Source organism: Aedes aegypti, chromosome 3, assembly GCF_002204515.2.
Source record: "Aedes aegypti strain LVP_AGWG chromosome 3, AaegL5.0 Primary Assembly, whole genome shotgun sequence".
In the NCBI taxonomy this organism is placed as follows: domain Eukaryota; kingdom Metazoa; phylum Arthropoda; class Insecta; order Diptera; family Culicidae; genus Aedes; species Aedes aegypti.
In genome coordinates, this window is record NC_035109.1 from 172,592,142 (window position 1) to 173,141,621 (window position 549,480).

At 37.5% G+C, this 549,480-nt stretch overlaps 8 protein-coding genes, 3 long non-coding RNA genes and 1 other non-coding gene across 27 annotated transcripts; 5 read left to right on the forward strand and 7 right to left on the reverse strand.

Moving 5' to 3' along the window:
- The first annotated feature begins 8,293 nt into the window (after positions 1 to 8,293).
- Trnaa-ugc lies at positions 8,294 to 8,365 on the forward strand. Its single transcript has one exon. It is a non-coding gene; the product is annotated as a tRNA-Ala (tRNA).
- Positions 8,366 to 26,265: 17,900 nt separating this feature from the next.
- On the forward strand, positions 26,266 to 32,268 carry LOC5570877 (solute carrier family 35 member B1 homolog). The gene is made up of 3 exons (XM_001659346.2): positions 26,266 to 26,637; positions 26,699 to 27,060; positions 31,599 to 32,268. The coding sequence occupies exons 1-3, from the start codon at positions 26,439 to 26,441 to the stop codon at positions 32,037 to 32,039; spliced, it is 1,002 nt and encodes a 333-aa protein (XP_001659396.1). The 5' UTR covers positions 26,266 to 26,438; the 3' UTR covers positions 32,040 to 32,268.
- Positions 32,269 to 49,426: 17,158 nt separating this feature from the next.
- Positions 49,427 to 348,954, forward strand: LOC5570887. 13 transcript variants are annotated; one of them, XM_021852635.1, is made up of 15 exons: positions 49,427 to 50,147; positions 66,359 to 66,866; positions 67,622 to 67,722; positions 79,062 to 79,196; positions 80,159 to 80,319; positions 157,184 to 157,493; positions 158,370 to 158,659; positions 159,068 to 159,190; positions 210,241 to 210,280; positions 271,758 to 271,891; positions 310,908 to 310,956; positions 336,442 to 336,732; positions 336,792 to 336,970; positions 346,820 to 347,023; positions 347,092 to 348,954. In XM_021852635.1, exons 4-15 carry the CDS (start codon positions 79,067 to 79,069, stop codon positions 347,719 to 347,721), a joined length of 2,541 nt encoding a protein of 846 aa, XP_021708327.1. In that variant the 5' UTR covers positions 49,427 to 50,147; positions 66,359 to 66,866; positions 67,622 to 67,722; positions 79,062 to 79,066; the 3' UTR covers positions 347,722 to 348,954. The 13 variants fall into 13 exon arrangements, with proteins under 13 accessions (XP_021708327.1, XP_021708329.1, XP_021708330.1 ...); XM_021852637.1 differs by having other exon boundaries at positions 66,359 to 66,625; XM_021852638.1 differs by having other exon boundaries at positions 66,359 to 66,366.
- A 14,394-nt stretch (positions 348,955 to 363,348) lies between these two features.
- LOC110679313 lies at positions 363,349 to 364,001 on the forward strand. The gene is made up of 4 exons (XR_002502385.1): positions 363,349 to 363,573; positions 363,695 to 363,763; positions 363,830 to 363,896; positions 363,955 to 364,001. It is a non-coding gene; the product is annotated as an uncharacterized LOC110679313 (long non-coding RNA).
- Positions 364,002 to 366,173: 2,172 nt separating this feature from the next.
- LOC5570888 lies at positions 366,174 to 379,324 on the reverse strand. Of its 2 annotated transcripts, none has more exons than XM_021853135.1 (3): positions 379,044 to 379,324; positions 366,940 to 367,333; positions 366,174 to 366,520 (listed from the first exon to the last, which is right to left on the reverse strand). In XM_021853135.1, exons 1-3 carry the CDS (start codon positions 379,060 to 379,062, stop codon positions 366,478 to 366,480), a joined length of 456 nt encoding a protein of 151 aa, XP_021708827.1. In that variant the 5' UTR covers positions 379,063 to 379,324; the 3' UTR covers positions 366,174 to 366,477. The 2 variants fall into 2 exon arrangements, with proteins under 2 accessions (XP_021708827.1, XP_001659399.2); XM_001659349.2 differs by having other exon boundaries at positions 366,174 to 366,838; positions 379,044 to 379,276.
- Positions 379,325 to 394,891: 15,567 nt separating this feature from the next.
- LOC110678478 (gustatory receptor for sugar taste 64a-like) lies at positions 394,892 to 396,609 on the forward strand. Of its 2 annotated transcripts, XM_021851424.1 has the most exons (5): positions 394,892 to 395,328; positions 395,393 to 395,556; positions 395,621 to 395,904; positions 395,961 to 396,213; positions 396,283 to 396,609. In XM_021851424.1, the coding sequence occupies exons 1-5, from the start codon at positions 395,172 to 395,174 to the stop codon at positions 396,391 to 396,393; spliced, it is 969 nt and encodes a 322-aa protein (XP_021707116.1). In that variant the 5' UTR covers positions 394,892 to 395,171; the 3' UTR covers positions 396,394 to 396,609. The 2 variants fall into 2 exon arrangements, with proteins under 2 accessions (XP_021707116.1, XP_021707117.1); XM_021851425.1 differs by having other exon boundaries at positions 394,892 to 395,556.
- An 18,731-nt stretch (positions 396,610 to 415,340) lies between these two features.
- Positions 415,341 to 420,736, reverse strand: LOC110679406. The gene is made up of 3 exons (XR_002502461.1): positions 420,263 to 420,736; positions 419,858 to 420,032; positions 415,341 to 415,930 (listed from the first exon to the last, which is right to left on the reverse strand). It is a non-coding gene; the product is annotated as an uncharacterized LOC110679406 (long non-coding RNA).
- A 4,936-nt stretch (positions 420,737 to 425,672) lies between these two features.
- LOC110677996 lies at positions 425,673 to 425,909 on the reverse strand. Its single transcript, XR_002501371.1, has 2 exons — positions 425,818 to 425,909; positions 425,673 to 425,754 (listed from the first exon to the last, which is right to left on the reverse strand). It is a non-coding gene; the product is annotated as an uncharacterized LOC110677996 (long non-coding RNA).
- Positions 425,910 to 435,351: 9,442 nt separating this feature from the next.
- LOC5570890 (L-galactose dehydrogenase) lies at positions 435,352 to 436,930 on the reverse strand. Its single transcript, XM_001659351.2, has 4 exons — positions 436,567 to 436,930; positions 436,222 to 436,501; positions 435,501 to 436,039; positions 435,352 to 435,438 (listed from the first exon to the last, which is right to left on the reverse strand). The coding sequence occupies exons 1-4, from the start codon at positions 436,707 to 436,709 to the stop codon at positions 435,354 to 435,356; spliced, it is 1,047 nt and encodes a 348-aa protein (XP_001659401.2). The 5' UTR covers positions 436,710 to 436,930; the 3' UTR covers positions 435,352 to 435,353.
- A 7,595-nt stretch (positions 436,931 to 444,525) lies between these two features.
- Positions 444,526 to 504,093, reverse strand: LOC5570891 (transforming growth factor-beta-induced protein ig-h3). 2 transcript variants are annotated; one of them, XM_021854069.1, is made up of 9 exons: positions 503,585 to 504,093; positions 492,314 to 492,555; positions 472,133 to 472,358; positions 456,877 to 457,038; positions 456,283 to 456,550; positions 452,908 to 453,424; positions 445,441 to 446,027; positions 445,254 to 445,379; positions 444,526 to 445,183 (listed from the first exon to the last, which is right to left on the reverse strand). In XM_021854069.1, exons 1-9 carry the CDS (start codon positions 503,650 to 503,652, stop codon positions 444,707 to 444,709), a joined length of 2,673 nt encoding a protein of 890 aa, XP_021709761.1. In that variant the 5' UTR covers positions 503,653 to 504,093; the 3' UTR covers positions 444,526 to 444,706. The 2 variants fall into 2 exon arrangements, with proteins under 2 accessions (XP_021709761.1, XP_021709762.1); XM_021854070.1 differs by having other exon boundaries at positions 444,600 to 445,183; positions 492,314 to 492,402; positions 503,585 to 503,888.
- A 15,536-nt stretch (positions 504,094 to 519,629) lies between these two features.
- Positions 519,630 to 530,097, reverse strand: LOC5577808 (dephospho-CoA kinase domain-containing protein). The gene is made up of 4 exons (XM_001663525.2): positions 529,668 to 530,097; positions 529,018 to 529,312; positions 520,105 to 520,238; positions 519,630 to 520,037 (listed from the first exon to the last, which is right to left on the reverse strand). The coding sequence occupies exons 1-4, from the start codon at positions 529,777 to 529,779 to the stop codon at positions 519,871 to 519,873; spliced, it is 708 nt and encodes a 235-aa protein (XP_001663575.1). The 5' UTR covers positions 529,780 to 530,097; the 3' UTR covers positions 519,630 to 519,870.
- Positions 525,116 to 527,532, reverse strand: LOC110678299. The gene is made up of 2 exons (XM_021850963.1): positions 526,696 to 527,532; positions 525,116 to 526,604 (listed from the first exon to the last, which is right to left on the reverse strand). Exon 2 carries the CDS (start codon positions 526,153 to 526,155, stop codon positions 525,223 to 525,225), a length of 933 nt encoding a protein of 310 aa, XP_021706655.1. The 5' UTR covers positions 526,156 to 526,604; positions 526,696 to 527,532; the 3' UTR covers positions 525,116 to 525,222.
- Positions 530,098 to 549,480: the final 19,383 nt, after the last annotated feature.

Genomic DNA, 549,480 nt, shown 5'->3' on the forward strand with positions numbered 1-549,480 from the left:
CTCGCATACTCTCCGATGTAGGACCGCAAATTCGACATTGTAACGCTGCAGGAGATTTGTTGGAAGGGATCAATGATACGAACATTTAGAGGTAATCATACTATCTACCAGAGTTGCGGCAACACAAACAAGCTGGGAGCAGCTTTCATAGTGATGGGCGACATTCAAAAGCACGCGAGCGGTGATGGCCGACCAATGGAAGAATGTGCAAGCTGACGATTAAAGGCCGGTTCTTCAACTTCAGCATAATGAACGTGCACAGCCCTCACTCCGGAAGCACTGATGATGGTGAAGACTGTTTTTACGCGTAACTAGAACGCGAGTACGACAGCTACCCAAGTCACGACGTCAAAATCATCATAGGAGATATAAACGCTCAGGTTGGCCAGGAGGCGGAATTCAGACCGACTATTGGAAAGGTCAGCGTCCACCGGCTAACGAACGAAAATGGCTTACGGCTAATTGATTTTCTATGGAATGTGGCCATTCGTAGCACCTACTTCCAGCACAGATCTCCACGCAGACAGAATCACAAATCGACCACGTTCTGCTTGATGGACAGCATTTCTCCGACATTATCGGCGTCAGGACCTATCGTGACGCTAACATCGACTCTGACCACTATATGGTGATGGTTAGACTGCGCCCGAAACTCTACGTCGTTCACAACGTACTGTACCGACGGCCAACCTGATATGACCTAGAGCGGCATAAGAAACCGAATGTCGCAACTGCATATGCGCAGCACCTCGAGGCTGCATTACCGGAAGAGGGTGAACTGGATGAAGCCCCTTTTGAGGACTGCTGGAGAACAGTGAAAGCAGCCATCAATGATGCAGCTGAGAGCGACCTCGGGTACATGGGACGGAGTTGACGGAACGGTTGGTTCGACGAGGAATGTAGGCATATTCTGAAGGAGAAGAATGCAGCGCGGGCGGACATGCAGAGACTCGACAGAACGTGGAACGTTGTAGACGGAAACGGCAACAGCAGACCCGCCTTCGGGAGAAAAGACACCGCCTGGAGGAGACGGAGTGCGAGGAGATGGAACAGCTGAGCCGGTCTCAAGAAACACGTTCTGTCAAGTTCTGTCAGAAGTTCAACGCATCCCGCAACGGTTTCGTATCGCGAGCCGATATGTGCAGGGATAAGGATAGGAGCATTTTGACGGACGAACGTGAGGTGATTGAAAGATGGAAGCAGCACTTCGCCGAACATCTGAATGGCGCTGAGAGCACAGGCAATGAAGATCAAGACAACGAAGAAAATACCTTTGTCGGTACTGCGGAGGATGGAAACCAACCAGCCCCCACTTTGAGGGAGGTTAAGGATGTCATTCACCAGTTCAAGAACAATAAAGCTGCTGGAATTTATCGGAGCTGAACTCATAGAGATGGGCCCGGAGAGGCTGGCCATTTGTCTTCACCGGCTGATAGGCACAATCTGGGAAACAGAACAGCTACCGGAGGAGTGGAAGGAAGGGGTAATATGCCCCATCTACAAGAAAGGCGACAAGTTAGAATGTGAGAAGTTTCGAACGATCACTATTCTAAATGCGGTCTAAAAAGTATTATCCCAGATCATCTTCCGTCGTCTGTCACCTATAGTAAGCGAGTTCATGGGAAGTTATCAAGCCGGCTTCGTTGACGGCCGATCGACAACGTACCAGATCTTTACTGTACAGCAAATCCTCCAAAATTGTCGTGAATACCAGGTCCCAACGCATCAACCTTCCATCGATTTCAAAGCGGCATACGACAGTATCGACCGCGTAGAGCTATGGAAAATCATGGACGAGAACAGCTTTCCCGGGAAGCTCACGAGACTGATAAGAGCGACGATGGAAGGTGTGCAAAATTGTGTGAAGGTTTCAGGCGAACACTCCAGTTCGTTTGGATCCCGCCGGGGACTACGAGAGGATGATGGACTCTCGAGCCTGTTGTTCAATATTGCGCTAGAAGGTGTTATGCGGAGAGCCGGGTTCAATAACCAAAGTACAATTTTCACAAGATCCAGCCAATTTATTTGCTTCGCGGATGATATGGATATTGTCGGCCGGCAGAACATTTTGAATGGTGGCACACCTGTACACCCACATGAAACGTGAAGCGACAAAAGTCGGCTTGATGGTGAATGCGCCAAAAACAAAGTACATGCTGATAGGCGGAACCGAGCGCGACAGAGCCCGCTTAGGAAGCAGTGTTACGATAGACATGGATTCTTTTGAGGTGGTTGATGAGTTCGACTACCTCGGATCTTTGTTAACGGCTGATAACAACGTTCGTCGTGAAATATGGAGACGCATCATCAGTGGAAGTCGTGCCTACTATGGGCTTCAGAAGAAGCTGAGATCCTGAAAGATTCACCCCCGCACCAAATGTACCATGTACAAAACGCTAATAAGAACGATGGCCCTCTATGGACATGTAGCAAGGACCATGCCGGAAGAGGACCTGCAAGCACTTGGAGTGTTCGAACGAAGGGTACTTCACGCTATGTCTGAACCAGTAGATTATAAAAATCGTATGTACATCGGATTTTTTCTCGCTTAATATCAGTATTCGTTCCATATTTTCATAATCGAAAGGTTATAACACATTCTATTGGTGTTTTTTTTTCATACATTTTGTATGGGTAGATTTGGGTCACAAAACGGGATTTTAGTATGAAAAATAGCTTAAAAGTGAAAAAAATCTAAATTTCACCGATAGAATATTTTGAATCCTTTTGATTATGAAAACGTAGACCAAATACTAATATCTAGTGAGAAAAAATCCGATGTACATTCGATTTTTCTAATCTCCTGGTTTATACATAGCGTATACTTAGGACCATCTTTGGCGGTGTGCAGGAGAACGGTGTGTGGCGGCGAAGAATGAACAACGCTAGGCTCTACGGCGAACCCAGTATCCATAAGGTGGCGAAAGCCGGAAGGATTCGCTGAGCAGGGCATGTTGCAAGACTGCCGGATAAGAATCCTGCAAAGATGGTGTTCGCGTCGAATCCGGTTGGTACAAGAGCACTGCACAGTAAGTGCACAGCGAGCGAGGTGGCTTGATCAGGTGCAACAACATCTGGAGAGCGTGGGTCAAAATTGAAGTTGGAGGGACACAGCCATGGACCGAGTAAATTGGCGTAACATCATAAATCATAAAAATCGGTTGAGTTGTCCCCAAGAAACCTAAAAATTACAATATAATGTTTTTTGAAGTATTCGAGATCTTTCTTCGGTTGGAGTGGTTTTTTGTATAAATGCTCATTACCTAAAACCGATTGCACCAATTTGTTTTTTCATAATTTCTTTTTTTTTATTTCATAATTGATTTTTTTTCATAATAGACTCTTGTCAAAGTATTGTTTTGAAAAGTGAATAGCAGAACATGAGAAACATTGTGCAGCCTGAAATATTTACGTAGATTATGGCTACACGTCGGTCCCCCAAGGAATTTCGGAATATCTCCAGGTCCAAATGACCAATGCACAAAATCGACACAGATTGTAAAAGCGGAAGAAGTTTTTGAAAACTTGTGAAAAAAAATGCAAAAAAAATGATAATAACAAAAATGAATAGCGCACCGAAGAATGCGAGAAAATTGAAGGCATTTCAAGTGATTAGTCGGATTTTTCAGTGTCGGCTGATTTTTATTTTTATTCATCTATGGTAATTAATGAATTTCACATAACCCAATTCATTTAATATTGGTTTCTGCAACAATTTCTGTGCAAATTAGTGGTCCAAGTGAAAAAAAAACAAAAAATAAGATTATTGAATTATTTAGTAGTCTATTCCAGAGTTCGGTGGAACTTATTTGTAGTTATAAGGTTTACAATTCACAGCTTAGCAGTTGTATAGTTACAAGCATGAAATTATTATTGTTGCCTCACATTACATTTTTTGAAAGTCACAGAACTATGTGGAATTATATTGAGCAAGAATATCAAAATGATCAACAGTTGCAAAGTGTTGAAATTTTTTCTCATTTTTTTAAGGCAGCGTCCATTTATTACGTAACGATAAAATTGTCTATTTTCGAACCACCTGTTTCGTTCTCAAGTCTTGTGCTCTTGAAAATTTGAGGCGTGGCTTCGTTCTATAATCAACTTAATTCCACTAGAGGTTGTATCCTTAGACAGATACGCGTATTTCGATCTCAACTGTAAGGCCGTCTTCAATGTCGTGTAGTAATCTGAGACGAGACTCGCGAAGACGATCTTTTTTTTCTGCGATTGCTGAGTTTTTTTCTTATTCCACTCAGTCTGTACATCAATCCTGCGCAAGCCGTTCAAGCTCTCACATTACCATCTCAGCAAAAAAAAACTTTTGCGTTTGCATCACACCGAAGCATAAACGGCATTTTGAGTGAAATTCCATGTCAGAAAACGTAGCAGACATTATAAATAACTAGTCTTGTGTTTAGATTTATCAGCATTTTTGGAAAAACTGCTCCGCTGATTGAGGTTTTTTAATACCGTACACCTCCGTTAATGTACTGTTCATGCAAACCATCGGGGTTCATTTTTAATTTGAACATCTAGTCACCCTAGAAACGTGTTTCTGGTTACCTCTTCCACTGTTTTGTTTTGATTCTGCGTTCCGTTCCACAGCGTTCCATTTCACTTTACTCCGTTCCATGAGCTAAATGACGTTTGAACCATTTTTAATCTGAACGATGTGCAAATTAGCGGGGTACAAATTAAAAAAGGTTCAGATTAAATGTGGTCAAACTAACGGGGGTACCCGGTAATAGTTTATTTTGAATACAATATTTTTCACTTTTTAAGCCATTAAAATGATGGGCTGCATTTGACGTTTCGTGACAGCGGAATCTATGCTGCATATGACGTTGATATTTTTCCTCTTCGCGAGTCTCTCTCAGGTTATAATCTATCTGGCGTTCCTATATGGACGTCAATTCATTACGGGATTTAAACAAATTGCCACAGAGATTTCGAATAGGTCTATTTTATTTCTTCTTAAAGGACCCTTCATGACTGCCTACAGAATTCTAGGAATTTAGCAAGGTTTTAATTAAGAATTTCACTAACCTTTGAGCATTTTTCCCTGAAAACCACTGAAGGGGTTTCTTGGTGTACCTTTGACCAAACCCGTGGATTTTGCAATTATTTCTTAACTATTAACTCCAAGGATTCTTCTACGAATTATTTTACTTATTTCAAATATACCCCTTGAGATTTATCTGAGATTTTTTTCTGGTATTTATCTTATAAATTTGCGAGAATTCCTCAGATAAATGGAAATCTTTTGGGATTCTTCCTTCATTTTTTTTCCAGTGAGCCCCTTTTGGATTCGTTCATTACTACTAGAAGTTCTTCAAGTGTTTAAAGCAGAAAATTTTCCCAGAAACAGCTTAGTGGTTGTACCAATTTTTTAAGTATTCCTTTAAATATTCTTTCAAAATTTCTTCTAAGACTTAGTTTACAAAAAGTTTCGAAACAATCCAAGAATTCAGACAGAGATCAAGAAGTTCCAGATTTTTACTGCAGAAAAATCTGTGCATGTTGTATTTTCTCTAGGGATACCTCTATAAGATTCGCTGAGAATTTCTCAAAAAAAATAACATAACTTAGCCTGCTAGATCTGCATAAAATACCTAAATAAAGAATTTATTAGTGATTTGCACAATACTAGAATTTCTGAAATTTGTCCAGCTATTTCATCAAATACACTCCCGTGCAAAAGTTTGGGTTCACCCCCTCAAAAACATGCAAAAGTGTTCTGTCCATATCTCTGTGATTACACGTCCAATTGAAACTCTTTAAGCCGCATTCGAAAGGCAAAGAGTTATTCTTACGCACGCACATATTTTTTGTCAATATATCTGCCATTTTTCAACCGATTTTAATAGTTAAAAGTTTTTTTGAGCGTAAATAATGGCGCGTGCATGATTGGTTCAAGATTTCACAGATTTAAGTAAGTTTAGGTGAACCCAAACTTTTGCACGATTTGCATCATACTGAGGGGTGAACCCAAACTTTTGCACGATGACTTGACTGACTGTTTCATTGATTTTGAATACTTTCCAGATTTTTCCGCCAAAATTTCGTGGGGTCTCTTCAAAGAATATAAAATTACTATTCTAATGACACTTTGATTTAAAATTTTGGTCGATCCAATGCTGAGGAAATTAGATATGATTTTTCAGTGTGTTTTTTGAAGAATGTCACAACTTTGAGTAAAAATTTGGTATACAAAGTTCAAAGAATGTTTTTGGAAAAAATACATACGAAGTAAGAATAACTCTTTGCTTTTCGAATGCGACTTAGAGAGTTTCAATTGGACGTGTAATCACAGAGATATGGACAGAACACTTTTGTATGATTTTTAGGGGAAGAACCCAAACTTATGCACGGGAGTGTATATAGTAAATATGTTCCAAGAATTTTTCACGAGCCTTCAAAAAGTTCAACTAGGAATAACCGTAAGCATACTACATAATACCGGACAATATACAGTATGGCCCATAAAAAATGCGTAAATCGTCATATCATGTTTTATGGTAGTTTTTATATAGAAAAGACGGGGTTGGTGGTCTGATGGCTACCGCTTCTGCTTCATATGCAGAAGGTCATGGGTTCAATCCCAGGCCCGTCCCTTTCCTCGTACTTTGTAGTTGTATATCTCTCACTTTGCTTCTATCTTCCATTCTAAATATATCACACTCAAACTATTCGTTCATAGCAAACGCTAGAACCAGAGACGGACAAGAAACCGTTTCCGTAACGCTCCCTACTTCCACGCGCACGCCTTTCTTACGCCTGATACATAGGCAGTCTGCTAACCACAAAAGCAAACCTCTCTGCCATGCCTTTCCCCCAATCCATACACTCCCGCATGAACTGACGTGGATGCAGTGGAATATACGGTCTACGTGGGAGTCAGTTCAATGCATCATCATTTTCTCCCCCTTCCTCTCATTGGTCTGCATTCTGACGTGGCAGGTGCCATTGTTGCCTAAAAATAGAAGATCACCAGCACTTATACACTGAGGATGCCTGTTAGTCCCAAGCAGTCATTCGGTTGGTTCCTTGTGTAAGTGCAGCTGATCTGGCGATACTGGAGTGCATCCACGGGCGGCCAATCAAGCTCAAGTTTTTATATAGAAAATGTGAACGAAACGTAAAATAATATATTCATAATTTGTATTTTTCAATCTATTAAGACTCAGTATTTCACTTTGAACATGATTTTTATCTGTTACTTTCACCTTACTAGAGAGGAATGTGTAGCATACCTTTAAATTTTATCATGCGGTCGTCGATTTCGATATCTTTGTGATGGAAGCTTCTAAAACATCAACGATGGTGTGAGATTCTTCACAGGCCTTTTCTCCAGCATTCGCCCATACCAAATGATAGAATTGGTTCATATCTGGGTCATTGGAGACTTAAAAATATTTTCGAAAAAACGGTTCATTTCGGAGAGCCGTGGTTGAAGCTTTCTATAAGTGTGATATGCGGCTCTGTTTTGCTCAAAATCTATGAGCTAGTATTGATATAAGTTGTCTCTAACCGAAGGAACAAAACTCGTTTTCAGAAAACTGTTATAGACCTCAATATTTATTTTTATTGACCTTTCACAAAAAATAAAGGCATATCAAACTTATAAGACGCAAATGCCCTCAAAACTATGACCCTGGCAAAATATTTCAGTGTGACCATGAAAAACACGTTCTCTAAGAACTCCTCCATCCTCTGATATGAAACAAACTAAAATTTTCAACAATAAAGTGTGATTTTCGAAGGTGGAAAGTTTATCACCAGAGTATACGACAATCAGACGTTATTTCTAACTTTGTGCGGACAAAACCTTCAAACTTCTTTGCTTCATTACATTATTTAGGACAGTGAGAAAAATCTGTCAAAAACAGTCCTATATATCGAAACTATGGCAGAATATACTACAGTAATCAAAAATTACATTTACTCACAAAACAATGAAAATAACGCTTGTGGATGCTATATTCACGTTCAAACAATTTTCGCATTTTTTTATGGGCCATACTGTACAGAAAGTTATTCAAGAATATTTCTGAAGATTCTTTTAAACAGAAACATATAGAAACTTCTGAGATAATCGCTTCACATATATATTTTTTAATTCCACAAAACGTAGCAATAAAAAGTATTTCCTGGACGAAATTCTAGTTACGCCCTGGTATGGGTGATTTTTCGCAGGCAGAGATTATTTTGACCATTTAATCAAGATTTTTTTTTACAAATATTGGGTTTGAATTTGAAACTTGTAACCTTCTGGGTTATTGAATCGCCTAGTGGCTCGGTAGCTTAGTTGGTAAAGCACTTGTCTTGCATACAAGAGTCGTGGGTTCGAATCTCACCTAAGCTCGTGAGTTTTTCATGATGTCACTCATTATTCATCCATCTTTACCACGCGTAATGAGTTTATTAATTTCTATATTGAACGTTTTCGAAAAAATGTTGAAAGTACGTGTGAGTTTGGTAATAAAATAATTTTACAAACCTCCTTCGGAGGGGCCCCCAAATCTGGCTCCGCACCGGGCCCCAAAGACTCTAGCTACGCCACTGGTAAGGCCGTCTTCACTCTTGTGTACTAGACTCGACTTCAGCATGGTATTTTTTCTTCATTGTGGGGACATGATACCACTGCGACCATTAAGTTGATCTATTGTGGTGTCAGCATGGTATAGTACTAAATTCGTTTTTTTTTTCATTTACTTATAGGTATTCCACTAAAGAGCTCGAAGATTTATTATTGAGCAGTAGATTTTTTCGTGAAAATTCCCACCACTCTTTGTTATCTTAATTGCATTAGTTTACTATGAGTAAAGTTTCCTGATATTTAAAAAAAAAAATGTCTGTTTCGGTCTGAATTAACACTGACCACATATTTCTAAAACTGGTGCTAGATAGGCTTATGTAACTTCCTCAAAACAATATTCAAGTTTGCGGATCATCGTTCAATGATTTGATGCCGATGACAGCTTCTCCAGTTTGATTTCAACGGATGTATTTCGTGAAAGCGATGCGCATTGTCATTATCTCATTGCTCAATCAACATTTCACATTCACCCCAAATGTATTTATAATTCTTGGAGGGTAGGTCATCCCTCGCCATGTTTACCGAGCAAAACATATCTTGTCGATCGAGAGACCGTAAAGTTCGCTACCCACACGCATGATGACCAAATTTCTCAATTTATCAAAAACTATTGACAGCGAATCAGGTTTTACACAAAACACGAACAATAATATCTTAATTTTCGTTAACCACATCGAAGATTTTTAATTTAATTTATGCAGCTGCAGTTTATTTCCTCCCAACCCTCCGAATTGGGAAGTTATGGGCCCGTAAATTGTTTGCCATGGGGTAAGCGTGGAATAATGATGCGCCGGTGATGTTTCATGGTTGGCTAATTTAGCTGATCATTATCGTAATATCTGCGCGATTATCGACTCCGATGTCGTGTGCAGCATATTGCTGGCGTAATCACGAGAAGCTGAAGAATAGGTATTCTAGATATTTAGTTTGGAAAATTATGTGTAGTATGACATTGTAAAAAAATGATTCGATGATTCACTATTGTACCTAAGGACTGTATCGAAAAAAAATCCACAATTAGTATCATTAGAAACATTACATTCATTTCTTATATCTAGTTGTTATTTGTTAGGCAATACAATCGACCTAATATGGTAAAACTAAATTAAGCTTTTATCAATATTTTATTAACACAAATTACATTTCATTTGCCGTAGATTTTTTACAGGTGAGTAGATTTCATCTGCTTTTAAGAGAAAAACGTTTTCAATAAAGTTAACCAAACTTAACCTAAACATATAACACATCAATCACGGCAATAGAAGATTACATCGAATTTTTGACTAGAATTGTTGATAACTTTATTCGATATTTGTTCCAATGTTTCAACATTGGATATTCTCATTAGTAACTCATTAGTACTTTACCAGGGAGGAAGCTTCAGAATCATTTTCTTTTGAAGCTTTCTTCCTGGTATTACAACAACTAGTTCATATCGGTACAGCGTACAGCATGGCTGGCCTGAGAATTTGTTTGAATATCGAAAGCTTGTTTAAATTGGTTGGAGTTTTGCGGACCAGCAATATTTGCAAATATTATTTTCTGGAAGCAGCTATTGGAGTTTCGAAATATTTCAGTTGTTTATGAAGTAAACATTATATCCAAGATTATTGCTGTTTTTCTATTTTTTTTTGTTATGAATTCTGTTGCAATTAATAAATGAATAGATCAAAAAAGTTTCGAAAACACATTAAGTAAAACTTTAAAAGTAGGACCAGCAAATTTTTCAAACACCGAATTTTTTTAAGAATCTTGAATGAAAGTTTTATATGATATTGATTGTTTGCTGGAAATTTCGGTGCAAAAAGATGCAAGCTTGGAAAACAAGCATTTTGAATGTTGCTTATTTCTACTCGATATAGTCCTTATAAAATCATTCCAGTTCATATCTCACTACATTTGAACTAAAGTTCATTCGATAACAACCAAAGGTCTAATAAAACACTTCTTCCACCCACGACCGCTGCGACTGTCGCCTAACCTTCCGCACAATTCCTGTCAAACACCCGACCGACCGACATTATCATTCAAAGCCAGGTGTTTCACTCAAATGGTAAACAGATTTGCAGCCCCTCTGTTTTACACGTAAAAATAACAAATTGACCCCTTTTAGGAGGGAAACGTCGATACTACATCGTTTACGGAGGGGAAACGAGCTCGGAAGGACATTATTGTTTGTTTCCGGAACACAAGTGTGTGCGGTGAGTGAGGTCGTCTCGTCTTCTTCGGACGTCCATGTCGTGCCTTACCATCGGATACGACCGGAAGCATTTAAATGCCATATGACAGTTATGTAATTGCCGGTGGTGCTTCATAATTTATAGGCCCGTTTGGTAATATAAATGCACTAACTGTCGATATTTACATTGCGTGAAAGAAAGGTCCAGTGAATAAAGATTTTGTTAATTTTTTTTTCTATTTCCTTTTGATAACACAGAAAAAATGCATTATTCATTTGTCTTAAAAATAGAATAAATGTGTCTCCAGTAAGTTTAGGACTGCTCACCTTGTTGCCGCTTTCAGAAAATGTCCAGCATGTCACAATGTTGTTATTTTTTTGTAATTCTATCAACTAGCTTACAATACTTTCCAAATCGAAATGTCTGATAAACCTTCAATTTCATAGTGAGATTTCTCGCATACTCTGAGATAACGCCCTAAAAGCCATTGGTAACCATGTGTGTAGCTCGTTGTTTCTGAGCAAGTGAAGGAATAAACATCCAAACCAACATCACTGGTAGGTAGATAATGATCCTTTCTTCACCATAGAGTTGTTAAACAACGTGTAAATCCATTCAAATGCTCAGAAACAATGGGCTACACACATGGTTACCAATGGCTTTTAGGGCGAGATCATAAGTTATGCGAGATTTGTTATACTTTCGACAACATTGTTCTCTTCGTCATTTAAAATACATTTGGCTCAAAATTTACGTCAATGCTTTTGACACATATTTAAGCGGATCTAAAAGCTGAATTTCGAAAGATTTGGTCGTCAGAAAATGCTAACTGGCAAAATTACCTAAGTTCTCCTATATAATATTTGATAGGGTAATGAATTTCACATAAGGATAAGTTGAAATGAAAATAAATTAAAATATCCCTCACCCTCTAGGGTAGATGTACCAATAGTGGAGGTACTAAGCATGATTGAACTTCATTCAAACGCCTAAATTCAAGAACCGCAATTAATGTACAAACTAATGTTGTAACTGGAAGTAACGACCATTTACTCAATGAGAAAAATAATTTCATCGCAGTAATCCACGGCATGTCAGTGAAAAATAATACCTCCACTATTGGTACACTGTTCCTTTAGTTGCGGTATATTTTTAATTTGTGTTCCTATAGTTGCGGTATCCGTTGTTTTATTATGGGATCCTCTACTATAGGAACACTTTACCGCAACTATTGGTACAAGTAAGAAAAATTTTAGCAATTTTAGTGATATTTCATCAGTTTTCAGTCAATTTGAACGCTCTTTTCAACTATTCTGTTCTGGTGTTCGGCAGTGTCGGTTATGTGACTAATGCAATAAAATCAGTGAAAACGGCACTACCGCAACTATAGGAACACACACAACTAAGGGAACACTTACTGTTTTTAATTTGCCTAAAATGTTGTTGGAAATTATGTTAACTTCATAAAACTCTAAAAATGATTTCGAAATTTCATAAGAAGCTTCCAGAAAGTGTATTAGGGTAAATATACTGGTATTCACCATAGTTCTAGTGTTCACCACTCCAGAAAACATATCGTTTGAGGACCCAAGTACAGATTATTCGTTTAGTGTTCATTTAATCACTTTTAAATAATGTGTCGATATTTAAAAAAAACCTAAAAGTTGCTAAGAAAATAATGAAAAAAAAAATCATTTGCACAAAATTTTTGGCTGCTTTGCACCTTATTTCGCAAAAGTGTTCCTAAATCCGCCACCCTTCTTAACAAATCAAAGTAGGTGGCGAATTCATGAAACGCACAAGGCAGGTGATCTAATATGTGCCACCTCAATTGTGACTATAGAACCAAGGTTTCCAACCAGTCCTTATAGTTTTCCTGCTAATCAAGGATTGAAAGCTTTCGTTTAGCGTCTTGACAGTATTCAAAATTCATTTGACTGATTCAAAAAAAATATATTTTTTGTTATGGTGGCGAATACTGGTATTTACACCTATATAGACAACTGAAAAGTTGAATGTTACGGTTTTAGCTCTATCTAAATACTTTTCCGTTAAATACTTAAAATTTGAGAATCACTTCCTGTCTAGTGGTCGATATTGGCTCAAACGTGGATCTATGGAGTAACTAAAAAAGAGTAGTTTTATGAAAATATCATATTCTTCAATTTTGTTGTTACTGAAAAAACATGTTGATGGAATTTATCTTCATAAATTTAATTTTGCCATTTGTTTATTACAAACATATTTGGTTTTAGAATAAGTGTAATTCTTCAGCCATCTAGGGTGTTTTTAAAAACTTTGAGGCGTGTACAAATAATTTCAACTATTATGATTAATCCCTCTACTCGGCAGCTTCTTTTTTCGCTACACTCAAAGTATTAAAAAAAAGTTCTAATCGTGATAACATTTTTGTTTCTCCATATTTTTACAAATTTCCATAAAAAAAATCTTCTATTTTCATAATCTGTGTCGCTATCAGGCATTATAAACTCCGTTGTTATTTAATTTTAAAGCACGATCAAAACAAGCGAAGAAAAACAACCTATCCCTAGCGGTCCATGATTGGCAATGTATCGCAAGTTTTAACAAATTTGATAAATAAGAGCAGCGAATGAGAGCCCTAAAGAAAGAGCGATGATAAAAACTTTTACCACTTGCAGTTTTCTTCAGTGTCAGTTACTTGTATCCACTGGAGACGAGTAACTGACTGACCAATCTACTTTTAAGTTTCAGTTTGTTCTTCAAATACGTCAATGAATTTTGGAAAAGGGGCCCTGAACAGGTGTTTGACGCAACTTAGTCGCGATGCTCTCAAAAAAGCGCTGCACGGTAATGACGGATACAATGACGGATACATTTCCAGTACCTCGTTGACCGTTGCTTCGTATACTTGGCCCACCAATTTTTTTTTCCTTTATTTCGGCACGTACGGTAAAGTCGTAAAACCATGCAACACTCTCGCTGAGTGCTTGGTATTTCGACGCCATCTTCGATTGAACTGACAACACCCGAGCGAAAAGAGAGCAATTCAAAAGAGAAACAAAATGTACCTATGTTCTTTACTTTAATTACATAAAGATATTGAAAACACTCACAGAGTGCTTCGTGAAGCCCAAGCAGGACAGTTCGGTTTTGCGTCGTCGGATAGATTTTGCTCACGGTTTCGCGCGTGTTTTCGTCTCCGAAGATTTTTTTTCAGTTTTGGAGCGTTTTGCTGGGTAGGTATTTAGGAAGGCACAAGCAAGACGGTTTGTTTTCGGGACGCCAAGAAGTTTTGCTGTCAGTGTCAGTTTTGTGTTCAGTCGAGGATGGATTACCAACTGGTGAGTTCGATTCATGCTTGTGATAACACATATTTTCTTGAAAGCGTAACTTTTAAGTAATATTAAAACAAACTTTGTATGGTTCGTCACTATAAGTGTCGCCATTATGCTTTTTTCTAATACAAATTCAATATACTTATATTTTTCTCTTTTTGACATTATTTAAAATTATATTTTGAATTGTTCGACATTGTGAATGTTGACGTATTTTTTAAAACTTCTCCCATATCGACACAAAATGCACAGTAATACTCATATGTAATTTTCAAACAAACTATGTATAGTTCGTCACGACAAGTGTCGGCATTATTCCTGTTTTATATAATTTAAAATATATATATGTAATTTTCAGTTTTCGTCATTAATTAAAACATCTTTTGAATTGTTCGACATTATAGATGTTGACGTATTTTTTAAAGTTTCTACCAAAAACTTCTCGAGACAAAAATACAAAACTTGCTTTAAATATAAGTCGTATATTCCCCCCTTGTCCATGGATCGCATCATCGACCAGAGGTGACTCCCAGATCTTTTCCTCCCTCACTAATAAACACCCTTCCCGTGGTGATTGTGGAGATGCAGAGGTACTCTCGGTCTCTAGAAGCAACAATCATTACACTGTAAGGACTTGGCCGGCGCCGTTATTGATTAATAATATTGGATCTGCTAAAATTGCACTTCGAGAGTAAGCGGAAACTCCCATCCCTTATTCATTTGGATCGTAGTGCAATTCTTACCAGTTCCGATCAATCACGGAGTAGCAACCATTGACATGTACAGTCAGTCTATGCTATGCTATAAAGATATTGAAAACACTCACATATTGTACTGAAAACCCGTTATTAATATACTTTCTATAATTTTACATGGCCTGAGAAGAATCTTGCGCATCGTTGTCGTTCTAAAAGCTTTTATTACAAAGATATACAACATGTTAAAATTAGAAGGTATGCTTCCTTATACCCTCTTGTAAGGGAAAGTGATAGACAAAAATCATGTTCAAAATTAAAAACGCAGTCTAACTGTCCACCCAAACTTTGTTTTTGTCTTGTCTTTTTGTCTTTTGTCAAATCTTAGAAATAATTGTCATGTCTACATATCTCAGGCGATATTCATTATTTTACCTTATGAATCTGGTACATTTTACATTTTCGTACATGCGCGATTTCTGAGCTATACATTACTGGACAGAGTAAAATACGCATTGGCCGTTTTTCCATACAAAATGATCAAGTTTGGAGTCTTATATCTCGGTTTCTAGTTGCCCGATTGACCTGAAATTTTCACCGCAGCTTGAAAGTAACCTCAAATTTGCTAGGCTAGAAATTCATAGTTTTCATTAACGAACTTTTAAGTAATCGCAAATCTCAAATTTCGATGAAAATGACAAAATTTTAAAGTAAAAATGATTTTTAAATGAAAATATTTAGAGCAATATGTCCTTCTGCAAAAATGTACAATTTGATAAGACACACAAGTTTGCAGAACATCATTTTTCGTTAAAACTGATTGTTTCCAAAATATTTTCAAAATTAAATTTTGCAATTTTTTGCAAATTGAGAGATTTTCAATAATTTAAAAGATTGTGTTTCAAATGCAGTGATATTTTAATTGAGTGAAATCTATGTTATATCTAGGCTGTGGTGAAAATTTCAGATCAATCGGACCACTAAAAGCTGAGATTCAGATCTCCAAACTTGACCATTTTGTATGGAAAAACGGCCAATGCGTACTTTATTCTGACCAGTACTGTAAATAAAAGCTGCTGTAGGCGCAGAAGGGAGACTTCCTGAAGTATTCCTACCTAAAATCCTACCAGATAACAGTATAGAATATTAAGCAGAGTATTATTCAGAAAAGATTTTTTTGAGATTTCCACGATCCTGCTTATGATTCTTAAAAGTGTGACTATGATTTGATTAAAACAGTGGTACCGAACCTTTTCAGAGTCGCGGCTTTATTTGACTTTTTGCAAACGTCTCGCAACCCCTAGAAATATATGACAAATAATTCTCGAAAACTTAAATCAAGTGCTAGTACAGTAGGACATGCTTGAAATAAGACCATTTAATCGAACTCTTAAAAATATTTTCATAGATCTCATCAAGAATTCAGCAAATAGGGAGCCGGATCACATTCTTGGTGCTTATGATTCACTTCAGCAGGGCTTCAGTAGTGCTCATATTTGGCCACAACTTGCGTCGTATTAAAGTGCTTTTTATTGTTAAGTTTCAGACAATTTGAAAGACTCAAATTGAAGACTTTTGAAATAATGAATAGGTCTACTAAAAATCCATGATATACGCCATCCAATTTAACTTTAAATATTTCGCATGTAATTTTCTAAATGATGAGTACCCCCTATGATTTTAGCTAGAAACCCATCAAAGATTTTATCAGAGTAGCAGTGTTATATAATAAACACATCATTCATAATCCTACTATCCATTTTCCGTAAGCTTCAGAGAAGATATGATCTACAATCACGAAAAAAAAATGTATTTATTTTTGTAGAAGTCGTCATTTTTTTGTAAAAGGCTCTTTAAGGGTAAGTGGTTGTGTGAGAATGATTTTCCTGTTTCAAAAGTAATTAATTTATTTTGAATAAATAATGTTTCTGGGGCCTTCTTTAGCCGAGTAGTAAAAGTTCGCGGCTACAAAGCAAAGCCATGCTGAAGCCGTCTGGGTTCGATTCCCGGTCGGTTCAGGATCTTTTCGTAATGTAAATTTTCTTGGCTTCCCTGACATTGAGTATAATCGTACCTGCCAAACGATATACGAATGCGAAAATGGCAACATTGGCACAGTTTATAACTGTGGGAGTGCTCATAAGAACACTATGCTGAGAAGCAGGCTCTGTCCCAAAGAGGACGTTGTTGCCAAGAAGAAGAATTAATGTTTCCGACAGAATCCTGCTCAACATTATGTGAATGTTCCGCTCCAGAGTTGGGAAAAGTTCTGAGATTCACACTACAGTAGGCAAGCGTAGCGAATCACAGTCACCGGAGCCAGTGAAACTCGCGCGTATCGCTGCTGTAGGCAAATGGCTTGAAAATAGCAAAACACCCGTTGCTAAGGGCAACCCAAAACTACTGTAGAAAAATGTTCCATTTCCCGCATTTCCAGCCTTTAATGACACTCCTGACTTAGAAAATTCATGTACCCTACATAGGCTACTTGATGAGATTCACAATTTTGAACTACTGTATTAGGAGAGCCACGTGATTTTCGCAAAAACTCAAGCCTACTACTATTACCATTCCCAGCACTGTTCCGCTCAAAGCTTCCCATTAGGAAAAAAAACATGTCTATAATTTTGTGAGAATGCTGCTCAAGACCTTGTGAGAAAGCTGTCTGATTTTTTATGAGAAATATGTCCCTGATTCAGTGTAAATCCCTTCTAGGGTTGTGTAACACTTATAATAAGGATTCTGTTAAAATACAGCCTATGAGCCAGAAACAGTTGGGTTGCAAAATTAAACATTTTTGTTTGTATTAAAGTTCGATAGAAAAATTTAAAATTTGAAAATTTACTCAATAATTTTGAAAATCATGGAGTAATTCTAAAAATAAAATTAATCAATTAGTCGAAAAAAAATCCCATAATGAATTTCAAGCTAGATTTACGAGTAGAAAAATATAGAACTGAATAAAGTGTTGAAAGAAAAAACCTTACTTTGTTCAAAATTTAGGCTGGTGGAACAGTCAACGGGCCAGATATAGGAACAGATTCACACTTTTCGAAAGCCGTACCAAATGAAGTATGTTGGACAGCCCTGGACTGACTGAACAAATCAACTTATGAATAAAAATTATGATTCGTTTACATTTTCCATATAAAAACTACCATAATACATTATATGATTATTTTACCATACCAGGATCATACTGTATGATATCTGCCAAATTCTGGAGAAAACCTACACTTCTCCCGCTCTATTCCTACATCAATGGGTTCAAGAAAGGTGATTGTCCAATCTTCAATATCCTAAATCCTTCAGTTTTTTTTTTCTCGAGAGCTCCCTTTCTCTTGAACAGAAAGCACAAAATTGTGCGAGATAAAATAAACGTTCCATTGGTCGTCCTCGAGACGAGACTATGCTACTCACCGAACTTCACTTTAGCTCCGCCCAACTCAAAAGAAGTTTTCCTCCTGCCTCTCTTCCTTTGCTCGCGTAAGGAAGGTTCATCCGTGTTGCAATGCATCATTCATTCTCGGTGTTCTGTCTGTCTTCCCAATGTATAAACGCTGATCTAATCCTGAAAATCCCTCTTCGCTGAATGCTCGAAAGCAAAGCGTGAACACGTGGACAGCTGTGTTTATTTACACAATAGTTCTAAAAGCATCCAGTCTATCAAACAGCAATTTGTACTTGGATTGCGGCTTTTTCGGGTGTGAGGAGCGCATATTTCATTTCGTGAAAATTGGGGAGAAATAGCACCCTCAGCTATGTTTCTTTGAAAGGCATTGCTTCAAAAGTACTACGATTATCAACTATCAATTCCATATCAGGGTGAATTTTTATGATTGATTTTTTTTAGAAGACGACATTGTTTTATAAGATATAAGTTTTATAGCCTATAATGTACGATAAATGGGGCATTAATGGAGGCGGGGGTTTTGTTATTTCCATGCAATACAAACATGTACAGCTAAGAGTTACTCCAAAAGTTCTAATATGGATATATCATAGAAAAACTGTAAACAAACTGCTTTTTCAGAAATTCGTCATGACAAACTGTCAAAGGCAGAGTTACTGAAATTTACTAAAGCTATAAATATCACTTGCGTGCTAGCAATACCGTTTTGATTCGAATCCCGGAGAGCTTCAAATTCCTAACACTCTACTTTGTATGGGAAAGATTTCACTCGAAATGTTTCAAAATGCGCCGTCAAAAAGTTCCCAATTTGAAAGATGATTTTTATAAACATTTTACATAGCAATCCATGAAAATTTACAACGTTCAACTAGTATTGATGTCTTTCTAACGGTTTAGTGCGTTCAATTAATTATTCGACTATTCTGATTGTGTTTTTCAAGAGCAGTCCGGAATTCAAATCAAAGTGTCCGGAATATGAAGCAAAAGTGTGGTTGTGTCCGGAATAAAAATCATGAAGAGGCCGAACATTTTTATTGATTAAATTGAATTACAGATGTGGAATCCACATCTTCACCTACCATTCAAAATTTAAGTGTTTGCAAGGCCTGATAACGCTGAAGTTTTGTACAGAACGATTCAATTTATATGTGTAGTGACTAGTTGTACTTCACTGAAGCGTCCGTAATATGAATCAAAACGGTACTATCACTTTGATTTGAGTACTAACAACAGTGATGCGACATCGCACTCTAGATTATAATCTCTGCAGAATGGGTGCTCACGTGCTAGTCATCCAAGCTACTAATAATAACTACCGAAAAACTAAAAATTTCATAAACTTTGCAATTGGATTAAATGGACAAATTGATGTGAAATTTGTGAAAAAGTTACACGTCTTCTCGGTGAGAATCGAACTCACGACTCCTTGTACACTAGATAGAGCAATTTACTAGAAGAATGGAGGACTCATGGACGCTGAAGTTCACCTGAATTCGATTTCAACTCAATAAACACGTGGTCCTCTTTCGCAAAGCGTACCACTTTTGAAAAAATGAGATGCCCATCTAATCACAACGCTTTCTATTTTCTATGCAATGCCTAGCCGAGAGCTACATTTTAGTGACAGCCAGCAACTGTGGTCAAGAGTTATTTCAGAATTAACACTAACTAATACTCAAAAAATCATGAATTACTCTTAGATCAACAAATTTTCGACAATGATTTATAGAATAACTTCTCTGTGGATCTCTTCAGAAACATTTTACAGTTATTTTCTAAGCAATTCTTCTTAGCATTCCTTAGGACATAATTTTACATGGCTTTTCTAGAGAATTCCTGGCAAAAACTCATTACGTTACTTCAGAAAATCTTTCAGAAACTGCTCCAAGGATTTATCCAGGAAATTTCCTAAGAATATCCCTTGAAGCAATTTATATATCTTGATAAATTTACTGTGGGCTTCGGTGGTGAACTTAGAGATATTAATAGATAAATTGAAGTAAAACCCGAAGGAAGCATTGTCATGAAAAATTTCTGAACTGTTTTCTAAGGTGTTTTTTAAATCTTTAAAAGCCCGAGACGAACTTTGTAAAAATGCAATTGGTCACAATTCGGAAACCAGTTAAAAATCAAAAATTTGAAATAACCTTTAAAGTAAATGCGATTAGTTGGTCTTTCAATCCTTGTGTGAGATATCCCCCTGATCCCTGCCCATTTTGTAGATAACAGAAAAAGCGTGGACCCGAGGGGTCCGAAATTGGCCTCTATAGATATAGATTATAACGGATATCTCAACATCCAAATGAGCTAGAAGTTTGGTGTATTCTGGCGGTTGAGGGCCTGATTGAGATTTTTCCCGCTAGGTGACGAGGTCTGTATATCCTAATCAGCTCGGAGGTTGGTGTCTTGGGCAAAACTGTTCAGCAGATCAAAAGCTATTTGGTGGTGAAGAATCTGTTTGGGGATTCTTTCACAAGGTGGCGCCAGTATTATGTTTTCTTCTTTTTCTTATTGTATGTACCTAAAGATCCTTATCAGCTAGAAGGTTGGTGCCTTCGGCAAAGATATTCAGCAGATTGAGGGCTATCTCAAGGCTGATAAAACGCTGATTTGGAATGGTTGTTAAAAAGCTGATTGGACACATGACTGTAGCAAATCATCAATAATATGCAACAGTATTGTTGCTCGAGATCCTTATCAGACCAGATCAGATCAGATCCTTATGTTGCAGTCTTTGGCAAAGCTATTCGGCTATATTCACCTGTCTCCGGGCGAGTTGTTCATAGCATAGCATAGCATAGCATAGACTGACTGTACATGTCAATGGTTACTACTCCGTGATTGATCGGAACTGGTAAGAATTGCACTACGATCCAAATGAATAAGGGATGGGAGTTTCCGCTTATTCTCGAAGTGCAATTTTAGCAGATCTAATATTATTGATCAATAACGGCGCCGGCCAAGTTCTTACAGTCAGTTGGGATGGGGAAGGAATATTAGGGTGTAATGATTGTTGCTTCTAGAGACCGAGAATACCTCTGCATCTCCACAATCACCACGGGAAGGGTGTTTATTAGTGAGGGAGGAAAAGATCTGGGAGTCACCTCTGGTCGGTGATGCGATCCATGGACAAGGGGGAAATATACGACTTATATTTAAAGCTAGTTTTGTATTTTTGTCTCGAGAAGTTTTTGGAAAAAAATACGTCAACAATTCAAAAGACGTTTTTATTAATGACGAAAACTGAAAATTACATGTATATATTTTAACTTATATGAAACAGGAATAATGCCGACACTTGTAGTGACGAACCAAACATAGTTTGTTTGAAAATTACATATGAGTATTACTGTGCATTTTGTCTCGATATGGTAGAAGTTTTAGAAAATACGTCAACATTCACAATGTCGAACAATTCAAAAGATAATTTTTAATAATGTCAAAAAGAGAAAAATATATGTATATTGAAATTGTATAAGAAAAAGCACAATGCCGACACTTATAGTGACGAACCATACAATGTTTGTTTTAATATTACATAAAAGTTACGCTTTCAAGAAAAAATGTGTTATCATAAGCATGAAACGAACTCACCAGTTGGTAATCCATTCGACTGAACACAAAACTGACACTGACAGCAAAACTTCTTGGCGTCCCGAAAACAAACCGTCTTGTTTGGGCCTTCCCAAATACCTACCCAGCAAGACGCTCCATAACAGGAAGAAAAAAAATCTCCGGCAACGAAAACACGCGCGAATCCGTCAGCAAAATCAATCGGACGACGCAAAACCGAACTGTCCTCTTCACCTGTCTCCGGGCGAGTTGTTCAACAGATAAAGTGTTCTCTTGTGGTGGATAATCTGATTAGAGGAGATTGATGACTAGAACCACTTAGTGGATGAATTTCCAATCAGACTCTTTACTTTTGATCTGATTAACAGCTTTGCTGAATATACCAATCTTTTAACTAATAAGTATCTTGAGGTACAGACAAATGAAGAAAATTTGTTACTAGTGCCACCTAGCGAATAAAGGCTCAAATAGATTTTTTACCTCCAGATGCTGCCTAAGAAAGCAACCTTCTAGCTATTAAGGATCTTGAGGTAGTGAAGATTGCGCCACCAAGCGGATGAATTTTCAATCAGGCTCCTTAAAAAAATGTTATTAGCACCACCTAGTGGATGTGTTTCTAATCAGATTTTCCACCACAAGATAGTACTTAATCTGTTGAACAACTCGGTCGAAGACAGCTGAATATAGCCGAGTATCTTTGCCGAAGACTCCATACTTCTAGCTGATAAGGATCTTGAGCAACAATACTGTTGCATATTGTTGTTAATTTACTACGGTCATGTGTCCAATCAGGTTTTCAACGGCCATTCCAAATCAGCGGTAGAGAAGATTGATGATTTCTTTTTACTAGCGCTACCTAGCGGATGAATTTCCAATCCACCTCTCCAACGCCATATAGCGCTTGGTCTGCTGAACAGCTTTTCCGAAGACACCAACCTTCCAGTTGAAAAGGATCTTAAGGTACAGACAATTGAAGGAAATTTGCTACTAGCGCCATCTATCGAATAAACTATCATTCAGACTCTTCACCGCCATATATCCCTAATTCTGCTGAATAACTTTGATGAACACACCAACCTTCTAGCAGCTGATAAGGATCTTGATGTAGAGAAGATTGAAGATTGCTTTTACGGATGTTAATTAATAGATGAATTTCCAATCAGACTCTTTACCGCTAGATAGCCCTTTGATCTGATGAACAGCTTTGCCGGAAATCCTCTAACTAAGAAGGATCTTGAGATACAGACAATTGAAGAAAAATTGTCGCTAGCGCCACCTAGCGGGAACATTCCCAATCAGGCCCTCCACCGCCAGATAGCCCTTGATCTGCTGAACAGCTTTGCATAAGACACCAACCTTCTAGCTGATAAGGATCTTGAGATACAGATGATTGAAGAAAATTTGTCACTAGTGCCAAGTAGCGGATGTATTCGCAATCAGATTCCTCATTGCCAGATATCTCTTGATCTGCTGAATAACTTTGTCGAAGACACCAAACTTCTAGTTCATGTTGAGATGTCCGTTTGAGGTCAATTTCGGAGCCTTCGTGTCCACGCTTTTTCTGTTAGGGGTCATGCACAAATTATGTCACGCTCCACGGGGGGGTTAACTAAGCGTGACAAGCCTTACAAAATTTTTGGGGAGAGTGTCCAAAAAGTTGAAATTGAGCGTGACATCATTTGTGTACCATCCCTTACCTAGAAAATAGGGAGGGGTCAGGAGGGATGTCTCACCTAAGGATTTTAAGACTAATCGCATTCACTTTAAAACTTATTTCAAATTAATTGATCTACTGGTCTCCGAATTGTGGCCATTTAAAAATGCAATAGTTGAGATATCCTGTTTCAAAATTCTGAAAAATTTTGAAAAAAAATACTAGGCAGAGCCCATTTATTACGTAACGCTAAAATTAATAATTTTGGACCCCCTCCCCCCATCCGTAACGCTTTCTGTATGAAAAATTTAAAAATGTTGTATGAGCTGTAACGCTTGATCCTACTCCCCCTCCCCCTATAGCGTTACGTAATTTGTGGATGCCGCCCTAGCGAACTAGAGAAGATTACAAGAGAAATCAATTCAAGATATTCGAAATAATATTTGTTATAATAACCGGAAGAAAAATATAAATATAACACTTATAACTTGTAACATTTATAATATCTGCGTAAACTGTTAGAACTCTTTCTATTTTCAGAATGCACCATGGATATTTTTGAGAAACTTGTTAAGAAACCTTTAAAATAATTTTCTTGACAAAATTTTTGAAAACATTTCTAATGGAATCCCAGAGAAATGTCCGTGGAAGTTCTTGCAGGAATCATTATAGGATCTTTTTATGTGATACCTGGTGTAACTTCCAAACAAATTATAATCCTATGCATAATTCTTCAAGCTTTGAACGTGCACATTCCTGGAGAAATTGCCAAGATAAAATCTTAAAACTATACTAAACAAATCTTGGGATAATTCCTTAGCGAATCTCTGCTTAAGGCAATATTTGGAGAGGCTCTCAGTGAAATTCCGTTTTTTTTTTGTATAAGTTCAGCAAGGTACAAAAAATGAATTTTTGAAAGAATTTCTGCGAGAGTTCTTGAAAGAGATCTCAAAGGTTTTTCTGAACAAACATTTGAATTAGTCGCAGTTTGCATTTTATCACGGATTTCCAGAGAAAAACGGACTTTTGAAGGGAATTTTGGAGTACTTTATGAAGTTACAAGTTGTCCCGGCAAACTTAGTCTTGCCATAAAGAAGGCTGTTGAAAACCGCCATGAAACATCCCATACAAAATTATAGTTGCATTCACTCTCGTTCTTCCGACTTTCCCGATGAATACGTCGGAGCACTTGAGGAACTTAACTATGAGAAAATTTTCTAAATCTGATAGCCAGTTCTCAAACCTATTCGTGACATACAAACACCATTCCATTTTCATTTATATAGAAGTTAGAAGGTGATCGATTTTTTATGAAGCCTAATCAGTACTTTTGAATAAATTAATAAGATAAAATATTGAAACTACTCAAGGTCAAATTTCTAAAAAAAATCTTCAAGTAATTCCCTACACTTTTCTATACTTATGGAGTAAATATTAGAGTATGTTTAAGAAAAAAACTATTTGAACTTTAACACTTCACTTCACTTTTGCGAAAGAAAATACTAAAAACACTAGTAAGGCGATCAACTACCTTTGAACTCTAATACGTTGCTTATCTCGACAAGATAGGCCTATTTCGTCTGCGTGTTACAGACTTTTTCAGTGTTTAGTGCTCGACTGAAAATTTGCGTTTTTTTAGTTATAAAAATTGTTCATAGACTACTCTGACAAGAAATCAGGACAACAAAATTGCGATAAAAAGAATACATTCCTGGAAAATATTGGGAGGTAGACAATACCCAGAGATATTGCTGAGGACTCGGAAAAGAAATTCGAGTTACCCCCAAAAACGATTTTAAGAACAAATTATTGAAATGATTATTGAAGAAATCCCTTGAATATTCTAAATAAAATATGTAGTGCGAATTTGTGGGACTATCCCTTATCGGATTTCTTGACAATTTTTTCAATAAATTCTAGAATGAATTTATTTCAAGATAACTTAACATATGCTTGACAAAAACCTCTTGAGATTTATAACAGATTTTTACAGATTTCACTGCAGATTGCTGATAAAACCTTCTGTGATCTGAAAAATTTTTTGACAGAAGTCTGATTCTATGTTGAACTCATGATCCTTAAAAAAACACACAATTTTACATGAATATGAATGCTATAGTTCATCTTTTCAGCTATTTTTATTTTAATTTTTCTTTCAATCCGGTAGAGTTGGCAAAATAGATTCCAAACAGTAGGATAGAGATCGTAATCGTATTGAGATCTAGATACAAAATATCGAGTAAAGGAGAGTATACTGTAGTTTTCATGAAAACCGCGCGTTCCAGTCGAGATGAATTAAAAGTGCCGAACATCAGATCCGGCTCCTAACGTTTGATAGGCATGTTCAAAAATGAAATATATAAAAATAAAAAAGCAACATTCTGAATGCAAAGTAGGCCGTCATTGAAATTTGTACTCGTCATTGATGATACGATGACGAATAAGGGCTAAGTAGCCCGTCATTCGATCTGGCAGCCTTGTTGACACTGCAGCTCGCAATTTCAAAGTGGAAAATCTCAGTCCTTATAGTTCATAATGATCTGAAAAAGTATCAATATATGCACTGGCATGCTGAAAGTATGCTGATACTTTTTCAGATTTATTTCTAATTCATTTCAAGATTCCAAAGCAATTATAATCAGTTGGGGTTCTTTTTCAATAAAAGCTAAAGCAAAATTAATGCAGATTCCCAACGCATCATGGCGCCACGTTACCGCTAGTATCAGCTAAAACGTGTCTTTACTACGTTTTACATGTGTTAGATTCCTCTTGAAAGCTAACTTACTGCTGTCACGTTTCCTTTATGTTGTGTTCTATCTTTCGTACACACAACATATATCTGTCATTCGAAGCTTGACGTGTACTTTTGCCACAGTTCCAGCGAGCGGTTCGTCGAAGAATGCTGTTTCGTTGATTTCTCTTGGAGACTGGCTAGTGTTTCTGTGATTTTTTTTGCAACGGGTGACGCGTGTCAACAACAACTGGACACGAATCCCATCCAAGAAGGGATGTCTGATAAAAAGAAAGTAATCATTGCGGCCGTGGGCATTTTTGTGTGCTATTTCTACTTCGGCATTATCCAGGAGAAGATCACTCGAGGCAGGTATGGAGATGAACTGCAGGAAGATGGAACCCGAGGAGAACGGTTTACCTTCATGCTGGCACTGGTAGGCGTGCAATGTATCTGCAATTGGGTTTTCGCCAAGGGTTAGTTATAACAGGTGATATTGAAGTTGTAATTGTAAAATGTAATTTCTTCATATTTTAGCAATACTTATGGTAAAGCCACAGAGTCAAGACACTACACCTAAGGTGTACTATGCGTCCAGTGCTTTGACATATTTGTTGGCCATGATCAGCTCGAACATGGCCCTCAGATGGGTTGCCTATCCGATGCAAGTGGTGGCCAAATCGGCCAAACCAATTCCGGTGATGCTGTTGGGCGTTATGTTCGGCAGGAAGTCCTACACTGCACAGAAATATATGTTCGTGCTGTTGATTGTTGTTGGAGTGGTGCTGTTCATGCTCAAGGAAGGCAAAACTAGCACCAGTCCTTTAGAGAAGGAAGGCTTGGGGCAGCTACTGCTGATAATGAGCCTGATTATGGATGGATTGACCGGTGCCGTACAAGTAAGTATCGCAAACAATTGATTAGATTCAGGGCGCACAGTACAGTCTACCTACAGTTATGGATCAACTAAGGGACATTTTTCAGTACAAAATATGATTAAAAATCATGGTGACGCTGTACAAACCAAAATTACCTCTCAGGGACTGCAGAATATAGTTGATTTTGATAATACACCTTAAAATCCGCGGTTATGTACCAAAAAGTGCGGCGCTACGATGTTGCACTTGCGGACCCTCAATATGTCGGAAAGAATGCGACTAATTCTCAAAATATTGCGAGAATTACAATTCCATGATCCGAGTTTCCTATCGTTAGTCTGTTATCGATGCCTGGGTCTATGCCGATGGTTCCGATGGGATTGACATTTTATGCTTTCTACTTACGATTTTTTCGGTTGGCTTGTGAAGCCTGCATCGGAGGATCATCGTGCACAGCACTATTTTAAATACACTAAAACTAAACATTTTTGAAGTTTCACAATTAGAAAAATACCAACAATATTTAAATTTTGGGCATCACCATAAACAGAGTAATCTATTTCGATTCAAGCATTCTAATTTGTAAAATCTCTACTTTAAACTTAACGAAATTCTGAAGTATTTTTTATAAGAAGAAACGCGATCTTGATGGTAGATATCAAGTCTGGAACGCGCAAGAATTTGTCAACTTCAAATTGATGTGCTCCTTTTGAAAATTCATTAAAAAACCTGAAATGCTGCATTTGAAAGTTGACTGTATAAATAATGATTGCTATGATGAGTTTTCACTTTTTGCTCTTTAGTTTTCTTTTCAAAAGAATCGAGTGCTTTGCAAGGACCCAAGCAGTCCGATTCATTTTCGCGCGTTCGGAGTGTATTTTCGCTGGCGTCGTTCGTTTGCCAAGTGCTTTGCGAAGGCTCAAGCTGTCCGATTCATTTTCGCGCGTTCGGAGTGTATTTTCGCTGGCTTCGTTCGCTTGGGTAGTGCTTTGCGATGGCCAGAGCAGAGTGCGTGGTCTTTCGATTTGGTTGCGTGTTCCGATGGAACGCGCGACGGAATCAAAACAAATCGTGTTCGGTTCGCGTCATTCGAGTGCGGAAAAATAGAAATCGACAATAGTGCGTGGTCTTTTGATTCGGTTGCATGTTCCGGTGGGACGCGCAACGAAGTCAAGACCAATCGTGTTCGGTTCGTGTTGATCAAGTGCGAAAAGCTTCGTGTTCAGCAGAGGATGAAGTACTGGTGAGATCGTTTCATGATTATGATAATTCATTTTTATCGTTGCTATAAGTAGCTTTTATTTTATTTTCAAACAAGCTATGAATGGTTCGTCACTACAAGTGTCGACTTTTTCGCGTTTCATATAAACTTAATATACCATTATGTTTCGTCATTGGTCAAAATAACATTTGAATAGTTCGACATTATGAATGTCGACGTAAGACATTTTTTTTTGGTTGCAATGTAACTTTTTTTTTTAATTTTCAAACATGCTTTGAATGGTTCGTCATTACATGTGTCGACAATACCCGTATTTCTGTTACATACACTTTTCAAATACACAATCCTTTCTGTCTTCGTCATTATTAAAAATAACCTTTGAATAGTTCGATATTATGAATGTCGACTTTTTTATAATTTCTTTCAATATATTTTTACTGCGATACAAAAATGCAACACTAGTTTTAAGTTTCGTATTTTCCCTCCTAATCCATGGATCGCATCACCGACCAAAGGTGACTCCCAGATCTTTTTCCTCCCTCAATAACCACACCTGTCCCGTAATGATTGTGGAGATGCAGAGGTATTCTCGGTCTTTAGAAGCAACGATCATTACACAATAACGTTCCTTACCCTTCCCAACTGACTGTAAGGACTTGGCCGGCGCCGTTATTGATCAATAATATGAGAGCTGCTAAAATTGCACTTCGAGAATATGCGGAAAATCCCATCCCTTATTCATTTGGATCGAAGTGCAATTCTTACCGGTTCGGATCAATCACGGAGTAGCAACCATTGACATGTACAGTCAGTCTATGCTATGCTATGCTATGCTATGCTTTAGTTTTCTTTTCAAAAGAATCCAACGTTCTCGCACAAAACTTATGTGAATGCGGAGGATTTCAAGCAGTTTTCGGGACAGATATTTTATACCGCAACAGGAAAAAGGAAGGTTGCCGAACTTTTCAAAACCATCAAACTATCGATATTCCAGAAACAATACCTCGAATGCCATATGCACGTGTGGTCAAAAAAGTGACATTTTCATCACTACGGAAACTATCAATCAAGTGATCTACGTCTAAAAGTGCCTTTAAAAGTGACTGCTATTATTCCTAAGGCAGCATAGGCTGTGATTCGTTTAACTTTAAGTTAAAAACTTGACAGTTCGATATTTTTTTTTCTCGAATGGTTAAATTTAACTTCGCGGTCGACCCATTTCAATCTTCACAGATGAATAGTATTTCAGAACAAAGTTGACAGATAGTTAGTTATTTTCAAATTTTCGGGAGCACAAAATAACTTTTCAACTGTCAAGTTTAACCATGCTCCATAACAGGGTTATTTTTTACCGGAGGAGAAATAGCCATCGAACTGTCAAATTTTAACTGATAGTTAAACGAATCGGTCCTAAACGGTTCACAACCATAATAGACTTGTGCTGTTCTGGCCAGACTTGGCAAGCTGTCAGTATGGGAAAAAGGCAATCGAGAGGTATGATGTGAACAACATGGTTTTGGTACCCAAAGACCACATCCTTCCCAACAGCCCAGAACTCCGTCCTCTCGAGCGGTATTTGGCCTTAATCAGATGTAATTTAAGAGAAAAAAAAACAAATAAATCCACAGAAAACGAGCGGCAGTTTAAATCAAACTGGCGTTCGGCGGTAAATAAGGTCGATGAGACCACTGTACAAAATTTTATGGAAGGCACGGCAGTTCGGGTTTGGCAAATCAAAATAATAAACGAATATTTTTTCCTTCAAATAGGAATAGGGTGCCGGTGCCATTAGTGGACTATCTAAGCTATAAAAAATCATAACAAAACAACGAAAAGCCTGAACAGAGATCTTTTGGCGTCAACAGAAAGATTTCAACCTCTACTATATGGCAAAAATATTTTTTTTTCCTTTTTTTATTGAGGGATTTTCTACCGTAGGCAGGTTCATCCCCAAAAGGGAAAAATATAAAAAGAGTGATAAAACTATTTTTTAACATAAAATCGCTTGAGCCACTATTGGTTATGTTCCAGTAGTTGCGCTAGTGCTCCAGTAGTAGACGTTTGTGAATGATACAAGGAATTTTGAACAAAATGATAAATTTTTACATAGGTTTAACATTTTTCCCTCGGAACAGCAACTAATATCTTTCGAATGAAGCATAAATATCATCTCTGGGACTTTTCTTCATTTTATACACCCATTTTAAAAACTGCTTCCATCCGTTGATCCACTACTGGAACACGACGGCAACTATTGGTGCAAAGGAGCAATATTTTTGCGTAAACTTAATTATTTATATGACTTTTTGATACAATAAAAAGCTGAAATTTGGCAAATCGACTAAACTAGAAGCGATCTATCCATCAAAAATAGTACATGTCGTTTTTATCGAAAAATGTACGTTTTATTCCATAGTCCAATCTACTGGTGCAATACAACCACCGGCGCCCTATATGAATTAAGCTACAAAAAAAGAAGGTTTTTTTACAGTTAACTCTCCCTTACTCGATATTCTGTGTCTCGATATCGAGTTAGAAAACCATAGTAAAAGTTGGTTTTCATGGCTAACTCGATGATCCCTTGGGTCGCAGTTGTATTTGTTTTGTGTTCTGTAAGTCGATACCTCTCTAACTCGATAGTCTCTTCAATATCGAGTTAGGGAGAGTTTACTGTACTATGAATTTTGACTGAAAGATACGATTATTTTGTTGATCGATTTTTGCGCGTTTCAATCTTTATTAGGACCTGTTCATTAATTATGTTATATGACAATTTTTGGGACTGTTGAATTCTCTCAATTTATTTTTTTGTAACAAAATTGAAAATAAAATGTATAACGCGTAAGAAATTTCAGAACCAACACCCACCCTCCCATTACTCCTTACGTAATTTATGCCCGACCCCTTACTTCTTTATAATTGAAAGAAAAGGACATATTGTACGTTTTTCATAACATTTACCACTAAATAAGGTAAATAGACTACCAAAGGCGGCGAATTTTTTGTACTTCAGAGGGTTCCTACCGTGTGTACGCCACTGCGCAGAAGAATGGCATTTCAGAAAATTCCACCATAAATGTATATATTATCATAGTGATCTTGTATCACAGATGGAATATGAGATGGTGGAATATTATTCGTGTTTTAAAACATTTACCGTCAGGAGAATAGTAAAGGATACTAACACATAATCTGATCATAAATATTTGTCATAAGTATTTTTGTTTTGCGAAAATTATGTTAAACTTTGTATTTATAACAATTTCCGAAATCGATGTTTTAAAATAAACTATTCCATGTTTTCTAAGATCTACATGAATTTCCTTATTTCTTTCAGGAACGAATGCGCCAGCATAGCTCTCCCTCTGCCCAACATATGATGATGGCCATGAACGGTTGGAGTACACTGTTTCTCATCCCTGCGCTGTTCCTCACAGGTGAGGCCATGGAGTTCATCGCATTTGCCACCAAGTACCCGCAGATGCTGGGACATCTGGCCACGCTGGCACTGGCCGGTGCCTTAGGCCAGTTGTTCATCTTCATGATGGTATCATCATTCGGAGCGCTGGCTTGCTCTGTGGTAACAACTACGCGAAAGTTTTTCACCGTACTGTGCTCGGTTCTGCTGTTTGGAAACAACCTGTCCAGCCGGCAATGGATGGGAACGGTTTTGGTCTTCACAGGTTTGTTTGCCGATATGTTCTATGGCAAGAAAGGCGCAGCCAATGGGAAGTCTCCTCCCAAGCCCAAGAGCGAGATCAATGGACTGCTAAAGTAAGTCCGACAGGACAGTCGATATTCAATTTAATTCTCGCAACTGTGAAAGCACAAACCCGTACCCACATTTATCATTGAAACAAATGTACAATAAGTAAGAATTTATTATGGATTGAATCCAGTCTTCATTGCTGAAAATCGTCAACCGATGGTTTACCCTGTGAAAATAAATTAGCGCATCTCTTAACCATTTATTGAAAATAAATGCGAATTATAAATTATTATTTTTATTGAGTATGTTTGAGTATTTATGTGTATTGAGAAACTGTCATAGATGCGAGTTTGTGCCACGTTTACCTCGTTCCGCATTGTTTTTTTCGTTTCGGCTTATGAATATTAGATTCGGCGGATGCCTCGTGCAAATGTTTTGAGGGAATATATTTTTCAAAGTAATAAAAGTGTTTTCTTTTTATTCAGATATTAGTAGAGTTATGTTTTACTTTTATTCGATTTGCATGCGTTTTGTTCGAGAGTGCTCTGTGATAGCTCCACACGGAAAAAATCCGTTGCCGAATTCGTGTGTCATGATTTCATAAAAAAATATGTTTCATGATATCATGACTAAAAGTCGTGAAATCGTGACTATTATGCAAGAATTCGTATGCTCAGGGCGTTACACAAATCTAACTGTAACTTTCTTCACCTTAGTTAACGTGTCTCATGGCGATCGGTGATCTTTTCTTGTGAAATTATAAAAAAGTTTTGTTTTTGACAAAGTTTCAATTCTTCGGAACCTTGTCATCATATCGATGACATTCTTGGTGAAATTCTCGTGAGTTCCCACATTGTTTCACCACACAATCAATGTACTTACTTAATCCTGACTTTGCAGAACCGGGCAATGTTTGACTTTGAGCGAAGATTTTGCTGGACAATCTCGTCGGCGATTTTAACTGTTCGGAAGTAATGCATTCCCCACGTCCTATAACAGAGCAGGTCACAAAAGGCCTTCGGCAGCCGGATGTTCCAGTTCCACTTTCCACATCCGCAGAGTTGTTAAGGAGTGTTCCATGACTCATGCAATCCACCAGCCCAGGGACCATTTACCTATTTAATTGATACTCGAAACAACATTTTGCGAACAAACCTAGCCACCGAATGTTCGCGTTCCTGCTAAAGATGTCACACTCGTTAGGTTGATATTTGTGGAAAGTTTTTACGGTTTATTACGAAACTATCAACACAAAAGCAGTAACAATTTTATTCTTTATTTTATTTGTTTACCAATGGCAAATATAAACTGGGATCTTAATTGACGTATAATGTTTCGTTTTCATGAACTGAGTTCATGATTCAGGGATCCTGCTCCATGATTTCATGACTCAACTTGCCACTTTTCAGCACCAAAATTGGAATCATAAATAACAGGCATCTGAAAACATGAATAGTGCTTATGTTTTCATAACCTGTGTTCTAATATCAGATCCTGCTTCATGATTTCATGACCGAAATTGCCACTTTTCGTATCAAAAATAGGAATCATAAATGACAGATGACTAAATCCATGAATAGTGCTTATGTTTCCATGAATTTTATTCATGGTTCCAGCATACATGCTTCATGATTTGAGAATTTTAATTGCCATTTTTCTTCGCTAAAAATTGAAAACGTAACGTACAGCCGGCGTTACGGTAAAATGCTTCATGATTTCATGACTTTTGGTCATGGTGTATTTTCATAACATGAAAACACACTTTCCTCCCGAAATCATGACTCTTTCTCTTGTTTTAGAGTGCTGCATTTTTACCCGTGCAGCAATTGAATTCGTTTTTTTTATGTTCTGTTTGTGTGTTAAACGTGTTAAAGAAATTGAATTGGTTTTAGTTCGTGGATGGTCGATTCGGGATGGATTATAAACTACAGTTTTAGTCGATTTTTCGTGCGGTGCGTGTATTTTGATAAGCAGAAGTTTGCGGCTCACGATATTATTCACTGTTAGAGGAGCGACGGGTTGAAATTTCTAAAAAGGAATTTGGTGAGTTTGTTCTGATCAGCAGCGCATGACTATAATGCGTAAATATTAACCATTTGTCGGCCAGAACGTTTGCCGAACGTATCCTATGGCACTACCCTTTCCATCAACATTCCACAACCTTCCGTAACACCTATGAGAGGTCGTAGAGTTCTCTGCATCTTTCTTAAGTAGGTGTTCAATCAATCATTCTTCCCCATTCCCCAGCTTTCGCAAAGACGTGACCAGGACAACTCTCGACTACTGGAGGATGCGACGATTCTGACTTTGGTAACGGACGGGAAGGAGGCAACCCTCATACAATGGTCTAGGACTGTACCACCTACGTATTTGTGCGAAATGCTTAATGCTAATGCTAATGTTAGATTAGTCATAGATGCGATATTGTAAATGTTATCACAGTTAAAGCGATGTTTGTGGTAATAAATTACTACAATGAATATTTCAAAAACGCACTGCAACATTTCCAAATAATGTATAAACAAAATGTAGACAAGTTTTTGAAAGTCTTTAAAAACACTTCCAATTTTAACATTTATGATTAAATTTCTTGATTACTTGATACCTAATTTTTGATGGGCTACAATGTACTACGTTCAATCTATTGTGTGGCATTACGAACTTCTGTCACTCAACTAAAGCATACAGAGATAACGAAGTGAGAAAAATAAAGTCTTTCTTGAGACTTCATTTTTCCTGCTGAAGTAACAATCGTAATCCTGCGTATACGCTAACAATCGCTCTGTCGACGCACAGGCACGGCAAAAGAAATTGCTCATTAATATTTATAACATCTTGATTTCTGGAAGCCGAACAACCGGGACATCGGAGAGCCTCTAAAGTAACGGAAAAGAGAAGTGAAAAGTATAAAGTTAGTCCGGAGACCTGTGAAGGGACTCCCTCGTGCAAGGAGCCAGAATCAAGGAAATTCCCGCCGTGGTTGTAACGCCAACTATACCTTGCGGAAAGCGACGCCGAAGGATCATCCCTTGTGCTGACGGGCGCGCAGTCACACCCAGGCCCGGAGGAACCACGTGTGCCCCAGCGTCAGATAACCCGCCCAACAAGATCCGGCCAAAAGCGACGGCTATTACCCATATCTCGTGCCTGGTAGGTGCGGTGTCTGAAACCCGCCCCGGAAGAGCCACGTGTGTCCCGACCACCTGTTAGCCAACTCGCCGTACCCTCTAACCGGAGCGACCAAGCCATCAACATCTGACCCGACCCGTCCACCTGAGCATCCTCGTGGCCATAACCGGATTTTCGGCAAGGTCGTCAAGGAGCGGTCGTAGTTATCACGGCGTCGGGTGCAATCCATCCAACTGTGAACCAGTCTAAGACCGTCGGTGGAAGTGCCGCAGAAATCGGTAGCGGCGTGATAAACCCTCCAGAACATTGCAGTTGCCAGGTGTGTCATACGGAGCTCCCCCTTCGCATGTCCGCAAAGGACCCCACCGTCATTTATCGGCCGCAACACTTAACTAACCCTAACTCTATCATGAACGGAAAAAAATAAATAAATAAAAAGTACGCCACTTCTACTTTCCTTATTTCATGGGCTATTTCCCTGTACTTGTGCGTCAAATCTCCTATGTTACCTCCACTTCAGCTACGGTATCCTTCGTGACCCAACCTACGAGCTAGCCGTTTCTCGCACACCGAATGGATAATTCTGCTTCACTGGACTCGATCCTGAGCAAATCGCTTCCAGACGCCCTGAACGTTAAGTGTGCTTAGGTCTCTTCCACGGCTCGACAATCGTTTTCTATTATATCGATATCGTCCGCAAAACCTAGGAACATTACTACATGACGATGGTACCGCTTCTTTGCACGTCTGCCTTCCTAATAGCTCCTTCGAGAGCAATGTTAAAGAAAAGATTCGAAAGCTCATCTCCTTGCTTCAATCTAACTAAGGTTACGAAGGAGGCTGTTAATCTTGACAGAACTGCTTGTGACTTCAGAAAGGTAAAATTCCAAATCAAAATGTTAGTTCCCTCATAAGACATGTGTAACACGAAACACCTGACCTGCGCTGAAAGAAGGGAGTATGTTTGATTTGTAGGGTAGCGCTTTAGCGTTGTTGGCTACCAAATTACTTATTAGTTCATAATTCGGCCAACCAGTCGGATACCATTCAGTTTGGAATGTCTATAAAATAAAAAATGCATTGTATAATAAATTTTCGAGCTTTTCAATGGAATATCTATAAGTAGATGAAAAACCGAGTTTAGTACTATACCATTGAATTCCACTAGAGTTTGTATCTTTTGACAGATACAAGTATTTCAACCTTAACTGTAAGGCCGTCTCCCGTGTCGTGTACTAGACGCGACTTGGATCGTGTACACGACACTGAAGACGGCCTTACAGTTGAGGTCGTAATACGCGTATCTGTTAAAGGATACAAACTCTAATAGTCTAGTAGAATTAAATAGTAAAGTAGGGTCGGTGTTCCCTTAGTGGACAGTCCCCTATAGTCTCACAAGTGATTTTTAACGGCCGTTTTGCTATAAATCCTTTCAAAACATTTTTTGACATGAAGGTCAGGAGCTATTTATCTAAGTACCATTGATACACAGCTTGATTTTGTTTAAAAAATGATCGAAACAATTAGTTTTGCTTTAAATTTGAGATCCCTTGCGCCTACACAGTTAAAAATAATGAAGATTACACGTCATGTAAACTTCGTTTATGCGATGTAAACTTGAAATCATGTAAATTTAAGTCTGAAATCATATAAAAATGTGTTATATGTCATGTAACCACTCAGGATCCTGCTGAATTACATGATATATAATTGAAGTTTACATGACATATCATGTAAATATCCATGATATTCCACGCTCCAATTATGTGCATTATATATCCCAGAAATTTACACGTTTCATTCGAACTGTGTATAGTAAACCTATTGTTCCTATGATAGCACTACTGAGAGAAACTATTTTTTATTTTACGAAAGAATTGATGAATTAAGAACTTTTTTACATCAAACGAAAGCTTTTGATCCACACTTTGTAGGAAAAATATAAAAGTTTTGTAAACATACGGTTGATAAGTATTTTGCCAACGCTGTGATGCTAGTGCTACTATAGGAACAGAAATTAGAAATAGTGCTACTACAGGCACATGTATTCCTACAGTGGCACACGCGATAATAAATACAAACATTTGAGTTTTCATATTTTTCCCACAAAACCAAGATAAAAAGCTTTCAGATGATGTAAAAATAACCACGATAGCGTTATTTTTTCGATTTTATCGATTTTAGGGCAAGTGTACCATTAGTGGTGCACCTAAGGGAAAACTGCTAAAACACGGTGTTAAGATCATGAAATATATGATTTTAACGTATCATTCGATAGATCTCAAATCCTTCTATCATTCAAACTTATAAAAATCACGATTCATTTGAAATTTCCCTGCAAAAAGCCTTGCACCAATTATAGGAACACTGTTCCTTTAGTGGAGGTATATTTTAAGGATGGTTCCTTTAGTGGCGCAAACCATTGATTTCTTATGGGACCCTCCACTATGGGTACTGATGCACCACTATAGGTTCAAAGGAGCAAAAAAATTAAGCAAAATAATTGTTTTAAATAGTATTACGGTTAAATTTCATGAATATTATTCGATTACTTGTATCATTTTCGCATCGTACATAATACAAAAATATCACACAATCATTTATTAGCGCGAAACATGCTAAAACACACTACCTCCACTATTGGAGCTACCTCCACTAAGGGAGCGTTTGCCCTATACGAATTTTGGTTATTGATACATCGACCCTACCAAATTCGGTTTTTCATCTACTTAATGCATTGTATGTTGCAGCTCCCTTTGTAAGATATACCTATGACTTTGAAGCTTTGATACAATATAAAAGATTAATCCCAAGATGTTTCACCATAAATTTAGATTAATGAAATAGTTATCCGGCGCCAATCACAAAAGAACACTCCGCCGTCGATGACGATTGACAGATATCTACTAACAAACATAACAACTAGCGAATATACGTCACAGGCCTGTGAGAAACGGTTATGCTTTGTTGCTGATCACTCGTAATTTTCACACCTGTTTGTGGCGATAAAAGTCAAACGAAAACGAGATCCACACACAAAGTAATTGAGACGGGCCAAACTTCAAATTCTTATGTGTGATATATGTTTGAAGCATAATACCAGCCGCAAAATTAAATTTTCATAATACTATGCACTAGACTAGCAGATTCCCCGGGATTCCCGTTTCCCGGGAAATGATTTTCTGTTTCCCGGGATTCCCGTATTTCCCGGCATTTCCGTATTTACCGGGTAGTTCTATTAAAAAAAGGATTGACCATCTATTTTCAAATAAAAACCTTCGCACAATTTACTTGTCATATAATTCTAACCAGAGACCTTCCTTAGCCGAGTGGTTAGAGTCCGCGGTTACAAAGCAAAGCCATATTGAAGGTGTCTGGGTTGGATTCCCGGTCGGTCCAGGATTTTTTGGTTATGGAAAATATCATCGTACTCATCGTACCTGCCACACGATATACAAATGCAAAAATTGCAACTTTGGCAAAGAAAGCTCTCATTTAATAACTGTGGAAATGCTCATTGAACACTAAGCCGAAAAGCAGACTCTGTCCCAATGAGGATGTAATGCCAAGAAGAAGAAGATCATTATTAGAAATTAGATCACTAGATAACTAGTTATAATTCAATGTTGGTCTGTTGTTTTCCGAAATCAAATAGGGTAAGTGTACCTGTTGTGGACATAATGGTTCCCTGTTTCGCCATACGTGATAATTTGATTATATTCATTTTTTTATCATTCTGTGTTTTTAAGTAGTTTAATATGGCATATATATTGATATCAAAACAATAAAAAAATATTCAAAATGTGAAAGTTTTCGGGAAAACACATATGCCAAATAGGGAACCACTATAGCCATAACTGGTACACTTTCCCTAGTTGTTGATAAAATGTGTATGTTTTTGACAATATGTTTTTTTTTTCTAAAAATGATTATAAGCTATAGTAAACAAAGGAATTTTCGAAGAATTTTTTTTCATTACTTGAGTGGGTTTATAAAGTTTTCATGGATGTAACAGTCACAATTTTCAACATAAGACTCTAGTTGGTTTTTATTCTAGTGCTTGAAAGGATTGCTTCGATGTTGGTAAACATGAGTTGAATTTCATTTGAAGCCTGACGATTAAAACGAACTCAACAGATTTTTTTAGAAACACAAACCCACAAAAATAGAAAAGTAACCATACAAATTTACTGGTATAAAATATATATACATGAAATACGAATAACTCAAAAAAAAAATCTCTAAAATTTGCTTTATTTTCTCGTTTTTGAAAATTTTCCGAGATTCCGGGATTTTCCGGGAAATGGCAATTTTATTTCCCGTTTGCCGGAAAGTCGAACCCCGTTAAATTGCAAACTCTAGTGTACTAGACTCGACTTTGGTGCACGACACTGAAGACGGCCCTACCCAGTAAACACAAACTCGTATACGATAGTGCATAAGAGTACAAAAGTGGAGGCGATATACGTACATGCGCCATTAGGCTGCATGCAAAATGTACGTATATCGCCTCCACATTTGTACTCTTTTATCCTATCATATACGATTGTGTGTTTACTGGGTACAGTTGAGGTCGAAATACGCGTATCTGTGAAAGGATGCAAACTATAGTGGGATTAAATGGTTTAGTACTAAATTCGGTTTTTTTCATTTACTTATAGGTATTCCACTAAACAGCTCGAAGATTTATTATCAACTACATATATGCAACTTAGTTGAAGAAGTTCATCGACGTACATGATTGGGATGGAATAAAATTTTTTTGATTACACTCGAAATTTCTTAAAAAAAAAACTGTTAATCGAAACTTGAAGAGAAATCATGTAGTTAATTTAACATCAATTCTATTGAAGATAACCATTGAACATGTTAGAGTAGAAAATTAAATTTAAATTTAATTTTACTCAATAAAATTAAAAGAAATACTAGTTTTTCAACCGATAACTATCTATAAGATTAATTACACTAAAAATTTATTGTACCTAAAATCTAAGAAACATTTTTTTCAAACTTGTTAGTCTGTAAATCAAAACTTAAAGCGCAAATCGCATAAATAATACTTTATAGTTAACGGTGAAATAGTTCGACGACATCGTTTTAACGACCACCTTGAAAATACTACAGAAGCATAAAAAAAACCGGTGAGATGTTATCATGATGGATTGTATTATTTGATTCCATTTCCAATATAATATGCATTTCGGGTTGGGTGGGACCATCAGAGCACCTGATTGAAGCGAGATGGATAGAAAGAGTGGAACTGTCAACTTTCTATCGCTAACATTTCGTGGAAAAAGGGTGGGCTCTTCTTCCCATCTATTGGTTCTTTCTGACAAGCAAGGGCTTGATTATACGACTGTTAGTGTGAACTTACATCTGGAAGTAGATTCTTTTTCCCTTGCGGGTTTCGCGTAAGTTTCTCTGTTTACGATTTCGCCATTCGTTTTTGGCCATGCATACAGAATAGTCATACAACCTTCAACAAATTGTTTTGTTGGAACAGGCCTTGCTACAATAGATGGCAGCTTATATCATCATCATCATCATCATGAGCGGTACCTTTGTGCATTCTTTGACTCAAGAACAGAAACTGACGATAAAGCATAAATGGAGCATTCAGCACCATTCCCCCACATTCCTATAGATATGCTCTATGTGTGCGGAGGGCCATCCATCCATTCCGGTAGCAGACGATCGAATTTCAGCCTGACGGGCCTGAAGTCTCATGATAGTTTATTTTCAGTACGGTTCAACCCACCACCACCCTCTTGCGCTTGGGGGAGGCATCTATACGTGCTATGATGTCTGACGGGCAATAAGGGGAGCACCACAATCCGAAAATGAAGCAGTTTTCGTTCCAGACGCTGTTTTTTTCTGATTCAGTGTACGGAGAACCGCGTTCTGTTTCGGAAGTAAGACCGCCAATGTGTTGTTGCATTCGAGTGAACAACGATGACTTTGGGCGAATAAGTGCTCGTCTTTCAAAATTTGTCGTCGCTCTCGTCGAGTGCCTCGTCGTCGCAGCACGTGAAGCGTGAAAAGAGAGTTAAGACAAACATATCGAACGAGGAAGAGCGTGTCATCGCCGTGAATTGTCGTGATTGACTGAAGAACATATGATTTGAACGGCTGAACGCGTGTACTTATTGCATCACAGATGAGTGACATATCTGTAACGACGCTGTGTGAAAGCAGAACGCTAATAGAAAAATAATACCGTATCGCAAAACAACCCACCTTATAGCGGAACGTCAAACACGGTTTTCCGATATTTGATCCTGCGCTGTGTACTCGTGTTGAAGTTGTTATGAAATAGGTAAGAATGTGTGTGTCACATTTTGGGAGGGAAATTTCTGGTGGCGACGTACGTCTGTTCTAGGAAAATGCATTGAAGCTTTCCTGCCCACTGCACAGTGGGCGCAAATGTCCGTAGAACATTCTGATTTGGTGGACATTGTCTGCTGTTCCTTACAGTTTCTACCCCATTCATAACACAAGTGATTCATAGCTTCCACTTACTCAAAGTTCAACCAAGACAGTTATTTGTGCAATCTAGCAATGAACCATGAGTGTGATTTATCAAATCAGTTCTGATAATTCCATTCCCATTGACAACGCACGACGGCCATCGTCGTTAGAAGTCGGCCAGGCTGCATGTATAAGACTGAAAAGATAAAGAAGCAGACATGTAGTATGATAAAATTGAAGAATCTCTCAATAACGCGACGTCAAATTATCAGAATAAAGTGTTAGACTTTTGTACGTTCCATTGAGAAGTGACACCGGCGGAACTGAGGGTCGAGAATCAGATGAACAAATTCGGTGAAAATACATTGAACGATTTGCTGCTTATGTACCTATATCTTAGATTTTCTTATCCATTTAAAATTGTATTGCACACCTATACAATTTTACTTGAACTCGCTTCCTACACCATTCTGGTTACAAAATCTATTTTTTTTTCGATTTGTTGATTATTACGGAGTAACACTGAAACATTTTTAACATTTGCTAGAATTTTATTTGGGCCTTACACACTTAAAATAAATCACAGTATCACCGAATTAAAACTGTAAACAACAAAAATATATATTTTTCTGTGAAATCTACTATTTTACCGACAAAAGCCGTGAAATCAACTATTTTACCGGAGAAAATCCGTGAAATCTTATATTTTAGCACTAAACTAGCACTAAAAACAAGAATGAGAGTAATATCATTCATACTATACATAATTTGTTTAAAGAACAGATTTTTTTATTGGTGATCCCAATAACGTGCCGGTGTATTTAAAAAAATGTTCCTCTTACCCAATCTAACGTGTTCTTGACGATTCGGAATCATTATCAGTGCAAGAGTCCTGTGAATTGTTCGCCAAACACTTTGCATCTGTTCTTTCATCTCACACCACGTCTCAATCGGAAGCAAATGAAGCTGCATCCAATGTTCCTGTTGACGCTGTTGATCTGGATATTTTTGAAATTTCTCCCGACATGATCGTGGTCGCTTCAAAAAAGCTGAAAAACTCCTACTCGCCTGGGCGAGATTGTGTAATAGCCATTTTTGTTTAAATTTCTTCATAAGTATCATTCCAAATATTAAATTCATTTCTTATATCTAGGTATTCTGTGTTATTAGACAACACTGTCACCCTAATTTGGTAAAACAAATATAGGATTTTATTAACATTTTGTAAACAACATATTACATTTCATTTTCCGTAGCAGTTCAGATTTTTTTACATGTGAGTTGATTTTACCTGCTTATAAGAGAAAAGACACGTTTTTAAATTACTTAACTTAACCTAACCTAAATAAAGAACGCATAAATCGTGGCAATAGAAGATTGTAACGATTTTTTTCCTGAAATTATTAATTATTTTATTTGACATTTGTTCCACTGTTTCAACATTGGATATTCTATGCAACTCATCGGTACTATACCAGGGAGGAAGCTTCAGAATCATTTTAAAAATTTTATTTTGAATTCTCTGCAGAGCTTTCTTCCTGGTATTACAACAGCTAGTCAATATTGGTACAGCATACAATATGGCTGGCCTGAAAATTTGTTTGAAAATCAAAAGCTTGTTCTTAAGAAAGTTTTTAATTTTTCATAAATAAGGGGATAGTTACGTGTTTGACGGTAATGTCGAAGAAACGAAGAGTACCGCCTATCGTGGTCAGTTGTTCTGAATTTAGGGGGTTAGGGCAGGAGATCTTGAATTCCTTTAGGTGATTCAAGGTTTCCTTCCAAATCGCAAAGAAAGGAGACTGTCGCTTTCAAATCGCAAAGAATGGAGACTCCTAATGATCGCGATTCTTCTTAAACATCCTGAAGAGAAGAAGCACATTTTTTACATGTGACAAAACCAAACGTTTGTTCAAAGTCGTCTTGAAAAGTCTCTCAAGTGAGTATCAGTCACCTGAAGAGATAAAAAAGGGAAAAAAGAATAATCTCCTCACGCTAGGATGCCTGTCATTTGAAGGAAGATGCCAACGTTCTAACGTTCGGGATTGCCCTAAACGAATCATAGAGGCTCAGTAGAAGCATTAACCTAAGAATGCTAATGTCGCTACTGTTCGTGTTACCAACATCTAGTTTGCCACGCGCTGACAGCTTGAGTACCGGTCCTCAAAATGTCAAATAAATTTTAAAATCATCCACTACAACATGGCATCGGACAAACAATGAAAAGATGCAGTTAAAGGTGATAATAAACTAATTCAGTTTTATGAGGACAGCGCCATTAGCGTTCTACTACTAATATTTCTATTAGAGGCTCGTACCAAGCAGATGAACGGTAACGTTTTTCGTTCTCAGAATTCCCCTGGCAGAAGCTCCAACAATGCTCATTTTTCAGTTAGGGCAAAGTATGCTATTCCGCCCAGATGGACGTAGCGGTAAACGCGCATCTACTCAGCAAGGCCAAGCTGAGGGTCGTGGGTTCGAATCCCACCGGTCGAGAATCTTTTCGGGTTGGAAATTTTCTCTATGCCCTGGGAGCATAGAGTATAATCGTACCTGACACACGATATACACATGCGAAAATGATCATTGGCATAGTAAGCTCTCAGTTAATAACTGTGGAAGTGCTCATAAGAACACTAAGCTGAGAAGCAGGCTCTGTCCCAGTGAGGACGTAACGCCAGAAAGAAGAAGAAGATGCTATTCCGCTCAAGAAAAGTAAAAATGTCTGCGGAAGAAATGTTCAAGAAATCTTTTACGGTGAGCTCCATTGGCAATGAAATTTATTTTCAACTGCGTACTGCGATCAGAGATAAATAGATAGGTGTTAACTTTTCTGTTGAACTGCATACTTCCCATTACGATTGTTGCTTAAGAATTATATCCATCAGGTTAATTATAATCATGCTCATTCAAAAGTTAATTTTCTTTCGTCGAGTAGCCGTTCGAATCTTTCAATTTCGAATAATCAAAAAATGCATCTACTTCAAGCAACATGTCTCACTCTGATTTTGATTTTTTTTTACTGAAAAATTGAATCAAATGATTAATACTATGTTCAAAACTACCACTTTGACTGAAGCAGTCCAAGTTGGTGAAAAATTTACTAATCAAATTGTTATTGGATTACGTTTCTCTAGTGGATCCAAATAATAATTAAAATATTTCAAATTGGAATACACGTTCTTTGAATGGTAAAGAAGACGAGCTGTTTAATTTTCTAACAGCTAATAACATACATATAACAGTTATTACTGAAAATTATTTGAAATCTGTATCCAAACTCAAAAGAGATCCAAACTTTTATGTTTATCGTAATAATCGACTTGATTGGGCATGTGGGGGAGTTGTAATCATCATTCATAGGCGTATAAAACATCAAATTGACTCGCAATAAGTCAAAAAAAATTGTCATTGGTGACTCGAATGCAAAACATCCCCCATGAAATAATTCTCAAAGTAATTTAAAAAAATTCAATACCCCGATAGCCTCGCTTGTTTTTCCTCTTCTAGAAACCCTTCTACAATTGATTTGGTCGTAACCGACTCTAGTCATCTTTGCAGCCAAATGGTCACTCATGCTGATTTTGATTCTGATCATGTCCCTGTTACATTTCAAATATCCCATGAAGCGATTCTCAATCCTATCAGCTCCACTTTCAATTATTTTCGAGCTGACTGGACTATATATATGAAACATATATTGACTCTAATCTTTATGTTCACATTTGTTTACAAACAAAACTTGATATTGACAATGCTATTGAAACTTTAACAAATTCCATTGTTGAAGCTAGGAGCATTGCAATTCCAAAATGTGAAGTAAAATTTGAATCCGTGATTATAGACGATGATCTTAAACTCTTGATCCGCCTTAACAACGTGAGGAGAAGGCAATTTCAACGAACTCGCGATCCTGATATGAAAATTATATGGCAGGATTTGTAGAAAGAAATCAAAAAACGTTTTTCACAATTAAGAAACAAAAAATTTGAAAATAAAATTTCTCAATTGGACCCTGGCTCTAAGCCCTTTTGGAAATTATCTAAAATTTTGAAAAAAAAACCCTCAGGAGCCAATACCGGCATTGAACGAGGAAAACAAATTATTACTAACTAATTGCGAAAAAGCTCAAAAACTTGCTATGCAGTTTGAAAGTGCGCGCAATTTTAATTTGGGACTTACTAGTCCAATTGAAAATGAAGTTACTCAGGACTTCGAAAATATTCTCAATCAAGAGAACGTTTTCGAAAATGCCTGGGAGACTGATTTGGAAGAAGTGAGAACTATTATTAAAAAATTCAAAAACATGAAAGCTCCTGGCGATGATGGAATTTTCTACAACCTCATCAAGAAACTTCCAGAAAGTAGCTTATCATTTTTAGTTGATATATTTAACAAATGTTTTCAATTAGCATATTTTCCTGACAAATGGAAAAATGCTAAGGTTGTTCCAATTTTAAAACCAGACAAAAATCCTGCAGAAGCTTCTAGCTATCGTCCAATCAGTTTGCTTTCCTCCATCAGTAAACTTTTTGAAAAGGTCATTTTGAACAGAATGATGGCCCACATCAACGAAAATTCAATTTTTGCCAATGAACATTTCGGATTCCACCATGGACATTCGACTACTTATCAACTTTTACGTGTTACAAATTTGATCCGTTTCAACAAATCTGAAGGCTATTCTACTGGTCTTGCTCTTCTAGACATAGAAAAAGCATTCAACAGTGTTTGGCATGAAGGTTTGATCGTAAAATTAAAAAAAAAAATTTCCAACATACATTGTTAGAATCATTCAAAGTCATCTGTCAAATCGTACACTTCAGGTTAATTATCAGAAATCCAGGTCTGAAAGCTGGTGTTCCTCAAGGCAGCATTTTGGGACCAATATTATACAATACAGTCCTCTCCCTAACTCGATATTGAAGGGACCATCGAGTTAGGGAGATATCGAGACTTAGAACTCAAATTTTTCAATTTTTGAAATTTTGATTATTTCGACAAAGTACATTCAAAATAGTAAATTAAATGTGAAAATTAGTAAATTTTTAGTAAAATTAGCAACGTGACACTTTTTGCATAGTCTTAAAAAATACAATTTTTTATTACCCTGAAATGACCTGTCAACCTTCATATTACTATCACTATAATCATAATTATCAAATTTATGAAATTTATTAACATTTGGAGAATATTCGAAAATTTTTATGGAAATATCGAGTTAGCATAAGCATAAGCATAAGCATAGATGACCGTACAATTCGTAGTTGCTACTCCAGAACAATCAAAGTTGCACAGGGAATTAATGAATGGGGCTTGGGATTAGCTTACCATTCTTCAATGTGCACAAATCGAGAGCTCAAATTTAAAAGTCAATAACGGCGCCGGCCACGTCCTTACGGTCATCGGGGAAGGGAAGGAATGTTAGTGTGACTACCGTTGTTACTAGAGACCGAGATCACCTCTGCATCTCCACGGTTGTCATGGAAAGGATATTGGGTTAGTGGGATAAGGTAGAGATCTGGGAGTCACCAATGTTTGGTGATGCGATCCATGATATAATCACGCCTAACCGGATTCGCGAAATTATTCGATAATCGCATTGTACGCCGATAATGTGTTCGTCACTCGCCCACGCAAAAGCAAGCGACACGATCAATAGATCAAACACTATTAACGATCCGCGGCGCTTTTACATTTCTCTGAGCGAACGACACACGACAAGTTTGATCCTGCCCTCATTGCCCGCCCCCGCTTGAGCAAGCGACAAGGTCGAAGGATCAAACACTACTACGAACCGATCACTTTTTCACTACCGACGCGTGACATGTTTGATCCTGCCCTCATCACTCGCCCCCGCAGGAGCAAGCGACAAGGTCGAAGGATCAAACACTACTCATTTTTATGGAAATATCGAGTTAGAGAGGTAAACTTGCATAGGAAACTGAAACAGATCGCATCGATTTAGGGAACATCGAGTTAGAGAGGTATCGACTTACAGAGGGATCAAAGTATGCTAGATTGAAGGGACCGCGCTTTCCATCGAGTTAGGGGAAATATCGAGATACAGAATATCGAGTAAGGGAGAGTTAACTGTATTTTCACATCTGACTTACCTGAGTTACCTCAGGAATATCAAAAAACCTTGTTTGCGGATGACACAGGCCTCTCCGACAAAGGACGAAGTCTGCGTGGCATCTGTAGTCGATTGCAAAAAAGTTTGGATTCATTTTCTTCATACTTGCAAAAATGGAAGATTTCTCCTAATGCTTCCAAAACTCAACTAATAATATTCCCACATAAACCAAAAGCTCTTTATTTGAAACCTTCAAGTAGACATGTTGTCACGCTGAGAGGGGTTCCAATAAATTGGTCAGATGAAGTTGAGTATGTAGGGCTCATACTAGATAAGAATTTAACTTTCAAAAATCACATTGAGGGCATTCAAGCCAAATGTAACAAATATATAAAATGTTTCTATCCCCTTTTTAATAGAAAATCAAAACTTTGTCTTAATAACAAGCTTTTTATATTCAAACAAATTTTCAGGCCAGCCATGTTGTATGATGTACTTATATGGACTAGCTGTTGTAATACCAGAAAGAAAGTTCTGCAGAGAATTCAGAATAAAATTATGAAAATAATTCTGAAGCTTCCTCCCTGGTATAGTACCAATGAGTTACATAGAATATCCAATGTTGAAACATTGGAACAATTGTCAAATAAAATCCATCTAAATAAAAATGGAATGGTGTTTGTATGTCACAAAATGGCTTATGAACGGTTTAACGTATTTGAATGGTTCTCGCTCCGTTTTGTTCGTCAAGGGTTCCGACGGGATTCGGTGTATATAAATCCCAGGATATCTACCGGGAAAGTCGAAAAAACATATATATGTTTTATATGGGACGATTCATGACGTTTTTCAACAGCCTACTTGATGGCAAGACAAAGTTTGCCATCACCGCTAGTAATTAATAATTTCAGGCAAAAATCGTTACAATCTTCTATTGCCACGATTAATGCGTTATATATTTAGGTTAGGTTAGGTTAAGTAAATTGAAAACGTGTTTTTTCTCTTATATGCAGGTGAAATCAACTCACCTGTAAAAAATCTGAACTGCTACGGCAAATGAAATGTAATATGTTGTTTACAAAATGTTTATAAAATCTTAAATTTGTTTTACCAAATTAGAATGATAGACACCACTAACACAGAACACCTAGATATAAGAAATGAATTTAATGTTTGGAATGATACTAATAAAGAAATAAAAAAAATCCTATTCTTGGCACTTTTGATTCATTTCGGCAGTGGGGTTTTTTGAAAGCTACAAAGCTTAAATTTGGCCACAATATGCGTCGTATTAAAGCGCTTCTTATTTCAAAGTTTCAGACAATTCGGCCGATAAAATCCCCCATGCCAAAGTGAATCATGGAAGTGCCCAAGTAGCTGTGTAGCACCCTATATATAAGGATTTAAGTTGGCTCCGTGTACACTTAATTTTATGCTCACCTGTCCTCCTAAGATAGTGATATGCGGTCGAGCTGATATGTAGTGCGAGAGAAAGCTGCACATTTCGCGAGAGCGAAACGCCGTTTGACAGTTTTCCTAGCGCGCCTTTTCATTCGTCTTCGTTGTCGGCATAGGGAAGCACCAGCGAAAGGAAATTCGGGACGTCTCTCTGTTGCGGAAAATTTTGGGCCGACCTCACCACTACACTCAAAAAGGAAAAACGTCAAAATAGGATTTTCATCCGAAGAGTGGCGACAGGAGAAGAGGTGGACCGTCTTAGGTGTGTTTGTCAGTCAGTATTTAGCGGCGACGGCATTATAGAGGTGAAATATAACAAAATAAAAGTCATTTTCCTCGTCGCCTGTGCTTCGAAGCGGGTGTAAATTTTATTCCCTGTATAGTTCCGTTCGATCCAGTCGAGATTATTTGTGTGGAGAATCACCATGCGAAGGTGAAATTAGAATGTGTGGCCTCACGTATCGCGTGTTGTTCAATTTTCAGTTTTTTTTTCGGTTGAACTCCGAATAATCCGAGGCGGCGACGGGAAGTTTTTCACGAATTTCACGAATCTAGAATAGTTTTGTACCGAGCTGGGTGAGTGTCGACATTTTTTTTCGGCAAAAGTGATTTTTTTGTTGCAGTAGGCTACGGTCATCTGCAGAATTTTAAGTTATCAAATCGAAGCAGGTCATTTCCAGAAGCAGGAATTTTTTTGCCGAACGTTATGAAATAGTGAAGGATGACGAAATGGTTCTTTTCTGGTGGTGAAAAAGCGTGGAAGTTCTGGCGGAAATCGCCTGTCTGAACGTGTGACTCGTAAGTGTATCGATTTGGATGTTTCGCGAGTGCTGTTCCCTTACTGATGTGGTGCCGAAAATTAGCTGTGAAAAGGAAAGCGAAAGCCAGCACCAAGAACAAGTGCATTCGGAAGAAGATCAGCCACTTTTCGTTGGTGACGACAAGTGACTGCGGCATTGTGTTGAGCTATAAAGGAATGGCTTATTCGGTCCATTTGTTCTGCTTTGAACTTTACTAAAAGAGGAGCAGTGTTTCGCTACGATAAGGTGAGCTTGAATTATTACGGTTCATGCAATTTCTATCCTCCCTACTTCGGTTAGCACACGAGGTGGCAAATGCAATGGAAAACATGTCACAGTCATTAATTTTTTATATAACTGCAGAATCGATTACAATGCAGTACCGCTCTTCGTAGTGCAAAAGGTTGCATAATCGATCCCGGGGCTTGTCTGGTCCTCGCGAGGATGACCGATGAGGACATACATCTCAGAGCTCTTTAAACTACGACAGCAGGTTTCAGATCGTCTCCGCGGAGCACTTGGTGCTCCACGAACACACTAAGTTGTGCTCGGCAATTTAGGAACCACCGCTTAGTCTGCAAATTTTAAAACAGATTTTCGCCAAAATATGACGTATGTTAGCAGACTTTCAGCAAAACTTTTATCAAATTGACAACAGACATCATGCTTGCTGAGAGCTTGTCAAAAACGATGTTTGCTGAGCGCTCGTCGATATGCCAACATCGGTAAAATGCCGAGAAAAATATACGGCAGTGGCAAGTGCAGCGAAACATTTCTGGGTTATTTGACCGAACATTTGTCATTATGCCGAAGAAGTCATTTGGCCGAATTTCGTTGTCAAAATGGCACGAATGGGAAACAACACAGAGACGGAATTAAACTTTATTTTGGGTTGTTTCAACGCAATTATGTAGTTGAGCCGAATTAATCAATTTTGGCTAAATTTCCAAGGTCCACACTAGGTAGTTTGCCTTTAATTCCATTAGACAAATACAGTAATGACCCGATTTTGTCTGCTCCCGATTTTATCTACCCTTTATTTTAACACTCTTTTTGCCCGGATTTTGTCTACCCCAGATTTGAGCATCCTTTTTTGCCCGATTTTGTTAGCCTAAAATTTATATTTATTTCAATCAGAGTAAACACGTCTAAACTGGCAATATTGAGTGCATGAAGTCAATTACAGTCATCTCTCCCTTACTCGATATTGAAGGGATGGGGAGGTATCGAGTTACAGAACACAAAACCAGTGCAACTGCGATCTGAGGGACTATCGAGTTAGCCATGAAAACCAACTTTTACTATGGTTCTCTAACTCGATATCGAGATACGGAATATCGAGTAATGGAGAGATAACTGTATGTCTTTGACCAGGTCTATACAATCATCTTAAGACCGAAATTTTTAAATTTGAAATTTTTGATAATTATTCAAGAAATTGATCAATGGATTACGGCACATAGAGAATGGAAGTAAAAAAAAAACAATAATCATAAAATTAAGTCTCAATTAAAAAAAAAACTTGAGACCTGTCGAATTTTTTTCCTCGGTTTTAGCCCTTACCCGATATTGTCAACGATATGCAGCATGGGGCTGACAAAATGGGGACATTACTGTATACTCAATTTAAGCTTGATTTAAGTTCATTCAACCCTAAACTGAGAAAAGTTGCATTTGCCTAAGTTTGGTTTATTGGGCCAAAGTACCCCCATTGGGTACATGCAGCTGTCTCTATTTTTGACAACATTCGTGAGGAAGAAAGAAAATACCTGGAGATTTTGGCTTGCAAGTATACTTACCCAAGCAACTAAACGTTCGGATAACAGGGCATGTTTTGGCTTAATCAGCTCGCTTTTTAAGAAATTAACCGAACTTTACAGTTCATATAAAATTCGCTTAAGTTGTCTTCAAACCTTCAAGCAAGAATGAAGTTCAATTCAAACTTGTTGTGAACTTTCTAGTAATTGAACAAGTTTACGAGTTACTCTTTTGAGAATCAAGTTCCGTTAATATTCGCAGTGTACTCTTAATCAGCGAAAAAGTTTCACTGAAATTAAATTTAAACTAGAAGTGATCTTTGGAGTTCACCGCTTAAGTACTATTCGAACTTTTGGTTACTTGGGTAATTTTGAGTAAAGTAAACTCAAAAATTAGGTAAAAAATACTCCGTGTATGTAACGATCATCATAGTAACCATGAAATTGTGTTAGTAGTAAGGTTCCATGAGTCGATATCATATCATACCATGTCATTATACTGCTCATGTTTGCATGGTCGACGTAAACACCAACACTATCGTTGTTGGGAAAATGCGTTTTTGTGTTCCCAGCTGCATTCTTGAATATTTCAACAACATCAGTCGAATAATATGTGCATTTGCTTAAGATTGAAATTCAAAAGTTGACTGGAAAAGACTATTTGATTGATTTCTTACTTCCGTCATCCGCAAACACATACGTCGTTTTATCCGTCTAATCAGTGAGTTTGATGAACAATTATATGGCTGAATTGACGTAAACACTAGGTCACTACCTAGTTACCTTCCTAGCAAGCTGGTTTATACGCTAAACTATCCGAATAAACACTCTGCATCCCGGGCATTTCTTCGGATAAGTTGGTGTATGTGCTCATGCAATTTTATCATTACTACCGGCTGCTTCATGCGGATAAGTTTCCGGAGATGAACCAGCCAAGGGCTGAATATCTCCCTAATAAAGATAAATAATAATAATGCGGATAAGTGGATAGTGACAATTCTAACATTATCAATTGAAAGAACAGCCTATTTAGAAGAAGAGATTACGATTGGAAGAAATGAAAATTTCTAACTGAGTATCAGCTAGTGCAATGCCAATAATTAAAAGAACAGCCTTTGATTACAAGAAGGGAAATTTATTATCAAATTTGATTGATGAGATTCCGTTTTCAACGACACGATCGAATTTTTTTTGTTTCCAAAAAAGGGAACCATTATATCCGGATATCCTTAGGATTGTGGTACTTTATCCCTTATATCAATATTAATACAGGTATGTTCCGTTTTTATCACGTTCTGATTTTGTCACGCTCCGATTTTGTCACGTTCCGATTTCGTCAACAAATTATTCCGTTGTTATCAACGCACAAAAATTGATTATTTTTAATTTTCAAAATGTTTAGAATATAAACTAAATACTTATTTTGAAACAATTGAAATGCAGCATGGTCTGTTAGATAAGATTGACCCATCCATCAACAATCGAGAGATGCTCTGGCCACGTCCTAACAACAACTGGAATTTGTGATTAGTTGAATACGTATTTAAGAGATTTGCAAAGACCTTGCCCTTTTCTTATATAACATGGCATAAAATAATTTTCTATGTAAATTTGATAGACATATTTACCGTCCTCTCTCTATGGTTTGATTTTTTGTATGTAAATAAAAAATAATTGGTATGGCACTTGAGATATCTGAAATCCCCCTGCTTCCCCCACTAACCGCTTACATGATTAATGGATCCGATCCCATATATGTTCAGTTCTTTTTGATAAGGGATGCACTTGAGAATGAACTCAAAGGCGATGGTGGTGCTGTTCTAGATTGGCGATTAGTACATCCTTGTCGAAGTTAGTAGTAATAACTTGAAAGAAAGATTACCACAATTATTTTACTGTTGAATTTGGCAATTCAAAGCACAGAAAACCTAATTATTCATTTCAATTTGCAAAACTTGCAAAACGGATGTGGCCAAAAATAAAAAAAAATGTATCTTTGCAAAAAAGCTCTCAGTTGATAACTGCGGAAGTGTTTATAAGAACACTAAGCCTAGAGGAAGGCTTTTTCTCAGTTGGGATGTAATACCATAAAGAAGAAGAAGAAGAAGAAGAAGCCGAAGGATGAGGATGAATAGTAGAAAAATAAGTTGTTTCTTGTTCCATCTTTCTTCTTTTAATTCTTTTTTAATAAAACAATGATCAGCTTGCTCCACTTCCTTGTAGTTATTTTTTACAAAAATGACGTACCTTGTGATGAAAAGGAAATTTATGTGATTATCGTTTTGATATTCTATATTACATTTATTAAAACTGTAACCCAGAAAACTAAAAATGTTACTATCACTAAATCATATTGATTGATAGAACTCTGCAATCAACTTCCATTACAAACCTACAAGAATGAACAATCTAAATACTCCTCACGGCTCCTAAACATCAATACTATGCATTTATATGATGAAAATGTGTATTATCCTGACAAAACTGCAATTTTCATTTCAAATTTGTAAAACGTGTTGTCTAAGAAAATTATTCCGTTTATGTCACGGTTCCGTTTTTGTCAACTGAAAATCGCCGATCGTGTTGATAAACACGGAACATACCTGTATCTATAAAATCATATCCTTTATCATAAGATGATCAGATTTTTGAACGATTACTTCGGAAAATTATTTCATTAGTGCTGAACTATGCTGTTAATGTATATAACCATAATGTTCATTAAATTTGATACTTCAAAAACCTTTGAATATCATAATGTTGTTCAAAAATTCACTAAGAAGATACACAGTCAAAGTTCTATAAGTGGATGTTCCATTATTCGATATCGACTCATGGACCATACTTAAACCAAAAGTCATGGTTACTTTGATGGTCCACTCAAACAGCTTTTAAAGAATTCCTGTTCCATGACTCGATATTTCCATGAGTCGATGGTCCCTTCAATATCCACTCATGGAGGTTTGACTGTAGTCCCAATACTAAACTCTAGCATGAAAAAATCCAAGATAGTTGCGATTTCTTTATGATCTGCTAGTTCAGAAACAGCATATGGCATGTGAAAGCCATGTTTTCTGGGTCATTCCCAGTTGATCCAGGATCTTTTCGTAATCGAAATTTCCTTGACTTCCCAGGGCAAAGAGTAACATATTATGCACATGCCCAAGAACGGCCCGTTCACTTCAAAATGCACAATGAAGTTGAAACCCCGAAAAAAAAACTACATCAGACAACAATTAATTCATAACACTGAAAATATATGGAACATTTTATGTTTCTCAACATCTTTGCAAAACTTCCGCATTGAAATATGTCGTGAATCTGCCATGGAAAAAAAAATCATATTGCAATTTCAGAGATAACTTTCCATTCTACGGTTGAACAGAAAGCTACCGCAGCCGTCACATTACTGATTTTCACAAAGCATCATCGATCGGCTACGATGATACCTTGGAAACCACGCTAATGACTGTTGTTTTCTACTGCGTTCCAAAGCTTGGGTCTCTACAAGCATACTTTGATTAGATGGTTTTGTTCAATGATACAAGCCTGCGGTAGAACTTTGACAGCTGCGGTAGAACTTGGCGGCTACCGCCAGAACGGAAAATTTTCAAAAGAACCGTAATATTACGTTCAGTTTCCAGCTCGCACGGGTTCAGATTTTTTAACTGCTCAATGTGCAAGCCTACTTGATCCCTCGTTCAAAGGTTTGAACTGGAACGCAAACTGAACGCGTTCAAATGCAACACTGGTGGGACTGATATGTGGTTACTTTTCATTATGGGACAATTTGACTTGCAGTTTTTTTTTTCTAATTTTTCCGAACAAATTCTTATTATTTCATTAGTGCAGTTGAAAGAGCATTGAAAGATATATTGAAAACTAAGCTCCACTCAATTTTGACGAAAATGCAGATGGGACTGACTTGCGATTCACGGCAGTATGGATGTTTCTGATATTGATTACAAAAATAACTCAAATTGAGGCTTGAGTATGTTTTTCGCTGAGAGGTTTAAGACCAAATTTCTGCCCTAGACTGGATAAGTGATGAACTCTTTTAAACTTAATCAAAAAACAGATTATTTAGTTAGCGATTCATAAATTCTAAAACTTCATCAATTTTCAAATGTTTTCGATTCCTGAGTAAAAAAGCTCTGATATTTAGTGTCATACTAATTCTCTTTACTTTTGTATTTGTTTAGATTAACTTATTACTGAGATTATGTTGTACCATTTGTACGATCGGGCACGTGCACAAGTTGAGCATACTAGAACAAGAATGCTATTTGTAATGTCATAGATCATAGTAGCCAAGAAATATAAAAGCTCATGTTTTGATATTCGATTCAACTAGACAGACGTGTTTTAATAACGTAATCCGACACTACATTTTGGCGACGAAGAGAAAATTGAAGTAAGGTACCCCGGGGCAAGTGAGAATCCGGGGTAAGTGGGGCGTTTCGTCATAGCTCAACTAGGAAAAGTTTTTCATGGGGGCATTCTTCTAGAAAGTTGAAGATAAAATGACAAGGAATGTATTTAGTACTAAACATATTGTTATTTTTATTACCATGTGGTTCATGTAACAGTTGTCAGTTCAACGCCATTTTCAATTTGCATGATAAATTGTGACACGTTTCACGTCTTGCATTGACTCGCAAAAAATGAATGTGTTTTAAATCGAATTTCCATCAGTATGCTATAATTTTAAGTACTATTACAAGCTGCTAACGATAAACCAGTATTTTGTTTTCATTTCATATGAAATTTTCGATGGTCTATCTTACCCCAAAATATATTTGTAACTGGGGTAAGTGGGACCTATCAAAACAAAAACCAGAATCAAAACTTTTCGTACACGTTTTATACATTTTGCTAGAGAGTATCACTAAAACATTCAAACAAATGATTTTTATCAAAAAAGATCAACCTCAAATTACGTAATTGCATAAGAGGGAGAAGAAAAGTGTTATTATTCATTATTTTTTAATTATTTTTTTTATTTTTGAAATACGACTTCAAAATTGAACAAACACACAGCTGAAATTTGAAATGCATCATGAGAACGATTACTTTTCTATGTTAATTGAACTTTATTTGTTATTTCTACCAAATTAAGTAGTGATGGAAAACAATTTCATCCCATAAGGTGGTTTTCTGCCATGCATATAATTAATAACAAAACATATTTATAATTTCGTCAATTATTGATTGTTTATGTGCTACATTTTAATTAACAACTTATAAATGATATATTTTGAACATGTTTAATTCCTCTTTACGCTTTTATTGAGGAATTTTCAGTTAATATTAAATGTGAGGTCGCATACTATTAAATAAAGGGTTTTCTTCCTAAAACGTAACGTATTTTATGGTTGATCCCTTATGTACATCAAATGTGTACATAAAATTAAAAATCTATGACTTATCAATCCTATTATTGTAATGGTTGACTTACTGATGTGGATTGACGCATGAAACTGGATGTGTCCCACTTGCCCCGCTTAGCGAGGTAGCTGCGTTCATTGGCTCATTCTAAAACTTTCTTCCAAGGTTTTCACAATTTCGAAATTATTCGATTAGTTTCATGCACACACCAGCAAATATGTTGCCAAAACGTGATTGTGTTGTTGGATTTGAAAAATATTGACATTTGAAAATTTTATTGAACAATTTGTTTGAACTATCGTTTTTTTCGTTCCCACTTGCCCCGCGGTACCTTAATATGAAAGAGAAGAAAATATATCCTATCGGCCGCGAAAATGGTTAAGTTTATTTGAATCCGTTTGTTGTTACGTTGTGATTGGTGATATAAAAGCCCGATGGTTTGTATCCAAATTGCTCGTCAACATAGAATGGACAAACAGGTAGAGGTATGTACGTATATTTATAAGTTTGCAGTGCATCCAAAATGCTGTCACGCAGGCAAAACGAAGGCAAATTATTGATCATTAGGGGGTAAGAGTAAGGATTTTGTCTCAGAATTATTTAATCTGCCAGTTGTCACGCGGTTGACTACGGTCAGAACCACAGCGTTAGTACTGTGTACGAAAAGTGAGGTTTTTCTTACCAGAGTTATTTCGTTCAACAATGGCAACAGCAAGGAAATGTTATTGGGAAAATCAATTGGCTTCGGTATGGAAGATACAAGTTTTACCTTTTTTGAATTTATAATATTTATTGAATTCCCTTACTGGTCTGACACACGGCATAAAAATTAACAAGGCAGTCTCTTCACTGATGTAAATATCGAGTTTCATTATAAACATGTGACGTCACTCCTATCGTACCATATACCTTCCGGACCACTAGATCATTTTTTTCGCAAATTTGTTCGAGGTGGATAGGAATGACGTCGTCAAGTAGCTGTCAGTTTTCGGAGTATATCACCTTCTTAATTTTAGTACACCGTGGTCTGACACATCGTAGATGCATAAGAGATTTATGACAGATGCTTGGAGAATGAAATTGCGAAAATTTTCAAATTATGCTGTGGTTACTACGATGTATTCCGTCAGTAAATTGATTGAAGATTTTGATTTGGTGATAACTAGAATTATACATAGTAATCAATTGTTATCAAAGCATCTAGATAACTTCACCAACTTTATTAAAAAAATATAATAAGTTTCAGTGTTTCGCACATTGAAAAATCAAAATGACAAAGACCACCGATTCACTTAAAGCCTTAAGGTTTCATTTGTGTCATGCTAAAGGTTGAGGAACGTAGTAAATCACTTTTGAGCAAATGTGATTGCATAAGTTAATAAATAAATAGCTACATATAATGGAAATGTAAAAAGCAAGATAAAGTTAATTGAATGGAGTGTATGAACTATTTAGAAAGATATGTGTGCAATTTGTATCTCATAAAGCAAATCGAATAATCAATATTTGACTCCACGATAGTGGACTAGTAGAAAACTGATTAATTGGTGTTATTTATGTGAAGAACTTTTTCATCCAATACTTCGTATAACTCTTATGAACAATTGTTATTAACCGTGAAAAAGGTTTCTTCAAGGTAAAATCACCTTTCTTTGATATTTCTTCGTTTTTATGTAAGTTGGAGTATTGACGTTTTAGAATGCAGTTTTATTACACTTAACTGATGGATGCTTAGTTTTAAAATGAAGAGTAATATTAAAAAAAAATATTGAGATGAAAGATATGAATGAAGAACGACATACGAATTGCAGAGAGCATGTTTTGTTGTTGTTAAAGCGAGAGATGATACATAATATTAACTTATTCTATATAGCATATTATCATGAATCATATTAAAATGGTATAGTTACAGATCTTATCGGAAAATATTTTTAAATATTTATTTGTGCATGGCAAATCATAGTTTCACTTGAAAAATCCTCATGAGTTTGCCAATAATGTTAACAATTTTCCTTGGTTCGCATATTGCATATAACTATTGAAACAATGCTTATCGTTGTGAAAAAAATACAAATTAAGAAATATTTTAATGCACGACAGCAGTTTGATAGTTTAAAATAATTGTGAACTGGAGTTAAAAGCAAGCGGAAAGAATGGCAACTGTGTTCTACTGAAAAATAGCTGTGTTTCATGGAGAGCAACCGTGTGCTACTCTTGGTTCGTCAACTATGTGTTATGGATAGCAACTGTGTGCTATTTACTAAAAGACCAACTAAGTGTCGTGGAAAGCAACTGTGTGCTAACTATTGAAAGCCCTACTGTGTGTCATAGAGGGCAACTCTGGGCTAGTATTCAAAAGGCCAGCTGTGTCTCAAGAAAATCATTTGTGTGTTAATTAAAAAAAAACTGGGTCATGGAGAGCAACAGTGTGCTACTTTTTGATCGGCAAATGTGTGCCACGGAGAGCAACTGTGTGCTACTTTATGAAACGCAACCGTGTGCTATGGAGAGCAACTGTGAGCTAATTGTTGAAAAGCAACCGTGTGCTACTTTATGAAACGCAACCGTGTGCTATGGAGAGCAACTGTGAGCTAATTGTTGACAGGCAACTGTGTGCCATGGAGAGCAACTGTGTGCTAATTGTTGAAAGGCAACTGTGTGCCATGGAGAGCAACTGTGTGCTAATTGTTGAAAGGCAACTGTGTGCCATGGAGAGCAACTGTGTGCTAATTGTTGAAAGGCAACTGTGTGCCATGGAGAGCAACTGTGTGCTAATTGTTGAAAGGCAACTGTGTGCCATGAAGAGTAACTGTGTGCTAATTGTTGAAAGGCAACTGTGTGCTATGCTGCGTAACTGTGTGCTTATTGTCGAAATGCAAATGTGTTCTATCGAGAGCAACTGTGTGCTACTTATAGATCGGTTATTATTGGGATCGCGACTGTGCGCTTGTTGTTAGAAGGCAATTATTTGCCTGGGAAATAAACTATGCTCAGATTTCTTAATGACAGTTAATGTAAGTTCATGGCAGACAACTGAGTGACATTGGGAGAAATGTTGAACTATTACTGAAATGGTTACTGTACAACTTGCGTAACGAGCAACTTAAATAAAAATATATTTTGAGGAACTACTGTAATTACGAAAGGGCAAATGTATGCTAAAAAGTTCTATTTATTTATTGGCAATAAATGATTTGAGAAAATGTGCGTGTTATTTATTGATGATAGTTATTGATAGTCAAAGTGTGTGATTTAGAGGAAAAACTGTGTTCTATTTATTCAGAGGTTATTGTGTACATTCTGTTAAAAGATATGGTGTTTCAAAGAATATAAGATTAGTTTGCATACAAACTGGTGCGTGTAAACAACAATGCTTTTTTTTGCATATGAACAACTGTGTGCCAAGAAAAAGAAAATATAAGCCTTAAGACTAAGTAGCCGTCATTCAGTTTTGGCAGCAGCCTTAATGTGATCTGAAATTATTATGCAATGATATTTTATAATGCTGTTTATAAAATAATGTAGTTATTTTATAGAGTTAGTTCCACTTAGTACCAACAATATAGCAATTTGTCTACGCTGATGAAGAGCTATGAATTATTGCGTTTGTGAACTTGTATGTTGAGATTAGTATTTGCGTGGTAGCGGAAATTTGATTGTTAACGAGGGCAACAGCCATGATGTACTGAGGCGTCCGATTTGAAAACGGTCTTCGGCAAAGTTGTAGCTGATGAATGTATCTCACAGTATCAACGTAATTCTAATCTCCAAGAGCACATGGGCAAATACTATGACCGATTGAATGAATTGGTTGCTTTTCCCATAGTAATTCCCATATAAACTTTGAAGGGCTTGTGCAGTCTCAGTTTTCATCCAAATGAGCTCAAATTTTGGGAGGACACTCAGAATTTGATCTAGAATCGAATGAGCGGTGTGGAGCAAAAACGATTTTTTGAACCACTCTAGTGAACATATTACCTTCCTGATAAGATATGACGTGGATGTGAATATTACTTTCATAAAATTATGACGATGAGACCAGATGATTTTTCAATTGTTTGATTAAGTTTGAAAAGAAATCCGTGTATATGCAAATGAGAATTTATTAAGAATCCCTCCGGTAGAGTATCTTTTCAGGTTTGACATTTTCTTGTTCTCAGTTAATAACTTGAACTGCTCATAAAAATATTAAGCTAAATAGCAAGCTTTAAGTTAGTTGGGACGCAACCCTACAAAAACAGGGTAAAAGCTTGAGGTACTTAGGGTTTTAATTCATGTTTTAAAGTTTAATAATTCTCTATGTATTAATTCAAGTTAGATGTCCAGAGAGTATAAACAACTTTGGAAGAATACTATTTTTTATATAAATTATGGAACATTTGGAAATAAATAAAAGTTATTAGTCAGCCAAGTATTTCGTTTGAGCATTGAATAATGTTGGTTTCAAAAACAATAGTATAATTATATTTTGGAGACAAACCAGTCGTGGGCTGAAAATCTTTCTGATAAAGAAAATAATAAAAATATACATTTTCGGCTCAAGTAAGAGTATTTCATACTGATATAATAAACACATTAACATTGATAAATTCATCAAAGCACGCAAATCGTTAGGTCGGCTTCAAATAGCGACAAAAACAGAAACATTGAAAAAGCAGTAGAATGCTGAACAAATTTAACGATAGTGTTACGACTGTGTCCCGATTTAGCTAAACATATTTATTATTGGTCTTTGAAGTGATTTTCATCATAAATCATCACGTTATATATGTAACATTATCTGCATATCAAAACGATTTTGTTAGCAAGCTTTTTACATTAAGGTGTTTTGAAATTAGAACTTTCTTCAATTTGCAACCACCAGGAAGATGTTTTTAGCAAACCAGTCAATCCAGTAGATGTTTAAAATCAAGGTAAAAGATATTGTGTACTCAGTCCATTACGATAGATAGGATACAAACCACAGTATGTTTTTTTTCTTATATTACGTGAAATTGTGTACATAAGTAGGAATCAGTTATTATAATTTATAAAAAAAATGAATATTAAGTACAAAAATGAAGGGAAAAAGAGGAGAAATGTGATAAATCAAAATAATAATTCTAGTAACTACCCTACATGAGTTAAAGCAATCAGGCGGAGTTGGATATAAAAGAAGAAAACAAGAAAATGCCAAGACGCGAAGTTAAGTATTGCAAAGCACTAAATTGTATACAAAATAAATCTCTTTTCCCATTTACAGGTTTCATGCTTATGGCATCTATTTTACGCACTGAGCCTTTGAATCCACATCATATTAACAAAGGTTTTGCGGTGTAGAACTATTTACATGAAGACTAAAAAATATGATGAAAAGGAGGAATTGTACGATCGGGCACGTGCACAAGTTGAGCATACTAGAACAAGAATGCTATTTGTAATGTCATAGATCATAGTAGCCAAGAAATATAAAAGCTCATGTTTTGATATTCGATTCAACTAGACAGACGTGTTTTTAATAACGTAATCCGACACTACACCGTTCAGTAAGATGTTGATCCCACATTATCAAAGTAATCTACATTATCAAAGATACCCCGATTTGCGGATCCTTTATTTGTATACCGTTTTAACTCATATTCCGAAAACACTTCAAACAGTGACTTCAAATGCATCTGATAGGCATAAATTAGCAGATTTTTGTGAAAGTTTCAATTTCTTCGCAAAACCTAACTGTTAGCTATTGGATGCACCGATAATAATGTTGATTTGATTAATTTTAGTTTCGTTTTGTTTTAATTTTGTAAAAATGTGTAACAACATTTGATTGAAATGTCGAACACTGTGTTCATTCTGTCACATATTCCGAACACCTAGATTCAAATTCCGAACAGCACGAATAAATCGTGTTCAAATAAATTTCGCATATATTTTTTTTTCTGGGCGTGTTTTACTATCCCCGAACTCGAGAATAATCTCAACTCCCAAAGAATAAAATAGATTTAAATACGTTAAAACTGAATTTAAAATGACTACCATTTCTTGGCAATATAATGACATATTTCAGCGAAACATTTCAACAAAATCGTCATACAAAAACCAAGTGTTCGGAATATGAGTCTTTTCGGAATTTGAGACAAAACGGAACCGTGCTGATTCGAATTGCTGGCCACATCGAAAGCCGGACAGTGGCTTATTTCACGATGTTTTTAGACTAAATTTCGATTTTTGTTCGTCTAGAATCCATAATTGCTACGTCACAGACGTAAAAACTAGAACGATTATCAATTCTAAACATAGTCTCGAGAACGTTAACCCCCAATGCTAAAAATATTGTGTTGGGCCAATCGCAAACTAGGTGGCGATACGAGCGCCACTAGTGGTCCGTCGGCCAACTACCCAACATTTGAATTGGGCGCTATTCTGCTGTACGATGTAAATAATTCGAGTGAGTCTGTTTGTCTGTGGCGACGTCTTCTACACTCTCCATGCATTGATGTTGTCGAAATAATAATTTTTGGGTGATTTGAGGCCAATTTCCGGGATTCCATAAGACGATACAGTTCATACAAAATTCGAATAATATTCATACACAATGCGTTACAATGGGTGGTAGTAATATAAGTGAATAGCATGACCAACTCACGATTTCATTCATTGGATCTAACGTACAGGTGCTCTGCGCACACATTTCATTCTAACGCCTGGTTTACTGCAGTAAGAATGCATCTTGAATCAAGATTCTTGATGCTCGGAAAATTTCGGCAACGAATCGCTTCACGCAGTTGAAAAGAAATGTCAACACAAACGTGAGTAGCTTTAGAAAGTTTCTGCAAGAAATCGGCGAGAATTTCATTTCAGCGATTCCTTTTCATTAGCAAATTAGGTTCAAAAAGTGATCCGCGAGCCGAAAGGTCTGAAAATCCCTGAGCTACGGAATGGGGGGCTGCATCCATTTCTTTATTTTTAAAATCGATTTGACGTCCTGCGGATCGTGTTGTCTTGCTTATCCTACAATGCTTACGTCCAACAACTGATGTGCCTACCGCTCCACGCTTTCTCCTCGCCATGTGAGCACAGGGAAGGACTAAGTAAATAACGATAAATAACGAATGAGCGAGACTTCTGGTCACCAAGCTGTAATACGTTATTTCTAAATGAGTTGAAAGACGTCTGATAGGTTTCAATCTTGCTAACGAGTGTTTTCATTTTTAACGTTGAACTCTTATACTGCTTTGCTTGAGCCTGTGTTTTGGATGGTTATTCAAAAGATATCTATCTCCAAAACTGAAATGGCTCTCAGTTTCTTTGATACACCTAAAGTTCCTCGACATAAAGCATGCATAATTTAGATCACATATGCTCAACTAGGTTTGCATTGATTTTCTTTTCAAATCGAAGCTTCTATTTATTGTTCTTTCTGGGATAGAGCCTTAGCCTTTCAGCTTAGTGTCCTTATGAGTTTTTCCAAGTTAACTGAGAGCTTTTTTTTGTCAGTTAACCATTTTTTGCGTTCGTGCATCATGTGGCTAGAACAAAGATACTCTATGAACTGAGAGGTCATTAAATTTAGGGCGGAATTCGAAAACACGACACTCAAGATGGCTTTGCTGAATTGCTGCTCGTCTACTACTACGGCTATCTGGGCCCCAATTGAAGCTAATCGGTATCATTATTTCTACAATTTGGTTATCGTTAAGACGAAGTAGGCCGTCATTGAAATTTGTACGCGTCGGTAATGATTGTTGCTAATTCATCTCACGATTTCGAATCAAAGAAAATCAGTCGGGTTTGCTCTGACACAGCTGAAAAAGTATCAGCATACTTTATGCATGTTAGCGCGTACAGTGATTGTTTTTCAAGTCAATATAAACTATCGAGACTAAGTTTTATCACTTTGAAAAGCATGCTGAAAAGTCATCATTGTTGCCAAAACGAATGACGGGTTACTTAGCCTAAATTGACTCGTTTCTTCTTCTTCCTGATGATGTCCTAACTGGGTCATAGCATGTTTCTCAGCTCACAGTACTAAACCTGGGTAGAAGATTGAAAAAGTACGTCGACAATCATAATATCGAACTCCTTAAAGGTTATTTTAGTAATTATTTTTTATGGGGTTTTGGCATTTACTGGCCTTATTGTTTACTAATTTTGCAAATCAGTGAAAGAGAGCAAGATTTTTGTGGGGAATCTAACATATAAATCAAGCGCAATGAAATATATCGCTTCCCAAATTGCAAATTCCTTCCTGGTTCGTCCAGACACATTCAACTAATCTGATTTCTACGTTCCCAAAATATAACCCTTAGTATACAGCTGGTTTGACTTGGTTGCGATTTGCTGCTGACACAACAATTTACATCAATTTAACATTCATTCTATCCACTTGTCATCGTTCGTGCCCGTGCGCTCTGCTGTCAACGCAAATTGATTATACAACTATAATCTAAACGTGCGGGCCGCGAGCTTTGTCTCCTATAGGGTTCAGTTGGAAGCTGCATGACATGCCTTTATGATGTTCCAGAATGCTTTCGAATCAATATCGGCTGGCGGAAAGATGGCATTTGTTATCTAAATTAAGACTGGAATATCTTGATTGGAAATTAGCGACACAGAAGCCGTGACAGTCGCATTATAAGACAATGATGGAAAAGCGCTGAAAGGTTGAGGCAGTATAAAATCCAGGAAGTTTGTAATCATAATTTGAGAACTTATTTCAGCAAATCTATATAATCTATCACAGGTATTTGTTTGACTGGTAGACGGTTAATTTTTTCTTGAAGCCTCTTCTTGTTACTGATTTTTGGCAATAATAAAAAAAAATCAAGTTTTTACGGTACTTTTGAAAATATTCATTTTTTATTTTTTTTTTCTGGAACATATTTTATTTTCCGTGTAATTAACGGAAAAACAGGTTTGAAATTATGTTTACACCACCAGGCTCTTCTTCTGTGATAGGTTGATAGGTAGAATGTAAAGGAATTATCGGTAGAAATCGTTTTAATAAGGCTTATTTGTTCAATAGTAAGTTCAATAGTTGCTTCGCTGGTCATTCCTGGGTTATTCCAGTGACAGCAAAGGACCAGACTGTCCATCCACAATTCATTATTGTGTTAGATGAGTCACGTGCTCAGAAAACCAGGAAAATTATGCTGTCACATGTCTAGCTTTGGTACAAAAAAAAAGGAAATGCTCAAATTTGTCTCACGTAATGTATGGACAGCCCCTACACTTCGTAATAAACTCTCTAACTCTGATTTCCGCTCTATTTCCAATAAGCGCTGAAAATCTTCGTCTAACTAATCATTCTCATTTTTCCTCCTCTAATTGCAGATCGCCGTGTAAGCATCGAGTCAGTCAGTGTTTCCCTTGTCTAAATAAACACAAGAAGAAGCTGCGTCGTAACGTTTCACAATGCCCTTTGATCGTTATCACTGTTCCCTATCGTCAAGTGTGGCCGCATTTAGTATCTACGTAGAATATTAGACCAGTCTTTCGATCCTGCAGTTAACGAAGCTCGCGTCGGCGTCGTCGGTGGCCATCGGAGAGTGTTTTCCACCGTTTCGCAGAAAATATTTTGGCAGGGAAAACAGTCAGCTGGTCAGTTAAAATCGGACGGCACCCGCGTGAAGATCATGTGTCCCCGTTGTCTAATTGTAGCGGAATCATCAGCTGTGCGAATTGCGAAGAATACGGGTTGAGTCGTCTCACGATAGCACGAAGATCGGGTTGTATCTACCTTTGATGAGTGCGGTTCATCGTCCCACGAATTCGTCGGTGTGTGATTGAAAGGAAGCCGATTTCAGGCGAATAAAGTGAATTGCGAAGAACGAAAAAAAACGTAAACAAAATTGTGCATGACATGTGTTTCTATTTTTATTTCTCTCGTGTTTTATTAGTGCAAAACGGATAAACGCTACGCGAAAATCGACACTAAAAGTGTTGTTTCTAAATCGAAAAGAAGAGATCAAAGAATAGAGAAGCTAATGAAATAAGCCATTTTACGAGACGTTCGAATGACGTTTTCTGGCGGGCCGCTCATTGTTGTTGTTCAAAAAACTAGCCTGATATCTGAATGGCGCTGGTCACATTTTTGTTGGCGATGATGTCCCCGTCTCTATCAGCGCATGTTTCTACTCGGTTTACATGTATTATGTTACCTGTAAATGAAAAATATCTTCTCTGCCTGCTGATTTCAATTTTACATGCGAAAATTAAAAACTTTGTTACACTGCCACCAGCGCCATTGTTGAATAAGCTCCTTCCAAATGTAGCGCTAGTAGAATCGTAAATAAATCGGCCCGCCAGAAACTTTCAAAGCTGGTAAACAAACAGAAACCATATGATTCGAAACGTCTCATAAAATGGCTTATTGTGGTCGCCGTTGGCTGCCGGCCGTTGACAGAAAAGTTTCCGCGGCAAGAGTTGTGCTTCGTCGGCTAGTGGCAAGTGAAGTGAAATTACAGAAGGTGAAATGTTTGAAGCCGACCAGTGAGAAAAAAAAATCTCGCACCCGCAAAGTTCCTTTTATGTTGTGTTTTTTATGTGCGTAAGAAAAATAATGTGCTTAGAGGAGTTTCGTTAAATGGCATTTAGGAAGAAAGTTTAAACTGTGTTGTGAAGCTTTTTTTAACGGGAATAAATAGTGCTACAGCAGTAAGCAGTTAGATAAATAGCCGGTGAGATCCTGAAAAAAGGTTAGTAATTAGAATGAATATGTCACTAAGGGATATGAACCAGGGATCAAGGATGGAAAACTAGTGATCATGACAAAATAAATGATGCATCGCGGTTGTTCTTTATCCTGCGATCATAGCAACAACGATTAACCTTTTGTCGTCAAGTTATCATAACAAACTGCGCTCCGCGAGTAATGCATCATTCTGCATGTGTGCTAACGAACAAATGTTCGAAAACCGAAATCATAATTGTTGGAGGATTTTTAAGCTTTTACTCAGAGATTCGACTCCTGGTATGCAATTCTTGATCCGGAAGTTTATCTGGCATGGTTTGGGCAAAATTTAATGCCGTGGATGTGTTCCGCGTTCTATATCTAAACAAAGTGCGCGTAATGAGGCGTTGCATTCATGCTTTTGCAAGAACAACGGCCCTCTTAGACCTTGCAAATACTATCGTCTCTAGAAAAAAAAAGTGACAGCGAGCAACTATCGGGGTTCATTTTTAATTTGAACATCTAATCACCCTAGAAACGTGTTTCTGGTTACCTCTTTCAATGTTTTGTTTTGATTCTGCGTTCCATTCTACAGCGTTCCATTGCACACTCCGTTCCATGAGCTTAATGACGTTTGAACCATTTTTAATCTGAACGATGGGCAAATCAGCAAGGTACAGATTAAAAAGTGTTCAGATTAAACGTGATCAAACCAACGAGGGTACCCGGTATTACAAAACCACGCGTACAATTTCTAAATTGATTATTCCTTTACATCGATGTTATGAACCAAAGGCTCAGCTATGCTGTAAAACCATTTCTTACAAAATGCTCATTAGTACTGTCATTTAACAAATGTAACGCAAGAGTGGGTGTGGTTGGGCTCTGCGTTACATTCAATGTTCGATTTTAACAACGGGTACATGGTAAAGATGAACCGCGGCCGGGCTTCAGTTCTGTGGGAGCACAGATATGGAGAGCCAGGCATCCACTCAGACTGAAGGCTTGGTCGATTGGTCACTCGCTGATGATAAATCTATCAGGGTTTCGACATAAGCGGTGGTTTGGTTCGTTGGGTATGTGCTCTTGAATGGTTGAGATTTGGCTTCGGTTCATCTTCACCTTAAAAGACACCAACACGTTAATGGTTCCAGTGGACGGATTTGTCCTTTGAAGGAAGCACCACACTAGACAATGGACTAGCATACAACGCCCAGTGGCACAGTTGGAAGACATTCCTCATGAAAAGTTTTCCGGACTGAAGCGGGAATCGAACCCACACTCATTGAAACAATGCGGCTAAATACCTGACGACACTAACCTCACGAAGCCCACGAAATTTACTTCAAAGACCTTGGGAGACAAAAATCATTTCTGGGGTGCAACAATAATTTACACAGGTAGTTTACTTGATTGATTGGGAGGATAGTGTGGATTCTGCTTTCTGTATCGACAAAAAAAAACAATTAAGATATAATCTCAAAAATTATTTTTATATTTGGGAATATCATACAAAGGGGGGGCTTTCCTCAGCCGAGTGGTTAGAGTCCGCGGCAACAAAGCAAAGCCATGCTGAAGGTGTCTTGGTTTGATTCCGGGTAGGCCCAGGATCTTTTCGTAATGGAAATTTCCTTGACTTCCCTGGGCATAGAGTATAATCGTACCTGCCACTAGAGTTACATATTTCTAAGGAGCACATAAATATACTAACGAGCCTCCAGTCAAACCGTCTACACTGAAAATATATATTGTTTTATATTACGAAATCGTTCGTTTGAACTACGAAATTGTTCGTTGTTTTCTGCAACGAAACAGTTTCGTAAAATGTATACAACCAGCTTCGTAATATGATTCAAGCTCGAAATCAAAACAAACAATGATTGTTATAATGTACTAATCATTTCGTAATTGAAATTCGTTTGTTTCGTATTCAGAACGAACATTTGTACGCGCTTCTTCTTACCTTCCTCGGCTGCGGTCGTGTCATGTTGTATTTTACGAAATGTGTCTACGAAACCTTTCGTTGCAGAAAACAACGAATGATTTCGTATATTAAACGATCAGTTTCGTAATACTAATTTTCGTAATACGAACAACACGATAACGCACATCTACGAATTGTATATCGTACATCTTACGATTATTTCGTAAAGTCACTGAATCGCGAAATTCTGTCAAGTACAAATAATTCATACAATGAATGAAAATAGTGTTATATGTACGAAATCTTGTTTTACGAAATGGATTTTGGATAAAATACGAAGAGATGTTTTCAGTGTATCAGCTCATCGGAATCCTAGTGTGCTGCGCAAGACGGAGGCTCACGAAAATTCTAAAAGCGCGCGCTAGGTGATGTGCTCTCGGGGAGACTCGTCTCATGCGCTGCTCGGCGCTACGGCTCACCATCGGTATCTAAGTTGTGAAACAAGTGCTTAGTAACGAAGAGCTTCTACAACTATTTTCACCTCATTTTGCAGGCGTCTAGATGGTCTACATGATATGGTCGAAGACTCACGATCCCAGAGTTACAATTTAGATCCTCGCTGAAAACTTTTGTAATCGCTTCCATTATTGCGCTGAATTTTAAACAACACATGCGACGGAGTGCATGAGACCGCTGTGAGACACATCTCAAGAAAAATGAGGCGCACCAAAAAAGATCTCACAATGTACAGGGCTCCCGTGCGCTTGCAAGCAATGAGGCTCCTGCACCTAAGGCAACAGTACGTGCACAGTAACTCTACCTGCCACACGATATACGAATGCAAACATGGCAACTTTGGCAAAGAAAGCTCTCAATTAATAACTGTCATGTGAACACTAAGTTGAGAAGCAGGCCCGGTCCCAGTGAGAACGTTAATGCCAAGAAGAAGAAGAAGATACAAATGACATAACTGAGTACAACAACGAAATTAAACAAAACTTCAATACACTTAATTTCTATGAATAATTACGCAATCACTGATTAATTGCTTTACTACTTCTTTCGCTTCATAAGTAGATGTTTCTAATTGAACATCTCTTATGTTGCTACTCCAAGTTTATTTTTAGAATTTATTAGATTTGATCAGTCGTTTTCATGTTTCTTAAACATTGGTTTTTCCTTACATGTTCATTTTTATATGTTAAAAATACTATTTCAATATTGAATTACTTTGCTCGTAGGATCTAGAATAATCCATAAAATTGTTTGACCTACGAATGTAATGTAACTTTATTAGCATTATTGTGTCAAGTCTATCCCACACCTAACATCCAAACCAATCCTTTTATCCTACTTTCATGCCGTTTGCGTGGTCAGCATAGTCTATAGTGGTTATTACGCCTAATGGTATGGGTGCCTTAGTGTAGATTTGGTTGTGAACCTTAGAGGAAAACAATATGCCCTCTGTCTCGAAAAATACCCAGAATCCGGGTGTAAATTCTTCAAATTGGGTAATATTTCCATATGCATTTTGATGAGTCTGGAAAGCGTGTGCAAGTTTCTTTGAGGAAAACAAAAATAAACTGTGTATGACGAGCGTATGCTAATCTTTGTGCGTTCAAATGTCACTAAGCTCTATTTAGCCATTACCCCTCCTATCATCGGCTTTGGCTTGACTTGCGCTCTTATTGGTCCACCAAACGCTCAAAAACGGTCGACAAAATTTAAAATAATGCCTGTTGTGAGGTGTAACTACACTGCCCATAAAAGCATAACTGTCCCATATGGATTTTCGAACCAACACCTTCTTTCGTCGCAACATTCATGTTTTTTTATGTATTTTACTATGCATATAAAAATTAACACACTTTGTTCGGAAAAGTTGCGGAAAAATATGAAGCTGGTGCAGTCCCATATTGAAAAATAAAGGCATAACAGTCTCTATATGAACTTTCCACCCGAATTACAATTGCAAAACGTGAGTTGTGTTCAAGATTATATTTTTTGCTAATGCCTAGAAGCAAAATGAGTTATCTGTGCGGTGGTGCTAAATAAATATGGCATGTAGAAATGTACTAGAAAATTATGAACATTTGTATGAGAATACAAAACTCAAACTTCGAGCGCAATTTTCTCAATGCCTACTATTTCCATATGAGCCAGTTATGCCTTTATGGGCAGTACAGTGCATATGCGATTCGAACGGTACCTCATGTAAACCATCCGGATTCATTTTTTATTTGAACATCTAGTTACCATACGCACAACGAAAAAATGTATATCTGATTATTGAGGATTTTGCCCTCTAATAGACTCACACCTAAATAATTTTGTCACACCAAAATATTCTCCCACCATGTTTGCCATATATTGGATGGCGTCGTAGCTAACAAAACCAACAAGTAACGCAAATGTAACGCATTATGTTGGATTGTACATTGAATGCAAGTTGCGTGCTTCTATGAAAGTGCCATAGAAACTGACGTGTGAGTATTTATTTTTCCACGTTCAAAATGTGCATGAGAATCTATTCCTCAACAAAACGAACAATACTATTTTTAATTTAAACGATGTGCAAATTAGCGGGGGTCAAATTAAAAAGTGTTTCAGATTAAAAGCAGTCAAAGCCGAGGGTACCGATAGGGAAACTGTGGGTAAAATGCACATGTTTGTTTTTTTACAGTAATTATGTCATAAATCTATGCAAAACGTAGCACCATGCTTTATTCTTGGAATGTATGTCCATTTTACCCACATGTTTGAAACATTGACTCTGTGGAAAGAATTTTTGGATATTACAATAATGTTGATAAAATTCAATTTCCAGCACAATATTTCAACTTGTTTCATTGCATAAACATTCTTCTTCAATTCTGGGCAAATTAGAAAGAATCTGACACATGCATGAGCAAGAAAACAAGAAAATTGCCTAGGGTGTTCATTTTATCCCCAATTCCCCTATGGACCGATGCACGAGTTCATTATTTGACGTTTGAGCGGTGCCGTATGGATCTATGCACTCGTGTATTTGTCCTTATAAAAATTCAATCACAACAATAATCATGGTCATACTGCCCACATTTGGATAGCCGACGTTGGCGCCACTGACGTTTTGAGTTTATCGAAGATTAACGAATACTTACTTAAAGATTTTTTCCTCGTAGGTACCCAGATGGTACTAGTGATCCTTTATAGAGAAATAAGTGAAAGTAAAATGGAATGATTTGGCAACAGTCCAGCAGTGCTGATTTTGCTCGGTGTCGAAAATAATATTGTAATACGAACATGACTTACTCATTGCTAAAAAGTGTATTTTGTTTAGTTATAGATCTTTAAGCTACATATCCAAACTAATAAATAGCCGAAAAAAATCAGCAACTAAAAATCGCATTGACAAAAATTTTAAAAAGAAAAATACAGTCAATTCTCCCTAACTCGATATTGAAGGGACCATCGAGTTAGAAAGGTATCGAGTTACAGAACAGAAAACCAGTTAGATCACAGTCCAAGGGACCATCTAGGTAGCCATGAAAACAATTAACTGTATTTCATTTTTTCGCTTCATGCTAAACTACTTTTACCGAAATAATTTCAAGCGGATTACATTACCCCTCAAGAAAATTTCAAAACAAACATAACGCATGTTCGTTTGGCGTTTGACAGCTCTCGCTGCTCGATTGGCTCACACTTTGACAGAAATGTCAGCTTCCGCGAATCTCTCTTATAAAGGATTACTAGTAGGTACTACATGTTCGAATGGTTTTTTATTCATACCAAGAGTGTAGTAAACTTTGTGGATTTTGTTTTTGAGTAGATGCTACATGTATAGTAAAGTTCAACGCTTTTTATTCATACCGCCCAATGAGTCAAAAAGGTGAGTCAACTCATCCATAATATTTTGAATGCTGAGATGCGTGATTGACAACTCACGCATGAAAAATCTCAAGCGTGAGTTATGAGAAATTGAGTTTTTCACAACACTGGGTGAGAAAAGGAAATCACTGTTGTTCAATCGCCGAAGAGAATTCTTTCTACTCGTAATCACTGGGCAAATAGTAATGGTTAACACACACAGTGGCTTCGTTTATAAGGAACTTTTATCCTACCTTATCACATCAGCAGCTTTAGCACAGGTATCCAGCACACCATTATCCTAGTTATGGGTTCGAATCCTGATTCCAACAAAAAAAAATCATTGGGATGGTAAAGAAAACCATTGACAGGTAGCCTGGACTCATTAATTTGTTTATTTTTACGCATGCCCTAAATGTACACTATTTTAAGCTAATACACGAAAAAAAAACATGATGTGCAAGCCATGAAATTCATAAATTGGTTAGGTCATGATATCAGGATCACAAATCATGGCTCCTGGAGTCATTATCATGATTCTTCATAAGCGTAACATTCAGGGTGAAAACACTAAGCGGTGTGCTTTGCTTCAACTCATTCGTATCGACCATCCATAAGTCAAGATGGTTGACTGCCCATACTCGCAATACAGTCCCATCAGGAAAATCATCAGGGGCCACCTTTAAATCATCACCTAGAAAGCTGAAAATTTCACAGAACACTATTTTTATGGTAAGGATAGTAAGGAGCGTATGGGAGATTGGATTTTCAAAGATTTTTAAAATTTGAATCGCCCTACTGTGGAGATGCAGAAGATTCTTTGGTCTATAATAGCAACAATGGTTGTCTTACTAACATTCTTTCCCCGATGACCATAAGGACATTGGTAATGATAAGCTAATCCCAAGCCTCACTCATTAAATCTGTGCAACTTCGATTGCTCTGGTCAATCATGGAGTAGCATCTATGCTCATGCTCATGTTCATGAAAGGTATTGTATTCAAAAACACAAGTAATTTACAAAAAGTGCATTTACAGTGAAACCTCCATAAGTCGACGTTCTATGACTCGATATCGACTCATGGAACCATACTAATAATAAAATGTCATGGTTACTATGATGGTCCCTTCAAACAGCTTTCCAAAGTATTTCGGTTCCATTACTCGATATTTCCACGAGTCGATGATCTCTTGGGAGGTTTGACTGTATTAACAACATACATCTTCATGTTGCTTCTCAACGCGTAAACAAGAAACTGAATTATTCAAAACTGAAGGATGCCTATAGTCATGTTTCTACAGAAAAAAAAAGAGTAAAACATAAATGTACTAGGCCCAAAAATCAAAAGAGAGCTACCATACAGCCCCAACTGAACACCTAAGAGGTTGTTTCCGAGATACGATCGCCAAGTTGACGTTGGATAACGTAAGCCTCTTTTATTTCCTGGTTTAAGACCGTCACAAAGTTATGAAAGATTTGTACTGCTTAACATCTAATCAATTTTCACACTATTTATTGCATGTCGATTTTGACGTATTATGGTCGGACATTGTGTGTTATTCCCTGGGCTTGGGATTATATTTTCCAGGGAGCGATGAATTTTGATAATTGATCGCTGTTGGTAGTAGTTTTGATTAGATGTTGGGTGAATTTCAAAGCAATGGCAACCTTTTTATTACAAAATTTAGATTTTATCTTATGACCTTAACATTCTGGTTAAACTACTGTACTATGCAGTTGAGCTGCACTAGGCTATCACTCATCAAAATTACTTTCACTTCGGGAAAATATAATTTCAAACTGGCGGGAAGATTACGAACTGAGGGTGGGTTAGGAGCACAATCAGACCCTTGAATGTGCAATGTGGGGTAATAATTGGGAATGCCATTGACGGTATGTAATCTTATACGAGGTTTTCGAAAACCAACAGGGCGCGTGCACCGGGTTGCGGATAGGAGCAAAGGGAGATCAATAGCATCTACCTAAAATAATAGAGCAAAAAGCCGTTCCATGAATAGGTAATGTTTAGTGATCTTCTATGGTGTTCTAGTACTATAAAATTCTTAACTCACTGGGAATTCTGGCCTTGATAATATCAATAGTGATAAAAAGAAAATAATACCTAATACTTAATAAGTACAATGTAGCTTCAATGTAGTAATAAATGAAATAAAATCAATTTTCTATACTTGACAAGGTTTTGAAGACAATCAATGAGTGAAAGAACTACCTATTAGAAAAGCCACATCAGCTAAGGCTATACATACACAAATGTTGGTCATAGGGTCATGGCGAGCATTCGGTATGTATGTCTATGACTGATTCTTATCTAATAGGGGCACTAGAAGACCACGCGGACAATTTCGAAACAAATTATTTTTATACATCGGTCTTAAGATCCGAAAGGCTCAGCTGTGCTGCAAAGTCATTTTATAAGCTATTCATTACTACTGTTTAATTGTTTATAATTCTAACAAAACTACATAATTAACTCATTACTAATCATTGTTCCTATATTCTCTCTTTCTCTCCTTCTTATCTGTTGCATGATTATGAGCATCACTAATATAATGCATGAGCATGCACAATAAGAATAATTTCAGGATTGAAAGCAGTACATGGATACCTAGATAGAATAGCTTCGAAAAGAGTGCTCAAAATAGAATATTTCTGGTCAGGGAAGTATAATCATCAAGGGTATGTAAAATTTCTACTTCATTAACTCATAGATCACACAAACAAATGAACTAATAATATCAAATATTTTTATATAAATCAGCATCGTCAATCAGTGCAAAAATAGATAAAGTTTATAAAGTTATCATCATCATTTGAATTGCGCTCTTTATAGTAATGTTCAATCAGTATCAAAATCTCCTAAAGCGTCGCATCGTGCCATCAGCAGCCCTTAGCATCACTCTCATATTGTTATTATTTTGTTGTTTTTAATATTTCTGGAAAGCGATCAGCTTATTCTTTCTTACTTGTACAATGGCCGGTCTATTTGGAATTTCATTAAGTCAAATCAAACTTCAAAACTCAAATTAAATTGCTTTCAGCACATTTACATTTTGCAGCATTAATTGCATTACTGTGTCAAGTCTTCTCCATTCCCTATACCCTACCCCAACCCTTCTTATCCTTTCCGATGGTGTTCAAGTGATCCGCATAGACTATTACGGCCATTACCTATCCCTTCCCCCGGCTTTGGACTGACTTGCGCTCTCATTGCCCCACCAAACGCTGCAAAATGAAAATGAAAAATTATGGTCGGACATTGTGTGTTATTATTTGGTTGGTTCAATTATCACTTCAACACCGCTAGAATTGGTCGATGCAAGTAGCATGAGCGGAAACTCTTGCTCTCCAAACAAATATTCCAGTTGAACGTTAGGTCCACGAATGATTCACAAAGATTGGTTACTTAGTGGGTTCCGAAGCCAGTTTGAGGTACTTCTCCATGAAGTCCGCGAACTCCATGTTCTTTTGTTTGCTCATATCGATGTTGAAGTTGCCTCTCACGATGATGGTCTCCTTTTGATACTCGAAGAAGTATCACGCCATAAAGAACTTCTTATGCTTCGTCGTGGTATCCGAGAAAATGTGCCTCTACATCTACCAGATGTGCCCGACAATTCATTATAGTGATCTCGGCAGCATAGATATCACCATAATCATCTGACAAGCCCAGCTATACATCATAACAGGTGCAAATATTAATGCAACCTGCAGGGAATCAACGGTGTTTTTCGTAAATATTGTCGAATTGTGTGTTATGAAGTTGTGTTAAAGTTGTGTGTTAAAGAATGTTTATTTCTATGACAATATTGTAAAATTTAAAAATCATGTACGGTGTAGTATTGACAAACATCCATAAACTTCTAGTTCTAAACAAATAATTTGTAAATTTCTGTTAGATATCAGGGATTTTCTTATGAAATTGCATACATTTAGGCGTTGTCATTGCAATTCTTGAAATTAATTATTCATTATGTCTTTAAATATTACATTATTAAGAATTTAGCAAACATATTCGGATTCAGGGAGCTCATATTCATTATGTAGAGTCGTTTAAAAAAATAACAATAATTGCATTCTTAAGTGATCAATTCCACCCCGAAATGGGATTCCCCGATTTCTTATTAAGGGATGATTTTTAGCACTAAAAACACATTTGTTAGAAAATTTTGGCACATGAGCCAAAGAGGCTGACCATCGTACTTGTTTTCCTGCATTCAATTGTTTGGCATTTTCAATATTATTGAAAACAGACAAGAAAAACCATGAAAAATGATCAATTTCACCTGAAATTACGGTACATGTAAACTTCAGAACGTCAAAACCTTATAACAGCAAGAAAAATGTGATTTTCTATGAAAAATAAGACATGCCTCGATGTTTACCTATTTTTCAATAGTTTTCATTATTGGAGTAGATTCGTGGAAAGATTTCCAATCGATTGGTGCGTGAATCTCGTAAATCTATCCGGGCATTAGTATGTTATTAACAGTTAAAATCTAACCACTTTTCGCGACGCGAGCGATTTTCGTTTTGCCGTAAGACGTTATCCAACGTCAAAAAACTGATTGATTTGTAAACTGACACTTATATTGAGCTGTTCGGTAATCCAATCCGCATGGTTATTAAATTAATTAACTCATTACGCGTGGTAAAGATGGACAAATTATGGGTGAAATTATGAAAAAAATCCACGTGCTCGGCTGGGATTTGAACCCAATTTAATAACCATGCGGATTGGATTACCGAACAGCTCAATATAAGTGTCAGTTTATATTAGAGTGTACTGCCTCTCTGTAGTAGTCATGTCGTCACTTGAGTGAGAACGACACGTTGATAGCCTTCCCACATCTTTACTCTTCCACAATACAGTTGTTGTGGAAGCGATGTAGGTACGATAGGCAAACAGTTTCAACACTAAATAAATCGCACTCGCTCGCTCCGCGTGTGTAGGAACAAGAGATGGATGGATATTGGTTATGAAAGGGGTCCGCGTGGTCTGTAGGGATTTGAATTCTAAACTTGTAACCAACTCAGTTATTGGGTCACCAAGTGGCTCGGTAGCTTAGTTGGTAAAGCGCTCGTCTAGCATACAAGAGTCCTGGGTTCAAATCCCAGCCGAGCACGTGGATTTTTTTCATAATTTCACCCATAATTTGTCCATCTTTACCACGCGTAATGAGTTAATTAATTTAATTGATTTGTGCCTATAGATTGTTTTTGAGCTCCTGAGGTATTTCTGGACCCTATTTTGTAAGTCGAATCGATCGAAAACGACTCGACTGAAGCCACTGTTGACCAAACATTTCGCTCGACTCGGCTCTGTCACTCGAGTCCATCGACAGTTGTCACTCTATGTGACTGGATTTCTATGGGAGTCGACGGATGACGAACCAGGTGCACAATTATCAATATCGACATAAATTCTAAAAATAGAATGGGGCAAATATAAAAAAATAGGAAATTTTAATTCAAATATGAAGCTGCTTGCAGAGGGATTAGTGTTTCACCTTACTTTAAAATATAAAAAAAATTCTAACATAAAGTTCGTATCTTTCCTTTCCCGCAGATGTAATGGAAGACGACATCTCAAACGGAATAGACGATGTCTCAACTACGCGACGCGGTCGCTTTCGGGTGTCGGCTCCCCCAGCGGGCCCTCCCGAAACTACTGTGGGTCGATTTCGGCTGGTACCACAAACTGGTAAGTTTTTGTCAAACACACAGCTTAACCCGTATAGGCCTGAGTGAAAGCAAAAATACTAAAACATTTACCGCTCAGCGAATACTTAACGGATTCAAATAATTTTGTGTCAGTATACTGGCCCACATTTCTTGTTTCAAGAAATGGCCGAAGGAATTCGGGAATACTTCTGTAGCCGGAGTTATTGTGGTGGGTCGCTGGGTCAAGTCGGGTAGAAAAATGTGATTTTTGGGACATGCCAAGTTATCTTTAATTATTTCCAAAGGCATTCATTTTATTTTGCATAAATCATTAAGATCTGATATTCAACATTATAAATGAATAGTTTTGCACCGTTTAGAGTGTACCAGATGCGACCAATAGGGCTTGATGTCCTGAAGAACCGGCTCTATATTTGTTAGGTATTTAACCATTTCAAAACTCTAAAAGTATAGATCGAACATAATAGTTCATTAAAATGCGCTCCCATAAGCTTGACACAGATGTTAAGGTACAAATTGTGCAGTTTATCATAAATTTGAAGCATCCCGGGGACCCAAAAATGGTCATTTGTAAGATCAATCAAATACAGTTGACATAATTATTCAATTTAATCGATTATCAGAAGGTTTACGCTGATGCGTTTTTCTTAAAACTCCTTGATATAGTGGCTACATTATAGCCGATTCTGGATATTATCTGTGACTTGAATTTTGCCTACCTCCAGGGGCACATAAGCACGAAACCCTTGTCACCCGACCTGACCCAGTGACCCACCGCAATAACTCCGGCCACATGAACATTCCCGAGATTCTTTGACCACTTTTAGAAACTAGATATGTGTACAAGTATACTGACAAAAAATAATTGAAATCCGTTAAGTATTCGCTGAGCGGTGAGATTTTTAGTAATTTTTCTTTCACTCAGGCCTATACGGGTTAAAAGGCAGCTCAACTAACAATTGTTGCTCGTTCTCATTGCAGGAAATTACGGTCCAGCCTCGCCGTTTCTACAGCGGGGCCGTTTCTCCGTCATTCCGGAAGAGCCTCAAAACTCTCCGGGTGCGGGTCCCAACGTAGTACCAACCATCGTCACTACCGATCGGCAAGCTTCGCCGGATTGGGATTTTGACGATGAGAAAACCGTAAGTGATAAACAGATGTAGTAAATATCAAATGATGGTTGGCTGACTACAGGAAACAGTGTTTTCTTTTCAAAGCAGGGTTTACAATATACCAAAAGAAATATTGTGATATTTTTTAGGCGGATATCAATTTGGATGGAGTTCAATATCTACTGCCAAAATTCAGCTAATTCGGAAATACTGAGCACGATTGACGACACCCTTTGCATTCTTATTTGAATCGAAGATCTTGTAATGTATATATTGTAAATTACGATAATAATTTTTAACATTATCCATCTCACTTTTAGAAGGAGGCACACATTCTGAAGAAACGCAATCCCTTCCATTTTTGTAATATAGCCACAGTTGAAAAACCAACTTTCTTGAAAGTAAGTTGGGAATCCACAAATTTATAATTACTTTTGTTTGCAGTAATAAACATATTTAGAAGTCACGTCTAAGAGGTGTTTCTCAAGACGGCAACCAAGGGACAGCGTCGCTAAATAAATTTTACTTTCGCCAGTATTGGACTGGTTATAAATTTTCAAAACAAGGAAAACAAAATCAAATTCCATTTAACCTTATTTTCTATTGAGAGTAAATTGCTATAATTGCTTTAATGATAACTAGCCTTTATTTTGAACATGAAAGTCTATTGAACATTACATAGAAAATAAGAAGAAGTTTGAATTAATTTTCATTAAATTTGATCAATATGAATAAAAATATGAACATACAAAATTATATGTTCATATATTATACTGATCAAATTTAATGAAAATTAATTCAAACTTTTTCTTATTTTCTATGTAATGTTTGCAATTATTCCACTGATACACCACCAGCCCATTTCAACCCTGATTGCATGCAACAAAATACAGTGAGAGGCAAAATAAAGTGCCCACCTTACCAGTTTTCGAATTTCTCTCATTGATTTGGTTCAAATTAAAGTTAACACACCTAAATCTTTTGTGATATTTTATTTTTGATGTTCTTTTAAAGTTGCACTTACGAAATTTTGATTAAAAAAAGAATTTTACTTAAAGAAAAAGAAAATCAATTTGTATTGAAAAAAAAGTAGTGACAAAAATAAGTGCCCACTTCCTTCTTGGCCCCAGAAAAGATGATTTAAGAAAAATAAAAAGCAATTTAATAGTTAATGTGTCCTCCTTTGGCCTTAAGGACTTGCTGGAGGCTCTTCGGCATGCTTTTCACCAGGTTTTGTAGGTGTTGTGGATCTAGTTCTTCCCAGGCGCGCTCCAAGGCTTCAAAATAATTATTTTTGTTGGTAACACCAGTTTTTTCAACCCTAGCATCGAGAATCGCCCACAAATTCTCGATGGGGTTGAGGTCTGGGCTTTGTGGAGGCCATTCCAGCGGTTTAATCCGACAAGACCGGAAGAAAGACTTGGTCTTCTTTCCAGTATGCTTCGGGTCGTTGTTCTAGAGAAATATGAATTTCTCTTCAAGGCCCGTCTGGATCAGCGAAACCTCCAGATTTTCCAGCAAGATGTTAATGTAGGAATCTGCCGTCATTATTCCGTCGATTTTCACGACGCTTCCTACTCCACTCCATGAAAAACACCCCCAGACCATCACATTTCATCACATCACACTTCCATGCGTCACCGTTCCTTGGATGTGGCGCTCCTGAAGCTCGAGCTGTCTAACCGAGAGCGGCGGGCTCGTGTGTGATGCAGAGCACCACATCCAAGGAACGGTGAAGCATGGAGGAGGAAATGTGATGGTCTGGGGGTGTTTTTCATGGAGTGGAGTAGAAAACCTCGTGAAAATCGACGGAATAATGATGGCAGATTCCTACATTAACATCTTGCTGGAAAATCTGGAGGTTTCGCTGATCCAGACGGGCCTTGAAGAGAAATTCATATTTCTCTAGAACAACGACCCGAAGCATACTGGAAAGAAGACCAAGTCTTTTTTCCGGTCTTGTCGGATTAAACCGCTGGAATGGCCTCCACAAAGCCCAGACCTCAACCCCATCGAGAATTTGTGGGCGATTCTCGATGCCAGGGTTGAAAAAACTGGTGTTACCAACAAAAATAATTATTTTGAAGCCTTGGAGCGCGCCTGGGAAGAACTAGATCCACAACACCTACAAAACCTGGTGAAAAGCATGCCGAAGAGCCTCCAGCAAGTCCTTAAGGCCAAAGGAGGACACATTAACTATTAAATTGCTTTTTATTTTTCTTAAATCATCTTTTCTGGGGCCAAGAAGGAAGTGGGCACTTATTTTTGTCACTACTTTTTTTTCAATACAAATTGATTTTCTTTTTCTTTAAGTAAAATTCTTTTTTTTATCAAAATTTCGTAAGTGCAACTTTAAAAGAACATCAAAAATAAAATATCACAAAAGATTTAGGTGTGTTAACTTTAATTTGAACCAAATCAATGAGAGAAATTCGAAAACTGGTAAGGTGGGCACTTTATTTTGCCTCTCACTGTACAACACAAACACCACTTCGAACAGCTGTTGTCTCACCCCTCAGTCGGGACGCTTTTGTTGCACAAGTTTGTTAAAATCACCTCACTCACGCTAGCCAGCTTACTGCCAACTTGAGGGAATTGGAAAACATTCTCCACTCCGCACTCGACAGACGGGCGTTGCACGCATACTTTTGTGAGTAGATGACAACATCCATGTAAGGAATGAACAACGACGGTACTATGATACCAGAGGTTTCCAAACCTAATCAAAGTGAAAAACAGAAGAAATAGATGTTATGATTTGAAATTGACTTTTTAGAAATTTGTGGTTTCACAAAATTTGGTTAAACGTTATCAGAACATAAATAAAGGAACCAAAAGTGACGGGTGTCACGTTCTTATTGATATTGAGTAAGTAAAACTAAAAAAAATATTTAGTTTTCGAGGTTTGATTTAGTATGTTTGGGCTTTTTTATTTATCTGGAAAAATAACATTTTTTGTAGAAAGTTAGCATGTTTTTTAGCTAGCATACAATTTGTATGGAATGCGCATTTTAAGCTATTTTTACCAAGAGTATGTTTTTTTACTTACACCCCTCAAGGAGCAAGCCTTCTCAAACATTAGAGTTCATCGCTTCAAAAGCATCTCGTTTTTTATTTACCTTTGTTAGAAAAAAGGCCATAATTTCTTTTAATTCAACCAGAAGTGAACCGCCTAATAAGCACCAACATATTATCCAAAAATATGAACTGTTTTCGCGTATTTTTGTTCATCGTTTCTTTGATTAGACCATACATCCAGACAAATGGACTATCGAAAAACATAGGATCCCTTAGGAAAATTCGCCGCAAGAAAACAGATTGAAATTAATAAATTTTCCTTATGAAACCAAAATTAACGCGCCTAAATTGACAATTCTTTTATTCAACAATATATTTTCCAATAGGTCTGCTAATCATCATTCAATAACTGTGAGAAAGTTTACTTTATTGTTATAAAACTTTCCTCGAACCTTGCTCAGGATTGTAAAACAATTGATCCCCCCATCCTCTCTGAGAATCTCGCAATTGTGCAAAATATGTTCATTATTCTATGTAATGGAATGAAATCTAGATAAATTACTAGCAAATCTATCAATTTACTCATCAGAATCATTATGTCTTTTAAAATTACGCGAGCAATTCTTGTCCTCGAGTACGTTAAAATTAGTTTCGAAGCGCTGAACAATCTCTCGACACAAACTTGACAACAAGGCAGAGCTAACACAGTATGTGCCAGTTCGTATAATAATGGGTCATCACACTTTTTCCTGTTCTAGTATTTCCAACACACCTAATCACGATTTGCTAGTTCGGTACTTGTTTATACTGGGTATGAATTGTTAATCATAAAAAAATACTGAACAGAATCAAAATTCAAAACTTCTGAGATTCGATAATAATTTTTACTTTTTACCGAATTACGCTGCCGTGAATCGCAAGTCAGTCCCATCTGCATTTTCGTCAAAATTGAGTTGAGTTCAGTTTTCAACATATCTTTCAACGCTCTTACAGCTGCCCTAATAAGATAATAAAATTTGTTCGGAAAAAGTAGGAAAAAACAACAAGTCAAATTGTCCCATAATGAAAAGTAATCGCATATCAGTCCAACTGCAGATTGCCACACCGTGTAACATCATGTGATCATCTTTATATTTTTCTCATAAAGATTTTCACTACGATATCTCTGAGAAAAATATAAAAGCAAACTGTAAAAGTTTCATTAACATTAGAACATGTTCCAATCCTTTGGAATGCTTTGAAAATTTATATGGAAAACGAGTTTGGAAACTGCAACTTGCACACGCCATTTGAAGTTTATATGGAGATTAGTATGGAAAACGTCAATATATTGTGTTCAGCCGCCTATCTCTTCATCTCTTCAAAAGTGAACAAATTCTTCTAATGTGAAATTCTCCCAGCTACAACTTTGCCGAAGATCACTTTTTGATTGGACCTCAGGATAAATTGTTATTCATCATCATAAAGTTGGTTTGCAAGTAGCATGCTTCACCAACTGTTCGGCAGGCAACAATGGTGCTACTGGCGGGAAGAACAGATCAAAGGAATCCAGGCTACTGTGTTCTACAGCAAAAAAGCAGTGTTGCTCTGAAAGTAATTGAATGATCATGATTAAGACTTTCTTTGTAGCATGATTTAGGTCTTCGGCAAAGTTGTAGCTGGGAAGTTTTTACATGAGATGAGTGTTTTCACTTTTCTATAGACTATTATGACGAGCAGTTAGAGGACATTTTTCATGTCTTCTACAAAGTTGTTAAACATCTTAAAACGCGTTTTTGCTGAACATCGCACCTCTCTATCTCTTAAGGAAAAAGAATTATCAGTCGAGTTCGTTTTAATCAGGCTCATTTGTTTGATAATAAAAACCCATGCAAAGACGCTTATAGACAAAAGTTTTTATCAACTGCCGAAAGGGGAGATATGGTACTTTCATGATTTGTAAAAGTTGTCTGCGCCGTTTTGCGGCGAAGCCAGTTATAGAGGCCCAAACTACCCCTTTAAAAAAAAGTAATTCATTAATAACTTTGTTATTTTAATAGATAAGGTGATGATATGTTCAACAAAAACACGGGTTTTTTTATGACAAAAAACTTTGTAGAAAACACAAAAAATGTTAAAAATCTTGGAAAAAAATTATGATAAAAAATATGATTTTTAGGGGCCATTCACATACAACGGCATATATCTCAAAAAGTATAAGAGATAGAAAAATTGTGTCTTCGACAAAGTTGTTTCAAATTGACACTTCTACAACTTTGCCGAAGACACCATATGTCTATCTGAATGTTTTGAAAAAATAGTTTTTCTATCTCACTGCTAGGTGGATTGAGCACAAAACTTTTTTCGTCAAAAGTTGCGCTTTAATATACCAAGAAACTTTTCCGAACAAACTATATCGCTAAAATCAACGGTTTGGGCGCTATTCAAAAAGCGCATGAAATCGAGAAAATAAAACACAGTGCGATGGACGTGAGTTTCACTGGCTTCGTTGACTGTGATTGGCTTTGCTTGGCTACTGTAGAGTGAATTTCAGATTTTTCTCAACCCTGAGTATGAGTGTTACAATCAGCGTTGGGAAACTCATGCTCGCGAGTTAAAAATTACTCACTCTCTTACGCGTTTGCGAGTAATACTCTCGCTGTGAGTAACTCATTCCTTACTCTTACTCACGCGAGAGTATGACGTCATAACTCACTGCGAGTATTACTCACGTAAAGAGTAATACTCGCAGTGAGTATGACGTCATTACTCTCGGGAGAGTGAGTAAGTTACTCTTTGTGAGTATGGCGAGTAAGCAATTCCCGAAGAGAAATTAAATTGTACGTTCGTATGTTTCGTTCTAGGTGGTGGGCTTTAAATATAAATAATTCATTATGTTATCAGCTGCTGTCGACTTCTATGTTTTTGTGTTCAAATATTGTCCACACCAATTTCGTTCGTATAGCGACATAAAACAATACTGAAACCTTTTCTGAATGCTGTTTTTACTGATATTAAAATTTTATTGGAAATATTAGTAAAAGTGTTACACATAAAGTTTGTTTGCGATTGACATCTTGCCCATTTCATATGTTGCTATGGATTTGAAGATGCTCGACAAGTATAATACTCGATTGGCTGCTAATTTTTGACGACTTTGACATTATGTGATACTTGGCTTTTTGTTAATTTACTATTCTTTTTGTATGTTCTTTGTGTTGCCAAAAAACTGGTGCGCATAATTAAAAATTGAAAAGGAGAGCGAAAAAGGCTAAGCACAGAAGGGGCTGATATTGCCGTACAAATCATTACTGGTAACGTTGTTCGGCGGACCAATCTGAGGCTGATTCGTTTTGGCACGAAATAAAGATACGTATTGTCGAGTCTCTGTCTCAGGTTTTTATTATTGCGGTTGTGCTATGATCCTTTTATTGTAGTATACTTATACGTAATACCGCACGTTTAAGTGATTCTCAATACGGAGAAAAACACTTAAGTTTTGAGTTAATCAAAGTTCAACAATTTAAATTGATTATTCTTTGAGCCCAAAATCTCTCACTATGATTTTTCTTCATCACGAATGTTGTCAAAAGTACAAAGAGCTGCATTTACCCAAGGGGGTGATAATATACCATCAATCAATATGAAACTAGCATTTTTTTCGGGGGACCGGTTCGCAGAATGTGAAAGACCCCGGTACCCACTCCTAATATTTGATGTTTCAATACTCCACTGCACGGTGACGTCACGCATCAATTTTGACAGGTACTGGTCCTGTTGTTTACAGTTTGAACTTAGTACTTTTTTCGAATCATTCTTAATTTCGTGAAAGTTTGCTGCGAGGAGAGGTCAAATCCACTGCAGATACCCACGGATCGTATTATTCTATCTTCCTACCGTGGAAAATCGTCACCATCAGCATGCTGCTGATAGAAATGCGAAGATGAAAAAATGATGGAAAAAACGACTAAGTCCGAAACGTAAACAACAGGACCAGCAGCTGTCAAATAAGTGAGGTTAGGCTCGTCATATGCAGCGCTCTATACTTTACATCATTTTTGTTGCTCCTTGCTTGTCAAAATGCATCCTTCACAACAATAACAACATTGTTTTTCTTCTGCAGCTCATTATTAACCGCAGCAGGACAGTTCTGGCGATTTATTTAAAAACTTTAATATCAAAGAAGTGGTATTCTTTTAGTTGAAGACACCGGTAAGTTTCATAGTATTTACTTAATTGCTTTCCTGGATTATGATGTTTTTATTTCAAAAACAACAGGATACAAACGAAATTTCTTCATTCGACACAAAAATGTAGGGCATTTTGAATCCGGCTTAACCATCCCATCGGCACCGTTTCTTGTCGTCCTGCATGTGTCGAATCACCGTAAGGAAGAAGATGGCTCAGTTACTGTTACCGAAGTAGAAATCTACGAGAAAATAATCAACCGGAAGATTGACCCTCAATCCGGAAGTCCTACGGATTCGACCCTATCGTTCAGTTTCATGGATCTATCAATGGATGGCTAGATTTCTTGAAGGTCTACAGATTTCATTCCAGTTGGTACTGATGGATGGTCGGTGATGGATAGTACGCTGATGATTTCTTGTTATGAGGTGTTAATTACAGACAAACCAAAACTCTACGTTTTCTGGGAGAACGTGGAGTGGTGTCAACAGCAAGCAACAACCGGCAAAATTATCGAGCACGAACACATTGGGTTCGTATGATTGTGGGCATCGTAGCCGTAGGCGTATTGTGCTATGGAGTGTGGGTTCGATTCCCGCAGACTTTTTAAGTCTATGGTGATACTCTGACACAATAAGCCAAATTTGGTTAAATGCAAGTTTTCTACAGCTTTTATTAAATAACTCAATATTGCGTAAAATCAATTCAAAAATGAGTATTTTCTTTTCAAATTGAACTTAAGGTAAACTGAAGGGTCCTTGAAAATTTATTTAAAATAAAGTAATTGGACTCAACTACGGAATTCCCAAGAAACAATTTTGGCCTTAAGAAAAGTTTCTCAGAGCTGTTTTATTAAACTATTAGTCGCTTTATCATTGACTTAGTGAAAATAAAACTATTATTCAAGCCTTATTCGCCCAGAAATGGAGAATCTATTCAACAATTACCATTTTATTAACGTTGGAATTGGCGAAATATTGTTGGCGAGGCTTTATCAAGATAATTGATGTAAAGCCAAATAAGTAAGTAAGTAAGTAAAGACATGCTTGTTTAACATTTATTCAACAGGATTGCATGACGTGTTATTTCTTAATTGTCGAAAAGTTGTTGATGCAATTATTACTTATGATCATGAGTACACAAAATAGAAGCCCTTGTTCAACATTCGCTCAACGGAAAAAACATGCTGAACACAGTTTGTTTTAGTGCTTTGTTCGACTTGAATGGGTATCATATTTATTTATAGAATTGGTTGTATAAACGTAGCAAAAGATGTTTCTTAGATGTTTCTTCAATATTTATTTGATAACGAAAATATAAAAAAATGTATCTATTTGTACACTTTATTACATATTGAAATCTGTGTATCTATAATTTGATGCATAATTTTTGAATTTCAATTGTTTAACCATTTTTGTGATGCCGGGACTCGAATTCAGGACCTTCCAATTTACAAGCGCTTCTCGACTGCTCCAAACAAAGTAACAAACATCTGCAGGTTTAAAGCAGTATTTAAAGATACAATAAGATAATCGAACAAGTTATCGTACATATGTTGTTTAAACATCGTCTAAGTCTTTTGCTTGCCTTCGGTGTATGTTGAACATTGTTTGTGAAAAGGTCTCAAAAGCAAGACTTATCAAAGCTATATTATAGTTTCACAATAGACAAATAATCTCGTTATGAAACATGTGGTTGAAATAATACTGTACAAAGGCTATTATTTTGAAAAACGGTGGCAATAGGTAATAAAGACTTCAACAACTTTTGTTCCACAATTTAGTTATTACTCGTTATACAACCCTGCTAGAAACACGCTGAACAAATATTTCTGGATGTTCGATGGATAACTGGTGGTTTAAAGTTGAATAAACATTTTAGAGTCTACTTATAATGTTACTACTGTTGAACGGCCGAGGTAACATCATTGAATAAACATGCACTATATAACGTTAATAATGGTTGTTATTGAATAGATTCTCCATTTCTGAGCGAATAACGCTTGAATAATAATTTCTTTTTAATTATTAAACAACTAATAAAACAGCTTTGAGACACCTTTATCAAGGCAAAAACTGTTTGTTAGGAAGTTGGTTTTTAATTGTATGTTAAAGAGCTTTCAGAATTCGCGCAATGACTTGTAGTTGGTTAAAACGTTGAGTTCAAAGCATGTTCAAGCAAACATGTTTAAATTCACTGTAGTTCTGCACTATTGTTGAAAATTGATGAAACCAGTGTTGTTAAAGCTTGTTAACTTTATGTCATGTATGGAACAACAGAATCTGAATCCGTAGAAACAGCTCGTCTTCTACTATCAAAGAGATACTATTAGACAACCAAACTAAGTTATCGACCAACGTTGTATCAACTTTGGTTCAACGAGCTTCTTAAATAACATGAAAGTGAGGAACAAAAGCGATGTTCAGAATTTATGCAACATTTGATCATCACTTTATACAGCATATAATTTTGTTCAACAGCCACAGCTGTTGTTAAGCACTAGTTTAGAAGACATGTTTATTAACCGCCCAAAATTGTTTCTTGGGTTGCTTGGGTTCAAATAGATAAGTTGCATTATTACAGCGAATACTGCAAATATTTTGAAATTTCGAATGTCTGGGGTATGTTTTCCTGAAGCCATTAAAAAACACTTGGTTCAGTCTGTCTGAATACCGACCATATGGTATGCATCAATTAAACGAAGTAAATTATTCCTAACTAGTGTGTACTTTATAACACCGGTTTATGGACACAAACAGACAATGATATGTTTTTTAAAATTTAATCTTTTTGCTGTTTAATCTTTTGGAGTGTTTAGTGAGTAGAGATTATATGAGATGAATTCACAATAAAAAGTAGGGTGCTCATATCACCCCATCGATGAAAAATCAGCTCGAAAAATGACAAGTTCAATCATTTTTCATTCGTGAAATTTATAAGGTAACGGAAGTCATGCGGATCTAGTGTACTGATCTGAAATTAAAAATAGTTTTAAGAATTAATTTTTCATCTTTTCATTTGAATAAGGTCGCAACAAGAACAGCCTTACTCATTACCTATTTTTAATATGAGCCATTCGCAAGCTTTTAGAACATTTACAACACTTCAAGTGAGTAAAATTACTCACGAGCGAGTTAGTGTTAGTCAAAAACTCACTCACGAGTATGAGTTGTACAGCTTGAACTCACGCCTGAGTATACTCACGCGAGAGTTCAAGCTGTACAACTCAAACTCGCGAGTGAGTTTGCAGTTTTCGGTGAGTACTCACGAGTTTCCCAACACTGGTTACAATACGCGATTCCATACTTATGGTAGGTAGTATACATGCTTATGCTACTCAAACAACCAGGAGCAGGTTGGACAAACGGACAATTTAAAGTCAATTTGCATCAAACACAACTTTAAAATTCTCAAGAGCAAAAATCTGAAGAACTAGACAACCAATAACCCTGAAAATTTAATCCGATGGTCATCTCTAGCGAGTGACAAATCTATCAAGTTTGCAGCTTTAACGGATATCTGGTTCTCCAGACTTGAGCTCTTAACCCTCTGTCTGTTTTTTAGGGTCGATATGACCCCAGAGAACTTTGAAGGGCTGTAACTTTTTTGTTAGTGAATCGATTTGTAAGTTATTTTCACACATTGGTGTGTATCCACAAGTTGTTTTTTCGCACATGATTTTTTCTCAAATATCTTGTAAAATAGTTTTCTAAAATTATAAAATTGGAGAGATCAGAAAATAATATTGTCTGTGATAGCTCCATCATGCTGTGGAATTCTCAACTAACCAATGTGCAACACAATAGTCCTATTCCTGTTGCAGATCTTAACCGACGATAATGTAGTTTTATGTTAACCTGTTTTTGAGCTATAGGCGTCCAAAGTTTCCAAATTCTCGCATAACTTCTGATCTCGCCCTAAAAGCCATTGGTAACCATGTGTGTAGCTCGTTGTTTCTGAGAATTTGAAAGGATTTTCATGTTATTTAACAACGCTATGGGAAAGAAAGGATCTTATTCTTTCTTTTGCTCAGAAACAACGATCCACACATGTGGCTACCAATGGCTTTTAGGGCGTTATCTCAGAGTATGCGAGAATTTCACGTTTTTTTTCCTCTTTTGACTATAACCCCTCCCCGCAAAGACCCCCTCTTTCGAATTTTATTACATTTTTAAGTAAAACTGAAATTAATGTTATTTTCAAAACAACAGAAAAATCGAAAATTGATTGAAATTCCATGAAGTCATTACGATTCGAGTTTGGGGTCAATTTTATTCCCCGCACAAACAGAGGGTTAAAAACTTGAGGTGTGGCCTCGATTCATCTTCACATTAAATGGGGGAACGAAAATTCTAAATCGAACTTAAATACGTTCCAAAAAATACGTTGGAAACCCCTGCCGATGGTTCATTCATTTTCCCTCACACGACAACGAAAAGGGGACCGTCGTCAGTTCAGTATCGGGCCGTCGTCGTAGCTGGTTGTTGTTTGGTCGTTTACGCGCTTACGTCTATCGGTTGAGTTTTCGCGTGTTTTCCTTTAGTGCATGTTATTTTTTGTGTCTATTCGATTGCCACTTTCTTCTGAGTGCCAATTTCGATTGCGTACACATTCTTCCGTTATCGTCGCGCTGAATTTCATGTGTTTTTCGAAGGAGTCATTCCGAATGTGATCCCGAGTTTACACTCTGTTGCTACGTTGCAAAATCCTGGTGATCTGATCATGGAGGAGCTCCCTTCAGCAAGACATTGAGATGACAAAATGCTCTGTCTCTCCAGTGCCCGGAGTGAAGTCACGAAGTGAAGTGGTAGTGGTTATCTGTTTGTGAGCATAGCATGTTGTTTATGTGCTAAAATAACCTCCAGGATTGGAAGGAGTGTCGAGTATGAAATACCTGCCTACTACTTATCAATACGCAACCAGTCAGTGAAGAAGCCAAGTATTGATCATTCGAAGAAAAAAGTCAACAAAACTGACAGAATATTACGGTGCAGTGCGTGACTGTGACACACATTAATTGTGGTACCTACCCATTTTTGTGGGGGAAGAAACGCACGTTTGAATGTGCGTTTTGATAGAAAGTGAAGTGATAGCTGCTAGCAGTGCTGGAAAAGTTCGCATCACGAAGCAGCTCACGAGTGTATACCAACGCATAACAAACATCACAGACTCGGGATCTGGCTAGGTGTGAGTAAGCCCGCACCCGTCTGCTCGGGAGAACATGTCAAAAGAAGTAGCAACAAGCTCGCGAGCGTTTACTCGCGAGTAACCGAGCAAGGTGTGATTTATTATGGTTTTGACAGACAAATTAATTGTATAACCATCATATCGACAGTAAACTACTCGTTTGTAGTCAAAAGCCCTTGAAAACCATAAATCTCGGAGGGTAAGCAGCTTTTTTCCCAAAAGCACAATATGACTCTGAGTAGATCCGAACACGTTCGCGAATCACTTTTAGCTTCAGTTACTCGGGAGTCGACAGATGCGAGTAAGCCAGCGCTCTGACGCTCGGGAGCGTTTGGTTTTGTTTTTGTTCCAGTTCAGATGAAGCGTTCGCCACTTTCCATCACTGGTTACAGCTGGGTTGTGGACTAGGGCGGTTCTTTGATTCAAATAAAGTTCTCTGTGGTTTTCAGTACGAATGATTATTCGGATTACCTTAATGTTTTTCAAATATGGCTCGGGCCACAAAATATGTAAACAATAATTTCAACGACTTCTATTGGCATTTATAGGCCAGCTGTTAAGGTGAAACATCTCGGAACACAAAGATGTCCATCACAATGGCCGACTTGTACCCCTTTTCACGTTTTCAAAGGCACTAAACTAGAGAAACAGTAGGCAAACGAATCTTATCTTATTTTAAGCTTTCTGCTAGTGCACAAAGCTAACATAAAAAGTGCACTGTTGTTAGATGCTTTCTCCACAAGATTGACGTTTAGTGCAATCTTGTAAGTTGGATTCAAAACTGTTTCACCTTAACAAAAATAACATAAACAATTTTATCAAAGCACTACGAAGTTATAAATGAAATGGTGTTTTGAGCCGTCTTGAACTGATCTGTTCTAATATTGATAAAGTGTTTAATAAGAGTTTTGGATGGTAAAAGCTTAAAACAATCATAGAAATAAGTAACTTTTTAAGTCTTCTATTATGAAATAGTGGTCACGACAAACTTCACCAGGCTGTTGTAAAACGTCACTAAATTCCCCATACAAAATGAAACCTTAGTCTTCCCACGATTTCCCGATTATTTCGGAGACTTTCCCGCCTCGCACGAACACGTCGCATCCCTTGTCGAGTGCAACAAAGAAAAACTTACGTAAATCTGTTGATCCGTTCTCAAACCATTTGGTGCCATACAAAAACCACTCCATTTTTATTTATTGGGGATTTTTCCCAGCAATAGACTCACACCTGAAAAAATTTATCCCACCAGAATATTTCTCCCACCGGCGCCATCCAATATATTTTTCCATATATTGGATGGCGCCGTAGCTAACAAAATCAACATATAACGCACACTGTTGGATAGTGCATTGAATGCAAGGTCCGAGCTTCTGCTAAACTGCCATATAAAGTAACGTGTGAGTATGTATTTCCTTACGTTGAAAATTTGCTCGTCAACAAAATGAACAATACATAGGGTCGGTGTTCCCTTAGTAGACAGTCCCCTATAGTCGCACTAGTGGCTTTTTACGGCCGTTTTACTATGAATCGTTTCAAAATATTTTTTGACATGACGGGCAGGAGCTATTTATCTAAGTACCATTGATACACAGCTTGATTTTGTTCAAAAAATTATCGAAATAATTAGTTGTGCTTTAAATTTAAGCTCCTTTGCGCCTATAGTAAACCTATTGTTCCTATAGTAGCACTACTGAGAGAAACTTATTTTTATTTTTCAAAATAATTGATGAATTAAGAACTTTTTTGACATCGAACGATAGCTTTTGATTCACCTTTTAAAGAAAAAATATAAAAGTTGTGTAAAAATACGGTTTTGCTACTATAGAAACAGAAATTATAAATAGTGCTACTATAGGCACATGTGTTCCTATAGTGGCACAAGCGATAATAAATACAAACCTGATTTTTCGTAGTTCTAATATTTTTCCCACAAAGCCATGATAAAAATCTTTCAGATAATGGAAAAATAATGACGATAGCGTTATTATTCGATTTTATACGAATATTTGTTCTTAGCTATGCGACTATTGGTACATCGACCCTAGATAGATAATTATAGGGTCCATTTAGTTTGACGTAAACATGACCGCACTAGATTTCCAAAACAAAACAATGAAAATACCTTCTAATACACATTAGTGTAAGGAGACCACTACAAATTGATGAAATGTGCAAAATAAGAGATAAACTATTATGATATCAAAATTCAACTGAAATATGGGAAACGGCCGTAAACAGCCTCTGTCTTTTTTGAGACGTAATGTCAAGAACAGTGCTGGGAATGGTAATAGTAGTAGGCTTGAATTTTCGCGAAAATCACGTGGCTCTTCCAGTACAGTAATTCAAAAACGTGAATCTCATCAAGTAGCCTATGTTGGGTGCACGAATTTTCTAAATCATGAGTGTCATTGAAGGCTCTAAATGCGGGAAATACAGCGGGAAATAGAACATTTTTTTACAGTAGTTTTGGGTTGCCGTTAGCAACGGGTGTTTTGCTATTTTCAAGGCATTTTGCCTACAGCAGCGATGGGCGTGAGTTTCACTGGCTTCGCTGACTGTGATTGGCTTTGCTTGGCTACTGTAGAGTGAATTTCAGATTTTTTCCCAACCCTGGTCAAGAATTTATTCTTTACGTTAATACACAATTGCGATTTAATACTAGAACCGGTCCTTATTCTGAACCTAACTCTTTGCCTTTATTTCGTCTTTGGGAAAAGTGAATAATACTGTTCGACAAAAAAAAAATTTTGGCTGGATCAGGGACGCGGATATATGGGTCTTGAAGTGCAAGAAAAGTGTAGAAAGAGGCCGTTTTCAAATGATTTGCAGCACCCCTGGATTAGTTTTTGACAAAGTTTGAAAATTTTGCATTTTTCATCAAAAAAAGCGTAATAAGTAAAATATCAATATATTTTCAAATTCAATTATTCAACCATTGAATTAGTCAAATCAATATTTTTTAGCCCTAGATCGCTTCAGGGAAACGTGCACCATTTCAGAAGAATATTGGCATCATTTTTATATATGAATTTGGAATGTTAACGATCATTAAACAAGCATATGAGGATGTGCACCATATAAATACTACTTATTTTTCTATTCCACACATCTGGTTCATTATATAATAATTATTATAGGTTCAAGAAGACGCTTGATTAGGATTTAATTTTTTGTTCCATTTTATAAAGCAATGAGCAATGCAATCCAGTAACATTTGAGAGTTCAACAAGGATACGACTACGGAAAATTGATGTGTCTGTGATGTGATGTGATGTGAATATATGGGCTGGTTGGTCTAATAAACTTTCAGCAGAAATACAAAATTTATATAGGTTGGACACTGACATGTAAGTGGTCTTACATGCGCTAGTCGGTTTATCAGGAGACGATGTCTGTAAAAAAATGTGATAACTTTTTTATTTGCAACTAGTGGTCCCGGCAAACTTCGTCTTGCCATCAAGTAGGCTGTTGAAAAACGCTGTGGTTCGTCCCATACAAAATGACAGTTCCATTCACTCTCGTTTTTCCGACTTTCCCGGTGAATAACCTGGGATTTTTATACACACAAACACGTCGGAACCCGTGACAAACAAAACGGAGAAAGAATCATTCAGATCCGCTGACCCGTTCGTAAGTCATTTCGTGACATACAAACACCATTCCATTTTTATTTATATAGATTTCTAAATATTTCGATAGGTACTCATTAATAATTGTTTACTTATCGTGACATTCATTTTCCTCGGAATATCCCTAGGAAAATTACAGAATAACATAAAATAGCAACAAATAATTTAGTAATCATCATTATCACATTTTTTTGCGAAAGCCGCTCAGGCAGGCATGAGCTCTTTTTGATTCAGTCTGTGCACAATACTAATCATTTGTGAAAATTGATTTAGTGGTAACATGCCTGCTTCTTACTTGTAAGATGAAACAATTTCTGGTTAAACCATTTCCGATATTTTTTTATTTTTCGGATCTAAATTTCACATGTTTTTTGGCAATTTTAACCAAACTTTCAGTTTTGAGATTTGGAATGAATTTCACAAATAATTGCGATATATTCAAAATGAGTAAAATACTAGTTTTTCTATGTCTTCTTGTTTAAAGAAAGAAAAATAGAAATTACGTGAAGTTTCGCAAAATTGTTTATCACAAATGTATGGATAAATTGTTTCTTCACTTAATTGAAAAGCATTTTTACTCGTTTCGAGGATATGGGAATGGGGGCTCATAAATGGACACGTTTGTCCTTATATGGGAGACGAGTTTAAAATTAACCTTAATGGTCGACTTCTTTATGTTTCCAATATGCTTACAACTAAACCCATTTGAAGAAAACATCCCATTGAACAAGAAACTAACGCTCCATTTGAAAGTTTGATTAAAATTGCCGAAAAATATGTAAAATGTAGAACCAACAAAAAAATCGGAAATGATTTAACCAGAAATTGTATCATCTTACAAGTAAGAAGTGGGCATGTTACCACTAAATCAGTTTTCACAAATGATTAGTATTGTGCACAAACTGAATCAAAAAGATCTCATGCTTGCCTGAGTGGCTGTCAAATGTTGTCACAAAAAAATGTGGAAATGTTGATTACTGAATTATTGGTTGCTATTTTACGTTAGTCTGTAATTTCTAGGGATATTCTGATAACAAATGGACCTCACAATAGGTAATCTATTCTTAATGAGTACCTTTAAAAATCTTTGGAAATCGCAAATAACATTATTATGACATTTTTCACAGACTTCGCCATCGGCTCCTGATAAACCGACTAGCTCATGTAAGACCACTTACATGTCAGTGTCCAACCTAATTTTGTATTACTGCCAAGAGTTTATTAGACCAACCAGCTCATATAAACATAACAGACACATCAATTTTCCGTATTCGTATCCTTGTTGAAATCAAATGTTACTGGATTGCATTGCTCATTGCATTATAAAATGGAGCAAAAAATTAAATCCTAATCAAGCGTCTTCTTGAACCTATAATAATTATTATATAATGAACCAGATGTGTGGAATAGAAAAATAAGTAGTATTTATATGGTGCACATCCTCATATGCTTGTTTAATGATCGTTAACATTCCAAATTCATATATAAAAATGATACCAATATTCTTCTGAAATGGTGCACGTTTCCCTGAAGCGATCTAGGGCTAAAAAATATTGATTTGACTAATTCAATGGTTGAATAATTGAATTTGAAAATATATTGATATTTTGCTTATTACGCTTTTTTTATGAAAAATGCAAAATTTTCAAACTTTGTCAAAAAATAATCCAGAGGTGCTCCAAATCATTTGAAAACGGCCTCTTTCTACACTTTTCTTGCACTTCAAGACCCATATAACCGCGTCCCTGATCCAGCCAAAAATTTTTTTTTGTCGAACAATGTAAGTGTAAATAGAATTGTCATAAGCAATTTGCATGTAACTCCATACCATAATGGGTTCCAACAGCGCCCTTAAAAGGGCACTGTAAAACACAATTGCGTAAAGAGAGCATATAGCTCATTACCAGGTAAAGAATAACAGAATGTCCTGAAGATTCATGCTTTTGAAATCAGTTTTACTTAATAAGTGTTTACTAAGTAGTTTTGCTGTGGGCTTCGTAGCCGTGCGGTTAGTGTCACCGAGGCATTTAGCCGCATCGTGCTAAGGAGTGTGGGTTCGATTCCCGCCTCAGGCCGAAAACTTTTCGAGAGGAATGTTTTCTGACTGTGCCACTGGGCGTTGCATGCTAGTCCGTTGTCTAGTGTAGTGCTTCCTTCAAAGGGCAAATAGCCCACTGTAAGCATTAACGTGTAGTGTCTTTTTAAGTAGGGAAAGTGTACCAGTTATGGCCATAGTGGTTCCCCATTTGGTCATATGTGTAATTTTGATAACTTTCACATTTTAAATCTTTTTGAATGTTTTAACATCAAGATATATCTTAAATCTAACTACAACAACAAACAAAAATTATCAAAATTTGAAGACATTAAAGAAATCACGTATGGCGAATTAGGGAACCACTGTGTCCATAACTGGTACACCTACCCTAATTGAAAACGCAGTTGCGCAAAAACCGGACAGTTACATATCAGATGATACGAAGTTTCATAATTGGAATCACAACTATCAAACACAAATGAGTCAGCATGTAGAATATTTGTCATGTGTTAGATGTGTCGGCAGTGGCCTGTCAACGACTGCAACTCTGCTTTGACAAATTTGTTAAAAATTCTTCACCCTTGGAGATGGCTTAGCAATGTACAATTTTGTTTGACGACACAACTCCAAACTATCCCAGTTTTGCTTGTGCTGCGTTGCTGCCCAATAATTGATCTGAGGCTTCACCCAGCACATTGAAGCTTCATCCAGCGATAGATGAATGGCCAGGTACCCATACAATGTTTACAGAGTTGACTGAATTCCGTTCCTCAATTTGAGTTTGACATGCGATAACAAGCTTCGACCTTGAGTTAGCCAACGCATGAGCATCTATAGCTTCTGATTACTGAACAGAAGTATATGACTTTACCCATTACGCGCTGTTGAAGTGTTGATTGCGCATAAAAGCAAGTACTTCCGCCTGAAAAACGGTGCAGTGTGTACCATGTGAGTAAAACTTATTGAGCCTTAGCTCACGAGAATGTACACCTGCACCAGTTCTACCTTCAAGAAGGGAGCCACCAGTTTAACATGCTATATTGTTTCATATACTTCTTTCCAAATAGTCAGACGTCCACTCTGCCTGTGAATCGAATTATGTGGTAAATGTCGGGTAAGGAAAATTACAAGCAATTGTGAGGTCATTTGGAGCAAGCACAATTTTGTCCCAATTCACCAAAAGTGGAAACAACGAAGTGTGTGTTGATCTACGATTCACCGGATTTATCTCCAGTAGATCCAGTACCCATAAACGGTAAGAGCAAGAAAGTGCTACTTGTTTAAGATGAATGTGTAGTGGCACAACGTGGAAAAGAGCCTCGAGCGCTGCCGTGGGAGTCGTAGAGAACGCAACAGGCATCGGCATCAAGCAAATCCTTTGGAGATGACCCAATTTTGATTGGATTGTTCTCACTTCGCCCTTTTGCACAAGTCATCTGCCAATATTGGCCGAAAAACTGTCGTGTAAATCCATTTGATATACTTGGGTTTGAGGCCCCAAGTTTTACCAAAGGTTCGCCGCCATTGACCGAAGGCCATGCAAGTTTTTTTGACTCCGAAATCAATGTGAGGTGTCCAAGAAAGTTTGGAATCTAGAACGACTCCGGCATACTTTACCTGATTAGTTACATTAATCTCAGTGCCAAAATGACGTAAAGTCCGTATTCCATCGCGGTTTCGTCTTTCCGTAAAAAGAACAATAGAGCACTTTGCATCAGGTCGAATAGGGTGCTTATGCACATACCAACTATCAAAGCTAAATAGTTGTCGGAAAATCCATAAGTTGGAAAACCGCTGTTATTGAGTTGTCTCAATAGCGTATCTGCTACAAGATTCCACAAAAGTGGTGGTGATAAGATTCTTTTTTGGGGGCTCACTCAATTTTCGAATCGCAGCTTGACGCGAGAAGAGATGTCGGTTTTTGAGCATTTGATAAATCCAATTGGTAATCATTGTAGGTAGCTCACGCTACCTAGGAAGGACACGCTATCAATAGCACCCTCAATATCCAAGAAAACACCCAAGCAGGATTGCTTCTGAGCGAATGCTCTCTGGATATCGTATACAACTTTGTGTAAAAGATTCACAATGAACATGCCTCTTCATGTCATTGCCAAATAAACGTCACGGATGTGATGATCGATAATGTGTTCCAGACATTTCAGAAGAAAAGAGGTCAGACTGGTTGGTCTAAAACTCTTAGCTTCGTCATACGACGCACGTCCTCCTTCGGGATAAACTTCACAGTAATATCACGTTAGGATGCGGAAATTTACCTAGTAGTAAAACTGCTTGCAATCAGCTTTTCAAAACATGTATGATAAGCTCAACTCCCTTCTGGAGCAGAACAGGAGAAACCACATCTGTTTTTGAAGATTTGGAAGGAGCAACGCTATTCTGTGTTCATTGAATTAATTCAGTAGTTACGATACTGAGAGCTGAAGCTAGAGACTGGTAACTGCATGGAAAGACATTTGGTTCATCCATAGATGCTATGTCCATACATCCGTGGAAGTGTGTATTGAATAAACAATCTAAAACTTCTTCATCAGAAATAGTGACTTTTGCCATTAGGTAAGCGAATTTCGTTCACTTAGAAATCCTTAGATTTAGCAAGCGTTTTGTTCAGCCGACTGACTTTACTCAAACTGGAAACATTTGTCGACTTGAACGACTTCACATACCGCAGAGGAAATGCTTCTTCAGAAGCTTCCATAACGTAGGATGTTGTAGTATGATCGGCATCATCCAACTAATTTGAATTTCAATGGAAGGAGACTATCCATGAAATTTGGTCGTAACCAATGCAATATAGAGTTCCCAGTTTTTTGACCGTGGATGCCTTAAACGCAAAGGCTGAGAAATGTTCAAAGAAGATGTAGCGATGATCAGATAATGATTCCTCATCTGATACATGCATATTCGTCAACTCGTGATTGATTCTGTTCGAGCAGAGCGTTATGTCTAACACTTCTCTAGTAGATATCATTAAGGTTGAGCGATTGGCTATATTAAGTAATCCAAGATCTGTACTACTTAAGTATTCGATCATACTGGAGTTTCTCAAATTGATATCTGAGCTGCTCCAGCTGATATGATGAGTATTAGCATCACTGCCCACAATCAGCATCAGAAGGCCTTATGTAAGGCAGTGTTCGACAAATCGTTTAAAATCATCCTTTGGGGATGTTTCCTCGTGTGTTAAATAAACCGAACAATAGACGTATTTCCTATTTAGGTCACCAACAGAATCATCATTAGTGACAGCACATATGTCTGTTGCTGTTAGCTCATAAATTAGTGTAGTAACGTTTGCTTTATTAACGAGCACGCATACACGAGGCATGACACGCGAGTTTGCAGATAGCAAAAACTGGGTCCACAAGGTTACCTAGATGAAGATGAACTAGCGCCACTTAGGCTGTACCGTTTTGTATGAGTCTGCAAAGATTGATCGTTGCTGTTCTTTTATGCTGAAGATTTTTGTGATCCATTCTAACCGTAGCCACCACACGAATTAGGTAGGATTAAGCTTTTTGCAATCTCCGTACGAAAAAGACCAGCAACGAAACCACCAGATAAAAGTCACTAAAAACGAAAACGCACATAATACACTGTGTAAAACGCATAACGCGAATATGCGTAATAATTTAAACTAAATAACAACATATTCATAATCCCACCCTTATTCAGCCTCAGGCTTGAGACTGAAGAAGGGCAGTCGATTGTCTCGGAGAAACACAAGGTCGTCTGAACCATTGCTCCGGCTAGCACAGGAAGGACACAATACTGTGGAGGGGCGGCTTGGTACTCCAAGGGCACCGTTAGCGGTTAGGTTTCATCTAGACTCCCCTAACTATTCATTTCTAGGCACGGTAAGCATGAAGCCGCATCACACATCACACTATGATAATTATTCTTCGAGATGATTAATTCCCGACGTCTTAATCAGACTGGACACGCTAAGCCTGCTCCACGCAACGCATGTGTTAAAACTACACAGAATGAGGCAACCAATGCAGGACTGGTTGGCTGAGTGAAAATTCTGTGTAAGTCGCACTAATGCTGTGTGTCGCCGATGTGTTGGCCTTCGGCTGTGCGGGGATCGATGGAAACGGAACTGTCGGAATCATCTCCCGCGTGGCAGCAAACAGTTGGTCGTTGCTAAGATGGGGAAATTTCTGGGATTTTTTCTAGCGAAAAGCCGGAGGATTGTCGCAAATGTGGAAGTTTTCCCCATTTGTTTCCGTTTCGGCTATTCGAATGAAATAATCTCTGAAAACTTGAAAATTTGAATGTTTTTTTTTAATGTTTTCAGAAGCAAAACGAAAATGGAAGCGAATTCCGCATTCCAAGCGTTTCTCCTCTGTGCGCATTTCACTCATTCGGTTTGTTTACCACCGTTTGCACAAAACTGTGTACAGCCCCCTCCTTTGCACAGAATCTGTGCTGCATGAAGAGAGGCTGATTTTATGTACTCGGCACTCATTTTTGAACGTGGCAAGTTTAGCGTAGAGCCTCTTTAATAATATCTGAGCTGTCCCAGATGATGTGATAAGCATTACACTCAGGAAAATGGACTATCGAAAGACATAAGAACCCCTTATGAAAATTCGCCACAAGGAAATCGGGTTGAAATTCATAAATTTGTCTTATGAAACCAAAATTTGAAAACAAAAATTGTTCTCGCGGCAACCTGGAATCGAACCAAGAACCTTGCGATCGATAGTCCCGTGCGTATACCACGCGCTTATCGACGCCTTTAGCGCTCGCATTGCAATAATCGTTCCCCCTTTCGTAAGGCAAAATATATGAATTTCGATAGTCCCGTTCGCTGCGTGTATGTAAAGATCTTAGATTGCCCAAGTATCAAACGCTACTACAAGCCTAACAAAGTTTTTCATGTTAGATAGGACATTTATTTTACAGCGCCTAACTAAAAGACGCAATTATCTGGACAAGATCGAATAACCGAGACCTGCGGAAGCACTGTAGTAATTTCAGAACCACCCTAGGACAACGCCTAGCTCGCGGTCATCGCGTAGTTTTCCATCGCCTCAGCTGTATCACTGAGTCGGCTTTGTTTCCTGGCTTTCTCCACTGACTGTTGCTGCGTCTCTCGTCGACTGGACAGCGGCACACGGTTTATTTTCCTCGAAAAAGTGTTCGGTTTAAAACAGCGTTAAGTTTTCAGAAAACCATCATCAACACCATCAATCCACGACGGTAGCCGGGAAAGGAAAGATAGAAAACAGAAACGCCCGCAATCTACACAACGAATACGCAAAGTGACTTCCCTAGAAGAGAGTACTCAAGAGTGTTGTGCTGTCGCAGTGGAAATTTCGCAAACATCGACCAAAAACAAAACAGCGTGTTGGGTAAACAAGGTTTTGGTCTTCTGGGTGTATTCAAATTCGAAACCATTCACGCCTGAGTCATTAGCGATTTGTTTCGCCACACTAGCCGAGTATTCTTTCATTACGGATTCGGATTCGCTCACGAATACATCGGCACGTGGTTTGGTGAAGTGAAATGTTGTTTTTTCGGTGAATCGAAAGGGGAAATTAATACGACGGTATAATTGTTAGACCGAAGCCAAAATAAAACGGAAAACCGGCAGCGCGAAGTGAAGTCAAGTGAAAGGAGGAAACGGCAGTTGTGGTTAATCCTATTAAATTTTTGCTTTGGTGTAAACAAAGTACAAAAGCTGAACGGTGAAGAAGATATGAAGTTTGTTGTTGCTGATAAAAGTGTACCACCCGCATATTTGTGACCAACGTACACCAAACCAATCCAGTCGGTTCCGTGAAGTGTGTGAGTGAGCTTGTTAACTGGATTATTACTCCTCGGCTGGGCGTTCGGTTCGCGAATCGTTCTCTATTGGAGTGCGGTGTTTACATAGATAGAGTTGCTGTGCATCGCTCATGTGGTGCATGTTGCTGTTACTGCATTCGCCGCCGCACGAGGTCGACAAGTAAATAATGCACCATCAAGCCCTCGATCGCAGCCGCTGATTAAACATATGTAAGATGAAAGAATTTGCTACATTAATAAAATAGTTTGACTTGTCCCATACCGCGAACACGCACAATATCGTTCCATCATCGTTCGAGCTTACTAATGAGCTTTAGATTTCGATAATGTTAAATTATATATCATAAATTTAATTGCAGTAATAATTTATAGATATTCTTCTGTCAAACTCGAAGTTGTATACTAAGTAACCTCTTGATATGGTACTGCTTGTGGTTCCAAGATTCATTGCTCTTGACGACACCAGACATCGAAAGTCACGTGTGATGATAAGAGTTGATAAGAATCATTGTTGAATGCACATCTAGACAAGGTACTTCGAAATAGCATTTGAGTATGCTTTTGATTCGACAATGTGATTCTACCAAAATATATTAGGATTTATTTTTAACAAAACGACAAAGATTTCTTTAGGAATTCATTCTAGGATTCTCTTATTGATTTCATTTTAAATATTCTACCAATTCTACCAATTCTCGCATAATCTGTGATAACGCCCTAAATGCCATTGGTAAACACGGTTGTAGCTCGTTGTTTCTGAGCAAATGAATGTATAAACATCCAAAACAATACCACTGGCAGGTAGATAATGATCCTTTCTTCACCATAGTGTTGTTGAAAAACGTATAAATCCATTCAAATCCTCGGAAACAACAAGCTACACACATGGCTACCAATGGCTTTTAGGGCGAGATCATAAGTTATTCGAGAATTGTTCTTTCAAAAATCCCAAGCTAGCCCTCAACGACTTTTTTCAGTAAGGGATGGTACACAAATTATGTCACGTTAAATTTCGACTTTTTCGACCCCCTCCCCCCTTTGTCACGTTTTTTGTATGAGTCCTCTGAAAATTTTGTAAGGCTTGTCACGCTTGGATTTACCCCCCCCCCCCCCTTGGAGCGTGACGTAATTTGTGCATGACCCCTAAGTAGACCTGATCAAAAGTATTGTAATTAACAAGCTTACGTTAAATGAATGAATATACCGAGTACCCCCGTTGGTTTGACCACATTAAATCTGAACATTTTTTAATTTGTACCCCGCTAATTTGCACATCGTTCAGATTAAAAATGGTTCAAACGTCATTTAGCTCATGGAACGGAGTAAAATGGAATGGAACGCTATGGAACGAAATGCAGAATCAAAACAAAATAGTGAAACAGGTAACCAGAAATACGTTTCTAGGGTGACTAGATGTTCAAATTAAAAATGAACCCCGATGGTTTGCATGAGGTACCGTTCAACTTAACGGGGGTGTACAGTATTACAAATTACTTTTCAACCATTTATTCTTCAATGGATGTTCCTTAGATTTTCTCCAAGATTTTTGTTAAAGAATCCCTAAATAATGCAGCAGTTAATTTTTCAAGAGGCATCCTAAAATAATCTTTGATTAAACTTCTTAAGAAACACCTCATTATGTTAACTCCTTCAGAAAAGAACTTTCACCAAGATCTCTGAAGCATATTCTAGACATTTGATGAAATTTAATAGGATTTTCCATAATAATTGAAATTACTGGAGAAAAAACTGAAACACTGGATAATTCAGCATTGTTTTTTTCATAAGGGCCTATCTACTTTCAACGATTTCTCTTCATCGTTACTCTCTTTGCGTTATTGCAGAAAACTGATTATCTTTTCGTAACATATTTTTGTACTGTAGGATGAAGAATCACAACATCTTGCTTTATTGACAAGAAATATTACAGATTTATCTAATTTAGCGAAGTCATTAGCGAAAGAGAGGATCGATGAAGAGAAATCGCTCATGTCAGTTAGTTAATTTATCTCTATTATCTGGATAGGATTATCTTTGCCAAACACTGAAAATGTCGGGCGGAATTCCTCGAGAATGGTGCATATGTCAAACAGATGAAATACTGGAAATAATGCTGTAGCATTTCTTGACGGAAACCAATTACATTTTTAATGAACTTAGCGACAATTTACTGCAGAAATCATATAAAAAATCTCTGAACCTTTTTGCTACTTCGAAATGGAATGTTATTATCTGAAGAAATTTCTGGATCGATTCCTGGGAGCAGGAAATGAATTCGGAGAAAATTGAGAGTATCGCTATCAAATGTTCGAGGATTTTTTGTCATACCAGTAAAATAAAACACCTACTTCCAACGGTAAATGCAGAAGAAAAATTTACTTTACTATCGTTTTCTCTTTGAGGCTTTTGTTCGCAAGTGTTATTTATCAAGCTTGTTACAACTTGCGAAACTTTGCCGATCATAAACCGATACAAATGTGATGTTTTTCTTCGCTTGCTTTGATCGTATTTCTAAATCAAATCAAAGCGAATTCTGCAATGCCTTCCTGAGAGATTTCATGGCGAATAGATTTAAGAAAGTCTTGAAGAAATTACACGATGAATTGGTGGATAAATCAACTGTACTTGAAGTTGTTTGAGTAAACTGCAAAAAAACCTTTGTGGTTTTCATGTAAGATTTTTTTAAGGATCTTTCGGAATAGAGAACTGGAGAAATCGGTGGAAAGCTACAGAGAGAACCCTTTGAGGAAACCTGGCTGGAGCAATTATTAAGAAAAAGTTCTTCTTCTAGGATGAAATTGCAGTAGAATCAGTGGGCAAGTCGCTAAGGAATATATTTCGTGAATATTTGCATACAATTTCATCTCGATGACTGAAGAGATTTTCATGTTATTCTTTCAGAATTGTCTCACGATTTTGCATTGCAGTTGTTCCAGCGGTATTTTAGAAATTTTCCAAAAATAAACTTGTTCATAAGGTTTTTTTCAGGTACATTTTCAATCATCAACTATGAAACGTTGATGTTAATATCAGTGAAATTTCTTGCAACAAGAAAAAAACCTTCAATGCTTAGCAGTCTTTTTTCATTTCATTTATCCAATAATTTGTTCAAACAAATCTTCCTACTAATAACGGTAAGTTTCCAAGTACTTACCTTTCTAACTCCGTCGATGATAACAATTTTTTTCTCTCACACCGGGGACCGAGGATCCCAAACATAGTCATTTCTAGTTTCAATGATATAATGCTGACTTCGATTGCAAGGGAAGTTAAGGCGTCGATCCCGAGATGCGCTAGCCAAGGGTTGAAAATCTCATTTTTAAGAATCTGTGTCAGTTTTGAATATTGGCAATCTGGTTCTGAAGATATTCCGAAATTCCTTGGGGTATCGATGCGTAGTCATCTTCTTCTTCTTTCTGGCGTTACGTCCCAACTGGGACAAAGCCTGCTTCTCAGATTAGTGTTCTTATGAGCACTTCCACAGTTATTAACTGAGAGCTTTCTTTGCCGATTGACCATTTTTGCATGTGTATATCGTGTGGCAGGTACGAAGATACTCTATGCCCTGGGAATCGAGAAAATTTCCATTACGAAAAGATCCTCGACCAGCGGGATTCGAACCCACGACCCTCAGCATGGTCATGCTGAATAGCTGCGCGTCTACCGCTACGGCTATCTGGGCCCCATAATCCACGTTAATACCTCAGGCTATAGAATTTTTCTCATGTTCGGTTACTTGCTTTCCGCTAGCTTTCCGTTTGATGAGAGTTGTAAAAAAAATGAAGCAAAGTGGTGCAAATTAATTTTCAGTTTTCTTGGAGATAACTAAACCGATCTATATGATTTTTTGAGATATACTCCAGACATTGCTAAGCCCATAATTTATTTTTTAATTGACTAAAACCCACAAGTAGGGCAAAGGAGTTTGATATGATAAATGTCGGTGGTCCCCCTAAGGAACTTCGCAACCAAGTAACCCATGAGCCATATCGACACAAATTCCAAAACAAGAAGAGTTTTATAAAAACTGATATTAAAAAAAATCGTGATTCATTTTTTTGTTGTGCTTTGAAAATGATGCTTTTTTGTAAAGCTTTCTTTAACAATTCGCCCTTGAATTTCAGTAAAAAATCGTCACAAATTTTACCAATTTCTTCCCAGAACACCAAACAATTCCACCGACAAATTTTGCTTTTTCATTTCATTCAGTTTTTTTCCATGACTTTCTATACTATTTGATAGGCAAAACTGAATTTCTATTTAGATTGAACTGCATTGAACTCTCCATAACTCGCTATTGAAACCATCAAGGTACCCATGAAAACCAACTTTTACTATGGTTCTCTTACTCGATATCGAGATACGGAGTAACATATAAAAGAGAATTGCGAAATATTGTAACACAGAATCCTGGGCATGAATTTAATATAATCCTGGAGCGAGTTTTCGCCGATTTTCTGACAGAGTTCTCGCAAAAAATAGGCGAATTTCTCACAAAACCCTGGGCAGGATTCTCATTTAATGTTATGCAGGTTCTCATGTAATCTGTTAGAATTACTACCGAGTCTGTTGCATAGTTCTCACAAAATGCTGAACAGAGTTTCTACATTCTTCTTCTACTTATTCTTCTTCTTGGCATTAACGTTCCCACTGGGACAGAGCCTGCTTCTCAGCTTAGTGTTCTTATGAGCAGTCCCACAGTTATTAACTGAGAGCTTTCTATGCCAAAGTTGCCATTTTCGCATTCGTATATCGTGTGGCAGGTACGATTATTATCTACGCCCAGGGAAGTCAAGGAAATTTCCATTACGAAAAGATCCTATACCGACGGGAATTGAACCCAGACACCTTCAGCATGACTTTGCTCTGTAGCCGCGGACTCTTACCACTCGGCTAAGGAAGGAGTTTCTACATAGTTTAGGTGAATTTCTGACAGAACTCTGGGCGGGTTTCTCTGACTGAACTCTATGTGAATTTCTAACAGAATTCTAATAAGAGTTTTTTTTACCCCTAGAAATCATTCTCGCTGAATCCAACAGGATTGTGTAATGAATCCGTTGGTTTATTAATTGCCCAATTTTCTATCGAACAGCAGTTCCATAAGCTGAAATATATGCAAGAGACATTAGTTGGACATCTATATTTATTGAGTAAAGAAAGGTGAGCCGATCATTATTTAGCTTGGTTGATTAAGACAAAAAATAATCCTTCCTGAAATAGCAAAATTTGCACATCGCACAGTTTAAAATCCATATAAGAATTAGCAACAAACAAAGTTTCCGCCAAGAAAGTTCATCCACGCGACTTTTTGAACAATTTGAACGCTTAGCAGCCGAGTGTTAACGAAGTGAGCAAACACAGACTATGTGTAAATTTCCAAATAAAATTGCAAAAACAACATATGTACGCAATTTGGGCCAGCATGACGAGGGAGATATTTTTCCACGCTTCATTTGTTGGATTTTCAATGAAGTGATTTCATTCAGTATTGGAGGTCTTTGAAAGTAGTATAAAAATTTGGTCTCATTTTATATGAAAAAGCTGCAGATCGTCCTACAGAATCTCTTTCGATCTTAAATTCGTTGGTTATAAATACGCACACTTAAATTATTTTACGGATTCCTGTAAAATCTTAACAGCTGAACAGTTCGGTAAAATAAATTAACGGAGTACGGTAAATTTTTACAGTATTCAGTGAAAAATTATCGGAATCCGTCAAATTTCGACGGAATTACGGTGTTATATTTCACCGAACTGTTCAGCTGTTGAGATTACGGTGATATTCACCGATTTCCGGTAAAATGAGCTTAGTGTGCGATTATAAATTTCACTAATTTTTACAGTGACAATATAATATTTCGCATTTTTTTTCACAATCATAACGCATGTAATGCGAAAACAATGAGATCACTTTTTACTGATTGACAAACATTATGCTGATTTGAGAGATTTCTGTTCAGCATGGCACGAAAAGTAGCTGTCAAATTCATTTTCAAAACCCTTGATGATTCCTGAGAACAAGGCTATGATTTTCAATTTTCAAATTTTCGATAAATATAGATCATAGTAGTAATATAGATACATACCGTTTAGTAAAGTTTAACTCATCGAAAAGCGTATAAATTTTATAATTCTTTATGATTCTTCAGTGTTATCAAGCTTTGGAATACCTTACCTTCCGATGGTGGGTAAGAATTTTGGTTCTGCAACTTGAATAATATTAAATAAATAATAATGTGTGGTCTTTTCATGATTATTATTTCGGACGCTTCCTCGCTTGTACCTCATATTCCGGACGCTCTGATTCGAATTTCGGCCAGTTTATAAATTACAGTTAGTAAAGTCAAATCATTAATTGAACTCAACAAGCCTTTAAAAATACGTCCAAAGCAGTTGAACATTCAAATCTTTCATAGATATCCATGGAAAATGCTTACATAAAGTTGCCACCAAAGTGGGAACTTTTTCGTCTAAAATGTTTCCCATACAGAGTAGAATGTCTGGAATTTTAATCAGAACGGGAAACCATCGGATGTCATTTCTGGGTTAATCTGGTGGTCAAGAAGAACCAAATTGATCATTTATGTATAGTTGAACGAGAACAGTAACAGGTATTCAAAATCATGAAGATTGAGCCGCCGCATGCTTAGTTTTATTACAAAAATTGAAATGTCCCACAATACGGATATCTCATGTGGTCATTCCTGAGTAATTTCGGAGGTCTAAAAGAACCAAAGGGGCCATTCATCAATAATTGAGCTAGAAGACTCACAGGTCTTCAAATTCATGAAGATTCAGCTGTTGCATGCCTAGTTTTGATGCTGAAACTAAGAGGCCCCATAATACAGGTTTCCCGGTGGCCATTCCGGTGCTATAAAAGGATCAGAATAGCATACATGCATCCTTTTGACAAAAGATATTCAAAAATAAGCAATCATAAAGATTTAAACGCCATTTATTTAATTTTGTGCCAAAAACCCGATAAATTTTATCGAATTGTCCACATAAGCCATATCCGAGGATACTCGGACCATACGGGACCGAAACTTTCAAGGTATGTAACTTGTTCCTTATTGCAGAGAATTTGTATGCCTAATAATCCACCCATCGAACAGTACCGATATGAATTACTAAACTTTGAATTTTCGAGTCGAAAAGGTGAGTCGAAAACCAAAAAATTTTAAATTTTAAAATGGTAAAAACGTTTTTTAAATTAAAATTTTGGTTAAAGGTTTTTCACATTCTATGGCTTTCTTCTGGAATGCTTCATGAATTTTGTTTGGAAAAGATTTTTACTTAATTTAATATAAGTACATTTCAGAAAAAGTGCTCATAAGAACACTAAGCTGAGAAGCAGGCTCTGTCCCAGTAGGGACGTAACGCCAGAAAGAAGAAGAAGAAGAACATTTCAGAAAACTTCTTTCGAAACCTTTTACAAATATTCATTGAGATTTTATTCAAGAAATGTCTCTAGAGATTTCTCTACGAATTCCTCTAATTTTCCGTTTATTTCAGTAATTTAATTTTTAGGGAGTGTCTCAGGAATTCTTTAGATGTTCATCAAATTTTATATTGTTCAGTAATTATGTCAAATTATCCCTTAATAATTCCTGCAGGGATTTTTTCAGGAACTCCTTCAGATACCTACAAATGTTTCTCCAGAAATTTATTGAAGATTTTCACAAAAAAAACCTTCCGGTATTTCATTTTGAACTATTTGACCCGGCTAACGTTATATTGCCACCCATTAGATTGTTTTATTCATGATTTTCTACAAATATCTACAGTCTATTTCTCCAGGAATTCTTCAAAGAATTTTGCAAGAAATGTCTTTATTTTTTTTTCTTTAGGAAGAACTCTCAATCACAACCGTATTTTCTAGACCAATTCCGATAAAGCTTCATTTCATTATTATTCTATGGATTTCTCTGGAGAGTTCTTCCAGAGACTCCTCCATTGATTCCTTCGACCTTTTTGCAGCTGCGACCCCCTTTGAAGTTCTACAAACATCCCACGGACCCCTGAAAATAATTGATATTAAAATCGAAAGATATTCTTAGTAGCCACACTCAAAACACGTATATAATGCAAGAATTCTAAGATTTTGGTCAGGAATCTTACAATTATCTTTCGAAGAATCCGGAGGAACCTGAGAAAGTATCTTATCAAAATAAAAAATAAAATAAAACATCGTAAGGAAAGAAAATGTTATGCAAAAGTTTCTACCGAAAATTGATTTCTACCGGAAACAGCTCAGACGATATTCATAAACTGTTATAAACTTTACTAATGTTACTTGGGATGGGAGTATTACTGGCGAGAATTTTGGATGGGCCATTTTAATATTTGTATAATATCACAGATATTCTGCAAATATTAATGCTGACAAGAAAATACCTAGGTATTTCCAGGATGCTTTTCAATATTGGCTGTGCAAGCGCTTAGATTAGATTAGATTAGATTAGAAACAGCTCAGACGATATTCAGAAAGATTTGAGAAATTTCCTCATGTATCCTCCAACAATGTGACTAGAAATCCAGAAAAATCTCAACAAAATTTGTATAAACATACTTTTAGGTATCCATCTCTCGAGGCATCTATCAATATGTAAGAAGACTTAGAATTGTGCTTCAGAAGAGCTAAATATTGGTTGTGGAAAGAATTCGTTAAAAAATTGCCAACAACTTTTGTCACATATCTGTCAGGAATCTATGCGAAGGTTCTTGACGGATATCTGACCAAGTTTCTGTCAATAAATTCTACTATAAACATGTTAAATATCCTGCTGATAGATTCGAGTGGATTTCACAAATAGCTTGAGTGCAAAAAATGTAATATTTCGTATTTTTTTAATCTTACCAACAACAGTTTTCCATAAGCAAGAGATTTCCTGTTCATACCTCTTTGGACGAGCTTGTTTTGATTGTCAAGCTCGCATTGGAAAATATCAAATAAGACTAAAAAGGAAAAATTTGAGTGACTACAAACCGAGTAATTTATCCTTACAAGCTGTAATAAACAAATTTATAATAAATGCATCAGTACTGGCCTTCACATTTCGAACGAAACGTGTAAATTTCTGAGACATATAATGCACATAATTAGAGCGTGAAATATCATGTAAACTTCCATTATATGTCATGTAATCCAGCAGGATCCTACGTGATTACGTGACATATAACACAAATTTACATGATTCCAGTCTTAAATTTACATGACGTCATGTTTACATCGCATAAATGAAGTTCACCTGACGAGTAATCTTCGTTATTTTTAACTGTGTTGTTCAAAGTCAAGCATTAAGCAGAATAAGTTACATTTTTGAAATATTTGTAATCTAAACACTCATTTGAAATAATTTCGTGGACCCCCTGAAAAGTCGTCAAGGCCCCCTAGGGGTCCGCGGACCACCGGTTGGGAAACCCTGCTCTAAGGATATCTCCATAAAATCCTACGGTTCCGGGTCATTTGGCCGAATGCCATTTGGCCGAATGCCGTTTGGCCGAATGCCGTTTGGCCGAATGCCGTTTGGCCGAACGCCATTTGGCCGAAAGGGTCATTTGGCCGAACGCCATTTGGCCGAATGCCGTTTGGCCGAAATTGAAAACAATAGTGAACTACAGTTAGCATGGATTTATTATGAATTTCAAAGAACTTATTCAGCTTATTCATAAAAATAAGAAATATCATCATTGATATACATAAGCTTTTTAGTGTTGAAGAAACAGTCAGAGCTGAAAGAAGAACACCCTAAATGTAAGCAGTTGGTCAATGCTATGCTAGTGGTAATAGCCACCAGAAGATGTTTTGGCATCGCGTTTGTAGTTAACTTTTGACAGTAACTGAAACAGTTTAAAACTTATTCGTCCTTCTGCTGGATCGGCTTGCTTCGATCCCTCGTAATATATGTCATAGTTCTGACATCAACAAGTCTTGGCTTCTTCTTTTCACAACGGAGAAACAGTGTACTTCTTTGACGTAAGTATTCACCGAGTCGTTTATTGCTATATTCAAGAAACGGTGCCCTACTACAACAAACCATCAGGTAGATCATACCATCCCGGTATGATTCTGCAGCCATAGGTAATCCTTGCGCTGATGGTGGCTAAATAATCATCATCATCATCATCATCATATTCAAGAAACGGTGCAGTGTTCAGTTCCCAAGTTGTAATTTTAATCTTGGATGAGAATGACATCTACACTCTTAAAAATAATGAAAATCACTCCGGACGTAATTCACATTATGACTGGAAGGCACATTATGTAAGTGATGAAATGACGTAAAAATGAGTTCTGAAAGATGTATTGAAAGAAAAATGTAATTTTACATGATGAAGGACATGGAAATGATGCCGCTATGATTGACATTTCTCGAATCAGACACCATTGTATTTAAAATGAGACACAAATTCACGTCATTTGGCTCGCTTCTTTAATGTGCATCAAAAAGACGTAAAATCGCATGATTTTTACGGAGTGTGTAAGTTAACCCTTGAGCTAAAAAATATGTTTTGAAAAGAACGTATTTTAAGCTTTAATTAAATTAATTATGAAAAATATTTCCCTCTTGACAGAACAGCCTATGAACAAAAGAAGGATAAATCTCTTATGAAAATTAAAACAAGTGCAATGCATATAATATTTTATTTCACCAGTACAACCACAAAGAATTGCCGATGATTTAAAGAAGGAAAAACTCCCAATTTAAATATAAGGTCAATCATTGCCGATAGTAATGGAACCAGTATAACTAGAAAGAATAGCCTATGTTTAAAAGAAGGAAAAAATTCTGATGAAATCATTAACACTTGAAACCTTATTACACCATTGGTAATCCAGTGGCGAATCAACCATCACCTCAGAGTCTTAACGTGAAATGTGGAGTTCACAACTTCGTCCTGAATAAAAGGGTCGATGTTATCATTCTCTTGGATCTCTTATATAGTGACAAACATGACGTCCCGTCACATCATAAAAATCAACATATTAATTAGCTTATCAGTTATTGGGTCACACTTGTGAATCCTACACATCAGCGTTGTAGCAATTTGATTTTTTTGTTCATGATTCGGCCAAACGGCATTCGGCCAAATGACCCTTTCGGCCAAATGGCATTCGGCCAAATGGCGTTCGGCCAAACGGCATTCGGCCAAATGGCCGGACTCCAATCCTACAGGGATTTATAAATATGTTTTCCTCTTGAGATTGATTCTAGAATCTTTCCATGTATTTCTCCAGGAATTTGTCTACGGATTCCTCCAGAGCAATCCAGAATTCTTTGTGGATGCATTTTCTGGAAAAATTCTTGTAGGAATCTCTGTAAGAATTCTTGGGATTTTTTTCTGATGAAACTCCTGGAGAATTCTCTCAGGAATTCCTGGTAGAATCTCTGGAGCAACCCGTGGAGAATCCCTGTTGAATCCTCCGCAATAATTCCTAGAGGAATTTCGAGAAAACTACCTGGGGAATACACTGAAAGCATCCTCGAAGGAATTTCTGGAGAAGGAAGAATCCCTGGAGAAATCCTTGCAGACATCTCTGCAAGAATCACTGTAGATATTTTTCTGAAGCTATGCCGGGAGAAGTCTCTGTACGAATCTCTGAAGAAACATCATGAGAAATCGCTTGAAAATACCTGGAAGAATCCCTGGACCAATACCAGGAAAAGTTTATGGGGGAATTCATGGAGACATTCCTAGAGAAATTTTATCAAAAATGATAACGAAGGATTCTATGAAGAAATCATTGTAGGTTTTCCTGTAGGAACTCTTGAAGCAACTCGTTGCGAAATTTCTACAGGAATCAATGGAGTATTCCTTGGAGAAATGCCTGGAAGAATCCCTAGATGAACTCCAGGCAGAATTGCTAAAGGAATAGCTGAAGGTACTCCTGTCTAATCCGGTCTTCAAAAATCTGGCAGCGATCAAAACTTCTCCGTGCAGAAATCTCTGGCGAAATCGTTGTTGAGATTATCTTGGATAAATTTGTGGTAAAATCCCTGGAGGAATCTTCAAAAAAAAAAAAATCCTGGAAAAATCTCTGGTAGAGGCCTTTCAACATCAATGTTTTCATTATCAATCTGCCAAGATTAATGAATAATTTGGTTTCCTCTCGAAAATTGACTCGCAATAAGTCAAATTTTTTTGTCATTGGTGACTTTAATGCCAAAAATAATTCTCAAAGTAATCCAACGGCAGAATTTTATTTGATGAGTGCGCTTCAGGATATTTCTCAATTCAATACTCTGATAGCCCTACATGTTTCTCCTCTTCTAGAAATCCGTCTACGATTGATTTGGTCTTAACCGACTCTAATCACCTTTGTAGCCAACTCATGCTAATTTTTATTCTGATCATGTCCCTGTTACATTTCAAATATCCCATGAAGCGATTCTAAATCCTATCAGCTCCACTTTCAATTATTTTCGAGCCGACTGGAATATATATGAAACGTATATTGTCTCTAATCTTGATGTTAACATTTCTTTACAAACAAAACTTGATATTGACAATGCTCTTGAAACTTTAACAAATTCCATTGTTGAAGCCAGGAGCATTGCAATTCCAAAATGTGAAGTAAAATTTGAATCCGTGATTATAGACGATGATCTTGAACTCTCTATCCGTCTTAAAAACGTAAGGAGAAGGCAGTTTCAACGCTCTCGCAATCCTGCTATGAAAATCATATGGCAGGATGAATCACATGGAAAGAAATCAAGAAACGTTTTGCAAATTAAGAAACAAAAAATTTGAAAATAAGACTTCTCAATTAGACCCTGGCTCTAAGCCCCTTTGGAAATAATCTATAATTTTGAAAAAAAAACCTCAGATGCCAATACCGACATTGAATGAGGAAAACAAATTATTACTAACTAATTGCGAGAAAGCTCAAAAACTTGCTATGCAGTTTGAAAATGCGCACAATTTTAATTTAGGACTTACTAGTCCAATTGAAAATCAAGTTACTCAGGACTTCGAAAATATTCTCAATCAAGAGAACGTTTTCGAAAATGCCTGTGAGACTAATTTGGAAGAAGTGAGAACTATTATTAAAAAAATCAAAAATATGAAAGCTCCTGGCGATGATGGAATTTTCTACATCAAGAAACTTCCAGAAAGTAGCTGATCATTTTAGTTCATATATTCAACAAATGTTTACAATTAGCATATTTTCCTGACAAATGGAAAAATGCTATAGTTGTTCCAATTTTAGAACCAGACAAAAATCCTGCAGAAGCTTCTAGCTATCGTCCAATCAGTTTGCTTTCCTCCATCAGTAAACTTTTTGAAAAGGTTATTTTGAACAGAATGATGGCCCACATCAACGAAAATTCAATTTTTGCCAATGAACAGTTCGGATTCGGTTCTTACCTATAACCCTAAATCGAAACGGTTGGTACGGTTGTCCTCGTTTCTTCTTTTTAAAACTTGAAAATTTTTCGCCTATCATGTTATTCCTTCGCGAATAATCTGATCGTCGTAATTTTTCAGTTGTCTTCAATCCCAAAGTCTGCACAGTGGGCCTGGCCATTTTAATATTTGTATAATATCACAGATATTCTGCAAATATTAATGCTGACAAGAAAATACCTAGGTATTTCCAGGATGCTTTTCAATATTGGCTGTGCAAGCGCTTAGATTAGATTAGATTAGATGAACAGTTCGGATTCCGCCATGGACATTCGACCACTCATCAACTTTTACGTGTAACAAATTTGATCCGTTCCAACAAATCTGAAGGCTATTCTACTGCTTCTAGACATAGAAGAAGCATTCGAAAGTGTTTGGCCCGAAGGTTAGATCGTAAAATTAAAAAAGCTTTAATTTTCCAACATACATTGTTAGAATAATTCAAAGTTATCTGTCAAATCGTACACTTCAGGTTAATTATCAGAACTCCAGATCTGAAAGACTCCTGTAACAGCTGGTGTTCCCCAAGGCAGCATTTTGAGACCAATCTTATACAATATTTTCACATCTGACTTACCTCAGGAATGTCAAAAATCTTTGTTTGCAGATGACACAGACCTCTCCGCCAAAGGACGAAGCCTGCGTGTCATCTGTAGTCGATTGCAAAAAAGTTTGGATATTTTTTCTTCATACTTGCAAAAATGGAAGACTTCTCCTAATGCTTCCAAAACTCAACTAATAATATTCCCACATAAACCAAAAGCTCTTTATTTGAAACCTTCAAGTAGACATGTTGTCACGATGAGAGGGGTTCCAATAAATTGGTCAGATGAAGTTAAGTATCTAGGGCTCATGCTAGATAAGAATTTAACTTTCAAAAATCATATTGAGGGCATTCAAGCCAAATGTAATAAATATGTAAAATGTCCCTATCCCCTTATTAATAGAAAATCAAAACTGTGTCTTAAGAACAAGCTTTTAATATTCAAACAAATTTTCAGGCCAAATGTAATAAATATGCAAAATGTCTCTATCCCCTTATTAATAGAAAATCAAATTTGTGTCTTAAGAACAAGCTTTTAATATTCAAACAAATTTTCAGGCCAGCCCTGTTGTATGGTGTACCAATATGGTCTAGCTATGGAAGAAAGCTCTGCAGAGAATTAAAAATAAAATTTTGAAAATGATTCTGAAGCTTCCTCCCTGGTATAGTACCAATGAGTTACATATCATATCCAATGTTGAAACATTGGAACAAATGTCAAATAATAGTTATTTAAGCAACAAGTTGCAAAATGATGATTTTTTCAGCACGAGTTGTCGGCAAGCCTCGTTGGATAAATACAACGAGTGCTGAAAAAATCTAGTTTTGCAACGAGTTGCATACAACATTTTTTGCTATTACGAAAATGCCGTTCAATTGAATTAGACAGCACAAACATATTCCAAGAGTATCCACATGGCCCTCCATGTGATGCATAGTCTCAGTAGTTTTCAATCAGGTAGGCTGTAAAACAGCAACCTGATCTTGCGTAAGACAATCAGAAATTTTCACGCTTCAATCCATATTCTATTGATCTGATTTCGACGACGGATCAGGTAAGACGCCGGATGCAATTTTTGAATTATTTAAATTATTCCTCGTGTGTCAACCTGCCTGCACGAACTGTGAAGAGACGTGGAGTTAGGCTTCGGTCATTTTGGAATTTACTCTACAGCAAACTTCTTAATCACTGGGTTATCCGATTCTAAATCAGAATGGTTCCCTAGGCTCCCTTTATGCGGATACGAATCGCCGAATGCTTGCAGAAGCTGAAACATTGTCTAACTAGTCATTGAGATTCACAGGGCAGTTCAATCAGTGGCGTTTGAAGAGTCACAGATACTTAGTTGGTGACTCCCAAAACAGAACTGAAAAGTGCTACTTTTCAGCACCGAAAAGAGTGCTGAAAAGTAGCACTTTTCAGTTCTGTTTTTGTTGTCAGGAAAAGTAGGCCGTTATGTGATTCATTTCCTTGACATAAAGTAGGATTATATGCAACGTAATTTAAAAAAATAATTTATAATTTTAGGCTAAAATCTTCTATTGCTTCGATGAATGCGTGATATGTTTAGGTTAAGTTAGGTTAAGTAAATTCAAAGCGTTTTTTTTCTCTTATAAGCAGGAGCAATCAACTCACCTGTAAAAAATTTGAACTGCTATGGCAAATGAAATGTAATATGTTGTTAACAAAATGTTAATAAAATCTTAAATTTGTTTTACCAAATTAGGATGATATTGGTGTCTAACACAGAACACCTAGATATAAAAAATGAATGTGAAAAAAATTGGTTTCCTCTCGTACTACACAGCTTTCTACGGTTGCTGTGCAACGCAAATTCGACGAACCAACATGTTGAATGCAGGAGTATGCACCTATAAAATGTTTGCTAGTAGTTCGTGCACATATTTTACAGTACGCGGAAAAATTCGTGCAACTTGCACAAAAATCATTGCGATATATTCTTTTTGTAGAAAATATTTCGATGCATCGACCGGGAATCGAATCCAGCACATTTAGATTTTGAATTTGATGTTTAAGCGCACTGGATACTCAAAGACCCTTCTCACCCTTAAAGTAATGTTTGTGAATGTTCAGATGGTCCAGGATCTTCTCTTGATGAAAATGTTAAAATAGTGACGTGCTGGAACATTTCTGAGAACGGCATCAGATCCACTAACCCCAAATCTACTAGAGACACATAATTTTGTTCTTGAGACAAGCAAAAATGTCATTTTTGTTACGCTGTGTAACAGTAGAAGTGCACCAAGCTGAGAAACAGGATATGTCCCAGGTGGGACGTAATAAGGGAAAAACAAAGCAGAAGAGACCTGAAGCGATGCATATGTAGCGTTTTATCATTTTTGCAGGCTTCATAAATACATTCATTTGAACTTTGTTCCCGCAATGTGCAACAAGTGGAACACCTTGACTATCTCTCGCTTACTAATGAATGTAGTTAGTTGCTTGTAATTTAGCGATGAATCGAACATATGCCATTCAAATGAGCTGATAGTGATTAACTTGCTGGCTGGCAATGTGTCCGATTCCACGCATTGGAAAATGTAAATTGTACCTTAATTGCGTGCTACAAACATTGTACTCTCTTGCTGATTTATCAAGGTGAAACGAACATCACCTGCTCTGTCTAGCGATGAGCTCCCTGCCGATGACGATGTGATAAGGTGGTATTATTTCGGATCTTGTCACGGGTAGGTGTATTCGTGGCTAAGGTGTAGGAGTATCTTAGTAGGGTTTCACAAATGATACTTTATGAATGGGTAGATCTGATTAGATTTCACTGGTTCTCGGAAATATCTATGGCAAGTCTCGTGGTTTGGTTCACAGAAGGTTTAAAGAAAGATATGAAGAATCTTTGAACCGGATTTGTTACACCTGTGTATGAAGTTCCATTTTAGTCGATTCTTTAGAATTACTTCAATCTGAACTTTACAGGGATCCCTGTAGAAATTTTACCATGCATTTCTTCAGGTATTCCTCCAGAGATTCTATCGAGAATCCTTCTAGGCTTTCCTTCATAGATTTCTTTCCTGGGATTCTTAGTGCTTCAGGAATTCCACCTTGCTACAGTGATTTTATCAGAGTTTCGGCACGATAAATTTCTTCAGACATTTTTTCGAAGATTTCACCAAGAATTGCTATAGATTCTTTTGACATGTGATTTAGTAATTTTCCAAATCTGGTAATTCCTCAAGAAATCAGCCTAGACTTCCTTAAAGATTCAAAAGCTCGTCCCTCAATTTCCAACCAATAATTATCAAAAGGAGTTCCTATGTATAACGCAAATCGCTTAGACGTTACCTTTTCGAAATTGTATGAAACTGAGCGCATTTATTTGTCCAAAATGATATTTCTTTGGGATATATAGCTGATTTTTCTAGAATACATTTTAAAAAAGTCAATCAGGGATAATGATTTTTATATTTTGAATATTTATAACTTAGAAACGGTGCATTTCCTTTGTATGCTGAAGTCGAACCAACAGCCTGGACAAAATGTTTGCTAAGAGAAAGAATGATACTTTTCAATTTAGTTATATTCATTATTTTTCCTTGAGAAACCTGACGTCTTGACTTGAGTGTAAAATGATTAAATGGTTAAAAAATGAAAAAAAAAAAAAATTTCAAATCAGTTTTTGTTTTGGATTTTTATAACAAAAATTATTTAATTATAATTTTATAACATAACACAAAATCACACACAGTTTTTACAATCGTTAATATCTATCCAATCTGTGCATTGCATTTCAGAGTTCAATATACTCGATTCACTTGAACGCACACCAGTAGTGCTTAGCCGTCATTCTGTCAGTTATGTATCGAAGCATCCCCGACCCGACCATACCAGACCAGTCAGTGTTGCTATTTTCCCCAAAGCTGTGTACCACAATTCACCATGCAGCGAAACGTGATCAGCTGATTGCCCGCTTAGCAGGTTTTTGCATTTGGTGTTGGTGCCGTTCGAGCGCCCACTTTTCAAACACAGATTTGTTTTTTTTTTCGTTTCGTTTCGTTGTGCTTTGCACTCGTTCGACCTACTCACATAGTGAAGCTTTGCGCTCGAACAGAATATCAATGCCGGGGCTACGCGGGTTTTTGTGCAATAATTGCTTCTGTCAGTCAAATGTGCGATAACTTTGGCACAGGGCTGCCCAACGTATGGGCCCGCGAAAAGTTTGGAGACTCGTCTCATATCTGGTCCTTTTATTGATTTACCTACTTGGAGTTTTTGTTTCCAGATCCGTATCTTTTAAATTTAAGTTGACATTTTTAATGCTGTTTTTAATTTCTTTATTAGTATCATTTCAAAAATTACATTCATTTCATATAGCTAGTTAAAATCTAATTATGCTGAATGCCCTCAATGTGATGTTTGAAAGTTAAATTTTTATCTAGCATGAACCCTAGTTACTTAACATCATCTGACCAATTTGTTGGAACCCCTCTCATCGTGGCAACATGTCTACTTGTAGGTTTTGATTTATGTGGAAATATTATAAGATGAGTTTTGCAAGCATTAGTTGAAATCTTCAATTCAAACAAAATACTGTTTCTGAAATTTGCGCTTCAAAAAGTTTGTGCAGCCCTGCTCTAGCAGCTTCTCGTCTTATTGAAAGTGTCCGGGATCGATCGTCTTTCCATATGTGTTTTCCATCAATATTCACTCGGAATAATTTAGCATTGATAGTCCCAGTTGTGCTGTGACGGTAATCAGATCATATTTAGCCTTACGATTGACGTCATCGTTCTTGCTTTTCACACTGATAAAGCGCTAAAATGCTAGCTCAGCCAGCATCAATCATCTTCGAGTAGCCGGTGTATTGAGCAGAGCAAGTTACGTATCGGCACGTACGTTATGACACTGATCAGACTCTGCTAAGAATTGTAAAGTTTCTATGTACCAACTCATCGGCAAAGTATATACTTTATTTTAATGACAATGCAAACCTTGACACTCTAATTATGCCCATAAAATTGTGCGACGACTGTCAGCTGGCCGTTGGGTGTGGGTTTTTGTCGAGAGGCCGACATTCGATTCTCGTGTGCGCATGATGACTGAATTGTGGGCTTTGCAGTGTTTGTTTAGTTTTTGAAGTTGGACTGGACGTAAAGAAAGTGTAGTTTTTATCGGGGAAGATAATACAGGTACTCATCGCAATAAAGTATGCATTATCAGCTTCAGATAAGGTGAAGTACTCCGAACTGCAAGTATGTATGCATACTAAACTGGTTTAGACTGCAAGAAATAATGGAAGAGTACTTTTTAGTATTATTATCATTTATCTCTTACATATATCTACAATTGTGTTTTAAATAATAATAGAGAGAGCTGAATTTCGCTCAACATGCTTAAGGCCCAAGTAAAAATAGAGCAAGTTTCAAAATTGAAAAAAAAAAAACAGTTGTCTCATTCAAAATCGACAAATTGATGAAAATAAAAACACACAGCACAGCATTTCCCAAATAAAACAGCTGAATGTTTTGATTTTTTTTTGATTTATCGATTTAAACAGAGAAAATTGCTTTTTCAGTTTTGACATTTGTTCGATTTTTACTTGGGCCACAGATAATAAATGTCTATGCTAGAACAAAAATCTTCTGGAAATCTGTGTAAAGATTCAAACTTCAATACGTTAAAATCACTAGCGCCGCAACGCAGCGTGTCTTACACAGTATTGTAATCGGACTTGAACATCTGTTATCTGTGCTTGGGCCTTAGCTTCAACATGCTATAACGATTAATGAAGATAACATCTTCTATGGGTGATAAAGGGTCCGAGAAATCCAGTCTATTGTCAATCTCTAGAGTTAACATACGGCATGGCTGAAACATTCTGCTCGTAGGGGTAAGTTGATTTTTTTTTCAGTAAACTACAAATATTCTCATAATCATTATTTTTTTAATTTATGAAAACACCTACAGTGTGGGGCAATTTGCATTGCAACTTTCTCGATTTTCCATACAAAATGGAGGCATAGATCTAAGTTGTTTATAAACCGATTTGTATGAAATTTTCACAGTCGTGGAACATAACTTGAATTTCAACCTATATGTTCGAGAAGTTTTCCATTCGCGATAGAGTTTCCAATCTCGGAATCCATTTCCCGGGATTCCTGTTTCCCAAGAAATATTTTTCCTTTTTCCCGGGAAGGTCTATTTCAATAACGAACTTCTTTTTCTTACATTACATTACATTTTTTACATTCTCACTGAGACAGAGTCTGCTTCTCAGCTTTCCACAGTTATTAACTGTGAGCTTTCTTTGCCAATGTTGCCATTATCGCATTCGAATATCGTGTGGCAGACACGATGATACTCTATGCCCAGGGAAGTCAAGGAAACTTCTATTACGAAAAGATCCTCGAACGACCAAGAATCGAACCCAGACAGCTTCAGCATGGCTTCGCCTTGTATCCGTGGGCTCTAACCACTCGGCTAAGGGGGACCTGATTCAATAACGAATCGACCATATTCAAACATTAGCCATCATACAATAATGTCATATCAACCAATGTCCTCGCCAGAACTAAAAATATGATACATATCGATTTTATTTAATTCAATTTTTTGTTACAAAAAGTTTATATTTTAACGCATATTTTTTTAACGATATCCATGTCAATCATATGCAAAATAATTGAATTTTTATTGGTCTCTAGAGGTAATGAGAACATCGCTCTTTTCTATGAACACCTAGTGAACCCATTAACGCCCGAATTGTTTCACATTCATAGTAATCACCTTATTCTTTCTGGAGTATCGCAATATAATAGGAGAATGCGAGAAACTGTCATTTAAATGACAATCTATGGTCATTTTTTTTTTCGTTTTACTCCAAGCGCGTTAGTACTAAATGGTTTCGGGGTACATACTTTCAAATTTTGCATGAATATGGTAATATTTGGTAGTAATAAAAACCACTGAGGGTTCAGCAGGATTCCCAAGGTATTTCCAAATTATTCCCACAGGACTCTTGCAGGTTTCCCACATAATTCCAATAGGAATCCAGCAGTATTCCCACAGGATTCTAAAAAAAATATTCAACAGATTTCCACAGAACTTCCATTGGAATTTCCTCAGGAATGCTCATAGAAACCACACAGAATTCCCATTGGATTTCCAAATTCCAGCAATATTTCTACACACTTTCCAAAGAACTCCTAATGCAGGGCTGCCCAACAACGTATGGCCCACGGGCTGCATCCGGCCCACAACGTCATATTCTGCGGCTCGCAAAGAGTTTGAAGATTCTTCTCATATCTGGCCCGCAGACTGTTCTACTTGTTTGAAGTCAGAAAATATCAAGGATCGTTATTGAAAGTTTCATTTGAATTTCACGCTAATATTTCTGGTAATATGATGATTAAATTAGGTTTGAAATCTTCTACAGTTACTTGATATCATGAATGATTCTAATGATGTAATGTCACATTTTACAAATACTCAGTGAGTCAAATTGTCATCGAAACAAGCAATGAACCTACCGCGCTCACAATTGTTTGTCCCAACTGTTGCGGATACCATCTCAAGAAAAATTGTCATGACAAAAACAAAGGGCAACAATATTAAAAAGCGTGAAAATTATCCTACGCATGAATTTAGCGACTCTCCATAACTCGATGTTCAAGGGACCATCGACCTATAGAATTATCGAGTTATAGAATATACCGACACAGAAAATCATAAAATCGAAGAAACAACTTTCTGTATTTCCAATGCATATATGATCACTTCTTTAAGAAAGCAATACAGGTCGGACTCGATTATCCGGAGTATCGATTTTTTTTTCACTCCGGATAATCGAATCACTAAGAAAAAAATTGAAATCTTCGATAAAAGAACTTAAATATTATCTTTTTGTTGATGTTTTATTTATATGATGCGGTGGCGTAGCCAGAAATTATTTCTAGGAACAGTAGGGGCCTTTACAAGAAACTTTTTTTTTACCAGCATACACAAAAAGCGCGTTTTTAAACCCCCTTTTCTTAAAACGTTCAAAACTGCAAAACCATTCATATTGTATATTGCAATATTAAATTATTTCAGATTTATGCATAAAAATTGAAAAAACAAGAACATCGAAAAACAAATTCCGGATAATCGAGTCTAAAATTCCGGATAATCGAATCCCGGATAATCGAGTCCCCGGATAATCGAGTCTCCGGATAATCGAGTCCGACCTGTATTATTTTGTTGATAGTACAGGTATGTTCCGTTTTTATCACGTTCCGATTTTGTCACGCTCCGATTTTGTCACGTTCCGATTTCGTCAAAAAATTATTCCGTTTTTATCAACACAAAAATATGTTATTTTTTATTTTTTAAAATGCTTGGAATATAAACTAAAAACTTATTTGAAGCTATTTAAATGTTTTTCAATAGCCTCAGAGTTGAATTTTTGACATTATGTTGGTGTTGATCACCTACGATACATGGTAGGTGTTAAGTCATATACGATTCAATATGGTTTGATTCCTTCCTATCCGCTAAGCAATTAGAGTTCTCAAGTATAGCATGGGCTGATAGACAAGATTTACGTGTCTTTCAACAGTTGAGGGTTGCTCTGGCCACGTCCTAGGCTTGACAGAACTCCACTGCGATGCAAAAATGAGGCGATTTTGATTTTTTTTTTATCAGTCCCACATAAAGAGGAAAAGGCAGCACACTGCTCTAGAGTATGCCACTGAACTCTGTTGATGTACAGCTGAGAGAGAGGAGACAACTCACTGACAGATGGCATTTTTCTAGCCTTATTTGACTTGTTTTTTTTTTTTTCAATTCTTGGGTAGTGCACAACGATCAGATGAACTTATTTTGATTAAAATCATATTTACTTCATGTTGTTCACAATGAAAAAGGTGAATACAAAAAAATTAGAAGCTGTTTGCCAACACACAACTATGTATAGTTATTCTACTTTTTGAAATGTAAAATCATAGAAAAACGCCTAGAAATTTCAATTACGTTTACTTGAATTTGCCTTCCGAATGTGTTGGTTTTCCACTGACAGTTAGTGACAGGTTCCTTTGACTTTTGGGAGCTCGAAATCTAAGCCAGCTGTCTCCTCTCTCTCAGACGTACAGGAGTATTATCAAGCCTAGCATCAACTGGAATTTGTGTTGCAGAGACCTCTTCTTTTTCTTATATAACTTGGCATCATGTAACTTACGATGTGAATGTGATAGACAATGAGAATTACCAGTTCTTTGTTATAAAGGATGTACCTGAGAATGAACTTAACAATGTTTTAGCAATGGCAAGGGACATGATCGAGTTCATTTTATTTTTGATAAGACTGTCAATCCCGTCATAATTTGTAGGGGAACTTACGTATTTTCGGCAGTCTAAGCCGATGTCGCGCTTCTTTTGTAATTTTCTCGGACATCAGCAGACAAATTACTTGCTTGTCTGTTTACATTTATGCGCTGCTCAATCCTCTATCGATTCACACCGACAGACTTGTTAAAATCTTTCTGGAAACGTTTTCACAACGCTGCGAACATCTTTTGTTAGTGTGACTATTGTCGGCAGCCTCATTCACTTCGGCAACTTTCCCATAAGAGTTGCAGGCGAATCTGTTCGGCAGCTCCAAATCAGTCGCATTTTGAGGCGTGTTCATTTGAATTGATGACATCTCTGGCGAAACTGTTTGATCCGTCTCGGAAATCTCGTCAGCGGGTAGCTGACAGAACGAAGAATCATCTGAATGTTTTCATTGGTGTGTTTTGATAGAAGAATACTGTGTATTTGGCGTTTACATTATATTTCATCTCTCAAACTCGATAACATTGCACAGATTATAGCAACAGCCATTAATTAGGTTATGTTACAAGGGTACAATAAGTTTGCATCAAGGAAGATGGAAAAGGGCTGAAATGGCTGACAATTTGAGAAACTGTCGATACTGGATGGTCTTACGTCACGCACGTTTCCATCCCAAATTTGGTGGGATCTTGACTTTTGAACAGACACGCACATCTTCTTCACGTGGAAACCAAAAGTTTAATGAAGAGCTTATACCAACTGCCTTACGCATATTTATAAAACTTAACAAAAGAGATTCTAACCAAAACAGTTCTAATTTGGTTATGCTTGTTTTGGAGTTTGCACACTTTTGTGTTTTTGATAAACCTATTCAGCATTGTTTTACCAAACAAAATAGTAGAATTTTAGTTTAATTTACTGCTAGTCAATTGGTGATCCAACGCAGAGCTAAACGGTGAAGGTGGCGCTGTTCTTGAATAACGATTAGTGTATCCTAGTCGAAGTTGGTAGTGTTAGTGAAGAAAAATCACCACAATCATTCTACAGAACGGAATCTGACAATTAAAAGCACAGGAAACCGTAAATATTGATTTAAGCTTGCAAAACTTTCGCAACATAATCCCAAATTTAATCGCCAATCGAGGGTCGAAAATGCAAAATATCTTAGCAACATAAAAAAATTCTCAGTTGATAATTGCGAAAGTGTTTATAAGAACAGTAATCTGACAAAAAGTTCTTCCTCAGTTGGGATGTGAGGCCATACAGAAGAAGAAGTAGAAGGATGATAATGGATAGAAGAAAAAGAAATTGTTTCTTATTAAATCTTTCTTGAAAAAAATACAATGATCAGCTTGACCCACTTCCACATTAGCTTCCTAGGATCCATACTTAAATTCTATGATCCACACTGGAATCACAGTATCCACACTAGAATCCCTGGATAAACACTGGAAACCTAGGATCCACTCTGAAATACCAGGATCCACATTGAACACCCAGGTTTCACATTGGAATCCCAGCAACCACGCTGGGAATCCCAACATCCACAACTGAAATTCCAGCATCTACTCTGAAAACCAGGATTTACACTAGAACACGAGGAATCCCAAAATCCACACTGGAGTATCAGGATAAGTACTGCAATCCGAGGATCAACACTGGAATTCTACCGATCAACGCTAAAGTCATAGGATCCATGAATACCAAGTTCCATACTGTAAGACCAAGATCCACACTGGAACCCCAAGAATCGCACTGGAATCCAACCATCCACACTGAAATCCCAGGATCAACCCAGGAATCCCAGAATTCACATTGAAATCCCAGGACCCATACTTAAATCCAAGGTTCCACACTGGAATCCCAGCATCCACACTGGAATTGGATCCACATTGGAATCCCTGGATCTACACAGGAATACCTGATTTTACACTGAAACGGGAGGATTCATCCTGAAATCCCAGGATCCACTCTGGACTACCAGGATCTCTACGGAAATATAAGGATCCACACTACAATCTCAGGATCGACTCTAGAATCCCAGAACCTATATTGAAATCCAAAATCATTAATCCCAAGATTTTCAATGTTATCAAAAGATCCACACTGAAATATTGGAATCCAGGCTGGAATCTAAGGATCAATACTGAAATACCGGAATCCAGGCTGGAATCTAAGGATCAACACTGTAATCCTAGCATTTGCACTGTTACCAAAGAATCCACATTGAAATATTAAAATCCAGGCTGAAAGTTCAGGATCCACCAGAATCCATACTGTAATCCCAGGATCTACACGGTGATTCAGAATCCACACTGTAACACCAGCATCCACACTGGAATCCTAATATTCACATAATAATCTAAGGATCCCCACTGGAATCCCAATATCCACACTGGAATCCAAGGATGCGCACTGGCATACCAAGATCCACATTGTAACCCTACGATCTACATCACAATCCTAGGATGCACTCTGAAATCCGACGATTTACACTACAATACCAGGATTACACTGTAATGAAGTGATCAACACTGACATACCAGAATCCACACTGGAGTTCTGAGAGTCGAACTGGTATTCCAAGATCCATACTGAAATCCTGCGATCCTCACTACAATCCTAGGATCTCTACTGAAATTCTAAGATGCGTGGTATAAACCCGAGATCGAGATCAAAGGATTCACACTGAAATACCAGGATCCAGACTGCAATTCTAGGATCCACACTGGAATTCCAGGATCCATATTGCATTTCCAGGGTCAACATTGAAATTCACACTACACACTTAGGTTTTTTCTCGTTGTTCGGTATTTTTTTTACCGGATACGTACTGTAAATAAATATTTAACTGAAGTTTCGGTAATTCAAATGAGCTTTACCGAAAAAACGTACACAGTTGGGGAGATCCAAAAGATATTTGTTTGTTTTCACCGAAATCGTCACTTCATTTACCGAAAACTTGTAAATCGTTTAGATTCACCATAGCCAGTAAAAGTTTACCGTACTTCGGTACCTATTGCTACTATATTTTACCGAACAACTGGTAATTAGAGATTATCAACCGCCATGTTTACTTGTGGAAACAACAAAATATTGTGAGAAACGAAAATCCACTGTCAGGCATCGTTGAATGGATCAAGGTAAATAAATTGGAAAATTAAGTCCTCAGAATATTCAAAATTGTTATTTTTGTAGATGAAAGATGGCTCGTCCAAGAGGGAATCGGCAGCACCAGTTTCGTTTGCTAGAAGGGGCGAATAGCTGCAAACATCCCGCAGGACTGTTGCATGAAGCGGATGATGGAGGAATTGCAATTGCGTAAACAAACATTTTCAGTGACCTCTCCTTCCCCAGCAACCTCTATGATGGTAGCGCATAATATTTGCCTATAAAGAAAAGATCTAGAAATAAAAACGATTATTCAATTCAATATCAGAATACACTGCAATTCTTTTTTTTTTATCATCCCATCCAATTCCGACTGCCTGACAATTCGTTCAGTAATTAATTTCACAAATCGTTCGGTAATCATTCACGAACGATTTGTAATATTTTGACAGCTGCGTTTTGCTTTTATTTACGGATTGTTCGGTTATTGTTAACTTTACCGAAAGCATTACCGAACGCTCAGCGGTTTATATTTCGGTATAAAAATTACCGAAGTCGGTGATATTTTCTAAGTGTGTACAATCCCAGGGTCCACACTGAAATCCCATGATCTGCACTAGAATCTCAGGATCTACACTAGAATCATTCCGAAATTTCAGAACTCACACCAGAATCCTGGAATCCACACTGGTTTCCAGGATTCAATGTACAACCCTTCAGGAATCTCTGATGTGGATACCACGCTCATTGTAACATAAGACAAGCATAGTGATGCCGACAAGAGCTGCTGACAAAATAACTAAAAAATATGCTTAAAGCGCAAGCTAGTGGAAGAAATCTGGATTAAAAAACTTGGCATTAGACTGCCCTTGAGCTCTTTCACAACTTTGACGAAGATACCATCCATCCATTTTGTCTAAGAAATTAACTGTATTCATAAAAGCAACTGATCTAAAAACAGATCCGCTGGGCGTTGATTGGTTAAGATATTTCGGTCCTTCAAAGCTCTCTCTTGGAAAGTATCTTGATCGGAGCTCTTTCTGAATAGAACAATTGAACATTGAAATTTTCTAGCTACTATATTTGCCAAATGTTTAAAGAGTCCCTAAACTTGGAACAACTTTCAATATTATCAAAAAAATCAATGCTAGAAAAATAGAACGTATTGGACAAAACTTCTGAGGTCTTCAAGTTCCAAATAAGGCTAAGATACCTCCTACCTTTTGTTAAAAAAGCATTTATGTAATCATAAAACATGGCCTGTTTAGTGTATAAAATTGATACCTAGCTTGGAACATAGTGAAAACGTCTTTGCAGTAAATCTGCAGAGAAAAAGGATCAACGATACCAATCCGAAGAAACTGAAACTGAAAAAAGGAAAGTGTTTCTTATCGGTCAAGATTAGTGAAATCGAAGCCTTCGCGAAATAAAGAATAGCAGGATTCGAGTTAAAATTCTTTAGCATTTCGCTGAGCTGAAAAAGGGTAGCTCCGGCAGCTACAATGGATGAGCTATCCGTGAAGACATGCTTTGACATTCGGTGAAAACTTTCTTTTTATTATTCTACTTTATAGCATTTGATGATGTTAGTTGTATTGTATGTAAAACCTTTCCTTGTTATTGCCATTGTACTACATCTCACACATTTATGGAAGCTGTTTTATGGAGATTTGAGGTAACTTTCAAACCCTATGCTACCAAATCTTTAGTGATTCAAGAAAACTTCATAGTATGTGAAAATTACGTGTCTCATTTAGAAATATTTTTAGCTGTTTCTAATTAATAGAGTTTTTCATTTTCCCGGGATTTGACTTCTCGGGAAACGGGACATAAAGTTGCCATTTCCCGGGAAATTCCTAGGAGAAATTCTCAAAAACGTGAAAATAAAGCAAATTGTATGGATTTATTTTTTTTAATTAAAAATAAATATGATTATTTCTCTTTTTGTGAGTAATTTATGCACGTTTCTCAAAACCACATCTGTAAGTTTTGTTTTAAACGCTTGGCTTCAATACAGTAAAAGTTTATAACATTAAGCGAAAATCCATATTGAGCTAATTCAAATCGCATGAAGTTCGAATTATATTTAGCTACATTGGAACAAACCTTTCAAGCACTAGAATAAAACCAACTAGAGTCTTATGTTGAAAATCCATGAAAACTTTATAAGCCTACTCAATAATATAAATATTTTTTAATGATATTTTGTTTTTCTTTATGTTTTTTCGCAACTACTTTAGCAATTTTTCCCGCTCAAATACCGGTTATACCATATTTAGATTCTACCCTATTAACCCGAATGCCTTCACTCCGAATTCCATCACCCCGAATGCTATTTCCCCGAATTTACAATTATCTTGATATGATGATATTGATGACATTTCCCATGATATTAGAATTCGGGGTAATGTCATTCGGGGTGATGGGTCGTTCGGCGTTTTGAAATTCGGGGTAATGGCGTTCGGGTTAATGGCATTCGGGGTAATGGGATCCGGGGTAATGGGGTAGAATCGTTCCTATCTGAAATTTCGGAAGAGACACGGAAAACAAAATGCATCCAAATTTTGAGTTTAAACTAATACCCGTTAGACAAAATCTCAAAAAGCGTAAAAAAATGTTTTTAGCACTTAAACCAACTAAAAACATTTAAAAATTAAGTAGACATGTGTTTTTGTCTTAATCTTAAGCGTTTGGTACTAAAATTGGAACAAAGCTTTAGGACCCATATTCTTGGGAATAATCCCTCAAAAAGTCCTTTATATTGTATAGCATACAATCTCTTTTGAAAAAAAAAACATATCTTCAAAAAAAAATCCATTTTATCTATAAATATTTGATTACGAAAAACAACAAATCAACATCGAAATAAAACTAGTGATCTAGTGAGGTCATTGCTTAGAATGAGGGTTCTGCGAGGGTTTTTGTTTGAAAATTGATGATCAATTCGTTTTTTTAATAGAACTACTCGGGAAGTACGGGAATCTTGGGAAACAGAAAATCATTTCCCGGGAAATAATTCCGGAATTTGAAACTCTATTAATTGAGAGACAACTTTTTGTAAGATATGACAGGTGATACTTGGGTAAATGTTGAAATTCTAATAGGACACGAAGCTCAGGCACAGATTTTATCCCAGCTGAGGGTTAACGCCAGGAAAAAGGCAAACATCTGATCTTACTATAATGAAATGTATCCATCATGTCATTATTAAACACATAAAACACACTTTCGATTCTACAGCAGTCCGTCCGAGAATATGAATCGATTCGCCTTACATCTCACGTCCATCAAGCACCTTGATGATCTAATTCAGTCATAATTCTGTGGAGCTCGTGTGTTAAGAGTCAATAGGCCCTCGCCAGTGCAATAATTAGACATTGTTTGTATAATTTCTACTCAAAGTTCCGACGACGACGCCGCAATATGTGGGGCACAATGGGGAACAATCACTCTCAGTCCTACGCCTAACACGGCTTCAGTGACATTCTAACGATCTCCGGTTTCCTTTCAGGAATTCAGCGCAGATAATTGTCCGATCATTATAAAGCTCTTGACGTTTCACTTAATGAGGTGCGTTTGTGTTGGTTGTAATATGATTGATAGCAATTATTAGAGCTGATGTATTAGATTCAAAAATGTTTGGCACTATGTATAAGTGTCTTTTAATTTTAATCACCCTGAGACATTGACTGCGACAGGCACCGTGACGTAACTTTTTTTGTTATCTGTATAGTCTTTATTGCCGTACTCCATATCTTACACGTGCTGATGATTCCTGAAAAGTTTTTCTCTTCATAGGGTGCTGCTACAGAATAGTTGTATCCCATGTCTCATTTTTAAGTTTTAAATAATCTTTAGGCAAATGATCAATGTTGAAGAATTTCTAGTTTGAGATTATTGAATGAAATCAATTTGATATTATTCTTTCTACACAAGATTTAGTTTACTTAAGTGCTGTTTTCTTCCTAGTTTAAGATGCAGTCGTATTTGACAGTTCTTGAGTTCATATACTCTTTTTGAAATATTTGAAATATTCGTAGCGGTAAACACTAAACGCTCAGTTATTTAGCTAGACCAAAATCATGATCATAGGTGCCCACTTGTCCCACTGTTCGCGGTTTTTTAAGGAAATTTTATCGGCTTTCCAAAGCATAAGATACTCTGTTCACTTAACTACTCAAGTAATCACTAGCCTGCAAATTCGCCTTCTTGGGCTTGTTGGGCTAGTTAACGGCTGATACAGGGCACGAAAGCTTTATAATAGCACGCAGAGCGAAATAAAAAGTTATTTGATTACTTGGGTAAATGGTTAACTATTTTAGTATATCATGTCCAAAAAAAGCAGCTAACCACAGTAAAGTTCAACATTTTTCCTCTCCGAAGTTTTCTAAACAGAATCAACCAAAGACATTATTTTGTTCCACCCCATAATGAAGAAACGGTAGCGGCCTGAAGACGTGGCGGTATTTGTCTGCTGCTATACTGAAAACTATTTTTTATTGCCACCCAACCCGTCATCATCGTTTTGCGTTTTGCCGGGGTTTGTTTGTATTCCTTATCGGCATCTCGTGAATGTTTTGCGGCGCGGCTTCGCTTTGCTGTTTATAATAGAATGCACGTTGCACATTTGTGTCCTCAGCTGTATGTGCTGCCTGCTTGCTTGCTTGCTGCATTAAGGCGCCCAAGGTCTGTAGCCTGACTGTAATTCACTATTACTATATGAATGTGAATTGCAGTTCTGTTCGGCCCGGACTGTCAGACGTTTCTTTATTCTGAGAGACTATTTGCATAGGCTTGCTTTCTGAGAAAAGCGTTATCAAATGTGGAGCCGGCTACATGTTGAAGTTACGTAGACTCGTGTTATTGGAGTCTATGGGGGTATATCATCCAGTGATAAAGAAATTGAGCACGTTTTGCAATCAGAAGGTCAAACACTGTAATGTTGAAAAGTTCTCGTTTTGAGATTTTCCGTTAACTAATTTGATTGTAATTGTTGGTGAAATGATTTCGGATATCTTAGAAGCAACTCGTCCGCGTTCCCGATCAAGATATCTCGAAGCTGTAAATATATTGAGGTTTATTTTTTGCTTACATTGAGTTCAATTTAACTTACATTTATTCTCCCTTTAGTTTGCCAACACTTCAATTCTACCAACAGCTCTACAAATAAATATTTCCGCTTTGCTTCTGTAATAATTTCAATTTTAGTTCAAATTCGGTAAATATAGTATAAAAAATCATGACATATTTCTTACGTAATAAACAATATTCTGCTAAATTGCATAAATCCACTGACTTGACAAATTACGTAATTATGACATTTCATGCCTGACAGATCATCTGATATTTTTGTGCCAGCAACATCCTCCCAACCGTGACGCCCGGAGTACTTTCTGGCGTCACTATCTGGAACTACATCCAGAACCGCAAGTTTGTTGACCGGTCTGCATTATACTCCATTGGGAGTTTCCACGTCTGCTCTTCGCACTATTCCATCTTTACCAGGGTATGTGATGATCACCCGCCCTCGTATCCATTCAATACGGTTATCCTAATCTGCAGTTATCACTAACATTCCTTCCTTAATCGGTGGATCTTCGAACCATTGGCTTCGTCTTGCAATAATTGGCAGATACACGATCCATCCATCCAAAATGTGTCTAACATTCGTTGGATTAAATTCCATTTCTCAGAGCTTTCTTAGCGTCCGCAGGAGACTTATCCGGGGGTACTCCGCTTGAATTCAACATCGAAAAAATGATTCAGTTTAAACGACTCTTGTTGTTCATCTTCTAGGGGGATAAATGTTAATGGTCGTGAGATAACCATGTGTTCAACTTCAGCCAAGAGCGTCATGAATTCTTCGTCGTCCAACTTTCACGCCGAAGGTAATGCACCCAATGCAGTCTTCACAGAGCGCACCATGCGCTCCCAACAGTCTCCCATATAGGGAGCTGCCGGAGGATTGAAGTGTTTACGTTCATAAACGCAGTGTTAATAGCTCGCAACTCGCTCCCTACTAGCACCGACGAAATTCGTCCCGTTGTCCGTATATATCTCCTGTGGTGCTCCTCTACGAGCGATGATCCGACGTATGGCCTTCTAGCATGAATCTGACGACAAACTGTAGGCTAGCTATGTATTATATCATATGTATTCCCCGGACAGTCAGACAAGTAAAAAGATCAACCCAATGTTTCACTGTACTGCGCCCGACTTTCACGTAGTGGGACCAAAATAATCGATACCTACAAACGTGAATGAACGTAGGAACGGCGTGATGCGGATCCTTGGAAGTGATCCCATCTTTGGAGCTATTGGCTTTATGAATACGGCACCATTGGCAACGACGAGAAGCCAAACGTACTTCAACCGGCAATATAGAAATTCTGCCGGACTTCATTTACGATGGTTTCGTTATTCGCATGTTGATATTTGCGGTGATACCAATCCAGTAGAAGTTTGGTGACCTGATGTTGCCTCGGCAGAGCAACAGAGTATCTATGTGTCGTAGCTGGCGTACTCAGTTGCTGCAATGTGGCTATCGAGCCGTATGAATCCATGAACATCCAGCAGCAATAGGACTACTTTTATCCAACGCCAACTACTGTCCTTGCTCGTTGTTCACGTTACGCTTCAATATAGCCAATTCTTCTGGATAATGTTTTGCCTGCGAAATTCGCCACAAGCTTTGCTCAGCTTTCTGTAGATCCTCACAGTTTAAAACTCCTGGTTGAAGACGAAGTGGTTTTCTTAACCGTTGCGTTGCAGCATAACGAAAATGATGTACGAATGCTATGCTTCGCAATAATCGCTCTTAATTGGAGAAAAGATCCACATCGACAACAGGAAGATCAATGAGATGGCTGCCCACATACGCTGGATGTACTTCTCCTGTTGTTTCATCCGATAATGCTAGCTGATTGCTCAGCCAATCACTCTCCTCTTCATACAAAAACGCTGGTTCATTCATCCATCTACTATCTGGCTTACAGTTCGGACTTTTTCCCCATTTCGTTGCCTCGTCTGCTACATTTGCCTTCGTGCCTAGCCATCGCCACTCTTCAACTTTTGACAAGTTCAAAATCTCGTTGAGGCGATTTTGTCGATTATGTCACGTGTCTGATCTTATGCAGGATATTACTGTACTTGAGTCGCTCCAAAAGCAAGTTAGCTTGATCCATATAGAATTACCTTATCCTGCACGCGAAGTAGGCGACAGCGGAATAAGCTTGTGCGCTTCCATCAACGAAAATGTGGAGCTCCATCGAATCGTAACACGCAGGATCGTAGCCTTGGAAATAGCAGAGTTGGATTTTCACGTTGTCCAATTCCTTCAGAACTAGTATCCACAATTTCCAACGTTCGAAAAGGTCTTCCGGAATTTGTTGATCCAACTCAGCTTGAGCTCTCCATACATCCTGAAGAAGTATTTTTCTTTGGATGACTAGGGAACCTACTAGCCCTAAGGGATCGATGCACTCCGATCTTGCTCTCTAATCACTTGGATTTATTCGGGTTCAAAACCACTCCAAGCGGCAAATTCCAAGTGCGGCGAATTTGGCCTTCTCTTCTTCTGTCACTACGTATATGTACCCTTTTGACTCATAGTCCGCCACCTGTTCACGCACACTGTCATACAGTTGTGGATTCTTCGCCAAACGACGTTCCGCCATTGGTCGACTATCAGGACACTCGAAGTTATCCGGTTTCCATAGCAAACCATTTTTTTTCCCGAATTTTCCATTTGTCTTTCGCACGGTCGTTTCTTGAAGAATTTGGTGAGAACGTTGATCTTCTGTCCCTTCAAGATTCGGCGCAACAGCGACCCTTGTGCTTTCCACCGAGAAAAACTCTTGGACGTAATTGTGAAGATCTAGCTCGGTTGATTCCGCGCAAATGTGCATTTGGCGATGTTTTAGTTGACTCTCTTCTCCGTGCAAATGTCCACAAACTACCCATCTGATACGTGTTTTCGCTGCGATGGGTTCTTGTTCCTTCCCTACACGTACTTAAGATGTTGTTAGGAGGTGAATATGATTGACTCCAATCAGCAGTTCAGGGTTGGCTCTGTCAAAGCTCTTTACCGGTAAACGCAGCAGATGTTTGTTGTGCTTTACCAATTCGGTATAATCTACTGTCTGCTCCAGAAGTCCCAGATTCTCCACGGTGTAGACTTCTGTCAACTGCAGCATCATATTACTCCCGAGTTCCGAGATACCCAGATTTGCGATTTTAGCTGTAGCAACCTTCTTATCGATTCCACCGGTCCACTGCATAGCATCTTACCGTGCATCCCTAGTTTGTCAGCTATCGCCTTTTCCAGAAGTATCGCCGACATCGTCAAGAGAAGCGAACGTGTTGATGGAACCGGTTTTCCCATAAATCGTTACTGGTAGTACCTTGGAAAAGGTCGAAGCAACAGGTTGTCGACGGATTGTGACGGTAGCGTTACTAGTTTGATTAGTTCTTGATATGACAAAGCCTATATAAGGGGTCATGCACAAATTACATCACACTCCAAGAGGGGGGAGAGGGTCAAGCCAAGTTGACAAGCCTTACAAAATTTTCGTAGGACTCATACAAAAAGTGTGACAAAGGGGGGGAGGGGTCGAAAAAGTTGAAATTTAGCGTGACATAATTTGTGCACCATCCCTAAGACCCCTGGTATCAGGTATCAGAAGGCCGGCTCCAAAGGCAAATTCCCCGCCAATTGAGAGATTTGTACCTATTTGAGCCTATTTCATTATCTACCGGATAAACTTAAGCTTCCATAATGAAGGGTGTTGTAGTATCAACGGAATCATCCAAATCACTTGGATTTTTAATGGACGGAGAATATCCATGGTATTTGATCGCAACCAATTCGATATAGAGTTCCAGTTTATTGACCGGAGATTCCTAAAATGTGAAGCCTGTGAATGTTCAAAGAAGATGTAGCGAAGGTTAGATAATGATTTCTCATCTGATATACATGCCAATTCGTCAACTCGTGACTGATTCTGTTTGAGCAAAGCGTTATGTCTAATACTTCTTCTCTAGTAGACACCATGGAGGTTGAGCGATTGTAGATCTGTACTACTTAAGTATTCCATCAGAATGGAGCTTCTCAAATCAATATCTGAGCTGCCCCAGATGATGTGATGAGTATTTGAATCACTGCCCACAATGAGCGGAAGGCCTTTTGTTACGCAGTATACGACCACTCGATTGAAATCATCCGTTGGGGATGGTTTATCACGTGGTAAATATACCGAACAATAGAAATATTTCATATTGAGGTCATCAACAGAAACATCAATTGTGACAGCACATAGATCTCTGGTTGTTAACTCAAAAATAAGTTATGCAACGATTGCTTTATTAACAAGCACGCATGCACGAGGCATGACACGCGAGTTCGTCATTTCATGTTTACTGAAAGTAGCAAAAGCTGGGTCCACAAGGTTACCTACTTAGAAGCTCCTCTTACGAAAGTAAGGTTCATAAACTAGCGCCGCTTGGGCTGCACAATTTTGCATGAGTCTAAAAAGATTGATCGTTGCTGTTCTTTTATTCTTCTTCTTTCTGGCGTTACGTCCCAACTGGGACAAAGCCTGCTTCTCAGATTAGTGTTCTTATGAGCACTTCCACAGTTATTAACTGAGAGCTTTCTTTGCCGATTGACCATTTTTGCATGTGTATATCGTGTGGCAAGTACGAAGATACTCTATGCCCTGGGAATCGAGAAAATTTCCTGTACGAAAAGATCCTCGGACCAGCGGGATTTGAACCCACGACCCTCAGCATGGTCATGCTGAATAGCTGCGCGTTTACCGCTACGGCTATCTGGGCCCCTTGGCTGTTCTTTTATGCTGAAGATTGATATGAGCTATCGTAGCCATTATTCAAAAAATAAGCTTTTTGCAATCTCAGCACGAGAAAGAGCAGCAACGAAAATACCAGATAAGTATCTATTGAAAGTCGCCAAAAGCACATAATACACTGTGAGTAACGCATAATGTGAATCCATATAGGTGATAATTTAAATTAAATAACAATCTATTAATAATCCCACCCTTAATAAGTCTCGGACTAGAGACTGAAATAGGGCAGCCGATTATCTCAGAGTAACACAAGGTCATCTGCAGTATTGCAGGGCACAATACTGTGGAGGGCGCCCTGGTACTCCACAAGCTCCGTTTACGGTACATACAAACACGACGAATCCCTTAACGAACAAAACGAAGAAACAATCATCCAAATGCGTTGACCCGTTCGTAAGCCATTTCGTGACATACAAACACCATTCCATTTTTATTTATATAGATATTCTAAAAGAATTTTCTATTCTCAATTCTCATATCGTGGTTCCTGCTGGGTTTTATTTAAGAAGGAAGTCTTTAAAGTTGTAATTTTTAAGACGACTAGTCACTACCAGTGCTGATTTCCCAAAGATATCATCTATGAAAAATTACAAAACGTTCTATAGCGATATCCATAAAAGGAGGATTTTTGATGGTGGGGAGGGATCATAGCTGCATGATCAGAATTCACCTTGGTAAGTGATGCGATTCATGCAACCTCAATTAAAGAAATACCTATCAGTACTCTAAAGACAACGTGAACATACGGTAGGTCAACACTTCCAGCGTCGAACCATTCAAAGGTTATTTTTATAATGATAAAAAATCAGGTAAAAGGGAAGGTATGGGGTTTTTAATGTTAATGTACAAGAGTTTATGTCGACACTTACAGTGACGAACTGATCATATTTTGTTGAATCAATTCATTTAAGTAGCATTCCCACCGTTGTCATGATAAAAATACGTTTTATACTTGACTGAGCAGATGTAAGCTACTATAATCAGCATGCTCATTTCACAAAAACAAAATATCACTCCGGCGACGCGAAAACCCGAAATCGATTACACTCAGAACGCATACAAACTAAAACGATAAAAAATTTCAGCGGCGACGCAAAAAACGATTTTTCTGCTTGAGCTTCAACAAAGCACTGCCCAGCAGAACGCGTGCAGAATAAACTGACTTTCCAAGTAACCAAATAGCACTTTAATTCGCCTTCCGTGCTAATAAAGGGCATGTCAGCACCGTAAAAGCCCTTATAAGCCCAAAAAGACGAATTAGCGGACTAGTGGTTACTTGGGTTTTTCAGCTTTTACAATTTTTTGAAGAAAATTTTTTGTGATCCCTGGGAATGAAGAATTTTCCATAGAAATTCCCATGAGATTTTTTACATATATTTCTTGAATAAATGAAAGTACCGTCTTTCAATTGATATGACGGACATGAATGTTGGATTTTTAAATAGTATTCATCCACCTAAACGTAAAATTTTCTATGAATCCTTAAAAGTGACTATTTATTATCGTCAATCAAAGTAGACTAAATGTTAACACTTCAATCTATATACAGGTCAGACTCGATTATCCGAGTATCGATTTTTTTCACTCCGGATAATCAAATCCTACGGATAATCGAATCACTAAGAAAAAAATTGAAATCTTCGATAAAAGAACTTAAATATTATCTATTTTTGTTGTTTGATTTCTATGATACGATGGCGTAGCCAGAAATTATTTCTAAGACCAGTAGTGGTCTTTACAAGACAAACAAATTTTTTGACCAACATACACAGAAAACCACTTTTTCAAACACCCCCTTCTTAAATACGTTCAAAATTGCAAACCATTCATATTGTATATTGCAATACCAAATTATCTCAGATTTATGCATAAAAATTGAAAAACACTAACATCCAAAAATATATTCCGGATAATCGAGTCTAAAACAACGGATAAGCCATTTTACGAGACGTTCGAATGACGTTTTCTGGCGGGCCGCTCATTGTTGTTGTTCAAAAAACTAGCATGATATCTGAATGTCACTTGTTACATTTGTGTTGGCGATGACGTCTCCGTCTCTTTTAGGGCATGTTTCTACACGGTTTACATGTTTTATATTACCTGTAGATGAAAAATATCTTCCCTTCCTGTTGATATCAATTTTACATGCGAAAATTAAAAACTTTGGTGCATTACCACCAGCGCCATTGTTGAATAAGGTCCTTCCAGTTGTAGCGCTAGAAGAAACGTAAATAAATCGGCCCGCCAGAAACTTTCAAAGCTGGTAAACAAACGGAAACCATATGATTCAAAACGTCTCATAAAATGGCTTATAGTCGAATCCCGGATAATCGAGTCCCCGGATAATCGAGTCTCCGGATAATCGAGTCCGACCTGTACTACTATATATTACAGAGTTTAGTTAAGTTACTACGCGACATTGTTAAGTCTATTGTTTCGCAATGTTGATTGTATAAACTCATCATTCGATTTAGAGGAGAAAATTTTGCATAATTAGTTCGACGGTTATTAATTGAAAACAAGTTACGATTCCTCAATTGCCGGGAAGGAGTATAAAAATTTAAACTGTTTAATAGGTTAGGAGAATCAATACGATGCGAAACAATATCGTTCACGAATGAAACCATAGCGAATTCGCGGCGCTTTTTCAATGTCTGAATATCAATGAGCATGTATCTTGATTCATAAGATGGAAGAAGGAAGGAAGTCCAGCCCAATTTACGAAGAGCATATAACAAACATTGCTTAAAAACATCTATTGACGAATTTCTGACAGAAATTCCTGGAGGAGATCATGAAGAAATTCTTTAAGATATTCCTAGAGTAATTATTGAAAAATCCTTGATGAAACTTTAGGGCGCATGCTAAGTTGGCTCCCTGTAAGATTTTTCGAAGGAATCCATAGAAGAATTTCTGGAGGATTTCCTAGACAAAATCTTAGGAAAATCCATACAAGAATGAAAACCCAACATCGGCGTTGGAGTGACGAAAATAACTCTTATCAATGTCTGTTAGGTTTTACTCTGAAAGACTAAACCAATAATCCCCGTAATCACATCAACATCACCAAAAGTACAATCAGAAACCAACCGCGGTGCATTTCCTTGTTTTAAATTTAGCCAACAATGACTGTCAGTTTTCCTCAAGCAGGAGATCATGACGCATGTTTCAAGAGTGCATACTTACCTACTGCCTACTTTTTACTCACCAACATGATTTGCATTAAAAACAACGCGTGAACTCATTGAAAACCAATAAGGAGCTGCTTGGGACGATATGATGGTTCGATATTTGTGTGCGCGGCGGTGATTCCCATTCTCGAAACCTCGTTTACTTTATTTAAATTTCCTCTTTTCTCCGCAACGCAGGTTCAAGAGTATCCAATGGTTGTGCAGAGCGTCAAAACAAAGCAACGGCTTCTTTATTTCCGACTTGCGGCAATTCCCGGTTACTCAATGTGCCTGACAACAAGACCTGCGCCTGGATGACGTTATATTATACTGCCCCCGAGCAGAAGCTGCATCGGATGTTCCACGTACGGATTGTCAGCTGATCGGAATTTATTCGTTACAATCTACGGAGGTCGCGCGATCAACGATCCTGAGTAACGGGACACGCGTCGTCGTGCCTTGAGCAGAAACCAATTGTGATATTCAAACAGAGCAACAACAAAGTACAAATTAATTAACCTTAATTAATCGCGGCTTCCAAGCGTGGTGCAGAGTATCTCATCGTGTGTGTAATTGGCCAACTCTAGTTAGACACGCTAAAACTAAACATTAATTAAATGGAAACTGCTAACCGACTGGTGATACTGGAAGAGCCAAAGCAGTTGCAACGTGTGAAATGTAAGGACGAAGGCAAAAAGAAGGTCAAGAAAAAAGTGGATTTCATCGACGACGAGGTCAAGGACGAAATGGCAGAGGAGGCTTCCGTACCGAAGAACGTTCCAGTCTCTCCAATTACGGATGATGACTTCGAACATATTATCGAAAAGTCAATGCAAGATTTGGAAACCATCAAGTCGGATTCTGATAGTGATTTTGGTGATGACCATGGTCTCCCAGTGAAGAAGCCGCCAACAAATCAAGCGAAGAAACAGCGAAAGAAGAACATTGCCTCCTCAAGTGATAGTAGTGTTAGCGATGTCGAAGAAGATGTGTACTCGTGGATGGAAACTTGTCAAAAATCTCCTCTTAGCCCAAGACGGGTTGAGTTCCCGCCATTGGTAGCCGTTCATCCCTCGGTGCTCCCATTTGCGGTGCGGCGTCGTTTGTCCGAATGTGTCGAAGAAGATGAAGAAGAAGACAAACACCACGGCAGCCATGCAGCCAAACATAGTGCAGATACACCAAGTATCGCTATCCCCAAGAATATCCCCTCTCCAACTAATGGAAAACTATCTCCCAAAATCGAAGAACCCACAGCAGTTCGGAAATCTCGTTTCATGGTCACCAAAGCAAGTGAACTTCCTCAACTTCGACCGGAGTCAATCAATCTGCGACCGCTGTCGGCTGCACAAAACTCTCAAACCATCCACTTTCCGTGCAGTCAGTTCAGTCCGGATCGCACATCGTTGAAAAGCATCTTCTCCCCGGAATCACCGTTTCCAAATCCTCATCTGGACAAACGATTTTTCGACACCTCTCTGGTCGAAATTCGACCAATAACCAGCAGTATTACATCTGCCACTGGTATCGGTGTCTCAACCCCTGAGGATAGCACTACCAGTACCACAAGCGCCGCCAGCAAAAATCCGATGCCATTCGAGCTGGACGAAGTCTGGGTCAAACGTTCGGACACTGAACCAACAACCTCACCAAAGAAGCCATCATCAGCTGGGAGCAGCGCACCAACGACGGTAACGTCCTCCAAATCAGCAACATTGCCGGCGGCGGTATTTTCGTCACCAACGTCGTCCGGCAAACAAAAGGCGAAGAAAGGCACCGCAAGCGTAAGTTGGGTTGGGGGTAGCAATTACTGTTAATTAACATGCAGCTTTCGGAAGAGATCATATCGTCTTCTTGCGAGAATGGCGATCCGTTAATTGGTGTTAATTGGAGCACGGAAGGTTTTCTTCTCTGTTCTAGTTTTAGCTGACTGGTTCGGCAAAAAAAAAAGAATGGGTTTGTCTGACAGGGTGACGATGGCAACACTCGGGCAGTGCATTCTAATTTAGGAATGCATACCTCCATTGACAATGCCATGCGAAATATTTGCATTTAAAAATGAACATCACAAGAGTCAGGCAAAATGAGCATTGTGCATATATGCAAAGGTATTCCACATTATAAGATTTCTGCAAACTTTTGAATAGATTAAAAAAAATCAAATTCCCTGGAAAACCTAACAGATTCATGGTAAAATTACTCAAAACTGTTTTTGGTAAGAAATTTGAGAACTGCTTGTCGAGATATTTGGACGCATTCCTTTGAAAATACTTGAAAAATGCTTTGAAAGAGTTTTGGAATGTAATTCATTTTTGGAAATGTCTTTCCCAGAAAGTATGGGCACGACTTTATCATACTGCCGTTCGGAAACTAGTGCAGGTAAAAATCTGATTTTCACACATTTTATTCTTGCACTTATCAAGAGCAGGTTGTGAATTTTGGGTATTTTTTTCGTTCCCTGTTTGTTGATGGTATTACATTTCTGGAAGCTCCTCTTATCAGTTTTGCACAAATCGCGTTATATTTGAGCGACTTTGTTGTACGAAAAATGTGCTAGGTCATAAAGTACGTACAATAAAAATCTTAAAAAAATATATTTATCGTTGCCGATACGATAAATGATCAGACTGCTACATATTTTATTGGAAATTATAAAGTTAGGAATAAGAAATTTGAAGAGAAACTAAAAATCCGGTTTCAGCTGTGGTCGATTTTTAAAAGGGTCAAAACCAAGCCCTTGTATATTCATTAAAACGTGAAATTTTTGTTGCCTATCCAAAAGTACAGATATTTGACATAAGTAAATTAGAAATGAATTGTTTTTATTTATATTGAAAATACCTGAAAAGCAATGATTTCGTGAAGTTATCTTATGTAGGGAGAAAAACCAGCGATTTTTTGGAATTCTACCATTTTGTCGAACGTTTTCTAGCAAAGCCGAATCGAATTTTAAACAAATATCTTGTAGAACATCTACAAAACAATGTACTTAAACTCATCACATCGAAAGATATTGATAAAAACATTTATTATTAGATAACTGCCGTAAATCGCAAGTCAGTCCGATCTGCATTTTTGTCAAAATTGAGTTGACATCAGTTTTCAACATATTTTCCAATGCTCTTTCAGCTACATCAATGAGATTATATGATTTGTTAGGAAAAATACCAAGTCGGATTATCCCATAATGAAAAGTAACCGCATATCAGTCCCACTATATATTTCCGCACCGTGTAACACAAAAACCGAAGCGCGTTTTGATCGCTTTTATATTTTTCTCGGGGAGATACCGTATTGAAAAGCAAATTGCGAAAGTGCTGTTAAGATTTGAAACATGTTCAAATCCTCTGGAATTTGTTAAATATTCGTATGGAAAACGATTTGGGAAACTTCAAAAGCCAATTCAAAATTCAATTTTCTAAAATCAAAAATTTCAATGTAAACGGTTATATTATCGAACAAAATTTCCATAGGCAGCATTTAAAATTCCCCAAAGAAAAATAAAAAAATATATAAAAAAAATATTTATTTGTTTGGTAAAATATTGTGATTTTCGTTATCAAAGTCGTGCCCATACTTTCTGGGACATATTTTACGCAAAATGGTTTTAAAGTCACCTTTTCCTTATTCTGCTTGTTGAATCCTAGTGAAACATTCTCTAAACGGTCCAAAGTAACCTTCAGAGATTATAATGCGACTATTCCACTGGTTCTTTAGAAATCGGTTTCACGAAAAATAGTTCCAGAAATTCTTCTTATATCTTTTTCTAGAGATTTCGTTTGGAACACTTTAAGGGACATCTCACGAAATTCCTCTAGATATTTTCCACCAGAATTTGCTCCAGGAAATCCTTGAGCACTCAAACGCTAATATCTACGTTATTCTTTTTAGTTTTTTGTCAAGGCATTTCATATGGATTCCTTCAAGAACTCATCCACGATAAGATAATCCCACGAAATGTTCCAAATAGTTCATTAGGAAATGTATCAAGAACTTTTCCAATAATTGCTCAATGAATTTCTTCCAGGTATTTAGCTAGGAAATTTTACAGCAATTCATCTAATGATTACTCCTTTAGTTCTTCTGAACATTTCTCGAATAATTTCTCAAGTAAATCTTCATAAATTCTAGAAGGCTCATCCCAACTTTGAAGTAAACTTTAACGCCAGTTAGTACAACAATAATTATTCCATGTATTCCTCCGATCATTCTTACACAAATTTATTCAGCGGTTATGGCCAATGTGTTTCAGAAAAAAATCTTTCAGACATTCCTGCGGTATATCATTCAGATACTTGATTGATATTTTTCAATTATCTTAGCCATTTATTCAAAATATCTTCTAATTCTTCCTCAAAAATCCAGAGAGTTTCAGAGATTCTTGTGGAAGTTAATAAAGGGTTACCGTAAAATGGGGTGTTAAGGGTTGAAAAAAAAATTTCAAATCGAATTTCAAGCAATTTCTAGTAGGTAAATAATTCAACAAAGGATAGCCCTACCATTCTCTCGTCATGTATATCAATAGCCAAATACAATTCTGAGGATCCTATGACAGATTTCTAAGATAATCATGAAAATGTGCGATTTTTGACGGAAATGAAAAATGGGGTGTTAAGGAATTTGAGGTTCGTAAATAAAGACATATTTTGCCAACAACGAAACATAATCTTTTTGGTCAATAACTTTGATGCTTTCATTAAATAGGTTATGTTCAAACTTTATCAGATAATACATCAATATTTTTGAACTTGGAACTCCTGCAAACGCAAACCGTCTTATATTAACTTCCAAATTTTTCATGTTTATTTAATTTAAATGTAAATGCAACAGGATCACAACCTGTAAATTTGCAGTTCACATATCCTATAAGCTATGCAGAGCAACTTCGTTAATAACCTATCATATAAGGATGATTTCAACAAGCTTTAATAGGAGAAAAGGCCAATTTAGCCTGTAAATAAAACACTACACTAAACAACGTATTTGCATGCAATACCCAGTGAAATGGTTGAAAAAAATACTGGAGAAAAGTGTTCCAGTATGGAGCGGAAATATAACGCACACTTTATAACACTGCGCTTAGTGCCCGACGAGGCCGCGAAGTTTTTTAAAAAGAGATTCAAAATGACAAAATATTATTATTGCTTACCATTTCATAGGATTACCACTAAAAGGATCAATGGCTTCAAAACCATTTTAAAATAAAAGAATCATTCCAACTTTCCAAAAATTATACCAGTTTGATCGAATAAGTTTTGAAAATAGTATCAAGACAAATTCCATATTTACTCTGAAACGTTGTTATCAAGATTTTCCTACCAGTTTCACCGATTTTTGAGATTAGACATTTTTGGTGATATTCAGTAACAAACGAAATAGACCCCTTAACTTTTACAATGCAGTTTTACTTCACGGAACACGCCAAAAGTATATTGGAATATATTACGGCATTAACCGAATGAGTTTGGTAACTTGGAAAAAGTTGAAAAGATAATCCCTTAACTTATTTTCAAAAAAAAATATCTTTTTGCATAAAAAATATTAAAAGTCGAAAACTAGATGAAATTTTCAAATGTTTTTGTCTGCGTTATGATGTCAATTCAATACAATTGTCTTCTAAGTTGCTCACATATTTTTCTTAATATTGTTTCACAGTTTTGTAGTTAAATGTATTTAGCCTACAAAATTCGAACAAAAATGTTTCAAAACGTTTTCGATATCTATGCTCCACAATACTTTATTCTAATAGGCATCCCCTATCACACAATGCAGATCACAATCCTCCGAACAAATGATGCATTTCAGATGACTGATATATCGACTTTCGACGTTTTTGTGACTTGTCAAACTTGATAGAGAAGTTCAATCCCTTAAAACCCCACGAGTTCTTAACACCCCATTTATAAGTTTTATTAAAGATCACCTCAGGATTCTATTTAGAAACACATACCGATTTTTTTTTTCATAAATTTATTTGACATTTCCTAGTTTATATCCCTGGAAGAATGCCTGATAAAAAAAACTTAAAACACTTCCTTGAAAGTTCTCATAGAATTTCTGGAGGAAACCTAGAAGAAATCTCTGGAGCAATTTCTGAAAATAACCTCAAAAAACTGGTTGAAATCTTAAAGAAATCCTGAATGTATCTTTGGGAAAATTACTTGTTGAATTTTTCGAAGATTCTACAAATGAGAATCTTTGAGAAAGTGCGAGGTTATTTTTGTGGTAATCTCTATAAAGATTAAAACGAAATTCCCGGAGTGATTTTTCAAGAAGTACTTCAGCAAATCGCTAAATGCTTTTTTATGTGTTTGCCTTTCTGAAGAAGTTGATGAAGAGTCTTCGATAGGCCACCTAACCAGGGTTGCGCTACCTACATCGTGCTAGAGGGACTGCCTCCTCGGTGCTGACACGATACAGCATTGTCCGTTTGTTCTTTACATGATGACCACGGTCATAGCCATCACAACCATCCACCTTCATCTGGGCTTTGGACCTGTAGCTCTGGTTCTCAATAGTTTTAAGTTCTTTTGGACATGCTACTATGGTGAGTCGTCATGCCCTAGCAGTGTTTTTTAATACTATCTGAACAAATTTTTGGGTTTTTGATAAACTTCATTAAGTATTAGTAAAAACCGCATTATTTTGCTTATATCATTCGCTGAACTCATATGGAATACAAATATTTAGTGTTATCCATAATCATAGAAATCAGTGTTTCTGGCTTTACCCCATTTGGCATACAGCCATTTGGCATAATGCCGTTTGGCATAATGACATTTGGCATAATGCCGTTTGGCATAATGCCATTTGGCATAATAGCCATTTGGCATAACGGCCATTCGGCATAATTTTTAAAAAAGTATAATTTTTCTTTCACATTTCAAATAGTTTATTATAATACTTGAAATGCTTGTCGAGGACGAGTAAAGTTAAAGGGAAAATATTGATCATGATTTTAAGTCCAAAGAAGTTAATTTGAAGTACAAGAAATCACTTTAAGAAAGAGCTTTTTTGAAAAGTAGATTACAGGGATATTCCAAATCGAGTTATTCTCGCATTGAAAAAAGTTTCAATTTATGCATTTGAGCCTTATGGCAAAAGCATTAGCAACGTAAAGTCACAATACAGCAATCATATGCAAGCTTTGAGTGAGTTGAAAAACACCGAACCGGATCGTTGCATATAATTTGATCAAATGAAAGAATGGGCGCCCGTGTTATTAATTGGAATACTTTGAATTTATATCTATACAAGAATTTGAAGGGTCAGAAGTCAGTCTCCTATTTTCGTACTTCAACCTACAAAATTGCGCATACGTATTGTTCCAATATTCCAGAAATTAAAATACGCATTGAAGCATAGTGCATTAAGCATAGCTTTAATTTTACCTTCTTTCAAATATGAGCTGTTCTTTTGAGTTTGCTGTTAAGCGAATTTTAACTATTTTAATTTTATCAATAGGGTAACGACTGTTTATTTCGTTCTTGATCGATAACAGTTGGCGCCAGCGGCAAAATGTACAGACAACAACCTTTCGAACATTCAGTTTCTTTCACTGGCCGCCGAGTGAGGACACTGTTGTTTGTATTCCACCCACTTATCGCGCTACGCTGCATTCTCAAATTTCTCAATCTTCCAACACAAGCGCATGGAAGAATGGTAGTCGGAGAACTGTCAAAACGTATGGAAAATAATGAAAAATGTAGATTACTAGCAATTAGGAAAGTGGATCGAAAAAGTAGTGATTAGAAATCAAGCGTAATGTGAATAGATAACTTTTTATGTTTAGTTCATCTGCCATGTTGCTTTCTTTGCTTTAGGATTTTGATTTTACTATCAATGAAAAAGAGCCATCTATTGCCTTTTCAGTTTTGAATATCGCCCTATTGCTGGAAACTTCGAAAGCCGGACAGTGGCCTATTTCACGGTGTTTTTTTTGGACTTACATCCGACTTTTTTCGTAGTGGTGTCGGTGATGTAGTGGTAAGCGTAGATATTGACAGCATAAGCAACAGACATCAGATCGCAGACATTGTATTTTTCTGCAATATTTTGAGTGGACGCATAAGGAGTACACTTTTGTACGATCGGCTTAGTTTTAACACCAGTCCGGTTTCACTTCGCCGCAGAAGGATGTGTGATCCCCATTGTGGTCGAGAAACTACACCCGGCAGATTTATGAATGACTTCAACAGACTACAGGATGTTATTCCCATTAATATGACAAGCAGGCTTGATAGAAAATCCTCTGCGAGGCTTAGAGGAGGCGATTTTGCCGTTTTTCTGAGAAGAATAAAATGAACTCAAAATTTTCAACACTGATCCTCAAGCGATTCGAGTGAGAGTGTAAAAAAATGCGAGGATTTTTTCAGGTACTCTCTCTCTCTCGTTGCGATGCTCACCATAACTCACACTTCAAAACAACTCTTGAGTCTGCCGCCCGAACAGACAGTCCTCGGGGAGTTGTGAGAGTACCCTTTTTTGATGGAATTTTACTCTGTTGTGTTTTGTGCTGCATCTTCCTCGCTCATTTTACGTTGCCTCTCTGCTTAGTATTTTTTCGCTCCCTCGCAAAGAGGCAAAGACAGCACGCTGCTCTAGAGTATGTCACCGAACTCTGATGATGTTGAGGAGAATTGTCAAGCCTGATGACAAGTGATGAAATTCGTAGTAGATTAAGGATATTTTTAAGAGACTACTAAGAAATTTGTTTGTTAATTTTAAGTAAGGGTAACGGGCTTATAGCCTATAGTCCAAATACAAATCATTGTAAGCGTGATTGCCTTTCACCCACGTCGGTTGAGTATCTAAGCCCATCGACTCCGTCGGGATTTTCTAGGACAAAAAAATCCTGATCCCTTCTTCCTTCGGAAAGGAAGTAAAACCGTTGGTCCTGGCCCATGTGGGGCCCATGATGGGTTCGATATGTAGGGTCCCAGGTGTGTGTGGCTGGTTGTCGAGATTTTAAGGCTTCTATCCTTGACCCAGCCGACGTTAACCAAACAATTGACGCCGAACAATTGGGTTATGCTACGAGTGGTATAAGGTGATAATGGTCGGTCTCGTATAGCGAGGTGACAAACTCGACTCGAGTGAAGTGACTCGCCGTGTAAATCAAATGGAGTGTCACTTCAGTCAAATCGAGAATTGTCACCTCGCTGTACGAGACCGCCAAATCGCACCACACGCCACTCGTGGAATAAACCCAAATGCTAGTTGGCCAGGAAAACAATATGAAGAAGACTTTTTTGTCTAAAGCATATAATAGGCCTCTGCATTGTTTTGATTTTGTATGGGATTTTGACGTTTACTGGCCTTGCTGTTTACTAATTTCATGGGAGAGTGAAAGAGAGAAAATGATTTTTGAGCAGAGCCCCTGTTCGATAGCGGCGATGAACTGAATAAGTCGTTTTTAGTTTGTATTAACTTTGGATGTATTCGCTATGGTGGTTAGAATAACAATGACCTTTAGTTCAAATTAGAGCAGTATTTATAGCAAACTTGGATGTTAGTTTCGTTGTTTCTGGACTACTAGGACAGCTGGTTGCTACAAAAAACATAGTGGGTTACTGCGATACAATGAGCAGGAACAGTCCCATTGCGACGTCTTATACAATCTCCATGCATAAAAGAAACCGAAAAAATATATATTTTTGGGTGAATTAAGCCCGGTATCTGGGATTCCAAGAGCCCGGGCAATTCTAATCAACACGGTATCAAAATAACCCGATGTGAATAAACACATATCTTGGCGTGCCTATAATTCGTTACGTTGCAAACTAAAAAGAACAGCTTGTTTTTGAAAGAAGGTATAATTTAATAATAGGAAAATTCGTCAATTTCTGAATGCCCAAAATGCTCGATAGTTGTAGAACACTTAATTAGGAATTCACGTACAGTTTAACAATAGGCGAACTACCATACCGAATTATTAACAGTGTATCAACTGGTTTTTGTAGCATTTGATGCATCTCTCTTGAGATTTTCCTTCTTCAAAACATTGAATGTTCTTCATATTTAATTTCTGCACCCTCATAAATAAACATAAATAAATTTCAATATAATTTGAGGCTAGGCAAAAGGTGACTGTGTTCCCAGCTACGACAAAATCGTGGCACCCAACCCACGGTCAAAAATCGAGCAACAGCATTATCACAAATAAGTGAAGACAGACGTTCAGAGAGCATCATAAGATTGATTGAAGCGAGCTCACCCTATGGGGCCCAATATAATGCTTCTCATATTACTTTTTTCATGAAACGATATGAATAAGTACTCACAACTATAAGTGTGACTTGGAAGGCGCCGGTCGGAACTCGGAAGAGATTATATTGTCAAGAGTCGAAGATGATATACATTGGATTTATCGAATCCAAAGTTGAGAAAAACAATTTGTGGAAATGTATTCTTCAATTATGCCAAATTACCATTACGCCAAATGACCATTATGCCAAATGGGGTAGAGCCCCAACTAGCATGTACTTTGTCTTGGACGCATTCACCACCAGTCCAACTTTTGCTGACTTGCGTTTCAGGCGGCTGTACACTGCCGTTGTCCCGCGATCCATAAGGTTTACATAGAACATGGGACAAGTAGGCGGAGGAGGGCAGTACAGGTCTGCCACCTTTACAAATGTTCGGCCGACAATGTCCATATCATCCGCGAAGCAAACAAATTGACTGGATCTCGTGTGAATTGCACCCCGGCTGTTAAGTCTGGCTTTCTGCATAACGCCTTCTAGTGCAATATTGAACAACAGGCACGAAAGTCCATCGCCTTGTTGTAGTCCACGGCGGGATACAAATGAACTGGAGTGTTCGCCTGAAACCTTCACACAATTTTGCACACCTTCCATCGTTGCTCTTATCAGTCTCGTGAGCTTCTTGGGAAAGTTGTTCTCCTCCATGATTTTCCATAGCTCAACGCTTTCTATACTATCGCATGCCGCCTTGAAATGGATGAAATGGTGATGCGTAGGGTCCTGGTATTCACGACATTTTCGGAGGACTTGCCATACAGTAAAGATATGGTCCGTTGTCGATCGGCCGTCAAAGAAACCAACATGATAACTTCCCACGAACTCGTTTACTACAGGTGTCAAATGACGGAAGATGATCTGGGACAATCCTTTGTAGGCAACATTTAGAATGATGATCGCTCGAAAGCTCACGCAATCTAACTTGTTGCCTTTCTTGTGTATGGGGCATAGTACTCCTTCCTACCACTCCTCCGGTAGTTGTTCTGTTTCTCAGATTGTGCCTATCAGCCGATGCAGACAAATGGCAAGTCTCTCCGGGCCCATCTTTATGAGTCCAGCTCCGATACCATCCTTACCAGCAGCTTTATTGTTCGTGAGCTGGTGAATGGAAACCTTATCCTCCCTCAAAGTTGGTGCTGGTTGGTTTCCATCGCCCGCAGTACTGACGAAGGCATTTGCTCCGTTGTCCCGGCCTTCATTGCCTGTGCTCTCAGCGCCGTTCAGGTGTTCGTCGAAGTGCTGCCTCCACCTTTCGATCACCTCACGCTCGTCCGTGAAGATGATCCAATGCTGCGCGTATGCAGTTGCGACATTCGGTTGCTTAAGCCGCTCTAGGTCATACCGGGGTGGCCGTCGGTACCGTGCGTTGTTAACGACAGAGTGTTTTGGGCGCAGTTTAACCATCACCAGATAGTGGTCAGAGTCGATGTAAGCTCCAAAATTCAATTTAGCATGGCTATACGGTCGGTGTTCAGACAGACAGAACCAAGTGTTTTTTGAATGGTTTCAGAAAACGTACCCCAGGCATTCGAAGTATTGAAATATTTTCATTATCTGCTGTAATAATGGGAACTATCTATTTGATGATCTATCTGTATCAAAGTAGCATCGGAAAATTCAGAATTGATGAAGTTCTTTAGAGCGTCAAAAATCATCTAGTCCGGTCTGTCTGAACACCGACCATATCATAGACAAAAAGACGTATCACTGAAGAAATTTTCATTCGTTCAACGATCGTTCTAAAGTTCCTTAAACATTTTCCAAAAAAGTTCTCTAAAAATGTATTTCTTGTTCCCCAGGAAATTTACAATATATTTTTTTTCTCAATGGATCACTTTGTTGATAAACCATTAGTCAGCTATTGTTTTTATCTAAATAAAACAATGAATTGAATAATTTAGCCTATTTGCAATAACTTTTGTTTAAGCACTTTTTTTATAAACCCCGTTTGAAAGCCAAATTGAAAAATCAATTTGCTAAAGTGCATACATAAAATAAAAAAAAATCTCATTTATATTAAACACTATTTGTAATCGTAAGAATAATTCTTCAATTATTGCGTCAATTTGATTCCCTGTAAACACTATTCAAAATATTTTCTCATTAAAATGCATAAAAACGATGTCCAACGATCTTACCTATAACCCTAAATCGAAACGATTGGTACGGTTGTCCCCGTTTCTTCTTTTAAAACTTGAAATTTTTTCGCCTATCATGTTATTCATTCGCGAATAATCTGATCGTCGTAATTTTTCAGTTGTCTTCAATCCCAAAGTCTGTACAGTGGGCCTGGCCATTTTAATATTTGTATAATATCACAGATATTCTGCAAATATTAATGCTGACAAGAAAATACCTAGGTATTTCCAGGATGCTTTTCAATATTGGCTGTGCAAGCGCTTAGATTAGATAAGATTAGATTAGATTAGATAAAAACGATGTCCAACATGCGATAGTGAGTTTGGGCAGCAAACGTTTACCAGGTCGGAGACACTCATAATATGTATTTTACAATCGGGTGATTTGTCTCAAATGATATTCTCTCTGTCCAGTCTCCCTTATTTTCTCACTTTTAGCGCAAAACAACTGAAAGTCAGAAATGTTTGAATGTCCTTTCAGTCTTTTCTGCCGTCTGTTTTGGGTTTTCTTATGACTCTGTGCATTATGATTTTTTCTGTGTTTTTGGAATTCTGATAATAGACATGCCCTTTTTGAAGAACATAGCAAAGCATGTGCTTAATTATGATTTATTTCGATAGAATCTTTTTCTTATTTAATTAAATGACAGTCTCTTGTTTTGAAATATCGTTGTGTCTAAAAAGATAGCGCTATGAAAAATAACACCAGAAATTAAAAGTCAAAGTCTAGTTTGACACATAACAAAATTATTCGTCATTCAAATATCAGTACGCATTCAAAACGTTTTCAAAACAACTGAGTTAATGTGTCACAAATTAATAACCTAGTAATTTGCAAGCAAACAAAATCTTTTGCAAACAGTACCAATCAACTCATCGCACCTTGCGTATGCTATGACGTATTAACCCAATAAGATAACGTTTCTTGTTATGGTGATAAGTTGGCATTGTCTGTCGTGATTAATGGCTTATTCAAATTATTCTTGACTGCCGTACCACTCAACCTTCGGGGTGTAGTAGTATATGGGGGTATGATTTAATTGTTTGTTCTATTTTTAACTTCTGTGTCACATGTGGGGCTAGCTATTAGTTGTTGATGTTTTCATCAATCAATTATTTTTTTGGGGTCGTAATGATATAATTTGTTTATCAGTCAGCCAATCGACATTTGCGCAAATATAGAAGTGTATCTTTGCGAAGCTCGTCTGATCTTTTGAAATAACCTTTTCTTTACCTTACTCACGTTCACAGGACTCTGCCGATGGGGGCACTCAGTTCCAGCGCCCTTCGACGGCCCCGGCCGGAACGGATTCCGCTCGTTCCTCCAAACGGATGAAGAAAAGCGAACGGGAAGCCAAAAAGCAGGAAAAAGAACAGAAGAAAATCGAACGGGAAACGGCCCGACGTCTGGAACGCGAAGCGGCCAAGCTGGAGAAACTCAACCGAAAGCATGAGAACATATCCCGCAGTACGGAGCGCGTCAGTGGAGGACGGTCCGGTTCGCTGGAAAGGCGGAGAAGTGGTGACGATGGTCCGGTGTTGAATCAGTCCACTGTTCACGGTAAGGAAGTTCATCGGGAAGCATATCTACGGGGCTGGTTGCCGGACTCTGTTCAGAGACTTGGTTTGCTATTTGAATTGAACTCTTTTAAAAGACTCTAAAGCCAAAATTTTGCTGCTTCTCCCTGCAGGGAAACCTTGTGCAAAATTTATATGGCTCTGAAGAAACCTCTTCTCAGAAATGTGTTCTCAGATTCCTTGGTAAAAAAAAGCTTATGAGGCAGCATCCATTTATTACGTAACGCAAAAATTGAAAATTTTTGACCCCATCCCCCCCCTCCGTAACGCTTTTTGTATGAAAAATTTCAAATTTTTGTATGAGTCGTAACGCTTGAGCATACTCCCCCCCTCCCCCTAGAGCGTTACGTAATTTGTGGATGCCGCCTGGAGTGCTTTTAGTGGTTTCTACTGGAATAATTTCAGGGACTCTTCCAGGCATACCTACAGAAATTCCGCTTCAAATTTCCCAAAAATTCTACCACGAATTCGCTTAGAACTTTTCAAGAGATTTTTAGCGAAATTTCTCCAGAATTAACACCAGAAAATTAAACACAACTACTTCCATTTATTTCCACATGAATTACTTTAAAAATTTTACAAGATAGTAATCCAAGATTTCCTTCAGAGTTTTTTCCACTAATGGTCCCAGTTGTTAATCTGGCAGATCTTGTGAAGATTTGTACATGAGTTTATTCATTAAAATTGTTGTAGATTCATTCAAGAAATACGTATACATTATTTTACAGGAAATTTTATAAAAAAAAACCTTAATCGTTTCTTATGTTGCTACCAGCCATGGGAATAGGAAATAGCGTCAAATGAAGTACAACTCAATTACCACTTGATCCGTAATCCGACCCCTATATTTCACACACAGGTATTGCTAGTCCTAATCGTCGGCCGACGATTTTCGATGTGTTTCGACCACGCAAGGGTTCGGACTCGAAGAAGAAGAAGGATGACTCGAGCAAATCGAGCTCGGACAAGGACAGCACCAGCGGCAGTGGGACGATTACCGGTTCCGGGGGTATCATGAACAGCATGAAGGCGGTCCTGCATGTGGGAGGCCGCCACAGTCATCACACGGGTGCTGCACATCCGGCTAGTGCCGGTGCGACGAAAGTGCGTGATGGCTCAGCTCATCCCCATGCAGGCAGTGACGCACAGGTAAGGTGACGAAGTGTCCGAAGCCGGTCGTGACCACGCGATTAACATGCACAGATCTGTAAGGGACCCAGTAAACCATAGCGGTAAACGCGTAGCTTTCAAGCAAGACCAAGCTGAGGGTTGTGGATGTGATTCCCACAGGTCGAGGATCTTTTCGCAATGAAATTTTTTCGACTTCCCAGGCCATAGAGTATCTTCGTATCTTTTTCCACACGATATACACACGTATGAATGGTCAATTGGCAGAAAAGCTTTCAGTTAACATCTGAGAAGCTAGCTTTGTCCCAGTTGGGACGAAACGCCAGAAAGAACATGAAGAAGAGATCTGTGGTGAAGTGGTCACGACTGGTGGCGGGACAGGGACAGTGAGCGAAGAGCCGAATTGACGATTTGTTATTCTTATTTTAGTACTACCACACGGTGACGGCTGTGCGGCGAGCCGACGCCGGCAAGTCTCCTATGACCAAAGTGATGGATTTGTTCAGGCATCGTTCCAATTCAGCAGTGTCCGAAGCTGACAAGCGCAAGGCGGTAAGTGACGCTTTTTTATATATACCCTCACGATGATTATGGCCTAGCTCTCCTTGGCAAACTGAAACATAGATAGCACTGGTAGCGTTGGAAAGATAGATGGAATAATTTAATGGGCTTAATGGCACAAAGCGACATATGCGAAATGACGAGATCTGCGGTTGACTCATAAAAAACGGTTGTGAGATTGTACATCCATGTTAACAAATGTTCTACATGTAACATTTTTATTGCAATTTAATGATCTAACACGACTCATTTAAATTTTAGGATTAAATTTAAATGATTACAAAAAAGTCTCCAGCAATCCATCTAATGATTCTTATATTGATTTTCCTGGAATTTCCTCCAAGATATTCCGCCAGGATTTCTTAAAGGATTCGACTTCTAGGGTATATCCGTAAAACCTTCAAGCCATTCCTTCACATTGTTTATGATAGAAAAATGTATCTAAAATAAATAAGTATCTTTGAGATACTCACCAAATAAAAGCGTGGACCCTATCTTTAAATTACTAGGGGCAATGGAAATTCACGATTTTCTTGAAGCCGTGAAATTTGCGAAATCCGCGAAATTAAGTTAGTTTGGATTAGTTAAATTTGCAGAATTTATATGACAATCTCAGAATATTTGAAATCTTTACCTATGAAAAAAGCCAATTTATTTTTGAGCCTCAGCTCCATCAATAATCTTCTAATCGTTTATTTCAAGTAGAATGTCTTTATGGCTCACTTGTTTTGTATCATAGTCGCTAGAAATGACTCATCGGGGGTTATTTTTAATACATTCATTTATTTAATTTATTTAGTTAACATCTAAACAGATAAAACTGAATCAACAATTTCACGCCACAATACTCGTGGCCCCATCTCTCCATATACCCCACGCTCGCCAAAGCGATACGCACTTGATCTGTCCACCTACCTCGCAGCGCTTCACGCCTTCTTATACCAACAGGATCCGAAGCGAACACCATCTTTGCAGGGTTGCTGTCTGGCATTCTTGCAACATGCCCTGCCCATCGTATCCTTCCAGCTTTGACCACCTTCTGGATACTGGGTTCGCCGTAGAGTTGGGCGAGCTCGTGGTTGGTCTTTCGCCACCACATACCTCCAAATATCGTCCTAAGCACCCGACGTTCGAAGACTCCAAGTGCTCGCATGTCCTCCTCGAGCATCGTCCTTCTAGCGCAATATTAAACAGCAGGCCCCAAAGTCCATCACCTTGTCGTAGTCCCCGGCGGGATCCACAGAAACTGGAGTGTTCTCCTGAAACCTTCACATAAGTTTGCACACTTTTCATCGTCGCTCTTATCAGTCTCGTGAGCTTCCCGGGTAAGCTGTTCTCGTCCATGATATTCCACCGATACTATCGTATTTTTTTTTGTTTTTTACAAGGGGGAAATCTGCAAACAGATCCCCTGAGAAGATAACTCAGGGAATGCGGGGATGACGCACCAACGACGACCCGCTAAAACCAGCCTATGCACTGTGCATGAGCAATTCATTTAGAATTGCTCAAGTGGTGAACAGTGCATCGACATGACCCTTGGACTCAGACCCTCATCTCCCCGGAACCACCTTACGGTATTTCTTCGGGAAGGGACCAGTGCATATAGCACAACACGTGTAGCAGAAGTAGCCTAGGCAAACTGCTTCTCCTAGCCGACTTAAACAATGTTACAAGGGACCAGCCTCGGCAGGGCTAATCCTCTGCAGCCAAGTCTTGGTCGGCGCGCCATAGACGCTGCAATTCTAACATAATGTGAGTGACAGCCGTAGTTACTGCATTCCAGCACTCGGCATCCGCACACATTCTCTCTATAATACTGTCGGGGGACGTGTCCCCTCCGCATGTAGTGAGCATGCGACCTCTCACAACAATGAAACGGGGGCAATCGAACACGACATGCTCCGCTGTTTCGTCTACACCAGCACAATTGGGGCACGCAGGAGATTCTGAGTGCCCGAACCTATGCAGGTACTGTCTATAGCAACCATGTCCTGACAGAAACTGCGTCAGGTGGAAGTTCACTTCCCCATGGCTTCTACCATACCAATCTGACACATTTGGTATTAGTCGATGGGTCCATCTACCCTTAGTGGAGTTATCCCATTCCTGCTGCCAGCTTCTGAGCGTTTCCTCTTTACACGTGTCGCGGACTCCTCTGGTACCCCTTTGGTTGAAGCATTGAACATCTTCCTTGATGATGAGCCCGATGGGCGTCATCCCGGCTATGATGCACACGGCCTCTTTAGATACCGTCCGGTATGCACTTGCTACTCTTAAGCACATTATCCTGTACGTGCTTTCCAACCGCTTTAGGTTTCTGTTCGTTCTAAGCGCTTTTGACCAGATTGGTCCTCCATACCTTAGTACGGATAGCGCCACGCTTGCCAGCAGCTTGCGTTTGCTGGCAATTACAGCAGAGCTGTTAGACATCATCCTCGAAAGCGCCGCTATAGCCGTAGATGCCCTTTTACAGGCATATTCAACGTGGCTAGCGAAGCTCAGCTTGTCATCGATCATTACCCCAAGATGCCTAAGGGATCGCTTGGACTCTATGGTGCAATCACCTACCGAGATAAGCGCCCGTTGCTCGGACCTGCGGTTGTTGACATGTTGTGTTCATGCGTAAATTTTTCAACTTTTGTAAACAATGATTTTCATGATTATGGATGACACCATAAAAGAATCATGTCTCACATGAGTTCTGTAAACGATATGAGCAAGAGAAATGCTGTTGTTACTAAAAATGACATCGCCGAAAACGACTCCGTTGTCAAAATTTTCATAAATATGTTCAATAAAACATAATTCACAAATTATTATAAAGCGTGAAGAATTTCTTTAGGAAATTGCATACATTTAGGCGTATTCCACAATTCAAGGTGTTTTTAATTTTAAAATAACTCAAAAAGTAAATGACTTATAAGAGTTTGGCCTTCATATTCGGCTTCAGGGACCATGATTTTAGTAAGTAATGATATTTTCAATATTACCGAACGATGTTTTAATGGTGTGATCAATGTTACCCCATATCAGCTAAATCAAAAACTCACTTAAAACATTTTTTTAAACATGCTTTAACCTTTCAGAAAACAAAATACAGTACATAAACACGAACAATGGGTGGCAGTACTTGTTTTAAAAATATAAAATTTGCAACACATGCTTTTTCAAATCAAATGTTTAAGAAATATTCAAAAAAATGATCAATGCTACCCCGGATTACTGTACATCGATTATCGATCGCAGCAACTCGGGCGATTTCTCTTGGGGCGCTATGGCTCCTTTGGTCTTAGCCATTACCACTCTGTAGGCGTCACCCCATGGACTAGAATTGACACTCTCGCATAGACTTTCAAAGCATGCCCGTTTTCGACTCTTGATTTCCTTTTTGAGAGCCAACTTTGCCTCTCTGAATGCTGCACCGCGTTCCTCTCTTTGTGCTTCTGTGCGTGCGCGTTGCATTCTTCGTCTAGCCCGAAGGCAGATTGCTCGAAGATTTGCAATTGATTCGCACCACCAATACACTGGCGGCCTGTTCTCTCTAGGAGGGGCTTTTCTCGGCATGGAAGCATCACACGCTCGTGATATCATAGCAACTAGCTCTTCACCGTTTAGGTCCAGAGTGTTTCGTTCGCGCCTCAGGGCTTCAGTGAATACTTCGCCGTCGAAGCGCGCTGTTTTCCATCCTCGGGCTTGGGTCGAGTTACATCGCGCTGCCTTCTGCCCGCCTGGTATTATACTATAGCGAATCGATTGATGATCGCTATGAGTATAACCGTCATCAACGCGCCAGTTCATGGTACCTAAAAGGTTAGGACTACAAAACGTCACGTCGATGATCGATTCTGCACCATTTCTGCGGAAGGTACTCACTGTACCCACATTTGCCAGCTCTACATTTAATGCGGCCAGGGATTCCAACAATAGCTGGCCTCTTTGATTGGTGCAGCGGCTACCCCACTCCACTGCCCATGCATTAAAGTCGCCAGCTATCACTACTGGCTGCCGATTAGCTAGTTCGGCCATCATCCTGTCAACCATGTGGGAAAATTCCTCAATCGACCACCTTGGGGGCGCGTAACAACTGCAATAGAACACGCCGTTGATTTTTGCTATCGCAAAACCGTCATTTGAGCTAGAGATTACTTCTTGGATTGGGTATCGTCCTGTCGTCCCTATAGCTGCTAGCTGTTGAGACCTATCCGCCACCCAGTTCCCGTTGTTGGCTGGTATGCGGTATGGGTCCGATAATAACACCACGTCAGTCTTGGTTTCCGACTGACTGCCAAAGCAACTGCTGGGCTGCATCACAGTGGTTTAAATTTAACTGTGTTACTTCCGTTTTGGCTGCTTTGATACTCCGCTTGTGCCCGGACATTTGGGTCCGCCCGTTAAGTGTCCGTTGTCTGCTCTGTCGACACATATTAGGCACTTAGCGATTTGCTTACAATCGCTTGCCCTATGGCCTTCAGCGCCGCATTTTCTGCACATCTTACTTCTGTCGGGACCATTGCAATTCCACGACTTATGGTCCTTCCCGAAACACTTGAAGCAAACTGGAGGCTGTTGTATGCTCAGCCGGCAAACCGACCAGCCTACCTTGAGTATGCCCAAGTTCTTCGCTTTGTTGGCCTCTGCGACCGGCAGCCTGATCGCCGCCACCTGGGTGCCCTGCGGGCCCTTTCTAAGGTGGATGGCCTTACTGGCTACGTCGATGTCACACTGCTCTTTGAGGGCAGCCGAGACCTCCGCTGCATCGGTGACCTCATCCAGATTTTTACACTGGAGAGTCGCTTCAGCAGTAAGGGATCTTACATCAACCTCGTCACCAAGTACTTCTTGTGCCAGTATAGACTGCACCCTTTTCCTTGGCGTCCTTCTTTAAGACTAGGATCATTTCACCAATCCTAGTTCGCCTTATGCTTCGCACGTCTGCGCCCAATGGCGATAGCTTCTCTGTGCTTCGCATCGCCTTCAGAACCTCGGCGTATTTTGCTTCCTCCGTTTTGATAACGAGGGCTTCGCCTAAATTCCTACGTTTCGCTGTTTTCGGTTTAGCGCTCTCCTTGGGCTCCGTTTTCGGTTTCCTCTGTTTTTTCTTATTTCCAACTCGTATCCACGGGTTGCTGTTGCCTTGCGCCCGTGGTTCCTGTGGATGCACTGCCTGGTTCCGGTTAACCCGTGGCTCCTTTTTCTTGGCTTTCTTGGCCTTAGGATTGGTGTTGGCCTCTCCTTTGTTGCCATGTCCTCTGGATCGCGGGGCTTGGCTCGTGCCAGCTTTTCCGCTTTGGAGGACGGCCGCGTAGGTCACTTTTCCCTTAGCAACCATACGTCTTTTCGCCACGTATTCATCCCCGGAAGCTTCCCTCTTCCGCATCGCGTATCGAATAATATCATCAGATATATTCGCGTTGCCTGTGAAGGAAAACACTTCGGTCTGACACGACCTAGTGTCTTTTTGGCCTTCTACCTTGCCCAGTTGTTCCTTGGCTTTCTCGTAGTCCTGCTTTGCAGCTAGGACTGATTGTCGCAATTTCAGTAGACTTGTTTTCAAGTCTTTGCTGATATTTGTTTTGCTTTTAACATATTCGATGATGACATCAAGTTGCTCAGCAGCTACCTGCATTTTAGGGAGGTACTCCCTATTGCGATCCATGGCCTCGATTAGTCCCGGGCCATCGGTCACCACACATGTTGCACTGGAGCGGCCAGTGCCTGCCGTCGTCACAGTATCTAGGCTTTTGCCCACACTGTTTTCAATAAAGTTGGTCGCCTCCTTCCTTGGCGGGAACCTTAGCCGGTTACTGATAGGTCCAGAAGCCTCTCCTTCACATTCCGCTAGTTGTTTGTTTTGGTTGATCATCTCTTATGGGTCCCCCTAAGAGCCGCTATCCATCTCCGCTGGAATAGTCGCCTTTATAATCCCATGGTTATCTATGTAAGCAGGGAGGCCATGCTAGGGTTGACATAGTCCTTTATGGGGTACTATGTTCAGAGCCGGATCGGCGCAGGTCAGGTAATGGCATCTGAGCCTACTCCCGCCCAGTTGGAACAACCAGGAGACGGATTTGGAACGTACTCTAAGGCCTGCCACGGTTTTACGGGACGGGGGCAGCCTGCGCCATTAACCCACACCCAGTGTCACCCGACCCTACTAAGGGAGTAGAATGTCGCCGCTGTCAGCCTCAAAGCATATTATCCAGTACATATACCGTTACTTGTCCTTTGTCGTGCGCTGCCAGTATACATAATTGGGGCCGTACTGGCGTTGGTCCCAATGTGCTCGAAGCACTCCTACTCGTAATTCCATGCCTTGTCCGTTTGTATCGCGACCAGTATGCCATAATCAGGATCTCACTGGTATCAATCCTGATTTGCCGGTTGGCACTCCTGTTAGTTTGGGCTAGGGTACTTTAAGCGGCACCGGTCGCTGTGACAGAGTTGCATTCGGATTTTTGTGGTTTTTATGAAGGTTCATCAGAGCCCACTGCGAACTTCACCACATCCTGGGCAACTCCCCAACTCGCAGAGGTCCTGGGGGGGGGGGTCCGTTAAGCCCCTGGACTGTCGTCCCAACAAAAAAAAACGCATAATGCGAAGCCATAAGGGTGAAAAATTTAAACTAATTTACAACATCCTTATAATCCCACCCTTATTTAGCCTCAGGTTTGAGACTGAAGAAGGGAAGCCGATTGTCTAGGAGAAACACAAGGTCACCTGCACCATTGCTCCGGGTAGCACAGGAAGGGCACAATACTGTAGAGGGCGCCCTGGTACTCCACAGGCTCCGTTTGCGGTTAGGTTTTTTTTTTTAGACCCCCCTAACCATTAATTCTTAGGCACGGTAAGCTTAAAGCGGCATGAATTAGGGGTCACCTGTGAGATGGACTTATACCACCGGAACAGGCAGTCCGTAGTGTTAATTCTTAGCCAATTGAAACAACCGCTACCGCATTACACGGCTATCTAGGCTGTTCGGGAAAAGGAAGTTAACATTGATGATTAACTCCTGACGTGCCCAAACAGCCCATAGCAATGATGATTAACAAGCCCATAACATGATGATTAACTCCTGACGTGCCCAAACAGCGATACTATCGTATACCGCCTTTAAATCGAAGAAAAGGTGATACGTTGGGACCTGGTATACACGACATTTTTGGAAGATTTGCTGTACAGTAAAGATCTGGGTGGGGATTGCTCATCAAATCTTCCGGTCCGCCTCATAGTTACATACTATTTGGTGCTGGGTGTAGTTCTTGTTTTTCCAGCTGTATTGAAAAGCATGAGCCATAGTCTTTGGCATACAATCGGATCTTTCTTTACCAGAAAATAACCGAAATGTCTATCGACGACCGGTGACTGCTAGGAGGTATAGTGGAGAACTGAATACACTGATAGCCTGTCGATCAGAGCCGAACTAGGCATAGATCGTACATATACATCTAAATCTGCATGTCTCCATCGTTCCAGGTGGGTATGATATGTGATATGTGAATATGGTACCATAACAGAAATTCTCATCCGAATGAAGTGACAAATCATAATATTCCGCAAACTACAGTCATCTCTCCCTTACTCGATATTGAAGGGACCATCGAGTTAGGGAGGTATCGAGTTACAGAACACAATACCAATGCAACTGCGATCTAACTTTTACTATGGTTCTCTAACTCTATATCGAGATACGGAATATCGAGTAAGGGAGAGTTAACTGTATATCACATATCTAAAAAATGTAGAGTCAGGTGGGGCAAAAGTTCGACCTTAGTGGTATAATCAAAGTTTCCAGGAAAACAATAGCAGTTAAAACAAAACAAATACCATACAATGGACCTTCAACATACTGGCTATAATTTTGCTGAACAAACTTGTGTCAAAATATTTACCCATTTTTAGTTATAACAGGATCTAAATTGATTGTCTTAAACGAACTTTTGCCCCAACCGGTGGGGCAAGAGTTCGAATCTTGTGTGGGGCAAAAGTTCGCTGGCTTAAATACAAATCATCGATACTTTTATGACAGGCATACTTTACATCAGCCGTAAACTTAAGTTTGCCGAAAAATACACACTAAATTTTCATCAAAAAATGGCCCAAAATAGGGTTAATTGTAATATACTTAAAAATAGTAGTTTTTTTATGTTGAAAAAGATTTCATCTTCAATTGGTTCCATGCAACGAAAGTTTGTCCAAAAATTACAATATTCACGTCGAAAAACAACAAATAGCCATAACTTTTCCAAATCTCAATCGATTTTGATGATATTTGGAGTGAAAGTCTCTTACTTGAATAGCATTCGAGCCACCATGAAATTAATCAGTTTTGTTTTGAATTGAGCTAGAAATCTTAAAAAGAAACTCTTGCCCCACTCGAACTTTTGCCCCACTTTACTCTATTGCGTGAAGTTAAGACACAGCAGAGTATTGAGTACAGAGGACCAAGTCATTGCCGGGTAGCGCGAAACTTATGAGCGATAGACAATAGAATCATCAACACTGTCATATGGGATAGTAAGCATGTGACTATTGTCGAAACTATCATTTATTAGGCAAATCAATATCTCAAGATCAAAATGTTTGTTGCAACCCAATGTAGGTATTATTAAACTAGGCTGATATATTATCAACTTTCCGTTCGTCGTGCGCTAGGTTTCCCACTATGTACATACACCGATACAACAGCACGAATACTGTGTCATAACCGCGCGTTGAAAATTTTGTAATATCCGTATAGTACATTAATAGTGAATTCTTGTATATAGCTGGTATAAATAACAGTATCATCAACTTCTTCAACATTCTTCAACTGAAAACTGGATGCTTGTTTTATTAAACATGCTAAATTTGCACTTAAAATCTCGGATCCAAATAGTTTGCTAAATAAAGATTGTGTGTTAGGTAACGTATGGCCTCCTATACAAAACATAATTGCGTAGGAGTTTACAAGTTACTCAGGGACTTGAAAGCACATGAAAAACATTTTAAGGTCATGCTCGGCACGCAACTTTCTCTCGCCAGGAAGCTTCTAAAAAGAGTACAAGACGTTTTCCGTAAACGTTCCAAATTTTTACGTTTCAAAACAAACCAGGCATTATGCCCCTTCCATAGAAAACGTTCCGCAGCGTTGTAGAAATGTTTCCAAGGAAAATTCCACCACTTGCTAAGCTTGAAAGCAAAAGGGTCCATTAGCAGTCGTCTTCCGGTAAAAGATTTTGTAATAAGTACAATATTAAACGATGGGCTTCATTTACAACGAGGCTTGCCTATCGGATCCAAAATTTTACGCCAAAGAGCTGATTTTCGATATTTTTGGTATTTCTATTGGTTGCTCATACTTCCCAAAGATCTTATATGCGCAAAATCATTTTTTCACGGATATTTAATATATGTAATCATATTTACGTGTTACAGAAGCCACAATCCCTTGAAAATATAGGGTGGCTGATCTAGTGGTAGTGTTTGTCCCAATAATAGTGGTAGTGCGGTTTTAAGCGTGTTATAGGCAATTTATATTTTTATGTGTATTTTTCTCATTTGGCCCTTGTTGAAATAATATGAATGTTTATAAACAAACCTTGGATATCAGTAAGAAAATAGTAGAAAACAATTAAAAACCTTACCTTTTTTGCTCCTTTGCACCAGTAATAGTGGGGCGTTCCTATAAAAGTGAGTCTCAATGGGAAATCAATGTAAACCACTATTATACAGGGTGTCCGCAAATTATCCGTACACAGTTTGAAGGGATGGCTCTATACAATCAAGCATAATAAATTCAATATTCTTGCATGGTTTTAAACACTGGCTTGTTATATTCTTAAGAAGTCAGTTTGACACATTTCCGATTTCAAATAATTGCAAAACCAACCCAAATGTATTGAGGTGTTTTAAAGGGAGCTGTTTTCCGAGCTTTATGACGGAAGAGAAATGTCCATAGAACTCACTGGATTCGAACCGTACAATTTTCTATTTCCAGTCTAACTTGAAGCCACTAACCTGTAGATTACTTAAAATAATAATAGGATATTTGCATTCATCTCTTTTTGGTTTAAGGGATAACACATCTCCAGTATGACTAGCGGCCCTCAGGAAAATCGTCTCGGAAAAATTTAAATTTGCCTATTTCAGTAACAAGCGATTAGGTTCATGGACATTGATTTTCCATTGTTTTCAACGCGAGATCATCTTTCCAACATGTTGCTGTTCGGATAATTTGCGAACACCCTGTAGTAACACAAGCTGTGCTGAGAATGGTAATAGTAGTAGGCTTGACTTTTCGCGAAAATCACGTGGCTCTCCCAGTACAGTAGTTCAAAAACGTGAATCTCATCAAGTAGCCTCTGTTGGGTGCACGAATTTTCTAAATCATGAGTGTCATTGAAGGCTCTAAATGCGGGAAATGCAGCGGGAAATAGAACATTTTTCTACAGTAAGTTCGGGTTGCCCTTAGCAACGGGTGTTTTGCAATTTTCAAGGCATTTGCCTACAGCAGCGATGGGCGTGAGTTTCACTGGCTTCGCTGACTGTGATTGGCTTTGTTTGGCTACTGTAGAGTGAGTTTCAGATTTTTTCCCAACCCTGAACACAAGTTAGCAAATACCACTATTACTGGAACATGTTCCAGTAATGGAGGAAATGATTTTTTAGAAGTTTCAATGATTTTATCATTCTAAGATTATTTTTTACGTGAAATAAAATAGAATTGCTTTCGAATGACGCTTTCAGATAAGAAAAACGACCTTCCGTTATTTTTTGGCGATTTTTTATTCCTCAACCCGTTACAGTAATGATTTTAAACGAATGTTTTCATACGATTATGTGTACATTCTGTTAAAAAATTCGTAACTCGTTTACAAGACTACACTTTTTTATATTAAACTTTGGAAGGGATTATTAGAGTATGTTTAAAACTTCAAATGAACTTTAACACTTCACTTTTTGCAAAAAAAAATAAAATACTAAAATCACTAAGGTGAGCAAATACCTTTAAACTCTAATATGTGTTGCATATCTTGACAGATAGGCCTATTTCGTCTGCGACTTACAGACTTCTTCAGTGTCGAGCACTCTAGTTTTTCTATCTCACTGCTAGGTGGATAGAGCACAAAACTTTTTTCATCAGAAGATGCGCTTTAATATACCAAGAAACTTCTCCGAGCAAACTATATCGCTTAGAGCAACGCACAGTATTTCGATCGGCCGAAATCGTGAACTTAATTCTGTAGCACCTTTAAACGTGATTTTTTCGGAATGGTGTCTTCGGACGAAAATTTTCTAAAAATATAGCGCATACATTGACGGTAAATGTTAGTTCGCAACTTTGCCACGGGCGGCGCTGCGAAAATATTTTTTTTGGAATGACGATCTTCAAATATGATGTCTTCGGCAAAGTTGTAGATAATTCAAATACAAACAACTTTGCCAAAGACACCTAGTGTGTATTCAGCCGCATTTCCAAAATACGGGAGTATTTTATGAACGACCCCCTAAAACTAGTTTTTCTCGTATATTTTGAAAATGCGAAGTTTCCGGTAGCAACAATGTTCTACAAAATTGTGTAAATAGTAAAAATTAATCATTCTCTAGAAGACACTAGGTTTCTAAAGACCAAGGAAAAGCAGTTATAACCATTTATGTGCAAAAATCAGTCATTTTTGGGGTCCGTGTATTTATTCGGGTGGCAGCTGGTGGCAGATGAAACCTAGTAGGGTTAAAAATACATCATTAGTAGTTGTAAATGTCGATAGTGTCATTAGTATCCACGAGTATCCCTTTTACTTAGAGGAAGTTTCATCAATGACTCTTATTACCCTGTAGTACTTAGTTATATGATGGGTAGAGGGCTATGTGGCTCCATACTTATTCTTTTTCTTCTTCTTGACACATTCTTTATCATTACGCACAACCAATAGGTTCCAAATAGTTTTATGAAGAAAGTTTTCAATTATTAAAGGTGCTACAGAATTAAGTTCACGATTTCGGCCGATCGAAATACTGTGCAACGGTTTGGGCGCCATTCAAAAAGCGCATGAAATCGACGAAATAATACACAGTGCTTTGTAGCAACTGGTCTACTTCTCGAATGATATGCTTTTTTTGTTTACCTCTGATAATAAAGGTTCGATGTCTTTTATTCTAGATATGCTAGTTGCCACCGGCAATCGATCAGAAATAATATCAAGCTTTTATTTGAGGTACAAATCTCTCTGGTCGGACTATTATTGCAAACGTGGCAACCATTTATGTCAAAAAAGGGCCAAAAAGGTTGGGCAAGCCAGAGAATATGATTATACTAGAGAAACGCGGAGAGGATTTTGACTTTGTTTATAAACAATATTTGCATTAAGTAGATGAAAAAACCGAATTTAGTACTATACCAATTAATACTTCAAGTCGAGTCTAGTACACGACACTGAAGACGGCCTTACAGTTGAGGTCGAAATACGCGTATCTGTCAAAGGATATAAACTCTAGTGGAATTAAATGGTATAGTACTAAATTCGTTGTTTTTCATCTACTTATAGGTATTCTACTAAACAGCTCGAAGATGTATTATCAATATTTGCAATGACTATCAATAATTGAGGTCATCCAAACAAAATTTTAGTGTGCGTGTCATCCTGTCAGTCGCGATAAGAAACTAAGCTTATCAATGATGTCACTTTTGTATCGCTTTTCACTAACACACATTTATCGTCTCTTTTGCGTAACATCTCTTTGAGTCTCATTGAATTTGCTCGATTGGAACCACGTTTAACGGTTCGATTGGAACCTTTGGTTTCAGAATTCGCCCTTCTCTATAATAAACAAATTCTCTGGGGCAGGCTTGCTCTAGAGCTACCATGGGAAATAGAGGGTTAAAATAAATCCATTGAGAAATTCTTCAAAGGGTTCGTCGAGAAATCTTTCCAGAAATACCTTCATGAATTTCCTCAGAAATTCCTTTTGAGATTCATTTGAATACTCGTTCCGGCATATATTTTTATATTCTTCCCATATATTTTTTAGGGAGTTTGTGTGATTATAGCAGTAAAAGCTTATTTTATTCACTCCAATAGAATGCAACGTGTTTTTCCACTTCACGTTTACGGTAACAACAACAACGCCTCAGCGTTTAGGCCAACTCTTCCATTTGATGCCATTTATGAACTCTAGCATCTATTCGAAACCTACAATTACTTTGATTTTATTCCGAGAGTCCTCGATGATTCCTCCAGAAATTTCCTCAGGAATTTTCCTGAGAATTTACCCAGAAATTTGTCTATGAATATTCCAGTGAATTTTGAAAAAAACGATTCAAGGAATTTGCAAAACTACATATCTAATGTTTCCTGAAGAATTTGTTAATAATGGCATAAGAAATTACTTCGCAAAATGTTCTTAGAATCTTTTTGATGAACTTACCAAACTAAAAACATTTTGAGGGCGTCTAACAATGCTACTAATAGCACCTCCAGGAATTCTTGAACATATTTTCAAAGAAATTTGTTCAGATGATTCCAAAAGACACCGCCCTTTTGGAATCATCTAGGAATCATTCTCAATATTCCTCTAGGTCTAGAGATTGTGTATTGAACGTGTATTGAATCACGTCAAGTCATGTTTCAGAGATTTTTTTTTCAAAACTAATCTGTTTTTTTTCATAAGTTACAATCAGTATATTATCAGATTGAAAGTCAACTCTCTCTTCTTCGATATTTCGTTTCTCGATTTCGCGTTAGATAACCCTTATGAAAGTTGGTTTTCGTGGCTAATTAGCTGATAAACTATAACATTTGCACTGGTTTAATGTTCTATAACTTGATTCCTACATAACTCGATAATCCCTTCAACATCGAGTTGACTGTATCCTAAAAAATCGCCCCTAAAACATGAATTCTTTTAAGATATTCTCAAGAAACTCGCACAGAAATCGTCTCATCATATTTTCAAGGATTCAACCCAATTTTTTCTAAGGATAGTATCAAATACTCTTGGCAGGGACTGCCCGTGATATTCATTTTTCTTGAATTCCTTTTGAATTACTGTGATGATTCTCTTACGAGTTTTCATAGAATATGTTTAAGTATTACCTTAGATAATTAAAAAAATCCTCTTGAACGAGAATTAGTTCAGAGATAATTAGTTGTCCAGAGGTTCTTCCAAATTGCCTCTAGAATTACTTTAACGATTACCCTCAGCGATTTGATCTGAAAATTGTTTTAAAATGTTTTTAGAAATTAATTAATTTATTCAATTATTTCTTGAAAATTTCTTCAGCTGTTTTTGCTTTTTTTTCGGGAATTCTACCAATAATTCTTTCTAATATTTGATCTACTTACGAATATCTTTAGAGAAATCTTCAGATACTTCAACAACTTTCCAAAGTTCTTACGTTTGTTCCAAACGATTCCTTCATGCCTTTAATTAGAACAATTTTTAAGTAATTTCAAGATCAATTTCCAAATAATTTCAGGATACATTCTTACAGTTTTTTTAAGAAACCCTGTGGAATTTCCGGGATATATTCTAAAAAAACCATTTCTGAAAAAAAATCATGTAGGAGTTCATGGAATGTTTTTTGTGGTAATTGTAGAAAAAATATTGGAAAACTTTAGGAGACGTTTTTGAAAAACTATTTGGTAAATTCATGGGAAACCACAAAAAAAATATTTTTGGAGGAACCTTTGGATGAAATCCGAAGGAGCTCTTGAAGAAATTAGTGTTAGAGTGTTTGCGGAGTTCATGAAGAAATTTTTAGAAGAGTTTATCGATAAACAACATTGTGATGTATCTTCCAATTTTTGGCATATTTGCTGGTGTTAATTCTCAAAGAGCTTTCTTTTCTTTTTTCCCTTGTTTTGGAGCGTCTTGCTGGGTAGTGCTTCGTGAGGCCCAAGCAGGACGGTTCGGTTTTGCGTCGTCCGATCGATTTTGCTCACGATTTCGCGCGTTTTCGTCGCCGGAGAATTTTTTTTTCCTGTTTTGGAGCGTCTTGCTGGGTAGGTATTTGGGAAGGCCCGAGCAAGACGGTTTGTTTTCGGAACGCCAAGAAGTTTTGCTGTCAGTGTCAGTTTTGTGTTCAGTCGAGAATGGATTACCAACTGGTGAGTTCGTTTCATGCTTATGATAACACATTTTTTCTTGAAAGCGTAACTTTTATGTAATAATAAAACAAACTTTGTATGGTTCGTCACTATATGTGTCGGCATTATGCTATTTTCTTATACAATTTCAATATAGATATATATTTTTCTCTTTTTGACATTATTAAAAATTATCTTTTGGATTGTTCGACATTGTGAATGTTGACGTATTTTTTAAACTTCTACAAAATGCACAGTAATACTCATATGTCATTTTCAAACAAACTATGTATGATTCGTCACTACAAGTGTCGGCATTATTCCTGTTTCAAATAATTTAAAATATATACATGTTATTTTCACTTTTCGTCATTAATAAAAACGACTTTTGAATTATTCGACATTATAGATGTTGACGTATTTTTTATAACTTCGACCAAAAACTTCTCGAGACAAAAATACAAAACTAGCTTTAAATATAAGTCGTATATTTCCCCCTTGTCCATGGATCGCATCACCGACCAGAGGTGACTCCCAGATCTTTTCCTCCCTCACTAATAAACACCCTTCCCGTGGTGATTGTGGAGATGCAGAGGTATTCTCGGTCTCTAGAAGCAACAATCATTACACCCTATCATTCCTTCCCCATCCCAACTGACTGTAAGGACTTGGCCGGCGCCGTTATTGATCAATAATATTAGATCTGCTGAAATTGCACTTCGAGAGTAAGCGGAAACTCCCATCCCTTATTCATTTGGATCGTAGTGCAATTCTTACCAGTTCCGATCAATCACGGAGTAGCAACCATTGACATGTACAGTCAGTCTATGCTATGCTATGCTATTTGCTGGTGTTAATTCTCAAAGAATCCTAGATAGTCATATCTATGTCATTGAATTATGTGAGGATTTCGTTCAGAATTTATTCCATTTCATGGAACTCTTCAAATAAATTGTCAGAGGTGTACTCAGAATCTCTGGGCGAACTGTATATGAAAAGTTTGGATGCCCTTCATCAACAATATCTAGAGAAAGTAATCCTTAAAGGATTTTTAGACGGAATTTTCCAAGTATTTCATAAATAGATTTTCTTGGTTGGTCGTACCCCCTTAGTGGAAAACCTGACTACGTCTTCGTATGAAACAGTGCCATCAATGACTGCTATAGAAAATAAATGCCTTTTTTCCTGCCATGTCAATAATCACATGCCTGTCCTATATGGGTAGAAAATACAGCAAAAATGCAATTTGTAGTCATTGACAATACAAGACACAAAGACATTTGGATGACATTGAATCCGAATTATCTTTTTTTTTTGATGCGTTGTGTTTGTACTTTTTGAACTACACAGCTGAACTGTATTTCCATTTCCCGTATCCTTTTTAGCTAACCGCGGAAGTACTTGCCGCCACCTCTGACTCACAAGCGACTCTATAATCTTCTATCGCTAATCTACGGTTTCGCTCCGGTAGTATTCGCTTCCAGTGTATTATTATTTCACAACCTGTTCAACCTTTGCGTATAGAACGCAAACTACCGCCCATCGCAACACAACTATCGGAATATTTGTCTTCAATTTAGCTGCAAATGTCCCTTATCAGCTCTGATACTCTGTTTACCTATTGCAAATCGAGTGCCGTAACGCGCAAATGAGTTTTCAAACGTTGTCTCTTTGGATTGCAGTTAGATGGGTTGTTTGTTTTCTAAACGCTACCGGGCTGACTGCCATCGTCTTTGGTTTACGCCTGGCTTAGAACGTAAATATGATTAGCTGTTTTCCACCCGATTGCATTTTATTGGGTGATCATTTCGTCATTTTGCCTATCAACCGATGCCTTTCGGGCATTATCTGCCTTTGGCGGAGCATTGAGAGTAGGGTTACCAGATGTACCGTAATTTTCTGTGAATTCGATCACTTATAACAGTGTTTCATGTCTGTTTTCAGTAATGTTACCAATGCCTCAAAACTGAATACAGAAAAACAAGTACGATGGTTAATGGTAAAGAAGGGGCCTTTCTTAGCCGAGTGGTTAGAGTCCGCGTCTACAAAGCAAAGCCATGCTGAAAGTGTCTGGGTTCGATTCCCGGTCGGTCCAGGATCTTTTCGTAATGGAAATTTCCTTGACTTCCCTGAGCATAGAGCATCATCGCACAGTATTTCGATCGGCCGAAATCGTGAACTTAACCCACCGTCGGTCGCCCTAGTGTACTGAGTACACGCACTTTGCGAAAAGTCGAACAACACGTTGAAAATCCCTTCAAATTGATCCGGGTGTTGGTCTTATTCCAAGATCTACTCTTCTTCTTGCTTATAGAGAAGAAATTTTTCGAAAAAATCAACGAAAAGTATTCGAAAACATCGTGTTTTTAACCTAAGTTTTTAGACGTGTACTCAGTACACCAGTGCGACCGCTCGTGTAACTTTTTTTTACCGGGCCCGTCACACGAGCGGTCGCATCGTGTACTGAGTACACGCGGAGCAATTTTGATTGTACATCCAAAGCTAGGCAAGATAGAATATGGATGTCTTGGACAAATTTCTTCAGTCCAACGGTACCAATTGGTCAGTGGACAGAAAACGCTTTGGAAACATCCTCATCTTCCTGTGGCCATCGGATTGTGCCCCGGGGGTACCGATGTAGTGGACATTTCGCAATGCAACATCTCGTACACAAATATCTCAGGATCTAGATTTTTTAGCAAGATGGTGTCTCCGGCAAAGTTGTTCAGTAGGTCAAGGGCTAACATGTGATAGGCTGCTTGTTTCGAAATTCTGCCACCAGATGGTGCTAGTGAGCATTTAATTTTTCAAACACCGATATCTCAAGATCCTGATTACCTAGAAAGATGAAGTCTTCGACAAAGTTGTTTAGTAGGTCAAGGACTAACATATAATAAGCTACCTAACAATTAAAACTGCCACAAGATGGCGCTAGTGAGCATGCAATATTTTAATCACGGATATCTCAGGATCCCGATTTTTTAGATAGATGGTGTTTTCGGCAAAGTTGTTCAGTAGTTCAAGGGCTACCATGTGATGATCTTCTTGATTCAGAATTCTTTCAATAGATGGCGATAGTGAGCATGATATTTTGCGAACATAGATATCTCAGGATCCTGGTTACTTATAAAGTTGACGTCTTCGACAAAAGTGTTGAATGAGTCAAGGTCTAGCATGTAATAAGCCACCCAATTTGAAATTCTACCAACAGATGGTGTATTTTGATCGCGAATATCTCAGGATAACGATATTTTAGCAAGATGGTGTTTTTGGCAAAGATGTTTAGTAGATTAAGGACTAAACATGTGATGTGCCGTTTGATCCGGATTTCTTTCACAAAACGACGCTGAAGATGCAATTTTTCGAACGCAGATATATTTGGATCCTGATTTTCTTTACTAAGAAATATTACCCCTTAGGCAAGGTTGTTCTAAGATGAAGGCCTAAATGCAAGGAACCTCAAGTTTTAAAATTCTTTCAACTGGTGGCGCTATTCAGCATGCATATTTTGATTGCTTATATCTGAGGATCCCGATTACATCCAAATATAAACTTCTCGGCTCAAAAGTTCAATAAGTCAAGTACAAACTTATGATGGGCCACACTTGTTTGGGAATTCTTCCACTAGATGGTGCCACTGAGTATGCTAAATTTTCAACCCAAATATCTAGGATCGTGATTGCTTAATCATGATGTCTTCTACTAAGTTGTTTATTCTGAATTTTCTGATAAAATTGTCAAAAGCATACTGCAGTAAAGCGGTTCAATTTGAATTCGAATGTCGGTTTACTTTTGTATTTTTTGATTTGGCTGAAATTTGGCATATGCTTTCTTTATACCCAAAAATGCTTATTTGCATCATCGGTTCGCCATTTTTACCCTAGCGTTACTTTTGAAAAGGCCTAAGAAAAAAAGCCTTGACAATTTTCAAAAAACTAAAACTCAGAAACTATTTGACTGATCGGTTTGGTGTCTTCCGCAAAGTTTTAGGTTATTGTTGGGAATATCTGGAAAAAAATATACACTTTAAAAAATATGTTGTAATTATTTTTATTTCGAAAATAAAGCTTAAAAATCAATTTTCTCAGACATTGTAGTTTTGTTTTTTTTTTTTTTATATGTTAAAAGTTATGATTTTGAAAATGGTCATAATAAACTTTTCAAATGTTTTTCAACTCGATTTTATGAAAGTACGCAAAATTTACAACAAAAAAGGTATACGGGAAAATCAGGCTAACTTTCACCGCTTTAAAGATACAGCGATTTTAATACAAAATTATGAAATTGTTCATTGTCTGAAAGAGCAGATAATTTTTGACTAAAATGATTGAAAAATATTGATTTGGTAATTTTTCATGGTATGAGACGAAATAAAAAATGTGATGTCATTGCCTCTGTTGTTTACAAATCAATTCAAAGTGCTCTTTGTGTTAGTATAACCATATTATGATTATACTAGCACAAAGAGCACTTTGAATTTATTTGTAAACAACCAGTAAGTGAAATTATCGGTCACGGCGATAATCATAAGCCTATCTCTCAAGCTGATTTTCCGGAGGAAAAAGACGTGCCATAATATCAAACCCGACTGCAGTACTGCGAGAGTGTGGTCTCACGAGATGTGCAGCAACGAATTTAGATTATCACCAGCAACGAGAAGTTTGCGTCCTACTTTTCTACTATATATAAAAATAATATTGTTCAATTTGAAGTAGAATGAACGCTATATGTTTAATTTTATTTTGTGCTTATCTATTAATTTACTGGTAGCGAAATGTTTTAACATTTGACAAAACGTGTATTGATGAGCCCAAATGATCAGAATCATAAGATGTTCAGAAAATTAAATGCTCATTGGCGCAGGGTTACATAATTCAAAATATAATTGCCAATAACATTTCCTTACCTAATAAATTTGATAAAGACGTCAAGTTTTAAAATAATCGGGAACTTAAGATTCTGTATTTGAAAAAAATAAACCAGGAACTCTTTCTCTAGCCTGATGGAAGTATTTGAAATCTAGCAGCATATTGCATTTTGAATTGTATGTGGAAGAATTTTGAGTAGGTATATTTTACACTTAACACGTTGGTCCATGATATACAGAACAACTTCATCAAAGACACCATCTTTGTAATCTAATTTTATTTTCCTAACCAGGATCCTGAAATAATTAAATTCAAAAATTTCGTTTTGTGGAAGAATTCCGAATCAAACTGCATATCACATGTTTAGTCCTTGATCTACTAAACATCTTTGCTGAAAACACTATCTTGCTAATATATCATTATCTTAAGATATTCGCGATCAAAATACAGCATGATCACTAGTGCCATATGGTGGTAGAATTTCAAGTTGGTTGGCATATTACATGCTAGACCTTGACCTATTCAACACTTTTGTCGAAGACGTCAACTTTGTAGGTAACCAGGATCCTGAGATATCTGTGTTCGCAAAATATCATGCTCACTAGCGCCATCTATTGAAAGAATTCCGAATCAAGAAGATCAGCACATGGTAGCCCTTGAACAACTAAACAACTTTGCAGAAAACACCATCTTTCTAAAAAATCGGGATCCTGAGATATCCGTGATTAAAATATTGCATGCTCACTAGCGCCATCTTGTGGCAGTTTTTCTTGTTAGGTAGCTTATTATATGTTAGTCCTTGACCTACTAAACAACTTTGTCGCAGACATCATCTTTCTAGGTAATCAGGATCTTGAGATATCGGTGTTTGAAAAATTAAATGCTCACTAGCACCATCTGGTGGCAGAATTTCGAAACAAGCAGCCTATCACATGTTAGCCTTTGACCTACTGAACAACTTTGCCCAAGACACCATCTTGCTAAAAAATCTAGATCCTGAGATATTTGTGTACGAGATGTTGCATTGCGAAATGTCCACTACATCGGTACCCCCGGGGCACAATCCGATGGCCACAGGAAGATGAGGATGTTTCCAAAGTGTTTTCTGTCCACTGACCAATTGGTACTGTTGAACAGAAGAAATTTGTCGAAGGCATCCATATTCTATCTTGCCTAGCTTTGAATGTACAATCAAAATTGCTCCGCGTGTACTCAGTACACGATGCGACCGCTGGTGTAACTTTTTTTTGAGCGACTGACGGAAGGTTAATTCTGTAGCACCTTTAGACGTGATTTTTTCGGAATGGTGTCTTCGGACGAAAATTTTCTAAAAATATAGCGCATATATTGACGGTAAATGTTAGTTCGCAACTTTGCCACGGGCGGCGCTGCGAAAATATTTTTTTTTAAATGACGATCTTTAAATATGATGTCTTCGGCAAAGTTGTAGATAATTCAAATACAAACAACTTTGCCAAAGACACCTAGTGTGTATTCAGCCGCATTTCCAAAATACGGGAGTATTTTATGAACGACCCCCTAAAACTAGTTTTTCTCCGATATTTTGAAAATACGAAGTTTCCGGTAGCAACAATGTTCTACAAAATTATGTAAACAGTCAAAATGAATCATTCTCTAGAAGACACTAATCTTCTAAAGATCAAGGAAAAGCAGTTATAACCTTTTAAGTGCAAAAATCAGTCATTTTTGGGGTCCGTGTATTTATTCGGGTGGCAGCTGGTGGCAGATGAAACCTAGTAGAATTTAAAATACATTATTAGTAGTTGTAAATGTCGATAGTGTCATTAGTATCCACGAGTATCCCTTTTACTTAGGGGAAATTTCATAAATGACTCTTATTGCCCTGTAGTACTTAGTTATATGATGGGTAGAGGGCTATGTGGCTCCATACTTCTTCTTTTTCTTCTTCTTGACACATTCTTCATCATTACGCACAACCAATAGGTTCCAAATACATTTTTGAAGAAAGTTCTCAAACTCCTGAAAAGACGCTTTACGAAATGACCCGCCCTACAACTATTTTTCACTTGAGATTTTTGCGTTTTTTCGTACATCCCAAGTAACCAAATAGCACTTTAATTCACTCTGCGTGCTAGCATTATACAGCTGACATGCTTAATTGGTCGACTAATAGCACTAAAAGACCAAAAAGATAAACTAGCAGGCTAGTGTTTACTACATGACACGTGCAAGAACGATGCGGTGAGTAGCAAATTATGTGATGTATCAAATTCAAATCCAAAATCATGCAAGTGTCTCAATATCAGATCATTTTGTAAATGAGTGTTGCAACCATAAGAACTGCGTTAACATTTAAACACTGATTTGATTCACAGAATAGTGATTCAATGATTTATACTTTTCTCAACAGAATATTTCACCAAATTTGCATAGCTTGCACTTACTATAGTGTCTATGTACGAAAAATAGCTAAAACTGCAAGCGAAAAATAGTTGTATGGCGAGTCATTTTGTAAAGACTAATTGAGAACTTTTTTAATAAAAGTATTTGGAACCTATTGGTTGTGCGTAATGATGAAGAATGTGTCAAGAAGAAGAAAAAGAAGAAGTATGGAGCCACATAGCCCTCTACCCATCATATAACTAAGTACTACAGGGCAATAAGAGTCATTGATGAAATTTCCTCTAAGTAAAAGGGATACTAGTGGATACTAATGACACTATCGACATTTACAACTACTAATAATGTATTTTAAATTCTACTACACACTAAGCTCTTACGGTGAATTTCACCGTAATCTCAACAGCTGAACAGTTCGGTGAAATAAAACACCGTAATTCCGTCGAAATTTTACGGATTCCGGTGATTTTTCACCGAATACTGTAAAAATCTACCGTACTCCGTTAATTTATTTCACCGAACTGTTCAGCTGTTGAGATTTTTACAGGAATCCGTAAAATAATTTAAGTGTGTAGGTTTCATCTGCCACCAGCTGCCACCCGAATAAATACACGGACCCCAAAAATGACTGATTTTTGCACTTAAAAGGTTATAACTGCTTTTCCTTGATCTTTAGAAGATTAGTGTCTTCTAGAGAATGATTCATTTTGACTGTTTACATAATTTTGTAGAACATTGTTGCTACCTGAAACTTCGTATTTTCAAAATATCGGAGAAAAACTAGTTTTAGGGGGTCGTTCATAAAATACTCCCGTATTTTGGAAATGCGGCTGAACACACACTAGGTGTCTTTGGCAAAGTTGTTTGTATTTAAATTATCTACAACTTTGCCAAAGACATCATATTTAAAGATCGTCATTTCAAAAAAAATATTTTCGCAGCGCCGCCTGTGGCAAAGTTGCGAACTAACATTTACCGTCAATATATGCGCTAAATTTTTAGAAAATTTTCGTCCGAAGACACCATTCCGAAAAAATCACGTCTAAAGGTGCTACAGAATTAAGTTCACGATTTCTGCCGATCGAAATACTGTGCATCGCACGGTGTGCTGCAACACAAATATTATCGAACTTGCATGAACCTCCGATCTTTTTTCACTAAAAGTTAGCCTTGATAGCCAAAAAGAGCTTGCGGCATATTAAAAAATCTTTCATCGGAAAAAATTTGAAAAAAGTCGATTTTTGTATACTTGCCCTTTCTCCATATAAGGGTTCATGGGAGAATTTTAGAGTTACACTAATTTTTATGAATTTTTAACGGTTAACGACCAATTTGACGTATATTGAACACGAATGAATTATCAGATGTTTTTAATTGAGCATCATTGAATGTGCGTAGGAATACAATATGACCAGCCCATGGTAGTATGCCGTTTTATAACGACTTCACTTTCACTTTTATAAATTTAAAGTAAACACACCAAAACTCATCAATCTAATTCAGGCCGGCCTAACCTTTTTGGTTTATTTTAACATAAATGGTTGATCCGTTTGCAATATTAATCTGACCAGAGAAATTATTACCTTTAATGAAAATATTAAAAATCACTAGCTTTAAACTCTATATGTTTCTTATCTAGACAGATAGGCTTATTTCGTCTGCGACTTACAGACTTCTTCAATTTCGAGTGCGCGTCTTTGGGCAGGCTTGATTTAATCCATGTTCCCAATTCTACTGCATAATTGGAATCATTGGAAAATATTAATAAACATGAAGCTTTCTTAAGACAGTTGCAAGCCAATAATATTAAACAATTACATACAGCCATAAACCTAAACAGATATACAAATATATAGGGCGCTGCTCTGTTACGATTTTATACGGCATTTTTACTCCTTCTTGCATTGTTGCTCACAATTATTTTGAAAAAGTGAAAGATAGAGGAAGATTTTTACGCAGAGCTTTATACGTGTGTATGTAAAAATGTTCTGTGTATGTAAAAATATTTTACATTATTTGTATAGGCTCTAGTTTTTTAAGTCAAAACAAAGAATCTCTAAAAGCCTAACATTTCATGTAAGTGTAACAATATAATGCGATATTTATAAAGTTTTTATTCAGAATTATATTTAAATCTTGTAGCCGCTCGTTGTAAAGGTTTATAGCACCTTAGAAAACCAGAAATCGCATGATAGTTAACGTTACAACTCGATTATTCATACTAATTACATCAAACCCGCAAAACACCGTGGATAAACTCGGCAGATTGATGAGTTTCCTCGCATAAAACACTTCTTTTCTGAGTTCATTTGTACATTTTGTTTCGTCCCGTACACTCGTACAAAGTAAGTCGAATCAATCCGTAGCAGCTGTCAAATCAACATTTGTTATCATAAGTTAAGTCGCATAAGATCGCAGGTTAGTTCGGTAGAATATTTATTCACTCGCATTGTATGTTAATATTCATCACATAATATATGCACGCATATCGCCTCCACCTTTGTACGTAGAAGGCTTTTTTGCGACATCTTATGAGTGAAATAAGGCACATACAAAGCCTCCAGGTGATTTCGTTATACGTACATTTTGGTTGTCTGGGACCTCACACCATTACGTATCCTTAGTTCCATTCACCTATCTAAAACTAAATACTTAAATTTATGTCTTCATGTTACACTCAATTCTCCAACCTCGATATTAAGAGAGTCATCCATTAAGGGAGGTACCGAGTTACAGAACACAAAACCAGTACATATACAATCGTAAGGACCATCGGGGTAGCCATAAAATCTAAATTTCACTATGGTTCTCAAACTCGAGATACGAAATATAAAGTAAGGGAGAGTTGACTATAATAGTTAATGAAATTGTTGTGTCTGTTTTTCAAAATGTGCCGTCCATGAATGTGAGGTCGTAAATCAAAGTGCGGGATTACGTTGGATCGATTTGCTATCAACGCCGCATAATTCTTCATTTTATGACAAACGACCCGACGTGATCACGCTGTACTGTGCGCAATGCGAAATATGAGAGCAGATTATTGAACGCGCAAAACTTCATGATGGACTTGAAACCATATTAAGACTGTGTAGGCTATTCACTGTAAATCATGTTAAATTGAACCAAGACTTCAAGACTTTTGCGTGTAGGGTAGAAGCGCCGATTTTGGTCAAACGCCAGTTGTAGCCATAATGGATTATACACCGTTTTACACAGCCAATCAGCATGTAACCTTTTGTGTTCAGTAGATCACATTTACATTATAGAGACTCATTTATTCGTCAGAATCGATTCAAAACATAAGAAACACAATTCATTTCCCTTATAATTTGAACTCCCATACACCTAATTTGGCCAGGGTTGTCCTAACTCTCATAAGAAATCAATGAATTTGGCCAATTTAGAAACCAAAACTAAATCTCTGAACGAAACTGGTTCGGGTGGCCTATATTTACCAACGAGATTTTCAAAGCGAAAAAATGGTTTTAACTCATGTCGAATATTATACATACATTATATGAATTGGAAGCCTGCATTTGACATATTTGTAGTAGAAATAGGGCTTCCAATATAATTTGTATTGACATTTTCTCTTAGGCTGGCCAGAACCGGTGCTTTTACCGTACATGAATATGTAGCCTATGTGTATCCATTTCAGGGATTTCCTATTCTGATTGGAAAACTCTGCCGCATACGTCAATTAACAAGTACTGATTTGATTCTGCTATTATGATCAACTTCTTAGGTATGGAAACAATGTAGACACCTGATGGAAAAAACTTGCATAAGCTCACGGTCTATGTCCAAGTTGGAACGTTTTTCTAGAATGAAGAATACAAAGTGTTCGTATGAATAGCTAGCTATCCAGAAAAGAATAGTGATTTATATAAAATGCGGCATACCACCATGGGCTGGTCATATTGTATGAGTGTGCGTAGGAAATGATGCTCAATTTAAAACATCTGATAATTCATTCGTGCTCAATATACGTCAAATTGGTCGTTAACTGTTAAAAATTCATAAAAAATAGTGTAACTCTAATATTCTCCTATGAACCCTTATATGGAGAAAGGGCAAGAATACAAATATCGGCTTTGTTCAAATTTTTGCCGATGAAAGATTTTTTAATATGCCGCAAGTTTTTTTTGACTACCAAGGCTAACTTTTAGTGAAAAAAGATCGGAGGTTCATGCAAGTTCGATAATATTTGTGTTTCAGCACACCGTGCATCGTACCTGCCACACGATATACGAATGCAAAAATGGCAACTTTGGCAACGAATGCTCTCAGTTAATAACTGTGGAAGTGCTCAAAAGAACACTAAGCTAAGAAGCAGGCTCTGTCCAATTGAGGACGTAATGAAGAAGAAGAAGAAGAAGAAGAAGAAGAAGAAGAAGAAGAAGAAGAAGAAGAAGAAGAAGAAGAAGAAGAAGAAGAAGAAGAATAAGAAGAATAAGAAGAATAAGAAGAACAATGGTGAACTTCATTGATTCATGTATTGAAATGATTATTAAGGCCCAAGTAAAAATGGTGCAAACGTCAAAAATGAAATAAATAAACATTAAGAAAATTTTCAGTTTTCCATGGCGAGCTAAGTGCATTATTTAATACTCTTTAACATAGTTGAAAAAATACACTCTTTCCAATGAGAGCAAAAACTGGTAACCCTAACTGAGAGTCATTGTAAAGCTGAGCAACAGTAAACCGCTAAGCAATGTCTCCTCTCGTTGTCCTCAAACGGTGTCAGTCAGCTGGAACTTGGAGCGATGACGATGACGATTATCGTCACCTGTTTATCATGAGATTCATTTGTCCATTATCCGTTCAGTAGGTGTCTCTGTCATTGTTATACTGTGTACTTTTATCAGGTTCTCTTTGATTGCGAGAAGGTACTTCAACCCTGTCAATGTGTAAATGACCAGTGGACTGCGCGGATCAATTGAGAGTTTGAATACCTCGGCCGCGCGGACGACAATGTGCAATATGAAGTGATGTCGAATGTTTGCAAAACTCAGAGGCGTGCGCTTCAAGGGTTTGAACCGAAGTAACAATTGTAACGCAAGTGAATTTATTAAAACTTTTGTAAATGTTTTATTCATTTATGTATTTTGTTAGACGGGATTTAGACTTACATAGTTTATGAAAGGCTTTATTATTGCATTCAAGTGCATCACTAAACCATCTTATGTAACTGTTTTAAGACTGTCAATTGTATTCTATTGGGACGGAGCCTGCTTCTCAGCTTAGTGTTCTTATGAGCACTTCCACTGCACTGAGTTATAAACTAAGAGTTTTCTTAGCCAAAGTTGCCATTTTTCATTCGAATATCGTTTGTCAGTTACGATGATACTCTATATCCAAGAAAGTCAAGGAAATTGACGTTACGAAATAATCTTGAACCGCAAGAGTTTTATTGTTGCCCTTGAATTGGGTTTAAGAACCTCCTAAAGAATGGGCATGTTTGGACATAAAACAAGTTATAAGAGGTTATGAAGCAGATTTTATGGAGCTATCGGTTTTATTATCAATTGTTCACGAAAAAAAATCTATAAATCATAATGTATGACAATTCTAATGTCAGAGAGTTCCATTCAAGCACAAATGTTTGCCCCTTGAGTGATGGCATTTAGATAGTCTATCTTCTGCATAGTTACGAATCGTATGGCGAATTTAAAAAAATATAAAACCAGTTGTATGATTTGAAACGTTGCCAAAGATGCCAACGAATCCAGGCTTTGGAGAATTTAACGATCTTTGACACACGAGCCATAATTTTATCCCATTTATCCGCCTGCATTCACACAACACGCATGACATTTATCGTTCGTGAAAGACACACACACCACCCACTGCTTGGCGCCGATCACTGTGTGTCAGCACTTGTAACATTCTCATTCTTATGGAGAAGCAGAGCAGAATAGTTTTCATTTTCTGTGCTATGCTTGCAACCAAAGGGGTGTTTGATTATCCAGATTATCAAGTTGTTTAAGGTTGCATTACAGGTTGCATTAGTTGTTTAAAATATGAAAGCTATTACTGATTTAGATTTTGACGTCAAAATCATCATAGGAGGTCCAAACGCTCGGGTTGGCCAGGAGAAGGAGTTCAAACCGACGATTGGATTTCGCCTCCTCCAAGAATATGGCCATTCGTAGTTCTACTTCCAGCACAGCCCTCCATACAGATACACCTGGGGATCACCACAGCAGACAGAATCACAAATCGACCACGTTCTGATAAATGGACGGCACTTCTCCAACATTATCGACGTCAGGACCTATCGTGGCGCTAACATCGACTCTGACCACTATCTGGTGATGGTTAAACGGCGCCCAAAACTCTCCGTCGTCAACAACGTACAGTACCGACGGCCGCCCCGGTATGACCTAAAGCGGCTCAAGCAACCGGATGTCGCAGCAACGTACGCGCAGCACCTCGTGGCTGAAGATGGAGCTGGAAAGGGTGGAAAAGGGTGAGCTGGATAAAACCCCTCTTGAAGGCTGTTGGAGAACAATTAAGGCAGCCATCAACAATGTAGCTGAGAGCAACGTCCGGTACATGGGAAGGAGTCGACGGAACGATTGGTTCGACCAGGAATGTAAACAGATTCTGGAGGAGAAGAATGCAGAGCGGGCGGTTATGCTGTAGCAAGGGACTCGGCAGAACGTGGAGCGTATAGACGGAAACGGCAACAGCAGACCCGCCTCTTTCGGGAGAAAAAACGCCACCTGGACGAGATGCAGTGCGAGGAGATTGAACAGCTGTGGCGGTCTCAAGAAACACGTAAGTTCTATCAGAAGCTCAACGCATCCCGCAACGGCTTCGTGTCGCGAGCCGAGATGTGCAGGGATAAGGATGGGAGCATTTTGACGGACGAACGTGAGGTGATCGAAAGGTGGAAGCAGCACTTCCGGAGGAGTGGAAGGAAGGGGTAATATGCCCCATATACAAGAAAGGCGACAAGTTAGATTGTGAGAACTTTCGAGCGATCACCATTCTAAATGCGGCCTACAAAGTTTTATCCCAGATCATTTTCGTCGTAAACGAATTATCAGGCCGGCTTTGTTGACAGCCGATCGACAACGGGCCAGATCTTTACTGTACAGGAAAATCCTCCAAAAAGGTCGTGAATACCAAGTCCCAGCGCATCACCTTTTCATCGATTTCAAGGCGGTATACGATAGTACCGACCGCGTAGAGCTATGGAAAATCATGGACGAGAACAGCTATCCCGGGAAGCTCACGAGACTGATAAGAGCAACGATGGAAGGTGTGCAAAATTGTGTGAAGGTTTCAGGCGAACACTCCAGTTCGTTTGGATTCCGCCGAGGACTACGACAAGGTGATGGACTTTCGTGCCTGTTGTTCAATATTGCGCTGGAAGGTGTTATGCGGGGAGCCAGGCTCAACAGCCGGGGTACGATTTTTACGAGATCCAGTCAATTTGTTTGCTTCGCGGATGATATGGACATTGTCGGCAGAGCATTTGAAAAGGTGGCAGACCTATACACCCGCCAGAAACGCGAGGCAGCAAAAGTTGAACTGGTGGTGAATGCATCCAAGATAAAGTACATGCTAGCTGGTGGGGCCGAGCGCGACAGGGCTCGCTTAGGTAGCAGTGTTACGATAGACGGGGATACGTTCGAGGTGGTCGTCGAATTTTTCTACCTTGGATCCTTGCTGACGGCTGACAATAACGTTAGCCGTGAAATATGGAGGCGCATCATCAGTGGAAGTTGGGCCTACTATGGCCTCCATAAGAAGCTGCGGTCAAAAAAGATTTATACAAAACGCTCATAAGGCCGGTAGTCCTCTACGGGCATGAAACGTGGACAATGCTCGAGGAGGACTTGCAAGCACTTAAAGTCTTCGAATGTCGGGTGCTTAGGACGATCGTTGTGTGGTGGCGAAGGATGAACCACGAGCTCTCCCATCTCTACGGCGAACCCAGTATCCAGAAGTTGGAAGGATACGATGGGCAGGGCATGTTGCAAGAATGCCGGACAGCAACCCTGCAAAGATGGTGTTCGCTTCGGATCCGGTTGGTACAAGAAGGCGTTGATCACAGCGAGCTAGGTTGGCGGATCAAATGCTTATCGATTTGGCGAACCTGGGGCAGAACCGAGGATGGAGAGATGCAGCCACGAACCGAGTATTGTGGCGTGAAATTGTTGATTTAGTGTTATATGTTTAGATGTTAACTTAATGAATGACCCGAAATGCTCCATAACGTTGTAGTCTGTGAGAGTTGTTGCTCTTGAACGCTCTTTCACCACATACCAAACGAGAGAGCGATCAGCAACATTCATAGGGCTCTCCGATTGCGATGTGCCACGAACTGTTATGGTTCACGAAATGTTACATTTTCCGAATATGGTTCGGTCGGCTTATTCGGATCATAATCCAAACACTAAACTGAACAAAAAATAAAACACTAAGTATTGAACAAAAAAAAATTCACATGTTAAGTGACACGAAAACGATGGCACATCTATCGACATAGAATCAGATACTATCGTGTAAAAAAATCGACACAAATTTACGTGATTTGACTCGCTTCTTTTATATGCATCCAAATTACGTAAAATCACATGGTTTTTTGGGAGTGTGTATCAAGTAAATTCGAAAAATCTGGTTATGATTTGTACCAGTACCATTTGAAATAGTACATGTGTAACATTTTTGATTAATAAGAACAAACTTAAAGCGATTCAAAAATTAAAACATTTATGATCGTCAAGACTTGTCAATACAAGAGGGAACCAGTCATAGGATATCTCCCCACCCCCAACACACGCCCATGATGCCGCAGCTTAGGTTTAGCGGAGAGAAAGAGAGCACCACAATATCAGCCCGCGCCGCGCCGGTGGCAGTATTCGCGAGATTTGACTTTATACGGAGGATCAGTTTGTTTGTCTCGTCGAGCCGGAGAAGTGTAACGAGCACGCGCCTCGGAGTAGCTTCCAGCCAGTAGCGTCATTGTTCGTCCGTCGCGCGATGCACCGTAAGAAACCGTGGCCCGCGAACTGATGGTTGGCGAATTATTAGAAGGTTGAGTGAAGAAATGTGGGCTATTGGAGTGTCTATGCGGTCAGGTGGAACCTCGTGGTCAGTGAATTGTTTTGGCCGAAAATTGAAATGTTTGGCAATTGGGTTGACGCGGGATTCCGGGGATTAGTGTAATTGAAAGTGTTGCAGCTGTGATATCAGTTCAAAAAACAGAAGCATGTGAAATATGTAAAATGTGCGGTTCATAGGAAGATAAGGTCCAATGACGTCGAAGCATTCAATAAAATGATTAATGGCGATCGATATTGCTATTATCTTGAAACGACAGTTTAGAATCGAGTAACGGTGGATGCCCTAATTGTGCTTAATTGAATGCTATATAAGTGCATTACAGTGTGTGACAAAGTGTTCTCTCAGGGGTGTGGTATTTGCTTTCTAGAAGAGTTCTCAATACGTGCTTCGGGGGGCTGTGTCTATTTTAGTTGTATCTATATGGAATAATGTCACGTTCGATGGTGAATCTGAAGAACTTTTAAGTTTAAAGTTACTTATAGTTACGCAGAATTTTTTTTTTGATAGTTTTAATTTACCATTGTGTAATTAATGTACTATAAAATCTCGAAAACTTATTCAAATAGTCTCAAGTCAAAAAAGTGAATAAACTTACTTTATTGATCCTACGTGTTTCGCAGACGATATTCCACATGTTCCGCTCCTACCCAACTAGATTTTTCACTTTTAGAACGTTTAATTTCCGGATTTACAAAACGACGAAAGTAAGATTTTCAACTTTCGCAACCTAACCACTACTTTCGCCACCCCGCTGTATAGAGAGACAAAGTTACTTAACCACGAATCAAAACAAAACACTACTTGAGCCGATTTTACACTAGTAGAAAAACGTCGAAAGTAACTGTATGAAACGGCTTATCATTTTGTTATAATTATTTTTGTTGAAAATAATATAAACTACCTAGTTTTTGAACGCGATCTGATTGTATGCAAAATTTGAGCGATGTACTCGGCGAAAAAATGTTAAAAAGGTGATTCATTTTAAAACAGTTTTAGAAGACAGGTTGTGATTCTTCTCAATTAGTTTTCTCAAAACCGTATGAAAGTTACTTACGTCGATTTGAAAAAGTAATCGAGAAATATCGAAAAAAATAACGTCGAAAGGGCAAAGGTCGATGGGGCAAAAAGAACAAAATGTCGAAGCTGTGTTGTTCAAGAATGAATAATCTCCGAAGAAACTACTGATTGAGCCTTTTGTCCTTTTGGGGCCTTCCTTAGCCGAGTGGTTAGAGTCCGCGGCTACAAAGCAAAGCAATGCTGAAGGTGTCTGCGTTCGATTCCCGATTGGTCCAGGATCTTTTCGCAATGGAAATTTCCTTGACTTCCCTGGGCATAGAGTATCATCGTACTTGCCACACGAAAATGGCAACTTTGGCAAAGAAAGCTCTCACTTAATAACTGTTGAAGTGCTCATTGAACACTAAGAAGAAAAAGAACAAGATTTGTCCTTTCAACCTTATCAGAAGCCCGGATCCAGAGGCACATTCCCGTCAATTGGGAGACCAGTGCTATCAACATATATACTTACTTACTTACTTACTTATTTGGCTTTACATCAATTATCTTGATAAAGCCTCGCCAACAATATTTCGCCAATTCCCTCGGTTCATGGCCGCTTCTCTCCATCCTCGACTGTGACCCACGCTCTCCAGGTCCTGGTGTACCTGGTCAATCCACCTAGCTCGCTGCGCCCCACGCCTTCTTGTTCCGACCGGATTCGTGGCGAACACCATCTTTACAGGGTTGTTGTCCGGCATTCTTGCAACATGCCCTGCCCAGCGTATCCTTCCAGCTTTAGCTACCTTCACGATACTGGGTTCGCCGTAGAGTTGAGCGAGCTCGTGGTTCATCCTTCGCCGCCACACGCCGTTCTCCTGCACGCCGCCGAAGATCGTCCTTAGCACTCGGCGTTCGAAAACCCCAAGAGCTTGCAAGTCCTCCTCGAGCATAGTCCACGCCTCATGCCCATAGAGGACTACCGGTCTTATGAGCGTTTTGTACATCGTGCATTTGGTGCGGGGGTGAATCTTTCTTGACCGCAGTTTCTTCTGGAGCCCATAGTAGGCACGACTTCCGCTGATGATGCGCCTTCGTATTTCCCGACTAACATTGTTGTCAGCCGTCAACAAGGATCCGAGGTAGACGAACTCGTCCACCACCTCGAAGGTATCCCCGTCTATCGTAACACTGCTTCCTAGGCGGGTCCTGTCGCGCTCAGTTCCGCCAACCAGCATGTACTTTGTTTTCGACGCATTCACCATTAGCCCGACTCTTGTTGCTTCGCGTTTCAGGCGGGTGAACAAATCTGCCACCGTTTCAAATTTTCTCCCAATAATATCCATGTCGTCCGCGAAGCAAACAAATTGTCCGGATCTCGTGAAAATCGTGCCTCGACTGTTAAGTCCGGCTCTCCGCATGACACCTTCAAGCGCAATATTGAACAACAGGCACGAAAGTCCGTCGCCCTGTCGTAGTCCCCGCCGAGACTCGAACGAACTGGAGTGTTCGCCCGAGATCTTCACGCAGTTTTGCACACCGTCCATCGTTGCTCTGATCAATCTTGTGAGCTTCCCGGGAAAGCTGTTCTCGTCCATGATTTTCCATAGCTCTATGCGGTCGATACTATCGTATGCCGCCTTAAAATCGATGAACAAATGGTGCGTAGGGACCTGGTACTCACGGCATTTCTGGAGGATTTGCCGCACGGAAAAGATCTGGTCCGTTGTCGAGCGGCCGTCGATGAAACCTGCTTGATAACTTCCCACGAACTCGTTTGCTTTAGGTGATAGACGACGGAAGAGAATCTGGGATAGCACTTTATAGGCGGCGTTTAGGATGGTGATTGCACGATAATTTTCACACTCCAGTTTGTCGCCCTTTTTGTAGATAGGGCATATAACGCCTTGCTTCCACTCCTCCGGTAGCTGTTCCGTTTCCCAGATTCTGACTATCAGCCGATGCAGACAAGCAGCCAACCTGTCCGGGCCCATCTTGATGAGTTCGGCTCCGATACCATCCTTGCCAGCGGCTTTGTTGTTCTTGAGCTGTTGAATGGCATCCTTAACTTCCCCCATCGTGGGAGCTGGTTGATTTCCGCTGTCCGCTGTGCTGACGTAGCCATCGCCTTCGCTGTCCTGACCTTCTGTGCCTGTGTTCTCTGCGCCATTCAGGTGTTCATCGTAGTGCTGCTTCCACCTTTCGATCACCTCGCGTCCGTCCGTCAAGATGCTCCCATCCTTATCCCGGCACATCTCAGCTCGCGGCACGAAGCCTTTGCGGGATGTGTTGAGCTTCTGATAGAACTTCCGCGTTTCTCGAGAACGGTACAGCAACTCCATCTCTTGGCATTCCACCTCTTCCAGGCGGCGCTTTTTGTCCTGGAATAGGCGGGTTTGCTGTTTCCGCTTCAGTCTGTATCGTTCCACGTTTTGCCGCGTACCATGCTGCAGCATTGCAGCCCGCGCTGCATTCTTCTCCTCTAAAACCTCTTGGCACTCCTCGTCGAACCAATCGTTTCTTGAGCTCCGTTCCACATATCCGACAACGCTTTCGGCAGCGTCGTTAATGGCTGCTTTGACTGTCCTCCAGCAGTCCTCAAGAGGGGCCCTATCGAGCTCGCCCTCATCCGGCAACGCTGCCTCAAGATGCTGCGCGTACGCATTGGCGACATCCGGTTGTTTCAGCCGCTCGAGATTGTACCGGGGCGGGCGTCGGTACCGTACATTGTTGATGACGGATAGTTTTGGGCGCAGTTTCACCATCACCAGATAGTGGTCGGAGTCAATGTTGGCGCCACGATAGGTTCTGACGTCGGTTATGTCGGAGAAGTGCCGTCCATCGATCAAAACGTGGTCGATTTGCGATTCTGTCTGCTGAGGTGATCTCCAGGTGTACCGATACGGGAGGCTGTGCTGGAAATAGGTGCTACGAATGGCCATGTTCTTGGAGGCGGCAAAATCTATCAGTCGTAGGCCGTTCTCGTTCGTCAGCCGGTGGGCGCTGAACTTTCCAATCGTCGGTCTGAACTCCTCCTCCTGGCCAACCTGAGCGTTCAAATCTCCTATGATGATCTTGACGTCGTGGCTTGGGCAGCGGTCGTACTCGCGTTCGAGCTGCGCGTAAAATGCGTCCTTGTCATCATCAGTGCTTCCGGAGTGTGGGCTATGCACGTTAATTATGCTGAAGTTAAAGAATCGGCCTTTGATTCTTAACTTGCACATTCGTTCATTGATCGGCCACCACCCGATCACGCGCCTTTGCATATCACCCATCACTATAAAAGCTGTTCCCAGCTCGCGTGTGTTGCCGCAGCTCTGGTAGATGGTATGATTACCTCTAAACGTTCGCACCAATGCTCCTGTCCAGCACACCTCCTGCAGCGCTACGATGTCGAAACCGCGGGTCTTCAGTACATCGGAGAGTATGCGAGTACTTCCAATGAAGTTGAGAGATTTGCAGTTCCACGTACCGAGTTTCCAATCGCTAGTCCATTTTCGTCGCTGTGGTCTTTGCCGATTGTTCCGGTCCGTATTCTCTCGTTGACGTTCCTGTGCTGATGTGTTTTTACGGCTGGCTCGCAGGGCCTGACACCAACCCCCTAGATTTCCGGAGGACCATTCCCCCTAAATGTTCGGAGGGCCATAGTGCGCAGTTTAGCTTAGAGTCCTTCTCTGGCACTCGGACGATGATCAGCCGCCCCTGACATGGGGAACAGACGCTGTTGTGAGCCGCTCCTAACGTGGAGTACAGATGCTCCAGGTTTGCAAAAGCAAACCCCCCCTTCCCTGTCAGCATACGACCAAAGTTCCCACCGGGGGTTGGTTACCCGATCTTCCCCAAGGTTACTCGTACCCCGGCCAGTACCACGAGGAGGTAGGGATAGGAGTTGCTGGGCAAGAGGCTAAGGACCGCACAAAGGGGTCTATTTTATTCCTGCAGGTACGCGAGGTACCAATGGTACGCCATGCCCAGCCATTTACCGCGCCATACCAACATATATAAACCTATTTAATTATCTACCTGATGGAATAGGGAAAGAAGTGGAAAGATAGGAAGTCATTGGGGAGGGGTGCTTTGAGGAGGGAAAAATCCATAAGCAAAATGAGAGTATAATTCTAAACCACAATGGATTCAAAGAGCGCCCTAAAATGGGCACTCTCCTAACGCACGAGCGTTAAGAGAATAGGACAGTTACATATCAGATGATACAGAGTTTCAAAATCAAGGATTCACAACTCTAGAGAATAATGAAAATTACTGTGGTCGAAGTTATGAGTGAATGACGCATGATGTAAGTGATGAAACGACATAAAAACGTGTTCTTACATGTCAAAGGAAAAACGATGGCACTATGATCGACATTTCACGAGTCAGACACTAGCGTATTCAAAATTCGACTCATACTCACATCATTTGGATCGCTTATTTTATGTGCATCCAAATTGAAGTCTTTTCCAGTCCAGTCCAGTGCTGGAAAGCGTCAAAATAAATATAGGGTGTGGTGCGATTTTTTTATCAATTCTTTATTAGTATCATTCCAAACATTGTATACATTTCTTATATTTAGGTGTTCGGTGTTAGAAAACACTATCATTCTCATTTGATAAAACTAAATTAAGCATTTATTAACATAACATAATACATTTAATTTGCCGTAGCAGTTCATATTTTTCACAGGTGAGTTGATTTCACCTGCTTATAATTATAAGAGAAAAAAAAACACTTTCAATTTACTTAACCTAACTTAACCTAAATATATAACGCATTAATCGTGGCAAGGGGCCTTCCTTAGCCGAGTGGTTAGAGTCCGTGGCTACAAAGCAAAGCCATGCTGAAGGTGTCTGGGTTCAATTCCCGGTCGGTCCAGGATCTTTTCGTAATGGAAATTTCCTGGACTTCCCTGGGCATAGTGTATAATCGTACCTGCCACACGATATACGAATGCGAAAATGGCAACTTTGGCAAAGAAAGCTCTCAGTTAATAACTGTGGAAGTGCTCATAAGAACACTAAGCTGAGAAGCAGGCAATGTCCCAGTGAGGATGTTAATGCCAAGAAGAAGAATTAATCGTGGCAATAGAAGATTGTAACAAGTTTTTCCTGAAATTATTAATTATTTTATTTGACATTTGTTCCAATGTTTCAACATTGGATATGTAACTCATTGATACTATACCAGGGAGGAAGCTTCAGAATCATTTTCAAAATTTTATTTTGAATTCTTTGCAGAGCTTTCTTTCTAGAATTACAACAGCTAGTCCATATTGGTCAGCATACAACATGGCTGGCCTGATTTTTTTTCTTAAGACAAAGTTTTGATTTTCTATTAATAAGGGAATAGAGACATTTTACATATTTGTTACATTTAACTTGAATGCCCTCAATGTGTTGTGAAAAATTGGAGCAAAAATATTGAGAAACAAAAAAGTTATCGTGATTTGAATATATTTTTAGCGGTAAAAAATGAAGCTACCGGTACAGGGGTTAATGAATAAACGAAAGAAGAAGTGAACTTCTAAGAGGTTTTTCTTCCCAGGATGGTGTCCAAGAAGGATTACCATTGCTAGCTTTCAATAATGGGTCCAACGAAAAATCGAAGGCACGGGTCCAAACAAGTAGTAGAAAAAATAATACTGAAAAGTACCGTTTTTGTAGCACTGACAAGTATTGTTTTATTGCTTTAGGTAGTTTTCAAAACTCCCGAGAGCAGAAAGAATTTGTGTACACACAGTACGAGGGTACGATGTGCAATTGAGTACACGATACTTTGTATGACGAATTTATCAGGGTAATGCTTCAGTAATTGGCGCACTCCACTCCAATCGTGTGCCCTTTCTTGTAGATTGTGCCAATAAGACCATTCAATCATTAGGTTGACATTTCATTTTTCCCATACCTTCGAATATATTCGATGGGTCGATTTAAAAAGCTATTCATTTTCATGCTTAAAAAGCTGGCCCTAGATATCGTCCTTCTCAGCTCGCATTTGTAACAGATGAGAACTGTTAACTATCAAGAAAGAAATCGTCATCTTGGTGTCGCCCGGTAGATGTTTTGCTTGCCGTCCCTCGGCAGTTGTGAAAGTCACATCTCAGTTTAGTGTTCTAAGGAAAATTCCACAGTTATTAAACATAGAGCTTTCTTTGCCTAAGATGCCATTTCGCACTCCCCTATCGTGTGACATGCTCAATGATACTCTATTTATTCCCAGAATAGCCAGGGAAATTTCCAGCCCGCAAAAATTCTACCCCTGTGGCAAGATCCAGAGAAGACGTTTGCTCTTTTAGTTCCTAACCTGTAATGCAATCGTCTGGTAAGAGCTCTTTGGTCGATTTACTCTCGAGTGAAAAATCAACAAACAGCGATCATCCCATCTGCATACTGATGAGCGCACTGGATAGCAACCATGTAGGGTAAAATGGTTCAAAATGCCAATTTAAGAATGTGGGTTGATTTCTCGTTATAACATTCACCCATACTATTAGTCCATTCACAGTGCTAACAGCTACTTAAGGCCCAAGTAAAATGTGGAAATGTCAAAAGTGTAAAAGCAGTTTTCTCTGTTAAAATCGACAAATCGAAAAAAAATAAAAACACACAGCTGTTTAATTTTCAAAATAAAAAGGCTGTGTGTTTTTATTTTTCCCGATTTGTTGATTTCAAGGGCGAAAACTGCTTTTTCATTTTTGACATTTGCTTCATTTTTTCTTGCACCTTAACAATATTTTTTTTAACACCAAAATTAAAACATTTTCCAAATTTAAGTCATTTTACGGTCAAAAAACGTGTCGAACAATTGGTTGAAAAATAGGAGTGGTTCAAAATGATCGAATGGGTGGGGTAAAACGCCATTTAGTATGGAGAACAACAGTGTTGATAGACTCACGCTCAAAATCTCAATCAATACGCTCTCCCGTGAGAGCAAACTCATTAGAGATCTGCTTCGCAAATCTCACGTTTGAGATTTTGATGCAAAATCAACTCAATCAACCCAACCCGTAAAAAATGATTCAGTCGCAAAACCCGGCAAAAACTCGTGAAACACGAATGTTTTTGTTTACGTTAGATAGGATTACTATAGTTTTACCAGACTAACAAGAAATTATTGCCGTGTGAGTATACTGTGGAAATACGAGACAATGAGTTAAAAAGGTGAGCCAACTCATCCATGATATTTTGACTGCTGAGTTGCATGATTGACAACTCACGCATGAAAAATCTCAAGCATGAGTTGTGAGAAATTGAGTTTTTCACAACACTGGAGAACAAAAAGTCATCAACCAAGCTTCTGCATGTTTTTGCTTTATTGCATGGAAACGCTTTTTCGTTAATAAAATCATCGAAAAAGCTTACGGCTGAGGCAAAAAAGTGTGAAATTGTTGAATTTAACCGGGAAATGATTCAATAGGTCGAGCTATTTTATTTCATCAGTGCGTATAGGGTCATGTTCCCCTAACATCACTAGAGGCGACTCTATTTTAGGAGACAACCGTATTGTTGAGGCGTTTAAGAAATAAGTTTTTGCAGCAACTTTTCAATGACGCCCGGTTAAATCGAATTATTCTTCTAGCCCTCCAGTTGATAGTTGATGTAGTGTAAATTGATGTGTCGTTGATATTGATTGGTTTGGGGTCGCAAGGGTCAGATAGATCTAACCTGGTTTATCAGATCTTCCGAACCTGCTACAGTTGAGTGACAGATACAGTTTAACAAAGGCAAATTCTGTTAGAACCCGTGTCGGACAGGATGACGGCTTCGCCCCGTGGCCATGCATATCAAATGTATAAAACACGTGCCTTGCCGCTCATGTGTGGTTTATCACTCATAACTAGGGTAGTAGTACCGGTTTTGGCCCGCAAAAGAGCACATATTTCTGGTAAATATATAGGAAGCCTTATATGAGCTTATTTATGTCAAATAAAAGGATTCAATCCATATTTTGGTAGAAAAATATCTAAAATAGACAGGAACCGTTTTTTGGTATTGAAATAGCGTTAGCCAAAATAAGTTTTCGGTTAGCCAAAATTGGTTGGTTTTACCAGTTTGCCGTTTTTAATTTCGGTTCCTCAATTGATCAATCATATTGATTCCATATGCGAGTGATCATTTCCTGAACACCTTGACCAAATTTGGTAAATAGCGGCTATAATTTCAAGATAAACGAATTGTTTTTATTTACTTCTATTTGTTTTTGACGGTTCAATGATTGTACCTGATTAATGTGAAGAAAGTGATTCATACGTTTTTTTGTGAAATAGGGTATAATCCACTATGACAACAACTAATTCTATAATCAGTGCTTCTACCCTATTCGACAATGTGAAGTGCAGTGAGATTGGTTTCAGCAAAACAGCGATGAAAGCTGCAAAAATTGTATACCGCCGCTTCGAGACGTCAGCCACAAATAATTACCGGCATGCGGCGGACGATATTCGATTTTTCATCAGCCGTTGTTGTAGAAAGAGCCATCTTGCAAGAATGAATTCACACAATAGAAGATGATGATGCAGTGAGTTGTTTTTCGCATGATGGTTGGAAGCTTACAAGGGTAAATCTGTGTAATTGACATGATATTTAATATTGCCGTCAGATATTGAATTTCTTGTTTGTTTTTCACTTCACAGTTAGTCTGACGAAAATTGTAGCGTTTATAGTGCAAGTACATGAATGAAGGCTAGTTAGCTGTTTCCTTACTGTAGAAGGTTTGCACAACTGTTTTGAAAGGTTTTGTCATTTGATTCACTATCGAATCCAACAACGAACACGAAAACATAGGGTAATGAAGTGATAATGGCTGCTAATCATGATTATATACAATGAAAATTCACGAGTCAATTGGTGACTGGTCTTGTTTTTTTTTCGATCAGATTGCTCGAAAACTGAGGGATCTTTCCATTTGTTAAAATTAATAGCACATGGCTTGATCAAAAGCACGCGACTCAAGAATGCGCAACAAAATACATATAATGAATTCAGATGACGGTTTTGAACATTTATCATTAGATTATTCATCACTTATCGCTTCAATTACTTCATAAATAGATCAATGAGGTGAAAATCATAGGCGTAGCCAGCGGGGGCGAACGATTTTTATACCATTATCCCCAAGTATCATGCTTCGACACCCTCCGCAACTTATGATAATATTGTATTTTCTGTTCATCTTATACACCCCAGATACAGATGCAGATGTTATTTCAGACTAGTGGTCCCGGCAAACTTCGTCTTGCCATCAAGTAGGCTGTTGAAAACCACTATGAATCGTCACATACAAAATGACAGTTCCGTTCATTCTCCTTTTTCCGAATTTCCCGGTGAATATCCTGGAGCTTTTATACACAGAAACACGTCGGAACCCTTGACGAACAAAATTGAGAAAGAATCTCCAGATCCGTTGACCCGTTCGTGAGCCATTTCGTGACATACAAACACCATACCATTTTTATTTATATAGATATTCCTGAAATTAAATGAAAGGGCTTGCTCAATTAAATAAAATAAATCGTTAAGATGTTGTTTTAGATAAGAATGTCTAAAATAGAATCAAAATCAAGATGTAGGAATTGAGAGGGGCACTATAGAAGATATAAACTAAGCAGAAGGGCATATAGTTTCAGTATTAATGAAAAACTAAGCAGGCGGAAAGAAGCGATTGGCACTTCAGTCTTGTAAAGTGTTTCGAGCGATGAAGTTTCGCTGGGATTACACCTGATGCAATTGGTTTGTTATGGGTATCCATTTTCTTACATATTCTAAATCTATGTTAAAAATTGAACAATAATCCAAAGTTTCACTATTTTACGTGGCCTGGAACTATTTTTAAAACACGTTGGAAATCACTTTTGTATCATGCCTCGGCAAATTTTACTTCGGAACGAGCTGTCATTGAGTCGAAATTTTGATTGAAATCTTTCTTAATCACTTATAATATCAACATTAAGTTATTGAAGTGCAATAAAATCGCGTTATGCATAGAAAAATGTGCTTTTTCAATCAAACTACAAAAAACTGAGAATTTGTTTGCACATATCAACTTCATTCGGCTTATCGAGCCATGTGTTGGTTCCTCCCTCCGGAGAATACAAAGGTAAAGATAATCGAATCCAAACCTCAAATTTTATCAAGCGAAAATTTGGGTAATTTTTTGGTGAAAATTTAGTGTGTAGGGTACAGAGCTACTTGGGCACTTCCAAGATTCACTTTGGCATGGGGGTTTTTCTCGGCCGAATTATCTGAAACTTTGCAACAAGGAGCGCATTAGTACGATGCATGTTGTGTTCAAATATAAACTCTGTAGCTTAAAAAAAAACCCCACTGCCGAAGTGAATCAAAAGTGCCAAGAATAGGATCCGGCTCCCTATTTTTCTGTAAACATAAGTTGGCTGGTATAAAGCATGTCTTTTGCCCCACACTAGATTCGAACTCGTTTAAGATAATCAATTTTAAAAATGTTACAACTAAAAATGGGTAAATATTTTGACACAAGTTTGTTCAGCAAAATTATAGCCAATACGTTGAAGGTTCACTGTGTGGTATTTATTTCTTTTCAACTATTGTTGTTTTTATGTAAATTTTGGTTGAACCACTAACGTCGAACTTTTGCCCCACCTTACTCTACCGTTTTGCCTCTAAATCCGGGCACCTAAGGAGAATTTAAGCTTACAACTTGGATATTATCACCAATTTAATGTAGCCATTATGTATTTTTACAACGTTAATAATTGATTGTTTTCCATGATACATAGAAAAGTACTACACGATACATGAAGCAAAAATCACTAAAATATTAAATTCATTATATGTTTTGCTTCGAAAGCCGGAAAGCATTCTAGAGCTGCTGCAATTTCCTTCGAATTACGGACACTTTCATTCAACTACAATAGTCCGAAAATTTATAAATATTTGTTGAGAAACTAAGTAATTGATGAATCGCGTAGCAACCAGTTTGTTACTGGGCGCCTAGAAATTAATTTGTAATGTACTAACCACCAACCGATCAAGACGATTTTCAATAAAAACTTGTTCCTTGTTCTTCGAAACTACTCCGTATTTTCTCTGAACTCAAGAGGTTATGGACCCTGCATGGCGAGAATCAGTCTATGGTATCCCACAATGTTCTGGAACTGGCTACGGAAACTGGAGGTTTCGCGTTGAAGTCGGTTGGTCTACTGGAAGTCCTGAGTCAAGATGTTCCTGAAGCCGCACCAGAAGCATTTAAGTTCATCGAAAAGGACAGTAAGGCATCGAATTGGATTATCGCTTTTGTTCATGATGACCTAATCGACCTGATTCATGACAAAGAAACTGCGAAGGGAATCTGGACTACTTTGGCTAACGTATATACGAAGAAATCTGTTTCATCTCAATCGCTAATCTGCGAAGCTGAAAATGACTGAAGGATCATCGGTAAAGGACCACCTGAAGACTTTCGACGAACTGATTCGGCAGTTAAAATCAGCTGCCGCTAAATTGGAAGAGAGTGACTTGATTTCACAACTATTCATCACTCTTCCGGAATCCCCTGGTGACCGCATTAGAGAATCTTGAGGAGGACAAGTTGACTCTGGATGTAGTGCGAGAACGTGTACTAGCAGAAGAGTATAACGGGCCAGCTTGTCGAGCTTACTTTTGATATTGCGCCACTCCGAAAGAAGACCATCCAACAGAGATTACGTTGCCCGGCTTGAGGCAAGGGTCACTTTATTAGTGAGTAAGTTGACTGGCTGACTCAAATAGTCCGTCGTACTTCGCGATTCCGAGCGGACACGTCAACTCTTGAAAAGTTTACAAATAAATTCCTCCAATAATCGGCTGAGGCTTTATAACTTGTAAAGGCTGGGGTTTTCTTCACAAGCCCAATCCAAAAATTTCACCCGTCCCAGTCCGCAGAAAACAAAAGAACTGTCTCAAAGTCAGATTCGGTAAACCACGCAGTAAGCGACGCAAAATCACTACAAAACAAACTACATACGGACGCGAAGCAACATAGAGACATTAAAAGACACTAATTAAATACATTCAAAACGCATAGAGCTTTTTCCTCCGTGCATGGAACAAACTAACTTTATTGGGGAAGAAAAAATATACATGGATTACTCCATTTGAAAACGTACATGAATTGCTCCAAAATTCAATTTAGGGTGCCGAGCTACTTGGGCACTTCCAAGATTCACTTTGGCATGGGGGTTTTTCTCGGCCGAATTATCTGAAACTTTGTAACAAGGAGCGCATTAGTACGATGCATTTTGTGTTCAAATATAAGCTCTGTAGCTTCAAAAAAACCCACTGCCGAAGTAAATCAAAAGTGCCAAGAATAAGATCCGGCTCCCTACATGCTTTATTTGCACTCTTGCTCTCTACATTTTTGCCTAGACCTAGACTACTCTAGTTTCCCACTAACTTCCCTCTAGTTCTACCTGTGTGTGCGGATCAACTTCTCCTGCGGCGCGTACTCGATGCGCGCGATCCTCTACTGCTCTTCTCCTACGCTCCGAACTCCTACACGCTAAGCTTGCTCAACGCAGCGCATGTGTTAAAACTACACAGAATGAGGCAAACAATGCAGGACTCTCTGGCTGAGTGAAAATTCTGTGTAAGTCGCACTAATGCTATGTGTAACCGATGTGTTGGCCATTGGCTTGCGCGGATCAATGGTAATGGAACTGTCAGTCATCTCCCGCGCGGCAGCAAACAGTTGGCCGTTGGTAAGATGGGGAGTTTTCTGGGATTTTTTCCAGCGAAAAGCCGGAAGATGGTCGCAAATGAGAAAATTTTTCCCCCACTTGCTTCCGCTTCGGCTATTCGAATGAAAAAATCTCTGATAAACTTTAAAATCGGAATGTTTTTTTAATGTTTTCAGAAGCAAAACAAACATGGAAGCGAAATCCGCATTCCAAGCGTTCCTCCTCTGTGCGCATTACACTCATGAACTAATCTACGATGACGTCACTCTGCAACTTCCAGCGGGAAGAAAACCTTTACTGCGGGCCGTGTTTACAAAAAATGAACGATTTCGTTGTGCATTCATCCACTTCGTGTTCATCCGGTGAACATTCGTTGTCCGGATGTCATTTAATGTAAACATTGCCCGCATTTAGAGCAGCAAAGAAAAAGAAAGTCGAGGATAAAAGAAGACCGTGGATAAGTCCATTCGGTTTGTTTACCACCGTTTGCACAAAACTGTGTACAGCCCCCTTTGCACAGAATCTGTGCTGCATGAAGAGAGGCCGATTTTGTGTACTCGGCACTCATTTCTGAGCGGATGAAGTTTAGCGTGTACACGCTAAGCCTGCTCAACGCAGCGCACACGCTGCGCTTTGTCCTTTGTAATTTTCTCCAAGAAATCTTACAGCCATCTGATTCTTTCAATAATGTTAACGGATATTGCTCAAAACCATTATCCAAGGATTCAGAGGGATTAAAGAATTCATCCGGCGATTCCCAAGTGCACTCCACTGGTCGGGTAGAATCTGGTGATTTTTTTTTATACTTCGTGCAATAATTTTCCAGTGATTCTTCCACTTATAACTAAGGAATTTTCCAGAACTTTCTCTAAAGAAACCGCTCAGAATTATTCCAAAAACTATTACAGGAATTCTTCCTAGAATTCCTGCAAGATTTTGTCAGGTATTTCTACCAAATGTCACCTGAGTGATCCCTTGCAAAGTTTCATTATGAGTTCCTGAGTTCCATTTCCCGGCCAAAATTATGTAACACGACACTATTAATGTGACGATGGAAACGAAGCAAAACTTCAAATTTTCAAGTGTTCAAATCTGGAGAACCGAACACCCGTTTGAGCTGAAAGCTTAATCAATTGGTCACCCCCAGCTAGTGACCAATCAATTGGCTTAAACGGATGTTAGGTTCTCCAGGTTTGTGATCTTTAAAATTTGAGATTTGGCTCCGATTCATCTTCACCTTAACATTTAAAACAACTAATAACAGGCTCTGAAGAAGATCCCAATAGTGGGGTCTGGACGTTGGCAACAATTTAAAATAATCAACGCTTAAATTGTGACTGAAAGTCCAGTCAATCTTTCTTCTTCTTAAGGTCACCACCAGCGTGTGACCAGTGAGTTAAATTTTCAGCACAAACGATTGTCTGGTTCTCTGGATTTGTGCTCTTGAAAATTCGAGGCTTGGCTTCGATGTATCTTCAATGAAGATTCTTCATCTTAACTGATTCATACAGATATCTTTTACAGGGACACCTGTGGGATGCTTCAGTGTTTCTCCGGGAAATCTGACAGATTTTTTCCAGGAATTTCCATACGTTCCTCCAGTAACTCTCTTTTTGTATTCAGTAATTATCTGTGAAATTCTGCAAGATTTTCTGTTAGTTTTAATCTGCATCCATTTTGGATGAATTTTTCCAGGAGGTATACCGTTTTGTCTCAAATTCCGAACAGACTCATATTCCGAACACTCGGTTTTTAGTATGGCGATGTGGTTGAAATGTTTCGCTGAAATATGTCATCAAATTACTAGGAAATGGCAGTCAATTACAATTCAATTTAATCATCTTCAAATCTATTTTATTCCTCGGAAGTAGTGATGATTCTCTAGTTCGAGGCCAGTATAACTAGCATAGATGAATTCATTTGAGAAATAATTCATTCGAATGCGATTTATTCATGCTGTTCGGAATTTGAATTAAGGTTTGTTGATACATTTGAAGTCAGTGTTGGCTTTAAGTGTTCGGAATATGAGTCAAAACTGTACTTAGAGGAACTCTGGAGGAATACGCAGAATGGTTCCAAAAAATATTCATGGGGTATCAATGAAAAATTCTTACAATGATACAACACCTCGCCTTCATTTTTTCATTGGCTACGCCCATTGTGAAAATGGATGATTTTACTACACAATCTTATATGTATGATAGTGAAGAAGTCTACAAGGGCTCTTTACCTTTTTTTTCTATCATGGAGACGAACCAGCCTCAGGCTAAAAGTCTCGATAATAAAGAGAATAATAATAAGTTTTCTATCATCTATGATTTTGTGTTTACTCAGTTGTTTGGGACCTCCCTTGGATTTTGTAGTAACCTACACATCTATAAAACCCAACTATTGAAACAAGTTGATTTTTGAAATATGTCAGGATTTGTTGTTGTTGTTATTGTTTAAATTTCCTACATTTCCCTAGGAATATGAAAATGTCGACTCAGGCAAACCGTTCACTAAGCAAATGAAAGACGATTACGAAACATCTAGCGAATATACCCACTCATTTCTTCCAGAATCGTTAGTCCCATAAGTCCTTCCTTGGCTAAAGCACCTTATCGCGGCAATGACCCACTTAAAAAATGGCAATCACCCACTCACTTAGCCTCTCTTCATTCCTGTGAGCACAGACAGTCAGTAACAGCAACAACACCAACAGGCATCAGCTCGAATTCCAATTTCACCTTCCGGCCACCGTCAGTCACTTGCCTATATGTTTAGTGACTTGGGTTCGGGACTTGCAAACGTGGACGACGGTGACCATGATAACGGCAAGTGATGAGAATGATATGCCACACTTCTATTAGAAAGACGTGCGAGACGTAAAAGGAAGTGATCAATTGTGTACCGCTGCACGGAGGAGTAACTAGAACGAATTTGTGTCCATAATTTCAAATTTTAAAAATTGAAATTTTTGATCTCGCATGTTGTGGCTACTGTGGAGTTGATTGGATTGAGAATCGCTTCATGGGATATTTGAAATGTAACAGAGACATGATCAAAATCAAAATCAGCATGAGTAACCAGTTGGCTGCAAATGTGGCTAGAGTCGGTTAAGACCAAATCAGTCGTAGAAGGGTTTCTAGAAGAGGAAAAACAAGTAGGGTTTTCAGGGTATTAACTTGAGGAATAACTTTCAAGTATCAAGTGAAATTCTGCCGTTGGAATTGCTTTGCCAGTCAATTTCCGCAAGTCAGTTTGAAGCAAATCAACTTGCTGCCCAGTGCGTTGAAAAGGCAAATAGTATATTCACCAGGCTGTGTTTCAATAGAAACACCTAAAGTTTCAAATGAAGAAACAAGTTGATGTTTTATACACGGAGACGGAATTCAACTCAATTTTGGGTTGTTTCAACGCAATTCCGTAGTTGAGCCCAATAACTCAATTTTGACTAAATTTCCAAGGTCCCCACTAGGTAGTTTGGCTTTAATTCCATTAGAAAAATATACTCAATTTTGGGTTGATTTAACGCAAAATTGAGTTCTTTCGACCCAAACATAAGAAAAGTTGCATTTACCCAAATTTGGCTTATTGGGCCAAAGTACCCCCATTGGGTAGATGCAGCTCTCTCTATTTTTGACAACAATCGTGTGGGAGAAAGAGAAAACCGAGAGATTTTGGGTTGAAACTATAATCGATACACTTAATTTTGGGTAAAGTAAACTCAAAAATAAAGTAAAAATATTTCTCCGTGTACGCCTATGAATGATGATTGCAACTCCATCACATGCTCCATCCAATCGATCATTACGACAAACAAAAAACTTTGGATCTCTTTCGAGTTTGAATCCAGGTCCAATGAGTTTCATTAATAACTGCTATAGATTGTAGAGTCTCTTAAGCACTTCCATGATTCACTTTAGCATGGAGGATTTTTCTCGGCCGAAACTGTTTTTCTACAATGGTATATTTTACAATTACTCACTGATGGGTGAAGAGATGTCTTGAAATGAAACATTAGGGTATAAGAAGATTCTTGAAGACAGTAGCGAATTCTGGCCATGATTGGCTCAAATAACTCCTGTGTGCATCGCCGCGTTCAACGTCACCGTCAGGTCAGCCAGCCAGTTGAGCAGCGGATTTTGTTAAACTGCGAAAACATCCACCGACTGCTGACTGCGACGGGGACTAAGTTACTGGCCTGGATCAGCCCAACTCAGTGTTCAACGCAGTGTTTGGTCCACTGGAAAGCGAAGCATACGATTTGCGGAATATTTTGAAGCGGCTTGTCGCGTAGTGATCTAATTTGGGAAACTGGAAAGATAAGTGATTTTTCTTCCCTTTAAGTGTATGTTTAATTCAAGGCAAAGCAAGTGCAAGTCGCCGTTAGTGGCACGTGAGTGTGAAAAGTGCAGTTTTTTTTGCGGTTGAGCCCAGTAGTGTATCGAACGGTTGTTGGTGTGCAATTTCATCTATCGTATGATCGCGGTGGTGAATGGGAAAGGATAACATGTCGTCGTACCTGAAGAATAAACTGCTGAAACGGACCGGAGGTATGGACCTTCCGGCTGGACGGCAGCAACGGAGCCGTTCGTTGGATGTCGAAGCGCTGCAGCGCTCCGGAGTGCAGGCGATGTTGCAAGTAATTATGATAAGCTAAGCGAATAAGCGAATGAGTACTATGAATAGTCATCCAAAAGACTAGGGGAATTAGCTGTAATTGATTGAGTAAAATATGCCATTTCTGCTATTATAAGGCATGCTGTTTACATAGAATAAAATTAATTATATTGACCATAAACCTTTAATTTAGTATCAACTTTCGAATCAAAAAGACATCAGCAGAACGAGTAATGTTTGATTTTATTTTCAAATTTATTTTAAATTTATTTATGTTTACGTTCTGTTTTTGAATTAGGTGAACCCTCTAATACTCAAATTTTTATTTTCGATCTAAATATCATTTTTAGTTATCTAAAATCGTTCTAAACACGTTTTGGGCAATGATTTATTTTTATTTGCGAATTTATGAATTTTGGTTTTTGAATTTTATAATTTTTATTTTTGAACATCCCTATCGTTTTTCATTTTTTCTTGAAGCCTCTACTACTAACTGATTTTTGGCAATTATAAAAATTCAAGTTTTTATAGTACTTGAAAAAACATTTTTTTTTATTTTTCGTGTAATTAATGGAAAAACAGGTTTGAAATTATTTCAATACAACCAAGCTCTTCTTCTGTGATAGGTTGATCGTAGAAAAATATAAAAGGTACAATTTTTACATTACTCGTTAAATGAACCCCAGGCGTTTGTAGATTATATTAGAATACAATTTTTCATACAATTTTCAAAAATACAAAAAAGTTTCAAAAGTCATAAGAAACTTTTCTTATATGCGTGTTCAAGGTTCAAACCAAAAATAAAATAATTTTGATTTCCGAGCAACGAAAAAATACACAAAATTCTAAAGTGTACCCGGTATAAAGGCGGGGTTGGGTATTAGAGGGTTAATATGCATACGATTTCTAATAATTAAAACGATATCTAATCAGTTATTTGCTTGACTCCAAGTGACCCTGTGGTAGGTTCAGAGTTGCCCGAAGGATGTGGCCAATACGAAACATGAATGGAGCCATAACAATATGGGTATCATCAAACTCATGATTTCTTTTTAGAAGGTGTCTCCATCGTGTAGCGGTCTTTTGTCGTGGTAAAAAAGAGATACTGCTGGTAGAAGGGATCAACATTTAAGAAAAATAGACTTCTTAAAATGCAATCTCTCTTCATTACCTTAGAAATAATTTCTTTTTCGATAGTCCGAGCGCTACCCTATTCATTGTAAATTTAAATCACAACAGTTCGCTATCTATGTTTGCTTTGTTATTATCCTCTGCTAAGAGTTACGCGTCAAGCAAACTCTCTTCACATCCCCATCGTAGATAACCGTTTAATTCTCTTTTTATCACTTATTTCAGCGCGCGGCACAACAACATCAACAACAGCTGGCGGCCCAAAGTGAGTACATGTTTACATTCTTCATTCAGTGTTGACCGTTTTCGTTTCTATGGGTGTGTGTGCGCGCGCGCAAAATGCACATTCAATTCAGGACTTAAAACGGTTTACAATACCCTACTAAACAGAGTAAACATCGCATTTCTCCCTTCTATACACGGTTTAGATGAAGTTGAATCAGTCGTACATTGGTTACAGCTGGTATAGTATTCAGTATGTATGTTATCAGCTTGTGGATATTTTCAAGCGAACCATTTCGATTCGTTTTGTTGTTATTTTTCGCCGAGCGACATGTGACTGGGTCGTACCGTCTGTCTGAGAGAAGAGATTCCCACTTTTATTACGTCATCAACTTTGCCGGTTCGTAGCTTGTTTGCAAGCGATCAGCTGAGTGGTGGTTATTGTATCAAATTTTACGATTGCTGTCGTTCATATACAGATGGCGTTGATGTGCTTGCCTTGCTCAGGGGCGCTGATTGCGTTGTTGTTTGCTATTTATCAATATTTTAAACTATCCGAAACGAAAATGATTTTGAAAAAAATATTAGCATTTTGAAATGATGTATTGAAATCCAGGGTCTTACAGACAACTCCGGATTCATACTAAATTGCAAACAAACTGTTCGCGATAAACCGAAATTACAACAATTCTCGATTACTTTTTCAAATCGACGTAAGTCACTTCCATACGGTTTTGAGAAAATTAATTAAGAAGAATCACAATCTATCTTTTTTTAGGGGCCCAGATAGTCGTAGCGGTAAACGCGCAGCTATTCAGCATGACTAAGCTGAGGGTCGTGGGTTCGAATCCCACTGGTCGAGGATCTTTTCGGGTTGGAAATTTTCTCGACTTCCCAGGGCATAGAGTATCTTCGTACCTGCCACACGATATACGCATGCAAAAAAATGGTCATTGGCATAGTAAGCTCTCAGTTAATAACTGTGGAAGTGCTCATAAGAACACTAAGCTGAGAAGCAGGCTCTGTCCCAGTGGGGACGTAACGCCAGAAGGAAGGGAGGAAGACAACCTATCTTTTAAAACTATTTTAAAATGAATCATCTATTTAACATTTTTTGGCCGTGTGCATCGCTTAAATTTTGCATACAATCAGCTCGCATTCAAAAATTAGGTAATTTGTATTATATGCCATAAAAATTTTATTACAAAACTAGTGGTCCTGGCAAACTTCGTCTTGCCATCAAGTAGGCTGTTCAAAGAATGCCATGAAACCTCCCATATAAAATAACATATTAATTTTCCCCGTCTAACGAAATTTTCCGAAAACTTTCCTGGACTTTTCTATCGCACGAACACGTCGGAACCATTTCGTGACATACAAACACCACTCCATTTTTATTTAGATATAGATGATAAGCCGTTTTATTCTGTTACTTGCGACGTTTTTGTACCAGTGTATAATCGACTTAAGTAGTGTTTTGTTTTGATTCGTGGTTAAGTGACTTTGTCTCTCCATACAACGGAGCGGTGAAAGTAGCGGTTAGGTTGCAAAAGTTGAAAATCTTATTTTCGCCGTTTTGTAAATCCATCATTAAACGTTCCAAAAGTGGAAAATCGAGTTGGTTTAGAGCAGAACGCGTAGAATTTCATCTGCGAACACGTAGAATCGATGAAGTAAGTTTGTTCACTTTTCTGACTTGAGACTGTTTGAATAAGTTTTCGAGAATTCGAGATACAAAACGAGCAGGCATTACGTCATTTATCTTCAAAAAAGTGACAGTTTAGGAACAGACAACCAGACATAACACTAAGAACAAATTTAATCAAAATCCATTGCTCAATAGGGTTCTAAAGCTTAGTCCCAATTTTAGAACCAAACGCTTAAGTTCATGCAGAAACACATGTTTACTCAATTTTTGAACGTTTTTCATTTGATCACGTCTTAAAACCACATTTTTCCTTTTTTTGTGGTTTTGTCACACCCCTGGTTTAAACTAAAATTTCTGTTTTCTAAAAAGTCAGATATGAATAACCCATGTGGCGTTTTTGTCGACTAAGCGAACGTCAAATATGATCAAAAATGTCTAGGTTCAATTTTAGACCCATTTTTAAAAATGAAGTTTTAATATGATATAGTCGTTACTTGAGCAGTAGAATTTCCCAAAGTGGTAACAAAAACACGCTCTATTGTGCTATTAATTAGTAATAGATTAGTAAATAGATTTTATGAAAAGTTTAGTCCCGTTTCTCCAACAAAAACCAGTTCCGTAAAATTTTGTTGTAATATTATAAATAAGTTAGTAGATGTAAAACTTTAGCTTTTAGATGCACATTTTTTTATAATGTAGTTTAGCCTTAAGAATATTATATCATTGGGAATTTGTATTCCGTTGATGCGAAAAGAAGAGTAGGTTTTATGCCAATTTGAGAAAGAGCTGCTAAGAAAACCTTCCTGCTCTAATAAAGAAGATAATGAAAAGATATAATATACAGTCCACTTTTCATAAGTCGATGTTCAAGGGCCATAGGCTTACAGAATCATCAAGTTAGAGAACATACCAAAACATTTTTTTTTTCTTATATCAGTTGAATTAGTGCTTCCTTCTAAAGGCAAATAGCCCACTGGAGGCATTAACGTGTAGTGTATTTTTTTAACAAATATCCGTATTTTTCAGCACTCTTATGTTCATTATTATGAATGAATTTTTTTCTAATTTCTTGAAACATAATTTTGGGCACTTGTTCGAACTACAATAAAGAAAACCGTTTCACCGCTTCGAGGGAGTAACATTTGCCACAGAAAATAGAATTGATTGGCAATAAGACAAGCTTAAGAAATTTGTCTAATGCTCAAGTTTTCTACAGATTTTCAATAACAATCCATGTGATGGATATGGATGTGAGATTTTTGAGTGGTTGGTTGTTTAAACAAAAAGATGTAAGTGACAAAAATGTATTTTCAAAAAAAAAAACATTTTTCAAATATTTTCAGAAAATTGTAACTTTACACAAATGGTATGGGAATCAAAAAAGCATGTCAATCTTCTACAAATTATGTTATTCTATTTTTCTGGCGGAAAAATCACCTTAAAATACTGTGAAAAATTTTGAAAACAGAAGAACTTTTTAGTATTTGGGCCCATGTATAATAATAGTAAAATATTTACACAAAAGTAGATATACTTAAAAAAATGTTCAACGAAAATTTGAGAAAACTCACAATTTCTGGAGATAGGAAACCCCGGTTGAATTTATTGTAAAATTTCTGGAAGAATTCCTAATATTCCCTGGTAAAATTTATGGAACAATTCCTGTAAAAATATGTAGGGTGATTCCTGAACTGCCGTTATCTGACGTAGTGACGTAAGCACACATTTAAATTTTAAACATATTTTGGGCTATTAAACATAAACCATTATAATATAACCAGTTGTGAAAATTTATCCTCCAGAACAATCAATGAATAGTAGTTTTCAAGCCGCATGTCAAAGAGCTTTAACATTTTCATTATTTCTGCAGGTAAATTGTAACATTATTCGAAAATTGCAATGGCATCTACGTCACTTCGTCAGATGACGGCAGTAAAGGAGTTGTTCTAAAATTACAAAAAAAAAATACTGAAAAAATATCAAATTTTGAATTCTTGTTGATTTCACAAACGAATATCTACACATTTTTTTCAATTCTACAAAAGTCCAATATGTAAATGCTCGGAAGTATTTCTGTAGGAATATTTCTCTAGTTATTACTATGAGTTGGTAATGACTGATTAAATCGGTAGAACTGCAAGAATCATTCTAGGAAATTCTGTAAGCATTTCTGGGAGAATTGGCGAAGTAATCCCATTGTTGAACTTGTGAACGACTTTCTGTGGCATCTGAAGAAATCCCATTGTTGAACGATTTCCTGTAGCAAACTCTGAAGAAATTTCTCTAAGCACAGCTGGCAAATCATTTAAAGAGTTCCTGAGAGAATATAATAATTTCTGGAGTAATCTCTGGAGGCGTCATTGTACGTATTCCTGAAGAAAGCTCTGGATGAATCACTGAGATAATTTCTGACGCTTTCTATAAAAAAATCTATGACGAATCTGTAAACCAATGGAAAAGTCGCATAGTAATTTTCGGAGCACAAATATTCATTTTAAAATGTTTGTAGACCGGCATAGTTGAGAATTTGGTTCACAATAGAAATGTTTCTAAAGCTGTTCCTGGCTTCCCCAGTCTCAAGTTATAGATGGCCCCCAGATATTTTATGATTTACAAAATAATGTATTTTTGAATCCAAAAATATGATGGTATGTTAAAAATTAATGTTCCATAGGGTTGAAATGAGTGCTACATGTATTAATATAACTAGCTACAGGGGCCCCTTCCCATAATCAATTCAGATTCCCTTACAACCTGATTTTGCCTTGCTTTATAAATTTAAGTTCGTGCAAAACTGAACTTCTACTGCTACGAGAAATATTACCCTTGATTTCAAGGCCCCTAGGAAGCGGGGACCCGGTGCGGACCGCACCCACCGCGCCAGATAATGGAATGTAATCGTATTTCTGTCCCTATACAGATTTCCGCATAGTGTAACACTAAAATAAATCGAGTTCTGATCTTCTATATATTTTTTCAGAAAAGAATAATCCTCTTAATATTTTCCCCAGAAAAGCATCGAAATTATTTTTTTTTAAATGTCACAATTTCAAGAGAATATTCATTATTATATTATAAGATTAACTTATTACGTATCGAATAAGATAGAGAATCACAGAGATACAGTCAAACCTCCATGAGTCGATATTGAAGGGACCATCGCACGCTATGTCTGAACCAGACGATTATAAAAATCGAATGTACATCGGATTTTTTCTCGCTAGAGATCAGTATTTGATCCATATTTTCATAATCGGAAGGTTTTAAAATATTCTATCGGTGAAATTTTGATTTCTTACATTTTTCAGCTATTTTTCATACTAAAACCCATGAAAACCTCGTTTTTCGGCGCATTTCAGCCCATACAAAATGTATGGAAAACATTTCACCGATAGAATATTTAAAAACTTTCCGATTATGAAAATATGGATCAAATACTGATCTCTAGCGAGAAAAAATCCGATGTACATTCAATTTTTATAATCGTCTGGTTCAGACATAGCGTGCATCGACTCAAGGAAATATCGAGTCATGGAACAGCAATTCTATGGAAAGCCGTTTGAGGGGACCATCAAAGTAACCATGAAATTTGATTTTGAATATGGTTCCATGAGTTGATATCGAGTAATGGAACATCGACTCATGGAGGTTTAACTGTATGAACAAAACATTGTTATATGTTTTACGGTGACCTTATACTTTTGCACGGGAGTGTACGTTTTCATATAGCGAATTTCCAGCATGAAAAATGCCATTTTCAGACCGACTTTTTAGAATGTAAATGAAATTTTTAGTATCAAAATTTAGCTCTTACTCCTAAGCTACTTTTTGAAAAGGGCCTATCAAATAAAACGAATTTTGTTTTGGAAATTTATAACTTCGAAACTGCGTCGAAACATTTTCGGGCAATGCTAAAAACCTTTTAGGAAAAAATACTGATATGAAAAAAAAATCATAGTAAATTCTCGATAAATTATATGCAGTCGAATTTCTCAAAACCATACTCTTTGGATTTTCGCTCCTTCTCTAGATCTAATTTCGGGAAAACTAAAGAATTGTGATGCATTTTAAGGCAAATACTCTACACAATCGCAGACCTCCCTACATCCGGTGCTATGTTTTCATTTTTTTTTTGTTTCATTTAAATTATGCCCTTATCCCATCACCACTATTCAGTGCGTTCATATTTTGGTGCTTTCCTCTCAGCACATAAACCCACTTACTACTACAGTGTACAACATTTCAGCCAGTCAGTCAGTCAGTGGGCTTCCTCAGTTGGCCTCTGGTAAGAACTGCGTGTTTTTATTACGTATCGGGGGATCAAAACAGAGAACGGTACAAAAATATCATCGCTGCCTGTCGGTTTGATGAGTGGGGTGCTGCCGGAGAGCATATAGCTGGCTAGAGTATAACGACAAACAAACCACGGAGAAACGGACCTAACATTGGAACCTACACACATGTGGCGCTCGTATCGCTTTTGTCCAAGTTTGACGTTTGCGATACTATTCCTTAAATTGAAAACTGTTCTAGCAGTTATGCCCATTTGTCTGTGAACACACCGTAAATACATTTTGTGTTAGCTCTTTTGGTTTGAATTTAGTCGGTACGTTTTGGCCGGTTTCAGTATATAGAGGTGTGTAGATAGAGAGTGAGACTCACCGCCAAAACATGTAGATACGGCAAAAACAACCGCCGTGGTGCGTGGCCTTGAAATTTCCTATAAACGCTGCTTCTCTTTTATGGGCCCGTTCGCGCCGAATTACTCTCCGGCTGTTATATAAAAAAAACATAGTGGCTATCGTTTTCCTTTCCTCTGTGAGTGTGTTTTCGTTAGATTTTCTAAAGATTCGACGACCATATGAACGAAATTCGTTAGCCAGTTTGGTCCGGTTAGGCTCTTGGGTTACAGATTGTTTACGCTTTCGGGACATGGGAATCGAAGTCCTAATGGATGCTTTTACTAGCGGTGAGGAGGGTCAAATTTTAAGTCGAGGTGAAAATTGCACATTTCGTTTTCATTATTACTTCTTCGTACTTCGTACCTGTATAGTTACTTATTCTTCTTCTTCTTGGAATTACGTTCCCACTGGAACATAGCCCGCATACATCATTTTTCAACACTTTCAACGTCCAACTAATTCTTTGTATTCATGTGTATTAGGAAGATTAAAGATGGACATCCCCAAGAAAATTTTATATTTCTGGTATCTTTCAAATTTATGCATTGTCTCTCTGATACACTCTGCACATTGCGACATGTTCTGGTAAAAGTTGGCAACTGTTCTCACTCGCGCGTCGATTTTCTTACACCATGTTACAGAATCATATAGGCATGTTGGTAATCACAGTCAATTGTGCGTGACTGACTGGGGTGAGAGAAACAGCTTTGATGGAATTCCATGCACATTTTTCGAAAATTTGCTGATGACAGCTATCCGTCAACAACATCTGTCTTCTGACCCTAACGATACCCAAAAAAAACATTTTGTTGATGTAGGGAAGTACGTGTTAAATGGCTCGTACAAAATGATTGAAAATTATTGTTGGCATTTCAGTTTTTGCAATTAAAATTTCTTTTGGTTTGCTTTCTGCTCCTACCTCTGATCCGTATTTTATCTCACTTCACTTCGTTGTATGCCATTGAACAGTATTTTGAATGGTAATTTTAAGCGATATGTTTTTTGTGGGATTTTTTATATGTTCAAGCGCATCTTATGCCTTCGCTTTATGAATAATAACCAGTAAGATATTTGATAGTTATTTTTGCAATTTTTCATCGGTCTACTTTCCTGCACCGAAATTTGCAGTGTCGTATTTGTCATTATATAACTGAAATCAGTTGCGTAACGAATATTACACAATTTGCAGAAATCTACTCTGAAGTGGCCTTTTACGCAATTGCAAAAAAATGTTGTACGCAACTTGTTCTAGAACTCGATCTTTTCAGCACTCGTTGTAATTATCCTGTATGCGACTCGTGCGTTAAAAAACATCATTCTGCAACTTGTTGCTTTAAACTACTATTATACAACAAGTTAAAAAATCAAGTTTTTTTCAGCACGAGTTGTACATTTATCTAACGAGGCTTACCAAGTTGGATAATTTCGACGAATGCTAAAAAAATGGAGTTTCGCAACACATTTTTTTGCATTTAAGGAAATTGTTGTCATTGTTAGATTATATCTAATTGCATTGATCCTATTTTCTCTCAGAATCCCACACCTGCGTTGAATTCGGATCGTCCCAAGGATTTATAATCATAAGTTGACTGAGTTTCATGCATGACATTTTTTGAAATATGACTTTTCCCATCAAAATGTTGATTATTCTCCTAATCTATTTTTGAAAACGCTCTACATATCTAGCTTTAATGAGGATAAAATTAATCGATATTTGAGATTTCCACACAAAAACGAGGATATTAATGATTTATACACATAGATAACATTGGAAGTGTTTTAAAAGTACAAAATATGTGAGAATTTTACATTTTATTTATTAAAAATTACAAGTTTTACAAAACTTCAACTTTACAAGTTTCAAAAAATTTGTCTTTAGAAAAAATCCGATTTTTTCTGATTTTTAGAAATAATAATATTTCTACGATAAAACTTACCACAATATCCCAAAATAATGTAAGTAGTGGTTAAACGATAGGCGAAAAAACAAAGACTTTTCTAGATTCCCAAACATTTTTTAAAAGTTACGTATTCAAAAACATTCAACACCAAAAATTCTAATACTAATTTCGAAAGTTTAAGAAATATACATGTAATTATCGAATCAAATTAAGCACATTTTAAACGCATAAAATGAGCCAAAACCGAATCGTTGCTGTAATACACGGTGGATAAAATTTCATAAACTATAAACTACTGACCAGTAAATATAAAAGAAAAATACAGTAAATATAAAATTAGTCACGTCTATCGATATTTAAGGAGATAAATCATATATTTTTGATACAGGTCAATTAATGAACATGATACTTATTATATGCCTTAAAAGTTACAAACGTTCGATCATGTTTGAAGCATTCAGTTATTTTGATAATTTCCCTACAATTTTATACAATATCTTCTCCAGATTGCAGTGCAGAATAGTTATTATTTCAAACATTTGAATCACGTATCAGCAACTATTGGGACCCAGATAGCCGTAGCTATAAACGCACAGCTATTCAGCAAGACCAAGCTGAGGGTCGTGGGTTCGAATCCCACTGGTCGAGCATCTTTTCGGGTTGGAAATTTTCTCGATTCCCAGGGCATACAAGTATCTTCGTACCTGCCACACGATATACACATGCAAAAAATGGTCAATTGGCAAAGAAAGCTCTCAGTTAATAACTGTGGAAGTGCTCATAAGAACACTAAGCTGAGAAGCAGGCTTTGTCCCAGTTGGGACGCAACGCCAGAAAGAAGAAGAAGATCAGGGCGGTGATTTAAAAAAGATTGTACTCAAGAGGGCGAAAATCAAATATGTTTGGGAACTTATGCTCTAGATTGACTTCCTTTGCTTTTGCATAAAATTTCAAATCTTTCAAAAATAATTCAATCTAACGGAAGCTTCTGGAATGTTTTTTCGAAGCCGATTCATCATTGAGAGCTTATTGGCCTTTAAGATAATTGTCAAAATGGATTTGAAATAATACAAATCTTGATATAATTTGAGGCCAAAAATAAAACCAGTTTAAAAAAAAGGTATACATTATAACTTTGAATACTGTTAGGAGCTCTATTCTTTCGTGTAAAACTGGTTAAAATGCTATTGCTGATTTTTTTTTGGCTTCTGCTGAATTATGGGAAATGTGAAGTAGAACGGTAGGTCAAATTTAGAGAAATAAAACTAGGCTTGGAAAGTTTTCTAAATATTTTATGAGCTCCTCACCCCCCAATTCCCCCAGTTTTACCGCTTCATCTCGTTGAATTATTCATTGCTGGCGCGTAGTTTGCGGCGAACAAATTCTGCCAGTCTGCAGTGGACTTTTGCTTGGATCAAATTCTCTTTCGAGGGTTCTTGCTAAATTTCTTCAGAAAAGTGACACGCTTAATTTGACACTTTGCTTTTAGGCGTTTTTTTTTCGTTGTTTCTTTCGTCGAAGTACCAAATGTGAATAAACTTGTCACGTGCGTGCGGTTATTGCTTTTTTGTTTCGTTCTTCTGGCCGGGCATTGCCGATTTCTCCGGTCTCCTTCACAGAGCAGTGAAATGCGCAATTTCATTTGATTCCCGCCGAGTGCAATTTTGTGACGACGGTGCACATAGATGATGCAAATTTTCAAGTGAATTGTAGCCTCTCTGCGGCCGACCGCGCGGTTCTAAGTGCAAAAAATGAGCAAAGAAGAAGATTGTGTACGTGACTTCTGGCGGTGTCGGTGGCAGCCTTCAATATCTACATTTTACATTCGAATAATAAAAACAGAAGGAGATTCAAACGGTTGGCTGCTGGTTAGCTGGACGATACCAAATTACACTGGGTGACGAAATTAAAAACTTCTTCACGCATTTTGACACTTATGTAATCTGTCTATAACTGCATATTTGTAGCATTCTAAAAGCAGGCATTCAGTAAATGGAACACCAACTGAAATACTTTAAAATTTACCAAGAATTCAAAAGTGCTTAATGAGGCTCAAATTTCGTACAGCTCATATCGTATATTGAATGAATAGTTAGTAAATAATTCTGATACAAATTTCATTGCTACTACATTACGAAGCTCATGTATAATCTTAATGTGACTGTAATGCGATTACAATTACAATTACCTATCACATAAAGTTGTACAGTAAGTTGATCGAAAGTGTTCATCATTTGACGACTCTCCACGGTATTAACTCGAAATTGTCAAAAATCTCGCATAACTTGTGATCTCGCCCTAACATTATGATTATTGTTATATTATTTATTAGGGAGATTTTCAGCCCTATGGCTGGGTCATCAACGTCCGCCCTAAAAGCCATTGGTAACCAAGTGTGTAGCTTCTTGTTTCTAAGCAAATGAATGGACCAGGATGAAAACGATCCCCACTGGGAGATAGAGGAGGATCTTCTCTTCATCGTAGCATTGTTGAATAACATGTAAATTCATTCGTTTTCACGGTAACAACAAGCTACACACTTGGTTACCAATGGCTTTTTGAGTGAGATCATAAGTTATGCGGGAAATGTGGAATGCTCGCATAACTTGAGATCTCGCCCTAAAAGCCATTAGTAACCGAGTGTGTAGCACCTTGTTTCTAAGCAAATGAATCGACCAGGATGAAAACTATCACCACTGGGAGATAGAGGAGGGTCTATAGCAAATGGTCAAAATCGCGTGAATCAGTGCAGCCTAGTGTTAGCAGCGGTGATTCGATTCCATTGTAGCGGCGCTGATTGTAAACAAAATTCAAGCCCCAACCCCAAGCTATTCGCGGCTAAGCCATATGGTGGTCAGGCAGCTTTTTGCCACTGTGTAGTCGCGGTGGTCGAATTCTGTCCAGCAGCTAATATGGCACTGAAGCGTGGACTAATGAATCAGACACTGCGGCGATCGCGATTCGTCAGCCAGCAGTCAGTGGAAGCAAGGTTTGAGGTGTTTTCCGTCCGGCCAATTTGTTTTGATGATTCGTCGGGGCTTCGGATGTGTGATAGTGCGCGGTGCGATGTGTAAAATTGGGAAACATGCCGTCATGGGCTGGAAACGGGCACGCACTTTATTGGCTACGATAACACAAACCGACAACAATAACAGACAAGTGTAGGGTTGGTTCGAAATTGGAAATAATGTGTTGATTTGAATCTGAGACGGCTGAATTTGTTCAAAGATCGGAGTATGATTCGAATCTAGCTTAATAGTATGCAATTCTAATCGCCTAGCGCAATTTTCGCTGAACAAAATACACCCAGTGAATTTTAGCTAATACAGGCGCTCTAATTTCAGCATAATGTGATTAAAAGCCGTGTTTTTTGTCCAGGGTTGACCAGGCCCTACGTTGTGCTTCTTTTTGGTCCCGAAGAGGTAGACGAAATGACAAACTATCTGTTTCTTTTACTGATTTATTGCCTCCACCGAGAGGCAGTGCTCCTGCTCGGCGGGGAAACTATACTAAACGGTTACAGTCACAACTTGCAACTAACATTACACAGAAACGGTACCTCTTTTATATGGTAGAGTTAGTACGGATGATCTTTACAATAGAAAGGTGTGATGCGCCAACAGGCTAGCATCACGCAGCCCAATGCAGCATGAAAGCAATTGGGCTGCTTGCTGCTAGCTGGGGCGAAAGGAGTGAAATTGAATGCACACGGCTGCGCTGCTGCTGTTAACGAGTGCGCCTAGCATAAGAGCGAATGGAAGTTATCGTTGCGGTGAGACCGAACACCGTGGTTGCTGCATTCCAGCACTCAGCATCCTCGTACATCCTCTGGATTACATCCGGAAACGTATCCCATACGTGTGTAAATATAAGCTTCAGTAAAGTAAACATAACTTTGTTGTTTTTCGAACGATTTTAAAACTTTTAGCATCAATACCTTCAAAATTAATTTTAGGAAAACTTTGTAGAATACCAAATTTGTCTAAAATTGAAACAAGTTTTAGTCAAAAGTAATTTATTCCAAATTTTTCCTCATTTTACAAAAAAATTCAACTTAGTTTGATCATAACTTCATGACTACTCAACCGATTTCAAATCTTTTTACATGGTTTTGAAGCTTATCAAATTGTTTTCAAACCTTTCATACATCACATTTCGTTAAAAAAATGTCTTGACCAAGTTATTCAGCAAAAACTGTACAAAAACATATATTTTTTAACTAAAAATGCCTTTTTTTCAAATTTCTGCCGGTTACACATTATATCTAAAGCTGAAACTGGTTCTTCTCATTTGTTAAACCTTTGAGAAGGACTTTGTAACATTTTTTAAATAATTTTGAAACAAAAATGTGTTTGCATATGTTAAAAAATATATGCACTATTCAACTCTTAATTAAGGCAAGATGCTTCATAAACTTAAATTTAATATAAAAAATGCAATTTCCGGCAAAAAAAACTTAACCGTTGTATCGTATCTCTAATATTTTTCTACAATCAACCTATCACAGAAGAAGAGCCTGATGGTTTTGAAATAATTTCAAATCTGTGTTTCCGTTAGTTACACGGAAAATAAAATATGCTTCGGAAAAAAATTAAAAAATTAATATTTTCAAAAGTACTGTAAAAATGTGATTTTTTATTATTGCTGAAAATCAGTATTCAGGAGAGGCTTCAAGAAAAAATAAAAAAGGATAGGGATGTTCAAAAGTAAAAATTATAAAGATCAAAAACCAAAATTCATAAATTTTCGAATAAAAATAAATCATTGTCCAAAACGTGTTTAGAACGATTTTAGATAACGAAAAATGATATTTAGATCGAAAATAAAAATTTGGGTATTAGAGGGTTAAATAATCCAAAAAAAAAATGATTTTTTCATAAAAAAATCATGTTTTTGGGTAGTTTTTGACAAACTTTTTCTTAAATAACAATTTGACAAAAACTTTTTGTTAAATAACTAAGTCAAAACAATTTTTAAGAAAAAATTGTTGTATGAACAGTTTAAATAAAAATAAATTTGCTTCAAAAACATTTAAAAAGATACGGAATCGATTGAGTATTTATGAAGTTATGGTCGAATAAAAATATTATTTTTTAGCAAAATGAGCAAAAATTTTGATTGAAGTATTTTTAACTAAGACTAGTTTTGATTTTAGACAAATTTGATATTCTACAAAGTTTTCATAAATTTAATTTTGAAGATAATGGTGCTAAAAGTTTCAAAATTGCTTAAAAAATAACAAAGTTATGTTTACTTCACTGAAGGTAATTTTATATAACTTGAAAATTTACCTTCAAGACGCTTGCGCCACCTCTAAATATAACTATTTTTGGCTCAGATTTTGAGGTTTCTCTTCTAATGTGATTTGAATTTAGTAGAGCACACGAATTTTTGGTTTTGAGAACTTTTGAAAAATAAGCCGCACCCTAGTGTGTAGCGAGCATGAAACACCATGTCTTAACAGAAACTTCGTCAGATGGGAGGTGATACCAAACTGGCATACCAAACTGGCACAACTGGTATTAGCCGATGGCTCCATCTTTCTGCAGTGGAGTTATCCCATTCCTGCTGCTAAACTCTATACATTGTCCCTTTATACGCGTTTCGGACTCCTCTGATACTTCTTTGGTTGAAGCATTGAACATCTTCCTTGATGATGAGCCCGATGGGCGTCATCCCGGCTATGGTGCACACGGCCTCTTTAGATACCGTTCGGTAACAAGCGCTCTCTTAATCACACGATCCTATACGTGCTTTCCAACCGCTTTAAGTTTCTGCTCATTCTAAGCGCTTTTGACCAGATTGGTCCTCCATACCTCAGTATGGACAACGTCACTTTTTCCAGGAGCTTGTGTTTGCTGTCAATCACAACAAAGCTTTTAGACATCATGCCCTTTTACAGGTATATTCAACGTGGCTAGCGAAGCTGGGCTTGTCAGCGATCATTACCACAAGATGCCTAAGGGATCACTTGGACTCTATGGTACTATCACCTACCGAGATAAGCGTCCGTTGCTCGGACTTGCGGTTGTTGACCACCACCACCGCAGTCTTGTGACGGGCCAGTCCTAGTTTCCTTGACTTCATCCATTCCTCAACTATGGAAATAGAGTGCGCTGCTGTCAACTCTACTTCCTCCATCGATTCACCATAGACCACTAGGGCGATGTCGTCAGCGAAACCAACAATCTTAACAATCGTCAGAACGGAAAGCTTCAGTACGTCAGCGTAATCGTATTCCATAACATCGGACCCAGGGTTGGCACTCCCGCGGTAATTTGAACACTTTTCTACCCCTCTTCTGTGTCATACAGTAGAATCCTACCACCAAAATAGCTTTCTAGAAGCTTACACAACTGCACCGGTACCTTGAGGGGGTGAGGTGCGTGGGCTATCGATTCCCAGCTTGCGCTGTGGAACGAATTCTTCACATCAGAGTGACCGAGCAGTTACGAACGCCACTCTTTTTACGCTCGATTGCCATCTGAACGACCAACTGGATAGCGTGCAGAGTAGATTTACCTTTCCTAAATCCATAATGGTTGTTGGTTGTCCGCAGCTTCTGTATACGGTACTAGCCTGTTGAGGATCATCCTCTCAAACAACTTGCCCGTCGTATCTAGTAGACAGATAGATCTATACGTCGACGGATCACCTGGTGGTTTCTCCGTCTTTGGTAGTAGCACCAATTTTTGTCGCTTCCATACATCCGGAAAGATTCTTGATCTATGCAGCGTTAAATCGCGTTTCTGAACATGTTTGGATCCGCATTGACTGCCCCCTTTAAGGCAACGCTCGAGATAAAATCGGGTCCTATTGCCATTCATTTACTTAGGAAAGTACCGGTCTTATGAGCGTTTTGTCATGGTACATTTGGTGCGGGTGTGAACCTCTTTTGACCACAGCTTCTACTCCGGGCGGAGGCAATAGTAGGCCCGACTTCCACTGATGATGCGCCTTCGTATTTCACGGTTATTGCCAGCCGCCTGCAAGGATCCAAGGTAGATGAACTCATCGACCACCTCGAATGTATCTCCGTCTATCGAAACACTGCTACTTAGGCGAGCCCTGTCGCGCTCGGCCCCACCAGCTAGCATGTACTTTGTCTTGGTCACAATCACTTTTGCTGCTTCGCATTTCAGGCGGGAGTACAAGTCTGCCACCTTTTCAAATGTTCGGCCGACAGGGTCCATATTATCCGCGAAGCAAACAAATTGACTAGATCTCGTAGAAATCGTACCCCGACTGTTGAGCCCGGTTCTCCGCGTAACATCTTCTTGCGCAATGTTGAACAACAGGCACGAAAGTCCATCACCTTGTCGTTGTCCCCGGCGGGATACAAACGGACTGGAATATTCGCCTGTAACCTTCATATAATTTTGCACACTTTCCATCGTCGCTCTTATCAGTCTCGTGAGCTTCACCGGAAAGCTGTTCTCGTCCATGATTTTCAATAGCGCTACGCGGTCGATACTATCGTATGCCGCCTTGAAATCTATGAAAAGGTGATGAGTTGGGACCTGGTATTCACGACAATTTTGGAGGATTTGACGTACAGTAAAGATCTGGTCCGTTGTCAAACGGCCGTCAACGAAGCCGGCTTGATAACTTCCCACGAACTCGTTTACTACAGGTGACAGACGACGGAAAATGATCTGGGATAATACTTTATAGGCCGCATTAAGAATAGTGTTCGTCGGGAGTTCTCACAATCTAACTTGTCCCCTTGCTTGTAGATGGGGCATATTACCCCTTCCTTCAACTCCTCCAATAGCTGTTCTGTATCCCAGATTGTGCCTATCAACCGGTGCAGACAAATGACCAGCCTCTCCTGGCCCATCTTTACGAGTTCAGCTCCGATACCATACCATCCTTACCAGCAGCTTTATTGTTCTTGAATAGCATCCTTAACCTCCCTCAAAGTGGGAGCTGGTTGGTTTCCATCGTCCGCAGTATTGACGAAGGCATTTCCTCCCTTGTCTCGACCATCATTGCATGTACTCTCAGCGCCATTCAGTTGTCCAGGTCGAAGTGCTGCTTCCACATTTCTCCTCGCGCTCGTTCGTCAAGATGCTCTCATCCTTATCCTTGTACATCTCGGCTCGCGGCACGTAGCCATTCCGGGATGCGTTGAGCTTCTGATAGAACTAATATGTTTCTTGAGACCGGCACAGCTGTTTCATCTCCTCACACTCCGTCTCCTTGAGCTTCTAAAAGAATTGCTCAAGCACAGTGCATAGGCTGGTTTTAGCGGGTCGTCGTTGGTGCGTCATCCCCGCATTCCCTGAGTTTCCTTTTCAGCGAATCTGTTTGCAGATTTCCCCCTTGTAAAAAAACAAAAAAAAAAAAACACTCCGTCTCCTCCAGGCGGAGTTTTTTCTCATGAAAGAGGCTGGTCTGCTGTTGCTGTTTCTATCTATAACGTTCCACGTTCTGCTGGGTCCCTTGCTGCAGCATGACCGCCCGCGCTGCATTCTTCTCCTCCAGAATCTGCTTACATTTCTCGGTAAACTAATCGTTCCATCGAATCCATCCCACTACCCAACGTTGTTCTCAACTGCAACTTAGATGGCTAATTTCACTGTTCTCCAGCAGTCCTCAAGAGGGGCTTCATCCAGCTCACCCGCTTCCGGTAATGCAGCATCGAGGTGCTGCGTGTATGCAGCTGCGACATCCGGTTGCTTAAGTTGCTGTAGGTCGAACCGACGCAGCCGTCGGTATCGTACGTTGTAATGACGGAAAGTTTTTGGCGCAGTTCTACCATCACCAGATAGTGGTCAGAGTCGATGATAGTGCCACTGCCATATTTGACACCATTTCAGACTTCTCTTCGGGCAACATGGCACCATTGGTCTTATCCATTGCCACCCTGTCATTCCACGGACACGTTATTTTACGGATACGAACTGAAAGCTGCAACGCGTTTTTCCCTTTGCGGTTCTTTGCGTTGCAACCTTCGTCAAGCCCGATAATATATCGCCCGAAGATTTGCAATTGATTCGCACCATCAGTACACCGGCTGCCGGTCCTCTCTGGGAGGAGCGTCACAGTAACTAGCTCTTCTCCGTCTAGAGTTTTCTGTTCGCGCGTCAGGGTTTTTATCAATCATTTTCCGTCGGTGTGCGCTGAGTGTTTTGGAAAGCCCAAGCAAGACGCTTCGTTTTCGTGACGCCGGGAGTTCGGTTTTCGGTTCGTGGGTTTTGCTGGGCAGTGTTTTGGAAAGCCCAAGCAAGACGCTTCGTTTTCGGGACGCCGGGAGTTCGGTTTTCGGTTCGCGTGTTGAGCTGGGCAGTGTTTTGGAAAGCCCAAGCAAGACGCTTCGTTTTCGGGACGCCGGGAGTTCGGTTTTCGGTTCGTGGGTTTTGCTGGGCAGTTTTTTGGAAAGCCCAAGCAAGACGCTTCGTTTTCGTGACGCCGGGAGTTCGGGTTTCGGTTCGTGGGTTTTGCTGGGCAGTGTTTTGGAAAGCCCAAGCAAGACGATTCGTTTTCGGGACGCCGGGAGTTTGGTTTTCGGTTCGCGTGTTGAGCTGGGCAGTGTTTTGGAAAGCCCAAGCAAGACGCTTCGTTTTCGGGACGCCGGGAGTTCGGTTTTCGGTTCGTGGGTTTTGCTGGGCAGTGTTTTGGAAAGCCCAAGCAAGACGCTTCGTTTTCGTGACGCCGGGAGTTCGGGTTTCGGTTCGTGGGTTTTGCTGGGCAGTGTTTTGGAAAGCCCAAGTAAGACGATTCGTTTTCGGGACGCCGGGAGTTCGGGTTTCGGTTCGTGGGTTTTGCTGGGCAGTGTTTTGGAAAGCCCAAGCAAGACGATTCGTTTTCGGGACGCCGGGAGTTTGGTTTTCGGTTCGCGTGTTGAGCTGGGCAGTGTTTTGGAAAGCCCAAGCAAGACGCTTCGTTTTCGGGACGCCGGGAGTTCGGTTTTCGGTTCGTGGGTTTTGCTGGGCAGTGTTTTGGAAAGCCCAAGCAAGACGCTTCGTTTTCGGGACGCCGGGAGTTCGGTTTTCGGTTCGTGGGTTTTGCTGGGCAGTGTTTTGGAAAGCCCAAGTAAGACGATTCGTTTTCGGGACGCCGGGAGTTCGGGTTTCGGTTCGTGGGTTTTGCTGGGCAGTGTTTTGGAAAGCCCAAGCAAGACGATTCGTTTTCGGGACGCCGGGAGTTTGGTTTTCGGTTCGCGTGTTGAGCTGGGCAGTGTTTTGGAAAGCCAAAGCAAGACGCTTCGTTTTCGGAACGCCGGGAGTTCGGTTTTCGGTTCGTGGGTTTTGCTGGGCAGTGTTTTGGAAAGCCCAAGCAAGACGCTTCGTTTTCGTGACGCCGGGAGTTTGGATTTCAGTTCCCGGTTTTGCTGGGCAGTGTTTTGCAAAGCCCAAACAAGACGCTTCGTTTTCGGGACGCCGGGAGTTTGGTTATCGGTTCGCGTGTTTTGGAAAGCCCAAGGAAGACGGTTCGTTTTCGAGGCGCTGAGAAGTTTTGCTGTTCGTGCTGTGTGTGTGCGAAAAGATATTCGTGTTCAGTCGAGGATGGATTACCAACTGGTGAGCTCGTTTTATGCTTATGATAACACATTTTTTCATGTAAAAGTTACTTTTTTGTAATATTCAATCAAACTTTGTATGGTTCGTCACTACAAGTGTCGGCATTATGCCTGTTTTATACAATTCTAATAAACATAGAAACTTTTCGACATTACTTAAAATATTTTTTGAATTGTTCGACATTATGAATGTCGACGTTTATTTTGAAACTTTTACCAAAGACTTTTCTTCTTGAGGCATAAATGTTCAGTAATACTTTTATGTCATTTTCAAACAAACTATGTATGGTTCTTCACTACAAGTGTCGGCATTATTCCTGTTTCATATAATTTAAAATATACGCATATATTTTTCTCTTTTCACCATTAATAAAAACTTCTTTTGAATGGTTCGACATTACAGATGTTGACGTTTATTTTAAATCTTCTACCAAAAACTTTTTGAGACAAAACTAAAAACTAGCTTTAAGTATAAACCGTATTTTTCCTCCTTATCCATGGATCGCATCACCGACTAAAGGTGACTCCCAGATCTTTTCCTTCTCCACTAATAAACACCCTTCCCGTGGTGATTGTGGAGATGCAGAGGTATTCTCGGTCTCTAGAAGCAACAATCATTACACCCTAACATTCCTTCCCTATCCCAACTGACTGTAAGGACTTGGCCGGCGCCGTTATTGATCAATAATATTAGATCTGCTAAAATTGCACTCCGAGAGTAAGCGGAAACTCCCATCCTTTATTCATTTGGATCGCAGTGCAATTATTACCAGTTCCGATCAATCACGGAGTAGCAACCATTGACATGTACAGTCAGTCTATGCTATGCTATCATTTTCCGTCGGTGTGCGCTGTTTTGCAACTTGTGGCTCGGGTCGATTTACACCGCACTGCACTCTGCTCGCCAGTTATTATACTATAACGATTCACTTTGCTTGATGACCGCTATGAGTATAATCGTCATTGAACCGCCAGACCATAGTTCCTATAAGGTTAGGACTTTAGAACAGGGCTGCCCAACGTATGGACCACGGGCATCCGGCCCGCGACGTCATTTTGTGCGGCCCTCGGAGGGTTTCGAAGATTCTTTTCATATTTGGTCAGTTGACTATTCTATCAACCCGAAGATACAACATACCAAGACTATTCAATTTTCAATTTAGTTTCAACCTAATATTTTAGTTTGATTATTATTTAAATTGTTTTTTTTTTTAATCATCTTAGAACTCAATTTCATGAATGATTACATTCTAAACCTCAAATTCTGAATGTATCCACAATGTTCTACCATGACTTCCATCGAAGTGCAAAAGATGCAGCCCGAACAAAACTTATGGACAAAATGCTAAATTTTCGTACATAATTTCACTGAATTGTAGATTAACGTTCTCTCAAAATCCTGGATATAAATTTTACCAATAATTGAGACGCAGAATCCTTGGCAGGATTATAAAAAAGGTATTCCCTAAATCTTGAATAAGATTTTTAAGAATTCTGAACTCGTCTTTCATGCATAACAATGGCAAGATTCTTACAGAACTTTCACCAAGTTTCTATAGACTTCTAGCCAAATTCAACACGTATTTTTTGTAAATCCTGTGCAGTATTACAATGTAACGCTATGTCAGATTTAGTTTTTGGTCTTTAGTGGGGTCAAAGCTTGATCAGGATTTTAGTACATTTCGGGTCATGCAAATAATATTAGGTCAGATCTTGACAGAATTTGAAGTATGATTTTCCAAAAGTTTTGGACAAGATTCTTCGAAATATTATGGACAAGGTTATTTTATAATTTTGAAATCTCAATATCCAGCAGGATACTTAGCAGCCTTTTTTTATTTCTTCAAATGAAATTTACTTCATTCACTGATTTTTGTCAGATTATAAGAACTTTGTTTACTGACTTTTGTCAAACTTCATGCGAATAATTTGTATTTAAAAATGTGATTGCAAAACCAACCGCTGGTGACTCCTAGATCTTTACCTTATCCCACTAACTGAATATCCTTTCCATGACAACTGTGGAGATGCAGAAGATTCTTCGGTCTCTAGTAACAACGGTTGTCTAGCTAGCCCCGATGACCGTAAGGACGTGGCCGGCGCCGTTATTGACTTTTAAAATTTGATCTCTCGATTTGTGCACATTGAAGAATGGTAAGCTAATCCCAAGCCCCAATCATTGATTCCCTGTGCAACTTCGATTGCTCTAGTCAATCACGGAGTAGCAACTACGAATTGTACGGTCATATATGCTCATCATGCTCATGCTCATGCTCATATACTGGCTAGATGAAGCTTAACTGTGTACAATATTTTGGAATGAACTCATTGAATAGTTAGTTGCAGCTAAGTCAGTGTGTTATATGTGCAACGACCCATGTAACGACCTTATTTGATTAAATTCTAATATTACGGAATAAATCAATCTATTTAAGTAAATTAGCATTTGCTTACCGAAAAAAATAGAATTCCGCAGCTGACCATTATAATGGAAATTTCTTTATTGTCGATAACACTGCGGAACACGTTTTTGTCTCCAGCATCAAAATACCTCTATTTATTTAATAAAGGGTTGCTGAATCCATTGCCGTTTACAGAAATATCATAGCACGTCTAGTTTTTGAGATATTGGTTGTTGAAAATGCGAAAATTGACTATTTCAGCCAACTTGCATGCAACTTTGCCAGCTTGTAAGGCAATTTATTTACTTAATTTGCCACAGAATTCAAACTTTATGTGTATAACAATACTTATCATCAAAGTTTGTAAAACTTTTGACCCGGAAAAGCTATTTTTTGATGGTTTAGAAAAGTATTGTATTTTGCCATATAAGAGAAACGAAGAACTTAGTATGGAGACTACAAGCATATTGAAAAAATCGGTTTAATCTAAATTTAATCTTGCATTTTCAATCAAAATACATCTAAAATGAAAGTTTAAGTCCACTTTTGCATGCTAGATAAGATGACAAAAAAGTTTGATAAAATATACTTCAAATTTTAGGTAAACATCGATAAAATCAATGTTTTATACAACTTTGGCGACCTGTAGCTAAAAATTGTGACGTGCTGGGGAATTTCTGAGAACGGCATCAGATTCAGCAACCCTAAATCTACATAATTTGATCCTTGAGACACGCAAAAATGTCATTTTTGTTGCGCTGTGTAATAAATGACTCATTCATAAGCCTTCGTTGGGTCTACAGAAGCTCTTACTTGATGTCATCTCCTACACAGCAAGAAATATTCTGTAACGTAACGTCGATTTCTCTGAACATCATTCGCGTCGTGAACGTTGTAAAAACAAACACTCGAATGAATGTCATAAAATAGATGAATCGTCGTAATAAGCTATTTCCATAAAAAGTATGTGAGTACAACTATTTTGAATGCAATATTACAGAGCAGTTGCGACGTGATTAGTATTTCATTTTTTGCTGTGTTACTTCGTGTTTCTTAGTTTATCTCTGTGACCATATATGTTCGCATTGATTTATTCCATGAACATCTGAGCATACGCCGTCGCTCGCAGTAATTGATCGCTAATCAGATTCCTAGCAATTGTCTAAAAATGGTATTGCGTTTATCTAGAGGTGATTGACTCCTGTTTACAGCATTCAAAAAACTCACTGAAAACAACAATAACTTGATCAACACAAGCCAACGAAAATATCTTCCTCAAATGTTTACATACTATGCTCGGATATCTACGATATCTCTGGTGCGATGCTGCCGGACACTTGATAAGCAAACACAATTTAGAGCTTTGAAATGAAAATTATTTTTAACCTGAAGGACACAGGTATCTATCATTTTCCCCTTTTCGATTCACGGATGTGGGTGGGGAAGTTTTCTTTCCTGTTTTGGGGCGGGTAGAAAGGCGCTAAACATACCGTTTTCGATACAGCTTTGTGCGGTAAGTTTTTTGCTATGACCTTGAACGTTCAAGGTTTGCTAAAATCGTACTTGTCGGATTATTTTCGATTAAATTTCAAACGATTAAATTTGCGTTTGCAATTTTAAATATTGGGACAAAAAATATTGAGCATAAAGGGGTTTGAAGAAAATTATTTGTTTGAACAATTATATTATACATTTCGTAAACCATAAGTTTTTCCTTGAGCCAATTTTTAATTGCTACCATTATAAATGTTATACTGAGATAAAACTTTGAAATTTTATGACAATCTCATAAATTTTCAATGCCTTTCATTTTCATCTCTCGTTCGTCTGGAAAACTTGGCTTCAAATTTCTTGCACTCAAGACGATTATCCTTCGTGCCCATTAAATTTTCACGTGCAGCACTTTCGCTTTCATCCAGTATTACGTCTCAGACACTCAGAAACCGCCCCTTCTCCCGGCCGTTTCACAACGTGGTCAAAATGATTCGCTCCCGCCGATTGGGCCTACTTGCTTTTTCTCCACGGCTCGTTAGGCTATAGTAAATAGTAAACAGAAAATCGCATTCTCTCTCTCTCTTGTATCTTCATGAAAATTCCGTTTCGTTCCGATTTGGCCACACCTGCGCAGGTCCGCTCCAGTGCTCTCATCTCTCACAGAAGCACATTTTGTTTTCCTCGATTCTCCGCGCTTTTCCTTAACATAAAAGAATGGAATCGGAAGCATAATCACGGTGTTTCTCAAATCGTTATTATTGAAAAAAAAAATCATCAATTCTGCACCCTCTATTCGAAAGATATTCTAGCATCTTTTCAGTGAATTAGAGAATAATTCATCTAGGAAAACAAAAATAATAATAAGTATTAAGAAGATGTAAAAAACAATCTCAAGGGATATATTCTTTAAAAAATATCCAGACTGCAAATCATTTATCATTCATAAACAAATCAAATATAAATAAATCAGTTTTACATTCGACATTCGATAGAGCTGATATCTAAGCATCTTTGTTTGTAAAGGTCAAGGCATTTCGTTGATGGACCACAAGTTAGTTAGTTAACGTTTCTCTTGAAAAAAGGTCTTTTGATGGTGATTTTTTCGTTAATTACTAATTAAACACACCGTGTAACGCTATTTTTCTCTACTTTTGTTAAAGATAGGTGGGTGTTGGCACATGGTCACGTAGACCTGGGTGTTTAATGGCTTTTCCAGTACAGCGCTGTTTGTTACTACACTCGATGATAACTATGTACCCCCATGCCATGGTTCCTAGTTCCTGGGAAATCCATTTATGTCGACCTCGAATAAAGTGGTAAAGTTGACTATATGTACAATTAACCGAGGAGCCCGAAGGACTATCGAACGGGAAATATGTCGCCCATAGGAAACAACAAACTCCGATGGAAGCAAATACCTTTACGCAACCGGCTCCGGTGACACGTGATTACGTGTCACTATTCATTAATGCCGGAACAGTCACCACCACCGCAAGGATATTGAATTGCAATGAATAAATTATGATATCCCATTAGTTAATAACATCGCTGGCCGTTCGTTCGATTCACTTCTCCATCGCTATGACTAGCCCTGGAAAATTCCCTTCGCCGGGTGAGACAACCAAACAACAATTTATTTGTAATTCAAACGAAAGACGCGGTAAATCTCGGTTAACAATGAGATTGCTAATTGAATATGCAAAACTTCCAGCGCTGGTTTAAGCTCCTTTGAACCGGTATTGTTACGGATGTTTGTTATCTTGCAGCCGATGGCATTAATACGTGTTGGGAAACTTGTACTAACTCTAATTGGCTACAGGGGATGGAGTTTCCTGCGAGATGAGTCTGTTAGGCTTGGGGTAGTTATGAATATTTAATGCCAAAAGTGTCTTAGCTCAGAGCACTTATTAACAAGTTCTGATAAATATCAGTACTTTAGTGTTCTTCTTGAAAAGGTTTTTTTAAAAAAAAACCAAAGGAATCCAAGTGCCTTCCCAAGGTATAAGCTCCTTGTTTTAGACTCACTAAAACTTCTTCTTCTTCTTCTTCTTGGCATACCTCCCGCTTGGACAAACCCTTCTAAACTTATTGTTATATGAGCACTCCCAAAGCTATTAACTGAGAGCTTTCTTTGCAAAATTTGTCGTTTCCGCATTCGTATGATACTTTATGCTAAGGGAAGTCAACAAAAATTCATCACGAAAAGGACCTAACAAAACGACCCGGAATCGAGAAAAGGCACCTTCAGCTTTATAGCCGCGGTCGTTACCACTAGGCTAAGAAGACCCCATTCCTAAATGTACTACATAGGTACCATTTTATCTCAAATTCCAAACATGACTCATATTCCGAACAGTGGCGATTTTAAGGATAGAAACCAATATTTGCAATATTTTTAATATGGCGGACTTGAATGGTACACGAATTGAGCATCCTGTGCGAAAATTTCGAAGATTTAACTGAAATGTGTTTGCAATACGAGTCATGTTTGGATTTTGTCTTTGGATTTAAAGCTTGTGCAAAAAGCTTAAACTGAAAAGGTATACTGTTAATCAATGCTTTTTTCGTAATATTTGTGACTGTGAGTTTTGACACAGGATTGATTTTGGATTCCAAACTGTCCCACCTTAAATAATAGTCTCAATTTTGTACTGCCAAATGATACTGTGAATGTCCCATCTCAATTTGAATTTAAATTAATTCGATTTTTTTTACCTCTACTTGTTTCTATAGAGAGATAAGATTGTTTAAAGTCTGCTCAGATTTTTTTATTTCTTAAATAGAAACATTCAAAAGAAAAACTCTGCGAAATGATATCGATGTTTCGCATTGTTCTTTGACCATTTTCCTTTATACGCAAATTGTTGTACATAAACATATTGCAAAAGGTGGTTCTGCATAATGTCCAGCGTGGATGATGAAGGCACAATGAAAAGGAAATGAAATGTTATGCATTTTTGTAGGAAATTAGGTACTGACTTATGCAAATGTTCAATTATTCCAAACGTTAATATAGAGAGCCGGATGCTATTCTTGGCACTTTTGATTCACTTCGACAGTGGTTTTTTTGAAAGCTACAGAGCTCATATTGGCTAAATTATGCGTCGTATTGATGCGCATCTTATCGCAAAGCTTCAGATGATTCGGCCGAGAAAAACTCTTCATGCCAAAGTGAATCTTGGAAGTGCCCATATGGTTCTGCACCCTACAAAACGTTTTTATTTGAAACAACCTCATGCGGAATAGTACTTCTGATAAAAATTTTGTTGGGATCGTGCGATGTTTCTGAAAGGAATTGATAAAAATGTTGATGATAAACTCCAAAAGAAATCCTGGAAATAGTTCCTCAAAAAATCATGGAGCATGTTTCGCAAGGACGAAAAAAATCATAGAAAAATGAATTGAGCTCACGCAGGAGTGTTTAAGTATCGGTGAAGGCTATTTATGACAAAGGCTTGTTTTAGTTAGTAGATTGCCAATGTATCAGGCGTAATAAAAGAAGTGCTATGATAATAAAAAAAGCTGGAAGTAAATGAAACGGTTTATTATCAGTCTTGTGATAGCAATGAACATTTGTTAAATGAAGAGAAAAGAAGTATGTGATTGTAGATTATCGAAATACAAAGCACAAGGAAAAATGCGGGCTTGAAATTAAAAACGATCTTTTGCTGATAAAGTAGAAGTGATTGACCAACAACTTCTTAATACAAATTTCCATAACTTTTTTAAATCGATGTAAGTAACTTTTATACGATTTTTAAGAAAATAAATTGAGTAGATCAAAAACTGTTTTTTATCGAAATGTTTTAAAATAAAGCCCCTTTTAAACATTTTTCATCGTGTATATCGTTTAACCTTTAAGCTGATTGCGTTTGATATTAGTGATTTTTTATTGTTTTACAACTAAATCTTTATGACAAAATTATACACGTTTTATTTAATTATTATTGACTTTTTTTACCACTGTAAGATCAATGAAAATTGTGTTTTGTGTTGTATCGTACTTAAGTTTTTTTTTTATTAATGCTATAAGAATTTTGTCTGGTGTTCCTCCAAGTTTTTTCCGAAATCTTCCCAGTGTCTTTTTTAATTTTATTAAAAAAATCCTATTTGAGTTGGTATTAAATTTCTACGCTTATTCCTTCATGAATTTTCCTAGGATTCCATCCAAATATTCTCCAAGAATATTATCTAAAATTGCGTTCAATAACTTTTCAGAGAATCGTCCAGAGAGTCATTCATACACTTCTACAAAGGTTCTTTCAAAAATATCCCCAACGATTGGGTTATAAGCTAAACACTTGTAAACAAGTACAAAAATGAAATTCGGCTCCAAATAGGGGAAGAGTACCAATTTTCGACCTAGCACTAATTTTCTACCCATTCATACGATTTAGACCTACTTTGTATAGAAATCCGAAAATTGACACAGAATTTTCGTAGGTCGATAACACAGCGTAACAAAAATGACATTTTTGTGTATCTCAAGGATCAAATTATGTGTATCTTGTAGATTTTGGGTCGTTGAATATGGTGCCGTTCTCAGAAATGTTCCAGCACGTCACAATTTTTAGCTACAGGTCGCCAAAGTTGTATAAAATACTGGTTTATTGATGTTTACATGAAATTTAAAGTATGATGTATCAAACTTTTTTGTGATACAATCTTCAAAACATGCTAAATAGGACTTAAACTTTCAATTTAGCTATAATTTAGTTGAAATTTCACGATAAAATTTAGTCTAAATCGATTCTTTCCAACATGCTTGAAGTCTTCATATAAAATTCTTCGTTTCTTTTATATGGCAAAATATAATACTATTCTGAACCACCAAAAAATAACATTTTACCATCGAAAATATTATGAATTTTGTTGATAGTTATTGTTTTATACATGAAGTTTGAATTCTGCGGTAAATTAGGCGAATAAATTGCCGTATAAGCTGGCACACTTGCATGCAAGTTGGCTGAAATAGTCAAATTTCGCATTTTCAACAGTCAATATCTCGAAAACTAGACGTGTCATGATATTTCTGAAAACATCAATGGACTCAGCAACCCTTAATTGAGTAAATAGCGGTATTTTGGTGATTGAGACAAAAACGTGTTTCGCAGTGTAATAAGTGCTTTTCCACTACACAGTATGTTTCTATCAAACCAATCACACCAATGAAAACCTTCAGATGACTCTTTGTTCTGTCAGTGTGACGTCAGACTGACTTGATTGCTGAGACTGAACAAACAATTACGCCAAAGATATGATCAATTCAAATGAATTTGCCTCAAAATGCGGCTGTTTTGGAGCTGCCGATGAGATTCACCTGCAGTTCTTATGGAAAAGCTGTCGAAGAAAACGAGCCTGCCGACAATAGTCACAGTGACAAGATCTGTTCGAAGCAAAAACGTTTCCAAAAAGATTTTAACAATTTTGTCCGTGTGAATCGATAAAGGATTGAGCAGCGCATGAATGTAAACAAACTAACATGGTATTTCTCAGCTGATGTCCGAGAAAATTGCAAAATAAGTGTGGCATCGGTTTATACTGACGAGAATACGTATTCCCCTGTATCTCAATTAAATTAGTTGTTTTTTTTTTTCAAAATTGTCATGATTATGCTCAAGCATTGTATTAAAAGTAACATTATGAAGAATTTTTTATCCTACTTCCTAGTATAATGAATAATATAAGTGCAAAATAATTCAATTCTCGCGTAACTTTTCGAAAGGACCTGTCTTTGTTTACTTTCTCTTTAATCAATAACTGAGCCACACACGGGAAAAAAATCTGTGGTTAAAATAACTTTTTTCGCTGACTACGCCCATTCTTAAAACTACCATGAGAATTCAGACCAAATTACTATGTTTACGGTACACCCCACCGCATTACTGGTACATTTGACAGAAATAATTAACAACAATCTGATTCCAACTACAGACATGGTAAAATCAAGCGCATTTCTGGCCTGCTGAAAATTGCCGGTGCGAGCGCTTAAGTTAACCCCATAAAATGGTAGTTTTACCGCACATTTTTTTTTTTTTTGCGTGCACTAACCTTTGCTGTCGCGTTTGTTTATTGTATGAAACGCTAGCCAAGGACATTGTCTTTCGATCTACAGCTAATGCTCGATAACTGGGTGCTATTTAACTGGGCTGCTTTTTAACTGGGTGCTCGCTAACTGGGCTGTAGCCCAGTTAAAAAACAGTTAAACGTCAAAAACTTTCACCATCCCGTAACTGACGAGGGGCGTGCAAATGCAAAATAAGGTTTCGGCATTATTTTTTTAATTGTAAATTTGTCTTTTTTCATTTAGATTTTAAGGGGCCTATTTTGTAAATCGAGCAGATTCATGTGACTCGTCTGTATTCATTGTCGATCAAAGCAAGCATGCATATTTCAGATGTCACCCGTCGACTCCCATAGTAATCCAGTCACATAGAGTGACAACTGTCGAAAAACTCGAGTGACAGAGCTGAGTCGAGCAAATTTTTCGGTCGACAGTGACTCCAGTCGAGTCATTTTGATCGACTCGACTTATAAAATAGACCCCTAAATTCCTACGCCATATTTTCTGGCGAGCGACTCGTGCGATCCACCTCCTCTTTCGAAATTGTCGATAATTTTAACTTTTTCCACCAACGTAAGGGTTTTTTGTTTCCGTTTGCGGTTGGTGCCCGGTGGGATGTCCATTGCAGGAACGAAAACTGTTTAATTCACCTCAAAATTTACAAGACGGTACGATTAAAACGCGAATTCAATGACGGAATGACACGAACACGACGCGATTCCAAAACCGAATGACGCCAACAAAAACTTTGCATCTAAGTCCCCCTCGATTTTTATTTAAATGTGTGTGTGCGTTGGAATGGCAGTCCAGTTATCGAGCACTGCTCGCTAACTGGAAGGTTCTCTCAGCCCAGTTATCGAGCATAAGCTGTATATACATTCCATTGTTACATAGCTTAGCTTAGCTTAGCTTAGACTGACTACACATATCAATGGTTGCTATTCCGTGATTGACCCGAGTCAGTGAAAATGCACAAAGAATCAACTAGAAGTTCGGCTGGGATTGGCCATAATCTTTTTCAGTGTGCATAATTCAGTGCCTCTATTTATACAGGGTCAATAACGGCGCCGGCCACGTCCTTGCAGTTAGGTGGGATTGGAGGAAGGAATGTTAGTGTGCAACCTTTGCTATTTGGAGACCGTGTTTTCCTCTGCATCTCCACAAAGGTTACTGGAAGGGAACGGATGAAACACTATTTCAATTCAAGAATTCAAGAATTCACCGTAGAATTTCTAGAAAACTTATTGACGAATTCCTGAAGATAAACCTCACTAAAATAGCTTTAGTGTGATTTACTACAACAATTTATGTTCTTTTTTCTTCGTCTTTTACAATGGACAATGATTGGCGTTAAATTGGATGGGATTTATACTGAAAGAATTTGTATCTAACATCTTAGAATTTTTTGTATGAACTCCGTAGTTTCATAATACTATGGTGATCAGGTTGACGTAGACACCAATTTAATTTTACTTGCAGAAATTACAAACAACCTTTTGTTACAGGGAAAGTTTTAAATTATTGTGGCAAAACTGTAGAAGTTCAACACGACAATCTTAGCGCTATTTTTTGAGAGCATTGCCAAAGATGTTTTATGGTAAAATTCGTAATGTAAATTTTTTCTAAATTGAAATCTTAGATGAAATGTTTCCAATAATTTGAAAATTTGTTGAAGATTTCCTGATGGATTTTTAGAAATCAGGAACCAAGCGTAAAAAATTATGTGGGTATCAAAAACTTCTAGAATTTACTTTTAGGTTGATGCAGATAGAACCGGAACTACAAAATATAAGTGATTATTAATAATCTTTTCTTTAGATGTGAATTATTACAGAATAATTAAATCCTTTCCGATGAACTAAAAAACATATTCCCCAAAAAGTTCCAATAATATCCTTTCCATAAATTATTCTTGAAATCTAGCAGACTTCCTAACTTGACTTCTGGATTCGTCAGTATTCTGCCAGTAAGCTTCTAGGAATTCCGCCATGGAATACAATACAATAATATACAATAATATACGCCATGGATACAATAATTCAGAATATGGATTCTGCCAACAGTTGATAAAACTATTTTTAAACAATTATTTAAGCGATTTTTTTTTAAATCCTCATAAATCCATTCCTTTTTTCCACATCTTTAAACATTTATCCTCAGATTTCTTTACCACTATGCTATGCTCTTTCGGAAGTAAATTTCTGGGGTTTTTCAAATTATTTCCTATGACGTTTCAAAGTCAAGAACCATTTCAAAAACACTTTTCATAGATAAAATTCTTGTATAATCCGGGGATTTGAAGCAAGACTCTTAGAATACAACACAGAAGATTTTCTGAATTAATTTATTTGTGATTATTGATTAATTGACTTTTTATTATGGGAAAATTCAGCCCGAGGCTGGTTCACCCCCAGTAATTTGTGATGCATTTTGTAAATATTTCAGAAAGACTTCGCGAATGAATATGCAATACCATTTTTGGGATAACTATTTGAAGGAATTCACAGAGGAATTTCTAATAGATCTTTCAGTGAAATATATCTGTAAAAGGATTTAACAGAATCATTGATTTTTTTGAGCAATTGCGACGCAAAACTATGAACTCTTGGCTATGTAGTTTTAGTGCAATTCGGAAATTCATAACAGAATGAATTTGTGGATAAAATATTAACATAGAAGGAATGGTTGTACTCCAAAAAGAATTCACGTTAAATGTATAAATAAATCTGACAATATTATTTGTCATATTTCCAAAATATTTGTAGCAAAAGATCTTAAGCCACCATTCGATATTGTTTGAAGAATTTGATTATACTAAAAAGGGTGGTCAAAAATTTTGCTACAATTCTGTTGAAAATTAGTTAAATAACTTATGGAATTTCTCAAAAATTTAAAACATAGTCAGTTCTTTTGAAAAAAAAATATACAATTCAAGCAATAATTCAGGCGAAATTACAAAATTGAAGCAAATTCAATGAAAGAATAAATAAATTATTTATTCATATTAGGTAAAATCTTTGCCATACATCAGAATAAAATTGAATCAGTTTGAAATTTCTTCTAAAGGTATGTTGTGAATGAAGACTTATTTTTCATCAAAAACTTTCGCTATCTTTTGTCTAAAGAATTCCTTTAAAAATTTTACCTATTTTCTCTAATTAATTTTGTCGGACATAATACGGTTTGTAGTTAATGTATGGTTTTCTTAAGTGATTTTTTGTAGCCCTCTCCAAAATAATTGAAATTATAATGCAGTGAACATTGTTCAAAAATACGAATTTTGGGAATTTACAGAATATTGACGCTTTTCTGTAACACTGTATTTTTGGCAACATCTGAACCCTCCTATTTCTTCGCCAATGACTCTTAAAAGGACAATAACATTAAAAATAAATTCGCCTCTGACTTCAGATTGAACAGTTATTTTTTTCAACATAGTTTACCATAAGCAATTGAAATAAGAGTGTTAAGAAAAATTAACATGACAGTTTTTAGAATGCAATCTACGAAATTCTTCGTTCCTACACAATGCAATATGAAAAAACAAATTGAATATCAAGTTACATTCCATAAATTTGGTCATTCGGAACCTCAAAAAATACTGCGATTGAGTTCAAGTCGATTGATGAGCTCAACGAATATGAAAAAATCGACTAACTGTATGGGAAAGACTGTTCCAATTACATTTTCAGCTTTATATGGGGCTGTTGGATGAATTGGACCACTTAGCAGGAAAATTCAAACAAGTTTGACAAACTTCCGGCCTTAGAACAAAAAAAAAAATCAATTTGCATTGTATTAAGGGGTCTTTCTTCTTTTTTCTAACTTCCAGAAATGTAAGCAAACAATGAGAAGTACTCATAATGAGATAAATTTCAAAAAGAGGCAGTGTTATCTAAATGCAACAAACAACAGGAAGACCAACTTTTGGCTGGTTAATTTAATTAGGTTCAACAACAGTCCTTGACATTGGATCTCCCCAATTAAACCATTTAATCGGTAGCTCATATGCGATACCGCCCAACCTGATGAAGATCCCTCAAACCGGTTTATGCGCAGTTTTTTGGAAAGTGTTGTAACCCACATGTGCGTGTCCAGTCACAGGAAAATTGTTCACGATACAGCTATCTATAAAGTTCCCTTTGACTAGCACTATGTAGGTATTGCCCGACAAGCCTCCACGGTGGACTTTGTTTATGTGTTCGTCCTATCTTTTTTATTCATAAATTAATTCATATTAGCCGCTCTAATTGCACCCTACTCTTGACTGTTGCTTACTGCTCGGAAGCGATGTAAGTTGTTTAGATAGATGTTGTTGATGTGGTAGTCTCCGAAATAAGCGTTTAGTGCCTGGCACTATTTACATACTCGGTAGCTAATGGTAGTCAACGTACCTACGCTTCTGAACTCTGTGAATAATCTGTGATTGCAAACTATTCACGGCTCAAGTAATTTAGAGGTACCTCACCTACTTGAACGAAGGGAAGTTGTTGCTTCATATCTGAGTCTATGAGAAAATACTGCCGAGCTCTTCTTAGCATGCTCTTTTAGGGGATTCTCTTTCCGCCCGCTTCCTGCGCTGCTTCCGCGAGAGTCTAGCTGCTGGCCTGCGTAGCGTAGAGTACAATCCGAAGCGCAAAACAACTCTACCAGTCTATGCTGAACTCTCGCTCCGAATGGATGCACCCTTCCTGAAGTGTTGAAAACTGTTTACGACAACGACGACGGGTTTTGCTCTTGTTGAAGCGCGGTCGAACCATTCATTTGGTGCTTGGTGCGTGCGGTAGTAGTGGTGTGGTGTGTTGCAAGCAATCTTCTGTGCACTGTTTGTATCCACGTCATTACGTAATATTCGATGTAGTGAGCCTCCTCTAGTCGCATACAGGTATTTGTTGGTAAGGTGATAGCGTGCCGGAAAAGAAATCCTGCCTACATGGAGTACGAGTGTTATTTGGAGGCGTAGACGACCTCGTGGTTCTTGCACAAATTACTCCAAGGAAGTGAACGGAATTATTCCGGAAGATTATGCTTCTACCGTTGAGGCGCAACGCTGTTATCCATATTTGCAGTTCAATGACTTACTGAATGCAGTGCAAAGTGCATCGGAAATTGGAGCACGCAAGTGTACATAGCGAGATAACTAAATAGGTCAACGTTTTCCGGAGTGCGCCGAGAAGTGATCCCTGCTGAGGAAATAGGTCTTTGTGTTTGGGAGTTTTGCACAGCTGAATGCGGTACAAATTCTGTGTAATTCAGTCCGGGGTTTCGTGACAAATTTGATACTGGGCTGCTCATATGAGTGCTTATCGTAGAAATAATCTGGTAAAAGATGCACTATGTGTGACAGTGATGAATAGCTAATGCCTCCGTATTGTTCGGTAAACACAATATACGTTTAACATCCAGTAAAACAGCACGTTCTACGGAGAATGGATCAAAATGGTCCAAATTTGGCGCCTCCCAGTTTCCACGCAACGAGAATATCGATTTTTTTGGAAAATTGTTCATCTCAGACAACTTGTGTCTGCTTGCGAGAAGAACGAGACATACTAAGAAGTAAACGCCATGCAGCATCCCCATCGTCTGTTACACTTTTTGATGGATGGATCTTTGTGAAAAAAGCGCATGTAATTACAGTTGTCAGCCCCGATAAATACGTACAAAGCTTTTGTTTGGCTTGTGATCGCTTCGGAGATGGAGACGTGTGTCATTCTAAAAAGGAAATTTGCTCGTTTTATGCGCTCTACATCATCGGGGGAATATGGACAACGTCAAGCCGAACAAAAGAATGGAGCCTGGTGTTCATACTTGTGCTATTTGTGATGTGGAAACTTTGTGCTGAGACTTACAACGTATAATATTTTTACGATTTATATTCATTCAATTATACCTTAAACGGCTGTCGTCCAAATCATGCAATAGAAACTAAATTGATTCAAAGTTTCAACGAACCGGCATCAACCCAAATCAATTGGCGTTTTTTCGTCATCGATCACGAACTGCGTCATAACTTGCTTTACATTGAATCAGAGCGGGACGACAGACAGAATGTAGGGATTCCACCTGTGCACAGCTGAGTTTCGTATGTCGGTTGGTTTAGCCAACCGGATAAAACCGGCTTTGATTGCCGATTGATTCATGGTTTATTTTCTTTCTACCTTGTTCAGGTTGTAGTCTGGAATCACCTTGGTGGAAGGTATATTGAAGTGTTATTTCCTCGATTTTTTCCTTGAGATTATTGATGAATGATTTGCGGAAAAAAATCGCATCTCTATACGTTTTCTTTTTCGCCTCGAATTTCCACTAGATCCAAGAGAGGGAAATCAAGGTAGTGAGAGTGAGAGATAAGTGGGGAAGAGAGAGGCCGGAGGTAAAAGAATAAGGAGCAAGAGATGAAGAGTTTATAAAATGCTAATCTAATCGCGTAATTTCGATAAACAGTGTTACAATTTGAAACTTTATACTGCCGAAAAATATACGTCAAAAAAGAATTATTTATGTTTTGAATATAACGGTTAAATCACGAGAAAACTACTGATTTTTATATAAAATTGCTTCGTTCTTATGTAAATGGAATGAAAGTGGTTTCGATTGCACAGATCTTTATTGGGTCGAAATTTGATCCTTGACACTATCGTTTGTGTTTTATGTACACTTTGTCGACAAATACAACATTGGGATTGCTTCTATCTGACATTTCTAAAAGTACATGGAAAACTAAATTTATCCAAAATTTGTGTTTTAAACAAGGTGTTTGGCAAAATCTCAAAAACCGGAACTGGACTAGAACTTAAACCAACCAAAAGCATTTAAAAATTAAGTAAACATGTGTTTGTGGCCTAAACTTAAGCATTTGGCGCAAACATGAGGACAAAGCTTTAGGATCCTATTAGTAAAAAGGTCTTAGTTAATAACTGTGGAAGTACTCATAAGAACACTAACCAGAGGCCGTTTTTTGTTTAAGATTTTCGGGTTTGTACCACCTTCCCCAGAACAAGCATGTAGATAAATTCAAATGTTCTTGACATTGCGAAGAAGTACCATCGAATCGGCAGAACCCAAATGGCGCACCATTTCGTTGCCCTCCTGCGCTTGTTCCGTATACGTAATCGATCTGTGTACCCACTTACGAAAACGCGTTCGGCCAAGGCACCATGTGCGTGTGACTGACTGACAAATTGATTTCCGTCCGATGCTGTGGGAAAGCGAGCGTATGGAGATCCTAGCCTAGCCGAACAACAAAACAAACATATTTCTCCAGAGCCTCGACATCGTTGGGTTTGAAATTGGCAGTTATCGGTGAGTGGTGAATGAGAAATGCTGGCGGTGACGAAACCGGCAATCAATTTTAATGGTGCCACGAGCCGTCAAAAGCAAACCATTTGCGATTGGCAATTGAAAAATGTTGTAAAATTGTTATTCAAAATGCGAGGATCGGGACTCGGGTCGACATGGTTTGGTTTCTGGTTGGAAATGTTGCGTTTTTCTGATGATGGTGTTTGCAGCAACAGAGGTGTAGCTGCGATGCATTCAGAACTTGTGACAGGGTCAGTGCCGCCATGCTTGACGAAGAAACGTTTGGTATTCTCCCTTCAAGATAGACCATCAATAAATCCAAGGCCCAAATAGCTGAATCGGTGAACGCGTAAGAAAGATAAGGTTGAAAGTGACCTACTGACTATTCTCAAACTGGAGCTTTCCATCTATTTAGCAGATCAAAAAGCGTTATATTTAAGACCTACATTACTAGCCGACTTGAATGACTCTAAACCAAATATACAGCGTCTGTACTAGCTCTTCATTGCTTCCTGAATCTGACCAGCCATTGCATACGACTTCTTTAAGTATCCGGTTTAGGTGTTTTCTTGGATATTGAACATGCATTTGGTAAGGACTGCTCATTTTATAAAGTGGACACCTTGTGCATGCTGTATCTTTCTTATTAATCAATGAAATTTCAATCGGTTTTTTGCACATCGTTCGACTAGTATTGTACAATGTTGTAATAATAAAAATTCTCTAAAATAATTAAATTTCACACGAATATGGAACAACGATTAGATCGGTCGATTTTTTGAGGTTATCAAAATCAATGATTGTAAGAAATTGGCTGGAAAATTCGATAATTTATATTTTCTATTTTCAAAACAGGCTTGTTCTTCGAAAGCATCATCAATCAGAAGCCTGATGGAAAAAATCAAGTTATTTTTGGAGCAACAATTTTACAGATATAATAAAATCAATTTTCCCGTATATTTTTAAAGAATTTTTTTTTAATTTGATGGGAATTGATATGAGTAGAATTTTTTGTGTAAAAGTACGTCCTGACGGAAGTCCTAGTATAGTATTAATATGAACAATAACTTACGCCTTCATAGAGTTACTTAGTAAGTCCCCACGTCACATTCAAAGCACAACAGAAACACAATTGCTTTATTCTTAGAAGACCTATCAAAGCACATTGACAATCATCAAAATTGGCAACACTGCTGTAATGAAATCGATTTTATTTTCCACATATTATTTTCATAATATGTTATTCTGAGATTAACAATTGAAAAATTCGGAGAAAATGGCGTCTTCGTAAAAATTTTGTATATATTAATATATATTAACTGACTTACTTACTGGACAAGTTTGTAAAAGGCGTCATTTTTCTAAGTAGTCATTAACCTAAGATATTTGCAAAATAAAATTTGTATGCTCACTTGCGCCTCACGGTGTGCTGGAACACAGATAATATCGAACTTGCATGAACCTCCTATCTTTTTTCACTAAAAGTTCGCCTTGGTAGACAAGAAAGGTATGCGGCATATTAAAAAATCATTCATCGGCAAAAATTTGGAATAATGCCGATTTTTGTGTTTTTGGCTTCTCCCCATATATGGGGTTCATAGAACAATAATAGAATAACATTCATTTTGATGAATTTCAACGCTTAAAGACCAATTTGACACATCATGAAGCCAAATAATTCATAAGAGCTTCTAAATTTAGCATAATGTTTACATACAACCACACAATATGACCAGCCCATGGCAGTATGCCGCATTTTATGTAATCAAAAATTTCACTAATCGCATTGCAGCAGCTACCAAAATTAGTTACTACTGGAACACTTCTTCTTCTTCTCTTCTTCTTTCTGGCGTTACGTCCCTACTGGGACAGAGCCTGCTTCTCAGCTTAGTGTTCTTATGAGCACTTCCACAGTTATTAACTGAGAGCTTACTATGCCAATGACCATTTTTGCATGTGTATATCGTGTGGCAGGTACGAAAATACTCTATGCCCTGGGAGATCGAGAAAATTTCCAACCCGAAAAGATCCTCGACCGGTGGGATTCGAACCCACGACCCTCAGGTTGGTCTTGCTGAATAGCTGCGCGTTTACCGCTACGGCTATCTGGGCCCCACTACTGGGTGCGTGTTCCAATAATTTGGATAGTGTCCTAGTAGATGACGTTCGGAAATGGTGTAAAGGTTTGAAATAAGGTAATAAATTTGCACATAAGTTTAGCATTTTTTTGTAGTAGCAGCAATTTAAATCTCTTGAATGTTGCATACAAATAATCTTTAGAACTTTATTTTATTTGGAGGTGAAGATGCAACGAGGCCACACCTCAAATTTTCAAGTGCACAAATCTAGAGATTCAGAAAGCCGTTCAATCTGAAAATTTGATCGATTGCTCACCACCAGCGAGTGATCAATTGATCAAGTTTTCAATTCATACCCTTGACTCGTTCTCTACATTTGCGTTCTTGAAAATTTGAGCTAAATGCAGACGTGGAATGACATTTTTACGATGAAGAACATTGCTGAAGACGCGAATTGAATATTACTGGTGCGAAACCGGATAGTAATATTTCGACTAGCAACACTTTTTCAGTGTCGGATGTAGCACGCTGTTCTCGTATATTGTGTAAAAGCGCTCTACTTCCGACAAAGAAAATACAAAACAATGCATAATAACTAATATAAACATCTTAATATTAGTTTTTAGTTTGAAGTTTGGATGAATTGTCTATGAGGATGCATTAATGGTGTGATATTGTAGAAAGAACGCCATAAATCTTCCATTAAAACATAAAAACTGAAAATCACATACTAAATTACAATAGTGTAGGGCTCTATAATATCCTAATGACTGTATGCAATGATATATTTGTATAACATTTCTATTGTCTTGATAAAATTCCTAACTTTTTAAAATAACTTATACCAATCATTCCAATTATTTAGTGAAATCTAGAATATGAAGTTGGTAAAATACGGCATTCTATCATAGGCTGTTCATATTGTGTGGTTGTATGTAAAAATTATGCTAAATTAAGAACCGTTTATAAATTATTTGGCTTCATGATGTGTCAAATTGGTCATTAAGCGTTGAAGTTCATCGAAATTAGTGTAACTCTATTATTGTTCTATGAACCCCATATATAGGGAGAAGCCAAAAACACAAAAATCGACTTTTTTCAATTTTTCGCCGATGAATGATTTTTTAATATGCCGCATGCTTTTCTTGTCTACCAAGGCGAACTTTTAGTGAGAAAAGATGGGAGGTTCATGCAAGTTCGATAATATCTGTGTTCCAGCACACCGTGCGCCTTGCGACAAAATTGCGAACCTCTTGGCTAGAGTAAACCTTTTTTTTCCAAAGAAGCTATCTTTATAAGTGGTCAGGATCCTGAGATATCCTCAAAACAAAAGTTTCATGCACACTAGCACTGCCTGGTGGCGGAATTTTACTTGAGCAATGTTGCGAGCTACGACAAAAATTTTGAACCTTTCATGAAAAACTAAATTAAAGTTTAAAAGTATTGCAATGTTGCAAAGCATTCCATTTTTCAATTCTGCTCAAGTTTTATGGTTTTGATATTTTCTCAATTCGTCTTAAACAATGTTGTCAGTCCATGAACACTTGTGCTCCAGCGGACTGCTCCAGCACACTTCCTTCAACTTTGGTAAACATTCGGTATCGTTATCTTTAAAATTCAATTGGTTCTTTTGAAAACAGTCGAGCAGTGTTGCCATCTATTACCAGAATATGAAAACTTGAATGGTCACTTTAGGAAGCCGAATATCTTGGATCAATGTTTCCACATCTAGACGTTGCATTTTTCAAAAGCATAATTATACCCCTGATTTTTTTACGGCCGTTTCTTTTTACAACCCCCGATAACGGTCGTAAAAAGAGAATAGGTGTAGAATATGTTCATGAGATGACAAAGATTTTCGCGTAAAATTAAACCCTGAAAAACTTCAGCTAAACGCAAAACGCTCCTTGAGCCGTTTAGTGAGGGTCTTCTCGTGTCAGAAATTTTATCGATTTCTCGAAACATAATTGAATTTTATGAATATTTCGAAGTTTGCTCCAGGAATCTTTCGAGCACTTCAATGTAACTATCTCCAGTAATCTTGCTCAGAGATTAATTTGATGTTTTTTTTTTTCCAAACGCTATCTTTGGACTTCCTCCAGATATTTTTCTACTAATCCTTCAAACAAATATTCGAGTTGTTACTCTGAGAGATCTTACAGATTTCTTTCAAAAAACTCCGCAAAAATGAATCCCAGTTTTTGAAAAAAAAAATATATATTGAGGGATTTTTTTCAAGAAAACCCGACAAGAATTTTTACGTCATTTCCCGAACTTTTACCTCGTACGAAAACGTCGCATCCCTTATTGATTGCAACAGTGAAAAACGTTGATCCGTTCTTGAGCCATTTCGTGACATACAAACACCACTCCATTTTGATTTATATAGAAGATAGACAAATTTTTCAAAGAATTTTAGAAAATCGACAGTGTGTTTCATATCCTCTAGTTTGTTTTTCTAGGAATTTCGCCAGAATTTCATCGAAAAATTACCACTGCAGTTCTTCCAAACATTTCTCAAGAAATTCCATGGAATCTACAAAAGTTTCAGGTTCACTACTAGTCAACACTGCAGCATTTTTCCACAAAATTCTGCTACACATTTTTTAAGGGATTCTGTGCGATGTTTTTCAAAAAACTCATTGAGAAAGTGCTTAAAGGATATTATCTTTAGTTTTGATTGTTTCTTTTTTTTTCAATCATCGTAACAATTCAGCTAGAAACTAAACTCTTCTAAAATTTCCTCAAGGGTCTATGAGTTCTTCTAGTAATCCTTATTCATCATGGCTGACTTGACAACTTACACAAGTTTCATCAGAGGTTACTTTGAAATTTGCTTCAAAAATACCTCATCATTTTTTTAACATTTTAACAAATTTCTGACAAATTCCTTTCACATTTCTATTGAGAAGTAGGGTTTCGTTCAATTTCGTCGTAAGCGCTATTATTCATCGTATCAAACTTAAAATGTTCCACTGCAAGGAAAAAATCTGATCCCCATGTCATGATTTACAAATCATGAAATTCATAAATTGGTTAGGTCATAATATCAGGATCACTATTCATGGTTCCTGGAGTCAAAATCATGATTTTTCATATGCGTAACATCCAGGGAACACTGGGCCAGGAGCAGAATTTAGCCCGACAAAACCTCTAGCGCTTTAGGAGTACATTTCTCCGGGTTGGTGTCAAAGGAGACTTATTTTGAATTTATTTGTTCTCTAATTTGATGATAAAAGTTAGTTGGAAATTTCGCCGCAGAGGTGGCGCTGTGATGCACACTTTTTTATTTTGCATCCTAGAGCTTTTGCGTCTTCAGCAAAGTTATAGAACTTGTAAAAACACGACAAGTTGTCGAAGACACCAAAGTTCTAGGACTTCAAATAACAAAGTTATGTTAAAAAAAATGTGAAAATCACTTAAATTTTACGTTTTTAAAACTTATTACATCAAAATTGTAAAATTTTTCATTTTAAACACCATGCATCACTGAAATTCGATAACATGCATTTAATAAATGGAAAAAAAATCTTGGTTTTTGTTTAAAAAATTTGAGCTGTTATGGTTCGTACACTTGTACGAACTTGTAAAGGAGCACATAAATGTATTAACGAGCCTCCAACCAAACCGTCTCCCGGCTCATCGGAATCCTAGTATGCTGCGCTAGCTCACGAAAATTCTAAAAGCGCGCTAGGTGATGTGCTCTCGGGAAGACCCGTCCCATGCGTTGCTCGGCGCTACGGCTCGCCATCGGTATCCAAGTTGCGAAACAACTGCTTAGTAACGAAGAGCCTCTACAACTTTTTTCGCTACATTAAGCAGGTGTCTAGATGGCCTATCTGATATGGTCGAAGACTTGCGATGCAAGAGTTACAATTTCGTTTCTCGTTAAAAACTTTTGTTATTGAATTTTAAACAGCACATGTGACGGAGCGCATAAGACCACAGTGAGACACATCCCAATAAAAATGAGGCGCACCAAAAAAGGTCTCCCAATGTACAGCGCTCCCGTGTGCTTGCAAGCAATGAGGCTCTTGCACCTAAGGCTACAGCACGTGCACAGTAATTCTACCACGAAGCCCACAATGTTAAATTTTAAAGGAAATTAATATATGTCATCATGCTGAAGGAATGGAGTGTAATGCCCGTAGGTCTATATATTCTAGTAAAACATTTGATATGTTGGTTTTTGACCACTAACTTTTTATAACACAGTGAGTCGTTAGCTGTGAGACGTACTTTTATTGCTTTATTTCCAATAAACGATTGAGATTTGTTAAAATCTTATTGTACTATGCGAAATAATCATTTGGCATCGGTTTGTATCAGCATCTTTCACTGCAATACTGGGAATATTGCAGGTATTCACTGATCAACACTTAATACGATAGATACTAGCACATTACTCTACCTGAAAAAAAAAATGCTCGAAGAATACTTGGACAAATCTTTAAAGACTTCCTCTAAAGAATTACTATAGGAATTCCTAAAAAAAATCTGAGCTATTTTTGGAGATAGTTTTAGATAAATTCCTAGTAAAAAGTTTTTCAGTCATCTCTCCCTTACTCGATATTCGGTATCTCGATATCGAGTTAGAGAACCATGGCAAAAGTTAGTTTTCATGGCTAACTCGAAGGTCCCTGGAATCGCATTTGCACTGGTTTTGTGTTCTATAACTCGATACCTCTCTAACTCGATGGTCTCTTCAATATCGAGTTAGGAAGAGTTGAATGTTGTTCCACCTTGTTGTATTTGAAAAAAATCTGGGAGCTTGAAACACTATTGAAACAAAAATTTTGTCATGAATTTTAATCTATGTGAAATTAGAGTATTTCTTGAACCTGGAATTATTTTGTAACCTGGAAATATCAGGAAATTTCATTTATGTAAAGAAGTAGACAAGCATCAGATCGAAAGATAGAATCACATCGCAACGCTCTTGGATTAAGGATAATATCACACCACCATCCAAAAATGATCTAAGTGATCAGATGAGAATACTAAGCCTGATCAGAAATCATATTGGGTTACATTCACCATTGTCGTGTAATGATTTATTACACAACACAAAAAACAGTTGCAAAATGAAAAAGCGTTGCGAAATATTCACTTCGCAACTGATTTCCGTGGCATAATTACTATTGCGCAACTGTGATTCCAATTACTTTATAAATAATTAGGGGAAGGGGTGGTAAAATGAACACCTTAAGGAAATCATCTTGTTTCTGATAGAAAAACGAGGAATTTGTATAGTTCTATCCCACAACATCAAAAACAGGGATGTTATCTATAGCAGCAACACAAATTCAGACTAAAATTGCTGAATTTTCACATATTTTTGTCGCTAGCAAAAAACGATGGAAATGTTCATTTTACCTGCACTATGTTGGTAAAATGAACAGCTGTTGGTGGTAAAATGAACATCATTCGAAAAACGCGAGCAAAACAAATATTTCTGAAAATTTTTATTGCTTCACCGAAAATATATCCATTAATGATTGTAACCCTTTCAAAGAGAATTCTAAAAGTATCAGATTCGACCTCATATCATAACGATACTCACCTCACTGAACAACCTCAAGTCTTCCGAGCTAAAAGTTACGTCAGTTCTAATTTTCAAACGTGGTTTTCTTAAATCTTAGTTTTCGATGATATTTTCACTTCAATTGACCTACGTATCAACTCGAACACTCTTATTTATGCTATAAATCGCCCGTACGTGATAAAAATTTATCGAAATTTGTTTTTTCTCGATAAGAGGCAAGGTGTTCATTTTACCACCCCTGTTCATTTTACCACCACTTCCCCTATTAAGTGACACTGGTTTTAGAAGCCTGAATGTCCAGAACATTTTGTTAAAACCGTTGTGTTTTGGAGCTACATGGAGCTCTCATTTCACTGAGGAGATTTTCCATCTTCAAGGACACCTCTACTTTTCTTTTTTTTTCTTTTCCATCGAGTAAATGAAAAAAAGCTCAAATATTGCGTTGGTACAAATCTCCCAACTTAAAGAGAACATGCCTCTGGAGCCGGCCTTCTACATGGCTTCCTGAGTCTGTCCAGATCGGAATCCCAATTTGGAGCTCCTGTTGTAGCCTTGACAAGAAGCAGATAACTATCATAATTTTGATCCTTGAAGTTTTAGTGAAATCACCCAAGTAACTTGCAGTTTTGGGGCCTTCCTTAGCCGAGTGGTTAGAGTCCGCGGCTACAAAGCAAAGCCATGCTGAAGGTGTCTGGGTTCGAATCCCGGTCGGTCCAGGATCTTTTCGTAATTGAAATTTCCTGGACTTCCCTGGGCACAATATACGAATGCGAAAATGGCAACTTTGGCAAAGAAAGCTCTCAGTTAATAACTGTGGAAGTGTTCATTGAACACTAAGCTGAGAAGCTGGCCCTGTCCCAATGAGGACGTTAATGCCAAGAAGAAGAAGAAGAAGAAGAAGAAGAATAAGAAGAAGAAGAAGTAGAAGAAGAAGAAGAGAACTTACAGTTTCATTGGATGAGTATCCAGATAATTTGGTCGCAAAGAAAGCTATGGAGAGACACCGCATTTTTGGTAATTCTCCACTGTCAGATCAACAAATCCCACTTAGATAAATCAATCAATTTTGTCTGGCATCTTAGTTTTCCATTTCAGCTTCATGTTTTTACAACAAAACTATGTAACATTGAATACCTTTCTTGGTTCGTCTGTCTATCCGCAATAACAAATGACAGTCCCGACTGACTCATTGAATTCAATTTACGAATCCAGTTATCTTGGAAACTCTTTGAATTCATTCGCCAGTCGTGTTCAATTAGTTGGGAAGGTGGATAGACATTGTGATAGGGCGAGATGAAGGGAAGATAACCGCTTGTAAAAGGGCCATCGCATCGTTGGGCAACATCAACTCTGTAGACGAGTGGTCGGTATACGATAGCAAATAGTAAACATCTTAATCAGCTGTGAATTGTACTGGGCAATTGAGCTCACTGTTGCGCACTTTATATTTAATAAATCAAACATGTCGGCTAGTGTATAGGTATCAGAAAAATACAGGTGCTCAATGTAGTTTTCCTAGAGAAGGTTGACCAAAATAATTATGCGAGTATCATGAGTAGGGTGATTTGTTGTATATGAGGCAGTTCTCTTCGTCATAGTTTAAAACCTATTGAGTCAGAATTCCTCATGACAAGCAGAACAAATTACTAAAAACACGTGAGTTCCCTTCATAAAATACGATCCACCATTGTATATTCCATATCCCAAAATAGTTGCTCGAACAGTCCAATACCGTGAAAAACAATGTTTAAGGATATCAAACAACTTTCATCCTCTGCAATCCATGCCTTGCGGTCGCCATCATGAAACTTTGCCCCACTCTTCTTCGGCTCAATTCCCCAAACACAAAACCACGAGGGAAACCAGCTTTAGTTGCTTTTTTCCAACTAATTGTCAGCCTGGCAAATGTTGAACAATTCCATCCATTACGAAGCGACACCATTCTAGTTACGGTTGTTGTTGGTTTAAAAATTGTTATGCAAGCGTTAAAGCGAGACCTTGTGTCTCCATCCTGTGGGAACCACTCGAATGGCAATTGGATTAATCGATAACCGTTGGAGTGATTTTTGCTGATCGAGTTGATTGAAATCGGATGCTCCAACGACTCGTGGTCGATAAATATGTGCGTTCGCAAATTATCGTATCACGATTTTTCGAGCTTTTTTTACGACTGAATAATAGAACAAATATATCCACTTGGCGTAACCCCACCATCCAATTATCATTTCGGAAATCAACTCTGCTGGCTCTGATTCTCGCCTTCGTCGGTTGTTTTAATTCATTTCGATCATCTGTATGATGGAACGATTCCCATTTTCCTATTGCGTAACATCGTTTCCCCAGATCCGGAGCTTTGCAGTAGATTAATCACAATTGACTTAATTAGAGCTGCGGAGACTCACATACATAGCCTATGATACGCGTACGACAGTTTAGGCTGTAGACGAATTGCATGTCAACTCGGTCAGTCACTGAATTCGACTATCTTCAATTTGTATATGATTTTACATATATTTTCGTTGATAGAATAAGTGTTGTCTGTGGTTTTTTTTTTTATTTTCTTTATTAGTATCATTCCAAATATTACTTTCATTTCTTATATCTATGTGTTCTGTGTTAGACAACACTTCTTCTTCTTGGCATTTACGTCCTCACTGGGACAGAGCCTGCTTCTCAGCATAGTGTTCTTATGAGCACTTCCACAGTTATTAACTGAGAGCTTTCTTTGCCTGTGTTGCCATTTTCGCATTCGTATATCGTGTGGCAGGTACGATGATACTCTATGCCCAGGGAAGTCAAGGAAATTTCCATTACGAAAAGATCCTGGACCGACCGGGATTCGAACCCAGACACCTTCAGCATGGCTTTGCTTTGTAGCCGTGGACTCTAACCACTCGGCTAAGGAAGGCCCCAACAGACAACACTATCATCCTAATTTGGCAAAACAAATTTAAGATTTTATTAAAATTTTGTTAACAAAATATTACATTTCATTTGTCGTAGCAGTTCAATTTTTCACAGGTGAGTTGATTTCACCTGCTTATAAGAGAAAAAAGAAGATTGTAACGATTTTTGCCTGAAATTATCAATTATTTTACTTGACATTTGTTCCAATGTTTCGACATTGGATATTCTATGTAACTTATTAGTACTATAACAGGGAGAAAGCTTCACAATAATTTTCAAAATTTTAAGTATACAGCATACAACATGGCTGGCCTGAAAATTTGTTTGAATATCGAAAGGTTGTTCTTAAGACAAAGTTTTGATTTTCTATTAATAAGGGGATCGAGACATTTTACATATTTGTTAAATTTGGCTTGAATGCCCTCAATGTGATTTTTGAAAGTTGAATTCTTATCTGGCATAAGCCCTAGATCACAGCAAAAATTTGTGAATATTAAGCAGCACGCAATTTGGACATCGACGGAAAATTGTGGCAGGCATTTGAAAATTACAAGCCTTAGCCAACAGCTGAAGCAAATATGACCATCTGTCAACCAATCAGGGCCCTTCCAACTATATTTCAGTCAAATCCGCTTGAAATTTACATGAATCTGCCATAAAACAAATCCAGTCACGCTCAACAATAACGCGACCGAGAGAACGCTCCGCATTGTTGGCTGCTCTTTCAATCACTTCTCGATGAAACCGCCAACCGTCGAAGCGATTCTGTGATACACTCATTTTACGCAGAACGTGTTCTAAGACGATGAGACAGCCGAGAGTGCTCAGGCGTGTAGCTCTCACTCCAGAGGTCGTGAGGTCTAATCCCGTTTAGAACTTTTACTTTATATATATTCTTCTAGATTGGTAGCTAAATATAGCTCATTTTAAAACCAGCAGAAATGTAATATTAGGATCGCACATAAATATCTATCATATATTATGGGGTCCTTTTATTACATTCAACTTGCTATAATTTAACAGGTTTCGTTCGTACTGTGTACTCAACTTAATCTGACCAATTTATTGGACCCCTCTCATCGTGACAACATGTCTACTTGAAGGTTTCAAATAAATTGCTTTTGATTTATATGGGAATATTATTAGTTGAGTTTTTGAAGTCATTCCATGAATTGATGCTTTGCTTTGCTTATTCTTCTATTTTTTAGCATTACGTCCTCACTGGGACGAAGCCTGTTCTTATGAGCACTTCCACAGTTATTAACTGAGAGCTTTCCTTGCCAACGTTGTCATTTTCGCATTCGTATATCGTGTGGCAGGTACGATTATACTCTATGCCCAGAGAAGTCAAGGAAATTTCCATTACAAAAAAATCCTGGACCGACCGGGAATTGAACCCAGACACCTTCAGCATGGCTATGCTTTTAGCCGCGGACTCTAACCATTCTAAGGAAGGCCCCTTTGCTTTGCTCTGTCTTTTAAAAAGAATTAAATCAATAGCACGGTTAACTTAACTAGTATACGAACGTTCATACGACATTTGAAATAAAATTCAAAACGGAAACCTGTATCTGATTACTATAGGTAAGCAGCCATACGAGACTTCCATTCTGCGTTCGCACTTGAAAAAGGAAGGTGATTCACCTGCTCGGTATGACCGCTAATTATTTCACGATAACCAAATTCAATTCGCAAAGAGCGAACTCGCCGATTTCGCAGCATGAGATCCATTTTCAAATCTGAGGTAATTGTCATTCTAATATTACTAGCACCACACGTTTATGCTCGATTAAAATATCTACTCCATCAATTGTCAAACTTTTTAAAACGACGGTGTTGGCCTGTATGCCGAAAACACTGGTCACTACCATACTAAAGGAAAATGTCAATTAAGACTGCCGCACAGCTTATTTTATCAACTTCCGTCTTATTACCTGTTCCATTGTAGTACACATAAATACCGGCTTCCTAGATTCCTAGCTCCAATAACCTGACACTCATTTTTCTTCGACCTTGCCTCAATGAATTTACGATAGCTTCATTTTGCGGAGTGATTCCGGTGCGAGCCGGTACCACCCCCGACTCACATTTTCGTTTCTTCGCAGTTGAGTCGATCCACATCCACCTAGCATAAACCCATCACTGCACAATGGTCCGGTATACACATTTTGATCTAATTCGATGAAATACAAAGGAAATGTTTGTGTTTCGATCAAATTGGATTGTATTACTAACAAAATCGTGTAAATACATATGCAGTTCGAAAAGTTACTTTGTTTATAAATAGTAGAGATGGTGGGCTTACAAGAAGTCGGGTTTAAATCGGGTTTAGGTCGGGTTTGGTGAGAAATGTGAACAGAGTAACAACCTAAAAGCTTCCCTATGCATCATAAACGATGAATTTACCATCTCTTCAAACTCGGGTTTTATTCGGGTTTTTCTTACAATTTTTTTTCGGGTTTCGGGTCGGGTTCGGGTTTACACAGCTAAAATTTGTCGGGTACGGGTCGGGTCTGGGTTTGCTTTTCAATTATTGTCTCGGGTTCGAGTCGGGTCCGGGTTTGAAGAAATAAAATAAGTCGGGTACGGGTCGGGTTCGGGTTTGAAAAATGTGAAACCCGACCATCTCTAATAAATAGTTCCTTCTGAAACAGTCACATCAAGAAATTGCATATGATTAGGCATTTCCTCAATTAAGCCGATAAAGCTACTTTTGGCCAAACTTTATTAATTTCCGACCATTGTCCCCTAATGGTCGACTGTTGTTTTCCCTCAATGGTCTGTTTTCTTTCTGTGTTTATCGCGCTAAAAATATCTCGCCTATATTGTGTGAACATTGAGCGGTACAATATGAATAATTACGTGACCTGTCTCCATGCTACGTTTTGCCGGCGAAACTGACAGTCAATTAAACGGTATTGGTGGTGATTGCACCATCCAGGCAGATTCCTGTTGACAACCATGACATCCCGATAGCGCCACAAATCTGGTTCAGGTCCGTCTCACTTCGATGGCAATCGGATAGATGGAGCTGAGGAGCGAATTATTCGTGGAATTTGACAGTTTTTTGTTGAACGATAGTATCGATTAATGGTTCTCTTGGATGATTAGAAACGAAACTATTCTAAATAGTTTTGATTAACAAATGTAGAAAACACTACTTTGTAAACAATATAGGAGAAGTAACTCGAATGACGAAGTTGTGTGTTGGACTTGATTAAGATAACGTATAAATAACAAAAATGTTGAATTGACGCATCCGCCAGATAAAGCATCTCCTCACACTTTTTTTATATATATTTTAGGAAAATTGTAACTCTTATTAAGTATTATGTATACTGGGTTGGTAGCAGGTATCTTTTTAGACACTTGGTCTCTATTTAAATGCAAGTCTCAAAAAAGTCTTTATATTTATTACGCGACTATTCAACAGATTCTTCTCCAAAGGTTCAATTAGGTATACTACAGTGATCTCTCCAGAAATTCTTCTAAAGATTCCTCTACCAATTGTCCATGAAATGTTGCAAGCAGGATGTTATCCACTTATTAATTTTTTTTTTCAATTGGGTCCTAAAATTTTTAATGAAATCTTATTTTTATTTAATAACACGAAAGAGCATGTTACAGTAACTACTTTAGCAAATTTTCCCGATAAAATAACGGCTATATCATGTTTGACGTTCGCTTAGTCGACAAAAACACCACAGGGGTTTTAGTATAAACGTAGGGGTTGTTCCTATCTGACATTTCGGAAGGGACACGAAAAACAAAATACACCCAAAGTTTGAATTTAAGTCAAAGGGTGTGACAGAATCTAAAAACAAGATTTTCGGACAACAACCAACGGAAAACATTATAAAATTGAGTAAACATGTGTTTTTGGCATGAACTTAAGCGTTTGGCACTAAAATTGGGACAGGGCTTTAGGACCCGATTTTCTTATAAGCGGTTTCTTCACCACCGCTTAAGCCTTAAACCTAGTTTAACTATATGGGTAAACGTGGTTTACGGCTTAAGCGAAGGTGAAGAAATCGGCCTTTAGTAAATTATCTAGATACTAAATCTTCAAGTAATTTTTGAAATGAATTAAAACCGAAAGTTATCTAGGATTTTTTTTAAATTCGTTAAAGAGTCCATGAGTTTTTTTCATAAATTCTTATTCATCAAGAGTGAATTAAACAAGTTCAACTCTATTTTTTTAATTCCTCCTCATTCCTCATCCAAAATTTCTCAAATAATTTCTGATAAATTACAATGACGTTTCTCATTTTATTTTTATTCTTGATCTAAATATAATTGTTCGGTATCTTAAATTGATCTGAACGCGTTTTAAAGTGAAGATGAATCGAAGCCAAACCTCGAATTTTCAAAAGTACAAATCTGGAGAACCGAACATTCGTTTGAGCTGAAAACTTAATCGATTGGTCATCAACAATCGATTAAGTTTTCAGTTTTAACTGATGTTTGGTTCTCCAGATTTGTGCTCTTGAAAATTTGAGGTTTGGCTTCGATTTATTTTCACCTTAAACAATGATTTATTTTTATTCATAATTTTGTAAATTATGGTTTTTGAACATTCCAAGTACTGGTTTTGCACATCCCAACTATTTTTTATTTTTTCTTAAAACCTCTTGTTGACAATAATTTATATTTTAAGTTTTACAGCACTTTCAAAAATACGTTTTTTTTAATTATTTTTCTGAAACATATTTTGTTTTCCGAGTAACCAACGGAAACACAGTTTTAGAGCAAAATTAATACCACTAGGCTCTATTTGTGTGATAGTTTGATAGTGGAAAAATAGAAAATGTACGTATTTCCAGAATACACATCAAACGAGAATCACGCAAATTTGTAGGTAAAAAAAAATTCACAAACTCAAAAACGTTTCAAAAGTTACTTTGGCACGAAAATTCCAACCCGATGACTAGTTTACTAAGTTTCATGAGGAGTCTTTATGTTTGAGTTTAAACTATTTTGGTCGACTTTCGAGAGAGAATTCAGATGCTAAAATACGTAACGGGCCGATTTTTCGATTAATTAGTGGACGAATATCTTGCAACACTACAAAAGAAATATTTGTAGGAATGTCTGATCGAATTTTCAAAAACATTTCAAATTTATTTGTTAGAACTCCTTTTGGAATTGTAAATTTTTGGCAGTACTACTGGAATTTCTCCAAAAAGCCTCCTTTAATTTGTATGGAAATTTCTTCAAGCCTTCCACCTAGTATGCTTGAACTGATTATGCAAGAAATTTCATTTTTGTTTTTCTATGATTTTCTTGAAAAATTTCTCAAAAAAAGAAATTCTGCTGTACATTTTTTGCGAACCATGCTGCTTCGAAAGCCGAACAGTGGTCTTTTTCATGGTGTTTTTGGACTAAATTCCGTTTTTTTTTTGTCTAGAATCCACAATTGGGTCCTAAAATGTTTAATGAATTCTTGTTTTCATTTAATTATACGAAAGAGCATGTTCTTGCAACTATTTTAGCAATTTTTCCAGCTCAAATAACGACTAGAACATATTTAAACTTTAATTATAAAAATAATTGTAGATATGAACCTTGACACTTTTGATAATGTTTGACGTTCACTTTGTCGACAAAATTGCCATAGGGCTTCTAGTTTTAACACGGGGATAGTTCCTATCTGATATTTCGGAAGGGACACGGAACACAAAATATACTCATTATTTGAGTTTAAACCAAGGGGTGTGGCAAAATCTGAAAAAATCGTAAAAAAATGTTTTGTGGACTTAAACCAACGAAAACCATTTGAAAATTGAGTAAACATGTGTTTCTGGCCTAAACATAAGCGTTTGGTACTAAATTTTGAACTGGGCTTTAGGACCCTATTGCGACGTAATTTACATTTTCTTCTCCTCTCAACATGCATAAAAGTTGTCGAAATATTTTTTTTATGAACGTCGAAAGGAGAAAACGTCGATTTTTTTTATACTTTCGGAAGAGAATCATTCTTTCATGAAATTGTCATTCCTGTCCTTCCTTCCTCCATAAATTTGAACAAATTTTTCTAAATAAATTTTTTTAAATAATGTTTTTTAAATTCTACCAAAAACTTTTCGTAGGGGAAGGGGTGGTAAAATGAATCTTGTATCTTATAGAAAAACGAAGAATTTGTATAGTTCTATCCCACAACATCAAAAACAGGGATGTTATCTATAGCAGCAACATGAATTCAGACTAAAATAGCTGAATTTTCACATATTTTTATCGCTTGCAAAAAACGATGTAAATGTTCATTTCACCTGCACTATGTTGGTAAAATGAACAGCTGTTGGTGGTAAAATGAACATCATTCAAAAAACGTGAGCAAAACAAATATTTCTGAAAATTGTTATTGCCTTACCGAAAATATATCCATTAATGATTGTAACCCATTCAAAGAGAATTCCAAAGGTATCAGATTTGACCTCAAATTATAACGAAATTCACCTAATTGAGAAACCTAAAGTCTTCCGAGTTAAAAGTTACGTCAGTTCTAATTTTCAAACGTGGTTTTCTTAAATCTTAGTTTTCGTTGATATTTTCACTTCAATTGACCTACGTATCAACTCGAACACTCTGATTTATGGTATACATCGTCCGTGCGTGATAAAAATTTATCGAAATTTGTTTTTTCTCGATAAAAGACTAGGTTTTCATTTTTCCCCTACTGCTAGGTTTAAGGAGTCCCACCTTCATATGAATAACTCAGGCTGGAGAAATCCTAAATTCCACTAGATACAAACTTCAAGCGCGTATAGTATCCCCTTGGAGTTGAATGGTTCCAAACACTTTCACAGTAACTTATGGAGGTCGGAATAAAAAAAGGGGGGGGGGGGTCTAACTCAAGTAAAAGTTCCATATTTATTTTTCATATAAAAACAGGCCACATTCCATGACTGATTGCCTTCTTTATATAATTCTCGAAATCCTTTCTTCGGGTATTTGCAATAACTGACCAGCCCACAGAGGCCTGCCGCATTTGTTTACGTTTATGTAACCTCTAGTATCTTACCCTGCCTTAGGGGTTTTTTTTTACTGAAGACACATTTGGCCTTTAGGAGACGTGAAACGATTATTTTTGTTCCGCTCTGTTCCGAATTTGACCAGTCCTCAACCTGTTCGCTCTCATCAACCTATTTCGTCAGCAGCAAGGATCACTTCTAAGCATTTCTTCCATTTCTCCTACAACTAATGAACTCGATAAATATTCCACGTGTAGGTTGTGAATGATTGTGCACAACTGCGCCGAAAAAATGATACCTGAAACCGTGTTTGCATTACAGCAATATTTGCGCCCAAGATGAATCAATTAGTGTGTTGAAGTGATAGAAAAACCGAAAGGTAATGAGTGAAATCGGCGTTAACCCATAAAGGAAAACGCGTCGAATGTGAAAAATGCCCCAGGGCACCAGAAGCAATCGTGAACATCGTTGAGTGATATCCGAATCCGGATCTAGAACAAAACAGTGCAGAAAGTGCAGAAAATTTTAAGTCATGCATGGAATCCAGCATTTATTCCGGCAACATGCATTGGAAAAGCAAACGAGCACCGAGAGTTGGCACTCTGCCTTTGGTGGCGGGAGTACACAGAGCAGTATATCATCCCAGGGAAATTTCCCTTTCAGCCGACCGCCGAACGAGCGGTCACATAGCGTGGACGACGCCGGGTCAACCTACGAGAGTGGAGGTGAGTTAAACGTGATGGAAATTCTGCATCATTCATGTGGAATCAGAATTTTGGCATCTTCGTATCCTCGGGGGTCGGACGTCGTTTGCTAGACACTTGACGAGCATACTGCTCCTAATCGATATCAATTAAACTAATTCCATTTTGATCCCATAAATTTCGCAATCGATAGACGTAGAAGTTTGCGTCTGTATTCGGAGCGTGTTCAAGAAGGTTGCCAATTTTCATCAATGATTCACGTGCCTGATATTTTATTAACCATATTCTCACGGAATGACTCCAGATTCGAGAAACGGAACGATTCCACATCTTGACTTCGGATCAATGCGTTCACCCGCATCTCAGGAATACCATAACCTAGAAATATCTACACCACGTAGTAAAAAGTCTCCCGATGGACGGGCGAGTCTGGATTTCGGAAGATCCGGCATTAAAATGATGTCCAAGAGGAACATCACGGTGAGCAGTGGATGTCGAAGTAAAGTGAAGTTTTCATTCTAAGCTTCTCCAATCTTTGTAGGGTCGACGAAGTTCTTTGGACAGCGCCGGCTCGCCTCCCATGCATAACAATGCTGGGTTTTTCCCCCACGATCTAGATGATATCTACGAGTACAAAACGGACCACCAGTATTTTACCCACACCGGCGGGTATGATGAACCGGACCGTTCAGCAATATCCTCTGATTACCACCGAAATATGCTCTTCCAGCGGAACCATGCCTTCCACTCGCTGGATGAATATGCCAATGCTGCCAATCAGACGCTCGGTTTCAATCGATATCAGTGTGATCGCTACCTCGGACATCGTAACCGTTTTGACAATAGCAGTTTTGCCCGGAAGCTTACCTCGAGCATCTCCCAGAGTAGCATCGACAGCAGTAGTGACCTATCGCTGTCGTCGAGCTCCAAGGAGAAGCACCATCATCATCGGAACCACCACAAAAGTCACCATCATCATTCGATCACGGAAATGTTGAAGCATTTGGGCAAGAAGGCCCACATTTGGCCCGGGCGGACGCGCCATCAGTCAATTAACGAATCTCACGAGATCGACCTGTCCAAGTTGAATCAGAACGAGCAGCATGAATTCCGAGGGCGGTCCCGTTCGTTGGGAACGGAGCGTACGAGGCGGATCTTGGACGACTGTGAATCGACGTACAACATTTACAACAAGATCTTGAAAGAAGGTAATTGGGTTGTCAGGTGTGGGATAAATGGTAAAGCTCTGTTTCCTTAGCTATTAGAAGAAATATTTGTTGCAAAAAAAATGTTCAAATACCAATCTCTAGTGGCTGAGATATTGAGAGTTGATTTCATTCGAGTGTACAAAACATTTGTTTTTAGTTTCTTTATTAGTATCATTCCAAACATTACATTCATTTCTTATATCCAGGTGTTCTGTGTTAGACAACACTATCATTCTAATTTGGTAATACAAATTTAAGATTTTATTAATATTTTGTTAACAACATATTATATTTAATTTGCCATAGAGTTTAATTTTTTACAGGTCAGCTGAATTCACCTGCTTATAAGAGGGAAAAAACGCTTGCAATTAACTCAAAATTATTAATATATTTTTCGTCATTTGTTCCAATGTTTCAACATTGGATATTCTGTGTAAAACATTAGTACTATACCAGAGAGGGTGGATCAGAATCATTTTCAAAATTTTATTTTGAATCCACTACAGAGCTTTCTTTCTGGTATTACAACATGGCTGGCCTGACAATTTGTTTGAAGATCAAAAGCTTATTCCTAAGATAAAGTTTCGATTTTCTGTTAATAAGTGGATACAGAAATTTTATATATTTATTACGTTTGGCTTGAATGCCCTCAATGTGATTTTTGCAAGTTAAATTTGTATTAAGCATGAGCCCTAGGTACTTCATTTCATCTGACCTATTTATTGGAACCTCTCTCAGATGAGAGAGGTTCCAATAAATTGGTCAGATGAAATGAAGTACCTAGGGCTCATACGTTACGATTAACAACATGTCTTCTTGAAGGATTCAAATAAAGAGCTTTTGGTTTATGTGGGAATATTATTACACCCGATTCTGTTTTTGCACGGATTTTTTTTTACACGGCCGTGCAAAAAAAGTTTCCATACATTTTTGTCCGCCAAAACCTTATTTTTGCATGAAACGTCGAGAAATGGTGTTACTTTTTTTGCACGGTTTTTGAAACTTTGAACTGAAAACTTTTTTTACATGGTACACATCCCCCGTGCAAAAACAGAATCGGGTGTAGTTGAGTTTTGAAAGCATTAGAAGAAATCTTCCATATTTGCAAGTATAAAGAAAAAATATACAAACTTTTTTGCAATTGACTACATATGACACGCAAACTTCGTTCTTTGGCGGAGAGGCCTGTGTCATCCGCAAACAAGGTTTTTTGACATCCCTGAGGTAACTCAGGTAAGTCAGATGTAAAAATATAATATTGGTCCCAAAATGCTGCTTACATGAACACCAGCTCTTACAGAAAGTCTTTCAGATTTGGAGTTCCAATAATTAACCTGAAATGTACGATTTGACAAATAACTTTGAATTATAACAATATATGTTGGAAAATTAAAGTTTTTTTTATTTTATAATCAAGCCTTCATGCCAAACACTTTCGAATGCTTTTTCTATGTCTAGAAGAGTAAGACCAGTAGAATAGCCTTTAGATTTGTTGGAACGGATGAAATTTGTTACACGTAAAAGTTGATGAGTGGTCGAATGTCCATGGCGGAATCCGAACTGTTCATTGGCAAAAATTGAATTTTCGTTGATGTGGGCCATCATTCTGTTCAAAATAACCTATTCAAAAAGTTTACTGATGGAGGAAAGCAAACTGATTGAACGATAACTAGAAGCTTCTGCAGGATTTTTGTCTGGTTTTAAAATTGAAACAACCTTAGCTTTTTTCCATTTGTCAGGAAAATATGCTAATTGAAAACATTTGTTTAATATATCAAATAAGAATGATAAGCTACTTTCTGGAAGTTTCTTGGTGAGGATGTAAAAAATTCCATCATCGTCAAGAGCTTTCATATTTTTAAATTGTTTAATATTAGTTCTCACTTCTTCCAAATCAGTCTCCCAGGAATTTTCGAAAACGTTCTCTTGATTGAGAATATTTTCGAAGTCCTGAGTAACTTGATTTTAAATTGGACTAATAAGTCCTGAAAGCGCACACACGTTTTCAAACTGCATAGCAAGTCTTTGAGCTTTCTCGCAATTAGTTAGTAATAATTTGTTTTCTTCTTTCAATGCCGGTATTGGCTTCTGAGGTTTTTTTTTTAAAATTATAGATAATTTCTAAAAGGGCTTAGAGCTAGTGTCCAATCGTGATTTTTTATTTTCAAAATGTTTGTTTCCTAATTGTGAAAATCGTTTTTAATTTCTTTCTGCAGATCCTGCCATATAATTTTCATAGCAGGATCGCGAGTGCATTGAAATTGCCTTATCCTAACTTTTTATGACGGATCAAGAGGTTAAGATCATCGTCTATAATCACGGATTCGAATTTTACTTCACATTTTGGTATTGCACTGCCTCTTACTTCAACAATGGAATGTTTTAAAGTTTCGAGAGCATTGTCAATATCAAGTTTTGTTTGCAAAGAAATTTTAATATCAAGATTACTATCAATGTATGTTTCGTATGTATTCAAATCGGCTCGAAAATAATTGAATTTGAAGCTTATAAAAATGAGATTCGCTTCAAGGGATATTTGGAATGTATTAGGGACATGATCAGAATCAAAATCAACATGAGTAATAGGGTGCGGCTTATTTTTCAAAAGTTCTCAAAACCAAAAATTCGAGTGCTCTACTGAATTTAAATCACATTAAAAGAGAAACCTCAAAATTTGAGCCAAAAATATTAACATTTAAAGGTGGCGCAAGCGTCTTGAAGGTGAATTTTCAGGTTATAAAAAAAGTTTTGGCATCAATACCTTCAAAATTAAATTTATGAAAGCTTTGTAGAACATCAAATTTGTCTTGAATCAAAACAAGTTTTAGTTAAAAGTAATTTATTCCATTTTTTTCTTATTTTACTAAAAAAATTCAACTATGTTTGCCCATAACTTAATGATTATTCAACCGATTCCAAATCTTTTTACATGCTTTTTGAGCATTTTTAATTTTTTTTCTAACCTTTCATACATCACATTTCACAAAAAATGTCTTGACCAAGTTATTCAGCAAAAACTGCACAAAAACATGATTTTTTAACGAAAAATGCCAGTTTTTTCAAATTTTTGTCAGTTAAATATTATCTCTAAAGCTGAAACGGGTTTTTCTCATTTGTTAAATCTTTGAGATAATTTTGAAACAAAAATATGTTTGCATATGTTAAAAATTATATGAACTATTCAACTCGTAGTTAAGGCAAGATGCTATATGAGTTTAAGTTTAATTGGAAAAATGCAATTTCCGGTAAAACAACTTAAATAATAAAAAAATGATTTTTTCATTAAAAAGTCATGTTTTTGGGTAGTTTTTGTTGAATAACTAAGTCAAAACCATTTTTTTTAAATGTGTTGTATGAACAGTTTGAAAACAAATAAATTTGCTTCGAAAACATGTAAAAAAGATTCGGAATCTATTGAGTATTAAGGAAGCTTTGGTCAAACAAAGTTGAAATTTTTAGTAAAATGTAGAAAAATTTGAATAAAAGTATTTTTAACTAAGACTAGTTTTAATTTTAGACAAATTGGATGTTCTAAAAAGTTTTCATGAATTTAATTTTGAAGATAACGGTACTAATAGCTTCGAAATTGGTTGAAAAATAACAAAGTTATGTTTACTTCACTGACGATAATTTTTTATAATTTGAAAATTCGCCTTCAAGACGCTTGCGCCACCTCTAAATGTTGATATTTTTGGTTTTGAGGTTTTTTATTCTTTTAATATGATTTGAATTCAGTAGAGCACAGGAATTTTTGGTTTTGAGAACTTTTGAAAAATAAGCCGCACCCTAATGATTAACCAATTGGCTACACAGGTGACTAGAGTCGGTTAAAACCAAGAAGAAGGGAAGGGTTTCTAGAAGAGGAAAACAAGTAAGGCTATCAGGGTATTGAATTTAGAAATATCCTGAAGAGCAGTTTTCAAATAAAATTCTTCCGCAAATTGGTCCAGATTTTCAAATAGCTGGCAAAAACCTCATTTCCAAACTTAGTTTTTAGTTGAAAAACAAAGTCAAACATTCATCTACTATATCAGTTGAAAATACGTACGAGAAGTTAAAATTAAACATGTTTTTCGACATGTTCAGACGTTAAATAGCTGCACATGATCAAAAACCTGAATTTTTGCTTTAGAACTCAACTAATCAATTTTCACCAAAAACCGTGAAAAATTTGGGTTTCAGAATATTTTTTTCTGGTAAATAACTCATTCTCGTATAGATTCAACATCTTTGGATGCAAATTTGTTTTCAAGTGTCGTTAACCATATTAAATTAATACTTATTGTTGTAGGTACTTCAAATATTTAAAGAAGAGCTTCTACAAATCACTTGAAAATTCACCTTCAATTCACTTGCGCTAAATATTGATATTTTTGTCTCTGAGGTTTTTCCACGCGTTTTAAAATAAAAAAAAAACGGCGACACAAATTTGGTTTGAGAATTTTTGAACAATAAACCGCACCGTAATGTACACTGTTTGTACAAACGACTCTCGCATGCCAAGTGTTTCCTCCAGGGCCTAGTGTATCCATATTCCCCTATCCGTTACTTTTCGTCTAAAATTCTTCTATTTCGTGCTTCTGCTACCCATACGAAGAAAGAGCTCATAGATTCAGATTCAATATAAATTTAAACACACAAACGAACATATCGAGTTTGTCTGCTTTGCCAAGCCTTCTTTTCGATATTGTTGCACCGTCAAAGAACACGATGTGTTATCAGTACTAGTCGGAGATTATCAGGCATACGTTCTGTGGAATACCTAATTACTTTCATTGTGGTAATGGATCAAGATTTTGAACAACTTATCGTTATTGACACACGTACGTACGGAATACTTTGGTTATAAATGTATGATAGAAAGAAAAGTAACGTTAGATATCGGATACAAGTGTGTGCAACTTTCCAAAAAAAAAACAAAACAATTTGATTGATATCAGTTTTTCAACAATATCTTCAGCTGTTCACGATGAAGAGTTTTCGATCATTTACATGTGCAGGAGAACAAATATTCATATGTTGTGTGGCATTCTAATACGTGTGCTACGTGTTTCCAACAATAAGAAACTAATAAGTGAGAAATTATTGCCATCACAGCTCAATCAATGCACTAATTACTACCACATTAAACACGTCGAACAAATGGAAAACAAAGTCCCAAGAAACTTCTTCCATACTAAACTGGTTCCCGGTGTTAACGCCACCCGCATGACGATTGCAGGTTCGTTCATAATTCCAGAACTTGAAAAAAGGTGTGTCTCACCGAGCCAGTTTCTTCATTGGCCAGAACCGGTAAGCGCACTGTGGTGAATGAGGCTGTACTAGTTTGTGTGTTGTGTTTATGGTTCTGAACCCGCTGTACGCCAACAAGCAAACGAACTTGCCTCTCCCCTAGCATTATAGATTGGAAACCATCAAGTTGTAAACAATTGCCGGTGTTTTAAAAATAACTGCAGAAATATTGGCGTTGGTGCCAAAGACTCAAAGAGGCATAGTGCTGCTATGCAAACTATCTTCAGTAGCATTAGGGGCTGGAAAAAGGGTTAGATCTTTGCACGAATGGTTTCAAGGTTAAAAATCGTTTTATTTCGGTAGAATTATGATATTTGATCGAACTCTCAGAAATGTGATATAAATACCAACAAAACTTCACACCTGATAATCGATTGTCCAATCCATTCCAATAAAAATCAATAAATATTCAAAAAAGTTTGATTATCCTTTTAATGCACATTGTTTGAAGTTGTCGATAGTATTCTTGCTTAACAAAAAGTCTAGATCAAAATTAAATTTCATGAAGAAATTTATTCTACATAATCTAGATACGACAAACTAGTGGAATACTGCCGTGAATCGCAAGTCAAACCCATTTTCATTGTCGTGAAAAAATAAGTAAACATCAACTTTCAGCATATCTATGCTGGGAAGATCCTGTTATGATTATAATAGAGTATAGGGGCGCAAAAACTTCAAAACTTAGATATATAGAATCAGAATAAACTTATCAAATAGGGAGAAATGCGATGACTTTACCCTAAATAATCTTCCATCTTAAATAACGCTCTAATCACGATCTCTTGTTATTCCCATCTCAGCGGCTCATATGCGACGAGCCTCGGCGGAGCTAGCGGAAAGACGACGAGCATCACTGGGTGCCAGCCGAGCATTGCGACCAGACGGTACCCTAGATCCGTACCACGCGGCCATCCTGTTCCGAGATTCGCGAGGGGTAAGTACCTGATGCACCATTTGTTATCGATTCCTTCGACAGGTTCCCTCGTCGCAATGGTATCAATTTTCCCATCCTATAGTCCATACACTGTCACCATTCAATGCTCATGTCTCGCATTTTGCCTATCCGTCGGGCGCATTAGAAAACCATTTCAGCTATCGTTCCGATGTAAGACGCATTGCTTTCGGATAGTATTCAAAGGAAATCCTATATCGTCGTATGCGGCGTATCGAACGCAATTGAAAACAAGTTCAAGTGACTTTTGCCAACAATCGAGTGCAGTCACGGTGCAGCTTGACCGTCTCCCACGAGTCGTTAGTTTTATGGGCTTGTTTTGTCGTTGAACACGAACTGACTAAAGGCGACATCTAAAATGTTTACAACCGACCCCACACACCGGACTCAACAAGTGACTGCTTGCGATAGGGCAGTGATGCACATTCTATAAGTATGAACGAACTTGTTCAGCCCTAGCACATGTCCTGGTGGTGAAGTGGATTGACATGTTCTGGTTCTTCTAGAAAACGTTTATTAAAAACTAGATTCGATATCGGCGAGACTATTAACAGTTCTGAGAGGTTTAACGTGTGAACTTGTTACCGTCATGCACACACATGTTTTCCTCCGAGTGACTGGTGTGAAGCTGTGTGATACTGATCACGTAGCCGTGTATCCGCTTGTGACTGATTAGCGTACATTAGTGTCACGTTTTGATGGGTTTTCGGATATGGTAGGTTTTGGCGGAACTGATAAAATTACCGTCGTTTGATTCATCCTGATATGCCTTACCGGGAAAAATTTAAGAAATTTAAACTACAAGATAAACTCTCCTTAAAAAAGTTTTAATTTTCTCTAAAGACTTCATCAGGAATTTATCGAGGAACCACTGAATGAGTATTTGCTACTAATGCAAAGAAATTATGTGCGTATTGAGTACATGAATCTCTACGACAGTTTCTTTACATTTTCTTCAAGATCTTTTGGCCCACATTCTAGTAATTACAAATGGAATCCATCAAGGAATTCAGAGAATGTCAAACTCAATGGACTAGTGGTCCATAATGGATTGGAAGCTGCCGATTTGTTCGCTGCGTTTTTCGAGAATGTCTTCAGCAAAGCATCTCCCGTTCAACGCCAAAACATGTTTGAACATTTACAGACGCACAGTGTTTCACTTCCTGTACTCCAGTTTTCACCTGACGAAATCTTGGAAGTTTTACTAGATTTGGATGTAAAAAATGGATCAGGACCAGACGGCGTTCTTCCACTAGCGTTTATAAATTTTGGGCTTAGCAAATTTTCTGAGACTCTACCTTGTATAACTTCATACATTCTTTTTAAATTATTTTCAAAGATTCTTTTTCCGAGAAAAAGTTAATTTCTGGTACCACAAACTTATAAAAAAAAACTCGCCCAGGTGCCTTTGAGTGATTCTCCAAGAAGTCTGCCAAATATTTTATCAGAAATTCTACATATTTTTCTTTTGGATTTTTTCAGATGCCTCTGATCAAGTTCACCTTGAACTTTTGGAAGTATTTTAAATATTTTTTTTTTCTCTAATAGAGCGAATAAATGCACAGTAGTTTCTCTAAGGACAATTCTTGAAATCTTCAAAGATTTCAAGTGAAACCTACAAGCAATCGTGATATATATTTTGCAAGTTCTTTTAACGATTTATGGTGTATATTTTTTCAAGTATTATAGATTAATAATGAGGATCATGAAAATCTAGTTACCCATCACAAAGAGCTGACACTTTAAGATTGTTTGACTCTTGTGCGTTTCAAATTGAAGCTCTTTTTCAAATTGAAGGCCAGGCCAAATAAACTTCTTATTCAGAATATTGTCTTTGAAATGGTTCAATTCAAGGTTGGATGTGTCTGCTGTGGCAGTGTTATGAGTGGCGGAATGCTCCTAATTGTGATTGAAAATAATGCATGAAACTTTCATCTAGAGCAATTCTAAGTTTTGCATGACTAAGTTACAAGTCAAGTATGTGGAGTTTCATAGGTGGTCAATTCTTGCTCAATACTCAAGTAATCGGAACTGGTTTTGTTCCAAAAATGGGATGCGAACTTGGTTAAATTGAGTCAAACATTTGTTTAGGTAAAATGGCTTTAAACTTCAGCAAAATAAATTTAAAAGTAACATATTTTTACCCAATTGTTTTCTTTATATCTAAAAGAAAAAAATGTCTTATCTGTTACATAAAGCTTTCTCGGGTCCCTCACTGCTCGTTCTTAAAGATCTACCATTATTTTCATTCCCATCACTATCCGTTCTCCTCCTCAGACCGCGTCCTATGAAGTCCAAATTCAAGATTCCTGATTCATTATTACAATTGATGTTTTTTAGTTAAGCTCGTTTTCGAAATTAGATTGATTGTTTGTTATTTTAAAATTGCTAGGTAATACATAGTAAACAGCGCATTCTTGGATTAGTCAGCCGTCGAGTTTCAGCAAATTGAAATATTTCCTCCATAATTTACTCAAATTCGTGAGAGATTTAAGATGAGCAGTTAATCGCAATATACGCGTGGATTTACGCCGTTTAGTGAATCCCCCTATTGTTTTTTTTTTTTGCATCGTAACATTGATACCGTTATCACGTATCATTTGAAATGGAAGCATGAAACGAGCTCACCAATTGAGAATCCATTGTCGATAGGTTTGCTACAGATCAATTTAAGTTTCGCCACCATACCCAGCGCACACGGCTAAACTACCAGCCATTGGAAAGATATATCCAAAAAAACAAAACGCGCTCAAACCGAAAGAATCCACACTTTCAAAAGCACGATAATCGAACCGTACTTCAGAGCGACCGACGCGACGAAAACTTACTTGCTCGCTTCTTTCTTGTCGAGCCACTGGGAGTGACAAAGAAGCAAACTTTTCACACGCGATAATCGAACCGAGCATCAGAACGATTGACGCGACGAAAACTTACTTGCTCGCTTCTTACGTCTCGAGCCACTGAGAGACGCGGCGAAAACTTACTTGCTCGCTTCTTTCTTCTCAAGCCACTGGGAGTAAGGGCATATTCACAAATTTCATAATGCTGAAGGGGGTGGGTGGGTGTCCTCACGATGTTACGGCTGATATGAAATTTGTAGAATGTTCATACAAATAGCGTTACGAAGGGGTGGGTGGGTGTCAAAAATGGTCATTTTCAGCGTTATGAAATTAATGAATGAGCCTCAACAAAGATGTAAACTTTTCACACGCGTTAATCGAACCGAACTGCAGAGCGGCCGACGCGACGAAAACTTACTTGCTCGCTTCTTTTTTCTCGAGCGACAAAGGAGCAAACTTTTCACACGCGATAATCGAACCGAACTGCAGAGTAACCGACGCGACGAAAACTTACTTGCTCGCTTCTTACGTCTCGAGCTACTGAGAGCGACAAAGAAGCAAACTCTCCACACGCGATAATCGAACCGAACTGCAGAGTGACCGACGCAACGAAAACTTACTTGCTCGCTTCTTTCTTCTCGAGCCACTGGGAGCGACAAAGAAGCAAACTCTCCACACGCGATAATCGAACCGAACTGCAGAGTGACCGACGCAACGAAAACTTACTTGCTCGCTTCTTTCTTCTCAAGCCACTGAGAGCGACAAAGAAGCAAACTTTTCACACGCGATAATCAAACCGAACTGCAGAGTGACCGACGCGACGAAAACTTACTTGCTTGCTTCTTTCGTCTCGAGCCACTGGGAGTGACAAAGAAGCAAACTTTTCACACGTTATAATCGAACCGAACTGCCAAATCATTAGTGCAGCTGAAAGAGCATTGGAAGATATGTTGAAAACAGAACTGAAAGTTTCTTTCAAAAGCTCATTGAGCTAAGAAGCAGCCTCTGTAAGGATGTAACGCCAAGAATAAGAAGAAATAGAAAAGTAAGCGTTACGGTAGCTTTAAAATACAAAAAGTGCTAACAAGGTGAAAAACTCATTCTGCTACTAGTTTTCTGCGACCAACGCGACGAAAACTTACTTGCTCGCTTCTTTCTTCTCGAGCCACTGGGAGTGACAAAGAAGCAAACTTTTCACACGCGATAATCAAACCGAACTGCAGAGTGACCGACGCGACGAAAACTTACTTGCTTGCTTCTTTCGTCTCGAGCCACTGGGAGTGACAAAGAAGCAAACTTTTCACACGTTATAATCGAACCGAACTGCCAAATCATTAGTGCAGCTGAAAGAGCATTGGAAGATATGTTGAAAACAGAACTGAAAGTTTCTTTCAAAAGCTCATTGAGCTAAGAAGCAGCCTCTGTAAGGATGTAACGCCAAGAATAAGAAGAAATAGAAAAGTAAGCGTTACGGTAGCTTTAAAATACAAAAAGTGCTAACAAGGTGAAAAACTCATTCTGCTACTTAAAATCAAGATGGCGTCAAAATCCAAGATGGCCGCCAATTTTTTTCACTTTAATCAATACTCTTATTCTTCACTCGACTCGAAGAAAACACCAACGATTGAAAACTTGTTTCTTTGTTGTACAAAAAATTATGTTTTCATTGATTGTATTCGTCATATACGTCAAAATCGTAGAACACAATTTAGAAAATTATCCGAGATGAGCCAGCCTCGGGCTGCAAATCTCGTTAATAAAGATAATAATAATAATAATAATAATAATAGAAAATCGTTCATTTCATAGGGTAAATACCATTGCTCACCTAGTTTTAGTAGCCTATCTTACTCAGTTTTTTCTCAGCTTTCTGATGGTGATCTCAGAATTCAAATCGATCGGTGCGCTAACGGCGATTTTTTTTTTCTGACAAAATTCAAGATGGCGCCAACATTTTTTTTAGCTTCAAATGAAAGCTATACCCCTCCTCTATATGATGCCAATAAGTTTGCTATGTGTTCCAAGGGAAATTTGAAAATATCACGCAAAGAAATACCTGATATTTTTCAAAAAATAGGCTTTTTTGCAAACTGTTCAGCTAGCAGACGTACGAGGGTTCCACTAATTTGAGAAAAAAGAAAGGACCACCCTTTAGCGATCAGGGCAACAAAATTGGAATTCTAACGATGGGTGCAGATGGCGGCCTGGTTTCAGCGAGAATTGCTCATATGGGATGGTACACAAATTATGTCACTCAAAATTTCAACTTTTTCGAACCCCCCTCCCCTGGACCGTGACGTAATTTTTGCATGACCCCTATAGGACGTTGACGTATGGACGTGTTGGTTTACAAACACGAGTTTTCCATTCCATGTTTGCTGAAAGTAGCAACGAGCTTACTTAAATATAATTTCCCTTTTTCTACAGCAAGGTTCTAGAACTAGTTCCACTTGGTCTGTACCATTATACTATTAAGCATTAGTCTGCCAAGATTGATTGTTGTCGTTTTTAGGGAAAGTGTACCAGTTATGGCTATAGTGATTCCCTATTTGGCCATATGTGTTTTCTCTAAAACTTTTTCATTTTGAATACTACTGGAGTTTGATTCGAGGTATCTTCAATGTAGGCATCTCTCAAACTAAGTATGGTTAAGCCTTTGAAAGTCGCCAAAAGCATAAGCATAAGCATAAATGACCGTACAATTCGTAGTTGCTACTCCGTGATTGACCAGAACAATCAAAGTTGCACAGGGAATTGATGAATGGGGCTTGGGATTAGCTTACCATTCTTCAATGTGCACAAATCGAGAGCTCTAATTTAAAAGTCAATAACGACGCTGGCCACGTCCTTACGGTCATCGGGAAAGGGAAGGAATGTTAGTGTGACTACCGTTGTTACTAGAGACCGAGATCACCTCTGCATCTCCACGGTTGTCATGGAAAGGATATTGGGTTAGTGGGATAAGGTAGAGATCTGGGAGTCACCAATGTTTGGTGATGCCATCCATGATATAATCACGCCTAACCGGATTCGCGAAATAATTCAATAATCGCACTGTACGCCGAACAAGTGTTCGTCACTCGCCCACGCAGGAGCAAGCGACACGATCAATAGATCAAACACTACTAACGATCCGCGGTGCTTTTTCATTTCTCTGAGCGAACGACGCGCGACAAGTTTGATCCTGCCCTCAACGCTCGCCCCCGCAGGAGCAAGCATCAAGGTCGAAGGATCAAACACTACTCGATTAAGCCTTTGAAAGTCGCCAAAAACTGAAAACACAGAATACACTGTGTAGGACACATATTGCCAAATAAAATCATTCGGAAAAATTTAGATTTCTATCATTCACCCTTATTCTACCCCAAACATTTAGAAAACCTGCCCCTCTAACCATCATGTAGCTGGTACTCTATTGACTTTTCAATATTTCTGCTGCGTAATGGAAAACTGTATCGCTTTGCATTGCATTGCAATTTTAATAATTATAGTCAGAATGTTAAGTTAACATTCGCACAATCTCCGTAAGCTTTATCGCAATGGAAGCGTATAATTCGATAAGCATTTCACAGCAAACACAGACAGCAGCACTGCGCAGCCACACTTCCTATAGCAACATTTGCACCTTTTTTATCACAGACGTTCGGCGATGGTTATCTAAACACAAACATTGGTTTTGATTCATCATCAGTCTGCACAATACTCGGGTATATGGTGTCGTTATGACCCCCCTCACTGCAAATTTGGTTGGTTGATTATCGACTCTTTGCTGAGTAGCTCCGAAAAATTGGTCTTTGCGATCACTTTTCGGAAGCGTGTTTCATCCAAAAAAGTGATCAGTTATTGAAGAACCTGAAATCTCGTTGAATTTGGGGCTCGACTTGAAAGAGTTGATAACAATTCAAACAGTTCAACAGTTGTTTACTTGTACTTGTTGCATTCTCTCGTGAGAACGAGAGCAAAACAAGTAATAAGCATCGATTGATTGGAATTAATGACTCTCCCACAACTACTAATTATAATTAGTCCATTGATGTTCGACTATTCTACCCGTGCGACTGTGAGCTCTATTTATTAGCATGAACCGGCGCCTGCCAATGCCCAAACGGAGCATTGCAGTAATTAAACACAAAGTTAGTCTCACACATAGCCGTCGTCGTCTAACAGTTTGGTTTGATAAAATATTCTGACGTTGATGTTGTTGACACTACACACTATACGGTAGCAGCAAGATCAGTGAACGTGACTTAATCATGCTGGAGTCTGATAAAGTAGAACAAATATAGTAGTATACTTATGATTGTATTTGTTCGCCTTAGTATACGAGCTTGTTGTTTTGCTTCCTTCTATCAGAACAGATCAAGCAGCAAGAAAAATGTCGTAGGATTTACAGTAACCATAAATGGAAATTGTTTTCTGTGCACTATACTGAAAGTCTATCTGAACGATGACTAGGGTGGTTCTAATCAGGTCTGAACTGTATCAAGGTGTTTATGTTTTTTTACCAGAAGCAATTTTTGGGTAATCAGGCTCTGATACTAATCCTTGCTAATTGGTGTTTTGTCTTCAGTTCAACGGCTTCATCCGAACTTTTCAGATTCCTCGATAAAAAAGGGTCAGGATCCCTACCAAAATTTCTCTCTAGACTGTTGCGTATTGATGTGTTTGCTTGAAAATGTACTCAAAACGCTGTCCATCACTGTGATCAAATCTCTCACCGTAACCTCAAGTTTATGAAAAGTTACTTCTTTTAGTTTTGTAAGAATTTATATAATCACATTATTGTTTTGCTTTTTTTTTCAAGGTTGCATTCAAACTAGTACATACGCACATTTCAAGCATCATTTGTTCGTATTTTGTGTCAGAATAAAACATTTGCATTGTTAGTGAAATTTCACTTAACTTTTCAACAAGCAAGGTGTATAGACAGTGCATTTAAAAAGCTCAAAACTTGACTGCTCTTGGGTTCAAGCAGACGCATCGTTCCTGATCTCTGGATATTGCTCGATCTCAATTACGTCAAGCCGTACTCACCGGACTTGATTATTGTTGAAGTGTTAATTAGCTAAGAAAACATACAGGTTTTCCATCAGACCGATAAGATAGTAGCTCTGGGTGAAGAAGCTAAAACAGTCCTATCAGAAAACTGGTTTTAATTATTACTTTGGCAAATTGTAAATCTCTTAATCGTTTGATAACACACATCGTGGAATCACTCTAAAAAAATCGTTACATTGGTATAGGTGCGTAGCACCAAGACTGCCGAGTGAATCACGTTAGTGCGCTAACGGCTACCACTTCTAGTAAAAGGCTGCGCGGAGCTGCACAGACTCGCCGACACTGGGCGACCAGCCTACACATGGGGCCCACAGTGTAAACAAACGCTTCCACCGTCGGATGTGTAATACAATCTCACTCACGTCCACGTACAGTCGTAGCTAGCATAATGCTGACGATTACGGCCAATATACTATGATAGTCACTGAGATTTTTTTTTAATAATTAGGTCAGAAAATGTTGAGAGGATTTTTTTAGTATTTCTCGCGTAACTTTTTAAAAAGTCCTGGGTCACAATGAGAGACTCTCTCCTCTTTCGTTTTCTTTTTACTATAACGGTGCAATATTAAATCTTTTGAGAAGTTTTTCACTATAGGTCGAAAGACAATGTCTTTGGCTAGCGTTTTATACAAAAATGCAATAGAAGAGGTTAATGTGGCTCAGTTATTGACTAAAGAGAAAGTGAACAAAGAGAGTCTCTCAATGTTAGATAGTTTTTTTTTTTGAAAAGTAATGCGTGGTTTATGAACGGCTCCATATTGGCCACTATCATGGACACTGTGGGAACCTGGTGCCCTCGGAGAAGTAAACATTTTGCGATAATAAACGAAGCGTATCTTGTTATGATCCAACTTTATGTTTTTGCTAAATATGCAATGTCTATTGAGAATCATATTGAGACTTTCTGACCACTTCATGATCTACCAGGACAATCCGAGAACCAGGTCTCTAAAGAAAACATAATTTGCCTTTGCCTTTTATTGCAATGAGGTTTTCATGAATGAAGAAAAAGTTGTTAACAGTTGTTGATTCCCATAATGTGATTTATTTGATCGTTTTGCAAATTATCTGCGTTTTATTTTAATAAAGAAAAAAAAAACATTTGTTTATTTATATTTAGATATCGAAACCTTCACTTTACGTTCATTATGCCTATCACATACTACTCTGTTGCAGACTGCATGGCTGATCACGGTTTTAGAAAGCTCTATTTCTTAAGAAGAAACATCATCGTATTAGATCTGATAAATGTTTGATTTCCTGAATTTATTCAGCCTTGCAACACTCAGAATATGCAAACATTATCTTGCTACGATAGTGTTTCGGATATGCCAGTTCTTTGGGGCTGTCTATTAATTACGTAAGACATTTTTTGGATTATTCAACCGCCCCTCCCCCATGGTAAGATTTTTTTTATGGAAACCAAACATAAGAAATCTCAAAACCACCATTATTTGAAAATATTTGAAAATTCATTAGATTAGACTACATCTCATTGGTTTCGTACAATACCGTAAATTGTCCTCTTTTGCAAAAACATGGAGTTTGATACGTCACAAGAAAGGTTTCGGATAGTCCACTTCCCCGAGGGCACCAGGTTCCCGGAGTGTCCTACACTGTCCATGGAAGTGGGCCATATGGTCAAAAGTCTCCATATGATTCCCAACGTACATATTTTGCAAAAAAAAAAAAAATGAACATGAAGTTTGATACTTCACGACATAGGTTTCGTACATTATCGAAAAGTGTCCTCTTCCTCGAGGGCAACAGGTTCCCGGAGTGTTTATAGTAGTGGCCAGTATGGTCAAGAAGTCTCCAAATTATTCCCAATGTACATATCTTGCAGAATCATGAAGATTGACACAAGTGTCACAGATACGATCAAAAAGTGGCTAACATCATGGGAATGGAGGTTACCCCAATATTCCCCTGAATATATCCGGAATCATGGTGATTATCGAGAAGTCAGCCACAGTTCCGAAACTAGAAGAATTTTGTGATCGATCCATGAAAAAATCTTGAGAAATGGGGGTTGGGGAAGTACGTCCTAACTATGCTTTCATTGTCAAAGTTGGCATTTTTGCTATATGTCAAGAAAATTTCCGAAACATGAAGCTCCTGAACCGTTCGAAAATCGATTCAAGACAGCTTCAGCAAGGTATAGCATCATAAACAATTCACTCTCATGTATATGAGATTATGTTACTGATAGCATCTAAGACTTCAGAACAAACTATGTTCTAGAATCTAGATGAAGAAGAGGTATATCCACTATGTTCAATGAGGCGTAATGAATCTAGTGATCTAGATTTGCATAGAGTGCCTTTAATGAGGGATTAGATGATGTCCTCATCCATGATGGATATTCAAACGTGTTCAAATGATACATGAGCTCAACCAAAGCTATCATGCTTTTCTCTACACATTCACTAATTCAAATTTTGAAATGTTGGCCCCCCTATTCTTAAACGATTATTATTATGGTAAAAAGCATTTTCCTAAAGTTTGAAATGATTCGGAAGAAATTTTACTGTGCATACGACATTTGAAGTTTATATGGAGATTACTATGGAAAAGCCAACCTTTTATGTTCAGCTCTTTATCTCTTCGTCATAATATTTTATGGAAAAGTGAACAAACTCATGTGAAATCCTTTCAGCTACAACTTTGCCGAAGACCACCTTTTGATTGGACGTCATGATAAATTGTTATGCATCATCCTAAAGCGGGATTGTATGTAGCACGCATTACTGTTCGGCAGGCAACAGTGGTGCTCCTGACGGGAAGAATATATTAAAGTAATCCAGGCTACTATGTTCTGCAGCTTCAGCAGTGTTGCTCTGAAAGTAATTGAATGATCATCTCGGCATGATTTAGTTCAGACTTTGTTATCAATAATAACAAATTATCCTTAAGCCCCATCTAAATGTGGTCTTTGGCAAAGTCGTAGTTGGGAAGATTTCAGATGAGAAGAGTTTGTTCACTTTCCTATAGATTGTTATGACGGACAGTTATAGGACTGAGGACGAGAGGTTTTTCTTTTCTATAGTAATTCCCGTATAAATTTCAAATGGTGTGTGCACAATCAAATTTATTTCATATCTCTTAAAATTTTGGGAGAATGATTTTCATCATAATTGACATCTGTTAAGCATAGGAGAGCAAGAACTTCGAAATTTGCATCAGTCAAGTATACATCTTATAAGAGCCTTTACGATTGAATACACATTTGATAGTGGGGTTACATTTTTAAAGGTACAAGTCTCTTTTTAACAAAATGGTCTTTGAAGTCACCTTTTACTTTTTCTCTTTGTATTGGATTCTTGTGCAAAATTCTTGATACTTCAGGGATATCTTTAGAGATTCTTGCGCGAATATTCCAGAGATTTTTCAGGATTTTTTTCTCACGTTCCTCTAGGAAAAGCTTGAGAAATTCATCTAGTGATTTCCTCACGAATACTTTCTGGAAAGCCTCCAAAATGGTTTTTAAAGATTACTACACCACATTTTGCAGAAATTGGTTCAAAAATGCCTACAACAATTTTTCAAAGAATGCTTCGAGGAATCGCTTTGAAATGTGCTCCAAGAAAATCCTTCAGCAGGCCCACGCTACTACCTCGAGCAATTTCAATAGAGATTACGCTGACACTTTTCTCAAGAAGGTTCTTCCCCTAACGTTCTACCGATTTTTCAAATTTTAACTCTAAGGGCCGATTTCACCTTTTCACCTTTTCACCTTCGCTTAAGCCGTAAACCACGTTTACCCATACGATTAAACCAGGTTTGAGGCCTAAGCGGTGGTGAAGAAACCGCTTATAAGAGTTCGTCCAAAGGTTCCTACAAAATAAACTTTTGTAGATTGTATTGGAAGCAATCTACAAAAGTTTATTTTAGAGTTCTTCAATAATTTTGTTTAGGGATTTTCCCAGGAAACTCTACAAGAATTTCTCAAGTTGTTCTTTCAGCCATTGTTATATCTGTATTATCTGCACTTAAAAAAACTATATTTTTTTGCAAATTATTTATAGCGAACGAGAAAACCACTACAAGCGTACATTTATACCAATTTATACCATAACTCATGGAAACATTTAAAATCAGTGATACATGAAAAAAAGTTCCTTGAAAATAGTGTTTACAAATTTTATATTGAGGTCACCTCTCACCGTTCTTCAATCTTTACAGATGGAAGTATAGTTTTATGTAAAACTGCTTCTGAGATATAAGTGTCCAATTTTTTTCTTTTGTTCACAATAACCCATCCCCGCCAAGACCCCCTCCACTCTTTTGAATTCTATCATATTTTTGAGTAAAACTTAATTAAATGTTCTTTCTAAAACATCAGAAATATAAAAAATCGATTGAAATTTCGTGAAGTTATTACGATTTTACTTTGGGTCAATTTTACCCCATCGCACAGACAGAGGGTTAAGAATTTCTGAAAGAAGGTGTAATTTCAAAAGGTATCCTTAGAGAAGATTGTGGATGATATTTCAAAGAAACCCTGAACGAGTTTGAGGATATCCTATGAAAACCCTCGATGCATCTCTGGAAAAATTATTGGTTGAATGATGTTCTAAATGAAAAATTTCGAGGAAATTGTTGTGAAAAATGTTTGGAAGAATATCAAAAGTAATTACTAGGGTTATCCTTAGAAAATTTCCAGATTTAATTCTGCATGGTTCTTCTCCTTTTTGGCATTACGTCCCCACTGAGGCATAGTTTTTAGCTTAGTAGTGTTCAATGATCATTTCCACAGTTATTGACTAAGGCTCAGTCCACCACCGGAGACTAGTTGAGAAGATCGCGTAGTAGCACCGGAGAGGAGAATGGTCATCGAGGCGTCTATTGGGTTTGTAAAATGCGTTATGTAAGGATTTCTATAATGTGGAAAAGTCCTGGATTTTAGTGGAGCAAGTGTGGCATCTCTTTTGTGGCATGCATAAAGTTTGCACTGAACATAATTTTAGAATCGTTTGAAATGTTACTTTAAATATGCGACATTATCGAGAAAGAGTCGTCATACCGCAAAAAATATCAATAAATAAGCTATCCAAATATCATCTCGATGAATGCCACAGCCATGCTGTATCCATAATAGTTTGAAATTACAATACAAAAAACGTTAACAAGCAGAAAGAAAAATACAGTTAACTTCAATTATTCGATATTCTGTAGCTTGATTGTTCCCCTTGATGAGATGTGACGATCCTGCTATATAGCATTCTTTGACATGTCTGCACGTTGGTACCAGGTCCGTCGCACTCGGGCTCAGATTGGGTACCACTTCTAGTACTGCATTTGGATCCGTAATGCAAAAGGTACCCGAGTTTGACACATCGCAGTACACTTTACACGGCATTCTAGATTACCTTATGAGCCAAAAAATTTTGGGCATTTGCAAGGGACATAAAGGTCTTTAATTGTTTTTTTTTTTTTTTTTTTTTTTTTTTTTTTTTTTTTTTTTTTTTTTTTTTTTTTTTTTTTTTTTTTTTAATTTTTTTTTTTAATTTCTTTATTAGTATCATTCCAAACATTACATTCATTTCTTATATCTAGGTGTTCTGTGTTATATGACAACACTATCATCCTAATTTGGTAAAACAAATTTAAGATTTTATTAACATTTTGTTAACAACATATTACATTTCATTTGCCGTAGCAGTTCAGTTTTTTTACAGGTGAGTTGATTTCACCTGCTTATAAGAGAAAAAAAAAACATTTTTAATATACTTAACCTAACTTAACCTAAACATATAACGCATTAATCGTGGCAATAGAAGATTGTAACGATTTTTGCCTGAAATTATTAATGATTGTATTTGACATTTGTTCCAATGTTTCAACATTGGATATTCTATGTAACTCATTGGTACTATACCAGGGAGGAAGCTTCAGAATCATTTTCAAAATTTTATTTTGAATTCTCTGCAGAGCTTTCTTCCTGGTATTACAACAGCTAGTCCATATTGGTACAGCATACAACATGGCTGGCCTGAAAATTTGTTTGAATATCAACAGCTTGTTCCTAAGACAAAGTTTTGATTTTCTATTAATAAGGGGATAGAGACATTTTACATATTTATTACATTTGGCTTGAATGCCCTCAATGTGATTTTTGAAAGTTAAATTCTTATCTAGCATAAGCCCTAGATACTTAACTTCATCTGACCAATTTATTGGAACCCCTCTCATCGTGACAACATGTCTACTTGAAGGTTTCAAATAAAGAGCTTTTGGCTTATGTGGGAATATTATTAGTTGAGTTTTGGAAGCATTAGGAGAAATCTTCCATTTTTGCAGGTATGAAGAAAAAATATCCAAACTTTTTTGCAATCGACTACAGATAACACGCAGGCTTCGTCCTTTGGCGGAGAGGCCTGTGTCATCCGCAAACAAAGATTTTTGACATCCCTGAGGTAGCTCAGGTAAGTCAGATGTGAAAATATTGTATAATATTGGTCCCAAAATGCTGCCTTGAGGAACACCAGCTCTTACAGGAAGTCTTTCAGATCTGGAGTTCTGATAATTAACCTGAAGTGTACGATTTGACAGATAACTTTGAATTATTCTAACAATGTATGTTGGAAAATTAAAGTTTTTTAATTTTACAATCAAACCTTCATGCCAAACACTGTCGAATGCTTTTTCTATGTCTAGAAGAGCAAGACCAGTAGAATAGCCTTCAGATTTGTTGGAACGGATCAAATTTGTTACACGTAAAAGTTGATGAGTGGTCGAATGTCCATGGCGGAATCCGAACTGTTCATTGGCAAAAATTGAATTTTCGTTGATGTGGGCCATCATTCTGTTCAAAATAACCTTTTCAAAAAGTTTACTGATGGAGGAAAGCAAACTGATTGGACGATAGCTAGAAGCTTCTGCAGGATTTTTGTCTGGTTTTAAAATTGGAACAACCTTAGCATTTTTCCATTTGTCAGGAAAATATGCTAATTGAAAACATTTGTTAAATATATCAACTAAAAATGATAAGCTACTTTCTGGAAGTTTCTTGATGAGGATGTAGAAAATTCCATCATCGCCAGGAGCTTTCATGTTTTTGAATTTTTTAATAATAGTTCTCACTTCTTCCAAATCAGTCTCCCAGGCATTTTCGAAAACGTTCTCTTGATTGAGAATATTTTCGAACTCCTGAGTAACTTCATTTTCAATTGGACTAGTAAGTCCTAAATTAAAATTGTGCGCACTTTCAAACTGCATAGCAAGTTTTTGAGCTTTTTCGCAATTAGTTAGTAATAATTTGTTTTCCTCTTTCAATGCCGGTATTGGCTTCTGAGGTTTTTTCAAGATTTTCGATAATTTCCAAAAGGGCTTAGAGCCAGGGTCCAATTGAGAAATTTTATTTTCAAAATTTTTGTTTCTTAATTGAGCAAAACGTTTCTTGATTTCTTTCTGCAAATCCTGCCATATAATTTTCATAAGAGGATCGCGAGTGCGTTGAAATTGCCTTCTCCTCACGTTTTTAAGACGGATCAAGAGTTTAAGATCATCGTCTATAATCACGGATTCAAATTTTACTTCACATTTTGGAATTGCAATGCTCCGGGCTTCAACAATGGAATTTGTTAAAGTTTCAAGAGCATTGTCAATATCAAGTTTAGTTTCTAAAGAAATGTTAACATCAAGATTGGAGTCAACATACGTTTTATATATATTCCAGTCGGCTCGTAAATAATTGAAAGTGGAGCTGATAGGATTGAGAATCGCTTCTTGGGATATTTGAAATGTAACAGGGACATGATCAGAATCAAAATCAGCATAAGTAATCATTTGGCTACAAAGATGACTAGAGTCGGTTAAGACCAAATCAATCGTAGATGGATTTCTAGAAGAGGAAAAACATGTGGGGCTATCAGGATATTGAATTGAGAAATATCCTGAAGAGCACTCATCAAATAAAATTCTGCCGTTGGAATTACTTTGAGAATTATTCCATGACCGATGTTTGGCATTAAAGTCACCAATGACAAAAAATTTTGACTTATTGCGAGTCAATTTACGCAAGTCAGTTTGGAGCAAATTAACTTGCTGCCCAGAGCATTGAAAAGGCAAATAGGCAGCTATGAAAGTATATTTACCAAACTGTGATTCAACAGAAACACCTAAAGTTTCAAAAACTTTAGTTTCAAATGATGAAAACAGTTGATGTTTTATACGCCTATGAATGATGATTGCAACTCCCCCACATGCCCCATCAAGTCGATCATTACGATAAACAAAAAAGTTAGGATCTCTTTTGAGTTTAGATCCAGGTTTTAAATACGTTTCGGTAATAACTGCTATATGCACGTTATTAACCGTAAGAAAATTAAACAGCTCGTCCTCTTTACCATTCAGAGAACGAGCATTCCAATTTAAAATATTTAAATTATTATTTGGATCCATTAGAAAAACGTAATCCAATAACAATTTGATTTGTAAATTTTACACCTACTTGGACTGCTTCAGTCATAGTGGTGGCTTTGAACATTGCATCAATCATTAGATTCAATTGTTCAGTTAGAAAATTAAAATCAGAGGCAGACATGTCATGTGATTTCCCATTGGAATTTCCGGTAGACGAAGAAGCGGAGTTACCTGTGGCAGTAGGGTTTTTTCCATTTGATTTCAAACAAGTAGAATGGGTACCCATGGATCGAACAGGGGAGGAGTTCGAATTTCCTGCTACGATATCGGCAAAGGATTTACCGTGGGTAGATACATTCGAAATAGAAAGATTCGAACGGCTACCCGACGGAATAAAATTACTTTGTGAATGAGCATGATTATGATCTTCCTGATGGGTATGATTCATGATCAAGCGATCGTTAACTGAAAAATGAGCATTGTTCGATACTCTACCAGGCAAATTCCGGAAACGACCGTTATCGTAACGGATATTATCTTTCATCTGCCTGTCACGAGCCTCAATGACCTTTTTGCGTGAAGGACAATTCCAAAAATTGGACTTATGGTTAGCCCCGCAATTACAACATATGAATTTGGTGGTATCTTCCTTACTGGACAGACGTCTTTGGCGTGAGAAGAACCTCCGCAAATCATGCATTTAGCATCCATGCGACAATTTTTTGTACCATGACCCCACTTTTGGCACCGACGGCACTGAGTGGGGTTCTGGTAATTTCCTCCAGGTTTCTGAAAATGTTCCCATGTCACACGGACATCAAACAAAAGTTTTGCTTTTTCTAAAGCTTTAATATTATTTAGTTCTTTTTTGTTAAAGTGAACTAAATAAAATTCTTGAGAAAGCCCTTTCCGAACAATGCCAGATTGGGTTCTCTTTTTCATAATGATTACTTGGACTGGGGCAAATCCAAGTAAATCATTTATTCCATTTTTGATCTCTTCAGGTGATTTATAGTCACTTGAGAGACCTTTCAAGACAACTTTGAACAAACGTTCAGTTTTGTCGTCATAAGTAAAAAACTTGTGCTTCTTCTCTTCAAGATGTTTGAGAAGAAGCTCACGATCTTTAAGAGTTTCCGGCAAAACGCGACAGTCTCCTTTCTTTGCGATTTGGAAGGAAACCTTGATTCCCCTAATGGAGTTCAAGATCTCCTGCCTAAATCCCCCAAATTCGGAACAACTGACCACGATAGGCGGCACTCTTTGCTTCCTCACTTGAATCAAAGAGCCTGGGCTAGAGGCTGCTTCGATTTGGTGTTCGGAAAATTTGTCTAGAGCATCGAACTGATTGCTCATTTCGATACAATTATCTATTTCACCCTTGGAAGAAACTTCGCATTCCGGGGAAGCGTCCTTTCTTCCATTCTTGCCACGTGTAGTGACAGTTTTAAAACCCACTTTTTTGGAAGGAAGTAGTGAATTCAGAGATTCACCCTTCCTTTTGTTAGTTGTTGATACCATGTTTAGTTAATAAACGAAAGAAGACGTGACCTTCGAAAGGTTTTTTCCCAAGACGGTGTCCAAGAAGGATTACCACCGCTAGCTTTCGCCAACGGGTCCAACGAAAAATCGAATGCACGGGTCCAAACAAGGATCGTAAAGGGATCAATAGTAGAAAAAATAGTACTGAAAAGTACTGTTTTAGTAGCACTGAAAAGTACCGTTTTTAATTTTAGCACTGAAAAGTACTGTTTTTGTAGCACTGAAAAGTACTGTTTTATTGCTTTAGGTAGTTTTTAAGAAAACTTCCAAGAGCAGAGAAAATTCGTGTACGCACAGCACGAAGGTACGATGCGCACTCAATTTGTCTTTGTTGGTACCACTTTTACACGATGTTCCCCTTTATCTATGTATCTGCTTCGATTCTACCCCATTACCTCGAATGCCATTACCTCGAATGCCATTACCCCGGATGACATTACCCCGAATCACAATATCACGGGGCAATGCCATTCAAGGTATTTGGGCGTTCGGAGTGGTGGCATTCGGGGTAATGGATTTCGGGGTAATGGGGTAGGATCATCTGCTTCAGTTTCTTATACAAGTTTACCTTTCTACCTCCATACTTTCAGTAAATGTTTCAAATTGTTATTTTTTTGTTATTTGTAACGTAAAAATGTACTATTTCGAACGTATTCTGTCAAAACATCAAACAAATCAAAAGTTGAAATTTCTCATCAATTTTTATTTTTTGTTTTTACAAATAAAGTTCTATAAACTTTATATTGAACAAATGGGAGTCATATATTATTACTACCATAACAAAAAATAATAATAAAATATCCTAATTAGAACATGAGGTGTTCGAATTAGAACATGATTGGTCTAATTAAGATCTCTGAAGGATTTTGTTAGTTATATCCCGGTACGACGTAGTAAAAAACTTCCGAGATAAAAGCTTGCGCGCTGAATCAGACTTTCACAAAAACATACAATTTTTCATGCTCTAAAGATTTGGCCTAAAAACTGTTACTAAACATATAACCAGAAAGCTTTCTTTGCCAAAATTGCCATTTTTACATTCGTCTATCGTATGGTAGGTACGACGATACTCTATGTCCAGACAATTCAATAAAAAATATACGAATATGTTCAGATCGTGGACCGTCTGAGAATCGAACACAGACACCTTCAGCATGGCTTTAAAAAAAAAGACACCGACACGTTAATGCTTCCAGTGAACGATTTGCCCTTTGAAGGAAGCACCACACTAGACAACGGACTAGCATACAACGCCCAGTGGCACAGTTGAAATACTTTCCTGACGAAAAGTTTTCCGGACTGAAGCAGGAATCGAACCCACACTCCTTGGCACGATGCGGCTAAATGCTTGGTAACACTAACCGCACGGCCACGAAACCCACAGCTTAGCTATGTAGTCGCGGACGTTACCAGTAGGCTATGGAAAGCCCTCCCAATTCTCGAACGAATTGCTTGGGAGGATCTTAAATGGATCATTGAAGGTAGTTTTTGCAAGTGCTCACCGCATCAAAGCAAAGGCGCCACTGTATATGGGATTTAACATTGTGACAACATTGCTGTTCTGTCAAACACACAAGGCTACGGTGGCGCTATCTATGCTTTCCATAGCGGCCGTTTTGGTTATTTTAATGATCCATTGTGTAAAAAAAATTTCCTCACTCCTATTTTGAAACACTAAAGGAGTATCGCCTCTCAAACTATCGCACATCCGGTGTAAGAAGACCCCCAACTCAGCGCAGTTCGAGTTTACACCGTACTCGAGTCCCGGTTTGTAGGCCAGAGCGACTATAGTTACTGGTAACGGGGTTGGTTGGCGGTGTTCTATGCTGCTCGCTGATATCTGTATCGCTTATTGCTCCTTTTCTTCGCCTCGAGTCGCCGGATCGCACAGTTTCAGCTGAGCCTCCCTCGAGAACGCGTCTGGTCTTGTGAATGTGCGGTTTCCTTTACGATTTCGTCCGGTAATTCGAGTTCGGGCTGGGTGTTGAATCTCTGAAGAGAATACGGATGACGGAAGTGCTGACGAATCAATAATTATCGACTGGATGGCGGTGCACTCCTGGAAGTCGGACTTTTGTGGAGCATATTTGAATACGTGGTTCTGCACATTCGTCACAAACTGGATTGATTTGTAGTGGCTGTGTGTTGGAGATCCCACACCCACATACCCATTGATCGATTTGACGAGTGTCGCGTGTTCAAGTGCCATTTATTACTCCAATAATTGTGCAATGGGAAGAGGTTGGATGTCCTCGATTGGGACTCCACCATCATCGGTTCAGCTCAGTGTTCAGTGGTGGTATTTATCAGTGCAAAAATAGCGATCGTGGGCGAGACAGGCAGATAGCGAGAAGAGCCCCAGCGTGACACGACAAGTGTTACATGCCTTTATCTCGAGAGCGTATACAGAACCGAGTGTGTTTATCATTATATTTATTATTATTGTTGTTGTGCGAAAGCCGAGAAAGAAAAGCCGCTTAAGTGTTGCAATTAAAATCGAGAAGAAAACAATTAAAGCACCATCGACGTCACCGGCTGTGTTGGTTGTCAATTTAAATAAGCATTTGACAAGGAATGTGCAGCCAATGTCGAAACGACTTTATGTGTACTTTGTACGCCGAAGACAATTGCTGCAGCCAGTTCAGAGTAGGATGCGATGCGAAGCCGGTTTCCAGAGTATGATGGGGAGTCAATCGAATTGATTGTTGTTTGTTTCTCTGATATTGCTACCGCGCGTGTGGTAAAAATACAAAAATAACCTTCTTTGGAAAAGGGAGTAGAATTTGCGGGGATGAATAATGAAAATATCCTTATCGCGTTGAATTTATTCTTACAACATTCCTCGACGATTATCTCACCTAGGGTCAGTGTACCACTGATCCTGCTGATCAGCTAAGGACAAGTTTTTTTTTGTAGAATCGAATTTATCAGAAATGAATTTATCAGAGTATTCTACCAAGCTTTTCAATAAGTTAATCTTCAGAGTTTTTTATCGAATTCTTTTTGACATTACACGTATTACTGCTCACATTACTTTATGTGTTTTTTTATATCCAGATTATCACCAGAAATTGCATTCAGGTGGTTGCCCAATGTTTCCTACATATATTTTTTTTTGCCGAAGATTTCATTAGATTTCGAGAATGTTAACCAAGGGTCGACACCTCAGTAGTCGTGCTGTTATATTTTGTACAACACAGGTTGTTTTATCAACCTCGTTTTTCATTAGCAGCGGAGCTTCTGGCAGTGGTTAGCGCGAAGACTGTAACGTTAAGAGTCTAACATGATATTTTTATAAGGATAACCCTACAGATTACTCCGAAGAATTTGCCAGGAATTTTACCAAAGAGTATGTCAGAACTTTCTCAAGAATGTCCCAAATTCTCCATGGAATCATAAAAATCCAGTGATTATTTCATCGGTTTTCCTGGAATTTACTCCAATATTTTCGGCCATCTTTAAGAATACAACCAGTGATTTCTAAAGCAATAACACCATGAATTTCTTCCAATGAGATTAAAGGATTTCTTTGAGATGTCAAACAGGAGGTTCTCTAAGGATACCCTAATAAATTATTTCGGAGATTGCTCCTGAAATTCCTCCAGGAATTCTTCGATGAAATTTCCCAGGAAGTCTTCAAATAATTTATCCAGGTAATCTTTCAGGAATATCTTAAAGAATTGCCCAGGACATTTTTCACATATTATTGGAGCAATTTATTTTTGGCATTTTAGGAAATCCCAGTGATCTCTGATGAACGTCTGTCGAAATGCCTGATGAATTCCTGAAATTTTATTTTGGACACTTAAGGTAATCTTGGTGGATTTTCAAGATTAATTGTTTGAATAATTATTGAAAAAATTATGCCATGCTGTAGAATCTTCCAAATGATTTCCATACAAATGTAGAACGGAATCGCTGAAAAAATTTGTAAATGAATGTAGTATTTGTTGATGTGAAACCTTAACCTTATGGTAGTTTCATAGATCCATTGAGTTTTGACGAACTTGAGACAAACGGAATCAGTCAATACTATGCACCATGTATTATGTATTTTGTCGATTTCGTGCTCTTTTTGAATAGCGACAAAACCGAAGAAATTTCTTGTTATATCAAAGCGCACTTAGCAGTGATTTAGAATAACTTTTTTTTTATGAGATCCAGATAGAAATTATGGCGTCTTCGACAAAATTGTAGTAATGATAATTTGAAACAATTTTGTCCAATACACAATTGTTATATCTCTTATACTCTTTGAGCTATATGCCGTTGCATATAACTTCTTTTTCTTCTTCTTTCTGGCATTACATCCTCGACCGGTGGGATTCGAACGCACGACCCTCAGCTTGGCCTTGCTGAATAGCTGCGCGTTTACCGCTATGGCTAACTTGGCCCCATTCCGCATATGAATGACCCCTAAAAATCATATTTTCCATCATAACTTTTTTACATTTTTTGTGTTTTCAACAAAGTTGTTTGCCTTGCAAAAAATCAGGTTTTTGTTGAACATGTCATCATGCTATCCTTTAAAATTACAAAGTTATTCATAAATTACTCATTTAAGGGATAGTTAAGGTCCACATTCCTGCTTTCGACGCAACATGGCGCAGACAACTCTTACAAATTGTGATACTACCATATCTCTTGTGTGTATGTCGTTTCATGCGTTTTTACTACCGTCGTGTGGGGTGACATTGGTCCATAAGGGTGACTTTGGTCCAAGATTTTTACAGCAAACTAAATCAGAATAATGAAAACAATGTGGCAAGCTTCAAGAATACGTTATAAATAGCCACTGGATGGTCATGGATTAGTTTTTTGCCTCCCGTGCTAGTCAAGAGATGCATCGAAAAGGGCGGTCAAAGTCACCCCCTAGGACCAATGTCACCCCGCACGGCGGTATCAAACAAATATGCTATAAGAAACCGAAATCGACTGATAACTTCTTTATTTTAAGAGATAGAGAGTTGTGATGTTCAAAAACACGTTTAACACATGACATCTAACAACTTTATAGAAAACATAAAAATGTTAAAAATCTCAGTAAAAAGTTTTGAATCAAAAGGGATTTCAAAGATTTTTCCATACAATTTTTTGCTTGTTTTGTTTATAAGATTTTTATCAGGATTTCTAAGATTTATGTCTTCTTCAAAGTTGATATTGAAAAACATGTTACTTTTGCTAAAAATCACAACTCTATATCCCTTAAAAAACGTTGTTGATCGATTTGTGTTTCACAAGACATATCTGTTTGATAGTAAAAACGCATAAAAAACTCTCGATAGACAAAATTGTTCATCACACGTCGAAAGAGGAGGTATGTTATTTTCTTGACTACTTTTATAAAGTGTAAGGGTTGCCAGCGCCATTTTGCGTCGGAAGCAAGTATCTGGCCCTAATCTACCTCTTAATTCGTGAATAATCTTGTTATTTTCTAAGATAGTGTCATGACATGTTCTGGAAAAACATGGGGTTTTAAATGACAAACAATTTCGTAGAAAACAACTTAGATAAAGGTTATGCCAAATATGATTTTTTTGGGGTCATTTACATATAACGGCATGTATTTCAAAGTGGCAACTTTTTTTTAATAGTAAAACTATTGATAAACAATAAATTGACTATTGAAAAATAACTAGGTTAATGCAGTTGAACTGCTTTCAAAAAAAATTGTCCTTTTGGCATTGTTTGTTCAAGCTTAATGCTTTTTCCGTTAACCCTTAAAATCCCGAGATGAACCTTGAATTTTTAAATGGCCACAATTCGAAGGCCAGTAGGTCAATTGATTTAAAATAAATTTTGTCCTTGGGTGAGACATCCCCCTTGACCACTCTCTCTTTTATAGGTAACAGAAAAATCGTGGACACGAAGGATCCTAAATTGGTCTCAAACGGATATCTCAAAATCCTAATGAGCTAGAAGGTTGGTGTCTTTGGCAAAGCTGTTCAGCAGTTCAAGAGCTGGGGCCTTCCTTAGCCGAGTGGTTAGAGTCCGCGGCTACAAAGCAAAGCCATGCTGAACACTACGCTTAATGCCAAGAAGAAGAAGAAGAAGAAGCTGTCTGGCGATTGATTGAGAATTCATCCGCTGGGTGGTGCTAGTGGCAAACTTTATTCAATCATCTGTATCTCAAAATCCTTATCAGCTAGAAGGTTGGTTTCTTCTGCAAAGCTGTTAAGCAGATCAAAGGGTATCTGGTGGCAAAGCATTTGTTTGGAAATTCATCCGCTATCGGGAGCCAGCAAAAATAAATCTTCAATCTTGTCTATCTCAAGATCCTCATCAGCTGGGAGGTTGGTGTCTTCGGCAAGGATATTCAGCAGAATAAGAGCTATCTGGAGTTGAAAAATATTGGCGTCAATGTATGGCCGACCAGAAATTATTACCAATGCGTTACTCAAACAGTTATGCAGTGTGCCACATACTTGATAAAGCACAGAATCAATGCAACTGCGCTTCAAGAGACTATAATGGAAGCCAGGAAAACCTACTTTTTATATGTTTCTATTACTTAATACCATGATTATCAATATAAAGATTTGTAGAGATGACTGTAGCGCAACCTATCGTATTATTGCTCATATAGATTCGTCGGTTAGAAACGAGCCTTCATTTTTCCTGTATATCGAGATACTTGAGATTGAAGAAAATAAGCTACTAGCAGACAGACTTTTCATGGCCGGATAGCACTTGATCAGCTGATAAAGTTCTTGAAATACTAAAAATTGAAGAAAATTTGTTACTAGCATGACTTTTTAATCAGATTTACCACCACAAGATAGCCTTTATTCTATTGAGCGGCTTGGCCAAAGACACCAACCTCCTAGTTGATAAGAATCTTAAGATAGAAAATAATGAAGATTACTTTTTACTAGTGCCACCTAGATGATGAATTCTCAACTCTTCACTACCAGAAAGTTGAATAAGTTGAATATCTGCAACCTTCTAATAAAGTTTGTCACAAGCGCCACCTAGCGGATGAATTCTCAATCATTTTTCATCGCCAGACAGCCCTCGATCAACTGAATAACTTTGTCGAAGACACCAACCTTCTAGCTAATTCGGATGTTAAGATATTCGTTTGAGGCCTATTTTGACTTCTTGTGTCCACGCTTTTTCCGTTACCTAGAAAAGAGGGAGGGGTCAGAGACATCCCCCATCCAATAACTGTAAGACCAACTAAGCGCAATTTAATTGATCTATTGGACTCCGAATTGTGGCTATTTAAAAAATGCAGGTTAATCTCGGGCTTTTAAGGTGAAACAGTTTGGAATCAAGTTCCAATATAGCACCAAAACTTCAAAGGCACAAATCTCGCGAAGAAAGCATGCAACAACAGAGCACTTTTTATTTCGGTTTTGTGCACTAGCAGAAAACTTAAAATAAGAAGATCAAAAAAGTTTGCCAACTATTTCTCCAGTTTAGTGCCTTTGAAAACGTGAGTAGGGGCATAAGTCGGCCATTGTGACGGCCATCTTTGGATTCCGAGATGTTTCACCTTAAGGGTTAAAAAAGATTTTATGACCCATAGAGATTTTACTTTGGAAATTACTCGAATAATGCATGAAAGAACTGCAGGAGTAATTCCTTGATGAAATGCTGAAGAAATTTGTGAAGGCACTACATGAGGAATTTCTATTTTAATTTAATGAGAAAATCTTGGAGAATGTTTTGGAGTAATTCTTGGACAAAAAAACCGTAGATGAATTCTTACAGGCATTCATGTACAAATTTCTATAAAAAAAAGAAAGGAAAAAAATAGTGAAGCAATTCCTGGAAGAGTTTTTATATGGTCTCTTGGAATAAACTATGAAATAAATTTTCTTGGAAGAACTTCTGTGTGAATCTGAAAACATCTGTGAGAAGATCTCCTAGTGAAGAGTCAATGTGAAAATCTATGAAGAATATTTTAGGATAGTTCCTGATGAAGTATTTGGAGTAATCCCTGTGGAAACTACCGGAGGTACTAGAAATCTGTAGAATATCCTCTAAGAATGTATTGTAAATTCGGGTGAACTTGGGAAGGAAGCGCAAGAAGAATTTTAGAAATGATCCATACAGAAATTCTTGAAAATAGTCCAGAAAAAACCCTGGAGAAACTGCTCGAATAATTGCTGAAGCTTTTGCTCAAGGAATATGAGAAGAAATTCCGATAGAACTTGTGGAATATTTGTGCAGGAAGAGAAAAAAGTTACTTTTGAACCCATTTTGGTTAAATAAGAGACTTTAGTTACCATATTGTACACTGTTTGTAAGGTATTTATGCAATATTCTATATATTAAAATCTTGCAACCGCTGGTTGGGTGTATGATTGCTTCTAGGAGTTCTCCCGGAATTCATCAAGCAAATTATTCTGAAAATATTTAAAATTTGTCTGGGGATGATTTTAATAAAATTTTCTTATATTCACGCAAATTTCGCCAAAAATTTCTCTCAAAATTCTTGGCGAGTAATCTGTGTCCTCCTGGAAGTGCTTTAATGTTTTTTTTTTCGTTTCTCCGGCCTTTCGGTAAAAAATTTAAAATTTTGAATTATTTTTCTTTTTAGTTATATTTCCTATCAATTAACATCGATTTTCTTGAGCAATTGTAGTTTGTCCAAATTAATTATAGATTTGTTTCAATTATTTGGTAGATTTCGGCTTCTCTGTTTTCCCATGATTTCCCATGAGAAGATATCGAAGAATTTATTGTCAGTTATTTGAAGGAATTTGAAAGAAATGAACCTCTGAGCAAATCATTGAAGAACTTTTTACGATCTGGGGGTAATCTTGAGATTCTTGGAATAGTAGAGGTTTTTTTGACATTACGTCCTTACTGAGACAGAGCCTGGAAAGCAGGCTTACTGTTAAAAGAAGACTACCGCAGTTGCTTAAATTGCCATTTTCGCATTTCTATATCGTGTAGCAGACACATTGAGAAAATATGCCCAGGAAAGTCAAGAAAGTTTCCATTACGCAAAGATCCTGGACTGACCAGGACTCAAATCCAATAACAAAAATGTCAAAATAGTTTTTCTTTATCTTCCAGCAAATTCCTTGAATGCACATATAATCTTCTTGATCAAAATTTGCAGTTTCTTATGAAGAACATTTTGAAGAATTCATTTAATTATAATTTATCGTATTTACGGCTGATCAGCCGAGTAGAAGTCTAAACCACTACCGAAAATATAAATATTACATTTACTTTGCAATTGGATAAAATGGACAAATTGAAGTGAAATTTGCGGTGAGAATCGAACTCATGACACCCAATTAACTAGACAGAGCGCGATATCGCTACGCCACGAGAGCATCCATGACCGCAGAAGTGGGTTTTCTCGTGGCGTAGTGGTAACGCGCCCTGTCTAGTTAATTGGGAGTCGTGAGTTTACTCACCGAGAGAACGTGTTAATTTTTCGCAAAATTAACATCAATTCGATCATTGAATTAAATTGCAAAATTTTTGTAATGTTTAGATTTTTAGAAAGTAAATATAAACCATGTTGGGAGAAATAAAATGGAATCCTCAACCTTCTCGTTCTCGTTCTCTCTCAACCTCACATATTTTTGGCTTGGATATACAATCAATCAAGGCAAATAATTGTGGAACTGTAGAATTGTTAACGTTATTTTACATTCCCTTAACACATTAGAGCTGCAAAATAGAAATCACGCAGAAAACTCATCCCTCCCATCGATAAAGGTCACCCAAAAACGCAAATTGCAACGCGATGTGGACTTTGGTTACAAATTAGCATCATTCCGTTTGCCTAGACGTCTTCCACACCGCGTCTCGTGCTGTGTGTTATCTCGCCCACGTCGCGCCAATCGATGTGCTTTGCTTGCGTTGTTACCGGGCGAATTTGTTTTACTTTTATCGCCAAAAATAACAATAAAAAACACAACTTCGAATTGAAAGATTTACGCGACGGTGAATAAAAGCGTAAAGCGCTTCCTCGTGACTATGGGCATGGAGCAGGCGAGAATTGTTTGAAAGAATGACTAAATTTTCACCAACACGGCTTAGCCGGCGATAAGACTAGCGCCTCTTGGAGGTGTAATTTTTTTTTATCAGCACAAGCGAATATTCCATATTTGACCGCTGCCAAGATCCTCCCGAAAAGTTTCAAGGGCAACCACAGCACACGCTACCTGGCGAACATGTGAATGGGCGCATGATCTCTTCCGCTGTAGACCCAAAACGACGAACACGTATTCCCCACGATCTCGAATAAAGTAAAAGGAGAGGAATGCGCCGAAGAACTTGCGTGTTTCGGACTTTGAAACGTCAAGCCCGATGACCTTGATCTCGCCACATGACTGCGAAACTCGAGCGGTTCATTTTTGCAGATATGAAGTCCAGCAGCAAGTCTAGGACGTTGGTATGTGCACGATGAACTAACCCGTTCTTCATCGAAGTTTAGACTCATAACAAGTCTTGTTGTATGAAACACTAGGCAACACTGATTCCCGAACTTTGAAGATTTGCAATGGAATCAATACATTTTGGTTAGCTGAATTCGAATCTGTTCTCATAATAAACACCTACAGTTTTTGCGAACCATTTAACGGGTTCATGGTCGCAGTGCATGAATTTTGGTTTTGCTGTCTAGTGAAATACAGCGGAGTATAACAAATTTGCCATGCAATGGAATGCTATTCAAAATAAATTATTCTCAAACACAGATAATAACATTGGCAATGGAAATTTCACAAACAACGTCGTCATTTCAAATCACAACAACGGGTCATCTTTGCACTCCCAATCGCTCCACCTACACGAAGTCGAAAGTCGTTCATTAATTATTCCCACAGGAATGTGTTCATCGCAATCGCAATCGTTGGCCAACCAGGAGGCTCTTACCGCGAATATTGTTTGTTGTTGTCATCTTCCACATGAGATAATCACCAGGAGCCGGGCGATAGCCGATGCGGTTTGCATGTATAAAAAGAATCGAACCCCGACTCTCCGCCTCTCCTTGTTCATACACCTACCTTGTTAGCCAGTCAGAGTCGTTAAAACACACAAAACAGTCGGCAAACCGTCGACCAGACGGGGGCTGTATTTATTTTTATATAGAATAAAAGTCTCTGTATACCTTCCCCAATATCGTGATGTTGTTTTCGGACGAAAAAGTTTCTTTCATCTTGTGTATACTGTACACACTAAACGTCTTGCTTCCGAATTTTTTTGATATAAGAAATAATAAGAAAATTGTCCAAATTATAGTTCCGTGAATCTGTGTCGATTTCAATCATTAATTTTGAAGATATTCGAAATTCGTTAAGGAAGCACAATTATTCATTATCAAAGAAGTACGCAGAATAGAACCAAACTCTCTACCTTTATATTCTTATTTAATTTGGCCAACATTTTTACCGGCAAAAAATATCTCTAGAAGCTTTTCCGCATGAATTTTTCGATTTCTTATAATTCCTAGACAACTCCACAACGAATATTCGTGAAAAAATCCTTCGGATATTATAAGCGGAACTAGAGAAGCAAAAAATAGATAGATGTTGGTAGAATCTTTAGATAAGTTCCTAATGAAATTTCTGGAAGATTTTTTATACAATCATCGAAGTTTTTAACATGGAATTATTGAAAAATGTAACTTATTCTTTAAGAAGTGTAATAATGAGATTCTTTTAAAATGCGTTTGCCAGAACATTTTTGATTCTTGGAAAATCCAGAATTATGTGTTGGAAAATTTTCCACCATATTATTCATAGTTACCCGCGACATTATATATTGCATTATGTTTGTTTACGGGCAGTTTTGGCCTGCGGTGGTAAAAAAAGTCATTTATAGACAAAGAAAACTTAGGAAAGTTGTGAGGCCCAGATAGCCGTAGCGGTAAACCCGCAGCTTTTCAGCAAGACCAAGCTGAGGGTCGTGAATTCGAATCCCACCGATCGAGAATCTTTTCGGGTAGGAATTTTTCTCAGCTTCGCGAAGCATAGGGCATGCAAAAACGGTCAATTTGCAAAGAAAGCTTTCTTTTAATAACTAGAGAAGTGCTCATAAGCTGAGAAGCAGGCTTTGTCCCAGTGGGGACGTAAGAACACAAAGAAGTAAGTTAGGGAGAACATTTAATTTATTTCTTTCTGAGTCGTAGAATCCTGAATGAGTGATCCTTTTCTCGATTTACTCTCATCAAGAGTTGCAGTGCTAGCTGAGTGCAGTAAGAAGGCCCAAGCTCCCGTGTTCGTTTTTGCGCGACCAGAGTGTTTTGTGTTTTTTTTTTTTTGTTTGAGATTTATTCGCTGGGCAGGAATCGTGTCCGATTTACCTTGTTTATGTGCGATAAAAGTATCACGAAATTATATAAAGATTATCGCGAAATGCATCAATAGTGTGTGGTCTTTTGATTCTGTTACATGAGTGACGGAATCAGGATCAATCGTGTCCAGTTCGTGTTGTGTAAGTGCGAAAAGATATTCGAGTTCAGACGAGTTCAACCGATGAGCTCGTTTCATGGTTATGGTAACACATTTTCATCGTGGCAACGTTGACAATTTTCAAACAAATTATGGTTGATTCGTCACTAAAAGTGTCGACATAAATCCTTTTTCTTGTTTTATATAATTTTAAAATTCACATACATTTTTTTCGTTATTACTAAAAAATTAATTTTTACTTTTTTAATGTTTTACCGGTATTTTTTTAATGTTTTACCGACATATTTACACCGTGAGATAAAAAATGCAGAACTAGTTTTAAATAAAAGTAGTTTTTCCCTTCTTATTCATGGATCGCATCACCGACCATAAGTGACTCCCAGATCTTTTTCCACTCCCACTAAAAACACCCTTCCCGTCATGATTGCAGAGATATTCTTGGTCTCTAGAAGCAACAATCACACACTACCATCTCATGGACTTGGCCGGCGCTGTTATTAATAAAAAAATGAGATCTGCTGAAATATGCACTTAGAGAATGAGTGGAAATTCCCATCCCTTATTTATTCCTTAAAGTCACTCCCAACCGTGCTGGGAACAATCTTCCAGCTCTCGTTTACCGCGGTGGCACTCACATGCGAAACGGCACTTTTCAGGCGGTACTTGACAGAATTCCAAAAACGCGACCGTTGCACTTCGTAGTTCGTAACTTTCTTTTTTTTTTTTTTTAAACGTCATCGTCCCGACCAAACACACACAACACCATCTCCTGCCACCGTGCTCGGCTTTTATGTTGCTTATGCTCGGTGTCGCTTTTTTTCCAACGGGAGGAGAACGGGAACTAATTTCATTACACTCACTGGAACAACGAAAACGATATTTTTTCCCTGCATTCTAAAAACACTTACTACACATTCTAAATAAAATAAAATTAAAAAACGAACAAATTAAAATATTTCCAAAACACGGTGGTGGATTATGTGGCCAGCCAATACTAGTATTCATTATCAAAAAAAAAAAAAAAAAAAAAAACACAACGTACGATGATATAAAACACACCACGTTGAAAATACCCAAATATGGGTAAACAACACACGGAAAGCAAAGTGGGTAATAATAGGTGTAAAATACACACTACACAAAAATAACTTAATTGTAACAAGAGGTTATAAAGTGAACTCGTGCATCGTTCCATTGACATGTACATTTAGTTTATGCTATGCTATGCATTTCAAGAGTTGCAGTGCTTGTTGTGAATTATTTGTTATATGTGGACATTTCTCGCTGCGTGATATTTCCGCGAATACAAATTTCAAATTTCCTTTCAATAACATTGATGAAGAAATACCATTTGCTTACATAAATCAAAAATGAAAAAAAAAAACATTTTTTGCTAGAAGTTGCGGAAGACTTTTTTTTTGCAATTTATCATCGTAAAAGGCTGTTTTTCATTACGTCAATCTGTCCTGAAACAGCCTACTTTCCTGCACTGAAGTATGCAGTGCGGGAATAGTAATTACGCAACTGAAACCAGTGCTGAAAAGATTCATTACGCAACGCTTCCTCATTGCGCAACTGTTTTGAGTTGCGTAATAAATCATAACACAACATTTCTTCAAAAATTGTAAAATAATGGTGAATGCTTTCTGATATAATTTCTAATATAAGTGGTTTTCTACGAAATTGCAAAAAATGTTGAACGTAACTCGTTGCAGAACTAGATTAATTACAGCACTCGTGCTGTAAAAATCATCATTCTGCAACTTGCTCCGTAACCTACTATTGCAGAGAGTTCTAGTATAATCCTGGCTTTAGATAGATACACTTACGACTTCCTCACGGGTTCTTTTGAAAACTCATTACAGATTATTTAAAGAAGAGTTTTCGGGATTTTTCCTTCGAGCATACATATATGAAATTCGCAAGAGATACCTGGTACAACTCCTCAAAAGATTTTTTAGCAATACAGTCGACTCTCCATTACTCGATATTCAAGGGACTATCGTCTTATAGAATTATCGAATTATAGAATATATCGATACAACAAAATTCCAAAATTAAAAAAAAAAACAAATTCCTGTATTTCCAATACATGTATGATCACTTCTGTGAGAAAGATATTTTATTTTAAGTAATTTACATACTATTATTTCAAAACTTTTTTCGAAATGCTTGAAAAATCACGTTAGTTTTTACTGACAATATCAAACCCATGACCATCCGTTTATAAAGCGCAAGTGTAGCCAACTACGCCACGTTTACCCCCGTTTTTCAAGTAATTACTCTATAAATTTCTGTGACAGATTTCCCAGCAATTCTAAAAAAAATCTTATGATTTCCCAACAAACTTGGCAAGAAGATCCTCCAAAAATCAACTCCAGTATTTCATACAAGGATAAGTGTAACATACTTTTTTCAAAAGATCACTGCCACAGACTCTTTCTCATGGGAATTTTCCATGAATTCTTTGATAATTTCATTCATTTGTTTACATTACGGAATGCTACAGTCATTCTTCCAAAAATTCCCTAGATTATTCATGCACAACATTTTTTTTAGGGATTCCGTCCTTTGATTTTCAGGGATTTTTTCCAGATTTATTCAATTCTGCTGGATTAGTTTGGTACTTTTCCCGATAGTTTTTCCTACTTTTCAGGAATCGAATCCTTTAAGACTACATTAAGAGTCATCAGATATTTCTCAAAAAGTTTCAGCAGATATCTTTCTTGCTTTAAAGGTAATTTCGGATTTTGCAAGAATTTTTGCAAAAACTCTTAAAAATTCCTTGGAGAAATTTCAAGAGAAATCTCTGAAATATTACTTAAATAAATTCTTCCACGAATTCCTTGGTAAATTTTTGGAAAAATCTCTGCAGAAATTACTAAAGAAATCCTTGCAAAAATCCCTAGAAAATCATCTAGTAATAACTGATTTAATTCTTCGAGAAGTCCCAGACGGAAAAATCCAAGGATGAATCAACGAATAAATTGATGAAGACTTTTCGGAGATACTACTGGAAGAATCTTTGGATGATGTATAACGGGTTGAATTTCTGAGGAAATCTTTTAAGTAATATCTGTGTGTAACTTTGAGAAAATGTTCCTGCATGAATTTCTAATGAAACTCATAATAAAACATGAACAATGCGCTAAAATTTCATTATGAGGAATCTCCGAACATTGATTAGAACTGTTCTCCAAAAATGTCTGGTCGGATTCTCCAGGCAACCCTTATGAAAATACTTATTTAGAGACTCTTGGGGTATTCTCCGATTACTGTATCTGTCATTGTTATTATCTCTATATGGAAGTTTTTCAGCCCTCGGCTGGTTAATCTCCGTTTCTGAAATCTTCATTTATCTAAGAGTTTTCTAAAAAGTTATGATTTAGATTCAGGTATCGTAGAATATTCGTTCGATTACTCTGCGGAACACGTTTTTGTCTCAAGCACCAAAATACCGCTATTAACCTAATTAGTGGTTGCTGAATCCATTGCCGTTTTCAAAAATATCATAGCACGTCTAGTTTTTAAGATATTAGGTGTTGACAATTCAAAATTTGACTATTTCAGCCAACTTGCATGCAAGTTTGTCCACTTGTATGGCAATTTATTTGCTTACTTTTCCATCAAATGCAAGCTTGATGTGTATAATAATACTATTCATTAAGGTGCAATTAAAAATGAAGCAAATGTCAAGAATGGAAAAGCAGTTTTCGCCCTTGAAATCAACAAATCGGAAAAAATAAAAACGTACAGCCTTTTTATTTTGCAAATAAAACTTATATACTTGGGCTTAAGGTGAAGGTGAAACGAAGCCAAACTTCAAATTTTCAAGATCACAAATCTGGAGAACCGAACAACCGTTTGAGCTGAAAACCTAATCGATTGGTCACCATCAGCTAGTGACCAATCGATTAGGTTTTCAGCTTAAACGGATATTTGGTTCTCCATATTTGTGATCTTGAAAATTTGAGATTTGGCTTCGATTCATCTTCACCTTAAAGTTCATAATATTTTCCATGTTCAATCTTTTATTTTCATGTTTTTATGGTTAAGTATTTTATTTTGCTATATAAGAGAAATGAAAATTTTGTATGGAGACTGCACTGCCGTGAATCGCAAATCAGTCCCATCTGCATTTTCGTCAAAATTGGATTGAGCTCAGTTATCAACATATCTTTCAAAGCTCTTTCAGCTGCACTAATGAGATAATATTATTTGTTCGGAAAAATTGGAAAAAAGCAAGTCTAATTGTCCCATAATGAAAAGTAACCCAACTAGGGTAAGTGTTCCCTTAGTTGTGGGTGCTCCTATAGTTGCGGTAGTGTCGTTTTCACTGATTTTATTACAATAATCACAGAACCGACACTGCCAATCGACGTATTGGCTTGTTGATATACGAAATAGTTGAAAAGAGCGTTCAAATTGCTTTAAAACTGATGAATATCACTAAACTTTTTCTTACTTGTACCAATAGTTGCGGTAAAGTGTTCCTATAGTGGAGGATCCCATAAGAAAACAATGGATACCGCAACTATAGGAACACAAATTAAAAATATACCGCAACTAAAGGAACAATGCATCAATAGTGGAGGTATTATTTTTCACTGACATGCCGGGGATTACTGCGATGAAATCATTTTTCTCATTAAGTCAATGGCCGTTACTTCCCATTACAACAGTAACATGCACATTAATTGCGCTTCTTTAATTTTGGCGGTTAAATGGAGTTCAATCGTGCTTAGTACCTCCACTATTGGTACATCTACCCTACAGCTGTCCGCTCCGTGTAACAAAAAATGGATCGTGCTTTCATTATCTTTATATTTCTCTCGGATAGATATCGTTGTTAAAAGCAAATTGTGAAAGTTTTATTACGTTTTGGAAATGTTTCAATCGTCTGGAGTTTTTTTTTAATATTCGTATGGAAAACGAGTTTGGAAACTTCACAGTCCATTTTCTCAATGCCTACTTTTTACAGATGGGACTGACTTGCGATTCACGGCAGTGCAAGCCTGTTAAAAAAAATCGATTTGATCTAAATTTTATCATTCAATTTCAACCAAATTATATCTAAAATGTAAGTAAAAGTCCTATTTCGTAAACGGATTAGATCACCAATAAGTTTGATAAATCACACTTTAAATGTTATGTAAACATCAATAAAACCAATGTTTTATGCAACTTTGGCAACCTGTAGCTAAAAGTTTTGACGTGCTGGAACATTTCTAAGAACAGCATCAGATTCAGCAACCCCAAATCTACTAGGGACATATGATTTGATTCTTGAGACACGCAAAAATGTAATTTTTGTTCCGCTGTGTTATTTTTAAGCAAGACACGGGTCGGGTCGTCTTGTGCAGATTTTGATTTTAGAAGTAAATTTTTTAACAATTCAATTTCTACAATGAAAGCTTTGTATGGGATTTGAATTCTTCCTAAAGAAGTGTACTCTGCCGAAGAGCACCATACGATTGAGTTGAAATGGAATTCATGTTCCCGAGTCCTCTCGTGGTGTAGATGGTAACGCACCTGTCTAACAAATTGAGAACAAGATTTCGATTCTCATCGAGAAGACGTATAACTTTTTAGCAAAGCTCACTTCGATTTGTCAATTGAATTCAATTGCACAAATTATATCACGCCCAGGGGAAGGGGCGGGAGGTTACGAGGTCATAATGGGAAGTGTGACATGTCTTATAGAATGTACAGAAGATTCATACAATAAGTATGACAAAAGGGGGAGGTGGTCAAACATGTTGAAATTTTACGTTATATAATTTGTGTATCATCCCTTGATGTAATATCATCGTTCGATATTTTACATAATTACTTTAAAATCTAGACAGAAGAGTGAAAATTCTAATTTTGTCAAACACTAATACTACATATCCTACTAAATTTAATAGCTTAAACGACATATTTCTTACATTTTTGCATTATTAATTTAGTCAACAGTCACGTAGTTTCTTTTTCCCTTTTCCACAAACTTCTCAATCGCACTGTGAGCTTTTGGCGTGTCTCGAAACCAGATTTTTGTTTCTTTCCTTTTCGCTATACCTACCACACTACAACCGATTAAATTCTCGGCTTCGGCGCTGCAACTAGCGACTATCTGTTAAATGGTTAAATGGAGTTCAATCGTGCTTAGTACCTCCACTATTGGTACATCTACCCTACAGCTGTCCGCTCCGTGTAACAAAAAATGGATCGTGCTTTCATTATCTTTATATTTCTCTCGGATAGATATCGTTGTTAAAAGCAAATTGTGAAAGTTTTATTACGTTTTGGAAATGTTTCAATCGTCTGGAGTTTTTTTTTAATATTCGTATGGAAAACGAGTTTGGAAACTTCACAGTCCATTTTCTCAATGCCTACTTTTTACAGATGGGACTGACTTGCGATTCACGGCAGTGCAAGCCTGTTAAAAAAAATCGATTTGATCTAAATTTTATCATTCAATTTCAACCAAATTATATCTAAAATGTAAGTAAAAGTCCTATTTCGTAAACGGATTAGATCACCAATAAGTTTGATAAATCACACTTTAAATGTTATGTAAACATCAATAAAACCAATGTTTTATGCAACTTTGGCAACCTGTAGCTAAAAGTTTTGACGTGCTGGAACATTTCTAAGAACAGCATCAGATTCAGCAACCCCAAATCTACTAGGGACATATGATTTGATTCTTGAGACACGCAAAAATGTAATTTTTGTTCCGCTGTGTTATTTTTAAGCAAGACACGGGTCGGGTCGTCTTGTGCAGATTTTGATTTTAGAAGTAAATTTTTTAACAATTCAATTTCTACAATGAAAGCTTTGTATGGGATTTGAATTCTTCCTAAAGAAGTGTACTCTGCCGAAGAGCACCATACGATTGAGTTGAAATGGAATTCATGTTCCCGAGTCCTCTCGTGGTGTAGATGGTAACGCACCTGTCTAACAAATTGAGAACAAGATTTCGATTCTCATCGAGAAGACGTATAACTTTTTAGCAAAGCTCACTTCGATTTGTCAATTGAATTCAATTGCACAAATTATATCACGCCTAGGGGAAGGGGCGGGAGGTTACGAGGTCATAATGGGAAGTGTGACATGTCTTATAGAATGTACAGAAGATTCATACAATAAGTATGACAAAAGGGGGAGGTGGTCAAACATGTTGAAATTTTACGTTATATAATTTGTGTATCATCCCTTGATGTAATATCATCGTTCGATATTTTACATAATTACTTTAAAATCTAGACAGAAGAGTGAAAATTCTAATTTTGTCAAACACTAATACTACATATCCTACTAAATTTAATAGCTTAAACGACATATTTCTTACATTTTTGCATTATTAATTTAGTCAACAGTCACGTAGTTTCTTTTTCCCTTTTCCACAAACTTCTCAATCGCACTGTGAGCTTTTGGCGTGTCTCGAAACCAGATTTTTGTTTCTTTCCTTTTCGCTATACCTACCACACTACAACCGATTAAATTCTCGGCTTCGGCGCTGCAACTAGCGACTATCTGCGTATATATTCATACATACGGACCCGACCATTTCGTTTTATACATTTCCCTTTGGACGCTATACTCTAATTCTGTAAACAAACATTAACCGAGTCGAAGTAAATAAATATCATCCACGCCGTGGTAGTAAAAAAGGCTGAAAACGAATACTTTTAGAGGAACCCGGCTCGGCATCGCATCCATCCATAAGAATTCATACATCCATGGGAGCAGAAAAAATTGGCAAACATCTCAGTGAAGCTACATACCCACAGGCCGCAAACGTGATGGTGGATTTTCGACGATGAAGAGTCTGAGAATAATTTGATTTTTGCCCCCGTGGGAGATGTTTGATTTTTTTGTTTTTGTGACATACAGGACCGAATAAACAACAACCTGAAGTGTTAAAAACAACACGTTAGCATACAGCACAGTACCATGTGAACGATCGGTGTAATGTGAAGTGCCTATACACGTGCGTTTATTTGGCGAAGATAATGTTCCGTCGGTTTTCACTGTTCGATACGTCGCCACCGGCTGCGAGCGTTTCGATATCTAGACCCAAAGTAGTGCCTCCTCTGTTTCACTCCAAATCCGTGAACAGCTCAGTCGTTGTCGTTGCAACCTCGCAAGCCAACGGAAATGGATATGCAGGACATGCCGGAACCACTCCGGAGATTCGGGTTCCACGCAGGACCAGTCCTATCACAATCCGGAACAATCGGAAAGTGGGCGTATCGCCGCAGGTGGTTCCCACTACTCCATCACCCAAGGAACCTCTTCCGAAAAATCACCGCTACTCGACTGGTTCCGCACCGAATCCAAGTCTTCTGCAGCAACAGGTTCACGCGGCTCAGGTCTATCTGAGCTCTAATCGCAATAGTTTTGTTCTGCATCCTCATGGCAATGCCAATTCAGCTCGAGAGCAGTACAAATCTGCTCGATCCATCAGCAGTCCGGCATCGCCCAGTGCACTGTCGTCATCTCTTCCCTGCTCCACCGGGGCCAACTACTACCACCATCCCGGAAGGTCACCCAGTTGGTATGCTCGATTTAGCCACTCGCTACGAAAGAGCATGTTCCGACAGTCAGCCAGCTCAGTCAATCATAATGTAATGACCATTTGCATATTTTTCAAATTTCCTCAAAATCATCACTGTGCGATATTGCACCTTTTTCCTTGTGTTTCCCCATCCTGAGAGATACCATTGTCCACAATACCTGTCGAAAGTTTCTCACATCATCAGTCAGCATTATTATTGGTTGAAGAACAGTTTCATTTTGGACCTTTTTTTGTTTCAGCTCCCGGTGGCCGATCCCTTCCTGGAAAAAGTTAGCTTATCCGATTTAGGTAAGTGGTTGAAATGTTTTTAAATTATATATTATTATATTTGAAAAATGAAGAAGGGTGAAAAAAGTTTCCAAAGGAGTTTGCATCTATAAATAGAGCGTGTATATTCCAGCACACGTTAAATGAATTATCTTTTAAAAAGGTTTGCAATGATTTGATTTATTGATACATCTTGGACCAAAGCCATAATTTTTAAATAAATTTAGTCAAGCAATGAATCTACGTTTATGGTTTAAAGTTGGTCTGATTAATAGAGAGTAATGTTAGATTGATCGTGTCACGGACAAATCGAGACAACCTCTTAAACCTTTCCCAGACGACTTATTATATCAACCACGCTGCCGGTCAATATGTTCAGCGAGATGAAATTACTGTAGTGCGACATTTAGTTTATAAAAAATAATATAACAGATGAATTTTGCTTTCCTGAAAATAAAATACTTTGTCACCGAATTAGATTTTCATTGCTAGTGATGAATCTTTTAAAAACTGAGATTTATTCTTGACGTTTTCTTCAATACACTGTGTTTAATATTGTCGATTTCGTGAGTTTTTTAGTATTGCCCAAACCGTTGATTTTTGCGGCATTGTTTGTTCGAAGTTCTTGGTATATCAAAGCGTATCTTTTGGTGCAAAAATGTCATCAATCCACCTAGCAGTGAGATAGAAAAAATATGTTTTCATGAAATTCAGATAGACATGGTCTGCGACAAACTTGACTTGACGAAGTTAAACCCATATTTTTCCTTACAACTTTTTCCAAGTTTGTTATGATTTTTTCGTGTTTTCTACAAAGTTGATTGACATGCAACAACTGTTTTAGGTTTTTAGGCCTTTAGTTGTTTTCGAAACATTTCAGAGACAAAGTTAAAATTTGGTGGCTACAGAGCCAACTTTATTGTGGCATACAATGCCTTATTTGAACTACTTGTAGTGGCTGAATGATACTTATTTTACGGCTATGATAAAAGATTGATATAATACACCTTGTTGTCAAAAAAAAACTGCTTTAAAACTAATTGATATACGATAACACCGAAAACGAATTGAAGATACGATAACACCATTAGCATTGTGAATTTATTACTCGCCACACCAACATAACATCATTAACATTGCGTTATTACTAAAAATATACTTATTCCTAATAAGAAAACGCGAAATATCCGCATTTATAAAGGAAATTTTAAATGCACGAATGCCGAATCATAACGTTGTGCTCTTATTTGTGTGACACGAGCACTTATGTGACAAAAGAGCATTTGTCGATGACAATTTATCAATTATGGTTCCGCCATATTAATTTCACTCCGCTTGGTATAATTAAATTAGTTTAAAATTGAATTTTCTCCAATTATTTGCTTATAAAAAGCTATAGTATGATGGTATAAATGATTACATATAACTTGAAGTGTAATTACTGCCAAAACAAACCAAGAACTGCTATAGGGTGTCCCAGAAAGTATTGGCACGATTTCACCATACTGCCATATTAAGACTAGTGAAATAAAAATCTGATTTTTACATATTTGATTACTATACCCAACAAGAGTAGATTGCGATTTTTTAATGAATAATTTAATTATTAATGTGTTGATTACATAACATTTCTTTAAAGCATCTTTTATCAGTCTTGTACAAATCGCGTTATTTTTGAGCGAATATAATTTACAAAATTTGTTCTATGTGAGAAAGTGTGTATAGTAAAAATCTGAAAAAAATATATTTTTTTATGACGATATATCAGCTTGAAATTTTAAGCTTAAGCATGTAAAATTTGTATTGGAACTAAAATCCTGTTCCAGCTGTGAAAATTGAAAATAATCAAAAAAACAAATCCTTATATAAATACGTAAAAACATGAATAAATCAAAAATTAAAGTTGCCTCTGAAATGTATTTATTTTTATTACTATTCAAAATACCTGAAGAGTTATAACTTCGTGATGTTGTCTTATGTGGAGAGAAAAACACGAAATTTTCCGAATTTCACCATTTTTTCAACTGTTCTCTATCAAATCCAAATCAAATTCCAAACATAAATTTATGTAAAACATCCTTTATACAATGTACGACAATGGCGAAACATTTTGGAAAAAACATATTTTACTGATTATTTATCACCAAAAACAAAATATAGGGTCTGTGCTGACCAGATAAGAATTGATTTTCTAAATTTGCAATGTAAACGATTACACAGCGCAACAAAAATGACATTTTTGCTTGTCTCAAGGATCAAATTATGTGTCTCTAGTAGATTTGGGGTTGCTGAATCTGATGCCGTTCTCAGACATTTCCCAGCACGTCACAATTTTTAGCTACAGGTCGCCAAAGTTGTATAAAACATTGGTTTTATTGATGTTTATCTAAATTTTGAAGTATATTTTATCAAACTTTTTTGTGATCTTATCCACCAAGCATGCAAAGGAGGACTTAAACATTTGTTTTAAATATATTTTGGTTGAAATTACACGACTAAATTAAGATTAAACCGATTTTTCCAACATGCTTGCAGCCTCCATACAAAATTCTTCGTTTCTCTTATATGGCAAAATACAATACTTTTCTAAACCATAAAAAAATAACTTTTTCGCATCAAAAGTATTATAAACTTTGATGATAAGTATTGTTATAGACGTAAAGTTGGAATTCTGTGGCAAATTAAGCAAATTAATTGCCTTACAAGCTGGCTGAAATAGTCAATTTTTGCATTTTCAACAATCAATATCTCAAAAAATAGACGTGCTACGATATTTCTATAAATGGCGATGGATTCAGCAACCCTTAATTAAGGTAATAGAGGTATTTTGATGCTGGAGACAAAAACGTGTTCCGCAGTGTTATCAAACCAAACATATTTATCACAGATGCTGGTTGAAATAGTCTATAAAAATACTAAAATATAAAAATATTTGATTTTTTGGAAAAGTACCATGATTTTCATTATCAAAGTCGTGCCCATACTTTCTGGGACACCCTCTATATATGTTTTTTCATGATTTGGTGATTTATTTTAGCAAATGCTTATTGATTAGAAATATACCGTTTTCAGAAGGGGGTAAAGATTCAAACACTATATCAAAATAAATCACTTCAAATAACAAGCACTACTAAACAAATTATCACAAACATGTTTTCAAATTTATTTTGTGTTGTTACGTTCAAATATAACCGGCAGGATTTATTTTCACGATGCTCAATACGTTGTGAGAAAATCATTTTCAAGATGAAGCGACATTCATCTAGAACAGTTGACCTTAAAACAGCTACCATTAATGCTATTTTGCTTTATATGTGTAACATAACTATTAGAGTGGTTTAAAAAATCGTTTTTTCTTCACACCGCTCATTCGATTCAAAATCATATTTTGAGTGTTCTTTCCAAAATTTGAGCTCATTCGGATGAAAATTGAGACTGCACAAGCCCATCAAAGTTTATATGGGAATTACTATGGGAAAAGCAAGCAAATCATCCAATCGGTCATAGTGTTTGCCCATGTGCTGTTAGGGATTAGAGCTACGTTGATAGTGTAAGATACATTTATCAGCTACAACTTTGCCGAAGACTGTTTCCAAATCGGACGCCTCAGTCCCAAACTACTTTTGCTTTCCCGTTACAAAATTTTACATTGGAAATTATTTGAAACTAAGAATCATTTTTAAAAATACTAAGTACTCGTAGTTTCAACGCTGCACAGTGGCGCAAGGCCGGACAAAACCTAAAAATTTCATGTTCTCAAAATCACTTGTTTATATTTTTTATAATCTTCTGTATCAATTAGTGACGATTTCCCAAAATTTGTGATTGATCAGTTTTATTTTCGATTTTTGGCAGCATTGTTAGTGTGGAAAAGTCAGTAAAATTGGACTGCTTAAAATTCATCAACTATAGTTTACCTATCAAATTTCAAAAAGCTGTATCTCAGTGAAAACATAACCAATTTGAGCTCAATAAGCTTAATTGAAAAACATAGTCTTAAGCCTTCGATTTGATGACAAATCTTCACTTTTTACAATGATAGGTGCATCACAAAATCTTTCTTCAAAATAATGGGTAATTTTCAAAACTTCGTCCGTTTTATGTGTTTCGTGAAACTGAGTCACTCACTATTAAGTAGTAAATGATCCATACTTTCAAATGTACAATAGTTTTTCTTGCCCCTCTTTGCCACTAGAGGTAAAAATGACATTTTCATTTTTGATTATAATTTACCTATTTCACCATTCATATCTGCATCCTGTTTCAAAACTCGTTCAAATTCAATTGAAATTACATAAAGATAGTTGAATATGTGTCGCTAGTTTAGGTTTATGTACAAATTTTTGAATGACAACCAAATTTTATATAATACAAGCCTTTTCATTTGGTTGGATAAAAAATCTTAATATGGACAAATTTCACTAGAAAATCGAATTTTTATTTTAACGGTTATTTTCAACGGGATGATATCGGATATCGAAGGAAATCAATGGATTATCAATGTCAAGTGATTTGAGACGCATTTGAGGTTTTGTCCGTCCTTTGTATGAAGGCGCGCCACTGTGCGCTGATTCATAAATTGTGACTAGTGTGTATATTTCCCACAATTTATTGATCAAGTATTTTACTCAAAAATCTCAGCCAAATCCGAATCAATACGCATTTATCTCTCACAACTATGTTTATTGAATCTGTAAATGTTGTCTGGGGCTCAATCTGTCACAAAAAATCTTTGAAACAAACTTTAAAACGTCGTTTCTAGTTAGGCGTCAGTAGGCACACGGCTTACAAAGTTGGCCAAAAATACAGCCCTAATAGCTACAAAAAGAATTCCGTTCAGTTTTGTTGGTTCATACCGCGTTCAAGAGCTATTTTACTGAGATAAAAAGCCTTGAAATGGCTCAACACTATGTGTTACTTATCAGTAAAAATGATTCGGTGATGGTTTGTGATAAGTTTGATAATAATTTTGTCTTTTGAAATCAGCTGATTCATAAATTGTGAACTGATTCAACTGTGTGGGATGACTGTATCAGTTAGGGAATAGAATACAGTGCACATATTTTCATGTAAACTTTCTTGATTTTGAACAAAAAAAAACTGCTTTTGGAAATTTTACTATTGATTGAGGAACGCGCATTCTTTAATCTTGAGAGTAATTCTGACAGAATCATCGCCAAAATTTAATTTTAATTTTATAGAATTCTTACAAAAACTTGTAGAACACACTCACAGAATAATAGATATTTGCACAGAACTTTTGAATATTGTGATTTTACAGCACAATTCAGTGTGGGAATAATAAATTTTAGACATCCAATTTGTAGATCCCAGCACAATTTTTAAGTATCCAAAACAAGATTATTATAGACTCTCGCGTGTGCTACTTTAAAAATCCTGAGCAAGATGCTCAAAAGAATTTTTTTTGGTTTCTTTTTTCACTGACTTATTTCAGTTTAAAGTTACTAAAATATAGTACAGCAAATGAATCTAGCCCGCCGCACAATATTGTTTCTGAGATTTCGCTTCGGATTTTGATTCGGAAAGGTTTGGAAGGCCCTGAGAAGGAGAAACCGATACGAAATTTATGTACGTCAAAGTGAGCCGAGACTCTCCTGTCACGAACTCCTGTCACTTTGAGCCGGGATCTCAAACAATATACAAACCTAATCAAAGCGCGTAATAGCTCTGTCCCGCGTAAAATCCCTGTCCCAATTTTAGTGCCAAACGATTAAGTTTAGGCTAAAAACAAATGTTTACTAATTTTTTAATGTTTTACGTTTGTTTTGGTCCAAATAACATTGTTTGATGTTATTTTTTTTAGATTTTGTCTCACCCCTTGGCTTAATCTCAAATTTTGGATGTATTTTGATTTCCGTGTGCCTTCCGAAATGACAAATAGGAACAACCCCAGTGTTAAAACTAACACCCCTGTGGTGTTTTTGTCGACTAACGAACGTTTATGATCATGATCAAAAGTGTCAAGGTTCATTTATGGACCCAATTTTAAATTAAAGTTTAAATATGATATAGCCGTTATTTTTGCTGAAGTAGTTCCAGTAACATGCTTTTTCGTGTTGGTGAATAAAAATAAAATTTCATTAACAATTTTAGGACCCTTTTGATCGAAATATAATTTTGCCTTTTTTTTGCCACAGCAAACAAACTTCATAAACTTATTAACAAAGTTTATAGCAATTTAGATGCACAAAAGTTATTTTTTGATGGTTTAGAAAAATATTGTATTTTGTCATATAAGAGAAACGAAAAATTTTGTAAGACGACTGCAAGCATGTTGAACAATTCGATTTAATCTCAATTTAAACGTGCAATTTCAACCAAATTATATCTGATATTAACGGTAAAGTCCTATTGTGCATGCTTGGTGGGTTTGATCACAAAAAGTTTGATAAATCATATTTTAAATTTTATGTAAACATCACCTCAACCAGTATTTTATACAGCTTTGGCGACCTGTAGCTAAAAATTGTGACGTGCTGGAACATTTCTGAGAACGGCATCAAATACAGCAACCCCAAACCTACTAGAGACATATCATTTGATCCTTGAGACACGCAAAAATGTCATTATTGGTGCGCTGTATAATCACTTCAACATCACAACTCAAAGGAATAGTACACTTTTAAAGAAGGAAAAATTTATTATGATTTATTTATTGGATATATTGGTTATGAAACAATGATTTACCTGCTATTTAGGCAGGAGAATATTCATCCTAGCAAAATTCAGCCAGCTGACATTGCAAGATGGATTGTTGAAAACTGAGATCTTGACCAAGAAAACTGCCTTGAAGTGAATATACATGTATCACACGCTCCAAATTATGAAGGAGTGCGCGTTGGTTATTTTAAGAATGCTTTAGATAGATTGTTGCATTTAGCCATTAGCTCAGGCGGGTAGTTTGCCTCGAATACATTGCCCTGTTTTGTGCATGAGCTGCAGTTAGAAGTGCGGAAAATATTATTCGCAATTTAGCAAAATAATTATGAAATGTGTAAGTTATGGTGATTATTCTTTAGAAGTCTTTCCAAAAATGACGTTTATTTTCCATATTTGGTTAAAAATAAAATTATTGATGCCTAATATTTTTAAGCGTTTCAAATAGTAATCCCACAATCAGGTAGACCTTAAACTACTTATTTCTTATTGCATCGATTTATTGCATTTAATTATGCCAATGTTATTTGCACAAGGCATAATAGAAATTATAGGCTTAGAGCTGGAATACCACTAATATTGAAAATGACTTAAGAATCATGTGTTCATTTAAGCATTGGTTGGGCCACAATGGGTTAACGCTTGCGCAGAACTGTGCAGTGACCGACACTTATTCATTCTCCTCCAAATATACATATTTGCAAGTATATCTACTAATGGCCAACGTCATTCGTAAACAAAATCATCTCACTCAGTTGATTGTAAACGTATCAAGTAGAGCAAATACTCTTCCGTGGCGCTTGGCGTAGCCTATATCCTTCTCTCTCCCTCTCTAGCTTGCACCGGTCTTTCACCGACGTCAGCTAACCAATACAAACAGCCAGTAGCTGAGTTCTGGGCAGCTTGTGGCGGAAAACCAATTCGCTAATTTTTCTTCACCCATGCGCGCGATAAGTGTCGATTTTCTCAGCGTCGGGTGTGCATAGGATCAGGTGGTCAACAGTGGGACATTCTGTGCATCCAATTAGTAAGGATATTTTTAAAATTACACAGAGTATACAGTACTGGACAGAATAAAGTACGCATTGGCCGTTTTTCCATACAAAATGATCAAGTTTGGAGTCTTATATCTCGGTTTCTAGTTGTCCGATTGACCTGAAATTTTCACCGCAGCTTGAAAATAACCTCAAATTTGCTAGGCTAGAAATTCATAGTTTTTAATTAACGAACTTTTAAGTTATCGCAAATCTCAAATTTCGAGAAAAATGACAAAATTTTAAAGTAAAAATAATTTTTAAATGAAAATATTTAGAGCAATATGTCCTTCTGCAAAAATGTACAATTTGATAAGACACACAAGTTTGCATCATTTTTCGGTAAAACTGATTGTTTTCAAAATATTTTCAAAATTAAATTTTACAATTTTTTGCAAATTAAGAGATTTTTAATAATTTAAAAGATTGTGTTCCAAATGCAGTGATATTTTAATTGAGTAAAATCTATGTTATATCTAGGCTGTGGTGAAAATTTCAGCTCAATCGGACCACTAAAAGCTGAGACTCAGATCTTCAAACTTGACCATTTTGTATGGAAAAACGGCCAATGCGTACTTTATTCTGTTCAGTACTGTATACAGGGAATAGGCATAATCAGGGCCGTACATTTTCATTTCATTGAAAGCATTTTCAGTCCCCAACTGACTGACTCAAGCTTGCCTTTCAATTGAAACTCTACTGTTTCGTTTCACCCCGAAAAACCTTTCCTTTCATCACAGCAAGCGTAGTCTTTCATTTCTTTCTTGCTGCTTGTGCATCGCGCGTCATAAATCAGAGCCTCACCGCAGCAAGCTGGTCTTTCAATCGGTAGTCTCTAAATTTAGGAGCTGATTAATTCAAATGAACGACGTGGTGGCCCGCATAGATTCTCTATCTTAATTTATTACTTAAAATGTTGCATACATTAGAAAATAAAATGGTAAAATTCAATTTCAAACATTTTGATGGATTTCAATGAAACCAAATGAAACGAAATTCTTACTCTTTCATTTCACCTTTTCTTGTTCGTTGCTTTCAATCGGGCAACGAAACGAATGAGTGTGGAACGACGAACGAAGCGACGCAGTTGTTCGTCACCATCGAGACGACACAACCAAGCCATCGTGTTTCACAAAATGCTTTCGAAAATGCACAGCCCTGGGCATAATGAATGATATTGGCCACCGGACACCGGGGATATTCCGAATTTTCCAAGGTCATGTCCAAATGTTAACATTTTTTTCAAGAAACTACTAATAGTTTTGAAGATTGAATGCCGGTGGATACATTAAGATTCGTTGGAAATCTTCCGAACTATGGCAGTTTCCGTAAAACTGATTCCGGAAAATATGATCATGTCACATTATTCGCAATTGCTGTGTAGGCACTAAAGATGGCTATATTTATAAGCGATGAATCGCCTACGATGATTGTTTTAGCATTGGCCCATCATAAGACCAACTGGCATTAGAAATGAAGAGTCCATATGCAACCAAGTTTCGAAGAAACCGTGTTTTAAGAGCTTGAACATGAGAACTGATTTCATTCAGTAGGTTCATTTGTACATCCAAAGCCGCACAAATCTTACCATTTCCTATTGTATAAATGTAGTTCCCAACCTCGATTCAACCGCAAGTACTTCTGTTCCCCAAACAAACTTTTAAGGTAAATACAAATTATATTTTTTCTACGTGGATTGCTTACATTTTAACGTTGCTAGAATCTTAAAATTCAAACTATCAAGGTACTTCAAATCTGTGCTAGAGCATAAAACCAAAATCAGAATTTTGGTTTTGAAAAGTATCCTTTTAGATGTCTCATTGTCCAATACTCTCCCCTATACGATCGCGCGTTCTTTTCCGCAGCCATTGTCACGGATCGTGAGTAAATCGTGAATGGTCAGCGCCAACAGCTTAGAGAACCGTTGGCACGATGAGGGGTTAGAGCTAGTGAGAGATTCGTATTTTCCCCAACGACGACGGCGGAAGGGTAGTTTGTCGTCAGCTGAAAATCCGTCTTCTCGCCAGAGATTATGTTCAGTTTGACTTTGACTTTCGAGGGGTAGGAAAATCGGTGCCTCTTGAAAAACCGCGCAGATCGTTCGTTGGCAGTGACAGTGAACTTGGCGTAGTGTTTTTTTTTCCTGTGGTTGGAATTTCATTTTGAAAAGCGTACCGAATTCGCAGAGGGCGCCGCGAGGGATACTTTTTCTGTAATTACGGGCTTCCAGCAAATGATCACCGCACAAAACCACTTCGTAGCCGGAAATCATCGCATTTGAATCGTTTGTGACGTTGATAATTAGTGCTCTGCTTAACACATATCATCAATTGCTTAAGAATGCATCATTCAGTTTGCTTTGAAGGATGAAAATAGTCCCCTTCTAGTGTTCAAAATGCTGATGCCGCTGACTGTGATACCCCCTAGGATGGATGAAGTGAAATTTTTTGGCGAACTAAAAATAAATGTCTTTTAAATATTATCAAACGGTAAACACACCCCCGGTTGAATTGTGAAGCCGCCATACGTTTCATCAGGAAAAAAAAGTGTGGCGCTTAGTAAGGGGTCAACGCGGTCAGTTAAATCGTACAATGTCCACCCACATTTAATTACAGCAATGTTTATGGCGTCGTCGTCTGCGTCGACGCCTTACTACGTCGATACAAAGCAATCGACGCCCTATCGTGTCACGATAGTCACCTCTGAAGATTATTTATAAAGCCGTTATAGAGCAAGTGTGTTTATTCATGAATCGCAACATCGTCCCCTCGATTAAACACATATGATCAAAACGACTCATATTCCTCGATCGGCAAGTGATTGATTCCGGCAGCTGATTGGAGTCGCCGAGGGGGGTCACGGTCGGTAAATAACAACTTTTCAGCTCGGGATGTTTGTGTGTGACATTGTTTAGGTAATTAGAGCAAAGCGACGACGAGACGACGTATGCTCGGTGCTTCCTACTGTACAGTGTATGAAACACCCACCAAACGGTACAGTTCAGTTAAGTACCTTGACTGTACCGGTGTCCTCATGAAATAATTGTATGGCACTGCAGTCGATTCCTGGCTTACTCAATTGCAATTTACTGTTGCTTTCATATATTTTTATTTGCTTTTCACATACAACTGGAATTGCTTTCGATGGCATTGTGGAGACATTTTCGTAGTCAGAAGCCAATAAACAATTAATTCAAAACTTTAAGCTAATCGATTTTACTGCGTCCAAGAGTACTGGAAATTGTGAAATGAGGATTTCCTATGTGATTACTAGCGTGTACCTATGAGAATCCTCGTTTGACATACATGAAGTACATTACACGCTATGTCTGAACCAGCAGATCATAAAAATCGAATGTACATCGGATGTTTTCTCGTTAGAGTTTAGTATTTGGGTTAAATTTTCATAATCGGAAGGTTTTAAAATATTGCATCGGTAAAATTTAGATTTTTTCCACTTATTAGCTATTTTTGATACTAAAACCCATAAAAATCCGTTTTCGACGCATTTCAGCCTATACAAAATGTATGGAAAAAATGTCACCGATAAAATATTTTTAAACCTTCCAATTATGAAAACATAGACCAAATAATGATCATTAGCGAGAAAAAAAATTCGATTTTTATAATCGTCTGGTTCAGACATAGCGTGCATTACTTTTCAAGAATACCTTCAAAATATCTACTAAGCGTCAGACGGGACTGGTAGTATCACTTCTGCTTTGTAAGGGAAAGAGCTGACCTCAATCCAAGGCCGGTCTCTTTCCTGTCGGAATCTTTTCATCTTGTTTCTATTGCTATCGCTAGAATGAAAATGGAATGAGAATACGCCACCTTTTAATTTTCTTTTGCATATTTTACTATAACCCCCTTCCCCCTCGTGGGGGAAGTTGATGAGTTCTTCTTATAAATGTACCAATTTCAGCTGCATAGCATTCGTACAGATTTTCTCCTTTTCGTTTCATAATTTTTGTCTTAATCCATCGCTGTCTGTCGTGATCTCGATAGTCTCTTGCATATGCTATCTCACCCGCAACGAAAGATGTATCCTTCCTTTTCGCATTATGCTTCCATGTTTTAACCGTTTGTTGTACAAAATTGTCCTTCCGGAGCGAATCGAATCTAGTCCTCATCTCACGTCCAAACATAAGTTTGAATGGTGTCTCATTTGTTGTGCAATGTGGTGTAGCACGATACATTTGAAGATAACGGTTCATCGTTGAAGCAAGTGACTTACCACGGCTAGAGCTTTCCGCAAGCATTTTTTTAAGTGCATTCTTGAATGTCTTCACTGCATTTTCAGCTGCACCATTAGAGCACGGACTGTATGGTGCTGAAGTGAGATGCCGTATTCCTTTCTCCTTGCAAAATTCTTGAAAGTCTGTCGCAGTAAACGATCTACCATTGTCGGACACCAAAACATCGCAATTCCCGAAACGTCCGAAACAATCTTCTAACTTCTCAATAGTTTCCTTTGTTGATAATGTACTCACCAAATAGGCTTCTACCCATTTTGTATAGCTATCGGTTATAATCAGGAAATTCTTATTTTTCAAAAACAGGTGATGTGTACTCGCTCGAATGGCCGAGAACATAGCTTCCATGGAGATATTGGAACATTTCCCAGTTCTGGTCTGCACTGGATACACTGTTCGCATCGCTTACCCATGTCCTCAATGTCCTTATCGATGATAGGCCACCAGAAATAGTTTCTTGCTAACGATTTCATTTTCACAATTCCCATGTGCGTTGAGTGCAATTCTTGAAGTAAAAACGGCCGAAGTTTTGCAGGCGCTACGATCCGATAGCCCCACAGGAGCACTTTTTGCTCCACAATCAGCTCTGATCTACGAACGAAGAACTTCTTCAATTCAGAATCTTGCACATTGGTAGGCCATCCAGTCTTGACATAGTTCACAACACGACTTACGACAGGATCTCGTCGAGTTTCAACAATCAATTGCTTCCGTTCTACTAATGATTTCGTATCAGCTTCTATAAACTGTAGGAACATGACTTCTTCATCGTTGATATCATCGTCTTCATGGTACAATATTGGTGATCGCGACAGGAAATCGGCTACTTTATTGTTAACTCCTTTGATGTATTTGATCTCGTAATCATAATTGGCCATGAAAACGGCCCATCGCTGTAGCTTACCGAAAACCATGTCAGGGATGCCTTTACGTCCAAAAAGTGATACAAGGGGTTGGTGATCCGTCCAGATGGTAAAATTTCTTCCTAGTAAGTAACTGCTTAATCTTCGTACTGCATAGTATACTGCCAATGCCTCCATGTCTAACGAAGAGTATTCTTTTTCGTGGTTTTTGAGAACTCTTGAAATAAAAGTCACCGGTCTTTGGTTTCCATCGGAACAAACTTGAAATAGCGCAGCACCAATACCTTTGCCAGAAGCGTCCGTTACCAGTACTACCGGTAAAGCAGGATCATAAGGAATTAATACATTATCTGAACAAATTTTAAGCTTGATATCCTGGAAAGCAGTTTCACATTCAGGGGACCATTCATATTTTTCTTCTTTTTTCAACAGCCGGTAAAGTGGGCTTAATATGGCTGAGACATTCGGAATAAATTTTGAGTAGTACGTAACCATTCCCAAAAATTCTCGTAACAGTTTTGCTGGCCTCGGAACATCCATTATTGCTCGTACCTTTTCCGGATCCTTATGGAGACCGTCGCCGTCCACAATGTGTCCCAGAAATTGTAATCGTTCTTTGAAAAACTCACATTTATTTCGGTTGAGCCGAAAACCAGCGTCCAAAAGCTTCTCCAAAACTTTCGATAAATTGTTGAGGTGTTCACTGATTGTTGCTCCGGTAACTAGAACATCGTCCAAAAAGTTGACAGATCCAGGGCAATCTTGTAACAGTTTTTCCAAAATCTCTTGAAAAATAGCGCATGCTGGTTTGGTTCCAAAGGGCAATCTGTTCACATAGTAGATTCCTTTATGAGTACTCCACGCCAACATCTTCTTCGATTCTTCATCAAGTACTAGTTGGTTGTATGCTGATTTCAAATCCAGTTTCGAAAAAAAAATTTCCGCCATTGAGTTTGGCAAACACATCTTCCACTACAGGCATCGGATACCGTTTATCTTCCAGAAATGGATTCACTGTAACGCGATAATCAGCACACAAGCGGATTGAATTGTCCTTCTTCAATACAGGAACCAAAGGTGTCCCCCAATCAGCATTTTCAGCTTTTGAAATTATTCCAGTATTCTCCAACCTCTCCAATTCTTCTTCGACTTTGGGTTGAAAAGAAATCGGAATTTTCCTCAGTTTCACAAACTTTGGAACAGCATCGGGCTTCAGTTGCAGATTCACTTTTGAATACTTATAGCACCCTAACGAATCGTCGAACAACTCTTCATAATTGTCCAAAACGCTTTTCAGTTGTCCATCATTTTTTTCTGACTTCTTTGTATCGATCTTGTTGAATTGAATGTTCAGTAACTCACCAATGAAATCTCTTCCAATCAACGGATTCCTTCCGCCTTCAACAACGACCAATTCGCCAATCGCTTGTCGACCTGTAGGCCACGTTGTTGATCTCCAAATGATGAACGTTTTTCTCCTTCCTTCCGAAATTCTCTTTAGTTTTCTTCTGGCAAACAACAGCAATATGTCCTGTTTCTTTACAAATCTTGCAAACGTAACTTCGATATTGGCAGTTGCGAAAATCATGATTACCTTTACCACAAGCATAGCAAGTTGCAGATCCAGGTTTCTTCGTCAACTTCGGAACATAATTAGCTTTCTTCTCAACTATCTTGTTCACCTCCAATACCGCTCGGTTCTTCAGCGCAGCTTCCCGTTTCGATGCTATTTTGATCAAATTCTCCAATGGTACAGACTCTTCTTCTTCACATAATCTTTCAAATATCGGTCTAGGTCGAAGTCTCGTAACAAAAATATCTTTCAACGTGTGATCCAGATGTTCTCTGAACTCGCAATTCAACGACAATCGCTTCAACCGCACATACCATTTCAGGACGCTCTCTTCCAGGTCTTGGCGGGCTATATAAAACAATGCTCTCTCACGATACGTAACAACCGTTGGACAAAATCTTCCTTTCAGCAACACACACAGCTCATCATAGGTCTTAGAATTGGGTTTCGCAGGATGACAAATATTCTTCACCGTCTGGTCGAGCGAAATTGATGTTAGGAGTACAGCAGATTTACGCTCCTCTTCCGTATCAACAGCCACAAAGTATTGCTCCAAACGTTCCTGGTACAATTCCCATTGATCTCCCATGGCAAATCTCGGCGGACAGTAACCTTCCATCTTAACGCAGGTTTAAAATCCAATCATCGCCAGTTGTTCTGTGTTAGACAAATTAAATAATACGTCTTTTTTTATGACGAGAAAATACAGAATAAAGTTTATTGCAAATCAACAACTTACATATGTTACTAGGATGTTGCTACCCGAACGATACTTGGCTTGCCACGTTAATGGACCTGTGCACGAGTTCAAGAATTTGACGTTTGAGCGGTGCCGAATTCACTTGTTGTCATGGTCACGTAAATAACACGGCACCGCTCAAACGTCAGATAGTGAACTCGTGCATCGGTCCATAACGCTGTGGAACACGCGACAGCACAAAGTTCTTGACGAAAAGTATTCCGGAATGAAGCGGGAATCGAACCTACGCTCATTGGATCGAGGCCTGGTCTCACGTTTAAAATGTATAAGAATAGTATTCGGCAACAAACTGGTGAACCAGGAAGAAGGAAACATAATCAAAAGAAGGAAATATTTGTCTTTTTTGGCTAAACAGTGTAAACACGTATTTCCAAAAATGTTGAAGTCGGTGGAGATATTCTGCAACTTAGTCATCGTTCGATCGATTTTGATGAGATTTTCATGAAAAATCTAAAATTAATGAAATATTAGAATAAAGTAGAATGGCGTCTTTTCCAACACCTCCTATATTGTTTCACGAGAGTATCCAGATACGCATTCGGCCATGATATCCCTTTTGTAGTCAGAACATACTGCATAGGACAAGCTCCCATAGTGCACGACATTGTAGTATCAACGGCATCATCCAAGTCGCTTGGAATTTCAATGGACGAAGAGTATCCATTAAATTTGATCGTAACAAATTTATTGTAACCATTTTGTTTATCCTGGGATGTTACAGCGCAAAATCTGTAGAGTTACATTAAAGTGTTCAAAATATTTGAAGCGGTGATCAGATAAGAATTTCTCATCTGGTACATATCAATTTGTCAATTTGTAAGTGATTCTATTCGATATAATGAAAGCTAATTGACAGTGTTTATTAAGTAATCCAAAATCTGCCCTTCTTCAGTATATCATCAGACTGGAGCATATCAACTTTATACCTGAGCTACCCTAGATGAGCTTTACCATCAGCGCCTACAAATAGCAGAGGGTTTTTCATAACGCATTGTACGACAACAAATTTGAAATTATTCGTTGGGGATGGTTTGTCACCTGGCCAATAAACCACCACTTGGGCATTTCCATTGCATGAGTCTGCAAAGCTCATTGCTGTTTTTTTATGCTGAAGAATGATCTGAGCTATCCCAACCGTAGCCACTACTCAAACTATGCAAAATTACCATTTTTGCCACCTCAGCAGTGAAATAACCAGAACGGAACCATTTGAGAGAAATCAAGGCGAAAAAGCACAGAATACACTGTATAAGACGCATAATGAAGAACCTTATAATTTAGTCTCGGATTTGACTGAAGAAGGCAAATGATTGTCTCGGAGAAATAAAAGGTCTCCTGCATAAATGAACCCAGTTGTGCAAGAAAGATACAGTACAGTACACTGTAAATTGAGGGTGACCTGTAAAGTGGGCGTGAAACAGATTGTATGAAGTGCATTTCTTCGGATTGATAGAAACAACCGATTTGGAAACTACATACACGGCTTAAAGTGTTGACATTAAGCATTTAGAAACTGTTGATGTCCATTATTAACAAACAAACTGAACAATCATAGGAAACAAAAATAGATCGTTTCTAGAAAGACAGAGCCAAACTAGTTTTATTTATTGCTAAGCTAAACAACCTGTCTCTCTAATTAGTATGAAATTTTCAATTATTTCCTAATTACAGCGGTATTAATATTTTGAGCATCAGTTCGGAAATATCATCACTTAAACGCTAATCACTTCATACTAATAGACATTTGTGCTGTACACCGAATGATTCACTATGTTGTTACATTTGACTAATTGGCAGAACAAAAAGAAAAACTGAAGATCGTCTAGCGTCCCTCCACACCCCCTTCCAAGATGACCAACGAGAAGGAACGGAACGCCTCTTGCAGCACGTGTAGTAGTCACTCTAGCTGTTGCAGTGCCTGTCATCAATATTGTCTCAGTCGCAAAGAAAGCTACACGACCGTCAACACAAGCATCGCTTATTTCAATAGTAGCAGTAGCAATAGTAGTTCCCTTTCGAGCATCGGCCGGGGAGACAGCAGTAGCGACTGTAGCAGTTGTTGCCTGCAATGCAGCCGGAATGCGACGGGGACAGGCGGTGGCAGCAACGGCGGAAGTGGCGCTTCAAAACCCGAGGGCATCAGGCGCAAGATCTGAAAGTATTTTGGTTAATCCTAGTTCATCACTCACCTACTTGTCTCAGAATGCGATTACGGAAATAGCACTGTTTTATTATTAATAGCTTGTTTGTATATCAATTGCTTGTTTTGGAAAACACAAGGTTTTTTTTTTACAAGTTTACACTTTAACAGTGCTATTAAACGACTCGTTCAGAATCACCTCACACAATATATTAGTTAAAAGTGTGGTTTGATTTCATCTTATCCTTCTTGCTTTCGATTTTAAAAAATATATCAGGGTGGCCACCCAGTTGAGAGCTGCGGGAATAACCGGGGAAAACTTGGGAATTTGAAACCACCGAGTTGGCGAGGGAATTTCCAAATTAATAAGGTTTTGATGCATATAGTGAAGCTTATATTAATCGTATCCTTCTAGTTTAAAAATTGATTTGTATAAATATTCCGATTATTCAATAATACTCATATTCGTTATAGTAAGATTTGAATATATTTTTTCCTATTCTTGGCATCACGTCGTCACTGGGACAGAGCCAGCTTAGTATTCTTAATTGCACTACCACAGCAATTAACTGAGAGCATTCTTTGCCAATGTTGCCATTTTTGCATTCGTATATGGCGTGGCAGATACGATTATACTCTATGCATACTTCCACAGTTATTAACTGAAAGCTTTCTTTGCCAATTGATCATTTTTGTGTAAATCGTGTGTCAGGTTCGAAGATACTCGATGATAATTTCCAAAAGATGGGGATTAATGGCAGAAATTCATCATGCATATTTTATCAAAATTTTATACACTGTATCAAACCTGTATTGTATATGAACTGTTTGACGGTGATGATGATTTTGACGTCGTGGCTTGGGCAGCTGTCGTACTTGCGTTCGAGCAGCGCGTAAAAAGCGTCTTTATTATTATCAGTGCTTCCGGAGTGAGGGCTGTGCACGTTTATTGTGCTGATGTTGAAGAACCGTCCTTTGATCCTCAACTTGCACATTCTCTCAATGTGGCCACCACCCGATCACGCGCCTCTGCATATCGCCCATCACTATAAAAGCTGTTTCCAGCTCGCATTTCTGGTAGATGGTATAGTTACCTCTAGACGTTCGCACCATTGATCCCTTACAACACAATTCCTTGCGAATCCGCTATCCTTCAGCACATCGGCGAGTATGCGTGTGCTTCCGATGAAGTTGAGAGATTTACAGTTCCACGTACCGACCTTCCGATCGCTAGTCTTTTACGTCGTTACGCTGTCAGGGCCGGATTTACAAATAAACAAAATGTGGGGGCTACGAAGCCAGATTCTTGTGGGGACCTTTTTTCAGAAAACAATATTGATGCTATGATGTGTTCTCATTACCAATTTCTCTTATATTGAGGATTTTGCCCTCCAATAGACTCACACCTAAATAATTTTGTCCCACCAAAATATTCTCCCACCATGTTTGCCATATATTGGATGGCGTCGTAGCTAACAAAACCAACAAGTAACGCACATGTAACGCATTATGTTGGATTGTACATTGAATGCAAGGTGCGTGCTTCTATGAAAGTGCCATATAAACTGACGTGTGAGTATTTATTTTTCCTCGTTGAAGATGTGCACGATAATCTATTCCTCAACTAAACGAACAATAACATTTATACTTAATGTTCCGGATAAGGTTTTAATAACCAGAAGTTAGGTTTGAACTGCTTTAAAACCCTAAGAAACGCAAATTGAGATCAATGGCTGTAAGTCTCAAAAACCCACTCATTTGAGGAAAATGGTTTTGAAGTTTTTCAAAAAAAAAAAAAATAAAAATTCTCCGTAATTGACAGCCAAAAAAAAAACAAACACACTGGAACTAAATTGATCACCATGTAACAAAATATGTTTTTGCAAAAAAAAACCCTGTATACTAAATTAGAGTCTCTTTGCAATCCCTGTATTTCAACAATTAATTTTGAAATTAAACTTTGTAAATCTTCATAAGACGCCTAAATGTAGGCAATTTCCATTGAAATAGGCATGTTATTCGAGAATAAACGATTTTATGAGCACTATGCAGCACGATTTTATGATACTATGCTTGTAATACTGTACGATTTCAAAAATGGGTTCAGTAGTTCACACTTCAGCTTTCACAACATTTTCAACACTCAAAGTTTGCATTTAGGCTTGGCAGAGGGTTCTTTAGTACAGATATTCTCAACAGTATTGCTTACACCTTCAAAAACTGTGAATATTTCTATGTAAAACTGACCTTAATAAAAAATGAAACAGTTCAATATCATTATTAGATATCTACCATGACCACACAGTTATGGATCAAATAGCGTGGAGTCCAACCTATAAAATTCAATAAAACGACATGGAAAACGTAAAATTGTAATTTAAAAGTACGAATCGAATCGTTTCAAATTGGAACTTCGGTTAGTAAACTGTTTTGAGTGTAATATTTACATAGGATTGCATAAAAAATAAAAATTGTGTCGGTTCCTGAAAACCATATTATGGATCAATTTTCATATTATGGATCAAATTGTTACATATTACGGATCAGTGCGCAAAATCAAAGGATTTTCAACTCAATGCATCTGTATTGCATGGTTTGGCGAAAGTTAACAATGTGTCATATATTACTGCAAAAAATAGCAGTATTAGAGCTGGAAGCAAGGGTAAAATGCCTTTTTTATTGTGATACTGCATTGTAGTAACTGAGACATGAACTGTTTCCGCTCCACACCAAGTTTTCCACCCTTTTTTGTCTACTAAAATATGAAATTTACAAACCTTGATGTTTTATTAGTTTTATTCTTAGTGCTGTTGTCTAAAAATGTCGAATTCAATGCATAAAATAGCAGAAATCTACATTCTTTGGAAGTGATCCATAACCGTGGTAAACAATCATTTCCTGGTCCATATTATGGATCACTAGTTAGAAGTGCTAATATTCGGTATTTTGAATAAAAATTCAAGTAAAATGTTTTCCAAAGATGAATTCATACTAAATCGAAGCGAACGAGCATAAAACATGCTATAACATTTGAATTTTACCACCTCTGGGAGTTTATGAATGCTGACGGCACTTCTTACAGAAAACGACCATATAATAATAGCTGTGTGGTACCAACTAGACATTTGTCAAAAACACCGTTATTTAGCGGTTGAATGTTGTGCTTAACATTACAAATGGTAGAAGACAAATAGTATAACATGGGAAAAATATGTTTTACGTCAACGTTTATGTTTTGAGCGAGTTATCCGATGTTGAACGCCAAAGTGATCCGTCACTGTGGGTGATCCGTAACTGTGTGGGCATGGTATAAACTAGGAATTGCTATTTGGTACCGACCTGATTAAATGGATTACCTGCTTTGCTCTTGTCCACAGTTGACCAGCAGAAGTTTTCTCATTTTATTTTGTATGGGGAAAGGCATCTAATTTTAAAGTTATGTCTAGCTTCTAGGAAGGTTTATTGAGGAATGAACATTTTACAATTGAACTGAGCTTATATAGGTTGTCAGAATAAATCAACTGCTATCCAAGAAACACGCATCGCTTACCAGTTGGATCGAGCTTGCTTCGCTTTTGCTTTGGTATCCACGAAAACGCCAAGCTACCGAATACTCGCAACTTCTCAACGTTCGGTTTTTCGCCATGCCACATCTCAGCTGCGTTGTACAGTGCTTCACCCCAAAGGTACTTTGGAGCCCCAGACTCAAGCAGCAACGTTTGCATCTTTTCAGAAATGGTCCGATTGAAACGTTCAGCGACCCCATTGTGCTGTGGTGTATAACCTACCGTTGACTCCACCTGGATGCCATGTTGCTCATAATAAGCCAACTGGGAGCTGCTAAAGTATTCTCGTCCTAGGTCACATCTCAAGGCTGCTATCTTGACACCGAATTTTGCGGTTGCCATTGCTTGATAGATCTTGAAATATTCAAACACCTGGTCTTTTCGCTTCATAAGGTATACCACTGCGAAATGAGTGTAATCGTCCAGAAATGTCACGAAGTACTGGTAACCATCAAATGTGGCCGGTGTAATTTTTCCACAAACGTCCGTGTGAACTCTCTCCAGCGGCCTGCTGGTAGGAGGTCTTAATCCATTGAATGGTAGCCGCACCCAGGGCTGTTAAATGTCATGAATTTCACGTGACTTTGACATTTGAATATTGCTAATATCATCGCCCCTAGTGGAAAAAGTCATCGGAAAATGTTTTTCCCGGTGACCTTTTCCGAATTACTATCGATTGCCAATATTTGTTGATGCGATATTTCGCATGCTAGGGTGCTATAATTATTTTAATTTTTCCAAAATTTTGACATTTAACAGCACTGGCCGCACCAGTTTTGCTTCGGCGCAAGTTTCACAGAAGGCTTCCTCCGTTTTCAACTTACCCATTCCAGTCACCATTTCCGCTTTTTGGAGCTTCAATAGATTTCGATGGCTTAAATGTCCGTAGCGCTTGTGCCACAAATCGTGCTTGCTGACTCCATCATCGGTTGTCAAGGCAGTGCCAACGATTTCCACATCCATGGTCAAATAAAAGAGATTACCTTGCTTGGTGGCCTCACCGATGATCTCCCCGTCTTTAGTCAGGATGGCACGATCCTTCATAAATTCGACATCAACTCCAACGTTCATCAGCGCTCCTAACGAGATCAGGTTGAATTTCAAATTTGGAACGAACAAAACCTTGCTTATGGCCAAACGAACCTGGCCGCTTCGTGTCGATACGATACCTTTGATGGTTCCTTGCTGTGTGCCCTTAATACTGCCATTGTCCATCGCACTCTCAATCGTGACAGGTTCAGCAAGTGTCTCCATTCCATAGAACACTCCAGGTTCTTTGGCCATGTGCCGGCTGGCACCCGAATCAAGAATCCACACTATCTTGCTCTTCGCACTTGAACTTACAGTCGGTACGGAACCAATCAACGCGACTTCACGATCCCTGGGAATTTCTGCAGCTTGCGCTCGTACTCGTTGGTCTCTAGATTTCGGACATGTTGACCGCTTGTGGCCAAAGGCTCCGCAACCGTAGCACTTTCCAGCAAATTTCGGTTTACCTTCACGGATGCCTTTCTTTTGCTTCTCGGTTCTTGCTGCCAGTACCGTTCCGTCGGATCGATTTGATAGTCCGCTGCATGTATCACGACCGTTTCGCTTCTGTTCTTCAGCCAACAAACGACTTTTCACTGTTGCCAGGGTGAGCTGTTTTTCTTCCAAATTTTCAATTGCCGTGGTGACGACGGCGTACGAGGCTGGCAACGAGATAAACAGTTGGCTCACCTGGTCCAACTCCGTCAGATTTGCGCCGGCATCTTTCAACTGCCTCACCAATTCGTCGAAGTCCCGGAAGTGGTCCTTCAGTGCACATCCTTCTTCCATCCGCAGCATGGCAAGCGACCTCCGGATGTATGTTTGGGCCGCAAATCCCTTCTTCGCAAACGTCGACTCTAAAGACTTCCACATGGCCTTGGCCGTGGCCTTGTCCCGTACATACTCCAGGTGGCTGTCTGCTATGAATGCCACCAATAAGGCCTTTGCTTTTTCGTCCTTCTCCTTGAACACCTTCTTGACCGCTTCAGTAGCCGTTTCTGCCGGGGCATCTTCATCGAGAACATCCCGTACTCCATGGGCCGAAAGCTGGGTCTCGACCCGGAACTTCCAAGTATCGAACCCATCACCAGCGAACTGCACAATGCCAGCTTTCTTCGCGCTGCTTGCCATCGTTCCCAGATTCTTCACAAAGTAAACGGCTGCTTCTAAACAACGATTCCGATTTCCAAGAGGGCTTCAGATTCCAACAATTTTCCTATCTTCGGTCTTCAGGGGTTAAAGTGAGACTGGGCCCATAACCTAAAGTTATGTCTAGCTTCTAGGAAGGTTTATTGAGGAATGAACATTTTACAATTGAACTGAGCTTATACTAAGACAAGACGTGACAGGTCAAAGTACGAAAATGAAACCAATTGCCTGTCAAAAAAGACCACTTCCCATTGGTCGTTTTGGCAAAGGCCTACTTTCACATCGTTGAGTTGGATTGCAACAGGGCACTTTGTTGCTAGCCCGGCCGTGTTGCTAGTTCATAGATCAGAGTTTTTATCAAAAGTTTGTAAAATTTTCATGAAATCTTTTTGTTTCAAATCTATTTATATTTCATGTTAAGCTCAAAACATGTGCTCCTATAATGCTAAATTAAATTAAAAATACCTTATTGAGACAAATTTAATGGAAATTGTGTCCATTCTCGCTGTAAATACCGTCGGTTTTTAATATTGACCTGATTTTTTTAATATAGCATCCTCTATTGCACTTAATCGTTGAAGCGTGTAGGAAACAATGAAATTTTGATCCTTGATATTTGAATTTGTTCACTAGATTTGCATAAAAAGGATACTGGTAACACTGGCTTCTGTATCGTCAAGGTTATCGACTGAAAAACAACGGGGCAGTTTAGTTGAGCTGTCACGTCCTGTCCTAGAGCTTATATAGGTTGTCAGAATAAATCAACTGCTACTACGATGTAGATCAACTGCTACTAAGTTGAGCTTCTTCAAATTTCAAATATCTTGCGAATGGAAACTTTTATCGAAAAAATATTTCATAGCCGTGAGGGCCATCATCATTGCGTACAACCGGTACCAAATATTTTTTTTTGAAAATAGTTTCCAATTTTGAGAAATAACTCGTTAGATGCATTCCGCCATACAAATATTTTTCACGTTACCTTTTAGCGATTTTTCGTGCATAGACACTAGCGAATGTGCGTTACTATGTGGCGAATAGCAAATCAGGCCATGCCTGTAACCCATTCTCCTTTGTGATCAATTTGCCCCGGGTTACGGCATTACGTCCCAACTGGGACAAAGCCTGCTTCTCAGATTAGTGTTCTTATGAGCACTTCCACAGTTATTAACTGAGAGCTTTCTTTGCCGATTGACCATTTTTGCATGTGTATATCGTGTGGGAATCGAGAAAATTTCCTTTACGAAAAGATCCTCGACCAGCGCGACTCGACTTAGTACACGACACTGAAGACGGCCTTACAGTTGAGGTCGAAATACGCGTATCTGTCAAAGGATACAGACTCTAGTGGAATTAAATTGTATAGTACTAAATTCGATTTTTTCATCTACTTATAGGTATTCTACTAAACAGCTCGAAGATTTATTATCGATTTGTTTTATAATGTTATGAATTTAAATTAAACTTTTAAAGTTTCATGACACTATTCCAAATATTTATTGTATTTTATAATCAACATTTTGTACAAGAATTGCACTACATGTTGCAATAGCAATATTTTCATAATCATACGTATTGTTAAATGTGGATTTGTGAAGAATTAACGCATGTAAAACATTTTAAACTTGTAGAAAAGAATTATTTTACAAAGGTGCAATAATCAATTGAAGGGCATTGAATCGAGCCGATAAAAAAAAATTGATCACGTTGGTTCCTACTAAGCAAAACATATTCAAGATATTTCCACAAAATTTTTCAAGCAAAACAAAGCTAATAAAGTCTATTAAGATGTCATCATGTTTTGGATTGGTATGATATTTCACACCGAAAAAAAATGGAATTTATTTTTTGATTCTGAGTGGCCACCATGACATATGAACGGGATGAAACCACAAGTCAGAAAACAATATAGAATATTCTCTGTATTCATCTCAGATCCATGCGGAATTCACCATCAAACGCCACATAGCATGCATAGACTGTTCATTTCGTTCACAACACTTTACATACATGACACAGTCGTCTCAAACCACTGGACAATTCCAAAGTCTTTATCTGTGTCTTTATCTATCGTCTCCACCGGAACCGCAGTGTGTTATGTGAATCCGTACTTTGAGAAAATTAGCTACCACAGGAATAGAAGCCACAATGGCTCGTACGGTGGCCAGCGGCCCAACCGAGAGCCATGGCCAACGTTGCATTTCTACTCGAACTACGCCGGTCGGTTGGTGCTCGGGGCAGGAGACCACGATCTCTTCAACACCGAGACCTACCCGCTCGAAAGCATCAAAGAGTTTGAGTCGGTTTCCAGCGCTTGGAAGCGGTTGCTGGCCAATCTGCTAAGGAAAGGTACCGCTTCGGATGCAAACACACGGACACGGAAACTCTTTTCAACCTTATGTACAGAACCTCACTGCTAGTCACTTGTTCTAACTCCTATCCCGTTCTCTCATCCACAGAAGAAGACGAGTCGCAGATCTTTGTCAAGTTCTTCCGATTCCACAAGTGCTACGATTTGGTGCCGACGTCGGCCAAGTTGGTTGTCTTCGATACTCAGCTACTCGTCAAGAAGGCATTTTACGCGCTCGTCTACAATGGCGTCCGGGCAGCACCGCTCTGGGACTCGAAGCGGCAGGAATTCGTCGGCATGCTGACAATCACCGACTTCATCAAGATCCTGAAGATGTACTACAAATCGCCCAACTCGTCGATGGACGAGCTAGAGGAGCACAAGCTCGAGACGTGGCGAAGTATATTACTGTTTGCTAGTATTTTATTCCAAGTATCAATACGTTTATCTTCATTTCAGGTGTCCTGCAAGAGGAGGTTAAGAAGCTAGTTAGTATTGGGCCAGACGCATCGTTGTACGATGCCATCAAAACGCTTATCCACAACCGTATCCATCGATTACCGGTGATTGACCCACAAACCGGAAATGTTTTGTACATATTAACCCACAAAAGAATACTTAGGTTTTTGTTTTTATATGTAAGTATCCTGACCACTATGTTTTATTATGATTGCTATAGGCAGCAGTTTAGTCGTCGTTGGGTTTGCTCGACAAGATAACAGCATTTTTCAACAAACTGCCAATTGATTCGATCTTACCAAAAAACATTTTACATAGTTGCCTAAGGTATTCCAAAGATTATTTTTTTTATTTGCTTCTACATCAATCAACTTGATATAACATCGCCAACAATAGGGTAACCAATATATTTTGGATCCTCTTGATCATTTTCCAACAAATTTCCCAGTTTAAATCAAAAGACCAACTCAGTTTGCATGTTATTTGGAAAGATAGGAGTGTATTACACTTGCTCCAACCGTTTGCGCAATGAAAATGTTTTAATAATGACTGAAATTAATTAAATTCAATCGGTTCCAACACGTTACACACTGAAATTGAAACTGTCAGAAATGATCGGAATGTAAACAAACCTTTTTTCCAAATTGCTGGGATAAAAGCATAAAATTCCTTCAGCTTTCCATTGTTAATAGATTGATTGGACTATGCTCAAGCATATTAAACAAACAGTATCTTAGGCTTTGTCTCCTATCAAATATAAAAGCCAAAGGTCCAAAATATATACTTTGTGGGTCCAAAATGTATTCGGGTGTCCACAATAATGAAAAATAGCTTATTACAATTCCATTATTTTCGAAGTATTTTGGACTTTATATTACCATGTGAGTATTTTTATCTCAAAGACGTTGACTTGGTTATGCTGTGTAAAAATGATATGGAACGAAAACCCCAAAAACACTTCCTTGCACACTTAAAATAAATCGCAGAATCCTGTGAAATAAATCACCGAAATTGAACTGTAAACAATAAAATTACAGATTATCCTGTGAAATCTACTATTTTACCGACAAAATCCGTGAAATCAATCATTTTACCGGAGAAAATCCGTGAAATCTATTATTTTACCGGAAAAAATCCGTGAAACAAACAATTTTACTGTAACCCTGTGAAATACTAACGAACAGTTCGGTAACAGCATTATTTTCACCGAACTACTGTGAAATCGTGTGATAGTCGCTCTGGCAGGCATGAGCTTCCTTTTGTTGAAGATTTTGCACACCACTAACAAGCAATGTAAGCTGGCTTAGTGGTAGCAAGCCTACTTCCTGATCGGTAGGTCGGGAGTTCGATCCCCGGTCTGTGCCATTTTCTTATTTTTCTTTATGATTTCGTTCAAAGATTTTACAGATTGTTCGGTGATTTTTCACCGAAGCTTCAGCTGTTGAGATTACGGTGAAATTTCACCATAATCCGTAATTTTTTTTTAAGTGTGTGAGGGGTCCAGAATACAACCGTTACCCTATATCGCCAATTCACTCGGTTCATGGCCGCTTTGGCCACTTTTATAAGAAATCAATGCAATTGGCCAATTAAGAAAACCGGAGTTAAAGATGTGACTGAAATTGGTTCTGGTGCCCAATATTAACCACTGCAAAATTTAACGCGAAAAATATTATTTCTGCTCAGTTTCGATATTTTCCATACAAAATAGGGATTGATGGGCTTTCATTTGACGTATCTGTGGTGCATATAGAGTTTTCGATATATTTTTTAAAATATTTTCTCTTAGTTTTACTGCCGTGAATCGCAAGTCAGTCCCATCTGCATTTTCGTCAAAATTGAGTTAATGTTGGTTTTCAACATATCTTCCAATGTTCTTTCAGCTGCACTAATGAGATAATATGATTTGTTTGGAAAGAAATAGGAAAAAACAGCAAGTGAAAAGTAACCAAAAATCAGTCGCACTACAGATTTCCGCACCGTGCCACACAAAAATGAACCGTATTTTGCTCATCTTTATATTTTTCTCGGAAGGATATCGTAGTGAAAAGCAAACTCTGAAAGTTTAATTAAGATTTGAACATGTTCCAATCGTCTCGAATTTTTTGAGTATTCGTATGTAAAACGAATTTGGGAACTGCACAGCCCATTTTCTACATTTTACAGATGGGACTGACTTGCGATTCACGGCAGCTTAGTATCGTAAATTCGGATAAAATTGATCAGTAGGGTGAAATTGAACACCGTGTCATACGATTTAATTCCTTCCTATTGGAGCACAAATATAAATGTAACCTGCAGAGAATCAACGTTGTTTGTAGTAACTATTGTTGAATTGTGTGTTGAGAAGGTTTTTGTGTTAATGAATGTTTATTACTATGAAAATAATGTAAAATTTCAAAATCATGTACGGTGTAGTATTGATAATCATCCATAAACTTCTAATTCTATACCGTGACATGCTCTATTACCGTGAGGTTAAAAAAAAATCAAGTTTCAATCGATCAGATAAAAATAACGTATGATTATTTTCAAGTCTTTTATGTTTTATATAGTAGACCATTTTATATAATTTGCATAAAAAATATGATTTGAACCATTTTGAAAATTTTAACCATAGTTACAGTTTATGTTGTTAAATATACCAGTGTTCCAAATACCGTGCATCTGACCCCGACTGCTGAGTCACATTTTGAAACATCTCTCAATTGAACGAACGAAGCGCATCAAAAATAAAACTTTTGTATCGAAGAACGTATTGAGGTTTGCATGATTGATTAGGGAAATAAAATATATATTTCACTTCGCCATTATGGAATTATAACTGAAACACGGTATTTAGAACACATAAGCAACCGTGCCCTAATACCGTGTATTGGCACCAGGCGATTACATTCTAACATTATTTTTGCTTGTTTGTGTGTGCAACTTTAGTTCAAGTTTGTCATGGCTTTCTAAATACTACTTAATGTTTGTGACAATCATTTAGAAAAATAAATAATATAATATGCTAGAAATCCACATAATTCCCAAATACACGGTATTAGGCAACACACGGAATTAGAGCAGGTCACGGTACAAGGATTTGAACATGGTGTCAACCTGAAAGTTTATGAGGATGCTTGAAATATATCCCCGAACCAAATTTCATCTTCAGAACTCGTACCAATTAGCTCTTCTTCTTCTTTCTGGCGTTACGTCCCAACTGGGACAAAGCCCGCTTCTCAGCTTAGTGTTCTTATGAGCACTTCCACAGTTATTATCTGAGAGCTTTCTTTGCCGATTGACCATTTTTGCATGTGTATATCGTGTGGCAGGTACGAAGATACTCTATGCCCTGGGAATCGAGAAAATTTCCTTTATTAAAAGTTCCTCGACCAGCGGGATTCGAACCCACGACCCTCAGCATGGTCATGCTGAATAGCTGCGCGTTTATCGCTACGGCTATCTGGGCCCCTCCAATTAGCTCATACGGTTGAAATAATTGAATTTCTGTTAGAATTTTCGTCATTATAGAAAACAGACAAGAAAAACCTCAATTTCACCTGAAATTACATGCTAAATTTCAGAAGGGATAAAAAAATATAAAAAATTTACCATATAAATAGTGTTTTGTTAAATTAACAGCTTTCTAAGTGATAATTCAAAGGTGGCCCAAAGACGTCCCAAATAACCAAATATCGCCCTGCGTGCTAATATAGTGTTATCATAGAGCTGACAGGACCTATATAAACCGCATAATACCCATATAAGGCCTAAAAGGCGATTTAATGAGTTAGTGGTTACTTGGGGATGTAGGTCTATATGGAAATTACTATGGAGAAATTTTGAAAAATGTTCCAAACACGTTAGTACTGGAATGAAAGTACAAACTTACCATCCCATAGTGAAAACTTATTCTTCACACCATAATAAAGAAATTTGCTGAATTGAATAATTCAATCCGACGGATAGGAGAAGAGATATTTATGAGTTTGTTTGCTATTATTTAGCTTCATACAAGATTATAGCCCTGCAAACGTCTACAAAATCCCAAACAAAATAAGCTCAAAAAAGATTTATTTCTTGAGCAACATCCATCATTAAGGTTTGAAGAATGAGTTTTCACTATGGGATGGTAAGTTTATGTTTACTAAGATGGTTCAAAACATCGATTTTGCTCCACAACGCTCATTCGATTCTAGATCAAGTGTGACTGTCCTCCAAAAATTTGAGCTCATTTGGATGAAAACTGATACAGTAATGACCCGATTTTGTCAGCCCCCGATTTAGTCTACCCCCGATTTTATCTACCCCCGATTTTAGCACCTTTTTAGACCCGATTTTGTCTACCCCCGATTTTAGCACCCTTTTGAACCGATTTTGTCAGCCTTCAAAAATAAATTATTTTAATGTGGAAATACAGTGCTGTTCTGAATAATAGCAGCGCATGTCGATTTTCATACAAAATGCTCAACTTTGACATGCTGTAGTTTTGCTCCCTTTCAAGCAATCGTGTTGAAATTTTCTCCACAGAACTACAAATATGCCCAATTTTGTAAACACAAATTTTCTATGCGCCTGCCGGAAAGTGAGATACTATGTGAAATTGTTCGAAAAAATAGCAGTTTTAAAAATTTGAATTTCGGCTTGACATTATAGTTTTAAATTGTATATCACTTACCATTGGAACAATCTCCTCCTACTTATCAAACTTACACCTAAACCTAAAATGTTTAAAATACTTGTAGAAGAAAAATTTTAAAATGAAAAACTGTTATTTTTTCGAAAAATTTCACCTAGTGTCTCACTTTTCGGCAGGGACTCAGAAAAAACTGAAATTTTGCAGTTACAAAATTGATCATATTTGTAGTTCTGTGGAGAAAATTTCAGCTCGATTGCTTGGAAGGGAACAAAACTACAGCATGTCAAAGTTGAGCATTTTGTATGAAAATCGACATGCGCTGCTATTATTCAGAACAGCACTGTATAAGGTACAACCATAATGTAAAAAGTCAGGTATGACATTGGTCACGTCTATACGATAATCTAAAGTATGAATTCACTTCGTATCGCAGTTGTCACAGAACGCAGTTACGTTAGGAATCTTGTATATTATTATGGTTCATACAAATATATAAAAAAAAAAACGCTGTAAACAATAACAAAAACATTAAACAAAGTCTATAGGCGATAATAAAAATGAAAAGTAGTCGAATTTTGTTTTCCCGATTTTAGCTTTTTTTCCGATTTTATCAACCCTAAATGCAACATGGGGCTGACAAAATCGGGACATTACTGTACTATACAAGCCCTTCAAAGTTTGTATGGGAATTACTATGGAGAAATCAAGCAATTAGTACAATCGGTCATAGTGCTTGCCCATTTGTTCTTGAGAGTTAGAACTACTAACTAATTACTGAGGCATCCGATGTAAGTACGCTCTTCAAAAGATCCGGTTCACTAAAATTAGCTGGCGAGCCGTGTGGCGCGCCAAGCAAGGCATGTAACAATCGTTATAATAAAACCGAGAATCGAACGAAGGAGAGTAGGGAAATGAAACGGTTTGTTATTTCTCCGGGTCACTTTTGTCTGATCCGTGCTTATCAAATAAACCCACTCTCACCAAAAAATGAGCCACGGATCACTCGTTCTTTTGAGTGACCCGGATCTTTTGAACGACTCCGATTCTTTTTGCCCATCTCTAGTAACAACTGCAGTAAATAAATATTTCTTTTTAGCTCAAATTTTACGTACAACAAATTCTGCGTCTGCTATTAAGAGTTGGTAGTCCGAAGTTAACCCAACACTTTACAGTACTAACGTGTTTGGAACGATTCCTAACGTAACTGCGTTCTGTGACAACTGCGATACGAAGTGAATTCATACTTTAGATTATCGTGGCCGATGTCATACCTGACTTTCTACATCTGGACAAACATTTGAAAAGGGCTCAAGAGGTCTTGAGCCTTTTTTCGGAAACGTTGCTGTTGAGCCCATTTTAGCCCGCCCACGTAAACTAACACCACTATCAAGAAGATTAGTGTTAGCTCTTCCTGATAGTGGTATTGGTGAGTGTGATCGAGTTGAATTGAGCCCCACAGCGTCTTGCAAAGCCATTGTTTACCAATGTCGATGTGCCCTTTTGAAATGTTTGTCCAGACATTATGTTCCACATTAAAAAATATTTTTGAAGGCTGACAAAATCGGGTCAAAAGGGTGCTAAAATCAGGGGGTAGACAAAATCGGGTCTAAAAAGGTGCTAAAATCGGGGTTAGATAAAATCGGGGGTAGACTAAATCGGGGGCTGACAAAATCGGGGGCTGACAAAATCGGGTCATTACTGTATCAGTTTTCATCCAAATGAGCTCAAATTTTTGGAGGACATTCACACTTGATCTAGAACCGAATGAGCGGTGTGGAGCAAAATCGATGTTTTTTTTCAAAATTTACCCATATAAACCTACATTGCCCTTCGACTACCTTTAAATCACCACCTAGAAAGCTGAAAAATTCACAGAACACTGAGTAATTCTCGCTGAGATTTTCCCACTATTTACACTTGGTCTTTCAAATTATTCAAATTTATGTTCATCAGAAAGCTCTTGTTAACTAAGTAAAGAAACTGCTTTCGCTTGGTCAAATTGATGAACCCCTCGGTAGTAATGATTAAATCAGTTTTTAATCGGTTTTTGACAATTTTCGATTACTTTTTCAAATCGACATATACGATTTTGAGAAAATTAATTTAGGAAAAATCACAACCTGTCTTCTGAAACTGTTTTAAAATGTATCCCCTTTTAAACAATTTTTCGACGTGTAATTCACTTAAATTTTGCATAGAGGAAGGGGCGGTAAAATGAACACCTTAAGCAAATCATCTTGTTTCTGATTGGAAAACGTGGAATTTGTATCGTTGTTTCGCACAACATTGAAAATAGGGATGTTATCTATAGCTACAACACGAATTCAGAATAAAATAGCTAAAAGCTAGTAAAAAAACGATGCAAAAGTTCAATTTAACCTGCACTATGTGGTTAAATGAACAGCTGTTGGTGGTAAAATGAACATCACGCAAAAAACGCGAACAAAACAAATAGTTTTGAAAATTTGCATTACATTTCCGAACATTTATCCATTAATAATTGTAACCCATTCAAAAATAAATCTAAAGATATCAAACTTGATATCATATCAGAACGATTTTCACCTAACTGATAAACCTCAAGACCTCCGAGCTAAAAGTTACGTCAGTTCTAATTTTCAAACGTGGTTTTCTACAATCTTGATTTCCGTTGATAGTTTCACTTTAATTGACCTTCGTTTCAACCCGAACACTCCTATTTAATCTTTACATAGTCCGTGCGTGATACTTGAAAAATCATTGAAATTTGTTTTTTTCTCGGTAAAAGGAACGGTGTTCATTTTACCACCCCTGTTCATTTTTCCACCACTTCCCCTACAAACAATTAGCGTTCAAAAACTAGGTAGTTTCTATTATTTTCAACAAACAATTTATGACAAAATGGTAAGCCGTTTTATTCAGTTACTTACGACGTTTTTGTACCAGTGTAAAATCGACTCAAGTAGTGTTTTGTTATGATTTGTAGTTAAGCCACTATGTCTCTCTCCACTACGGCGGGGTGAAAGCAGCGCTTTGGTTGCGAAAGCTGAAAATCTGACTTACGTCGTTTTGTAAATTCGGAAATTAAACGTTCTAAAAGTGAAAAATCAAGTTGGTTAAGGGCGGAACGTGTAGAATTTCGTCTGAAAAACACGTATAATCGATAAAGTAAGTTTGTTTTCTTTTTTGACTTGAGACTATTTGAATAAGTTTTCGAGAATTCTTGGCGCACTCAAACTGTCATAACTTGAAAATGTGTTCAACAACCCCTTCACAATAGCATATCGTAATCGCAACAGCACCATTATTTTACCGCAAATTGCACCAGCCCAATAAATAATGTTTTACAAAATCGCACATATTTTTTTATGAGAAAACATATACCTCTGTTTTTTTTTTTCATATTTTGTATAAAACTTACTCAGCTTTCCAATGACGCAAAAACTTTCAAAGTCGTTGATTGCGAACACCATGAACCTGTTTTCCGATAAAATCCAATATGGCGGCCAAATTAAATATTACCGCCAAATATTTTTATTTTTGCAAATGAAGCTCCTATGTTTTCTCTTTCCAAAATCATGTTGTTGCAAAAGGGTTGTTGAACAAATTTCTGAGTTATGTCAGTATGAGTGAGTCAAAAATTGTAGAGAATGAGCATAAGTTTGAACATTTTAAAAGACCAAGTGTGAATAGTGGGCCGGCCTTAGCGAGAATTATTCACTATTTTATGGTAAGGATTGTAAGAAAAATATGGGAGATTGTATCTTCAAACATTTATAAATTTTGAATCGCCCTAATGTGCCCATGTGTTCCTAAAGTGGCCCAAAAAATGTGTTTTTTTATATATTTTTGTCCTACAAAACCAAGATAAAAAGCTACTACCTAGATGAGGTAATAGTAATATTGCTGACTTTACTATTCGATTTTATACAATATTTGTTTTTAGCTGATTGGCTATTGGCTATCGACCCTTTATCTTATATAATCATTGAGCTGACTTACTTAATGACAAATTTCAAAAAGTTTCTTCAAGAAACTTCTCCTATTATACTTTTAGGGGTTGCTACATAAATGTTCTCAAGAATTCCTCTAAGTTTGCTCCTGGATTTTCTAAGAAAATCATTCCTACTGTAAGGATTTATCCAGGATTTTTAAAAAATATCTTGCGTATGGAGAATATCTTTGGCAGATTGGAGATTTTCGCAGACCTGAATCAAAGAAACTGGATGAATCCTTGAAACATCTTAAATAAGGCCCAATGTATCGTCGGAGGGATTCCTGATTTAATATTCGAAGTAGGGGCAATGGGGGCAATATGAACATACGGGGCAATATGAGCCACCCCGGTTTTGACCTCGAAAACAGTGTTTTAGTGTCTAGTACCATTATGATCTGCTAAAGGATGCCTCAAATAGCCGCCACAATAAAAACCGTAAGAATATTCGTTTGAACACTGGAGATATTTACAAAAATGTACTGTCCTTCTTCATGAAAAGCTTATAATTTTGGCATTTTTTTAATTAAGCCTATAAGACAATTATATTTATAATTCTGGTAAATTTTACCAATCCATTGAAACTTCTGATCTTTCGTGAGCGAAATTAGATTTGTTCGTAAACACAATTATTGAAAAACAATATATTATTTTCATGATGAAGGGGCGGGGCAAAATGAGCCACCTAGATTTAAGTAAAACAAACGATGTTTTGAACATAAAAATGCATTGCCTAAATATACCAGATTATTTTTTTACTGCATAGTCATCTTTATGCACCATTACAAGTGGAACACTTTGCTAGAAAATACGTTGAACCAAGTATCGAAATTTAGTACTAATATAACATGGTCTGTTTACTATGTATTATGTATCTTAAAAAAGCCGCCAGAATCAATAATTTCAAATACAATTTCCTTTCCAATAATGTACTCTTCACCACTAACTCTTCTCTATACTGTTTTAAATAAAAAATAGTCGATTGAATGAGGTGGCTCATAATGCCCCATATGGTTGGTGACCACGTAGAAAAACATGGTTTTCCAAAAAAATTCCTGAAATAATTAGCAAGTTGATGTGAACATTAATTATCGACGTAACATGGAAGATAACATTTTATAGTATAAGTCACTTGCATTTAAACCATAATTGTTGCTGTTTTTATATGTATTCCATGCCGTTTTCCTTAGGCGGCCCATATTGCCCCGATCTCCCCTACCTATGAGAAAAAAAATCCTGGGGAATCGTTCATTCTTCGCAGAAAACTTTTAAAGAATTTTGAAGAAGTTCAATAAATCCTAAGGGGTGCACCCTTGGCTTCCTGGTAATTTCAACCGATACTTACGTCTATAGCAATCCATTCATCAACAATCTACATACATTCTGTAAGGATTACTATTGAACACATTTTCATTTTAATTTCTTATATAGATTAATGAACTACCAAAACCGTCGTACATGCAAAAGACGCTACGTGAAATCCGAATCGGCAGCTACGACAACATTGAAATCGCCACCGAGGACACCAGTATCATTACGGCGCTCCACAAGTTTGTCGACCGGCGGGTCTCGGCATTGCCCATCGTAGACAGCGAACGACGCCTGAAGGATATCTACGCCAAATTTGATGTGATTGTGAGTTGTTTGGCTTTCCTGGTGTAAGGAAGAATTCTTCAAATTTTCATTCAAATATCTTTTTACAGAATTTGGCTGCCGAAAAGACCTACAACGATCTGGATGTTTCGCTGAAAACGGCTAACGAACACCGGAATGCCTGGTTTGAAGGTGTCCAGCATTGCAAGCTGGACGAAACCCTCTACACAGTGATGGAACGAATCGTTCGGGCCGAGGTGCACAGGCTAGTCGTAGTCGATGAAGAAGAAAAGGTGATCGGTATCATCTCGCTGTCGGACATCCTCCTCTACCTAGTGTTGAGGCCAACCGGAGACGGTATAGGCAATTCGGAATCGCTACGGGCAACGGACCCCAGAATCCGAAAGTCTCCCAACAAACTCAGTCAGACCAAACGAGATAGCAACGAAAGCATTGAAGAGGAAAAGGAATCCACACCGGAGGAAGCGGTCGAGACTGAGGAAGAGTCGAACAGTGGCGAAAAAGATACCGCAGCTAACAAGACTGAACCGGCAGAGGATGAGGAGGAAAACGGCGATCATGATCAAGCAGAGGACGACGACGTTCCTCCTACGGAGTCACCCGCCGACCACAGTTCCAATGGTTCTCCCGTTCAGGAGATGCTGAACGAAGAACACAAGGCCATACGTGATACACTAGCATCAAATGTCCAAAGAGAAATCGGTTTGGTTAGTGAATAAATTTCAAAGTATAGAACCATTCAATGTGATGTCGTTTCTTAATAGAAATTTTGATCGTTATTTCTGTGCAAAATTTCGTCTTCAAAGTCAAACTCAGTGAGGAAGAAAGCAGCACAATTTTAAGCATGGATTTAAGTTTGTACATAATTTGATGAGTAAATAAAAAAAGCGATAATAACCTTGTGAACGAAACTTGTTGACACAGAAACAAATAGAAGGCCTTATCAATATACACACTGGAAACAAACAATTCTAATATTTTTTGCGCAACAATAAACGAATGGGGTAAAATTTGTGATCAAAGTGCTGCTATGCTTCCTGATTTTGAATGGGGGGTACTTAAACGTATCCAGTCGCGTTAGATGTTCTTTTCAAAAACCTGGATCATTTCACCAAGTGACCGATCCGAGGGTTACAAGTACAAACCATTGATGTGAGGAAAACGGAAACGATGAAATCTATGATAAAATCTTTGTAATTATAGGAAACATGCAGTCAGATAGTAGTAACAAGCATAGTTCGTTTAAATGCATACCAAACATGCTGTAATCCATACATGGTTAGATAGTAGATTTCTCCATTAACTGATACATAAGAAAACTGTTTCGCAATGAGAAAACACCACCTTATTTTTTGATTGATTTCAATTAATATTGACAACTTTTCCTGAATAAAGGAATAAAAACAAACCAAACTAATTTCAAAAATCTATTTAAAATGTGAGATCCTATAGTTCAGCTAGCAATAAGTGAAGCATCATAAAGCTCTAAATTAATTGAGACAGCACGCCCTGCTCGTATGCAGGAAACAAATCGAGCGCAATTGTGGTAAAACATTAAAACTGTATAAAATAGAGATAGCAATCTGTCGCTTAACGCATCGTGCAGTTCTTCGAACCTCTTCGTTCTGCTAAAATTTAAAGAGAATTTCATATCTTATAAATTATTATTTAAAACAACAAATTTCAGAGTGCGTGTCTGACGGTAGATATATTCAACTAAGAATGGGTTGATAATGAGTGTGATGCTATGAGTGTCAGTGAGAGTACTGATCGGGAGTTAACCTGAGAGAACGAAGAAGAAAGTAGAATGTACAATAAAATGTTGATAGTACAGTTTAAGAATAGTAGTAAATATCAAAAAGAATGGATGAACCACTATTTGAATATTGCTGCTAAAAGAAATTCAAGAAAAAAAAGTTCAATGAAACATTAAATAAACAAATAACTAAATATGTTTATGCGTTAGATCAATAAATAGAACGAAAAGAAATGCAAGAGTTATGAATTAATGATTTAGGCGAACAATGAAACAGTTTTTTGTGTTATGGATCAGTTTTGTTTTTGCACTTAGGGTAAGTGTACCAGTTATGGACATAGTGGTTCCCTATTTCGCCATACGTGGTTACTTGAATGTTCTCAAATTTTGAAAATCTTTGTGTGTTGTAATACTTAGATTCAAGATATATCTTGATGGTAAAGCATTCAAACAAACTTGAAATGTGAAAGTTATCAAAATGTCACATATGGCCAAATAGGAAACCACTATGGCCATAACTGGTACACTTTCCCTACATTCGTCGGCCTAACTTCTCTGATTCCTAGATCATTTTGATGTTTTCTCTTAATTTGATGAAATTGGACAAAGTTTGCCCTGCTTCAAGTGATCTCACAATTGCATGTAAACTTTCTTCTGAGTGAATGTCCACGTCGGGGAAGTTTTCGTTTAACCCGTATAGGCCTGAGCGAATACTTAACGGATTGAAATATTTTTTTGTCAGTAAACTGGCCCATATATCTAGTTTCCAGAAATGGCCGGAGGAACTCGGGAATACTCCTGTAGCCGGAGTTATTGCGCTGGGTCACTGGGTCAAGTCGGGTAGAAAAAGGCGATTTTTTGGGACATGCCAAGTTATCTTTATTTATTTCCAATGGCATTAATTTTATTTTGCATAAATCATTAAGATCTGATATTCAACATTATAAATGAATAGTTTTGCAACGTTTAGAGTGTACTAGATGCGGCCACTCGGGCTTAATATCGAGAAGAACCGGCTCTAGATTTGTTAAGTATTAAACTGTTTCAAATCTCTAAAAGTATAGATCGAACAAATAGTTCACTAAAATGCGTTCCCATAAGCTTGACACAGATGTTAAGATACAAATTGTGCACTTTACCATAAATTTGGGGCATCCCTGGGACCCGAAAATGGTCATTTGTAGGATCAATCAAATGCAGTTAAAATAGGGAGACTTACGGCTTCGGCACTATTCGACTATTATCGGCAACCAAATTTCAAACGCCAAATACACAGTATTTTTCTATCAAAACACATCAGTGGAAACATTCAGATGATTCTTTGTTCTGCCCGCTTCCCGCTGGCGAGATTTCCGAGACTAAACAAACGATATCGCCGGAGATACCATCAATTCAAATGAGTACGCCTCAAAATGCGACTGATTTGGAGCTGCCGAAGTGATTCACCAACAGTTGTTATGGGAAAGTTGCCGAAGAGAATGAGGCTGCCGACAATAGTGACACTGACAAGAGATGTTCGCAGCGTTGTAAAAACGTTTTCAAAAGCATTTTGACAAGTCTGTCGGTGTGAATCGATAGAGGATTGAGCAACGCATAAATGTAAATAGACAAACACGGAATTTACCTGCTGATGTCCGAGAAAATTACAAAAGAAGCACGGCATCGGCTTAAGCTGCCGAGAATACGTAAGTTCCCCTAATTATTCAATTTAATCGATTACCAGAAGGTTTACGTCGATGCGTTTTTCATAAAACTCCTTAATATAGTGGCCACATTATAGCCGATTATGGAAATTATCTGTGCTTTGGGGGCCTATTTTGTAAATCGAGCAGATTCATGTGACTCGTCTGTATTCATTGTCGATCAAAGTAAGCATGCATATTTCAGATGTCACCCGTCGACTCCCATAGTAATCCAGTCACATAGAGTGACAACTGTCGAAAAACTCGAATGACAGAGCTGAGTCGAGTGATTTTTTCGGTCGACAGTGATTCCAGTCGAGTCATTTTGATCGATTCAACTTATAAAATAGACCCCTTGAAATTTGCCTACCTCCAGGGGCACAGAAGCACAAAACACTTGTCACCCGGCCTGACCCAGTGATCCACCGCAATAACTCCGACCACAGGAATATTTCCGAAATTTTTTGGCCACTTTTAGAAACTAGATATGTGTACGAATACCGTGATGAATCAAAATCCAGACGGTATCAATTTCCGGACACTTTGATAATAGTTGTTAATTAAAGGCAAAATTGAATTTTAATAAGTTAATTTTTATTCAAAACTTTCACTATGGAAACAGCTGATCATTTTACTTTCATTTATAATCTAGTTACCATTGCCAAATAATTAAAAATAACAAAAGTAAACAAGTTGCTCCTGTTGAATCGGGGTGCAAGTGATTTTGGTGAAAGCGTTGGCGAACACTCCCTCATCGTTTATTAGTTATAATGTATTGAATTATACTATTTTTGTAGTGATTTCAACATAACTGCTCATGAAGTTATTGTAAAACAGTTCAGTGACACCACATCGCAGATATACGGGATAAATACACGTATAAAATAGTGAAAACAGGCTGTCCGGCAATGAAGCCAATTGTGTTTAATTCCGGACATTGAAGAGAAAATGTTTATTTTGATGGCGTAACCATATATCTTTCAAGTGAAACTGAAAGTGAATGTTTAATATTAGCGAGATATGGGAAATAAAATATGTCTTCAATGTGGTACATCGTTTAATGAAGAACAAATGAGATAATTAGTGGTGACTGCAAATCAAACCGCAGAGAGTTCAGTTTAGGTAACGAACCACATTTTAATTTTACTTTTCCTGTTTAAACAATTCCAAAACATATGCTTTCCACAAGTCTATTGAAAGCATGATAAATTGAGTGCATTGGGATAGTTTTACATTGTAAGATTTGTAAAATTCCATGTTAAAACATAGCTGTCCGGGTTTTGATTCAAAAGTGTCCGGATTTATCGACATGCTTTGTGCAGGTGTCCGGATTTACAGACAAGAAATCTCGATTACTTTTTCAAATCGACGTAAGTAACTTTTATACGGTTTTGAGAACGTTAATTAAGAAGAATCACAACCTTTCTTCTAAAACTGTTTTGAAATTAATCCCATTTTTATCATTTTTTTTACAGTGTACATCGCTCGAATTTTGCATGCAATCAGCTCGCGTTAGAACACTAGGTAGTTTCTATCATTTCCCACAAAAAATGTATGAGAAAATGATAAGCCGTTTCAATCAGTTACTTACGACGTTTTTGTATCAGTGTAAAATCGACTCAAGTAGTGTTTTGTTTTGATTCGTGGTTAAGTCACTTTGTCTCCAATACAACGGAGCGGCGAAAGTAGCGGTTAGGTTGCGAAAGTGGAGAATCTTACTTTCGTCGTTTTGTAAATTCGGATATTAAACGTTCTAAAAATGAAAAATCAAGTTGGTTTAGAGCGGAATGTGTAGAATTTTGTCTGGGAAACACATATAATCGATAAAGCAAGTTTATATATTTTTTGACTTGAGTCTGTTTGAATACGTCTTCGAGAAATGCTTTATTTATTCAACTATTTTCATAGTACAACCTCAGTTTTCATCGGAATTTTTTTCATTTTTACGAAGATTAAACATGTAACTGTTCGTTATGAAAAAATACTTTCATTAATTCCGAAGGAAACCCATTCAAAATGGACTTTAAACATTTGTTTCGTCTTAAGTGTCCGGGTATTGATGCATCACGGTATACTGACAAAAAATAATTGAAATTCGTTAAGTATTCGCTGAGCGGTGAGAGTTTTAGTAATTTTTCTTTCACTCAGGCCTATACGGGTTAACGGGAAAGTGGACATCTAACTATCTGGAAAGAAATACAGTCGTGGAAAAAACGTTTGCAACTTTTACGATTTTCCATACAAAATGACTGACCATTTTTTGTTTGGGATATGTCTCATTTCTTAATGGACCGATTTGAATGAAATTTTCACAGCTTGTCAGACACAACTTGATAACTTATTTCCAATAACGAGTTCAAAAGTAATAACATTTTGAATAATATGAAATTTCTAACGCAAAAATATAAACAATTTATCTGAGAATATGAAAGTCCTACGCAAAAACTGTCTTCAGCGAACTTGTCCATTTTGTCTAATTCTATAATTTTGCTAAGGATGCTGAAGCTATATTTTTAATTTCTGTGAATTATTAAAAATATCTCAAACCTTCATTGCTTTTGAACTAGTGATTGGGATAATCACTGAAAAATCTAAGTAGTAAATAAAGTTATGTCTAAAATTTCATTCAAATCGCTCTATTATTAACTGAGATCTAGCCTGGTCTTGATCTAGATGAAATGGACTAGCGATTGGGAACTCGGTACATGGAACTGCAAATCTCTCAACTTCATCGGCAATACTCGCAAACCCTTCGATGTACTGAAGCCCGCGGTTTCAGCATCGTAGCGCTGCAGTAGGTGTGCTGGACAGGAGCAATGGTGCGAACGTTTAGAGGTTATTATACCATCTACCAGAGCTCCGGCAACACACGAGCTGGGAACAGCTTTCATCGTGATAGGCGACATGCAAAAGCGCGTGATTCTTCAAAATTAGCATAATCAACGTGCACAGCCCACACTCCGAAAACACTGATGACGAAAAAGATGCATTTTACGCACAGCTTGAACGTGAATACAATTGCTGCTCAAGCCACGACATCAAGATCATCATAGGAGATTTGAACGCTCAGCTTGGCCAGGAGGAGGAGTTCACACAGACGATTGGAAAGTTCAGCGCTCACCGGATGACTAACGAAAACGGCCTACGACTGATAGATTTTGCCGTTTTTATGGCCAGTCGTAGCACCTATTTCCGGCACAGCCTCCCGTATAGATACACCCGGAGATCACCTCAGCAGACAGAATAGGGCGATATTCAAAACTAAAAAGGCAATAGATGGCGCTTTTTCAGTGGTAGTAAAAACGAAATCCTGAAGCAAAGAAAGCATCACGGAAGATGAATTAAACACAAAAAGTTATGTACAGGTATGTTCCGTTTTTATCACGTTCCGATTTTGTCACGCTCCGATTTTGTCACGTTCCGATTTCGTCAACAAATTATTCCGTTTTTATCAACACACAAAAATTGTTTTTTTTTTTTTTTAATTTCAAAATGTTTAGAATGCAAAATAAATACTTATTTTTAAGCAATTTAAATGCTTTTCGATAGCCTCAGAGTTGAATTTTCAATATTTTGTTAATGTTGAGCACCTACGATGTAGGTGTCAAGTCATATACGATTCAATAAGGTTTGACTCCTTCTTATCCACTAATCAATTGGAGTTTTCAAACATAGCATGGTCTGTTGGACAAGATTAACTCATCCTTCATCAATCGAGAGTTGCTCTGGCCACGTCCTAGCAACAACTTGAATTTATGATTTGTTGAATACGTACCTAAGAGAGTTACAGAGACCTCTACTTTTTCTTATTTAACATGGCTTCAAAGAATTGTGTATGAGAATTTGACAGACATAGAGACTGTCCTTCAATTACGTAAAACAATTTTGATGGTTTTTCGAACCTTCTCCCCCTATGGTATATTTTTTTGTCTGAAAATATTAATGAAAATAATAAAAAATAATGTGTATGGCACGTAAGATATCTCAAACCCCTTCCTCTCCCCCATAATCCCTTACGTGGTTAATGGACGATGCCATAGATTTTTTATAAAGGATGCACTTGAGAATGAGCTCAAGAATGTTTGGTAAACGGCAAGAGACATGATCGAGTTTATTTTATTTTTGATGAGACTGTCGTCCCCGTCATATTTTAGACATTATCTTCTATTTCTTCAAGTCGATATCCCACGTCATGCATGTTACCATCCCAAATTTACTGGGATCTTGATCTTTAAGCAGACATGAACCCCTTCCCCACATGGAGACTTAAAGGTTACTTAAGAGCCTTATACCAACAGCCATACGCTTATTCATGAAACTTTACAAAAGAGTTTCTTACCAAAAAGTTCTAATTGGGTGATGCTTGTCTAGAGTTTTTACACTTTTGTGCCTTTGATAAACTTATTAATAAATAGAAAATGGAATGGTTTTTGCACAGACAAACAGAGATAACACTCTAATTATTTTCATCGCACAGCAAAACAGTGCCCAATTCTAATATTTGGTAGTTGCCCGACGAGCCACTAGTGGCGCTCGTATCACTTTTGTTCGAGATTGACGTTTGCCCACTACCACCACTTAGTTCGCGGTTGGCCAAATGAAGTATTTTAAGCATAAGGCTATCCATGAGGATTTTCCGAGATAGGACTGACAGCTAAAAAAACGGAAGGGTAAACAAAACTTAAGAGTGTTATCAGAGCTTAACATTTTCCTTTGTAATCGAACGGTCACTCCAACCGCGAAACGTCAAAATCTCGTGGTAAACAAAAAACCAGCTGATCGCAGCTGTCTCATGGATTGCCTTATTGGGCGTAAATGGTCACGAGACTATGTTTTGAATTGATAATTGTTCTAGCTGTTACGTCCGTTTGTCTGTGGTTTTTGTATGTCACGAAAGAGGTCAAGAACGGACTAATAGACTTACATGATTATTTCACTGTCGCATTGGTCAACTGTTCCGACGTGTTTGAGTGAAGGAAACGATTTGGAAAATTCTCTGGATTGACTAGAAAAACAACTGAAAACTAATCTGTCGTTTTGTATGGAAGATTGCATGCCATTTTTCAGCAGCCTACTTGATGGCAAAATGAAGTTTGACGGGATCAGCAGTATTTAACTAAGGGATGCGAACTGGAAATCAACAAGCAGCTAGGCTGCTGTCAAGCTAAAATATTCGTAAAAATGATTCCAAAATGCCTAGAAATGTACGGTCATGATTTCGTCACGCTTAAAAATGTTATACAATTTATTTAACACAAAGTTCGCCAGCTGTTAAAAAGTGGTACTTAGTTCAAATTATGTATACTGCCGTGAATCGCAAGTCAGTCCCATCTGTAAAAAGTAGGCATTGAGAAAATGGGCTGTGAAATTTTCAAACTCGTTTTCCTATTTGTATGTAAAATTCCAAAGGATTGGAACATGTTACAATCTTAATGAAACTTTCATAACTTGCTTTTTACTACGATATCTTTCCGATCTTTCTGATCAAAATAAGTTACAGTTATGAGTTCCACGGTGCAAAAGTCTGTAGTGGGACTGATATGCGGTTACTTTTATTTATGAGACAATTTGACTTGCTGTTTTTTTTCCTATTTTTTCCGAACGAATCATATTATTTCATTAGTTCAGCTGAAAGAGCATTGGAAGAGATGCTGAAAACTGAACTAAACTCAATTTTGACAAAAATGCAGATGAGACTGACATGCAATTCACGGCAGTATAAGTCCATTACACCTTTTTTTTTAATATGTTTCTTACTGGCATATGGCCAGAAACTTTCTGATTAAATCCATTCATTGTGTGTAGTGCCTGAATTGAACTGAAGAAGCTTTGTGTGATGCATGCAAGTGTGCATTCAGGAAAATATCGTGCTCAATTTGAAAGACCTAACAGTTCGAATCCGCACCCCCAGGTATTTAATATTATTTTTACTTAAAAAAATTAGAGCTTTAAATTAGTTTATTGCCAGGTTTTGTGTTCTAACGAAAAGCTAAATGCGATGGTGGCGCTGCTCTAGATTGGCGATTAGTGCTTCCCTGTCGAAGCTGATAGTCATAATCATTTTACTGATAACATTTTGGCAATTCAAAGTACAGGAAAACGTTAATATTCATTTCAGTTTGCCAAACTTTTGCAACATAATTCCACATTTAATCGCCAATCGGGTATGGCCACAAAAACTTATTTTATAAGAACACTAAGATGAGAAGAAGGCTATTTCTCAATTGGGATATAATTCCAAAAAGAAGAAGAAGATGCAGAAGGATGAGGATGAACAGTGGGAAAAAAAGATGTTTCTTGTTTAATCTTCCGTTAAAAAAATAACAAAGATCAGCTTGACTCACTTAGTTGTAGTTATTTTTACAAATATGATGCACATGATACATAGCACGGTGCTCCCCTGACCGTTATTATCAGAAAAAAATCTCCATCAAATCTGTGCTCACCAGTCGATTTATATAGCCAAGCTGCATGTTTGGGCAAAATTTTAAAAAAATCGTAGGGCCCGTTTTGAAGTTACGCCCTTTTGAATGTGTAAGTCCACTAATACTAAGAAAATCTGAGATATTTAAACGAGTTTTTATTGGCCGTGATTATCAGAATAGATATAACATTAAAATTTGAATCAAAGTTGTTTTAAATAGTTATTTGTAACTACTGAGAGTAGTTTTGAATGAGAAGATAGACGAAATTTGGAGTTACGTCCTTTTGGAAGTGTAACCAATGAAAACACTAATTTCCAATAGATTAATTAGGTATTCTTTTAGGCAGGCATTCTGTTAAGCATGTTCAAATGTTTTCAATGCAACATTGCACTTATATGTCGCCAAAGTATTTCAGAATTAATTATTTTTTCAAAGGCTCAAGCGCTGTAAGGCATTACGGAGCAATTGTCATGTCATTAGTATTCATAAAATATTGTTATGGCCCAACTAGCTACCTTGGGCCTTCCCTAACCGAGTGGTTAGAGTCCGCGACTACAAAGTAAAGCCATGCTGGAGGTGATTGGGTTTAATTCCCGGTCGGTACAGGATCTTTTCGTAATGAAAATTTCCTTGACTTCCCTGGGCATAGAGTATGTTCATACCTGCCACACGATATACGATGCAACAATGGCAACTCTGGCAAAGAAAGCTCTCAGTTAATAATTGTGGTAGAGAAGCAGGCTCTCTCCCAGTTGGAACGTAATACCAATAAGAAGAAGCAGAAGCTACCGGCTATTGCGGCTAATTTTGTACTGCCCCAGAACATAAACTTCAATTGCTGAGTAATGCACAATTGGTCAAACTATAAAACCAAAGACACATTAATGACCTCCATTTCCCTTGCAGTTGCCCAAAATTGTATGGCTCATAAGGTAATCTAGAATGCCGTGAAAAGTGTACTGTGATCTGTCAAACTTGGGTACCTTTGCACTACCGAGGGACCAAATGCAGTACTAGAAATGGTACCCAATCTGAGGCCGAGTGTGACGGACCTGATAAAACTCTCGACCACTGTCAATTGTTTTGTGATCAGTTGTAGCATACATTACTACATTTATATTTTTCAAAAATCTAAAATTTTACCATTAGGTTACTCGGTCTTTTCGATTTCACAAACACGTAAGAGCTCTGTATAAATACAATAGTGAAAGAATTGTATAAATCAAACAATCCATTCTCATGGTATGTCGTGAAGCAAAGCCTCAGTACTTGAAATATGCTTAAGAAAAGTAAGAAACATTCGTTATTAATTGGTTTTATTGAATTTAAAATCATAACACTTTCAGAGCTTTATGTTATATGTCTCCCTTGAAAATCAAACTCTCTTGAAGATTCTATACCTTAACTCCGAATTTCCTTAACCCGAGTGTCATCACCCTGAACGCACTATTACACTGAATGCTATTGTCCCGGTTATATAATTACCTTGTATGACATTGTCCCGTGATAATGGAATTCGAAGTAATGCCATTCTAGAAACTGGAACTTGCGAAGATGGTCTTCGGGTATTCTGGGTAATGGAATTCAAGTCAAGGGGTCTAATTTTGAAAAAAAATATATATAATATGGTTATAGTTGTTCATGGATTTAACGTAAATTCTAGTTATGATTACCGGAAAATCGTATATTGTTCTGTGGTCCTATTGATAACCTGCTATATACCAGAATATGGTTTCAATCCTACACAATCTAAAGATTTCCATGTACACTTTTATTTGTTTTCGATCGCAGACTGTGCTTGTGAAGTAAAGAGCTGCTATGACTCATCACAAACGAAAAAAAGCATACTTTGGGAGCCTTACAAAGTTTTCTAAGTTGACAAAGACAAACATTTAAGCTCTGTAAATGCTACAATTTTGAATTCCATTAAACAAAATAATAACAAATGTTCTAAACTTTGCATTGTTTTCTTCCATTTTGTATCGCTGCTTTCTACGTTGTTAATTTTATTTTATTCCATACACTGCTATCCATAACCGAAAACTTAACTCGTAAAGTATTCCTTGACGTATACTTCGCTTCGATGTACAACAGGTAACAATAATTGCGTGTAAAATAAACTGAATCGTGAGTACATGGGTTCACCAAGCTATCCAGAATATTGTGCTACAAGAACTAATTTGATTACATGATGAAATTGGCTCCGTAATGCATTAAAACACTTTAGCCTATGGAAAATCAGTTGATTGTGAAATACTTTGGCGGCATATAAGTGCAATGTGCCATTGAAAACATTTGAACATGCTCAAAGGTATAAGAATACCTAATTAATCTACTGGAAATAAGTGTTTTCAATGGTCACGCTTCCGAAAGGACGTAACTCCAAATTTCGTCTATCTTCTCATTCAAAACTCTCCCCAGAATTTACAAATAACTATATAATCCAACTTTGATTCAAATTTTAATATTATATGCATCCTGATAATCACGGCCAATGAAAACTCGTTTAAATATCTTGGATTTCTTTAGAATGAGTGGACTTACACATTCAAAAGGGCCTAACTCCAAAACGGGCCCTACGATTTTTTTTAAATTTTGCCCAGATATGCAGCTTGTCTATAGAAATCGACTGGTGAGCACAGATTTGATGGAGATTTTTTTCTGATAATAACGGTCAGGGGAGCACCGTGACATAGGACATTTATGTGATTATCGTTTTAAAATTACATATTACATTTATTGAAATTCTAACCAAGAAAACTAAAACTATTGATGATTCATTACAAAATCATATTGATTGATAGGAGTCTGCAATCAATTTTCATTAAGAACCTATAACAATGAACAATCTAAATGCTTCTTACAGCTCTTAAACATCAATACTGCGCGTTTAAATGATGAAAATGTGTATTGTCCTGACAAAACTGCAATTTTGTTTTCAAATTTGTAAAATATTTTGTCTAAGAAAATCTAAGAAAAAATCCGTTTTTGTCACGGTTCCGTTTTTATCAACTGAAAATTGCCGATCGTGTTGATAAAAACGGAACATACCTGTATTCACTTTACACTTGATTTCTAATCTCTACTTTTTTGATCCAGTTTCCTAATTGCAAGTAATTTACGTTTTTCATTATTTTCCATACGTTTTGACAGCTCTCCGACTACCATTCTTCCATGCGTTTGTGTAGAAAGTTTGAGAAATTTTAGAATCCAGCGTAGCGCGATCAGTGGGTGGAATACAAACAACAGTGTCGTCGCACGGCGGCCAGTGAAAGAAACTGAACGTGCGAAAGGTTGTTGCCTGTACTTTTTGCCGCTGGCGCCAACTGTTAGCGTTTAAGAACGAAATAAACAGTCGTTACCCTACACTCAGGCAAAAATACTTTGAATATTCATTATTTTCCCTTATGTTTATTAGCCACAAGAAATCGGTAAGTATTTCATTGATTCACCTTATGAATTGATCTGGATCATGTCAATGTGGTGACTGGCTAATTTCATTAAACAGCATTATGAACATTGAAATAAAATTTTAAGAATTACTTCTATCAGCAATATAAACTACATTACTTTTTGTGACACAAACTATTATTATACTACTCGTTTTTTATACATGGTTGACAATAAATTCCATTCGGGATATTTACTGATTTTTCAATGCGTTCATCTACTTATTATTAGGCAGGTGAAGAATGAACATCCAAATTTTACACTTTGGTCAAGACATTTTCTAACACAGATATTGAAAAAATATTCAATGAAATTATTCGGAGTACAATATATTGTTGACGTAAATTCGACTATTATTCTCCGTTTATTTAAATCCACATTTCCGTTTTATCGACAATCTTCCATTGCTTTCCCATAACTGGACATTCCATAACTGAAAAAGTTCGCAGTATGTTGGAGCCAATGATTTTATGCTACAAATTTTCATAATAACAATCTTATGAGTTTTTCACACTAGTGACATCTATGTGAATCATAAGGCAGCTTAATGAGATTGATATACGTTAATTAAGTATAACTTGCTTCGCAATTATGGTTTCCATTAAGCTAATATGAAATTCATACCAGCCTTATAAAATATGGTATCATTAATGAAATTAGTCATTAGAGCAATGGAAATCATAAGGCGCGCAATGAAATTTGTATACCTTCATTATGTTCTCCTATTTTCTCGATTATGGTTATCATTGCAATGGTATGAAATCCATAAAAGCCTTCTGAAATCGGCTTTTATAGATTTTTCAATGCTTCATAAGGGAAAATTTATGAAATTCGATAATTAATTTGCCTGAGTGTATTGCAAATCGACCACTTTTTGATCGATGGACGACACTCGGTGCAATCTAGCGCGACTAAAGCAACTGGATGTTAGTAATGCGTACGCGCAGCTTCTTGAGGCAGCGTTGCCGGATGAGGGCGAGCTCGATAAGGCCCCTCTTGAGGACTGCTGGTGGACAGTCAAAGCAGCCATTAACGACGCCGCCGAAAGCATTGTCGGATATGTGGAACAGAGATCAAGAAACGATTGATTCGACGAGGAGTGCCAGGAGGTTTTGAAAGAGAAGAATGCAGCGCGGACTTCAATGGTGCGACATCATACGCGGCAAAACGTGGAACAATACAGACTGAATCAGAAACAGCAAACCCGCCTATTCCGGGACAAAAACGCCGCCTGAAAGAGGTGGAATGCCATAAAATGAAGTTGCTGTATCGTTCTCAAAAAATGCGGAAGTTCATCAGAAGCTCAACATATCCCGCAAAGGCTTTGTGCCGGGATAAGGATGGGAGCATCTTGACAGACGGACTCGACCTTATCGAAAGGTGGAAGCAGCTCTACGATGAGCACCTGAATGGCACAGAGAACACAGGGCTGCGAAGGCGATGGCTACGTCAGCACAGTGGACGTGGAAACCAAACAGGTCCCACGATGGGGGAAGTTAAGGATGCCATTCAGCAGCTCAAAAACAATAAGGCACGGGTGGTATCGGAGCCGAACTCATCAAGATGGGCCCGGACAAGTTGGCCGCTTGTCTGCGTCGGCTGATAGTCAGAATATGGGAAAAGGAACAGCTACCAGAGGAGTGGAAGCAAGGCGTTATATGACCTATCTACAAAGAGGGCGACAAACTGTAGTGTGAAAGTTATCGTGCAATCACTATCATAAACGCCGCCTACAAAGTGCTATCCCAGATTCCCTTTCGTCGTCTACCACCTATATAGTGACGAGTTCGTGGGAAGTTATCAAGCAGGTTTCATCGACAGCCGCTCGACAACGGACCCGATCTTTTCCGTGCGGCAAATCCTCCAGAAATGCCGTGAGTACCAGTTTCCTTCGCACCAAAGCGGCATACGACAGTATTGACCGTGTAGAGCTATGAAAGATCTTGGACAAAAACAGCTTTCCTGGGAAGGTCATAAAATTGATAAGAGCCGCGATGGACGGTGTGCAAAACTACGTGAAGATTTCGGGCGAATACTTCAGTTTGTTCGAGTCTCGCCGGGGACTACGACAGGACGTATGCCTGTTGTTCAATATTGCGCTTGAAGGTGTCATGCGGAGAGCCGGACTTAACAGTCGAGGTAATGATTTTTACAAGATCCGAACAGTTTGTTTGCTTCGCGGATGACATGGATATTATTTGAAGAAAAGTTGAAACGGTGGCAGATTTGTTCACCCGCCTTAACGCGAAGCAACAAGAGTTGGACTGATGGTGAATGCGTCAAAAACAAAGTACATGCTGATAGGCTGAACCGAGCGCGATAGAGCCCGCCTAGGAAGCAGTGTTACTATAGATGAAGATAAAAATAACAACGTTAGTTGTGAAATACGGAGACGCATCATCAGTGGAAGCCGCGCCTACTATGGGCTCCAGAAGAAGCAGCGATCGAGAAAGATTCACTCCCGCACCAAATGTTCCATGTACAAAATGCTATTAAGACCGGTGGTCATCTATGGACACGAAGCATGGACCATGCTGGAAGAGGACCGGTAAACACTTGGAATGTTCGAACAACAGGTGTTTAGGGCCAAGATGTGTGAATTGTACTCTGTAGCCAGAGTAAGGTGTTATCACTTGGCGAAAGTAGCTAGGAAGCCATTTTTAACTTGCTGGCCACTTTGTTCACAAACATTAGGGTTTATTCGCAAATTTCATAACGCTAAAAATGGCTGTTTCTGACACCCAACCCACCCTGAATGTTTTTCAAACCCACCCCCTTTAGCGTTATGAAATTTGTAAATGAGCCCTTACTGCCTGGTCTGGATGATGCTGAACCTGAGACTAACCGTGCTGCAAACAGTGTCGACGAAATTAAAAAAAAGGAGTATAGCACACAATGAGCATAGGCGACCAGATTAGAATAATTATTGACAACACTGAGACTTGATCTGAGACAGGTATGTTTGTAAACAAAACGGCCAGCCCTTCCTCACCTACTGTTGCGAATTGCGCTAGCTCGGCCCATTGTCTGGTTCCATCTCAAGTCGGCGCGGAAGAATGTCGACGCGTTGCCAACGATGACACGTCGGTGACAGCCGCCCAATGATGACATCAGCAAAAATATCCACGAAAAAGTGATGATCTCATGAAGAAGCTAAAACTTATTTAATATTCTATAAAATTCTATTGTATATTATTAACTACCTTATTTCTGAACAAGTGAATTTTTTACCGTGAATTTGATCTAAAACAGTTGAAGGTTGGTGAAGATTATTTTACGTGCTAGTATGAAAACAGAAGTTGTAACGATATTTTCTAGGAATCTAAAGCTATTTCTAAAACATGCCTTAAACAACTACTATTATTTCTTAAAATTACAGTTAAAACAATTCTTATAAACTAAGCTGACTAAAAGCACAAGTTCTTAACTAGGTAGTACGAACGGAGAAGTAAGTACAAAATAGTTACTCATTCAGTTAGTGGCAGATAACAGTATTTTCTTTTATTATTATTAGCCTCTCCAACCTCAAAACTAACGCTGGAACGATTTTTGGACAGGTAGAATAGTTGGGAAACTAATTTGTAAGTTGATTACAATATTATGGATTGAAGTCGAAATCAATAAACTTTATTTTTCCAGTCGAGCTGCGGAAAAAACCGAACTACGAAAAGTTTTACAACACCTACCCTGTCTGGTTTTAGCTTAGCTTAGCTTAGCTTAGACTGACTGCACATATCAATGGTAGCTTTTCCGTGATTGACCGAAGACAGTGAAAATGCACAAAGAATCAACTAGAAGTTCAGCTGGGATTGGCCATTTCAGTGCCTCTATTTATACAGGGTCAGTAATGGCGCTGGCCACTACCTTGCAGTCAGGTGGGATTGGGGGAAGGAATGTTAGTGTGTAACCTTTGCTATTTGGAGACCGTGTTTGCCTCTGCATCTCCACAAAGGTTACTGGGAGGGATGTTTATTAATGGGAAGGATCGTTGGGTCATAGGATTCACTTTGATAAGCGATTAGACCATGATAAATAATGATTTGTGAGATATATACATGCTTATATGTAAATATAATATTTTCATTTTGCCGACACTTGTGGTGACGAACCATTCAAAGTTTGTTGAACGAATATCTTAATATAACATTCCTACAGCTGTCAGGACGAAAGCATGTGTTATTATATTTTACTTATTTGGAAAGAAACAAAAAACTCGATCATAGAACACTCTTATTCTCATGCCGACACTTACAGTGACGAACCATTCATAGTTTGTTGAAAATTCATATTTACGTCCCACCATTGTAACGATTAACCCTCTAATACCCAACCCCGCCGTTAGACGGGGTACACTTAGGAATTTTGTGTATTTTTTCGTAGCTCGGAAATCAAAATTATTTTATTTTTGGCTTAAACCTTGACTTATAACACGCATATAAGAAAAGTTTTTTATGACTTTTGAAACTTTTTTGTATTTTTAAAAATTGTTTGAAAAATTGTATTCTTGTACAACCTATAAATGCCCGGGGTTAATTTAACGTGTAATATAAAAAATCGTACCTTCTATATTTTTATACGATCGACCTATCACAAAAGAAGAGCCAGGTGGTATCAAAATAATTTCAAACCTGTTTTTCCGTTAGTTACACGGAAAATAAAATACGCTCCGAAAAAAAAATTAAAAATGTAATATTTTTAAAAGTACCACAAAAATTTAAATTTTTATTATTGCCAAAAATCAACAACCAGAAAAGGCTTCAAGAAAAAATGAAAAAAGTTAGGGATGTTCAAAAATTAAAATTATAAAATTCAAAAACCAAAATTCAAAAATTTGCGAATAAAAATAAATAATTGCCCAGAACGTGTTTAGAACGATTTTAGAGAACGAAAAATAATATTTAAATCGAAAATAAAAATTTGGGTATTAGAGGGTTAAATGTGCAGTCATACATATTTTATAGATTAGAAATAGTAGCATCAAACGAGGTCACCGTTAACCTTGACTGAGCAGCCACAATCCACTCTCAGCTTCACTCTTTTGCTCGGCTATATAAAAGCACTCAGAAAAAAAAACTGGCGCACGACCCGAAAAGGAAAAAAAACTGACGACTGCTCGGGCTTTCTTGACGCACTGCCCAGGAGCAAGCGTCAAGGTCGAAAGATCAAAAAGAACTCTCCTCACCTACCCTGTCTGGTTTTCTCCACAAAGTGAGCATACCAGACCAGTGAGGTTTAGAATAAATGCGGACAAACGGGAGCGCCACCGAAAGCTCGACGCTTTGCTTTTGACGTCACTGGAAGAGTGAGGTGTTGGTTTATTCGCTACGCCTACTTGATTGAATAATTAACAGTCGGGTGGCATCTTCATATTCTTTGGCTATTAGGGTTGTAATAATGCAGATTGGTTAGGGCCATCTTTGACGGTGTGCAGGAGAACGGTGTGTGGCGGCGGAGAACGAATCACGAGCTAACCGGCTCCAGAGGCACGTTCCCTGCTATTTGGGACATTTGTGCTATTGTCATATTTGAACGTATTTCATCATCAATCCTCAGGGAGAGGAAAGGGAAGGGAAGATGGGAGAAAAATGGATGAAGGGGGAAAATCGCATAAGCGAATTAATTAATTAATTAAATGTCCCAAATGGCAGGGAACGTGCCTCTGGAGCCGGTCTTTTGATATCCTGCCCTGCAAATTATAAGCCCGGGGCTCCTATACCGCGGATGCCTATAACATCCCAGTAACCATGTGTCTAATATGAGACCTGACTGTATTTACAAGGAGGGACCTTCCGATCAATTTAACCCTGTTAATTCAGAGGACTTTCTTTCAATCATGGTTAGGAAACAACCCAAACAGATAGACATATTTCAATATCTTTATTAACTTTTTTATGCTGTCGCCCATTCATTCGCTTACATTCACGCTCTCAGCACTCGATGCTCACTTATAACAGTGATAATTTTTGCATTAGTGTCTGCTTTTCTACGGTTCTACGCTACTCTAAACTAATGATTACTGTCGCGCAGTCAGTGGCATGCTAGTGGTAATTCTTGTTAGTTCGTGGTTAGTTGAAGTCATTTCTTACTAGTCTTACAGTTAAATTGGTGTAATCAGTCCTGTTTTGGCAATCTACGAGATTAATTGCAGTTAATGCGATCGCTTTAGTTATACGAAGGAGTAGCGTTAACTTTTTCTAATACTGGCCTGAAAACACAAAGAAGAAGATAGTTCGATTAGAATGTGAATACCGTAGGAAGAATAAATAGAAATAAGTTATTTCAAATAAATATTCCATTCCCATAAAACAGTGTTCAGAGTTCATCGGTGATCCTGTTGGAGGAAATTTCAACGGTTTCAACAGAGCCCTTCACTCGCTTCTCTTCGGCGGTTTGGTTCGTGAAGTGGCTCGGAACGAAAGTAACCGAATCAGTATCACTGAATACCGAATTCGAGTGATCATGATCTTGCGTAGGTGTCGACGGATCGGGGCTTGTCAGTGTGATTCTCGATGTGGGTGTGAGACTGTTGGTGCGTGGTTCGTGTGTTCGTATTGTTCGGAGTAGTGAAATTGGTGAAGAGTAAAAGTTAGAATTTCAACCATTAAACCTTAGTGAATCATTTACCTATCTCTGGCCTGGAACTGTGAAGTCACAGTGACTCCCCGCGGCTTACGGAAATCGCATTCGACGGCGAAGGCAGCATCTCCAGGAGTAACGAGGTCAGGGTCGTGCTGCACCACAACGATATTGGAGTACACTTCGTCGTTGTTGATGGTTTGGCACTGATCGAGATTGAATTTCATCTCCAGCGATTTGCCGGCTCGTTTAGGTTTTACAAAGCACGGCTCAGACTGCTTGTAGAAGCTACCACGGGTGTACATAACGCCAGTGAAATCCTCCTCTGTCTTCAGTTCGATACGCATTGAGTCAGCGCCGCATCGCAGATTCACCTTTTGCAAGCCGCGAGTGGATGCGTCGATTTTGAACTGATCGCCAAGATCTTGCTCGAAGAGGCTTTCTGTGAAAAGAAAAGAACGCAATGATCAAAAATCTGTTTTCTAACAAACGTATTAACGACGCTATATTGTTAAATAATCGCCGGTGGTTTTGAAATTAAATCTAAACCATCTTCACACATTTTACAATTAGGACATTTCAACTTAATCAGGTAAAACTTTTTAAATAAAGACAACTAACTAACTAAAACTTAATTTGGAATACTGAGTATGTCACCTCCTCATGTGGACTATAAAACTTAAAAGAAAATTAGTCGTCTATCTCGATGCGTGGAAACTCTATTTTATCAAATGGTCATTTTTCTGAGATCGTATTTCAAAAAGAATTATTTATATAAAAAAGTTGATCTATTCAAGAAGAAGTTACTTCAAAACTGTAGTCAGGAAATATATTCTGGTCGACACCTAGCTCTCCCTTAACTTAATGCCGAGGGTTTAAGTCTGAAAAATTGTTGAATTGGAGTGGATTCTGTATTAAAAAATTGTTTTGGCTCAAGGGGGGGTGGAGGGGTCGGTTGGTTTGGAGTGGTAATCCTAGACTATTGAGGAAATTATTGTTATTGTTGAAACACCTCCCAAGGAAGTTTTCTTCAATATCGAATATAAGTTGCAGGAACACGTCCACGTTCGAAATGGGTAGGCCAAACTTTAGCGGATATTTTGTGCACAGTGAAGCTAAAGATATTTTAAATCCTATGGAAGGCTGGAAATTGAAAGTGATTATATTTGAGGGGCCCAAACGCAAAAGGGTGTAAGTGACATTTTTGCCGGCTTTGAGTTAAGGATAATACAAAATTCTACAGTTTGCAAGCTTTCTACTGATATTCTCAGGTGATTTTCCGCTTAACAGAAAAAAAACTAACACATTTTTCTGAAGACTGGCTTGTTTTTTTTTTTGACTCCCATACAATTTGTATGAAAAGAAATATGCTAGAAAAACTTCAAAGTATATTTTATTGAAACTAGGTTTTTGTCACTAACACCCCTTTGCACACATTTTCATTCTAGTCTTTACTAAGCAAGCTTTTTGTCTTTGGGATTATACATTGGATCAACTTTTGCAATCATTCATATAAAAAATATGAATATTCTTTATACCTAGTTATATATTATTAAAATTAGCTTCTCTAAACAAATTTGACTCAATTATACCAAACTGCTTGCCTTTACAACCAGTGAGGTTGTTCTAATTTCCTTGTCTATTTATAGGTAACACATGGATGAAGAACAAAAACTCTGTGAATTAGTGTAGTTTTGTTTTGCATCGAAGTGACGCGGCTAATCGCAAAAGGAAGAAACTTAAGATTCTTCAAAAATATACCATAGCGCAGAAAGTACTACATATATTTCGCTGGAATTTGTTTAACAGTTCTGCAAAAAAAGATCTTTCAGGAAATCTTCATAATATGCTCTGAGTATTTCTATTAATGATGCCACAAAACATCAGTGGGAATTTTATCAAATCATTATTCAGGAATTAACTAAGAACTACTTTTAGACATTCTTGTGGCAGTTTCGATTCACTCAAGAACTTCTAAAGATACCGTGGAAGTTCAATAAAAATTGCTCTGAAAATCGTCAAGAAATTCAGCAATGCTTAAAAAATTATATCAAGAGTGCTCGCACGTTCAGAAATCGCTAGCACCACCACAATTGAATTGTTTATTTATAACACGATGCGACTGGTCCTAGTTTAATCCATCCACTTCCATTCTATATTCTATATGGATGTTCCTGAAACTTCTCGAAAATTACTTCTAGGAATGCTAACGGGGATTCGTCCCAGAACATATACAGTAGAGTGATGCAAATTTTGAAGGTTTTACTCCCCTCTGCATAAACAGCATCAATTATGATAAAATGGTGATTTGATTTGAAGTGATTGGGAAGAAATTTGGTTGTGCACACGCCTTTTTCATGTGAAATCTTCCCAGCTAAAACTTTGCCGAAAACCACATTTTGATAGGGAGTAAGGGTAATTTGTTATTATTGATAACAAAGTTTAATTGGTTGGGGTTCTGCAAAACCGCACCAAGTGCCAAAACCATAATTTTGAGACACCGTAATCCGGGGTAACATTGATCGGTATGATCCTTCTCGTGAAAAGTTTGAATCACCATTTATTGATGGAATATTTTCAAATCATGAATGGTGCCTCTCTTTCTTACACTTAAAAGCTAATGAAAATTAAAGTTTTTGCGAAAATTGCGTTTCTTTTCGTCAACTTTTTAAATCAATGATTTTTATCATTATGTATGACACTACCAAAGATTCATGACAAGAGACAAGAGTTTTGCAAATGGTATGAGCAAAGAAAATGCGATTGATACTAAAAATCGACGAAAACGATTCGGTTGTCAAATCTTTCATTAGTTTATTCAATTAAGCAACATTAACAATCTACTATTAAGAATTCAGAATTTCCTTAAAAAATTTCCTACCTTTAGGCGTATTTTGCGGTTCAAAGTGTTATTATTTTTGGAATAACTCAAAAAGTAAATGACTTGTAAGAGTTTGGTCTTCATATTTGGCTTCAGGGGCCCATTATTTAAGTGATGGGTGATCAATGTTACCCCATATCAGCTAAATCATAAAATCACTCAAAATATTTGTTTAAACAAACTAAAATCTTTTGAAAATTAAAATACAGTTTATAGTCACGAGCAGTGGGTGCCAGTATTTGTTTTAAGAATATAAAATTTGCAACATTTGCATTTTCAAACGAAAAATTTAAGAAATATCCCAAAAACTGATCAATGTTACCCCGGATTACGGTATTAACTTTGAAGTCCACTCACTTGTGAGTTGATCGCATATGACACTTTTTTTTATAATTTTACCGTTCACAAATGACTAACACCTGGGAGGTAGGCACAGATACTATACACGAAATATAGAACAACATTTGTTTGAACTGCAAAATAAATCCAGCTTGTCAACAACAATCAAGGCAGGCTTGGGGAAAATCACTAGTTTTCTTTTGTTGTTGTGTCCATGACAAACATGGAAAAAGGGCCACCGTTTTCAATGCACTAAATATCCATTTTCATTAGAAAAAGTAAAACGATACTTTTTTCAATGCTTCATATTCAATCAGATCGAAAGGTGAGCACGTGACATTACTTGCATTGTGTGCATTGTGTGTATGAATTGATTTTTATTAGATTTTTGTCACTTTTGATGAAATGCGAAAATGTGTTTTAATCAGTTACGCGCTTTTCCCATGTTAGTCCAATGTTAGAGAACTGGGCTCACAGTGACAGTTCGTGACAGCGGAATCCCGGCTCACTATGACGTACACAAATTTTGTATTGGTTTCTCCCTCCCAGACTAACACCAATCAAAGGCATAACTGTCCCATATGGAATTAGTAGGCGTTGAGAAAATAGCGCTCAAAGTTTGAAGTTTGCATTTTCATACAAATTATTATAATTTTCTGGTAAACTTTTGAACGCAATATTCATATAGCTCCACCCCACAGAATATTCATTTTTCTAATATTGACCAGTAAAAAATGTAAAGTTGAACATAATTCAAGTTTTTCAGTTGTTATTGGGGTTCAAAGTTCGTACAGAGATTGTTATGCCTTTATTTTTCAATATGGGACCGCACCATCTTCATATTTTTCCACAACATTTTCAAACAAAGTGTATAAATTGTCATTTGCGCAGTGAAGTGTATATTAAAACAAGAAAGTAGCGATGAAAAAAGGTGTTGATTCGAAAATCAATATGGGACCTATGTGAACAATAAATTGGTACAAGCCATCCTAAATGTATTCTATCTGTCATTCTTGTTAAGGCCCTCACGCGTTCAAAGATTAGAAACAGACAAAATTGATGTAGTTAAAACGTGTTATGATTGAAGAAAACCATGAATTTGTTCTGCCGCGCACCAAGTAACTTGCAATTAGAGCACCTTGGCTGAACAAGTTCACTATTATTTACGTGATACGGGTACTAGGAATGGCATGAAAGGGGCCATCCTTAGCCGAGTGGTTAGAGTCCGCGGCTACAAAGCAAAGCCATGCTGAAGGTGTCTGAGTTCGATTCCCAGTCGGTCCAGGATCTTTTCGTAGAGAGAAATTTCCTTGACTCCCCTGGGCATATAGTATAATCGTACCTGCCACACGATATACGAATGTGAAAATGGCAACTTTGGCAAAGAAAGCTCTTCATAACTGTGGAAGTGTTCATAAGAACACTAAGCTGAGAAGCAGGCTTGGTCCTAGTGAAGATGTAATGCCAAGAAGAAGAAGGCATGACATTCTCATTGTATATGAAAGTTGATTGATTTTTATGACTGTCTGTTACTTGCAACGTAAAAAACATTAGTCGAGATGCGCACTCGTGGTTTTCGAGTGGAGATTAGGCGTACTAGGTACCTCTCGGTCATTACGAACTGTGGAATTGAAAGCTTATGCGCACTCTGATAAATAGGCTGCATCACTGTTTTTTTTTTTTTTTCTGTAGAACATAGTAGCCTGTATAGATGGTTTCTGGACAAAAGGTCGAAAATGATTTGCTTGGAAGGAAATTTTTCGTTCTTTGAAATTTTTTTTCCGACCTTTTGACCATTCGACCTTTTGTCCTTTCGACCTTCTGTCCTTTCGACCTTTTGTCTTTCGACCTTCTGTCATAGATTCTGTATAGATCACATTGTCTTCAATTGTACTCGGTTTAATTTGCCAGGTAAATTCACATTGCTTTATCTCCATATCCTTACGACTTGCAAAGAAGCGATCTTCAGCCAAGTTGATCAGGGGATCAAGGACATCCGGGAAGCGAATAGTTTGTAAATGTATGTAAATTTGAGCATTTCAAACTTTTTCTAGTTTGTGATCTACAAGAGATAGAAAGTTCGAGTCGTCGGCAAGGTTGTTAAGAAAGTGAAGGGCATCCAGGAAATAGTTTGAATTATAATTTTGCAATCATGTGGCGCTGTTGATCATGTTCAAAGTACTTTATACTAGCATGTTCATGAGTACTTTATACTAGCTCTATCTCTTGATTTTACTATGGTCTAAATTAGCCATGGAAACCAATTCTGGAGGGATGACTGTACCTAAACCTTATGAATTTGATAAGACAGAATGCTGTTCAGAAAACCTTTGGCATTTGGAAGTTGAAGTGATTAGGGACGGAATGATATTAAATTAATTCAGGTCTGATCAATTGTTTATTCAAGTGTATCAGATCTGATTCATATTGTAGTGATTCTGGTATGACTTACTCCATGTGCGAGTGATTCATTCAGGACTCATATTCATCATATTCAAATTATTCAAATCAGAATCTCTTCATATGCAATTGATTCATGTCTGATTGACTTCATATCCAAGTGATTCATGTCTGATTCTCTTTATATTCAAGTTTTTCGGGTTTGAATCACTCTATATTCAAGTAATTTAGGTTTGACTTGAATATGGAGTTAAAAAAATCATGTCAAATTCACTCCATGTTCAAGTGACTCAGGATTGTTTCATTTTATATCCAAAAGATTCAAGTTTTTTTCGCTACATACCCGCAAGTGTTTCACGTCAGATTCACTTTATTATAATTGATTACAGAATTGATTCAGTGATCAGTGATTCAGTTCGCTCCATATCCAAGTGATTCTTATCCGATTCACTCATATTCGACTGTTCCACGTTTGATTCACTTAAGGCCGCACGGGACGTCATCATTATCACCCTATCCATTTCAAGAAGCAAATCCCAAGAACCACTCCATATATCGATGCGAAAATGTATCACTATCATGCTATATATGTAGTGCACAACCCGATAAATTTTCAGCTTCATCGGTTCACTAAAACTCGAGATTTGCTTCCACAAAGTTTTGATGATTATTGTTAGAGTGAGACGAAAGATAGGGAAAATAACACGGTCTCCCGTGTCCCCTTAATGTTTCAATGATTTCAAGTGATTCATGCTTGATTTACTTCATTTTCATATGTTTCAAGTTTGATTCACTTTATGTACAAGTGATTCAGGTCTGATTGATTTCATATTCAAGAGATTTAGGATTTATTTCCAGTGATTTATGTTGTGATTCATGTCGGATTCACTCCATACTCAAGTGGTTCAGGTTTGGTTTGCTTTATATTCAAATGCTGCAGGTCTGAATCACTTCATATTCACCTATTTCAAATACGAATTGTTTGATATTCAAGTGGTTCATGTTTGATTCACTTCATATTTAACTAGTTTGAAATGCTCAATTTTACATGCTCACTAGCGCCACCTAGCGGCAAAATTGTGAGTGGTGTAATACTTGTTTTAGTGAGTCCGTACTTATGACGGGTAGTGTATATGGACTATCAGTGACAGACCGTCATAAATACATCAACCTTTTTTTTACTCGATGACATTCTTTCTAATATTATTACTGGCTTCCTTATATGTCAATTTAAAATACGAAACCGATTAAATAAAATGGGAAATTTCAAATAAGATCGATTTTCATTTCCATAAACACAATGGACCGATGCACGAGTTCACGAATTTGACGTTTGAGCGGTGCCGAATTCACTCATTGCTATGGCCACATTGATAACACCGCACCGCTCAAACGTCATGGATGTACCCGTGCATTAGTCCATAATGCAGCAGACTTGACTTCTCTATGACAATATAACTATTTTTGTACCACCACAAAGCTTGCTTTGATGAAGCTACAAAAATTATTATAGTGTGTACAAGACATGTCAGAAAGGAGTGACTCAAAATTTATGGCATGCTAGCGTAAAAAGCTAGATAGAGAAACTACATATGAACTCGATTCAATTCGATAATGACTAACGAAAGTACAATTTTTCCAAAAGCACCAGGTAAGGATTTTGAGGCATATGAATTTGAAATATTTGATAATTATGAGCGCGTCCTAGTGACACTATTTTGTACTAATCAGGTATGCTCTTGACTAAATCAGCAACTTTATTGAACACACCGCTCTGCTTTTTGAGCTGTATCCTGAGATATAAAAGTTTTTAATTTAAATGCTCACTAGCGGCTCCCTATGACAGGACGTGACAGCTCAACTAAGACTGCCTCGTTGTTTTTCAGTCAAAAATCTTGACGATACAGAAGCCAGTGCAGCCAGAATCCTTTTAAAGCAAATCTTGTGAACAAATTCAAATATCAAGGTTCATAATTTGGGTTAAATTAAAAAAAATGCGATATTTTTTAAGTAAATTTATTCAATTTCCATTAGTTTGCTTTCAAATAAGTATATTTAATTCATTTTAGTATTGTAGAAACACATGCGGTAAACTTAACATCGAATATAAATTAATTTGAAACAGAAGGATTTCATAAAAAAATTCAAAACTTTTGATTAAAACTATAATTTATGAACTAGCAACACAGCCAGGCTAGTAACAAAGTGCCCTGTTGCAGTCCAACTCAGCAATGTGAAAGTAGGCCTTTGCAAAAACGACCTATGAGAAGTGGTCTTTTTGACAGGTAATTTGTTTCGTTTTTGTACTTCGATCTGACTTGTTTTAGGAGCCTCCTAGCGGCAAAACATGAAACCACTTTAACAAGCTATTGAACAAAGAACAATTTTGCCAAAGACACTAGTCTTCTGACAGAACCCAAAGTTGAGATATATATGTTTGAAATATATGATGCTCACCAGCGCCTACTAGTGGTAGTTTATTGTGTTGAGCATACATACAAAGAGTAACTTTTCTGAAGTAATCAGCCTTTCAAATCCTCAGTTTTTTTAGGTACGGGACGTCATTTATTTATTTATTTATTTATTTATTTATTTATTTATTTATTTATTTATTTATTTATTTATTTGACTATTATGTCGACCATTCTAAATTACTATGTGTTCTTAATATCTATGTTGATTTTTGTTCAGTATATTCGATTCATAATTAGTTACTATTGTTTTGTATATCAAAAAAGTATTTTTTTTTTCAGTTATGTTCGAGACATCAATTATTTCACAGTGCTGATTATATGTATATAGTCATCATCTGATTCAACGGACTAAATTTAGCGTAGTTCGTGCGATGATGACCTACTGTGAACAAGTAACGATTGCGCAAGTGACGAGTTGGGATAGAAAAATTCAATTTCGAAAGTATATCAGCAGAATCAATGTGTTGTGAAACAATATCGTTAAAAAAAGAACGTTATAACTAATACAGTAACATTTTATGCAGTGAAATTCCCAACTGATCTTGCAACTGATCGAAATGTCAAAAATTTCGACCTCTCTCTCAACAACCTATCCCCACAATAAACCAGCCCCCTTCTGAATTTTCTCATATTTTTTAATAAAACTCAATTAAATTTTCCTTCCGTCCTTCTTTGGGATGAAAATGTCCTAATGAAAGGTTTTACCAAGGTTTTTTCTACACGTATGTGGATTTTCAATAAATTTTTAGACATTTGATTTGAAAATGTTTAAGGACGGGGTTGGTGGTATAATGGCTACCGCTTCTGCTTCATAGGTCATGGGTTCAATCCCAGGCCCGTTCCTTTCCTCGTACTTTGTAGTTGTATCTTTCACTTGCTTCTATCTACCATTCCTAATTTATCACAGTTGATGTATCTATCACAATTCATAGCATTTGCTTAAACCCGAGACGGACATAAATAAACCGTTTCCTTACGCTTGCATTCGTTCATCATTATAGCATGCCTTCCTTTACACCTGATACATAGGCAATCTGCAAACCAAACCAGCAAGCCTCTCTGCCATAAAAATAACCCCACCCTTTCACCCTTTCCGCATGAACTGGCGTTGACACAGTGGTATATACGATCAACCGTGGAAGCCAGTTGAATGCATCATCAATTCCTTCCCCTTCCCCTCATTGGTCAGCATTCTGACGTGGCAGGCACCATTGTGGCCTAAAAATAGAAGATCACCAGCACTTATACACCGAGGGTGCCTGTTAATCCCAAGTAGTCATCTGGTTGGTTCCTTGTGTAAGTGCAGCTGATCTGGCGATACTGGAGTAGCAACCATGGGCGGCCAATCAAGCTCAAGCTCAAGCTCATTTGATTTGAAAATGTTTAAGAAATAAACATGGAAACGTATTATTGTATATTCAAAGAATGGAATGGTTTCCTTTTATTTTCAAAAGATGTATGTTTTGGTTTAAATTAAGACAAATTTAACAATTAAACCAATACTTTTTATTTTATTTCAAAACAGTGTTCCAACATTCAACATCAACTTATATTTTTGCTTCTGAAAAACACAATTCTAGCCCAGGTATGCTAAATAAGAGATCTTCACTGAAATTAACGCTTTTCAAAAAAGTTTGAGAATGATTTCATTACACAAGCTTCCTAAAACTTTAAACCCATACTTTATTCGCTTTTAAAATACCGTCATTTCAGGTGAAATCAATCGTTTTTCACGGTTTTATTGATCTGCTTTCTAAAATATTATCAATATCATTCAACGATGGTACCGTTAAGTCACCAGTCACCGTGCGGCCTCCATTCACCGTGCACATATACAAATTCCTACAGAATATTCATACAATTTTCACAAATTATTCTTTTGTTAGCAAAATAAGATAAAACTGATGAAACGAAGTAGTTCTTATCACAAAGCATTTTGAAAAACCTAGTTTATGTAGTAAAAATCATGTGAATCCTGTATGATAATGAGATTTTTCAACACTCCTAGTAGAAAAGCCAAAAAATCACATTTTTCATTTTAACGATAGAGTATGAAATTTTTCAAAATTTCAGCTAGTTTTCATTCTGGAAACTTTTTGTGAGATGTATTTCATCGTATGAGCAATGACATTTTATGCAAACTAGAACTTTTTATTGTTTTTCAGTCGAAACCAAAATGCACGGTGAATGGATCCCTTTCAATATATATGGTTCCTATTACCGTGCATTAGTGTAAAATGAATGAAATCATTCGGTAATATTAAATTTGTTGTTATGTGGTCATTAAACTACTTCATATTTAGTTTTTGAGCGAACATGGAATGGTTTGGACAATACAGTCAAACCTCTTATAACGATTTTAATGAAAACCTAATTATTTAGCCAATTTTTAAACTTTTTATGGTTTTAATTGTAAATGAAGATATGAATACTCTTAAAAATTAGTGCGTACACTACTAGCAACATAGTTGCTCCATCAACAACGTTTTTTCAAGATACAAAATTAAATCATGACGAAAACTATACGCACGGTGAATGGTGCACCAGCGTGCACGGTAAATGGTGACATAGAACGGTACGAAGCGACCTTAACATGACATTTTCAAACATAATTTTTGAGTAATTTTTGTTATGCATCACTAGTTTTAGATTTTTCCCTGAATTATTATATAATTGCACGCTAGGTAGTGGTATTCTAGTTCGCTTCAAATTATTTGGAAAAGTTATATAATTTTTTGAAGTGCAAATTTTTCTTAAATGCACGGTGAATGGTAGCTTGACGGTACTCATGTACCGAAATTGTTTAACGAATGTGATGTTAGTGCTAAAAATAATCTCTTAAATAAAAAAATCTCACTCGAATTTACAGTAAATACGTAAGGTGACGATGAATCGAAGCCAAAGTTCAAATTTTCAAGAGCACGGATCTGGAGAACCAAGCATCCGTTTGAGCTGAAAACCTAATCGATTGGTCACCACCAGCTAGTGATCAATCGATTAAGTTTTCAGCCTAAACGGATGTTTGGTTCGCCAGATCCGTGCTCTTGAAAATTTGAACTTTGGCTTCGATTCATGGTGATTCAATGATTCAATGGTGAAGTTAATATTTAATGTTGAATACGAAAATGACCTCGAGTATGTAAGATTGCCTTTGACATAAGATTTTTAACAAAGTTGGAATTAATATCATTAATTTTCAAAACATTTATTTTTCATTTTATATTTTTTTTGTGTTCAAAATTTTTGAAATGTTTATCAAAATTAGTAAGGCAAAACGACCTTCTTTCTGAAAGTTCCTGCTTTGAAAATTCGAATTTAGTACTATACCATTTAATTTCACTAGCGTGGAATTCAATTTTTCATTTATTCATAGGTATTCCACTAAAAGCATCACTTGGAAGAGTAATTAGTTTTCACGGTAGAAAACATTTTATAAATGTTTAAATTTCTGTTCTTTGTTAATGTTTTAAATATGTTGCCACTTTTTGTCCTCCCCATGGTTTTAAATTTGCTCACGCATCGCTTTCGGCATTTGCTTGGTGTGAATAGTGGCTCAATATCATCCCGCACGACAGTATCGCACTTTCAACTCATTCTCACAACCAAGGTTGTAGCTTTGATATTTCTTCTCTTGATAGTGTACAATGTCTTATAAAATTTTAAACGAGCTAACCATATTACATCACTAGGGACGATGTATCTGTCAATGGATACATTTCTTATCAGCAGCAAAATACTTCATATCCGATACAGCACCGTAAGTGATTTAACGAAATTGCTAATAGGTAGGTAACTGTTTTCATTCAATGAATGTTCATGTCTGCTGATTCCATTACCCACAGTTTTTGCCCACACTCACTCGCGAGCAACAATCAATGCCGAAACATGCCGCAAATATGCCGGATGAGCTAACCGGTTCCTAAAGAGACCTTCGATTCCAGTATGATCACTTTTCGCGCTTATCGAATATATCACCACGTTCACTTTCAGCACTTAGTATTAATCATATGTTCGAAGCAGACTTTTAATTGAATTACATCACTAGAAAACAAAATTACCTTCGGTGCTAGCCTCCATCACAAACAAGGCGAAAAAAAAGCACAAATTTCTTCATTTTCACGAGCTGATCTGTTCTATACTCTCGCACAAGTCACTCGACTGTTCTTTGGATATGTCGGCCTGTTGAAGACACCGTTATTCTTCGCTTTCGGTGCTTTCGTTCTTAGACCTAACTGTGGACACGTCTTCACGAGTAAAAAACCAGTTGATGACTGCTCGCTGCTTTCGACGTCAAGTCTACTATTATATGAAGCAATGGCTGGGTGCTAACCGAAAGCTTTCGGTGAAGAAGACAAGCTCGAGTGACGTTATTATCCCCTTCGAAAGGGTTTCTTCGCTTTTGCCGGCATAACAAACCGTGACAGAATCTAGCGTCGTTCTTCGCGTTGTCACAGTTTTGGACGGTGGCGAACGATAGTCGTCTCTTTTCTGCCAACTCGGGCAAGTCAGGTGGCTTGTTTCTTTTGCAGCACGTGGTGGGCTCCATGCTGAGGATATTGTTGAGTGGAGGGAAAATCAGGTGGGTGGCGGAGAGAAATAATGTAAAAGCTCCTTTGCCACAGTCATAGCATCAAATTGTACAGTAAATCGCCCAAACATGCCTTTTTTAAATAAAGATTCTTATTATTATTAAGTCATAGTAACCGCCCCTTACTCAAACTTCACGTGAAAATTTTCAGAAAAACCTCACGAACGACTCAAGGACTACTTGAAAATTATTATACATTAAATTATTGATTAGATTTCCGCACGAAGGCATACAAAATATTTGAAATCTTTCTTAAAGAAGAACTGTTTAATACCATGGTGGATTTTGAAGATGTTTTGATCATTTTTTTTTTTAAACGGGGTATCTTTGATAATGCGGGTAAATTTGATAGTGCGTTACCCACCGCACATACTAAACGAAATATAATAATTTCTGTTAATTGGTTAAGCATGCGATGAATGCAAAACTTTGAAGCTTTATATACGAATATAAAAAATGTATACGATTTTAGCATTTTCGAAACGCTTACAAACAATCTGTTCTACGATCACTATTTGATGTAGTTTTGAACAAACTGGGACCATTTTTGTAATTTAAGTCAGAAATTTTCTTATAACGTCGAACGCCTAGAGGAATGCCTTATAAATGTTACGTAATCCATTCAATTTTGTACTATTTATCATTATCAAAGTTACCCCAAAATAGAAAGCCGACTTTCGATTACATATATGGAAAATTATATATCCAATAAAAATAATTCTTTTGGCAATCTATCAACAGCAATCGATAGCTAGAATGCCAGTATTTGTTTTGAAAATAAAAATTATAATTCTTTGGAACATCATGCATAAATATTCAAGTTTTCTTCGAAAAAACTATCAAAGTTATCCCGTTTTACGGTACTCATAAATATGTTATTGTATACTTCGATGATTCGTTTATTTTTGCATTGGTTTCCTATACATTTGTTCAATATTTGAAACAAAAAAAATCAGTTAGTTGCTTTATGTTCTTTACTGCCCATAAAAGCATAACTGTCCCATATGGATTTTTGAACGAACACCTTTTTTCATCGCAACATTCATGTTTTAACATATACTTTACGACGCAATAAAAAAAATTACACACTTTGTTTGGAAATGTTGTGGAAACATATGACATTGGTGCAGTCCCATGTTGAAAAATAAGCATGCAAAAATGTACTATAAAATCATGAAAATTAGTATGAGAAGACAAACTTCAAACTTTGAACGCTGTTTTCTCAATGCCTACTAATACCATATGGCACAGTTATGCTTTTATGGGCAGTTTATTTGTCATAATTAATTGAATTGAACACATAAAATATATTAATTACTTTTTCGATCTACTCTTTCAATTATCAAGAATTTGTCGAGTATTTTTGCCTTGAATCATTTAATGATTTAAAGAAACATTTGTCAAAGTAGCGTAAAAAATATAAGAAACAAGAGGAAGTTTTATCTCAGAGTATACTAAACGAGATCATAAGAAGATTTGTCAGGCTTCGTTGAAAGATTGTGAAATTAAATTTAACAGTAAATTTATCACTTATCATTTTGAATATTAGGACTCTTCACATCTCGATATCTAAGGGACCATCGAGATAGGGAGAGATCGAGGCATAGAATAAATTCTAAATGAATACTAGATTGAAATTTTTTCCGTTACCAGGAAAACCAAAAACAAACAAACGTCTTCGCAAATTGTTTTTAATAACTAAAATCTAGTCTAGTAACCTTTGATAATGGGCTTATCGACATACGGAGAGAAAATTGGGAACAAAAATGACATCGAGATAGGGAGATATCGAGATAAGGAGAATATCGAGATATGGAGAGTGAAAATGTATGCAGATTGAAGGGATCGAACAAATCATTGACCTAAGGAGATATATCGAGATGGGGAGAGTCGACTGTGAAGGCTGGTTTACTACTGACAAGAAAAGGAATCGCCTATCTCGATGCGTGAAAAATTTCTTCACAGAAATGGTCCAGAAAATCACAATTTTCTGATCGCAGTACGCAATTGAGAAGAGATGTCATTTCAAAGGAGGCTCTCTGTAGGAAATATCTTGACCCATTCAGTTAAGGAATTTCATTACTTTTCTTGAGCGCTACAGCATACTTAGCTTAATTATCAATCAGCCCTGAACATTATTTTGGAGAAACAAGAAAAAAATAATTTGTTGCTACAATTTTTTATTTTTTTTATTCTGAATTACATCAAGGTTGTTGGCAATTTTAATTTAGTTTATTTCCTTTCTGCTTTCTCATTAATGATGTTGATTTAACCCAAAGTAGCTTAGATATATTCGTATGAGATTTTTGTATAAATTGTAATCATGGCTATACCAGAAGGCCAGAGGATTTTGCTGACGAGACATACACTGAAATAATTTTTATTGTAGAAACTACTGAATCCATGGTACAATTAAGAACTGCACCAACGATTTTCAACCGACTACATTAATCTGTTAACTCTACTGTATAATAGTCAACAAGAAAATATATTCTGTTTATTTAACCAGAGTTGTAGTATTTATGACTAGAAACATACCGTTTTGTCTCAAATTCCGAACAGACTCATATTCCGAACACTCGGTTTTTGTATGGCGATTTGGTTGAAACGTTTCGCTGAAATATGTCATCAAATAACAAGAAAATGGCAGTCAATTGCAAATCAATTTCAACGTCTTGAATATAATTTATACCGCGGGAGTAGTGATGATTCTCTAGTTTGAGACCAGTAGAATCAGCTCAGACAAATTTATTTGCTAAATTATTCATTTCAATACGGTTTATTCGTGCTGTTCGGAATTTGAATCAAGGTGTTTGGAATATGAGACAGAATGAACACAGTGTTCGGCATTTGAATCAAAATGTTGTTCCATACTTTTACGTAAAACAATACTAAAACTAATTAAATCAACATTATTATCGGTACACCCACCAGCTAACAGTTAGGCTTTGCGAAGAAATTAAAATTTACAGAAATATCAGCTAATTTATGCCAATCAGATGCATTTGAAGTCACTGTTAGCCTTAAGTGTTCGTAATATGAGTCAAAACAGTACTTTGCCGATACTATTATGGATCATTCGCTGTTGAGCGACAATTTTACTTCGAATTACATACTGTATATAGTCACAGTCTGTGACTCACAGACAAGTAGATGCAACACTGAAAATGTTTCATCTCCACTTATTTGACAATCAATTCAATTGCGCTATGTTTCAAACTTCACAACCAGAGGCTTGCACATAATTTTTCTTCGTGTTTGTTAAGTTTCACATGGTTCCACCATTATAATGTATATAAACATCTATTGTTAGGAGTACCTATTTATTTATTTATTTATTTATTTGCTGTGGAACAATCATCGATCAACATGGTGTACGTCTACATGATCTACTTAATTAAAAGTTATTATAAAACAGCTAATTTTACCGAGCATTACGGAGTCGATATTTATAAATTTCTATAGACGAGTAAAAATCAAACAAATAATACACTGAATTAAACACATTGCACATGGATCGTATAGGCTCATTAAGCCCATAAGTTGTACGACGAATAGGAAGGTACAAAAATCCTCGAGTTCTCAACGGTATTTCTATGGCATAAATTCCAATTGTTCCTAAAATGTTGTGTGAATCTATCTTACTAGTTGATAATTACGCTTCAAATAATGCTTTTTAAAGGTTTCGTCTTATATACAATAGCTCCATTCAAGTTGGTAACGATCTTCGTGTGGATTGTTGCCATATACATTGGCCCAATGATGATATCTTAAGGCAAACCTCACAAATTTTGATTGTATTGATTCAATTCTAGTTATCCAATTGTTGCTACGCGTGCTCCGTACTATTGAATTACTGTCCAACACAGAGCGAACAAGCGAGTTATATGCTGGGAAGAAATTTTCTACGCATCGAGATAGGCGATTACTTTTCTTGTCATCCCTTAAGCCTGATTCGCTGCCGACAAGTAATTTCTTGGGCTATCTTGGTGCATGGGCAATGCCTGCAAGGGATCGACCAAGAAAGCGATTTTTTTCTGATCGCAGTACGCAGTTGAAAAAAATGTCAGTTTATGGGCACCATGCACTTGAAAAGAAAAGTAATCGCTTATCTCGATGCGTGGAAACTTTATTGCAAGAAATTCTCAAGAAAAGTATTTTTCTCTGAGCGCAGTACGCAGTTGAAAAGGAATGTCAATTCAAATGGAGCTTACTGTAGAAAATTTCGGGACCATTTCTTCTGCAGAAATTTTTAATTTTCTTGAGCGGAACAGTATAATTAGCTTTGAAGGGGAGTCGCTGTAGAAAATTTCTGCAAGTAATCGACGAGAAATTTCTTAAGAGTTTTCTTTTCAGCAGCAAATCAGGCTTAAGGCTAAGTAGCCCGTCATTCGTTTTGGCAGCAATGATGACTTTACAGCTTACAATTCCAAAGTGATAATACTCAGTCTTGATAGTTTATATTGACTTGAAAAAGTATCACTGTACGCTCTAACATTCATAAAGTATGCTAAAAATAATTCGTTGAGAATGTGTTTACTGTGTTTCGGTTGGAGAACATAATACAGTGAACACATTTTCCTGTAAATGGCGGATCCTGCCCCCTTAAGTATGTAGAGGCAGCAAGCCACACGTGTGAGCTGACGTGTTTTGAATTTTTTGTCGCTATTTTTTTTTTCGCTTCGCGTAAAATTCATTTTGGCTGGCAGAATCGCGAAAAGGCCGATTCAAGTGAAGAGTTTTACAAAACTTGCTTTATGAGTGTGATTAACAATCCATTTGTATTTTACAAATAGTGTTTGTAGAAGTGAGTGTTTGTCTACCGTAAGTTGTTTGTTAGTACCGTAAAACGGGGTAACTTTGATAGTGCGAGACCCACAACATGATAAACGAAAAAACGAAGTTCCTGTTAATCAGTTAAGAAAAACGAATGCAGAAGTAAAGAGTATTAGTATGACACTTCATGTCAAAGCTATTTTCGTTAGAATCAAGTGCATTTGAGGATTTATATGCAAATATTAAAAAATTACAAGATTTTAGCATTTTTACAACGCTTACAAACAATCAGTTCTACAATCACGATTTAATAAAGTCATAATTAGTTCGTCGCTTATTCATGACTGCCTAGTTATAGTTGGCAGTGCGTCGAGAAAGCCCGAGAAATCGTCATTATTTTTCCCTCTCAGGTGACGCGTTCTTTTCTGCCGGGCAGTGCGTCGAGAAAGTCCGAAGAGTGCATCGAGAACGCCCGAGAAGTCGTCAGTTTTTTCCCTCTCGGGTGACGCGTTCTTTTCTGCCGGGCAGTGCGTCGAGAAAGCCCGAGAAATCGTCATTATTTTTCCCTCTCAGGTGACGCGTTCTTTTCTGCCGGGCAGTGCGTCGAGAAAGTCCGAGAAGTCGTCAGTTTTTTCCCTCTCGGGTGACGCGTTCTTTTCTGCCGGGCAGTGCGTCGAGAAAGTCCGAGAAGTCGTCAGTTTTTTCCCTCTCGGGTGACGCGTTCTTTTCTACCGGGCAGTGCGTCGAGAAAGTCCGAAGAGTGCATCGAGAACGCCCGAGAAGTCGTCAGTTTTTTCCCTCTCGGGTGACGCGTTCTTTTCTGACGGGCAGTGCGTCGAGAAAGCCCGAGAAATCGTCATTATTTTTCCCTCTCAGGTGACGCGTTCTTTTCTGCCGGGCAGTGCGTCGAGAAAGTCCGAGAAGTCGTCAGTTTTTTCCCTCTCGGGTGACGCGTTCTTTTCTACCGGGCAGTGCGTCGAGAAAGTCTGAACAGTGCATCGAGAACGCCCGAGAAGTCGTCAGTTTTTTCCCTCTCGGGTGACGCGTTCTTTTCTGCCGGGCAGTGCGTCGAGAAAGTCCGAAGAGTGCATCGAGAACGCCCGAGAAGTCATCAGTTTTTTCCCTCTCGGGTGACGCGTTCTTTTCTGCCGGGCAGTGCGTCGAGAAAGCCCGAGAAACGTCATTATTTTTCCCTCTCAGGTGACGCGTTCTTTTCTGCCGGGCAGTGCGTCGAGAAAGTCCGAGAAGTCGTCAGTTTTTTCCCTCTCGGGTGACGCGTTCTTTTCTGCCGGGCAGTGCGTCGAGAAAGTCCGAAGAGTGCATCGAGAACGCCCGAGAAGTCGTCAGTTTTTTCCCTCTCGGGTGACGCGTTCTTTTCTGCCGGGCAGTGCGTCGAGAAAGCCCGAGAAATCGTCATTATTTTTCCCTCTCAGGTGACGCGTTCTTTTCTGCCGGGCAGTGCGTCGAGAAAGTCCGAGAAGTCGTCAGTTTTTTTTTCCTCTCAGGTGACGCGTTTTTTTCTGAGTGCTTTTATATGGCCGAGCACACGAGTGAAGCTGAAAGTGGATTGTGGCTGCTCAATCAAGGATGAAGGATCAATCGGTGAGCTCGTTTCATGCCTTTTTTTTCAAGTCTATAAAATATGTATGACCGCACATTTAATCGTTACATAAATATGATTTTTCAACAAACTATGAATGGTTCGTCACTGTGAGTGTCGACATAAACTCTTATTCATAACTTTATTGTTTTATATTCTTTGTATTAAATCACTTACCTTTATTTTTATACATAAAAAAATGCTTTGAATGGTTTGGTCTGTGCTAGAAGTGTAGACTTGCAAAACGTTCATTTTATTCAAAAAACTTTGAATGGATCGCCACTGTAAGTGTCGGCATAAGAATATTATGTGATGGTCTAGCCAATCGATATTTTTTTTCAATTTGAGTAAAATATCCTGTAGGAATGTTGCTTTTAGCTATTTGTTCAACAAACTTTGAATGGTTCGTCACTTCAAGTAACGGCATTATTTTCTCTTACTTGAAAATTTTTCATGTCAATCGAAAATTTTATATTTCTAAGTATGTTTATATCTCACGAATAATCGTTTATCATGGTCTAATCGCTTATCAAAGTGAATCCTGTGACCCAACGATCCTCCCCATTAACAAACATCCCTCCCAGTAACCTTTGCGGAGATGCAGAGGCAAACACGGTCTCCAAATAGCAAAGGTTACACACTAACATTCCTTCCCCAAATCCCACCTGACTGCAAGGACGTGGCCGGCGCCGTTATTGACCCTGTATAAATAGAGGCACTGAATTATGCACATTGAAGAAGATTATGGCCAATCCCAGCCAAACTTCTAGTTGATTCTTTGTGCATTTTCACTGACTTCGGTCAATCACGGAATAGCAACCATTGATATGTGTAGTCAGTCTAAGCTAAGCTAAGCTATTCATGACTGCCTAGTTATAGTAGAACATGAATTCAGTCTCAAATCTCTTAGCGAAAACATTTTTTACGAACTGGGACCATTTTTGTAATCTAAGTCAAAAATTTCCATATAGCGTTAAACGCCTAAAGGTATGCAACGCCCTATAAATGTTCCGTAAATCATTCTATTTTGTTTGATTTATACACCATTATCAAAGTTACCCCAAAACAGAAAACCGACTTTCAATTATATGAAAAATAATATATCCATTCAGAATAAATCTTTTGGCAATCTATCAAGTGCAATCAATAGCTAGGATGTCAGTACTTGTTTTAAAAATATAAATTGTAATTCTTTGAAACATCATGCATAAATATTGAAGTTTTCTTCGAAAACACTATCAAAGCTACCCCGTTTTACGGTACCACGAGTTGATCGGAAATGCAACTGACTACATCGTTTAGAATCGTCAATCGTCTAGAGATAACAGCTTGAATTTTGAATTAGTGTTTGAGGTAAAAGGTGAAAAGTGTGAGATATAAAGCTGTAAAGCTGAAAACGAAAGTAAACCTTGAAGTGTTTATCCGTTTTATTAAGTCGATGTTTGTAATTCTGAGATGAATACAGCCATTTGACGACTTCTAATATGGTGAGATCTTTCATATTTATACTCCTACATTACTATGGTTTGCAAGCTGCAAATCTGCAAATGTAGAGTGCGAATCAACTTTCTTAGAAACGCCACACCTAACGATTTAAAGTTTTGCCCTGAAATGAAACATGGACCTTTGAATTGACTTCAAAACCAAGTCTGCTCAGTGGGCCTGGCCATTTTAGTATTTGTATCATATCACTGATATGCTGCAAATATTAATGCTGACAAGAAAATCCAGTATAGAAATTCCAGTATTTCCAGGATGCTTTTCAATATTGGCTGTGCAAGCGTTAAAACGAATCCTTTCTCATATCCAAACTCCAAACTGTTTTCTTGTGAAAATGCAGGGGACTCCTCGGCTTCCATAAAGCAAGTAACACGTCAACATTCCCCTCCCATCCCCCAATTGACCAGCATTCGGACGCAGCTGGCGCCGTTATTGGTTGTTATAATAATGAGAGCACCATTTATTACACATTGAAGATGCTACTGATCCTGAGTAGCGTTTGTTGGTTCCCTGTGTAAGTATAGCTGTTCTTGCAGTAACAGTGTAGAAACTGCGGACGGTCAATCATGCTCAACGAATAGTTTACAAATTGGAGCAGATTAGTTGTTTTCAATCGCCCTATAAAAAAGCCGCGATGTGCTGTAATTATTTTATTTTTGATTTGCAAGAATACCTTTTCATTAACCTCTCTACCGACAGCTTTGTTTTTTACCGCAATAAAAATATTCAACCCTCGATAACTTTTTTGTTGCTTGATATTTTGCACCATTATTTCCCAAGTTCTCAAAAATTTTGAAAATCATTCTGAAGCTTCCTCCCTGGTATAGTACCAATGAGTTACATAGAATATCCAATGTTGAAACATTGAAACAAATGTCATATAAAATAATTAATAATTTCAGGCAAAAACCGTTACAATCTTCTATTGTCACGATTAATGCGTTATATATCTAGGTTAAGTTAGGTTAAGTAAATTGAAAACGTGTTTTTTCTCTTATAAGCAGGTGAAATCAACTCACCTGTAAAAAATCTGAACTGCTACGGCAAATGGAATGTAATATGCTGTTAACAAAATTAGGAAATTACCAAATTAGAACGATAGTGTTGTCTAATAACACAGAACACCTGGATATAAGAAATGAATGCAATGTTTGGAATGATACTAATAAATAAATTAGAAAAATAGCTTCTATTTCTCGTAATACACCACCTTGATTGGACCATGATTGCTCAATGTGTCCACGGTGTCCGGTATAGCTACACAGTCAAAAATAATGAATATTACACGTCATGTAAACTTCATTTATGCGATGTAAACAGGATGTCATGTAAATTTAAGTCTGAAATCATGTAAAAATGTGTTATACGTCATGTAATCACATAGAATCCTGTTGGATTACATGACATATAATTGAAGTTTACATGACATATCATGTAAATATCCATGATATTCCACGCTCCAATTATGTGCATTATATGTCTCAGAACTTTACACGTTTCGTTCGAACTGTGTACAATATAATGTTCAAAAGCTCCCCCTATAGCTACAATATAACAGTTTGCTTAAAATCGATTTTCTACACAAACAATTAGTGAGATCCAAATTCACGACAATTTAATTGTTGTTCTCCTTCATTGAACCATACAATTGGAGTTTTCACTTTAATGTAGAAGAAAGCTCCACAACTCATCCCAACACGTGCTCTTGTTGAGCACACACGCGAAGGAACTCGTGAAAACGAACCAAAATTGAGTTTGTACAGTTGGTTGGCGGGAAAATTCACGCTGCTGCGAAAGACAGAGAGCAGCAGCTCTCTGCTCCAATCGATTATCCATTCATAGAGCCTGGCAGGAAAAATGAAAAATGCATTTTTATTTGGTTTTCCTTTGCGGTTCCTGGTGCGTGCAGGCAACGTCGTTATTTGCTGAGGCGAAAAGCCATTGCATGGTGTTGCATAACAATAAATTGCATTTTTTCCTTATTTTCCGTAAGTAGTGTGATCAGTTCCAAATGTGGCGGTTGAACAATAGAGTGAAATCATCACTGGAAAGATTCTTGTTTCAGACTGTAAAAATCTAAAGTTTTGTCCCCAAATTGATTCATTTGGATAATAGAGATAGAAAACCCTCCGAAGCAACCGTAAAAGTAGAAGTGGAATCGGTTTTTCTCCTGGTGAAACTGGCAGAAAGATTTAGCTTTTGAATCACAGATAATATAATATTTATGTATTGTTGGAAATTCTTTTTTCACAAGTTCAGAACTTTTGAATTGGGCACGAAATATTGAAATCAAAATATATCACTGGAAACGAGACAATTCATTATTATTTTGTTTAGATAGTCGGAGAAATTTCTGCAACGAATATTATATTCAATAGTGAGTTTAAATTGAAATGGATCGAAATGGAGTTACTTTGTCATTGCACAAGAAAGGTGAACAAATAAAGTTATAGGGGAACTGTGGGTAAAATGAACAGGGGGTAAAATGAACAGGTTTGTGTTTTACGGTAATTATGCTATAAATCTCTGCAAAACATTGCACCATCAATAATCCTCAGACTAAGGAACTATTTCGACAACTCTAGCGCGATCTAGAGCTGTCAAAATCTGGAAAAGTAAACAAAAACAAAAAACGCCTCTCCGTTTTCTCATATGATGTAAATTTTCACTCCTGGAATTTAAGGTTTTTATGACTAAAACCATCAGAAATCTATTCACCTGCGTATCACATCATATCTTTAAAGTATTTATGATAAGTAGACGGAAATTGAAAGTGTTTTTATTTTCTATTTTTTTAGAACACATGATTTGAACATGTTGATCCTTTGGGGGTAAAATGAACCACTCTAGATGGGGGTAATATGAACACCATCGCAGGGTGAATACTACCGGATTTTATTTCAGATGCCGAGAGTTTTCCGGAGAAAATACAAAGACATACATGGACAGCCATCCAAATGGTCGCGGCTAAACGTTCCATCGATTCCGGATTGTCCGTAAGTATATGTTCATATTACCCCCGCTACATGTTCATTTTACCCACATGTTTGGAACATTGACTCTGTGGAAAGAAATTTTCAAAATTATATTAATGTTGATAAAATTCTATTTCCATCACAATATTTCATTTTGTTACATTGCATAAACATTCTTCTTCAATTCTTAGCAATTGAAAAAGGAGCTGACAGCTCAATAAGAAAGAAAACATGAAAATTGCTTAGGGTGTTCATTTTACCCCCAGTTCCCCTATTGTACATCAGTGGATATTCTGCATTAAAATAACAATAGAAACTCCGGGTTTACCTCTGAATCTCCACAAAGGTTACTGGGAGGGATTTTTGTTAATGGAGAGGATCGTTGGGTCACACACACACCAAAAAATCTTAGATTTACACGTAACGTAATTTTAGCTTCAATCATGCAAAGCCATTTCTCATGTACTATTCAATGATAAAACCTAAAAACACATCCATTATATCCAACATTGCTAGCAAAATCCTTAATATTGAGCACGAAACGTCTTCTCTTAAAGAATGTTGCATGCAAAACGGCTCGGTTTACATGATTTTTATGCTGAAAATTCAATCATAAATAATGCACATCAAATGACAGGCCGTCAATTCATCCATGCGCATTATATATGACAGAATATTCAGCGTAGAATCATGTAAACCGAGCATTCTTGTTTGCAATTTAACTTTGCAAGAAAGCATGCAATATTGGCGAATGTTGGATCGAAGATTATGAAATGTTTAAGCTTCACTGAAGATTGCAAGCATTTTCGAATACAATGAGACAGATTACAATATTTATCGTTGAACATTCTGTTATACCAGCGCCGGCTGCGTCCGAATGCAGGTCAATTTGGAGATGGGAAAGAAATGGTGACGTGTTACTTGCTTTATGGAAGCCGAGGAGTCCTCTGCATTTTCACAAGAAAACACTGGGAGTTTGGAAATAGGATAGGATTCGTTTTGGTAAACGATAAAGATATAATTTGATATGATTACGTAAGCACGGCTGACCGATACCGATAGTGTGACTATTAAGCGAACCGGACACGATCCTGATTTCGATGCACGATTCCGTCGAACGCCCACAAAGGAGCAGGCAACAGATTCAACAGATCTGACACTTCTCGGATTCTTTGACCAAGTTGTTAGTAACTCAAAGTTTTTAAGTAACTCAAACCTCAAAGGCTATCGTTGTGCGACCAAATTGATTGAAAATTTTGCCACCAGGCGGCGCTAGTGAGCATTGTTTTTGCAGATATCTCAAGAGCCGCCTGCACTATGTAGGATCCCCATACATCCAGGCGGTCAAAAATATTTTTTTTTTGTTTCATTGCGTTTTTTTTTTTCATTTGTTTTTAGCACAGTATGATCTGAATTTGTAAAACATGAATATCACGAGACAACCCCACTGATCCAAAAATAAAATTACACAAGGTGACCCATAATAGTGTGATCAGTATATCATAAAATTTCACACTAATTCAGGATAATTCATTGTTACCCAAATGGAGCTTAAAATAGATCTGACTCATGCAAAAACGTCATGCAAGTTGGCTCCTCTGGATCGTTTCTTGCATTGTGGATCTTAACTTTTTTCAAAAGTTTATGATGGCATTCGGCAGCTTCCTTAGCCAACGAACCTAAAGGAGCAGGTGAGGGAATTAATTGATGTTTTCAATAGGTACCTAATGGAGAAATATTATTCCAAAACTCATGATGGCGGTGGTGATCGTTGTTATGGTTTTAAAATAACAGATTGAAAATCGCTTCAATTTATATTTCCTAAAATCATGCTTTCTGGCCACCCTATCCTGAAGATGGTTACCCTAAAAGCAAAATAAAATATTGGTCCGAAATAAATCAACTAAGTAGGCCAACTAAAAAAAACGAGACCATCTCTAAAAAAATATATAACTTTCAAAGTTGCAAGATTTTTCTACGGGACATGTTTGTTGAAGTTTCGATTTCTATCTATAATATTTTTCTATTAGTGATATGACATTATTTTAATAGTCCAGCCGAAAGCTGATGTTAAAACCTTTAAGGAAATGGAGAGCATTAATGAAACATGTATTGTATAATGAATTGGAAGAAAAAGGTTTTTTTTTGCCTAAAAGTGTAAATTTTACATCCATTTTTGACTTTGATAAACTGTATATCTCAGACACTGAAGCAAGTAGCATCTTCTAATTTAGTAGTGTTATTAGTAATAACAAGAAAATAACCAAAAATGATTTAGAAAATAGAACAATTTCGATTTATGACCGCCTGATCTACCATAGTATTAAAACATTTATTTTGCAAATATCTCAGCAGCCCGATCACCTAGAAAGTTGGTGTCTTCTGCAAAGTTGTTCGGTAACTCGAGGGCAATCATTATTTTAGCCAAGAAATTTTAAATTTTGCCATCAGGCGGCGCTCTCGGAATTTGAGAAATTTCGGAATTTCCCGTTTCCCGGGATATAAGTACTGACTCCCGGGAACCCCGGGATTCCCGAAGTAAACGCAAAAATTAATGAATACTCCTATATGATGATGCAAAACAATGACATTTTTCCCAGACTCAGGTTTAATTCATTGTGAAAATTTAGGCTTTTTTCGGTGAATGCGATACTTATACTTAAAGTGTAATTACTCCCTTTTTTGAAAGTAATGAAATGAAAGATGGAAGAATCAAGAAACGCAAGCGAGTTTTAATTGCTAAAATATAAAGGAAGGAGAATAAATGGTCTATTATTTTAATTAAAAGACACAATTACCAATAATTCTCATAATTAACATTTAGCATGACCTACTACAATATCTTCAATAATCTCAAAATGTTTCTTTTGTTCTTCAGAGTTCAAAATTTGAATCAAATTGTTTAAATGTCCTTCGTTTATCTTTACAATATCTGATTATCGTCTAATCTGACTGAACACTGACTATTTAATAGTAAAAACATTGTATTGTTGAAATTTTACTTTCATTTCAACAAAAATACTTGTTTTATTGAAAATCTTAGTCATTTCGGGATGCCTAGATTTACCAGGACAAGCTTTAATTTTTGTCCCGAATCCCGGGACAAGCGAAATGGTCAGGAAATTACATTCTACACTAGATGCTGAACATTAAGAAAGATATCATCTTCGACAAAGTTATTCAGTAGCTCTAGGGCAATCTTTATTTTAGCCATTGTCCAATTTAAAAGCTAAAATAAAGATAGTCTTTGAGCTACTGAACAACGATGCCGAAGACCTCATCTTTCTAAGTGATCGGGCTGCTGAGATATTTGCAAAAAAAAAGTTTCATGCTCATTGGCGTCTTCTGGTGGCAAAATTAAGAATCAACTAGCTCAATCAATTATTGCCCTAGGCTTATAAAACGACTTTGCCTAAGAAACAATTTTTTACAAGTGGTCAGGATTCTGAGTTATCTGCATATCAAAAGTTTCACCATGCACACTAGCGCAGCCTGGGGGACATATCTCGAATCTCTTGTCTTGAATAATGATAGTCCTTGGCTTATTCAACAAGTTTTCCTAAGACACCATCTTTCTAGGCGATGGTTCTTGGGTATCTCAAGAAACAGTATCATGCGGTCTGGTGGCGAAATTTCGAATTGCTAGACTTTAATAATGATAGCATTTGAGCTACTGAACATCGCTTCCGAAGGCTGCATCACTTCAAAGTCTAAGTTGTCTGGATCCTAAGATACTCGCGAAACAAAAGTTTCATGCTCACTAGGGCTGGTGGCAAAATCTCGATTTTCTTTACTAAATAATTAAAGCTCTTGATCTACTGAACAACTTTGCCAAAGACGCCATCTTTCTAAATGGTCAGGATCCTGTTATGGTCAAACAAAAGTGATTTTTTAGTAAAAATAGGGGAAAAAAATGTAGAAAACTACTTTCAACTGAGACACAACTGATTTTAGACAAATTTGATGTTCTGTAAACTTTTAGACAAATTTGATGTTCTGCAAACGTTTCATGAATTTGATTTTGAAGAGACTGATGCTCAAAGCTTCAAAACTGGTTAAAAACAACAAAGTTATGAAGACTTCACCTAAGGTCATATCTCATAATTTAAAAATTCACTTTCAAGTCGCTTTCGCCACCTCTAAATCTTAATATTTCTGGCTCAAAATTTTTGGTTTTAGGAACTTTCAAAAAATAAGCCTTACCCTAATGTTCCTCTACTCATGATCAGTTTATGAGTTTTATTTATTATAATTGATGACTAACGATTTATTCTGAACTGTCGATAATATTCTTAATACACTTATAACTTGCTTATCATACGTGGCTACAACTGGAAGCATTAATTTTTTCACAGCACACACGGTTCATATGAGAACTTCAACAGCTGATAATCGGCTATCCATTATCGCAATCCCAACAACTCTGCTCGTGCATAAAAACTGCAGCTACTAAAGATTGTACACGGATAGTCCTGCAATGCCTCGCGAAGAAACGTTCAATACTGCCATGCGACCGGTATTGCTGATATTCCAGTTGATTGGAGTTTTTCCTCTGTGCGGTATCCTGCGTAAGGATTCTCGTGAACTACGCTTTCAGTGGTTCTCGTTGAAAGCCCTACTCTCAGTGGTGATCATTCTGATTGGACTAACCATGAGTTATGTGGAGTACGAATGATTGGATCGAGTTGGAGGAGTCAACGCACAGAATATTATAGGAATTGTATTTTTCGTGGATACAGTCATCAGTATGAGTCTGTTGGTGATGCTTGCCCAGAAATGGCATAAATTAGCTGTTCATTTTGATGAAATTCATCGTATATTTTCAATTAGTGATGAGAAAATAATAAAAGGCATTCACTTTCCAATACGTTTTACTGCGGGAGTGATACTCACATGTGGCATATGTAAGTAATAATATTGTTATCCTTGAGGATGATGAAAAGCAAGTGCACAATTTATGTTTGACAGTGCAACACATGAGTTCTAAGACGGCTGATGTCTACAACCAGTATCATGAGGCTGAATATTGTGGCTGGGAAATGAAGAATTTCCCGTATTACTTTGCTTCTCGCAACTATTGGTTCATATTTAAACATATTCCATACAATATTTTAATACTGCTAATTTTCGAGGTATTCAAGGTACACATAAATCTTCATCATACACATGTGATTGTTTGTCATTTTTTTTTCTTAGTATGCAGCAACTGTTCTAACATTGTCTTGGAGTTGTCATGATTTAATGATCATTTTGACAAGTCTTGGTATAACCTTCTACTTTCGGAAAATTTACGAAAAGATTCTGCCCTTCCATAGCGGTGTAATGATTGCCAGTGAGAAGTTTTGGATGGAAATTCGATCGCATTATGTAATACTTTGCGAATTAGTGAAAGCCACGAATGGCAGCTTGTCGCTGATTATTATTCACTCCTGTGGAAAAAACCTGTATCTCATGTGCTACGAGCTCATCAACATTGCAAGGTAACATTTAAAAACTGTAGGTTTGTACAATTTTAACTTCGAACTTTTATTGACAGGAAAGATGAAAGCATTCTATCGAGCGTACATCACTGGTGTTCTCTAATCAACCTGACCATACAAACAACGATGGTTTTCTACAGTGCGTCAATGATGCATGAGATAGCCAAGTCTCCCCTGACGGTTTGCAACAGAATCCCCAATTTCGGATGGTGTTCAGAACTTGAGCGGTATATTGGACAACTTAAGTCCGATAGAGTGGCATACACTGGGATGGGATTTTTTCACCTTACCAAAAGGAGCATTTTGGCGGTAGGAAATCAAAAATTGAACAGTAAAAAAGAGTAATTAAATGAGAACTACAAAGAGATTTGCTTTTAGATGGCTGGATCCGTGGTAACCTACGAGTTGGTGATGTTGAAATTTGCAGAAGATACGGAAGGTGTTGGAGATGTGGTACCATGCTCAAACCTCGCATTTTCAAAGGATTAGGACAATAGTTTATTTGAACCCCCACAAAAAAAAGGTTTAGCGATATTTATTAGGTCTAAGGTTTAGCAAGCTTGAGGTTTTCATCATTCAATCCCAACTAATAGGGAAATGTCTACAACGAACTGGAAGTATGTGTGCTTGTGTATTCTGTGCTTTTCGGTTTTAGCGTTTTTCGATGGATAATAATCTGATTCATTTACTGTTGCTCTATTTTGTATCGGGTTTGTAAATCTTGCCTAGTTTGGATAGTGGCTAGAGTAGGGATAGATCCAACCTAGCATAAAGGGGCATCAACGATCAATCTTTGTAAAAACATGTAAACGATATAGTCTAGAGATAAAAAAAAACTACGGCATGTAGCCCTCGAGAAAGTTTGGCTTGTGAATAGTGATGTGAGGTGGCCTGCATGCTGTAATTTCTCAACGACAGGAATGTTTTTGGATTAAATGCAGGGATTTTCAGCTTTCTTTGCTTGCGGAGCACTTTTTGAAATATAATTGTTGTTCGAAGCACCTGTTCTTCATCACCACTCCGTTCGACATCAGGTATTTGGCCACCATCTTGAAGTTTATTAAAAAACCCGTTTTTCACCATTAGTGCACCACTTGTTTAAAATTCTGAGGTCACCATCAGAAGGCTGAGAAAAAACTAAGTTAGAAGCCTATCAAAAACTAGGTGAGCAATGGTATTTACTTTATGAAATGAACGAATTTTTAAATCATGTTCTACTATTTTGACGTATATGGCGAGTGCAATCAATGAAAACATCATATTTTTTACAACAAAGAAACAAGTTTTCAATCGTTCTTCGAGTCTAGTAAAGAATTAGAGCATTAATCTAAGTTACTAAATTAAGGGTTGCTGAATCTATTGCCGTCTTCCAAAATATCATAAAACGTCTTGTTTTTGAGATATTGACTGTTGGAAATGCGAAATTTGACTATTTCAGTCAACTTGCATGCAAGTTTGTCAACTTGTAAGGCAATTTATAGGCTTAGTTGGCCACAGAATTCAATCTCCATGTGTCCATGTGTTAAACAATTATTAACAACAATATTCATAATATTTTCGATGCTCAAAAGTTATTTTTTGATGATTCCATACAAGAGAAACAAAGAATTTTGTATGAAAGCTGCAAGCATGTCGGAAAAATCGATTTAATCTAAATTTAATCGTGCAACATGCATCAAATTATATCTGAAATGAAAGTTACAGTCATATTTTGCATGCTTGGTGAATTAGATCACAAAAAAGTTGGTTAAATCATACGATAAATTTCATAATAACATCAATGAAAACAGTGTTTTATACAACTTTGGCGACCTGTAGCTAATAATTGTGACGTGCTGGACCATTTCTGAGAATCGCATTAGATACAGCAATCCTGAATCTACTAGGGACACATAATTTGGTTTTTAAGACACGCAAAAATGAAATTTTTGTTACGTTGTGCAATCAATTGAACAGCTGAGATAAGATAAGAATGAAAGAATCTAATTGTTTTTTAAAGGATGCCTCATAATACAACATGATGAGCGCTAAAATGGTTAAAAATCATTCATCTACTTTAAACAAACATGGCGTCGTATTCAAAGATGGCCGCCAGATTTTTGAATCTCAAAATTATACTACTGAGTATTGGCATTACGTCCACATTGGGGCAAAGTATGCCTCTCAGATGTTCAATTTCGCTATTTGTTCACATGTAAGTTGGGCGGCACTTAAAACGATATTTTATGGCACAGAAAATAGATTGTACTACATTTCCCAGAATGACGTTCCCCAGAAGCATTCGGGGTGATGGCATTCGGGGTAATGGGGTAGAATCGAAAACAAAACAAAACAATAGCTTGGGTCAAGTTTGACCATTAAACATAGTATGACATATGTACGAGCAGCTTAAGGACTGTTCATTTTATAAAGTGGTCGCTTTATTTATGCTATAACTTTTTTGTTTATTGATATAATCGTAATCGGTTTTCTGTGCATCGTTCAACTGTTATTCTAAAATGCTATGAAAATATAAGATCTTAGAAAATGCTTTTGGTTGAAGAGCTATATAGTTTTTTTTTTTCAAAAACTCCTAAGGTAAGCTGTTCGTCAAAGTTTAACATTATTTTTCGCAAAACAAAAATCCTATTTTTTTTTAAATTGTGTGTTTGTATCCTTTACTATTCTACTAAAGGTATAGCTTTAAAAAATCTATTATATTCCGCCATTCTCCATGACATTTACCGTTCGTTAAAGATAACGAGCTATGAACATAAACAAGACAGACACACACCACTCACTGTTTGGCGCCGATCACTGTGTGTCAACACTTGTAACATTCGCTGACCCATTTCCATTCTGATCGAGAAACAGAGGCGAATATTTTCCATTTTCTGCGCTATGTTTGTAATTAAAAAGATGTTCAATGATTCAATAGATTATAATTAGGTTGTTAAAGGCTGCATTATCGGTAAATATGAAAGTTATTACCAATTTTATGCAAAACATAAATCACCCGAACGACTCGACTGTTGCAGTCTGTGAGAGTTGCTGCTCTCGAATGCTCTCGTGCCACGTACCAAACGAGAGAGTGAATGTTTACATTCATAGGGCTCTCTGAATGCGATGTGCCACGAACTGCTATGGTTCGCGAACTGTAACACTCTCCGAATATGGTTCGATCGGCTTATTCTGATCGAAATCCAAACACTGCTCCCAGCAAAAGAGAAAAGTAAAAAGCGTGTTCAAAACTAGTTTGGATTACTAAAGAAACTATATTTGTTTAAACGAGAGCTAAATCGTGAGTTTAAACCATAGTCTTAAGTATGAATTTTACTGTTTATGATAGGTTTACTAAAAAGTCTCATACTTTTAAAATCATAAATTGTCAAGTGGTGAACGAACCGGTCATCTGATATGCACCCTTCTTCACTTGATTGGCGGTTCTTTCGAGTTTCACCATAATCGGCATTCAAGATGTATTTAGTCGAGGATGACGTTGTAATCTGTATTATCTTCTTCGTTCAATTGCTTATCATTTATTCTAGTTCCGCACCCAGACCTTAAAGACTATTCTTGCACCTGTTTGAACTGCATCACTTTTCGGGGCAACGAGTCATTCGGGAAAATGTTTTTTTGGGGAAACGGGTCATTCGGAGAGGTAATATTCGGGGAAATGATATTCAAGGAAACGACATTGGTTGGTTGCGTCTGCCGGTCAACCACGTAGTCATTTATATTGAATTTTAAAAACCTTAACTCTTTCCCCCTACCGTCTGCGTCCGGGATCTCAGTTAATAAAAGCCGAGATTCAGTAAATCGTGCTTCGTTGCTAAGCAACCGGACAATTTGTTAGCTGAGTCTCGGTTAAAATCGAGAAACCGAGATTCGCACAGCCGAGCTCGTGAAAAAAAATCTAAGTGTGTACATTTTTAACGAAAAAATAACAAAATTTACTTTTTCCATCCTTAAAAGCGTATAAAAACGATTCTGGGGAATGTCCTATTCTGGGAAACGGTTTTCTGGGGAATGTCCCATTCTGGGCAATGGTTTTCTGGGAAATGTCCCATTCTGGGGAATGTCGTTCTGGGGTTCGGCTTTCTGGGATATGTCCTACAAGCCAGAAAATCAAGGTTTTTTTATGCTCAAAAACTTAAGATTTCCTACATAAACAAATGCACTGTTGGCAATTTTTACATTAAAACTACAGATATCACCACAGACTTACTTATGTCCCAACGCGCAATCTATAAAATTCATTCAAGGAATAACAATGCATATAGTTAAAAAAAAAAGTTTATTTCAATTAATGGTTTTAGACGGTTTTATTTATTGAATTCATTATTGCTGAGTCCAAAGATATGTCGAAGAATCATTCTGTTATAAAAAACGTATAAGAAAAGAAAATTTCTATATAATATCCTGTTTTCATAATTAATAAAGCTGCGTAACAGGATTGGTTCCAGTAGAGACGTAAGGCCAGGACTATGGGTGCCGATGGCGGCCTGGTTTCAGCGAGAATTGCTCATTACATTTCTTTCACCCGCATAGGCCTGAGTGAAAGAAAAATTACAAAAACTCTCACCACTCAGCGAATCCTTAATTAATTTTAACAATTTTTTCTCAGTGTACTCGTACACATTTCTAGTTTCTAAAAGTGGTCAAAGGATCTCGTGAACGTTCCTGTGGTCAGAGTTATTTCGGTAGATCATTGGGTCAGTGACAGTCATTGACACAGTGTCAGTCACACTGAAGAAGACTGCAAGTGGTAGTCGAAATACGCGTATCTGTCAAAGATAAGTATTTAGGCGCGGAATTAAAAGGTACAATGTATTCTATTTACTTTTAAGTTTCCCTATTGAGATTCTTTTTAGAGGATTCGAGTACATTAACTCTCAAACCCCCAACGTCTGACTTTTCATTAAAAATGAACTTTAAAAAAACATAACCTGGCCAATTATTAATCAATTTTGGATCTTTTGGTCTCAAACAAACCGCATACTCCTCAAGATTTATTGTGTTCCGGAAGAAATGGGATTGGCCACTTGGTTCCGGAGTTATTCCGGATTCAAATGGGGTATATTCGTTCCGGAAGTGATAGTTCCCTTAGATTTTTCAAGATTAGCGGTAAGAAAATTATTTATTGTGTACTTTCTATAAGTAAAAAGCTGCCAGAAGGTCGAATTACATTGGTTCTCATTGATTCTGGCCATTTCGGATACCCGGTCACCTGGCACCGGTTCCTGAATGTACCCAGAGAGGACATTTTCTGAAACTCAAAGAATACTACCGTGCGACGGCTCAAAATTCCTGATTTTTTATCCGGAACATCATAGATACTAAGCCAAAGACCAATATGAGGTTCTGGCCACATCCGGATACCCCGGAATCGGTTCCGGGAGGGCCTCAGTGGGACAGTTTTGTAATTTTACTCACTCATATCGTGCGACGGCTTCAAATTCATGATTTTTTATCCGGAACAGCATAGATATTATGCCAAAGACCAATATGAGGTTCTGGCCACATCCGGATACGCCGGAATCGGTTCCGGGAGTGCCTCATTAGGACACTTTCGTAATCCTACTCACTTATACCGTGCGACGGCTCAAAATTCCTGATTTTTTTATCCAGAACATCATAGATATAATGCCAAAGACCAATATGAGGCTTCGGCCACATCCGGATACCCCGGAATCGGTTCCGCTAGGGCCTCAGTGGGACACTTTTGTAATCTTACTCACTCATATCGTGCGACGGCTTAAAATTCATGATTTTTTATCCGGAACATCATAAATATAATGCCAAAGACCAATATGAGGTTCTGGCCACATCCGGATACGCCGGAATCGGTTCCGGGAGGGCCTCAGTAGGACATTTTTGTAATCTTACTCATTCGTATCGTGCGACGGCTCATAATTCATGATTTTTTATCCGGAACATCATAGATATAGTGCCAAAGTCCAATATGAGGTTCTGGCCACAGCCGGATACCCCGGAATCGGTTCCGACAGGACCTCAGTGGCACACTTTTGTAAATCTTCTCCTTCATATCGTGCGACGGCTCAAAATTCATGATTTTTATGCTGCACATCATAGCTATTATGCCATGGATCAATATAATATTCTGGTAACATGCGATTACTCCAGCATTGTTCTGATAAGACTCATATGCACTCTGTGTACTCTTCGTTGAATCCATTGAGATAGCTTTGGATCCATATCGATAAGTCCATGAGACATTTCTGGCTAATCGTTTTTGTCAACATATAAAAACACGATAAAAAACCGTGTTTTTATTTTATTTCTTTTATCGCGGATTTAAATGTTGTTTTAGCGATTCGATTATCGAGTCCGACCTGTTTTTGATTCTACAGACATATTAAGATTAGTTTGTTTTTCATTATACAATGCAACTTAATTATCTATTGGTACTTCAGATCGGACTCGAGTATCGATTGTTTTTCACTCCGGATAATCGAATCCTCCGGATAATCGAATCACTAAAAAAAAAAGTTGAAATCTGCGAATAAAGAACTCAAATATTTTTCATTCGATATTATATTTATATGATGCAGTGGCGTAGCAAGATATTATTTCTAGGAACATTTGGGGGTCTTGAGAAGAAAAAATATTTTTTGACCAACGTACACAAAAAAAAAGTTTTTCAAACCCCCCCAGCAAACCAGAGATCATATATGGATGTTTATTTCGAATTGTATAAATGTACAATTTTCGTTGGAATTGGATATGATGCAAAACTAACTTGATTGAAATTATTAATAAAGTCATAAATTTCATCTGACTTGAATTAGCATCTTATAGAATTCCAATTTAGTCTGACCAAATATGTAACTTTAAACTGTCATTCCATTATGATTTTAACTTCACTTGGTATGACTCTATTATAATCATCAATGTGAGATTACATATGAGTTCATCTTATGTAGATATAAAATCATACAGGACACATCGCCGAACGCAACTTAAACATAAATAGTGGAATTCATGAACAAATTGTCTTACCTATTAAAAGAACATCACTGTTCAACAGAAACACAATGTCATCACGTTGCATAAGTATGTTCGTACGATGTCTTTAATAAGAGGTCTATTTCTCGCTGCATTTCCCGCATTTAGAGCCTGCAATGACAATAATGATTTAGGAAATTCATGCACCAAACATAGGCTACTTGATGAGATTCACATTTTTGAAATACTGTACAGGGAAGATCCACGCGAGTATCTCGAAGTTCAAACCTACTTCTGTTACTATTCCCAGCACTGGTTTTGTTGTTATCAGGGAGGCTAATGGATGCAGATAAAACCTCCCTGGGCCCCTCTTTATTATAATCAATTGCATATTACAACTGTAATGAATTTAGTGATCAAATGTTTTTACTCACTCGCAAAGCATGTTTGTTACATCAGTAAACAGCAACCCTGCTATTGTTTTTGTTCAATTCAGTGATTAATGAAACAATTTTGCTCAATAAAGAAATAATAAAGAAATATCTACTCGTGGAAACTGATATTTTTGGAGGGAGTCAAAAAAAATGAAATCATAAAGAGGTATGATTTAGTGTCTACATCCAATAACACAGCGCAACAAAAATGACATTTTTGCGTGTCTCAAGAATCAAATTATGTGTCTCTAGTAGATTTGGGGTTGCTGAATCTGATGCCGTTCTCAGAAATTTCCCAGCACGTCACAATTTTTATCTACAGGTCGCCAAAGTTGTATAAAACATTGGTTTTGTTGATGTTTACCTAAAATTTTAAGTAGATTTTATCAAACTTTTTTGTGATCTTATCCACCAAGCAGGCAGAAGAGGGCTTAAACTTTCATTTTAGATATATTTTGGTTGAAATTGCACGATTAAATATAGATTAAACCGATTTTTTCAACATGCTTGCTGTCTCCATACAAAATTCTTCGTTTCTCTTACATGGCAAAATACAATACTTTTCTAAATCATCAAAAATTATTTTTTCCGCCTCAAAAGTATTATAAACTTTGATGATAAGTATTGTTATACACATAAAGTTTGAATTCTGTGGCAAATCAATCAAAAAAATTGCCTTACAAGCTGGCAAACTTGCATGCAAGTTGGCTGAAATAGTCAATTTGTGCATTTTCAACAACCAATATCTCAAAAACTAGACGTGCTATGATATTTCTGTAAACGGCAATGGATTCAGCAATCCTTAATTAAGTTAGTAGAGGTATTTTGATGCTGGAGACAAAAACGTGTTCCGCAGTGTAATGAATCAACGCAATTATTAACCTGTAAAGTTTAATTATTCGGAAAATATGACATTTGAAAAATTGAAACGAAGCTGTAGGGATTGTACGACTCAAGCTTGTTTATCCCCTTCTTAAAGTTGATGAATTCCACTCAAATGTTTACAGTTAGCTTCTTGGACCCCCAGAAGCTAAACAAATTTGGAGAATTCAACTTAAGATTTTTGTAGTATTGTCAATATGGGCTACCCTAGTCCACACAGACGTTACAATTTTATAACTATTACGTTTTGTTGCAAATCTTCTAAAGAAAATTATAGAAAAGAAGTAGACTTTTCTTGTGTAATTGTGCTTCATTATTCTATACAAGACAAAGACAATACACCTACACGGGAAAAATTCTGTGGTTAAAATTACTATTTTAGCTGACTACGCCCATTGTTGAAACTACCATGGAATTTCAGACCAATTTACTATGTTTACGGTACATCCCACCACATTACTGTTACATTTGACAGAAATAATTAACAACAATCTGATTTCGACTACAGACATAGTAAAATCAAGCGCATTTCTGGTCTGCTGAAAATTGCCGATGCTAGCGCTTAAGTTAACCCCCTAAAATGGTAGTTTTTACTGCACAATTTTTTGCGTGTAGGAAGAAAAGTCAATGCTCAAAAGAAGGGAGAATATGCTATGAACGCAACAAACCAAATAACATCGATAAATTTCAAAAAAAAAATGCAGATTAACCTATGAAAACAACAAAATAATTATTTTTCCAACAGGCTTCTTTGATGATTTGTCTCATTCCATAAATCCCATAGAAGGCTTCCAAAATAAGTTCCACTTGTTCTTCAAAGACGGTGGAGATCAAAATATATAACAGTTCTCAAAAAATAAAAAATAAAACAAGTAGAAGCATAGTACACTTCGGCAGAATATGTGAGATATTTGCAGGCTAAATATTGTGTGAAACGAGTGAATAAAGATTAATTGGACAAAATAAAAATTGAAACGAATTATTTAATGCAGAGTAGGCCGGATCATAAAAGGAATCACTAAATAAATTTCTCGCCAATTTCCCGTAGAAATTTTCTGCAGCGACTCCTGGTTAAACTGACTGTTTCTTTTCAACATCGTACTGCGATCAGCGAAAAACAGCGTTCTGTGAAATTTTCAGCTTTCTAGGTGGTGATTTAGAGGTGGCCCATAGATATTCAAGCTTTATAGTTTGGATATCATGGATTTAGGTGAAATCAATAGCTTATGCAGCCGAATATAATGTAGTTTGGACCCAGGATGTTTTCAACTAATCCAAAGATGATTATATATTTTCTAGTTTGCATGATAGAACTCTATTCGCTTCCACAAAGTTGAGTATATTGATTATTTATTGCTGTTTGCGTTTGACGTGCAAACCTTGGCTAACTGGACTTCAAATGCGGTAATACAAAGCAATCAATGGATACCATGGCTCAGATGAACACAAACTTTTGCACGATGACTTGAATGACTGTTTCATTAATTTTGAATAGTTTTCAGGTTTTTCCGCAAAAATTTCTTTAGTGCTCTTTAAAAATATAATATTTCGATTCTAATGATACTTTGTTTTAAAATTTTGATCGATTCAATGCTGAGAAAATTAGCTATGTTTTTCAGTGTTTTTTGAAAAATGTCACAACTTTAAAAAAAAATTTAGTTTACGAAATCCAAAAACTGTTTTTGGAAAACAACAAACGAAGTAAGAAAAACTCTTTACCTTTCGAATGCGCCTTAGAGAGTTTCAATTGGACGTGTAATCACAGAGATATGGACTGAACACTTTTGTATGTTTCTTAGGGGGTGAACCCAAACTTATGCACGGGAGTGTGCATTAGAGTGATGCAAATATTGAAAATTTCGCTCCCCTATGCTTAAACGATTTTTATTATGGTAAATAGCATCCTTCCAAAGTTTGACGTGATTCGGAAGAAATTTGACTGTGCACACGCCATTTGAAGTTTATATGGAGATTACTATGGAAAACGCCAATCTTCTGTGTTCAGTCCTCTATCTCTTCGTCATAACATTTTATGGAAAAGTGAACACACTCATCCTATTTGAAAATTTCCCAGCTACAACTTTGCCCGAAGACCACTTTTTGACTGGACGTCAGGATAAATTGTTATTCATCATCGTAAACTTGGTTTGCATGTAGCATGCTCCACCAACTGTTCGGCAGGCAACAGTGGTACTCCTGGCGGGAAAAATAGATCAAAGTAATCCAGGCTACTATGTTCTACAGCAAAAAAGCAGTGTTGCTCTGAAAGTAATTGAATGATTATCTCAGCATGATATAGACTTTGTTATCAATAATAACAAATTATCCTTACGTCCCATCAAAATGTGGTCTTCAGCAAAGTTGTAGCTGGGAAGTTTTTACATGAGATGAATGTGTTCACTTTTCCATAAAATATTATGACGAAGAGATAGAGGACTGAACACAAAAGATTGGCGTTTTCCATACTGCCGTGAATCGCAAGTCAGTCCCATCTGCATTTTCGTCAAAATTGAGTTGAGTTCAATTTTCAACATCTTTTCCAATGCTCTTTCAGCTGCACTAATAAAATAAAATGATTTGTTCGGAAAAATTAGGAAACAACAGCAAGTCAAATTGTCCCATAATGAAAATTAACCGCATTCAGTCCCACTACAGACTTTCGCACCATGGAACACCAAAATGCAACTTGTTTTGATTATCTTTATATTTTTCTCGGTAAGATATCATAATGATAAGCAAGTTGTGAAAGTTTCATTAAGATTGGAACATGATCCAATCCTCTGGATTTTTTTGAATATTTGTATGGAAAACGAGTTTGAAAACTTCACAGCCCATTTTCTCAATGCCTACTTTTTACAGATGGGACTGACTTGCGATTCACGGCAGCATAGTAATCTCCATATAAACTTCAAATAGCGTGTGCACAGTCAAATTTCTTCCGAATCACTTCAATTTTTGGGAGAATGATTGTCATCATAATTGACATCGTTTAAGCATAGGGGAGCAAAAACTTCAAAATTTGCATCAGTCTAGTGTACATGATAGCTTTTGAATTTTGAGTAAAAGTTCTATATTTTTGAGAAAAAGCTTATTGTTGCGATAGCATTTCGCCACTTTTGCCATTAACGAAAAGTGGCTACGTAAGAACCAATATCTGAAATAATTCATAGAATAAGAATTTGCATATGTGAAGAAAATAAGTACAATAAAAGTTAAAGCCACTGAAGTCAGCACACAGCTAGAGAGCTGGAATTAATCAAATAAATAGTCTTAGTCGTTATTTATATTCTAGGTAAGTGTTAAAAAGTGTTGCGATATAGTGTTTTGAACTATCACAGCAGGGACCGAGAAGATCCGGCAAAGCCGATGCCAACTGAGTTTGCTGATTTGGATGATAGGGCATAACTAGTGGTTTCACTGAAAATTTGTAAGATAATGTTGAACACGATTCATGAATTTAGACTAATAAAATTTATATTCAGCTTTAGCATATCCACCAATTACGGAGTCCGTTTGATTTGCTAAAAGAAGTTCAGCCCCCGACCAATCGCCCTACCCTTTGGCAACACATATACCGCAATACAGTTAACTCTCCCTTACTCGATATTCCGTATCTCGATATTGAGTAAGTTGTAAAAGTTGGTTTTCATGGCTAACTCGATGGTCCCTTGGAACGCAGTTGCACTGCTTTTGTGTTCTGTAACTCGATACCTCCCTAACTCGATGGTCCCTTCAATATCGAATAAGGGAGAGATGACTGTAATAGGGCAATCAATATAGCTTCTGCCTATTATTGCGGTATCTGTAAATCACATTGAAGAATTAGATATTTCACTAGTCAATTTAAATGTAGTTGCTGGAAACATTAATTATATTATTAGGATACAATTTTGTGACATAATTTTGTGTCATTCATACATTTATCAAGCGAAACAAAAGATAACTGTTCATCTTCACCCTGCAGTTACTCTTATTTAGAAATATATTGCAAATAAACACAATGTTTTACCGAAAAATTACGCAAACTGATTGAAAATCGGAACACATGCCAAAAATGCGTTGAAAAACTAAGCTACCCATATAAAAGGTCAAAAGACAAAACGACGAAAAGACAAAAGGTCGAAAGGCAAAAGGTCGAAAGGACAAGAAGTTGAAAATTATTTACTAGGTGGGAAATTTTTCCTTCTTTGAAAAAAGATTTTCAACCTTTTGTCTCTTCTATTTTGTTCTCCGATCTTTTGTCCTTTCGATTTTTTGTCTTTCGACCTTCTGTCCGTCCGACCTTTTGTCTTTCGACCTTTTGTAATAGATTCGGCGTAACCACCAGCATTATCGTTGCTGGAAAAAATGCGTTCTTGTGTTCGCAGCTGCATTTTTGAATATTTCAACAATTTCGCTCAAATAATTTGTGCATTTGTTGAAGATTGAAAAAAGTTGACTAGGGAAGAACTTTTGATTAATTTCTTACTTTTGTCATCTGCAAACGCATATGCTGTTTTATTCGTAGAATCAGTGAGTTTGATGAACGATTGGTTGAAAAACGTAAACACCAGGTCACTGTCATAGGAACCTGGTTTATACGTAAAACTATCCGAATAAACACTCTGTAAACCGGGTGTTTCTTCGGATAAGTTGGTGTATGTGCTCATGTCAAACCGTTTTCCTTTTATAGTTCAAATATTTTAGAACAAATAAGCGCTGTTCGCATGTCCAACCAGTGTATTAGTAGGTAAAGCATGCCTAGCAATGAAAAGAATGCATTTTGGTCATATTGGCGCTTACGTCGACTATGCAAATATGGGCAGTAAGGCGACTAGTGATCTCGGATGAAAGAACCTTGTCTATTTGCATGAACATTGTCTAGCTACGACGCAACAGGAGGCGAAGCCGGTAGAAAATCATTCGATCCTGTTGATTTCTTTTCGAATCGTGACATAATGTAATGAATTAGTTTTCCTTATATACATGTCCAAAGTCACTCAAACTTACAGTACTGTGCAGTGTCATTAACATGGAGGGAGCATAATGCCAATGCTCGAACTTGTGTGGCATTGAATGTATACTGAATGTAATGAAATCTATGATTTTTGGTATACCACAATGATAGGACAGAGGAAGAGCTTCAAATTTATGTTTAAAAAATATACGTTTGATTCCAAAATTTACTATTTTACTTCACTATACTCCAGATAAAGAATAGTTTTAACACTTCACATTACAAAATACTATATAATATTTAAGTTTTAGGACACTGGAATACGATTTAAATTTCAACACCGTGCGTAAGTCCTCCATAATAGGACTGATACCCTAGCAATACATCATTTTATAGAACATTAGAGTAACCAATATATTTTGGACCCCCTGGGCCATTTTACTGCAAATTTCTCAGTTCAAATCGAAAGGCCAACTGAATTCGCATGCCATTTGGAAAAATAGGACTATTCCGCACTTGGATCAACCGTTTGTACATAGAAACTGTGTTTATTTTATCTGAAATTAGGGTAACGGTCGTATTTTTGACCCCCTAAGGAAGTGAGTTTAGTTTTTTGTCCCAATTAATTAATTGCACTGCGTAATCAAGTAAAAAAAATGCCAAAATGTAGAGAAAAACTTCCTCTACGAGATAAAAATGCCCATACGGTCATGTAGGATCCAAAAAACGTCAAAAATAATTGAATTTTGAAGCATTGTTTTTCATTTTTTTCCTTTTTAAGAGACTTTGCCCTGACGAGGCATTCGTCTCTGTTGTTTTCCATCACTGATAAAAATCCACACGCTCGATCTGTGTGTTTAAAATTATGGATCGATTCATGAACGTCCATATCGATTTGCTATGATTTTCTTGCAAACTTCGTGTGTGTTACACATTAAATTCCTGTGTTTTGCTTCATGGATTGATTCATCAACCGACAACAGGGATTCCATATTTTGTCCACATAAGTTCCCGAAGCTTTCTCTTCAGATTCGTATGTGTCAACCTATGGACGCATAGATCATCAATCCAACACGGATTCAGTGTGTTTTGCTTATGGTTATCTTGTGTCATAATCATCATTTTCAAGTTGGTCGATTCATTGATTTGCGCAATGAGATTGTTATGATGAAATCCATGAGCTATGCTATCGATTTCCATGTTCAAAGCTTCTAAATTGTTTGTGATCAACCCATGTGATGCATAGTGAACTGAATTGCGGTTGGACCTTGTGTCGAACGACAGTCATCATCATGCTTCCAAAGAGAAGAAGCAAATTTTGAAGCTGAAAGTGTTAGATGAAAATTTGTGAATTCGATTTTTCTTTTGTTAGTGAAGTTGACCGATATACGAGAATTCTACCTTTCTATAAGAAAACATTGATTATAATGTATAGTTTAGTAGAAAAATCGGATTCCACTAACAGATTTTCCTGGCTTTCAGTTTCGAAAAAAAATGGAATATGCTTAGAGTTTCGTTCTACTCCGTCGTAAGAGCTACTATTCGTCGTATCAAACTTAAAATGTTCCACTACGGCGGGTATTCCAATTTACCTGCAACATAGATTCATTTTCCGAATGTAATTTTGTGAAAGCTTTTATGATTCGTCCACCTGTACACCAAAAATGCAATGAAACTACTGTATTTCGATAAATAACTTCAAATCAATTATCCACTTTTCACTTTTTTACCGAAATCGCATGGACGAACACGATTTGAGAGAAATGCTTAGCGATCGACATCAGTCACACCATTTTCGAGCACAAGTTTCTTCCCGCCCCCGTGGGTGACTTACTTCGCCGGGCACTTATTTTCACTATGGAAAACCTTCGTACTTCTTCACTGAAGGATTTCATTCCAATTACACGGCGTAAAACTTCAATTAATCACCAAACTTTACGAAATTTCCTCAACCGCCGCGTATAATTGAGAATGTAAACAAAGTTCAATCCGTCGTAATGAGAAAAAAAAGCTTGTGCGCATCAATGTGTGCGCGACGCTCGATGTAAAAATACGATTCCTTTGATTGTGTTGTTTTCGCTGTACTGTGAGCAAATGCCATAATTGTACGGTCAAAAGGAATTGTGTTTATATGTTTGGGCTGAATTTTGATGACGAACAATTAATTTTAAAAGAAATTAGTATATTCCATCATGCTGAAGGAATGGAGGGAGATGCCCGTAGATCTATATATTCTAGTAAAACATTTTATTATAGCGTTGATATATTGTGTTTTAACCACTCAATACATCACAGTGAGCCGTAAGTTGTGGGACGAATCTGGAAACTGATTGCGACGGAGTTGAAAACGATACGACGGATTGAGAATACTATAAGATTAATTTTCTTTGCATTATTTCCAAAAACAGATCAAGATTTATCAAAATGTTATTGTACAATGCTAAAGCCGTTTTGAGAAAGAATTGTTTGGCATCGGTTTGTATCAGCATCAATCACTACAATACTGGGAAAATTGCAGCTCTCACTGATCAATGCTTAATACGCTGGATACTGGCACATCACCCTATGGCTTCCCAAATTATGGATTTGCGGCGCCCCGTTTGTTGCTGGCTCACGGGTTTGAAAAAAAAATCAAGAGAGCTTGCAAGCAGAGGAGCCTCGGATCCATATTTTGGGGAGCAAAAGTTTTTCTACCAAATTTCTTCTTTCAGTCCCATGACATTTATGTTTCATCACACATGACTATCTAAAGCTACTACATTTCGAATTCAATAAGCAAATCAGTTGGTTTTCATGATTTAATATTTGGAAATTCATGTTTGTTTCACATGACAACCTAATGTTGATACACATGTTATTATACCGTGAAATCAATGATGAAATCCATATGGCTACCACACTCAAATCATGTGGTTTTCCTCATTGCGCAAATCTATAAGTAAAACACACGACCTTGACGTGTAGATTTTTCTCAGTGATTATTTTGGACCTACCAATACATTTTGGACCCTCAAAGTATATATTTTGGACACCCGGCATTTTTCAACGTTTGGCGACAAAGTCCACGACACTGGTTTTATAATATGCTTACACATAGTCTAATCAATCGATTGACAATGGAAAACCGATGAAATTCCACGCTTTTAGTTCAGAAATTTGAAAAAAGCTTTTGTTTACATTTGAAAAAAATCTGACGGCTTCAATTTCTGTGTGTAACGTGTTGCAACGGTTACATGGTAGTTCGAATGTATAAACGTTTTTTCTTGTGGGCCTTAAAGTTTTTGTTTTGAAAGAAGTTCATAAACCGAGTTCTGTTTGATCTTTCGACCTTGACGCTTGCTCCTGCGGAAGCAGGTGGCGAGTGCAGGATCAAACATGTCACGCGTCGGTCAAGTGAAATGAAAAAGTGCCTCGATCGGTTAGTTCTGTTTGATCTTTCGACCTTGACGCCTGCTCCTGCGGGTGACGAGGGCAGGATCAAAAATGTCGCGTCGGTCGAGTAGTGAAATGAAATAGCGCCGCGGATCGTTAGTAGTGTTTGATCTATTGATCGAGTCGCTTGCTCTTGCGTGGGCGAGTGATGAACACTTGTTCGGGGTACAATGCGTTTATCGAATTATATCGCGAATCCGATTAGGCGTGATTATATCATGGATCGCATCACCAACCATTGGTGACTCCCAGATCTTTACCTTATCCCACTAACCCAATATCCTTTCCATGACAACTGTGGAGATGCAGAGGTATACTCGGTTTCTAGTAACAACGGTTGTCTAACTAACATTCCTTCCCTTCCCCGATGACCGTAAGGACGTGGTCGGCGCCGTTATTGACTTTTAAATTTGAGCTCTCGATTTGTGCACATTGAAGAATGGTAAGCTAATTCCAAGCCCCATTCATAAATTCCCTGTGCAACTTCGATTGTTCCGGTCAATCACGGAGTATTGAATAAAAATGTTTTATTTTTTCGTACCGTTTAGAAGCCATTCGAGCACATCCTTTTGTAATAAAACATCCGTGCCATGTTTTTGGAGCATGGAGGTGACCCGTTAGGCTGAGGACCACTGATATAGCTCTCGTTTTTGCTTCACATCGATTCTAGGTTAAATTTTGAGTGTTCTCCCAAAATTTGAGCTCATTTGGATGAAAGCCCTTCAAAGTTTGTATGGGAATTACTATGGAAAAGGCAAGCAGATCACTGGATCGGTCATAGTGTTTGCCCATGTGCTCTTAAGGGTTAGAGCTACGCTGGTACTGTTATATACATTTGTCAGCTACAACTATGCCGAAGACCGTTTTTAAATTAGACGCCTCAGTAATTAGTTGTTGTTTTTGGTTGTTTTTTTTTTTTAAATCAGAATCCCAAATCTTAAAGATATTCTGTTGTTCTCAATCCATTATTGTAAGCGCTACAGACTTCCTTTACGTTCCTGCGTTTTAAAGTGCTCTTTCGGAGTAATGTTTGAAAATGTTATAGTGTGAAGCACGCCCAATTGCTCAACCCAATAATCGAATTAAGACAACCCGCTGTACCTACACGGTGTTATACAGCCCTTAATTGTACTTGTTCGGTAACAACCTATTTTGCTCACATTGTAACGTAAACAAACAGGAAGCATGTTACTAACGAGCTTCACGACAAGCTCGGGAGCATTGACTCACTGACTCATTGACGCATTAACTAGCCGCCGCAGACTACGACCACGCGACTTTAGACTCCTGGCAGCGATGTTGCACCTTTAGTGTAGAGCATGGGCATGGTTAATAACCTGAGCAGGAACGAATAACTCGTACGTATCTATACATTCAATGTTTTGATATTATGTATTTAAAAAATAGGTATTGTTGAGTAATCCAGGAATGGGCAACACTCCAATTTGGTGTATTAAAAACATTGTTCAAAGTAATCAGTAATGCCTTAGTGAGGTATTTAAAGCTATTGTAGACTGAGACCACGCTCAGGTATTAAATATAGGATGTTATCTGATATTAAATATTTTAATTTAGTATTCTGCAGCAATTTTCCCCTGCTCGGGAAGTGGCGTAGCATAATCAGCGCCACTGGAAAAACTCGCGTCGCCGCCCAGCAAAACTGGTAAAGTCATGTGAACGACCTAGGTACCAAGCTCCATCTGATGTTGAACTAGTGAGGGGAGAGGGAATTAAAATTGCCGGGGAAAACATTGGCACTACTAGCCTACATTTAAAACCTGTACGTACCAACCTGCTACCGAGCGACCGACTGACTGGGCAGCCAATATGGATTGTTATTACGTTTGATTTTTTATGATAAGAAGTGTAAGTTTCTGACGTAAGTCCTAGGAAAACAGTGGCATCTGGTATAGAAGCGTCTTGCCAATAAGATTGAAGATTGTATAATATTCAGGAAAAGTTTTATTTAATTAGGCAAACTCTTTTTACCATAGAACCAACTGACGTGAGCAAGATAGACGTTACTGAACCTCCTTCGTGTCAATGACATGTGACGCTTTCCACTTTAAATCGAAGTAAAGTGAAGTCACATGTTGCATAATTCTACCAATCGGTTACCGCATATAGATTGAACGGCATTCTATTCAAGTACAAGAGCAATTATCTTTTAATACCAAATGCGTTACGAATATAAACTATTCAACAAGTAAAGGTAGTTTGATAGTGGAAAGTGACTTCCAGCTAATTATGCTTTGGCCACAATATAAAAGCATACTTGAACAGCAGTGAAAAACTGGGCTCGTTAATTTGCGGATGCATTTGACTTGGCTTTTCGCACTATTCGCGAATGTGGTTTACCGGTTACACTCTGTTGTGGGGAATTGCTGTGGTTGGAAACATGCGCTTTTCCTTGTTCGTTCTAGCGTATAATCGAAAAACTGAGAAATGTTGTTTGATGGATTGTTTTTTCACACGACCATTCATTCTCTTCCGACATGACAGGCGATGGTCTGTGTAGCAAGTGTTGTGTCATGTTCACTTTTCCATGTGAAGCTTATGTGATACTACAAAGTGACTGCTCAAGATGCTGGATCTTGAACTGAGTGATTGTCTGTATCGGACTTAAAGGCCGGTATAAGCGATATCACAGTCGTAGCGCGGCTATTCACCAAAAAAATGTTTCAAAGGCATAGAGGAGTATCTTCGTGCTTGCCATACGATATAGGTACGGATGCAAAAATGGTCAATTTGTAAAGAAGAAAGCTCTCAAACTTGGGATAAGCTGAGGCCTGATATGTCTTAAAATAAAGGACTTGTTTTGTTAACGTCTAGAACTCGAATGAGCACAGCTCATCGGTTGTTTATTCCATTTCACTTACAACATCGTTACAATTCGTTACAATTCATTAGCACACCGTTAATCAGCTGAATACACTGTAAAGTTAATATAATCGAAATACAATATAATACACTGAAAGTATTTCATTCTCGAAAGCGTCCAGTGAGACACTACAACTTCTTCCCCCTTCCGAAGTGATTCTATAATTGATTCTGAATGAACTTGGCTTTACATTATAATGGAATTCAAAATATCTTACTATCGATCGTAATATACAAAATCCGAATCAGATTTGACCTGCTTTATTCGCTTAGACCGTCGCAGCTCTGAGCTCGACTGATGTTGCTCGCGTTTACGCTTGACTCCCGGATTGGGAGGATCATCTTGAGGGCCTCGATGATGTTCACTGCCGATATTAACCGGAGAGGTACTTGAAATGGCCATGTCTTGTGTGCTGGGCGTAGGAAGCGAGATGTTTGGTCTTGTTGAATCCGGGTCATTAAACAGACGGATCTGTGTGCGATGAGCAGTGGTTTGCACGCTTCCAATTTCCACCTGCAAGATATGTCGAGAAACACGTTTTAGAAACACAGCTTTCAACCATCTTGCATGATTGTGTGGGTTATGATTCTTGTACCAAACAAAATCCCCACTAGTCAGATTATCCAACGGATCTAATGGTTCTGGTCTAATACTAGCGGATGCATTTTCATCATAAGAACGGTCATTTTGTGCAAATAAATTGTGTTTGAATTGCTTTTTAGGATTTATAAGATCTAATAAAGTCTTAGGCTTATAAGAAAAGATTCTTTCTGATGGGAATTCCTCATCATTCGTCAAACAGGTATTCCGATAATTGAATAAAAACAAATAAAGCTGGTCTTCTAAGCTAACTTCCGCTATATCTGGATCAATAAGGAACTTCTTCAACACCTCTTTTGTAGTTCTCACCAGCCTCTCCGCCTGCCCATTGCTGGCTGGATTATACGGCGGACTTTTAAGTACAGTTATACCTTGCCTTCCCAAAAATTCTACAAAAGAGAGTGAGTTGAAAGGAGGGCCGCCGTCCGAAACTAAGCAATCCGGTAAACCAAACCGCGCAAAAAATTCTACTAATTTTGTTAACACCTTAGAGCAATCGGTTCCTCTCTTCATCCATTCTACTTCTAGCCATTTCGAGAAGCTGTCGATAATCAGTAAAAAAATGTGTCCGGAAAAATGGAAAAAATCTATATGTATCCTGCTAAATGGTTTGGTTGTAGGTGTCCATTTAGACTCAATTTTTTGCTTTGGCACTACTGCCATTCCGTTGCATACCTCACAACACGCTACAAATTTTTCAACTGCCTGATTTATCCCAAACCAATACACAGTACGTCTTGCAAGTTGTTTCATTTTTACTATTCCATTGTGATTTGCATGCAATAACTTCAAAACTTCCTTATGCAATTGTTGTGGAATGACCACTTTGTCCTGATACAACAAACAGCCATCTACCATCTCCAACTCAGATTGATTAGCAAATACATTCTTGTACTGTTTTCCTATGTGATCGGGCCAGCCCTGCTGCATATAAAAAATAAGTTTCTGTAAAAAATCATCCTTTTTTGTTTCTTCAGCAATCGTATTAAAATTTAGAGGGATTTCCCCAGAAAAGTTTATACTTCTAATATACTCTAAGCCATATTCCATTGGGATTGTTTGCTCTAAGGGAAAGCGAGAACAGAAATCCGCATTTCCCATTTTATGCGATGGTCGATAAAATATTTCAAAATCGTAAATGGACAACTCCATGATAAACCGCTGTAGTCGAGTTACTATTATTGGGTTTTTACCCGATTTCCCAAAAAATCCCAATAAGGGCTTGTGATCTGTAAAAACTTTAAAAGTTTGTCCATATAGATATTTATGGAATTTTTTCACTGTGCACACAAGAGCAAGTGCTTCTAGGTGCAAAATAGGGTAAGATTTCTGGGCTGCATTCAATGAAAACGATGTGAAGCATATAGGTTTTTCTACACCATCGACAATATGAGCAATAACCCCCCCTAAGCCATAACTTGAAGCATCTGTTATAATTGCTATGGGTTTTTTTGCATCGAAATACTCTAAAAAGTTTGTTGCTAAAAGACAACGTTTCGCAGTTTCAAAAGCTTCATTGCAATGTTTGTCCCACACAAATCTCACGTTCTTTTTCAGTAAGTTGTACAAATGAAACAATTTAGAGGATAAATTTGGTATGAACTTATTATAGTAGTTGATTAATCCAAGAAATGATTTCAATTCTGTAACGTTCTGGGGAACCCTAGCTTTCTGGATCGTAGCAATTTTATCTGGGCATGGTGACAGACCTTTATCACTCAATATATGACCAAGATAATCAAGCTGCGAAACGAAAAATTTACATTTGTCTAGATTGACCTTGATATTTGCGTTATTTAACCTTTCAAGTACTAAAAACAACTTCCTTTTGCAATCATCAAAATCTTTCCCCGCGATCAAAACGTCATCCAAATAACAGTAAACATATTCCAAACCTTCCAATATCTGGTCCATTACCTGTTGAAATATGGATGCACTAGAAGACGCACCCTGTGGTAGTCTATTGTAAATAAACAATCCTTTGATTGTGTTTATAACCATAAATTTTCTGGACCTTTCCGTCAATGATAACTGGGTGTAAGCCCCTTCAAGATCTAATGAGCAAAAAATTTTACAGCCTGCTAAACCCGCAAACAAATCTTGAGCGGTGGGCAAAGGATACGTGTTTGGAATAATTAACTTATTTACTGATACCTTGCAATCAATGACAAGCCTAATATCGTTATTTTTCTTCATTACTATCACCACAGGTGACGCCCATTCACTGGTCTTGATTGGAGTGATCACCTCCTCTTTTTCTAAACGATCCAAATAATCCAAAACTTTATCCCGCAAACGGTATGGAACATCATAAGCCTTTCTGAAAATCGGTATCTCGCTTTTTAAAACTAAATCAGCTTCAAAATCTTTTATTGGAAATGAAAAATCTTTTTTAAATACGTTTGCAAATTTTTGCTTTACCTCATTAACAGTTATATCAGAATGATGTTCATTCAAACCATTTATTGTTGAGGTACTAGTGAAAAATTCTCTCCAATTGGAAAAGAACACGTCTAGCCATGACCGACCGAGCAAAGGAATAAATTCATTCTCACAGTCAATCACTAATAACTGCATATTTGCCAATTTCTCTCTAAATTTAACAGAAACATTTGCTTCTCCTCTAATACTCAATCTGTTACCATTCACCACTATCAATTGTTTGTTGCTTTTGCTTAAAGGTTTGTCAAAAGTACGAAAATACTGATTTTTGCCAATAACAGACACCGACGCGCCACAATCCACCTCCATTGTTAACAATTTTCCATCAACAAAGGTATTAACTAAACAAGGGTTATTAATCTTATTGATAGACGACACCATCATGCACTCTAAATCACCTGCGTCATATTCCTCGTCTTCACTTTCAGATTTGTCGGTTCTAAGCCTGTTGAATAGCCCACTAATGGTTGTTTCATCTGAAGGCCCCTTGCTGCCATGCTCTGCTTGCCAAGTGTCCATAAACTTTACGGTGTCCCTTTTAAGGTTTTTCAATTTGAAGCATTTACGTTTTAAATGCCCTTTCAATCCACAAAATCCACAAACGCGATCTTCATATGGCTGTTGATTTCTACTATTGTCCCTTTTCCAATCAACCTGCCGCTGTCTACCATATGGACGGTAACCAAGCCTGTCCTTCACAGGGCCTCTCTCATTGTCTCCATTCAAAGATCTGGCTAACCCTAAAGTTTTCTCCAACTTCTTATAAGCTATACCTGCTGATCTATCGTGTCTAATTAAGCCAATTTGATCAGAGTTGTCTTTCATACTCTTCGCATTAGAGCTAGCCATCTCCCAAGTAATAACTATTTTTTCGGCATTTGAAAGGGTTAAATTTTCTTCACTAAGAAGACGCTGTTGTAGAGCCTTGTCTCTGACTCCAGCAACAATTCTGTCTAAAATGGCTTTTTGTTTGAAGTTTTCAAATGAGCAAAATTCAGCTTGAAGCTTTACAGAGAGGACAAAGTCCTCCACAGATTCATCGGGTTGTTGTACCCGGTGGTTAAATTTAAACCGCTGGATAAAATCCGATTCGGTTTTATCAAATCTACTTTTAAGTTTCGTCACCATTTCATCGAATTTAATATCACTGTAGTTAGTATTAGGAAACAATAATTTCACCTCACTATACACGGACGGACCACATAATGTAGCAAAATAATCTTTCTTATCTTCCTCTTTAATTTTATTTAACCGAAACACGGATCCCAATCGTTCTATCCACTCAGAAAAGGACGTTCCTTTCCGATACGGTTCCATAATGGTAGCTAGGGTACCCTGAGCCATTTTGAAAGTTCCTAGGCACAACCGGGGACAATGAGAAAAAAATGGGTAGCTTACCAAATCTTCCGGTGTTCAACCTTCACAAGCCAGTTAGCCAGAGACAACTCCAAAACAGATCGTAATGGGCGCACGGTCGCACTCGTCCGAACAGTAATCCGGATATTCTCTTCAGCTTAACGAACAAATGCCTTGTTCCGCTGGTATCGTGCCAGTTAGCAGACGATTCTCGATTCTAGATAACGGGATATAGAAAACAAACGTTAATCAAATGTGCTTATTATTCACTTAATACAAGGGTTTTTTTTTAACAAAAGTGTCTATTGATTCTCACTGCTTTTGTTACAGACACCAATGTCACCTTTGTTTACGGTAAACAAAAGAAGCAAAGCGTCTTTTCCTAACAAAAGGCTTCAACTTGAGCACCAAAATGTCGAACAAAAGTCCAACCAACTAGATACTCACATTACCAGCTTACAAACGGGCACCAAGCGCAAGAGTATGGCTCGGGATGGTCCAAAACACTCCTCTTAGGTCCAAAAACGTTCCTTCTAACCTTACTCTTCTTTCAATTCCGGTCCCAACTTGCAAGTATACGTTTTTTTTTATGGATTTCCTCCGAAATGATGGCCACTATCCACTGCACAATGGAAAGTACGATTTTCCACACAATAGTAGAACTATGTAAAAAGCACCTTTTTTTTATCCTGTCGTCGCCAGTTGATATGTTTTAAAATAAAGGACTTGTTTTGTTAACGTCTAGAACTCGAATGAGCACAGCTCATCGGTTGTTTATTCCATTTCACTTACAACATCGTTACAATTCGTTACAATTCATTAGCACACCGTTAATCAGCTGAATACACTGTAAAGTTAATATAATCGAAATACAATATAATACACTGAAAGTATTTCATTCTCGAAAGCGTCCAGTGAGACACTACAAGGCCTTCCTTAGCCGAGTGGTTAGAGCCCGCGACTACAATGCACAGCCATGTTGAAGATATCTGAGTTTGATTCCCGGTCGGTCCAGGATTTTTTCGTAATGGAAATTTCCTTGACTTCCCTGGGCATAGAGTATCATCGTACCTGCCACACGATATAAATTGCAACTAAGGCAAGGGACGAATGGCCCTCGGGTTAAAATCCCCCTCATCAAACAACAAACAACAACTAAGGCAAAGAAAGCTCTCAGTTAATAACTGTGGAAGTGCTCTTAGAACACAACACTGAGTAGCAGGCTCTGTTCCAGTGGGGACGTTAATGCCAAGAAGAAGAAGAAGAAGAAGCTGATCAGGGTGCTAGGGTGAGAAGCAGGCTCAGTCTCAGTTGAGACGTAAGGCCAGAAAAAAGCAAAATAAGTGAAATTATTAAACAGGTTAGGCTTTTGCTTTGGATTGATGTACAATTATGTAAAAGTTTTTGAAAATACTCCTCTAAAATTATACGATGAATGAATATGAAGATACCACGTTGATTAAAGAGTCTTAAACAAATTTATGGGGTATGTTGTCCAGCAACTCTTGTGAATGGTGAAGAATATAACATAATGGTGAGTTAGACAACGATTCTCAAGAATTTCAATAATTTATACATCCTTTAGTCATTACAGGAAGTTGTACAGTCAATTCTTTGCTACACGATATTGAAAAGACCATCAAGTAAGAGAGATGTCAAGTTACAAAACACAAAATCAGTGCGGTTCAAGAAAGTATTAAGTTTGAAATAAGATGAAAACATTCAAGATACTTGATCTGTTAACTGAGGGGATGTTTTATTTCAGGTTTTCTGAAAAATCTACACATTTATATAAATTTTAAGATATGCCAAAGAGTTTCTTAACATGTGTCCACTGGGGTGGTTCGAAATATGTCTCCACATCGATCATTTGATTCTAGATCAAATTCTGAGTATCCTCTCAAAATTTGAGCTCCTTTAGATGAAATCTGAGACTCCCTTCAAAGTTTGTATGGGAATTACTATGGAAAAAAGCGAAAAACTCATTCAAACGGTTTTAGTGTTCGCCTAAGTACCCTTGAGGGTTAGTACTATGCTGATACTGTAAAATTCATTTATCAGCTACAACTTACCAATTATATTCACCCCAATTACCAACCCCTTATGCAACAAACACCATTATAGTAGTTTAATTCATAATGTTTAGCAACAATTTAATATTTATCAACCTTTGTTCTGGCGTTGTTCACACAAATTGGGAGAAGTTATTATATGATATAAGGTACGATGGGCTAAAGTGAATAATGTAATAATGTTCTGATTTTTATGTTTTGAGTATGGAGGACTTGAAAATTTGCGCCAAATGTATAGTAATATATGTATAGTAAGAATGATATTAATCTATCGCTTGTTTTAAGTGCTATGTTCGGAAGAGGTTGAGTACCTTAGAGCTCCAACTGAATTGGAATTCACATTTAAATAATGTTATAAATAACGATATCAATGCCCTTTAGGTCTGCAATAACCTAACCTTACCAGTCAGGCTTAGGCCTGGGTGGCCTCTGCTGTACGTAGGAGACGTCTCCATTCGACTCGGTCCATGGCTGCCCGTCGCCAGCCACCCATTCTGCGAAGGGTCCGCAGATCGTCCTCAACTTGATCGACCCATCTTGCTCGCTGCGCACCACGTCGTCTTGTGCCGGTCGGATTGTTTTCAAGAACCATTCTCACCGGGTTGTTATCTATTTTCAAAATAGTATTTTGGTGACATGCCCGGCCCACCCCAGCCTCACAATTTTTGCGAGGTGGACGATGATTGGTTCTCCCAGCAGCTGGTGCAATTCATGGTTCATTCGCCTTCTCCACGTTCCATCTTCCATCTGCACTCCGCCGTAGATGGTCCGCAACACCTTCCGTTCGAAAACACCAAGGGCGCGTTGATCCTCTGCACGCAGGGTCCATGTTTCGTGCCCATAGAGGAGAATCGGTCTAATCAGCGTCTTGTAGATGGTTAACTTCGTGCGACGGCGAACTTTGCTCGATTGGAGCGTTCTGCGGAGTCCATAGTAGGTACGATTTCCAGCAACGATGCGTCTCTGGATTTTACTGCTGTTGTCGTTGTCGGCGGTCACCAGCAGTGTTGTGAAAAACTCAATTTCTCACAACTCACGCTTGAGATTTTTCATGCGTGAGTTGTCAATCACGCAACTCAGCAGTCAAAAAATCATGGATGAGTTGGCTCACCTTTTTGACTCATTGTCTCGTATTTCCACAATTTACTCACACACGGCAATAATTTCTTGTTAGTCTGGTAAAATTATAGTAATCCTTTCTAACATAAACAACAACATTCGGGTTTCAAGAGTTTTTGCCGGGTTTTGCGACTGAATCATTTTTTACGGTTTGAGTTGATTTTGCATCAAAATCTCAAGCGTGAGATTTGCGAAGCAGATCTCTAATGAGTTTGCTCTCACGGGAGAGCGTATTGATTGAGAACTGAGGAAGGAGAGAAAGTATCCTGATGTCACAGAAGATAGACGTCGAAATCGAACTGGAAAAAGTAAAAAGGTCGTTCGTAAAGTGTGGTTCGGCCAAGTGGAAAGCGTTTTGGAGTTTCCCTACTGTACACCGCGAGTGAATTGACAAGACGAACTCCGAAGGAAAAGTGTCGTCGGACTCGGAGCGTGGAAAGCACGAAGCTACCGTGGGAAGTGTAGTGAACGAACCGAACGAACGAATTTTGAGCTCGCTATAAACTGTTCGAATGCACGCTTAATGCATTTCTGTACATTATAAAGCCCTCTACAGGAAGTTGGCGCACCTGGATCCCGGTAACCGCCCTGTAACCTGCACACGTGGATCCCTGTGACCGCCCTAGGAACCAACAGTCGGCGAGCCTGGTGCTGGTGACCAACAAGCAACGCCATCGTTGTGCCACACGCCACTGGAAGAGGTAACCAAAGCTTTGGAGGTGAGGGCGGTAGTGAGGTCCGGCTGGTTTACTCCGCTCACTATCGCTCGATATCCGATGTGTTGCCAAACCCATCAGCAAGCACTCAGGACGCAGATCAAACCACCATCACCACGAGCCCGGTTGAACACTGTTCGTCCGGAGATAACCCACCAACAACGAAAGTACCACGTGGGCAACGTAACCACCCTCAGAACGCCTCTAGGAGATCCTCTGGGTACGCAGTATTGAGGAGCAACACCTGGTGCCACACAGGACCGGATCAAGCTGATATCCAAAAGAGTGACAAGTAAAACACGAAAATGTCTGTATCTCTATCACTCTCTCGCATGAAGGCCACTGGGCCCTAAGTACCGCTTGTTCCGGATCGGCCGCAACGAACCCTACCCCCCCTTCTCTTTCTCAATGTAAACCTTTAGAAAATAAATTTGTTAAGCTTATTCTACCCGTGTATTGTGCCACTTTATCGATTGGAAGACAGTGTTGGTTTCCCTATCAGTGGGTTTGCCTCTATCTTGTTCCGTCTACCTTGGTGCACGTTAGGTTCCATATTTGCAATACAAATTACAAGCCAATATTGCCATGCACTTGTCAATGTGAGAGCTTTCAGTATTATTTTACAAGTGTCATTTTAACCAGATTAAGGTTGCAGTGCATATCTAAAGTAATGCCACAAAACTGAACAAATCCAATCCATTTGCATGAAACTCATCATACATAACAACTGTAAATTGCGAAAAGATTTATCCATTATCCACGTTCGTTTCGTTGATTGGGCACGGCATAAACGATATGGAGGGAAGACACGTGATGATCGATGTGGATCGTATCGAGGGGCCTAATTTCGTACATGGATATTGATTTACTTTAATCCAATTTCTTCACATCATTTTTCAAGGCCGTAACATATGCTATAGGCCCACATGCTGCAAAATGGAGATACAACGATTCACACGTATCATATGAAGTTCAACTGCAATTTCATCTCATTCAAAAAGTTTGGTTCAACAAACCTGATGATCCGTTGAAATGCTAACGAGGGAGTCGTCAGTATTATATCTAGCATAAAAAAAAACATATATTTCAATTCATGTCAATTATTGCTATTTTTACAATATTTTATTTCCTATCAAATCATCAAGGAAATTGCTATTGGGGTTGAATTAGGGAGTCGATGCCGGTTATGGACCCTTTGCGTATTATGGACCCCCTACAGAAAAACATAAAATTAACATCCAAAGCAACCTTATTCCTATGAAAATCTACCGGGGGAACTTCGATTACATTGTTAGTCAGCAGATTCAGGCAAATTATTTGGGTTGAGACGCATAAATACAGATATTTGAACTGTTTTGTAAATGAAACCACACAAGAGGGTCCATAATACGCATATCCAGGTGGGTCCATAATAGGCTCGTCGGCAGCGAGCCGGATTACATGGGAATCAAATGGAGGGTCCATAATAGGAAACGTCAAATTTGTAAACATTCCTATTATGGACCCCGGGAGGGCCCATAATAGGCATTCGGACAACAGTTTTTCAAATGCATATTTCGCTGGAAAAATCGAATGATTTTGTATGTTTCATAGGCGTACTATAAAGTAAAGACATTGAATTTGTTGTTAGACTCCACAAAACGCATATGCGTCTGAGTTATCATTGCGGAAAAGCGTCGAGAATGAATTTCAACTACTAAAGGGTCCATTACTAGCATTGAAACCCTAGTTTCAAGATGATTATTAAAATACCAATAAGAGAAATATTTTGATTTGTTAAAAGTAGTACTGGTACCAATCTCACTGCTGATGTGGAGCAAAACAAATAATAATAATTTAAATATTTCATTTTTATTTTTCCTATTAAGAAATATTATATCATCTAGATATTTATATTGAAGTTGCCTTCATGAATTGAAAAAGTGTTTCCATAATTTTAATATACTTTCAATTATTCATTGATTTCATCGCTTTCCAGTATTGTTTTACTTCAATTCCTTCCCAGTTTTTCTCTACTATCTTGGGAAAAATGCTGAAAAGGAAAAAAAAAGATAAGTACAAAGAATGTTTTTAAATACATATGTATTGTGTATACCATTTGCTCAGGTAATCCAAAACGTTATTCTGCACACTGTCCATCGTTGCTCTTATTAATATTGTGAGCTTCCCGGGAAAACTGTACTCGTCCATGATTTTCCATAGCTCTTCACGATCGATGCTATTATGAGCCGCTTTAAAATCGATGAACAGGTAATGCGTTGGGACTTGGTATTCACGGCATTTTTTAAGGATTTACTGTACAGTGAACATTTGATCCGTCGTCGAGCGGCCGTTGATGAAACCAGCCTAATAACTTCCCACAAACTCATTTGCTATTGGTGAAAGACGACGGAAGATAATCTAGGATAGCACTTTGTAGGCGGCATTCAGCATAGTGATCGCACGATAGTTTCACATTCCAGTTTGTCGCCCTTCTTGTAGATGGGGCATATGACCCCTTGCTTCCACTCCTCCGGAAGCTGTTCCGATTCCCAGATTCTGACAATCAGCCGGTTGCAGACAGGCGGCCAACCTCTCTTGGCCTATTTTGATGAGTTCATCTCCAATACCATTCTTGAGCTGGTTGATACCATCCTTAACTTCCCTCAATATGTGGCAGGTTGGTTTCCTTCATCCACCATGCTGACGTAGTCACTTCTTCCGCTGTCGTGAACATATACGCCTGTGTTCTCCGTGCCATTCAGGTGTTCATCGTAGTGATGCTTCCACCTTTCAACCACCTCCTGTCCGTCCGTCAAGACGTTCCGGTCCTAATACCTACATATTTCGGCTCGCGTCACGAAGCCTTCTCGGGATGCGTTAAGCTTCTAGTAGAATTTTCGCGTTTCCTGTGAACGATGTAGCTGTTCCATTTCTTCACATTCCGCTTCTTCCAGGCGGCGCTTTTTGTCCCGGAATAAGCGGGTTTGTTGCTTTCGTTTCCTTTGACATCGCTCCACGTTTTGTCGCGTTCCTTGCTGCAGCATTGCAGCCCGCGCTGCGTCCTTCTCCTCCAAAACCTGCCTTCATTCTTCGTCGAACCAATCGTTATATGTATGTCCTCCTTTCCACGTACCCGACGATGCGCTCGGCTGCGTTGTTGATGGCTGCTTTTATGTTGCTCCAGTAGTCCTCAAGAGGGGTTTCGTCAAGCTCGCCCTTTTCCGGCAACGCTACCTCGAGATGCTACGCGTATGGGGCGCGTCGTTCGGTTGGGCTGCTGTGGTAGATGTAATATTCGAATGTAGTATTAACCTGAGACGAGACTCAAGCTCTCACATGACCATCTCAGCAAAATACTATTGCGTTTGCATCACATCAAAGCATTAACGGCATTTTGAGTGAAATTTCATGCCAGCAAACGTAGCAGACATTATAAATAACTAGTCTCGTGATTAGATTTATCAGCATCTTCGGAAAAAACTGCTTTACTTACTGACGTTTTTACTGAAAGTTAATTTTGAATACAATACTTTTAACTTTTTCAGCCATGAAAACGACGGGCTGCATTTGACGTTTCGTGACAGCGGAATCTGGGCTGCATATGACGTTGATATTTTTCATCTTCGCGAGTTTCTCTCAGGTACGATCACATAAAAACGCGACGTGAGACGGAACACAACACTTATTGTTCTTACAAATAAAAAGGATATTAAAAATTACCTTTTTATGTCGACCGGTTTCGGGCTCGATGTTGCCCATCTACGGGACGATGTCCGACTGATTATTCAGATTCACAAACACATATTCATACTGATTGCAGCATACGTCGAGTGGGGGGGGGGAGTTTATTGCTAGGTCATCCGTTTCGTCAAGTTGTTATTGGGGGATCGTCCTCATTCATGAGAGGGCGATCAGCGGTAGCTATATACATAGACTCCCATGCGTTGAGGTGTGAAGCTTTTCGGACATTTTTTAGCAACTTAGCCTGTTGCCAATCGATTTTATGGTTTTGAGCTATAGTGTGGGCTGCTATACTGGATTCGTTCGGTCGTTCATGGTCCACTGCATTTTTATGTTCACGCAGGCGAACTTTGAACTTACGGCGGGTTTGGCCGATATACACTGCAGGACAATTTTGACACGGGATTTCATATATTCCTGATTTTTCCTCAGCAGGAACCTTGTCCTTCAGATCGTTACCTGCAGCAAACACTCGATATGCTCAATGCCCGACATAGAACAATAAAATTTACGGTAGAGAAAGAAAACGTCTCGCGTCACGTTTTTATGTGATCGTAGTGGAAGTTCTTACGTTAGCACACCCAAAAAATGGAATGTTTCTCTCAGGTATTAATGATTAAACTAATATCAACCGTTTGTTTTAAATCTGGAATGATTTGGTTGCTCTGGTACGCTTACGTCAATATCAGAATGAATATACGCGGATGTCTTCCACGGGGCCGCTGACCTCCACCTGACTAATGCATTTTTTTCTTCCAGCATTCGTCCTAAATGACCAGGTCACTGTAGTTTGCCTATTTTATTCGCTCAATAGTTTTCACTCCTGTTCTCGAATAAATGTGCTTAGAGAGCCAAGAATAAGCATTTTATGCAGGGCAAATTGACAATAACTTTTCATTTAGGCATGCTTGCATTCATCGTTACTCTCTTTGCATTATTATTGAAAACTGATTTAGTTTTCGATACACTTTTCAGTGTTGTACGATAAAGGATCGCGAGGTGTTCAGGGAAGTTGTTTACAAAATAATGGATCTATGAAGTCCGATAAGCCTTTATCAAGAAACAATGTAGAAATGTCGTTTCCCTTTGCAAGTTGCGGGTCCCTAAGACCGTTACGTAATCCGTAAAATGAGATGTTCGTAGCCAGAACACGTATTTTTACTAAACGGGAAACATTATTATCATACGTCACAAGTGTTATAAGATTCTTCAACAAATTCATCTTCATCTCCATCAAGCACTGCTTCAGCGCCAATATATCTGAACCTGCTTCTTTCTCTACATGCAACCATATACGTTTGGGTAGAGTGAATGGCATTACAAGCTTATCCTAGTTGTCCATCTTTAACATAGTGAAACCCAGCTTTACAGCACTTCCTTTACTGCGATTTCAATAAAGTCATCGTCTACAAAATCAAGGAGTATATGCGACAGAACGCAATATTGAACAGTACATATTGAAACTCATCTCTTTTCATTCCATGTAATTTTACAATAAAAAATATAGGCTCCTCGTCTACAATTCTTACACTTGATTTTATTGATCAGCTTAATTAGCTTTAAGTATTATGTTTTAGTCTTTGATATTACTTGCAACAGCTAGATTTTCGTTAAATTTAAGCGTGAAATCATGCACATGAAGGGAATGCCAGATATGTCGCAAATTTACACATCATATCGTGTAAAATTACAATAACATCATGTAAGTTTCTGATATACATCGTGTAATCTAGCATAGGCTCTAACCAGTTAAACGATAATTCGCATAAATTTACATGATGTTTATAAAATTTTACACGATGTGTCATGTAAATTTGCGTCAAATCTGGCATTCCCTTTATGTGCATGATTTTACGCTGAAATTTACATGGATTTTTCTTTCTGTGTGGAAGTCCTACACAGTTCGAACGAAACGTGTAAATTTCTGAGACATATAATGCACATAATTGGAGCGTGGAATATCATGGATATTTACATGATATGTCATGTAAACTTCAATTATATGTCATGTAATCCAGCAGGATTCTGTGTGATTACATGACATATAACACATTCTAACATGATTTCAGACTAAAATTTACATGACATCCTGTTTACATCGCATAAATGATGTTTACATGACGTGTAATATTCATTATTTTTAACTGTGTAGTGATGTTGATACATAAATAGTATTTGTTGGGGATTTGTTTGAAATTGTTAAAGACTTTGTTAATCTTCGAACACTTGTGACATATGATAATCATGTTTCCCGTGTAGTTATACTCCTGTTGTGGCTGAGAATGTTTAATATGTTTTACGTAATGTGCTGAGGGCAAAATTCGGTGGAAAACTAGACGTAAACATCAAGAGAAGTACCAAATGTACAAAGAAGTAAATTTCATTAAGCAAAATAAATACGGCAGACTTTGGTGGGCTGGTCGCTTAGAGTGGAAGTCGAAAAATAAGCTGTTAATAAATAATATTCAGCACTGAATGCTTCACGTTTATCGAACGAAACATCAATTGTATATTGAAATTTAATTCCTAGATTTCATTCTATTAAACTAAGCTTACTGGTTTAAGCCATGTAGAAACGGTCAGTCAGTTGTAAATATTTCTAATAATAACTACGGTAACAGTTATGTGAGGGATTCCACGGAGGCATGCAAGTCGATTCTGATCTACCATTTCAAAAATATCTGAAACTTTGCACAGTTTTTCAGTTCCATCTAAATCGTCATTTTCCGATATCAAATCTTCAAGTTGAGTCACGACTAACTTTTCAAAAGGGTGTATGTGAAAATGGTTCAAAAATATTCAAAAAGCTGCACAGCAAAAACGGTTCGTTCGATTGTTAGACAACTAAAGAAACAAAGTTAGACAACTAAATAAAGATTCCAAAAAAAATACACACCGTTAAAAAAAAAATTTTTTGCATTAAAAAACATCATTTTTGTCACAAAACTCAAATATCTCAAAACCCTATCGGAATACCAACGTAATTTTTTGAGGGAAAACGGTCCATTATATTAGCTATCTACCATAAAAATTTGGTGACATTTATGACAAGTTATGACATTTCAAATATTTCACAAATTTGACACTTAGTGAAATTTTTTCTTTTCATTGTTAATATATTTTAGGACCACAGTTTGTTGCTGAATTTTTTGTTAAGGGTACCACATGAGGTTAACAAGTTGTTTTCATGATATTTTATTTAATTATTCATAACTATTATAGCATCTATTAGAAAGTTAGACGCGATCCAGTGTTGTGATCTAAAGTCTTGATAGTGTCATATTTTGTATTGTACGTAACTGAAGAAAAATTCTCTCAATAGTGTTGAAACCATTTGATAAAAGAAACCTATAAGAAAGCTAATATTGAAGACAAAAGCTACAAAAAAAGTTTTCTATACAGGTATACGACTAGTTTACCTGCAAAAAGTTTACCTCGTAGAGAACAAGGCGGGTCTATAACCAGGTGATCTAGTATACGTAAAGCAGGTCGGTTTTCTCGGCGCTGGTTTTCTCCACAAAGTTAAAATCTGATTACACCTGGGTATAGACCCGCCTTGGTAGAGAATAGACTTTGTTAATCATATTTGGGAGAAAGCGAGTAACTTCAACAACATCAAAAACATGATAAGTACATACCATGAACATACTCACGAAAAAGCTAAAAATATAATACCACTATGGTTATAAAAGATATAATTGTAAAATTTTTCTTCAGTCAAGCAAACGACACCAAACTAGTCAGTAAAAACTTAAAAGTGATTTTGTTTATTAAAATCTTACGAGCAACAAGAGTAGTCGCTTTCTCAACTGTTGCAGGCCGTTTGCAGAAAAAAAGTGTTCGAAAGAGCTACGAAATCTCACCGAAAGCACCATAGATAAACTGAAAGCGGCTGGTTATGCTCCAATGTCTACATTGAATACAAATTTACGCATTTGTACGTCCTGCCGTTTAAACGTTGACAAACGGGCAATCTGTACATCATCGGTGGATCAGGTTTCAGGAAGTTCGAAAACAACAACAACTGAGGAATTACTAGATGCACCGACAACAACTGAGGAGTTACCAGAAGTACCAAGTGCAGATAGTCTTTCCATGGTACAGCGACATCTGTTTCAACAAATCAATCAGAAGATGAGTGCATCCAGAAGGTCAACATCGAACGCTTCAACGAAGGGATAGCTGGAATAAAAGTGACTCCGATTAAATGGACGAAGATGGGTTACGTCAATTATCCCGAGAAAAAATACCGTGAAATCAACGAAGCTGTACGAAGAAACCTCTTCAAATTAGGACCTGAGGATGTGGAAAATATAGACTACGATGAGGTAATTATGAATATGAAGGAAAGGTTCTCGAATCTAGCCACGACAAGGAAAGAAAAATTATTGATTTTGTCGATGCTGCCAAGCTCGTGGTCTATTCAAGACGCCATTGATGAGTTCAAAACCAATAGAAATACAGCAAAAGAGGCAAAACAATTCAAAAATAACTGTCTTGCAACCAAAAATGCTAGGTCGAGTACCGTAATCCGGGGTAACATTGATCATTTTTTTTAGTTTTTCTTAAATTTTTCATTTCACAATACAAATGTTACAAGTTTCATATTTTTAAAACAAGTACTGCCACCCACCGCTCCTAGCTATGTACTTTATTTTGTTTTTCGAAAGATTTAATTATGTTTAAATAAATGTTTTAAGTGATTTTTTGATTCAGCTGATATGGGGTAACATTGATCACCCAAGTAAACAACGTTCGCTAATATTGGATATGTTGTTACTTACTAAAATCAGGGCCCCTGAAGCCGAATATGAAGACCAAACTCTTACAAGTCATTTACTTTTTGAGTTATTTCAAAATTAAAAACACCTTGAACCGCGTAATACGCCTAAAAGTAGGCAATTTCCTCAGGAAATTCTACATCCGTAATAGTAATTAGTTAATGTTGCCTAATTGAATAAACTTATGAAAGATTTGACAACGGATTCGTTTTCGGCGATGCCATTTTTAGTAACACCCGCATTTTCCTTGATCACATCGTCTGCAGAACTCATGTGAGACATGAATTTTCGGTAGTGTCAGTGAAAATGATAGAAATCATTGTTTCAAAAAGTTGACAAATTTGCGCATGAACTAAACGCAATTTTGGAAAAAAAAAACCTTAATTATCATTAGCTTATGAATATACGAAAGAGAGGCACCATTCATGGTTCGAAAATGTTTCATCAATAAATGTTTATTTGAACGTTTAACAAGATGAGTCATCCCGATAATGTTACCTCGCTGATCAATGTTACCCCGGATTACGGTACTTCATTAACAGATGAGACAAAAGAAAAAATAATTCAATATTTTGAAGACGATGAAGTAAGTAGAGCTATGCCTGGCCAAAAAGATTATGTATCTGTAAAAAAAGATGGAAAGCGTCAAGCAATCCAAAAACGATTAATGATGACTACTTTGAAAGAAGCGTATACACGCTTCAAGGAAATTAACGAAAATATTAAGGTAGGTTTTTCCTCATTTGCAAGCCTTCGTCCAAGGCAATGCAAGCTTCTATTCAATTCAGGAACACTTAATGTTTGTGTGTGCACAACACACGAAAATATTAACCTAATCTTACATAGTTTGAAAAGAATCAATTTATCAAAGGATATTAAAATGTTAACTGGTAGTCTTTTGTGTGAAAATACAACATCAAATTGCTATCTACGATCTTGTTCGGATTGTCCAGATTCTTCATCATTGGAAAATACTTTATTCGCTGAGTTTGAAGAAAATTATATTGATCAGTTATCATTTGAGCAATGGGTGACCACGGATAGGTGTGACCTAGAAACTATTGTAAAACCTGTAGATGAGTTTGTGTCATTTTTTTGCTTGAAATTAGAAAGTTTAATTCCTCACGACTTTATTAAAGCAGATCAATCCCGCTTTTTAAAAAATACGAAAAATACATTACAAGATGGTGAATTTTTAGTCATTTGTGATTTTTCTGAAAACTATAGCTTTGTATTGCAAGATGAAGTGCAGTCCCATCACTGGAACGTACAACAAGCAACAATTCATCCATTCGTTATTTATTTCAATGGAAGTACGCAAATTGAACATTTTAGTTTTATTGTAGTTTCCGAAGATTTAAGACACGACTCAGTATCTGTAAATTTGTTCATTGCCAAAATGATTAACTTTTTACGCGTTGATAAGGATAAAGAAATCAGAAAGATATATTTCATGTCTGATGGAGCAGCATCGCAGTACAAAAACCGTAAGAATTTTTCGAGCCTATGTCAATTTAAATCAAAGTACGGAATTGATGCAGAATGGCATTTCTTTGCTACGTCACATGGCAAAGGTCCTTGTGATGCTATTGGAGGAACCATAAAGCGCATGGCCACAAGAGCAAGTTTAGCCAAAGAACGTGAGCATCCAATTAAAACTGCAAAAGAACTATTTGATTGGGCGAATCGCAGAAAAGAAGAAGATTTCACAAAATTATCATTTTGTTTTACTACTACTGAAGAGTACGAATTAACGGCATCAGAGCTCAGCGAGCAATATAATAACGCAAAAACGATCCAAGGAACCCAAAAATTTCACTGTTTCATTCCATTGTCAGAAAATAAAATTAAAGCAAAACTATACTCGAACTGTACTGATAATGATGCAAAAGTGTTCAATATTGTAAAAAAATTGAATAACAATAAATAAACAAATAAGTATTAATAAAATGTTTTCATGATCTCATAACGCATACCCAAATCCAAAACTTTTAAAGTTTATATATAACATTTAGAAACTCATCGATCATACTTTAAAAAAAAAAAATTCCTGGTAAAAAAAAAATTATTTTCGTGTAATCTGTTAATTCATTTTAATTTATACATATATACATATACATATAATATTTATACATATACATAATATTTATACATATAATATACATAATACTAATGAATACATGAAAACGACTTGTTTAATTCACGCAAGGCCCTTAACAATAAAATCAGCAAAAAACTGCGGTTCCCGTAATAATTTACACCGAAAAAAAATTTTTTTTTTCTACTAAATGTGAAAATTGTGACATGTTTGAAATGTCATAACTTTTTTGTTTATTGGTTTACCATCACCAAATTTTTATGGTAGATAGCTAATATAATGGACCGTTTTCCCTCAAAAAATTACGTTGGTATTCCGATAGGGTTTTGAGATATTTGAGTTTTTGTGTCAAAAATTATGTTTTTTAATGCAAAAAAAAAAATTTTTTACTGTGTGTATTTTTTTTTGGAATCTTTATTTAGTTGTCTAACTTTGTTTCTTTAGTTGTCTAACAATCGAACGAACCGTTTTTGCTGTGCAGCTTTTTGAATATTTTTGAACCATTTTCACATACACCCTTTTGAAAAGTTAGTCGTGACTCAACTTGAAGATTTGATATCGGAAAATGACGATTTAGATGGAACTGGAAAACTGTGCAAAGTTTCAGCTCAATAGAAAAAAATGAATTAAAAAATTTACCAAATTTTGGTGCTGTTGCTTGGAATCACTCATGTACAGGTTGAGAACAGTGAACAGGATTTTTTTTTAAATTGGTCCAGAGGTACAGAATGACCTCAGGAATCGAGCCGATAATGGTTATCCCGGATTACGGTACCCAAAGGATCATCGGAATATCTACGGTTATTTGCAATTGGCCAATAATTACAATCGTCACAGAATTTGAAAAAAGATTTTTTTTAGAACTTGTCAGAAAAGATGAAAATGTTATCCTGATTAATTGGGGTTGATAAGACAAACAATAATGATATATTTTTATTTTATTTTCCTAACTAAAAATAATATATCCCATTTACACATTAAAAGTAAAATTGTAAAATTGAGAATGTTTTCCATTACTTTTGATTAGTTTCAATTATGCATCAATTTCATCGCATTCCAGTATTGTTTTACTTCAATTCCTTCCCAGTTTTTCTCTACTATCTTGGGAAAAATGCTAAAAAAGGGAAAAAATATAACTTATAAACAAGTTTTCAATTCTATGTGTATTGAGTATACCATTTGCTCAGGTAATCCAAAACATCCAGTTCCTTTGGTGTCAGTCCATCAAAAAATGCTTCCAAATTGATATTAACCAGTGCTTCGCTCTGCATTCCACTGAGAAAAGTGGAAGGTCCATCAAGTTGAATAAAGTGATACATTGCGAGCTTCCCCAGTTCGACATCGTGTTGTTTGCAGTACTCAGCAGCTTCTCGACAGACTTGCTTCGTCTGATCATGTGCTGGATGCCACGGTTGAGGTCCTGCGTTAGTCAGCAAACCCATGCCGTGACCGGAGGCACACACTACAGCCAAATTATTAGATTTGAAAAATTTCAAATATTCCTTCAGTGAATCATCGATCAGAGTGTTGCGGCAGTAGCAGAGTACAATGTCAAATCGTCCCGGAGCACCGGAGATAACTCTTTTCAGAACATCCATGGGATAAGCTGATACTCCGATATGTTTTAGTTTTCCTTCAGCCTTCAGCGTTTCCAAAGCTGGCAGTGTTCCATTCCAGATTACGCTCAAATCCGCAGCAAACTCCACATCGTGAATCTAGTCAAAACACTACAAATCAATAATCGATGGATGATACAGATGATTATTTTTAGTTGTTGAAAACTCTCCGGAATAGTGAGTTTTTTTGGATGACAATTTTCAAACCCAAAGGTTAAATTATTTTTTGATTTGTGGCCTTAGTGAAAATTTGACCCGCTCAACCCTAATAAATGACCCACCTGCACAACATCAATGGACTCGACTCCCAACAAAGCAAGGCTATTCTCGACACTTGCACGGGTCTTCTTGGCACTGAAGTCAAACATCTTATCATATTCCATTTCGTAGCGTCCGACTTTCGTAGCAACATAATACGCTCGACGGGGCACATCCTTCAAAGCTTTACCGAGTATTTCTTCCGATCGTCCTTGGCCATAGTACGGGGCTGTGTCAATGTAGTTTATTCCTTTCTTCAACGCTAAATGGACGGCTTTGATCCCTTCCGTTTCAACTAGATCACTGAAAAATACATTGATTTGAGCCACTAAATGACGTCATATTTAATTGACACGATTCATTCATACCCATAGAATTTACTAAGAGTTCCGGTTCCCAAAGATATTTTAGAAACCATCAATCCAGTATTACCGAATGAAACATATTTCATTTTTCGAACACTAGACTCGTCGTGAAATCCTTGCACAAATGTCGCTGGAAGCTGATCCATCTTATTCGGTTTATTATTACTCACTGTTCAGTTGGGTCAATGGCACAAAGTTTATTTCAATTGTTATCAGTTTTCTTCATTTAATTTCAAAACATATTTGTATTATCACAAATACAATGATATTTGAACAACCTTTTGGAATATCTCGTATTGATAATATTACTGAAATAGATAAACAACTGTGTGAAACAACCGGTATTAGAAAATGACTGAATGACAAATACACCAACAAAATTCTCACCACAGTACAAGGAACGATGCAAAGCTTCTGGAAGCTTTATGGTGAAGGTGGATCTTCGCACTGTCTTAGGCTGCCTAGAAGGCGCTTGCGCTCTCATGGATCCGATCTTCAGCGCTTTAATATCATGATTGTCGGAGTCATACATGTTGCAACGGAGTTTTGGAAGCCTTACTGATCGCACTTTTGAAACACCGCGTGTTACTATTCACTCCTTTATTCTCAACCGTTATTTATTGACTAGCATAAGGACCGTTTCTTTGCCTGCTCTAATATAAGAACTGTTACCGTTAGTAACAATAAGCCTGTTAGTTTGTAAGTTTTTGTTTTTTCTATTATTATTATTATTTATATGTCTCCGTGAAATTTCAAATTTCAGTAGAGAAGTGAGGAGCGAAGAAGCGAATCAGGTTATATTTGTGGATTTAGGACCCGTGGAGTTCAATCCAGGAAACTCCTTCCGGAAAGAGTCCCTTAGAGCCCACTAGGGCACTTGAACCCAGGTTGGTAGCAGAACGAAGCCTGCTCCAAGAACAATTGACTGAGAATGCAGAACTCCTTGGCCGACGACACGGTTTCGAAGGACGCTAACCCCCAGGACAGGTCGTTCTTAGGAGTCGAGGCCAACGAGCGTCCATTCCCAGCACCCCGTTCAGCTTTTCCACTCTGTCAGCTCCGCCAAACAAGCTCCGCAGTCAACAGTGCCGCCATCCCTCCAGAAATTACATTAATTACACCCAACCCCAATATCCGAGATCTGATTAGCCTTCTAGAGAACTCCAGCCGACCTTGAGACCAGAGAGGTACTCCACATCACGCTAGCCAAGAAAAGAGGTCCTTGACGCACTCAACCTCAAAAGGCTGGCCGTTGCTTAGCCAAGCTTGCCAAGGTCTTTGTCCTGGCAGCCCACGTGTTGCCCAACCTAGCAGTAACAGACCTAACTTACCTATTGGCTTAAGTAGATTTTTATAGCCACGGGGTAGAAGTTGGAGAGGGCAAATGAGCTGGTTTCTGATAGGTTGTCGAAATATTACATCTTATAATTCTAACATACATACATATGTCTGGCAAAGTCACGTCCACGATCGAAAGCTTAGGCACAGACAAACAGACGTAATACTGACGAAATTTCCATCGACCACTCATTCAACGATCGTTTCTAATACGCTATGTTACAAATCTCACAACCAGAGGCACACGTATAGTTTTTCTTCATGATTGACGTTTCACACTACCGCCATCTGCAGGTCTTGTTGCACGAAATAGTATTACGTGCAACATGCTCACCAAATGATGATGGTGTAAATTGGGCGATGGATTTTAAAGAAATTTCCAAGTGTTACGTCTGTTTGTCTGTGGCTTAGGTATGACAAAAGTTGGCAAGACAGCCAGAATATTTCAAAAGTGAGTAGGTATTTTTCCGTATCGTGGTTGATGCCACAAAGCTAAGGAAAGTGTTATGAAATTTCATCATTTCAATTCACATGCCATGCTGCATTTAAACCAACTGCCCGTAACATGGGGACTCATAATGGATTGCCAATGAAACTTCAGTCAAAATTATTTTCGGACTGTTCAACCAAAATATGAGATATGAGCTACACAAATATTCAGGTTTAAATAAGTATACTGCCCAAGTAACAGTTCCACAGCAACTTGGCTTTCGTGTGAATTTAATAATGTTTTATGACAGTTACGGGATTGCTATAATACTTAGAGGCGACATTTAACGTTGCCAAAAGATGATATTTTGTAATTCGGCTCTTGGCTGTTTTCAAAACCTTTTAGAGCCAAAACATAAAGTCAAAATTTTGTGGCTACAAAACCTGCTTTATTGCAGCATACAATACCTTATTTCAACTGCTTGCCGTGGCTGAACGACTCTATTTTGTTACGGCTATGATAAAAGACTAATATAATACACCTTGTTGTCATAAAAGCTGTTTTAAGCTGCATGTCTTCCACTTGGTTTCTCATGACTTACCTCATTTATTCCTCCCAAATCAATATTGGGGCTCATAAGATGCGAAAACACTATTTGCATTGCAAGTTTAAAACATACCACTCCAATATAACGTCTTTAATATTGCATTATTACTAAGGAACACTTTTTTTCTAATGGGAAAAGCAAAATTTATATGCGTTTTCATTTTTTTTGCGTATATTCTTCAAAACAGCACGCCCGAACTGTCAAACTTTGTTAAATGCTGCTTAGTTACCATAAAAAGCGAAAAAAAGCTGAATCATCTTCAAAAAGCATTTATTAAGGCAATTTTACGTCCACAAATGCCGAATCATAACAGTGTGCCCTTATTTATGTATTAATGATAACAAACCAGCATTTGTCGATGGCAATCTATCAATTATGGTTACGCGATATTAATTTCACTCCAGTTGCCACATTTTCACTATTTCAAATCATATTATCTCCATGAATTCGTTCATAAGATGCTATGGAGTGATGATTTAACTGACTGAATATAATTTAAAGCACATTTGCTGTCCAACCAAACCACGAAATGTTGAATTCTTTACCTGGCGGTTTATTTTAGCAAAAGCTAAATAACTAGAAATATGCCACTTCCAGAGGGGGCACAGGCAAATTTACTTCTTTCTCATCACATTTCACAGTAAATCTCACTCGGCACTAAAGATTCGAGCACTATATCCAAATAAATCACTTGAAACAAAATGCACTACGAAATAAACTATCACGACCGTGTTTTCAATCTTATTTTATTTTGTTTACGTTGGAACAAATCCGACAAGATCAACATTATGATAAAATCATTTTCGAGATGAAGCGACATTCATCTAGAACAGGTGGCCTCAAAACAGCTTCCATAAATGCTATTTTGCTTTATTTGTGTGACATAAATAAACACTTCATAGCCTTTTTTAGAATGGGCCAACTAATCTACAAGAGGTTTGGGGGGATGCGATGAAGGCAACAGTACCTTGACCGTGGTTTTATGGCCGTTTATTTATAGTAACCTGGAAGTAATTCGTAAAACTAAAATTGTTACTTGGGTGTTGAGTTTTTAGATTTTTTTTAGATATTTATGTTTCTTTTGATATGTACTAACCAAAAACACACAATTGCATTTCGGAGGCTAATAGAGTTTGTAGTCGTAGCTTTTTTGTTTTTTTGTTTTTTTTTACAAAGGGGAAATCTGCAAACAAACCCCCTGAGAAGGTAACTCAGGGAGTATTTGGATGCCGCACCAACGCAGTGTTGCTACATTTTTTTCAAATCTCATCTGTGTTTTCGGCCGAAAAAATCTTTTTTATCTTAGGTCAACCTCTAAAAATCTTGAGTAGTGTGTGATCCTTTGACCGTGACGCTTGCTCCTGCGGGGGCGGGTGAAGCGGTGAGACAGGATCAATCTTGTTACGCGCGCAGTTCAGTGGGGGAAGAAAAGTGGCGTGATCCGCGAGATAATTTAGTAGTGTGTGATCCTTTGACCGTGACGCTTGCTCCTGCGGGGGCGGGTGAAGCGGTCAGACAGGATCAATCTTGTTACGCGCGCAGTTCAGTGGGGGAAGAAAAGTGGCGTGATCCGCGAGATAATTTAGTAGTGTGTGATCCTTTGACCGTGACGCTTGCTCCTGCGGGGGCGGGTGAAGCGGTCAGACAGGATTAATCTTGTTACGCGCGCAGTTCAGTGGGGGAAGAAAAGTGGCGTGATCCGCGAGATAATTTAGTAGTGTGTGATCCTTTGACCGTGACGCTTGCTCCTGCGGGGGCGGGTGAAGCGGTCAGACAGGATCAATCTTGTTACGCGCGCAGTGCAGTGGGGGAAGAAAAGTGGCGTGATCCGTGAGATAATTTAGTAGTGTGTGATCCTTTGACCGTGACGCTTGCTCCTGCGGGGGCGGGTGAAGCGATCATGTTATGCGCGCAGTGCAGTGAAAAAGTGTATAGTATTTGGCGGTAAGCTCAGTGTGGCGACGGAAAAAAAAGAGCATTACATCCAGGTAAAATCGTTCATTATTATTATTTACTCACCTATTATCATTTGAAACTAAATACGTGCCAGGGTCGAAAATTTAATTTTCGATTCGGGAAGTGTAAAAACATTTCATATATCCATTTGATGTCTGGGTGTTTTTATGCGGGGCTTACTGTATATGAAAATGACCTCAGAATGTGTGTGTATTTACTGCCATTCTTGAAATGGGTCGTTGGAATTTCAGTAGAGCTATCACCTTTCATCTCCCGGGCTAAAATTGTCTGCAGATATAAAGATATCGAAGGGTATCAAAAATACATGCATACCATTTTCTTCCATAAAAGCACTGCCGGTCAGTGGGAGATGGATTGTACATACACACACACACACACACACACACAGGTCAACCTCTAAAAATCTTGGTAAAAATCTGTGTTCTGCAAAAATCCAAAATTTATTGTTTGAGAAAAAAGAACCTTTGCAAACGTATTTTAGCTGTATTTGGCATGTCAACCATTATAAATTTGAAATAATTCTACTAAAAATAAGATAAAGATGCATAAATTTTCTAAAAGTTTAAAGAAACTTATATTTTTTAGAAAAAAAAACTAAACAGAATAATGGCATTTCTGTTTTATATCTTCCAAAACTGTGTCCTAAACTCGTTAAATTCGTTAAAATCTTAAGAATCTAGTTTATCTAAAAAATCTGTGATCTGTAATCATAGATATCTGTAGGCAAGTACAGGAAAATATCTGTGCAATTACAGATAAATCTGTGTATGTGGCATCACTGCACCAACGACAACCTACTAAAACTAGCCCAATGTAAATGAGCAATTCTCGCTGAATTGTACAGAGTGCATCGACATTACCCTTGGCCTCAGACCCTCATCTCCCCGAAACCACCTTACGGATTTTCTTCGGTGAGGGGCCAATGCATATAGTACAATACATGTAACAGAAGTAACTAGGCAAACTGCTTCTCCTAGCCGACTTAAACAATGTTACAAGGGACCAGCCTGGGTAGTGGGAATCATCTGCAGCCAACTTGTGGTCGGCGCGCCCATTCTAACATAATGTGAGTGACAGCCGTAGGACACTGTATTCCAGCACTCGGCATCCGCACACATTCTCTCTACTATATTGTCGGGGGACGTATCCCCTCCGCATGTAGCGAGCATGCGATCTCTCACAACAATGAAACGTGGGCTATCGAACACGACATGCTCCTCCGTTTCCTCCACACCAGCACAGTTAGGGCACGCAGGAGATTCTGAGTGCCCGAACCTATGCAGGTACTGCCTATAGCAAACATGTCCTGACAAAAACTGAGTGAGGTGGAATAGTTTCTTGTATACCAATCTGAAACATTTGGTATTAGCCGATGGGTCCATCTACTTTTATTGAAGTTATCCCATTCCTGCTGCCAACCTCTGAGCGTTATATTTTTACACACTTTGCGGACGCCACTGGTACCTTTTTGGTTGAAGCATTCAACGTCCTCCTTGATGATGAGTCCGATGGGCGTCATCCCGGCTATGTTGCACACAGCCTCTTAAGAAACCGTTCGGTATGTGCTTGCTACTCTTAAGCACATGGTCTTGTACGTGCTTTCCAACCAAAGTTTCTGTAGTCTCAATTCTATCCCTCACTGTTACTTTTTTTTGGTACTCTTCTTGATAGACGATGTTTTGTCGCTGTTATCTTTTGGGGGTAGATTATTGGCAGGCGTTGCTTTTTGGGTATCTTTAGCTGATCCCAGCTCGTAGCAGTATCCTCGTTTCTGGTTGTTAGACTCTACAACCGGACACAGTGGGATGATCCAACGAGTATACCCCATTAGGCATAAAGACGTTAGGCATAAATACGATAGGCATAATGAACGTAATGCATAAAGACATTAGGCATAACAGATACTAATGTCTAAGCATAACATATATTAAGCATAAAATACGTTAGGCATAATGGACGTTTGCCATAAAATAACTTGTGGGGAGAAGAAGAAAAGACAGAACAGAAGTAACAACAGTTCACCCGGTCGTCAAAGTCCGCATCCGAAGAAGATTCCCGCAGAGTAACCACCATCGCCCCCCAACCACGCCCCCCAGCCAGCACGTTCGATAATTTCGAACACTCTAAACGATTACCGACCAGCAATATCATCCTGACACTCACTCGACTTCGCATCAGACACACAAGACTAACTCACAAATTCTTGTTGAAGAAATCGTCACTTCCGGTTTGCGAATGCTGTGGAACGGTCGTTGACGTTGGTCGCATGATTCTGCATTGCAGAAAATACGATAATGCTCGAAAGAAGTACGGAATCGAACCGACGATTCTGCGCGAATCCTTGTGTAATGACGATGACAACGAGAAACGCTCTTGTTCCTGAAAGAAATTGATGTTTATCGCAAACTCTAAAAAAGATGCGTTTAAGAAGGATGAAACCTGCTGGGAATATAAGAAGATGGAGGAAATGTTGAAGGAGAAATGAATGGGAGCAGGGTATGGCGTTAAAAGTGATAATAGATAAAGATAAAGTGAAGAGGAAAAAAATATATATAAGTGACTCAAGCGATTTTTTATGCGACACGAATGCACCCCGGTGTCTCCACGTGATTATTGAGCTGAAATCGAATCCAGCTTAACTTCTGCCGTTCTGCGTCTGTCCCATGAGTCCTCTCGTGGTGTAGGGATAACACGCCCTATCTAGTGAACAGGGAGTGGTGAGTTGGATTCTCACCGAGAAGGCGTGTAACATTTTCAGGCCCCCTGAAACCCCCCCTGACACCTACCCCCCCCCCCCCCAACCTTGTTCCTACGCCAATGTTGGGCTGTGGTGTAGGGCAGCAGAGCGACCAACGCAAAAGAATACATCCTGCAGGAAGCCTTAGCGAAGCTAGATGTACGATTGTGCAAACAATGCTCCGTTAGCACATTTCGGAGAAACGGAAGTGAATCTATCAACGTTTTGCAGTCCTGTACTGTCATCGAATATTAACTGGAGAGTTTGTTAGGGGTACACCCATAGCGATTCGTTATCACATCGGTCAACGGAGCCCTGCGCCAAAAATGAGCGGAATTTGAAGACGACAGCCTTGAACAACGAACTATTCGTAGTGGCAGTTCGTCAAGACGGCGATAACGAAGTTATCAACATAAGGATGGTAACGGCTTGTGACGCAACTATGCCGCGAAAACTGGAGCCGAGAAACAAACGGCGACCAGTTTACTGGTGGAATGACACGTTCAGCACGCTTCGCGCTCCTTGTCTCAGAGCCAGAAGTCGGGCTTAGAGAGCAGGGACGGAAATGGAGAGAAGGGAGTGAAGGGCAGCTTTTCGAGAAGCTAGCACTGCACTCAAACAGGAGATCAAGCTTAGTAAATCTAATTGTTACAAGGAGCTGTGCTAAGATGCATACACCAATCCGTGGAGTAATGCGTATCCAGTCGTTAAGAAAAAATTCAAGGGCTTTTCGACACCAGGTGATATGTGCCCAGACAAGCTGAAATTGATCGTGGAGGCTCTCTTCCCTAAGCACAATCCAACGTCCTGTCCCGCTCTCTGACTACACCCATGACCATGATTTCTTTTCAGTTCATGCATCAGATACCACACTTTGATATAAATAGAAACTTTATTAGATCTCAGACAAACTTACAGCGATTGTACAGTATCGTACACTTGTTGAAATAATTAACAAGTAGGATGATCAGTGTTTATAAAATATAAGAGCATTAAATAAGTTCTTAAACAAATAGATTCAGTGCATTTTGTTGCGAGATTTCTTTCACGTTGCTCATTTAAACCAGAATGTAAGTGGTCGGGTAAAACTAGGGAAGCCTTGGGCCTCAGCGCGCACCTTCTTCTGCACACTAATAACGTCGTTAATCTCATGAATAATTCCATTCTTGGCGACAATGTCGCACTTTGTGATGCCAGCATTCTGCACCTGCGGGCGACGGTCGCGATTCAATTTCAGACGCTGCTGATTGATGGTTTCCGTAGTTCTAATAAATGGCCAATCAGACTGAACAATTCCGGCGCAGCACACAACGTTCGGGACAATATGCCATCGAATGACGTTATCCAGGTCGTCCGCATTCTGCATTGTTTCATCGAACCATTCCTTCACTTCGAGAAATACGTCATTCTTTGGCACGAACACGGTGAAACTCTCGTTGGCCGTGCTGAGCAGTTCGGTAAGATTCGCCTTTTCAACCAGTTGTAGGAACATACTGTAGTCGGGATTGGCTCTGAGAGCTCCCAGAAGATCCTGAGATATTGAAAAGTATTTCAATTTTTGATTTAGAAATTTGAAATAATGCAATTATGCATCGACTTACCGATTTTGGCACTTCAAGGACTTTATCGACCTCATGTACCACTGATCCGCAGGTCTCATCATCAAAGTGCATCAAACGAGCACAATTAACTGTGGCACGATTCATAATATTTGTGAAGACGGGATTCTGAAAAACGAAATTTGATTTATTCAAGTATTGATCAATCTGAGCCCAATAGTATGCTTACCGTGTTGTACAAATTAACTCGAAGTTCTTGCCCTGCACCCGTTTTAACCATATTCTCCTGAAGATCACACGTCTTAATCAACGGCTCAGCCACGTGGTATTGCAAAAACTCCCTCAGACGAGCATTATCTCGCAAGCTTTCTGGGTGTTCCTTGAGTTGTTTGATCCAGTACTGTCCAGCCTCGGACTGCTCGAAAGCTTTGTCCGAAGGAATGAAGAACGTTTTGTTGGAAAGGCTATCGAACTCATCCTCTAGACCGGCATCATCGATCAGCTGCTTAAAGATTGTCAAATTGCGGTTGGCCAGCGTATTTGAGATCGGCATGCCGCTATCTGTAGACAGCACAGAGTCGATAACATGGACAACTCCGTTCGTTCCCATCAAATCCGTTTCCCCGATTGTTGCAACACCATTGATTTTCAAACGTTGTTCCTTTTTGCTGGACATGTCTTCAACCTCGGTTTTCGCCATAGAAGCGTATTCAAACTCCAGCTTTTCATTCAGCATGTTGTAGGTAGTCGTTTTCACTCCGTTGACGGCAGCCAGAGAGCAGAAAGTGATATCTAAGATGTGATTTTTCAGGATATCTAAAACGGAAATATAATACATTAATTGTAACTGATGTTTCGTTCATCCATCTAAAACTTGAAAATGGTAATAATAATCAAGTATTTTGATAAACATTTAATGAGACTTCGTGGGTACACAGCAATATCATGCTTTGGGCATTGGATTCAACTTTCTTAGATAAGAATATGTTAGGGATTTGCAGTATGAATATGGTCGAAGCCAGGAGAGGAATGATTTAAAGTTCAATTACAAAACGTTCCGATATCTTCTTCTTTTTCTTGGCATTAACGTCCCCACTGGGACAGAGTCGGCTTCTCAGCTTAGTGATCTTATGAACACTTCTACAGTTATTAACTGAGAGCTTTCTTTACCAAACTTGCCATTTTCGCATTCGTAATATCGTGTGGCAGGTTCGATGATACGATGATACACAAAAAAATACTTCAGGAATTGCTTCCGGAACCTTTCCAAAGATTCCTCCAAGTATTCGTCTAAGAATTATTTTAATAATACATCGGAAAACTTCACTAACCATTTTTTTTTTGCATTCATCTAGTTCTAAATGATAATATGAATTATTTCCGATTTTTAAGGTTTCTCCAAAATTGCATTATTTTGCAAGATGCCAACTAATTCCTTGAATATTTCTTCAGGAATTACACCTGTTTTTTCTAGCATACCCCCATGAAAAACTCTAACTGGCTACATACATTTCACTTAAGATGCATAGAGACAATTCTTCAAGAAGTTTTGCAGCAATTCTTTCAAGAAGAGGAATTTACGTATTCTCTTTTTACCAACGCTTCGAACAGGTCATTGTTACTATTGTCGGCAGTTTCGTTTTCTTCGGAAGCTTTCCCATTAATACTGTAAGCGAATCTCTTCAATCAGTCGTATTTTGAGACGAATTCATTTGAATTGGTCACATGTTTGGCGAAATAGTTTGTTCAGGCTCGGAAATATCGTCATTGTGAAGTTGACAGAAGAAACAATCATCTGAATGTTTTAATCAGTGTGTTTTGATAGAAAAATCCTGTGGCGTTTGAAATTTGGTGGCGATAATAGTCAAAGAATTCGCTCAAATATACTTGTGAGGCTGGTACGGCTTAAATAGCGTCTGTTCTGGTATCCAGCGGCTGTGTGACAAATGCTGCATCGCAAACAGCTAAATACAAGGTGGAATCCCTATCAGCGCAATCGTCCTTTCATCGAATATTCAACAGAGCTGGCACGATGGCGCTCCGGCAAGACAGGAGTGTTGGCACGGCATAGGCCTAAGCCACCCGTAAAAATCTTATTGCGAATAACATAGGAGAAAACACGACTCGGAACAATCGGCAAAGACCCACGCGACGAAACAAGGATTACGATTGAAATCTTGGAACATGGAACTACAAGTCATTTGGTTTCGCATGTTGCGACAGGTTAATCTATGACGAACTACATCTCAGTAAATTCGATATCGTTGCGCTACAGGAACTTTGTTGGACTGAACAGAAGGTGTGGAAACGGCTACCTTCTACAAAAGCTGTGATACCACAAATGAGCTAGGTACTGGCTTCATAGTGTTGAACAGGATGCAGGAACGTGATATCGGATGGCAGCCGAACATTATAAGGATGTGGAAGATGAGGATAAAAGGCCGTTTCTTCAACTACACTGCCCATTATCGCATAACATTACCTACCATAATCTTGGGATTTCTCATATAAATGGGACTGATATGCGAGTATGGGCAGTATAGTATTATCAACGTACACTGTCCATACGAAGGGAGACACAACGATAAGAAGGCGACGTTTTACTCACAGCTGGAGCAGTTATACGACGGATGATGCTGTTGATAACGGATGAAATCGTTGAACGCACGGCCAACGATGCGTCAACTTCGCAGCCTCTCGTGGTATGGTAGTCCGAAGCACCTTATTTCTCCGCAGAGATATCCATAAGGACACTTGGGGATAACCTGATAATCGAACCGAAAACTAAATCGACCACGTTCTAATCGACCGAAAATTCTTCTTCGACATCACCAATGTTCGCACATACCGCATAGCGAATGTAGATCACTTGGGCACTACCATGATTCACTTTGACTTGGGGGGTTTTTCTCGACCGAATTTTCTGAAACTTTGCAATGTAGGGTAGGTGTACCAGTTATGGCCATAGTGGTTCCCTATTTCGCCACACGTGATAACTTGAAAGTCTCAATATTTTGAAAAGTTTTTTTGTGTTTTAGCAGTAAGATATAGGATATATCTTGATGTTAAAACATTCGAAAAGATTAAAAATTTGAAAGGTATCCGAATTTTGCATATGGCCAAATAGGGAACCACTATGGCCATAACTGGTACACTTTCCCTAGTTGCGAATTTTGCATTTCAATACAACGCATATTGTATTGAGCTCAGTGGCTTAAAAAAATCCCACTACCAAAGTGAATCAAAAGTGCCAAGAATACTATCCGGCTCCCGACCAAGTTGCTGTATGTATGCGCTCAAAACTTTCGACGGTTTCCAACTTGCATCGAAACCGAACGCCGCGGCTCAACATCAGGCGAGTATGGGACTCATAAGTAGCCGAGGAATATGCAGCATTTGTAAGTTGCCCTACCAACGGAAGAGCAGCTTGGCGCAGCATTGGCTTCGAATCAGAGAAACGACTGGTACGACGGCGAATGCGAGCAGTTAAGGAATACAGCATGAGCGAGAATGCTGCAGCTGCACCACCGCACGAGAGCGAACGAGGCACGGAACATACAAAATTCGGTCTTCTGGAGACAGAAACACGTGTGGCACGATGTTTAGAAAGTCCGACGACATTGATATTGTAACGTGGAATCTTGAGACGATGGGGTATACGTACATTCGACTAAGGGTTGAAGCTAAGCGAATCAGACTGAACATAAATGTATCGAAGACGAAGTACATGATAACGAGGGGGCTCAAAAGAAGACACTACATGCCTCCACCCCGAGCTCATATTGACGATGATGAAATCGAGGTTGTCGAAGAATTCGTATACTTCGGCTCACTGGTGACCGCCGACAGAGAAATCCAGAGACGCATCGCAGCTGGAAATCGTGCCTACTTTGGACTCCGCGGAACTTTTTAATCGAGCAAAGTTCACCATCGCACTGAGCTAACCATCTACATACAATACGCTACTTAGACCTACTACTACTTAGGTTTTCGAAACCAATCCTACCGTCGATCCAATTGAGGAAAATCTACGAACCCTTCGAAAGAATGCGTGGCTGACGACGGGTAGTCATGGACCGAGTCGAATGGAGACGTCTATGTACAGCAGAGGCCTTAGTCTGACTGGTACAGTAGATTATACTTCTGAGCAGTGCTGGGAAAAAAGTTACAAAAAAGTTTTAGTTATGAACATAACATTTTTTCTTTTAAGTCCAAGCGTCAAATTTTTGGTGGTCTAATGGCTATCGCTTCTGCTGCCAAATTTGACAATATTCGATCAATTGAAAATGGCTCTTCAAAATAATGTTCTTTGCATAGTAAGGCATCTGATATAAATTTATTTATTATTCAAAAGGGCACACAGAAACAGTTGAAATCAATCAGAATATACCGACACTATAATATTTTTCAAAACAGAATATTGACTAAGCACTCATTTGGATTTTCCACAGATATATGGATGGAAAATTTTCCTAGAAATAATTGAGAAATAGTATAGAACAGTTATGCTCAACATGCGGCCCACTAGTAGCTTAAGCACCCCAAAATTCTTAACTGTGGCCCACAATTTCGTAGAATACACAAATAAGCTTCTCAAAACTTAAATTTGATATGAGTTTGGTTGAGTTTTAGAAGTTCAGCTAGCATATTATAAATCAACCATATGATATTCGCAGGATCCCGCTATGAAACCCTTACAGTCCGATAAGAATTTTCAGGTGTCCGCTAAGAATCCAAAGAAAACCACTAGAACTCTGAAGTAGAAATAGAAATCGACAGGATCTTACCTAGAAGTCATACAGGGATTGACGTCTATCCAAGAGTTTGCTAGGAATTTAAAAAACATTATTCAAAATTTTAAGATTCCGCTGCGATACTAAAAGCAGCTTGTGAGTCCTTTGTTTATCTAGGTATTGTCAAAAAAAATATTCCATGAAAAGCTAAGTGACCCAACTTTTTGCTTGGTGCAATTTTGGGGAATATCAAAGAAAATATAGCTCTGGAATGCGATAAGCGTGAATCTCATCAAGTACCTTGCTTATTTTATGCGCATGAATTTTCTAAATCATTAGTGTCATTGAAGGCTCTAAATGCGGGAAATATTGCTGTGTGCGTTTGAAATGCAAATATCAAATGCGGGAACACCAAACGCGGTAAGATTTTTCACAAGAAATGCGATGTCAAAGATAGATTTTTCTTGCTAGGGCGGCGGTAATTTATGGAATCGTTGCTAGGTGTCCTTTGACTATGTTGTGTTACCGCATATGGAGGACGTTTACTCAACATTTGCATCTCAAATGCAAACAGCAATATAACATTTTTCTGCAGTAATTTTGAGTTGCCCTTAGCAACGGGTGTGTCACTATTTTCAAGGCTTTTTGTCTACAGCAGCGAAGAGCGTGAGTTTCACTGGCTTCGCTGACTGTGATTTGCTTTGCTTGGCTACTGTAGAGTGAATTTCAAGATTTTTCCCAACCCTGCTTCTGAGGGTACTTTCTTAGCCTTATATTATTATTTACACCTCATAGCTTCTTCAGGGATTCTCCTTGTGGTTCAGTAATCTGGGGTGCTTATTGTAAATTCAACATCAAAGAATTCTGTAATTTTAACATCGAATTTCATACTCATTTTGCCAAAAAGTCGGCAATCCCAAATTTTTACCGAAATCTCGGCAAATGTAATGAGAATTGGTAAACATTTAACGAGATTTAGAGATTTGGCGATATAGATTTTCAACAATCCGTTTACCGAGATCGATCTTAAAAGTTCAGTTCATAAGCCATTTCCAAAGCCTGAACATTAGAATGATGCAAATTTTGAAGTTTTTGCTCCCCTATGCTTAAACGGTGTCAATTATGATAAAAATCATTCTCCCAAAATTTGAAGTGATTTGGAAAAAAAAATTGGTTGTGCACAGCCCAATTGAAGTTTCTATAGAAATTACTATGGAAAAGACAAACCTTTTGTATTTAGTCCTCTAATTGCTCGTAATAATAATTTATGGAAAAGTGAACAAACTCTAAAATTTTCCAAGCTACAACTTTGCCGAAGACCACATTTTGATGGGACGTAAAGATAATTTGTTATTAGTGATAACAAAGTCTACATCATGCTAAGATGATCATTCAATTATATTCAGAGCAACACTGCTGTTCTGCTGTAGAACATAGTAGCCTGGATTACTTTGATCTATTCTACCCGCCAGGAGCACCAGTGTTGCCTGCCAAGCAGTTGGTTAAGCATGCAAAATTCAAACCCAGTTTATGATTAACAATAGCAATTTATCCTTAAGTCCTATTAAAATGTGGTCTTCAGTAAAGTTGTAGCTGGAAGGATGAGACATGAGCAGAGGTTGTTCACTTTTCTATAAAATATTATGTCGAGGAGATAAAGGCCTGAACACAAAAAGTTGGCGTATTCCATATTTATCTCCATATAAACTTCAAATGGCTTGTGCACAGTCAAATTTCTTCCGAATCATTTCAATCTTTGGGAGGATGCTATTTACCATAATATAAATCGGTTAAGCATACGGGAGCCAACTTTTCAAAATTTGCATCAGTCTGCTGAACATGGTAAATTGGAATTTTGCAACTTTTCTCGTTAAATTCAATCAAGTAATCTTTCAAGAAAACAGTTCGGCATTATAACAAAACAAACCATAATAAAAAAATCCGTTACTTATTGGTCGGTGTTCAGCCAGACCGTACTAGAGGATATTTTGGCCATGTAAACAGATGCAAAAGTATGTGTAAAGTATGAAATGTGTAGCAATGATACAATGATATCGCCCACAACAATCTTGCTAAAAAGTAATAAGTTCTATGAAAACCACTGAAATGGGTGAACTGGATAATTTTGGGAATATTCCATCGCTGAATTCAGCATACAGTATGCAGCGGACATTAGAAAATAACTAGTGTAGCTCAAATAAATGATTTTTTGCTTTAAATGATGTGAATCTCACTCTGTAACTTCAACTGCTTCTTGCATTAGTCACAATTTCATCGCTTTAAGGTGAAGATGGAGCGAAGCCAGGAGCACAAATATGGTGAACCAAACATCCGTTTAGGCTGAAAACATAAGCGATTAGACACTAGCTGGTGGTAAGCAATCGATTAGGTTTTAGCTCAAACTGGTGTTCGGTTCTTCAGATTTGTGTACATGAAAGTTTGAATTTTTTCTTCGATTCATCTTCACCTTAACATTACACATTTTAAGTTAAGAATTACCTCAAATATTCTGATAAATAATCATATTGTTCCATAAAGTTGCCTAAAAATGTGCAAACCGCCAAAAACCCATTGTTATGCATTTATTTTCGTTCATATAAAAACGTGTGAAAAGATCCTTAATCCATATGCAAAAAAAAATACTCAAGCATTCTTTATTCTTAACTCTGCACCGGCCAGTCGGAACCAAAATAAGCATGACGAAATCGCCAAACTTAAAGCACGCCACATGTGGCGAATAAATCGTAACCGCAGTAAAAACAAAAAAAAAACAACGGAATGATATAGAAAGCGACTAGAACAATAACTTCACGTAGCGGATAGCCCAAAGTTAATTGTAATTCTTACGCCGATTGTCCGATTTGAATAATGAGTGTGACTACACTTCAGTCATGCGTTAAAACCGGAATGAAAAAAAAATAGTTTTATGATTCATCGGTCAAAGCGACAAAAGATATACTTACTGGTGGCGCATCCGCTGCCGGCCTTCAACTTGCGGCGAATGTCTTTGTCCAGCTTCAGGAAAGCGTCGTCGTTCGGAGCAAAGACAGTAAAATGCTTGTCATCGCCGACCTCTTCCAGCATTTTACTCAGGCCAGTCTTCTCCAGGATGGTTCTCAACACGGTCATGTCGTCACGGGCACGAATAATCTGCATGATGTTTCTTCTAACGGGTAGCAGAACACGATCGACAACGTGGACAATGCCCTTTTCGGCAACATGGTTGAGCTTCAAAAGCGGCGCACAGTTGGCGGTGTACCGATAGGGATGATCTGAGCCTTTATCCGAGGGCCCACGTGGGAAAATGTTCACACGGATGTTGGTGCCTTCCAGTTCCGTTTTCAACAGCTGCTCGTTACTGACGTCTTCGATGTGATAGGACCCATTTACGGCATGCGCCAAAATCAAATCCCGAGCGGTCATTCCGGAAATGTCGGCTTGTCGTTTGGCACGCATCACCGGATCGAAAGCAACCAGGTTCTGCAATCATAGGTATTGTAAAAAAGAACAAATGAACTCCAACTGCATTTTATGCTAAACATCTAGAACCTATCTCAACGCTCCAGCTAATTACCCAAGTAACCATAAGCACTAATAATAAACCCCTCATCAGCATCATAGATGCGTACATGCATTATAATAGCACCACATATGCTTACACACCTTATAACAGCACTTCCGCTGCATAGAAACCCTATTACAGCATCATTAATGCTTCTAAGCCTGATGCATACAGGCATCAAATAAGCACTATATTGGCTTTATATTCGAATAGAAGGCATGTTTAAATGCCATCCAGTGTTTTGACAGATATACCACGTGCTTTGTGTTTGCATATACTGGTAAGAGGGAGTCAAACATAAATCTTCTCACTACTACAATTGCAGGTTTTATGACGAAGAAAAGTGATGGTTTAAATTGGTCACTTTTCTTTCCAATACTGTTGACCAATTGAAAAAAGCGAACTATTTTGAATTTAATTCAAACTCCTAAAACTTAATACTATTATCAATGAACTTAAACTTACAGCTAGGAATAAATAGGTTAAAACAAACTGTTATACACTCCGCGAAACACAACACATGAAACATCTATAGAAGTACACATGCAGGTACTGATAACACTGATAAAATGACCACACAACACAGAGATAGAACACGAATGATAAAAATTATATGTGTAGGTAATAAGCCGAACCGACAAGAAGCTTGTGTGGCTAGGAAAGCAGTTTGCCTCTTTTAGTAGCCAACAGATTGCTAGGCAATAAAGTTCAATTTTGTTCTGAGATTATTAAAACATAAATTATTTCGGTTCCAATAAACTCTGTTTTATTGAAGTTCCTAGTTCAAGTGGTAGTTTGGTAGTTTTGGTGGAAGAAGTTCCCGCGAATAGTCTTTGACGAAGTTTTGAAGAGTTTGTTATTCGGAGTGGAAGTAAAACAGAAGCGGTGTAAAACAGAACAGCCTCAAATTGCTGTTAGATGGACTGTTATGCGCTTGGTCGAAGATTCGGTGATAAGTGAATTGAAACCAACCCACGAACCGCGGAGTTTTCTATGAACAAATACTATTCATCTTATGCGGCCGTATGAGCAAAGGAGCAGGACAACAACTCAATAATACGGGTGTCGCAGGTTCGAGATGCAACATGAGGAATTTCATCATCATAACGAGGATCAAAATGTGGCAATTGTAAGTCCTCAAAAGGATGAAATCTACCAATACGAATATGTCTGATACGGAGAAGTACTATCTGTATCATTTTATTACATATTTTGCATACTATTAGAGGTTTCCGTTTTCATTCATTCATTCATTTACCTCGTGTACCAGTTGCTTGGCCGCATACGCGAAAGCTCTCTGGCTGCGGGTGCGAAAGCATAAAATATTCGCCCTAAAAACCTGGCGAAAACAACTGACGTTTCTCACGTGGTCTTATATCAGCATTAGTGGTGCAGAGAAGCACGGTTATATCTTGGCACTATAATGGCACGCTATTTCGCCTTTTCTGGCATTATAATAGCATTATATGCGTATATAAAACTGACATGCATCAAATGATTACCCTATATGCGCATATAATGCTGTTACCGTGCCGCATTATCGTGCTTACTGGTTACTTGGGTATCAGCCCACCGTGCTTCTCTGCACCACTAATGCTGATATAAGACCACGTGAGAAACGTCAGTTGTTTTCGCCAGGTTTTGAAATCGTATAGCATTAGAAGAATAGTTTTTTTGCTCATAAAACCGTATATTGTTGAATAACGAGCTTATTTCAGGGGAAATTGCATACCTTCAGGCGTATTATGCAGATTTACAAAGTTTTATTTTGCAATAAAATAAAGATATACACGAGCAGTAAGAATTTTGATATCATTTTCAGATTCAGGAGACCCAAATTTAGTAGACAGGGAAATTTTACATTCTAAAATATTCTTCATTATATAGCGATCAATTTCGCCCCAATGTGTCATTTTAAACTTTTGGTGTCATAACTAATTTTAAGAAATTATTAATTTTATTTTATAAAAAATAGATTACATCAACTGATAGGGATCAATGAAGTACTGATTTTACCGAAATAAAATTGAAAATTTTTGAATTCCAAAGAAAAACATGACAAAAAGTTGTGAAATAGTGATCAATTTGCCCCCGGATTACGGTACCCACCGTTAACACTTTTCAGTATACTACAATTTTCTATGAGTTGTAACATCTAAAGGTACCCTTTGGCAGTCTTTGAAAACTAATTATTATTGATGGAATTATGAGTATTTTATATATTTGATTGAACAATCAATTAGTATCGTAATGGGTGGCCAAATCACTAGTCTTGATGGCTAGTGGAAATTCGTTCAGAACTGTTTCTACAAATACAATGGATTTAAGGTACATAACTTATATTTTACAAATATTTTTAACCAAAGCGCTGGATCATATATTGATAAGGTTATGTCTTCAAATGGCCTCTGTAGAACTTTAGACATAGCCAAGATCATATTTCAAGAAGAAGGTTTACAATGGCAGATCTTCAAGTTATGGATTCAAGTTAGTGGATTTTAGAATATTCCTATTCAAGATATAATAACACATAGTGTGTTATTGCGCGATTTCAATCTCCATAGGGCGATTATTCCGCATTATTTAAGGTCATACTGTTAACAAAAACTGTCTTGTGATGTTCTAAACAAGATCTTTGAGGAATGCCTTTATTTAAACACACGCTTGGTGTCGATAAATACCTGTGTTATAATGACAGCATATATATCATAGGTGTTGTACAAAGTATAACAACGCGAAAGCCTGAAGGCGAAATGTGAATAGCATTAGTACTTACATTTTCCCACATCTGCTCGGTGAATTGACTGTAAGCACTATCTGGCACCGCAAACAGTGTAAGATCCTTCTCCAACATCGACTCCAAGCCACTCTTCTTCAACGTGGCGACAAACTCCTTCGCTCCGAGTCGTTCCGCAGTTTCCGCAATCGGATGAAGATCCACTTTCTCGCACTGAGCATTTGGCGGTCCATTTCTCGGGCGGGCATAGCCATGGCAGCATTGACGAGTGACCTTAACCGTTCGCTTACGTCCATTATTGTTTTTGCTGAAAACACCCCGATTGCAAACGGAAAACGAGAAAAAGACCCACCATTAGCTTGAAATGCCTACCTAAAATGAGTCGCATTATTGCGTTCACACCCATAAGGTGAAGATGAATAAGCTAGTGTTAAAACCGCACATCAAATCATCAAGGGCACAAATCTGCAGAACCAGACACCATTCACGTGGAAAATTTGATCAATTGGTCAGCACCAGCGAATGGCCAACCGATCAAGTTCTCAGCTGTTCGGTTCGTCAGATTTGTGTTCTTGACGATCGGAGATTCATCTTCACACTAATGGCCATCGCCCACGCCCTCACGACACTCACACAGACGTGCAGACATGTTTGTTTTGCCGTTCGGCGCACGATTCAAAGTTCATGTTGAAGACGCCGAAACTTTGGAAGTTGCCGCCATCTACGGCAATCTCGTGGTTGTCTTCGCCGTCGACTTCCTCATCCTGCTCTTCGCGCTCCACGCACACGTTTTCCCTGTGGAAGATGCGACACATTATGAATATAAATCGACGATTTGACGAAAATTGCATGCGTGGTTTTCTGTGAAGTAATTATAATTGAAATTCAATCACCGAATGCCATTTTGGGTGGCAATTTAGTTGATGTTTTATGGTGTTCTGAATCGCATACGAAATCATCTATGGAAGCAGTTGCAAACTAATTATATTATTCAATTAACTTCCTTCTAGTGTGCTTTGTCTCTTCTAAAATTAGGTCATTCGACAGAACATTAAAATTGGTAACAAGGGAGGCCAATAATGATCAAACTACAAAATCTGAAGAATGAAAAAATGAAGCCAAACCTTTAATTTTCAAGAGCACTAATCTACTGAGCTGAAAATTTGATCGATTGGTCATCACCAGCAAGCAACCAAACGATCAAATCTTCAACGTGAATGGTTGTCAGGTTCTCTAGATCAGTGTACTTGAAAATTCGAACTGGTTTTGTTTTATAGTCAGCTTAAATTACATCCACAAAGTTGATCATTCAGACTCCCAGAAGCTACTGTGAAAGTTTGAGCGGAATCATTCAGATTCAAATTGACCAAATATATGGATAAAAAACTGCTCCGACCATAGAGTGCGCTATAGTTGAAAACGTTCTTTCATTAGTAACTTGTATTAGTGATTCTGCTATAAGAAGGAAAGGCACTGCAACGAACCTTATCGTTAAGAATCAAAAAGTTATGCCTAGGAAAATTAATATTAGATTCCCATCGGGGTGGAAACCCCTTTCCGCAGCTCCGCAGAAAAAAGGATACTTTTCGAAAGTGCGTCGATTTCTTTCAAATCGAATCATTCAAAAATTTAATTTTCTATTCGTTTCACCCAGGGAATTGCAATTGTTTATGCTATTTTTTTATTGTCTTTTAGTTACAGAGAACTTCATTTATACATTCAATTACCTATGTGTCGTTCTTAATATATTGCTCGGAAGTATTGTTTTAGCTTTGCCTTGGACTAAATAAAGGCAATTAAATCGAAATATTTATTATGATTATGTGTATTTTGAGGAACCTAGTTGATTCATGAACCTGTCAAGTTTTATTTGAACCACTACTGTATATTTACCATACCTGTTTCCTTGACCTGATATACAGTTTAACCAACATGCTAACGTAATCAATAAAACAATAAATTACAAATTATGAATAGTCATCATTTCAATAGCCCGAATTTTGCATAATTAGTACGGTGATGGCTGATTGCAAATAGCTCCAAATGACGTAAACGTCGGAATGGTACATACAAGTTTAGTTTAGATAACAATTTTGGTGAATCAACTTTATAAGAAAAAATATAGTTTAGAAACTAAATCATTGCATGTTCACGAGGTGTTTAATTTTTAAAATATATCTAGCTTTGTAAGATGGTAATGGGAATTCAGTCCAACCTAAATTGCGAAGAGAATATGATCGGTGTTCAGACAGACCGGACTAGATGATATTTTGGCGTTCTAAAGACACGTTAAGAACTCCATCAGTTCTGATTTTTTCGATGCCATTTTGATACAGATGCAAAAGAAAAAGCACTTGGTTCACCGTCTGAACACCGACCATATAATAAAAATTGTTTTTGCACTGACTCTATCCTTTCTTCAAGTACTGTTGAAAAAGGTGACCAAATTATGCTGCAATATTCAAGTACTGATCTGAGGCAATAAAAATGATTTTATTATATATGGATCATAAAAGTTATAGCAGAAGCTTAATATATTACACTAAAACCTCAATTTACTAAGTCTTTCTTAAAGTAAATGCAATTTACGTCACTTTTTTCACAAAGTTCGTGAATTGCGTTGAGGCAAATAAATGGGGAATTATGTATTGGAATGATGAGTTTCGTGGAAATAATCTCATATATTTTCACCTTATACTTTGTAATTTAACTTATAAGTGACAACGCGCACAGGAGAATGTGTAACTAGTGGCTTTTTATAGCCATGTAGCATGCAATAGAGCAGCGAGCTCGATTTGTGCACGGGCTCATCTACACCTGATACAGTGAAACCTTCATGAGTCGATATTGAAGGGACCATCGACTCATGGAAATATCGAGTCATGGAACAGCAATCCTTTGGAAAGTGGCTTCTAGGGACCATCATAGTAACCATGAAATTCTGTTTTTAGTATGGTTCTATGAGTCGATATCGAGTCATGGAACATCGACTCATGGAGGTATCACTGTACCTTCAAGGCCTTTGGAGACCACTTATCGCCCACGTAAGAACTTCAAATTTGTACATGATTTTTTTCTTACCAAAACGAACACTTTACAATGACGAACTTATAACATTACCCATTTTTTTAAATAAGGGACAGCCTAGTGCATAATGGATGATTATTGATTCAGTATGCGCTATTATTAATTCATTGTTTCATTGAATATAAATAAAGTTCCTTTGAAAATATATGTGTGTCACACGGTCATCCAAGAACTTCCTGAGATATCAAATTCAAATCAACGAGCATAATTTTTTACATATTGAAAGATTTTAAATTTGGTACATGCTCAGAAATGATTAAAGCATTTAACTGAAAATCTTGAAAATTACATTGGAAGTTCGTAGTCATCCAAGAACTTTCGAAAAGACAGTCCATAATATCTACAAGATCTACCAGCGTAACAACTGATTGATTGATAAGCGGTCATGTTATTAAGCTGATTGAATTGTTGAGTTCAAAGGACGCTCTTTTCCATCCAATAATTCCTAGGAAAATTGGTCATAGGATCTACGTAAATCTCGGTATACTTATACCTAAGGGTGAAAGTTATATACCATGATTCAAAATGATCATTATACATACACTAGTAGATTGAAGGTATTAATGGGTAAGCTGGAACACCTGTTGTACACGCTTTATTACCAAAACGGGACGAAACAAACGGTTCTTCAAAATAGAATAATCGTCTAGGATTCAGAATTGTGAGACATTCTTCTACTTAGAAATGATGAATTGATAACCATTTACTCATGTAGAAGAAACATTTTAGAAGACTTCAACTTGCACACATTTAAGACTGATTAAGAACAAAATAAAAAAAATAATAATTAAAAAGCATCCTTCTTCTTCTTCTTGGCATTACGTCCTCAATGGAACAGAGCCTGCTTCTCAACAATGTTCATTGAGCACTTCCACAGTTATTAACTGAGAGCTTTCTTCACCAAAGTTGCCATTTTCGCATTCGTATATCGTGTGGCAAGTACGATGATACGCTATACCCAGGGAAGTCAAGGAAATCACGAAAAGGTCCTGGACCGGCAGGGAATCGACCCAGACACCTTCAGCATGGCTTTGTTTTGTAGCCGCGGACTCTAACCACTCGGCTAAGGAAGGCCCAAAAAACATGTTTTCTCGAAATTATTACAATTTTTTATAGATAAACTCCAAAAGCCAAAACCTTGTTTAACGAAGTATGCTTTCACGTTTTAAGAACTGATTAAATTTACGAACCCCCTGATCTAGTTCGTCAATTGAGGTTACAGTGTATTAGCTCTATTTATCGTAGTATTACAGTCAGGGCCGGATTTACAAATGTGGGGACCTTGTGGTGGCCTTTTTTTGTTGGTATAGTAGTTTCTCTTTGGTAATTTCCCTTATAAGTTTAGGTTTGAACTGTTTTAAAAACCTCAGAAGCGCAAGTTGGGATCAATGGATGTAATTGACCAAAACTTGCTTTCCAAAAAATCGGTTTTAAAGTTTTTCTGCAATATTTAACTTTGAACAAGTTGTATGAAATCTATAAAAAAAACAAGTCAATCTTCTACGATTTATGATACATTTTGAGATGGAAATACCACCCACAAATACTGCTGAAAAGCTTTAAACCATTACAATATTTCAGTATACCTAACTTAAAATCTATCAAAATGTAACTTCCACTTTCATTGGACCCCTCAATTGTAATGTAACTTATTTAAAATGTATCGAATTAATGTTGGATTTTCTTACTTTTCGACGTACCATGTACCCCCGCTAATTTGATCGATACCTGATGCAAAGCATCGGTGTTCATTTTTAATTTGAACTTTTAATTACCCTACGACGTAACGCCAGAAAGAAGAAGATGACTTAAATGCCAAACATCTGTCATGGAATATTTCGCAAAGTATTTTCAGTGGCAGAATTTCATTTGACGAGTGCTGCTCAGGATATTTCTCAATTCTTCTACAAATGATTTGGTGGTTTGCAGCCAAATGGTTACTCATGCTGATCATGTCTCTGTTACATTTCTGATTGATTCTGATCATGTCCCTGTTACATTTCAAATATCCCATGAAGCGATTCTCAATCCTATCAGCTCCACTTTCAATTATTTTCGAACCAACAGATTGGTCGACTGTATATTGGATGTTTTGGGTTGAAAATTGGCAGTTCAGTCTACTGAATTAATCGAAAACAACTATATGTTTTCTTTATCCGACGTTTCGGTCCTTATTGGACCTTTTTCAAGGATTCGAAAGTTTTGTTGTTTTATTGTTTTAACTGGAATACGTATGAAACATATATCGATAGTAATCTTGATGTTAATATTTTTTTTATAAACAAAACTTGATATTGACAATGGTCTTGCAACTTTATGTTTTCAGATGGCATATTTTCGTGACAAATGGAAAAATGCAAGGGTTGCATCAATTTTAAAACCAGACAAAAATCCTACAGAAACTTCTAGCTATCCTCCAATCAGTTTGCTTTTCGCCATCAGTAAACAATTTTTTGAACAGAATGATGGTCCACATTTATGAAAATTCATTTTTTGCCAATGAACAGTTCGGATTCCGACATGGACATTCTGCCACTCACCAACTTTTACGTGTAACAAATTTGATACGTTCCAATAAATCTGAAGGCTATTGGCCTTGCTCTTCTAGATATAGAAATTGTAAAATTATAAAACTTCAATTTTCCCACATACATTGTTCGAATAATCCAAAGTTATCTGTCAAATCGTACACTTCAGGTTAATTATCAGAGCTCCAAGTCTGAAAGATTTCTTGTAAGAGCTGGTGTTCCTCAAGGCACCATTTTGGGGCCAATACTATACAATATCTTCACATCTGATTTGACTAATTTATCGCAGCGATGTCAATAATCCTTGTTTGCGGATGACACAGGCCTCTCCGCCAAAGGACGAAGCCTGCGTGTCATTTGTAATAGATTGCAAGAAAGATTGAATATTTTTTCTTTCATACTTGCAAAAATGGAAGATTTTTACTAATACTTCCAAAACTCAGCTTATAATAAATATTCCAACATGTTGTCACAACGAGAGGGGTTCCAATAAATTGGTCAGATGAAGTTAAGTATCTAGTGCTCTTGCTACCCTGTCAACCAGTCAGTGATTTTCGATAGCGATCGATATAGATTCGTTTTGAACCGTTAGCGATCGCCATCGTTGGTCAAAGATCTATAAAGAATTATGAAGACTGGTTGGTCGGGTAGATAAACATTTAACTTTCAAAAATCAAATTAAGAGCATTCAAGCCGAATGTTAAATATATTTAAAATGTCTTTATCCACTTATAAACAGAAAATCAAAACTTTGTCTTCAAAACAAGCTATTGAACTTCAAACAAATTTTCAGGCCAGCCATGTTGAATGCTGTACAAATATGGACTAGCTTTTGTAATAACAGGAAGAAAGCTCTGCAGAGGATTCAAAATAAAACTTTTGAAAATGATTCCTATGCTCGCTCCCTGGTATAGTACTAATAAGTTACATGGAATATCCAATGTTGAAAAATTGAAACAAATGTCGTATAAAATAATTGGTAGTCTTCGACAGAAACCGATTTATCGCAATCGTGCACCTTTATTTTGGGTTTCGTACTTATAAATTAGACCAGTAGTGAATGACAAGTGTAATATTCAAATCTGAGATCGGGCATACACCTTACCTCTTCCCTGAGAGCGAGCCTCAAATCTGAGAGACCCCCTCAGAAATTTCAATGTCAAGATTCATGCACCGGCTCAGACATGCAATTGAAACGCCAGCCTCAGTTTCGACCTTGTGACCTTCAAACCTGTGTCGTGCTAATGTAAATGCTTGAAACAACCGCGCAGCATAATTTACATTAATTACGTTTCACGCTCATCTACTCTGTAGCTACTCGTTTAGAACTGATGAACTCCGGAATACAATCGACCCTTTGCAATTAGTTCAAATCATAAAGCTCTCCGAGAAGCCACTTAGCCATGGCGGAGTTCTTCGTCTCTTGGGTGATTCTTCAGCACACAAAAGCTCTGCTAAATTGGCGTGGGAATATGCCTCTTCACTTAATTATGAGAACTCTAGATCCATTCCAAAACTCAAAATTGGTTGAAAAAGATCAAGGTGGTTCTTAATTGTGAGCTCCTATAGTTGTTTTTTTTTTCTTCTTTTTGGAAATGTCCCAGATCAGCTCGCTTTCACTTATAAAAAGCTAATTACCCAAACACCGATGCAATGAGTGATCAAACAACTTTCTTATATGATAATGAATGATACATTTGTTATTTCGTCAAGTCTTAAGCAAATATCAAACGATCATTGGTTGCGTGGGAATACTTGAAAACAAACAACGGATTGTAAGTATCGCCGAAAATGTCGTTGATGAAAATCTTGCAAAGTAATTATGTGTACCTCTTTGGACCAATAAATCACTTTTAAACTCTAGAGTGGTTGCGTCCACAGCAATCGCTCTGAACTTGCTTCTGCTGTGTTCAACAAGCGAAGATTTCTGATGACGCATGTACATAGCTACTTCCTCGCAGACAGTATCAGTCAGATCATGTTCATGAAAATAAGCCTCTTTACTCTTGGACTGACAATTTGCTCATCGCCATCCTCAAAAGTAACTCAATGCAGTATGTGATCATCAAATCAAACAATCAAATTGATAGGTTCGCATTGATTCAAACTAGACATGCCTTAAATCCAGCAAATCAAAACTTTGCTCACCATCTCACTGTGGCGCATAGTTGAATGAAACATCAAAAAATGAAATTCTTCAATTTGTCTTTTATTATTTTCCATAGGCTTCTGTACTGTTGAACCATGTTACCCGAAATTTCGAGTTTGACGAGTTTTGATTTTTGCACGTCTATTTTTTCAAACATTTTGAAAATAGTTTTTCAGAGCAATTTTCTTGAAAATAGTATTTTCATTTAGGGGGATGCGATGGGAGATATTTTAGTAAGGTCTTTAAACCCAGGTTTGAGTTGGATCAGCTTAAGCTAAAATATAGTTTTTTATTTAGGATATGTTCAATGACAAATTTGAAGTTTTGCCGGCGTTCAACGATCCAGTGGGTATAGGTAGTGGCTCATGATGTCTATCGACAGGGGTGTTCACTACGAAGGGCCGTTAAGACGTATGAGCATTCGTAGCAGTGGTCCCCAATTCCGTAGACAACCGAACAATATAGTTAACAAGTCAATTTTTTGCCTGTCTAGTGTTAGTAGTGACCAACACTACAACACCTACCCGTTCAAGACCAGGATGTTAGGCAACAATTTGTCGTTTTGATTATGTTGTTCACACATATGGCCCTCTGTTAATTTTCAACTTCTATTCATTTATCTCGTCGCTCGCTTGCGAGTCTTTATCTTTTCATTTAATTACTTTCGTTACTCCCTTTCACTCTGAGTATAAGTATCGCGGTCAGCGAAAAAAGCCTATAAATTTTCGTAATATACTAGTTGTTATGTGAGTTAAGCGCAATTTATCGAAATCTCCGTTGCAATAATACCATGATACAAAAAAGCGTTAATATCCTGGAAATACGATCCCCAAAATTCGGAGTGTTTGGATAACGGAAACAATGCTGTTTTAAATGTTTTACCATAAACCATTCACTACATTTTGATTTCCCATAATTTTGGAGGATGTCCTGCTAGAAATGTCCGGTTTTGATTATTTCCATTACAAATTTCCCAAAACAAAAAAATTGAAAAAAAAACAATCATAATTACTGAATAAATTTTTTATTTTTGACAAAAATAGCAGATCTTTTCAGGGTATTTCAATCATTCAAATTTTCTTCAACTGAATTGCAAAAATTAAACCTGATGTTAAAAAGTCCTACAAAATCAATCATAGATAAAACACTACAACAGTAAATTCTCTTTATGATTTCGCTTCATTTTTTTTAAGTGATTTTATATGAATAAATGTACCGTTTTGATTCATATTACGGACCGCTTCAAATCCAGACACTCTATTTTGTATGGGAAACATTTCAAACGAAATGTTTCAATTTTTGCCGTTCAAAAATTTTTACTTCCAAGGCTCGTTTTAATAAGCATTTTTCATAGTTATCTATGAGAATATATAATGTCCAACTTCCTTAGGCGTCTCTCTAGTGGTTTAACGATTTCATTTGATGATTTGACTTTTCTATTTATGATTTGTTTGACCTGTCCGGAATTCAAATCGAAGCGTCCGGAATATGAGGCAAAAGTAAGGAAGCGTCCGGAATAAGAATCAAGAAAAGTCCACACATTTCTATTTATAGAAGGTTCGATAACGTGGAGGAATCATACGGAGTGATTTATTTTACATGCTTTTTTGTGAGTTATACTTCACTGAGGCCTTAAGTGTCCGTGATATGAATCAAAACGGTATTGCTTTAACTCTAAAGTACATTTTTCGAAGAAAATAAGTCATGTTTTAAATTCTTAATAAATTTTTTTGATATCACGCTCCAATATTCCTTTACGAATTTTAGTATAATCATATTCCTCAGGAAATATCAAAGGGTTCAGAAGTTTTGCTTCAAATCTTTTGGAAATTAGTCAAATAATGTTGTAAGGCGCGTTCATACCTTTATCGTGAATTCCTCCTGGAGGAAAACTATTACTACTATGCCTACTTTTTATCCTCAAATGGATTCCAGAATATTTTCCCGTATTCAACTAAACAATAAATTAATTAACATTTCAATAGCTCGAAGTTTTCCCTCGCAATTCCTCTAAAAATCAACGATTCTGTCAAATCTTTTACTGGGATATTACATTGAAAATTTTACTAAAAACTCTTCTGTGAATTCCTTCATACAGTTTTCCAAAAAAAAGTTATTACAAATTCTTTTACGAAGTTCATTAAAAGTCCTACATATATCCAAAATACTTCACAAATTGCATCAGAAATTCTTCTATGTTTTTTTCTGGAAATTCTGTTTCAAATCTCCGGATTATACAAGAATTGTCCACGAAAAATGATTTTAAATGTCCCATGCCTCAAGAATACTTTACCTTCCGAAATTAGCTTAGCGGTAAAGGAATACATGCGTCCGAAACGTCGGATGTAAGCGAAAATCCGTTTTTGAGTTCTATTTAAGACTGAAAGCCATAACCTCAAACAAGTGAGTGAAGATCTTCCTTGAATCATTTTAGAAATAGTTTTATAAATTAATGAAATTTATCCATATTTTGATATTGAATTCTTGTGCAGTTCCAGGGCGGAATTTATGGAGGCTTTTTGACAGAATAATGAGGAATCCAAAAGTCCAAATCCAAAGGAAGGAATTCTGCTATAATTCAAGGATAATTTCTAATTAAAAAACGGATGGAACCTCTTGAGAAATTTGCATTTTTTAATTCATTAGAGAGGCTTTGATTATGTTGTAATAATTTCCTCTAGAAAAAAGATTTTAAATAATTATGATGTTATCTTTCGTTGATATGTTGTCCATCTTTACAAGAATCTGATGAAAAAAGGTAAATTCTATTTTTCGAAAAGAATGCAGAATTGTTATACGTGGTCAGCCATTCCATGAAAAACCGATCTAGTTTTTAAGAAAAAATTTTATATATTTTCATGTAAAATTTACTGAAAATCTATGTAGGTCTCTTCAGGTTTTTTTTTTTTTCAGAGTTTCAATAATGTTTTCTGGAAAGTTGAAATCTTAAGCTTTCATTCCAAAAAAAAAATATGAAATCGGATGAGCTGCTCAAAAGTTATGATTTTTTAAATAAAAAATCTAATGCGCTATGACCTACAGTTTCTGCCGATAAAAAATGACTGTATTTTTATTTTCAAAAAATATATTTCAAAAACTGAAAAACATACATCGCTAAAAATTTGACAGTAAACGTTAATTTTCTGATCCATCAAGAAAAAATGAGAACAGGAATAGCCTCTTTGGTCCCAAGCAGTGCCGGATTTGGGCTTCGTGGGGCCCGGGTCAGATCCTTTAAAGGGGGCCCCTTAATTCAAAATTGAGCACGTTTTGGGATTCCCCAAACAAACGTATTGAATTTGAGTTTTGAATGAGATGTTAGGTCCAAAGATATGAGGGGGTAAAAGTGAAAAATGAAGTTGAAAAATTAAACAGTTTCAATACTAATTTTAGGTGATTTTCCGTGCAATGGAAAAAAAATAAATCGTAGAACATTGCACACTGGGCCAGAAACATAGTTTAGCCAGACAAAACTTCTAGCGCTTTAGGAGCAGTGCTGGGAATGGTAATAGTAGTAGGCTTCAATTTCGCGAAAATCACGTGGCTTTTCCAGTACAGTAGTTCAAAAACGTGAATCTCATCAAGTAGCCTATGGACCGATGCACGAGTTCACTATTTGACGTTTGAGCGGTGCCGTGTTATTTACGTGACCATGACAACGAATGAATTCGGCACCGCTCAAATGTCAAATTAGTGAACTCGTGCATTGGTCCATGTTGGGTGAATGAATTTTCTAAATCGTGAGTGTCATTGAAGGCTCTAAATGCGGGAAATAGAACATTTTTCTACAGTAATTTTGGGTTGCCTTTAGCAACGGATGTTTTGCGATTTTCAAGGCTCTTTGCCTACAGCAGCGGTAGGCGTGAGTTTCACTGGCTTCGCTGACTGCGATTGGCTTTGTTTTGCTACTGTAGAATGAACTTCAAATTTTTTCCCAACCCTGTTTAGGAGTGCATTTTTTCAGGTTATTGTTTTCCGAGACATATCTTGTACATATTTATTTGTTCTTTAATTTGATAAAAAGTTTAAAAAAAAGTTATTTGGAAAATTTGCCGCATAGGTGGCGCTGCGATGCAAACATTTTTATTTCGCGTCCTAAAGTTTTCGCGTCCATAAGTTTTAGATCGTGTAAAAATACGACAATTTTTCGAACACACCAAAGTTCTAGGACTTCAAATAAGAATTTATGGTAACAAATGTGAAAATTGCTAAAATTTTAGGTTTTTTGTACTACAGCCAATTCTGTTTTTGCACGGATTTTTTCTTACACGGCCGTGCAAAAAGGTGTCTTGTACAACTTGTCGTATTTTTTATACAATTTAAAACTTTGCCGAAGGCGCCAAAAGCTCTAGGACGCGAAATAAAGAAGTTTACATGGTAACGCCACTTATGGCAAAATTTTCAACTACATTTGATTATCAAATTAAAAAACAAATAACTCTTCGTAGACACAAACCTGAAATACTGCACTCGTTAAGTGCTAGAGGTTTTGTCTGGTTACATTCTGTCACTGGCCCAGTGTGCGTTGGCTTGTTTTTTTTGGGTTCGATATAATTTGTATAATGTGAGGAAATACAGAAAAACTTCAAAGCCATTTCTTTCTCTCAAATAGAAAATTGCATCTTTCCACTATTCAAATTTTTCTCAATTAAGTCAAAAAGAACAAAAACACTAATTGATATAATGATACACACTTTCCCCTAAATTGTATATTTCCACAATTGTATTGTGCTTTTTACAAAAACGTTCTCTTCTTCCCCGGACACCCCATATCCACGAAAGATAATGGCCTTCATAAATTTTGGAGATAAATCAAGATACTAAACGAATCGATTATCTCATATGAATTCTTTTAAACTTAAAAGAGAGTTCTTTTAAGTTATTTTGTGCTTGATATTATGAGTATCCATTTTTTAAATGTAATTGATCAAATTTATCTCTTCTTTCTAGTTGTTAATCCTTTTATTGGAGCGTTTTCGATAATTGGCTCGTTATATGGATCTTTTCAATAATTAAAAATATGAAATTTTCTTTTATAATCAATTTTGAAAAAAAAAAACATAGGATTTATATTTTATGGACTACACTCAATGTTAACTGTAAGCAAAAAATTGAGGTGCATTTTTAATTTCAATATTTTTTGAAAACTAATTTGAGAAGAATTTTGATATCTTTGGCTCATTATCCATGATTTTTTTTAATTTATCGAAGGATAGAGATTGACTAAACCTGTGAAATTTATATATTAGGCAAAAAAAACTACTCAAATATTCGAATATTGACTTTAATGGGAAAATTATTGAAGAGCATCCCCACGGGGGGTTGAAATTGAACTATTTACTATTTCTTTAAATATTGAATTGTTAAGGATTTAGCGAGAATATTCGGAATCAGCGAGCTAAAATTTATCATGTAGAGTTATTTTGAAAATTACCAATAATCGCACTAACGCTAACTAATCACTAAGGTGATCAATATCATCCCGAAATGATATTTCCCGATTTTTTATTTTTGAGATATTTCTTAGCACTAAAATGACATTTGTTAGAAAAATAAGGTACATGAGCCAATAAGGCTCACCTTCGTACTTGTTTTAAAGCATCCAGTTATTTGGCATTGTCAACATAATAGAAAACAGACACGAATAACCCTGAAAAGTGATCAATTTCACCCGAAATTACGGCACCGCGAATCCTTGAATTACCAGAACATATTACCCTAGTCCGACAAACAAGATAAGAGTAGGGCTTAAATTGGTAGATCTTACCCCGTAACGCACCACGAAAAGGTGATCTACCCACGTTACGAGTAATGCTGATCACTTAGCGCAAATGTCGGAAAAAAAGAATTGCCAAAATAATATTCAGCAGAGATCCAGTAGATGTAGACAACTTCGCGGAAGACCACGAATACGCTGGTTATACGCAGTAAAAGAGACCCGTCGACCCTAAACTTTCGAAGCCACTGGAGAAGTATCGCCCAAGACCAACGATGGAGGTCTACAATGCACCCGGCAATGGCGTGACGCTACACTGTAGCCATCAAGGAACAAAGTAGGTATCCTATCAGTTTAACCGAATTTCGGGATTATTCGTTTTGTAATTTTCAGTGACTAACAAAATAGATTCCTTAACTTTTACGGTGCAGTTTCACTTCAAGGAATCATCCAAAATGATAAATCTACACACTTTTTTCAGAAAGAGACTACTTCAAAACATTCATAATTTTGTAGATGAATGCATTGAGCCCAGAAAATTCGAACAAAAATGCAAGGTTTTTAATATCTAGAATCCATAACATTTTATATTAATATACACCTCCTATCACATAATACAGCTCATAATCTTCTGAACAAATCAAGCATTCCAAATGACTGATGTATCGAGTTCCGACGTTTTTTGTGAATTGTCGAACTTGATAGAGAAGTTCAATCTCTTAAAACCCAACGTGTCCTTAACATTCCATTTTACGGTACTTCTGTAGGACGTCATATTTCAAACTCACTGATGTTTTAGTAATTTATGAAACATCAGTGAGTTTGAATTAAACACAGTCGCATAATTGTTTTCACAGAAACAATTAAGTTTTCCAATGCGACCCGCACCAGTGCTCTAGATAGTAGCTCTAGATCATAACCAATCTAACATACAAAATAGCATCATGTTTCGCAATTCTGCTAAAATGTTAGTCAAACTACCATTAGAAAGTTGAACTTGTATTTATGCTTTCAGTTTCGATTCTCGATTTTGAGTTTCATTGAAATTGTATGTCAAATCCACTTTTTTATCTAAATTGATAAAAAACAACAGGACAAAATACATAAAAAATCGAAATTTTCAATTTTTGTTCATTTCCATGATAACTTCGAACATCAAGTAAAGCTAGTAAAGTATCGTTTTCGATCATTTTTTTTTTAACTTTTGAAGTTTTTTCCGACCTTTGCATAAAGTCGCGCCACTGTGTGTCTCAGTCAGTGATAGCATCATCCTCAGTTGTAGACACAATTGAGAGTTGAGTGGCAGCATTGTCGGATATAAATGGAAGTCAAGCGAATATTAACTAGGTAGATAGCTTACTGCGCGTCGAATGAATAAATTGCAGACCAAAAAAAATCTGTTCCGTTGACTTCAACGGCCAGCGAGAACTTGCAAAAATATGATGTACAGTAGGGTGCGGCTTATTTTTCGAAAATTCTAAAAACAAAATGTCCGCAAGCTCATCTGAATTAAAATCACATAGAAAGAGAAACCTCAGAGTTTGATCCTAAAAAATGAGATTTAAAGGGAGCTTCCTTAACCTAGTGGTAACATCCGCGGCTACAAAGCAAAGACATGCTGAAGGCGGCTAGGTGCGATTCCCGGTTGGTTCAGGATCTTTTCGCAATGGAAATTTGCTTGATTTCAATGGGCATAAAATATCATCATACCTGCCATACGTTACACTAATGCAATCTTTTAGCATCGTTCCCAAGAAACAATGTTTGTCTTGATGAAAGTTGATCCCAGAAATTCCCAGGATGCATGAGTACTAACCACTACACCAGGCCCGTCCCCTAATTAAATGGAGCTTTGTTTGATCACAACGTTATGAATACTATGTCGATTTCAAATCATTTTACATATTTTTAAAGACTTTGTCTTTAAACAATGCAAGTTGAACATACAGTTATAAAATATTTAAAACTCAGTTATTTTCCAAAAAAATAGTAGCTCAATAAAAAATGGTGTAAAATATTTTTAGACCAAACAAAAAACAATAAAAAAAATCAAATTCAAATGTGGTTTTCAGCTATTTTGACTAAATTTAGGTCTTCAATATAAAACACATATTTGTGATCGCACCCTAATGCACAATTTCGTCTCATGATTCTGTCCGGCTCAGAGGCGCAGGGCAGCGAGTAAATGTGCGCGCCTACTTATGTATATTTAAATGGAAAATCAGTTCACTCAAGGCGTGACAATATTGCTTACTAGGTACCGTATTGTCTTTGCCTTTCAAATGGGAAAAATGGCCACGTGCGAAGCAAGTCTAGACCAATGCAAATGATTTCCATTTGGCGATGGTTTAACAGTCATTAGAGATAATTTATGTCTGCAGCTGCAGGTAACGTTGGAAACGAACTTACCCCTTCCACCAAGGTTTGCTGTGTTGCAGATCGAAGAAGCCAAAGCCGGGGAAACCACCCTCCAAGAAGCTTGTTTCCGGTGCACTGAAGAAGGTGTTGAAGTGGTGCTGGAAAAGCGAACTCGTATCTAGAGGTGGACGATCTGGCTTGTACGGTCTGACCGGCGGTTGACGGTCAACTTCAGATGAGTCGTCCAATGTCGCAGGAAGCCGCTCAGCATCGGATTCTGAAAAACGTTATTGAAAGATGACTAATGTTAGTGCCGTGATCTGTTTACTCCAGGATGCTCGGAAGCAGAGATTCGAAAGGCTATGATTGCGTACGGAACCTTAAAAACAGGAAATTACATTACTTGGCTGGGCCCATTAATACATTTGTTTATCTCTCTCTGTAGAAAACGCAGGTCATTTAGTAGGTAATACGGAGCGTCTGGTATGACTCATCGGCTTCCTAAAATCAAATAGCATAACAAAAGCTGGACCGAATCGGTTTATGATGCTTTCATAAACACCATTGAAGACTTGTATTAATACAAATGAAAATATTTGTAACCTTGAAATATGTTTACTTCTAGAACATGATGAGTCTCAATGTTGGATTTATCAATGTCAGCCACCAAATAAAGTAATTTAATGGAATCATTGCGTATCGACCTGTAGGCTTATCAATAAATTAAAATTGCTCGTTTCAGAGCACAACAATCAGTAATGTTTCATTGAGTTTTGAAGATCACTTCATGTTTAGATATAATTTGAGAAGTATTAGATATCACTGCGGAACACGATTTTGTCTCCTGCACCAAAATACCGCTATTCACTTAATTAAAGGTTGCTGAATCCATTGCCGTTTTCAGAAATATCATAGCACGTCTAGTTTTTGAGATATTGACTGTTGAAAATGCAAAAATTGACTATTTCAGCCAACTTGCATGCAAGTTTGCCAGCTTGTAAGGTAATGTATTGACTTAAGGCCGCACGGGACGTCATCATAATCACCCTATCCATTTCAAGAAGCAAATCCCAAGAACCACTCCATATATCGATGCGAAAAAGTATCACTATGATTCTATATATGTAGTGCACAACCCGATAAATTTTCAGCTTCATCGGTTCACTAAAACTCGAGATTTGCATCCACGAAGTTTCGATGATTATTGTTAGAGTGAGACGAAAGATAGGGAAAATAACACGGTCTCCCGTGTCCCCTTAATTTGCCACAGAACTCAAACTTTATGTGTATAACAATACTTATCATCAAAGTTTGTAATACTTTCGATGCGGAAATGATATGGTTTAATGGTTTAGAGAATTTTTGTATTTTGCCAAATAGAAGATACGAAGAATTTTGTATGGAGACTGCAAGCATGATGAAAAAATCGGTTTAATCGAAATTTAATCGCGCAATTTCAATCAAATTATGTCTGAAATGAAAGTTCAAGTTCTATTTTGCATGTTTGGTGGATTAGATTACAAAAAAAAATGATAAATTGTACTTCAAATTTCATGTAAACATGAATAAAACGAGTGTTTTATACAACTTTGGCGACCTGTAGCTAAAAATTGTGACGTGCTGGAACATTTCGGAACATTTCTGAAAATGGCACCAGATTCAGCAACCCCAAATCTACTAGAGACACATAATTTGATCCTTGAGACACGCAAAAATGTCATTTTTGTTACGTTGTGTATTAGGTTTTAAGCAAATAAATAGCCATACAAGCTGATAAACTTGCATGTAAGCATTTTATAAAGTGGTCACCTAGTACATGCATTACCTTTTTAATGTATTAATGTAATCACAATCAGTTTTCTGTACATCGTTCGACTAATGTTCTACAATTGTGATAATGAAAAAGCCACCAAAATAATTAAATATCACACAAATAAGGCACAACTTTTAGAACGGTCGATATTTGGGGTTGATAACCCCCAAATCAATGAATTCGACAATCTATATTTTTTATTTTCAAAAAGACTTGTTCTTCGAAAGCATCACCAATCAAAAGCCTGCTGCAAAATATCAAGTAATTTTTGGAGCAAGAATTTTCCAGATATCATAAAATCATTTTTTCACCTATTTTGTTTGAGAAAAATATTTCAAATTGGAAAGTAACTGATATGAGTATAAATTTTAAGTTCAAAATACGTCCTGACGGAAGTACAAATACAGTATTAATATGAAAAATAACCTATGCCTTTATAGAGTTGCTCATTCAGTCCCTACGTCACATTTAAAGTACAATAGCAGAACAAATGTTTTATTTTCGAAAGACCTCTCAAAGCACAATGAAAATCATCAAAATTGGCAACACTGCTGTAATTATTATTATTATTATTATTTATTAATGACACTTTACCAAACATATGGCATTCGTGTCAGACTGCTGTAATGAAATCGATTTTTTTCACGTATTATTCTCATAATATGTTATTCTGAGATTTCCGATCAAAATATTTAGAGGAAAACGCCTACAATTTGCTGTAGATCGATCCCATCTCACAGGGAACGTCAGGCACAAGGAAGGACGTTTCAAGTAATACTGATTCATATGGTATGCCCTCTTCAACATCTAATCTAATCTAATTTCTCTCGCCGTTCCCTTACGGTACCTATCTAGAGGGTTTGTCCCGGAAATTCCGGGACATAAATCCCGTGAAATCCCGGGATCTAAAAAGTCCCGAATCCCGGGATATTTTCGAAAATCCCGGGATTTCCCGGAATTACATGTTTAACTAGAAAATACAGTTGTATTACTTTATTATATTGGCACAAAACAAGCTGCATGTTTTTATGGTGACTGTTGATGCAAGAATGTATTTTAGTTATCTGCCCATAAAAGCATATCAGTCCCATGTCTGCTGGATTTCCTATTCACATGGGACAATTATGCGTTTATGGGCAGTTATCGTGTTTAGCTTACTCAATAAGCGCTTTTATTGAGGTTTAAGAACACTTATGCTTATACTTTTTTCTGGTATGCTAGTAACGTTCTTTTCAATAAACTTTAGCAGGTTTCTCTAAGGTTTTTATCCGTTTGTCAAAAAATTCTTTGGTGGTTGAATTTTTCATCATATTAAAATTTTATCGATGCCATATTTTCTCTTACCGTAACCGTTTTAGTTTGCCCGGCGTACCTTACACTTTTGCAGGACTAACATACCTGTAGCTAGCATGCCACATAACATGAAGATTCAACATGACACAAGATTGTAAATAATTTTGGTAAAATTTGAGAGTGATAGGTATCAACTATACCTATACCTTAGGTTTCAGGTTTGAATTTCGTTTCAAATTAAGTTTAATAAATGCCCATTGACTTCAACTAGGCAGATAGGTTGAATATTGCTGAATGAAATCGAAGATAGCATTGTTTTTGTCTATTTTAATTTGGCTTTACCTTCAAAACCAGGTTCGGTTATAATGAAACTGCTCTATAAAAATAAACGTTGCTTCAATAACCGCTCCGGTCAATCTATAGTCATTTTGGAAGCATTTGATTTTTGTCCTGGGATCCCGGGATTTTGAAAAATAAAATCCCGAATCCCGAGATTTTTTCGAGTCCGGGAAACAAGACCCTCTATACCTATCCATCTAGTATTCATTGCTTTCTTCTCCATGCTCCCTCTTACTTCGAGCAAAATAGACCGATATGCCGGTAAACAAATTCAAAATATACAAATATAGTTTCCTTACAAATCTAAACAAATTTTTGACACGCTTTCTACTTTACTTTTTTCTGGGTGTAAAGGGAAGGTGTATCAGCAAATTTGGCCATAAAGGATAAATCCCTAGAATGATCTAGTGTCAGAGAATGGTGGAATATTTTTGATTTTTTGAAGTTCTACCTATATTAGAATAGTAAGGGATACAAACACACAATTTGTTCATTAAAATAAGGATTTTTGTTATGTAAAAATAATGCTTAATTCTGAAGTTTTTTTCGGAGTTTTTGGAAAAACTGTTTACTTCGGCAACCAAAAGCATTTTGTAAGATCTTATATTTTCATAGCATTGTAGAATAATAGTTGAACGATGCATAGAAAGCCAATTACGATTTCATAAATACATAAAAAAAGATATTGCATAAACAAGGTCTCCACTTTATAAAATGATCAGTCCTTAAGGTGGCTAAAATAGTCAAATTTTGCATTTTCAACAGCCAATATTTCAAAACTATACGTGCTAGATATTTTTAAGAGCAGCAATGTATTCAGTAATCCTTAATTACGGAAATAGCGATATTTTGGTGTCAGAGACAAAAACATGTTCCACAATGTAATCTAAGCTAATCGTTCAGGAATTTATACAAGGCGGTTTAAGGCTCAAAACATCATTACACTGTTCGACAAAAAAAAAATCGATCTGAATGCACAGAGACCGGACAACCCGGGCTTGAAAGTATAAAAATAAACAAAAATAATGGCGTTTTCAGAATGTTCGTGTCTGCCCCAGGTCATTTTTAAAATATACTTGAACTTTTTGCATTTATTATTTAAAAATCTAATCTAATCAATAAACCGACACAGTGTTTTATATTCAGGACAGCGGAATTCATGTGCCATATAATGTTTTAAACGTTAAGTCCAATATGATGAGTTGTAATAAGATTTGCAGGAAGCCCTCCCCCTTTTTTTGCACCCTCCCCATTTTTAAAGTATCGCAAATGATGGAATATTTGATATACAGGGGGTTGTCAAAATAACTGGGACAGGCAAAAATTGGGCCAACTTTGGAATGCTGTAACTTTGACAAAAATTGACCGATTTCAATTCTTTAAGAAGTAATGGACGGGTCAACTAATCTAGTTTTGAGGTGAATCCACGGAGATGAACTATGACCACCGGATACCGGTGATAATCCGGATTTCCGGAAGCATGTCTTATGCAGTAAAATTATGACATGTTTTTAGTACAGGTCTCGGCTAAAAATTCAAAATTTTATTACACATGGAGATAGAAGATCAAATTCTAAAGCGATTGGTGCGCCAAGTATTAAGATCGATCCAGAAACAACCAAGATATGGCCATTTCCCCGGAATCGGTGCCGGTAGTGGATCCGAATTGGGATCAAACAATTTATTCACTCAAAATATGTCGCGCAATATTGTTTTCTCCCTAGCTTATCATAAAATACCCTATTATAAATTGAGAAAGAGTCTTGTACAGATTTGGCCACTCATGGCGCCGCCAAGTGCCCCGGGGGAACCTTGCATAGGGGACATTTCGATTTCGACATCAAAGCATATCATGCGACGGCTCATTCTTCATGTCTTGTCGTAAATAGGGCAACTGTAGATTCAAAACGGATAGTTGACTACAGTGACTACTTCCGGGACCACCGGATGTTCCAGAGGGAACCTATAATTAGGGACAAATGAAATTGAACTCCAATACATATCGTGCGATGGTTCATTTTTCATGTCTTGTGCTAAATAGGGCTATTGTAGACCTTAAGTGGATATTTGACTACAGTGGCCACTTTTGTGACCACCGGATATCCCTGAGGGAGGCTGTGATGTCCCCAATGACAGATTCCTCCGAGAAATTCCGGTGGTCTTCAATTTCAATTTTCCCTAATTACAGGTTCCCTCTGGAACATCCGGTGGTCTCAAAAGTGGCCACAATATTTAAATATACACATTGAGTCTACAGTTGCCCTATTTACGACAAGACATGAAGAACGAACTGTCGCATGATATGTTTTGGTGTAAAAATCGAAATGTCCCCAATGATAGGTTCCTTAGGGAACTATAGGAGGTCCCCAAAGTGGCCATTCTAGTTAAATATTTAGTTAAATATTTTCGGTCTAAAGTTGATCTATTCATGACTAGACATGAATAGCCGTTGCACGATGAGTATTGGAGCTCAATTCCAATTGTCCCCGATCATAGGTTCCCTAGGAGACACCCGGTGGTCCCAAAAGTGGCCAATTCCAATAAATTCCCATTTTGAGTCTACAGTTACTTTATTTACGACAAGGCATGAAGAAAGAGCCGTCGCATGATATGTTTTGGTGTAAGAACAGAAATGTCCCCAATGACAGGTTCCTCCGGGAAATTCCGGTGGTCCCAAAAGTGGCCACTGTAGTCAATTATCCATTTTAGGTCTACATTAGCCCTATTTAGCACGAGACATAAAAAATGAACCGTCGCACGATATGTATTGGAGCTCAATTTCAATTGTCCCTAATTACAGGTTCCCTCGGGGACATCCGGTGGTCCCGGAAGTAGTCACTGTAGTCAACTATCCGTTTTGAATCTACAGTTGCCCTATTTACGACAAGACATGAAGAATGAGCCGTCGCATGATATGCTTTGGTGTCGAAATCGAAATGTCCCCTATGCAAGGTTCCCCCGGGGCACTTGGCGGCGCCATGAGTGGCCAAATCTGTACAAGACTCTTTCTCAATTTATAATAGGGTATTTTATGATAAGCTAGGGAGAGAACAGTATTGCGCGACATATTTTGAGTGAATAAATTGTTTGATCCCAATTCGGATCCACTACCGGCACCGATTCCGGGGAAATGGCCATATCTTGGTTGTTTCTGGATCGATCTTAATACTTGGCGCACCAATCGCTTTAGAATTTGATCTTCTATCTTCATGTGTAATAAAATTTTGAATTTTTAGCCGAGACCTTTGCTAAAAACATGTCATAATTTTACTGCATAAGACATGCTTCCGGAAATCCGGATTATCACCGATATCCGGTGGTCATAGTTCATCTCCGTGGATGCACCTCAAAACTAGATTAGTTGACCCGTCCATTACTTCTTAAAGAATTGAAATCGGTCAATTTTTGTCAAAGTTACAGCATTCCAAAGTTGGCCCAATTTTTGCCTGTCCCAGTTATTTTGACAACCCCCTGTATATCAAAATATTCCATCATTTGCGATACTTTAAAAATGGGGAGGGTGCAAAAAAGGGGAGGGCTTCCTGCAAATCTTATTACAACTCTTCATATTGGACTTAACGTTTAAAACATTATATGGTACATGAATTCCGCTGTCCTGAATATAAAACACTGTGTCGGTTTATTGATCAGATTAGATTTTTAAATAAAAAATGCAAAAAGTTCAAGTATATTTTAAAAATGACCTGGGGCAGACACGAACATTCTGAAAACGCCATTATTTTTGTTTATTTTTATACTGTCAAGCCCGGGTTGTCCGGTCTCTGTGCATTCAGATCGACTTTTTTTGTCGAACAGTGTTATTCAACCATCAGCAATCGTCAAAATTAAAAATCAGTTTTTCTCTAGTTTTTTTCCTACAAAACCAAATAAATAACCATTTTTACTGCTACTCAGATTGTGTGCAGAGAAATAGGATTTTTAATGAAAGAAGCTTTGATTTTAAACTTATGACTTGAATGATTGAAATCGAGTGTAAAAAATATCACGTTTACGTTTATTATTGAAGTTTTATTATTATTATTTTTATTAGAGAGGTTTCAACTACATTGTCATTCCCATCGAGGAAGTGATCTTTTCATGAACATTAAGTATCGTAGCACTAAGCTGTAGCGGTAAATGCTTGTTGAATAAGGCATTCTGAGAGTCATGGGTTCAAATCCCACCAGTCGAGGATCTTTTCGGGTTGGAAATTTTCTCGACTTCCCAACAAAGGGCATAGAGTATTTTCGTATCTGCCACGCAAAATACAAATGGAATGAAATGGTTATCTAGGTCTTGCCACTTGCCTAGCAGAAACAAGAAAGTTTTTTTGCTAGGACGCTCCTATCAAAAGTTAAGTGATTTAGATCACTTTTAACTATTCTAGATCAAATTCAAAGGAGTAAAAATATTCCAAGATACTTTTCCAAAGATACCAAACCTCTAAGACAAATATCCAGAGTACTAGAGGTGATCTGTGATCTGCTCCAGTGTGTGACGTTTCGGTCATTGATTAGGCCTTTTTCGATGAAAAATATCTGTCGTTTTGTCGTTATTGATGCAGCTGTTCTGCATATCGAATGGTCATATACGCTTACTTGCAATAATGTTTAAACAATTGTTACCTGTCACTTTTTCACAGATAAATTATAATTACAAACGTAAATGTTTGTACAGTCCTAGACCATCGTAAGAATGTTGCTTCTATCTTGTACATTACCGGAGACAAATATTTGTGTTCCAGCTCCCAGAAGCATTACCGGATACATCCTATAAGATTTGTTTCTCAGGGTTTTTACAAATGCTGAGAATTATTTAGAAATGAATGTATATCAAATTTTATTTGAGTGTAGAATATATGTGTTCTACCCTCAAGCTAAATTTACTTTCTTACTGACTGTCTTAGAAAACTCGTCCATGTCCACAATTACAGCCCATTTAGCAAAACTCGTTGTACAGGTGATCTCACCCTGCTACATGCTGGTGACCACCTCAACATGAGCGCTGTGCTTTTGTGTTTGAAAAGAAAGTGGCACCCGACCAAACAAAGAAATGTTTTACCCACAAAGAGAGACCTTCTGCTGGTGGCACTTGAAGCGATGTTATAATAAATAACATAAATAACAAAAACATATGGGAGTCATGTAAGACAAAGCTTTCCGCAACGACGACTTCTATTTAATTGTTTGCTCTAATTGAAGGTATTCGTTAAGGAGAATTTACTCGTTTAAAAAGCTTTTCTTCTTTCTGGCGTTACGCCCCTCCGTGATAGAGCCTGCTCCTCAGCCTAGTATTCTTATGAAGACTTTCTTTTCAGATTAACCTTTTGCATATGTGCAGTATAGGACAAAACAAACTTTTTTGATTTTCCATACAAAATTATTAATTTTGGTAGGCAAGACCCCTGCTATTTATAGACCGATTGAAATTTTCACATCAACGCAGTTGACATAACTTGAATTGATCTTATATTTCTGAGCTATTTCTTCAATAACGAGTTCGAAAGTAATAACGATTCGACTCAAGTGAAATTTTCGACGACAAATTATAAACGATTTATTTGCAAATAGAGAGCCCTACACAAAAACTGTGTTCAGCATAGAGATGGGCGAACCGTTCGCGAACGGTTCAAAAGAACTAGTTCTTTGCGGTGAACGAATGATACGTAGTTCTTTTTTTGAGAACGGTAGTTCAGCAAGAACGGTTTACTGAACTCGAACTGCGAATGAACGAACGCAACGAACTGGAGGAGAGAACTATTCGGCATGCATTCTTCGATCGTTCTCACCGAACGAAAGAAACAAAACGAAGCAAATGAAGAACGCTACACTCCGCTTTTGGTATGTCCTGTCCTTTCTACGTCCACAAGACGCTGCACGCAAAAAAATTGTGCGGTAAAAACTACCATTTTAGGGGGTTAACTTAAGCGCTCGCACCGGCAATTTTCAGCAGACCAGAAATGCGCTTGATTTTACCATGTCTATAGTCGGAATCAGATTGTTGTAAATTATTTCTGTCAAATGTACCAGTAATGCGGTGGGGTGTACCGCAAACATAGTAAATTGGTCTGAATTTCCATGGTAGTTTCAAGAATGGGTGTAGTCAGCTAAAATAGTTATTTTTACCACAGAATTTTTTCCCGTGTGGTTATGATTATGTGCGACGAATGAGCAACGAATGAAATGTGTTTGTGTGAATGATGAGTCCTCGTCGCTTCGCTTTAATCATTTCAATCATTCAATATGTGTTTGGATTAGCTGGATAAGGCTAAATACGGACTGACAAGGCTTGGCGTGCAAAGAAAAGCGCAAGGAATAAGCTTATCTATTTTTATTTTATAATTTATTTTACAATAAATCTTTTATTCTAGTTTCCAAATAAATGCATTCTGTTCAATTTTCTCTTGTCAAAGTTTTCTAATTGTAAACAGAAACATAATTTAATTAATCATAATTATTATTAATTAATCATAATTTAGCAGAAAATTCCCGCGCTGACTAAAAAAAATTTCATGAGTCGTAATACATTATTTTGAAAGCGAAAAAAAAAAGATTTTTTTAAGAACGAAAGAACGGTTCAAAAGAACTAGTTCTCTTTCGAGAACGGAACGAATGGGAACTGTTCATTGAAAAGAACTGTTTTGCCCATCTCTAGTTCAGCAAACTTGTTCATCTCGTCTTAACACTGAGGAATTTAGTGGAATACCTTACTAAACTTTTTGTGTTATTTTTAAGTCCCAGACTATAAAAATTTTATAATGAAACTTGTGCTTTTCGATAATATTGAGTTGATAGTAGTTTTCAACATATCTTACAATGGTCAGCAGCATTGTATAAACAACATGATTTATTTGGTAAAATTTGGAAACCACCATATCGAATTGTTCCATAATTAAAAAAAAGTAACTTCAAATCAGTACCATTATAAATTTCTGTACCGTGTAACACAAAACTAATACCAAACCCCCATTATATCAAAGCCTACTTTATACCGATGAGGTTGATTTTCGATTCACGGCAACATTGTACTTTGTAAACTATTTGATCGCAGATTTTTGCGGCATATTTTAAAAGGGAAACAAAAATCGTTAAGTGACACATAAGAGTAGTCAATAAAGTTCTTCAATAAAAAATATAACAATACATCTAATTACACCGTTTTTGGATTGTAAAGATTCTATAATATGTTTAACATGCATCGGTAGATTTTGCAATATTCGATAATGATTTTCATCTTTAAAATTACCTATTAAGATTTGTGATTAGATTTTTTATAGAGGTCTGTGCAGATCCGAGCCACTCGGGCTTAGATTGGGTACCACTTCTAGTACTAAATTTTGTCCATTGGTACTGCAAAAGGTACCCAAATTTTCTCTATAAAATAAGTCTTCACATAACAAGTAACCCACGGCCACTGATATGAAATCAGTGGATAGGCCCATTAACCCTCTAATACCCAAATTTTTATTTTCGTTCTAAATATCATTTTTCGTTATCTAAAATCGTTCTAAACACGTTTTGGGCAATAATTTATTTTTATTCGCAAATTTGTGAATTTCGGTTTTTGATTTTTATAATTTTTATTTTTGAACATCTCTATTCTTTTTCATTTTTTCTTGGAGCCTCTTCTGATTACTGATTTTTGGTAATAATAAAAGTTTAAGTTTTTACTATACTTTTAAAAATATTAAATTTTAAATTTTTTTCTTGAATTATTTTTATTTTCCGTGTAATTAACGGAAATACAGGTTTAAAATTATTATAATTCCACCAAGCCCTTCTTCTGTGATAGTTTGATCGTAGAAAAATATAAAAGCTTCGATTTTTTATATTACACATTAAATGAACTCCAGGCTTTTGTAGGTTATATAGGAATACAATTTTTCAAACAATTTTCAAAAATACAAAAAAGTTTCAAAAGTCATAAAAAACCTTCCTTATATGCATGTTATAAGTCAAGGTTAAATCCAAAAATAAAATCATTTTGATTTCCGAGCTACGAAAAATTACACAAAATTCCAAAGTGTACCCCGTCTAAAGGCGGGGTTGGGTATTAGAGGGTTAATTACGTCAGAAACAAAATCCGTTTGTAACGCTGTCCTATGTTTTTTTTTTTCTTTTTGGCATTACGTCCTCACTGGGACAGAGCCTGCTTCTCAGTTTAGTGTTCTAATGAGCACTTCCACAGTTATTACTTGGAAGCTTTTTTTCGCCATTCATATATCGTGTTGCTTTTTTCGCATTCCTATATCGTGTGGCAGGTATGCTAGGGAAGTCAAGGAAATTTCCATTGCAAAAATATTCTAGCCTGACCGAGAATCGAACCCAGACTGCTTCCTTCAGCATGGCTTTGCTAGCAGTGGACTCTAACCATTCGGCACCATTCGGCTAAGAAAGGCCCCTAACGCTCTCCTACGTATGTCAAACACTTTTAAGGAACCTGCAAACATTTTGTACGAATCCTTTTATATACAAAAAAAATGCATCCAATTACTGACATTTTTTATTGTTTCGTCGCAAAGTTGACTTGACAATAGTAATGCCCGAAATGGGTTAGAAGTAAGTTGGGGCTAAAGTTCGACGTTAGTGGAATAATCAATATTTCCAAATAAAAAAAAAACATTATCTGTTGAGCATGATCATGAGCATTGATGACCGTACAATTCGTAGTTGCTACTCCGTGATTGACAAAAATCATCGAAATTGTACAGGGAATCAACAGATGTAGCTTAGGAGTAGCATACCATCTTCAATGTACATTTTCGAGGACTCTGAAATTAGTAATGTCAATATCGGCACCGGCCACGTCCTTACGGTCATCAGAGAAGGGAAGGAATGTTAGTGTGACATCCATTGTTACTAAAGACCGAGTATACCTCTGCATCTTCATGGATGCCACGGAAAAAAGTTTTGTTAGTGGGAGGGCTTCAAAGCTACATGATCAGAATTCACCTTGGTAAGTGATGCGATTCATGTAACCTCTGTTTGAAAAATTATCTATCATTGCGTCGACATCTTAAACATCGAACTATTTAATGGTTTGAATTTCGAAATTTTATAAAACATAAATAAGCGCTTATGTCAACACTTAAAGTGACGAACTATTCATAGTTTGTTCAACAAATTCATAAAAAAATACTTCTTCTTCTTTCTGGCGTTACGTCCCTACTGGGACAGAGCCTGCTTCTCAGCTTAGTGTTCTTATGAGCACTTCCACAGTTATTAACTGAGAGCTTACTATGCCAATGACCATTTTTGCATGCGTATATCGTGTGGCAGGTACGAAGATACTCTATGCCCTGGGAAGTCGAGAAAATTTCCAACCTGAAAAGATCCTCGACCGGTGGGATTCGAACCCACGACCCTCAGCTTGGTCATGCTGAATAGCTGCGCGTTTACCACTACGGCTATCTGGGCCCCATAAAAAAATACATGTTATGATACAAATGTGTTATTACAAGCATGAAACGAGCTCACCAATTGGTAATCCATCCTTGACTGAACAGTTACAATCGCACAGTGATTTATTTCATCGATTTCACGATCAAAATAGAATAACTTCAAAACTATTGGATCTAGATGTTTGGTGTCTTCGATGAAGTTTCTTGATATTAAAAGGCGCTTCTTTTGGTATTAGGGGTAAGATGATCAATTCACCCACAAGTGAGATAAAAAAAATATTTTTTCTAAAAATTAATTTAGAGATTTCAAGTCTTTGGCAAAGTTGTAGAGTATGTAATTACAAACAACTTTGCCGAAGACGCAAAATTTCTATATATTCGCGGAAATGAGATATGGAACATTTTGTCTTCGACACCCCTTAAAACTTGTTTTTTGTACATAACTTTTCAATACAATTTTTCACATTTTTCGAATCTTCTACAAAGTTGTTTGGATCGATAAAATACACATTTTTGCTGAACACGAAACCCTTGTATCTCTTATCGTTAAAAAGTTATAAACAAATTTATGTTACATTTTAGTCCACTTTCACCTTAAAAATCTCCATTCTACGCAAAATGACGCAGCTAGTTTCATGGCAACTTCAAGTTCTAACTTTCTACTTTTGCATGCAGGTAATAACTTTTGGAAACAAAAGGTTTTTTGCAGTGTTTTTCACAGATGATACACTCCCGTGCAAATGTTTGGGATCACCCTCTAAAAAACATGAACAATTGTTTTGTCCACATCTCTGTGATTACACGTCCAATTGAAACTCTCTATAGCGCATTTGAAAGCCAATGAGTTATTCTCACTTCGTAAGAATTTTCCCGGAAGCAGTTTCTGAATTTTGTATACTAAATTTTTACATAAAGTTGTGACATTTTTCAAAAAAAAAAAAACACACTGGAAAAACATGGCCATTTTCCTCAGAATTGGATCGATAAAAATAAAAAAATCAATGTATCATAAGAATCGTAATCTTATATTCTTTGAAGAGCGCTTACAAAATTTTGGAGGAAAAATGTGAAAACTGCTCAATATCAATGAAACAGTCATTCAAGTTATCGTGCGAAAGTTTGGGTTCACCCCTCATTATGATGCTTATCGTGCAAAAGTTTGGGATCACCTGAGCCGCACGCAAATAATTTTTGTCAATATCTCTACAATTTTTCAACCAATTTCAATAGTTCATAACTTTTCCAAACGAAAATAATGGCGCGTTCATGATTGGCTTGAGATTTGATAGAACTATCGTGTTTTTAGTAAGTTCAGGTGAACCCAAAGTTTTGCACGATGACTTGAATGACGGTTTCATTGAATTTGAATAGTTTTCAGAATTTTCCACCAAAATTTCGAGGGGTCTCTTCAAAGAATATAAGATTACGAATCTAATGACACATTGATTTGAAGTTTTGATCAATCCAATGCTGAGGAAATCAACTATTTTTTTTCAGTAAGTTTTTTAAAAAAAGGTCACAACTTCAAGTAATAATTTAGTATACAAAATTAAGAAAATGTTTTTACTTGTTTTTAATTATGAATCGTGGTTTACGGCTAACCAGCCGACTGGAAGTTTAACAACTACCGAAAAGCTAAACATTACATATACTTTGCAATTGGATTAAATGGACAAATTAATGTGAAGTTTTGCGAAAAACTTACACGTCTTCTCAGTGAATAGAACTCACGACTCCCTGATCTCTAGTTAGGGCGCGTTACCCCTACGCCACTAGAGGACTCATGGAAGCAGAAGTTAACCTGAATTCGATTTCAGCTCAATAATCACGTGGTCCTTTTTCGCAAAGTGCACCTCTTTCGGAAGAATTAGATGTCCAACCAAACACAACGCTTTCTATATATATATCCAACGCCTTGCCCGAGAGCGCATTATTTTTTAGGTGGAAAGTTCATCGTCTCTCATCAGACTGCATTGTAAAATTTACGAAAATTGATTGAACTGAAGTGTACTAATCCGAACAGAAAATCGAAGGAAAGAAATCGATCATTGCAATTATGCCTTAGTAAATGCTAGATATGAAATGTCAAGAAAACAAGATCTATAATTGGTTCGAAAACAAGACTGGTGAAAAGGTATTGGGGCAATATAAACACTTTCTTGAAATTTAGTGAATGTTAATTGTTCTTCTTTTTGGAATCATTTCCTTACAAACTGTTACAAAGCCTTTTTCTCAGCTTGTTCTTAGAGCACTTGCCACATTTCTTAACTAATAGCTTTCTATGCTAAAGTTATTATTTTTTTGCTTTTGTATTAGGGCTAATATTATATCTTGAGGGCATTGATACTTTTATATGATCTCACCCGATTTACAGAATAAGCACAATTTCTTCAACGGCACAAATATACCAATTAGCGGGAAACGTGCCTTTGGAGCCGGCCTTCCGATAGGTCAAACTATTTTTTGTGCTTCATAGTATTGAATGGTTGCTTCCACCGCAAATTCTGCTATTTACCTGAAGTAATCAACACCGTCAACAATGTCATAAGTTTACCTAAGGAATGTATCGATACATACTCGAATCATTTGAGTAGTTTTTATTATGAAGGAAACAGAACTAAAACGATTGCGATAGATATTTTTAAAGAATCGCATTGATGATTTATTCATAAAATAAACATACTTTTGAGTCAAAATTCTTGATAAACTTTCGTGAATAAAACAAGATTTTTCAAAGGCTGCACCACCCTCTACAAAAACGTACATGAGGAAGTACTCATTCGATTCCAGTCATTTCATTCTCTAATTCTAAAACAAAAAAAATCATGGATCGATGGGAAATCGAACCCAGACACGTAAGTATGACTTCGATTTGCAGCTGTGGACTTAACATATACTAAGAGGACCCTGCAAACATTTCATTCAAAATTTCCTAATTCAATTTCTTGAATCTTGGTAGTAGAATTCACTTTCGAGAATCTAAAACTAAATTAATAACTACACACAGCCAAATTTCTGACCCGGAAACTTACACAACTAGTTTACTAAAGCTGAAAGTCTCACTAAAAAAATAATTAAAGTGGTATTGCAAACAAACGCATAATGCTTCAATTTTCCTTGCGTTATGAAAATGGTACAACAGTGAGAACTGGTACATGTTATACATTGTATTGAAACCAAAAAATGTTTGTATTAAATATATGATCATAGCTTTAAAAAGCTTGTAAAATATACCTGACAATTTGATTTCACTGAAGTTGTGTCTCAAGGTCTTCATTGTCCAGCATTCTTACTTGCTCCGATGTACCTTAACAAAAAAATTGTAGTTGACAGGGAAGGTTTAAAACTTAAAATTTTAAATTAACGATATATCATCTGTGAAAAACACTGCAAAAAACCTTTTGTTTCCAAAAGTTATTACCTGTATGCAAAAGTAGAAAGTTAGAACTTGAAGTTGCCGTGAAACTAGCTGCGTCATTTTGCGTAGAATGGAGATTTTTAAGGTGAAAGTGGACTAAAATTTAACATAAATTTGTTTATAACTTTTTAACGATAAGAGATACAAGGTTTTCGTGTTCAGCAAAAATGTGTATTTTATCGATCCAAACAACTTTGTAGAAGACTCAAAAAATGTGAAAAATTGTATTGAAAAGTTATGTACAAAAAACAAGTTTTAAGGGGTGTCGAAGACAAAATGCTCCATATCTCATTACCGCGAATATATAGAAATTTTGCGTCTTCGGCAAATTTGTTTGTAATAACATACTCTACAACTTTGCCAAAGACTTGAAATCTCTAACTTAACTTTTAGAAAAAATATTTTTTTTATCTCACTTGTGGGTGGATTGATCATCTTACCCCTAATACCAAAAGAAGCGCCTTTTAATATCAAGAAACTTCATCGAAGACACCAAACATCTAGAACCAATAGTTTTGAAGTTATTCTATTTTGATCGTGAAATCGATGAAATAAATCACTGTGCAATCGCAGCGTCAACACGTATAAGCAGGAATGTAAAATAACTCCGATGGCGCGCGAATGAAGTGCTAACTGAAAAACAAGGACACTTCGAGCGCGCAAAAAAATGAATCGGACAGCTTGGGTCTTCGCAAAGCACTAGGCAAACGAACGAAGCCAGCGAAAAACACTCCGAACGCGCGAAAATGAATCGGACTGCTTGGGTCTTCACCAGTGCTGTAAAACGGTGAACAGAGTCTGTTCATGCACACCAGAAAAATGCCACCGCATCGGTGGTTCCTTTTGTGCGATTGCGTTCTTGCTTTCTTTGCTCACGATCGCCCGAACACATGTACTGTAAAGGGCGTCGCATCTTTTTATTTTGACATGCAATCACGCGTCTGATGCCCTGTGATATTTCTACAATAACACCACATATCGATCAATTTTCTCAATACTGTCGTACATTAGTTTGTAATCTATCTATTATAATCATAATCCATCCAATTATTCACAATAATAGCTATGAACGGAAAAAAGAACGACTGTGAGCAGATTCTGCTCATCCAGCAATCACGCTCTTTTTACATTTGTTTTGTTCTGGTTCTCCGATGCAATAATCTGTGACCAAATCGGTCGCTGTTGGTTCTGAGCGTGTGAGCATGGATCCTGCTAAATATTGGTTCATTTTGCGTAAACGGCATGATTCTTTCCACCACTGGTCTTCACACAGTTCTTGGATAGTATTATTACAGTATGCGCAGTAAGATTCCACAGATTTATAGAGTGGATTTTCTTGTATGTTTAAGGCAGTTTTTTTTCTCTTAGTAATGTTAGTCTTTGCAGGTAAACACTTCTTAAATTTCGGTTGAAGATACGCTTTTGTGCATTGACGTTGATTTTTGAAAATTCATTTTTGATGACAAATAAATAAAATCAATGAAATCATACTTTTTGATACATTCATACGAATCCAACAAATAAATTTGTAATTGAACCCTGATAGTTTTACTTTCAGAATTTAGGGCAAAATTACCATAATTATTTACGAAATTTATGGAATAAGAAGGATTGTTTTTGATTGAAAGGTGTCCACGATGAAATTGCCACACTATGAAATTGCTCTAACTTTTTAACCGTTGGGTAGAATTTAATGAAAATTTGGGTGGATTTAGTTCATAGTGCATTATTTACATCCTGCAAGTCCTGTGATCAAAACTCGCGGAAATGGAGTTGAAAGAACAGCTCGTGTGTGATAAAATCTTGCGCATTCATCACGAGAACAAGGATCTTTCGCATCGTTCCATCGCTAAAACGTTGGGAATCGTGAATTCCACGGTGTCGCGAGTGATTAAGCGGCTCGAGGAACGATTTACCACCGATAGGAAGCCCAGAAGTGAAGGAAAAAGTATTCCGTACAACACCAAAAATCACAACCGCGTAGTTGGGGCCTTCAACCGAAATCCGAACGCCTCCGTTTGGGATGTGGCTAAGAACCTGCTCCTAAGCCGAAGTTTTGTCCAGAAGACCAAAACTAAGGCTGGGCTTCGAACGTTCAAGGTACAAAAGGCCTCTAATCGCGACGAGAAGCAGAACAAGTCCGCCAAAACCCGTGCCAGGAAGTTGTACCTCAACATGCTGACGAAAGTTGAATGCTGCATCAGGGACGACGAAACATATGTGAAGGCCGACATCAAACAGATCCCCGGCAACCTGTTTTTCACGGCCAGGGATAAGCTCAGCGTTCCGGAGCATGTCCGCACTCAGAACATGTCCAAATTTACCAAGAAATTCCTGATTTGGCAAGCCATCTGCACGTGCGGGAAGCGGAGTGCACCTTTCGTGACCCAGGACACGATGAACGGACAGGTGTACATGAAAGAGTACCTCCAGAAGCGGCTGCTTCCTCTCCTGAAGGCCCACAACGTCCCAACAATCTTCTGGACGGATTTGGCCTCATGCCACTACTCCAAGGACGTGCTGAAGTGGTATGCGGACAATAAGGTTAATTTCGTGCCGAAAATGTTCAACCCTCCCAACACTCCGGAGCTCCGCCCCATCGAGAAGTACTGGGCGATTATGAAGCAGCATCTTCTTAAACGACCTAAGGTAGTGAAGACAGTCGAGGAACTGAAGAAAGTATGGGTTTACATGCAAAAAACGGTTGATTCACAGGTTGTGCAGAATCTTATGGCCAGGGTTAAGGCCAAGGTGTGGGCATTTGCGTATGTACAGTAAATAAAATACGAGTAAAATGGTAAAATGAAGTTTAATAGTTATTTTTCAATCCCTGAAAATTTGATGGCAATCGGATGAAAACTCTAATGTTGCGAATCAATTTTGTGTGTGGCAATTTCATCTTGGTCACCCTTTAACGAAACCAAAATTAATTTCAAATTACTAACAAATTTCTTTTTGTTTCTATCCAACAATATTCTCAAATTAATACTATTATGTAATAAGTCCTTTCTGCTACATTAATAAATTGACTCGGGTGAATTTTGGCGATACTATTAAAACAAGAAATTAGATCCATGGAAAAATTTTCAGAGCATTGTATTTTTCTCTTAGAATAAATTTATGCTGAGAATTTTATTGACAGGATCAACTGTTGATTTCTGCTGACAAATTGAAGAAACATACTAAAACCATAACGCAAAACGGAATGATTCATTAATTTCCAGCAGATTCCTTAAAAAATACTTGTAACATTTTCTGAGCCTCTAATAAACTTCAAGCTCCAGGTAACAAATTCATATTGAAGTCGCTTTAGAATAAAAAACACCTCTAGGATTTTTTATGATACGTTCAACGTGAACTTGCTTTCATTAAAAGAAAAACAAAGATGAGTTTTCACTTTGATTGAGGGGCGCACAAATGGAGTTTTGCCATGAGGTAACGCTACGGCTCTGTTGACAGTTGCTACGGATTGATTCGACTTAGGGCCGTCCATTAATTACGTAAGACATTTTTGACGGTTTCGTGGCTTCGAATCGCACCTGAGCACGTGGATTTTTTCATAATCTCACTCATAATGTATCCATCTTTACCACGCGTAATGAGTTAATTGATTTAAACACCATGCGTATTGGATTACCGAACAGCTCAATGTATGTGTCAATAAACCATTTTTTTATTCCTTTACTGACAGGAAGTAGTAATCACCCTGTAAATTCATAATTCGTCTGCCAGAGACGTGTCACTATTTTCATTATAATTTGTGTTCTTTAGCCAAAAATTTCAAATGGGTCCTATGCTTTGATTTTTTTTTTTGCCCTGCTGTACCATAAAAAATTACTGTTAAGCACAGATTTGATGGATGCTTTTTCTAAATAACGCGTTTTTGTACGTATTTTCTTGCAATAATCGTAAAAACTTTAGATTCATAAGGTTACACAATTTATATTTATCAACCAATATACCACTCACCTAGCGACTCTCGATCCCGCTCCAGTCCGACAACCCGCAGTCCGGATTGGCTATTGTCGGCTTCCTGCTGATCATAGTCGGCCACTTCCCTGGAAATCGGTTCATCGTCATCGTTACTAAATGGCCATACAAAACCGAATGCACTTGCTTCGCCCCTGACGAGTGGTTTGAGCCTTTCTTTTCGCCAATTCGCAAAATCGTCATCGAAATGTGACCGTCTCAATGTATCCCCGCCGAAGAAGCTGATGATAAAGCGATTTTTTTTGTTGGTTTATTTGCGGTAGCGATGATTTTTTATGTGATGACGAGCGGTTAGTAAGCACATGGGTGTTTCCAAACATTCAATTTCACCAGAAAGTTCCAGGAACGAAAGTTCACGAACCGGTTCAGATTTAGCGACACGTTTGTGAGTCATTTATTATGCGATTTTTTAGTACACATTTTGTTCAAAGATGTCAGGATGGTTGTTTGTTACGATTGGTAAGCAGAAACGTATGATAAATTTTAATAGCATAATGACCCACAACTCAACGAGATAAAGGACAATTCCGTGATTGGATAATAAACGTAGCCACCGTCAACGATATTGGACGTAATTTGCAAGTATGGTAGATGTGCCGGTAGTATGCGCCACGCTATCGTCCTATCAGCTTACTTTCCTCCATCAGTAAACTTTTTGAAAGGGTCATTTTGAACAGAATTTTGGTCCACATCGGAGAAAAAATAGTTGTAATCATCTATTTTAACGATTAATGATTTATATATTTAGGTTAGATTAAGTTAGGCTTATTAAAAGCATTTTTTTCGCTTATAAGCTGCAGAATTCAATTCATATATAAAAATTGTAAACTGCATATTAAATATAATATGTTGTTTACAAAATGTTAATAATTGCTTAATTGAGTTTAACCAAGTTAGGATGATAGTGTTAATAAAATAATAAAAAGCAAATAAAAAACTGAATGTAATGTTTGAAATGATACTGATAAAGGAATGACAAAAGTAAAGTGATCGTATAGTTATCGAATGTCTGTCGATTGATATACTAAAAAAAGTTGTGTTTGAGTGGCGAATACTGGTACACCTACCCTAACACTCATCTGACTCGATATAAGCAGTTAAAGTGTGAACCCAGAAGTGGCACAGTCGAAGGGTTTTTATTTGATCTCATTTTCTAAAGAAACTAGTCCTAGTCTACAGGTACTCAACTGAGCATCTCATGTCGGCATCGAAGCGAGACTTCTTTCGATACAGTTCATGAGCTTTTCTGATTGATCGGCAAGCCTGAGCAGAAGAAATGGCAATGCATCGTGCCGGCTACGGCATGTTCAAGTTCAGGGCCTCTCGTTTCGATCGACGGGGAATCAACCGAATGCAGCCAAAATGCTAACGTGTGGAGAAAGGCAGCACTACTACTGGTCTTGATCGATGTGAAGGTTGAACAAAACGAGCTCCGACGCAAATGGAGGTTCGTTTACTTTCAAAGCTGGGAAATGATACTTTGTGCATCGTTTTGAATCTACTTGAAAATATTGCTGTTTAGTGATTAATAATGACCTTTATATCATTATACAAAGTATTCTGAGCTGAGTAAATAGTTCATTCATTCATTATAAATAGTGATTCATTCATTATATTATACAACAACTGATTCATAAGAATCAACATTGATAAGAATGATTACACAACAAACATAATAATATATTTCTCATTAAAAAAATGGTACCGTTTTGTCTCAAGTCTCGAACATGACTCATATTCCAAACAGTGATAATACTTTTAAACGTGGAGGACTTGAATTAGTCGACGTCAAGTCAGAGTGGACCAAGCGACATTTTTCATATTTTGAGACTTCAAACGCTTTGTATTTTTAAAACTCGTTAAAATTTTGGTTCAATATTTCTACACGTCTTTGTGTTACTTTCAAACAATATAATGTAAAGGGATAGTTATGACAAATGATAATCCAAACCTCTGATAGAACGATGTTTTGATGGACTATGTGCACTTGGTTCACTCTGACTGAACTAATAACCACCATTCAGTGAGTTGGTTCACTCTGACTGAACAAATTCTAGGAAAATAACAACAACAATAACAAAATATTATGCTTGCATGGTTAAACTGGGTGCATACCTTTTAGATAAACAGATTATCAAGACCCTTTGACATCAGTATCGTAAATTCTTCAATAATCCATATCTTCAATCCCGAAATCAGTGGCATTACGATAGCTTGAAAATTAAGATTTTGTTGGGTCAGGGCATTGAAGACTAGAAATATTCAAATATTCATTCAGTCAGAGTGCACCAAGTGAAAATCTTGAGTATAGACCAAAATATACTGGTCCAATAAGCGGGTTCTAGGACATTTAATATATACACCATAGAACTACTATAAACTTCTATCGGACTCTGAAATCTACTCAAAAAATGCAATAATCAATCAGTTCATTGCTTTTTGACACTTGGTCCGCTTTGTCTGCACAGAAATTGTTGCAATTTCTGACCACCCATCCAAATATCAAATTAAGTAATATTTGATGGATTGTAGAAGAATCATTCGATACCGAAAAAATCTAACAAATCTCTTAAAAGGCCTTTCATTCCCTCACATTCCTCAGCGCGCTGATCATTTTCGCTGTTATGGTTATAAGCACTTGGTCCACTCTAACTGCATACTTTTATCGATTTTTAATGATCGTCCAAGGTAAATTTGTTACATATCTCTCGCAGTTAACAACATTCATCTAATCTGCTCAAAGTGAAATGAAAGTGCATTAAATGAAAGAATACTTCAATTATCCCAAGTTTTTTTACTTGGTTCCCTCTGACTTAACGCCGACCAATTGTACGAGAAATGATCATCCTATGTAGAAATTTCGAAAATTTTGAAAAAAAAACTGTTTAAAGTCAAGTGTTTTTAAAATGCGCCATGTTCGGAATTGGAGACAAAATGGTACGAAATTTATAGAATACTAGTGGTCCCGGAAAACTTCGTCTTGCCATCAAGTTGGCTGTTGAAAAACGCCATGGAACGCTCCGTGCAAAATGGAAGTTCCGTTCACTCCTGTTTTTTCAACTTTCCCGTTAAATATCCCTTGCTTTTTATATACACAAACACTTCGGAACACTTCAGGAACATAACTATGGAAGAATCATTCTTATCCGTCGAGCCGTTCTCAAGCCATTTCGTGACATACAAACACCACTCCATTTTTATTTATATAGATGGAGGGGTTAGCGACAGAGCAACGATCATTTTTAGTTTCTCAAGGTATTTCTAAATGGTGCTGACTTTCTGGATGATATTCTTCGTATTATCCGTCAAAAGATTACTTTCTTGAACAACTTTTGATGAGATGCAACTTGTGACTAATCGAAACATGCATCCAGAGATAGGTATCTCTGTGGAATCTTGAAATATCGTTATGATTCATATTCCATACACTTAAGACTTGCCGTAAAATGTATCAGGTATCAGGTATCAGAAGGCCGGCTCCAGAGGCACGTTCCCCGCCATTTGGGAGATTTGTGCCATCGCCATGTTTGAGCCTATTTCATCATCTACCCGATGGGAGAGGAAAGGGAAGGGGAAGATGGGAGGAAATAGGAGTGGGGTCCCTTGAAGAGGGAAAATCGCATAAGCGAATTAAGAGCATGTAGCTCCATACCACAATGGGTTCGAACAGCGCCCTAAAAAGGGCACTGCAAAACGCATGAGCGTAAAGAGAGCCTATAGCTCATTACCACAGCGGGTTAAGAATAACAGAAGGTCCTGAAGATTCAGGTTACTGAAATCAGTTTCACCTAATAAGTGTTTACCAAGTAATTGGAATCGCCATTACGCGAGAACTTGACAGTTACATATCAGGTGATAAGAAGTTCCATAATCGGAATCACAACTATCACACACAAATGTATCAACACACTGAATATTTGCCATGTGATAGTTGAGTCAGCAGTGGCCAGTTAAGGTTGTAACCAAGCGACTGCAATTCTGCTTTGACAGATTTGTTAAATACTTAGCCACCTTTGGAGTGGCTCAGTAATGTACAGACATCCACTCGTCCCGCGAAGGGAGTTGTGGGGAACATTTTCTATAAGCAAAGTGACAAGCAATTTTGAGATCACTCAAAGCAAGGACAATTGTGTCCCAATTCACCGGAAGTGGGAACATCCAAATCACTAGGATTTCCAATGGACGGAGAAAATCCATGGAATTTGGTCACAACCAATTCACAGTTTGTGGAGTATAACAAATGCATAGTCTGCGAATTTACATTCTTATGTTCATATAGAGATGTAGGCGATTTCCTACAATAAGTAATCCAAGATTAGAACTACTTAAGCATTCCATCAGACTGGAGCTTCTCAAATTGATATCTGAGCTGCTCCAGATGATGTGATGAGTATCAGCATCACTGCCCACAATCAGCAGAAGGCCTTTTCATAGACAGTGAACGATAACTCGTTTGAAATCATCCATTGGGGATGGTTCATCATGTGGTAAATACACCACAAAACGAAAGACGTATTTCCTATTGAGGTCACATATAGAAATATCAATTGTGACAGCACATACATCTCTGGTTGTTAACTCAGAAATGAGTGTAGCGACGTCAGCGCTATTCACGAGCACGTATGCACGAGGCATGGCACGCGAGTATGCCATTTCATGTTTCTGAAAGTAGCAAAAACTGGGTCCACTAGGTTACCTAGATAAAAGTTCACAAAAGTAAGGTTTTTGAACTACCGCCACTTGAGCTGTACCATTTGCATGAGTCTACAAAGATTGATCGTTGCTGACATTTTATGCTGGAGATTGATCTAACTAAGCTATCCTAGCCGTAGCCACTACCCAAACTAGGCAGGATTAAGCTTTTCGCCATCTCAGAACGAAAAAGATCAGCAGCGAACAAAAACCAGATCGGTAGCTCTTAAAAGTCGCCAAAGGCGAAAAGCACAGATTACACTGCATAAAACGCATAATGCGAAACCATAGAGGTGAAAATTTAAACTAAATTACAATGTTTTAATAATCCCACCCTTATTTAGCCTCAGGCTTGAGACTGAAGAAGGGCAGCCGATTATCTCGGAGAAACACAAGGTCACCTGCACCATTGCTCCGGGTAGCACAGGAAGGGCATAATACTGTAGAGGGCGCCCTGGAACTCCACAGGCTCCGTTTGCGGCTAGGTTTTATTTAGACCCCCCTAACCATTCATTCTTTGGCACGGTAAGCTTAAAGCCGTATGAATTAGGGGTCACCTGTGAGGTGGACTTTTACCACCGGAACAGGCAGTCCGTAGTGTTAATTCTTAGCCAGTTGAAACAACCGCTACCGACACTACGCGGCTATCTAGGCTGATCGGGAAAAGGAAGTTAACATTGATGATTAACTCCTGACGTGCCCAAACAGCCACCAAAAATGTAATATAATGCATATAATAGACTTTGCTCATTCTTTCTCATATTCCGAACACCTTGATTCATATTGTGAAAAGCATGAATAATTAGCATTTAAAAAAGGTAATATCGTGAAACTGAGCTGAGCATATATAGAATCTTTGAACTATAGAATTTCTACAACTCCTAGCGTCTAAATTAGCTTTAAAGGCATTAAACTTGCAAATTACCATTCTCTCCCGGACATATTTTAAATATTTCAATGAACTCTCCATACAAAACTCGAATGTTCGGTATATATGTCGTTTAGGAAATTGAAACAAAACGAAATTCTCTTGAGAAATTGCTTTAGAGTTTCTTACATCTTATTAGGAATTTTAATTTGTTTTATTTTTAAGGTTTTTTTTCAACAGTTTGTTACGGAAAACGATCCTGAAAGTGGCCCAGAAGCAGTTCTTCTGTTATTTTTTCACATTTTATAATACTGATTGATATCATCAAGGATTCATACCAAAAATTTCCAATATTTGATGCAAGGATTTTCAAAAATTATCTATTTTTTTTTTCTCAGAGCTTATGATATTTTTGTTCTGCATTTCACTAATAATTCAACCAGAAATTTCTCTAAGGATACATTGCTTGCTCTACGATGTTCTTCTGAGGAAACCACTGTTAGTACATATTTAGGAATTTTGCTGGTCTGGGAGAAATATCTACAGTGACCGGCGAAAAAAATATCATTTTGTATGAAAATGGCCAAGTTTGGAAACATGGATCTTGACTCCTAGAGATCCGATTGATCTGAAATTTCAACCGCCACTAGGAAATAAAAATCATGTGAAAAAATTTCAGTGGTTTTCTTGAAAAATCTCCATAAAAAGTCGAGTGTTCGGAATGTAACTTTTGTTTTGTGGATATCTCAGGATCCTGATTTTTTAAAAAGATGACGTCTTTGGCAATGTCGTACAGTACCTCAATATTGAAACCATTAGATTCGAAGATTTGTGACCAGGTGGCGCTAGTGAGCATGAAAATTTTGTTTTGCAGATTTCTCGTCATCCTATTCACCTAGAAAGATGGTGTTCTTAGCGAAGTTATTCGGTAGCTCAGAGGCAATCTTTATTTGAGCCAAAAGACTCGAGGTTTTGCCAGCAGGTGGCGCTAGCGTACAAAAAAGTTTTGTTTCGCAGATATCTTAGTATCCTGACTATGTGTATAACTTTAAGCTCAAATTGTAATTACAAGGTCTGCTTATGATTGACGACTTGAAATAAACAAATAAACTAGTGCCGCATGGTTGAGGAATTTTAAATCAGGGTAAAAGATAACTTTTGAGCTACAGCTTTGCCGGAGACGCCATCTTTCTAAATGGTCAGGTTCCTGAGATACTCATGAAACAAGAGTTTCATGTACACAAGCACCAGCTGGTGGCAAAATGTTTAATCAATTAGCTCGTTAGCTCGAATACTTGACTTAGTTGACATCTTTACCGAAGACGCCATCTTCTAAATGGCCAGGATCCTGAGATATAGTCAACTCTCCATAACTCGATATTGCAGGAAACAGTTTTAAAACGCAAAATTAGTCAAATGCGATCCAAGGAACCATCGAGGTAGCCATGGGAACCAATCTGTACTAAGTTCTCTAACTCGAGATTAAAAACATCGAGTAAGGGAGACTTGACTGTATTTATAAAACAAATTTGTAATGCACATAAGCACTGTCTGGTGGCATAATATAGAATTTCTTGGCTCAAATAATAAAAGTCCTTCTGCTACTTAACTACTTTGCTGAAGATGCCATCTTTTTAAGTGATCTGGCTCCTGAAATATTGGCAAAATGAAAGTCGAACACTCGACACTGAAGAAGTCTGTAAGTCGCAGACGAAATAGGCCTATTTGTCATGAAATGCAACATATTAGAGCCTTACTAGTGATTTTTAGTGTTTTATTTTTTGTTTAGCAAAAGTGAAGTGAAGTGTGAAAGTTCAATTAGTGGTTTTCTTAGAACGAAACTGTAAGTCTTACTTATGCTACCTGGTCGCAAAATTTTGAATCAACTAGCTCGAACAATGATAGTCTTTGACTACACTGAACGAAATCTCTAGCCACAAATTGAATGGTTTTTGCCTCATTCGAGCCCCATACCTATTTTTAGACACATCCAGAATGATTTTCATCTGCGTTAAAATCATCTGTTTACATATCGCATCGAATGAAAATCATCAAATCTTGATATGATTTGAATCCCTCTAGAATCTGCAAAAAATCGAATGACTATCATGCATAGGTGCAAATAAACTTCATTGCATGCCAGTTAATAATTCAAAAGAAATAAATAAAACAGATCGTTGATTCTTCCCCCATTTCAATGCAGTTTTATTGGCGCTGTAACAAATAAGTGTAATAGCGCATACAAGATGTTACATAACACTCCGACTTGATCGAATTCCATAAGTCCTTGGGCTCCTATAACGCCCCCCAAGCACAAGTCTTATAGACGACCTGACTGTGTTTAGCTTATTCATACTATTTTATCAGTGTTGCCAGCGTAAAAAATGGTTGTGTTAAATTTCCCAAACGCAATGTGTAACACAAAATGCGTACTTAAACTTTGCACAAGATTCGACTTAAATAACGCGCAGAAAATTTTATGTATTGAGTTGTTTAGATTTTACTTGAGCAGTGTTGCCAGCTACGACATAATTTGGAACTCTTCATAAAAACCGAATTACAGTTGAAGAGTATCTTAGCTTGCTGATCATTCTACTTTTCTATTCCACTCAAATTTTATGATGTTGATTTTTTCTCAATTCTTTTAAAAAGTTTTGGCAGTCACATAAACAATTGTGCTTCGGCCGTCTGAATGGCATGCAACACTTCCTTCATCTTTGCTGAACATTAGGTTTCGTTATCTTTAAAATTTGGTGGTATCTGGCTCTTTTGATAACAATCGAGAAGTGTTGCCATCTATTACAAGAATATGAAAACTTGAATAGCCATTTTGGAAAGTTCTCGATCCATGCTTCAACTTTGCCGAATACCTTGGATCAGTATGTCCACATCTAGACGTTGTATTTATCAAAAAATCATATTAACAGCCCTGATTTGTTTACGACCGATTCTTTTTACGACCCCCGGTTGTAAAAAGAGGTGGGAGTGTATCTTTGAACAAACTTTTAAATGAACCATTGTATGGATTTCACTAGAATCTACTTAGAGCAGGAAAGGGGACCGCCCTACTCTTCATTCCCCCTAAAAAGCTATGTCATTTATGGACGATCACTAAGAACCATTGATTCGCAGCTCGATTTTTTTCCTAAAACGATCGAAATAAATAGTTTCGTTTAAAATTTAAGCTCCCTTGTACCTATAGTAGACCAACTGTTCCTATAGTAGTACTGCTAAGAGAAACAAAATAATTGCTGAATTAAAAACTTTTTTACATCAATCTAAAGCTTTTGATCCACACTTAAAAGAGAAAATATAAAAGTTTTGTTAAAATACGGTTTTGTTTTGTGTTTTTCCTACGACTTGAAGCTAGTGCTATTATAGGAACAGAAATAAGAAATAGTGCTACTACACAATTAAAAATAATGAAGATTACACGTCATGTAAACTTCATTTCGGCGATGACGTCATGTAAATTTAAGTCTGAAATAATGTAAAAATGTATTATATGTCATGTAATCACACAGGATCCTGCTGGATTACATGACATATAATTGAAGTTTACATGACATATCATGTAAATGTCAGTGATATTCCACGCTCCAATTATGTGCATTATATGTCTCAGAAATTAACACGTCTCGTTCGAACTGTGTATAGCCACATGTGTTCCTGTAGTGGCTAATGCGATGATAAATACCTATAAAAATATGAGTGTTCATTGTTTTCATAGTACTAATATAAAATGGATTGATGTAAAAATAATACCGCTGGTTTTATTTTTCTAATATAAAATCGATTGATGTAAAAATAATACCGCTGGTTTTATTTTTCGAATTTTACAAATATTTGCCTTTAGCTATGCGGCTATTGGTAAACCGACCCTATAAATTAAAGGACATTAAAACTGAGAAACGTTTCAACCGAACCGCCATACAAAAACCAGGTGTTCAAAATTTTGGACAAAACTGTACACTTTACTATCATATTTTAAAACTTGAATATTCATTTTCAAGTTGCTTACGCCAACTCAAAATTCTAATATTTTTGACACAAAAAACGAGGTTTTCTTTTAATTCAAATTCAGAAGAGCACACGAACTTTTGGGTTTTAGAAAATTAACCTCACCTTAGGGTACAAGAATGGATTCGTGGTGAAATTAATGGAGTGACTTGTCAAAATCTCGGAAGAATTATAAAAAATAATGTCTACAGCAGGGCTGTTAAATGTCATGAATTTCACGTGACTTTGACATTTGAATATCGCTAATATCTTCGCTCCTAGTGGAAAAAGTCATCGGAAAATGTTTTTCCCGGTGACCTTTTCCGTACTACTATCGATTGCCAATATTTGCTGATGCTGTATTTCGCATGCTAGGGTGCTATAAATGTTTCAATTTTTCAAAACTTTTGACATTTAACAGCACTGGTCTAAAGTAATATCCTGAGAATACCACACGACAAGGTTGGCGCCTTTTTTAGCCTAGTGGTAAAGTTCGCGGCTACAAAGCAAAGCCATGCTGAAGTTGTTTGGGTTCGATTTCCGAGGATCCGAGTCCTGGATCTTTTCATAATGAAAATTTCCTTGACTTCTCTAGTCATAGAGTATCATCATGCTTGGCTAAACTGAGAAGCAGCTATGTCCTAGTGAGGATGTAATTCTAAGAAAAATAAGAAGGGTTAGATGAGCTTTGTTAAAAAAAAAACTCAAATAGATTTCTGGAGACCAGTATTTTATACTCCATTCCTGAACGAATTACAAGTGTGATTCCTGGCTTATTTTCAGAGGCAATACCTGAAAGCGTCTGATGATAAATTCTTGGTGTTATATCTTTGGTGGAATACCATGAGATTTTTTCTTGAGGATTCTCATGTTCCAAGAGAAACATCTGAAAGAATTCCTGAACAAATCTCTACAGGAATACTTAGTAAAAATCTCTGAAATTGTTAACGGTTCCTTCGAGGAATCCTTCAGAGAACACTTTGCAGGATGCCTGAAGAAATTGTTCGGTCTATTATACAACAATTGATAGACGTGTACATGTTTCAATTGAAAATTCGTTCATTTAACAATCATCGTTATCAACTAGAATCTGATTCCAATTAGTTCGCATGGGAATAGGATAGTCAGGTCATTTTCCAAACTTCAGTAGCAATTTATGAAACCACCATGGAGTTCACACAATTATCGCATTAATTTCAAATCAATGACGACTGAGACTAATTGAAACACAATACGTACATAGTCAGCAATTATAACAATGCTCATATTTCTATTGATTTGCAATATCCAACGTATGCATGTGAGTACCGTAGGTATCTATCGACCTACGTATGATCAAAACGATCACCATGCGATCACATTTGCATTTCACACCTGTTGGTTTGCAATTAGCAGTAAGAGCGCCCTGCACCCTCATGTATTGTCTCGTCGTCACACAAAACCGGAGATAGCTGCAGCGGTGCACCGTTGCGTTCGGCGGCAATTATCTATTATCCAATCCGATTGTCGTCGATTAGGGCACCACTGTTGCAAGCGGTTCGGTTTTAGATATGATCGTTTTACTGGATGATGATTAGTGTGAGTCAAGATGCATGAAATGTGAGCGAAAACCGTTCGTTTTATCTGCAGCGAGCGTGATATCACATAAGGCAGGTATAGGTGCATATATAACTGAAAAGCAAATTAATTACTCGAAACATCTCGAAGAGGCGAATATCGACAGCAAAAGCACTAGCGAGATAAGAGGGAAGCTTTTCATCCTCTCCAATCGATCGATGGGCGAATTTCACTTCCAAGAAATTTCGCTCTTCTTTCTCTTCGACCACTTTTCACTCTGAAGGTTTCACTTCAACTTGTTCACTAATCACACTTCACTTCCACGCTCTGTCGCGATTGAAGTTGTAAAAGTTAACGTCCACGAACTTCCGAATTATATGAACACCGGCTAGGTTATTTCAACGATCTCGATCCGAAGAAGCTTAGGCTGAAACTGATGCGCCGTTCCGGCCACCGGGTGTATTTATAACATTGTTCCGCCGAACAACGTTTGTATAGCTGTAGTTTTGTTCAACATATAAAATAATAATAAATACATTTTTACAAACGACCTGGGCCGGACTGAGCGCTGTTGATGTGCTGAGCAGAAGACGAGCAATGCTTCTGGAATAATCACCTATACTAGTATGTAGGTACAACGACTGCCTGACTAAGCGGCTCAATCTCTGTTTTGTTTTCAGTTTGCTTTCCTGATCTTTACGCTAAACTGGAATTGATACATATTCTTGAGTCGTGTCTACTGCAATTTCTAGAGAAAGTACAGTATGCGCCATAATAATATTTTTTTGTTTAATATACTGAACCGTAAATATAATTTGTGTTACTTAAATGGAATTCACACCTTCGAAAATTAGAATCTATGAAATTCTGTATAATGATATCAGACAGACTAAACACTTTTTTGACCGAGCTTGTGTTAATTTAAGTCAGCTAACTGTATGCATACTAATTTCCATTAGTGCTCTACGTCATCAACGAAAAACGTAAAACACAGGCCTTAAAATCCGCAAACAAAATCAGTTATCATTCAATGGTTTATGAACAACATTTCAACAAGGGATTCGGTACCGGTCAAACATGGGATTGCCCCCAATAATTTTTCGAAAATAAATGACGAAACTGGTTAAACTACATGTTGGATGTATGTATATATCTCGCTAAATTTATGATCTCGGCCTATAAGCCATTGCACTATGGTCCAGAAATCAGTTTTACGCGGAAAGATGCATTTTGAGCTTTAGAATGAAACATTAGACAAAAACGGTCTTCTACAAAGTTGTTTGTATTAGTAAGGCCCTTTGTTTGGTGTTATTGAAAATTAGGGTGGACCACATTTTCATAGAAATTGTGTAACTAACTTTCTTATTTGTAGAAATTATATTATACATGCTTCAGCTAAGACCATTCAATTTCAAGCAAATTTGCCAAAAAAGTTTTTTTGTATCTCTTAAATTGACCGATTCATAGCTATTTTCCTACGGTGACATAGGGTGGTCCGAACAAAACTGGTTTTCTGGCTCTAGAGTTTTCAATTCAAATTTCTCATCAAAGTAGTCTATGAAACACTTTTAGAGCTTTGAAAAATGCGTAATTTGGTGAGTGAAGAAACTCTCTATCTCCTTCCGTTTGGCAGTTATTGTTGTTTTACTCTCAAAAACATGCCTACTTTGATTGAAAATATCTCTGATTGGGGCAAACATAAAACATATCTTTTGACGGCATTCGAATGATAAAATAAAATTGTGTATTATATCAAAAAATTACAAATGTGTTATTTTTGTAACTCTAATAAATTGTCTTGAAAAACAAATATTTTTTACCACAAAAACTTTAATAACTTTTGAACTAAAATAGATATCAACAATCTTTTTGTATGAAAATTTGCGTTTTATTATGTTCTTAAAGTTGTTCATAGATGACTTTAACGAGAAACTAGTATTTAAAAAAACTAGAGTTAAAAAACTTATTTTTGTTGGACCACCCTGCGATGATTAGGAAAAAATGCTCTAGATTGGTCAAATTTTGAGCTACAGAAAAACTTTTTTTGGCAAAGTTGATCAAAATTTCATGTTCTGCGGTTTTGCTAAAGAATATATACCAGTATTTCGGCAAATAAAAAAGTTGATTATATGATTTGTGTGATATTGTGGACCAGCCTAGTTTTAAATGACACAGTATGGAAGCTTACATTTTAAGAAACAATTTTGTATCAGATCATTTTTGTCTAAAATTTTATTTTCATGCTCAAAATGCAAAATAATAAAAAAATACATATTATGAAAATCTTCAAAATAGTTCTAGAGCCCTATCTTTCTTATTTCAGATTTCTCGTCACAGCGGTCTATGAACGACTTTAAGAACATAACAAAACACAAATTTTTATGCAAAAATATTGATGATATCTATTTTAGTTCAAAAGTTATTGAAGTTTTTCTGCCTAAAATCTTTTGTTTTCCGGGGCATTTTATTGGAGTTACAAAAATAACACACCTGTAATTTTTTGATAGAATATACAGTTTTATTTTGTCTTTTGAATGCCGTCAAAAGATATTTTTTATGTTTGCCCCAATCAGAGATATTTTCAATCAAAGTAGGCATGTTTTTAAGAGTAAAACAACAATAACTGCCAAACGGAAGGAGATAGAGAGTTTCTTCACTCACCAAATTACGCATTTTTCAAAGCTCTAAAAGTGTTTCATAGACTACTTTGATGAGAAATTTGAATTGAAAACTCTAGAGCCAGAAAACCAGTTTTGTTTGGACCACCCTATGTCACCGTAGGAAAAAAGCTCTAAATCGGTCAATTTAAGAGATACAAAAAAACTTTTTTGGCAAAGTTGCTTGAAATTGAATGGTCTACAACTTTGCTGAAGCATGTATAATATAATTTCTACAAATAAGAAAGTTAGTTCTATGAAAATGTGGTCACCCTAATTTTCAATAACACCAAACAAAGGGTCTTACTAATACAAACAACTTTGTAGAAGACCGTTTTTGTCTAATGTTTCATTCTAAAGCTCAAAATGCATCTTTCCCCGTAAAACTGATTCCTGGACCACTGTGCATTGTTAACCAAGTATGTAGTTTGTTGTTACTGAGCAAACCAATCGATTTAACAATGCTATGTTGAAGAGAAGAGCCTCCTGTATCTCCCAGGGGTGATATTTTTTGTCTTGGTCCGTTCGTTTGGTTTGAAACAACCTGTCACACTACCGATTATGCGAGATACAGTCAGGTCTCCTATTAAACGCATTCCTATAACGTGCACTCCTATTACGCTCACTCCTATCAGACACACCAGAACGTTATAGGAGACCCAGGGCTTATGGGATTTCATCACTTTGGGGGTGTTGTTGAATATCTCGTATGCCAAAAGAGATAGCACAGTACTGTCTTCGGCGAAGTTTCAGTGCTAAGTACGATCTACTTTTAGGAGTTGAGGATCATCCTTTTAGTTGAGAACTTGGCCGGTAGGGGCGCTTTTTCTGATTTGCACTATATGAACCATGAGGGATAAGAATGCACAATTTTGTAACATATGATATCTCTAGATCCTGGTGTTTTGGAAGGTTGGTGCCTTCGGAAGAGTTGTTCAGTAGCTCAAGGGCTGACATGCGGTGGTCATTCTGATACGGAATTACGCCACCAGGCGGCGCTAGTGGGCATGGAATTTTTGTTTTGCGCATAGGTCAGTTGCCTGACCACTTAGAAAGATGGTGTCTTCGGCAAAGTTGCTCAGTATCACAAGGGCTAACATTATTTGAGCCGAAAGTTTAGAAATTTTGCCACTAGGCGGCGCTAGTGAGCAAAGAATTTTTGTTTCGTGGATAGCTCAGTTACCTGACCCATTAGAAAGATGGCGTCTTCGGCAAAGTTGCTCAGTATCACAAGGGGTAACATTATTTGAGCCGAAAGTTTCGAAATTGTGCCACTAGGCGGCGCTAGTGAGCAAAGAATTTTTGTTTCGCGGATAGCTCAGTTGCCTGACCACTTAGAAAGATGGCGTCTTCGGCAAAGTTGCTCAGTATCACAAGGGCTAACATTATATGAGCCGGAAGTTTCGAAATTTTGTCACTAGGCGGCGCTAGTGAGCAAAGAATTTTTGTTTTGCACATAGCTCAGTAGCCTGACCACTTAGAAAGATGGCGTCTTCAGCAAAGTTGCTCTGTATCACAAGGGCTTACATTATTTGAGCCGAAAGTTTCGAAATTTTGCCAGTAGGCGGCGCTAGTGAGCAAAAAATTTTTGTTTTGCACATAGCTCAGTAGCCTGACCACTTAGGAAGATGGCGTCTTCGGCAAAGTTGCTCAGTATCACAATGGCTAACATTATTTGAGCCGAAAGTTTCGAAATTGTGCCACAAGGCGGCGCTAGTGAGCAAAAAATTTTTGTTTTGCACATAGCTCAGTAGCCTGACCACTTAGAAAGATGGCGTCTTCGGCAAAGTTGCTCAGTATCACAATGGCTAACATTATTTGAGCCGAAAGTTTCGAAATTGTGCCACAAGGCGGCGCTAGTGAGCAAAAAAATTTTGTTTTGCACATAGCTCAGTAGCCTGACCACTTAGAAAGATGGCGTCTTCGGCAAAGTTGCTCAGTATCACAATGGCTAACATTATTTGAGCCGAAAGTTTCGAAATTGTGCCACTAGGCGGCACTAGTGAGCAAAGAATGTTTGTTTCGCGGATAGCTCAGTTGCCTGACCACTTAGAAAGATGGGGTCTTCGGCAAAGTTGCTCAGTATCACAAGGGGTAACATTATTTGAGCCGAAAGTTTCGAAATATTGCCACTAGGCGGCGCTAGTGAGCAAAGAATTTTTGTTTCGCGGATAGCTCAGTTGCCTGACCACTTAGAAAGATGGCGTCTTCGGCAAAGTTGCTCAGTATCACAAGGGCTAACATTATATGAGCCGGAAGTTTCGAAATTTTGTCACTAGGCGGCGCTAGTGAGCAAAGAATTTTTGTTTTGCACATAGCTCAGTAGCCTGACCACTTAGAAAGATGGCGTCTTCAGCAAAGTTGCTCTGTATCACAAGGGCTAACATTATTTGAGCCGAAAGTTTCGAAATTTTGCCAGTAGGCGGCGCTAGTGAGCAAAGAATTTTTGTTTCGTGGATAGCTCAGTTACCTGACCCATTAGAAAGATGGCGTCTTCGGCAAAGTTGCTCAGTATCACAAGGGCTAACATTATATGAGCCGGAAGTGTCGAAATTTTGCCACTAGGCGGCGCTAGTGAGCAAAAAATTTTTGTTTTGCACATAGCTCAGTAGCCTGACCACTTAGAAAGATGGCGTCTTCGGCAAAGTTGCTCAGTATCATAAGGGCTAACATTATTTGAGCCAAGAGTTTCTAGATTTTATATATATATACGTAGAAATCTGGAGAAAAAGTTTTTTTTATAGGATTGAATTATTTATATGAAAAAGAAGGTTTATATTTTAAAAATATTCAAACAAGAGTGTCGTATAACTAATGATATAAGGCCAGTCCTAGTTATCTCATTAAGATTGTTAGTGAATGGATTTCCCAATTTATAAGTAATGACTGACATTCCAACCTAACTTCATTTCTATCCAATCCATATTTTGGAAAATGTGGAGTTCATGCAATGACGAAATAAAAATAAACATACATATGTTTTCTTTGGTTCATATAAATAGCTCTTTCTCATATCAAATAAAAGATCAAAAATTCTCCCAATCCGTCGAAAATACTAGGATACTAGCCACACTTTTATCCGATTGTAAAATGTAATGTTTGTATTTTTCTCTAGGCACTTTTATTTAAACGTGACAATGCGAGGAAAATCGATAGCCCTTATCATAATGAACGACTTTGGTCAGACTACTGAGCTATCCGCAAAACAAAATTTCTTTCCTCACTAGCGCTGCCTAGAGGCAAAATGTCGAAACTTTCGGCTCGAATAATGTTCGACCTTGTGATATTGAGCAACTTTGCTGAAGACGCCATCTTTCTAAGTGGTCAGGCAACTGAGCTATCCACGAAACAAAAATTCTTTGCTCACTAGCGCCGCCTAGTGGCACAATTTCGAAACTTTCGGCTCAAATAATGTTAGGGGTAGTCGGGGCGGTTTGGCCAATGGGGTGGAATGAGCACCCTCTTAAAACTGCATAAATCCTTTAAATTTCATCTGAAATAACATGCAACCTCAAAGCTGATAAGGAAATTAAGCAATAGGCATGTTATAAGTCAATGTTCAAAACTAAAATAAAAATAAATAAATGATGTTCGAAAAAACTGCCCATATCACCCCGAATTACTCTTTTGAATTTCATCATTTCAGAATGATGATGTTTGAATGTTAGAATGTTTTTAAAAAATTATATCTTCTTGCGCGGAGTATTTATAAATACTAATTACTTTCAAGTGTAGTAACAAAATAATTGAATTTTTAGATTATATGAGATTATTTTGCAATCAAAAATGGGGTGCTCATATCACCCCATCAGTAAAAAATCGACTCGAAAAATGAGAAATTTTGAAAAATCAATCATTCATCCGTGAACTTTATAAGACAAAGGGAATCATGTGGATCTAGTGTATTCATCTAAAAATTGTTGGAAATCATGCAAACATTCGAAAAATTCATAATATTTTCAGCACTTTTATTGACTTTTCCTTAAGGTGACCAAACTGCCCCACTTTCCCCTACCCCTTGTGATACTAGGCAACTTTGCCGAAGACGCCATCTTTCTAAGTGGTCAAGCTATTGAGCTATCCACGAAACAAAAATTCTTAGCTCACTAGCACAACCTACTAACAAAATTTTGAAACTTTCGGCTCCAACATACATTGTTAGAATAATTCAAAGTTATCTGTCAAATCGTACACTTCAGGTTAATTATCAGAACTCCAGATCTGAAAGTCTTCCTGTAAGAGCTGGTGTTCCTCAAGGCAGCATTTTGGGACCAATATTATACAATAATTTCACATCTGACTTACCAGAGTTACCTCAGGGATGTCAAAAATCTTTGTTTGCGGATGACACAGGCCTCTTCGCCAAAGGACGAAGCCTGTGTGTCATCTGTAGTCGATTGCAAAAAAGTTTGGATATTTTTTCTTCATACTTGCAAAAATGGAAGATTTCTCCTAATGCTTCCAAAACTCAACTAATGATATTCCCACATAAACCAAAAGCTCTTTATTTGAAACCTTCAAGTAACATGTCACGCTGAGAGGGGTTCCAATAAATTGGTCAGATGATGTTAAGTATCTACGGCTCATGCTAGATAAGAATTTAACTTTCAAAAATCACATTGAGGGCATTCAAGCCAAATGTAACAAATATGTAAAATGTCTCTTTCCACTTATTAATAGAAAATCACAACTTTGTCTTAAGAACAAGCTTTTGATATTCAAACAAATTTTCAGGCCAGCCATGTTGTATGCTGTACCAATATGGACTAGCTGTTGTAATACCAGGAAGAAAGCTCTGCAGAGAATTCAAAATAAAATTTTGAAAATGATTCTGAGGCTTCCTCCCTGGTATAGTACCAATGAGTTACATAGAATATCCAATGTTGAAACATTGGAACAAATGTCAAAAAAAATAATTAATAATTTCAGGCAAAAATCGTTACAATCTTCTATTGCCACGATTAATGCGTTATATGTTTAGGTTAAGTTAGGTTAAGTATATTGAAAACGTCTTTTTTTTTCTCTTATAAGCAGGTGAAATCAACTCACCTGTAAAAAAAAACTGAACTGCTACGGCAAATGAAATGTAATAAGTTGTTAACAAAATGTTAATAAAATCTTAGATTTGTTTTACCAAATTAGGATGATAGTGTTGCCTAATAACACAGAACACCTAGATATAAGAACTAATGAATGTAATATTTGGAATGATACTAATAAAGAATTCAGTTGCGTAATGACTATTACCGCACTGCATAACTCAGCGCAGGAAAGTAGGCCGACAGACTGGCGTGATTAAAAACAACCTATTACGATAAGAAATTGCAAAAAATATATTGCAATTGTTCAATTTGACGACAGCCATGCAGCTTTAGCATACAAAGTATCCATCTATACCAAAAAAGGTATTATTCGATCTTAATATAATATTTTATATATTTTAATTTAATATATATTTTTTTTGAAATTTACAAATATTATTCGTTACCTGTTGAACCGTTTGGAGATAGACATCACAATTTGAAACGTCCTTTTTGGCTTCAAGATGTTAGAAAATCACATTTATTTTACACTTCAATTCAACAAAATCAACATTTATATCTGTATCATGTTTTAAATTCTAGTCCAAACATAATTGGGATGGTGAACTTTTTGTTTTCTTTTAAATCATTATATCCTATGAGATCTATGTCATTTCATCTGATTGGATTCAAATACCGAAAAATTAGATTTTCAATTTCGTTTATTTTCATTTCCATGAAAGTGACAGAGTATCAAATGAAGTTGATCAATCGATTTGGGGCACTTTCAAGGTTTAGACATTTGTATGAAGCGGCACCACTGTATTCGGTTCATGAATATCCCAGCCAACATTTTAGTCCACAATCTTCTATTGCAATTCAGTTTAGCTTATATGATGCAAATTGATCGCATGGAATGCATGATTCCTTCTATGTGGACTAAAGTGAAGGCCATATATGCACAAATTAGAAACACGTTGAATATAATATACAGTGATTACACTATCATGGGTCACCCACTATTATGGGTCATTTCCATTTGAATTGCGTGTGGAACAGAGTGACTTATAATCGTGACAAGGTGACCCATAATAGTGTGAGCAGTTTACAACCTATTTTGACTTAGTCAGAACCACTCAACGATCATTGTTGTTGAATATTGTTTCTGTGGCAAATTAAGCAAATAAATTTCCATACAAGCTGGCAAACTTGCATGTAAGTTAGCTGAAAAAGTCAAATTCTGCACTTTCAACAGTTCAACTCAAAAATTAGACAAGCTGTGATATTTTTGAAAACGGCAAAGGATTAAGTAACCCTTAGTTAACTAAATAGCGGTATTTTGGTGCTTGAGACAAAACGTGATCCTCAGTATCATCAAAGTAAATGAAGAGAAGAGAATGATCCTTCAACCTTCAATGCAAAAGGCCTTCCTAAATCTGATGGCTGTTTACGCATATGGTAGCAGTAATACAAACTACTTTTTGGTACAGGCATACAAGCACTGAATTCATCCTGGTAGCGGTATTTTCGATACTCAGAAATCTTACTTAAACTTTCCCTTTTCCTATTTTCCACCGTAAAGTTTTGATAATCTTGAAAATGTCATTATTAAAGTTTGTCAAGCAAAAGCTCAAGGTTTGAAAATAATAATTCAATATTACAAAAAAGATCTTAAAATGTACAGTACATAGGGTAACCAATATATTTTGGACCCCCTGGGCAATTTTCCTGCAAATTTCCCAGTTTAAATTGAAAGACCAACTCAAGGGATCATTGAAGGTAGTTTTTGCAAGTGCTCACCGCATCAAAACAAAGGCGCCACTGTATATGGGATTTAACATTGTGACAGCATTGCTGTTCTGTCAAACACACAAGGCTACGGTGGCGCTATCTATGGTTTCCATAGCGGCCGTTTTGGTTATTTTAATGATCCATTCGCATGCCCTTTGAAAAGATAGGACAATTCCGCACTTGCATCAACCGTTTGAACATAGAAAATGTGTTTATTTTATCTTAAAATAATTTAATTTAATCGGTTCATCCATCCAACCGTTACAACACGTTACACACAGAAATTAAAGCCGTCAGAAATTCTTCAAATGTAAACAAAAACATTTTGCAAATTTCTGGGCTAAAAGCGTAGAATTTCTTCGGTTTTCCATTGTCAATCGATAGATTAGACTATGAGCAAGCATATTATATAACCAGTGTCGTGGACTTTGTCGCCAAACGATAAAAAATGCCGGGGGTCCAAAATATATACTTTGAGGGTCCAAAATGTATTGGTGTATCCAAAATAATGAAAAGCAGTGCTTCACAATTCAATTATTTCAGACGGTTTTTGGATCCTGCATGACCGTATGGGCATTTTTATCTCGTAGAGGAAGTTTTTCTCTACATTTTGGCATGTGCTTTGACTTGATTACACGCAAATAAAACCGTTCCAGAAAATGCGCACAATCAATCACGAACTCTGGAACAAGGTGAATTTCGGTTTACAAATGTACACCATGAATAAAAATCACGGCATCGGGAACTATGTTCCTCAAATCATTCGTAACGCCTGCGAAACGGATCAATGGTAGGAAGAAAATCAAGGATCCGTGATTTTTGTTTTAGTAAACTAGAACAGTATTCTTGGAACCTGGAACATAGTTCATGGTGATTTTTTGGATTCCTGGCACCTTTTAGATACATAATGATTTTTTTATGACCAGTTTTTCGTTAGTGAATGATTTTAGAAGTATTTGCTAATGCAATTGATTACATTGAGATGCCATGACTGTGAATCCGTAAGCTACGCAATCCGAAAACACGACAAGGTAGCAGCAAATCCTTCTTTCAAAACCTTTCGGAAGCTACGCTCGCTTAGTAGAAGGAATACGCAATTTTTCAGCTGCAAATCGAGCACATTTTGAGCAATACGTAATATTTCTGCACGCATAGCATGAAGAAAAAATAGTTACTTACTTGATAATTCACGCAGAAAACGTTCAAACATTCTTCTTTATGACGTTACGTCCCCACTGGGACAGAGCCTGCTTCTCAGCTTAGTGTTCTTATGAGCACTTCCACAGTTGTGGTTTTCAGTTTATTGGTGCTTTTCGGTGAAAAGCATCACCGAAAAGCACCAATAAACTGAAAACCATTAAGTAAACGGTGATCAAAGCTAAAGCAAGACTTCCACAGTTATTAACTGAGAGCTTACTATGCCAATGACCATTTTTGCATGTGTATATTGTGTGGCAGGTACGAAGATACTCTATGCCCTGGGAAGTCGAGAAAATTTCCAACCCGAAAAGATCCTCGACCGGTGGGATTCGAACCCACAACCCTCAGCTTGGTCTTGCTGAATAGCTGCGCGTTTACCGCTACGGCTATCTGGGCCCCTCAAACATGCAAATTATGATGAAAATCTAAAACAAACATGCATACTCTCAATTCTCATTCCGGACCGCCATTCCATTGTTGACTACCGAGGATATTCGTTTATGCGCATGCGTTATCATTTTTGACAGCGCGCGTGAACAGAATTCTTGTTATCAGGAACCAAATCGTGAAAATAGTTCAATGGGTTCTGGATATCATGATTTGAGAGTCATGATACCGAAAGCGTTACTAAACAAGCATGCTGTTGGAAGAGGCAAGAACTATGTTCTTGGATTACTGATTAGGTTCATATAAACGAGATGCAAACAATCACGCTTTTGGGAATAGATTCATAAAATAGAACAAGCATTGTGTTCCGTTTACCATGACTTTTTGTTCACGATTATGAGAACGGATTTGTTTGCGTGTACGTTGTGCAATTAATTAATCGGGACAAAAAATTAAAATTACTTCCTTAGGGGGTCCAAAATACGACCGTTACCCTACGCCAACTGCCGTCAAGTTCACCTAGTCTTGGCCAAGACTGTTGAATTTGCATTTCATCGCGTTGAGAAGTTGGAAAGGAAGTGCGTGTCGTTTAACGATGCAAGCTGAAAAAACTGCGTACAATTTCTATAAAGGTCGTGCTCCCTCTAGTTCTTTCAGAAAAAAAGTTATATTTAAAGTTAGTTAATTACTGTATGACAAAAATTGAAGTTGAAAAAAAACTCCTAGAACAATATTGACTCATTATCTCGACATTTGTGGGGTATATTCCTACCTCAAATAAACTTTAATTGGTAAATGAAAAACAGAATTCAGTACGATACCATTCAATTCCATAAGAGTTTGAACCCTTTGACAGATACGCGTATTTCGACCTCAACTGTAAGGCCGTCTTTAATGTCGTGTACTGGACTCGACTTGAAGAAAACCATCGTATGCACACAATACATATTTAATATACCGTCAAACGGGGTATCTTGCAACAGGGGTGAAACATGCAACACTTCGACATGTAACCGAATTGTCGTTTCGTTCAACATTGAGTTAAATTATTATAATTTAATACGCCGTTTATTGACCTTAGGTATACAACATAAGATTTTGGCAAGGGTTTGGTAGTGTTGCTTTTTTGGGTTGGTTTGCTGGAGGAGAAAATCATATTACACATCGGATTGTATGAAATTAATGCTGAAAATCGTTCCTCGTACCACACACACGGTAAAAATATGTCATTCAAGGCATTTGGTATCAGTTACAGTACTTAGTAGTGTACAAATTGACAATATAAAAGTTTTGATAATTTTATGCTTAAACAATATAAAAATTCAAAAAAGTTTTTGACTACCCTTGTGGGGTAACTTGCAATAGCAAATTTGATCTCAATTGTTGATACCTCCTGCCGTTTGTCTTCAAAAACACATGAAAAGGCATAATTGAACATATATTTGTTGAATTTTTGGGCCTAAACCTAAAACAATACGCGTTTGGTACTTATTGTTGGAAAATTTAAATAAATCGTATTATTATTATATTTAGTCTTATTTTCTTCATGAAAATAATGAATAATTCAGAAAATCTGCGTAAAATTAACTTACAGATTTGCCATTGTGAACTCTCTATATGAATTATGATGAAAGTTATGTCGAAACACATATAGAGACCATTTTAAGACATACATATCAATATGTATACGTTGCTTTGATTTAAATATTTCTAAAAATAAGTTATGTGAAGTAAAACCTAAAATACCATTGTATTTGTAGAAAAGTTGCATAAAAACGTATTAATGGCTTTCCAATAACTGCCAAGACTTATGATATGCTAGAATTTACCCGTGTGGACACCATATGCAATGAAAATGCAGTTTTCAATCAAATTGGTTCAATACTCATAATTCAATCAATGATATTTAGTTTTCTAAGTGAAGTGTAGCCTGTTTCTAACTATTGTCATTCCTTTACTGCAGAAAATTATTAAATGATCATATTAACACGATATAGGATAAGTTTTTAATAGTTTACTTTAGGTAGCACTGTGTGTTGCATGTTACCCCACATCAGGGATAGCATTAAAAATGCATATTTTTTGTCTCTCCTGATCCCATAAATCTAGATATTTAATTTTATCATCGCGTGGTATTCTTTACTTGGCGATTAGGGCACCAGATGGTTTTTGTCTCGTCTGAATCCTCACATTTTTCATCCATATAGTTTTGAAGTTGAAAATTGTTGCACCTAGACGGTACCTAGATTAAACAATCATAATTCCCTATCCTTTTTTGTAGAAACTTAAAATTTAAGAGCTATCAGGTAACCGAGCAAAGTTAAGTAGCTAAACGATAACAAGTTGAGTTATACGATAACAAGCATTTGATAACTTAGTTTCTTTTCATTTTGGTTGAATAACCAGGCAACCCAACAAACGTGATAACAAAAGTTCATACTCAAGAAATCATATAAATAACTCACTGTGTTATCATTTGAAACAGGATGATAACAAATTTTGTTATATAGCCAATTTCCTTCATTGATAACTCATTATTCTATCAGTTATGAAGATCGAATTGTAATAACAAACATTTGACGTCATTCACCCGTCGGTGGCATCCTCGATCTGACAGCTCGAAATTCGTTGATAACAAGAGTCTTCCTATTGATAACAAAAAATAACAAAATGAGTTCATGATGTATATCTTGTTATGTTATGCGGTTTTTTTCGACTTTGCTCGGGTTCCTACCCTCTTTTGTAGAAACCTTAAACTTAAGAGCTGTTTAAATTGGTACCTGTTTGCAACTTTCCAGACCTTCCGCTACATCAAATTTTCAAGGTGAAGGAACATTTCGCAAAATTTTGATATCCGCAGTCGTAATTGTATGATCCTCTTAAAAGGAATGTTCTGCTACCTTAGATTTGAAATCGTGAGTCATTCCCTTGTCTTCTCAGCTTTTCCTATTTCCGCTAAGTGTTCCTTGAATCTTGGTTGGTCGAGAGACCGTTTTATTTGACCAACGTAGACCATGCTGGGTTTAACGGATCCTTGGTAGAGCCTTAAGTTGGTTGTCTCTGCTGGATAACACCAAATCGATTCCGAAATTCCTTAGCTTTGGGCGGAGCTGTTTGCTGATGTGTCTGTCGTATGGGATGGAGGGTAGGCCGTCCCTTATTTTTCGAAAATGCGAAATGTTATAAGTTCGTCATTGTAAAGTGCTCGTTTTGGTAAGAAAAAAATCAGGTAAAAATTTGAAGTCCGTACGTGGACGCTAAGTGGTCCCCCAACGACCCTGAAGGTATTGGGTGTAGATGACCCCGTGCGCAAAATCGAGCTCGCTGCTCTAGTGCACGCAGCATTAGTGCGAAATGCCAAGTAACAAATTGTTCTGCGCGCGTTGATAATCAGTATAGAAGTTTGTTTTCTTTGGGATGATTGAAATATTACGTAACGTAAAATTTGGCAATTTTAGACCCCCCCCCCCCCCTCTCCCACATAAAAACTTTTGTATGAAACAAATACAATTTTTATGTGGACCGTAACACTACGGAAGACCCCCTCCCTCCTCCTGTTGCGTTACGTAATATTTGAACGATCCCTTTGAAGTTATGAATTTTTTGTAAGCGTGAAGTGTTATCTTCATAATCATAATCATAATCGACAGTACAAAATATTATTTTACCTAAAATTCTATGCTGATTATCAATTTGTTACTAGTGGCTTTTCGTACTCATGTTGCGTACACTAGAGCAGCGAGCTCGATTTTGCGCACGGGGTCATCTACACCCAATACCTTCAGGGTCGTTGGGGGACCACTTAGCGTCCACGTACGGACTTCAAATTTTTACCTGATTTTTTTCTTACCAAAACGAGCACTTTACAATGACGAACTTTTAACATTTCGCATTTTCGAAAAATAAGGGACGGCCTAATGGAGAGTCTTTCTTCATGGGTTTGGTGATAGGGGTGAGCGTCGTGAAAGCACTCCTAATATGGTGTCTTTGCTTTTTGTCGATGATGGCTTTTATCGTCCTTCCCTTGTATCCGTTGATCCTTGCCGTCTCGTAGATATATTCCAGTTCCTTGGTCTTTCCGTCCTTGTGTACGCTGTTGATTGTATCCAAAATTCTAGCGGTGTAATTGGTGTTTGCATTGAATTCTCAAAAACATGTTTAAGATTTTTTTGTTTTTACAACCTTGCTTGTCATACTATCAACATAACTGTTGTGGTTAGATTAAATCACGTTACAGCTGGACGGTTTAATATTTGATGATACAACAATTCTTAAACATTTTAAACTTATTCATTTTTTGAATTATTCGTGTGCTTTAAAATGTACTAATGTTATTTTTTTATCCTCATTACACTCTCATTTTCTCATGAACATGAGCATGAGCATAGATTCAATTCGTACAGTTCGTAGTTGCTACTCTGTGATTGACCAGAGCAATCGAAGTTGAACAATGGGGCTTGGGATTAGCTAACCATTCTCACTGTACACAAATCGAAAAAGTCAATAACGGCGCCGGCCACTTCCTTACGACCATCACGGAAGGGAAGGAATGTTAGTTAGACAACCATTGTTACTAAAGACAGAAGAATCTTCTGCATCTCCACAGTTGTCATGGAAAGGATATTGGGTTAGTGGGATAAGGTAAGGATCTGGGAGTCAACTTTGGTGGGTGATGCGATCCATGATATATTCACACCAAACCGGATTTGCGATATAAATAGATAATTACATTGTAAGACGAACAAATGTTTGTCGCCCAATTCTTAAGAAGTTTCTAGAACATTTATAGGTAATTATCAGAAAATTCTTTAACCTTTCGGTTGTAGCGCGATTGTTTGTAACGCGAGTAGTCGCGCGTTGCACTTTGTACCCTTGGTTTTTCATGTTCAACATGAAACACCCCATGATCTAGATTGAATATAGAAAAACCATCTTCGACAAAGATCAAGGGCTGATACACAATATTTTTTCTGATTTTTCGGATATTTTAGGTTGTTGAATCCATTCTTGCTCATATATCACGAAGACTTTTAAGGAAAGAAAACTCAAAACAGCTATTCAAAAATTATTCTCGTCTCAGTTCCATAAAAAGTCGACATGATTGGTCCATGAACAAACCAGTAAATTTTTAATAATGCCGCAAATAGATTTTTTATTCATGAAGAATTTCATTGTACTCACTGAAGTGAATAAAATGCACATGACACTAGAACACTGCTCACTGATTCCATCAGATGGTTTGAAAATATTTATAATAGCTTTAAACGTAAGGAATTGTAATCGCTTTGCTAGACCTAACATCTCCGACAACACCACATTTCAACCGAACATAAACTTGATCCCATGCCCTTGGCAGTTCCAACGTTAGTTACTAGACAGAAATTTGTATTTGTAATTCAACACCCACGCTATACTGGAAAGCAGGATCGTAGCCGTAGCAAATATGACACCACGAATCTTCCAGTGCTGGTTGCTGTCTTGAAGCACGTTCAGTATCTTCATGGCCTGATCTTCAGTGTCCTGAAGTGTTCCTGTGGAAAGAGAGATTTAATCGATTTAGATATTTGAAGTTTTTTTGTAAGCATCTTTCTTCGGTACCTGAGTTTTCTACTACAAAATGCGATTGATTACATTTCTGTTCTAATGGCATTTGCTGTTTGATGCGCTTCTTGGCATCTGCTTCTGACAAATGGTTCCGATCCATCAGCCTTGTCAGTTGGATGTCTTCTTCGCTGAAAAAGAGTGGAGAAATGGAGAACATTAACCATAAAAAAAGAAAATCGTAGGCTGGAGAAGGGCGGTACAAAAAAAAAGACGTCATCTTTGGCTACTTCGTGAACTTTCGGCTCGCCGAAGTTTGCATTGCACAACTACCACTTCAAAACTGATGTTATCACATACTAATTTGATGTTCGCCCGCACCTCTAAATACCCCACATCGTGAACGACGTCTCAATTTTCATGAATTTGTAAGAACATGAAAACAAAAGAAATAACTCATTACACTGCGGAACACGTTTTTGTCTCCAGCACCAAAATACCGCTATTCACTTAATTTAGGGTTGCTGAATCCATTGCCGTTTTCATAAATTTCATAGCACGTCTAGTTTTTGAGATATTCACTGTTGAAAATGCAAAAAATGACTATTTCAGCCAACTTGCATGCAAGTTTGCCAGCTTGTAAGGTAATATATTGGCTTAATTTGCCACAGAATTCAAACTATATGTCTATAACAATAATTATCATCAAAGTTTGTATTACTTTCGATACGGAAAAGTTATTTTTTGATGGTTTAGAGAATTGTTGTATTTTGCCATATAGAAGAAACGAAGAATTTTGTATGGAGACTGCAAGCATGTTGAAAAAATCGGTTTAAACGAAATTTAATCGCGCAATTTCAATCAAATTATGTCTGAATTGAAAGTTCAAGTTCTATTTTGCATGTTTGGTGGATTAGATTACAAAAAAGTATGATAAATTGTACTTTAAATTTTATGTAAACATTAATAAAACCAGTGTTTTATACAACTTTGGCGACCTGTTGCTAAAAATTGTGACGTGCTGGAACATTTCTGAGAATGGCACCAGATTCAGCAACCCCAAATCTACTAGAGACACATATTTTGATCCTTGAGACACGCAAAAATGTGATTTTTGTTATGCTGTGTTATCAACTCAATCTTCGTGAATACGACAGAACATGTTCATAAATGAGGAAGGGCCTTATGTGAACTTATGTTGCCACTCCTGAGCACATCGCAGTTTCTGTTTATATCCAATGCCTAGCCCGAGAGCGCATTATTTTTTAGGTAGTATTGATTTCGCAGCACCAATCTGGAGTTAGCCGGTTGGACTTCCGAAGCGAAGTTATGAACGAACTAACTGCTTTGCCGGCTCGGCTTTTATCTCGACCGTTTTTGAAAACAGTCCGACATAACGTCGACGGAAGAGGTTTCACCACAACGGAGGATTTGTCAGTTCGAGCGCGCTAAAATCCTTCCGATTGAAAATGTGTTGGCGGTGCTTAAGATGCAACTGTTTGCTTTTCATAAATGATAATCAATTTTGTAGTTTTGGGGATATGAATCCCGTTCTACCGGACAGAGATGCACTGAAAGTGTATCAACATGCCTGTTGTTAGCAAGCATATGATCCGATAGATCACCGAATGACCGATATGATATAAAATAGAAATATTTTCTTTTCAACGATAGTTTGTTCACGGATGTCACAATGAGTTTATCGTGTGTTACCTTAAGTTCGTTGATAAAGAAGCGGAAATTGTGCGAAGCGCTCTTTCTGATTTTTATCGGGATGCACAATAAGAATCCACCACAGAAAGAATAGGCAGCACGAAGAAAGTGCGATAGCTGAAGCACAAGAAAGCATGAACCGGAATGATATGCGGAGCTTCTATGCTACGAACAATGGTGAGCGGCACAACACCGTATCAGTGCCCGCCATGTGCAATGATCGAGAAGGGAATTTGCTGACCGATAAAACGGCTGTGGCTGCCAGGTGGAAGGAGCGCTTTCAGCAATTGTTGAACGGTGAAAATGGAAATGTAGCGAGGAACATGATGAACATTGATAATAAAGCTGTGGACCCACCGACCATAGGAGAGGTTAAAAAGGCTATCAGCGAGCTGAAATGAGCAGCTTTATCAGTCGATCTACCGAGTACTTCTGAAGGTATGGGAGGACGAAGAATTGCCCACCGACTGATTGGATGGCCTCATACGCCCAATCTACAAGAAAAGGCACAGACTGGAGTGCGCCAATTACAGATGAATTACCCTGCTGAATTCTGCGTACAAAATTCTGTCGCGCATCCTGTTTAACAGACTGAGACCGCTCGAGAAGTCCTTCGTCGGCGAATACCAAGCTGGTTTTCGTGAGGGCCGTTCGACAACAGACCAGATGTTTACCTTGCGAATGATCCTAGATAAATTCCGGGAATATAATTTACAGACTCATCATCTTTTTATTGATTTCAAGGCGGCGTACTACTCTGTGAAAAGAAATGAGCTGAACATGGTTTTCCGGCGAAACTAATTAGGCTGATACGTGATACGCTGGATGGCTCGAAATCAAATGTTCGGATCGCAGACGAGGTGTCAACCTCGTTCGTTACGTTAGACTGGTTGAAGCAGGGAGACGCACATTCGAATTTACTGTTCAACATCGCACTCGAGAGTGTTATTAGGAGATCAGGCGTGCAGAGAAATGGCACTATTATCACAAGGTCGCACATGCTCCTTGGCTTTGCGGACGATATAGACCTAATTGCCTCTAAAAAGGGGGACAGCGAGGATAGGTCTGACTATTAATTCTACCAAAACGAAGTACATAGTTGCAGGTAGAGATAGAGTCAGTAGGTGGTGTAGGTGCTGAGGTAGTGTTTGATGGGGATGTGTTTGAAATTGTTGAATAATTTGTTTACCTTGGAACACTTGTGACATGTGACAACAACGTTTCCCGCGAATTGAAAAGACGTGTTGCGGCTGCGAATAGGGCCTTTTACGGATTACGAAAATGGTGTGTGACGCAGACGCATGAATCACGAGTTGTATCAAGTGTACAAAGATGCGAATATTATCAAGCGTGTAAAATACGGCAGACTTTAGTGTGCTGGGCACTTAGGGTAAAACATCTCAGAATCCAAAGATGACCGGCACAATGGCCGATTTTTCCCCCTACTCACGTTTTTAAAGGCACAAAACTGGAGAAATAGTTGGCAAACGCTCCTGATATTCTTATTTTAAGCTTTCTGCTAGTACACAAAGCCAAAACAAAAAGTGCACTGTTGTGGGATGCTTTCTTCGCGAGATTTGTGCCTTTGAAGTTTTAGTGCAATCTTAGAAGCAAACTGTTTCACCTAAGTGCGAATGTCGGAAGAAAAAATTACGAAAATAATATTCAGCAGGGAACCAGGTAGAGGTCGACGGCTTCGGGGAAAGACCACGAATACGCTGGCTGTACGCAGTGGAAGAGGCGACCCTAAACGTTCGGGGCAACTGGAGAAGTTTCGCCCAATACCGACGACGATGAAGCTCTACAATACGCCCGACAATGGCGTGACGCTACGCTGTAGCCATCAAGGTATCAAGGTAAGGTAGGTATCTGAAGGAATATGATAAACTTTACTGAATAAATTCTAATACATTTTTTGGGAAATCTATTTCAAAAGAATCACAGAAGAATTTCTAGTAGAACTTTCAGAAAAATATCTCAGTAATGAATTTGACAAAATCAATGTTTTTTGTAGGAATTTAGAAGGAATATTTCGAACTTATTAAAGATTAATTACTTTTTTAGTTGAACCCGGGGATAGATATAGCTGGAATGGTTCTCTTCCATCACGAATTCACGTTAAAAGTAAGAAAAAATCTCACAATATTATTTGGCTAGCTTACAACAGATTTGTAGCAAAATTTCTGAAGCCACCATTCAATTTTCCTTGAGAAATTTTATTATACTAAAATTTTTCAAGGAATATCGAAAGGTAGTTTCAACAATTTTGCTGCAGATTGTAAATTGATTAAATATGTTTTTGGATTTCTTAAGAATTCAAAACATAAGCTTTGAAAAAAAAATTAGGATTAGGATTAAGATTTTAAGCAATGAGTTAATTCATTTGGAATTACTTAAAAAGTGGAACAAAATCAAATAAAGAATCATTGTTTGCATTATTCTAGGAACCCACAGTATTTTTGCAATGGAGTTGCCGAAAAATTGCGATTATCGCACATTACAACAAGCTACAACCAATAGAACGATTATCGGACGGTTCACCACGATTCACCAAAGTCAGATCCGCTACGCTGATGCTCTGTGCAAAAAACGAGGTTTTGTACAAAATAAAAGAATGTAACTACTGAAATTTTTTTTGGTCAATAATAAGAGTAGGGGGAGATCCCCCAGTACCGGACACTTAAGTCACTAAATTCATAATTCGAAAACTATTGGGGCTACCCCGTTTGGCATAAAGTCATTTGGCATACGGTCGTTTGGCATAAAGTCGTTTGGCATAATGGTCATTTCGCATAATAGTCATTTGGTATAATGGACGTTTGGCATAAAACAAAGAAAAATCGAAGAATATTTAGAAAAAAAATGCATGGCTGGAAAAAGCGTTTAAGCAAATCATCATATTTTACACAATGACTATGATATAAAAAGAATTAACAGATAAAATGCAGTAAATTAATATAACAGCTCAGAACTATTCATATTCGCATGTCAGTCCCATGTTTGTTGTATTTTTTACTCACATGGCACAATTCTGTGTTTATGGGTCAGCAGCATAAAAAGTCTATATTTAAAAGAAGCGAAAATCAATGATGAAAATGCTAGTAGTTATAATGCCAACTACTATTTTATCGGTACACCTCGAAAGAACACCTTATGTTTAAAGAAGGGAAAATCACCGATGAATAAGTTAGCAGTTATAATGCCAATTATTTTACTCGAAAGAACAGCCCATGCTTGAAAGAAGGGAAGATCAACTATGAATATGTTAGCAGTTGTTATGCCAACTACATTTTTATCAGTGCAACTAGAAAACAGCTTATGCCTAAAAGAAGGGAAAATCACTGGAGACAAAGAGTTTATCATCATAACTAATCAAAACACATTTATTCACATTTGGATATAAAAGTAATTACAAATTATCAAAAATACATCATATAATACGTTGTCCAGTATGCATCGATTCTACTTAGACTTCGATCCCAAATTTGCAGCGATAGCTTTCAAATAATCTTCGTTTGTCATGGACGTCAGATTGTTGACTATTTTACTTATTTTACCGTCGTTCAGTTCACTGTCGGTTTTTCTTCTCTTGCTACTATTTGCCGAGAGATATCCAAGTATTTGGCCTGATACGTATTTTTCTTCTAATCTGAACTTTTCAATCATTTTTAGCACTCCTGCATGATGTCCAACTATCGAGTTCCATTGGCTATGCCAACTCTCGATTTGGTTAGTCGTTCGCGGAATGGCTTTTTTGATGTTGTCATATACCGACCACAAACTTGGTGGGTACAGTGGGTCATTTCTGGTGACCCTACCTTGTTTTGTTGTTCTCCGTACTCTTCCATGAACATAGTTTTCCTCAAAATATGAGAAAAATTCTGTCAGGCGATACAGTGCCGATGCCTTCAACATATCGAATGCTTCTGGTATTTTCGATGGTGGCAAAAATGCTAAAGCCTGTGTTTGTTTGAAAAAATCAAATGATTTTACATCGTTGTTCATGTCTTTCGTCAACCCTAAATGTTGCACATGCTTCCACATATTTTGGCTCAAATAGAAAAAGCACGCATTATGTTTGGAGTCTTTAAACTCGGTTTTGCTAGCGTTTACAATGGCCTTCTCGAAATCCGATAAAATTACATCTGGTTTGAATTGTATTTCAAGATCATCACCAATATCGTTCAACGTCTGAAAGACTTTTCGATAGAGTTCTTCACTTTTAGACGTCATCAGAACATAAACGAGTGGAAAAGTGTGTTGGTGACTCGGAGGGCTACTACCGTGAATTGTGAACAGCTGCCGAAACAAGTTCAACACGCTGCTGAAAGTTCCATCCATCACCCAATATTTGGACTTGACCAAACGTTGTAGATTTTCGTTTGTACCAAACATCAGGATCCTCTCGTTACCTTCTGTTATGTCTGCGAGTAAAAATTTGTCTCCGTCGATGGAAGTCTTCAAACCATCCGGAACATCAAATCCAACCAAGGAATCCGGTTCCTTCGGCGTAGTGCTCGTTTTTGATCGGACACGTTCCAGAAGTTTGCGTTGAGCATTTAGAGTGAATCTTTCCTGAACCTCTTTTGGAAAAGTGGTAGCTGCCAATCGAAGCAACTTAACCGGCTTGCTTGCATCATCAGCTGCTCGCCGCTTGATAGCGTTGCGAAATTTGATCTCCGTCACATGAATGTGGGATCATTTTCATGATTATGATCAGACATCGAAATTATTTGATGTTGTTCGTTGCGCATTTTAGTGACTGCACGCGACGGGCATTTTTTCCTGGAGTGACGACCAGAATGGTTTCTCACCTTGCACTCCCAGTAGTGAGTTCCGTCGACCTATAAATTGATCTTAATTAATTTTATTTCTAATGAGCACTCAATGTTGCAGAGTTTGTTGAGTTTTAGTTGAGTTGAAAAATCTACTTACGGGTTTTCTGTTCCGGTAGAACACAAATCCTTTGATGATAAGAAGGTCATTATTGCGATTAGTTTTCAATATATCCGGTGGATGTGGTGCTGTCTCTTCATCTTCGAAACCGAGAAAATCTTCGTCATCTGACATCGTTCTGTTTGAATAACTCTTTACACTTTCACTGATGATCACGTGGCACGAAGCCATACTCAACTGATACGTGTAATCTAACTTGATGAGGCTTTTATAGCTTTAGATAGCAACAGCAATATGATGAAAAGTGACAAAAGATATGTATTGTTAGGATCAGTGCATGTCTCGGCCACCCAGAAGAGAAGAAGAAGAAGGAGGATCAGTGCATATTCACAACAGCTGCTCAAGTAACCTTGGGATAATTTAGATATCGTAAACACAATGAACACAGAAAGATGAGACGAAACAATAGCTTTCAATTATTTCAAATTCAATGGTGAAACACCATTTCTCTGATCCTTTTCACCTAAACAAGAAAAAAGACATCAAGGTCATTTAGGGTAATTCGACATATTGTTATACTATCGTAAAAACAGCAAATTATCAATTATTACTCGGAATGCATGGTTATATATCCACAGACAAATTAAGTCGTGCATGAAATCTTCATTAACAATAAGCACCTCTATTATGTGTATGCAACTCAAGAGCAAAGTCATCGTGTACTGTTTACGAACACTAATTCCAGTTTACATTTGTTGAACTCTGGATTGATGTGAGCAACGGAACACGTCACAGAACCTACATCCATCCTAAAGCCTGATTTGCTGCTGAACAGGAATCGCCAAAGAAATTTCTCGCCGATTCCCTGCAGAAATTTTCCACGGCGACTCCCGTTTGAACTGACATTTCTTTTCAACTGCGTACTGCGATCCGAAAAATGAGCTTTGTTGATCGTTTCCTTGCAGGAATTTCCCATGCATCAAAATAGGCCGAGAAATTACTTGTCAGCAGCGAATCTGGCTTAAAGTTCTATTAACGGAAAAAAATATCCAGATACAATTCGTATATCATATCAATTTTCCAATTATAAACATGTCCTAATATTACGACTTAATAATAACAAATATGTTTCTACTCAATATTTAATGATTATGCCAAATGTACATTATGCCAAATGACCTTTATGCGAAATGACCATTATGCCAAATTATTTTATGCCAAACGACTTTATGCCAAATGACGTTCCCCCAAAACTATTGATTTTATGGGCTCGTGTTACCAATTTATGATAGATATTATCATTTTTATAGTGTACAAAAATAAATTTGAAAATATAAATATGAATTTTGACAATGCATTTTGTTGATGTATTTTAGTACCAAATTGATCGATCTTGAAAGGTGGCACCCAATACCGGACACGATCTGGAAATGCCTCAAATTCTGCAAATTTGAACATCATTGAATGTGTACACTATAAGAAAAGTTTATAATTACCAATTCAAAGCATTTGCAACATTTACAAGAATAATTTGAGTTTTTCTTAGTTTGCAAGATGCCTATCAAAATCCTCTTCCATATATTATGAAAAATAGCACATTTTACGATGTTGTTCTGAATGTTTATTCTTCTTAATTTTATTGCATATTTAATACCATGATCGAAGGAACCCATGAACAATAATAGTATTTTAAGACACTGACTCAATAATTACAAAGATATCATATAACAAATCAAACTGTCCGAAACTGAGGGACAGGAGGTGCTTAACGAAAATTGTAATTTGTCCATATTTAGTCCAATTATGGTACAAAATACATTAATACTATCAAATTAGGATTATTTTCGATCATGTTTGCGTGATCCAAAGTATTTTTTGATATTCAAAATAATTACTAAATAGGCTCAAAATTAAGAAAATACGTCAATTTTTTCAAGATTTTCAAACTTTTCTACTTTTTAAAAAGCCATGCATATTTCAAGGATATGTTATTCTACGCAAACATTAGATAACAAAATATTTGGGATGTATCTTTTAAGCTGGGTTTGGACATAGTGATGGTTCAAACCAAGCGAATCGACAACTAGCATAAAATTCACAGTAGATTGAGAATAGGCAGACATATTCACATAGCCATAACATATTGAAGTTTAGTAATTAGTAAGTTTAATAATTCTGATAGGTTCCAAATAAATTGATGATGAATAATTATCTCAAACCTGTATGGAAATGTAAGAAGGATTCTGTTGCACATCGATGTATTAGTTCAGGTCTTGGCTATTAACATTGATCAGTTGAAATTAAAATTCAGCTAACTCTTTTAGAGTCCAATTTATATGTAAAACCGCCCAAACTACTCACCATGTAACCGTGATAATTTTATGCATTAGATTAATCATAACGCCCGTCTCGAACAGCAGTGGCAGGTCCAGTACGACGAAATTATGCCCCAGAAAGAAGAATTTGACAACTTCCTTGTAGATGATCCTATGAATGGCCGGATGGGTGATTTCATTCAATATCCGCCGCTTCTCCACACTATCGAAGATCAATTTCCCTAGCGCATCACGGTTCAGTTCTCCACTATCCGAATGGAAGACCCCATCTCCGAAGGCCGCCTTGATCTTGTGCCATGCTGGCTTTCCCGGTTCGACCACTGAAATGAATAATAAATTATGAATTCGCTGTTCACACCGATGCATGTTATCAAAATAAAAAAAAATCGCTGAAGACCTGTTATGCAACGAATATCAAACGCTTCATTCGGTGTAAATATCTGGCGACACTTGAACGCTTGAATAGTTTTCAACGGAAACGAGCATGAACTTCATCGCCGAGAAAACTTCATTAGCATTTTAAACTGCCTGTCCAAAATTTAATCAGTGCGTGAAGCGATCACCAGCATGATGAACAATGCCCGAGTTTCACACATCGAGCGTATGAGTGTGATATACCCCTCTTGTATCTATTAGATCTAAATTGAAAAGAAAGTATAAGGGTATGAAACTCACCGAGTCGGGCAATTGCATCGGCATCGATAACTGGAACACCATTTTGTCGGAATACCTTCGACACCGTACTCTTACCCGTAGCAATTCCTCCGGTCAAAGCGACAAGAAACATTGTTGTACAATTCTTTCGGTTGAAGAATAATAAAACACTCAAAGTGCACTAGTTCTATGATTACCAAATCGCACGAATTCAGTCACGATCTACAAGTGGGCCCACCTCTCTGAGCGCACAATACTGCCGACTAAACCGTCAGTAGAAAACGTTGAGCTCGATTTATTACAAAACTAGTTGTATCCCGGATACCTCAAATCGCGAATTTTTATATCTTTTATCAAAATCTGGCGTGTAATGCTCTGATAGACGACGGAACAGGCAAAAAGTGCAAGTATAAAAATATTTTTACCTGAAAGTGACGGATTCTGTTATAAACCATGACATTTCGGTCCGAGCTTTAAACGCAAAGGGGCACTCCGTTCACTGCAATAGCAACAGCCAAACAGTGGGCTAAACACAAAGCATTTCCCCCTCAAGCCATATTATTTTGTGCATAGGTTTCATCCGCAGACTCGCTTTCAGTAAATGTTAGGGTAACGGTCGTATATTGGACCCCCTAAGGAAGTGATTTTAGTTTTTTGTCCCAATTGATTAATTGCACAGCGTAATCATGTCAAAGAACATGCCAAAATGTAGAGAAAAACTTCCCCTACGAGATAAAAATGCCCCTACGATCATGGAGGATCTAAAAGATGTCGAAAATAGTTGAATTGTGAAGCACTGTTTTTCATTATTTTGGACACACCAATACATTTTGGACCCTCAAAGTATATATTTTGGACCCCCGGCATTTTTTTACCGTTTGGCGACAAAGTCTACGACACTGGTTGTATTATATGCTTCCCCATAGTCTAACCAATCGATTGACAATGGAAAACCGAAGAAATTCTACGCTTTTAGTGCATAAATTTGAAAAACGTTTTTGTTTACATTTGAAAAATTTCTGACGGCTTCAATTTCTGTGTGTAACGTGTTGTAACGGTTGCATGGATGAACCGATCAAATTAAATTAATTTCAGATAAAATAAACAAATTTTTAATGTACAAACGGTTGATGCAAGTGCGGAATAGTCCTATCTTTCCAAATGGCATGCGAATTGAGTTGGTCTTTCGATTGAAACTGGGAAATTTGCAGGAAAATGGCCCAGGGGGTCCAAAATATATAGAGGTCCAAAATATATTGGTTACCCTACTCTCCAGGTAAATAAGGGGAATGGCAAATAAAAAAACAAAATGTGTTATCCGAATTGATTTCGATTTTTTTCAGACTTTCACCCAAAACACAAAAACATCTTTAGTAAAATCTGCTATAATATGATAAAAAAAAGTTATGTTGAATATCAGTCGAAACTCTTAGAAAATCTACCGAATGTAGAACCTTTGTTATCACAACCAAACTTTCGCTATCAGTTTGTCCTTCTAATGACAAATTTAGTTAAAACATTATTCTATTGTAGAACAAACTCAGTTATTATTTTTGTCCTTTTCTCACTTATTTCAAATAAACGAACTAAAAAAAAAATCAAGCAGCTTCTGTACGTCTTAGCTATATAGTATTATCATTATTTTTTTTATTATTTAAATTTATTCTACAAAGAATCTTATAACGAGTTATAAGACATAATGCAGACCTGCTCAAAATATTTTATGTATGGGCAACTTCACCGGTGGTGCATTTGTTGGTCAAAATTTATGTAAAAATAAACCTGTTAAAATGAAATAGACCAGGAGGAACTCTGAAGGAATTCCGGAGAAATTCCTGGAGGAACTATAGAGGACATCTCGGAGGAACTCTGCAAAAAATTCGGTAGCATCCTTATCCTCATCTGTAAACCTTTTAGCCACTGCTCCCATTATTTAGGAATATTGTGGTATGACTCATATTTTATTTGGTGCTCATCAAATATCCTTTCACAATTGAGATGTGATAGACATTGGTTGATGTGTCACACTGTCCCAACTGGGCATAACTCGTTTTATAAAGTCTATTACCCTATTAGAACTACCTTGCCAAATTTCCAAGGGCTCTAATAACCGTTTTCCAATTGTCAACATTCTTTGGTTAAGCAATGCTCAGCAGTTTCGTTTTCAGCTTGACAAAAACGCCACTCAGAGGATTGGATTTTTCTATCTTTTTAAGAAAATACCTTGAGCAGTTACCGGTCATCAGGCCAGTTATTACCCTAAAATTTCCTCTATTAAGATTCAGTATAGCCCGGGCTTTTGCTGGGTTTTATTAATCTTTTCGCTTTCTTGGATGTATCCGTGGCGTTCCAATTGGATTCTACAATGGACATTTCCCTATTTTTCAGTTTCATCCTGAGAGCGCACGCAGAAACACCACAGAACGGTTCAGGGCCGACAAAGCTCGAAGCTGCACCCTGTCTTATTACATTGTCGGCGATTTCATTCCCCTCAATTTCACAATGGCCGAGAACCCAGTACAATGTAATTTCGATCCTACAGGCCAATTGCTTCAGAGAAAGAATGCATTCCCCCACTAACTTTGATCTACATGTGAATGCCTTTAGCGCATTCAAAGCTGCTTGACTGTCCAAGAAAATACAGAGCTTTGCAAACCTATAGTTTCTTTTGAGACAAACATTTCTACAGTCAATGATAGCTTGTATTTCAGCTTGGAACACAGTGGTACAGCGCCCCATAGCGATTACCTTGCTGATACCAGGGCAAAAACTCCAGCTCCGGTGTTGTCGCCCATCTTGAACCAGTCGGTATAAAATACAATAGAACCTGGCCCACCAGAATCCCAAGTTTAGCGGCTTGGTTTAACCTGAGAGGTTTAACCACTTTGAAGGGAACATCATAGTTGGTCTTCGTTGTCATCCAATCGAATTTTCATATCTGAATTCAAATTGAATTCCTTGGTGATCTTCATGTGACCAATCAAATCACCATCTAGTATTTTATTAAAACCTAAGACATTATAACGAATAAACTGCAAGGCATTTTTTCCAGCTTGCAGTTTAATGAATTGATGCAAAGGCATTATATTAAGAAGGGCATCCAAGGCAACCGATGGTGTACTCACAGACAAACAGACGTAATACTCAGAACAAATCTCGATCAAAATCATAGTCACGAGGACATGTACGCCCAATGCTAAAATCGTTGTGTTTGGCCGACAGGCCAACAGATGGCGGTAGTGTATAAACAGGTCCGTCGCACTCGGGCTCAGATTGGGTACAACTTCTAGTACTGCATTTGGTCCCTCGGTAGTGCAAAAGGTACCCAAGTTTGACACATCGCAGTACACTTTTCACGGCATTCTAGATTACCTTATGAGCCATAAAATTTTGGGCATTTGCAAGGGACATGAAGGTCTTTAATTTGTCTTTGGTGTAAACGTCAAACACGAATGAAAACGATGCGAGCGCTGCGGGTGACGGATTGGCCACCTACCATATTTTTAAATCTATCGTTAAAAAGCTGGTCGATGGACAATGATGAGAGTGTGACGTCTGTTTGTCTGTGGTGTACTTGTCGTTGCCCCTGTCATTGATATACAAGCAAGTTCTTACAACTCAGCCAGCTTCTTCTGAGCGGTTACCTCATTTGTCTTGGGCCATCATACCAGAATAAATCCAGTTTACCATATTAGGTCGCAGTCACCAAGTTTTTCCTAGGGCTTTATTGCAGACCCATAGGGCATTAGTACTTTTACTTAGGACCTTGTTCAGATGAGAGTTCCAGTTCAATTTCTTATTCAAAGTAATCTCAAGGTGTTAAATTTCTTCCGAAAATAATAGTTTTTGGAGGGTTTACGTTTAACCCCTCTTTTCTACACCATTTGAGAGTAATGTTTAACGCAGTTTGCAACCGATCGGAAATCGTATTATCAAACTTTCCACGAACCAAGATGGCCACATCATCGGCATATCCAATTACCTCAAAACCTTGATCTTCTAGATTTCTAAGAAGTTCGTCTACTACACGAGACCATATTAAGGGCGATAACACTCGACCAGACGAAATCCCCGAAGAAATTCCTGCTGTAAATCTCTGGAAACATTCCCGAAAAAAAAACCGAATTAATTCTCTGAAAAAAGTCCCCGAAGGAATTTCGGGAAAAATTGCCTGAAATCCCCAGGGAAAATTCTGGATGAAATCACCGGAGAAATTCCTGAAGGGAATCCCCGAAGGGATTTCTGGAGGAAATCTCCGGAGGGATTTTTGGAGTAAATCGCCGGACGAACTCCTGAAGGAAACCCACGGAGGAATTCCTGGTGGAAATTCGCAAAGGATTTTTGGAGGAATTTCTGGACGAAATCCACGGAGTAATTTTTGAAGAAAATACATACCTGTTACACAAAGAAGCGTACTTCACATTTTAAAACACTTGATATTCTTCGAACATCCCTAGAAAAAATATTTTATAAAGCCTTGTATCCAGCTATAGCTGGACAAGATATTTTATACAAGAATATGACATGCAAGAAGAAATATAGTAGTAAGCTCAGAGTGGAGGTAGTTGATAAATGGAATGGATGTATGTCCCCTCAATATTTCACTGAAATTGTTAGTAGGGTAACCAATATATTTTGGACCTCTATATATTTTGGACCCCCTGGGCCATTTTCCTGCAAATTTCCCAGTTTCAATCGAAAGACCAACTCAATTCGCATGCCATTTGGAAAGATAGGACTATTCCGCACTTGCATCAACCGTTTGTACATTAAAAATTTGTTTATTTTATCTGAAATTAATTTAATTTGATCGGTTCATCCATGCAACCGTTACAACACGTTACACACAGAAATTGAAGCCGTCAGAAATTTTTCAAATGTAAACAAAAACGTTTTTCAAATTTATGCACTAAAAGCGTAGAATTTCTTCGGTTTTCCATTGTCAATCGATTGGTTAGACTATGGGGAAGCATATAATACAACCAGTGTCGTAGACTTTGTCGCCAAACGGTAAAAAAATGCCGGGGGTCCAAAATATATACTTTGAGGGTCCAAAATGTATTGGTGTGTCCAAAATAATGAAAAACAGTGCTTCACAATTCAACTATTTTCGACATCTTTTAGATCCTCCATGATCGTAGGGGCATTTTTATCTCGTAGGGGAAGTTTTTCTCTACATTTTGGCATGTTCTTTGACATGATTACGCTGTGCAATTAATCAATTGGGACAAAAAACTAAAATCACTTCCTTAGGGGGTCCAATATACGACCGTTACCCTAGACTCTATGTGTAAAGATCGATTATTCCTAATAAACATGTTTTAGCTTTTGAGCTTATCAAAGACCATTTAAAACTCGCATAAATTAAGATCTCGCCCTTGTTTGTAAGCAAATGAATGGTCCAGGATGAAAACTATAACCACTGGGAGATAAAGGAGGATCTTTTCTTCACCATAGTGATGTTGAATAACGTGTAATTTCATTCGTTTGCTCGGTAACAACAAGCTACACTCTCGGTTACCAATGGCTTTTAGGGCGAGATCACAGGTTAAAGCCTGGTTTGCTACTGAAAAGGAATCGCTAAAGAAATTTCTCGCTGATTCCTTGCAGAAATTTTCTACAGCGACTCCCGTTTGAACTGACATTTTTTTTCAACTGCGTACTGCGATCAGAAAAAAGCGCATTCTTGATCAATTCCATGCAGAAATTTCCCATGTATCAAGATAGGCCGAGAAATTACTTGTCAGCAGAGAATCAGGCTTAAAACTAGGTATGCTGTTCGGCTCAAGAAAAGTAAAAATTTCTGCCCAAGAAATGGTCAAGAAATTTCCTACAGCGAGCTCCATTTGAATTGACATTTCTTTTCAACTGCGTACTGCGATCAAAGAAAAATGCTTTTCTTGAGCATTTCTTGCAAGAAATTTTCCACGCATCAAGATAGGCAATTACTTTTCTGTTGAAGTGCATACTTCGCTTAAAGCTAAGTACGCTGTTTCGCTGAAGAAAAGTAAAGAAATTCCTTGACTGAACGGGTCAAGAAAGTTCCTACAGAAAGCTCCCTTTGAAGTGACATTTCTTCTCAACTGCGTACTGCGATCAAAAAAATGTAATTTTCTGGATCATTTCTTGGAAGAAATTTTCCACGCATCAAGATAGGCGATTCCTTTTCTTGTCAGAAGCAAATCAGCCTTAAGCCTAATTTGCTGCTGAACAAGAATCGCTAAAGAAATTTCTCGCCGATTCCTTGAAGAAATTTTCTACAGCGACTTCCGTTTGAACTGACATCTCTTTTCAACTGCGTACTGCGATCAGAAAAAAGCGCTTCCTTGATCGATTCCTTGCAGGAATTTCCCATGCATCAAGATAGACCAAGAAAATACTGGTCAGTAGCGAATCAGGCTTTAAGCGAGAAATGTGTTTTCTGTAGTAAAAGTCAGTGCAATATCCAACGCCTCCCGCAACAATACCTGAGCTCAAAATAATTGAAATTATTTTATAAATATCTTGAATTTGTTTTATCGGCATATCGGTCTATTTTGCTCGAAGTAAGAGGGAGCATGGAGAAGAAAGCAATGAATACTAGATGGATAGGTACCGTAAGGGAACGGCGAGAGAAATTGGATTAGATGTTGAAGAGGGCATACCATATGAAACAGTATTACTTGAAACGTCCTTCCTTGTGGCTAACGTCCCCTATGGGAACGGCTTGGTGTGTTTTGAGGATGACACTACCAAGACAGCCAAAAGGAAGGAGGTTTCAAGCGCCCTAATACTGTTTGGCGATCAAGCAGGTTCTATCGATCGATGGCTTATATTATTGGGGAATCATTACACCAGTGGTCACCAAACTGCGGCCCTCGTAAAGGTTTTGTGCGGCCCACGAACACATCTTGAATGTTAATGTGAAATGGCCCGCGTGTTACATAAAAGAAATAAATATATTCTTGTGTCTTTGCAACTATGTTTTCGAAAGTTGATCATTATTATATGAACAATTTTCCTGTGGGAATTGATGGAATATCGACCGTATTTATCAGCTCAGGAATAAACAGTTAAGTGACAGAAGCTGCTATTCGATACAAAAATGAGATGGTTTCGAGGTTTTTCTGAGAAGTAAAAATTTAACTCAAAATTCACAACACGAATCCTCAAACGATGAAAGTGCATCGAAATGCAAGGATTTTCACTTATACTCTTTCTCTCTTGCTTCTATGCTCACTCTTACTGAAACTTTAAAATAACTCTAGTGACTCGTCCAAACAAAGCCTCGCGGAGTTGTGATTGCACTCTTTTTTGATGGAATTTTCCTCCGTTGTGTTTTGTGTCGCGTCTTCCTCGCTCATTTTTATTGCCTCTGTGCTCAGTATATTTTCGCTACCTTACAAAGAGGCAAAGACAGCAAGCTTTCGAACTCTGGTGATGCTGCGGAGCCTGGGGATAACTGGAAATCTGTCTGAGACCGTATCTCTTGAATATATCTTGAATCAAAAAATCCTAAATAAGCCAAGGGTTTAAAATTAGTTTCAAGTGCCTATAAATTTCTTCACATCGGTTTATTGATAAAATTATAGTTCCTTTGAAGCAGTGTAATCTTCAAGATTCATAAGCATCCAAATTTAAGGAAGGATTTCAGGGAGCCCAGCTCCAACCCGTATTAATTAGGAGTCTGATTTTGTTTTTATGGGACAATATTTTCTGTATTGTTTCGGTCAAGACCTTCTTCAACAACAGATAACCGAAGGACCACAAAACTCATTTCCGTGTTAATAAAAAAAGATTCATATTTTTGCATTCTCATTGAAAATTAAAAAAAAATCTCAAATACGTTGTGGCCCGCGCTATGTTTTGAAAACACCTAAGTGGCCCGCATAAGCATATAAGCTGAGGACCACTGCATTACACAATCATGGATGGTTTGTCCATATCATGTGTATTTCTCCCCGATAAGCCACACGCATGACCATTATTTTTGAACTGCGTTTTTCTTTTTGTTGTGGTGTAAAACTGAATCCTGGCAGCACTGGATGCGGGACTACCAACATGTAGGGGAAAGGATCTGGAGTAATAAAAACGTACTGGTAAAGTTCACACGTGTAGTGTTTGATTCCCAACATTTTTGGCGACTAATGATGGGATCTCGCGATTAAATTCGATAAAAGTTTGCTTAAATGCGGGAAGTATCGGTTTAAATACGAATAAAGAAGATAGTTGTATCGGCCGCGATTGTTTTGGCACGAAACGGCGTCGTAATCGGCAAACTTTTCGAGGTCATATGGAACATAACCTCGGCTAGTGGAAATGGAGAAAGCAACAATAACACCTTTTGATGTGACGGACACAGCATCTATCGCGAGCCGCTGGACGAAGTGGAAGAGATCTCTCCAGCTTTGCTTGGAAGTGAATTGTGTTGCCCTTCCTTCACGCAAGCGTTCGTATTTGTTGCATTTTGCCGGGCCAGAGGTGCAGGATATTTTCTACAATATCGAAGGACACGATGCAGATCCTCCTCTGGGATCCGATGTGTTTACAGAAGCCATTCGTTTGCTTGACGAGCATTTTGCTCCACTCAATAACATTCCGTACGAAAGGTGTGTGTTCAGAAAGATGACGCAACAAGAAAATGAACCGGTTGAGAAATTCATCCATCGCCTTCGAGACCAGGGCCGCCTCTGCGATTATGGAGCCGCTTTGGAAATGAGAATAACGGAACAAATTTTCGACAACTGTGTGTCCGACACTTTGAGAGAAGCAATATTGAAGAAAAAGTTGATGACTGTTCAAGAAATTGCTGAGGAAGGCCGAGTGTTGGAAACGGTGAAACGGAATCGGGATCAAATGAAGAAAACAGTAGAAGAAGAGCAACTGAGTTTGGTGAAAAAACAAAGCCGGGAAGAAATTTGTTTTCGTTGTGGAATTGTGGGTCATTTTGCTAACGACAAGAAGTGCCCCGCCAGATCAAAAATGTGTGACAAATGTCAAATTGTTGGGCATTTCAAGAAGATGTGTAAAACCAAGCTGAAGTCAGGAAAAGTGTCGAAACGAAATCAGAAAATTAATCAGGTACTGACGCAAGACATTGTTTCGGATTCATCAAGTGAGGGAACGGATTCTGACGATGTGCAGCAGGTATATGCCAATGGATCTGGATTGGATAGAACGACGTGTTTCATTGGAGGTGTAAAAACGGAGTGGATCATTGACTCCGGTGCTCACGTCAACGTGATTACGCGAGGAACGTGGAAGTCGTTAAAAGAACAGGGATGTGTAGTGAGCAGTGAATGCAAATCAGACAAAGTGCTTCGAGTCTACGGTGATGGAAAACTGAACGTACTTAAGATTATAAAAGCGGACATTTCAACTCGAGATAAGAGAGTGCACCATGAAGTTTGTGTTGTTGACAGTGAAAAAGGAGCCAATCTGTTAAGCCGAGCGACTTCTATTGAACTCGGTTTGCTTGAAATTCGTGGAAATGTTCTCAGTGTTGATGACAGTGGTGAACCACCGATTGGAAAACTGAAAAATGTGCAAGTGGTTATCAAGCTCGACCCAAACATACCGCCTGTGCAACAGTCGTGCAGACGTCTGCCTATTCCGTTAAAAGCATTAGTGGATGAAAAACTCGCGGACCTGCTAAAGCAAGATATTATAGAGCCGGCGCCACTCAATATCAGTTGGGCGTCTCCGCTTGTTGTAACACCGAAAGACGGTGGACGTACCGTTCGACTTTGTGTGGACATGCGTAGAGCGAATAAAGCGATAATCCCGGAGAAGCACCCTCTGCCAACATTCGAAGAAATCATGCCTCACTTGGAAGGATGCAAAGTGTTCAGCAAGATCGATTTGGTGAAGGCATTTCATCAAATTGAGTTATCACCCGAATCGCGTGACATTACCACCTTTGTCACTCAAGATGCGTACTACCGTTATAAGAGGCTTATGTTCGGGATGAAAGTGGCTCCGGAGGTATTCCAACGATGCATCGAAAGAGTGCTGAAAGGACTAAAAGGAGTGAAGGTGTTTATTGATGATGTGTTGGTGTTTGGATCGTCCAAGGAGGAGCACGATATTCGCCTGAGAGCAGTGTTGGACCGACTTAAGGAAAATGGACTCACGATCAACGAGGCGAAATGTGAATTTGGACAATCGATGGTGGTATTCATGGGACATCAGCTGTCTGCAAATGGAATTCTTCCAACAAACGAAAAGGTCAGTGCAATTCAGAGCTTCCGTCGTCTTCAAACTGCCAGCGAGATGCGCAGCTTTTTGGGGTTAGTTAATTATGTAGGGAAATTTATCCCTAATTTGTCGACCCTCACCGCTCCTCTTCGCGATATGATAGTAAAGGGTGTGAAGTTTCACTGGTCGAGAGAAGCAAAAGTATCGTTTAACGAGGTAAAGCGAGCGATGTCGAACCCCAATCATTTGGCTTTCTATAGTCCTCGTTACAAAACCACATTAATTACCGATGCGAGTGACCACGGATTGGGTGCGGTTTTGTTACAAACAAACAACTCGAAAACCAGACCGGTTAGTTACGCCAGTAAAAGCCTCTCTAAAACCGAAAAGAATTATTCGACGTTAGATAAAGAAGCCCTCGCCATCGTTTGGGCAACCGAACGTTTCGAAATGTATCTCAGGGGATTGGATTTTTCGATTCTCACTGACCACAAACCGCTAATTCACATTTTTAGCGACTCGTCCTGTCCGAACAAGCGTCAAGAGAGGTGGGTCCTTCGTATGCAGTCATATCGGTACTCCGTTGAATACGTCCCTGGTGAGGTGAATATTGCGGACCCGTTGTCTAGGTTGTGCGATCTGGCTGATATGAAAACGTATGATAAACGGACCGAAGATGCGCTGTATTCGATAGTGGAAGTTAACATACCGTCTGCGATAACAATGACCGAAATGATTCGCTCCTCCCAAGATGACCCAGAGTTCGCAAAAGTACGAAAGGCCTTGAACGATGACCGATGGGAAGACTTGAGAGGATTTGCGCCGTTCAAATCCGAACTATGTTTTTCAAAAGATCTTCTGCTGCGTAAGGATAAGATAGTCGTTCCTGGTGATCTCCAAGAAGCAGTGGTACGATTGTCACACACAGGGCATCCTGGGAAAGAAAAAATGAAACGACGTCTACGAACAGCTGTATGGTGGCCAGGTCTAGATTCGGATGTCGAGCAGGCATGCAGAAGCTGTGTTGAATGTCAGATGGTTGGCGCTGCAAATAAACCGGAGCCATTACGAATTCGTGAAATATCAGCTCCTTGGGTACATCTGAGTGCAGACTTTTTGGGGCCTCTCCCGAATGGCAAGTATATTTTTGTACTGGTGGACCTCTACAGTCGATTCGTGGTAGCCGAGTTTATGACCCGTACTCTGTCGGCTGACGTTATTCGAGTATTACGCCAGGTTTTCACAAGAATGGGGTTGCCTTTTGTGCTGACGACTGATAACGCTAAAAATTTCTCAAGTCAAGAACTCAAAGACTACTGCGTCGATTATGGAATAAAGCTAACTCACACCACGCCATACTGGCCATGTGCAAATGGCGAGGTTGAGCGGCAAAACCGCTCACTGTTGAAAGTACTCAAGATAAGCCAACAGCGAAGTACGAATTTAGAAGAAGCTCTTCAAGAGTATCTTTATATGTACTCAGTAACCCCACATAGCGTCACCGGAGTTCCACCCGCAACCCTGATGTTCGGACGAAGATTTAGGGACCTATTTCCCCATATGCAAGATGAAGTAACGTTCGATGATGAAATGCGAGACAAGGATGCAACTGTCAAATACCGAGCAAAAGAGTACCGTGATAAAAGAGTCGGAGCTAAAGAAACATCAGTCAATGTGGGAAGCGAAGTGCTCATGAAGAACATGCAGCCTACAAATAAACTATCGCCAACTTTTCTGCCAGTACCAGCAACGGTTGTGGAGAAAACTGGTAGTATGGCAACTGTGCAGACAAACACCGGACAGCAGTTCAAGCGAAACACATCTCATCTTAAGGTTTATCATCCAACTACACCGAAGACGGCTGACTCATTGGAAGTGAAAACCCGTAAGGAACCGATTGAAGGCACCGAGCCTATGATCGAACATCAAGACCGACCTCGTAGAAGTGTATCGGTGCCGAAGCGTTTTGATGACTACTGTTTGAAATAGTTAGATTTCTTTTGTTACTGTTTTTAACATTTTCATATTGAAAAAGAGAGATATGTTGTGGTGTAAAACTGAATCCTGGCAGCACTGGATGCGGGACTACCAACATGTAGGGGAAAGGATCTGGAGTAATAAAAACGTACTGGTAAAGTTCACACGTGTAGTGTTTGATTCCCAACACTTTTTAAGCCGTTTTTTTTTTTGTTATTTTACATACAAAGATATCGACCGTGATAATTATATTTTGAATTTGTTTTATCGGCATATCGGTCTATTTTGCTCGAAGTAAGAGGGAGCATGGAGAAGAAAGCAATGAATACTAGATGGATAGGTACCGTAAGGGAACGGCGAGAGAAATTGGATTAGATGTTGAAGAGGGCATACCATATGAAACAGTAACCGCTAAAAAAGAAAAACGCAGTTCATAAATAATGGTCATGTGTGTGGCTTATCGGGGAGAAATACACATGATATGGACAAACCATCCATGATTGTGTAATGATTCCCCAATAATATAAGCCATCGATCGATAGAACCTGCTTGATCGCCAAACAGTATTAGGGCGCTTGAAACCTCCTTCCTTTTGGCTGTCTTGGTAGTGTCATTCTCAAAACACACCAAGCCGTTCCCATAGGGGACGTTAGCCACAATTAAGGAAGGACGTTTCAAGTAATACTGTTTCATATGGTATGCCCTCTTCAACATCTAATCCAATTTCTCTCGCAAAATAGACCGATATGCCGATAAAACAAATTCAAAATATAATTATCACGGTCGATATCTTTGTATGTAAAAAAAATATATAAATATCTTAAGAAATAATTTGGCACGGGAAATCAAACATAAATGCGTCAAGGGATTTCTTCAGAAATTGATCAAGTGGATTTATTCAAAATTGGTTCCAGCAATTCCACCAGGCCTTTTCCAAAGATGTAGTTCTTCTATGGTTCCTCGAGGAATTTCGCAAGTTTCTATTTTTGGCGGTTCACCCAAGATTTCCTTAAACGTGTGCTCTAAAAATTGTAAGTATTTGTAAAGTAATTTCTGCAGAAGCTACGTCAAGCATTCATCTATGAATTCCTCCGAGTGTCTATCCAGAAACTTTTTCCAAGAAATACTTGCTCTGATATGTTTTGTTGCAATTCCTTCAACGGTTTCTTCGCGAATTGCTTCACAAATATTTTGAAGAATTTCTCAGAGCGGTTCTCCAGAAATTCAAGGATGTTTAAGTATTCCACTGCAATTTGTTCCTAATGAATTCCTAATAGAATTGCTTCAGTTTTTCTAGGGTTCGTGGATTATTATTGATATTACTTCGTAAATTTTTGAGACAATATCCTACGAAACATTGCGAAAATAATTCCTTGAATTGATCTGTGCAGTCCTTAAAAAAGAAACAAACATGCATTAGCTATTCCAAAAACTCTCCAGAGATTTCTTCAGAAATATTTTTAGAATTTTCTGTATACAATTATCCAATAATCACTCCGAGAACTTCTCCAGGTATTATTTCATAAGTATCTCTAGATCTAGATCTCACTCAAATAATTCATCTTGAGAATCCTTCAGAGATTTTTTTAATGATTATGCCACGGATTTTTTCCTATTTTCCATATTTCTCGAAATATTCATTCAATGTTTACTTCAATATTTGATACTTGAATTTCGTCAAGAAATTTATGTGGAAGGCAATCCTCGTCTAGGATTCTTCAGAAATTTGCCAAAAGATTATTTCAAAATTTTCTTCACTGATTCAAACGATTTCCAGGGATTCAAAAAACAGTTGAAGTATCCGTTCACATTTCTCTGGAATTCTATACCTCCTTGCCTCATACCATTTTTTATGCTTTTCCATGTTAAGTCGTTCAAGTAATGATCCAAAATTTTTGAACGAACTTTTGTAGTGATTTTTTTTGTAACATTTGGAAATATCTGGAATATTTTAGCCTTAAATTTTGGCAGAATAGGCTAGCTTTCTGATATGATCTGGATAAAAATTTATTTGAAGAACTATTAACGGTAAGTTTCTTCAATCAACAAAATTTTTCATAAGATTTTCAACAGATATTCGACAAGACTTGTTAAAAGTTCCTTACGAAATCTTTTCCCAATCTCCGTTAGCAAGCTCCTCAGAAGCTCATTAGAAAATTAAAGTATCCAAAGCAGCTTGCAGCGGGAAAGCTTGGTGAATTTCTTACCTTTCTAAAGAAAATTTTATGAGAACTTCGCGGATTCTGGTGGAACTTTTAAGTGCACCAAAATATATTTTTTTATATTTGTGAAAATCTTTTATATTTGTGAAAATCAGTGGAGCTCTGGAACTACCATGGGAAAGAGAGAGTTAAATCATTGAAAGATTTCATAATTTTTCGTTTCGATACCTTCCACTTTCAGAGGTTCGTAAAATGTTTGGGAAATTTCTAAGGGGGTCGCAGCTTCAAGAAGGTTGGGAACTACTGCTCTAAAATGAGTGTCGCCTATGTTACCATATGTTAAATTTCTCAAAAAATTACCATAATGAACCTAACTGAAAAGTTAAACCTCCATGGCTAGTTATCGACTCATAAAATTTACTTGCTATTATAATTGTCCCTAGAAAAATCATTCCATAGAATATCTGTTCCATGACTCGATATCTCCATGTATCGATGCACGGGTTCCTGAGAAAAATGTATCCAGGTTCTTCCGTTCATCTTTCTGCGAACTATTTCTAGACTTTATTCAGAGATTATTGAAGTAGCTTTCTACTTAGAAAATATCCCATCAAATTTCTCTAAGAGTTCCACCAAGTCCACGCAAGAGTTCCTCAAACAAATTCGGCAGATTTTCTTCCAGAGCAAACTTCACGAATCCCTCCAGATATTTCCTAGTGTTCTTCAAAGATTTTGTTTCATAGTATCTCCATAAGTTCCTTCCATGAAAACTCGTGTAGAAATCCTCACAGGTATTTTACCAGCATCTTCTTTAAGTATTCTTTTAGGGTTTGCTTCAGGATTTCATTTTAAGATTTTTCTAGGAATCCCAGGAAATCAATCTGGGATGCATGAATAGGTACTCATTATTTATTTTTTTTTATTAACGCTTAAACTTTTAACTTACTTGAACTTATGATCTATACAGCATCGCAATCAACTGTAGTAGGATTTTGTACCTCTTTTCAGTTCAAAAAAAAAAATAAATGTGGATATTCCTCGAAGCTGTGATTTTCTGTGGGGCACTATGAACGATTTAATATATAAATGAATCAAAGAAAACGCCTACAAATATTTTCACTAAAAAACCTCAGAAAAAACATTGTTTATAAAAGCTTGAGTAATAAGGTTTGGTAATAAATCTCATCACAAAAGTAGATATGATAGTTTTACACGTGTTTAAAGTATCAACGTCTTTGGGATACATTTGAATCGTTACCAAAATAGCTTGAAAATTGACAGAACTCCATTTTTACTCCTCTATCAACGGCTCAAATTTTTCAATTTTCAACACAAATCTATTTAAACCGCAATATTTTTTTGCTTCCGGTATTTTTACACCATATTAAATTTCAAAAACTCTTGTATTTTTAAAATCTGTGTCCATTTTGATCATTGAACATTTAAATATTTTTTGATCGTCATTTCCTATTCGGTTTATTTATCAAAATATAAATAATAATAAAAAAAATAATCGGCCTGAGTTGTACCAGAAACGAAAATGCTTATGAATTTTCAATTGGTTGAACCGATTTGCTTCATTTTTTCACAAGTAATGTTCTGACCTGACAAACAAATGAACGGAAATGAGAACATTCTATAACGTTCATTAACGTGGGTAATGGCTACGTGTCACTCGTTCAAATCCGGAATGTCTCTAGAACCAGATAACCAGTGATCAAAATTAACACAGATTCTAAGCGATTTGTTTTATCTCAAAATCAGATGAATTTAATTCACCTGTAAAATTCTGAACTAGTACAGATAATGAAATGTAATATGTTGTTAACAAAATGTGAATAGTAGCTTAATTTAATTTTACCAATTTAGGATGATAGTGTTACTTTACAACTGTAGGTATAAGCATTTAATGTAATGTTTGGAATGATACTGATAAAGAAATCATAAAAATGGATTCTAAAAACGGAAAAGCTTTTCAGAACTAATGAATAAACGGTGCAAAACAATCGAAACACAAAAAAAACTATCGCAATTTATTATCGCTTTTTTATATAGTGATATAAAAACGATGCTGTCGCTAGGTTAACCATGAGGATTGTAAGAAAGATATGGAAAATAAAATTAAGACCCAAGTAAAAATGGAGCAAATGTCAAAAGTTAAAAAGCAGTTTTCGTCGTTAAAATCGACTAGAGTGCGTCGAGAAAGCCCGAGAAATCGTCATTATTTTTCCCTCTCAGGTGACGCGTTCTTTTCTGCCGGGCAGTGCGTCGAGAAAGTCCGAGAAGTCGTCAGTTTTTTCCCTCTCGGGTGACGCGTTCTTTTCTACCGGGCAGTGCGTCGAGAAAGTCTGAACAGTGCATCGAGAACGCCCGAGAAGTCGTCAGTTTTTTCCCTCTCGGGTGACGCGTTCTTTTCTGCCGGGCAGTGCGTCGAGAAAGTCCGAAGAGTGCATCGAGAACGCCCGAGAAGTCATCAGTTTTTTCCCTCTCGGGTGACGCGTTCTTTTCTGCCGGGCAGTGCGTCGAGAAAGCCCGAGAAACGTCATTATTTTTCCCTCTCAGGTGACGCGTTCTTTTCTGCCGGGCAGTGCGTCGAGAAAGTCCGAGAAGTCGTCAGTTTTTTCCCTCTCGGGTGACGCGTTCTTTTCTGCCGGGCAGTGCGTCGAGAAAGTCCGAACAGTGCATCGAGAACGCCCGAGAAGTCGTCAGTTTTTTCCCTCTCGGGTGACGCGTTCTTTTCTGCCGGGCAGTGCGTCGAGAAAGCCCGAGAAATCGTCATTATTTTTCCCTCTCAGGTGACGCGTTCTTTTCTGCCGGGCAGTGCGTCGAGAAAGTCCGAGAAGTCGTCAGTTTTTTTTTCCTCTCAGGTGACGCGTTTTTTTCTGAGTGCTTTTATATGGCCGAGCACACGAGTGAAGCTGAAAGTGGATTGTGGCTGCTCAATCAAGGATGAAGGATCAATCGGTGAGCTCGTTTCATGCCTTTTTTTTCAAGTCTATAAAATATGTATGACCGCACATTTAATCGTTACATAAATATGATTTTTCAACAAACTATGAATGGTTCGTCACTGTGAGTGTCGACATAAACTCTTATTCATAACTTTATTGTTTTATATTCTTTGTATTAAATCACTTACCTTTATTTTTATACATAAAAAAATGCTTTGAATGGTTTGGTCTGTGCTAGAAGTGTAGACTTGCAAAACGTTCATTTTATTCAAAAAACTTTGAATGGATCGCCACTGTAAGTGTCGGCATAAGAATATTATGTGATGGTCTAGCCAATCGATATTTTTTTTCAATTTGAGTAAAATATCCTGTAGGAATGTTGCTTTTAGCTATTTGTTCAACAAACTTTGAATGGTTCGTCACTTCAAGTAACGGCATTATTTTCTCTTACTTGAAAATTTTTCATGTCAATCGAAAATTTTATATTTCTAAGTATGTTTATATCTCACGAATAATCGTTTATCATGGTCTAATCGCTTATCAAAGTGAATCCTGTGACCCAACGATCCTCCCCATTAACAAACATCCCTCCCAGTAACCTTTGCGGAGATGCAGAGGCAAACACGGTCTCCAAATAGCAAAGGTTACACACTAACATTCCTTCCCCAAATCCCACCTGACTGCAAGGACGTGGCCGGCGCCGTTATTGACCCTGTATAAATAGAGGCACTGAATTATGCACATTGAAGAAGATTATGGCCAATCCCAGCCAAACTTCTAGTTGATTCTTTGTGCATTTTCACTGACTTCGGTCAATCACGGAATAGCAACCATTGATATGTGTAGTCAGTCTAAGCTAAGCTAAGCTAAGCTAAGTTTTCGTCGTTAAAATCGACTAATAGAAAAAATAAAAACACACAGCTGTTTTGTTTGCAAAATAAAAAGGCTGTGTGTTTTTATTTTTTTCGATTTCAAGGGCGAAAACTGCTTTTTCATTTTTGACATTTGCTTAATTTTTTCTTGCACCTTAAACAAAATTCACGTTATTTGAACCATGTGTACATACTGTATGGAAAAAATCGACAGAATTTTTTTTTTTTCGCGTTGAATATTGCGATGGTCAATATACACAGCCAATTAATTCGGTAATTTTTACGATTACCGAAAAAAAATCCAGTGAACCAAAATATGTTTTGATTGATGGAAATTACTGACTTAATCAGTAAAACTGTAAAGCGTTTTAACTGGCTTTCCAGTTTCCCACGATTCACGCTTTGCTCCTCCGGATTCTGTTTTTTGTTCTTCATTTCAAATTAATACAAATAAAAACTTAATCGACATGGACATGTCCCTTATTGCTACTTGGATTCCTGTGTGGTGCGATAGCGGAAGATTTCCTGTGTGGTGCGTAGAAGAAGAAGTTTTTCCTGTGTGGCGCGAGAAGAAGACAACCTGTGTGGCGCGGAAGAAAAAGATTTCCTGTGTGGAGCGGAAGAAGAAGATTTCCTGTGTGGCGCGAGAAGAAGACAACCTGTGTGGCGCGGAAGAAGAAGATTTCCTGTGTGGCGCGGAAGAAGAAGATTTCTTGTGTGGCGCGAGAAGTAGGAGACATTCTGTGTGGTGTGGAAGGAGAAAATTTTCGAGGGAGATTTTACTTTTCCGGATCCCTTCAAAGTTGGACGTTTTATTGCGTGGAGAATAATTTCAAGACATTTTGAAGTTGAAATTTTCCCGGATCAAGTTGAATTTTCAAAATTTTGATAAGTATCATTTTTGTTATAGTTTGTTACGTTTGTTAGTTTAGTTTTTTTTTAAATTGATATTTACTACCACGGCTATGGATGTGGATGATAAAGATTCTGGCTCAAAAGAAGATGATCCTCCACCAGGACCATCTTCTGTTACAAGGCCAACGCGAATTAAAATTTATCCTACATCATTTTCTGGCCCCTTTATAGTATTTTTTAGAAAAAAAGATAAGCCTATCAATGTTTTATTGATTTCGGCTAAAATATATGAAAAATACTCGTCTGTCAAAGAAATCAAAAAAGTTTCTCTTGACAAGTTACGAGTTGTTTTTGGTTCTCGCGATGACGCCAACTCCCTTTTGGAGTCCCAAATTTTTGCTGGTTCTTATCGTGTATACGCACCATGTGATTTTTGCGAAATCAATGGTGTTATATATGATGAAACTTTAGATTGCAATGATATTATAAATCACGGCATTGGAATATTCAAAAATAAAGCTATTTCGACTGTAAATGTTTTAGATTGCCACAGATTATCTAAGCTTTTTTTAAATGACAAAGGAACTCAATATGTTCACTCCAATTGCATTAAGATTACATTTGCTGGATCAGTAATTCCGGACTTTCTAGAAGTTGATGGAGTTATTTTTCGAGTAAGGCTTTATTATCCTAAATTGATGCACTGCGAACGTTGTCTCCTTTTTGGACACACTATTCAATTTTGCTCGAATAAACCTAAATGTTCGAAATGTGCACAATCCCATTTATCATCCGATTGTAAAAAACATTCAGAATGTTGTATTTATTGTAATCAGAAACA

What these genes read in the sequence shown, in the direction of transcription:
- LOC5570877 (XM_001659346.2), top strand. Translation starts at nt 26,439, where the DNA reads ATGTCTGATAAAAAGAAAGTAATCATTGCGGCCGTGGGCATTTTTGTG. An exon ending in CAATTGGGTTTTCGCCAAGG is followed by an intron (nt 26,638 to 26,698) that starts GTTAGTTATAAC and finishes TTCATATTTTAG; the next exon opens with CAATACTTATGGTAAAGCCA. An exon ending in GATTGACCGGTGCCGTACAA is followed by an intron (nt 27,061 to 31,598) that starts GTAAGTATCGCA and finishes TATTTCTTTCAG; the next exon opens with GAACGAATGCGCCAGCATAG.
- LOC5570887 (XM_021852634.1), top strand. Translation starts at nt 144,150, where the DNA reads ATGGAAACTGCTAACCGACTGGTGATACTGGAAGAGCCAAAGCAGTTG. An exon ending in GAATCAGTCCACTGTTCACG is followed by an intron (nt 157,494 to 158,369) that starts GTAAGGAAGTTC and finishes TTTCACACACAG; the next exon opens with GTATTGCTAGTCCTAATCGT. An exon ending in AGTTAGCTTATCCGATTTAG is followed by an intron (nt 310,957 to 336,441) that starts GTAAGTGGTTGA and finishes TCTCATCCACAG; the next exon opens with AAGAAGACGAGTCGCAGATC.
- LOC5570888 (XM_001659349.2), bottom strand. An exon ending in CAGTTCCAGGCCAGAGATAG is followed by an intron (nt 366,839 to 366,939) that starts GTAAATGATTCA and finishes ACGCACCAACAG; the next exon opens with TCTCACACCCACATCGAGAA.
- LOC110678478 (XM_021851424.1), top strand. Translation starts at nt 395,172, where the DNA reads ATGAGTCTGTTGGTGATGCTTGCCCAGAAATGGCATAAATTAGCTGTT. An exon ending in GATACTCACATGTGGCATAT is followed by an intron (nt 395,329 to 395,392) that starts GTAAGTAATAAT and finishes TATGTTTGACAG; the next exon opens with TGCAACACATGAGTTCTAAG. An exon ending in TAATACTGCTAATTTTCGAG is followed by an intron (nt 395,557 to 395,620) that starts GTATTCAAGGTA and finishes TTTTTTTCTTAG; the next exon opens with TATGCAGCAACTGTTCTAAC.
- LOC5570890 (XM_001659351.2), bottom strand. Translation starts at nt 436,709, where the DNA reads ATGGATCAGCTTCCAGCGACATTTGTGCAAGGATTTCACGACGAGTCT. An exon ending in ACTCTTAGTAAATTCTATGG is followed by an intron (nt 436,502 to 436,566) that starts GTATGAATGAAT and finishes TGTATTTTTCAG; the next exon opens with TGATCTAGTTGAAACGGAAG. An exon ending in TTGGATTACCTGAGCAAATG is followed by an intron (nt 435,439 to 435,500) that starts GTATACTCAATA and finishes TCCCTTTTTTAG; the next exon opens with CATTTTTCCCAAGATAGTAG.
- LOC5570891 (XM_021854069.1), bottom strand. Translation starts at nt 503,652, where the DNA reads ATGAAAAGCTTCCCTCTTATCTCGCTAGTGCTTTTGCTGTCGATATTC. An exon ending in AGCAAACCTTGGTGGAAGGG is followed by an intron (nt 457,039 to 472,132) that starts GTAAGTTCGTTT and finishes CATCTTCCACAG; the next exon opens with GGAAAACGTGTGCGTGGAGC. An exon ending in TCCTTGAAGTGCCAAAATCG is followed by an intron (nt 445,184 to 445,253) that starts GTAAGTCGATGC and finishes TCAATATCTCAG; the next exon opens with GATCTTCTGGGAGCTCTCAG.
- LOC110678299 (XM_021850963.1), bottom strand. Translation starts at nt 526,155, where the DNA reads ATGTTTGGTACAAACGAAAATCTACAACGTTTGGTCAAGTCCAAATAT.
- LOC5577808 (XM_001663525.2), bottom strand. Translation starts at nt 529,779, where the DNA reads ATGTTTCTTGTCGCTTTGACCGGAGGAATTGCTACGGGTAAGAGTACG. An exon ending in CGATGCAATTGCCCGACTCG is followed by an intron (nt 529,313 to 529,667) that starts GTGAGTTTCATA and finishes TATTCATTTCAG; the next exon opens with TGGTCGAACCGGGAAAGCCA. An exon ending in AAAATTATCACGGTTACATG is followed by an intron (nt 520,239 to 529,017) that starts GTGAGTAGTTTG and finishes ACTCTTTTTCAG; the next exon opens with CGAAGAAGACATCCAACTGA.